This window comes from Aotus nancymaae, unplaced genomic scaffold (assembly GCF_030222135.1).
Source record: "Aotus nancymaae isolate 86718 unplaced genomic scaffold, 86718_ANA_hifiasm-v0.15.2.pri h1tg000030l, whole genome shotgun sequence".
Lineage (NCBI taxonomy): Eukaryota > Metazoa > Chordata > Mammalia > Primates > Aotidae > Aotus > Aotus nancymaae.
The window spans coordinates 8270209-8757795 of record NW_026988443.1 but is presented as its reverse complement, the minus strand read 5'-3'; the positions used below and the strand labels follow the sequence as shown (position 1 = coordinate 8757795).

Below are 487587 nucleotides of genomic sequence, written 5' to 3'. Positions count from 1 at the left end.
TTTGGGTAAGTTGAAATTGTTAAGTTTCTCCAATTTTGGTGAACAAATTGATGTGATTGGGTGGCTTGGTCAAGCAGTGACGTCATAACCTGCAGGTCTGCTTGATCATTGCCATGAACCATGGACCAGGCAGCTGTTGGCCCAAATGTGTGTAATGAAAATAGCCTGTGTTCGTTGATCCAGCAATTGCTGAAGCTGAAGAAAAAGGGCACACAGGGTGGGCTCAAGAGTGGACTTAATGAGGGCTGTTTCAAGTTTTGCAATAAATAAATGGAGGAAACAGAGTCATGAACAATATTGATAGGCTGAGCAGAAAAGGTTTCCAGGGCCAATATTAGGGCTCCAACCTCAGCTCTCTGAGTACTAGGAAATCCAGATCGAGTAAGGGAGTTATGTGGTTCCCACCTGATAGCCGCTTTTCCATTTTTACCAGAGCCATCGGTAAAAAGCGTTAAAGCAGTAGGTATGGGAGTGTGAACCACCTTTGTAGGCATAACTACAGGAGTATGAGATAAGAACTGGAGTAGTTTGTCAGCGGGAAGGACATGTTCTATATGGCCGACATAATCAGAGAGTGCTATCTGAAGGTTTAGAGATAAGGGCAGGACTGCTTCAATTTGTTTTTTACTCAAGGCAATTCTTATGATATAATATCTTATGATATCATAACTTCACAATTGTGGATAGACCACATCTTATTCATTCATCTGTTGATGGACTTTTGGGTTGTTTCTACTTTGGGGTTATTCTGAATAATACTGCTATAAATATTTGTCTACAAGTTTTCATGTGAACATGGTTTCATTCTTTCAGTACATACTAGGAATAGAATTGCTGAGCCGTAGGTAACACCACCATGCTTAATAGTTTGAGAAATTGCAAAACTGTTTTCCAAGGGTAAACAGTTCCCTTTGTTTGTGTCTTTCTTTCGTTAAACCTACAGCACCTGGTATTCCCATGAAGTCTCCCATCCAAATACTAACCATGCCTGACCCTGCTTAGCTTCTGAGATCAGATGAGATTAGGCATGTTCAGGGTGGTACGGCCATAGACTGGGGCTCTGCCTTTGTACATTCCCTCCTGCAATGTGTGAGAGTTGTAATTTGTCCACATCCTCACTAATACTTACTTGTTAGCATCTCTTTAATTCTGGCCATCCTAAGGAGTCTGAAGTGATATCTCATTTTGGTTTTGATTTGCATTTATGCAATGGCCAGTAACATTGAGCATCTTTTCATGTGTGTATTGGCTATTTGCATGTCTTTGGAGAAATGTCTGTTCAAATCCATGCTCCTTTTACAACTGAGTTTTCATCTTTATTTTTGAATTGTAAGAGTTCTTTGTATGTTCTGGATACAAGTTACTTACAGATACGTGATTTACAAATATTTTCTCCAGTTTTGTGGGTTGTTTGTTCTCTTTTTACTTGTTATTATTATTATAGATTTGGAGTCTCCCTCTGTTGCCCAGGCTGGTCTTGAACTTCTTGGGCTCAAGCAAATTTTCCTGCCTTGGCCTCCCAAAGTACTGGGACTATAGGCATGTGCCACCACACTCAGTCTTCTCTTTTCTTGAACATGCCCTTTGAAGCACTAAATATATTGATTTTGATGTTTAATTTATTTTTTTATTTTATTGCCTGTGCTTTTAATGTCAAGTCTAAGAAGCTTTTGCATAACTTAAGGTAACAGATTATTCTTATGCTTTCTTCTAAGAGTTTTATAGTTTCATCTCTTATGTTTAGGACTCTAATCGATTCTGAGTTAATTTTTGTGTAGAGAAAGGGTGCAACTTCATTTTTTTGTTGATGGATATTCAGTTCTGAATATCCTTTCCCCCATTGAATTGTCTTGGCACTCCTTTCAAAGATTAACTGCCCATTCAAAGGGTACAAAGTTTCCATTCCATAGGATGAATATGTTTTGGAGATCAAATGTACAACATAACTACAGTATTACCAACTATAATCTCCACATATGTATATCTTATAAATATATGTATGTGGATATCAAATGTACATTATCACTACAGTACTACTAACTGTAGTTATAGGTTGTACATTTATATACAGTTAGTTATACACAGTATTACCAACTGTAGTTTAGGCATCGTGGTGCATGTCTGTAGTCCTAGCTACTTCGGAGGCTAAAGGAGAATTGCTTGAGCCCAGGAATTGAAGCTGTGGTGCATATATGTTTATAATTTTGATATTTTCCTGGTAGATTGGCCTTTTTATCATTATAAAATATTTATTTCTATTAATTTTCTTTTGTTTTAAAGTCTGTTTATCTGGTTTTAGTAAAGTTACTCCAGCATAATATGCAAAACAAGAAAAACCGCCTGTGATATATCATGCATATGTATGATATATATGGCTGAATAATTCATGATGTATATTTAAATTATTTATATTATAATTGCAGGTATCCTGCATATCCTGTTCACTTTGCTGTTGGGAATAAAATAAAACAATCTTACTGGTTCTAAGATTCAAACACAACTATTTCATGCCTATTTATTTTAATGAAAGAATCATAAATATATGCAATGATTCAACTACAAACACCTTATTGTTTAATAGCCCCAAACTGAAATATTATATATCTATTCTTTTTTTTTTTTTTTTTGAGACGGAGTTTCGCTCTTGTTACCCAGGCTGGAGTGCAATGGCGCGATCTCGGCTCACCGCAACCTCCGCCTCCTGGGTTCAGGCAATTCTCCTGCCTCAGCCTCCCGAGTAGCCGGGATTACAGGCATGCGCCACCATGCCCAGCTAATTTTTTGTATTTTTAGTAGAGACGGGGTTTCACCATGTTGACCAGGATGGTCTCGATCTCTTGACCTCGTGATCCACCCGCCTCGGCCTCCCAAAGTGCTGGGATTACAGGCGTGAGCCACTGCGCCTGGCCGCTGTATATCTAAATGTTCAGTAATTGGGTATTAAGTAAATTATAATACATCTATATATTGGAATATTAGAAAGTCTTTAATAATGTTGTAGAAGATTCTGACATGGAAAGATAATCATGATATAGTTAATGAAAAAAGTAGGTTACAAATGGTATGTACAGTATGACTCCATTGTTATTAATATATATATAATGTATATGCAAAAAAAAAAAAAAATTACCCAAAGGTTAATGATTATCTCTGAATTTCAGCATTATGGGGTTTTTGTTTACTTTGTCCTTCCCCTGTCTGCTTGGATAATATACGTGTCTTTTTGTTACTAAGAAAAAAGAACAATAAGTTAATTTTAAAGATCATCAAGATATAATTTATGCCTATTAATTTGGCAAAGATTATTTAAAAAGTCAATACTCAGCATTGGTAAGGATTTGGGAATAAATGGGCATGCACAAAATGTATGCTGCTAATGTTAGTATAAATAGCTGCTAAAAGCTTTATTATAAATGTGGCAACATAAACTGAAATCCTGAAAAACAGAGGAAGTATTTTCAGTTCTAGGAATTAAACAAATTATTTAGGGATGGTTGCAAAAATGTCCATATAAACCCAAATGTCCATTTTAAAGTAATGATTAAATAAATTACATCTGTATGAATCAACACTATGTATTAAAAATCACATTGCAGGATTCTTATTTGACGTAGGTCAGTATCTTAAGGGTAGTGCACTAAGTTTCTTTTCTACTTTTTCAAAGTCTACAGCAGGTAGAAACTATGTACCATAATAACATTGAGTTAATATGAAAAGCTATGCTTCCTAGAGCTGCCATGACAAATTACCACAAACTAGGTGACTTAAAACAATGGAAATTTATTCTCTTACAGTTCAGGTCAGAAACCCCAAATCAAGGTGTTGGCAGGGTTGGCTCTTTCTGGAAGCTATGAAGGAGAATGCTTCTTACCTCTCTCCTAGCTTTTGGCGGTTGCTGGCAATCCTTGCTGTTCCTTAGTTGTAGGAACATATCTACAATCTCCTTTGTCACAAAGCCTTCTTCCCAGTGTTTCTGTGTACCTTCTGCTCTTCTTCTAAGGACACTAGTCATTAGATTTAGGGCCCACCCTAACCCAGCATGACAATAACTAATTACATCTGCAAGACCCAATTTCCAAAATAAGGTCACATTCTGAGATTCTAGGTTGACGTGAGTTTCTGAATGACACTACTTAACCCCGCTACATATAAATAACATAGATATACAAAAGATGAATTTAATACTGACAGTGTTTATCTCTGGGCAGGTTTAGTGTATGGATGATTTAAGTATTTTTGTGCTTTTCTGAATTTTGAAATAAATAGCTTAAATAGAGATTAAGTTCTAAGTTTATTGTATAAAGCAAATATTATGTGTAGTCAAAAATCATTCCTGGCCGGGTATGGTGGCTCACACCTGTAATCCCAGCACTTTGGGAGGCCGAGATGGGTAGATTACTTGAGTCCAGGAGTTTCGAGATCAGCCTGGGCAACATGGCAAAACCCCAACTCTACACAAAATAGAAAAATTAGCTGGCTGTAGTGACGCATGCTGTAGTCCCAGCCACTCAGGAGGCTGAGGTGGGAGGATTGCATGAGCCCAACAGGCCAAGAATGCAGTGGGCCATGATCGCACCACTGCACCCAGTCTAGGTGAGACAGAGGAAGACACTCTCTTAATTGAAAAAGGATAAAGGATTCACTCTTTTCTCTCATATAGCTCACAAAATACAGAATACATAATTTTATACATTGTTATCTCTTCTCAAAGACGACCAACATAGGCAATTCTCCTTCCAACACTGAACAGATAACTGTTCCTCTGGGTGAGTACTAGATGAAGCAGTTGGTTTGTGTTTTTCTGTTATGTTATACAAAAAAGAAAAAAGTTTTTTAAACATGAAAGTGTAGTTGAATGTGTTCAAGAAAAATGACTATGAGACTCCACTGTTTTAGTTTTGTAATTAGAGGAAAAACTATTTTCTTTAATGTTTACAAAGAACATTACCAAAAATGGCAATGAGTTAGGAAACACTCTTAAGACCAAGGAAAAAAAATAATTACTGATTTCCAAATGTACTTCTTCAAGAAGTGAGGTATATCTTTGAGTATTTCTGAAGTTTTCAAAAGTCCAAAAACATAAAAAAATAATACTTAATGTTCACTATGAGGTTGATATTGGGCTGCAAAATTGGGGTTTAATAATTTGAATGCCCAAGAAGTGTTTTTTTTCTTTTTTTGCAACCACCAATATCAACAATGAACAATATTAACAATAAAATTAAATCAAAATGAAAAATGGTCAGCATTTAAGATGATACTGTGGATAAAATTATAGCCAATTTTTGTTTTTAAATTCTTCCAAGGTATATTTTCCTTTTAAAGATTTACAAACATGGTGTCTTTCATAACTAGAATAAGATAAATTCTATATAAAATTCAATTTTAAAAAGTATTCTCATGTACAGAGGCTGACATCATGGGTAGTCAAAGAATATGTTTAATAAAAAATAATTAAACTTCCATTTGCTCTATAGAACATCATAGAAAGTAATTTAATAAATTACAAATGACTTTTTAAGACGTTTGCTCAACTACAGAAAGCAAATTCAGACTACACAAAACACAACTGGTAAATATTGCAAATGTCCAAAAGAAAGATTGGACTAAGACTTGAATCATGAAACCTGAAACAAGGGCTATAAATACAAGGCAATAACAGCTATAATTCTTTTAGTAACTACCAACACATAACTTGAATATCCTTTCAACTGCAACTTTAGTATTATGTAATTCTACTGATTTCTTTTTCCTTATAACCCTTAACTTTACACAACCTTATTTGCATGTGTTTTCTTAGCTGATAGCTGGACAACTTTTCCCCAGTCAATATTAAATAGAAGTATCTTGAAACCTAAGAGAATGTTTAAAGTTATGTTAGACTTAATGCTTTGAAAACTGTAATTGCCTTATTACATAGAAAGAGAATCACTAGGATGTTAACCAAATTTATTTGACCATAATTAGGAAAATACTTTCTCTCATAAATTTGATATAAATTAGATTTTAGTGACAAGATCTAGAGATTTTTTTTTTTTTTTTTTTTTTTAGTTGGGGAAAGAAAGGAAGGAATAAAGATCATGTGGGTAGAACTAGAGGGAGGAAGGGAAATGTGGATGGTGTTGAAATACTCCACCGGCAAACTAAGTTAACTGTGTTTGAAAAACTTTGGCTATCTCATAGGTGTATTCTAGTTAAACAAAAGTGCAATACTGCAAAGGGAAGATACTAAATATGTAATATATAATTTTCATGATGAAGAATTACTACCCACTTCTCCTGGATGGGCATTATAGAGACTATTGCTAAGACATTGCATAAAGGACTATCAATTCAAAGTACTATTTTGGGAAAATACAAAATCAATACAATCCCAATGGAACTTATATAATTTTGTAAATACATATAACACTGTCTCTCTAATAAGGGGTTAGTTATTTTACATACAGAAACATAATTTACTGGTAAAGGTCTTGGACAACCTAATACAATTGCTTACTCATGACAAAGCAACAGTTCTATCAAAACATACTGAAAGTTATTTTTTCTGTAGGAGAGAACTGGAATACTTTTTCCTTCTAAATTTATCCCCTTGCAGACTTTACCACTAACTTATTTCAGTACCAGAAAAATGCTAACATATATCTCTCCTTAGAATGTCAGTATTTTAAAGTCCAATTCAATACTAATTGTTTTGAATATATATGAAGGTGAACCTGGACCTCTACCTTGTCAGAATAATAGCAGCTTTAGCAGCAGAAATTGTATCACAAATCAAATATCAGACAAATTTTACATGGTAAAGGATTCTATGAAATTGAACAGAAGCCTTGGGCTTCATTTTTGTGGTTTACAGGTATAACTTGTACATCTTTTTGAGATTATTCAAAGTGCATTTTTAAAATGGGCAACTCAGTATATTTAATATAAACTGATAACCCAACACTGATTCTGGGCAACATTTAGTCTGCTTACACCTAGAAACGCAAAATGAATTTAGGCTATCTGCTTATTACTTTACCACTATTATCTGTTAATTCTGGAATATTTCCATGACATAAAACACAAATAGAAATTTACGCAAAGAAAGCAAACAAACAATTTCTTTTACACGAAGTATGCTGTGTTGAAAGTTTTTTTCAGTGGCATTTCATGAGTTTGCCTTTTCTGAACCCTGGAAACAGACATTACTCATCTGAGACATAATTATTTCTAATAGGAGGCCAAACTTTGAAAAGTTAAAACTACGTATAGGGTGCCAAAATCACGACACATGATTATTTTATGATTTTACTGATATCTGAGTTAAGCTCAGCAAAAAGCAAGTCATATTTCTTGCCAGATTAACATGATATATAGGATGTGTTTAAAAAACCCCTGAAAACAAGTATAGAATTAGAAACGAATGTAAACTTCCTAAACTAACTCAGCTGAGGTAACAGGTAGCCAGTTAAGTTGGCTGATTGGGAAACTTATTTCTTCTTTAAAACATACTTGTACCTGAATTGGAAACATCAGCAGTGCATCACAACACTAGAGCATTTTCATGTAATTAAAGCAATGGATGGTAATGTAGATTCTACAGCTTTCATGACATTCATTAGCTGCCCAAATTATTGCTGAGTTTTGATCTGTAAATTATAGGTGTCAAGGAGGCTGTAAAACTATATTCAAATTAAATCAGTAATATGCATAAAGTATTCTGTGTTCACTGCAAATATATTAAATATACAACTCTTATTGAGCATAATTTTCATAAAATTAACCCCCAACAAAATTATAATGCCTTTTGTTGTAATTTTACACCTTTATGTATCTGATAGTACATACGAGTTCAGAAACTTAAGAATCTTAAGAAATACTACATGCAAAACGTCTCTGAAAGCAGTTTGCACTTCTAAACAAAAAACTGAAATGTTCGGTCAGTAAGTTATTGATGCACTCAACACTGGGGTATTTACAATTAATTATTAAAGAAAAAATCCAAAATCAGTTCATATTTTAAGTGCAGAGTCTGGGAATCAGTCTTCATTACTAGAATCTGAATCCTCAGATGACGATGATGTACTATCAGATCCAGATGAAGCATCAGCTTTCTCTGAACCCTCATCTGTGCTGTTTTCATTGAGAGGACTTGGTTCAGTTCCCCCTTTGTCTTCCTGATCTTTAATTCTGGAATCTTCTTCCTTAACTTCTACAGACTTAGATGAGCCTAAGTCACTGTTTTTGTTTTGTACATCAAAAGTATTGGACTGGGACAAAGTTGGAATATGAAGATTAAGGCCTGGAGTGAGAAGCATCCCTGGATAAAGTATATTAGATAGTAATAGTGGGTTAAGAGCTAATGGGTTGGCAGCTGCAGCTGTATTTAATGCAGCAGTAGAAGACGTGGAAGGAGAACTTGACACAGAGTTTTCTCCACCATTCTCTGAACTTTGGCTCTCTGTCCTTTCTTTTTTTCCTTCTGGCTCCTTAGAGTCACTTCCCTTTTTGTCTTCTGTCCCAGATTCCGTAGGCTTTGTCAGGAGTCCTCCCATGCCCAACAGATTTGGTAATCCAGCCATTCCTGACAGCAGCATGGGGAACATAGCAGCCATGTTTTTAGCTTCTCCTCCAGAAGAAAGGCCAGTAGGCATTCCCATCAACCCTGCAGTTACTTGCAGTGACTGCAAGTTTTGTAGGTTTTGTTGTAAGGCCTGAAGAGTTGTGAGATCCACACCTGGAAGTAATCCATTGGCTAACAAAGGATTGCCTGAAACACTGGTGGCAGATGCAGCAGCAGCTGCTGCTGCTGTGGCCTTTGCAATTCCACTTTTAGGCCGTCTCCCCCGCCTGCTGACTTCCTCTCTCACTACGGGACCAGTGAGAATACGTTCATACATGCTTTCTGGAAGAAATCCCTGGAAGAAATATATATTCATTAATAATCCCTACATGAAAATAAATAGCTATTAGCTTATACAAATAACCTATGAAAAATAGATAATTATTTGTAAATTTATTCTGTATTGATATTAATCAATTACAATAGAGATAACATAATTTTATTATAAGTGGTAGCTTCAAATAGCTCTTCCACTTTTCATTTTATCACAGAATAAGTGACTGAAGAGGCCTTTAGCCCTCTTTCATACTGTAAAACATAAGATTGTAGTATAATTCTAGAAAACATAAGGTCCAAAGACATTTTTTCATGAGTACTTCCATAACCCTTACATGTTTCACATAATCACTTGTTCTAGAAGACCAAAGAAGTGGGACCCTTCTTTTTTTTTTTTTTGACACCAAGTCTTGCTTGGTCACCAGGCTGGAGTGCAGTGGCACAATCTCAGCTCACTGCAACCTCCGCCTCCTGGGTTCAAGCGATTCTCCTGCCTCAGCCTCCCAAGGAGCTGGGACTACAGGCACACACCACTACACCCAGCTAATTTTTGTATTTTTAGCAGACACTGGGGATTTCACCATGTTGGCCAGGATGGTCTCGATTTCTTGACCTCATGATCTGCCCGCCTCGGCCTCCCAAAGTGCTGGGATTACAGGCATGAGCCACCACACCTGGCCCACGGCTCCCTTCTAATTGGGAAGAACAATAAAGAAAGAATAGAGGAAGTGAAAGGTTAAGGTTAAAATGATACGCTTCATATAAATAATTTTACTGTCACTTTGGGAATAAAGGAGATAGAGCTATGCTCAAAAAGATACTTAAAGTGGCAAAGTGGGGTAAGATCACCTGCAGTAGCACTTGCAGATTGGGAACTATAAAGCCCAGGACAATAGAGAACAATCTGTGCTACTTTCACGTGATTCTCCCATGATTTTCTGGGTCTCAGAACTCTTAGAAGTTTTAGAAGTTTAGAATCCCTGGACCAGTACTGTCTAATAGAAATACAATGTAAGCCACATATGTCATTTAAAATTTTATTAGCAGCAACATTTAAAATAGGTAAAATAAAAATAGGTGACATTAATTTTAGTAGCATAGTCTATTTAATAGAACATAATCAAAATAGTCACTTCAATATGTAATCTATAAAAATTGAGATATTTTACATTCCTTTTTTCCAACAAAGTCTTCGAAATCCAAAACCACTGTGTATTTTACACTTAATAACACATTAATTCAGACTAGCCACATTTCCAGTGCTCAACGGCCACATGTGCTTATTTGTGGCTACTGAGGGGCTACTTTTTGTGACAGTGCAGTTCTAGATAGTGGTTTAAGACAAGAGTCATTTGACTACTGTTTAATTTTGTTTTGAATTGAATCAACTTATTTTTTTCTCTTTAATAAAGGCATCAGGGTTCATTGTAGAAAACAGAACAAAAAAAACAAAACAAAATCATCCTTCATCTCATGATTCAGAGATAACCACTGCTAACATTTCAGTATGTGTTCTATTTTTTTCCTTGTGCAATTGTACACATTCTACAATTTCCCCTACCTCCCTTTCTGAAATAAACAAACAAAAAAAATAGAATCACACCAAACTTAGTTGTGTTTTTTTTGTTTTTGTTTTTTTGAGACGGAGTCTGGCTCTGTCGCCAGGCTGGAGTGCAGTGGCGTGATCTTGGCTCACTGCAACTTTCGCCTCCTGGTTTTAAGTGATTCTCCTGTCTCAGCCTCCCACGTAGCTGGGACTACAGTGGTGCACCACCACACCCAGCTAATTTTTGTATTTTTAGTAGAGATGGGGTTTCACCATGTTGGCCAGGATTGTCTCAATCTCTTGACATTGTGGTCTACCCACCTCGGCCTCCCAAAATGCTGGGATTACAGGTGAGAGCCACTGTGCCTGGCCCACAAGAACTTAGTATTATAGCCTGCCTTTTCCATTTGGACACTTGTAAGAATAATATCTATTAATTATTCACCATTACCACATGAGTAGGCTTTACTATACCAAGAGCTTAAATACGACTGCTTTTAATATACTGTGCACTTTTTCTCCCTTTAGATGTTCTTCTAAGAGAGATATATATTTATATCTTATATATATATATATATATATATATGTATATGTCAGAAGAATAAAAATAATAATGTATACATTATTATGATTTTTTGAGATGGAGTCTTGCTCTGTTCCCTAGGCTAGAATGCAGTGGTACGATCTTGGCTCACTGCAACCTTTGCCTCCTGGGTCCAAGTGATTCTCCTGCCTCAGCCTCCTGAATAGCTGGGACTACAAATGCATACCATTACGCCTGGCTATTTTTGTATTTTTAGTACAGATGGGGTTTCTCTGTGTTGGTCAGCAGGTCTTGAACTCCTGACTTCAGGTGACCCACTTGCCTCTGCCTCCCAGAGTGCTGGGATTACAGGTGTGAGCTGCTGTACTTGGCCTAAGATATAATTTTTAAAATAGTTGCATAGGCTGGGAGTGGTGGCTCAGGCCTGTAATCCTAGCACTTTGGAAGGCTGAGGTGGGCAGATCACTTGAGGCCAGGAGTTCAAGACCAGCCTGGCCAACATGGCGAAATACCATCTCTACTAAAAATACAAAAATTAGCTGGTGTGTTGGTGGTGCCTGTTGTCCCAGTTACTCGGAGGCTGAGGCACGAGAATCACTTGAACCCAGGAGGTGAAGGTTGCAGTGAGCCAAGGTTGCACCACTGCACTCTAGCCTGGGCAACAGAGAGAGAGAGAGACCCTGTTTCAAAAAAAAACTGCATAGTTTTCCAATATCTTAATGAACTATTAGTTTCTCTTTTATTTTTTTTTACTAGTATACCATGATGAATATCCTTATGTATTTACGTATTTGCTCATATATTTGATTTTTCTTTGTGGCATCATTCAAATGGTATCTTAGAGGTTAATATAAAAACAAATCAGTATTTATTGATTCTCCCTTCTAACCTGACAAGCATCTGAGAAATTTGTAACATGTACTGGAAAATAAAAATTGTGAACTAAAAAATGCTGTCACAAATTCATGGAATATTTTATTAATTATAATTAATCTAAGATATAACTGAATGGCATCCAATTTGAAAATAATGTATGAGTTAGTATTAGTAAAATACTTACAGATTGCTTAACAACATCTCCCCATTCAGGAGCTACTCCATATTCTGAATTTTCTTTTAGGAACCTACATAAATCTTTCAAAGGGGGAGCAAATGCACCTCCAACCTGTAAATGAGAAACAGATTGTTAAATGCTAAACCATTATTACATAGAAAACTCTTGTTTGCTTTTATTTTGTGTTCTACATAGTTTATTTCCTTAAAATACGTATTTTTTGAACCACCTTAAATAATGTTTATGATTACATTAAAAAGGACCAAGATGACCCATATGGACTATATTGATGTAACATTCAAAATGTGATAATGTAAATTTTAAATGTTTTAAGTAGAATAACTAGAATAGTAAAATGAGTAACCACCATTTACTGTGCACTTACTATGCTGGACAGGCAGTATAACCTAGTTAAAAGTACACCCTCTGGAGTCAGACTTACCAGCTATGTGCTCGAGCAAATCAGTAAATCTCTTTCAGCCTCAATTTTCTGATCTGTAAAATGGGGATAACAATAATACTTCCCTCATAGGATTTTATAAAGATAAAATGAGACAATTCAAGTGCCTTAGCATAATGCCTGTCGCATAATAAATATAAGTTATTATATGCTAAGCATTGTGCTAAGGACTTTAAATGTATAATTTATTTTAGTTCTCACTACATCCTTTTGAGTTAGTATTATTTGTTTTTCAAATGAAGGAACTGAGCCTCAGAGAATTTATATAATTTGCCTAAAGTTAGCTAGTACATGTTAGAGTCAGGATACAAACCTAGGTCTCAAAAACCAATACTGTTATCTATTATGTATATTGACACCCTAAAAGTATAAAATTATACATATCTTTCATATGTGAAGTGTGATTTAATTAACCAATCATAAGTAAATAATTTGGAAAAAATGTAATAATATGACATTGAGACAAAATAACATTTTGAAATTTAAATGAAAAATATTACATTTGGACAAATGATTTATACCTACCAGTTTAATGCCCCTTTGGAGACTAAAGATATTTCTTGAGTAATTTCTTCTTATATACCTCATTAAATGATTAAATACTATATCTTGATAGGATACAGACAGGGTTTAATATGATCAGTTATATTACCTGTAAGTATTCTTTTTTTTTTTTTGAGACAGAGTCTCACTCTGTCACCCAGGCTGGAGTACAGTGGTATGATATCGGCTCGTTGCAACCTCCACCTCCCAAGTGCAAGTGATTCTCTTGAGTAGCTGGGTTTATAGGTGCCCACCACCATGCCTGGCTAATTTTTGTATTTTTAGTAGAGATAGGGTTTCAGGATGTTAGACAAGGCTGGTCTTGAACTGCTGACCTCAGCTGATCTGCCCGCCTTGGCCTCCTAAAGTGCTGGAATTACAGGCCTGAGCCACTGCGCCCAGTCTAAGTATTCTTATATGGTATTTGTTGTATTTTTTTTTTTTTAAGAGATTCACTCACTCATTTACTTTTTTTAATGGTCTGACTGTCGCCCAGGCTAGAACGCAGTGCTGTGATCATAGTTCACTGCAGCCTTGAACTCCTGGGCTCAAGCGATCATCCTTCCTGAGCTTCCTGAGTAGTTGGGACTACAGGCGTGCACCACCACATCCCCAGCTCCTTATATTTATTTAGATAATATATTTAAAGAAGTATATTTAAATAAATATATTTAAGGAAATAAGTATATTTACTTAGTCTCTGTAATTCTGTTGTCTTCTCTTTTTATTTCCTTCATTAAGCTTCTATTGAAAATGGAGGCCCTCTTGGGGGTTTATGGGGATTTAGCAGGTAGATTCTTTTCCTTAATAACTCATCAATCCTTAAGCCTGTACCCAAGAGACTCAAGACAATTAGGAATTCTACAAATTAAAGAACATGAACAAACCTCTCATGAAGTTACAACAATTAAAAATAAAATTTAGAATGTTTAATATCAAACCTAACAAATTGTTTCATTTCCTTAAAATTGACTAAGACAAATTCATTCATAATTTTAGTAATGTGAATTGCTGGTATAAGATGAAGTAGAAGGATTTGTAACAAAATCAACACAAGCACAAAATTAAGTAAAATGCTACTGAAATGTCACATTGTTCTTTCCTTAAGACATCTATGCTATAAATTACTAACAAAAGCTGAATAAGCTATCTGTACAAAATTGTGGGAAAAATTAACATTAAAAAGTTGGTGTAACCAACAATATTAAAACAACTGTTATTTAAAAATAGTTTTCTTCTAATTCCAATATTTCTTATGAGAAATTCAAGTGCTTTTAGGTATTTTTATCCTAGCAGTGAGTGCATTTAACAGAGAGCAAATCAGAACCAGACCTACGTAAGATAATTTAGTGTGGGAGAAAAATAATGCTATGAGAAATGTGATGTTCTTATCCATCACATTTTTTCTTTCCTATTTAGTTTGTGGGCTTGCTCATTAGAATAAAAAACGTGTGTCAAAGCTATACATATACAAAACAGTGTCACAAGTTTCTATTGTTTGTTCTGTGAGGTAAAAGAGAAACATATTAATCCAAACATAAAAGAAATCTATGTAAGTCTATTTCTGAAAAACCTCCACTCTATCATTCATCATTCAGTAAAAGATAAGCCACAAAGGTGGCATTAGTCTACAAGGTACCTTTGTTTAAGACATTCTATTTTCATCAATCGGAAATTATGTACATGCTGATTTTAATAGAAAAAGATACTTTAAGGTCATCTGACAGAAAGCTGCAGTGATAAATATATAAATTTTTGATGGCTATAATGTGAACGCTGTCCCCTTAGATCAGAGTTTCTCAGCTTTTGTGGTGTAGACATCGTGACTTGATATTGTGGAGGTTGTCCTACGTTCCATAGGAGGTTTAGCAGCATCTCTGGCCTCTACCCACTAGATGCCAGTAATTTTCTCTTCCTGTGGCTACCGACGATGTGTCCAGACACTGCCAAATATTCCTTGAGAGGTGAAATTACTCCTGATGAGAATGACTGTCTTTGATGTATTGCCTTTGTGTAAGTGTACAGTCATATGCAATGGCACTGCTTAGGCACAGATGTGTTAAATGACTTGTTTATTTAATGTAATAGCTTAGCTTATGAAGTGAGATTTGAAATGAGACTGCATAAAATTATACTCCATGTTTTCCCCCAGAAATCTGATAAATTCAACTCATTTCCAGGTCTGTTAGAAAATACTACTGCATAATGAAATAGTGTTCTGGAGACCTCTTAAATATTGAATCAATATAAAAGATTAAGAAAAAAACATTAAAATACCTTTCTAGCATTTCTTCTGTTAATCAGTTGAACACGTTCTTCCCCAGTGAGACTATTCACATCTAGTTTATTGGGGTTTCTGCAACGATGTCTTTTTTGTTTGGGCCTTCCCTCATGAAGCTGCATTCTCTAAAAGATACAGAAATATCTTTAAAATCTTTAACTGTGCAAAACAATTCAAGATATTAAAATGAGCTGATCCATGTAATTTAACAACATTTATCTTTTGGTTATTTACATTTTCAACATATCTAACTTTAATTTTACTTTTTTTTTTTGAAACGGGTTTTACTCTGTTGCACAGGCTGGAGAATAGTGGTGTGATCACAGCTCGCTGCAGCTTTGACATCTCAGGCTCAAGTGATCCTCCTACCTCAGCCTCTTGAGTAGCTGGGACCACCATGCTTGGCTAATTTTTTTTTTTTTTAATTTTTTGTAGAGATGAAAGTTCTGCCACATTACCTAGGCTGATCTTGAACTCCTGGGCTCAAGCTATCCTCCCTCCTTGGCCTCCCAAAGTGCTGGGATTACAGATGTAAGACACCGTGCCTGGCCAAACTTTAAGTATTTTAATAAAAAGTATCACATTAATCTGTTCTTCAAATTATACATTAAAAAAGTTAAGCCCAGGCAACATGGTGAGACCCTATCACTACAAAAAATTAAAAAATTAGCTGGCCATGGTGGTATATGCCTGTAGTCCCAGGTATTTGTGGAGGCTGAGGTAGGAGGACTGCTTGGGCCTGGGAGGTAGAGGCTGCAGTGAGCCATGATCATGCCACTGCACTCCAGCCTGGGCAACAAAGTGAGGCTCTGTCTCAAAACAAACAAACAAAAACCCAACTCTCATCTAGCAATAAAAATAAAAACTCATCCCATCAGATCATGCTACTTCTTTATACAACTATTAACAAAACAGGTCTTAATGTTTGCAGGTATTTCCAGCCAATTAAAAATATTTTCAGGAAACCAACACTCAAACTCTTCAGCTTAGCATACCAGTCCCATCAAGGCCTGAACCTATTAAATTTATCTCTTCTGTTCAGTGTTTACTTACTATTACCCCATTCACTCCTCCACATACTCTGGAATATTAGACTAGTCATTGTTTTATAAATATGCCTTACAGTCATATCTTTTCCTTTTTTTTTTAGATGGAGTCTTGCTCTGTCGTCCAGTCTGGAAGGCAGTGGCGTGATCTTGGCTCATGGTACTTTGCCTCCTGGGTTCAAGCAATTCTCCTGCCTCAGCCTTCTGAGTAGCTGGGACTACAAGCACCCGACACCACACTCAGCTAATTTTATATTTTTAGGTTTCACCATGTTGGCCAGGTTGGTCTCGAACTCCTGACTTCAAGTGTCTGCCTGCCTCAGCCTCCCAAAATGCTAGGATTACAAGCGTGAGCCACTGCACCTGGCCATTTTCTTAATAACTCTATGTTGCCTAGGACATCCTCTTCTTTTGTTAACCAGGTCAACACCAACTCTTTTTTTATCCCTCAGATGAATGTTAGCTCTATCTTCTTTATCTTTCCTGAGAAACTTTACACTGCCTAGGCAGAGTTAACTTTTTTGATTTTTGTTTTGTAAAAATAAAAATTATTTTTAATTTTAAAGTTATTCTCAGTTAATTTTTCTTACATCATTTCCATAAGACTTTATACATACCTTTATTACAGTATACTCTCCACCATGTTATAATTATTTAGCTACAGAAATACTACAAGAGTGTGAGATCCAAGAAGTCATTAATGGAAAATGATTTTTACATAGGAAAATGCTTTTCCTTGGGAAAGCAGACAAATTACATCTTATATTCTTTAGAGGAACAAATGTTGCCCTTAAAAACATGTTTTTAAGATCTTTACAATAAAGTAATATAAAACATGATAAAATATTTATTTGCAGGTAAAATAATGAATGGATACACAAATTAAAAAAGTTAATATAGACCCTTTTGCAGAGATAAGAGAAAGGTATGAGAATCCTTCAGAGTCTAGAGTAAAGGTATAAGGGCAAAAACTTTATATTGTTTACTGTTGTATCCTCAATCTCTTAAAATAATAAGTAGCACATAGTAATCACTCACTAAAAATTTGTTAACTGAATAAACGAATGTTATCTTCAACATGTTAAGAAGTTACAGTATTTAGACTCAGGATTCTCATTATTTTTAGAATTGGAATATTCAGCCAGGTGTGGTGGCTCACACCTGTAATCTCAACACTTTTGGAGGCCGAGGCAGGAGGATTGCTTGAGCCAGGAGTTTGAGACCTGCCTGAGCAAGACACTGAGACCCTGTGTCTTTAAAATAAAAATTGAAAAAATTAGCTGGATGTGGTGGCCTCGGGCCACCTGAACTTGAACTCCTGAACCCAAATGATCTGCCCACTTTGGCCTCCCAAAGTGCTGGGATTATGGGCATGAGCCACTGTGCCCAGCCTCATCTTTGATTAATATAAACTCATTGTGCATCTGGAGAGACACAGAAGCTATACTCATAGTTTGAAGAAGAGCTTAAGAGGAGTAGTTTGGACTCTGGATTTAAAGTTTATTTGCTATGTGGTCTTGGACTATTTACTTAAATGAAATTAGTGTTTTAATTTCATTTATAAAACAATTATAGGCCAGGTGTGGTGGCTCATGCCTGTAATCCTAGCACTCTGCAGGCAGATTGCTTGAGGCCAGGAGTTCAAGACCAGCCTGGCCAACATGGTGAAACCCTGTCTCTACTTAAAATACAAAAATTAGCTGGGCATGGTGGTGTGCACCTGTAGTCCCAGCTACTTAGGAGACTGAGGTGGGAGAATCACTTGAACCCGGGAGGCAGAGGTTGAAGTGAGCCGAGACTGTAAGTGAAACTTTGTCTCAAAAAAACAAAAAACAATTGTAACAATGCGTCCTAATAAAGGTATTGTGTTAAATGAAGTAATGCATGTTGGGTACATAAGTATGTCAGCATAACTGCAGGCACATATTTAAGTTTCAATACATGTTTATTATAATCATTATTATTTTAAAACAAACTGCTTTGCCGAGTGCGGTGGCTCATGCCTGTAATCCTAGCACTTTGGGAGGCTGAGGCGGGCGGATGACAAAGTCAAGAGATAGAGACTATCCTGGCCAACATGGTGAAACCCTCTACTAAAAATACTAAAATTAGCCAGGCGTGGTGGCATGCACCTGTAGTCCCAGCTACTGGGGAGGCTGAGGCAGGAGAATTGCTTGAAACCGGGAGGCAGAGGTTGCACTGATCCGAGATTACACCACTGTACTCCAGCCTGGCAAAAGAGTGAGACTCTGTCTCAAAAACCAAAAAAAATCAAAAAAAAAATTGCATGAGAAGTGACTGGAAGTTTTTTTTTTTAATTTCTTTTTTTTTTTTTTTTTGAGATGGAGTTTCGCTCTTGTTACCCAGGCTGGAGTGCAATGGCGCGATAGCAGCTTACCGCAACCTCCGCCTCCTGGGTTCAGGCAATTCTCCTGCCTCAGCCTCCTGAGTAGCTGGGATTACAGGCATGCGCCACCATGCCCAGCTAATTTTTTGTATTTTTTAGTAAAGACGGGGTTTCACCATGTTGACCAGGATGGTCTCGATCTCTTGACCTCGTGATCCACCCGCCTCGGCCTCCCAAAGTGCTGGGATTACAGGCTTGAGCCACCGCGCCCGGCCTTATTTCTTTTTTTTTAAGTAAAGACGAGGTTTCACCATATTGGCCAGGCTGGTCTTGAACTCCTGACCTCGGGAGATCCTCCCGCCTTGGCCTCCCAAAGTGCTGGAATTACAGGCGTGAGCCACCACGCCTGGCCACGATTGGAAGTTTTATACCTTACCAAACTTCACTGGGTGTAACATAGCACTCTATATCAGAAATGATTTTTATTATGAAATACTTGCTGAATGCAGAATGGAAAAATGGAAAATAACATTGTATTGTATCACGGAAAGATGGTAATAATTTTCTCCTGCTAATTTTCCTAGATCTTAGGTAGAGCACGTATTTGGCATAAGTGGATGAGAATTTAAGCTTCATTATGATAGGTCTGATAATTCATAGAAATAAAATATAACAAGATTTTTAAGGTATCACCTACAGGAATAAAAGCTCCCAAATCTTCCACATAACCTGGGTGCTCCTTAAGCCATTTTTCCAAATCCTTTCTCTTCGGTGCATCATCTCCTGCAAGTCTGGTTCCATCTTTAAGATTAATAACTGGAACTGGACTTTCTTTATCAGGAATTCCTTGAGGCTGAGTATAGGATAGTGCTGGATTTATCCCTGTGGAAATCTGTGAGGAGGTTAAGCCTAAAGTAACCTGTAAAAGAATACCAAGTGGAATCTTTATTTCCATGCTTCATCATTCTAATATTGGTTCAACAAAGCAATTCTTTTTGAAGAGGAAAAAATAAGTTGTTGCTAAAAATTCTGCTAAATCTTTTAAACTTAAAATTTTTATCACTCTTGGACAGTGTTAAGATTCTACTAAGATATCATCTAAAACTATATGGCATACTTTTAATTTCCTTATTAATAGTCTATAAAACATTCACAAAACAACAATATGTATATTTACTAGGATTGAATTTTGGACTCAAGGATCAGTAGTTTTTAAGTACTGCTTTACTTACATGATTAGGTGGTTTATTTCTGTTAAAGAAGAGGATGTCAACACCTTCTACATTCTTCCTCCTTCCTCGCCTTTTTTTGACTATAGGCTGGTTGTCTAATAACACACCATTGGCACCAAGAGTTGGTTGAATGGAAGTACCTAATAGAATTAAAAATGCAAAATGGTGATACAAATTTAGTTCTTAAACAAATTGAAAGTAATCCCTTTCCTAAATATATGGAAGTATTAGTTCTTATTTTATACATCTTTAATGCAGAAACTTTTGGCCAAACATATCATCCCCATCTCTCATTTAAAAACCTGAATTACAACCTAGGCCTCTTTCAATTTTTGACCTGTCTTCTATATTTTTCCCCCGATATTCACACATCTTCTCTTCCTTCCTTAGAAAAAGAAGCGTGAGTTTTTCCTAAGATATACCTTTCCCCTTTCTTTGAACCCATTAGTTCCTATACTTTCAAAGAGCTTTTTTTTTTAAAAAAAAAATCATTTATCTCTGCTTTTTTTGTGCCAAATATCTTTTTCCATATTAGATTTTTCTAAACTTAAAAATAGGCCTAACTCAAACAAACAAATGTTAATCTTTTGGCTGGGCACTGTGGCTCACGCCTGTAATCCCAGCACTTTGGAAGGCCGAGGTGGACGGATCACCTGAGGTCAAGAGTTTGAGAACAGCCTGGCCAACATGGCAAAACCCTGTCTCTACTAAAAATACAAAAATTAGCTGGGCGTGATGGTGGGTGCCTGTAATACCCACACCCAGCTAATTTCTAAATTTCTTTTACTTGGGAGGCTGAGGCACAAGAATTGCTTGAACCCGGGAGACAGAGGTTGTTTTAAGTCGAGATCAGGCCACTGCACTTCAGTCTGGGCGACAGAATGAGACTCCATCTCATCTCAAAAAAACAAACAAACAAAAAAACACTTTTGTCCTTTTTATAACTTCGAAACTTTTAAAAGATTGATCTTTTGTGCTTTTTTTCATGAGTAACTAGTTTCTCAATTTCCCATAGTCCATTTCTGCTCAAACCTACTTAAGATATTTTCTTTAAGATACCAGCAACTTTAGTTACCAAATTAAATTGACCTCTCTCATTTCAGTAGGCACTCAATAAAAATGTTTGTAAGGGGTATGAATAAAACAATTCCGTGCATTCATCATTTTTTCTAATAGATATTTTATTAAGTAGCTATGTACTAGGCAGTATGATGGTTCAAAGATGAATAAAACACTTTTCCTTAAAGAGTACATAATCTTGAATTGAATTGAATCCTCTTACTAAAGGGACATATTATTAAAGGTGAGATGCTTATTTAAAAAAGTTTACATGTTTATAATGAAAAATGCATTTTCAGTAATTCAAGGATAATTTATTGAGCAAGCCCTGTGTATTCCTGAATAAGGTGTTGCCCTCTGGCGAGCTGTGTAACCTCGCAGAAGTCACAACCTTCCTCCCATCTCAGTTTCAACAAGGTACTTACTTCATACGGTAACTATCATTCTGTTTCATAAGAACTTCTCATGGCTTCCTATTCTAATATAAATGAACTGCCTTGTATCAACATGATTCCCAACCTCTGATCCCCGCCCGAGATCTGTTTTTGATGCTTTCTATAACTTAGAGTCACCTTTCCTAAGCAAGATTTGATCTATACATCTGTCCCAGTAAGAATTTACACACTAGCAAGGTCAGTCCTATCACAAAATCATAGCATTTTTCTGAATCTAGCGTCTGTTTCATGCTATTCCCTGCCCTTCTTCCACCTGTTCTATGAACCCTATTTTCTAGAAGACAATTATTTAGTTGTCCTCTCTTATCAAATCCTGTTGAATCCCATGTCTTCCACAGGACTCTGGCTAAGTTTCCAGACAGCAACGACTTTCCTCTTTTCCAACATTTATTAACTATAATGTTCTGTGTAGCAAAATATTGAATCTATTATCTAATATTTTAATGTGCAGGTCTGTCTACCAAGCAACTAAAAGGAAGAGATAGTGTCCTACATTTCTTTTACTTTACCTTTAGTGCTATCCTTGTGCTATATATAAAAAAAGATGTAATGAATATAAGTACCTATGAAATAACATCTGGTTTTGACCAAAGTGAACATTTACATATTCTATTTGACTAACTCTTCATTTTAATTATATACTACCCTGACTTATTTCTGCTGATTTTAATAAACAATAGCAATTCATTTATGCTAGAATCCAAATGTAAGATTTAACTTTGAGGTCAGGAGTTTAGGACCAGCCTAGGCAACATAGTGAGACCCTGTCTCTGTGTTGTCTTTATTTTAGATATAATTAACAATATTTAAAAAATAGCTTATTTGTATTGAATGCCTACTAAGTGCCAGATACTGGACTAAACTTTACAAATGCTACCTCAAATCATCAAAAGCAAAACAGAAACATAGAGGCATTATTAAGCTCATTTTATAAATGAGATGGAAAAATTAAGCCACTTGCTCAATGTCACAACAGCCAGTAAATAACAGAATTCAACCTCAGGTTGCTTGGCTCTGCCATCCTCTATTCACTATTCCAGGTAGTTTCTGGAATGAGCTCTTCAGTTTTGTCCTCTTTTTATTATCTATGCTATTTTACTGTCCTTCATTAATTAAATTACATTACATCTGGTATCTTTACTCAAAGCTTTCTAGGGGGTAATTACAGAAGAATACAAAAGGCACAGCCTTTGGATAATGAAGAATTTATAATAATAGCATCTGTTAAACATCTAATTCTAAAATCTATGAGTACCTAATTTTAACATCTGTTTGGCATCCCATTGTATGCCAAGCTCTTTATTGGCCACTTTATATACACTTTTTTTTAATCCATCTAACAATGTCACCTCTGGCATCCCCATACTCTTCATTTCACAAACAAGAAAAGTAAGGCTCAAAAATGTTAACAGATTTCCCAAAAGTCACGTAGGAAGAAAGATCCAGATTTCATATTTGCAATTATTAAGATGGATGAGATAAAATGCTTAGATAATAACTCTAGTGTGAATACTTGAGATTTTAAATATTTTGTATAGCTGCAAAAGTTGTGTTACAATTACTTTTGTTTTTTTTTTTTTCTTTTTGAGACAGGGTCTTGCTCTGTCACCTAGGAATGCAGTGGTACAACCATGGCTCAAGTAATCTTCCTGGGATCAAGCGATCCTTTCACTGCAGCTTCCCAAGTTGCTGGGACTACAGGTGCACACCATCATACCCAGCAAATTTCTTGAACTCCTGACCTCAGGTGATCCACCCACCTCAGCCTCCCAAAGTGCTAGGATTACAGGCATGAGCCACCACGCCTGGCCTTTCTAAAAAATTTTTTTTAAGAGATGGGTCTTGCTATGATGCCAGGATTGGTCTTGAACTCCTCGACTCAAGCAATCCTCCTGCCTCAGCCTCCTCAAGTGCTGGGATTATAGGTGTGAGCCACCGTGTTTGGCACAATTACTATTGATATTATTATTATTATTTTTTGAGACAGAGTTTTGCTCTTGTTGCCCAGGCTGGAGTGCAATGGCCCGATCTTGGCTAACTGCAACCTCCGCCTCCTAGATTCAAGTGATTCTTCTCCCTCAGCTTCCTGAGTAGCTGAGATTACTGCTATGTGCCACCATGCTTGGCTAATTTTTTTTAATAATTAGTAGAGATGATGGGGTTTCACCATGTTAGTCAGGCTGGTCTTGAACTCCCGACCTCAAGGTGATCTACCCACCTTGGCCACCCAAAATGCTGGGATTACAGGTGTGTGCCTGTAAATAATAGTTTATTAAAAACTGTATTATTTACCAAAGAATTATTTATAGGCAGAGGCTGTACAATCTTTAGCTGCAATAGCAATAAAATGTTCAGATAGTAGAAATATCCATCTGACTTTATAGTGGAGTTTTAAATAGTAAGAGTAGTGGTATTATTAAGCTCCACTTAGGTTGGGCAAAAGAGCCCACAGTTTATCTTTCCCATTTGTTTCTATTTTCTGCTGAAAAAAAAAGGGCTCCTTAATAACAAAATTGTTAATTGTAAGGCATAATTTGGGCAATTGTAATTGTAAAGCATAATTTGGAGGATTTATTCTTCAGTAACAGAAGCATGGCTGATTCATATTTGAATTGCAATTCATACATGTCTAAAGGTCTAGTAATTGGAAACTTACACTGAATGGTTAATGAATCCACAAGAGACCAAAGTGATGCTGATGAAGCTAAATTAACTAATAATTTAAGAAGTGGTAATAGCAGCATTTGAAAACTGTGATCAATTCAAGACAACACTTATAATACAGTGTTATTTCTTCAAATTGTAGTAATTTCACACTGTGCACATGCATAGTAGGAGTTTTCAAAAGTTTTCAGGTATTGCTAGGCAACTAGACTTAGTAGAATACTGAAGTACAGTCTTTAGCTTTATGCACAAGGAAGGTATAAAGGAAATTCAAAGTCATCTGCTTGAATTGACAACTAGCACTTTAGGTATGTTGTGGTCCACACATTAAGATTCAGATGATCTTGAGTATCATTCTCCATTTTTAAAAAAAATTTTCATTCTGAATTCTTGACATCATATTTTTAGAGGAACGTAGATAAATTAAAGTACCAAGATAAAACAAAAACAGACTGGGCATGGTGGCTCATGCCTGTAATCTCAGAGCTTTGGGAGGCCAAGGTGGGAGTATCGTTTGTGGTCAGGAGCTTAGGATCAGCCTAGGCAACATAATGAGACCCTGTCTCTACAGAAACAAAATATAAACAAAAACAAAAACCAGTGTCTAATGTATTCTTCAGTGCCTACAGAGTACACAGCACATGGCACCAATTTGGTATTTAATAAATATCTATTGATTCATATTGCCAAAAGATTAGAAGAAATACAGATAGTTTGGAGGGGAGATCTCATAATTGCTTTCAAAATGCTAAGATTTACCATGTAGACACAGGAGTAAGTTAATTTTGCATTGCCTTTTAGACAGAACTTCGATAATGGAGGAGATCCTATAGCAGGCAAAATTTACTTCCAAATAGAAGAATTTTCTGACAATTTGAGCTGCCCAATAACAAAAAGTGCTATTTAAGGGACCTTGTTTCTGTAAGTATTCCATGAGGATGAATGATTATCTTTTAGGGATTAGTCATAAATAACTCCTGTATCCTACAGATGCCTGGACTGTACAATCTCTAGTCTTTTTAAGATTTCTCTTTACAACTTTTTCTACCAATCACCATTAATTTGTGATACTGAAATGCACTTTGAACTTTTACCTGTATGAAGCAACTTGACAAAATGATGTTTCCACCCAACTACTCAAGGCCCCAAAATGAAAACTGCCCTTTATGCTTCAAAATGTCATGTTAAAAGTTCCAAAAAATATTTACTAAAATTTAAAATTATATCAATTACTTTACAGGCTTAAGAGGTTCCAACAAAAGAAAAAGAAATTTTTATTTCACATATCTATAAAAGAAGATTTGAAAATTAAAGAAAATATTAATAATAAGACAATTATTACTTGCATATTCACCTGATACTGGTATGGATTTTGGGAAATTGACAAGGCTGGTCTCTGATGCACTTTGAAGCTCTCGAAGCCGAGTGAGGTATTGCTGCTGCCCCAGAGCACCATCTTCACCATCAAATGATCTCTTCTGAGCAAGCCCTTGCTTCTGAAATGTCAACTTCAGACCACCTTCCTGTTAAACAAATACCATTATTAAGACAGAAACTATTAAAAAAAATCTTATTGCAGGATATTAAGAGAAACTTTTTACTGAGAAAAAAATGAAGTAAAAATCATGAAACATCAAAGAAATAAATTTCTCATTCATACATCAATCAAATAAAAACATTTTAAATCAATTTCTATAATGCCATCAAATTTTCTATCTTGAATGAAAAAAGTACAAGTACTCTACACATTTTTCTGAGCAAAACAAGGTTTTATACATGACTAGTACATTGTAACATTTTCACCTTTATATATCTCTATGTACATTGTTCATATGACATTTTGGAGGACATTACCTATGTTTTAGACACTAATCAATTAAGCTTCAAAAATCATTAAAAAATGAAACATTACTGATAACAGGGCATGCTAAATGTTTAAGACAGAAAGTGCACTGACATACCATTCAAATATTATATAAAAGAATCAAAACAGTTAGAAATTGTCACACTGTTTAAGAAAGCATCTTGATTAGAACTATTTTCAGAAGCATAAGGAGAGAAACATATTTAATGATGATCACTCTAGTAGAATATTCAAGCTTAATAACCTGGATATCAGAAAGAAAACAATCCAAATACCAAGAAACAGGTAGGTATGTGAAGGAAGGAAGAGTAAGAGCAGGCAGCCATTTGCAGGAAAAGCATGCTGCACACCGCAATCACAACCAGGCCCTAGGGCAATAAAAATACACATACGTCTTTGATTTTCACTGTAAACTCCTTTTCTCGTACATGCTTCTTCACCTTTGACATCTGTGTTGACTGATCATGTTCTTCTTTAACACCAACACCTGGGGGAGTGGGTACACTTGGCTCGCTGTATTCTGTAGGTGCTCCAGGGCTGTCCAGCAGTTTTGTGGTATAGAAAGAAGCCACTGTATTAGCATCGTAACTTCTTCTAGCTGAAGGCCACTTTCCTTTCAGAACTGTTTGACAAATACTGTCCAACCGATTGATCATCACACGATCCTAGAAAAGCATGCAACGTCAAAGTATAATTTTAATAATTAGTTCAGACCTTTGGAGATCAAATAGCTAAATAGTCTTTATGGATTTAACCATGGTTCAATATATGTGTATGTGCTATGCATACATATTCTCACATATATTACAATTCTGTAACAAGTTATTTGAGTAAAGATTCCCTTTGGTGAAGTTCAAAAATGGTGTGGTGGTTCACACCTATAATCCCCGCACTTTGCGGGGCCAAGGTGGGAGGATTGCTTGAAGCCAGGAGTTTGAGACCAGCCTGGGCAACATAGCAAAACCCTGTCTCTGCAAAAAATTAAAAAATTAGCTGGTCACAGTGGTACATGCCATGCCTGTAAGTCCCACCTATTCGGCTGACTGAGGTGGGAGGATGGCTTGAACCTAGGAGGTTGAGGCTGCAGTGAGCTATGATTGTGCCACTGTACTCTAGCCTGGGTGATACAGTGAGACCACGTCTCAAAAAAAAACAGACAAAAAATTGTACCATAAAGATAGTTTTATATTATTTTGTTTTTATAATTAAAGAGTAATACAGATTCCTAATAAAAAGTTCAAACAGCTTAGGTGTATTAGATGAGAAAACCCTCCATTCTTCCACTTCCCAATCTTATTCTCAAAGGTAAGTATTGCTGCACTAGTCTAGTCACATAATAGAAGAAAAACTGGTCGGGCGAGGTGGCTTACACCCGTAATCCCAGCAGTTTGGGAGGCTGGGGTGGGTGGATCACTTGAGGTCAGGAGTTCGAGACCAGCCTGGCTGACATGGTGAAACCCTGTCTCTACTAAAAATACAAAAATTAGCTGGGCATGGTGGTGGGTGCCTGTAATCCCAGTTACTTGAGAGGCCGAGGCAGGAGATTTGCATGAACCTGGGAGGTAGAGGTTGCAGTAAGCCAAGATTGTGATACTGTACTTTAGCTTGGGTGACAGAGCAAGACTAAAAAAAAAAAAAAATGGGAGAAAAATTGTAATAATCTAATCTTCTACTTATATTCTTCCTTCACTGAATGGACATGTATCTAAATAAACTTTTCTTTCTAGGTCACAACTGGCTGTAAATTTCTTCAAGGAGATTTAATTAAAAGCACCTATGTCATAAAGATGTACTTTAAGGTTAACTTGAAAGTAAGGATTCATTATCTTTTACTCTAAACATTCTAAAGTTATGTTGAGAAGCATACACATTAAAGCAGAACTATTTGCCTGATAGTAGTAATTTATACTTTTGAAGCTAACACCAAAATGTCATCCTACATTTTATGCTGACCTATTTTCCTCACAGTAAGATTATCTATCATTGAAACAATATAGGAAAATACTAAAACATGACCTATCCCATTAAGAAATTATTTCTTTACCTTTGGCCAATATGAGGCCGCCAGCATATATCCACCTTGTAAGATATAAGCAGACTCTGGTGTCCCATTGTTCATCTGAAAACTATCCTGAGTCTCATCCTGGGTAGTGCTCAGTGACGCGACACTTTCTTCATCATAGGCTTTCAAGTGAGTGGTACTTTCTGCTAAGAATAATTATAATCATTTTTTAAAAAGACTGCATAAAATAGTTTTATATATAAAGATCTTATATAATTATTCAGAAACAGCTGAGAAAGAAAATATTAGAAGTAAAAACAAATGATAAAAAAGGGAAAAAATCACCTAGAATATAACAAAGTACCTATCATTATTATTAAGAGACAGGGTCTTGCTGTGTTGCACAGCCTGGACAGAACTCCTGGGCTCAAGCAGTACTTCTGCCTCAGCCTCGCAAGTAGCTGGGATTACAGGTATGCACCACACCCCACTTCATTACCCATTATTTAAAAAATGAATCCTGATTGGTAGACTTCATCTGGACTGCAGAACTAGAAATACACCTGATGAGGGTACCATAATTCTCTTGATGAGGTGACTCTTGTAACTCTTAGAACTGAGCATGTTCCTTGTGGCAATTCTGAAAGTTAAGCCTGTGGAGTTGTTATAAGAGATCCTAGCTCCTGCTCATGTTAACTGGATTCATTTTCTTGCATCTGAACTGTTGAACTGCTGCAAGGGCTTCTGCAGAAAGGAATCACCAAACACTCTTCTACTGATAAGCATTTGTCATGGCTGACAAATGGCCTATGATACTCCTATTGGTCTGTTTAAGACTCCTGGTGACTGCTATATAATATTATCTTTTATTTTTTCACTAATCAACTTGTTCCTGGGAAAAATATAATATTCAATTTAAGACAATCACAATGAAATAAAACTGTTGTGTAAAATTTCCAATTCAACTGCCTGATGAATCTACTTTGTAATGCCTTGAATACTGAATAGGGGATTTGTATCAGTAACTCTAGTTTTCTTCTCAACAGTGCTCTCCTAAGAAAATCTGTATATATAAAACTGAAATAAACAGGCTGGGCACGGTGGCTCACACCTGTAATCCCAGCACTTGGGGAGGCCAAGGCGGGCAGATCACCTGAGGTAAGGAGTTCAAGACCAGCCTGGCCAACATGGTGAAACATCTCTACAAAAATACAAAAATTAGCTGGGCATGGTGGTGGGTGCCTGTAATCCCAGCTACTCGGGAGGCTGAGGCAGTAGAATTGCTTGAACCCAGGAGGCGGAGGTTGCAGTGAGCTGAGATCATGCCACTGTACTCCAGTCTGGGTGACACAGTGAGACCCCGTTCAAAAAAAACAAAACCTTAAGCAAACAATTTTAAACATTCTTAAATTACCTGAATCAAGTTCTTTTCATTTTCACTTGAAAAGTTATCTTAAAAATGTAAAACTATTTTATGCATAATACCTCGTTTTTGGGTTTCCTCTTCATCACTGTCGCTTTCTTCTGATGAAGATGAAGAGGAAGAGGATGAGGAAGAGGAGGAGGAGGATGAAGAAGATGCTGAAGAACAAGATGAAGAAGAAGAAGAACTAGAGCCTGATCGAGAGTGGGAACAAGAAGAGGAGGATGATGAGGAAGAAGATGATCTGGAAGAACAGGATGATCTCTCAGAATCTGAGTCAGAATCAGAACTAGATTCTGATCCTCTTTTGTGGCCTCTCTGTTTCTTAGAAGGTGGGTTTGGAGTTAGGGGTTCCGTTCTGGCTGCAACCATGCGTCTGTCTGTTTCAGTTTTTCCACCAGATTTCTGGTCTCCAGTAGCCTGTGGTAAAACACCATTCTTTGGACTTACAGGCTCAGATTTTATTAGTGTCCTGGTTTCCACAGAAGACATAGATTCTTCTTCAGAAGACTGAGGCTCCTCTTTAAGATTTTCACTTTTAACTTTCATCTCCTCTAGAATAATACCTTTAGCATCTAGGAGCCTAGGTAGAGAGGTAAGAGGAGAAGCAGAAAGTGCTACTTGATATTGCTGTAAAAGTGGGGTGGAAGTCTTTGAATGAGCCATCTTACTTTGACTGTAGTTCCTCTGAGCTGCCATAAATGAGAGTTCAGGATCACGAAGAATGTGATAGTCTGTTCGGCTCACCCCGTGTTTGGCAGCACCAATAAGCAAATCCCTGTCATGAGGGCCACATTCCCACCAGACTGGTAAGTCTGGATTTGGGTGGCAAAGCTTCAAGCGTTCAAACAACTGTGGATGTCGAAGGGCCTGTTCCCGTACTTTTCTTAGAAGTTCAATGCGATACAAAGTCCTAGAAGCACGTTCTTCTGTGATGGGCTGGATAAAAATATTTGGATCCACCAATTCTACATATTGAAACAAGGACAAGAATATTAATCTCAAAAATCCTTTATAAATAAATGATTATAAATAAATTTTATATACTAATAACAATACTATTTCTAAAATGTGCCTCCATGCACTATCACTGTATAGTTTCCAGAATTTCTTTTCAGTGAGGAGAAATTTAAGTTTTACAAATAAGTACTAAAACTTATGTAACATAAAACACTGGATGTTAATGTAAAAAAACATAAGATGATTTTGGAAGTATATTATTATAACTGGGAATTTTAAGAAATTCCCCATGAGCTATGCATTTAATAACATTTGTCTTAAAGACACAAACAATTGCTCAAACTCACTTATAAGTTAGAACTGTTCAGGGTTCTTTTGGCTTCCCTGGGCTGCAATGTAAGAATAACTGCACTGGGCCACACATAAAACACACTAACACTAACAATAGCTGATGAGCTAAAAAAAAACTGGAAAAAAACCTCATAATGTTTTTAAGAAAGTTTACAAATTTGTGTTGGGCTGCATTCACAGCCATCCTGGGCCACGGGTTGGACAAGCTTGTGTTGAGTGATACTCCATAAACAAATGTAAGCCGGCATATCACAAACTGCAAAAGGTAACAGGACATTGCAGTCAACTCACAAAGGCAACAAGGGCTTTCTCAAGTTTCTAGGGAAACACAGGCACATCTTTCAAACTGCACAAATTACTAGCTTGAGATAGGTTAGTTTCAACATAAGCTCATGCTACATCCCCTTTGATAAGGTTATGCCTTTGCAAAAGTGGGTTACTGACACTTGGGAAGTGTTCAACAAGTATGGGCTTGCTGAAATAATGCAGGGACCAACATAAGCAGCTCCTAACACCAAATATGGAATAATCTGAGCAACAAATAAAGACAATATTGGATTATAACCTATAGAATAAGTATCCATGAATCCATACTGATATGAATAAATAACTGATTAAACAGACGAGAGAAAGTGGAAAACCTTCTTCTTCTCTCTCGTGTGCAGAATTCCACAGAAAAAACTGCTGTAGACAAGATTTAGTATTGGCAGATACTAAAAATCAATGGGTGAAAGTCTGAGAAGAAACAAGATTTGTGAAGCTTAAGATATTTGTTAATTATAGTAATTTCACACTGGCCAAATGCAGCATAAACTACCTTAACCACACAATTAAAGTCAACATCATCAGTAATAAGACATACTGCCATCACCAAACCCTTGATATTACATCCTGAGAACACATCATTTCTGTGGCACTCTTGCCAAAAATTCATGACCTCAATCTAGTCATGTAAAAACATAAGACAAGCTCAAATTGAGGGATACATGGCTATATAACTGATCAACAGGTTTCAAAGTCATTAAAGGTAAGGAGAACCTGTTGCAGACTGCAGAAAGCTAAGGAGAAGGAAAAACCAAATACATTGTAGGATCTTAGAACAAAAAAGGACATTAGTTAAAAAACTGGTAAAATTAAAATAGGTTATTTAGTTAATAGTATTACAATAATGTTAATTTCTCGTTTTGATAATTATAATTACTCTGGTAAAATGTTAACATTAAGAGAGGAAGGGTGAGAAGATAGATGGAAACTCCTTGTACATTTTTTGCAATCTTCCATAATTTTAAAAGTAGTTCAAAATAAAAAAGTTGAAAAAAAATCAAGGACCATGCAAAAATCAATATGGAGCAGGAAACAAGGTGGGAAGTACAGTCTACTTCTAAGATTTGAAAAGTTATACAGTGCCCAACCAGTGCACACATCTGATTAGTAATTGTGGCTACTTAAGAAAGAAATAGAAATATTTTCTTTCAGTATGTTATTATGTTTTTAAACAACTACTAGATTGTGAGGACATAAATACTTATTGAGTTGTTAGACCTAATTATTCATTAGACAGAATGGTTAGGTAATTCTTTTGTCCTTGAGTGTTGTGAAAAAGATTCCTGAGACATTAAGGGCACTGTAACTGAGGAAATCTGGGAAACGGTCTGAGTTACGTAGAACCTCAACCTCACTCACATTTTTTTAAACAAAGTATTAATATACAATTTATTTTATACTTGATCTTAGCCAAAATACTAAGAGAAGCAATTGAAACTTATTTTAACGTGACATAAAAGCAAAACATAATATTCTTTAAAATACACCAATTATTGACCCATTTATTTTACACTTTATTAATGTGAATCGTCATTTGAGATGTGAATCATGTTTTGTCTCTTTTTCCTTTTTTGAGATGGAGTCTTGCTCTGTGCTCACGTTGGAGTGCAATAGCAGTGATCTCAGCTCACTGCAACCTCTGCCTCCTGGGCTCGAGAGATTCTTGGGCCTCAGCCTCTTCTCAAGTAGCTGGGATTACAGGCGCCTGCCACCATGCCTGGCTAATTTTTACATTTTTTGTATAGACAGGGTTTCACCATGTTGCCCCACCTGCCTCAGCCTCCCAAAATGTTGGGATTATAGGCGTGAGCCACTGTGCCTGGCCTGAGATGTGAATAATGTTATTGAACAAACAAAAAAATGGGAAGAAATATCCAAGCAATGCATGTGTGCTGCACTGGTTTATGAAGGACATCCAGCATATATCTTTTGAACATGGATCTGTACTCTTCCTACAAATGGGACTATGTTTGATTATTATGAAAGAACACTTACCTAGAATTTTCTCTCAATTCTATTAACATAGAAATAGGTTTTTCTTATCCGTTAAAAAGTCTCTAAGCCATTTTTGCATTAAACAAGTTGACATCATAAAGCCATTGCCACTTTCTAGCTAGAGTGATATGCACATTTTTGAATGCTACGATTACATGCATATTTACTGGGATACAGTTCTCCTGCTTCTATAATACCTATGTTAATCTTCCTTTTTTAAAAAAACCAAACTTGTGTAGCATATTGTGTCCATCAATTGGAAGCAGGATGGAAATAAACACAATTAGACAATTCTTAACAAAGAGACCAACAATTTGAATTATCTTTTAAAAACAGTGAAAAGGACAAGCTATTTATCTTCTAATATGCATTTTAAATTAATGTAAATATAATACTTGTAACAAAGGTTGGTGTTGTAGCTTTCTGGCTTGTAGACAGATCTAAGCAAATTTTTATAGAGGGGATTTCCAGAGTGGGGGGTGTTGTGAGGCAAAGTGATGTTACTTACTAGTTGTGTGCTCTCCACTAGAAAGCTATGGAATGTGAAGCCCAGGATCAAATGTAAGCTGAAAGTTTCTTTCTCTCTTCAAACTGCTTGTCCACGGCCAGAGAGAAGGCCTCGTGTAGCCTGGATGTACAGTGTATGAGCCAGAAAAAGGAGTTTTCTCAGGAACTGGCCATGGAGGCCCTCAATCTTCTTTGAAATGTCACTCAAAAGGAAGCTCAATTTTGACACATTGTTTTCAATGAAGCCAATCATCTTCAGCTTTTGAAGGGTTAATAGCTGCTGAGGAGGGTATGACTTGGCACTTGACCAGTTCTTCCAAAGAAAGGTAAATTTTGAAGATGGCTGCTACAGAGGGCAGACCGATATACTGCTTGATATCAGACCTGTCCATAAAGGCCATGTCAATCTTCGCAATGATGTTGCAAGTAGTCAGAATCACTACATTAAAAATGCCTTTTAATCTGATTAATTTGGGTCAAGACAGCATTGACCATGCCAATGGCACCTGAAGGCTTTCATTATGGGTGGCTGTGAGACTTTCCATCTCATCAATCAGTGAAAATGCCAGAGCATCTTTATAATCAATCAAATCCTGAATCTTCTGGAATGTCTTCATTACCAGCTTTTCACTTTCAGAAAACCACTTAGAAAAGAGCCTATGGCTATTTATTTCAATTAATTGGCCATACCAATACCTGCTTGAAAGTTTAATTGTCGATTTCTGGGCTAATGCTTTACATAGGAATATTTTTCCAGTTCTTGGAGGACCATGTAGCAGCACCACCTGGTTCCAGGTGCTGAGGCTGCTGTTGACATTCTTGTCTGAAAATGGTAATGTTGTAATCACATAATCAAGGTGTGATTTGACTTCCACATCAGACACTAGGCTGTTCCAAAGCCCATGGAATTTGGCTGCAGGCAGAACCCAGTGATTTGCCACAATTTTATCTTCTGTCTCTTCCACCAACTTTTCACTGCTAGGGCCATCTTCACTCTGCTGGAAGATGTGAAGTGCAACAGTGCACGCACTCATATCAATGAGCTATGAGTCTTTAACCTTTAATTCTGTGTCAACAATAGAGACCAGCATATTCCTGGTCAGAAATGGTTCATCAAACTCAATCCATGTATAATCACCAAACACAGTATTACGTTTGGTGAGTAGCTTTCTGTTTATTTATTTTAGGGACAGGGTCTTGCTCTGTTGCTCAAGATGAAGTACAGTGGCATGATCATGGGTCACTGCAGCCTCGACTTCCTGGGTCCAAGTGATCCTCCTGCCTTACCCTCTCAAATAGCTGGGACCACAGCCATGCATCACCACACACAGCTATTTTTTTTTTTTTTTTTTTGGAGATGGGATCTCCCTATGTTGCCCAGGCTAGTCTTACTTAACTCCTGGGTTCAAGTGAACTCCTCCTACCTTGGCCTCCCAAAGTGCTGGGATTACAGGCATGAGCCATTGTGCCCAGCCTGGTGAGTATCTTTCTAACACTCAGCTTTAAGTCTTTTTTTTTTTTTTTTTTTTTTTTGCAATGTTGCCTCTGTGCTAATGCACTCCATGTGGACTGTCCATGACTTGGTCATGCAGGGCAGTGCTTGCTTCAAGTTGCCCACGGCCTTCCCCATGGTTCCACTGGAAGCAGCAGGGTCCTGGCCTGAGCCTGGTCACCACCACCTCGTGCCCCTGCCTCAAATATCCTTACTCACATTTCTGAGGAAGTCCTACATTTTAAATGATCATTTAGTAATTAGTCTTTTCGCTTTGAAAACTAGAATCAAAAGTGATGAATATATTCATCACTATATTATTGATGGGAATGAAGAAAATTTTAAAAATGAGGGCCTCTTGGCAACTATAAATGACACAATATTTTGCTTTATCTGTCATTTTAGACTCATTTATGGTTTTCCAGTAGACCTGAAAGCAGATGGAAACCTACTCTGAATTACTTGGTAATCAAGTGATTGGCTACTCTATTTACAGTGAACTAACAAAAAATCTGTTAGGAAATAAAATTAAAACAAGTAAGGAAATCTTTTTACTATAAAACAAGAATAGCAGGCCATTGGGTTTAGCAGTCAGAAATCATATACAACAAAGAATGGAGACAACTGCTTATGACATAGCATTACTGAGAGGAACTGCTGATAGGATGGGGTATTTCTCTGGGCTTTGAAGATAATGAAATGCATCCCAGAACAATGCCTTAGTTAAGTTGCATCAACACCTCTGTTTAGTTGTCTTTTGTGAATATGGCCCTGGGAGATCTTTTCTAGAAAATTCTTCAAAATGTCTTATGAGTTGGGGCTTCATTCCTTGCAAAACTATTCAGGTAAAAATAATCCCTTTAGCACAATTCCTACAAGGTGGACTGAAAATACAGGTTAGTTCTGTTTAACAAAAGCAATCCTTTATCTTCCACCACCTCCTACTCATACATCTATCACTAAACTCTAGTTATTTTCTTAAAACTCAGTGTATACCTTTATTCTCTTTAGATCTCACTTTAATAGAAGGATTAAAGAATAGGGGATCTTCAGGCATAGTTTATTTACAATTCTAAAAAATTACTGACAAGTTGAATTAGATAGTATTGAAATTTCACACGAAAGAGACAAAACTGGAAATTTCTGAGTTTTAGTGATTTTTGCTTCTTTGACTGAAACAAGGAAAAACAGAAATTTTATACATACCTTCTTTGGAAGGAAGACGACAAACCCTCCGACACATGGACATGAATGCGTACAAATATTTCTCCAAACTATCATCAGTTTTCTTATGTAGCCTAGCCATAGCTCTAAATTTTGTCCAATCAAATTGGCCTCTGTCAGGGTCAAAAACGACTCCAAATGTAGATACAACCCTATAAAAGTCAGCTTCTTCTCTTCTTGTCCATCTATTTTGAGTCAGATTAAAGAAAAAACCACACTGTCACTAAAATTAATATTACTAAATATAATGACTATAATACAAACTTAAAACATTTCAAGTACCCAACATTATAGAGTTAAATACAAGTTTGCTGCCTTAGAAAACATTTTTAAATGCTAGTTAACTCATCTATCCGACCATACTTTTTAAAAAATGTTTACTTTTTTTTTTTTTTTTTTGAGACGGAGTTTCGCTCTTGTTACCCAGGCTGGAGTGCAATGGCACGATCTCGGCTCACCTCAACCTCCACCTCCTGGGTTCGGGCAATTCTCCTGCCTCAGCCTCCTGAGTAGCTGGGATTACAGGCATACACCATCATGACCAGCTAATTTTTTTTTTTTTTTGTATTTTTAGTAGAGATGAGGTTTCACCATGTTGACCAGGATGGTCTGAATCTCTTGACCTCGTGATCCACCTGCCTTGGCCTTTCAAAGTGCTGGGATTATAGGCGTGAGCCACCGAGCCCGGCAAAAAATTTACTTTTAATAGTTAATGGACATGTGCCTGTGACACAGCTTCAGGGGGTTCTGATGATGTGTGTCCCCAAACATACTTTTTAAAATTTACACTATTCCTTCAGACAATAATGGTGTTTTGTACTTTTACTATGTGAGAAAATAAGCACAGGATACAAAATCATGTAAGATGATCCTGCTCTTCAGGAAAAAGATGAAATATTTTCAAACACATTTATAGTATCAGGTAGTATCTTATATTTGTGTGAGTTAAATAAACCAAAAGTTTTAGGAGAGCACGGAAGACAGAAGGATCAGTTCAGACTTGACAATCAAGAAATGTATCACAGAGTAAGTAGCATTTCAGATTGGACAAAGCTAAGGTTAGGGAAAGCTAGGAAGAAAGCACAGAGTAAGCAAAAAGGAAGTGCTCCATATTGTAGGGGAAGGATGAGGATTCCAGATTGACAAGGATATGGCTTATTTTGGGGACAAAGCCAGATAGGGTTTGGGTCAGATTATGAAATGCTCTAAATGCCTGGGTAAAAGTAAACTCTTTCAGTTGAAAGCTCCTGATACTTTGAGATTGTAATATTACCATAATGCACCATAGATTTGCAAACCTCAGTGCATGTGTAGAATCTTTTCCTTGCTTAACTCACAGGATTGTTGTGTAAATTGGGAACCAGTCAAGACATTAAATCTGGGTGATAAGAATACAAATAGGAAAAACGATTAATTGAAAGACTACCCAGGACACAAAAAATATGACAGAGTGCCCACCCTCAAAGAATATACAATTTAGAAAGACATAGAAAGGAAAAGATGAATGTCATTACAATATCTTATTGTGACAAATGAGTAGTTTACTTAGATGAGTTGCTACGTGAGTACAGATAATAGAGAGAATACTGTGAGCCAGACTGGTTAAAAAAAATTAATAGAAGAGGCCAGGTGCAGTGACTCATGCCTGTAATCCCAGCACTTTGGAAGGCTAAGGCAGACAGACCACTTGAGGTCAGAAGTTCAAGACAAGCCTGGCCAACATGGTGAAACTCTGTTACTAAATACACAAAAATTAGCGAGGCATGGTGAATGCACACCTGTAGTCCCAGCTACTGAGGAGGCTGAGGCAGAAGAATTGCTTGAACCCCGGAGGTAGAGGTTGCAGTGAGCCAAGCTCGCACCACTGCACTCCAGCCTGGGTGATAGAGGGAGACTCCATCTCAAGAAAAAAAAAAAATTAATAGAGGAAATGGGCCATATGCTGAGCTCTGAAGGATGGGCTATGTGTGAAATAAACAGGTAGCAAGGGTGTTCCAGGTGATAGAGACAATATATGCTAGGGTATGAAGTCAAGAATAAGGGCACTCTGGTTGAGGGAAAAGAAGCGGATAAAATTAGAAATGCATGCTAAAACCTAAAATGAAGAGACCTTCAAACTTAGGCTTAAGAACCTAACACTTTTTATCTATACTAAATAAGGAGCCCTTCAACGTCATGATAAAAGTAATATTTTAGGAAGATTAATCCAGAATCAACAGACGGAGGGGAAAAGATGGTCACAAATGGTTTGTCATTCTTCTCATTAAGTGGTATTTCCCTTTCCCCTAAATCTCGACAGGCCCTGTGGCTTTTTCTGACCAACAGAGGGTGGCAAAAATGACATTTTGTTACTACTAAGACTGGGTCATAAGAAATCTGCAGCTTCTTCTGCCTTTCTACTTGGAATGGTCCCTCCTGGGATCTGAGCTCCCAGCTGGCAGCTAGCACCAACTGTCAGCCATATAAGTGAGGCTACTGTGGCTCTTCTAGGTATCTCAGAAACATAGCCAATAGCATACAAAGCATAAGAAGCACCTGGGTCAACTCACAGAATCGGGAGAAATAAAAAATTAATGCTGTTTTAAAGCATTGTATTTTGGGGTAGTTTGTTATGCAACAATAAATAACAAGAACAGTGTATTTACAGAGGTAGTAGTATTTGAAAATTATGACTAAGATAGCTAAAATCTTAATTGTCAGACTAAATTTTAAGTACGATCAATGTGCTGCAAATGAAACAACAAAAGAACCATATATCTTCCAGAGAACATCCGAGGACCCAGGTAACAAGGAGGTCAGGTTATGCCAAATACAGCTATTCCTTCCCATATACTCTATTCCTTTTAAGAAGTTAAAGCTTGTGGAATGAGAGAAGTTTGCCTGTCTTTTTAACAAGGTTGCTTGCGATTTGTTCCCTTTCACTTCAGTAGTTCCAAGGGTTTGTCTTCTGAATAAAGGAATGTATGCTTTCCATACATTTTTATGTTTCATAAAAGTCTGCAGGTAAAATGTAAAATACAATAGAATGGAATTTAATGAATATAAACTTTTGTTCTATTGATAATTCTTTTCTTTTTCTTTCTTTATTTTTTTTTTTGAGACGGTCTCACTGTCACTCAGGCTGGAGTTCAGTGGTATGGTATCGGCTCACTGCAAACTCTGGGTTCAAGTGATTCTCATGCCTCAGCCTCCCAAGTAGCTGGGATTAAAGTTGTGCACCACTACACTGACTAAATTATATATTTTTTGTAGAGACGGGTTTTGCCATGTTAGCCAGGCTGGTCTTGATCTCCTGGCCTCAAGTAATTCACCCGCTTCGGCCTTTCAAAGTGCCGGGATTACGGGTGTGAGCCATGGTGCCCAGCCAAGGATTCAATTCATGAGTTTGGTCTACAACTTCACTTTTGTGTTTCTGTTTTTTGAGACAGTCTTGCTCTGTCACTTAGGCTGCAATGCAGTGGCACAATCATGTTTCACTGCAGCATGCACCTTCTAGGTTCAAAAGATGCTCCCACTTTAGTATCTTAAGTGGCTAGGACCACAGGCATACACCATCACACCTGGCTAACTTTTACATTTTTGTAGAGATAGGAGTCTCGCTTTGTTGCCGGGGCTGGTCTTGAACTCCTGAGCTCAAGTAATCTTCCCACCTTGGCCTCCCAAAGTGCTGGGATTATAGGCATTAGCCACTGTGCCCAGTTATTACTATTATTTTTTAAATACCTCAGTGTTCCTAAACATGACAAAAAATGATTAAAGTATGGTTAGTAACTATAAGACACAATAACTTTTATAAGTTTTACCATACTTACACATATATAAATGTGTGAGTATATGTGTGTATGTGCACAAAGTGGTTTGCTTTAACATTCTATGTATGTTTTCCACAAAGCATGATAATCGTATGCACGGCAGACAGGCTTTAGAATGAACAGCTATATTCAGATATAACATATTAAAAATTTCGTGTTATTGTCTTACCTTTGCTGTCTTTCTATCTTGGCTGCCATTTTAGGATTAAGAGTGGCTTCCTCATAAATAGGCTGCATTACACTGGTAGGCACCAAGAAAGTTGGTTGTATCTGTTGAATTTGTCTGTTTTTATTAGTACGCTGGTATGCAGTGATGAGACGCCTCAAACGTGTGGTTAAAGCTGATTGAGTAGGCCAATATACTTTATCACCCTCCATCAGTTGACCATCTATAGTTAAATAAAAATGTCAATAGTAATAATAACTAAACAAATACTGTATGAAGCTCACAAAAGTAGCAACTTTACTTTAAAATTTTTAAATTCAATGTGATTATGTGGGGGAAGAAAGCAACCAAATTTCTCATCATAAAAGCTTTCTTTTAACAACAGCTATAGAAAACATTACAACACACTTTAAGAGCACTTCAAAGGAGGTAGAATACAGTGGAATAAAGACTTGCACAGCAAATACAACTCTTGCCTGTCTAGGTATATATCATACTGGCTGGCAAACACTTAAGGCTTAAACTTAAATAAATTAAAAGTCAAACTGAATCCATGAGACGTTGCATATTGTAACTTCTTTTTTTTTTTTTTTTTTTTTTTTTGAGACGGAGTTTCGCTCTCGTTACCCAGGCTGGAGTGCAATGGCGCGATCTCGGCTCACCGCAACCTCCACCTCCCGGGTTCAGGCAATTCTCCTGCCTCAGCTTCCTGAGTAGCTGGGATTACAGGCACGCGCCACCATGCCCAGCTAATTTTTTTGTATTAGTAGAGACGGGGTTTCACAATGTTGACCAGGATGGTCTCGATCTCTTGACCTCGTGATCCGCCCGCCTCGGCCTCCCAAAGTGCTGGGATTACAGGCTTGAGCCACCGCGCCCGGCCCTTGCATATTGTAACTTCTTCCAACTGAGGCCTCCTATAGTAAGTTTATCTCAGTTAAATTAGAATTAAAATGTTTTAAAAGTCATTGGGAAAAAACACTTTTAAAATTTAAGATGACAATGATGTGACTTGTAGGTTTTATACATCTACTAAGTGTAGTATCTAATGCTCTATTTCCAAGGTGTAATACTATAATTATCTATACCATAATCAATCTGTAATCATTCATACTAAGCAAAAACTACTTTTTCATTCCTAGTTGAACTATGGCAGGGTGAGGCATTGTTCCTCTGGGATGCCGGTGGGTGTGAGTGTACCCCTGTGACAGTGTGTTTCTATCTTGATATCAGAAGGAAGTAGAAGCAAGACCTGGCACAGAAGAGCTTTGTAGAAACTAGGTGATAAAGAATGGCTCCTAATGTACACACAGAATGACAAAGAAGTTGAAAATATTATGGGATCAACACTTTAATGATGATATCTCGCAAGTTTAATAATCAAGTCATAAACATCATTAAAACATATATTCTATAAAAGCTCAGTGAGTCACTGCCTAAAGATTTGTAACAACTAAAAGTATTGTTAAATTTCCAGTCAACTAGTATGTCCTATAATGATTACAACTGCAGTTAATTTTTATATATTTGAAACATTATAAAAGTATAATCCTTTATTGATCTCATAATAGGATTTACATGTGAATTTATAATAATACTAAGTACAGAAGTAAGTGCAATTTACCTCCATCTGCTATAACAAGATCTCCTGGTGAGGAAACATCATCCTTTTAAAAGAAAATAGAAACTTGTCACAGGGTAATTGGGTCAAGAGATATATAAAAAAGAAAAGAGAATCAAACTTCTTTATATAGAGAGCTTTTCTTCCAATGAAATTTTAAATAATTAATTTAGCAAGAATAAAACTTTTAACTGCTTATTCTCAATTCTTAACCTTTCACACTTCTCTACTGCTTTTGATAATTAGACCAGTCATTATTTACTAAAAGTATTTTCTTTTTTATGATTACTGTTAAGCTAGTTTTTTTTCCTCCAACCTTCCTCTAACTATGAGTATGCCCTAGGTTTTATTGCTATACCAACTGTGTTTTTTCCCCTTTCTTATACCAACTCTTAGATAACTTATTCATTTTCATATCTGGTTATCAGGCAACCTACAAATCTTTTCCTTTTCAGCCTGAAGCAGTTTGCTTATGCTGTAGATCCAGTTTTTGTCAACAGAACATCTTTAATTAGGTATTCCAATACCTTATATTCATAGCTTTAGCAATTTTACATCAAGAACGACTAGTTTCAATTGTTGTTTTAAAAAAGCCTGAAGTTAGAATCGTAATTCCTTTGTAGGTAACTCTTTTTCTCTGGTTGCTTCTAATATCTTCTTTGTTTGGTGTATTGTCAATTTCACCATGATGTTTCTTGGAGTTGACTTGGTTTTATTTATCCTGCCAAGATTTATTTTATTTCTTGAAACTGAGGATTCATGTTTTCATAATATCTGAAAAATTATCAGCTCCTATCTCTTCATAGTGCTTCTTTCTTATTCTCTCTAATCTCTCCTTCTGGAATATCTATTGGATACATGCCAGATGTTATCATGCTATCCTCCTGGTTTCTAAATTTTTAAAATACATATTCCACTGTGTTGGTTATTGATTTCAGTCTCTTTGCTCCAAATTTATTGCCTTTCATATTTTTCTTTTTTTTTTTAAATTTGAGACAGGGTCCCACTCTGTTGTCCAGGCGGGAGTGCAGTGGTGTGAACACAGCTCACTGCAGCCTCAACCTTTTGGGCTCAAGTGATCTTCCTGCCTCAGCCTCCTGAGTAGCTGGGACTACAGGCACATGTCATCAGGTTAATTTTTAAAAAATTTTTTGTAGAGATGCAGTCTCAGTATGTTGCCCAGGCTGGCCTTGAACTCCTGAGCTCAAGCAATCTTTGTTACTTGGCCTCCCAAAGTGCTAGATTACAGGTGTGAGCCACTGCATCCAGCTCCTCTCATAGTTTTTGCCTGCTCTAAGAAAATAGTTAAATAGCTCTTAAACAGCTTTTCCCATCAGTCAGCATGATATAAAGCTTTGTTAGTAGAGCAAACTGGAGAGACGTTGTAGGAGGAAAAGGGTTTTACTTCTTAGTTCTGGTGAGCACCTCCATTGCTTAGTTCCCAGAGCAAGGCCATTTCCCTAGTGCCCAGCTCCCACAGTTTGAGCAGTTTCTATTTTCTTTGAGATGGGTCTTGCTCTGTCGTTGAGGAGTGCAGTGGGGCAATCTTGGCTCACTGCAATCTCTGCCTCTTGAGTTCAAGTGATTCTCCTGCCTCAGCCTCCCGAGTAGCTAGGATTACTGGTGCCTGCCACCACATCTGGCTAATTTTTGTATTTTTAGTAGAGACAGGGTTTCACCATGTTGGCCAGGCTGGTCTCAAACTCCTGACCTCAAATGATCCACCCACTTTGGCTTCCCAAAGTGCTGGGATTACAGGAGTGAGCCACCGCACCCAGTCAATTTGAGCAGTTTCTTTAGCACCTTTGGTCAGCAGCTTTTCCCAGCAACCTCCCCTCTTGGGCAGTTTTATGAGTGGAATGTTTCCAGTGAGATACTTCCACAGGAAAATCTTCCTTGGCAACCTCACAGGGCAGATTTACAGCCAGTTTCAAAGGGTAGATTTTCGGCAACTTTTCTGCCATCCAGTGAGACATGGTTATATCCTCCTACCAAAGTCTGGATCTTGGCCTGGTAGGGATGGGACTCTTCCTTCGGCACTTTATCTGAGCCCTTGGAGTGGTAGATGCTGCTTTTATATGCTGTTCCTACATTCTTTAGTGTTCTCTTTACTTTTTACTAATTTATTACTAAATTAAAATTAGTAATTCTTTACATTTACTTTCCCTGTTCAAATTACTATTTGGATTATCTTTCCTGATTGGTCCAGACTAATCCATTATGCTATACTGAATAATTTCCTCACATCTGTTTTCCAAATCATTTCTTCCTTCATGAACTGTATCTAATCTGCTTTTCCAGGAGAATGTTTAACCTGTTTTTTGAGTTTTACATATCAATAAATGTATTTTCCATGTTTTTCTTTCTCTCTCTTTTTTTTAGAGATGGGGTCTCATTATATTGTTCAGGTTGATCTTGAACTCCTGGGCTCAAGCAATCCTCCCACCTCACCCTCCCAAAGTGCTGGAATTACAGGCGTGAGCCCCACTGCACTCAGCCTTTTCTCACTTTTAAAGTTAAATATCATGTTTTAGCACATCTTCCTAGTATTTTAAAATCATATCTTGTCTTTTGTTCCTGGTTCTTTCTTTAATGTCTTTAATCATTTAAAAATTTACTTTAAAAATTTCAATAGGAATTTTTAAATTTTGATACATATATCAGAAGTTCTCAGGGGTCTAATCTTGTTCTTTATTGCATGCTAATGTTCACTCATGGTAAATGGTTTCTCATATATTTCTAAATTTTGAATTTTTACTTCATTTTATGGAGGGTTTCATCTTCAGGACTCATGCATCGTCTGGGTTGAACTGTTTCTTTCAGGTGCTTTTTGTTTTTACCAGGCACCCTAGATATATTACCAGTCAAGGACTGATCCTTTTTAATATTACACTGAGGGCTCTTGGACCACACAGATAAAGTAAAAGACAAACCATGAACTCAAGAGAAGGCAGGTCTATGGTTACAAATTCTCAAAGGAAACAATAATTTTCTTACCCAAAGCCCATGATGAGATAAATTTCCTTGTTATTTCTCTGTGCTGTTTGTCAGTAAGTACTGGCCTTTAAGACTCCTGACCTTATACAGGATTTTGGTTCTCATTGCCCACACACTGGAGCGAGCCTTGTCTCATGCCCTTAACAAGGCATCAAGCCCCTTAAGCTACAAAGTCCACCAAATCCTACCTGACAGTTTAGTATCATTTAGCCTTTACCACAGTCTCATAACTATTAGACATTCCTCATCTCTTTTAACATCCTTTTTCACACTCTACAGATTATTTTCTGTACTTTCATCCAATTCTTCTTCCTTTTGACATTCTACAAACAGAGCACTGGGAGCTATGCTTTGGCAACTTAGAATTCCTTGATGGTCTACCCTCTCTCTCAAACCTCTTCGTGTAGGTATCTACTTCTTGCAGTATATCTTTAGTATCTAGTTCTCACTCTGCTTTGGGATTTTGCCCCAGACATAGTTTCTTAGCTCTAAGAAGTAGAGCAGGTGGGAAAGCCCCATTCCATCCACATATCCGAGCCAGCCCCCAATCTTGTTTAGAAGGGGAGATCAAGTGAATTCTGAGTGATTATTTGGGATGTTTGTTAACCCAAGTTGATCACTTACTTAGCTAATCTGAGGAACAGAAGAATTATGTATAATGAAAACAAAAAATGATGCAAAATAAAAAAGCAAACAAAAGAAACCAAAGAATATCTAAAATTGAGAATTTAAAAATATGATCCAATGCATACCTCTATATCATCTTTAAAGATGGCTGGTGCAGGTTTGTATTCTGGATCTTCCACATCCCTGTTAAATTACAAACAAATGCTATAGTTATTGTAATGGATTAAGATTTCACTTGCTAGGACAAAGCCTTGTTGGAGGGTTTTAGTTTGTTTTAAAGGTCAGAGCGAAGTCTATTCTCTAGCCAGAAGAGTCCAAGACATAGCAGGAAGGCTGTTATATAGCAAACAGGGAGAAAGCTAGTTCTAATGTACCCTTACTCGCAAGTTCACTTTTATTTTTATTTTATTTTTTGAGATGGAGTTTCACTCTTGTCACCCAGGCTGGAGTGCAGTGGCACAATCTCAGTTCACTGCAACCTTTGCCTCCGGGGTTCAAGTGATTCTCATGCCTCAGCCTCCCGAGTAGCTGGGACAACAGGTGTGTGCCACCACAACTGGCCAATTTTATGTCTTTAGTAGAGACGGGGTTTCACAATATTGGCCAGGCTGGTCTCAAACTCCTGACCTCAAGTGATCTACCTGCCTCGGCCTCCCAAACACTGGGATTACAGGCGTGAGTGAGGGCGTCTGGCTGCAACTTCGCTTTTAAATGTGTTATTATTAACCTCAACATGTGTCTTACTTTTCTCTTTGGGTAAGAAAAGATAGATTACATAAGGGCTTAAAACAGGTACAGTTGGCCTTTCATATGTGTGGGTTTCATATCTACGAATTCAACCAATTGCAGGTTGAAAATATGTGAATAAAGCTGGTCATGATGCTCACATCTATAATCTCAGCACTTTGGGAGGCCAAGGCTAAGGTGGGAGATCATTTGAGCCCAGGAGTTCAAGACCAGCATGGGCAACATAGGGAGACCTCATCTCTACAAAAAATAAAATAGAATAAAGTTAGCTGAGCATAAGGGCATGTGCCTGTGCTCTCAGATACTCAGGAGACTAAGTGGGAAGATCATTAGAGCTCAGGAGGTCAAGGCTTCAGGAGGACGTGATTGTGCCACTGCATTCTAGCCTGGATGACAAAGAGCAAGACCCTGACTAAAGAAAAAAAAAAGGATCTGCTTTGGGAGGCCGGGGCAGGCGGATCACAAGGTCAAGAGATCGAGACCATGGTGAAACCCTGTCTCTACTAAAAATTAGCTGGGCCTGGTGGCGCGCACCTGTAGTCCCAGCTACTCGGGAGGCTGAGGCAGGAGAATTGCTTGAACCTGCGAAGCAGAGGTTGCAGTGAGCCGAGATTATGCCACTGCACTCCAGCTTGGCGCCTGGCGACACAGTGAGACTCTGTCTCAAAAAAAAAATATGGCATCTGTACTGAACATGTACAGACTTTGTCATTATTCCCTCAACAATGCAATATAACAACTATTTACACAGCATATAACGTATGTATTGTATTAGGGATTATAAGTAATCTAAAGATAGTTTAAAACACACAAGAGAAGGTGCATAGGTTAAATGCAAATCCTATGCAGTTTTATATACAGGACTAGAGCATCCTTGGATTTTAGTATCTGCAGGGTGTCCTGGATACCAAAATCCCCCATGGATATTGAGGAATGACTGTAATAAACATCATCATGTCTCTCATCAACTATAATAGTCTTGCCTTTTTCTCCTCTCTATGCCCCTAGAAGTTTATGAACTCAGTGGCCATGATATACCTGTTAAAAATAAAAAAAAAAGAAGAACCCATCAAAAGAATGGGTGTGGGGTAGGTCCAACCTCTTCCTCGATCACATTCTGTTGCATAAGTGCTAAGTTATTAGTGTATCTTTAGCTCTTTCAGATTGTAAACTCCAATTCCCTTATGGCTGCATCATTTAAAGATAAGTATCACTGACATAAAGTATGCTAATGTTGAATAGAAGAGTGATATATAGAAAATTCATGACTCTGAAACACACATACCCATCCATATAATCATTTGCTCTCTGTTCGGCAGCAACTGCTTTGTCATCAGGTTTTCCCACTCTTTCCAAGAAGCATAATGCTGGGTCTGCTCGAATAGTGTTATATTTTTCATATCCTGAAAACATTACCAATTACAAAAGTAAAAAAGATAAAAAAGAAGAAAGGTATATAAATATAAGCATTCCTCATATTTACAGTGGATATTTCTGGACTAAAGGAACAATATATTAAAATGATACAGGTTATGTATATTTCCTAGAAATTATCACAAACATTAAATGTTCTGGTAATACATATCTACTAAATTAAAATTTCAATTACATTTATCAGTTAATATGAAAAATAGGATAAACTGATTATACACACACACAAACATATCTCACATAAGAACGCTTCCTAAGAGAGGAAGTTGTCTTACATTTACATCCAGGAAGGGTAAGTTAAACATGCCACCCTCCCATGAGGAAATGTGGTGACTGACAGACATAGTTTGGTAGTGTATGCTTTTAATTTTGTATATATAATATAGGTGTTACTGGAATAAAGCTGTAAGTGGAAATCAATGAACTGAGAACTGACAGAATTGTCTTATACATAGAAAGGGATTCCACCTACGTTACTTCTTACTTACCGTGTTTAAAAACTCCAATAAGGAGTGACTTATCAGCATCAAAATCCCACCACTCAGCAGGAACTTCTGAGTGGTCTGGTTCTGGTACCCAAACATCAATGTCACTTTAAAAAAATCATAATATGGCATTATGAATTATTATAAATGAGTCAAAAAGGAGGCAAAAATTTACCTAGCTTTTACAGCATTGTGGCTTTCAAGAGAGAGCTTAGGACTTCATTGTATTATTTTTTTAATCCTTCATAATTGCCACCAATTAAAATTACAAAATTGTGCAATAACAACAAAGATACCACAAAATAAATGAATATTGTTAAGCTCAAGAGAAGAAATATTTCAACAATGCTTACAATACAATTCTCTTAAAGAATCATATTCTTTCACTGATTTTTATTTAGAGACAAAGGGTTCTACTGGAAGTAGAGACTATGTCAGCCAACGACTTCGTAATAATCATCTGGTTTAATTATTTCATTTTGCACATGAGAAAACGAAGGCCCCAAAAAGGGTAAAATGAATTGTTTTAGGCTACAGAACAAGTCATGCCTCCTCTAGACCACTACTGCTAAGAAAACCACACTGAAAATGTCCTGATACAGCAAAGTTTTGATTCATAATTTGATTGAAACACTCAAGTATAGGCCAAGCACAGCAGCTCTTGTCTGTGATCCCAACACTTTAGGAGGCAGAGGCAGGTAGATGACTTAAACCCAGGAGTTCAAGACCAGCCTGGGCAATATGGCAAAATCCCATTTCCACTAAAAGTACAAAAAATTAGCTAGGCGTGGTGGCTCATGCTTGCAGTCCCAGCTACTTGGGAGGCTGAGGTGGGAAAATCTCCTGAGCCTGGGAATTTGGGTTGACAGTGAACCGAGACTGTGTTGCTGCACTCCAGCCTGGGCCATGAGAATGAGACCTTGTCTCAAAAAACAAAAAACACTCAAATGCTGTTTTGATGTTGTAAATAAATAATACAATGCCATAAAATCACAGTATAATAGACTACCAAAAAATTAGCCAGGCATGATGGTACATGCCTGTAATTCCAGCTACTCAGGAGGTGAAGACAGGATAATTGCTTGAACCCAGGAGGCGGAGGTTGCAGTGAGCCAAGATTGCACCACTGCACTCCAGTCTGGGCGACAGAGTGAGACTCTGTCTCAAAAAAAAAAAAAGTAAAATAATAAACCCATAATGATTTGGTAGATTAGTTTTTTTTTTTTTAAATGGAGTTTCACTCTGTCACCCAGGCTGGAGGGCAATGGTGTGGTCTCGGCTCACTGCAACCTCCCCCTCCTAAGGTTCAAGCGATTCTCCTGCCTCAGCCTCCCGAGTAGCTGAGATGACAGGTGCCCGCCACCATGCCTGGCTAATTTTTGTATATTTAGTAGAGACAGGGTTTCACCACACTGACCAAGCTGGTCTTGAATTCCTGACCTCAGGTGATCCACCCGTCTCGGCCTCCCAAAGTGCTGGGATTACAGGTGTGAGCCACTGCGCCTGGCCAGATTGGCTGTTTTTATGAGTAACAAATAACTATAGCACTGGCAATTTTGCAACTATAATTTTCTTATTATTGGCTCATCACTTGAAATTATTATTTTCCCAGAAAGCGTCTGCAAGTTACATATATAACACGTCGAAAAACATGTCATGCATAGGACTGAAACGTTCACTTCTTTACCACAGAGCTTTAAGTCACTGCTTTCTTTAGCATAGAATTCAGTTAATGTCTGACAATGATTAGCAAGTATCATTAATTTAAATATACACACACACAAATATATTTTTATATATACACACACACATTTTCTCATATTTGACAATGGATAGAGATTAAACAGGATAAATTACTACAAAAAGTTGAGTAGTTAAGAATGTCTCTATTTGGTATTCATAAATTATCAATTTTCAAATAACCAGATATATAATAAAACAATATAAATTATACAAAGTAGAATTTCATCTGTCTTGGCATCATAATTTCACAAATTAGCTAACAAATACCTATGAGAAATGAGGAATTTTTTTTTTTTTTTTTTTTTTTAAGACAGGGTTGTTCACCATGTTGGTCAGGCTGGTCTTGAACTCCCGACCTCAGGTGATTCGCCTGCCTTGGCCTCCAAAGTGCTTGGATTACAGGCGTGAGCCACCACACCCGGCCGAAATGAGGAATTTCCTATTGACAATTAGGTTCTATGTGAAAAGGTAGTTTGTAAGTTGGCTGTCTTTGGAAACTCAAAATAAATTTTCGTATAAAAATAAACGAATAAATGATCAAAATGTTCCTAGACTAGGACAAAAACCCAATATGTAATCAAAATATAGGTGAGACAGAAGACACTGGCAGTGAAAAGGAAATACTTATAAATTTTATAAGTAAATAAAAAAATTAAAATGGAGGCAAATTATTTTTTATTTTTCACAAATGTTTTACTAGAATTTTAAACTCAAGGAATATAAGGAAGTTGATGAAGAGAGATCTTTCTCTAGATTCTTAAAGGAATTTTGTCAGCATTCTAAATGAACACCTTATAATATCTAATTTTTCTTTAAAACAAAAGGGTCACAACTGACATTTTTTAGCTCAGTTCAGATAAATAGAGAGAAAGAATGATTTTCTTGTGATACGGAAAAAGTTAAAAAAGAAATGAGAAATACAGTTAAAAGATATTTATTTTTGAATGAGTTACTAAGTAGGATTAAACAAAGCATTAGCCCTGAATTACAAAGGAGAGAGAAAAGAACACTGGAGATAGAATCTCAGAGGAGAAAAAAAGTGGGTCAGACAGCCCTTTGCCAACCATCAGGTGGCACTCTAAGCTCAAAACACTGTGATTACCATTTGAGGTGGAAGGTTTTTCTGCTTGTAAAGAGGAAAAGACAGTCAGTATATAACTCATGGTTCAAATGTAAGTGCCGCATGCACACTAGGTGTTGTTGATTTCTGTTTTTAAAGACTAACTTGTGCCATCTCCTGCATAAAGCCTTCTTTAACTTCCCCAGGGTGGATCATTCATTCAAAATATATTTAAACAGCATTCACTATATGCCAATAATGGCAATAATAAATTCAAACAGTCATGCACATGCCCTTGTAGAGAGGGATATGCAATATTGTCTGATGAGTGCGTGGCAGGGTACTCTGGTTATGTGCCTAACCCAGATCTGAGAGGTCATGAAGGGCTGAGTCAATGTTGGCTGGGCAGGAGGAGGGAGAGGATGGAAAAAAGGAGGAAAGAGAATGTTCTAACAGAATGCAGAGGCCTAGAGATAAGAGTAATTAATCATGGCACATTAGAGAAATGTGGATCTGAAGTTCAGAAGAGAGATGTGGGCTATAGATAGGGATTTGGAAGACATAAGCAGAGACAAAAACCGAAGCCATAAAGATGAGAACACCCAAGAAGAATAAGTGACAAGAAGAGAAGGCCTATGTGAAGATTCTTCGACCTCTAAGAGACAGACAGAAAAGGAGCCTGAAAAGCAGCAAGCAGAAAAGTTAAAAGAAAAACCATAGGAAGATGGTATCACAGAAGCATTTTAAAGAGAAGAAAGTCGTCAACAAGGTAAAGTAAGGTAAGCACTACGGTATATCCATCAAATTTGGCAGCAAGAGTATCAGTGAACATCTGGAGTGAGGAGGTAGAAGCTGCATTGTGGTAGCTTGCATAATGAGAGGGAAGAAAAAGAAGACAACAAACACAGATGCTTCTTTTTTTCCCAAGACAGTGTCTCATTCTGTCACCCAGGTTGGTGAGATCACAGCTCACTGTAGCCTTGACTCCTCTGGGCTTCTGTGATCCTCCCACCTCCACCTCCACCTCCAGAGTAGTTAGGACTATAGGTATATACCACCACACCCAGCTAGTTTTTCTACTTTTTGTAGAGACAGGATTTCGCCATGTTGCTGAGCCTCGTCTTAAACTCCTGGACTCAAATGATCCACTCGCCATGGCCTTAAGTGTTGGGATTACAAGAGTGGCCACTGTGCCTGCCCTACAGATACTTCCTAAAGTAAGTTTGGCTGTGAAATCAAGGAGAGTAATAATAAGGTGGTTTGAGGATATTCTGGGTCCAAAAGCATTAAGTATTTGTGTCTGCATACACATGTGTACGTGTATGTTAAGGTGAGGGAGATGCAAACATGTTAAAATTCAAATGAGAAGGAAAAGAGGGGGAAATTAATGAAAGAGGAAAAAGAAGGTACAATCCACAGAGAGCAGTCCCTGGGAAAATTACAAGTGGATCAGATCCAGTCAGGCCAAGGGAAAGGAGCCAATTAGTCAACAAAAATTTACTGAGTGTTTAAGATGTCCCAGATTCCAGGAAATGGGAATATAGTGATCAGTAAGGCAGATGGCATACTTACCTTCAAGCAGTTTAAATTGTAATAAAAGGAGAAAGAAGACATACAAATAAATTAATATAATTTTAAAGTAGTAGTAGACATTTAAAATAGATAAAAGAAGGTTAAACAGTAGTGAATGACTGGTGAGCTACTTAAGCTGGCAGGGAAAGCCTATCTGAGAAGGAAATACTTGAGTTGAGATCCAAATAACTTGAAGGGGCAGTTCTGTGGAAGACCTGGGGAAAAAATATTTGGAACAGGAAGAACAGCATAGAATGAGCTTGACATGTTGGCAAACCACAACCACCACTGTGGCGGGAGCATGGTGGGTGAGGGACACAGTGAAGAAAGAGGATACAGAGTTATGGAGGGCCCTGTAGGCCATATAGAATTTGAATTTTATTCTAAGAGAAATTAGAAACATTCAGAGGGTTTAAAGGAGTGCCAAGACCTGATTTTTGCTTTAGAAATATCACTCTGGCTGCTGTGTGAAGGACAGGCCTAGAGAGGCAAAAGTGGAAGCAAACAGACTCAATTACAAGGCCACCGCAAAAGTCTAACTGTGAGACTATGGTGGCTTGGACTAAGTATCTGACAGAGGAGACAGAGAAAGGTGCTCAGATTTGGCATGTATTTTGTCAGGCTAACAGGCAGAGGGAATCAAGAATAACAACAGAACAATGAGTTGTAAATGTTCTAGGATGGAGAAGGCTTGTACATAGGAAGGGAAAAGGAAAGGACTGGAGACAGTAGATTTGGAAAAGCCAGGGGAAGTAAGATGTTAATTAGTTGTTTAAGTGAAAATGTTAGGAGGCAGTAGACTTATGGCTTAAAACTCAAGAAAGAGGTCTGCGAGAAATATGTAAATTTACCTGTTTATAGATATTTGGTATGATGAGGCTGCATGAGTTAACCTAAGGAAAAAGGTAAGAGAGCTGAGGACAGAACTCTTGGTAATCCAGTATTTGGAGATCTGTTAGAGAAATAAGAGCTAGCAAGAGGGAACGAAAAGTAAAGAGTAGTGAGAAAAAGGACAACTAGATGGGTATAGTTAGCATGGATGCCTACATAAGACAGCATCTTATGGAGGGCAAGGGAGAGTAAATTTAGATAACTGATCACACTGTAGGTCATTAGGGGCTGTGTTAAGAACAACTTCAGTGAGACAGTGAAGCAGAAAAATCCACTGGAATGGGATAAAGAGAAAATGCAAGATAAAGAAGTAGAGATAGTAAATACAGACAACTTTTTTTTTTTTGTTTTAATCTTTGGTCTGCCATTTTTATCTGCATAACCTTAGACAAATTTCCTTTTTAATAAAAATTTTGTATTTCCATAGGGTTTTGGGGAACAGGTGGTATTTGGTTAGATGAGTACATTCTTTAGTGGTCATTTGTGAGATTTTGGTGCACCCATCTCCCAAACAGTATACAGTGAACCCAACTTGTAGTCTTTTATCTCTCATTCTCTAGCTACCTTTTCCCTGCAAGTCCCCAAAGTGCATTTTGTTATTCTTATGTCTTTGCATCCTCATAGCTTAGCTCTCACTTATAAGTGACAATATATGATGCTTGGTTTTCCATTCCTGAGTTACTTCACTTAGAATAATAGTCCCCAATCCCATCCAGGTTGCTGCAAATGCTGTTAATCCATTCCTTTTTATGGCGAAGTAGTATTCCATCGTATATATATATACCAGTTTATCTATTCATTGACTGACAGGCATTTGGGTTGGTTCCACATTTTTTGCAATTGCAAATTGTGATGCTAAAAACATGTATGAGCAAGTATGTTTTTCATATAATGACTTCTTTTTTTCTGGGTAAATACCCAGTAGTGGGATTGCTGGATCAAATGGTAGTTCTATATTCATTTCTTTAAGGAATCTCCACACTGTTTTCCATAGTGGCTGTACTAGTTTATATTCCCATCAGCAGGGTAGAAGTGTTCATTGCTCACTACATCCAAGCCAGCATCTATTATTTTTTTGATTATGGCCATTCCTGCAGGAGTAAGGCATATCGCATTGTGGTTTTAATTTGCATTTCCCTGATCAATAGTGGTATTGAGCATTTTTTCTTGTTTTTTGGCCATTTGTACATCTTACTTTGAGAATTGTCTATTCATGTCCTTAGCCCACTTTTTGATGTTTTTTTTTTTTTTTCCCTGATAATTTGTTTGAATTCATTGTAGATTCTGGATATTAGTCCTTTGTCAGCTGTATAGATTGTGAAGATTTTTTCCCACTCTGTGGGTTGTCTGTTCACTCTGCTGACTGTTCCTTTTGCCATGCAAAAGCTCTTTAGTTTAATTAAGTCCCAGCTATTTATCCTTGTTTTTATTGCAATTGCTTTTGAGTTCTTGGTCATGAAATCCTTGCCTAAACCAATGTCTAGAAGAATTTTTCTGATGCTATCTTCCAGAATTTTTATAGTTTCAAGTCTTAGATTCAAATCCTTGATCCATCTTGAGTTGATTTTTGTGTAAGGTGAGAGACAAGGATCCAGTTTCATTCTCTTACATGTGGCTTGTCAATTATCCCAGTACCATTTGTTGAATAGGATGTCCTTTCCCCACTTTATGTTTTTGTTTGCTTTGCCAAAGATCAGTTGGCTGTAAGTATTGGGCTTTACGTCTTGGTTCTCTATTCTGTTCCATTGGTCTATGTGCCTACTTTTATATGATTACCATGCTGTTTTGGTGACTATGGCCTCATAGTATAGTTTGAAATCAGGTAACGTGATGCCTCCAGATTTGTTCTTTTTGCTTAGTCTTGCTTTTCATCCCATATTAATTTTAGGACTTTTTCTAGTTCTGTGAAGAAAGATGGTGGTCTTTTGATGGGAACTGCATTGAACTTACAGATTACTTTTGTCAGTATGGCCATTTTCACAATATTGATTCTACCCATCCATGAGCATGGAATGTGTTTCCATTTATTTGTGTCATCTATGATTTCTTTCAGCAGTATTTTGTAGTCTTCCCTGTTGAGAGCTTTCATGTCCTTGGCTAAGTATATTCCTAGGTATTTTTTTTTTTTTTTTTTTTTTGGCAGCTATTTGTAAAAGGAGTTGAATTCTTGATTTAATTCTCAGCTTGGTCACTGTTGGTGTAAAGGAGAGCTACTGATTTGCATATATTAGTTTTGTATCCTGAAAATTTGCTGAATTCTTTTATCAGTTTTAGGAGCTTTTTGGAGGAGTCTTTAGGGTTTTCTAGGTACATAATCATATCATCAGCAAACAGCAACAGTCTGACTTCCTTTTTACTAACTTGGATGCTTTCTTTCTTTTGTCTGATTGCTCTGGCTAGGACTTCCAGTACTATGTTGATCAGAAGTGGTGAGTAGGTATCCCTGTCTAGTTCCAGTTCTCAGAGGGAATGTTTTCAACTTTTCCCCATTCAGTATTATGCTGGCTGAGTGTCTGTTACAGATTGCTTTTATTACATTGAGGTATGTGGCTTGTATTCTGATTTTGCTGAGTTTTAATCATAAAGGGATGCTGGATTTTGTCAAATCCTTTGTGTCTACTGAAATTATCATGTGATTTTTGTTTTTCTGTTTATGTGATGTACCACATTTATTGATGCATATGTTAAACCATCCCCGGTATGTAACCCATTTGATCATGGTGGATTATCTTTTTGATATGTTGCTGGATTCAGTTAGTTAGTATTCTGTTAAGGATTTTTCTATCTATGTTCACCAAGGATATAGATCTGTAGTTTCCTTTTTTGGTTATGTCCTCTCCTGGTTTTGGTATTAGGGTAATACTGGCTTCATAGAATGATTTAAGGAGGATTCTTTCTTTCTCTATCTTGTGGAATAATGTCAAAAGGATTGGTACCAATTCTTCTTTGAATGTCTGGCAGAATTCAGCTGTTAATCCATCTGGTCCTGGACTTTTTATTTTGTTGGTAATTTTTTTTTTTACCATTTCAGTCTCACTGCTTGTTTTTGATCTGTTCAGGGTATCTAATTCTTCCTGATTTAAGCTAGGAGGGTTGTATCTTTCCAGAAATTTATCTAGCTCCTCTAGGTTTTCTAGTTTATGTGTGAAAGGTTTTCATAGTAGCCATGAATGATCTTTTGTATTTCCGTGGTGTCAGTGGTAATATCTCCTGTTTTGTTTCTAATTGAGCTGATTCAGATTATCTCTCTTCTTTTTTTGGTTAATCTTGCTAATGAATATAGGCAATGTTTTAAAGGAGTTTGTTGTAAAGAGGATCAGGGAAATAGAGACTTATAATGTATAATGAGAGAGGTTTTATTCTTTTCTTTGTTAAATGACTGATATTAAGGTATATATGTATGCCAGAAGAATGATGTAGTAAAGAGAGAGGAAAAAGAAAAGATCCAAGAAAGAAAGGTAAAGTCCCAGAAAGGTAAGAGTAAAGTCCTCAAAAGGTAAGAAGAGACGAGTTCCATGCTGCACAAGGTTTGCCTTAGGAGGAGGGACATTTCCACTGTATCTTGAAGAAAGGACATATATGCAAATAAAACTGAAGGTAGCTCTTATCTGATTGTGTCTACTTTTTCCATGAAATATGTAGCAAGGTCATTATTGGAGGGTGGTGGTTGTAGGGTGGAAAGATGGTTTGAGAAGAGAGGTACGAAATGGTCCTCTTAAAGAGTAGGAAAATGAATTGACTAGCCACAATAGTTAAACAGTAGATGTTTAATCTCTTTTGAGATCTATGCTCACAAATTTGAAGTTAGTCATTCAGCATGGCTTGCTTGATTTTCTCCACAAATATTCAGCTACTTAGGTGCAGCAAGAAGTAAATGGCTATCTGGGTTTAATCTGAGTTGTGGTTGTAACAGATATCTAGAACAGAAGGAAAGGCAAGCAAGGAGACAGATAAGGATTTTAGTTAGCAAGTAGAGTGCTAGACTATAGAATCTATGTTGAATAATGAGGAAAGAGGGGACATGAAAGTGCTGATGGCTAGTGTGTAAGAGGTAAGATGTAGGGACATCGTGATGAGATTAGAGAATTATAATGAGAAGTACCCAAGTTAAGTGAGCTAGAAGGAAGGATGTCATAGTCAAAATTCCGATTAAATAAGTGTCGTTACTGGTGATAACAGCAGTATCAAGTGTATGACTGGGTGATTATGTGGCTGTAGTGGGGAGAAAAAAAGAGGTAACTAGATAAAGGTCAAGGAAATGAGAGACCAGGGTGTTGAATGGATCATATGTGGATATAGAAGTCAGTCACCATAAAACTTCTTTAATTATAATAAGAGGCAATAAGAAAAGGCTGAGTACAGAAAAATTAAATCTTAGATTTGGTGGCAGTAAGCTGAGGGCATTTCTGTTTTTATGGCTTGCTTACATTTCTCCACAAAGCTGGAGTATCATTTGCTGAGAATGGGGCTGAGTAGTAGGTTTATGCAGAGTGAGCCATATAAAACAGATGCTTATAGAGAATGGAGAAGAAAATTGGGAAAGGTTACTTGTAGTATTAAGAGGCAAGATGAAACTAGAAATAGAAAATTCTAGTGGCACCTCCTTGATATCCTATACATACACAAAAGCACTTATTACATTGTAGTATAGTTTTATCTATTTCCTCCTCACTGAGACCATAAACTCCTTAAGGATGAAGACTGTCAAAAGGTGCTTCACTGCTTCACAGTTCTGTAGGAATGAATGAATTGGTTATTAAATCTGTGTCTGGGGCTGGGTGTGGTGGCTCATGCCTGTAATCCCAGCACTTTGGGAGGCTGAGGTGCGCATATGAGGTTTGTAGTTCGAGACCAGCTTGGCCAACAAGGTGAAACCTCGTCTTTACTAAAAATACAAAAATTAGCCAGGTATGGTGGCACATGCTTGTAATCCCAGCTACCAGCTACTCAGGGGGCTGAGGCCTGAGAATCACTTGTGCCTGGCAGGTGGAGGTTGCAGTGAGCTGAAATCGTGCCACTGCACTCCAGACTAGGTGACAGAGCGAAACTCTGTCTCAAAAAAAAAAAAAAAAAATCTGTGTCTGCTTTAATGGCATCTAGGTTAGATACCATTCTTAATATTACTACTACTATTGTTATGTTGTGACATCTAGTGATAGCCAAGATGAGAGCAATAAAAGAAAGGTAACAAATTGGCAAGGGTTAATTCCTTAAGTTTGATGGATTTTTTTCCATTTTGTAAATTTCACAGACTAAAGAGCCACTTAATATACAATATTCTGGTCATATAATGTTTGCTTCATCATGTTATTGAAAAATAAAAACAAATCTATCATTTAAGCCTGGTGTGGTGGTGTGCCTATAGTGCCAGCTACTCAGGAGGCTGAGGTGGGAGGATCACTTGAACTCAGGAGCTTGAAGCTGCCTGGGCAAGACAACAAACAAACAAAAAGATGTTTAACTTACCTTGCGTCAACTCCATTAAATACTTTCTGACACTCATTTCCAATAACTTCTTGCTTTAGATAATACAGCATTCTCACACGAAGCAAAACCCTAAAAACAAGGGAAAATAAATCAAAAGGCATAAAGATATTAATTGTTTAAAATATTCAGCCATGGGGTTAAAATTAGGAAGGAATTTGTGTACAGATTTTAAAATAATGAAATAATAATTACTTCTGATTAAATGAATCTTATTACTACCATATATATAAAGAGCTTCTCCAAAATTTTCACAATCATCATTATTTCATATCCAAGTAAGATATAATGAGCTCATTTGGAGGCCAGTTTTATTTATCTGTTGGTGAGAACAATGACACAAAAGGTATCATGATTTGCTGAAGGATACCTCGTAAAATTAAGATCAAGATTGGCCTTAGACCATACTGTCTCTGTACCCAAAATCAGCAGGTTTAAAGTTTATTAATAAATTCAGAACAGTAAACATTTAAAGAGTTGTATTTAAAATACCCTACTACCTACTTGTTACAGTGGTGTTTTATATGTTTTTTGTAGCCTTCATCTTGAAGTAGCTGCTCAGGATTATATTTTCGAAGCCATTCTGCTTTTTGTATATCAAATGAGCTTGTTTGAGTTTTTACTTTCTTCCCTTTTCGACCCCTGGGTACAGGAGCTGATAGGCCTGTTAAAATAAGGAGGACATGTACAATCAGGAATAATTTGTATAAAAATTTGCAATTTGAAAGACTGTTTTAATGCAAGAAATTTCTGGAGACAGAGGTCTGTTTAGAGATCTTTAAAATATTAATAATGATAATACTGACCCAATCACAAATCAAGATGATGGTTTTATACATATTAAAACATATTTCCCCGAAATAGCTAACAATTCTGTGCCTCATATTAATCATTCTGATTTCCTTTTCGTTCCAAAACAGATTTTTTTTAACAAATGTAAAAACTAAAATATCAAACCTATGCCCTCTGCTTTACTTTTGCTTTCCTAGAAAAAAGATATGTTTTGCCCTCTACTCTTGCTTTTCAAAATTGATTTAGATAGATTAGGTTAGCCATCTGTTCAAGATAGCTAAATTCATTTTAGTTCTTTGAGTTATTTGTTGTGAAATATTTAAAAACTAGAAAAAAGTATTGCCATTCTTCATGCTCACATATTCCATATTTACTTAGTTTTTTTTTTTGTTTTTTTTTAAGATGGAGTCTCGTTCTATTGCTCAGACTGGAGTGCAGTGATGCAATCTCGGCTTACTGCAAACTCTGCCTCCTGGGTTCAAGTGATTCTCCTGCCTCAGCCTCCTGAATAGCTGGGAATACAGGCATGTACCAACACGCCCAGCTAACGTTTGTATTTTTAGTAGAGACAGGGTTTCACCATGTTGGCTAGGCTGGTCACGAATGCTTAGTTTTTTATTAAAGAAAATAATTCATACATACTTGAAGTCCTTACGTAGTCTTCTCCTATCAAATTCACTCATTCCTTCCTAGAGATTACTACTACCCTGAATTTGTTTTTCCATTCCATGCATGTTTATACTATTATTACCTATGTTGGAAAAGTATTTAGTATTTAAGTTTTCAGATATATTATAAATGTAAACCTATAACTTATTTATTACTCTGAATTTTTAAAAGATTTATCCTGGTTGACTCATGAGGCTCTATTTTGTCTATTTTAGTTTCTGTATAATAATTTATTGCATGACTATACCACCTCATATTTATTAGTCTATGATATTGGAGCTGTTTTGCTTGTAATTTTTCATAATTATTGATAACGCAGTTTTGACTCCTCCTATTGTACCTCATTTACCTTCTGCCATTTTATACCAGGTGGGTGCTCTACTACAATGGTACATAGAAACACTATGTAGATTTGTCCATTTTTCCTTATAATTTTGGCAGGTTTTTTTTGCATTTACATTTTGAGGCTATTTTATCACATGCATATAAGCTCATTCTTGTTATAGTTTCTTTTATGGATTATTGTTTTTGATTATTAGGTAGTGTCCCTTTCTTTTTTTTAATCCCAATTGATATCTTCCATTTTAAATTTACTTTGTTCTATGTTAATGGTACTACAACATTTTGTTTGGTTTAGTATTTGTATGGTTTGGTTTTTACTAAATCCATTTTTAAGCTTCTTGTTTGGTGTTTAATAATATCTCTTTAAAGTATAAAAATGTTTATTTTCCTCCCATCTAACAATTTTTCTCTTTTGACAGGTAAAGATATACATAGGCTGCTTACATATATTTATATATTTATTTTTACAATTTTATTGAGTTTCATCATACCTTCCTTCTTTCTGTGTTTTGCTAGAATGATAAACAGTTCTGTATTCCAATCTTCTCCACCCTTGTTGGTTTGAAAACAGTACATATTTAAAAATATACATGCTTAAATTTTCCTAATAAAATCTATAGATATTCTGTATTTCCAATTTTCTTCCTAACAAGATTTTCTCAGATCCCACATTCGATCTTCTTTTTACTTTTTCATTTCATTACATGTTGTTATAATTTATAGATTTCTGCTTTCACTGTTTTTACAGCACCTTATTCTTTTGAAGTCATGGCATATCTGAAGTATCTTTGAAGATATTAATGATAGTTCAAAAAAAGTTGTGCTCCTTTTTGTAATCCTTGTTTCCTTCAAGTTCAATTTAATGGTTTTTTGAGACACAGTCTTGCTCTGTCACCCAGGCTGGAGTGCAGTAGTGTGATCTCGGTTCACTGCAACCTCTGCCTCCTGGGTTCAAGCGATTCTCATGTCTCAGCCTCCTGAGTAGCTGGGATTACAGGCGCGTGTCACCGTGGTTGGCTAACTTTTATAGTTTTAGTAGAGACGGGAATTCACCATGTTGGCCAGGCTGATCTTGAGCTCCTGAACTTAAGTGATCTGCTCACCTCAGCCTCCCAAAGTGCTAGGATTACAGGGGTGAGCCACCGGGCCTGTAAGATAGAGACAGAAACCAAAACAAATGGTTTTCTGTCTCTGTCTTTCAAGTTAGAGACTTTCCTGAGATGCCTAATAATCCTTGGCTGTGTTTACTCTTATTTAAGTGTGACAAATAAAAAAGGTGATAGGAAGACTGAAGGGATGGAGCATAGTGACTGTGGGCTTACTGAAGGATAACTGGCTGGTTCTTTTTTTCCTGTCATTATCTTTAGGTTTGGGGCAAGCCCTTTAGTTTTCTTCCTTGAGTAATAAATCAGCCAGTATGCACATAGTCATTTAATCCCTATTTAGTAGCTCCACATCTCAACTACCAGTGCCACCCAGACTTCTATTTTACTTTCTCCAGAGAAAAACTGAGTCAGTTTTCATCCTGGCTACATGAAACTGAAGAGGGTATTTAGGGCCCTTTTTAAGCTGCTTTGAATGAAAGCCTACATCCTTTTACATCCACTTCCAGAGGTTCCTGATGTCACAAATTCCTAAGACATTTGGGAAATCTGTAAAGCAAAGCAGTTTGCCTTTTCCCAGTGTTGACCTAAGATTCTGCTATCTCAGGTTGGTTAAATTGGTTACCACTAATATATTTTCTCCCAGCTTCCAAAATCTTGTTGCAGTTTCCTCTCCCATTCTCTATCCATTTTTGAGAATTTATGCTTATTTAAAAATTATAGAACACAAGCATATACAACAGTAGATAGAATAGCATGATGAAACCCCACGTCCCATAATCCACCTTCAATAATTATCAAGTCATGGCCAATTTTGTTCACCCCCAATCTTTCATATTATTTTGAAGTAAATGTAAGAAATCAATCATTTCATTCATAAATATCAAAAGTATCTTTTAGCAATATCTAAAAGATATTCAGTGATATCTAAATATAATTTAATAAATGTATCTATTTAGTGATAAATCCTCCATTAAAATAACTACAATACTATTATCAGCCCTAAGGAATGCAATAATAACTTAATATTTGGTATTCAAAATTCCAATTAGTTAATAAAGATAATCAAAAATTTCTTCTGGGTTGTTTGTTTCTTTCTTTTTTTTTTTTTTTTTTTTTTTTTTTTTTTTTTTTTTTTTTGAGACTGAGTTTCGCTCGTTACCCAGGCTGGAGTGCAATGGCGCGATCTCAGCTCACCGCAACCTCCGCCTCCTGGGTTCAGGAAATTCTCCTGCCTCAGCCTCCTGAGTAGCTGTGATTACAGGCACGCGCCACCATGCCCAGCTCATTTTTTGTATTAGTAGAGATGGGGTTTCACCATGTTGACCAGGATGGTCTCGATCTCTTGACCTCGTGATCCACCCGCCTCGGCCTCCCAAAGTGCTGGGATTACAGGCTTGAGCCACCGCGCCCGGCCGGGTTGTTTGTTTCAATCAGGATCTGCATAAAGCCCCCACAGCACTTTGGGAGGCTGAGGCAGGAGGATCACTTGAGCCCAGGAATTGGAGACAAGCCTGAGCAACAAAGTGAGACTCCATCTCTTAAAAAAAAAAAAATTAGCCAGGTATGGTGGTGTGCACCGGTACTCCTAGCTATAAGGGAGGAGGATCACTTGAGCCCAGGAGGTTGAGGCTGCACTGAATTGTGTTCACGCCACGACACTCCAGTTTAGGCAAGAGAATTATGAGACCCTGTCACAAAACATAAAAATAAAATTCCCAGACCCCACACTGCAATTGGTTGATAACTTTTCAATCTCTTTTAGGTTATAGCAGGGTTTCAATCTTGGCACTACGATATTTTGAGCAGGATAGTTCTTCATTGTGGACGGGCTACCTGTGAACTCCTAGCCTCTACCCACTAGATGCCAGTTTTGTTGCTCAAGGTTGTGATAGTCTGTGATAGGGATGGGACTGAGGCAGAAAATCATCTTTGGTTGAGAAGCACTTGTTGGTAGATACCTCTCTATTCACTCCTAAGCCCATAATTTATTTGTTGGGGAGTCCAGGTTATTCTATAGAGTTTATTAAGCATAGTCACTTACTTTTTTCTAGTGGAGTTTCAAGAAAGAGTGAAATTATATTTGTGTGATTCTTCCATCTACCCAGAAGTCAGATCTCCACATTAATTAAATTCATTGTCTCCTATTAAAACAGGCCTACATTGACCACCCTATCTAAAATGGGCGTTTTCTGTTGTTTTCCATCTCAATAGTTTATTTACTTCACAGTAATTACCACAATCTGTAACTAATGTATATTTTTACTATGTCTGTCAACCTGGTTAGAATGCAAGGTTCATAATTAAAACAAAGCATCTCAAAGGCCCGCAAAAAAAAAAAAAAAAAGAAATAGAATGCAAGGTTCATGAGCCAGGGATCTTGTCTATCTTGTTTCTTCTTATCTTTTCAATACCTTGCACAAGAAACACACACCAGGCATTCAATAGATATTTTTTGATTAAATAGAATAAAATTTTAACAAATTTAAGGACATAGTAATTTTTTTATTTTTACTGAAAATTCAATTATTTTATGCTATAAAAGAATATTTTATGCAGAAAAGAACGTTTTGTTAGCAAGGCTGAGGAGAAAAAAGTACTAGCATATACCTCCGATAGGACTGTAAATTGGCATAACCATTTTGGATAGCAAATTAAAGTATAATGAAAATTTAGGCCAGGCATGGTGGCTCATGTCTATAATCCCAGCACTTGGGTGGCTGAGGTGGAAGGATTGCTTGAGCCCAGGAATTCAAGACCAGCCTGAGAACATGGTAAGACCCTAACTCTACAATATAAAAAATTTTTAAAAAGCCGGGCATGGTGCTACATGCCTGTGGTCCCAGCCACTCAGAAGGTGAGGCAGAAGGATGGCTTAAGCCCAGGAGGTCGAGGCTGCAGTGAGCCATGTTTGCATCATTGTATACTCTAGCCTGGGTGACAGAGCAAAACCCTGTCTAAAATAAATAAAAAGTATTATGAAAATTTAAAATGTGTATCAATGTTTCTCAAACTTTAATATGCACACTAATTCCTATGAATCTTGTTAAAATGCAGATTATTATTCAGCAAATCTGAGGCCTAAGATTCTGCATTTCTAAGAAGCTTCCAGAAGATCCTGATGCTACTGACACGGAGACCACATTTTAGGAAATAAAGATGCATATAAGCTATACCTTAATAATTCCATTTTTGATATCTACGTTAGTGAAAGATTTATTTGCATGCACAAGGAGGAAGGTACATGGACCTTCTCTACAACTTGTTTTTTAATTGTCTAAAATTGAAACTACCTAAATACCATCATTAAAGGAGATGCTAAACAAATTATGGGATATCCATACTACGGAATACTAAACAGAACTTAAAAAATTAGATAGATCTATATGAGCATAGATGGAAAAACCTCTAAGACATTGTTGGGTCATCAATTCCAAACAGCTACATATTTGATAACAATATGTAAAATCCACCAAACTGATAACACTGGGATTTTCTGAAGCTGGAACTTGAATTGGGAACGAAGATTAAGTTTCCTTAATATTATTTGTAATGCTTTTATATTTTATAGGAGAATATTTTAAATATTACTTATATAACTAAAAGTAAATTTTAAAGCAAACAAAACAACATTCTTACCTAGATGATTCTGTAGCTCTCGTGTCTGCCCATCTTCAGTTGGAGTAATGAGATCCCATATGAAACCTTTAATCTTCTCATCTCCTCGGTAGTGAATAAGGCAATATGCTAAGAGGGCTCGGCAAATTATCTCTACATCGTGTTCATTTAACTGCCTTTTAAAACGGCCATGAGATAGAATCTCTCTCCATCGGCCCCACCTGGTTAAAAAGGGTATAGTTAATTGATGTTGAGTCAAGTTCTAAAGAAAAATATAACTCATAGATAAAAGACATGAAAAACTAAAAATAAAAAAAAGGTCATTTTTGCTAATTAAGTCTTCCATGTCCATGTATAAAATGTAGAGGAATGGTATAGTAATTTCTAATATATTTTATTCAATAATGGATAACATCTAATTTGTATTACTGAATATGCAAATTTAAGATGCAGGAAGTTTGACTTTAGTTATGCTTTTACAATTTAAATACTTAATGATAATCTCATCATTCTGCTCTTAAATATATGCTAAACACAGAGTACTTTAAAAGTAAATTTTAATGATACTAAGAAGATAAAAAATGTACTCAAAACCCAGTATATATTTTCTGTAACATTACATACCAGACTATTTATAGCAAACATTAAAAACAATGTTTTACCCATAAACTAGCAGGTTTTTCTCAACTCTAAAGCATTCAGTTCTTCCATAGCCATTGGAACGGTCACAGGGTCTCCGGAGTTTGGGCTTTTCATCTCCTTCACTTTCAGCTTCAGATAATTCAGCCAATTCATCTTTCGTGGCACTAAAAGGTCTTGTTTGCTTCCTAATTCTTGGAGTGTCAATAACCAAGCTGTTCTGTAAAACAGAACAGCTATTACTTGAAGGATCTTTTATAATTTTGCTTTTAACAGTGTTTTACATTTTTACCTTTAAAACTGTACAAACAATTACAGAAACACAGACAAAAAGAAATTACTAACAATTTCACCAACCTATCTAGTCAACTTAGAATTTATCTTCCTTTAGAATTCTTAGTATCACACATATAAAATTGTATGACATTACAGTCATAGGATAAAAATAATTTGATATTTTATATTATTAATATAAAATTATAATCATAAAATATTTTAAACTCAATTTATACCTTGTAAAATTTTCTTTATCTAGTTCACAATTTAGATTGTTCTTCATTTTTAAAATAAATAATACTAAAGTAAATCTTTGTGGCTTAAGTTTATTCTAAAGATAAATTCAAAAGAAAGAAAGTATCCAGAAATGGAAGTGCTGGTCAAAGGTGATAAATATTTTACAGTGCTTTCCAAAAGACTTAAATAATACACAAAAAGCAAAGCAGTAATTGCATCAACCTCACTACGTTCAATTCTGTTTAATTCATTCAAAACAAGTTAACATACTTTTTATTTTTATTGAGAAACTTCTCTAAGCTAGGCCCTATGTAATAGGCTGTGGATATAATGATGAATAAGGCAGTTTCTACTCATAAGGAATCCAAAGTTTTAGTTAAACAGACAAATGTTTAACTAAATGAATGCTATTCAGGATGAAATAGTTTATGATACAAGAGGTATCACAGTCAGAGAAAATGTCACAAAGTAGTGATACCAGAAGGACTTTGTAAAGAATTAAAAGTAGTTTGCCAGGCAGTCAGGGAGGAGATAGCATTACAAATAGAGAAAAGAGCAAGGGACCTGAAATGGCATCAGATGTTCAGGAAATAGTTATGTCCTAGAGCAGAAGAGGACAAATGGTAGGAGAGAAAGCAGGGACTAGACCATAAAGGTCCTGGCAGGCCACAGTATGTACGGAGTGCATTATATTTAAGGGGGCACATGATGTCCTATGACAGGTGATGTTAACTTTTTCCAAGCTTCTCCACTGTGAAGTTACTAGTTTTCCTTTGGAATTAATAAATATTTTGGAAGATATACTTTGAAGACACATAAATATCTTGTGTCTCCTTAAATTTTTACCCACTAGTTTTAGAATTTACTGATGGATCTTGTATGCTACAATTATTACTATAGTTGATTCATGGTGATTTTTTATTGCCTTCATTCCTTCTATATTTATTAAATGGAATTCTTTTGTAAGAAAGAGTTGTCCCTTTTCCTCTTTTCCCCTTCCCACTTTCCTTAAGAAAAAAAACCCTATTTTTTCTTAAGTAAATTTTCAAATGTCTTTTTCCCCAAATCTTTTGAGATTTGATAAATTTCAGATCAACTTAATTAGCTTTTATATACTAGAAACATTAACTTTCATATACATGTCTGCTACAAATAGTGTCACCAGTTTAACTGTGCTTTCATTTTTCCATTACATAATTCTGTCTTGTATAAATACGCCAATCACTTCCTTTGTAATATCTAATTTAGAATGTTTTCCCACACAAATATTTGTGAAAAGAAATCTAATTTCTTCTATTTTTCATGTTTTAATTAAAAAACACTTAAAAATTTTTTATCACAAATTGGTTTACTTGGTATAGAGCACAGGATTTTAACACTCCTCCCCAATGCTAACCCAGTATCCTAATCACCATTTATTAAATCATCTTTCTTTAGTACTATTTGTATATTTAATAAACTTATACTTTGATCTTTTTCTGTTCTTAGCCTATTCCTTGCTTTGTATCTTTCCATCAGTACCATACTTTTTAAACTATTGTTGTTTTGTATTAATATATATATATTTTTTAATTTATTTTTTCTTTTTTAGAGATAGGTTCTTGCTGTCACTCAGGCTGGAATGCAATGGCACAATCAAAGCTCACTGTAGCCTTGAACTCTTGGGCTCAAGCCATCCTCACGCCTCAGCCTCATTTGTGCCTAGGATTACAATTACACACAACCATGCCTAGCTAAGCTAATTTTAATTTTTTTTTTTTTTTTGTAGTGAATGGGGTCTCGCTATGTTGCCTAGGCTGGTCTTAAACTCCTAGCCTCAAGCAATCCTCCTGCCTCAGCCTCCTGATGTGCTGGGATTATACAGGAATGAGCCACTGTACCCAACTGTATTAACATATTTAGACACTTTAACGTACAGTAATGTCAGTCTTTATTGTACATTTTCAGAAAAGTCTTTAATTTTTTACAAAAGTATATATTTTAAAATGTTACTGCACTAGTATCAAATGACTATATGCTTATATAAGTTTATTTACAAAATCCTTAACTTGTTAAAATAATCTACAAGGCCCTGTTGATTTGGCCCATGTCTACAGTCTCTGACCTCACCTATTACTACCATGCTCACTAACTATCCCTGCTTCTAGAATACACTAAGCTTGTTTCCACCAGTGTCTCAATGCCATTCTTTCTCTCTCAAAGCTTTTCCTGACATCACAGTGTGTTGGCTCTTTCTCATCATTCAAGTCTCAGTGCAGATATCCTTTTGCAGTGACCTCCCTTGATCACTTTACCTAGTTTAATTCTCCTTCTCCAGCATTCTCTACCAACTTACTGCTTTATTTTCCTCACTCCCAAATTATCTTATATATTTGTTTACTACTTTCTTACCCACTAGAATGTAATTACAAATATATACTGTTAAAAAATCATAAATAGAGATCACATTGTAAGTATCATTTTGCATCTCTCTCTTTGTCTTGGAGCTCTGTTAGTCCACAATAGATGGTACATAAGAATGTCCATGATTATTTTTTAATTATTGCATTAGACAGTATGAATGTACCATTGCTTCTGTATAGAAAATTTAGTTTCTAAATTTTTGCTGTAACAAAAAATGCTGCAACGAGTATCATTGTACTATATTATCATTGTACATGTATGCTTATTATTGTAGGACAGATTCCTTCCTAAGATTGCATCAAATATTCTTCCAACAAAAATTTAAAATTATTTTGTCTAGTTATAAGAAAAATTGTTTCACATTTTCATTTGCATTGCATCACATCTATGTGTTAAAATTTCTATGTTTACAAACAAACTATTAAAAAGTTTAAAATATTCCCAATGGACACATCTCCCAACCAAATTTTACTTTACAGAAATCAAACACATCTTTCTTTAGGTATATTCCTAAGTGTTCCATAACTTTTTTTCCTACTGTGATGTAGATATCCTATTGCATTATGTTTTTCTACTTTTGTTAGTACTGATATTTAGGAAGTCTCAATGGCATATTTATCTTCTATCCAGTTAATTCATTAAACTCACTTATGAACGTTTATAGTGTTTTGCAGACCCCACTACTTGTTTAGATATATGAACATGCCATATGCCAATAATATTTTTATAATTATCTTTTCAAGTTTACTTATTTGTTTCACACAGAATTACATATATTTCCAAAATGCATTCAACAGTAATAATTATGAACAGTAGTGGTGTTACTCCTAATTGTAAAGCTTTACATTGTAAAAGCCTATCTATCAAAAAAGATCAAATGCATCAGTGCTTAATATAAAATTCCTTTAATCATCTAGCTGTTATTTTGATAATTGGTAAGACTCAAAAACATTGATTCCGATACAACTATTAGACAAGTGTGTCTTAGTAAATAAGCAGTTACGCTATTATTATCAGTTCCATAAAGTCTATTTTAGTACTTTGGCCATTTCTTAGCTAAAGGGAAGTCATAAGAGAAACTTTAAAAAATGTCACTTTCTTGACTGCCTTTTTTCGCATTTTATTTATATTTTACTAGATCATCATTAATGGGTTCTGACACTAAGAAAACAACATTAAGAAGAAAATAAATGTAACCCATGATTTGAAGACATTAAAAAAATTTAAAAAACATATAATAATTTTAAGAATGTAAATTATATCCAAAAGTTAAATGCCTGTAGGATAACTCATCATGGGAGATATCAGCCATATTAAATTGAAGGAGTACCTGACCCAGCTCATTCGGCTACCCTACTTCAATTTATGTATGCAGAAATTTGTTTTAGTAACTGTATAATTGAACACCTTAAAATATTACAATACTATTGCCAAAGTATCCCCAAAGCAAGTTTATTTTAGAGGGATAGAAATACTTACTCTGCCACTGATGGCCTCTATATCTATTTCTGCCTTTTTAGCCCATTTTTGCCAGAAGTTGGGATCATCTAAAGAAATATCTGTCCGGTTTCCAGATGCCACAAAACTCGCCTGAAATACATAATGGCAGTTTTAGAGGAAAAAATCTATCAAAGTACACTTAAAACATTATCTCCTCACGTTTACTATGGATAGAATTTGAATTCTGCATACGCGTACAACAAAGAGTGTTTCAAATTCAGTGGTCTGAAACAGCACTTCATCTGCTTAAGAGAAAGGCTTAATGCAAACACAGGCTGAAGTTTAGGAGAAGAATTAAATAAGGTATTGCTGTTGGTTAACTTTTATACTTTTGGTAAGCAAGGATCAAATCTTTTTGGGGTGAAGGCTACGCAGAACAGAGATATGTTTTCTAAAAATACTATGAGACCATTAAGAAATTAGGTTAGAGAACAAGAATTTCAAAAGCTGACTGTGCTAGAGTTCATTTTCTGGTATATTTCTGTTTTACTTCCACCACATTTTCAGACAGATAGATCTCCTAAAGGAAATGTAACACAGGATATGGGAAATAAAGGAAAATAAATCATTGTCATTTTTAAAAACTCTTTTCCCAAACGCACACAAAAAAGAAAAACTCTTCATTACCACAGAAACACTGCATAACCATTATACAAATTTAAGAAAATACTGAGGAGCAAAAGAAGAAAATACAAGTGACTTATTTTTGCAAATGCCATGGAAATTATAAAATCTTTTAGTTGGAAGAAATTTTAAACATGACACTTCAACTCTATAACTTGTGGTCTAATAACCACTACTTACAACTTAAATCACTGTAAATAGGCCTCATCAAAAAAAGTCATCAAAATGTTTTATAAAAATTAAAGGAGCATTGAAGATACACATGTGTTAAGAAAAGGGCCTGAAAAATGCATGTCAATTTTTATAAAAACAAATGGAAGAATATGGTCACTTAAAATGATTTTCAAAGGAGAATAGTGGTAAATGGTTTTAAGATAATGCCCAATTATCAGGGATATAATAAAAAGATAAAAATCTCAATTTAAAAAAATCGATAGAATTTTTTTAAATCCAGAAAAATCCCACTTTAAAAAAATAAAACTGTTAAAAGCAAACAAGCCATATTTTGACATTCAAGATAACTGTCAGTTTAAGCACTGGATAATTAATACCAATGAATTATGTTTTATTTTTAAATATGATAATAGTATTATAGTCAAGTTTTAAGTCTTTATTTTTAATGATACATATGGAAACATGTAAAGGTGATGATATGATATCTGGGATTTGCTTCAAACCAATATGAAAAAGTGGGAGGTGTGATGAGACAAGTTAAGTATGAGGTGATAACTGTTGAATACTGTCTGTATTTGTAGTTTAAAACTTTATAAAACATCCAAACCAGGCATGGTGGCTCACACCTGTAAATTCCAACACTTTGGGAGGCAAAGTCAGGAGGAGTGCTTGAGCCCACAATTCAAGACCAGCCTGGGCAACACAGTGAGACCCCATCTCTATAATAATTTTAAAAAATTAGCCTGGTGTGATAGTGCACGCCTGTAGTACCAGCTACTTGGGAGGCTGAGGTGGGTAGATCACTTAAGCCCAGGAGGTTGAGAGGTCAAGGCTGTAGTGAGCCATGATTGCACCACTGTACTCCAGTCTGGCAAGAAAACAAGAACCCGTCTGTCTCAAACAAAAAAAAAGTCTGAAAAACACAAAAATTGAAAGGCTAAATGCCTCTTGCTGAACTTCAGATTCTGTTCATGTTATTGCTTACCAAGTAATAAATGTACTCATTCATTCCATCTAGTATTCTTTTGAGGTTTGGCTTTTAAGATGCTTATATAAAATAAAGCAAATGTTAAATACTCTAAGTGTTTAAAAATGTGCATTTTGCTGGCATATTTATGAAACAAGTGACAGGAACAAATGTTTTCATGAAATAAATTTAAATTTCTTTTTTTTTTTTCTTGCTCTAAATTATAGCTTTAATATTATAAAACTACTGAAAAGCGAATTCTTTGAACTGATACATGTGATAAACTGAATAATGGCCACCAAAGATACCTCATTCTAATCCCTGGAACCTTGTGAGTTTTGTCTTATAGAGAAAAGGAACTTTGCAGATATAATTAAGTTAAGGACCTTGAAATAGAGAGAGAGCTTGTATTATCCAAGTGGGCCCTAAATATAATTATAAATGTTCTTACAAGAGTGAGGCAGTGGGAGATTTGACTCTAGAAAAGAAAAAGGATATAACATGACAGAAGCAGAGATAGGAGTACTGTGGCCACAAGCCAAGGAATGCAGGCAGTCTTAGGAAGTGGAAGAGGTAAGAAACAGATTCTCCCCTAAAGCTTCCAGAACGAACCAGCCCTACTGACACTTTGATTTTAGCCCTGTAAAAGACATGTTAGACTTCTGATACTGAGAACTATAAGAGAAAAAGTTTGTGTTGTCTTAAGCCACGAACTTTGTGATAATTTGTTACAGTGGCAACAGGAAATAGTATGAGACACTCTTAATGAGAAACCACATATTATAAAACCTCATATCCAACTTTTTTTTTTCTTTTAGAAAAAAGATCTCACTCTTGCCCAGACTGGAGTGCAGCTGTATGATCAAGGCTCATTGTATCCTCTAGTTCTTGGGTTCAAGCAGTCCTCCTGCCACAGCATCCCAAGTAGATGAGACAACAAGCACACATCAACTTGCCTGGCTGATTTTTAAATTTTTCATAGAGATGGAGTTTCACTTTGTTGCCTAGGCTGGTCTCCCACTTCCAGCCTTAAGTGATCTTCCTGCTTTATCCTCCCAAAGTGTTAGAATTACAGGCATGTACCACCAGTCCTGACCTTCATATCCAACTTGAAAGAACAAAGACTAACTAGTTTGATAAAACAAAACAACACAGCTATCATCAACTGTATAAAATAAGTATGGTATAACTTATTCATCAAACTGGTATAAATGGGTATAAGAAATGGACATCTAACTACATGCAAGTAATTCCTTAACTATTTCAGAATAAATTTCTCACAACTAAGGATAAATGATACTTTAATATTTTCATTAATATAAACATATCAACTTTCAGGAATAATGAAAAGTTTACTGAATGAAGTTCATAGGGTTTTATTCTGTTCTACAGTTTCACTGATACATGCCTCTTGAGATTTAACCAATCTGGTAAATGAGTATTTACTCTCCATGAACTGGAGAACACTGAACATGAAAAGCAGGCTGGGCATAGTGGCTCATGCCTGTACTCCTAACACTTTGGGGGGCTAAGGTGGGAGGATTGCTTGAGCTCAGGAGTTTGAGACCAGCCTGGGCAACAAAGTAAGACCCTGTCACTATAAGAAATCAAAAAATTAACTATGCATGGTGGCATGTGCCTGTAGTCCCAGCAACATGGGAGGCTGACGCAGGAGGATCACTTAAGCCCAGGAAATGTACTCCAGCTTGGGCGACAAAGTGAGATCTGTCTCAAAGAAAAAAAGAAAAGAAAAAAAAAAAAAGAAAGAAAAGAAAAGAAAAGAAAAGAAAACAAAACCCAATAACAAAAAAACCCAAAAAATAATGAGGCGTCATTAAATATGAAGTCACTGAAAGAAAATAGTCAGATTTTAAAGTGTGTTACTTTTTGGTTGTTTACCTAAAAAAAAATTCTATGCTACAGTGTATAATAATTTTTATTCTGCTATCATATAACTACTGATAATTTTAAAAATTTGCCTGGAAGAAACTAAATTTCAGAATTAAGTAACTTTTGTTACATTCATTATAAGACAAATAATTAATTTATAAATAAAGCAATTTTAAATTTCTAAATAATTCAAGAGGCTTTTGCTAACTGACATATAACCTATAACCTATTTACAAGATGACTTACATGATTCTCAAGGATTGTAACAAGTGTTTCTGCCTATAGAAGATGCGTGTTGTAGAAGACGTCATCAAATACAGGTTTATCTTCTTCCAAATGTTAAATCCTAATATCCTAGTTCCCTAAACTTTTCTTCTTAAAATGCATTCTTTCCACCATTAAATCTCTATATTATTTGCAAGAGAAAACTTTTAAATGGCAAAATCCATCTTTCTATGATAGTGGTAGAAAGGCAGAAGATGCCAATTAAAGGCCCTTACAAATAAGTAATCCATCTGAAACACAATTTAGATGGTTTTCTCTCCTTTGTAAATTAATCAATCCAAAGTATTTTATTCTTTATCAATTTTCTAAAAATCAGATTAGAAGAGCTGGGCATGGTGGCTCATGCCTATAATCTAGCACTTTGGGAGGTCAAGATGGGCGAATCACGAGGTCAGGAGTTTGAGACCAGCCTGGCCAACAGAGTGAAACTCTGTCCCTACTAATAATACAAAAAATTAGCTGGGCATGGTGGCGAGTGCCTTTAATTCCAGCTACTTGGGAGTCTGAGGCAGGAGAATCACCTGAACCCAGGACGCGGAGGCTGCAGTGAGCCGAGATCGCACCACTGCACTCCAGCCCAGGAGACAGTGCAAGACTCTGTTTCAAAAAAAAAACAAAAACAAACAAAAAACCCAGCTATAAACATTTATGCTTCAGTGGCTGTAATCCCAGCACTTTGGGAGGCCAAATTGAGGTTGCAAGTTCGAGACCAGCCTGACCAACATGGAGAAACCCCATTTCTACTAAAAATACAAAATTAGCTGGGCGTGGTGGTGCTTGCCTGTGATCCCAGCTACTCGGAAGGCTGAAGCAGGAGAATAGCTTGAACCTGGGAGGTGGAGGTTGTGGTGAGCAGAGATTGTGCCACTGCACTCCAGCCTGGGCAACAAGAGCGAAACTCAGTTTCAAAAAATAAAAAATTCTTTGGGAGGCCGAGGCGGGTGGATCACGAGGTCAAGAGATCGAGACCATCCTGGTCAACATGGTGAAACCCCGTCTCTACTAATACAAAAAATTAGCTGGGCACGGTGGCGCGTGTCTGTAATCCCAGCTACTCAGGAGGCTGAGGCAGGAGAATTGCCTGAACCCAGGAGGCGGAGGTTGCGGTGAGCCAAGATCGCGCCATTGCACTCCAGCCTGGGTATCAAGAGTGAAACTCCGTCTCAAAAAAAAAAATAAAATAAAATAAAAATAAAAATTAAAAATTAAAAATTAAAAATTAAAAATCTCCCAAAACAATGTTTAAGGGATATCATCACTTGAAAATCAAGTTACCAATAATGAGTTCTATTTTATGAATATGTACTAAGTCTAGATATTCTCATAAGGACCCTGCTCCATATATGTAGCTCCTTATTAAATACTATTTGATAATGCAAAGAAACACAGAATGGAATGATCTTATTTCTCCAAATCACTGAAAATAGTTGAGCAGAGCTGAAGTCTTTGGATCCCAGGAAAAAGTGTAAAATACTACTAACTTTACACCATATCCCATTTTGTCAAATGTCCAGTATCTACTAGCATTCCCATACAACTATGGGAATGAACAAATTATTTGGGAAATAAACAAATTATAAAACAACTAGAGCAAACTCTCGATTCTCCTCAGCTGTTGTGGTACCTTGTCAGTTCTCTTTTCAAATGTGACATTTACTCCCTGGTGTGAAGATTTAAAGTAGATATTTAAATACTTAAGCATATCTCAATTATCAGAGCATTAAGAGTATACTTGAGTTTTCTAAGCAAAATAATAGTTACATAGCACTGTATAGTAAAGTCGGAAAGGCCAAGTATGATTATTAAGATCTCCTCTTTAAAGCAAGACTCAAAGAGGTTAATTGTTAAAGGTCACTCAGCTTATGAGTTAGAATTCAAACTCTGTTTTTCTGACTTTCCATGATCCTTATCATTAACATGTTAAATGAGGAAGCCAAGAATCACATATGCTCATTAAATGCTTTGCATATGCCTACATTAACTAAAAACAAAACAAAACAACAAAAACTTTAAGGAGAGTATCTCTATGTTTGGCCTAATCAACAAGGACAATAGTCATGACCAATACTTTTTGATATTAATTAGATTTCAATATGAGGAAAAATATATCTGTACGTAGAGTACAGAACCAAGGAATCAAAACTAAGTAAGATTTCCCAGGAAAAAAACTAGAGCCAGGGTACATCCACTCAATCATGACTAGTTTTAGTTCTCAATCTTATACTTTACTTTTGCAATGTTTATTTTGGAAACAAAAGAAATGACTTGCTTCTGATTTATTCTCTACTAATTTCCAAATCTGTATCTGTGTCCCAGGCAACTCTCCTAGACATCTCCATTTGGATGCCCTGTAAATGTCATAAATACAACAGCTCCAATATTTTATTTTCCCCATATGAATGTCCTTCTCTATCTTAAAGACAACCATGACCCTCCTAGCTACTTAAGCAAAAAATCTTCAAGTCATTTCTGATTCTTCCTTCTAAACATTTCTAACTGGTCATCAACTCCTATTGATTCAAGTAGGTCTCCAAAATCCTGGTTCACTCATCATTATTTCCTACATAAGCCCATTAAATAATCTCCTTGTTTCTAGTCTTTCGCCTTTCCAACTTGTTCTCCATGCTGCTGCTAGAGTTAAACTTCTAAACCAGACTGCATTATGTCCAATTTCTGCTTGAAGGACTTTAAAAGCTTAACTGCCTTAGGATCAAGGTCAAATTCCTCAAAATGGCACACAAAGCCCTTCACAATTTGGGTTCAACTTCCCTAACTCCTTCACAATTTCATCTTCATGTAATTCATCTCCTGTATCCATACATGCCTGTTATAATCCTGAAACATTCCTTGTAGTTTAGCAACATGACTCATTTAGCTGGTATTTTCTTTCTTTTTGTAAAACAATGAAATTCACAATTCCCTCAAGACTCAGCTTGAATGCTATTCTCTTTGCAAAGGCGTTCTTTATTCAGAACATACAGAATTAATAATTTGCTACTTCATTTTTTCCAGCAACTATAATCCTTTCATTTTAGTATTCCTGGCATTTACCAAAATACCTGACACAAGAATTTATTAGTCTGCTAACTGAATGCAAGCGAGTTTCCATTTGAAGGTTGATATCATTACTTTTGGTACAGCACCTGTACTTCTTGCTATACCACAATGTTCCCCATAAAGATAAAGAAAGATTTCTGGATTGAAAGCAGAGAGGGGAATTGGGAAGAAGGGAAATGTAGAAAGGAAGTTTGGTGGAAAAGAGAAAACTTGTGTGTGGTTTTCTGCAATTAGTGTAGATGAGACAGAATACTGCAATAATAAACTATTCAGATGAATGGAAGAGGTAAGTTTAGCGTGTCTTGGTTGGGAAAAAAAAGGAGAGAGAGAAAGAAAAAAGAAATATGGCTGGGTGCAGTGGCTCACATTAATTTTTGTATTTTTAGTGGAGAGCGAGTTTCACCATTTTGATCTCAAACTTCTGACCTCAGGTGATCCACCTGCCTTGGCCTCCCAAAGTGCTAGGATTACAGATGTGAGCCACCCCACCCAGCCAACTGTAAGTATTTAAAACGAAATTGGAAATTCTTTCTCTCCTTTAGGTTCTTTAAATTATGAAAGTTGATGTAACATGATTTAACCTCTTACATTACTTACATTTTGTTTTGCCTTTGGCATATACAGCTGTTTAGTTTCTAAATTTCTTTGATTTCATGTTCTACACTAACATTTAGAACTATTTCTAGTTATTATATTTATTCTATTTCACAAAGATCAGAAGAGTGCATGTGAAATTAATACAGGAAATCAGAAAAAAATGAAGGAAAATACATTATTGCTTTTCAGCTAATTCAGTATGTTTAAACATTTAGTATAAGAGACAATTAAACTTTTTCAGTAGTTAGGATATGAACATCACTGCTATGTTAAAAATACTACTCACTGTTACCTTGGCAAATGTTGACCCACGTCCTTCTGATTCAATTGTAATGGTTTTTGTACGACGTAGTAAAATCTGATCGATATCCTCTTCACAGAATTTAGAGCCTTCATCTTCTTCCTCCATAATGGCACCATAAGCACCTCTTCGAAGCAGGTCTTCTATTTCCTTTTTGGAAAGCTGTTGAATCTATGGAGAAATTAACTTCCATAAAAATAGTTTTTTTTTAAAGTTCATAAAATGAGAAAGTATCCCTAAAGGATGTCAAAGAACAAAAGAGGCATGTTTAAACTGCATTTGGGTTTGGGATGCACCTAAGAGAGAATTCATGGAAATAACATATTGAAGTTGTTGACTCTTCTTTGCTCTCTTTAAAATAAAAATTACCCATCTGCCTAGAACGGCTTTGGTTAAAATAAGGCCTAAGGGTTGGGTAACCTTTTTCAAAGTTCTTTTTAATACTAGGATTTTTTCTTTATTTTTTTGAAACAGGGTCTTGCTCTGTTATCCATGCTGGAGTGCAGTGGTGCAAACATAACTCACTGCAGCCTTGACCTCTTGGGCTCAAGTGATTCTCCCACCTCAGCCTCCCAAGTAGCCTGGACCATAGGCATGCTCCATCATGCCCAGGTAATTTTTGTTTTCTATAGAGACAAGGTCTTGCCATGCTGCCCAGGCTTGTCTCAAACTCCTGGGCTCAAGCAGGAGGTTGATCCTCCTACCTCAGCCTCCCAAAGTGCTGAGATTACAGGTATGAGCCATGTGCCCAGCCCAGAACTAGGATCCTATTATTGATGGATATTAGGCAAGAACTTTGAGGGAGGGGGAAAAAAAGCTAAAATATCATCGTTTATAACAAGACAAAGCCAATGTTAGTAGTTTGACACTGAAATGAAAAATTTCAAAACTGTTTATATAAACACAAATTCTATTTTGCTATGCCAATCATACAAATGTCCTAAAAAGAGAGCAAAGAATTTTTATCTTGAAAATACATTTAGAATTCATAAACTCTGGAGCTATAGAGACAGAACAGGATTCAAAAGTATTAACTAAACATAGCTCTGTCCTGAAAATGCCCCCCTGCATAAAACAAATGTATTTAGTGTTCTGCATGGACCAAAACTAAACGATACACTATTGGAGGTAAAATTAAATACAAAAACACAAAAATCTCAAGTGAAAAAGAAAATATACATACACCACCAACATTACTTTCTCTTCCACTCATGCTCTGTAATACAGCCTTATCTAGGCCCAGTTTCAAACTGGCTCGGTCAAACATCTCTCTCTCATATGAGTTACGAGTTACCAGTCTGTAGACTTTAACTGCTTTGTTCTGACCAATTCTGTGGCAACGAGCTTGGGCCTATAAAAATGAAAAGTTACTATTTAATTATTTTCTCAAGAGGCATGTAATAGCAAACTATACATATGGGATATAAACACATGTAAGAATTCTTAGACTATTTTTATTGAATTCAATATAATCATTTTCTAGAAATTAAAGCAGAGCTTATCACAACAAGAAATAATCCCGCAATCAGGAATAAGTTAAAATTTAGGTTTATAAGCTTAAATATCAAAGAATATAAATTCACAAAGGATTATATTTTTTTTGAGATGGACTCTCACTCTGTCACCCTGGCTGGAGAACAGTGGCACCATCTTGGCTCACTGCAACCTCCATCTCCTGGATTCAAATGATTTTCCTGCCTCAGTCTCTCAAGTAGCTGGGATTACAGGTGCCCGCCAGCATGCCCAGGTAATTTTTGTATTTTTAGTACTGACAGGGTTTCACCATATTGGCCAGGCTGGTCTCGAATTCCTGAACTCAAGTGATCCACCTGTCTCAGCCTCCTTAAGTGCTGGAATTACAGGCGTGAGCCAACATACCCGGCCTTATTATGTTTTAATGGAAGTGTAGTCAATATACTTCTAGGCAGGGACACAAAACTTTTAAACAGATTTTATAGTTGATGGTAACTCAAATTTTGTGATTGTTTGTTTTAGACATGGGGACTTGCTATGTTGCCCAATCGAACTTCTGGGCTAAAGAGATCCTATCACTTTGGCCTCTCAAAGTACTGGGATTACAGGTGTGAGCTACCACACCTAGCTGGCAACTCAAGTTTTAAAGTTTAATCTAAATTTCTAAATTTTTTTCTATTACATTATCAACAATCTTTTCAATATATTTTATTTAAGCTGGATAATTTTTTTTCCACAAGTTATTGGGGTAAGGTGGTATTTGGTTACAGGAGTAAGTTCTTTAGTAGTGATTTGTGAGATTTTGTACAACCATCACCTGAGCAGTATACACTACACTGTATTTGCAGTCTTTTATCCCTCACCCCCCAACTACTCTTCTCCCCACGTCCTCAAAGTCCATCATATCAATCTTATGCCTTTGTGTCCTCATAGCTTAGCTTCACTTATGAGTGAGAACATACGATGTTTGGTTTTCCATTCCTGAGTTACTTCACTTAGAACAATAGTCTCTAAGATCATCCAGGTCACTGAAAACGCTGTTAAGTCATTGTTTTCTATGGCTGCACAGTATTCCATCATATATATATGTGTGTGCATATATGTGTATATATACACACCACAGTTTCTTTATCCACTTGTTGACTGATGGGCATTTGGGTTGGTTCCATGATTTTCTATTGTAAACTGTGCTGCTATCAACATGCGTGTGCAAGTATCTTTTTTGAATAATGACATCTTTTTCTCTGGGTAGATACCCAGTAGTGAGATTGCTGGATCAAATGGTAGTTCTACTTTTAGTTCTTTAAGGAATCTCCACAGTGTTTTCCATAGCAGCTGTACTAGTTTACGTTCCCACCAGCAGTGTAGAAGTGTTCCCTGTTCACCGAATCTATGCCAACATCTACTGTTTTTTGATTACGGCCGTTCTTGCAGGAGTAAGGTGGTATTGCATTGTGGTTTTGATTTGCATTTCCCTGATCATTAGTGATGTTGAGCATCTTTTCATATGTTTGTTGGCCATTTGTATATCTTCTTTTGAGAATTATCTATTCATGCCCTTAGCTCACTTTTTGATGGGATGATTTTTCTTTTTTCTGACTTGAGTTTGTTATAGATTCTGGAAATTAGTCCTTTTTCAGATATATAAGATTGTGAAGATTTTCTCCCACTCTGTGGGTTGTCTATTTACTCTACTGACTTCCTTTTGCCAGGCAAAGGATCTTTAGTTTAAATTAAGTCTCAGCTATTGTTGAATAGGGTGTCCTTTCCCCACTTTATATATTTGTTTGCTTTGTCAAAGATAAACTGGCTGTAAGTATTCGAGTTTATTTCTGGGTTCTCTATGCTGTTCCACTGGTCTATGTGCCTATTTTTATACCAGTACCATGCTGTTTTGGTGACTATGGCCTTGTAGTATAGTTTGAAATCAGATAGTGTGATGCCTTGAAATTTGTTCTTTTTGCTTAGTCCTGCTTTGGCGATACGGGCTCTTTTTTGATTCCATATGAATTTCAGAATTGTTTTTTCTAATTCTGTGAAGTAGGATGGTGGTATTTTGATGGGGATTGCATTGAATTTGTAGATTGCTTTTGGCAGTATGGTCATTTTCACAATATTAATTCTTCCCATCCATGAGCATGGGATGTGTTTCTATTTGTTTGTATCATCTATGATTTCTTTCTAAGCTGGATAATTTTTTTGGGGAAAAAACCATGCAAGGTAAATAACTGTAGAGATCAAATTTTATTTAAATGAAGGACAAACTAATTATCTAATATGTATACATGTTAGAAGTGGAGACATCAGAGATCACATAAGGGCTGCATATTTTATCATGAGTTCCTACTAAACAAACTTTGTATGATAAATCTTGACTCCAAGTATTCTATAAAACCTAGTTTTTCTCCCAAATTACTAATCACCTTCCCATTATCTTCAGACAAATTAAATCATAAAACGTGGCTTTAAAATTTATAGGGGGGGCGCTGATGTTATGCCCTTCATTGACATTTTTATTCTATCCACATCCAATTTGTGTCATTTGGAACCCAGGACTGTAAATAGGCAACTTTGCTCCAGGTGTAGGGTAAGTACAGTAAGCCAAAATTATCTTAGTCTGCAAAGACTGGATCTGTATTAGCAGTTAAATAGAAAACCAAGTGAGAGGGAGAAGTTGGGAGATTCAGGAGAGTTTCTCCACTTTCTCTTCAGGTTCTATAAAGTGACTTTATCATTTCAAATTAACTTTTAGAACATCCACTACAGGCGGTTATACGTACAAACATGTATTTCAAAGGCAAACAATTATTTGGGTTTAACATAGGAATTGGGAAACTACAGCCTGTGGATCAAATCTGGTCTGCCAACGGAGGCTTTTTTACCTTTTAAAGGATTGTGACAAACGGACAAGAATGTGTGATAAAGATCTTATGCTGCACACAAAGCTTGAAATATTTACTAATTGAGCCTTCTAAAGAAAGAGTTGGTCTCTGGCTTATTGTATTAATTTTGGATCTTTGGATATTTTAAAGTAGATTACATATAGTTACATAAATAAGCACTTTAAAATATGTTTTAGGCTAGGTATATTCTCAATAACCATTTATTATATTTGTTTTTATACTTATTTAAAAAAATAATATGGCTGGTCTGATTCACAGAGATTGAACTCTACTTTTCCCCTTCTCATGATTATACTTGACTAGTCTTATAAAGAAAAGTACCAATATTAATTGCAATGCAATTAAGACTGAAGAATAATAAAATAATTTCTCTCATGTTTTGTTCTCCTTTCATATCCTTCTGCAAATTTAGACCCTCTTCTATCACTGTAATTAATATTCCTATATTTCTATGTAGTCCAAGTATAGTCATTACTTACATGTGTGCCTTCATGTTCTAAAGTATTTTATAAAAAGGCATAATATATTATGATTACAAGATAAAATCAGAATAAGTGAGTACTTATTTTTAAGGATTAAAATTCTGAAATTTTAATTTTATTACAAATAAATTATTCTTAGAGCTGAAGGTCTCTCTCAAATTTACATAATATTCTTTAAACTATAAAAATACTGGGCCAAGCATGATGACGAATGACGATAAACCCAGTACTTTTGGAGGCTGAGATGGGAGGAATGCTTGAGTCCTGGGGTTCAAGACCAGCCTGGGCAACATGGTGAGACCCCATATCTAAACAAACAAACAAAATTACTGTACTCAAATAAGTATAACCTTTTATAAGCTAGTAAGACATATTTTATAAGTAAGACATATAAAAAAGTAAAAAATTTTTGTCATTATAGTTTTTATCATAAAAATTAAAATAATTTCAGCTATTGTATTTGGCACAGAGAGTTCATAGAGAGACATGTTAGTTTGTCCAGATTAAAGTAAAAGATGTGGATACCAAAAACAGTTACACAATTTTACTTTTTAAAAAAAATGCATTTCTTGTTAGCCAAGTAAATTACTTACCTGAAGATCGTTTTGAGGATTCCAATCAGAATCAAAAATTATACATGTATCAGCTGCAGTTAAGTTGATGCCCAACCCACCAGCTCGGGTACACAGGAGAAAAACAAATCTATCTGAATCAGGTTTACTAAATCTATCTATAGCAGCTTGTCGAAGATTTCCTCTGACTCTGCCATCAATTCGCTCATACAAATATCTATGGAATGAAATGGAATAAATTTACATAAATAAATATAATAAAATTGAAGACATATTCTATCAAATATAAAGTCAGTTTTCCTACAGCATTATGTTTTCTCTAAAATTAAGAAGCAATATCATCTCAACTAGTTTCTGTGGCTTTATACTTTTTGATGTTGGTGCTAAGGAGAAAACAAAAACTAATATAAAGATAGAAAACCTCTGAATTCCTGGATGTATAGGTAAAAGAACACTACTACAATGAATTTTATTTCACAGTTAGAATTAAAAAAGACAGTCTATAAAAATACTTTCCTGATGTCATCATAATAAATTTTTTTTTCAAGAATTAAAAACTTTCACAAAACTTTATACAAGAAGGCTACAAATATTTCTTTTGTCCTTAATCCATGTTGCTCTCAACTGACACACTTCTACATTGCAATCTATTAAGAACACACTGGAATGCTGTTGAATTATTTCCAGTCATTACTGCAAAGTAATTATTTTATCCTTCCCCATTTAACATATACAAAACTAAAAAACTGCAAGACATCAAATAAAAATAAAATACATAAAAACGTAGGCGCTAGGACTCTTAAGTGGTATACATATAACATCACACTTCTACATATGATTTACTAGAGTTGTAGCAGTTGCTCCATGGTTATCTCTTGTACCTGTGAAATGGAGGTAAGACTTCTAATAATGTTTCTTATGACAATAAAAAAACTCTGAATTTTCCATGAAATTACAATAGAAAATTATAAGTACAGTTTTATCTGTAAAAAGTTCTTCACATAAGGAGATCCAAAAAATATAAGAATGGCTATTTTTGAGAACACTGCAATTTAATGTTTGTATCACTTACACGACGTAAAATTGAGAATAATATACATTTTAAAATGCGGCAAAAGAGTAGGACACTGACAATAACAATGAAACTAGAAATAAAAATGAAAATAAAAATGAACTACATAATCTCTAATAATATAAATCAGTATAGACCTTTACTTATCTATATGGGTTAAAATCTGTTGAATTAAAATCTGCAAGCCAGGTATGGTGGCTCATGCCTATAATCCCAGCACTTTGGGAGGCTGAGGTAGAACTGCTTCAATCCAGGAGTTTGAGACCAGCTTGGGCAACATAGTGAGACCCTCCCTCTACCAAAAATAAACAAATTAGCTGGGTGTGGTAGTGTATGCCTGTAGTCCCAGCTTCCTGGGAGGCTGAGGTGGGAGGATTGCTTGAGCTTAGGCATTTGAGGCTGCAATGAGCTATGATCACACCACTGCACACTACTCTGGGCAATAGAGTGAGACACTGTCTCAAAAAAAAAAAAAAAACTACAGCTGAAATAGCCTAAATACTGATTAGACAATATTTAACACTATCTTACCGTGATTTACCAATAAACAAAACAAAACAAAACAAAAAACCCACACTGAAACAAACAGGAAAATATTAAAGCATGAATAAATTTTATATAGTATATAAGAATAAAAGTACCACAACTTAAGGTTCTAATTATAACAATGAAATAGATCCAAAGGTTCTTGAATCACTTTTTTCAATTTTGAAGATGACTATTGTAAATATAAGTCTATTTAAAGTTTCATTACTACAAGGTTTATAAATCAAGTAAAATGTACATTATTAAACCCATTCCTGTCACATAGTATTTATTTGCAAACTTTTCTAAATTGAACTTGTCAGGCACATCTAATATTCCAACATTTGCAGGTTGGGAAAATGTAACACATAATCAATCCTAAACAATCTTTACTTATAAATTTGAATGCTTTATTCTAATTTAGGTAAAGAGAAAGATATGAGTAAAGTTCATTTACAGTACAGTGCTGCACAAATCTTAATAGCATATACTTAGCATAATTCATAGTATAATTCAGTGGATCATAGTATGCTTTACCTTTTATGTATGAGATAGTCCTCCAGAATGTCAAGGCAGCGAACCATCTGAGAGAAGATGAGCACTTTATGACCTCCAGCTTTCATTTTGGGAAGCAATTTATCAATAAGGACCAATTTACCAGCAGACTGGATCATTGCTTGAAGATGAAAATCAGAAGCAGCTGGATTATATGTATCTCTAAATTCTCCAAGTATTTTCTCCTCAGCACCTGTCAAAGAAATAGGAGATGATAGAAGCAATGCGAAAATGCAGGAAATTCCCAACTGCTTTCTTTTTAATCAAAATTAGTGCTCCTGTGTGCTTCTGTAACATAATTTTCTAATGGCATGTACACTGCTTTTATTAGAATTATTCATGCTTGTTGCTAAACCTCCACCAATACCAGACTGTAATTTCATTGAGGACATGGACAATGTCTTAAACATCTTTTTATCTCCTCGGATACCTGGCATAATGCCTTGTATAAATTTATGTTTGCTAAATGTTTAATGAATGCTATTAGGGAAAAAATAAAACTGTTGAGTAAACACATGTATTTTTAAAAAAATCTAATATTTAAGCACTAATCATATATTTGGTGTTTAAATATTAGATGTTTAAAACTAACTCAGTTGAGTAAACACATATATATTTTTAAACAAACATCTAATATTTAAACACCAACCATTAACAGTTGTCATCACTGATGGTTGATCATAATTGATTTGGATGTGTCTATGGGGATCTTGTTAGCCACCAAAACAAGGAAACAAGAAAAAATTAAGGCTAGGTACAGTGGCTCACGCCTGTAATTTCAACACTCTGGGAGGCTAAGGCAGAAGGATTTATTGAGGCCAGGAGTTTGAGACCAGCCTGGGCAATACAGCAAGACCCCATATCTCTAACAAAAAACAAACAAACAAAAAACCAAAGAAAGAAAGAAATTAGCTGGGTAGGGTGGTGCATATGTCTACTTCTAGTTACTAAGGAGGCTGAGGTGGAAGGATCAGTTTCCAACTTGAGGCTACTGTGAGCTATGAACACACTACTGGACTCCAGCCTGGATGACAGAGCGACACTGTCTCAAAAAATCCCCCCCCACCTAAAAAAAAGAAAGAAGAGAATAAAATAAAATGAAAGTCATGTTATAGGTCCTTGATGCATACTTCCTTTAGATAATCCATATCAGAATTAAAGAGGCTCTCTGTATTCCTTTCCTCAACCTGTCTAGCCATAAGAGAGTACTATAAAACTGCAAGAGAGACTTCAGTTGTCTTGAATAAAGTAAGTAGTGAGGTACATATTCCCAGGCATAAGTGAAAAACCCAAACATACACTAGGAGAGAGCCTGATAAGATCTTCAAAAGTAACATTATTACAGCACAAAATTCAAACACTAACTGATGTATCTAGACTGGAAGGAAGCCAGGAAAAAGTTGTAAACGCAGAAGCCCCAAAAATCGGCTTTGCTGTCTTTGTCCACGATTAGGATTAAACAAGAGGACAAATTCTAGTCCAAATTATACTGAACAAACTCCTGCTGTTGTAACCTCCTGTGCTAACATCAGTCACTGTAACAAAGTAGTTCACATTGCCTCTGATTCTGTAACACTTGTAATTCCTCAGAATATCACCATAGAGAGTCATAACAGCTACTACTGTTTTCTGTTTATTAATATTTACTGCAAGAAAAAAGTATTTGTTATAATCTTTTTTAGCTACCTTTGATAAGATATGGATGATTACAGCATTTCCTGAGCTCCATCATGGTATTGACCAAGTTAGGTACATTAGTTTGTCCTGCTCCTTTGGATAAAAAAGAAAAGTTCTTTTCCAAGATAGCCCGGTAATATTTCTTTTGAATGTTAGTAAGTTCTACTTCAATGATGGTTTCTTCTTTAGGTGCCAACTTCTTTTCCACATCTTCTTTTAATCGTCTCAACATCATTGGTTTCAGGATAGCCTGAAGTTTCTGTACCTGAATTAAAAATGATAAAAAGATATATAACATAAGTGAGCATTTAATTACACATATAAAATAATTACAATAATTAGAAATGTGATGAATATATTTACAAAGAGCAATAGGATACCTGTTCCTCTGTTTTCAGATCTCCAAATTCTTGCATAAATGTTGACTCAGAGGGAAACCTTAAAGGTTCAAGAAAGTGAAGAAGACTAAACAGTTCTTCAACTGTATTTTGGAGAGGTGTGCCAGTCAAAAGCACCTTGTGTTCCTATATAAAGTGAGAACAATTCACATCAAACATCATAGTACTAAAATTATACGAAAGCTGACTTAGGTTATCAAATGTTCAATATGCAAATATTTTTCTGACCATATATATATATGTCTCTCTCTATGTATATATAGATATATTATATATCTATATATATTTATATATCTCTCTATATAAATACATTTATATATATATATATATTTTTAGAGACAAGGTATCGCTTTGACACCCAGGCTGGAGTGTAATGGTGCCATCATAGTTCAGCATTACACATACAACATAATTACAATGATTAGAATAAATTACAGTAGTGCCACTGTAACCTTGAATTCCTGGGCTCATGAAATCCTCCTTCCTCAGGCTCCTGAGTAGCTAGCATTGCAGGTTGGCAAAACACTTAGCTAATTTTTAAAATTTTTTTTGTGGAGATGAAGTCTTACTATATTACCCAGCTGGTCTTGAGTTCCAGGCCTCAAGCAATCCCAAAGTGCTGGGATTAAAGGTGTGAGCCACCATACCCAAACTCATAATTTTCAAGAGTTAAAATACATCTCTAACCACAAATCTTCAGGAATATACTTTCCCAATCACTTTTTAAAAACTCTGTATCATTCCTGAAATACCTCACTTTGTATGCTATTTATGCCTTTAAAAATTCTAAATAATTTTAGAAGTAAAGAAATAAACATTCTAAAAAAAAAAAAAAGGGCATTTTTTTCTTTGGTACTCAACCATTCTTAGTATGGTAATTTGTATATCAAAGAGTACTTATTATTTATAATTTGGATGATCATAATTTAACTCTTCCAACATGAACAAATTATCAAATCACTGAGGTTACAACCCAAGAATGTAAAGGACTAATATGCTTTGAAACTAGAATTCTTTAAAAATTAAACATAATAGTAAAAGAAGAAAATAAACATAGAGTATTTTTAATGGTAGTACAAATTATTAAAAAATTTATTTGACAAAACCTCTAAATTCCCAAATTAAATATCTGTATACGCATCTGTGAATCTGTATATTATGTATATGGTAGCAAATGGCCTGGAAAGATAAACAGGAAATCATACTGGAATAAGGTATTGAACTGGGTGTGGCATAGATGGAGAAGGAGTAAAAAGGAACACTTCAAGTTTTTACAGAATGTGGTTCTTTATATTTGAACTGTTTGTTCAAGTGCTCATGTAGTAATTATGTGATATTAATTAAAAATCAAAATGTTTAAAAAAATGCTTTCATTTGTAAGAAGCAAACCCAATAACAAAAAGATGACTATAAGAAATCCCATTATTAATTATAACCAATATATGTTAAACATGTAGAATTGTGTAGGACTTTTTATCATAAATAATCTGAATAATATAACTTTGGTAAAGGGGCTTTTTATTAAGGAATTCATGGCTTAAAACTTATGGTTTTATTTTCCTTTAAATAGTATATACTCTGTTGATGTTTCTTATTTTAAAAATTAATTACTAACACTTTTTGGAAGAAAGAGCTAAAAAATTTGAAGCTGTAGAAAGTAGAATTTTTTTTCTTATGAATTAAAGCAAAATAAAAATCTCAATTATCACAGATAGAATTCAGACGTACCGATACTCCAAAATTAAAAAATGAAATTTTTAGCATTAACTCTAAGACCTTTTACTATACAGCTAATAAACTGAATTGTCATAATGATATTGTTACTTACCAGATTCATGAGTTTGAGGCCTTCTAAGAGTTTACAATTTTTATTTTTTAACCTATGTGCTTCATCAATAATTACACATCGCCATTCAATTGCATTAAGCTCTCCACAGCCTCCAAGAATCATTTCAAAAGTGGTGATGATGGCTTGGAATCTATAAGCTCCTCGAATGATACGCCCCTAGAAATGATCAAATGTAATTTGCTCATTATTTTAATTGCATATTTTTTATTCCTGTCAAATGGCATCTGATAACATCTGCTAGAAAACATTTCCAATGAAATTTTTACATAAGCAGACACTCCCTTACAATAAAAAGTTTTAGCATTTAAACTGTATTATACCTGTTCAATAATGTTAAAAATTATGCCAACATAATTATATTATTTATAATTGTATCCAAATAAACATTGCTTGGTAAAATGTTTTATAATAATTTTTAATAATTATAATAATTTTGGGCAAGAAATAATCATTATAAAATCTGGCCAATGAGATTTCAGTATTAGTTCTTATTACTTACAGCACTGAGTTCACAAATATAATAGCAAATAAATACTGAATAATTAGCCATCCAAATAATTTATTCAGAAGATATTGAGTACTAATGTGCCAGAACCTGTTCTAGTTGCTGGAGATATAGCAGTAAACAAAACAGATAAAAATAATTATCCAATTAAAACTTATATTATAATGAATCTAATGCAGGACATAGTTATTAAGAAAATAATTTTTACAAAAGTAAATTAGAAAGAGATAAGGGTTGTGGAATAAAATAAAACAAGAATGTGGGATGATAAGTTTAAGGTTGAAGGTGAGTTGAGGAGTGATAACATGGGGAGAAATGCCAGATATAGGTGATGGGGAGAAAGGCAGCAAACCACATTGCCATGTATGTGTCTATGCAACAATCTTGCATGTTCTTCACATGTACCCCAAAACATAAAATGCAATAAAATATATATTTTAAAAAAAAAGGTTGAAGGTGAACACTGCAGGTTTATATAGAGTGGTTGGGAGACCATTAGTGTGATGTGACATTTGAGAAAAAATGTAAAGATGAGGGAGGAAGTCATGTTGATATCTACAGATCTGTAAAAGAAAGCATTCTTGGTAAAAGAAGGAGCAAGTAGGAAGGCCCTAAGGTAGAAGTGTCTTTGGCAGCATTCAGAAAATAGCAAGCAAGCCATAGTGTTTGAAATCCAGTGAGTTGAGGAGGGGATGAGGCAGACTGCAGGACAAACTGTGATATAAGCTTTGACTCTAAGACACTATTGAAGGGGTTTGTAAGAAGTGTCCTGATTTGACACATATATTTTTAAAAGCGCTTTTGGCAGTTGTGGTGAAACCTGTCTGAAAAGGCCAAAGACAGGAACATGGAGACCAGTTTAAAAGCTGCCATCCAGAAGAATTGCCTAAACCCGTGAGGTGGAGGTTGCAATGAGCCGAGATCGTGCTACTGCACTCCAGCCTGGGCAATGGCGTGAGACTTCTTCTCTAAATACACACATACATACATACATACATACATATATACAAAAAGCTGCCATACTAATGCAAGCAAGAAATCTTCATTGGAGGTCATGAGAAGTGTGCTCAGTTCTAGATACATTTTGAAAGTAGAGTCAGCTAGGCGGGGTGGCTCATGCCTATAATCCCACCACTTTGGGAGGCTGAGGCAAGCAGATCATGAGGTCAGGAGTTTGAGACCAGCAGGGTGAAACCCCATCTAACAAGGTCAGGAGTTCAAGACCAACATGGTGAAACCCCATGTCTACTAAAAATACAAAAATTAGCTGGGCGTGGTGGCGGGCACCTGCAATCCCAGCTACTCGGGAAGCTAAGGCAGGAGAATTGCCTGAACCTGGGAGGCAGAGGTTGCAGTGAGCCGAGATCACGCCACTGCACTCCAGCCTGGGCAACAGAGCAAGACTCCACTTCAAAAAAAAAAAAAAATGGAAAACAGAGCCAACAAGATTTCCCAATGGACAGCATGGAGTAAGACAGGGCAGGGCCTCAAATTTACTCTAAAAATTTTAGCTGAAACAACTGGAAGTTCATGTTGTTATTTACTAAAAAGAAGTAGTTTCGAATTTTGATTTTGTATGTTAATTCTGAGACATCTATTAGACATAGCCATGTGGAGTTAAGTAGGCATTTGGATATGACTCTGGAATTTACCAAAGAGTTTAGAGTTGGTGATACAGAGTTAGGAATTTCAGCAGTACAGATGGTATTGAAAGTTATGTGTATGTATAAAATCTGTGAGATAATGAGTATATTTGCAGACTAAGCCTTGAGTTATCCCAAAGTTTAGATATTGGGAAGATAAGAAGGAATCAATAAAGGGTGCTTGAGAAAGAATAAGTGGTGATGTAGGACAGGATGATGTCCTGGAATCTAAGTGAAGAGAGTGTTTAAACAGGGTTCAAAACATAAGCTGTTGGGTATTAAGTGAAAAGAAGGGATAAAAACAGTTGGGTATTCTGACTTAGATTTTAATTCATATTAACCTAATTCATTTTAGATTAGTTAATATTAATGATTAAGTTGAATAATAGCTCCAGTAGAATATTATTAAAATAGGTATAAATTATAAATCTATGGCATTTATACAGCTCTAAAAACCTGGGATATAATATATTCAGTTAAATTGATATCACAGTGTTTAATAACAGGGGCTCTTGAATCTGACTGACTTGAGTTTATTAATCCTGGTTTTGCATTGTGATTTTGGGCAATTCATGCAACTTCTTTAGCCTCAGTTTTCTCATGTGTAAAATGGAAACAATACTATTTTACAATGTTGATATTACAAAGATTAAGTGAAATAATACATGTAAACTGTTTAGCATAATGCCTGGCACATGGTAAATAATAAATGTTTGTAGTTATTAGTTTATCATTTCTGTTACTTTTCCAAGGGAAATTTAGAAAAATTTTAGCATGATTTTAGTAATATTGTTATTTCAAGCTATTTGATAACATAAAAAAACAGAAGTTAAATATTCACTTAATTTATATAAAAATGTATTTGAAAGAGTTAACTCTAAAAGTTATTCCTATATTTGAAGCACAGATCGGTTTATCCCATTACAGGAGACATCTTTATCTTTTGAAATGTAAAACCTCTTTAGATAATATATATCTAGAATTTGCAACATTTATCATAAAAATACAGTATTTAATATATACAATTCAGTTTATCACACGTCAAGAATCTTCCAGGTTTTTGGTTATCACATTTATGCCAAACTCATGTGACACAAATATTAAAATTGTAACTTTGTTAAGTCTTTTTAAGTCTCAAGATATTAGTTGTGCTTTCTGTAAAAAAGAGAATCTCAAATAATTTTTATGACAACATACAGCTCTAAAATTCTACAAATGTATGATTAAGAATCATGAAACACTAGGTCAGGTGTGGTAGCTCCTGCCTGTAATCCCGGCACTTTGGGAGGTTGAGGTGGGATGATTACTTGAGTTCGAGACCAGCCTGGGCAACAGTGAGACACCATTTTATAAAAAATAAAATAATTAGCCAGCTATGGAGATGCACTTCTGTCATCTCAGCTACTTGGGAGGATCATTTAAGCCCAAGAATTTGAAAATGGATAAATTAACTGATTATGTTCCTGTAACCTCATTTTGCTTCCTACTTCCAATGTTGAAACAATCACCATTTATATGAAATTAAGCATCTATATAATTCTTAAATTATTCTTCAGTTGAAAATGATCACCTTTGCACTTTTGGAATACATGATATCTTAATTAGATTACAGTTTGATTCTCTTCTGCTGTTTTATTATTATTATTATTATTATTATTTAGAGACAGGGTCTTGCTGTCACCCAGGCTTCAGTGCAGTGATATGATCACAGCTAACTGCAGCCTCAAACTCTTGGGCTCAAATAGGTAGATAATCAGTTATCACTGGGAGGCAAAAGTAGAAGGCTATGCACATTACCTTACTTGAACCTCTATCATATCACATAACCTGGCCATGTGTTATAATGATCCTTTTAGAACAATAGAACGAGTGAAAGAAAAATAAAATACTAAGGTGCTTTTAAGGTAGAGTGCCAGGCAATAAACCTTTTCTATTTAAAAAGTACACTTTTTTGTGAATTGTGTTTATTGACTTTATTATTTCCTAATAAAGACTTTAATGAAATAATTCATATGAACATTCAAGACCATGACTTGGCATTTCATGTTTTCTTTTTTAAAAAATATTTTAATGGGCCGGGCGCGGTGGCTCATGCCTGTAAACCCAGCACTTTGGGAGGCAGAGGTGGGTGGATCACGAGGTCAAGAGATCGAGACCATTCTGGTCAACATGGTGAAACCCCGTCTCTACTAAAAATACAAAAAATTAGCTGGGCATGGTAGCGCATGCCTGTAATCCCAGCAACTCGGGAGGCTGAGGCAGGAAAATTGCCTGAACCCAGGAGGCGGAGGTTGCAGTGAGCCAAGATCGCGCCATTGCACTCCAGCCTGGGTAACGAGCGAAACTCCGTCTCAAAAAAAAAAAAAAATTTAATTTTTTTTTCTTTTTTGAGATGGAGTCTTGCTCTGTCACCAGGTTGGAGTACAGTGGCACGATCTCGACTCACTGCACCCTCTGCCGTCCAGGTTCAAGCGATTCTCCTGCCTCAGCCTCCCGAGTAGCTGGAACTACAGGCACGTGCCATCATGCTAGCTAATTTTTTTGGGTATTTTTAGTAGAGACGGAGTTTCACCATGTTGGCCAGGCTGGTCTCAAACTCCGGACCTAGTGATCCGCCCGCCTCGGACTCCCAAAGTGCTGGGATTACAGGCATGAGCTGCTGCACCCAGCCAAAAAACATTTTAATTTTTTGGTAGAGACTGGGTCTTGCTATGTTATCCAGGCGGGTCTGGAACTCCTAGCCTCAAGCAATCCTCCCATCTCGGACTCCCAAAGTGTAAGATTACAAGTGTGAGCGACCATGCCTGGCCTGTTTCTAGTCTTAATGTTCTGCTAGAATATCTTTAAGTCGTCATCTCTTTATTTTATGATCTGTGTATTTAGGAGGAATAGGAAATCCCTTCTTTTTTTTTTTTTGAGACAGAGTCTTGCTCTACCGTTAGGCTGGAGTGCAGTGGCGCAATCCCGGCTCACTGCAACTTCCGTTTTCCGGTTTCAAGAAATTCTCCTGCCTCAGTCTCCCGAGTAGCTAGGACAACAGGCATGCACCACCACGCCCGGCTAATTTTTTGTACTTTCAGTAGAGACGGGATTTCACCATTTTGAGCAGGGTGGTCTCGATCTTCTGACTTCGTGATCCACCCACCCTGGCCTCCCAAAGTGCTGGGATTACAGGCGTGAGCCACCGCGCCCGGCCAGGAAATCCCTTCTTAAAGAGTAAGTGGCCAAAGTAAGATAGAAAATGCTCCTCTTATAAATACAGGGAGAGAAGAACATCATCAAACCACTAGAGTACTGACATAACCAATCCAAAGGAGAAAAAGATGGAGGTATAACTGTTTTAGTAAGCAAAACAAACCACATTTAAAAAAATGTCTAAAATAAAGATCCACTGAACATGAAAGAGAACCTATGATCTCACCAACAGGCATTTAAGCCTGTGGTGTTAGTGAAGATTTAAATTTTTAAAATGTTGGGAAAAAAGCTGGACAATGATTAGAGACAGTTATTACTCTAAAAAAAAATCTAGTATGTATTTAAAAACAATTAGTAAAATTATTATTCTTGTTGAAAAATTAAGGATTACAATGAGACTTGTACATTGTTTAAATCTGCATATTTCATTATAGTGAACTACAGCATTAAACTGACTTTTTTCATTGTTCTCTTCAGCTACTCAAATTTACTGTAAAATAATAAAAATGATGAATAAAAGAGCTTAAACTAAGATCTAGGTAGGCAATTAAAATGTATCCTAAATTCAAACATAATTGGTATGTAATTATCTTGTTTAGCCCTGACCTCTCAAACAACAAACAAAATCATCAATAACACACCTGTGAATCCCTGAAGTACATCTCGTATTGCTGTATCATCTGTCTGCTAATCAGGCTCCCATGATAAACCACAACGTTAATATCAGTCCATGTACGAAATTCTCTCTCCCAGTTTGCAATAGTAGAAAGTGGAGCAATAATCAGGAAAGGTCCTCTTATACCAGTCAGAAGGATTTCATAGAGGAATGTAATTGACTGAATAGTTTTGCCAAGACCCATTTCATCTGCTAAAATGCAGTTTCGTCTGAAATAAACAAATATATTATCCATGCATGCATTGGTTTTTTTTCCCCCTATATCACAATGTTTTTAAAGATAAACATACAAAAATAATCAAAGATAAAATAAAATAGTTGCATTTATAAAAATGTAAAAGTTGCTGAAGTACAGAGTAGGTTTAAGATTACAATGTTATTAAAAACCTGTAAAGGGACAACGAAAGATTTCTGTAGCTCCAAAATAAGGATACCGCCCATTAGATATTTAATTTTTTTTAAAGAGTGGAAAGGGAAGAGCAAGGCCAACTAAATACATTATTTGTTCAGGAACACCTTCTGTATTTTAGGACAGCATGAGAAGATGGGATACAAAAAAATAGAACATGCTCTCTGCCTTCCAGGGGTGTGTATCTATTACAGAAGCTGACATGCAAATAAATAAGTAAATAGTAATGCAATGTGCTATCACAGAAGCACAGATAAAGCACCTTCAACTGTGGCTGTGCAACAGAAAAGCTTACAAAGCTTGAAAAAAAAAAAAAGATACTCAGGCCCTTCCCCTATACATTCTGATTCAGTGTGAATGGAATAGGATAAAATCAGCTATAATTTCAAAAATAAGCCCCACAGATGATTATGATATGTGGCCAGTTAAGAATCATCAGTATGGTTTATTATGGAGGCTCAAAAGAGTAAGCCTCAACTCTGAGAAGAGATGTGAGAAGACCTCCTTTAGAAGGAGGTCAGTAATGAGTAGGATTTTGCCAGAGAGCACAGTGAATGAGCAGAAGTGTAAAGAACATGATGAACTGAGGGACCAAAAGTTGTTTACTATGGTTTGGAGTAAAAGGTAAAAGGAGGAGAGATTCTTGAGGTAAGTAGGGTCATAAATAGAAGACATCTGCCATTCTATTATGCAATGGGAGTTACTGAAACTCTTCAAATAAATCCAATGAGATTAGGTTTGTATTTTAAAGTTTACTCTGGGTCTATTGTGGATATTAGAGGTTGAGGTGACTAGAAGTTGAGAGAGTAACTGGGAAAGTACCATTAAGTGCAGGGAAGAAAGTGTGGGCACCTGGTCTAAGAGAGGAGAAACTGAGAGAACTTTCCAGAATGAATTATGGGTTAGAATGAACTGGACCTAGTTACCAAAGTATGGGGTATAGAGTGAAGCCAGATTTCAGTTTGGGTGACTAAATGAATTGTGCTATTATTAATCAAGATGGAAAATACAGAGGAAAAACAATTTTGATGGGGAAGAAACAGGAAATAGTAAGATTAATTTTTAATCTGTTGTGTTTAAAGACTCATTGAGATAGATACTCAGGTAACAAGAGGCAAATGGAAATACAGGCCCAGAGTTCAAGACCTTAGAGATAAAGTATGGGGCCATTAGATTATTGGTACATGAAGGCACGGGGACTATAGAATATGCCTTAGGGAGAACAAACATGTAATACGAAAAAAGAGAAGACAGAACCCAGGGAAGGCAAACATAACACCTACAGGGCAAGCAGAGGAAGAAGAACCAGGAATAGTCACAGGTACTGCAGAGCTAGGAGAGAGTCACACTGTGGAAGCTGTTGGGGTTCAGAGTCAGGGGGATGTTTGAAGGGAGTAGCAACTACTAACCAATGCAGCAGAGAGCAAATTGGGGCTGAAAAATATCCCATGGATTTGGAAAGTTAAAAGTTTCAGAGAATTCTGGGGAGTCAGGGTGGGAACACTGGTGGTGAGAGGGAGGGAGGAAGGAGGGAGAGAGAAAGTTATAGAGAGAGAAAGAGAAAAGCAGAGCCAAGAGAAGGTTTATTTTAAACCCAAATTTGTTTATAGACTGAAGGGATGGCAAGTCTTCAGGGGTGGCCTGGAGATATAAAAGAGAAGGATAAGTGACTGAAGTAAAAGTAAGGCTCTAAGGCGACTAGATGAGATGGCATGTCTGATACATGAAGACAGTGGTAAGAATATGGATGAAGATATTAATACATCTGTAGGCTTGGATATGAGGGCAAGCAAAAACTTGAATGAATTTACCTACCGTCCCGGGTTTCACTATGAAGCAGTCATATACAGAGAGTAAAGGGGGCAGAATTGTGATAAAGGGCTTCAAGAAAATGGTGAAAGTTTAAAATAGGCAATTTAGGAGATGGGAAAGAGTATTGATGAGGGAAGACAAATTAAAAAAATGTTTTGTTAACTATTTTTCCTACATGGTTCTCTTGGAAAAAATGATGATTAATATTTAGAAAACATAAATTAGGGAAAAGAGCACTGTGGGGATAACAGGCCTCTTTCCATCGACTGAGTCCATGACTCACTAGCACTAAGCATAACAACTAAGAAGAATCACGTGAAAAGTAAAAATGATTAAAAATTATTCTGAATAAAAGCATCATCAAATTTTGCTATTCTTACTAATAGTATTGCCTTTATTTGCTCTTTTGCATATGCAACTACTATGCTTTCTCAATTGCAGTACCATTTTTTACTTCTTTTGCAACTATCTTTTCATCTCAATAAAGAATGTAAGATGTTTTATAAGGCATTTTGAAAACTTTGGAAAGCAAGTAATTAATAAAAATGGGGTAGTTAATTACTAGGTTCCCATATTTTATACTCCATTACTTATCAATTGCTGACAACCTACTTCTTTGATGATTTACATTAAATGATAGAGCTTTAATTCCTGAGTATACCTTGCTTGTAACTCACTAACTCAAAATGACTGTTGGCAGACAGTAATATGGGTTGATAAGGTGAAAAGCATTATATAACACAGAAGGTGTCTTAGGACTCTTGGAAAGGTATTTCAAATTTAATTATTAATCAACATACCAACTGTGTTCTATTATGATTGGTAGACATTTAAAGAAAGCAATTGTAGTTGAATCCTAAATTATAATTTACATATTTTCCTGAGGTAACCTCACTTTAAATAATGAAGACTTCATAACAATAATTATATAGTAACATCAGTATCTATTTTACTTGACACATTTTGGCACACATTAAAAAAAACAATTTTTTTTTGTTATGATATACTACATACCTATTGTACCAATTGAACAAGAGCCAATTGAGTCCTTCCAGTTGATATTCCCTGAGTTGATTGCCATTTTTATAGTCCCTGGATTGATCTATTTTCTTCCAAATATTAGAAGGAGGACGGTCCTTTGTGGAAAAACAAAGAATGAATGGTGTTTAAATCTTCCATATATCATATTCATGGCAAAATGTATTGCTTTAAAAATAACCCTAAGAGGCATAACAGTATACAGTGTTATGATTAACTTCTACCTAACATTTAAAGATGAAATTAATTCTATACAACTCTTCCAGAAAATTGAAGAAGGTATGTTTCCCAACTCATTCTTTGAAGCCCTGATACAAAGACATTACAAGAAAACTATAGACAATGTCCCTAATGAACGAAGATGCAAATATTCTTAACAAAATTTTACCCAATGGAATTTAACAACATATGAAAAGGGCAATACATCATGATGAAGTAGGTTCTTTTTTTTAAACCAGGAATGGAAGGTGGGTTTAAAGTAGAACATTAATCAGTGTTGCAACGGATTAAAAAATGAAAATTGACCAGGTGTGGTGGCTCATCCCACACTTTTGGAGGCCAAGGTGGGAGGATCACTTGAGACTAGGAGTTCAAGACCAGCCTGGGCAACACAAAGAGACACAGTCTCTATTTAAAAAACATAAAAAATTAAAACCAAAAATAATATGATAATCTCAGTAGATGCAGAAAAAGTATTTGAGAAATTCAACATCCATTCCTAATTAAAACTTATCAAATTTTGAATAGAAAGGAACTTCCTTAACCCATTATGGTACAACTTAAAAAAAGCCAAAACTAACATTACGCTTAAAGGTGAAAGACTAACTGCTTTCCCCCTAAGATCAGGAATAAGGCAAGGATCTCCTCTGTGACAGCTTCTATTCAACATTGTACTGCAGGCACTAACAAGTATAATCAAACAAGAAAAGGATAAAAGTCATCAAGATTGAAAAGGAATAACAAACTGTATTTATATTACAGAAGACATGATTTGTCTATGTAGAAAATCCTGTGGAATCTACCAAAAAAGTCAAACTAAGTAGCAATTTTAGCAAGGTTGCGTAATACAAGATCAGTGTGCAAAAGTCAATTGTATTCTACATTGTGGCAACAATCATGAATATATTTTTAAAAAACAATAACCGTTTTATAACGGCATCCAAAATAAACTTTTGGTATTCACAGTACAAAATATTTCTTTCAAAAGAAATCTAGAAGCATAGAAGTGAAACATTATATGTAAAAAATTTTTATTCACTTATATATACAAATACATAAGACATAAATTTTCTGAAGATTCCTAAATGGGAATTCAAATAACATTATCCTGGCCTCCAATTAGTAGGGTCTCAGTAGGAAAAATAAGTTTCCGAGAGACAAGCAAAAGGTTTCCTATTGTCTTTTGCTTTAAAAATATGTTACTAATCAACAAAATTACAGTTCTAAGAATTACAGATAATCAGGTGTGATACTGTGAAATACATATTTGGTCTTCATTCCCATTTCGTGGCATACAACTCCTGATATTCTTGGGTTTTCCAAAGTGCTGCTTTATTGTGTGCCAATACTGCTGACTTACAGATTCAAGTAGACCTGGTCACCAGAAGGACAAAGGCATGATAAGAGAAGAGAATGGTAGGAAGGGGAAGGGCAGAAAGGAAGAAGGAGAGAAGGGGAGGAGAGAAGGAAGGGGAGAATGGGAGGAAGGAAGGGGAGAAGGTCAAGTTGATGGCCAATGGCCACTGGATGATTGAATCAATCATGCCTACATAATGAACCCTCCAAAAAAACCCAAGAGGACAGGGTTTAGTAAACTTCCAGGAAGGTGAACAAGAACTCATCCACATGCCAGGAGAGTGCAAACCCCAACTCTACAGGGACAGAAGCTTCTGTGCTCAGACTTTGCCCTATGTCTCTCTTCCTCTTGCTGTTTGTTTGTATCCTTTAAAATATCCTTAGGAATAAACCAGTAAACATAAATGTCCCCCTGAGTTCTGTGAGCTGCTCTAGCAAGTTAATCAAACCCAAAGTGGTGGGTAATAGGAACCCTAACTTGAAGCCAGTCAGTCAGAAGTTCTGCAGGTCCTTGGACTTGTGACTGGTAGGAATGAGGGGGCAGTCTTGTGTGACTGAACCCTCAATATGTGGGATTTGATGCTATCTGGGTAGATGATGAATTAGAGCTGGGTAGAATTGAGTTAGAGGGCAGCCAGCTGGTGTCCACTGCAGAAGTGACTGCATACTGGTCAGAAGAATTCCCCACATATTTTGGGGTCACAGAAGTATTTTGTGTTGAGTGTTCTGTTACCCTGAGAGCAGAGGAAAAACACAGTTCAAGGGAGTTTTTTTTTTAACCATCAGGTAAGTGTATGGTAATTGTAAATAAAAAATAAACAGGCTATCAGTATGCTGAGAACAAGACTGGTTATTGAAGCTCTGCTGCTACTTTATACAGATAAGTGTTTGCTAAAGAAAACATTTTTTAAGTGGTAGCCAATTAACATTAAAATAATTAACATATATTTTAATTGCTGCTTAAAATAATTTCTGCATTAGATCATATTCTGTATAGCTTCTTTTCAGCAATCCAATCACTATTAATGTTTCATTAGTTTGGGTCAGGGAAAAATTTCATTTACAGAATCTCAAAATACTTTACATCACTTATATGCTATTTTATTTAACAGCAAAATACTGGTCAAAACAAACAAACAAAAAAACCCAAAAACCACCTCCTACATTATTCAACCATAATAGACTAGCCTTGTTGTCATCAATTTTACATTAATTAAGGGGATTAATTCTATTGGCTGAGACTCCTTTACCAAAGACTATACCATATACCTAAGGCATCTCTAATTTTTGATAAGTTCCAAAAGAGATTTTATGAACCTCTGATTGAGAATCACTGATCTAAAGACATAGCTTATTCAATAAAGCTTAATGTTACCACTAAGGCATAGTCCCCATCCCAAAAGAAAATCTTTCTCTTTTACAACATTCTTTGATTCACTCCTCTCTTAATTAAATGATGAGAAGATAAAAGGAATGGGGGTAAACTGATATGCTTTTGTTAACACCCTATGGGCATTACTGGAAAATAAAGTAAGAAGACCAGAAAATAATATTAGGAAGACCAGAAAATAGTTATTATAAAACAATATGATCTCTTCTATGGAATATTATATTCATTTCCTTCTCTTACTTCACATCTCCATGTTTATCAGGGCAGCCTTCCTCACTCTGGTGCTAATCAAAAAGGAATCTGCTCCTGTCTTTTCACATATAAACTCCCTCTTTAGCTTTGGCTCCCAAAACTAGACTCACATAGTAACAAGCCTGTTTGAAAGAAATGAAAGTAAAATGTTACATAATTATCAGAAATATCATAACTTACAAAAACAAGTGATAAGATTTTATAAAGCCAGGTTCTTACCAAATGTCTTGTATCAGGCCTTGAAGCTTGCAGTTGTTCAAACTCTTCTATTTTTGCAAGATCTACATCTTCTTTTAGTTCCCAAGTACTATCTTCATATGGCAATGAGCACCATTTTACTAAGTAGTAAATAACAGGCTGTAAAAAAAATTGTTTTCATTTTACTATTTTGAAAAAGAGACTAATAAGAAATAGTTAAACAGAGAACAAAGTACTAGGTTTCAATACTTGGAAAGTTTTAGATTTTTCTTACTTAAAAAATATTTTTACCAAATATTTACCTCACCAGTATCCTTATCTTCACAAAAAGAGACTTCTAATACTCTGTCTACTTCAACGTAGTCTGGGTTAAATGGTTCTTCTTCCATCTAAAATTAAAAGGTAACTTAATTGATAGCTGACAAAGAAGAGGAATGATAAAAGTAAGGACAAATTTACTAGTATTTCACTATAGAACTCGTAAGTTTGATTTCAATGAAATTTCCAATAAATGGAATTCTTCCATTTTCATTTCCAAATGATATCTAGGATATCATGAATAATGTTATCAATAATAAAACCAATCAAATAGCACTAAAAAATAAGGTACTCCAGAAGATACGTGCTTTAAAAAATTCCTGAAAGCAGCCTCTATACCTTTCCTTTACTCCTTTCCTCAGGCTGCAAGAGTTGAAGACCACACATTCCACTGTATGCTCATTTCTCAGCTGTCTCACACACCCTTCATCTTTACCTGATGGTTCTTGTGCTCAAGACCTACTTATTGCACTGACTGCAAACTCTACTGAGGTATCTTAAACTCATTTGTATTTATTTACTCTTCAATCCATAACTTCTCCTGCATTTTCTAACTGGTTAATGGTAACACAGCTCCCTCTCCATAGCCCACACTCAGTGACACAAGTCAGAAATGGAGAAGTCATTTTAGATTCCTTCTTTTTCTTTACCCTCTACACCTAGTAAGTCATCAATCTGTACAAATTCTACTTTTAACTCTAACTGGTTACCAATTTGTACAGATTCTACTTTTAATTCTGAGATTGGTTCCTCCTTCCTCATCCTCACTTCTTAAACTTTTACAAATAATCCTAACTACTGTCTCACCTCCCTTTAATCTGTTTTTCACGTTGGCCCCAGAGTAATCTTTCTCAAATATAAATTTTATATATTGCTCCTTTACTTAAAATTCTTCACTGACTCTCCCCTGTTTGGGCATCAGGTAGGTCCATAGTAGTTTTTGTGGAATAGATGAGATCGTATCTTTTCCTCCAATCTCATCTCCTACAACTCTTAACATCTTGCCACAACTTTAACCCAGATTCCATGCTTCAAAAGTACAAAAACATGTTTTTTTTCCAAACTCCATCTTCTGTTGCACCTCTATGTGTTCACCCTCATTCTTCTCTCTTCTGACTTAGATTCTGCCCTTCTCTTGTCTGCTTGGTCAATTTCTATTCCTCTCTGAAAGTCTTACTTCCAACAGCCATCTCAGCTTTCTCTGCTGCCTCTACTCCTCTGTTTAACCTGTTAATGTTGTAGTACTCCATGGCTCTGCCTTTAGTTCTCTTTGCTATCTTAAATCTCTTCTGAGTGATATTTTCATTTCCATTGTTTTTGTATAGGACATACCTAGAAACAAAGAACACTGCCCAACACCAGAATAGTGATATAATACTTTAAGATTAAAACAAAGAAGAAGAGAAAGTGTTATCCGAGGTGACAGATATGTTCATTAGTTTGAGGTGATTATTTCACAATACACATTAAACCCATCAAATTGTGTTCCCTACAAATATGCAACTGTTGTCAAATATACCCCAATTAAAAAAAAACAGATGAATCCACCAAAATCTTCTAAGATCTTCAAAGAACTTACTCATGTAACTAACCAATACCTGCTCCCCAATAATCTACGGAAATAAAAAAAATTAAAAAACAAAACAAAAAGAAACTGATTTAAAACTTTTTTTTCATAGCTATTATTTAATGTTTTATACCTGAATTAGGTGAGAAAAATTAGTCTTAGTAAAATTTAATGATTATTTATTACGTAATTCTAAAATCTTCAGCTTGTTAGGAACTTCTAGATCATAGTAAACAGATGACAGATATTTAAGGTGATGGGAGGATCTCCCAGCATTCATAAACTGACAGGTCATTAGGATCATCCTTTTTTTTTTTTCCCAAATAGAGATGGGGGTCTCACATGTTGGCCAGGCTAGTCTCAAACTCCCGGGCTCAAGTGATCCTCCCACCTGGACCTCCGAAAGTGTTGGGATGACAGGCATTAGCCTCCATACCCAGCCCACATTTCTGAGGTGAATTTAATAATTATAATAGTAATTATGTAGTAAAGATATCTGGCAGATACCACCTTAATCTAGTGATTAATCACCAGTACTGGGGTAGACAGGTATCATGTACACCTTATGTCATTCACTAGAAGAATAAAGCATCACTTCTATGGTGCTCTTTTTAAATATGCCTAACCTAGATCATGAGGAAACACCATACAACCCCAAATTGAGGAACATTCTACAAAATTAATGAGCTGTATGCTTTAAAAATGTCCAAGAAATGAAAAACAGAGACTGACTAAAAGAGATATTACAACTAAATGTAACATGTGCTGCTGGATTAGACTCTGGACCAGATAAATACACACACACACACACACACACACACACACTCTCTCTCTCTCTCTCTCTCTCTTTCTTTTTGTTATAAAAACATTAGTGGAACAATTAGTGAAATATGTATAAGGTCTGTGGATGAGATAATAGTACTACATCAATTTTAGTTCTATTTTTATGAAAGAGAATATAGTTGTTTTTAGAAAATATATACTAAAGTGTCTGCAACGTTAAAATGGTTTAGAAAAAGATATGTGTGTGACAGGGACACAGAAAGAGAGACAGAGAGAATGAATACAAATGATAAAGCAAACATAGTAAAATGTTAACATTTGGAAAATCTAGTTAAAATAAATGTGGGAATTCACTGTAGTATTTTTGTGACTATTTTGTTTAAAAGAAAAAGTTCAAATTAAAAACATTTAGATGAACTTAAAACTGCTCTAAAAGGAATCTATTAGGAAAACTTGGAGCTGGAAAGAACATCAGACCATTTAGTGAGGCATAAAGAGGTAAATAAATTTTTTCAGTGAGGTTCTGTTCACATACATGAAGGTGGTATAGAAAATATGCAATATATTTCATGTACTGAAAAATCGTATTTTCTATTAACTTGCTAGATTATCACTTCCTCTACTTGAATAACTTTGCTGATATATTCTTGGTAATATTACCATACCCATATTCAACTCTAAGCATTGAAATACATGCTAGTTTAAAAATACAAGCAAGATCTACCATTATCAGTGTTCCTGTCTCAGCTAGTTTCCAAGCTAATTTTGAGAAGAGAAAAATACTATATGTAGGGAGTATTTGTTTTCAAATATCAACACTGGAAGTCTAAGAATTAAAATAATGTATAATTTTTGATAAATAATACATGTGTTCAGAGACCAACACATAATAGTCTTTTTTTTCTTACGTCTGCAAAAAAATGTGCTCTTTGTGCTTGTCTCAATTTGAATCGTTTGATTTTCTGCTGGATCCTTTTATCTTTCAAAAGCTGCTCTTCTGTGGCCCACTCACAGTGAAGATAGGAGCTAAAATTTTTACAAAAGCCATATATTAGAATGATACAGATAATCATTTTAAGATGTATTTTAAACCATAACATCCAATATAAAACATTATCTTCAACTTTACAAATAGGTAGTTTATCATTTAATTTTAAAGAATTCATATCATTTCTAAAATAAAGTAATTGTGATCACTACATGCTAAAGAGTTCATAGTCTAAAGGTACACAATTTGCCATATAGAAACAGAACAGTAAAATGATCAAAAATGTAATAGCAAGGTGTAATTTTTCTATTGTTTTTTTCCCTATAACAGTTTTGTCATGATCAGAAAGCTAACTTGTTTTGAAACGAATGTGATTTAAAATGCTTTCATGGAGGTATAAAGAAAAGTTGGAAAATACACAAAAAGAAGAGTAAATGATTTTTCCCCAGTTAGAGACTCTTATAGGTTAACTGACCTATATCCAAAATTAAAATTAAAAACTTTAAGGTCAGATCATCACATTGTATACATCTGACATAAAAACCCAAAGATGAAGAAAAACATTTTTCTTTCTTTTTTAAAGAGATGGAGTCTCATTATGTTACCCAGGCAGGCCTCAAACTCCTAGGCTCAAGAGATCCTCTTGTATCAACCTTCAGAATAGCTGAGAGTATAGGTAGATTAGAAATGTCTTTTATAAGAATAATGAAATCTGAAAAGTTCAACAATACAATGAATGCTGTCTGTAAATTATAAAAGCATATTTTATAAAGATTCCTGCATTTTGATGTTACTAATTAACATATGCTGAAAAAAAACATTCAATTTTAACATGAAAGGTTTTCAAATGGACCGTTTTTACTTTGTAATGATTCTTAAGTTATGCAAGTATAAATAATAAAAATTATCATAAAATATGGATAAAATGAAAATCATAATTTTACTTAGTTTATTAAATATATTAATTTATATGTAAATAACATCTTATTTTTCTAACTCTGATACTTACTAATTCTTGTATTTTACAAAAAATTCTTCTGTATCAATCATCACTCCAGGTGATATCTAAGAAAAGAAAATCAGTTAATGGTGACTCTTTTAAACAGGTCACAGAATATGAAGTGTAAAATGTAATGTACTACTACTTACTTCCTTTTTTACAATTCTAGAAGATAGAATTTTGTCTACAATTGCAGCATCTTCTTCACTCGGATTCTCCTATGGGAGGGAGGAAAGAAATACTGACGGAACATATTCTGAAAGATCTTTTAGTTGCCACTTTGTATGTTTATGAACATACTACAATTCAACAAACATTTATATAGCATATGTGCCAGACTCCATGTTACATGTTAGAAACACAAAAATGAAAAAAAATATCGTTACTGTCCTCGTCATCATCTGCATCATCTTTGTAGCAAACATATTGTGTTTTTTAATGTACTAGTCATTATTCTAAGCATTTTGCACATATTAATCTGCTGTCTTCATTATTTTCATTTCCATTTTACAGATTAGGAAATTTAGGCATAGTTAAATAAATATTTGCCCAAGGTACTCAGCTAGTGGCTGAGTGGTTGGCCCGTAATGCAGATAAGGGGGATTTATAATTAAAAAATGATAGAAGAGGGAAGTACATGTGGCATTCAGGCAAATGTGTTCATAAAAGAGAGGACTGAGTGCTTATGGAGAAGTAGCAGGAGATGAAGCCAGATAATCCACCGCACAAAGGGGTTTACACACTGTGCTAAAAAGGCAACATTAGTTTTGTAAGAGTTAGGAAACTATTAGAGGAGTTTTCAGTAGAAAAATAATGTGATTAGACTTGTAATTTAGAAATATTCTGCAGAATAGATAGTTTGAAGAATTTCAAGAACATATATTTAGGAGGCAGAAAGTGTAGTGACAACCTGGATGAAGAGGCAAAGGAAAATGAGAGGATGAATCCTTAGGTTTCTAATTTGAGTGACTATATTAACTAGTATGGAATCCAGAAGGATAAGTTGGAGCAATTTTTAGGAAGAAAAATAATCCAAGTATTTTATAGAATTTATGTTGGTTTAAAATGTTTTGCAGTCATAATCCCAAATACGCTTACCACAAACAATTGTAAAGGCTGTTCACCAGGTAAAGGAGCTGAATTCTTTTTAATTTTCATAGAGCCTTTCACCTCTTCTTCAGATTGCTTCCCTTCTGCATCTTCTGCATATTTTTTTCTTTTAATTTGTCGATTTGATCTTCTTTTCTGTAATGAACCACAAGGATCAGATTTATGTAATTTATTTTGAAGAAAAGATTTTAAAAATAATTACCCCTAGAGCTGGCAATTTTGTATATTAAATTTTCAACATGACACTCAATGCTCATTTTTTCCTCTTTTGTTTTATTTAGAGGAAGATTATAATTTGCTGTTTGCCACAGGCTTACACTCTTCCTACAATCTCAAACAACAAAGGTTAGTAATAATTTTATTATGTTAATTTGGAAATCATTAAAAATAAAGAGATCTCTTTTTTGTAAAAATATTATTTCACAGGTTGGGCAAAATATATTAGTAATATCTTTATTACTGCATTACTTTTCTTTAGGAACTACTGTTAAGAATAAAAAGGTATTTGTTTTATTTAACTATTTCATAGTTAGGGCAATAAATATTTAAACTATTAATAATTTCACAGTTTAGGTCCCAAACCTAAAAAGTGTATCAGATAAATATTGGGTAAATAGTTAGTTGGGGGTATAAATCCAGAAGAATAAATTAAATAGTATTTGCCAAAGCACGTAAAATTGTGTTTAAAGCAGAAAAAAAAAATATTTAAAAAGAAATGCACAAAATTGGAAGGCATTCAATCTACCAAATAATTAAATTTGAATGAAGAAACTGTTTTACTAACTTTAGTAGCTCTCCTTAAATATAAAGAACATCACTATTATCAAACAAAATTAAGCCTTTTACAAAGTATTACATGTAGTAAGATAATTTTTAAATAATCTAAGTAATTTTAAATCTGGAATCAAATATACATGGTTTTACTTACCTCCCTAAATATCTAATATTTGTTTCAAAAGTTTTATATTTCATGGAAAACTTGAAAAACAAAAACAAAGTTACATCTCTTTGGTATTTCTACGGTGAAGATAAAAACTCAGGTTCGTTTGAAAATCTAAAGGGCTTAGGTATATTTTAAATTTCCCTTATAATCTCATGGGGTAGAGACATTTCACAGGGGTAGTGGCATCTCAACCAACTGTTCTATTGCTCAATATTTGGCAAATTTCTCTCTTCTTTTTTCTAGTCAAATTTCTTGTACATATTTAGTAACTTCATGACACTTCCAAAAAATGGAACCAGCAAAATAAACCACAAGTTCTTTTGGTTTTTGCCTGTCTTCTATTTGGCAGGTCTTTAATTTACCTTCACAGCCATGACAAAAATGTCTGAGTCACTGCTTCAGTTTGGTGACAAACGAAATACATGCAGTCATGCCTCTGCCTCTCTCTCTTGTGAACAGTAAAAGGGACTGAGAGAAAGAAAGGCACTCATATGGTCAGCCAAATGTACTAGATAACACCATGCCTCATGTAGGACGGGTCAATGTCTCTTGGCCATGAAGACATTGACATTTCAAACCTCAAAGTAACACAGTCTTTTATATGGTGGCATATAAAAATTCTAATTAAAGGGCTACTAGAAACCCAATTTTCCTTCATCCTATTTTCAAAAGGATATGAATTACTTATTATTCCCTAGGAGGGGGGAATTCTATGGATTTCTAACACTAGGCTAAAAGAATATTTAGAATTCTGTTATGGGCACCATATAGATCTTAATGTTCAAGAATAGTTTTAATTAATAAACAACTATGACATTTATTATTTTAACAACACATATTATCAATGTCTCATTAGGCATGACTTTTAAATAATGAAATGTGAGAATAGTTCAGTACATTTTTTAAAAATTCTGTTAGAGGTTTTCAGCATTAGTTTCCTTTGTGGTCACTTAGACATTTATTATACTTAGAAATAACTCACTCAGTTTTTAGTAAATAGTAAATGAGTGACCTCAAAGAATCTTTTAAGTTCACAAACGTGCATTCAGATAGAATGAAGGCTACTTATTGTAAACCGTTCCCTCATCCTGCAAAGATTTTGTCTAACAGATTAATTTAAAAGTTTATGAATTATGAGATTATAGATTTTGCCATAAATTACATTCCACTAGAGTACATAGTTACACATTAGTTAGGTAAAGCCAAATAAGGTATCATCTCACCAATTATCTTTCTCTGCCATACGTCACTACTAGTTTAAAAACATAAAAAAAGAATCTGATGTCCACATTTTTGGCATGTGCTTTTTTTGGCTTTCTTTCTCCATGATGTTTTTTAAAGCACAACTTAAAATCTTGATAAATTGTCCCTTCTAATTTCTTACTTTTAGCTTCTTAAGTCTTAATGGCTTCAACAGATCAGCCCATAGCACTTTACATAGGAGGTCAGAAGCATGTTTTAAATGACTAATATACTACTTCACTATGTTAACATTGAACTTGTTTCCTATAATAATCCTAATAGTATAATCTGTTACAGGAGCATTTTTCTTTTTAATTTAGGTCTCTAAATATAGGTGGACTACTAGAATATTCTCTATTAAGATTAAAGGTAACAAAATTAAATACCAAATCACATTTTTAGATTTCTACCTGATTCCAAACCTTAATTAGTTTCCAATGTGGATGAAAGCTACATAGACTTTTCCAACATTTATGTAATGACACAATGAAATATATCAATCATATAGATTTATAACTATTAGAAAATATTTTTACCTTCACCATTTTTTTGTGTGTGTGTTAAAGCAACACACCTGTCAAAACAACCTAATACTACAGTGAAAAACATGGAAGAAATGTTCATGTTGACCTAGCCTATCATTTCATTGTTTGGTAATTACATAATGGAAAAATGGCCAGCATTATTCCAGCAAAAAATTTAACTAAATTTAATCATATGGTATAAATTAAATGTACGTTTGCCTAAGTTAAGGATAACATATGATGAAAAAGCCAGGCCATGTAATATTAAGGAGCTTCAGTCACTGCCCTTACCTCAACTCTTGCAGCAGCCCAGGAGCCTTGAGCCACTACTCTCCCATTGGATAAGAAGCTGCATAAGGAAGAAGAAAGGCCATTCAGGGGCTTTCTGGCCCCATAATTCACAACTGCCACCACCCCTACGGCCTACAGTCATACTTTAATTATTAGAGAGCAGAGGGTGGCCTGAATTATTATGACCTTCACTATATATAATTTTAACTTCACAGGGTTATTTTGAATATTCACCTATTCAAAAAAAAAAAGGCAAAATGCAACAGTATTTCTTCTGTCTATGTTAGGGAATTTTTAATATAATCAGTTATCTTTTCTTCACAGAAGCAGATCAAAGGAATTATTTCTAGGAATGATTCAATCTATTGCTCTGTTGTTTGTATGTGATTAAAAAAATTACTATGTCCATCAAGTTCATTCAAAAGCACTTTATAAGCACAGGATAATATTATTAAATACTCCTCTATGCTAAAAGCCATCAAGGACTTTGTATTGTTACTTAACTTATCTGGGCTTCAGTTTCATTATCTGAACAATGAGGGGTTGGAGAGGATATGTTAGTTTCCTCCCACGTCTAATATTCTATGGTAATACTACCAGGAGCATATTGTAATAATACTACCTTACAATTTCTACCATACTACAAAATGTATTTTTACTTCTAAACTAAAGTGTAAATATCCACAAGGCAATATTATGCTAACTAAATAATTCTAATAGTGTTTTATTTCTAGAAAAAAGTTGTAATACTCACTTGAGAGTCTTGATCTTTTAATGTATGCTGTGGCATCTGTTCTGCATCAGATATTTCATCTGAAGATTCGTTCTTTCTTTTTTGTTTCTTACCCAATGTAATAATGAGTTTGCTGTTTCAAGAGGAAAAGAATAAAAAGTAAGAATTCTTCGAATTTTCCTAAATTTAATTAAGACTGTCATGACAAACTTTCTTCCACTTTGTATCACTTGCATGTCCAACCAAGGATGATAACTATCCTGAAATCCATGTTGACATTTTCAAAACATAAACTCTATTTTAATGGAACAAACACCATCCAATTCTATGTTTGGAAGTACAATTAATGTACTTCTAAACACAAAAAGGTAGTCAAGTAGGGCAGGTGTAGTGGCTCACACCTGTAATCCCAGCACTTTGGGAGGCCAAGGTGGGCGGATCACCTGAGGTCAGGAGTTCGAGACCAGCCTGGCCAACATGGTGAAACATCGTCTCTACTAAAAATAAAAAAATTAGCCAGGCATGGTGGCAGGCATCTGTAATTCCAGCTACTTGGGAGGCTGAGGCAGGAGAATTGCTTGATCCCAGGAGGCAGAGGTTGCAGTGAGCCAAGACCGTGCCATTGCATTCCAGCCTGGGCAACAAGAGTGAAACTCCATCTCAACAAACAAACAAACAAATAAATAAATACATTTAGTGGGCTAAAAAAAAAAAGGCAGTCAAGTCTTATCACTTGTTTTTTAGGCTCAAGATTACTTTTCATAGGAAAAATGTGAGGTGACATAACTATTTATTTTATCTTGCAGATTTGGAATGACAGATTTTCTCTCTTATTCAATTCAAATTCCACTTATTATCCTTGAATCCCCCTATTCGTTAAAAGCCTGTAATTCTTTCTACTCTACAGTAGAAAGACAATTACTTAAGACACTTTAACAATTAGTTGTTCTTTAATTCTTTCATTTATGTTAAGGCTTATCCTAGCTGTACTCTATATTCCTAAGGATAAGAAATATTATGTTTTATATTCCTATAGCATGTATGTCTCAGTATATCTTTATATATGTATGTTTATATATATTGATATTTACATACATACACACCAGATGGAGCTATCTAAAACAGAAAGTGTTTTTTTTTTTTTTTGTCTTGATGAGAGGTATAAATATATAACTCTCACGTTTCTTATCTGCTTCAACAGAGGCAGGGGCATGATCTTAGACCACAGTAATTGTTAATCAGCAATAGACTATTTTAAATATCTATATTATAAAAACTGAAAATATCCCAAATACTTTCAGATAAGATTTATCAAAAAGATATCAGAATTCTTTCAACAACTATTTATTAATGTAGGAGAATTTGGAGGTTAAGAGCATGTACTTTGAAATCACAGGGTCAAAGATTTAAACCCTGACTCCACCGTGTACCTATCTGTGAGACACTGAAATCACAGGGTCAAAGATTTAAACCCTGACTCCACCGTGTACCTATCTGTGAGACACTGGGCAAATTACTTGATGTCTTTTAGCCTTAGTTTCCTTGCTTGGAAAATAGGGATATCATAGTAACTACTGTTGCTGAGAATTAAGTGAGACAATGTATGTCAGCTCCTAGCACAGTCTTGATACATAATAATTTCTCAACTAATGCTAACAACTTCTAATTATTATATGCCAAGCACTTTCCCAGGCTCTAGGATTTGAAAATATAGTGACACATTTCCTAACCTTAAAGTATCATAGTTAGACTATGATCACAGCTAAAATGCCAAAGTGGTGGTTAGCACAGGATGCAATGTGACCACAAAGGAAGAAGTGTCCACACTTATAAAAGAGTAAAGGGGGGCCGGGTACAGTGGCTCATGCCTGTAATCCCAGCACTTTGGGAGGCCAAGGCGGGCAGATCACAAGGTCAAGAGATTGAGACCATCCTGGTCAACACGGTGAAACTCCATCTCTACCAAAAACACAAAAATTAGCTGGGTGTGGTGGCATGCATCTGTAGTCCCACCTACTCAGGAGGCTGAGGCAGGAGAATCGCTTGAACCCAGGAGGCAGAGGTTGCAGTGAGCTGAGATTGCACCACTACACTCCAGCCTGGCAACAGAGTGAGACTCCATCTCAAAAAAAAAAAAAAAAAAAAGTAAAGGGGGCTTTACAGAATAGATAACATCTGATATGATGAAAGGAAGTTTAACAGGTAGTGAAAGAAGTGGTAGAGTACATTCCAGGCAGAGGAATGAAAACCATAGAAGAGTAAGGAGAATATTCAGTGGTAATATGACAGGAACACAAAGAGTACCCAGAAGGAGGCAGCAGACAGCTGGGCAACCAGAAAGGGTGAAGATCACAGACACACAAATAGTTCACATTTTAAGGCCAACTTTTAAGCTCTTAAGAACAGGAATTTGAAAGGAATCTGTCTTGTTCATCACTGGCAACAAATGTTTAATGACTATGTAGTGAGTTACTTTGAATAAATGGAAAAAATAAAGCATTTGCAAGATATAAGCACTGTAAGCAAGGGGGTAATGCAATGACAAACAAGTGAAATGCAAGGCAGGGAAACCAATGATAAGGTAAATGACAATTCAGAGGAGAGAGTGTAATCTAGAGCTATGGGAATGTGGATGAAGAGGTTAAGAAAGACAGAACTTTTTAATGTGAAAGCAGAACCAACAGGACTCAGTTGACTGGATGACTAGACTTGAGGTGAGAAAAAGTTATAGAATGATTTTTCCCTATATTATTCTTGTATTGGTATGATTACCACATTCAACAGAATAATAGAAATTCTTACTTGGTGTCTCACCTGCACGGTTCTGAATATGTGAAGAAAGCAAATAACAGTAAGAAATACAGCTTACGTTGGAAGCAGGAAATCAGAGGAAACACAAAGATATTCCGAAGCAACATTAAGGAACCAACCATAGTTACACTTCATTCCCTTTTGCCACTTTCACTGTTTACTTCCTCTCTGTTCTAGTCCCCTTTCCTTCTCTAGTTTCTTTCCTAAAATAAAAATCTGCCTTGAGGCTATATTTACTGTTAGATACCATATGATCTTGTTCTTCCTCCTTTGTATCCACAGTTCTCAAGAGTCATTTCCGTTTCATTCCTCGACCCACTAAAATCTCAACTCTTAAAAACTACTTTTAATATTTACAGCTTCCATTTATTCAGTGTTTACTATGAGTCAGCCTCTGTGCTGCATTCTCTCACTTGACATTCATACAACTTTGAAAGGCAAGTACTATTATTTTATAAGAGGAAATTGAGGGTTAGAGAAGTTAAATAACTTGTTCAAAGTCACACAGGTAGTAAGAATAGAGACAGAAACTAAATATGCTTCACTCCAAAGCCTGAACTCCTCATGCCTAAGGACTCAAAAGACCTTTGAAATGGCAAATCCAACAGAACTTTAAAAAGTCTTCATGTATAACAGGTAACTGTTTACTTGTGGCACCCTTCTTGGCTCCCTGTTACAAGACTCTTCTGGTTCTCACTAAACTTGCTTTTACTAAATTTTGGCTCTTATTCTTGCATCTACTCTTTGAATGTTAGTTTTCCATAGGATTCAGTCATTGACAAGTCTTCTCTGCCAGACTCTTAAACTTCAGTTTTTCTCAAAGTTGTTTTCAGCCATCTTCCTTCTCTATATACTGTCCCTGAGAGATTTCATTTAATCTATTCTTAACTACCACCTAGAAGTTAAAGATCCTCAAATCTCTTATCTCTAGTTCAGATCTTTCCCCTAAGCTTCACATTCAATAACTAATTGCTTATTAGACATATCCATATGGGTATCTCATAGGTATCACAACCTCAAAATGCCCCCCAATCCAATCTCTCATTTTCCATAACCCTATCAGTGCAAGTCTACTAATATTAAAGTGTAATGTAAAGTCAGAAAAGTGCACACATAACAGTACTGCTCAATCAATTTTTTTCAAACTGAAAATACTTGTATAGCCAGCTCCCAGATCAAGAAACAAGACATTATTAGTTTCCCAGAAACGCCCTCTCATGCCTCTCCCAGTAAGAACCTCCTCCTAATGAAATCCATTACTCTGCTTCTAAATATTTGCTACATCCTAAGGCACTGGTGCAGATGATTTTTAATGGCAAAGTCAGGGACAATACTAAATAAAACTGGGTAGTAAAAATACATATTTGATACTTTCTCCTACTTGCTATCAATCTCCAACCTAAATGTGTATTTTCAACTAGTTTATAGAAACAACAAACAGAGAATGTAGTTGTTTAAATAACAATCTCCTATGAAATGGAAATCATTGCCTATTAATATCCTTCATACATTGCTTAAAAAGTTATTTTCTCAATGTTCGGTAAGTTAAATGAATTATGTGAATGCACATTTGGATGCAATATCTTATGCAGCTGCTTAAAGACTCAAATCCCAATGAATTAAAAACTTGAATGAAATGAGAAGCAGATATTCAAATATTTTTTAAAATTTATAAATGACTATGAACTGGTTCTGCTATTCCTTTACAGTAGCATAAGGGGATTTAAAGATTATTCTCTATGGACAAAGGACTAAGGTGCTTAAACGTTATCTTTATAGATAAATTTTAACTAAATCTCTAGAAAATAAATACTAATAAATAAATACTAACTACTAAGTAAATCTTAAACACTTGCCCTTTTGAGTGGTAGGGATAGGTTAGATAAAAACATTTCCTGTCACACCTTAGATAAGCCTTTTGTTATACTAATTATTTGAAAATTTTACTTAAAAACCAAAAAGCAACTTTCACTTTATTTTCCACATATTCTGTATTATTCTTCCAACATTGTTCTACATCTCTGGAATGGCATCTTATTTCACAAACTCATTAGTCATTTTTAACAACCCATGCAAGTCTTTTTCAGATTCTAACTTTTAAGAGATATTTCAGATATAATAGTATTTTCCTACTAAACCTTCTAAGTCCAAAATGTTACAAAAATGCCTTTTTGATATAAAAAGGGTACATTTCCATGATAGGAAAAAAGTCAGTTCTGAAATCATTTTGACTGATATAATTCTAGTGGCATTTTAAAATTAGATTTTTAAAAAAACAGTTATTCTGAGGGAGGGAGGGAGGGAGGAAGGAAGGAAGGAAGGAGGGAGGGAGGGAAGGAGGGAGGCAGGGAGGGAAGGAAGGAGGAAGGAGTATAAGTCAGGCATAGTGGTGTGTACCTGTAGTACTAGCTACTTGGTAGACTGAGGTGGGACGATGACTTGAGCCTAGGAGTTTTAGGCCTGACTAGGCAACGAAGTGAATTCCTATTTCTAAAATATTATACATTTTTTTAAATAAAATGAGGCCAGGCGCCGTGGCTCATGCCTGTAATCCTGGCACTTTGGGAGGCCGGGGGGATCACGAAGTCAGGAGTTCAAGACCAGCCTGACCAACATGGTGAAACCCCATCTCTACCAAAAATAAAAGATTAGTCGGGTGGGGTGCAGTGTGCCTGTAATCCCAGCTACTCAGGAGGCTGAGGCAGGAGAATCGCTTGAACCAGGGAGGCTGATGTTGCAGTAAGCCGAGATCATGCCACTTGCACTCCAGCCTGGGCAACAGAGCAAGATGCCGTCTCAAAAAAAAAAAAAAATTAAATGATTTATCTATTTATCTAGAGAGAAAGAGAGATATTAAAAATAGGGTTATTTACATTGAACCTTGAAAACTGTAAAACTTATCAATTTAGTATAGGTTCTAAAATGGTATCTAGGTAATATTACAAAGAGGCATTAATTAGGTTGGTATCAGATCAGTAGTGCCTACATGTTTAAGGAAGGCTTCATGAAAGCTATTTAAAATACAGATTCTGGCCAGGCATGGTGGCTCACACCTGTAATTCCAACATTTTGGGAGGCCGAGAAGAAAGGATCACCTGCGGTCAGGAGTTCAAGACCAGCCTAGCCAACCTGGCAAAACCCCGTCTCTATTAAAAACACAAAAACTAGCCAGGCATGGTGGCACATGCCTGTGATCCCAGATATTTGGGAGATTGAGGCGGGAGAATTGCTTGAACCTGGGAGGCGGAGGTTGCTGTAAACCGAGACTGTGCCACTGCACTCCAGTCTGGGTGACACGGCAGGACTCCCTGTCTCAAAAATAAAATAAAATACAATAAAATACAGATTCTTTATGAAAAAACGTCAAACAAACTCAAACTGACATACAGTCTACAAAATAACTGGCCAGTATGTTACAAAAATGAAAACATTATAAAAGAAAAAAGTCTGAGGCACTATCCTAAACAGAAGGAGACTAAGGAGATATGACAACAAAATGAAATGTGGGATCCTGAACTGGCCAACAAAAGGGAACTGACAAAACTTGCATGAGGTCTGCAGATAAGTTAATAGAATTATTAAAATGTTTATTTCCTGGTTTTGATAATGGTGCCATGGTTCATAAGATGTTAACATTTGAGGAAGGTGAGTGAAGAGCCTAAGGGAACTCTGACCTATTTTTGTACTTCTGACATTACTTCAAAAGAAAAAGAAAAAAATAACCCAACCAGATTTGTGGGTCCCAAACCCAGGATTCTGATCTAGAAACTAGGACTCCAATATGAATTTTAAAATATTCCACAAGAGTTCTGGTGCTCTACCAGGTTTGGGAACCACTGGCTCAGAGAGTAAAATTAGTACAGAAAACTCCAGGAACAAATATTCAGGATAATACAACTATTTTATATTTATAGAATACCATTGAAAGTGTTCTATACTTTATAAAGTGTTCTATAAATTTTAAAGTGCTTTTGCCTACAATACCTCAGTTGATTCTGAGAAAAACTCTGAGATAGGCAAGGCAGGTAGGTATTGGTCTCACCACACAGACAGGCAGTGTTCAGCTCCAAAACGTGATCCCTTTATTCCTGATTATGATTTCCAACACATCTTATTGATTTAAAAATGACACATATACTTCAACCAGTCAACAGATATTTAATATCAGTAAACATAATGACTAAAGATAAATATGAACCATATTATCTTTTAGTAAATTTTAAAGATTAAAATTTACCTGACTCTCATAAAACCAGAAATCTCTATTATCTATACAATGACAACAGATAGCCATAAATATTATCTGAAGGAAATCAGATGTTTCAGAAGTAAAAAAAATAAAATCAGTTAAGCACTTTTTTGCTATAGAACGCTCCATTCTTCCATCAAGGATTACAAAGAGTTTACTACATTATATACTAGAATACAATTTCATTATAAATATATGCTTCAAATAAACTGATAGTTTGCTATTCTAAGGAGAAATATCCCCAAAGAAAAGCAACAAAGTGATACAGAATATATTAATAATAAAAAGCTTTATGCAAATTTTGTTCGTAAAAACATTAAAGGATCTGTTATCAATGTTAGCAAAATCTGGCAACAGATACTCAGGCAAGGAAAAAACCTAAATATCAAACATGGGTTGTTTCTGACAGCAAAGGGCAATTTCAAACTAAAGTATGAATTTGAAATGTTAATTCATTTGGTAAGTACAGGCAGTAGAAAACCACAATGTTTATACTTGATGTGTCTATATTTGATTTTCAGATATAATTTATGCACTTATTTCAATCCTGCCCACGTATTAGTAGTACTTGTTGTGCAACAAGCTGCATTCTACACTGCATCAATCTGTAATTGCCCCCTGTTGATTCTCTCATTGCAATAATTGAACAAACAATGAATCTTATCAAATTAGTCAATTTGTTGTAATTAATACACTCAATTCATCATAAGAGAAGAAAACAAGCAAAAATACAATGTCACATTATTTTTTCTTTGCAAGTCCAGTGAAAGGTATTGAGGCTATTTTTAAGTCCTCAAATACAAACTTAAAAAACATACACACACACCTTTAACTCAGTGAAATGATGCCCATTTAAAGTTCAACTCAAGACCCCAGCTTAAATTCATCTTGGAAAAACAAGCTAGTTTTAAAAAGGGAGTTAAAACTCTAATCCTTAAATATGTGAAAGTTACGTTGTACTATATAAGCTTTTGGGAACTTGGACTATTACTTCCTGTTTAAAGTTGGACATCTTTTTTTTTTTTTTTTTCAGAAAGGCTGAATTTACTGAGGTATTTCATGTAAAAAAGAACTAAGAATCCAAGTTATTAGCTAAGTATTAATCAGTCAATACATTTATTAGTACAGTTCAATTCTTAAAAGATACGTATTGTTTTTTACATATTAACATCTCTGCAATTGGGAATCATTTTAATAATCAATGACATGCCATAGTGTTAACTAGCAATATTTTTTTGTCTTCTACTGACACATAAAATTAATGGTGTGTCTGTCTTATAATTAATGACACCTTAGACTCAATAAAACATGGTACATCTATTTGCCAATGATAAATCTTACTAGCATGATTCATATAAAGGTACCATTCTTAAAAACAGAACTGTTAATCCTTTTTTTTTTTTTTTTTGAGACAGAGTTTCACTCCTATTGCCCAGGCTGGAGTGCAATGGCTCTATTTTGGCTCACCGCAACCTCCGCTTCCCGGGTTCAAGTGATTCTCCTGCCTCAGCCTCCCTGAGTAGCTAGGATTACAGGCATGCACCACCATGCCCAGCTAATTTTGTATTTTTAGTAGAGATGGGGTTTCTCCATATTGGTCAGGCTGGTCTCAAACTCCTGACCTCTCAGGTGATCCACCCGCCTTGGCCTCCCAAAGCACTGGGATTACAGGCACGAGCCACCGTGCCCGGCCTAAAACTATTAATCTTATTTGAAATTAGTTACAATAAGTTACATACATATCAACTGTTTGTGAGGATGAAGATGTTTCAGATTTTTACTAAGTTTTGTAATTTACATGCAAGCAGTAAAATCAGTAAAACATTTTATCTGCTTGGCTTTAAAAAACCTAGAACTTACATGAAGACTACTAATGAATAGTATGTCTAACAATCAAAAATTCATAATAAATGTATACCATGCATTTTGACAACCGCTCTTTCATTTATCATATACCAATAAACAATTAATTAACATATTTATATTTAATTCAAGCATATATTATTTCAAAATTCCTACTGTTTTGAAAACTTTGCAAGCAGGGCCTCATATGTCACTTTATTAACAAGAACTATGAAGTGACAATTTCTAATGATATATCTTATTTTTCTCTCAGATTTTGTTCATCTTATTTTTCCTTTAGATTTTATTATACAGATGAGAATGTCTCTCTAAAAATGTACATGTGGACATACATGCTAGTTTTGTTAAAAATACACACCTATACATATATGTATATGTATGATAGCATGTAATTAATAAATGTTATTTTCCTTCCTTCCTTCTTGGAGGTTCAAGACTACAGCAAACACAGGCACAATATCATTTTGAGATCTAAATTAATGTTTTATTGTTTTTCTTCATAACATGACTTATACTTAATTTCTACTAGAGTTTGATAAACATCTCCAAATTTAGACATGTTCTGTTTTAACTAAAAGCTGACAACTACTATTTCTGTAACACATACGAAGGATAATTATGGTTAATACAAAAAGGAAAAGAGTTTAATCATAAAGGATAACAACTGATTGAATTTATAGGGCTATGAGAAAATTTTTGAGTAACCAAAAGCTTTCTACTTATGTCAGCCAGATAATCTATAACACAAGTAAATTCCAACTGACAACACGGAAACATAATTTAAATGTCAAAGTAATAAATCATAGATTTAAAAATACTTCTATCAGCCGGGCGAAGTGGCTCACGCCTGTAATCCCAGCACTTTGGGAGGCTGAGGTGGACGGATCACCTGAGGTCAGGAGTTTGAGACCAGCCTGACCAATATGGTGAAACTCTATCTTAAAAAAAAAAAAAAAAAAAAAAACTTCTATCAAATCATGTGAAATCCCATTCCATAATCTAAAACCAAACAGGGCCATAAGAAAATTCTACTGGATATCTTAGCTTCTAAAATAAATTAGTAAAATTCATCCTAACTCTCTACTATTACTAAACTATTAGTTATATCCCTGTGTTTTTATGAATGGATTAGCTTCCATTTCTGTTTTCAATTTAACAAGTTCAACCCTTCGGTATAATTTAAAATTTAACCATCCATCCATCCATCGAGTCCATAAAATTCATCCCATTCCATTCATGGAGTATCTATTATGTACCTACTATTATTGAAGGAATACTATTTTGTATGTAAGGCAGCTTTTAGAACCTGACTGCCAAGATCATAAAAAACACCAAAGCAGATAAAAGTTTTCCAGGCCTATCTCACCCTTCATTTTGCACTTGCATTTCCATTTCAACTCATATCCTTCCACATAACCATGAGCAACTCCCTGAAACTCCAGGCACATTTCAAATTAAATTTATCTATCCTAAATGCTACTTTGGCTAACCTGATCAACAGAAGAGTGGTCATGTCAAAATAGCTATTAATAAATTAATCTATTATTCCCTTTTAACAAGTAGCAACTGTTTTTTTCTGTTTAATTTTTAAGCTGATCATATTTAGGAACAGAGCCTTAATGGAAAGAGAACTGAGGTAGCTGAATGAATGTGGCCTTGAAGGAAAGGGTGTGGCTCCTGGCCTTGGCCTTTTCCTTAAATAGCTATGTTATTTATGTTTTCAGAAAACAATGACTAACATTTACTGAGCACCTAACATATTCCAGGTACTATTTTATATGTTATTACCTGATTTAGTGCTCAAAATAATACTATGCGGCGAGTACTACCCTATCCCCATTTTGCAGAGGAGAAACCTAACGCGTGAGGTGGTTAGCTACTTGTACAGGGTTACCCAGCTTGAAAGTGATAAAACTGGGATCTGAACAAATGCAACTGGCTCCAGAGCCAAATAATTTAACCCCATTATCACACTGTATACCCAATCAAACTCACAGATTGTAAAAATTAAATGAGACTCTAAGAAAGTGCTCTGAAAAGGACATGCGTTGGAAAAAAAAAAGTTAATCTACAAAAGTGACAACGAAAAGGTTTCAAGCACATTAGCAAACAGGGCAGTATTGCTTTTCTTCAGATTAGTTTTCCTAGATTATATCAAATAACATATATGGGTTAAATAAGTGACATCAACTATAAATTACTATTTACAAATTTAGTTACTTTTTAAATTTATATTTTACACTGCTGTTGGTTAAGTCGTACTGCTTTCCAAACTAACTCATATCAATAATTTGTACATTAGCAACAGCCCAATTTTTCTAAAATTAATAGAAAAATAATTTTAAGTGAAATGTTTAGTATATCATAAAATGGTGCTAGTTGAAATGATGAAACCGAACATTATTTAAATGATTCTTCATCCAAAAATTAAATCACAAAATTCAAAAATTACAAAGTATAGTGGCTTATTGGAAGGCACAGTAATGAAGTACTTCAATTGGCTAATACCGGAATTCTGGATTGTATATGAATTTCATTTATTCCAACTATGCCTTTTCCTCCAACATTATAATAATTTTTGTCTTTGACTAATATAAATAAGATACTACTGTTTTACTCCAATAGCTGCATAAAAAACAAACTTCAGTTCTACTTATCTGCGTTCAACTTACGAATTCTTCTATCAAAAAGGCCTATATTTTCAACAATTTTTCTTTTCTAGCAACTACTCAATATTTTACTACGTATTTAGCCAAAATAGAAAAAATATCATTTCTAGTACAATTCTTATTTTGTTTTCTAGAGCTTGCTACCTCTAGAAAAAGTAATTGATTAATGTTATATAATATTAAAATAATTTACTGTGAATAATTTACCTACTCTTAACAAAAATACAGATATCACAAAACTAGTCAGTACTCCACTTCAGTGTTACTATTTCCCTTAACATATCAATTCACTTTTCTAAAAATCGGTTTCTCTCTAATTTAATTATTTCTAGTTTTCTCTTATATACAATGTTTTTTCTTAAACCAGATTTACTTCTGGTATCTTTTGCCTTTAGCTGTTCCCTCCCAAGTTTGAAGCAAATAGCAGTTAGTATAACTTTTGAAGTTTATCAACCAATTTCATTTTATGCATTGTTTTTCAAAAAGTTACTCTTCCAAATAATATTCTACTCTGTCTTGATCTCTGGACAAGTTAAAACTGGAAACCAACTTTTGGTACAGCAAAAAATAAAATATGGGATTTCCTGAATTAAAACTGGGCAGAGTTTTGGAAAAATAAGTTACTTTCATACCTAAAACCTCTAAAAAAATAAAGGAGTAGAAAACTTTCAAATTTCATTTTAGCTGTCTGCAAAAAAATGCAAAATCAATATTATTACTATCTATTTAACAAGAGAGCCCATATTATTTAATAGTTTGGGACTGAATGGCATCAGGACTGAACAAAATAATCTGGTGTTTGCATTTAAAATGCTAAGAATTCATTTGATTTATACAATTGTATTAGTTCTAAATATCTGGATAACATATCAACAATTTCTGAGCAAATGAAAATTTTCATAATAAAGACATTCTTTGTTGTGGACTTGTGAAAAAGAGAAAAGTCAGATTAACCACTTTATGTAAAATTCCACATAAAGTCCTCAAAAATAACCAGTCCTGCAAAAACAATTCTAAACTATGTTGTCTTAGTTATGTTCACCCTTGCTTGCTAAGCAAATATACCTATAAAGCAAATTATAACATTTACTGTATTTTATTTTTTGAAAATGTTTTAGGTAAGTAGCAAAAAATACATAGGATTAATGTATCCTCCTAGAGCAATTCTTTGTCCTTATAATTATCTTGGAGCATTAATCCTCACTTGACCTCTTTATAACATAAAGTAAATCAGACTGTATGGAAGTAAATCAGTAAGAGTTAGCAGCTACTTATTGTTGATTTATATGGTATTAGTTTTTTTTTTTTTTCCATTTCCTTCAGTCCAAAGTTGTGGTTTTATAAGAAAATATTACATTTCATGTTTCCAAACTGTGAGGTGCTCAGTGAGGCACAAGTACAACCAAGAGATAAAGAATCTTAAAAAGAATTTCAATGCGTGCTCTGTAAAGAAAGTGAATATGAAACTGGCACAGCAATATGGATTTCATTTTGCTTGTTTTTATCCTTTTCCTGATTAATATACTGAAATATTTTACTACTTTAAATCCCTTTTAATAATATTGACATACAAAAAGTTGCATTCATACAACCAAAAAATTTGGGAGATCCTGGAATATTATCTAATTCATTCAACAAGGAAATAAAGCAAGCATGGTAGTCAGCAATTTAAAACTTAAATATGGGAGTAAATGTACTCAAATCAAAAGTAGATGGTTAGACAGGGTGAACTTTAACAAAACATTGAAATGAATTAAATTTAATTCTTAACCAACTTACCCAATTTTTGTCTTCTCTTTTAACTTAGAACAAGTTTTTGTTTTTTTGCTGTCTTTGTCCTTTGGCTTGGATTTCATCCTTCTACCTTTCTTTTCCTCTTTTCCTTCAACTGAAGCACTAGGAAAGTTTTCAGGGCTCATTACCCGTGGAATATTGCGTTCCCCACGCTCCTTTGCTTTTGCTATGGCCTCTGATATTATACGATTAGCCTTTTCTTGCTTGCTTTCTGATTCCACCTTTTTTCTCTGTTTCTTCTCAGACATGACCCTCACCTGGGTATTCTGCAACTTAGTATATGTCCCAGAACCATCACTCTTCTTGGAAGATGGAGGCTAGAGAAATAAAAATATTTTTTATAGAATATACCAAAGTACATCTGAAACAATTGTCACAAATATCTTAAAATCTTAAATTAAGCTTAGAGGTAAAATTACATGAGCAAATATGTGAGTGCTACAAACAAATTTAAATTAAAACATTTTGCTTATCTAGAAATTAGTACAGATATAAACAGCTCAATTGCTACTTTTAAAAATGAAGGTTAAAGAAGGATACTATAGATTCATTGATATTTTCATGGCATTCTTGGTTAGTCGATTCAAGTTTTGTCCTGTAAAGATAGTTGATTCAAATTTTATCCCATAAATACTCTGTGCATTTGGAATAAAAGTCTTTTCTTTCCTCTTCCCTCCCAAATTCTGAACATTGTTAATACATTTTTAAATAGTTTTAATTTAGAATTACTCCTTACAGTTTATTATGATTTTTAGAAAAATAAAGCCTCTGCTTTAAGACCAGAACCTGAAATCATTTAATATTTAAATGCAGCAACATAGCTAGTTAGTAAACAGACATTCTCATACTTAAAATTAGAGAAAGTTTTAGTTTTCCCATGAAAGAGTTAAATGTGAATTTTTTTTTTCTTTTTCTATATCATAATTATTTTGCTCAAGCAATTCGGGAAAGAAACAAGTTTTATAGTTTTACATTAAAATTATTAATATTTTAGCAATATCACAGGAAGCAGATCAAGAGCATTTTAAAAAGAATTTCCTCTTCAAACACACATTCATCCACATATACTTAGATCACAGTTTTGTTATGTTCTTACCCGTAAACATGCCTCTGACTATAGCAAAGGAAAAAACCATCAGGAATTTCCAAACACATTTTCATGCTGATTCCAGTGTGCTTCACTGGGTATTTTTTCTATACCTGCCTCATCAAAGGTTTCATAGCAGTGCTCCAGCACTGGGAAAGGAAGGAGGGTTTAGAATTGCTCACTAAAATGCCACCTTAAGGCCTACAGGCTATAACAAATAACCAAGACTCGAGAAAACAGCAACAAGCTCAAGATGGCGATGCAGTACGACTCCCGTAGCAGCAGCCAGTAATAAGGAAGGTTATTCAATCCCATTAGCCTTTTAGCCCAAAGAACCCCTCCTCCTCCCACTCATTCAGGCTTTCACTTACCCTTCCTCTTGGCCTCTTCACTGAAGACATTTTTGGCGTCAGACAAAGGCTTGCCCTCTGCTTTTTCACCACCCCAGGCAGTGCTCAAGAAAAAAGCATTGAAAGAAGATTCCTAAATGGCCTATTTAGCAAGCTGCAACCAAGAGATGCACAACCCTCCACAAATACACATTTTGATTTATCAACACATTTCTGCCTTGGCAAGTTTATACCTACTGTTCATTCTATTTAGATATGAAAAAGGCTGTAAACACTCCTAAAAAGCTGAGTTTCCTCAATAGCTGTAAGCAGATAGCCAGATTCCAACAAAGCACAGAAAGAAATGAATGCACAAAGCATCAAAATGCATCAGCATGAATATTAGAGATGTCGTTAAAAATACTGACTCCTTCTGCGGAAGTAGGCCAGCAGATGGTGCTACCAGTTATTATTCCATTAGACTCTGCAATTTAACCCCCAATGGACTGTTCTTCCCTCCATGTAACACATTAACTCTCACTCTGCCATTTCCTGCAGTAAAGTTTTTAAAAATATACATAAAAATCTGATTTTAAAAAATCACCTGAGAACTAAAACTGTGGTGAAATGGCATTATGTGGCTATCAATATTTAAAAAAACAAAATCCAATGCAATTTTTACTGGAGAAAAATACTTTTCTCCAAGATACTCTAAAATATTTAAAATATGAAAATAGCTGAAGATTAGCAAAGGGTTAAAGAGCAGGTCATGCAAATGAACCCGTAATAAGTGACTTCTCTTTAAGATACTAGATAAGGTTTCTAATAATTTTTCTAACAAAAAGCTAACAATGTTATTTTGAAAACAGAGAAATGAAGCTATCTTCATTTGAATTATAAAAAGAGGCTTAAAATTTTGAAATAAACAAATGAGAAGTATTTATGAAGAATTACTAACAATGTTAAAATTTTTTCATCATCTTAACATAAATACATTTTCCTAACATAAAAAACTCAAAACCTTCCTGACCTTTTCTCCTCACCTTCTATTTTAACTGAACTGATGAATTTTTCAGGTAAAACTGTAGGTTTATTTCCTTGCTGAAAATAAATAAGTAGCAAGTTGAATTGAATTTGAACATCAGTACAACTTTTCTTTCTATAAAAATTGATTCTATTTTAGTAAGCAATGTCCTTAAATCACTAAAACAAAATTTCACCGCTTTAAAATTCAAATTTACCTTTCATCAATGTCATTTATTCAGTTGGTCCTGGTTAGTCATTTGATAGCACTATAAGACAACACTGGGTTCCCCCCTCTGCCCCTTTTAGGAACCAAAGGCCTCAAAATAGAGAAACAACACTAACTAAACAGGGCTCTAGAAAGACCCATCTGGACAGCACGAGAGATTAAAGGCAGAGGACAAGTAAGGACAAGGAAAGGATCTGACTGACTTGAGAGGTCATCAATGTGAAAATAATAACAATCATGAGATAACACTGACTACTTACTAAGTGCCAGGCATTATTCTAAGTATTTTACATGTAATAACTAATCTAATCCTGATTAATAATAGGGTAATAACAGTGACAATGGAGATAAGGGACTGGCCGATGAGAGAGATACTCTGACAGTAGCATTACAACGTGACAGAATGAAACAGAGAACAAACAATTATAAAAATCACTATGATAAGAAGAGCTAAAATGTAGTGTTTACTATGTGCCAGGCACTATTCCTAACATTTCCTATATATTGACTCAATTAATCTTCAAAACAACCCTGTGAGATAAGTACTACTGATCTTGTATGATATGAGGATACTGGGGCATAGAAGTGACTTGCCCAAGATCACATCATAATAAAACAGATGAATAGTGGAGCAGGGATTAAAAGACATGGAGTCTCTGCAGGAATTGGGTATTTAAAAAAAAAGAGAGAGAGAGAGAGAAAAAAAAGACAAGGGGTCTCATTAGGGAGACCATGCTCTTAACCACTATATTTTAATCATGTTTGGTTCAACTACCATGATTTACAGAGATTAATTTGAGGACAGAGCAAAGTAGTAACATTCTTAAAACTTCAGAGATACCAATAATAAGCTAGGATAAATATTTTTTTCAAGTAGCCTTTGAAAAATGTAGAAATCAACTAGACACAGGTGGAGCATGGCTGAGGCTCGGAAGAGCCAGTACTTGGTTTCTCGACCAAGAAAAAGTAAAAGAAGGCTGGGTACGGTGGCTCATGTCTGTAATCACAGCACTTTGGGAGGCTGAGGAGGGAGGATCACCTGAGGTCGGGAGTTCAAGACCAGCCAGACCAACATGGAGAAACCCCGTCTCTACTAAAAATACAAAATTAGCTGGGCATGGTGGCGCATGCCTGTAATCCCAACTACTCAGGAGGCTGAGGCAGGAAATTTTCTTGAACACGGGAGGCAGAGGTTGCGGTGAGCTGAGATTGCGCCATTGCACTCCAGCCTGGGTGACAAGAGCGAAATTCCGTCACAAAAAAAAAGACACACACACAAAAAAGGTAAAAGAAATAGGAAACCTAGTGGAGAAAGAACGTGTATGTGTGCGCAATAAGTTTAATTCTTTTAATACCGTGTTTGAAATGGAGAGCTCTAGCAATTGGAAATTTGGGACTGGATCCTCAGAGAGAGAAGTCAGCTGGAATGTAAGATGTGGATTCTCCTGCTGTTCTTTTACATTACCCTCAATTCACTGACACTCACTATTCACAGAACCTAGGAGGATTTCCAAAATAACTCACTTCTCTTATACAATTTTTCAATAGATTCTATTACCTGACTCAGAATCTCAACTGTTTACCAATAAATCTTAATAGCAGACAGCAGAGAATCTATGATCAAATATTTCTTCTGCTACTAGAATACAATATTTTAAAGCCATATTCCCACAGAATATCAACTGAAGTGTTAAGAAATTGAACATTTTTAACATTGGTCCTTTCCCAATTCACACACACAAACGTACGATGTTATGATTTTTCTGCCCTTGTCCCTCCATCTAAGCAGTCATCAAATTCTGTCAAATCTACTTAATTGCATTTTGGATTTTTTTCCTCTTCTCAGTCCCCAGAGCTCCTGCTTTATTAATTTTCTACTTGTTATATTGTGGTTATGTAGGAAATGTTCTTATCCATAGAAAATATATATCAAAGTCTTCGGAGATGACAGATTACTAGGTCTGCCCCCTATTCAAATGGAGCAAAATAATTTCTTTGTACTATGCTTGCAATTTTTCTGCAAGTTAGTTTCAAAATACAAAGTATTTAAAAATTTAAAATAAACACACAGGCCTTGCTCCTCATGAGCTTGTATGATTAAAATAATAGGCCTGGTGCAGTGGCTCACGTCTATAATCCCAACACTTTGGGAGGCTGAGGTGGATGGATCACTTGAGGTCAGGAGTTCTAGATCAGCCTGGCCAACATGGTGAAACTCTGTCTCTATTAAAGATAAAAAAATTAGCTGGGCATGGTGGCACCTGCCTGTAATCCCAGTTACTCAGGAGGCTGAGGCAGGAGAATGGCTTGAACCCAAGAGGCAGAGGTTGCAGTCAGCTGAGATTGTGTCACTGTACTATAGCCTGGGCAACAGAGCAAGACTCTGTCTCAAAACAAACAAACAAACAAACATATAAACAAAAAATACATAAAAGGTACATATATTAATATCATATCCAAATATTCATTAAAAAAGAAAACTTGTAATAAAACAGATGATATGTGAATATTATTTTGACAGCACCTGGGAGGAATATATGGAAGACCCGAGATATCGTATTTCAGTATTGGGGAAACTCATAAAGATTTATAGATAGGCCGGGCGCGGTGGCTCACGCCTGTAATTCCAGCACTTTGGGAGGCTGAGGCGGGTAGATCACGAGGTCAAGAGATCGAGGCAATCCTAGCTAACATGGTGAAACCCTGTCTCTACTAAGAAATACAAAAAAAAAGTTAGCTGGGTGTGGTGGCACGCGCCTGTAGTCCCAGCTACTCGGGAGGCTGAGGCAGGAGAATTGCTTGAACCCAGGAGGCGGAGATTGCAGTGAGCCAAGATTGCGCCACTGCACTCCAGCCTGGTGCCTGGTGACAAAGCAAGACTCCATCTCAAGAAAACAAAAACAAAAACAAAAACAAAAACAAAAGATTTATAGTATAAGTGTTTGTCAAAGACAGATCATGACCTAATAGCAAGTCATGACATACATTTAAAGGGTCCAGACAAAAACAAGAACAACAACAACAACACAAATAGAGTGTGTCAATCCCCACTACAAAAAGAGGATGGTGTTTGTCCCCACTACAAAAAAACAAAAAATAACAACAACAACAAAAAAATAGAGTAGAAGAGGATAGTGACAGTCCCTTATAGGTGAACTTCATGCTGCTAGTGAAATTATAAATTTTCACACTACCTGTTATTCACCTTTTCCTTCATGAGGAAAAGAAGCAAAGAGACTTGGGCAAGAACTTAGAGGTTTTAAAATCTGAGTGGGGACTTAGGTCCTTTCTCCTCTGATAAAGTAATTTCACATATACCCAACCCCAATATTGGGGAGTTCCTCCATTTCCAATATTTTAGTTGTATTAATAAAATTACTGAATCAATTTTGTATGTGGACATAAGTAGAAATTATAAATTTTCAAAAAGAGAAGGGGAAAATAATCACATGGCTACTGTACACTGGGGTGCTGGAGGTTACACACACACACACACACACACACACACACACATCTAGATAAAGAAATGTTCTACTTGACATTTTTTTTTTAAATACAAAAAAAAATAAGGTCCCAGATATAATTCCTTAGTAAAAATAAAACATAGAACAATGAATTTCAATAACAGAGATACAACCGCATTGTAGCTAAAATTCTCCCAACCTTTCTCAAGAGACAGGAAGACCTTTAGGCTTTAGGCTTGGAGGACTAGGTGGATAGAAGTTTCTATGGAAGAGGACATAAAACAGAAGAAAGATAGCAAGCCTTGAGCAAGAATGAGTTTATCTGCCTAGAGAGACAATGTAGAATAACAGAAGAGAACTAGTGGTGATACCCCAAAACACCAAGTTTCAAGAGCTAGCAGATGAAGAGGAGCTATTGAAGGAAAACAGGAAGAAAATGCAAGAACGGTAAGATGAGTATCAGAAGAGATACTCATGGAAGCCAAGAAAGGGAAGAATTCAAAGCTCTGCAGTCAAAAAGAGAGTAAGCATTTTAAAGTAATTTGGTATTATAAAGATGATTTAATAAGGCATTTTACTTCTCTTAAATTGTTTATTGTAAGGTGGTGTGTTGGTTTTTAGTTTTCTTATTTTAAAAATAGAAGCATGGCTAGGCGTGGTGGCTCACGCCTGTAATCCTAGCACTTTGGGAGGCCAAGGCGGGTGGATCATGAGGTCAGGAGATCAAGACCATCTAACACGGTGAAACCCCATCTCTTTTAAAAGTACAAAAAAAAAATTAGCTGGGTGTGGTGGCACACGCCTGTAGTCCCAGCTACTTAGGAGGCTGTGGCAGGAGAATCAACTGAACCCAGGAGGCGGAGATTGCAGAGAGCTGAGATTACGCCACTGCACTCCAGCCTGGGTGACAGAGTAAGACTCTGTCTAAAAAAATAATAATAAAAGCATAATTGTTTACCTAAATATTCATGTTAAATCAACCTAAAAACAATAGATTTGCAGTTAATTTTAGTAATATGTGTCAAACATTAATATGGTGGCTGCTTTTGATGTTTAAGGCATATAACATTTTTCTTCAAACTATCAATAAAGGCGTGTTTAAAGAGAAAAGGGAAAAAAACTGATCCAAGAGCAGATTATGTCAGTCTTTTTCTGAAATTTACCCTTAGATTTGTTTTCAGAGTTTTTCACAGAAATGGAACAATTATTTCACTTCACTTTCTTCACATCTGTGAACTGTCATGTTCACAAATTAAAAGGTTTACTTTCGTCTTGTGACTTGCAGTAGTACCCAGGTTTCCACTTTTAGATAACCGAGACTGTTTTTAAGTGTCATAATCTTACTTTGCATTGATACAGTAACACTTTTTAAGGATTGGCTTTATTTTAAGCATCCACATAAAAGTTCAGGCAAATAGTTGATGTTCATACAAGTTTTGTTTCTTTTTTAAGTAAAAATGTATATCTAACTTACGGGAAGCACAGGGAAAAAAGGAACTTGTTAAATGCAATCAACAAAATCCAGATGTAATCAGCAAAATGGGGATGTAATCACTAAAATCCAGAGTGTAGGAAACTCCATAGGACAAAGGACTCTGTTTCTTCAACAAAGAAATTGTTAAGATACAAAACAAAAAAGGGGAACCACAGAGTAAAAGAGACTTAAGACTAATTAGAATGATAAAACGGAAAAAAAAAAAGAGAGGAACACTTAAAAGACCTCAACAAAATGCAACATGTGGAGCACTGCATTTGGTCTACGTGTTTTCTAAGTTTAGATATTGGCCTAAACAAGTCAACTACAAAAATAAGTTTACTTAACAACTAAAGAAATAGAAAATCTGACCAGATATTTGATTATATAAGAATTATGGTTACAGCTTTTCAGAAACAAATAAAAAAAAAAAGAATTACGGTTATCTTTTTATGTGTGAAACTGGTTTTTCAGTTGTGTTTTAAAGACAAAAATCTAAGGCAGGACTGGTGGCTCATGCCTCTAATCTCAGAATTTTGGGAGACTAAGGCAGGAGGATTGTTTGAAGCCTGGAGTTCAAGGCCAGCCTGGGCAATGTAATGAGACACAATCTCTTTAAAAAAAAATTTTAACTTAGCTAAGTGTGATGGTGCTACATCTGTGGTCCTAGTTGCTTCGGAGGCTGAGGTGGGAGGATTACTTGAGCCCAGGAGCTTGAGGCTGCAGTGAGCTATGTACTCTATAAGCCCCTGTACTCAAGTTGGGTGACACAGTAAAACAATGTCTCAAAGAAAAAAACAAATCCCAAACCATCCCCCCACCACCAAATTTTTGTCTTTTAGATGTATAAATCCATGTATTTTTTAGATGAATGATAAGACTGAGATGTACTTCAAAAACATCCATGGAGAGGATGGCCATGTTCATTAGAGGGTAATACAGATGCAACAGTGGCCATATAAATTGATGACTGTTGGCAGCTGGGAGATGGATACTTTACTTCTGTGTACACTTGAAATCTTAAATAATAAAGAAATTTAAAAAGTTATATTCTGGAATAACAAGTAGTTTGGCATGACAAGAAAAGTAGATGCATATGGGATAATGATAACAAGGACTGAAATATTAACAGACTAGATTATCAACAGTGTTATAGGTTGTGTTAAAATATCTAGACTTCATGCTGAAGGAATTAGGGAATTAATAAATGATTATATAGAGAGAAGTAACAGGATCACACTTTAAGACACAGGGAGGCTAAATGGTTTTGATAAAAATGCCAGAATAGTTGATAAAATATTATGGGTTTAGAAAAAGGTCATACATGATCTAAAAACAAGTAGTATTTAATCTCCTATTTTACATTAGTTTGTGGTACTTTTCCAAGCAAACTTATTGCTTCCAAATAAGTCAAAAGTATATTTTTAAAACATCAAATCACAAAACCTCACCAAGTTCACTACTTGTTGACAACATTAAATATGCTGAATTTTTCAGTCCATAAATTATCCCTAACACTAAAAGCTATTCTCAGCATAACACTGTGATTAAGAGCATGGGTTTTTGAGATAGCCTTGGATTCTGGTTCCAGTTCCATCATTTACCTGGGCCTCAACTTTCTCAAGTGTAAAATGTAGATAATAATAGTATTCACCTAATAGGGCTCTTGTGAGACCTAATAGATAATGCTTATAGAGAGCTTTAGCATGGTGTCAGGCATACAAATACTGAGAGATGTTAGGTATTGTTATTGTTATTGGTGTGATGTTATACTGTGTTCTTCTCAGTACATCATATCAGGGAGTATATGATGTCAGTGTCTTATTACTGGTGATGCTGCCCTTGGTTACTTGGTTAAAGTAGTGTCTGCAATTTATTCTCCATGTAAATGTCTTTTTTGTAATTAATACATATTTTATTATGTAATTATTTATCTCCAGGAGATATTTTGAGACAATGCAAATATCCTCTTTCCCACATACATTTGCCCAATAATTCTAGCATTCATTGATTCTTGCCCATAACAATCATCATTGTAATATTTGCCTAATGGAAAATTTCTATTTCCATAATTCCTTCCACATTTCCAATTAGAATTCTACTATAAACAAGAGCTGTCTCTTCTCCCTTTTTATTTAATTTATTCACTCATTTGTTCCAGTATAGACTCACAGATCTCAGCTCCACCTCCCAGGTTCAAACAATTTTCAGCCTCCCGAGTAGCTGGGATTATAGGCACCCACCACCATGCCTGGCTAATTGTTGTTGCTGTTGTTGTTTTGAGATGGAGTCTTGCTCTGTTACCCAGGCTGGACTGCAGTGGCATGATCGTGGCTCACTACAACCTCCGCCTCCCAGGTTCAAGTGATCCTCTTCCCTCAGCCTCCCGAGTAGCTGGGACTATAGGCACGTGCCACCATGCCCACCTAATTTTTGTATTTTTAGTAGAGATGGGGTTTCACCATGTTGGTCAGTCTGGTCTCGAACTCTTGCCCTCATGATCCGCCCACCCTGGACTTCCAAAGTGCTGTGATTACAGGCATGAGCCACTGTGCCTGGCCAATATTTCTTTCTATGGGTTATAATCTGACACTATGATTATTTACTTGTTCAAACTGTCCTAACGTTGGTCATTTACAGCTCCTTTAAGTTGGTTCCTGTGTTTTTAACCCCACCATATTTCAAGCACTTCCTTATTTTCTGGTACTGTAAAGATATTCCAGTAAGAATAGTTTAATGGTCAAGATGGAAGTGGCTGAGATGGAAGCCACACAACAGTAGGTTAAGAAGCGAACAGAAACTACATGGAAATTACCTGTGGGAGCTAAACAATTAGTATACACAGACATACAGAGTAGAACAACAGACACTGGATCCAAAAGGTGGGAGAGTGAGAGCAGAGTCAGGGATGAAATACTACCAGTTGGGTACAATGTATACTGTTTAGATGATGAGTACACTAAATGCCCAAACTTCACCACTATTCAAAAATCCATGTATCTCAACTGTACTTATACCTCTAAATTTATAAAAATAAAACTTTTCAAATCTAAAAATAATTAAAAACATGACTGAATTATTAAGTAAAATAAAAGGTGAAATTTTCAATTTTTAAAATATATATACATGTTTATCTATATGAATATCTATGAATATATGCTGAATGAATTAAGGAATCAATAAATGACTACATATAGCATAGTAACAGGATCAGATTTTAAGATATAGAGTTGTTAAGTGCTTTCAATAAAAATCCATCTATGGGGCCAGGCATGGTAGCTCTCATCTGTAATCTCAGGACTTTGGGAGGCTGAGGACTGCTTGAACCTAGGAGTTTGAGACCAGCCTGGGGAACATAGCAAGATCCCATCTCTATAAAAAATTTAAAAAATCAGCTGAGCATGGTGGCTCACACTTGTAATTCCAGCTACTCGGGAAGCTGAGGTGGGAGGATTGCGTGAGCCCTAGAGGTCAAGGCTACTATGAGTCTTGTTCATATCACTGCAATCTAGCCTGGGCGACAGAGAGACCATGGCTCCCCTGCCCCCCGCCACCAAAAAAAGGAAGAGAAATCCTGACCATGTCAACTGAGCCCTTCCAAAATTCATCTAACGGTTCTTCTTCAGCTTGCACTAAACCTCTCTAATTGAATATTTCCAGTTTAAATTTGTGAACTGGTACCATCTCCCACATTCCTACTGACTTTTTATTTCTGCTTAATATCTCTTTGGGTACCCTACCATTAGTTTTTAATTACACATTCCCCTCTTAGTTGAATGATCATACTTAGAAATGTTAATTAAAAAAAAAAATCTCATGGCCAAGCACGGTGCCTCATACCTGTAATCCCAGCACTTTGGGAGGCTGAGGCAGAAGGACTGCTTGAGGCCAGGAGTTTGAGACCAGCTTGGGCAACACACCAAGACCCTATCTCTACAAAAAAGAAAAAAATTGGGTGTTGTGGTGTGCGCTATAGTCCTTGCTACTTGGAAGGCTAAGGCGGGAGGATCCCTTGAGCCCAAGAGTTTGAGGCTACAGTGAGCTATGACTGTGCCACTGCACTCTATCCTTGGCAACAAAGCAAGATCCTATCTCTAAAAAAAAATTAAAATAAAATTTTAAATTTCTTATGAAGCTGAATCTATACATGGGTATGCATGTGTGTATACACAAAACAATTACTTAAGTACAGCCATGCATTGATTAATGATGGGGATACACTCTGAGAAATGTGTCATTAGGCAATTTCATCATTATATGAACATCATAGGCTATACGTGCACAGGCTGGGCAAGGTGGCTCATGCCTGTAATCCTATCACTTTGGGAGGCCGAGGAAGGTGAATCACCTGAGATCAGGAGTTTGAGACCAGTCTGACCAAGATGGAGAAATCCCGTCTCTACTAAAAAAAATACAAAATTGGCTGGGAGTGGTGGTGCATGCCTGTAATCCCAGTTACTGAGGAGGCTGAGGCAGGAGAATCACTTGAACTCGGGAGGCGGAGGCTGCAGTGAGCCAAGACTGGGCAACAAGAGTGAAACTCCATCTCAAAAAGGTACAATAAAAATATATGAAACCACCATTGTATATGCTGTCCATTGTTAACCACATTGTTATGCAGCACATGACTGTATAAAATAAATAGTATGTAAAATAAATGGTACATGCCTTATAAACAAAATGAGTGTATAGTGTAATAGCTGGCCCAAAAAAGCAAATGCAATCTTAAGACTGCAAACAGAAATATGGTCTATAGAACAAAGGAGGTAGCAATTATGCTGTACTCTAGTCTCCCCATGAGAAATGTATTCTCTTTTGGCTTAAGAGGAACATGAACTAGATCACTCATTCAGACATATTATACAAATACATACTGTTCACCAGATATTGCTGTAAGTGCTGGGAATAAAACAATAGGAAAAAAAAGTTTCTTTTCTTTTCTTTTTTTTTTTTGAGACAGAGTTTTGCTCTGCCACCCAGGCTTGAGTGCAGCGGCAGGATCTCAGCTCACTGCAACCTCCACCTCCCAGGTTCAAGTGAGTCTCATGCCTCAGCCTCCCGAGTAGCTGGGATTACAGACACATACCCCTAAACCCGGCTAATTTTTGTATTTTTTGTAGAGACAGGGTTTCGCCATCTTGGCCAGGCTGGTCTTAAACTCCTGGCTTCAACTGATCTGCCCATCTTGGCCTCCCAAATGCTGAGATTACAAGTGTGAGCTACTGCGCCCAGCCATGAAGAAAAAGTTTCTTTTCTAATGCAGCTAACATTTTAGAAAAGGAGGTAAACAAATAGGAAAAACATCAGGCAAGTGTAAAGGTTATACAGAGAATGAAAACAGAATGCTGTGATGAAAGGTGATAGGGTGATCATTTTAGAATAGGTTCAGGGAAAGTCTCATGGAGGAGGCGCCATCAAATACTGAAATCTGAATGAAAAGAAAGAACTAGCCATGTAAAGAACAGAGGAAAGATCAATTAAAAATTATCTTAAGCAGGTGTGAGAAATTATCTACAAAGCAAAATGACCAATATACTGGTTTTATATCTTAACAATAAGTTTCCCTATAACATTTGTACAAACTATACATTCTAGTCTGTTCATCTAGAAACTGTCCCATCTGTAGAAGTTATGGGACACTACCTCAGGTTCTCTCCAGATCTTATCTGTTCAGGTCCTACAACTTTAAGCTTATTTCTTCTACTAATGCACCATCATCGTTATTCTCAATGGTCTGATTGTCTAAGACAGGGTTTATGAACTAAGAGCTGTAATCTCATCATGGGCCATCAATTCAGTGGATAGTAACCAACATTCTTTATAAATGAAGTAGATCAGTATTTTGTGAAACATTGGTTCTATCTTCCTAAACACACACACACCCCCCTACATATATGTATTTAGAAACATTTATAAATAAACACATATACTGGAATCTAGTCAGGAAGTTTTCAAAACACTATTCTAAGAGGTCAGTGAATGCTTCCATTTCATTTAATGCCATTCAACACAAATAATGATATTGGTCTGTCCTATTTTGGAGATTCCCTGTAATAAAAGTATTATGATGAATACAACAGTTTCAGTGGGTTTGGTGAGTCCTGTTAGCAAATTATTGAAACTGAGGGTACTTTGGGGAACCCCCAGAACTTGCAGTTGATGTCAGAAGTGAGGACAGTCTGGCTAACTCTGAGTAATGCTTCTCAATGAGGGGGAAAAAAAAATGTCTGGTGGGAAAATAAAGAGATCTTGATCTGCTATCTTCACATGCAAATTCCAATTAAAAAGATTTTTACATTTTTATAAGACTTATAAAATAATGAAAACTAGGATTGGCAATAATTCCATGCTATCAAAGACTTATCTATAGGAAATCTGAACTAAGAAAACTGCTTCCTTAAATATCTTAAGCATTCCCATTCCATCTGTACAGAAGAATACATCTATGTGACGAGATTCAATATTCCTATGTAAATTTTTTAAAATTTAGCATGTTTGACTTAAGAGAAAAAGGACACAAGAAGAGGAACTGCATGACAGTCACTTAAAATATCACATGAAAAAGAAATTATTTTTTGAGGCTTGAAAGAAGTTCCATTCTTCAAACAAACACTGAATGCCTATTATGAGTCAGGTACTACTTGATGTTAGAACAATGGACATGTGGTCTCTCAGAAAGAAATGTATAACCTGGTAGTACAAAACTATCACCAATGAGTAAAATGCAGAGGGAATCATAGTTAATAATACTCTTCATCAGCATGTTCCCTTCCTTTAGCACCCACTCCCCAGCACTCTGTTCATATTGCTTTTGGAAGGCTCTAAAAATGGAAAAACAGGATGGAGTACTGTAGAATAAACCCATGGTTGGAGATAGATACTCTTGACAAAATATAATTGGCTACATAGGAAGGGAGAGGGTTTCTGTAATTCTAATCACAGAAAGAGTTCAAACAAAAAAATGCTAGAGGCTGGGTATGGTGGCTCACATCTGTAATCCCAGCACTTTGGGAGGCCGAGGTAGACAGATCACCTGAGGTCAGGAGTTCGAGACCAGCCTGGCCCACATGGTGAAACTGCATCTCTACTAAAAATACAAAAATTAGCTGGGCGTGATAGTACATGCCTGCAGTCCAAGCTACCCAGGAGGCTGACAGAGGTTGCAGTGCTGAGGTCGTACCACTGCACTATAGCCTGAGCGACACAGCAAGAATTCAACTCAAAAAAAAAAAAAAAAAAAAAAAAAAAAAAAAAAAAGCTAGGGAGAATATTGATACAGCAGAATGAGTTGAACTGGACAGCCTGCTTAGTCTCATTCAATTCTGGGATTTTAAGATTCTACAAAAAAGTGTTGATATTTAAAACAATCAAGAACATGCAAATAGGTTATCTTCTATAACAGTGTAACAGAGTCCTGATATGAAATACTTTCCTACTTATATAAAGTAGCCTGAGGTATACTGCAAATCTGATTTTCTACTGTAACCTCAATGAATAAAGACCAGGTAGACCACACAAACATCAATTTTTTTCATGGATTGTCGAGTAAAAAATGTTACTCAAATCCTATTGTAATTAAAAACAGAACACAGGATTAGAGATGAAAACTAACATGTGTGCAATGTTTGATAGTTTACAGAGAACTTTTTTATCTTATGTAATTCTTCCAAACTCCTAGGAAATGGCTATAGTAGTGGTAGTGGTACTCATTATTCCTATTTTAAAATGAAGGATTCTTAGCCAAATTCTATAACCTTTCCTTTATAGTAGTCTACCAGTGTATCTCACTCAGCCTCTTCTCTCTTCTACTCCCTTATTTTTCACACAACTAACACATTTACCACAGTAACACATCTCAACACTTAGTTGGGAGTGAAGGGAGTGGAATGGCACAGATTAGTAAATTCTCTTTGAAATTCTGAGAGAAGAGAAGCATCTTTCCCGCCTACCTACCTACCTTTGACAATCACTATTCTATACTTTTCTTCTAAAGAAGTATGTCATTCACTAACATATAAATTTTAAACCTATGAAAATTGAAGGTAAAAATGAAGGTATATGAGAAAAAACAAAACTTAATTTCACTGGAGATGATTCACATAAAACTTTAGCTTAGAAAGTTCTAAAACTGGGCTGGGCACAGTGGCTCATGCCTCTAATCCCAGCACTTTGGGAGGCCAAGGTGCTGGGTGGATCACGAGGTTGGGAGATCGAGACCATCCTGGCTAACCTGGTGAAACCCCATCTCTACTAAAAATACAAAAAATTAGCCGGCTTTGGTGACACATGCCTGTAGTCCCAACTATGCAGGAGGCTGAGGCAGGAGAATTGCTTGAACCTGGGAGGCATAGGTTGCAGTGAGCCGAGATTGCGTCACTGCACTTCAGCCAGGGCAACAAAGCAAGACTCTGTCTCGAAAGAAAAGAAAGAATTGCCCTACAATTTACAGAACACTGCAATTCTAGATTGGATGTGATCATTGTCTTTAAAACTCAGAAGGCTGGCCGGGTGCGGTGGCTCACGCCTGTAAGCCCAGTACTCTGGGAGGCCGAGGCGGGCGGATCACGAGGTCAAGAGATCGAGACCATCCTGGCCAACATGGTGAAACCCTGTCTCTACTAAAAAAATACAAAAATTAGCTGGGCATGGTGGCGTGTGCCTGTAGTCCCAGCTACTGGGGAGGCTGAGGCAGAATTGCTTGAACCCGGGAGGCGGAGGTTGCGGTGAGCCGAGATCGTGCCACTGCACTCCAGCATGGAGCCTGGCACCTGAGCAAAACTGTCTCAAAAAAAAAAAAAAAAAAAAAACTCAGAAGACTGGTTCACTCATTTAGTATTCATTTAACAAATACTTGTTGAACACTTAATATGTACTGTTCCTAACACTTCTCATTACTTTCTTTGTCACCTACTTATATCAAGGGCTCTTATGATTAGGTCAAATATTCTGCTTTCAAAAATGAGTTGTTCTAGTATCTACCAAGCTTGATCATTTATTGTGGTAAGCAGAATTCTAAGGTGAATCCCCAGTGAATCATGCTTTTGTAAAACTCTCCCCTTTGATTGTAGGCTGAACCTGCAAAAATGTTGGAATACCACAGGCTATGTGGCAAAAGTGAAAGAATTTTACAGATATAATTAAGGCCTGTATCAGTCTACTTAGTGGTTACCAAGGGCTAGGGATTGGAGAGTAGGGCAAGAGAGAGGTAGGTTTGGTTATAAAAGAGCAACATTCTTGTGGTGATGGAACTATTCTGTATCTTGGCTTTGGTGGTGGTTTCATGAACCTACAAATGTGATAAAATTTCATTTAAATAAACACACAAACACATGCAAATGAGAGCATGGTAAACTGAGGAAATCTAAATAAAGATTGGTAGATTGTAACAACTCAGTTTCTTGGCTCTGATACTATACTATAGTTTTGCAAGATTCTACTTTGTGGGAAACTGAATAAAGGATATACTGAGGCTGGGCGCAGTGGGCCATGCCTGTAATCCCAGCACTTTGGGAGGCTGAGGCGAGTGAATCACTTGAAGCCAAGTGTTCAAAACCAGCCTGGCCAACATGGCGAAAACCCATCTCTACTAAAAATACAAAAATTAGCCAGGTGTGGTGACACACGCCTATGATCCCAGCTACTTGGGAGACTGAGGCATGAGAACTGCTTGAACCTGGAAGGTAGAGACTGCAGTGAGCTGAGATCATGCCACTGCACTCCGGCCTAGATGACAGAGCGAGACCCTGTCTCCAAAAAAAAAAAAAAAAAAAAAAGCATACATTGAATCTCTCTGTATTATTTCTTACAACTACAGGCTAATCTGCAATTACCTCAAAATCAAACTTATTTAAAAAAAGAGAGAGCTTAGACCTTCTCTGAGCTCAGAGATACACTCCTGCCGGCCTTGAAGAAACAAACTGTTATGAGTTCTACAGCTACAAGGAAATGTGTTTTGTCAGCAATCTCATAAGCCTAGACCCTGAGCCTCAGATGAGATACTACAGCCCAAGTTGACATCTTGGTTGCAGTTTTGTGAAAACCTGAGAAAAGAACCCATATAAGCTGTGCCTAGACACCTGACCCAAGGAAGCCATGAGCTAACAAATGAGTGCTGTTTTAAGCCAGACTAAATATGTGGTAATTTGTTACTATTAGAAAATATATTCATATACCCAATGATTGAACAATTCCAATCTTGGGTACATGTCCAACATAATTAAAGTTCAATAACATGCAAAACTAACCTATAAGGTTGTAAGTCAGAATGGTGGTCACCCTTGGTGACCAAGGATAGTGACCAGTAGGAGGCGACAGCAGGCTTCTAGCAGTGTGCTAGTATCTTATGTCTTGGTCTGGATACTGGTTATATAGATGATGTTTAATATCTGAAAATTGATCAAATTGTTCACTTATAATTTGTGTATTTTCTGTACATACATTATACTTTAAGAAAATTTACATTAAAAGATTATAACTCAAACTGAAGAACATTTTATAATCTTATTATCATTAATCTGAGTAAGCAATAATTCTTAGAGGTATTTAAGGAAAAGACCAACTGTTCTGTTAATGCAATAATGTCTTAACACTAAAAACAAATTATTTTCTTGATTATATATATTAGCGTGACATTTCAGATGTATTTCATTAGGAAAACAGCAATAGAGAAATATAATATTGCTTATTTCCTCTAATGCCAGGAGAAATCTATGAAATGCTGAAAGAGGCCTGAGAGTTACCTTAACCAATGTTATTAGTGATGGGGAGAGGCGGCAGCAGGAAAAAAGAAAAAATTTTAAAACCCATGACCAAAATGTGAAGAAAACTGAAATACAATGTTTAAATCTATACTCATGTTTCTGAATAACACCATCATCTCTATCTCTAGTTATATCTTCAATTTTCAAACACTTGTTTTACTTTATTTTCAAAATTTTATCTTTTGAAACAGGGTCTCACTCTGTCACCCGGGCTGGAGTGCAGTGGCACGATCTTGGCTCACTGCAGACTCCGCCCCCCCCAGGCTCAAGTGATCTTTCTGTCTCAGCCTTTTGAGTAGCTGGGACTACAGGCGTGTCACTATGCCTGGATAATTTTGTATTTTGATAGAGACAGGGTTTTGCGATGGTGCCCAGGCTGGTCTCAAACTCCTGGGCTCAAGTGATCCTCCTGTCTTGGTCTCCCAAAGTACTGGGATTACAGGCATAAGCCACTGTACCCAGCCTCTTATTTTGCTTTATATTCTAGTGATGCTGAACTAAGTTCAGTTTCTTAGACTTTTTTAAGAGACAAGGGTCTTGCTCTACTGCCCAGGCTGAAGTACAGTGGCGTGATCACAGCTCATCTCACTGGAACCTTGAACTCCTGGGCTCAAGTGACCCTCCCACAGCACTGGAGTTAAGGCAGAAGCCACTGTGCCCAGCCTTCTTAGACATTTTTACCTAAAACTTTGAATTTACTATTCTAGTTGTCAAGAGTGCCCTTTCTCCAAAAAGTAGCCTAGTAAATATCTATTCAAAAATTCACTTTTAGATACCACTTTCTTTTTATTATAGGTAATTTTACAACAGTAATATTTGTTTTAAAACAGTAATATTACTATAGTATATTGTGGTTATTTATAAGCTGAGGTCACCTTTAATTTGTATCTCTAAAACCTAGCCAATGGTTAGCACACGTTCAACATCTGTATAATGAGGATACTCACAGTAGCTAACCTAACAGAGTTGCTGTGAATTTAAATGAGATCATTCAAGTAAAGGATTTTAGAACAGTATCTGACATGTAGACTTGGTAAATGTTAGTGTTCATTATTGTGATTAAGATTAATGTTCCCTATACAGATTAAGTCTCAAAACCCAATAAAGATGAAACAAAGATTCCAATTTTAAAAATGGGTCAACGATTTGAATGGACACTTTACCAAAGAAGACGGATTGAGAATAAACAATAGAAAAGGTGCTCAGATTATTAGACATTAGGGAAATACAAATTCAAACTACAATAAGATATCAATCTACATTTATTTGGATGATTAAAACATTTTTAAAATAAATATTTAGTGCTAGAGAGGATATGGAGCAACAGGAACTCCTATATACTGCTGATGGGAATGCAAAATGGTGCAACCATTTTGGAAAACAGTTTGGTATTGTTTTATAAAGTTCAACATATACTTAACATATGACCCTCAGCAATTTTACTCATATATTTATCCAAGAGAGTGAAAACATATGGTAACAACAACAAAAAGCTGTGTGTATATGTTACAGAGGCTTTATTCATAATTACAAAAATCTGGAAACAACCCAAATACCCTTTAACTTGTGAATACATAAACAATTTGTGGTATATTCATATAATGGAATATAACTCAGTAACATGAAGGAAAAAACTATTGATATAGGCAACAAAAAATGTTTTATGCCAAACAGAAGTCAGACTAGTAACATAACATGCTGCATGATCCCATCCATTCAACATTCTCAAAAATGCAAAACTGTAAAGAAATAAAGCAATCATTGGTTGCCAGGATCTAGAGTTAGGGGAAAGATTGACGGCAAAGAGGGATGAGGGAATTTTGTGGGGAAGATGTCAATAATCCATATCTTGATTATGGTAAGGTTATAGAACTGTGCACATTTTTCAAAACTCACAGAATTATATATGACATAAAAAAGAATGTTGCTGGATGTAAATTATTTTTCAATAAATCTGTCTAAAAAAATTAATGTTCTTTAGGCTTCTATTCTCATACAAAGAAGCTAATACTACTAGACTTCTAAATCTAGGTTAATATCTTGATATTTATTTCTTTCCCTGAATCCCAGTAGCTGCCCTTGAAGTCCTGTCCTGTGACTCTTATTTAAGTCTCTTAATAGTGTCTATTCCTAGACTTCTGGATGCTATTTCTTCACTTGTCTGCTTTCAGGAGTCTTGTGTTTCGAACAGGGAAGGAGAGTTGGAGTAGGAGTTGGAAGATCCACCAGTAGATTATAGAAAGAGGTCTAATGTTGACTGAAGGGTTAGTATAGAAACTGGTATTTTAAAATGACTATGTCATTTTGATTTTAACAGCTTTTAGGAAGTATTATGAAGGTGAATTGTTGTTGATTGTAATTGTTGAAAGGACATGTATCCCAATACAAAAAGTTAGCTAATATATAGTCTCACATATATCATATGAATTCAAAACACTTGATCTTATTGGGGATTTCAAATTCCACAAAATAATTTCAATGAAAAGTTAAGCTCTAAAATATTCACTCCTTTCTTAAAAGAATTAAGAATATGTATGAAATCTCATTTGAAATAATTATAGGCCGGGCGCGGTGGCTCACGCCTATAATCCCAGCACTTTGGGAGGCCCAGGCGGGTGGATCACCAGGTCAAGAGATCGAGACCATCCTGGTCAACATGGTGAAACCCTGTCTCTACTAAAAATACAAAAATTAGCTGGCATGGTGGCGCGCGCCTGTAGTCCGAGCTATTCGGGAGGCTGAGGCAGGAGAATTGCTTGAACCCAGGAGGTGGAGGTTGCAGTGAGCTGAGATCGCGCCATTGCACTCCAGCCTGGGTAACAAGAGCGAAACTCCATCTCAAAAAAAGAAAAAAAAAAAAAGAAATAATTATAAAAATTAAAAGTACCTTTTATTTTAATTAGGCTGGATTTCCTCCTTCTAGCTCAAATTCCTATGTAGATTTAGGTATTGAAGTCTGATTGGTGAAGCATTTTTCTAAAACTCAGAAATATGGAAAAAAATTGCCTCATCTATAACACAAGCCTATAACTCAAACATACTATTAAAATGATAACAAAAATTGTATTCAAGATCAATTTGTATCAATTGACCCAGATCAAGAGTCCTTATCAAGACTCTTTTTCCAGATAATATCAATTTCCATGAAGTATCTCCAAAAGACTATCCTCTGAAGGTAAAATAAATTGGACTAACTAAGAATAAAATCATTAAGTAAAAAATACATCCTGGGCTGGGTGAATTAGTGAGACCCCATCTCCACAAAAATTTTAAAAAAATTAGCTGGGTGTGGTGGCAAATGCCAGTGGTCCCAGTTACTTGGGAGGTTGGGGTGAGATCACTCGAACCTGGAAGGTCAAGGCTGCAGTGATCCTTGACTAAGCCACTGCATTCCAGCCTGGGTGACAGAGTAAGACCCTGTCTCAAAAATAAAAATAAAAATAAAAATAAATATAGTCTTAAAAATCCACCAATTTTTCTGCAGTAAAAGCAAATATTATAACATAACTACCAGAAAACTGCCATGAGTGTGTGCATGCTTAATTAATCATGCAGAGTAGAAATATTTGTTTTACTATATATTTTTTTGAAATGAAGTTTTGCTCTGTTGCCCAGGCTGGAGTGCAGTGGCGAAATCTCAGCTCACTGTAACCTCTGTCTCCCGCATTCAAGTGAGTCTCCTGCCTCAGCCTCCCAAGTAGCTGGGATTACAGGCATGCATCACCACGCCCGGCTAAGTTTTTTATTTTTAGTGGAGCTGGGGTTTCACCATGTTGGCCAGGCTGGTCTGAAACTCCTGACCTCAGGTGACCTGCCCAGCTCAGCATCCCAAAGTGCTGGGATTACAGGTGTGAGTCACCGAGCCTGGCCCTGTTTTATTATTTTTAATCAGAGATACTCATCCCTCAATAACTTTTTGAGGATCATTATTGTCAGCTAAAGAAATTAAATAGTGCTTAAATGTTAACTCATTCAATATCATGTTGAGACATCAAACTTGTGTTACATATAGGAAACATGTTAAAAAGGCATTTTGATTTGTCTATATGAAGCTCTCAAAAGTGTATCTGAGTTACTCCAAAAAAATTTCAGTTTACACAGAAACTAACTAAAAACAATTATTTTAGTTTTAACCTTTTCTAACTGGTCTGCTCATTCCTATATGTAAGTTTCATATAATAATAATCACTCTAATTTTTGCCTAAGTATATCACATAAATTAATTTACCACAATAATTACTGTTCCTCAAAAAACTTTACAAGTTTCACTTATTCCTACCTTCAATCAAAAGTTAAAATTCTAAAAAAAGAAACTTAAAAAATTGTGGCTCTTGGCCAGGCGTGGTGGCTCACGCCCTGGCACTTTGGGAGGCTGAGGCAGGCAGGTCACCTGAGGCCAGGAGTTTGAGACCAGTCTGACTAACATGGAGAAACTCCGTCTCTAATAAAAATATAAAAATTAGCCGGGTGTGGTGGCGCATGTCTGTAATCCCAGCTACTTGGGAGGCTGAGGTAGCAGAATCACTTGAACCTGGGAGGCTGAGATTCTGGTGAGCCAAGATTGTGCCATTGCACTCCAGCCTGGGCAAAAAGAGCAAAACTCCATCTCAAAAAAAAAAAAAAAATGTGGCTCTCATACTTATTAGAGATTGCTGTTTAAATAACCATATCATTAATAAATATCAAAATGGTGCTGATATGCATTTAAGAAATCCAGTGCTGAAAATTAAATATATCCCTTCTCTACATTTCAAGAAGTCTCCCCTTCAAAAGCACTGTCTCTATAACTCCCCTAAATACATCACTAAAAGTTTCAAAATATTTATAATCCCTGTCATCCTTCTCTCCCCTCAAGATAAAATAAATTTAAGGAGATCCTTAGCATCTAACTTGCTGTCCTCAAATTAAGCAAATCCTTTCAATTTACCCCAGTTTTAACCAACGTTTTCCCAGAAGGAAAAAGTAAATTGAGAAAGCACATTAAAACAAAGGTAAGGCTGGGCATGATGGCTCATGCCTATAATCCCATCTCTTTGGGAGGCTGAGTAAGGAGGATCACCTGAGGTCGGCAGTTTGAGGCCAGCCTCCCTTAGCAGAGACGAGGTTTTACCACATTGGTGAAATAAAAAAAATTACAAAAATTAAAATTAGCCAGGTCTGGTGGTGGTGCCTGTAATCCCAGCTACCTGGGAGGCTGAGGCTGAAGAATCACTTGAATCTGGGAGGCAGAGGTTGAAGTGAGCCAAGATGGCACCACTGCACTTCAGCCGGGGCAACAGAGTGAGACTCTGTCTCAAAAAAAAAAAAAAACCAGTAAGGTAACAATTCAAAAACTTCCTAGAGAAACTCATAATGACCACTGCTCTTCAAAGGGCACCCTGCTGGTGAAAAAATATATAAAAATCTGTACACCACGTTTAAATTACTTTTTTTTTGAGATGGAGTATCACTCTGTCACCCAGGCTGGAGGGCAGTGGTGCCATCTCGGCTACTGCAACCTTTGCCTCCAGGGTTCAAGAGATTCTCCTGCCTCAGCCTCCTGAGCAGCTGAGATTACAGGTGCCTGCCACATGCCCAGTTAAGTTTTGTATTTTTAGTAGAGATGGGGTTTTGCCATGTTGGCCAGGCTGGTCTTGAACTCCTGACCTCAGGTGATCTGCCCACCTTGGCCTCCCAAAGTGCTGAGCTATCAGGCTTGAACCACTGTGCCTGGCCGCTTAATTACTAATCTTTTTAATGACAAAACAGTATGACTGGGTACAAGAAACATTATTTGTAATAAATAAACTGCAAATAATTCATTTTAATACTGAGCCCCCTTTAACTCTAAGACGATGCAGAGGGATGTAAATATGTATAAGATAGGAGGTTAACAATTAATAAATGTGGCTCCAACTTTAAATGGTGTTTTAAATTCTCCTATCATGATCAAAACTAGAGGGTTAAAATACTTCAGAGAGCTGATATTTTAAGTGAAAATGATAAAAAAAAAATTAACTGCTGGTCCTAACAACTGAGAAAACTTGAGTATGGATTAGATTTTAGATGACACAGAATTAGCAGTTACCTTAGGTGTGATATTAGTTGTATGGTAGAATGTCATTCTTGGGAGATGCCTAATAAAATACTTACAGGTAAAGTCTCATAGTAACTGCAATTTACTTTCAAGCCAAAGACAACAAAACCCTATAGATACAAATAAAGCAAATATGGCAAAATCTTAACTACTGACTCTAAGTAATTCATATGTATGTAGTCATAGGACAATTTCATGTTTTAATTTTATTTTTTTCAGTAACAAGATCTCGCTATGTTGCCCAGGCTAGAATGCAGTGGTTATTCATAGGCAGGATCACAGAACACTACAGGCTTCAAACTGGCCTCAAACAATCCTCTGAACTCAGCTTCTTAAGTAACCGGGACTAGAGGTGTAAGCCAGTATGCCTGGCCCAATTTCAATTTAAAGTCCAGAATCTCAAGAACATAATATAGCTTTGCTTTGAAGAAAAATTTTAAAACTATAGTCATCCATAAATTTTTTAAAGTATTTAATAAGGCCAGGTGAAGTGGCTCATGTCTATAATCCCAGCACTTTGGGAGGCTGAGGCAGGATGATTGCTTGAGTCCAGAAGTTCAAGAGCAACTTGGGCAAGATGGTGAGAGTCTCATCTCTACAACAAATAAAAAAATTATTAGCCAGGCATGCCACTATGCCCAGCTAATTGGGAGATACCAGCTATATGGGTGCTGAGGCAGGAAGCTCACTTGAGCACAGAAGATCACTTTAGTCCAGGAGTCGAGGGTACAGTGAGGCATGTTCACACAACTGCAGTCTAGCCTGGGTGACAGAGTAAGACCTTGTCCCAAAAAAAAAAAAAAAAGGTTAGGTGCAGTGGCTCATGCCTGTAATCCCAGCACTTTGGGAGGCCGAGGCAGGCAGATCACGAGGTCAGGAGATTGAGACCATCCCGGTCAACATGGTGAAACCCTGTCTCTACTAAAAATACAAAAATTAGCTGGGCACGGTAGCACGCACCTGTAGTTCTAGCTACTCAGGTGGCTGAGGCAGGAGAATTGCTTGAACACCTTGAGGCAGAGGTCACGGTGAGCAGAGATTGCACCATTGCACTCCAGCCTGGGCAACAAGAACGAAACTCCGTCTCAAAAAAAAAAAATTTAATAAACCAAAAATACTTGAATTAACAGATACAGAGCCCAAAGTATAGGCTGATTTCCATAGAGAGAAAATCATGCTTCAGTCATAGACAAACTATCCACATCTCTCACCAACTAACTTCACAAATCTGTCACTGTTAATGAAGAAAACATCTGCTTTTACGTTTGACAAGATGTGTTCCTTCCCTGGGTTTCACATTTTAGAGGGGGTCTGGCTCTTTTGCCATATCCCTCCTGGGGTCAAAAGGATATATCAACCTTCTCATCTTCTAGAACATGCTCCAGGTCCCTGGCACTCTGAAATTCTCTGCCCCAACAGTCTCATACCTACTTGCAGGGCCTGCCTGAGCCTATTCCCTATGTGTGTTCTCTCAAGGATGAACTTTACTGACAGTATGTGCATGCGTAGGCCAAAGAGATGGGGAGAAGGAGATGGAACTTAGATACATAGCCTGAGAAGTTCATGTGTATTCATGAGGCCTTTAGGGTATAGGATGGAACCAGGATTGGAAAGACAAGTAGAATAGCCCACTTCTGCCATATTCTGGATGTAGAACTCCAGAGAGTCCAAGAATGCTAAATTTAAACCAGTGCTTCCATTTATCAAGGAAGAAGGAAAGAATATAGTTACAGTTTACTGGCTTGATTTTGAACTTCCAAATATTTAGGCACACAGTATGAGAGCTTTCATTTGTACTCTTTCCTTGAGACCAACAAAAATTGGGAATAAGACTGCATAAAAAATGGATTAAGAAATAGTTATGTGATAACAAGAGGAAAAGAAAATAGGATTAGGAAACCTCATTAGAGTACGCCACTACAAAGCTATACAGACTCTATATTTGTGCCTCAGTTTCTCCAACTGAAAAATTAAAAATTATTAAATGATTAAGCCTCCTTCTAGTTTTAAATTTAAAAACCTTAATGCAAGGAATCATCATTATTAAACAACAAACTGACTTTGCAATTTACAAAGCATTTTCAAAATCATTGTCACATTTATTAATCAGAAATCCCAGAAATAAGCCAGGTATCATGGTGCACACCTAAAGTCCCAGCGACTCAGGAGACTGAAGTGGAAGATCACTCGAGCCTGAGTGCAAGGCTGTAATGCCTATGATTGTGCCTGTGAATAACCACTGTACTCCAGCCTGGGCAACATAGCAAGACCTTGTCTCAAAAAAAAAAAAAAAAAAAAAAGGGCAGAGAGAGAGATATCCAAGATGGCTGACCACTAGCAGCTCGAGATTGTAGCTCCCAGTGAAAGTGCAGAGAACAAGAGGATGCCACACTTTCAGACGAATTTTTGTTGCTCACGGACCAGGAGATTCCCAGCGGAGGAGCCCCACAGGTCGCCAGCGCGACTCTTGTGGCCAGCATGGTGGTTTTGCTGGCGCCTCAGCGCGGCAGTTCTTGGTGCAGAGTGAGCAGGACTGGGTCCCCTTTTGGCCGATTCCCGGACAGAAAAGCACCATCAATCTTAACATCGCTGTTTTGGCTGGCGCAGTGGATTGCTCAGATTTCGGCTCTGGGAATCAACAAGTTGGACGTCCACTCAGAAACCTAATTTGAAAGTCGGAAATCACAAAGACAACAGGTGGATAAATTTACAATGATGGGAAGAAACCAGCGCAAAAAGGTTGAGAATACCCAAAATCAGAATGCCTCTCCCTCTACAGGGGATCACAGTTCCTCATCAGCAACGGAACAAGCCCTGATGGAGAACGAGTGCGTTCCATTAACAGAAGTAGGCTTCAGAAGGTGGATGATAAGAAACTTCTGTGAATTAAAAAAACTTGTTCTAACCCAATGCAAAGAAACTAAGAACTTTGAAAAAAGGTTTGACGAAATGCTAACGAGAATAGACAATTTGGAGAGGAATATAGGTGAATTAATGGAGCTGAAAAACACAACACGAGAACTTCGCGAAGTATGCACAAGTTTTAACAGTCGAATTGATCAAGCAGAAGAAAGGATATCAGAGTGCGAAGACCAACTTAATGAAATAAAACGAGAAGTCAAGATTAGAGAAAAAAGGATAAAAAAGAATGAGCAAAGTCTCCAAGAAATATGGGACTATGTGAAAAGACCTAATTTACGTTTGATAGGTGTACCTGAATGTGACAAAGAGAATGAATCCAAGTTGGAAAATACTCTTCAGGAGATTATTCAGGAAAACTTTCCCAACCTAGTAAGACAGGACAATATTCAACTCCAGGTAATACAGAGAACACCACAAAGATATTCCTCAAGAAGACCAACCCCAAGGCACATAATCGTCAGATTCATTAGGGTTGAAATGAAGGAGAAAATACTAAGGGCAGCCAGAGAGAAAGGTCAGGTTACCCACAAAGGGAAGCCTATCAGACTTACAGCAGATCTCTCAGCAGAAACCCTACAAGCCAGAAAAAGGTGGGGGACAATATTCAACATCCTTAAAGAAAAGAACTTTCAACCCAGAATTTCATATCCAGCCAAACATAGCTTCAAAAGCAAAGGAAAAATAAAATCTTTTGCAAACAAGCAAGTACTTAGAGATTTCACCATCACCAGGCCTGCTTTGCAGAAGCTTCTGAAAGAAGCACTATACATATAAAGGAGCAACCAGTATCAGCCTTTCCAAAAATATATCCAGCTAGCATCAAATGGAGTATTAAACTCATATATATTATTAACTGGATAAAAAGCCAAAACCTATCGGTACACTGTATCCAGACCCATCTCACATGCAACGATACACAAAGACTCAAAACAAAGGGACAGAGGAAGATTTGCCAACCAAACAGAGGGCAAACATAAATAAATAAATAAAAAGCAGGAGTTGCAATTCTCACCTCTGATAAAATGGACTTTAAAGCAACAAAGATCAAAAGAGGCAAAGAAGGACATTATCAATGCAACAAGAAGAGCTAACGATCCTATATATACATGTACCCAATACAGGAGCACCCAGATACATAAGACAAGTTCTTAATGACTGATAAAGAGACTTAGCCTCCCACACAATAATAGTGGGAGACTGTAACATCACATTGTGGATATTAGACAGATCAACGAGATAGAAAATTAACAAGGATATCCAGGACTTGAACTCAGACCCGGAACAAGTAAACTTAATAAACATTTATAGAACTCTCCACTTCAAATACACAAAACATACATTCTTATCAGTACCATATCACACCTATTACTACATAATTGGAAGTAAATCACTCCTCAATAATTGCATAGCATTTCATAGGTTTAAATGAAATATTGGTTGGCTGCTTGTTTGTTATTTTCTTCCCTTATTCCTTCCTGTCTCCATTGTTAAGTACAATTATTGGCATAAAAGAGGTTTTCAATTCCCATTTTTAGACTGCATTCTAGCCTGGGCAATAAAGCAATATTCCCGTTCTCTCTCCCTTTTTCTTTTCCTTTTTCTTCCTCTTTTTCATTCTTTTTTTTTTCTTTCTTCCTTTTTTTTAAAAAACAAAAAAATTATCTCAATTTGCAATGTAGATGGATTTTCATGAATGATTTTACTTAGGTGTTTCTTTAACTTGCTTATTATTTTCCATGAGAATGTTCCATGTTTTTAAGCCAATCTCACCGACTTTCCTCCTGCCTCCTCCTCCCTCAACAGTGACACATTACACATGTAAAAAAAAGAAAAAAGAAAAGAAAAAGGAAAAAAGAAAAATAATTCCCAAAAACAGATATCCACGTATTACAGATGAGAAAGCTGTAGAAGTAACTCGTATAAGACTAGTATGATAGTAGATGACAAGGCCAGGACTTGAACTCAGTTATTCTGACTCCAAATCCAGTGTTCTTCCCACTTTATCAAAGAAATTCACATCTGAAAATCCACCTCCAAAAGATTTACTAACATTGGAATTGAGAAAAGTAATGTCAAGAATAAGAGGAAAAATATCTATTTCTTTCCTTCATAAATAGCTTGTCTAATGACAAAAATTCATGAATTCAACTTTCTAATAATTTTGGCTCACTTCCTACAGTAAGAGAGACAACCACATGAGTAATGTCAAGAAAGTACTGAAAGCACATGTTACAATGAAACAGAGTTAACAGTGACATTTCCACAAAATAAAATACAACACCACTTTGTACAACAGATTATATGACTTTTTAAAAAAATAATTTTTAATTTTTGTGGGTACATAGTAGGTGTATATATTTACAGGGTACATGAGATATTTTAACACAGGCATGCAATGCATAATAATCATATCATGGAGAATGGGGTGTCCATCCCCTCAAGCATTTATCCTTTGGGTTAAAAACAATCCAATTATACTCTTAGTTGTTTGCCGGGCGCGGTGGCTCACGCCTGTAATCCCAGCACTTTGGGAGGCCGAGGCGGGTGGATCACGAGGTCAAGAGATCGAGACCATCCTGGTCAACATGGTGAAACCCCGTCTCTACTAAAAATACAAAAAATTAGCTGGGCATGGTGGCGCGTGCCTGTAATCCCAGCTACTCAGGAGGCTGAGATAGGAGAATTGCCTGAACCCAGGAGGCGGAGGTTGTGGTGAGCCGAGATTGCGCCATTGTACTCCAGCCTGGGTAACAAGAGCGAAACTCCGTCTCAGGAAAAAAAAAAAAATCCAATTATACTCTTAGTTGTTTTAAAATATACAATTAAATTGTTATTGACTATAATCTGCTATTTGACAGCACAACAAATTATCTGATTTTTTATTCTAGTACTAAAATATCTACCTATGGATTTAACTTAAAATCATATAAAATTATTTTGTAATGAACATTATGTAAATAATCATTAAAACCACTTAAAAACACTGGAGTATATATTACAAAATCATGTGTTTTTTCTTTTTTTTCCCTTTCAGATCCAGACCTACAAACAAATCATGACTTTTAAAATATTTTCTTAATACCTACTTTTCTTAAGTCTGGGTTCAAGCTTTAGGTTTGTGACTTTGAAGCTATTACTACTTAGAATCTTGTTTCTTCATTTATAAATGAAAGTGTCGGCTGGGTGTAGTGGCTCATGCCTGTATTCCCAGCACTTTGGGAGGTTGAGGCAGGCACATCACTTGAGGTCAGGAGTTAGAGAACAGCCTGGACAACATGGTGAAATCTCATCTCTACTAAAAATACAAAAATTAGCTGGGTGCGGTGGCACGTGCCTGTAATTCCAGCTACCTGGAAGGCTGAGGGAGGGGAATCTATAGAATCCGGGAGGCAGAGGCTGCAGTGAACCAAGATGGCGCCACTGCACACCAGCCTGGGCAACAGAGTGAGATTGTCTCAAAAAAATAATAAAAATAAAATAAAATAAATAATAATAAATAAAGATGTTACCACTAACATCACTGAATTGTTGTGAGGATAAAATGTGATCACATAAAAAGTACTCAGCACAATGCTTGTCACAAAGCCCCAGGATGGGGTTTACTAAATAACTGCTGAATGAATAACAATTTCGCTTTTTCAAAAATTGCTCAGTTTATTTAAATCATTCAAATATGCATTATTGAGAAATCTGGAGCTACAAATTTCAAGTAGCCCAATTCTAAATCATTTTACTCTATACCACTAGATAATTCCCAGCATGAGAAGACGTGAGAACAAACTGAGCAGAAAAGTAAGGTACTCAAATAGGCTTTTCATAATGTGAGGTCATAAAGTCATTAATCAATCCCTTGTTAATTCATTCTTTCGTTAAAGGAGCATCTTCTAATTGAGCTTTATGGCTTGTTGTAGGCAGAATAATAGCCTGATTATTCAATGTATCAAACTCCTAATCCTCAGAACCTGTGAATATTTTAGGTAATATGCAAACGGGAATTCAAGTTGCAGACTGAATTAAGGTTGTTAATCAAGCTGAGCTGGGAAATTATCCTAAATTATCCATGTAGGCCTGATGTAATCACTAGGGTCCTTATAAGTGGAAGAAAGAGGCCAAAAAAAAAAAAAATTTAGGATGATACATCGTGAAAAAGACTTGACCAGCCACTGCTGGACTTAAAGACAGAATGGTGCTACAAGCCACAGAGTGTAGGCAGCCTTTGTAAACTGGCAAAGAAAATGGATTCTCCCATAGAGCTTCTAGAAAAAACTGCAGCCCTTCTGACATCTTGATTTTAGCTCAGTGAGATCCAGTTGAGACTTCTGATCACCAGAACTGAAAGATAGTAAGTAAGTGTTGTTCTAAGACACCTAAGTTTGTGATAATTTATTATAACAGCAGTAGAAAACTGATACATGGTTGTAGGTTCCTTTCAGCTTCAACATTTCCATATTCTAAGCCGACAGATGGGCCGACAGTATGGGCCCCAGAGACCTGCTTCCTATCCTTGAATCCTTGCTTTGGCACTATCTCTGACTCTGAGCAAGCCATTTAACCATCCTATGCTTCATGTCCCTATCTATCTGTAAAAACAGTAGATAAGGCTGATGAGGTGGCTCACGCCTATAATCCCAGCACTTTGGGAGGCTGAGGTGGGTGGATCACCTGAGGTCAGGAGTTTGAGATCAGCCTGACCAACATAATGAAACCCTGTCTCTACTAAAAGTACAAAACTTAGCCGGGCATGGTGGCAGATGACTGTAATCCCAGCTATTCAGGAGGCTAAGGCAAGAGAATCACTTAACCCAGGAGGCGGAGGTTGCAGTGAGCTGAGATTGCGCTGCTGCACTCCACTCTAGCCTAGGTGACAGAGCGAGACTCCATCTCAAAAAAACAAAAAACAAAAAACAAAACACAGTAGATAAGATCTAACTCACAGAGTTACTGTAAAGATTAAATGAGAAAATATATGTAAAGCCATGAACTTGAGTATAATTGCTCAAAAGCAGTTATGGCTTTGTACAAATCTTCAAAGGAAAACTTGTCAATTCATACCAAAGCTTTGAAAATGTACATTTGCCTTGTTTTCTAGGAATCTAATCATAGTTATCTACAATAATGTATCTATAAAGATGTTTATCATACTGTCAAAGAAAAATTAAGTAATAATTAAATTATGGCACTTCCTCATTGTGAAGTATTACACAGTCATTAAAATGATGTTATGTCTTATGATTAGGGCCAAGATGGAGTAATAGGGACCGGATTTATTCTTATGGTTGAAACAACTGAAAAACAAGGCAAAATATATGAAACAATAGTTTTTAGATATTGCACATCAGATGGCCCAGGACAGCAATCCCTAAGAGAAAGGAGACAAGAGAACTAAGACCTACTATTGCCCCAGCTTACTGCAAACTGCAGAACAGAACAGGGTACAGGAAGCCAGGTGAAATTTGGCAGGCTACCTGAGTTGGAGACAGAACTTGAAGCCAAGAACCCAAGGTAACTGGTTTATAAGGCAAAGTTCTAGAAAGGAGAGTTCCACAAAGACCTTCAGAGATCTTCAGAGGGCCCCCTTTAAAGGTTCTAGATGAGTAGTGATCAGCACTTGTCTGTGAAGAGATTACTCAAAACCCAGAAAAAAATCAGCATGCTCACATTAGCCACAATAAAAAACTTTCACTGTCATTAGGTAGAGAACTCACAAGGCTATTGTGTCAGTAGGGGAGTAAAATTAGCCCTATACAAAAGATTGTGCTGCTCCAGGCTAAAAAAGCTTAAAAGCGTTATTTTAAAAGGACAAAATGATTTCCAAGTACTTAACTGCATCCCAGAACAAAACTCAAGAATATTTAGAGGAATGCAAAATTTCCCATTACTCAAGAAGGTGAAATTCACATCTGGCATTTATTCAAACATTGTCAGGTAAGTAAACGAATTCAAAACAATCCTAGGCAACAAAGTAAGACTGCATCTCTACAAAAAAATGAAACGAAATTTCTGGGCATGGTGGCACAAGCCTCTGGTCCCAACTACTTCGGAGGCTGAGGTGGGAGAATTGCTTGAGCCCCAGACACTGAAGCTGCAGTGAGTCATGATCGAGCCACCGCACTCCAGCCTGGGTGACAAAGTGAGAATTTGTCTTAAAAATAAATTAATTAATATATAAATAGGTTAAATGTACAAGTATAGAAAAAGACATACCATGTTAATATAAACACAAAACAGAAATGACTACATTAATTTCAAAGTAGGTAACAGAGCAAACAATATATGTAAAGTCATTAATAGAAGCCATAGAAACAAGTCTAAATAAATGTAAACAAATGTAAAACATACAAAAGAAACAAGTTTAAATAACTGTAAACAAATTTAAAACACACAGATTATGTACTCTGATTACAATGGAATTAAGAAAGGTATCTAGAAAACAAATATAAATTAAATAACACATTTCTTTTTTTTGTTTTTTTTTTGCGATAGGGTTTCACTTCATTAACCAGACTGGACTGCACTCTGTAGTGGCATGATCTTGGTTCACTGCAGCCTCAACATCCTGGGCTTAAGCAATCCTCCCACCTCAGCCTCCTGAGGAGCTGGAACTACAGGTGCACGCCACCAAACCCAGCTAATTTTTGTATTTTTTGTAGAGACTGGGTTTTACCATGTTGCCCAGGCTAATTAACACATTTATAAATAATCCATGGGTCAAAGAAGAAATTAAAGGGGGAATTCAAAACTTAAAGTAGGAATTCAAAACTATCTTGAATAACTGAATAAAAATAAAACATAATACAAATCTGTGGGATGCAGTTAAAACAACCCTTATTGGGAAATGGATAGCATCAAATGCCTATAACAGAAGAATAAGAAAGACCTTAATGATGTCAGCTTTCACATTAAAAAAGAACAAATTAAGTAAATTAAACCCAAAGTAACCAAAAGAAGGAAATAATGAAGATAACAGAAATCAGTGAACTATAAAGCAGAAAAATGAGAAAAATCAATGAAATTCCATAAAATTGGTAAACCTATAGCCATACTTATTAAAAAAAAGGAAGACACTAATTACCATTATCAAAATGTACATAACTAATTGTTCAGATACTGAAAGGTTGGAAATGTTATGAAAAACGTTACACTGATAAATTTAACAACTTAAATGAGAAAAATACCTTGAAAAGCACAAAGTACCAAAAGCTCACCAAAAAGATAACCTAAGGAGACCTACACCTATTAAATAAATTAAATTTATAATTAAAAATATTCCCACCAAGAAAATTTCTGAATAGCTTCAATGGTGAACTGTATAAACATGTTTTCTACATGAAAACATAAGAGAAAATCTTCATTGACCTTGGAACAGGCATATATTTCTTAAATATTAAACAAAATGCAATTTATTATATTTTTAAAAAGAAGTAATGAACTAGATTTCATCAAAATTAACAAGTTTTGCTCTTCAAAACACACTGTTAAGAAAAAAAAAACCCACAGACTGGGAGAAAATACATCTGCAAAATATATATCTGACAACTAGAATATTACAACACAATAACAAGTCAAACAACCCAATTTTTTAAGTGGGCAAAAAATTTAAACAGAAACTTCACCAAAGGATATATATGAATAGCAATAAGCACATGAAAAAAGTGTTCAATATCATGAATCATTAAGGAAATACAAATTAAAACCATTATCAGATGCTACCATCCACCTAACAGAATGGCTAAAATTAAAAACACTGACCATATCAGATCAAGCGCTGACAAAGATGTGGAGTGAATGCAACTCGTACACATTGTTAGAGGAAATGTAAAATGGTACAATCACTTTAGAAAAGTATTTTCCTGGTTTTGTAAAAAGTTAAACATAAACCATTAAAAACCTAGCCATTGCCAAGTATTTACCCAATGGAAATAAAATATATGTCTTCACAAGACCACAAAAAAGTGTTCATAGTATCTTCATTCAAAATAACCCCAAACTGGAAATCATATCCACCATCAGGTGAATGAACAAATTATGGTAGATCCATATAATATAATATTATTTTAACAATAAAAGGGAATGAATTATTTTACTTGCAATGACTGAGTGAACCTCAAAATAACTGTGTCAAGTAAAAGAAGCCATAGAAACTATACATTCTATATGAATTCATTTATATATATATTCCAGAAAATGGACATATAGTGACAGAAATCAGATCAGTGGTTGTCTGGGTGTGGGGAGGAGGAAATGGAAGGAAGAATTACAATGAGGCAATAGGGAACTTTTGAGGGTAATGAGTATGTTCTGTATTTTCACTGATATTAATTTCACCGGTATATACATATGTCAAAATTTACCAAATTCTATACTTTAAATATGCTCTGTTTATTATATGTCAATTATACCTCCATAAAGCTGAAAATTTGATATAGAAAACAAATAGGCAAATGGCTCTGGGATATAAAACTAAAAGCATTATATCCTCAAAATATAAAAAGTGATTATTTCTAGTTGATAGGATGAAGGATGTGTGTGTGTGTTTTTGTTTGTTTTGTTTTGAGACAGGATCTCCCTCTGTCACCTGCAACCTCCATCTCCTGGGCTCAAGCAATCCTCCCAACTCAGTCTCCTGAGCATCTGGGACTACAGGTATGTACCACCACACCTGGGTAAATTTTTTGGTAGTTTTTGTAGAGATAGGATTTCGCCATTTTGCCCAGGCTGGTCTTGAACTCCTCAGCTCAAGTGATCCACCTACCTCGGCCTCCCAGAGTGCTAGTATTATAGGCATGAGCCACTGTACCTGGTCCTTTGTGCTTTCTAAACTGTTTTCTGAATACTTTCAGTGGACATGTATTACTTTTATAGCTGTCATATGTCTATCTCTTTTCATACACTAGGCAGTCAATAGAAACTTCAACTAAATTGTTTTATTAACAGATTTAAAATATTACCAATCCTCAAAGGAGAAACAAAAACGTATCTTACAAAGCAAGGTACAACTGATATTTTAGTATCTACCAACATTTTAAATTATTATTATATATATCGTCTATGTTTATACTGCTGCTTTAATACACATTTATTTTGGAGGTTCATGCATTGGGACTAACCTTTTATTACGCATATTTGTTATGTGGGTCTTACTTCCTTCATAAGTTGCAAAAAAGCAAATGCTTTTTTTGCATTATTGTAAGTGTTCCAAAAGTTTTCTGAATTTATCAATAATGTCTTATTGACAAAGCTGTCTTAAAATATCAGTGCTTAGCACATAGTATGCTCTCAAAAATTTGTATACAACTTAAAAAAAAAAGAAACTTAAACTGCCTTGTTCAATATGAGTTTAACTTAAATAAAATACCAAGTAAGGGCCTAAACAAATTCAGAGATGTTAACAAAGCACTTGTGAAATTCAATTAGAATTTCTGGAATTTGTTCATTTAACCACAAGTTTCCAACACACACACACACACACACACATGAAATTACAAAATAATAGTACTCCAAGATGCTGTGGCATTTTACAAGGTCAATCAAAAAGCAAATGAGCTCCTTGAAGAAAAGGCTCATTCCAGGTCTAAGGCAGGGTAATTACAAAGTTCTTGCACCAGAAGTACTTACATATTAATGAGGACATGTTAAAAGAGCACAGAGTTGGCTTGACTGGACTTCCTCTGGCCAAATATTCAAAAAGAATAATGATAGCAATGGGTTATATCACTGATTTTTAACATATTAACTTTTATAACACATTTTTACAAACACATTATGACACATTCATTATAGCATATTGATTTTAATGCACTGATTTTTAAAACCGATTTTTTATAAATCCATGACTCTCACTCTTTTATAGAAAAATCCCTGTGATTAATTACAAAGGTGAAAAGGTACCTTTACCAAGTGATAAAATTAAGCATCACCAATAATGGGACAAACTAACATTGTGTGTCTTTTTTTTTTTTTTTTTTTGAGACGGAGTTTCGCTCTTGTTATCCAGGCTGGAGTGCAATGGCATGACCTCGACTCACCGCAATCTCTGCCTCCTGGGTTCAGGCAATTCTCCTGCCTCAGCCTCCTGAGTAGCTGGGATTACAGGCACGCACCACTACGCCCAGCTAATTTTTTGTATTTTTAGTAGAGATGGGGTTTCACCATGTTGACCAGGACGGTCTCGATCTCTTGACCTCGTGATCCACTCGCCTCGGCCTCCCAAAGTGCTGGGATTACAGGCTTGAGCCACCGCGCCCGGCCCCATTGTGTGTCTTAATGTGATCCAATAGGGAGAGAGCATCTATACAGCATTCTCACACACAAAAAATTGCTTAAACTGAATTATAAATAAGCAAACAAATACAGGCAATTGGCTTGTAGTTGTACTTAAAAAAAAAATGTCACGTTAGGAAGGAATAACAGAAAGGGCAGGGGTAACTTGTATTAGGTTAAAGGAGATTAAAGAAACATAGCAACTAAATGCAATGCCTGACCTTTGATTGGGTCTTGGAATTTAAACCAAATATTTCTCTAAAGACTATTACTGGGACAGGTTAAACATTTTGAATTTGGACTATATAGTATATGATGTTATTTTATGTTAGATTTATTGGTTGTGGTAAAAGCATTATATTCATGGAGGCGAATGTACCAGTTCTAAGGAGAGCCATGTTAAAATATTTAGGGGCAACGTGTCTATGATGTCTGCAACATACCGTCAAATTGTTCAGCCAAAGAAAAATTAGAAATAAAAACAGTGAGAGAAATCAAATGTGGCAAAATAATGAACAATTAGTGAATCTATGTAAAGGGTACTATTCTTTCACCTTTCCCGTAAATTGAATTTTTTCCAAAGTAAAGGGTTAGGAAAAAAAATGAGACTTCCAATACAGATATTTTAAAGAAATTCATAATACTGACATTTCAAATACTGTTTAAGCTGACTTGGAGCTATTATTTTTCTTGTAAAAGAACAAAAATACCAGTTGAAATATAGCCTTAAAGGCTTCTTTACCCAGGAGCCATGGTTCATATTTGCAATTCCAGCACTTTGGGAGGTCAAGGTGGGGGGGGCTGCTTGAGGCCAGGGGTTCAAGACTGTCCTGGACAACATAGTGAGATCCATCTCTACAGAAAATTTTATTTATTTATATTTTTTGAGACAAGATCTCATCTGTTGCTCAGGCTGGAGTGCAGGGCATGATATCAGGTCACTGTGGCCTTGACCTCCTATGCTCAAGCGATCCTCCCACCTCAGCCTCCCAAGTAATTGGGACTATAGGCATGCACCACCACGCACAGCTAATTTTTGTATTTTTAGTAGAAACAGGGTTTCACCATGAGGCCCAGGCTGGTCTCAAATTCTTGAGCTCAAGTGTTCTGTCCACTTAGCCTCCCAAAGTGCTGAGATTAATTTAAAAATTTTAAAATTAGCTGGGTGTGGTAGGCCAAGCCTGCAGTTCTAGATACTCAGGAGACTGAGGTAGGAAGATCTCTCTTTTTTTTTTTTTTTTTTTTTTGAGCCGGAGTTTCGCTCTTGTTACCCAGGCTGGAGTGCAATGGCGCGATCTCGGCTCACCGCAACCTCCGCCTCCTGGGTTCAGGCAATTCTCCTGCCTCAGCCTCCTGAGTAGCTGGGATTACAGGCACGCGCCACCATGCCCAGCTAATTTTTTGTATTTTTAGTAGAGACGGGGTTTCACCATGTTGACCAGGATGGTTTCGATCTCTTGACCTCGTGATCCATCCGCCTCGGCCTCCCAAAGTGCTGGGATTACAGGCTTGAGCCACCGCGATCTCTTGAACCCAGGAGTTCAAGGCTACAGTGACCTATGATTGCACCACTGTACTCCAGCCTGGGTGACAGAGCCAGAACCTTTCTGCCCCTCAATCTCCCCAAAATAGTCTCTTTATATTTGTACTTTTAGTACTTAGCCCAATACCTGATAAGTTAGTGCAAAAGTTATTGAAGTTTTTGCCATTGAAAGTAATGGCAAAAATCAGAATTACTTTTGCACCAACCTAATACATAACAGGTGCTCTTTAAATGTTTGTTGTTTTTGCTGCTGTGAGTAAAAGGCAGCTAGGTACTGTAGAATACATAATAAACTTAGAGTCAAGTTTCTACTAAACAATAAGTAGCTATCTTACCTAATAGGTCACTTTACCTCTCAACATCTCAAATACTTCATCTGCAAATTCCATGAAATAACCAACTTTTATATTAATATACATATATCCCAATGTACTACTAAAAAACTCAAATAATGTGAGTAAAACCACTTTTAAAAGTATCATGCAGGCTGGCTCACGCCTGTAATCCCAACACTTTGGGAGGCTGAGGCAGGTGGATCACCTGAGGTCAGGAGTTCAAGACCAGGCTGACCAACAAGGTGAAACCCAATCTCTAATAAAAATACAAAAGTTAGCTGGGTGTGGTGGCAGGCACCTCTAGTCCCAGCTACTTGGGAGACTGAGACAGGAGAATCGCTTGAACTCGGGAGGCAGAGGTTCCAGTGAGCCAAGATTGCACCACTGCACTCCAGCCTGGGCGACGGAGCAAGACTCTTGTCTCAAAATAAATAAATAAATAAATTCATGCAAATGTTATTACTATTTCTATTTCTAATTATACTCAATGTTTCCCATATTATTTTAAAAAATTATATCTAAAATCTTACTTTCATTTAATGTATTTAGGAAAAAAAAATCCTGGGAAATGTATCTACCAATATAATCTTCTAAGAATATCTGTCTAAGTGGCCAATGATCCTTTTTTTGACAAAAAACTCATAAAAGTTGAATCCCATAGCACATTTTTGTAAGAGTTTTGCAATAATTTGTAATACATTTAGGTAGATTAGAAACTAAAAAGAGAAGGGTCCACTTTCTTGGCACTGTCATTTACAAAAGCAATTGGATCTTAGACAGCTGTATATAATACATATATATGATACACATTATATTATGTATATAATATGTATTTGAAGAATCAAATAATTACAGATTGTCAAATGCTATGAAACAAAGAGCTAAGCTAGAAGCTTAGAGGGACATCTTTAAGTAGAATGAAAATTAATTTTTTGTTTGTAAATCACTCATTCAAATTACTAAGCTAGAGGGCTAAGAGAAAGTGCTAGAAACCACTGTCAACTGAAAATGAATCAGAAATAAAAAAAGAACATCTCTGAAATTATAATATAGAACAATGGGAAAGTAGGACAATTTTCTCTTAATCATCTCTGCAACCTCAGTGCCCCGCATAGTTTCTTACATATGGCAGACATCTAGTAAATACTGAACAAATAGAAGTGCTAAAAAGGCAACATTTCTAAAACACAGATGTTATTTATAATCATTTACATGTATATACAATTTATACCTACATTTGACAAGATACAGTTGTTACATTTTTAAACACTAAAAACAGAGATTAAAAATTTACACATTAAAATTGACACCTATAAAACTAAAAAGTATTTCTCAATAATCGAAGACAACCAGGTATAATTGTATTGTATAATATGGCCCATTAAATATGTGTCTGTCCATAGTGTGGGTACTGTTGTCATTTGTGATCACCCTTAAACACTACACTGCTTAATCTATGAAAGGAACATGCTAACTAGTTATGGGACAGCAAGCAAGTCATGATCTAACCAACCCTGTTTACTCTTTGTATATGAGAAAGAGTAAAACCATGTCCAGGTCAAAAATTCTATGAATCCATGATATGGTCAATGTAAACCTGTACTATTTTCAGGCATACAAACATATATTTATGTAGGAAAAATATCTCTCAAAGATTATCCTCTTTCCATAATTTGTAAGGTATTCCTTGCATAGTAAATGTGCAAGGTATTATTTGCATAGATGACCAAAACAAATGACCAGATCCTATTTAACAAGAAACCAGTCCATGCTTCCTTACTATATCCACACCATATTGTATTAAAAAACATTTCCTAAATATAAAATCATTTCAGTCCAACTATCCAAATAGAGAAACCTTGTCATCCATACTTAAGTATTTCAAAATAGCTTTGTATAATTTGATGACTCTTTAGGTCCTAACAAATTATTTTAAATTTAATATATCAATAATGGTAAGTGACTGGGTAGTCCTAAGGTATTTGGGAATGTACTTCCTAAATACAACAAAATTTTGTGAGACCTACTTTGAAATTTGGCTCCAGTTTCACATTCTTCATATACTGCACTAATTCACAAATTTTTCACCAACAGCTGGGTTTTCCAAACTCCTGGAATTTACTTCCTATTCACCTTTTACCCTTAAGTATGCACGCGAGAGGTCAATAGCCTTAAAGCTAATATTAACAACCGGAATTTCTGTTACTCTGATTCCTGGCAGGCAGTACAAAGCTTAACTCTTCTACAATATACTACATAGTTTAACAATTAAGATGTTTCAGAAGTACCTAATATTCTATAATTTCCTAGTTAAAATAGAACATTTTCATATAGAAGATATGACAGAAATAACAAAACCAGTAACTAGTTCACTTTAAGTGAAAAAGCAACTGAAATTCCTAGACAGAATTTCTTTTTTATTCTTTGGCTTAGCCAGACAATTAGAAATTTTGTAACTTCTATAAGTAATACCATTCCAATTGCATAAAGATTTAAACAAACTCTGATAAATAGAGAGATGTTACCTTATAAAAATTGTAATTATTCAAGGAGACAATCTAAATATTTTATAAGTCATTTTTCTTATTTTTCCCTAGAGCAAAAGTAGAGTGACAAATTTTTAAATTGTGCATATATCTGATGCTTTTTTGACTTAGGAAAAGGTATTATTTTAAAAAACAGCATGCTATAACTAAAGTACCTTAGGAAAAAAAAATAAAGAGCTTAGGGGCGAGCAAATTACAGCAAATCCTTTGCTTTAGTTTTATATAGGTTTTCCTTTTTCCTCTCTTTTATAATAACTAATATATATAAAATTAACTCTGCTTAAGATGATTTTCAAATATCTAATGTGTTTCAATAGAATCTTTCTTAAGTTAGGGTAATTCTTGAAGGTATTAAGAATAACTAAAAAATGTAAACATATGAGATCTCCCTTTAAAATTATTTTCATCTTGTTCTAACAGAGCATTCTACCACCATCACCGTTACCTGCTGGGGGGAAAGATGAAAAGATCCATGTAATTGAAGTTTTTGAGCCTTGCTAAAATGTATTCTAACTATCTGGAAAATTTACTTATCTGTAACAAATAATACCCTGACATAATTGGATAGTGGAGGACCTGTCACATGTGTTTATCTTTCTTCATCTTTTGTAATTGCCACTTGGAAGCTAAATAGGCAGTATAAATGTTATGTCCTATAATGAAACCTAAAATTACAACCATAGAATCTTAAGAGTTGAAATAGCCTTCCAATTTAGTCCATTTTCCACCCGATATAGAAATTCTTTCTGTGACATATCTAAGCTAGTCCATCTCTCTGCTTTCAGTGAAGAGCTTTATTTCAAACCTCTTCCTTAAATTAAATGACAATCTGCTCTTCTGTGACTTCTACTTATAAGGCCTAATAATGACCTCTAAAGTCCTTCAAAATATTTGAAGATAATTATCGGATTTACCTTTAGGGCATTTGTTGCTATCATCTTACAAAATACCTCAGAACACGGCTGGGTATGGTGGTTCACCCCTGTAATCCCAGCACTTTGAGAGGCTGAGGCAGGCAGATAACTTGAGGCCAGAAGTTCAAGATCAGCCTGGGCAACATGGTGAAACCCTGTCTCTACTAAAATTACAAAAAATTAGCCGGGTGTGGTGGTGCATGCCTGTAATCCTAGCTACCTGGGAGGCTAAGTCACAAGAATTGCTTGAACCTGGGAGGTGGAGGTTGCAGTGAGCTGAGATTGCACCATTGCACTCCAGCCTGTCTTTAAACAAACAAACAAAGAACACTTTAAGAAGCAATATCTATTTTAGTTTTTTGTTTGTTTGTCTGTTTATTTTGAGACAGGGTCTTGCTCTATCACCCAGGCTAGAGTGCAGTGGCACAATCATGCCTCACTGCAGCCTCAACCTCCTGGGCGCAAGTGATCCTCCTGCCTCAGTCTCCTGAGTAGCTAGGACTACAGGTGCACACCAGCACTCTCAGTTAAAAAAAAAAAAAATTGTAGAGTCGATCTCGCTATGGTTTCTCAAGCTGGTCTTGAATTCCTGACTTCAAGTGATCCTCTTGCCTCCATCTCTCAAAGTGCTGGGATTACAGGCGTGAGCCACCACGCCTAGCCTAGTTGAGTTTTTTTGTTTGTTTTCTTTTGGCATTGGCTTTTCCTCTGCTAATAGATAAACTATTGTGAATATAGCCAGAAAACATGAGAGACATGATCTTTGCCACTTATAGATTCTAAAGCCAGCTTTTTCCTCAATAAATTAATTTTTGAATGGCAGAAGAAGGAAGAAATTATTTCGTAATTATTGTTAAATATTACAACATATTAATAGACTTTTAAGTAAAGTGAAAGTTGTTAAGACCAGAAATAATGGAGTCAAATTGGGTTTGAATCTAGTATGGTCATTGACTGGCTGTGTGACTCAGGGTTTATTATTTAACTTATCTGTATCTAAGTTTCCAACCATGTAAATTGAAGGAAAAAAAATCATATCCAAATAAAAGGATGGTTGTGATAGATCAATGTGATAACAAATGTTAAGTATGCAGAACAGTGCTTGGCACAGTGTATATGCTATGTCTTACCCATTAAATTTTTTATTACTATGCATCTACTTGAAATTCAATTATTATGGCAATATATGCAATAAAAATATGAAGATATTTTAATCACCTTCATTCAGATTTTTCCAGATCTCAGTTAACCTTACTTTTATACGGCACTTTAGCAACCTGACAATGGTTGCTAAACCATTACAAACTATTCAGCCATTCAAAATCATTTTTAGAAAAATAATGCCATGAAAAATGTATGCAACATGTTAATTGGAAGGTTAAAAAGCAAGTTGCCAGAAAGTATAAACCATATAACCTCAATTTTGTTTCTTAAAAATTCAAAAGTATCAGCTGGGCACAGTGGCTCAGGCCTGTAATCTTAGCACTTTGGGGGGATGAGGCGGGCGGATCACCTGAGGTCAGGAGTTCGAGACCAGTCTGAACAAAATGGAGAAACCCCTTCCCTACTAAAAATACAAAATTAGCTGGGCATGGTGGCGCATGCCTGTAATCCCAGCTACTTGGGAGGCCGAGGCAGGAAAATCACTTGAACCAGTGAGGCAGAGGTTGTGGTGAGCCAAGATCATGCCATTGCACTCCAGCCTGGGCAACAGGAGCAACACTCCCATCCCGCCCCCCCCCACCAAAAAAATTCAAAAATATGTATATGGGAAACAGAAAAAGGACAGACAAGAGATCTCACTGGAAACTTATATAACAAAACATCGACAGTGATAATCTTTTGGTAATAATATTACAAATGACTTATTCTTCACATTGTTTGTGATGTGGACCAATTTTTTTTATAACAACCATTTATTAAATTTATCAGGCACTTTGGTGGGCTGAGTGGGGAGGATTGCTGGAGTTGAGTCCAGCCTGGGTAACACAGTGAGACCCTGTCTCCACAAAAAATAAAAAAATTTAGCCAGGCTTGGAGGTGCACTATAGTGGAGGCTAAGGCAGGACGACTGCTTGACCCCAGGAGATGGAGGCTGCAATGAGCCGTGATCACGCCCTATTGTATTCCAGTCTGGGTGATAGAGTGAGACCCTGTCCCCTACCCGCCCCCCCAAAAAAAAGCCAATAAAACATTATGTATGAGCACATCTTAAAATTCTATTTCCTGTTTTGAATGTCAGTTCTGCCATTCCTCATAACATGTTTCGCTTCTACAGAATTTTTACAGTAAACTTAATTTACAAACATTGAGAGATCACATAGTGCTCCATATGTTATTTCTACTTTACAAATAAGTCAAAAACTAAAGATTCTGTTATAAAGACAGCAGAAAATATTTGTTACAAGAGCAATAAAAGGTTCAGAGTATTATTCTCTCAAAATTCCTTTGTTCTAAAAATTAGAGATGATAAGCTAGTATTTTCCCTATGTTATGCCTTGTATATACTTTCATTTGGAAACACTTACTGTAGCTTCTCAATTTTTTTCTTTATTCTTCCTCCTCCCAACAATCCCCCTATTCTCCATTTCCCTCTGGCCCCTCTTCCTGCTGTGTCTTGGCTCCTCTCTCTTTTCTAAACAGTAAAATTTCTAGAGTCAAATCAGTAATATTCACTGTTGTTAACAATTGACACAGACTTCAGGGTACTCTGAGATATTTGAAATGATATCTATAATCACCCCTCTATAGTTGGGGAATTAAAAAAAAGAGGCTAGGCCAGGTACAGTGGCTCACTCCTGTAATCCCAGCATTTTAGGAGGCTGAAGCGGGAGGATCACTTTAGCACAGGAGTTCAAGATCAGCCTGGGCAACATGGCAAAACCCCATCTCTACAAAATATACAAAAATTAGTGGGGCATGGTGGTGCATGCCTGTGGTGCCAGCTACTTGGGAAGCTGAGGCAGGAAGATCGCTTAAGCCCAGGAGGCAGAGATTGCAGTAAACCAAGCTCTACCACTGCACTCCAGCCAGGGTGACAGACTGAGACCATCTCAAAAAGAAAAAAGAAAAAAAGCAAGGGTTAGAAATATTCTTTAAATATTCAACATTCTCACTAAAGCTTTCTAGAATTCTAAATAGAGTGTCATCCATGGTTTTTTAAACAGTAGATTAAAGAATATCTTGTTTTGGCTCTATGAAAAAGAATTATTTTTCATAAACTAAAAAAAAAATGCCACTTCATTATTTTTAAATCTGCTAACTTCTATACATATGTAGTGATGTTAACTTAGTCTCAAATGAAATTACTACAATTAACAGAGTTAAAGAAGCCCAATAAAGAACCCAGAAAAAAATTTCCTTCCATAGAACCATAGGCATCATAATAAGAACTCCTTAATAGAACATTTCAGCTATGCAGTACCATAACTATACAGAACATGATAAAAATTATATAGGCAAAAAAAGTCTATGCTCTGTCAAAATTTGTCATAAATTCCACATTAAGTCATCTGCATTTCACATATTTAGGATGTGTGACCTGTAATTCAATACATATAACACTAATATGCAACATACAATAATAATCACAATAATTCTCTCTACCACTCTATCTCTCTTTTTTACTCTTTCAAACAACAAATCCCAAATATCATTTTTAAAACTAAGAATAGGAAACTTGAGAACAGAGGTTTTTTGTTTTTTGAGACACGGTCTCACTACTATGCAGGCCGGTGAGTGCAGCAACACAATCATAGCTCACTGCAGCCTCAAAATCCTGGGCTCAGGTCATCCTCCTGTCTCACCCTCCCAAAATTTTGGGATTACAGGCATAAACCATGGTGCCTGGTTGAGAACAGACTTTCTTCTTATTATTATTTTTTCTTTTTTGTGATGGAGTCTTGCTCTGTTGCCCAGGCTGGAGTGCAATTGTGGGATCTCAGCTCACTGCAATCTCTGCCTCCCAGGTTCAAGTGATTCACCCACTTCAGCCTCCGAAGTAGTTGGGATTACAGGCATGTGCCACCATGCCCAACTAATTTTTGTATTTTAAGTAGAGACAGGGTTTCACCATGTTGGCCAGGCTGGTCTCAAACTCCTGGCCTCAGGTAATCTACCCGCCTCAGCCTCCCAAAGTGCTGGGATTACAGGCGTGAGCCACCATGCCTGACCGAGAATAGACTTTCAATAAGTCAAAAAAGTATTCCAAACAAACTACCCTTTATCAGTTTTTGGACATGTGAAAAAAAGAACAAGTTAGATTGCTTAAGGTGGGTCTGAAAATAACTTCTCTCAGATGGAGTGCTCTCTATCTATATGCTAGCATTAGAGACTACTTTAGTTATTTATAATTACCCTCCATTCATTATGAATCTATAAAAAGGAGTCCTTATGGGCCAGGCGTGGTGGCTCACACCTGCAATCCAAGCACTTTGGAGGCCAAGGTGGGCAGATCACCTGAGGTCGGGAGTTCAAGACCAGCCTGACCAACATGGTGAAACCCCATCTTAATTAAAAAAAAAAAAAAAAAAAGGAGTCCTTACTACTTTTTAAATTGAGGGAAACATGTTTAGAAATGCATTAATTACAGGCCGGGCGCAGTGGCTCACGTCTGTAATCCCAGCACTTTGGGAGGCCGAGGCGGGTGGATCACGAGGTCAAAAGATCGAGACCATCCTGGCCAACATGGTGAAACCCCGTCTCTACTAAAAATACAAAAATTAGCTGGGCGTGGTGGTGCACGTCTGTAGTCCCAGCTACTCGGGAGGCTGAGGCAGGAGAATTGCAGAGGTTGCAGTGAGCTGAGATTGCACCACTGCACTCCAGTCTGGCTCCTGGCAATGGAGCAAGACTCTGTCTCAAAAAAAAAAAAAAAAAAAAAAAAAAAAAATGCATTAATTACAAAACAACAAAACATGAATCAAAATGATGACATGCCTTAGAAAAATAAATTTTTAAAAAGAAATCAATAAGCTCTCATAATTTCAAGTATACACTGGACAAAATGATTGGACAAACTAGTCAGAAACCTATATACAAAGTAGATAGATGCACCTAAGTTCAGTGGAGAGTTTTCCCAGGGTCCTTCTGAGATGCTTGATCTTCCTCCAGTAGAGGGAGCAAAATCACAATATTCAGCTCATGTCACAAAAAAAAGGGGAGATAAAGGTTTTATAAGTGTCTTTTAAACATTTCTACATCTCTCAGACATTTCAAAAACTGTGCTGAAATATTGTTCTGAAATAGAACTAAAGTGGCCGCGCACAGTGGCTCACGCCTGTAATGCCAGCACTTTGGGAGGCTGAGGCGGGTGGATCACCTAAGTTCAGGAGTTTGAGACCAGAGACCAGCCTGGCCAACATGCTGAAATCCCATCTCTATTAAAAATACAAAAATTAGCTGGGTGTGGTGGCACATGCCTATAATCCCAGCTATTCAGGAGGCTGAGGCAGGAGAATCGCTTGAACCTGGGAGGCAGAGGTTGTAGTGAACCAAAATTGTGTCAGTGCAACTCCAGTCTGGGAGACAGAGTGAGACTCCTCAAAAAAGAAAAAAAGAAATAGAACTAAAGTCAATCCAATGGGAAAGACAAAGATTTCATCTTTTTCAAATACTTCAAGGCTTTAAAATGAAAAACTGATCCCTACATATTTAATTTCAAGAACTATGGTATATTTCATTGTCCACTGAATCTCACAGGTAACCAACATATTGAAATATTTTATGAATTCTTAATTTAACCAGAGAATTTTTAAAAATATAAAATATTACACTACTTTTTTATTATAAAAGTAATATGTTCACAACAACATTGTAGAAAAGAAAGAAAAGTTCAATTGCACTACCTTGAACCTATTTTCTTCTGGTATTTTTTTTAATATGCAAGTTTTCTTTTTTTCCTTAGAGACAGGGTCTGATTCTAATGCCTAGACTGGCAGTGGTGTGATCATGGCTTACCACAGCCTGCAACTCCTGGGATCAAGCTATCTGCTCACCTCAGCCTCTTCAGTAGTTGGGACTACAGGAGTGTGCAATTATACCTGGCTAATTTTTAAAAAAATGTATTTATATCATTATACTGCCCAGGCTGGTCTGGAATTCCTGGCCTCAAACAGTCCTCCCACCTCAACCTCCCAAAGTGCTGGGATTACAGGCATAAGCTAACAAAGCCCATGTATATATTTTCATACTACTATGAAAAAAAGTATAAGTAATAAAAACAGACTGGGCAGTGTCTCATGCCTATAATCCCAGTACTTTGGGAGGCCAAGGCAAGTGGATTGGTTGAGTCCAGGAGCTCGAGATTAGCCTGGGCAACATGGCAAGACCACATCTCTACAAAAAATACAAAAATTAACTGGGCATGGTGGCATGTGCCTATAGTCCCAACTACCCAGGAGGCTGAGGCAAAAGGATCACCTGAGCCCAGAGAAGTTGAGGCTGCAGTGAGCCCTGATGGTGCCACTGCACTCCAATCTGGGTGACAGAGTGAGACCCTGTCTCAATAAAACAAAAACAATTTATTAATTTCTTACTATATGCTAGGTATAGTCTAAGCATGTTTACATATTATAAATCTATTAGTCCTTTCCAAAGTCCTATTAACTGGATCCTATTATTTCACATTTTAAACATCAGGAAAAAGAGATGTACAGAAATTATCTAAGTGAAACTCATCCAACTAGTAAGTAATAGGACCCACGATTCTAAACCAGGTAGTCTGGTATCAGAGGCCACACTCTTAACCTTTCTTTATTGTGATCTTAATTTTGAATTCTGCTCTTTCCCCATCATTAACATATTCTCAATTTCAGTGTTCAAAATCTTTTTAGTGCCTATAGTCTATCTAATATGATTATAATAATGAGCTATGCTTTTTTCAGTTGTCCCTTGTAAGTATATTAAGATAAATATCTTTGAGTACATCACTTCTGCTACGTTTGGGTTATCATAATGGAGAATTTTTATACTTTTTAATGTAGTATCAAATTGTTTTCAAAATATTTGTATCAATTAACAAAGCCATGTAAGTACCAATTTCACCATAAATTTGCCAACAGTAAGCATTAAGATTTAAAATCTTTTTCTAATAGGTTAAAAATAAAATCACACTCTAAATTGAATTTTTATTATTAAAGCTGTGTATTATTCAGGTTTTATTTACTAATTTACTTTTTGTGAATTTCAGCTTATATGCTTTAGTTATCAACTGAGGTCTTAAAAGTTTGCTAATCAATTTATAAAGCTTTTTATAGGAATATGAACTCAATGCCCACTGTATTTGCAATAAAAATCTCCCAGTCTGTTTTCTCCCTTGTAATTATGATTAAGTTGTTTTTGATAAAATAATTTTCTCTTAAAGGTATTCATAAACATCACAAAAGAAGGCTTTAACCTTCTAATTTTCTAAATATAGAAGTTAATCTATTACTTTGAGCACATCAGTGAATCACTTTCAATAAGACTTCTAAAAACAATGTAAACATATCAAAATATGTATGTTCACTTAATATGATTACTAAGCTTCAGAAATCCTGACTATGTCTCATATAAAATTAACCCAATGACTAACAGTCCACCCTACCCCCAAACCTCTAAAATAAAGGCAAAGAGCTACATACCTGTCGCTGTAAACATAGGCGATTTCTGTCATGTAAATGCTGATGATTAGAAAACGATGAATGCCAACTCCGAGCCTGACTTTGCAACTGAGTCTGAGCCATATCAGAAGGCCGTGTTACAAGATGTGAAGTAAACTGCCGATCAAGATCATGATCTAAAATGTGACTTGAATTATCTTGTCCAAATGTTGACTCATCAAAGTGAGGAAGAAGACCCTCCTGAAGGAGGTCCTCGGGGTCAAGTCCTGTGAATGGCTCAGTTTGAGATTCCACTTGATGAAGTAAATTCTCTTCTAAAGATGAAAAGCCATTAGTTTCTACATGATCACTGAAATGGCCCATTTGAGTTCCTGAGTCAACAGGATCTGGGAAGTTCATGTGCACAGGAGATAATTTTGAATTGCTATAATTACCCTGAGGATGTGACGAATGCAACATTTGGAAATTATTTGAATTCAATGATGTATTGGGGTTTAGAATATGCTGAGTAGATTCTTGCTTGATTCCTCTATGAGGTGAAAAGGAATTACTTCCAGTAAAATCAGATAAAGTCTGATTTGTATGATTAGGTGCAAGAACTGCAGAGGACTGAAGTAGACTGTTTGGTGATATATGATTACTGGAAAAGGAATAATGTGAAGAAAACTGCTGTGAATTACTGACAGAACAAGAAGTCATATTTGGGGAAGGTCCATTAAAATTTCCTTCTTGATGGTTGCTACACTTGAGGAAGTGTACTGAAGGATTCGACGATTGAGAAAATTGCTGCACTGAAAGAGACTGTTGTGAATTAGATGCATTAGTCATTTGTGGTGGGTGGTTAACGTTGACTCTATGTGGACCAGAAACATTCATAAAATTTTTAGACTGGCTAAGAGAATTCTGCCCTGGGTTGAGATTATTTCTGTTTTGCTGTGAGCGTAGTGAAGTGCACTGGGTTTGTTGTTCATTGGCCTGAAATAAGGCAAAGTCATGGTGTGCCACAAAGCTTTTACTTTGATGCATAGCATGTGAATGTCCTTGTTGGTGAAAAGGAGATCCATTTTGATTTGAAATGCTAGTAGCTGTCTGATGGCCCCACATTGGACTGCCATCTGATACATCTGGAAATAAACCATTGGGTTGGTTTTGAGGGTGGATTGGAGAACAATTAAACTGAGAGTGTGGAGATAACACATGTTCAGCTGGGCTACCAAACGATTGATTAACGTGGTGAAATTTCATTGAATCAAATTGATTTAACTGTTCAAAATCAGTCATCTTCTGATGTGTTGGAGTACCTTGAACATGGTTCAGTGAATCTATGTGCAGCGGTTCAAATTCTGCACCCAAATTCAATTCATCAACTAGTGAAACAGGTCCTGGTTGTACAAATGCATCATCTGACAAACCTTCTAAGGTCTCACCAAAAAGATTGGCATCATCAAAAAAGTCCATCATTGGATCTGTCATCTTGAAAATTCTGTAACAATCTGGCTGTTCACTCCAGATGGAGTATATTCAGCTTCTCTATAGTAGATATAATTGGATCATTTCTGAAGATCATCAACTAATCCAAAACAGGTCAATATTCATTATTGCTCTAAATAATGACATGTCATGAAGCATCAGAATGCTAGAAAAAAAAAGAAAAACAATAAAAAGAAATTAAGTACTGATATATTTATGCTACAACATAGATGAACTTTGAAAACATTATGCTAAGAGAAAGAGGTCAGTCACAAAAAAACCACGTATATGATTCAATTTATATAAAATATCAAAAGTAGGCAAGACTATATATAGAGAGAAAAAAGTGGTCACCTAGAGCTGGTGGCATAGTGAGTGGGCAGAAGGACTGGTGATTGGTAAGTGTTAGCTACAGGTTATGGGATTTCCTTTGGGGGTAACGAAAATGTTCTAAAATTGGTTATGGTGATGAACAACTCTGAATATGCCAAAAGCCACTAAATATAACTTAGATGGATGAATTGTATGGCATCGGAATTATATCTCAATAAAGCTACTTTAAGAATAAAATTGTATGAGTAAAATTATTTTGAAACTTCTAATATTCTGTTATATCTTTTAGATAAGGAGGATCGCTTGGGCCCAGGAGTTTGAGACCAGCCCGGGAAACAAGTGTGACACCCATGTCAAAAAAAAATTTAAAAACTACCCGGCCATGGTGGTGTGCACCTGTAGTCTCAGCTACCTGGGAGGCTGAGGTGAGAGGACTGCTTGAGCCTGAGAAGTTGAGGCTGCAGTGAGCCATAATTGTGCCACTGGACTCCAGTCTAGGCAACAGAGTGAGACACTGTCTAAAAAAAAAAAAAAAAAAAAGATTTTATTAAACCTAATTACCAACTAATTTTACTTGACAAGTACTTGCAAGGTAGATTTTTCTCTGAAAAAATTAAGTAGATAAAGTTACTCTGGATGATTTAAGTTACAGTGGAAGTCTGTGTCTTCTCAAAGAAAATACAACTTTGAAACTTAGGACAATGTTAAAATAAGCTAGTAGTGTAAGTAAAAATTACGCTCTGAAAAAATTTTAAAATAAGTAACTCTAGAATAGACATATTTTTAAATGACTCAAGAAATTTTTTTTTTTTCCTGAGCCGGAGTAAGCTATTGTGATCATTTTAATCAATGAAAATTTAAAACTTCAAAAATCAACTGAAATGATTTTTACTGACTCTGTCACAAATAATAACTCTACAACAGGGGTCCCAAAACCCCAGGCTGCAGAGTGCGTGGCCTGTTAAGAACCAGGCTGCACTGCAGGAAGTGAGCCGAAGGCTGGCCAGCATTACTGCCCGAGCTGCGCCTCCCTGTCACATCAGCGGCAGCATTAGATTCTTAAAGCAGCGCAAACCCCATTGTGAACTGCACATGTAAGTGATCTAGGTTGTGCTCCCTTATAAGAATCTAATTAATGCCTGAGGTGGAACAGTTTCATCCTGAAATCATCTCCCTGAACCTATCCCCAACCTCTCTACCCCTATCCACGAAACCGGTCCCTGGTGCCAAAAGGGTTGAGGACCGCTTCTCTAGAAGATGCACAGTATCATCCACAAAGCTCCTTATTATTAGGGACCTGAAGAAATATAAAAACTAAAGAATCAACAAAAAAACCCTCTGCCTATCCTACACACTTGATACAATGATTAAGTGATACAATGCATATTAAATGTTTTTCACATAAAAGTAAGATGTTTTTATAATCAGTAATAATAGTCAGTGATGTTTGGTTTGAGGAAGAGTCAGCTTTAGAATGTCACAGCTCAGGAAATATTAGTAAAATATTAGTGAAATTTGAAAATTTAAATTTAGGATATCTAGAATTCTTACTTTATATAAAAAAATTAGGAAACCCAGATACTTTCGAGTAATAAGTATCAATTGAAAGGGTGTTCATATTAAATTAATATGAATTCAATGTTCTACCTTAATTATTTAGGGCTAGCCCTTTAAAAGGTAACAATAACTGATTGACTCTGTATCCAGTATTAAAGCAGGCAAGGATTTGTACACTTTCCATTCAGTTGTATATTCATTATTTGATCTGATCTCCCCTTTCCTGGGAATCTTACCTGCTAGCATACAGATACTCACATGCCAGGATGACTGTGTCTCCTACCTACAAACTGAAGTATTTCTGATCAGCTTTCCTCAATCACATCACAAATATATCTGAAAACTGGCAAGGTGTAGTGACTCACACCTGTCATCCTAGCATTTTGGGAGACTGAAGTAGGAGGATTTCTTAAGCCCCACATGGGTAACAAAATGAGACCCTTGTCTATGCAAAAAATAAAAAATTTAAAAAATGAGCCAGGCATGGTGCATTCCTGTAGTCCCTGCTACTTGGGAGGCTGAGGTGGGAGGATTGCTTGAGCCTGAGAGATTGAGGCTGCAGTGACCTGTGATTGAGCCACTACACTCTAGGCTGGGTAACAGAGAGAGGCCCTGTCTCAAAACAAAAAACAAAACAGAACAAAACAAAAAACCTTGAAAATTATTAAAGGACATTACTTCTAAAAAGTTTCTTCCACTGTTTTAAAGTTGAAAAATGTTTCATTCTTGTAATAAGCAATAAAAAAATAAAGCTTTCCTTTCTCTGCCTTCCTTCCCCACCTACTCACCTACTCAAAGGCATTGCCCAGTAATTCTTTCTTCTCTCTCCTGAGTCATCAATTTGTCCCATTCTCATCAGTACACAAACGAGCTGTTATTTCTCTCTTCTTCAAATATCTCCTCTCTCGATTCCATTTATTATCCTTTTAATTTCCTCCCCCTTCTTTCTTCCTCTTTACAACAAAACTTGAGAAATCTGTTTAGGTTTACTGTCTTCAATTTATTTCTTGTCATTCTCTCTTGAAATTCAGTTTTATTCCCATCATCTCACCAAACTGACCTGAGGGCATATGGAACCTTCACATAACAAAATCCAAGGGTTATTTTTCACTCCTCGTCTAACATTACCTATAAGCAGCATTTGCTGTAATTATCATGAAGTCCTCCTTGAAACACTTACCTTTATTTAATTGTTATATATGATATTCACTTGGTTTCTCTCCTACTTTTCTGAGTGTTCATTCTCATTCTCTTTTTACAGATTTCAATATACAAATGTTGGAGGACCCCAACCTCTTCTCTTTTCTAAATATACTCACTTCCAAGGTGATTTCATCCAATCTCAAGGCTTTAAATAAAATGTCTATATTGGCAATTCCCAAACTTATATCTATTAATTATATATCTCTACCTTAAATCTAGACCCATCTACCTAACAAACTACTTGACTTCTCATCTTGGACACTTGATTGGAAACTAACAGCCTGCTATTTACCTTGCCCTGTTTCAAAACAGCTGTGACAGAGATCTCATTAAAATGCAAGTTATTTCAGGCCACTCCTCTGCTCACAACCCTCCAATGACTCTTTATCTCACTCACATTAAAAACTGAAATCCTTACTATGACTTGTAAGCACAGCCCTGTACTATCACCTGAACCAGCTCTCTGCCCTCATCTCTGGCATTTTCTCTCTTGCTCACTCCCTTGCTTCGGCCACAATGGCCTTCTCAGGTCACTAAAAAGCCAAGCATGAGAGAGTGATGTCAGCAAAATTACAGAGTAGACAGCTCCAAACACCTGTGTCTCCACAAAAGCATCAAAAACAAGCAGGAAGTGTCAGAACCAACTTTATCAGAACTCTGAAAAACAGCCAAATATTTATAACAACCAAGAGAATGCTGAAAAGATAAAGGCAATGTAAAAAGAAAATACTTTTGGCATTCAAGGAAATCTGTATTAAAACACTGGCTAAACACAAACCTAAGTAATAGAGGCTTCAGTGACCTCAGACAACAACAAATATAGTCACTACAGAAAACAGTTTGAAAAAGTGCCTAAATGAATGACTCCAGCCTTCAACAATCAAGAACAGCAAATGCTAAGGGAGGGGGAAAATCTTATTTTGGAAGTTAGCACATCACAGTATCAAATGGTCTGGTTTTCTCACACACACACGCACACACAAGTGCGTATGTGGTGCATGTGCACGCACGCGCGTGCACGCGCGCGCGCACACACACGTCCTCAAAGCATACAAAGAATAAGAAAGCCCATTCAAAGGAAGAAAAAAGTTGACAGAAATTGTCCCTAAGAAAGTCCATTAGATTTGATGGTCAAAAAGTTGAAATCAAGTGTCTTAGATGTGATCAAAGAGCTTAAGGAAACCAAAGAGAACTGGGATGAGTATATTAGTATCAAACAAAATACTGTACATCAAAAAAGGTTACAAGAGGACCTTGCACAGTGGCTCATACCTGCTGCAATTCCAGCACTTTGGGAGGCTGAGGTAACAGTGTTGCTTGAGGCCAGGAGTTCAAGGTCTGCCTGGGAAATACAGCAAGACACCATTTCTATAAAAATTTTTTTTTTTTTAGTTAGCCAGTATGATGGTGCACACCAGTAGTCCTAGCTACTGGGAGGCTGAGGCTGGAGGAGCTCCTGAGCCCAGAAGTTCAAGGTTACGGTGAACTATGATTGTGCCACTGCACTTTAGCCTGAAAAAAAAAATGGCTGGGTGCAAGACAGAGAAAAAAGGTTACAAGAGACAAAGAAGGACATTACACACTGATGAAAGAGACTCAATCTATCAATGTGATACAGCAATTATAAACATATATGCACCTAACGACAGACCCACAAAATTTATAAACCAAAAACACACAGAATTGAAAGGAAAAACAAACGGGCGCGGTGGCTCACGCCTGTAATCCCAGCACTTTGGGAGGCCAAGGCGGGTGGATCACGAGGTCAACAGATCGAGACCATCTTGGTCAACATGGTGAAACCCCGTCTCTACTAAAAATACAAAAAATTAGCTGGGCATGGTGGCGCGTGCCTGTAATCCCAGCTACTCAGGAGGCTGAGGCAGGAGAATTGCCTGAATCCAGGAGGCGGAGGTTGCAGTGAGCCGAGATCGCGCCATTGCACTCCAGCCTGGGTAACAAGAGCGAAACTCCGTCTCAAAACAACAACAACAACAACAACAACAACAACAAAAATAGTTGTAGAAAGTTCTACAATAGTTTGAGACTTAAATATGTCATTTTCAATAATGGATAGCTCAACCAGACAGAAAACCAATAAGAAAATAGGACTTGAACAACACTACAAACCAATTAGACCTAACATACATATAAAGAACACTCCACTCAACAATAGGAAAATATATATTCTTCCAGAGTGCAGATGAAACATTCTCCAAGACTGGCCATATGGTAGGCCACAAAACAATTCTTAAAACATTTAAAAATATTGCTAGTATAAAAAGTGTCCTCTCTGACTCCAGTGGAATAAACCTAAATATCAATAACAGAAGTCAAATTAGAAAACTCACAAATATTTAAAAATTAAACAGCACACAATCAATGGGTCTAAGAAGAAATAACGAGAAAAATTAGAAAATACCTTTAGGCAAGTAAAAATGGAAACACAATACAGCAAAACTTATCAGATCCAGTGAAAGCAGTACTCTGAAGGAAATTTATACCTGTAAACAACCAGATTTTTTAAAGATGTATCTTAAATTAATAACCTAACTGTTCCCCTAAGGAAAAAGAAAAAGAAAAACAAACTAAACCCAAAGGTAGGAGAAGATAATAAAAAGGAAACCGACAGAATGCAAGAAAGTATTTGAAAATTATATATCTAATAAGGGCTTAATATCTGGAATTTTTAAAGAACTCCTACAACTCAAAAAACCCAAAAAGTGAAAATGAAAAACAACCCAATTAAAAACGGAAAAAGAATTTAATTAGATGTTTCTCCAAAAAAGATATAGGAATGTCTAAGAAGGACATGAAGACACTCAACATCAGTCATTAGGGAAATACAAGTAGAAATCACAATGAGATATCACTTCACACCTATTAGGAATGGTATAAAAAATAAAAAACAAGTGTTAGAGAAGATGTGAAGAAATTGAAACCCTCATATATTTGTGGTAGGAATGTAAATGTATAGCCACTGTGGATAATAGTGTCGTTGTTCCTCAAAAAGTTAAATACACCAGACATGTACATGTGTGCCTGCAGTCCCAGCTACTCAGGAGGCAGAGGCAGGAGGGCTGCTTGAGCCCAGGAGGCCAAGACTGCAGTGAGCTATGACTGCGCCACTGCACTTCTGCCTGGGTGACAGAGTGAGACCCTGTCTCCACAAACAAACAGACAAAAAACTAATTAAATAAGCAAATATTTATTTATTTTTGGAGGCTGAGTCTCGCTCTGTCACTAAGGCTGAAGTACAATGGTGCAATCTTGGCTCACTGCAACCTCCGCCTCCTGGATTCAAGCGATTCTCCTGCCTCAGTGTCCCGAGTAGCTGGGATTACAGGAGCCCACCACCATGCCCAGCTAATTTTTTTGTATATTTAGTAGACACAGGGTTTCACCATGTCAGCCAGGCTGATCTCAAACTCCTGACCTCAGGTGATCCACCTGCCTCAGCCTCCCAAAGTGCTGGGATTATAGGTATGAGCCACCGCATGCTGCCTAAATAAGCAAAATTTAAAAAAGTTAAACAGAGAATTACCTTATGACCCAGCAATTCCACTCCTAGGTACATATTATTCACCAAAAGCGATTGAAAACAGGGACTCAAACAGAGAACTTGTAAATGAACACTCACAGCAGCATCATTCACAATAGACAAAAGCTGGAAACAATCCAAATGTCCATCAACAGATATTTATAATAGAATCGTACTCGGCCATAAAAAGTAATAAATTTTGATACATGCTACAACATGGATGAACCCGAGGACACTATGTTCAGAGATCCTAGCAGGCAGACACAAAGCAAATATTATGCGATTCCACTTACATGAAGTATCTAGAATAGGCAAATTCATAGAGAGAGACGGTACATAGAGACTAGATTAGAGGTTATTGGGGCTAGCAGAAGGGGAGAACAGAAGTTATTTGGTAATGGGTACAGAGCTTTGAGGTGATTAAAAAAATGGAAATGGGTAGCGATGACGGTTGTACAACATTATGAATGAAGTTGATGCCACTGCACTGTACACTTGACAGTTACATTAGCACATTTTGTTATATGGATCTTATAATTAAAAACAAAACTCTTAATAACAAAAAAAAAGTCAGAAATGTACCTTCCTCAAGGACTTCATATTTACTGTTTCCGTAGCTCGATGCACCATTCCTTCATTATAGTAAGTTCTTTTTTCAAAAGTGACTTTCCTAACGCGGCCTTTCCTGATCACCCTTTCTAAACTGTCATTATTTCCCCTCCAATGCTTCACACTCCCCCTTCCTTGCTTTATTTTTCTGACTTAGTACTAGGTAACATTCTACAGTTTACATACTATCTTAAAGCCTATACTCCCCATAAAATTTAAGTCAATAATTTTTATGGGCTGTATCCTTATATCTACTAAATAGTAGCACATAATATCAGAAATTAAATATTTATTCATGAAAATGACGAAATTTTTTCTTGGGGGAGAGGGAATGCTATATAAGGCAGAAACTGGGTTTTAAAAATTTTTTTGTGAAACTTTAAAAAAAAGTAGCAACAGTGGTTATTTGGACATTGAGTTTACGGCCCATTAAAAAACCTTTTATAATGTGGTAAAATACACATAGCAAAAGTGACCATCCTAACTTTTTTTTTATTTTTTTTGAGAGAGTCTCACTTTCCCCCAGGCTGGAGTGCAGTGGTGCAATCTCACCTCACTGCACCTCACTGCAAGGCTTAAGAGATTCTCGTGCCTCAGCCTCCCAAGTAGCTGGGATTACAGGCATGTGTCAGCACATCTGACTGATTTTTGTATTTTTAGTAGAGATGAGATGGGGTTTCGCCATGTTGGCCAGGCTGGTCTCTCCTGGCCTCAAGTGATCCCGCTGCCTCAGCCTTCTGATGTGCTGGGATTACAGGTATGAGCCACTGCGCTCAGCCCATCCTACCCATTCTTAAGAATATAGTTCAGTAGTGTTAAGTATATTCTCATTGTTGTTCACCAATCTCTAGAACTTTTTAATCTTATAAAATTTTAACTCTATACCTATTACTCACCATTTCTCTTAACCCTTCCTCCTGGCAATCACCATCTACTGTCATTTCAATTAATATGACAACTCTAGACAATTCTTATGAGTACAATCATACAGGATTTGTCTTTTCGTGACTGGCCCATTTCACTTAGCATAATGTCCTCAAGGTTCTTCCACGGTGTAGCATGTGTCAGAATATCTTTCCTTTTTAAGGCTAATACTTCTTTATATGTATATTATGGCCCATGTTTGTTTTCTCACGAAGATGAAACATGCTCTGCTATAGATTCTAGGCATTGATAGTATACTTTACTATTTTAAAGGAGGTAGAGCACAAGATGTCTGAATAGCAAATCCCAAACTGTGACCCAGTTTTTTTTTAGATGGAGTTTCACTCTTGTGACCCAGGCTGGAGTGCAATGGTGCAATCTTGCCTCAATGCAACCTCTGCCTCTCAGGTTCAAGTGATTTTCCCGTCTCACTCGGCCTCCTAAGTACTGGGATTACAGGTGCCCGCCACCATGCTCAGCTAATTTTATATTTTTAGTAGAGACAGGGTTTTGCCATGCTGGCCAGGCTGGTCTCGAACTACTGACCTCAAGTGATTCATGGCCTCAGCCTCATAAAGTGCTGGGATTATAGGTGTGAGCCACTGTGCCTGGCCTGCTTAGAAAACTTCTAACCAAAGTATTCTGAAAGTAATTCTTTTATATGGGCATCTAATGCATCTTTGCTTATTTGACTTAATCATGACTTAAAAGCCTAAACAGACTTTTTGAGGCAATATCTCGCTTTGTTGCCCAGGTTGGAGTACAGTGGCATGATCATAGCTCACTGCAGCCTCGACTTCCTGAACTCAAGTGAACCTCCCAGTAGCTAAGACCACAGGCGTGTGCCATCATGCCTGGCTAATTTTTAAAAATATTTTGTAGGCTGAGCGTGGTGGCTCATGCCTGTAATCCCAGTACTTTAGGAGGTTGAAGCAGGCAGATCATGAGGTCAGGACTTCAAGACCAGCTTGGCCAACATAGTGAAACCCCATCTTACTACTAAAAATATAAAAATTAGCTGGGCATGATGGTACACACCTGTAGTCCCAGCTACTTGGGAAGCTAAGGCAGGAGAATAGCTTGAACCTGGGAGGTGGAGGTTGTGGTGAGCTAAGATCACACCACTGCACTCCAGCCTGGGCAACCGAGTGAGACCTTGTCTACAATATATATATATATTGTATATATATATTGTGTGTGTGTATATATATATTGTATACCTTGTAGACAAGGTGACTAATATATATATATATATATATATATATATATATATATAGTAGACAACAGAGTGAGACCTTGTCTATATTATAGACAAGGTCTCACTCTGTTGCCCAGGACACAACAGACATTTTTAAAGTAGGACAAAATGTTTCAAGAGATAAATTTTATTACCCCAAAATATAAATTAAAACTTATTAGAATTGTTTTCTTATCAGGGACCAAATTCTAATCTCTGGTACTAACTGAATATGTAACAACATATTCAACTCTGGCCCTCAGTTTCCTCATCAATGACAAGTTTTAACTGGATGCTTGTAAAGGTATCTTATACTTTTTACTTTGGGTTATTTTGTTTTCTTAAAAAAAAAAACTTCATAGACTTCCAAGAAAATAGTTAAAACACCACCACTACACTAATCAAAACAGATATAAGCTTCACTGGGAAGAAGCTTCATCCTGACTACAAAATAAATGAAAGAAGCTATGAAGTAGTAAGCTCTAAAATAAAAATAAAAGCTCTAAATCTAAAAATAAAAACTTACCTGAGATTTAATTTAAATTTTAATTTAAAAAAGATATTTTTTCTCCCACTTCAGGAGATCATCCATAATGTTCTACGCCTAAAATCTCTTTCAAAAAGAAACAAAAAAAGTTTGGATCATGAGCAAGAATTTTAAAAAATGTTTTCAAATGCTGAAAAAGGTCATTACATTAATTGTGGGAGTATCACTGCCCTCATTCTTTTGTTTTTCAGAATAATAAGATCTTTACGTACAACAACATGAGTCTTAGCAAAAATTAGAAGCTAAAAGAAAAATAATCCAACTTGTAATATTTATCCAGAAGCGTATCCTTCTAAATTATTTTCAGTAGCTAATTACAAATCCCTAGGTCTTCTAGTAATGTAAAATACATAAAATCATTATAAAAGTCCACATAAGGGGTTCTTATGCCATGTATTCCATGTGTATGGTACTCTATTAAACCCCATCTGTAACTCTGCTCTATGTATCCTTAACATGTTTCTGATAACCTAACTGCATTATCTATACATCTGCTATAGTTTGAATATGTCCCCCAAAGTTCTGGTGTTGGAAACTAGTCCTTAAAGCAACAGTGTTTTGAGGTGGGGCCTAAGAGGTGATTAGGTCATGAGGCCTCTGCCCTCATGAATGGATTAATGTTGTTATCTCAGGAACAGGTTAGTTATCAAGAAAGTGGGCTTGTTACAAAAAAAAAAAAAAAATCAAGTTCAATCACATTTTGCTCTCTTGCCCCTCTGCCTTCTACTATGGATCATGCAGTAAGAAGGCCTTCCATCAGAGGGCCTTCTTGTGAATGTCTGTAAGGTTCTTATACCAGATGTAGACCTCTTGGCCTTGGACTTCCCAGCCTCCAAAACTGTAATAAATTTCTTTTCTCTATAAATTAACCAGTCTGTGGTATTCTGTTATAGCAACACAAAATGGACTAAGACAATATTTGACTGTTTAATTAGAAAATAAATTAGATTCACCAATCAATTAGACAAACATCTGGCAAACATGAGCCAGTCATGGCATAGCTAAAGGAGCTTAGGTGTGAGTTCAAATTCTAACTGCTAGTTCTAAGTTGTGTAACCTTGAGTTGTTCTTAAAACCTCTCAGTCTAAGCTGGACACAGTGGTTCATGCCTGTAATCCCAGCTCTTTGAGAGGCTGAGGTGGGAGAATTGTTTGAGGCCAGAAGTTTGAGATCAGCCTGGGCAACACAGTCCCATCTCTACAAAAAACAGACCAACCAATCTCAGTCTATTTCCTCATTGGACCATCTACATCACAGGGTGTAGAAAGGTTGCAAAGTTCAGAAAGAAAATATTCAGGCTAGGCGCAGTGGTTCACACCTGTAATCCTAGCACTCTGGGAAGGCAAGGCAGGCAGATCTCTCGACCCCACAAGTTTGAGATCAGCCTGGGTGACATAATGAAACTCCATCTCAAGAAGGAAAAACCATATATATTCAAAGTCCTAAAACATAGTAAGTATTCAAAAATTATTTATTTCCCTCTCATCGACCTTTAGAACTAAAAACATAGATAGATCAGTTGTTGACTTGCTGAAATATTATCAAGATCCAAGCCTGTTATATCTAATTGTATTGAATGTATTTTCATTTAAAATTAAAAAAAAATTTTATACTAATCAACAATATCATATTTTATGATACCTAATTTTATCTTTAAATTTAAATATATACTTGCTATTTTAATTCCTTTCCTAAAGTTATCAATGCCCTTCCACTCTTATTTGCTACTCTCATAGGTAATCTATGTTTCCGCTACATTGAAATGTTGCCGGAATTTAAGAAACTTTCTTACACCTCCATTAATATGTTCTCTATGCCTACATCACCCCTTCCAGTAGCCTTCCTCTTAACAAAGTAATGTCTTCATTATTAAACTTAGGTACCATCTTTGGGAAGCCTTTGCACACTCAAACACTTCAAGTTACTATACAGTCATTTTTTTGTATTCCATATTTTACATGCTATTTTATCATTCTTGGTCTAGATGTCTGGTTTCCCTAATAAACAAGATGAATGCAAAGGTTGGTTCTTACTCATCTTTGTATCCTTAATATCTACTAATTTAATTCCTGTCACACAGTTAATAATCATATGCTTTCAGGAATTCAATAATGCCACGACATAAAAAAATAACTAAACTCCTTAATCCTTACATTATTCTAAAAGCTAAGATTCAAAAGCAGTCTTTTAAGCAACAACATATCATTTTTATGACTTTAAGAATGCCCCCACTGAACTGTACATTTAAAAAGTTAAAATGATTAACTTTGTTATGGATAGTTTTACAATTTTTTTAAAGCCTCATTAATCCAATTTAAACTTTAATTCCCATGTATCCCTTAGTGAAAGAACTCTACTTTCATCAAAAAGGAATTCTACAAGGGATCCTATATAGTAGTTTTACAGGCTCTGGAAATAGAATGACAAGGCTGGAATCCTGGCTTCATCACTTACCAGCTATGTAATCCTAGGCAAGACACTTAATCATTTTGAAGCTCAGTTTCTTCATCTGTAAATGGAGACTACAACAGCACTGATCTCAAAAAATTATTGAAAAATAATACACATAAAGCACTGTGTAAACACTCTGTGTTTTCAAATTGGGCTTCTTGGAGGACTGAGTAATCTTTAACCACCCAAAGGAAGAGAGGGCTTAGGCCTTCCTTCCCATTTCCTCCCAATAATATCTCATCCTGAATATCTTGCTTTTATTTTACAAATTGAGCTTTCATATAGGATTTTTAAAAAACAAACAAATCTTTGGTTTAAAATAACTGAAAAGGACAAAGCTAAATGGCACTCATCTAATGCTTACTCATCTCCCTTTGCAGATAGCCATTTACTAAATTCAATTATTTACTTTGTTGGCATTCCCACTTAATTTAGTCTTGCTTTGCATGTCACAGAAAGGAAAACTCTTAAAAACATAATCTCCACTTTGGGATTCCAAGGCTGGAGAATTACTTCAGCCTAGGAGTTCAAGACCAGCCTGGGCAACATAGCAAGACTCAGTCTTTCCAAAACATTAAAAAAAAATTAGCAAGGTGTGTTGGCATGTGCCTGTGGTCCCAGCTCTTGGGAGGCTGAGGTAAAAGGATCGTTTGAGCTCAGGAGGTTGAGGATGAAGTGAGTTATGATTGGTGTTACTGCACTCCAGGACGGGCAATAAGCGAGACTCTGTCTCAGACAAATAGAATCTCATCTCTAATCATGATAAAAACTGATTAAGGGTAACTAATTGAGGGTAACTGATTGAGGGTAACTAAAAACTGATTGAGGGTAACTGATTGAGGCTGATATTGAAAACAGATGACAAATTTCCCAGTTGCCACTGGGTCAGGTCAAATTGTTTAACTGAAGTGGTCCTGAACATTACACCCAGACAAAATCAAGTCTAAATATTTCCTTTTTCTTTTTTTGAGACAGAGTTTTGCTCTGTCACCCAGGCTGGAGTGCAGTGGCATGATCTCAACTCACTGCAACCTGCACCTCGTGGGTTCCAGCGATTCTCCTACCTCAGCCACCCAAGTAGCTGGGATTACAGGTGTGTGCCATGACACCTGGCTAATCTTTTGTATTTTTAGTAGAGATGAGGTTTCACCATGTTGGCCAGGCTGGTCTGGAACTCCTGGCCTCAAGTGATCGGCCTGCCTCAGCCTCCCAAAGTGCCTGGATTATAGGCGTGAGCCACCACGCCCGGCCTAATTATTTATTCTAATGCTAAATTTCAATTAATATTAAAAGTAGAAAATTGACTTAAATGCAGAATTTTTTTGTTTTTTGAGACAGGTTCTTGCGGTTGCCCAGGCTGGAGTGCAGTGGTCAATCTCAGTTCACTGCAACCTCCATCTCATGGGCTCAAGCGATCCTCCCACCTCAGCCTTTCAAGTAGCTGGAACTACAGGTATGCACCACCACATCTGGCTAATTTTATTTTTTTGTACAACAGCGGTTTTGCCATGTTGCCCAGGCTGGTGTGGAACCCCTGGGGTCAAGTGATCCACCCACCTCAGCCTTCCAAAGTGCTGGGATTACAGGTGTGAGCCACTGCATCAGCTAAATACATTATTTTCAAAGGCTTTAAATAGAAAAGTTGAACACTGAGACTCAGGTTGATTATCATTACCATCTACTTTGCAGAGTTGTCACAGGATTTTGAAAGACTATGCTCAAAATACAGTAGTAAGTGCTTAACTAAATGTAGCTTTCCCTTTCATGCCAGTTACCTCCAGCACCTATTTTCTGCCTTCCCAAGAGCATACAGTCATTTAAACTTTCCCATGACCAATAGGCTTCTCCTGACCTCCTCAGATTCTTTTGCCTTAAATAATCTCCAATGCTGTTCTCTTATTACCTTCAACACTCTTAGGACTTTTTTCATTCATTCAACCTACCATACTGTATTATCACCACCACTGCAATTTTATCTCCAGTCCTCAGTTCAATTAAATTAACATGTTTTTTTGAATATTTATATTTGATATTTGTAGTATTTATATTACTAGTACCTTATTAATATAAGGTTAATATTAATTTATACACTTTACCTTCAGTGTGGCCCTTCCTTTGCCTTAGAAATTTTAAAATATATTCCTTTATGGTACTAAGCTATCTCACTGCAGTTACTTTATGTTCTCTCTACTCAAGCCTTCAGTCCTAACTTCCCCATTCTTACATAAGGACAATTTGTTCTCTGAGGTTTTCCAGCTGAAATTCACTAAATAACCATCTTTTCAGAAGTAAGCACTATATCTATCTCTTTTTTTTTCTAGCTATTCTTAGAGAAGAAAAGATGGCTCTTTTCCAAAGATAAATCCTTTACCTCAAAAAACTGTTTCATCTAGCCTTTTGAAAAGACTTATACCCACCCACATCCCACCTCTCTAGGATCTTTAACGGCCCCTTTGCAATTGCCTGCTTCTCTTCTAACTTTGAGCATCAGCAGACCAATCTTCCCTACCTTAACAAAAATGTAAAAACAAAACCATCCTATTTCTATCCTTCCATTCAATGCCAAATATTGAAAATAAGTGATCTATTGCCTCCATTTTCTAAATACCTATTTACCTGTTAACCTCTTGTACTCTGTAGTTTGTTCCCACAAATCTGTATTTTCAAAGGTCACTATCAACCTCCTAGACAAATCAAAATGCTCTCTCAATCTATCTTTAACCATCAAAAAGTTATCATCATTGACCAAAGTGACAACAGAAGCTAAATACAAATGCTATCTTCTATATGAAGCTTCTAATTGTCTATGTGTCCCCATTTATTACATACCACTTAGGCTTTGAGTGCTTTAAGAATCTTCTGAACTCAGTTCAATTAACCTCTTCATCTCCTAGAAATTAGCTTCTATGAAATCATACCTTGAATTTTCTTTCCTATGGCTTTCCTTCCTGATTCATTTAAAGTAGTTTAATACTAGATGTAAGTTTCTATGTAGTGATTTCATGTCTACCAAATCCACTTACTAGCATTTCAAATTCAATCATACTTAACACATCTTCTTCACTACTATATCCTCCAAATGTGCTTTCACTCAAATCTTTGAGAAATTCAAATCTGCTTTTCTTAGAATACTATAAATTGTTTCTTTGAAATTTTTTTCTTACTAATGATATAAAGGTATAAAACCCAATTTCCCACTACCTTAAGATCATTTAGCTTCTTAGTGCCCTTCTTGATATCTTCAACCTAAGGTATACTAAAAAACTAATAGCTGCCAGGTGCGGTGGCGTGTGCCTATAGTCCCAGCTACTTGGGAGGCTGAGGTGGGAGGATCACTTGGGCCCAGGAGTTCTGGGCTGTAGTGTGCTATGCCGATTGGGTGTCCGCACTAAGTTCGGCATCAATATGGTGACCTCCTGAAAGTGGAGAAACACCAGGTTGCCTAAGGAGGGGTGAAGCAGTCCAGGTCGGAAACGGAGCATGTCAAAACTCCCGTGCTGATCGGTAGTGGGATCGTGCCTGTGAACAGCCACTGCACCCCAGCCTGGGCAACATAGCAAGACCCCATCTCTAGGAAAAAAAAAAAGTAATAGCTTAAGTGTCTACTTATGATGTATATCCCCTGTCGGCAGCCCAGGGAACTTTTCTATAAATCTCAAAAATAATAACAGATCTTTGTCATACTTTTTCCTCACTCCTTCCCCAAGAACTTATTTCAAAGTATTTTGTGAATTCCACCTAATAGCTATCAAGTTCACTTCGATAAAAGTTTTCTTTTATTCTATATCATAGAATAAGATTTAAGGTTTAGATATGTATTTTATCATTCTTCACATACCATACTCCCTAAAGTGGTATACTGTGCATTCTATTTTAAAAACTAAACTTTTCTAAGAATCAAGAAAAGACAGTGTGTCTTATCTTCAAGAAGATAATACTGTGTTCTGTTAGAATCTGCTATAATCCAACAGGCACAACATGAGTACTCATTTTTGAACTAAAAATGTTTATATTTGTCATCTCATATTCCTTTGTACTGTATCTCATTTAGGCAGAAATAGATATTCATCATCAAATACTCATCTTTAGAGATTAAAAAAGAGCACAAAATTTTTCAAATATAGCTGTATTTTAATCAAACCACATAACTGAATGTGAAGTAACTGGCACTCTCATACACTGCTAAAAGGAGCAGAAATTGGAACAACAAATTTGAAAAACCATAAGGCATTACTGCTAAAGTTGAACATACATATTTCTATGACCAGTTTTTCCTCTTCCAGAAACACATACTTGACAGAAATGTGTGAATATGTGCACCTAAAGACAGGTGTAGGAATGTTCATATCAGTATTATTCATAAGAGGAAACTAAAAACATCCATCATACATTAGAATCAACAGCAATGAGAATGAATGAACTCTTCCTATGTAGGAAAAACACAGAATTAGGCCAGGCATGATGGCTCATGCCTGTAATCCCAGCACTTTGGTAGGCTGAGGCAGGCGGATCATGAAGTAAAGAGAACAAGACCATCTTGGCCAACATGGTGAAACCCCATCTATACCAAAAATACAAAAATTAGCTGGGTGTGGCAGCATGGGCCTGTAATCCCAGCTACTCAGGAGGCTGAGGCAGGAGAATCGCTTGAACCTGGGAGGCAGGGGTTGTAGTGAGCAGCCAAGGTTGTGCCACTGCAATCCAGCCTAGCGACAGAGCAAGACTCCATCTCAAAAACAAATAAACAAAAATCAAAAAGCCCCCCCCCCCCCCCCCCCCACACACACACACACACACACAGATTAGCCTTACAAAAATAACGTTACTGGAAGAACACATATTATATGATTCAATTTAATAAAGTTCAAAAATAGGCAGAGCTAATCTATGGTTTTAGACATCAAGATACTGGTCATCCCAGAAAGGTAGAAAGAAAATGATAACTAGGAAAGAATATAAAGAAAGTTTTCAATAATATTCTATTTTTTGACCTAGGTGGTAGTTTCATAGATGTATTTACTTTGCAATAAATCATAAACGTATATACATAATTTATATACTTTTCTGCCTATCTGTTATAACAAAACAGTTTTTAAACACCTAACTGGAACAAGACAAAGAATAAATATGTAAATATTTATAAATTAACATTTACACTATATGTCACTAAAAAAAATTGGCAAACAAATATAGAGTGGTATCTGAAATGAGTTCAGTAAACTCTGTATACTACTGATTTCAAGAAACATTCATCAAAGCAGAATAAGTGTGTTCATATATTGGAATATGTAGTGAATTCACGAAATTATGAAATCCACGAAATAAAGCATTCCCTAATATTAGAAATCTCAGGCAATTCAGTTTCTCTGTACTTACATTGCTTCAACTGTAAAATAGACTAAGTAAACCAAGTCTGTAATCTTAAATTCCTAGATTTTATTTTTTTTAGGTAAAGGTACTCAGTTCCTTAAACAGAAGAAAATTTTAGTAACTATTTGATTGCCATTTTAAAGATTAACATTGCAAAGACAGAATCAAAAAATACTTTTCCTTCCTCTTACAAAAGAACAAGCTATATTGGCAGTTATCTTTCATAATCATAGTCACTGATTTCCAATAGATTAAAATTTAATATTCTTTATACAGCTACTGATTAGTAGGTAAACTAATATGAAATGACCACTAGACAAGAAAGATTATCTTTTTTCAGGTTTCAAACTATATCCCTCTATAGCAATAACAACGTTTAAAATTACTAGTTTTAAAATGTTTTGAAATATAGTAAAAGTCACACAAAAACCAAACAATATTTGCTTGGTTAACTTCATAATGCCAAATTATAACATAAACATCAGTATCTGACAGCTATTTAATAAATAATAGCTAGTCATGACTGAACTAGAACTTCTACTTATAAGCACCATTAAATGAGAGGGCTCATTAAAAAATATAAATTTAATATCAAGCTCCCTTACAAGCAATTAACGGAAAAGAATGCTACTCTCCTGAGAATATCAAGATTATGAAACCTTTGTATTCTGCACCATCACCCAATACTATATATATATACTCATTTATTTTCTCTCAAACTTTCATATTTAATATAATCTGTATTCTGAAAATATTCAAATAAACTTTCAAAAACTGAAGTGCATTGTTAAAAAATATCATTTCACCAGTTTTTCTAATATAAATATGAAGCTTGTTTCTTCCTCTCAAATAACACACTATGAATATGTCATTGTAAGGTATCACACTTCCAGCTATACTTATTCTAAGGTGCTTATCATTCATATAAAGGCAGAGTTCTTCTTCTGAAGCACTTGTCCAGGGATAGTGTTGTAAACTTGATTTCTTGACAAATCTTTCATTTCCCTCATCTTGTTCATCTCAGTAAATCACACACCACCATCTATCTAGTTCCTCAAGCCAAGAGCCAGGAAATAATTTTTGACACTTTTCTTCTAACATCCAATCCATCATGAATCTGTCAGCTGTTCCTCCTTCACAACTTACCATCTCCTCTCCAAAATACATGTATAATCTAGCTACCATCATGTTTTTCCTGGACTACTGTAATATTACAGTATCTTTACTTTCACCCTTGCCTTTCTCCAATCCATTCTGAAAGTAGCACTTTTAAAGTGTATCACTTTTCTACTTCAAAATCTTCAATGACTGCAATGTCTTCAGTAAAACCCATAAGTCTTTAATATGTCCTACAAGGCCCTGTATAATCTGATCTCTATCTCTCATTTCAGCTCATATGGTTTTCTGCATTATGCTTCTGCCACCCTGAACTTTTCATTTCTTTCACATATTAAGTTCTTTACTGTGTCATAGCCTTCAAACATGTTTTTCTCTTTCAGGAAACTCCTTCCTCTCCTGACCTGTCTTCTTATTCTTTGTTTCCACTTAGTAACACCAACTGAGGGAGGCCTTCTCTGAGCATACACTAAATTCTCCTCACTTTATCCACCATAGCACTCTGTTCTTTTCTTTCACTGAATTGACTATAAGTTGCAATTTTACATGCTTATTTACTTGTTCTTTATCTGTTTCCACTGTTAGATGGTAGGTTCCATGAAGGTAGGGATCACTTATTATGCACTTAATACATAGATCATAAATCAAGGGAGCACTTCATAATATATATTTAATGAATAAATGGATATGAATGACTTTCAGTCCAAAGAATAAATTACAGTTCAAAGTGGTTTCCCCTTCTCTTTGTCTCCCATTGTCACTTGATGAGCTTTCCAACTGTTTCTAAAAGAAGAAAGGAGCAAAAGTGTTTCTGAAAGCTCGTAGACAATACAATAGAGGAAATTTAAGGAAGTTGTACACGGTATGTCAAATAAGTGCAACAAATAGTACTACTAAGATCTCATGGGAAGGAGAACTCCCTAAGGGCTACAAGGACAAGATACAGTTTTATTCACAAGGTGGAACTTGACTTGAGTATTCATAGACTGGTAAAATTCCAAGAGGTGGAAAAGTAAGGAAGTGAAGCCCAAATAAGGATGTAAACAGAGGCACAAAGTGCTAGAGAAAAGTTTTAAAACTGGAATGAGGCAACTTAAATTTATAACATAAATAAGTATAAAAAAAGCTAAATCTTATATAAGAAATCTATATCCCACGTTGACAATTTCAAAGAATTTAAAAGGTTAAAATAACTCTATTTCATCAGTATCAATATATCTCTTCTGACCCCAATCTTTGGCTTCTAAAGTTTTCCAAGCACTTATAACATGCTTCCATTAGTTTTCACTCTGACCAACTGCCTCAAGTTTCATATTCTTATCTATGTTTTTTATTCACTCATTACCTGATGAAATTTCCCCAGTAGCTCTATTAATTCATAGTTTTTCTTCATAGACCCGCTAGGATTTCATCTTTCTTCTCTGCTATATACAGGTGGTAAGCTTTTTCCTCTATGACATTTCCATCAGTAAACAAAACACATCTTTAGAAAACCTACTTTTCACACGTACCAAAATTTTATTTTTATTTTACTATTGATAGCAGATTCAACAGATTTTAATTTAAAATCTGTATTCCTACTTCAGTTCTTGCCTCTTAAATTCATATATTGAGCCCCTCCTTCAGCTCTATCCTGTTTCCAGAGGTAAATCAGGAAGCTGTAGCACAGTGCTTTGTAGAAGGCATTCAGTTGCATTAGAGAAGGAGTTTGGAGTTAAAAGTTCCTAAAGATACTTCCAAGTTGAAAATTCTACGGTTTCCTTAATCTTACCTTGCCATAGGCTTTTTCAATGGATGTTATTTTCTATCTATATTCATATCTGCCCATCCAATAATAGTCTTTTCATTTCAGAGGACAGACCTCATGGGGTACTTAGAATCCTAAAATCGTAAAGCTGGAGAAAACGAAGTTTTATACAGGAGAAGACTAAGGCTCACAGAGGTCAAGAAACTTGAATATTATCTACACAGTTAAGTGACAAAGTCCCGATTCTCTCTAGCCAGCACTCTATCCAAGAGAATTTCACTGGTTATAAACGAATCATAATTTTTTTTCTTAATAGAGACGGGATGCAGTCTTACTACATTGCCCAGGCTGGTAATGAACTCCTGGATCAAGTGATCCTCCTGTCTCAGCCTCCCTATTACAGCAGTCCCCCATTAAAGCAGCCTGCTCACATACCTAACTAGTACTATTTTTGACTAGCATTGCTTTTATCTTGTTATTTCTTATGCCATTAGGGTATCATCTTCTCCTGGTCAATCAATCACAAGGGTTTTTCGTTGTTGCTGTTTTTAACTACAACACTGTACATACTTACCTGAAACTGTTCAGGAATGACAAAGTTACCCTTAACCAAAACTGAGAGGCAATCACTTTTCCTAATGCACTTCACGTCTGTAATACATACTTCATGTCTACATTATATGGTCTGTAATTTATAGGAAACTCTCCAAGGGCAGAGACCTGCCAATACTTTGTGGTAAACTATTACTATGTAACGTGAATTTTTAAAGCAACAGAAGAAATGGCCAGGCATAGTGGCGTGTGCCTATAATCTCAGCTACTGGGGAGGCTGAGGCTGGAGAGTTGCTTGAACGTGGGATGCGGAGTTTGCAGTGAGCCGAGATCACGCCACTGCACTCCAGTTGGGGCGACAGAGCGAGATTCCGTCTCAACCAAAAAAAAAAAGGAAGAAACGGAAAGTCTTGAAGATACACAATACAGATTGATCTTGCTACAAGCAATAGGTGTCTTTTACTTAACAAATACTTATGAAATACCGAACTAAGGCTCTGTGAGGCCTGATGTTACCAAAACGCAGCTCTAAACTCACGTTCTGTGAACTCAAAAGAAGAAAACTATGATCATCTTTTTGCATTGCAAAAAACAACAAACTCCCCCCTTTGCAATGTAGAATCCTCCCTTAAGTTCAGCTTTTGTACATTCAAGTGTTTGCAGACCTAGTGGTTCTTTTAAAACTACTTGTACAGTCATCTAGAGTCTAGGGAGCAAGTGATACTACACAAGCCTCCTTTTCGTTTAAGATCATGGCTAGTTAAGTAGAACTGGAGACTTTAAGAACTAGAGAAAAGGAAAAGGTGAAAAGTAGCATGCAAAATTGAGAAACTAAATTGTTATAGTAATTTTATTAATGAAGATAAACTTTATTTAATACAGGGGAATTATGAGGTAGGTATGAATATTTCACAGAAATGTCACAATAGCGTCAAATCCCAGGCTTCTAGGAAAGTAACTGTAGCACTGTTAATATGACAATAAAAAATAAAAAAATTCTCTACTTTGTTCTGAAAAGTTTTATTTTTCTTTAAAAAAAAAAAAAAGCAAACCAACCCCCCCCCCCCCCACAACCACCATTAAAAAAACAAAAATAAGAACAAACAGAAACCAGTCTGAGCTGGCGGCTGTGACAGCCAGTGAGACACCAGAGCTTTCCGGGTCGTGCTTGGTTTTGGGCTGGATGTCCACGCAGAGAGCCCTGCAGCCACCCCGCACGTCCCGCACCTAGACACCCAGAAAGCGACCATGGCCGCACACACGGGGGCTGGTGGGGTCTGGGCCACGCTGCAGACGAGGAGAGGCCCTCGGGGTGAAGGATCGCACGGAAGGCACTGCGGTCGGAACCAAGAGGCAAGGCCTGGGAAAGCGCCGGAGGCGTTCCGAGCTCCGGGACACCGGGTGCCCGCGCGGGACGCCCTGTCATGAGTCACGGAGGCGAGACGGCACGGGCGGGGGAAGAGGCTGCAGGAAGGAGGGCAGCCCGACCCTCGGGAGGGAACCCAGCCCAAGGGGAGGCCCCGACCTCGGGCGGGGCAGGGAAGGGGTGCCCGCTTCCCCCACGCCCTGCCTGCCCGGCCCTCACCTCCACCCGACGCAACAGGCGCGGCGGCCGGGTCTCAACCCCAGGGGCTGCGGACCGGGGGGCGGGGGCAGCAGCCCGCAGCCATGACAGGCGCGGGGCGGGCCGCGGGCGGGCTGGGCCGCACGTGCGGGCAGCACCCCCTCCCCGGCCTCCCCGCGCGCCCGCCCGCCCAGCCCCGGACCCGGGCCCCTCACCTCAGGCGGCGGCGGCGGCGCGGCCGGGCCTGCCCCGACCCCCAAACCCGGGCCGAGCGGCGGCGGCGGCGGCGACTGCACGTACTCACCGCCGCTCGCTGACTCTCGTGCTTCGCCATGACTGAGGCGCCCCCGCCGCCCCCCGCCTAGACCGAGACTGACACGCGCGGCTGGCCGGGCGGGGGCGGCCTCAGGCGACCACCCGGCTGACACGACCCGCCCCCGCATCTCCCCACCAGTTGAGCAGCAGCTGCTGCCCCGCGGTGCCCCCGGGCTTCCTCCCCACGCCCGAAGCGGCGGGTGGCAGCGGCGGGCGGCGGCGGCACTTACCGGCTGCGCGGCCAGGCCCCCCTGTCAGCGCGGGGCCAGGAGGGAGCGGAGGGAGGAGTGAAGGGACACCGCCTCCCCCGCGCCGCCACGCACCCGCCTGATTGGCCCAGTTCACTCCCCCAGCGCGACCCCACCAGCCCCTGCGAGCGGCACTCCGGCAGCACTGTCGCGCCATTTGCATATTTGTGCCCGCGCCGCTGATTGGCCCGGACGCGGAGGGGCGGCCGTGACCGCCGCCTCTCCCGCCGCCACTCCAGCTGCGTTGGGCTGCCCGAAAGGGAGAATTCCTTTTGCCGCTCCCCTTCCCTCCCGGCGGGGCCAGACCCAGGGCGGAGGGCAGTGAGAGGCGGGGTCGCTGCCCCGCTCCAACATGGCCCCGCAGCACCGCCGACCCAATCGCCGGCGCGGTTACTCCCGGAGCCCTGGGCGGCCTCGGGGCGGGGAAGGCTTGGGGCCGGGCGCCCTCTGGCCGGAGCGCGGGGGAGTGCAGTGGCCCGGGCTCCCCTGGCAGCCCCGCCGCGGCCGCCACGTCAGGCCGCGCCCTCGCGGCGGCCTCTCCCCTCGCGCCGCCCGCCTGGCGGTTCCGCGGCCACGTCAGGCCCCGGCAGGGCACGCCCCAGTCGGGAGCTGACCAGTGGCGGGGTCGACGCCGAGGTCACTCATACGCAGGGCATCTCTAGGGCAGCCCGGGTGCGCCGAGGAAGGGCGAGGGTTTCCAAAGACGTCCTTAAGGAGCCGTGGATTTAGCCCCACGTTCTCCTTTCCCGCGGAGACCTGGGCGTCACGCGCCCGTGCTGTGGAATCGGGAGCACGGAGCGTATCGCGATGATGCAGCGATTGAGCCCAGGTGCAAGCACCAGCGGTGCCCGGCTCCCGCCGCGGAGACTCAGCCCCACGCCCCCAGCCAGAGGAGAGCGTGCACCTCGGCTGGGGCGGCAACCCAGCCTTCCCGAGGCTCAGACTCCGGTTCTCAATTGCAGTTAGGAAGGGAGAGAAAAATAAACTCAAGAATTAAAAAAAGGAGAGGGAGCCCTGGGGGAGGGTGATACTGGTTTTGGAGCAGGGAGCGTACTGGAAAACAGCCGGCCTAAGAAGGTGTTGGGACACCTGAGTTCCCTCTCGATCCTTCACGAATTAACTGAGTGACCTACATCAAATCCTGCCGTGTCCCAAGGCCTTGGTTTTGCCTTCTGTGAAAGGAAGAGGCTGCACAAGTTTTCTAAAAGTCTTCCAGCTCTAAAATTCTAAGGGTCTCCTTTCAGGCCGTTAGATGGCTTTCTACCGAATTAAAAATTTAAAATCCATATGAAAACGTGAGCTAGACAAATGAATTAAATGGGCCGGGCGCGGTGTCTCACGCCTATAATCCCAGCACTTTGAGAGGCTGAGGCGGGTGGATCACGAGGTCAAGAGATGGAGACCATCCTGGTCAACATGGTGAAACCCCCTCTCTACTAAAAATACAAAAATTATCTGGGCATGGTGGCACAGCCTGTAGTCCTAGCTACTCGGGAGGCTGAGGCAGGAGAATTGCTTAAACCCAGGAGGCAGAGGTTGTGGCGAGCTGAGATTGCACCATTGCACCCCAGCCTGGGTAACGAGAGGAACTCCGTCTCAAAAAAAAAAAAAAGGATTAAATGTTTGAACTTCGGTCGTCCTACTTTATGTTTGTTCAAAACTGTTGACCACGGTGATATTTCACGTTCACAGTTGACAGAAATCTCTTGAATTTCAGTCTCCACTAAGGAGCGTCACTGTGCTTGTTTATGCCTAGCCAGAATGGAATGGTTGCAGTATACACAGTGGTAGTTGCCAAGTAATTTCATTCTTTATATTCCCCATGAAGGCCCTCCAGAGTAGATCAACATAACGCTATTTAGCTGAGATACTGACAGGGCTGGGAGAAAACCCTGCTGAAAGGGCAGTTACAGTTACAACTTTGATTCCCTGAAGGAACACATATTGTAACAACCATATATTAGACCAAGAATGCACAGAAACAGTTCATCTCTGGGGCCCCCCGACACTACTTATTTGAATAGTGCTTTAGTTTGCAAATTCAACTTGTTGAGTCAAATTTAAGGCCAGTAACATCTCGTCTAACTGACATCACAGCAAATAAGACATCCCGCTTACATGAAACACTTGAGCTGCCTCCCCATCATCTGATGGAAAACGTTCATGTTTTCTTGAATACAGCCCTCTGGAAATTATGCAGTGCTATAATTATCAACATCATTGTATGCCATTATAATGAGTGAATGTTCTCTAAAGTATGCAAAATTTGTCCCTATAATAAATGTCCTCTAGGATGCTGGTTTTGTGTTTTTGTTTTGTTTTTAACTTGTTTTTGCTATCTCCTTCCTCACTACTGGGTTGACACTTCTCAATTCTACCTAACAATCTTCTTTCTTACTTTTTTTGGATGTTTTATTAGCTTAGACTCTCAGGTTTTGAGGAAAGTTATTCTGTGGGGTTCTCCTGTGTTAAGTACATGAGTTCTTTTTTTTTTTTTTGAGATGGAGTCTAGCTCTGTCACCCAGGCTGGAGTGCAGTGGCACGATCTCAAATCACTGCAATGTCTGCCTCCCCGGTTCAAGCAATTCTCCTGCCTCAGGCTCCTGAGTAGATGAGATTACAGGTGCATACCACCACACCTGGCTAATTTTTGTATTTTTAGTAGAGACCGGGTTTCACTGCATTGGCCAGGCTGGTCTCGAACTCCTGACCTCGTGATCCACTCGCCTTGGCCTCCGAAAGTGCGGGTATTACAAGCATGAGCCACTGCGCCCTGTCAAGTACATGAATTCTTGTGACATTTATTTTCACTGCTCAGTGAATGGTTTTCATTTTTGTCTTAAATTTTGGAGGTATTCTCAGTAACTGTGGTTTCTGAATGTGGGGACTCTGGAAAAAAATCTCACAATTTAGGGGCCAGATTAGTAAACATTACATTTTGCAATTGAAGTTAGCAAGAATAAAAATGCCAAGTGGTGACCATGCTCTCTAGGTCCCTCAATCCCACTCCAGAATAAGAATGTCTCCATTCTGGGCCAGGTGCAGTGGCTCATGCCTGTAATCCCAGCACTTTAGGAGGCTGAGGCAGGCAGATCACCTGAGGTCAGGAGTTTGAGACTAGCCTGATCAACATGGAGAAATTCCCATCTCTACTAAAAATCACACACACACACACACAATGTCTCCATTCCTACCTAATGTCTTTCTAATTAAAAGGGCCCTCTTACTGACACAGGGATGTGGGTATCCAGAAAGCCTGTGGTGTGACAGAAGTGGCCTCTCCACACCTTGAAAGAAACATCCTACAATAGATGCCATTTACTGAAATTTAAAATGATACAATTTCATTTTATCTTCACAACCACTCTATGAGAAAGGGATTTTTTTTTTTTTTTTTTTGACAGAGTCTCACTCTGTCAGCCAGGCTAGAGTGCAGTGGCACAATCTCGGCTCACTGCAACCTCCACCTTCTGGTATTGCAACTTCCACCTCCCAGGTTCAAGCAATTCTCCTGCCTCAGCCTCCTGAGTAGCTCAGATTACAGACATGTACCACTACACCCAGCTAATTTTTGTATTTTTAGTAGAGGTAGGGTTTTACCATGTTGGCCAGGCTGGTCTGGAACTCCTGACTTCAAATGATCCACCCACCTCAGCCTCTCAAAGTACTGGGATTACAAGTGTGAGCCACCATGCCATTGAGAAAGGGATCCCCCCTCCCCCATTTTACAGAAAAACATAGTCTAAAATCTTGCCCTGGTTACACAGTCATTGAGTGACAGAAAAATATTCAAACTTAGAACTGTCTGGCCCCAAAGGCTGTAACATGTAACCATTATAATATATTCTTTCCTTCAGCCTGAGTTTCCAATTCCATGTTTATCAAGCATGTTTATTTTAGTAACTAATTCAGCATCTTGGAATGGAAAATTCCCTGTATAAGCATTTTGGTTTAGGTCACCAAAAGACTATCCCACAATGTAAATTTGTGGAGTTCTCTGGCAAGTTTGAGGAATATGAACCAATGCTTTAGTATCTGTTCACTTCTGGAGAAAACTTATACAATCAAGATCCTGAAACTAGCTGGGTGTGGTGGCTCAAACCTGTAATCTAAGCACTTTGGGAGGCTGAGGCAGGTGGATTGCTTGAGCCCAGGAGCTTGAGACCAGCCTGGGCAATATGGCAAAACCTTATCTCTGCAAAAAATAGAGAAAAAAAATAGCTGGGCATGGTGGCATGTGCCTGTAGTCGCAGCTACTAGGGAGGCTGTGCTGGGAGGATCACTTGAGCCCAGAAAGTTGAGGCTGCAGGGGGGCTGTGATCACGCCACTGCACTCCATTCTGGGTGAAAGAACGAGACCTAGCCTGGTGTGGTGGCTCACTCCTGTAATCACACCACTTTTGGAAGCCAAGGTGGGTAGATCACCTGAGGTCAGGAGTTCGAGACCTGCCTGACCAATATGGGGAAAACCTGTCTCTACTAAAAATACAAAAAATTAGCCAGGCATGGTGGCACATGCCTGTAATCCCAGCTACTTGGGAGACTAAGGCAGGAGAATTGCTTGAACCCCGGAGGTGGAGGTTGCAGTGAGCCAAGATTGCACCACTGCACTCCAGCCTGGGCAACAGAGCGAGACTCCATCTCAAACAAAACAAAACAAAACAAAAAAAACCCTGAAACTGCAAAAACTAAGGTTTGGCTCCTACCTCAGTAAGACCTGCAAAAGTGATACCCACAGAATAGTCAAAAGAAGAAAGCCGGAGAACTCATACCTCCTGATTTGAAAACTTACTACAAAGGTATAATAAGACAGTGTGGAACTGGCATAAGGATAGGCATATGGATTAATGGAATACAATATAGAATTCAGAAATAAACTCTAATATTTATGGTCAATTGATTTCCAACAAGAGTGCTGAGACATTTAGATTGGGAAAGAGTAGCCCTTTAAACCAATGGTGGGACTGCTAGATATACACATACTAGAGAATGAAGTTGGACCCCTACTTCGCATCACACAATGCAATGAACCAAAAGGGACCACGCACCTAAATGTAAGATGTAAAGCTATAAAACTCTAAGAAAAAAACATAAAGTACATCTTCAGGATCTTGGGTTAAACAATGATTTCTTACATGAAACCAAAACTATAAGTGATAAAAGAAAACATAAACTGAATTTCATTAAAAACTTTCATACAAGAAACTACAAAAAAGTAGACACATTAAACTTCATCAAAATTGAAAACCTTTTCAGTGTCAAAGGACACCATTAAGAAAGTGCAAAAGACAAAACAGAATGAAAGAAAATATTTGCAAATCAAATACAGATGCTCCTCAACTTACAACTAAGTTTTGTCCAGATAAACCCATTATAAGCTGAAAATACTGTTATGTTGAAAATGCAGTTAATACACTTAGCATACTGAACATCATAGCTTAGTCTAGCTATGTGCTCATACACTGACTTGAGCCTACAGTTGGGCAAAATCATCTGGCAACACAGCCCACCATACAGTATGGGCTGTGTATCTTTGTTATCATGTGGCTAACTTAAAGCTGGGCCATCATGGGAGATTATTTACTATATATCACTAGCCTGAGAAAAGATAAAAATTCAAAATTCTGCAATTTCTACTATATGTGTATCACCTTAACACTATTGCAGTCAAAAAATCGTAAGTCAGCTGGGTGCAGTGGCTCATGCCTGTAATCCTAGCACTTTGGGAGGCCAAAACAGGTGGATCAACTGAGGTCAGGAGTTCAAGACCAGCCTGGCCAACATGGTGAAACCTCATCTCTATTAAAAATACAAAAAATTAGCCAGGTGTAGTGGCATGCGGGAGGCTGAGGTGGGAGAACTGCTTGAACCCAGGAGGTGAAGGTTGCAGTGAGCCAAGATTGTGCCACTGCACTCTAGCCTAAGTGACAAAGTGAGACTCTATCTTAAAAAAAAAAAAAAATCATAAGTTGAACCATAAGGTAGAGACAGTCTGTATCTGATAAGGGTTTAGTATGCAGAATATATAAAGAACACTTACAACTAAACAATAAAGGCATAAATAATCCAATTAAAAAGTGGTCACAGTATCTGAGTAGACATTTCTCCAAAGAAGATATACAAATAGCCAATATGCACATGAAAAGATGCTCAACACATTAGTTGTTAGAGAAATGCAAATCCAAACCACAGTGAGATACCACTTCACTCTTATCAGGATGGCTACAATAAAAAAAGACAAACAATAGTAAGTGTGATATGGTTTGGCTATGTCCCCACCCAAATCTCGAACTGTAGCTCCCATAATTCCCACGTGTAGTGGGAGGGCCCCAGTGGGAGGTAATTAAATCATAAGAGTGGGTCTTTCTGGTGCTGTTCTTGTGACAGAGAATAAGTCTCATGAGTCGCCTATAAGCTCAGCACTTTGGGAGGCTGAAGAGGGCAGACCACTGGAGGTCAGGAGTTTGAGACCAGCCTGGCCAACATGGTGAAACCCCCATCTTTACTAAAAATACAAAAAATTCACCAGGCACGATGGTAGCACCTGTAATCCCAGCTACTTGGGAGGTGAGGCAGAAGAATTGCTTGAACCCAGGAGGCAGAGGTTGCAGTGAGCCAAGATCATGCAACTGTACTTCAGCCTGGGTGACAGAGCGAGGAGCCATCTCAAAAAAAAAAGTCTCACCAGATCCAATGGTTTTATAAAGGGAAGGTTCCCTGCACATGTTCTCTCTCTTGCCTGCCACCATGTAAGATGTGACTTTACTCCTCCTTTGCCTTCTACCATGATTGTGAGGCCTCCCCAACCCCGTGGAACTGTGAGTCCATTAAACTTCTTTTTCTTTATAAATTATCCTACTTGGGTATGTCCTTATTAGCAGCATGAGAACAGACTAATACAAAGTGTTATTGAAGATGCAGAGAAATTTGAACCCTCCAACCCTGGTACATTGCGGATGGGAATGTAAAATGATGGTTGTTTTGCAAAACAGTTCTTCAAAAAGTTAAACATAGTTACCATATAACCCAGCAACTCAAGATAAATCAAACCATATGTCCACACAAAAACTTGCACACAAATGTTCACAGCAGCATTATTCACAATAGCCCAAAAGTGGAAACAACCCAAATGTCTATCAGCTGATGACTGGATAAACAAAAATGGCATATATACAAACTGGAATGTTATTCAGCCATAAAAAAAGATTAAGTACCTACAGTACAACACAGATGAACTTTGAAAACATAATGCTAAGTGCTAAAAGCCAGATACATTCCCTAGCAAGCCAACTAAGAAGACAGAATTATTACATAAAGATGTTTAATTTTTAAAAATTAGGCCAGAGGTGGTGGCTCATGCCTGTAATTCCAACACTTTGGGAGGCCAAGGTGGGTGGATCACTTGAGGTCAGTCAGTAGTTCGAGACCAGCCTGGCCAACATGGTGAAACCCTGTCTCTACTAAAAATACAAAAATTAGCCAGACATGGTAGTGTGCATCTGCAATCTCAGCTACTCAGGAGGCTGAGACAAGAGACCTGCTTGAACCTAGGAGGCAGAGGTTGTAGTGAGCCGAGATAGCAAAACTCTGTCTCAAAAAACAAAACAAAACAAATTAAAAGTATGAAAGCCAGATATAAAAGGCTTGACTGTTTGATTATATTTATGTGAAATGTCCAGAATAAGTAAATCTATACAGACAGAAAGTAGATCAGTGGCTGCCTAGGGCTGGATTGGGAGAAAGGGGATGAAGAATGAAGAGTGACTGCTAATAGGTATAGGGTTTGTTTTTGGAGGCAATGACATAGTTTTAAACTTAGATTATGGAGATAGTTGCACAAATCTGAATACACTAGAAACCACTGAAGCATAAATTTTGTCAAGTAAATACTATCTTAATAAAGCTGGTTTAAAAAAAAGTGATTCCAGGCCAGTCACAGTGGCTCATGCCTGTAATCCCAGCACTTTGGGAGGCCAAGGCAGATGGATCACCTGAGGGTGAGAATTTGAGACCAGCCTGGCTAACATGGTGAATCCCCATCTCTACTAAAAATACAAAAATTAGCTGGGTGTGATGGTGCATGCCTGTAATCCAAGCTACTTGAGAGGCTGAGGCAGGAGAATTGCTTGAACCTGGGAGGCAGAGGTTGCAGTAAGCCAAGAGCATGCTACTGTACTCCAGCCTGGGTGACAGAGTGAGACTCTGTCTCAAAACAAACAACAACAACAACAAAAAAGTGATTCCCAGCCAGCAATTTCCAACTTTGTTACAGTATTATACACATTAAATCCACGTATATGAATCTAACATATGAACACATGTTGAGACAAAAAGACATATTTTAATTACATTCATAAAATTAGTTACACAGTAAATAATTTTTTAAAGTTTGAAGATTGTTGTAGTGGCACTGTTATTTTTTATACTGGGCTCACCAGTTTTGTGACTTTGTTATCATTTACTTAATTTATACATATTTAAATACACCACGTATGTATACTAGGGTAGGTGCTGTGTTGGCTACAGAAGAGATTATTATTCCCATATAAATAATAATAAGTTATAAATAATAAACATGTAATAAATATTGAACAAGTGTGTGTATATAAAATATCTTCTCACTCATCTTTATTGACATCCATCCACTGGCTGAGGCATGAATGAAAATGTTCTTTCACTGATCAATGACAAATACTGATAAACATTAAAGTATGCTTTTTTCATCTTTACACATTTTATGCAGATTCATAACTTAAATGTTTTATGCCCCATTACATGATTTTCATCTCTCAGCACTAATGAATAGTAGCTTGAAGAGCTCAGATACTTCTCCACTCTAGGAATCTGAAAGGAACTTCAGTTGATTCAGCAGTGAGTGAAAATGAACTCCACATTAGCCCCTGGGAGTTGAGAAATTTCCTTAACCCAGTGAAGAACACAGGTTCTTTTTAGAACAGGAGTGAAGGATATCACTAGAAAGTTCTTTAGACTTCTTTTTCAGGCTCTTGCTCAAGCAAACAGAAATGAGGGCTAGATATGCTTTCAGCTGTAGGTAGTTTAAAGTACCTCAAAGATCATTTAAAAGCATGCTCAGCACTGTTCTCAAATCTAGAGGCAGCTGGTAATAACAACATCCAAAGGATATGATCAGCCAGAGAGCTATTCTTCAGATTCTCACCCGTAGGCCCATTTAATCTGGGACAGGTCTTAGAGTCTCCAAGTTTTATCTAGTTTATCCCCTACTTTTAGCCAGGAATATACTTCAAAGCATGATCCTACTTGACAGTTCAAATCTTAACACTGTTCTGCTTTTATAAACAGCTGCTTGTCCTAATCTTAAAAGGTCTTCAGGAAAAAGAAGGTTTGCTGGCTTCCTTGATAAAACATCCCCGAGCATCTCATTCCTTCTCTTTGTGCATCTGTTTCTCTTTGGGTAACATAAGCACTCCTGGAGAAGTTGCATCTAAATCAAGTTTGGAGAGATCAAAAGGATGAAATGTGGCTGTTATTTAAAAAGTGAATTCACTCAACAAGTATTTAAAGGGGATCTGTGATGTCTCAGGCACAACACTAGTGGCTGGGAATACGACAATGAACAAGATAGATATGGTCCTCTGGCCTCAAGGCAAATTATTTTCTAACACAAATAAATATTAATTATTTTTATTCATTTTGGTAACACTTAACCTTCATTTACAGGTACTATAATTGGTATGTTTATAGGGTTTTTTGTTTATTTGTTTGTTTATTTTGAGACAGAGTCTGGCTCTGTCACCCAGGCTGGAGTGCAGTGGCACAATCTTGGCTCACTGTAGCCTGCAACTCCCATGTTCAAGTGATTCTCCTGCCTCAGCTTCCCGAGTAGCTGGCATTATAGGCGTGCACCACCACGTCCAGCTAATTTTTTTGTTTTTAGTAGAGACAGGATTTTACCATGCTGGCCAGGCTGCTCTCAAACTCCTGGCCTCAAGTGATTCACCCACCTTGTACTCCCAATGTGCTGGGATTACAGGCGGGAGCCACCTCACCTGGCCTGGTGTGCTTTAGAAAGCATGTATGACCTATATCACTTAGCCTAAGAATTGATGGAAACTGTAAACATGTATTTTTTTTCCAACCAACTAGTTCTATAGGCATTACGGGCATTCTATTTCCAGAAGAAACCCATCCTAGTGCAATTAAAAAAATTTCTTTTCTTTTAGAGACAGGGTCTTGCTCTGTTGCCCAGGCCAGAGTGCAATGGTGTAATCATAGTTTGTTGCATCCTCCAGGTCTTGAGCTCAAGCAATTCTCCTGCCTCAGCCTACTGAATAGCTGGGACTACAGACATTGCCACTACGCCCAACTAATTTTTAAATTTTTTTTTTTTTTTTTTTTTTTTTGTGGAGACAGGGTTTTGCTAGGTTACCCAAGCTGGTCTCAAACTCCTAGGCTTAACCAATCCTCCCACCTCAGCCTCCCAAAGCACTAGGATTACAGGTGTGAGCCACTGCACCCAGCCTCCTGGTAAAATTTTAAACCATTTTGTCTTGTATAAGGTTCAACAAAAGAGAAGATGGCATTGGAGTTCCCTGGACATTTCTCGACTTTTCTTTTTGTGTGTGTGTGTGTTTTTGTTTTGTTTTGTTTTGTTTTAATGTGGAGTTTCCCTCTGTTGCCCAGGCTGGAGTGCAGTGGTGCAATGTTAGCTCATGGCAACCTCCACCTCCCAGGTTCAAGTGACTCTCCTGCCTCAGCCTCCCAAATAGCTGGGATTACAGGCATGCGCCACCACACCCAGCTAATTTTTTGTATTTAGTAGAGACAGGGTTTCACCATGTTGGATAGGCTGGTGTTGAACTCCCGACCTCAGGTGATCCACCTGCCTCGACCTCCCAAAGTGCTGGTATTACAGGCATCAGCCACCGTGCCCAGATGACTCATTGTTCCTTACTCAGTAGTCATGCTTATGATTCTGTCACCATTGTTTTGCAATTCCATCAGCTAGGTTTCACACTCCTACTTGGATCTTGGGAAGAGCTTATAAAACTCATATATTACTATTAGGAATACAATAAATCCTTTAACAATTACCACAATCTTGTATTTTTTTTTAATAACAGAGTTTTCTTTAGAAGTGGATTTGCAAATTTAATGTAAAAAATTATAATCTTTAATAATTTTAAAATTATATTTCTTCTTCCCTCCCCAGCTTTATTGTGGTACAATTGCTATGCAGAAAGCTGCACATAATTAGTGCCTACAACTTGGTGAGTTTGGACATATGTATACATTTGTGATACCATTACCATAATCCAGGTAATAAACATATTCATCATCTCCAAAAGTTTTCTTGTGTCCCTTTTTTTCAGGTTAGGGGACCTCTTAAGAAAGGTTATGTTAGGCTAGGTGCGGTGGCTCACGCCTGTAATTGCAGCACTCTGGGAGGCTGAGGTGTGTGGATCACTTGAAGTCAAAAGTTTGAGACCAGCCTGGCCAACATGGTAGAACCTCATCTCTACTAAAACCACAAAAATTAACAGGCATGGTGATGGGCACCTGTAATCCCAGCTATTTGGAAGGGTGAGGCAGGAGAATTGCTTGAACCAGGGAGGTAGAAGTTGTAGTGAGCCAAGATCACGCCACTGCACTCCAGCCTTGGCAACAGAGCAACACTGTCTCAAAAAAAAAAAAAAAGGTTATCTTTTTTTATTGAGATGTTTTGAAGCACTCCTGTTGTATCAAAACATCATTATGATTTCTTATGTAAAAGTATTTGGAGATTTTTGGAATTCTTGGACATTTTGGTTGAGGATGCATATTAATTATAGTTGCTTTATTTGCACTAACTTCCATGTTTTTTTTTTTTGTTTTTTTTTTGAGACGGAGTTTCGCTCTTGTTACCCAGGCTGGAGTGCAATGGCGCGATCTCGGCTCACCGCAACCTCCGCCTCCTGGGTTCAGGCAATTCTTCCTGCCTCAGCCTCCTGAGTAGCTGGGATTACAGGCACGCGCCACCATGCCCAGCTAATTTTTTGTATTTTTAATAGAGACGGGGTTTCACCATGTTGACCAGGATGGTCTCGATCTTTTGACCTCGTGATCCACCAGCCTCGGCCTCCCAAAGTGCTGGGATTACAGGCGTGAGCCACCGCGCCCGGCTAACCCCATGGTTTTAAAGGATGAGTAACAACATGCCAACCAAGAAAATTAATTCTAGGTTATATGATTGAAAAGAAAATTAAGAGCAGTGGGATTTTAGAGAACATTTTGCTGAAAATAAATCAGTATAGCCTTTTTCTCTGGTTACCATTAGATGTTAAGCAGTTAGTGGCCTTGCACAATTTAAGCAGAAGTCTAAAGTGGAAAAAAAGAAAGGAGATTTTTTGAGACAGAGTCTTGCTCTGTTGCCCAGGCTGGAGTGCAGTGGCATAATCTTGGCTAACTACAACCTCCACCTCCCAGGGTCAAGCGATTCTCATGCCTCAGCCACCCGAGTAGCTGGGATTACAGGTGTGCACCGCTACACCCAGCTAATTTTTCTATTTTTAGTTGAAACAGGTTTTGCCACGTTGACCAGGCTGGTCTCAAACTCCTGGCCTCAAGTAAACCACCCGTCTCCGCCTCCCAAGGGGAAATTTCTTAAAATATGAAATCCATAGAAATATTTAGGTCTTATATAGGCATATATTTGATTTCTCCAGCATTACAGATAATTGAGAAACATTCCACCTTTCAGAAAGTTTGGGTAAAAACCTCAAAAAAACAGTATGTCAGGCTGGGCGCAATGGCTTATATCTGTAATCCCAGCACTTTAGGAGGCTGAGGCAGGTGGATTATTTGAGGTTGGGAGTTTGAGACCAGCTGGCCAACATGGTGAAACCCTGTCTCTACAAAAAATACAAAAAAAGTATCTGGGCATGGTGGTAGGTGCCTATAATTCCAGCTACTTGGAAGGCTGAGGCAGGAGAATCGCTTGAACCTGGGAAGCAGAGGTTGCAGGGAGCCGAGATCGTGCCATTGCACTCCAGCTGGGGCAAGAGAACAAGATTCTGTCTCCAAAAAAAAATCGTATGTCAGAGAACTGAATGTCTGTGGCTATTGCCACATGAATAGTGTATGTTCTAAGACTAAGAGATTAGCACAAATCCTCTGAATATCAAATATATAATTGACTTTTTTCCTTTTCATTGTTTATCATTGTCATACAGGACTGCCTAAATTTTTTTTTTTTTCTTTTTTAAAATTTTAAGTTCTGAGGTACATGTGCAGGATGTGCAGGTTTGCTACCTAGGTAAAAGTGCGCCATGGTGGTTTGCTGCACCTATTGACCCATCACCTAAGTATGAATCCCAGCATGCATTAGCTATTTTTCCTGATGCTCTCCTTCCCCCCTTGCCCCTCCCCCATAGGCCCCAGTGTGTGATGTTCCCCTCCCTGTGTCCATGTTCTCACTCTTCAGCTCCCACTTATGAGTGAGAACATGCAGTATTTGGTTTCCTGTTCCTGAGTTAGTTTGCTGAGGAATGGCGTCCAGCTCAATTCATGTCCCTGCAAAAGACATGATCTTGTTCCTTTTTATGGCTGTATAGTGTTCCATAGGGTATATGTACCACACTTTCTTTATCCAATCTATCATTGATGGGCATTTGAGTTGATTTCAAATCTTTGCTATTGTGAATAGTGCTGCAATGAACATATGTGTGCATGTATCTTTATAATAGAATGATTTATATTCCTTTGGGTATATACTCAGTAATGGGATTACTGGGTCAAATGGTATTTCTGGTTCTACATCTTTGAGGAATCATCACATCCTCTTCCAATATAGTAGAACTAGAACTATTTACATTCCCACCAACAGTGTAAAAACGTTCCTATCTCTCCGCAGCCTCACCAGCATCTGTTGTTTCTTGTCTTTTTAACAACAGCTATTCTGACTGGGACTGCCTAACTTTTTCCTCATAGTCAACAATTACTGACTAGTAAAGCAGAACACTCTGTTCAGCACACTTTATCCTGGCTCCTGGAGGATGCTTCTCTTTGTGTTTCCCTTACAGAGTGTGTACTATTTGGCAAGAATATACCGAGTTATTTGTGAAAACTAAAAGAAATATCAGGCCAGGCATGGTAGCTCATGCCTATAATGCCAGCACTTTGGGAGGCTAAGGTGGGCAGATCACTTTAGGTCAGGAGTTTGTGACCAGCCTGGCCAACATGGTGAAACCCTGTCTCTATTAAAAATACAAAAATCAGCCACATCGCACCACTGCACTCCAACCCAGGCAACAGAGTGAGACACCGTCTCAAAAGGAAAAAAAAAGAAAAAGGAAATGTCAGTCTGGCATTTGCTTATGATCTGCCATTCCTTTTTCTAGATAACTGAAAGCACCTGGAGTCTGTTCCTCAAACACACCCTCCTTGTCTCGGAACCTTTTCACCTTCTCTTCCCTCTGCCTTACCACTTGCTCTAGTTACAGCCGCTCCTTCTTCCTCTTTGGGACTTTCAAGAATAATTCCTCATATTAGAGGCCTTCTTTGACTCCTAATTACCTAGTTTATTTCCTTCCTAACACTTACCACAGTCCTGTTTATGTATTTACTTTTTGTCTCCATCCACTAAAAAAGAAAGCATCTTAAGGCATAAGCAGATTCTGTTTTGTTCCTCGAAAAAGCACCTAGAACACAGATGCTGAACAAATGTGAATCTTACACGGAACGAACCGATCACTGAACATACCCATATTGTTCTGGCAGAAAAACTGGCTGCCATTTGGAGTTACCTGACCTGGTTTTGAGCAAGACACTGGAAGCCTCTATCAGAGGTTCTGAAACCTAACTCCATATTATTAGGTTGGTGCAAAAGTAATTGCGATTTTGGCCATTACTGGCAAAATAATAGAACCTAATAGAATCTCCTAATAGAAAATTAGGAGATTCACCAAATTAATAGACTCTCCCAGGAAACTTAAAAATTATCTTTGCTCAGATCTAGGAGTGACAAGTCAGTATGGAAGCCTTATTTTTTAAAAGCTCTTATTGTAATTACTTGTGCAACCAACACGGAAAAGTACTGCTCTGAGTGACACACAACTGAATAAATTGTGTGCCTGGCTACCACATTCTTATTCTCTGGGTGAATCCTTTTTTGTGTTATCTAGGTTGACAGCATCCCTAAGTGTTCTTTGGACCACTTTCTAGGCTGCTATAAACACTTGCCTCATTATCACAAAGGGGCAGCCTTAGGCACAAACCAGATGAAAAATCAACCTCTCAGGAAAGAGAAGAGGCATTCAAGTAACCTAGGTTCATCTGTTAACACAACCTGTCCCGAAAACCTCAAACTAAAGGGGGAAAGAAAACTGCAGCATACTTCTATTTTCTTCCTTAGAAGAAAGTCATCAACAAATCCCTTCATTTAGCTGTAGAAGTGAGAGGTAATCAATCAACCAATCAAATACTCGTGCTACAAAGCAAATTAAAAAAAATAATGCTGGTCGGGCTTGGTGGCTCATGCCTGTAATCCCAGCACTTTGGGAGGCCGAGGCAGATGGATCACCTGAGGTCAGGAGTTCAAGACTAGCCTTGCCAATATGGCGAAAACTCTTCTCTACTAAAAATACAAAAATTAGCCAGGTGTGGTGGCATGGGCCTGTAATCCCAGCTACTCGGGAGGCAGAGGCAGGAGAATCACTTGAACCTGGGAGGCAGAGGTTGCAGTGAGCCAAGATGGTGGCACTGCACTACAGCCTGGGTGACAGACTGAGAATCAAAATAATGATAATAATGCTCACAGAACAGCAAGGTGGCCAGATTCCATCCCATTCATGGAAGAAATGAGACCAAATAGTGGTGGGTTCAGAAATGCTTGTTCATTTTTTTTTTGTTATTATGGTAAACTCTAAATTTTACGGCCTTGCTTATTTTTAAGAAAAAACAATGGTTATTGATATTTTTCTCAAGCGAAGTAATTAATAACCTTTTTCCTCAAAATCATCACCATATGTTAATAAAGGTTGGGTGTGGTGACTCACACCTATAACCCCAGAATTTGAGGAGGTGAGGCCAGGAGTTCAAGACCAGTCTGTGCAACATAGCAAGACTCCTATCTCTAAATACATACATACATACATACATGCATGCATACAGAGCCAGGCGTGGTGGTGCATGCCTGTAGTCCTAGCTACTCAGGAGGCTGCAGTGGGAGAATTGCTTAAACCCAGGAATTCAGTTCGAGGCTGCAGTAAGCTACAATTGTGCCACTACACTCCAGCCGTTTTTTTTTTTTTTAGAAAGACAGAGTAAGACGACCCTGTCTCTGTAAAAACAAACAAACAAACACAAACTAGCCTCATCTTGGAAGTCAATTGGAACCCACTTTCCTCCTTTAGTTAAAAATGCCAAGACTATAGTAAAACAGAGAGAACACAGGATTAAAAATGGAAATATCTGAGTTGTAGTCCAGGCTTACCACTAACCAACTGAATGAATGATCAGCAATTTTTTCTTGCCTGTGAAATAGAATCATAACATCTATGCTGCCTGCCTCACATTTTGTTGTTTCTTTCTCTTTTTTTTTTTTTTCTGAGACAAGGTCTTGCTCTGTCACCTAGGCTGGACTGCAGTGGTGCAATCATGGCTCACTGCAACCTCGACTTCCCAGGCTCAAGTGATCCTCATGCCTCAGCCTCCCATGTAGTTGAAACTAGTCACATACAATTGAGTCCACATAATTTATTTATTTTTAATTGTAATTTGTTTTGTTTTTAGAGGGTCTCACTTTGTCACCTAGGCTGGAGTGCAGTGGTGTTATCATAGCTCACTGCAGCCTTAAAAACCCCCTAGACTCAGGCAATCTTCCTGTCTTAGCCTGGAACTACAGGCATGAGCCACCACCCCCAGCTTATTTTCATTTTTGTAGAGATGAGGGTCTCTCACCATGTTGCTGAGGCTGGTCTTGAACTCCTGTACTCAAGTGACCTTCCTCCTTGGTCTCCCAAAATGCTGGGATTACAGGTGTAAGCCACTATGCCTGGCCCTGTTGTTGTTTCTTATAGGTAATATTTACAAGCATTCTCTGAAAATACTACATTGTGCAAATAAAAAGTACTGGTCTTGGCTGGGTGCGGTGGCTCATGCCTGTAATCCCAGCACTTTGGGAGGCCAAGGCGGGTGGATCACAAGGTCAGGAGTTCGAGACCAGCCTGGCCAACATAGTGAAACCCTGTCTCTACTAAAAATACAAAAATTAGCTGGGTGTGATGGCAGGCACCTGTAGTCCCAGCTACTCAGGAGGGTGAGGCAGGAGAATCGCTTGAATCCAGGAGGCAGAGGTTGTAGTGAGCCAAGATCGTGCCACTGCACTCCAGCCTGGGTGACAGAGCAAGACTCTGCCTCAAAAAAAAAAAAAAAAAAAAAGAGTAGTGGTCTTTTGTCTTGTTAGTGAACTTTAAGGAAAAAAAAATCCAGTTATAGGAATTAAAAATATTGACTAAGGACATACCATGTGCCCAGCAAAGTGCTAAATAAAAAGAATAGTCCATAATTCTTACTTTGTGACACATGCTTGGCATATACCTACCACTAGAAAAACTGAACCTGTTACACTTAGAACAACAGGTAGATCAACAAACAGGGAAAGTCATTTCCTTTGCAGCCGGAGAGAAGCTCAGCTCAGCCAAGTTCAGGAATAACACTGAAAAATCCACTTACTCGTTCCTCAAAGTCTGTTTTCACCCCCAGATCTATAAGTTCTTTCGTTTCCACTGAAACAACCCAGGGCACAGGCGGGAATATTTAAATTTAGGGGCCCTCTAATCAGTTAAGATTAGGGCAACAAACTTGAACCGTTGTGAGCTAACAAGCTTCCATTCAAGGCATCTTCAGTAGGTAAGAGGATCTGGAAAGTTGAAAGTTGAAAGCACTTTTGCAGGTGATCTTAGGACAGCTTAAAACAGGAGACCTGCTGTTGCCTGATTTCTCAAATCCAGAAGCAAATTTAGAGGTTGTCTAGTTGACAATATGCTGGGACTGGCACAAGCTGGAATCCCATGTGTTCAAGACAAGTCTTTAACTTCACCTAGACTTAGTTTCCTTATTTATTAGCAAGACACAGACAAAAATATCTTCTCTGCAGGGTTAATAATCTGAATCTGAGAGATGATACATATAAAGTCATAATATTAAGTTGTCAACAAATTATAGGTAATCTTTTTAAGGCCAGTTGAGTGATTTTCAGACTTTTTCAAGTGGCAGAGCACCTGGAAGCTGCAGATCACTGTGAAATGCTGAAATCTGATATCAAACCATATGAAAGTTTTTTACTAGCAACTATGACTACATTGCCTGTGAGCAATATAATAACAGAAATAAGAACATATATGTTCACACACAAAAAAGAAGATTCCCGAGAACAAGCTATTGAACTGGAAAATGAGTCAGAATCTTCCCACGGTATTTGTTGGCTACTTGTTCATTTCATCAGCCTGGGGTTGGAGCTAGTGGTAATTGTAAGCAGACAAGCCAAGCACATGAGGCAAATGGAGAAAAGACTAAACATTCAGATTAACTGCAGGCCTCATAGAGTTTACAAACCTCTGCTAATAATCTTACACTACAGCTGATCAACTAATCCAAAGATTTTCAAACATTTTTAAAGTGAGGAAATTCTGTCTTCAAAAAGACATTTTTTTTTTTTTTTTTTTTTTTGGCAGAAGAAGCTGGAGATGTAAAATAGAAAGGCAGAAACCCCAAAGAGAAAATAGAACAATAGAACAGAGGCTCAGCTGCCCCTTCGGCAAGCCCTGGGATTCCCCACCCTTCCCCACCTCTCCCAGGCATCTCTGAAGACATCTTGCTCTTGGTGGGGCACATGCTGAAAACCTGTAAGTCCAGCCCCTTCGTTCTGCAGATGAGAAAATTAAAGCTGGAGGCGATGAGGGTTTATCTGAGGTTGCACAGTGAGTTTGTGGGAGAACCAAGAGTAGAACCCAGGACTATGAGTCTCACTTCAGCATTTTCTTCCATTCTGCCAGGACTACTCAGATGTTACTCCAAAGTAATCTATTGGTTAAATAGGTGAGGCAGAACTTTGGCAAAGGGGTCAACTTTGTAAAGGTCAACTCTCTAAAAAATATACCCTCTCAAACTGTGAGGTTGACCAGATGTCCTTCCTTTGCCTACTTTTTTATCATGTCCCATGCTGCACCCAGATTACCTGTTTATGTAAGAGATCATACACTGACCCCACACACCATGTCTTTAACTATCTTGAATCAGTTGCCAGCATCTAAGAATCAGAATATTTGAGGTTTTAAACATTTTATTATTATTATTATTTTTTTTTTTTGAGATGGAGTCTTACTGTCACCCAGTCTGGAGTGCAGTGGCTCAATCTTGACTCATTGCAACCTCCATCTCCCAGGTTCAAGGGATTCTCCTGCCTCAACGTCCGAGTAGCTGGAACTACCATAACATTTGATTGTTATAAGTGTTAAATGAGATCATATATCAAGTGCCTAGGGTATCATTGAGCACACACTAAGCGTAATAAATATTAGTTTATTCCTTTCTTTTTATATTATTATAAATAACAATATAAAATTATTATATAATTTTATAGTCACCAACTCCTGATATCAGGTGATCTACCTGCCTTGGCCTCCCAAAGTGCTGGGATTACAGGTTTGAGCTACTGTTCTGGCCCATGAAAGCAGCATTATTTTTTTAAATATATTTTTTAAAGTTTTTAATAGAGAGAGTCTAACTATGTTGCCCAGGCTGGTCTTGAACTCCTGGGCTCAAGCGATCCTATGGCCTCAGCCTCCCAAAGAACTGGGATTACATTACAGGCATGAGCCATTGCACCCAGCCAAGAAAGCAGAGTATTTCTGAGGACATTCATCTCATCTTTTGAAACTGGATTGTCCTCTCTATTTTAGGGTTATCTTTGTTCCTATAAGTTCAGTTCTCAGAAATACTTCTATAGACGTAAGTTTTAACCACCAGTCACAAACTCAAATGCCTACAGGGACCAGAAAGTAATGGGCACAAGCTAGGTATGAGGCAATAGGGACTGCTGGGGACTGTGGCAAACTGCAGAGTGCATAGCTCCACTCAGCTCCGGGATTATCATCTATTGAGTGTAAGAGTTCAATGTTGCTAGAAGTTCAATGTTCCAATAGAAACTGGAAATCCAAATGTTTGGGCAAAATATTCTGATTTTAGGCTGGGCACTGTAGCTCATGCCTGTAATCCCAGCACTTTGGAAGGCCAAGGCGGGTGGATCACCTGAGGTCAGGAGTTCGAGACCAGCCTGGCCAACATGGCGAAACCCTGTCTCTACTAGAAATACAAAAAATTAGCTGGGCATGGTGGCACGCACCTGTAGTCCCAGCTACATGGGAGGCTGAGGCAGGAGAAAAAAAAAAAGGGCCAGGCACGGTGGCTCACACTGTAATCCCAGCACTTTGGGAGGCCAAGCAGGGGGGATCACCTGGGGTTGGGAGTTTGAGACCAGCCTGAGCAACATAGTGAAACCCCGTCTCTACTAAAAACACAAAATTAGCCGGGCATGGTGGTGCATGCCTGTAATGCCAGCTACTCGGGAAACTGAGGAAGGAGAATTGCTTGAACCGAAGAGGCGGAGGTTGCAGTGAGCTGAGACCCGCACTCCAGCCTGGGCAACAAGAGCAAAACTCCACCTCAAAAAAAAAAAAAAGCTATTTTCTTGCATTGATTAAGAAGTTAAGAAGGAAACTTTCAGTGTTTCCTGAATTGCTTCTTTTTCTGAGGGCTGTTAAATTAACTATAAACTAGCTGGACTACGAGTCCCAGAATTGCTTTCTGGGTGTCCCTGTTTATACTACTATCTGTAGCACAACTGCCCCTCAGGAGATGCGTCACTAAACCACACGGCAGCCTGTTTCCTGCACCCCCAGGCACCTCACTCAGCACGGGGATTAGGAGAAACTGGCGAGAGCCCCCGGCTTATCCCCAGGACAGGGTAACTGGGCATGGCATGCGAGAGAGAAACCATTCTCTTTTTTTTGAGACGGAGTCTTGCTCTGTCGCCAGGCTGGAGTGCAGTGGCGCAATCTCAGCTCATTGCAACCTCCGCCTCCTGGGTTCAAGTGATTCTTCCACCTTAGCCTCCCGAGTAGCTGGGACCACAGGCGAGTGCCACCATGCCCAGCTAATTATTGTATTTTTATTAGAGATGGGGTTTCACCATGTTGGCCAGGATGGTCTTGAACTCTTGACCTTGTGATCCGCCTGCCTTGGCCTCCCAAAGTGCTGGGATTACAGGCGTGAGCTGAGAAACAGTTCTTAAGGAGCTGCTTGGTCCCTGCTTTCCAGCAGTGGCAATCCAGATTCTCATCTCATTCTTCCTCCCTGCACATCTCAAGATCAGTTACCCCCATAGACACTCCCGCTCCTTCAATCATCTTACTCTCTTTCCTCATGAAAACTTACCAAAGTATCAGATGTTCACACAGAGGTTTTATTATTTATTTTATTTATTTATTTTTGAGACAGAGTTTCACTCTTATTGCCCAGGCTTAAGTGAAGTGGCACTCTCTTAGCTAACTGCAACCTCTGCCTCCTGAGTAGCTGGGATTACAGGCATCCACCACCAAGCCCAGCTAATTTTTTTATTTTTAATACAAAATTACATCTATCTATCTATCTATCTAGCTAGCTAGCTATCTTTTTCAAGACGGGGTCTCACTCTATTACTCAAGCTGCAGCCTCCATCTCCTGGGCTCAAGTAATCCTCTTGCCTCAGCCTCCCAAGTAGCTGGGACTGCAGGTGCATAACACCACACCTGGCTAAATTTTTTTGTATTTTTTGTAGAGATGCGGTTTCAACATGTTGCCAAGGCTGATCTCATACTCATGGGCTCAAGTGATCCACCTATCTCAACCTCCCAATGTGCTGGGTCTACAGCCATGAGCCACTGTGCTTGGCCTGATATCTGCATATTATGATTTTAGCGTTTTAACCTAAAAATGTGTATTGCTAACAATAAAATTTTAGAGATCATGGTAAGTGGGTAAAAAGAACATTTTCAAGATAAAAAGGTTTTACCCTCAAATTATATCACAAGGAAAGTTTATTACTTTATTTGAAGGGCCCCAACTTTTTAACCTGTACTCCTTCAAGACTTGGTTCAAGTGCTACTTTCTCAATGATGCCCTTCCCCGATTGAGTCCTCTTCCTTCACCCCCCACCCCCCTACTGGATCCCCTGCTTTGTTTCTCTCCCTATCACTTAGCACCACATGATATACTGTATTTTACTTATTTTTTTGTTTACTATATCTCTCTCCATTAGAACATAATCTTCACTGGATAAGAATTTCTGTTTGTTCATTGCGATGTCCTCACTGCTATGACCATACCTGGCCTACAGTAGGCACTCAATAAAGGTTTGATAAATAAATGAACTTGTCATGCCTATGCTCAGATAACAAGGTGACAATTATTTATTTTTATTAGTTTTTTTGAGATAGGGTCTCACCGTGTCGCTCCAGCTGCAGTGCAGTGGTGCCATCATGGCTAACTGCAGCCTCACCTCCTGGGCTCAAATGATCCTTCTGTCTCAGCTTCCCAAGTAACTGGAACTATAGGCATGTGGCACCATGCCTGGCTAATTTTTTACATTTATTTATTTATTTTTTTTGAGATTGAGTGTTGCTCTGTCACCCAGGCTGGAGTGCAGTGGCGTGATCTCGGCTCACTGCAACCTCCGTCTCTTGGGTTCAAGCAATTCTCCTGCCTCAGCCTCCTGAGTAGCTGGAACTACAGGTGCACGCCACCATGCCCAGCTAATTTTTGTATTTTTAGTAGAGATGAGATTTCACCATATTGGTCAGGCTGGTCTCGAACTCCTGACCTCAGGCAACCCACCTGCCCCAAAGTGCTGGGATTACAGGTGTGAGCCACCACAACCGACCTACATTTATTTTTATAGAGATAGGGTCTCGCTATATTGCCCGGGCTATTGAAAATTATTTCAATAAACAGATGCAAAACAGAATTTCTAGATGATGAGGGTGACTACATATTGCGAAGATGCCTTTTTGTGTGTGTGGTAGTGTACTCTTATTCTACAACTTGATTTTCTCATTTGAAGTCATTCTAATTCATTTTACAGTCTTCTCATTTTTTAAAATGATTTTACTGTATTCCATAATTTGGTCAACCAGTTCCCTGGAGCTCAGAAGTTTTCATGCCATCTTTCCTTTGTGTATGTATCTTTTGCAATGAGCATACATATTTCCTTTCCTAAATGTTTTCAAGGATAAGATCTAGTCCTCTTCCTCCTCCTCCTTCTTTTTTAAAATCTAGAATAGATGTAGGGTAGGCCATTTTGGGAAGCAGGATGCTAGATTCTGCACTATAACCACACCATATGCCCATTGTGCTGTGTGTGTCTGCGGCAGTTACATCTTTAACTAGATTATAAACACTTTCTTTTCCTCTCACTAACAATGAGGGGGTTCAGTTTTTTATCTGAAATGTGTCCTAGTAAATACATGTAATAAAACCTAATTTGAAAAAGAAACAGAAGATGTTCCTAGCTACTTAACTTTAAGCACTGCCTTCCAGCTGTCCTTCGGGAAATATCCATTTATCTTTTTTGTTGGTGGTATTTATACCTTTAACTATGCTTCTTTGAGTTCACCAAACAGCATACTTAGGAAACTTTGGTTCACTTTTCAAATGCAAACATTCTGAAGCCTGAACTTCCGGTTCAAGTGTTCTAACTTGGCTTCAAGGTCAGAACACACATTGAGGGATGGATCCCAGACCATTTTAGATTCATGATGGCAACACATATGTCATTTGTTTTGAACTAACTGACCAACGAGCTGAGCAGAGACAATGCAAAGGAGAATAATGAGAAACAGGCCATTTCAGTACGCGAAAATAATCTATTTTAAAAGGTTCTGAGCCGGGCGCAATGGCTCATGCCTGTAATCTCAGCACTTTGGGAGGCTGAGGCGGGTGAATCACTTGAAGTCAGGAGTTCAAACCAGCCTGGCCAACATGGTGAAACCCCATCTTTACTAAAAATACAAAAAATTAGCCAGGTGTGGTGGTGGGCACCTGCAACTCCAGCTACTTGCGAGGCTGAGGCAGGAAAATCGCTTGAACCCGGGAGGTGGAGGTTGTAGTTAGCTGAGACTGAGCCATTGCACTCCAGCCTAGGCCACAGGAATGAAACGCCATCTCAAAAAAAAAAAAAAATAAATAAAAATAAAAAGTTCTTATCACTCTTGTGACCAGAGACAGATATCACAGTGAAAATTCGAGACCCACAGCGGAAGATTAGGTTACCAACTCCCAGATCAAAGGAATGTAGAGACAAGGAATGCCTCTTCTCCAAAGTACCTGAATTTATGAAATTCTGGACATAGTCTCATAGTATAACTTTGATTCCAGGCTCCATTAAAAGGTGCTAAATAGTCTTTTACTCCTACAAAATAACATGCATAAAAGACTATTCATTGGAGTATTGTTAATATTAGCAAATGTTTAGAAACAACCTAAGTGACCATCTTAGGGAACTGGTTGACCAATAGCCATACAATGGAATACAGTAAAATCATTTTAAAAAATGAGAAGACTATGAAATAAATTATTAATAGAATAATTTCAAATGAGAAAATCAAGTTGTAGAAAAAGAGTATGCTACCACAAAAAAAGGCAAAACAAAAATACACACATAAAACCATATTTGCTTATATACATTTACATACATATACATATGAAATATCTCTGAAAAGGCCTATAAGAAACTGAAATTATTAGCTTCTTCTAGAAAGTGCATTGGATACTGGGGGACAGGGTTTCGGGGAGACACTTCACTATATATCCTTTCGAATTTTGAATCAAACAAATATAATACATACTGAAATAAATAAACTTAATATTTTAAAGAGGCTGCACATGGCGGCTTATGCCTGTAATCCCAGCAGTTTGGGAGGCCAAAGTGGGAGGATCACTTGAGGACAGGAGTTCAAGACCAGGCTGGGCAATTAACAAGACCTCCATCTCTACAGTTTTGTTTTATTTTTTCAATTAGCCAGTCATGGTCTTAGCCACTTGAGAGGCTGAGGCAGCAAGATGGCTTAGACCCAGGAGTGCGACGCTGAAGGTAGAAAAATTACATTAAATGATTTTTTAAAAATTAAGCCCTTCATCTGGGGGGTATAGAGAAAGAAGTTCATTGGAACTTTCTTTTTTTGTTTGTTTGTTTTTTTCTGAGATGGAGTTTCACTCCTGTCATCCCGGCTGGAGTGCAGTGGCATGATCTCAGCTCACTGCAACCTCCGCCTCCCAGGTTCGAGCAATTCTCCTGCCTCAGCCTCCTGAGTAACGGGGGTTACAGGTGCCTGCCACCATGCCCAGCTAATTTTTTGAATTTTTAGTAGAGATGGGTTTCACCATATTGGCTAGGCTGATCTTGAACTCCTGACCTCAAGTGATCTGCCTGCCTCGGCTCCCAAAGTTCTGGAATTACAGGCATGAGCCACCGCACCCAGTCCATTGTAACTTTCTTATACAATTTCTGTAGGTTTCAATTTTTTTCAAAATAAAATAATAATAAAAAAAAATAAAAATCTCTCCTCCAGGGGTGATGAGTTAAGTGCTTTCAGCTAGGGGCTGTCAAGGAAGGAGAAGTATCCAGGAGAATTTGCTTGCTTCTGAGGTATGCTTATAGTGGCCTGAGAGCCATGGGCAGAGTGGAAATCTCTGCTTTGCTGCCATCATGAAATGGGTTTCCAACATTGGCAATGCAATTTCTAACTATGCCATCAGAATCAGAAACAACATTCTTTACCTGAAAATGGCCAACTCCTTATGCTGGTTAAATACATGGGGGAAAAAATAAAATGTCAGAGTTCACCCTTTTCCCCCAAATATTTAGGAAAGGAGTTAAATGCAGCCAAAGCTTCCATTTTAGAAAAATTCTCCTGACCAACCCCAGGGAAGAAGAGCAGCTCCACGACCAGAGCAAAGCAGGGTGTATTTCCCGTGCAGGCCCAGCAAGAATCCTGTGCAATGAAGTAGTTTATAACAGAGGAGTGCTTTGGTGAGAAGGGAAGGCCATGGAGTAGGAAATCATCCTATTTGTGTTCCAGTCCTGGTGCTACCTCAGCACTTTTCATATACGAACTTAATGTTTTTAAGCCCAAGTAGCCGCCTCTATGAAATGAAATCATAAAAGCTGCCTTACCCACCTTCCTGTGCTGTTGTGATGACCAAAAGGTAAAGACAAAAGCATTTTAAAAACTATAAGGCACTAGAGACCAATGTTAGGTATGTACAACACAAAATATCTGTTGAGGATAACTTTGAAGTTTTCAATCAGAGGAATGAGCAAATGTGATCTTTAGGATGAGATAGATTAAGAACTTTCTAGCCCTACCTCCTCATCTGCTGGATGACTGAGGGCAAGTCTCCTAGCCATTCTGAGCCTCAGTTTCCTCACTGCAAATTGAGGTTAATGCTCCCTATTTAACAAGCTGGCTGTAAAAATAAAGTGAATAGCATATATAAAGTGCTGGGCACGTAGAGAACTCACACAAAGTTCCCTTTCAACCTGCCTTGGGTAATGAATCAGGGTCTCCATCAGTGAATACTCCATTCACTGATTTGCTCATTCATCGAACTCTCTGTGCTATCTGCTCAGTTTTTTCTGCAAATCTAAAACTGTTCTAAAAATAAAAGCTAAGCTGGGTGTGGTGGCTCACACCTGTAATCCCAGCACTTTGGGAGGCCGAGGTAGGAGGATCACTTGAGCTCAGGAGTTTGAGACCAGTCTGGGCAACATGATGAAACCCATCTCTTTTTTTAAGAAAAAGAAAAGAAAAAAAAACTAAATAAAATAAAAATCACAATTTTTTTTTTAAAAAGAGATAGAGTCTCACTCTGTTACCCAGGATGGAGTTTACTGGCACCATCACAGCTTACTGTAGCCTCGAACTCCTGGGCTCAAGCAATCCTTCTGCCTCAGCCTCTTGAGTAGCTAGGACTACAGGCACGTACCACCATGCCTGGCTAATTTTTTATTTTTTTGTAGAAATAGAGTCTTGCCTATGTTATCCAGGCTGGTCTTGAATCCTTGTCTCAAATGACCCTCCCACCTCTGGCCTCCCAAAGTGCTGGGACTACAGGTGTGAGCCACCATGCATGGCCTAAATCCACTAATTAAAAAATATATATTTATTGTGGATATAGAGTGTCACAGTTAAGAAGAGAGACTCTGGAGTGAGACTGTTTGGGTTTGAATTAGGTTCTGCCACTTACTAGCTGGGTGACCTAGGGCATTTATTTAACAGCTCTTCATTTTAGTTTCCTCATCTGTAAGCACTATGAAAAAAATCTTACTATTAATATAATAATAATTATTATTAGACACTGTACTCAACAAAGGGAATACAGTTGTGAACAAGGCAGTTTTGAACTCTGCTCTTATGAAGCTAAAACAAGGGGCTCTGAAATCACCTATCAAATATTCTAAATGTAGAGAAACGTAGGCCCAAAGAGGTGAAGTGACTTCCACCAAGGCCACACAACTAGTTAGTAAGTGAGTCCTAATGAAGAACAGCCAGGACTAGCGAGAGAGTTCCAGATTGCAAGCCACTGTTTCTCCACTGATCAGTGCAATGCAACCAGCACCACCCAGATTCACACCTTCTGGAAACTTAAGAGCCCTGAAGTATCAGAGTAGATTACAGAAATCAACTGGAAGCAGTCCGATAATTCTGCAAATTCCTGACTTCCACCTTTTTCCTACGACCCCTTCTTTACGCTGTTATGCTTACCTGACCTATATATGATCTCGTTACAAATTTCAGATTTGGAGTTCATGATGGAGACCACATGGAAATGCCACACTCCCTGATACCACTTGATTTTCACTTGTGCTTAAAAATCTTAAACAAGAACAAGGGTTCAGTCTCTCACAGACTACTTGTAAAGGGTTAGATCCAGGTATGGTGTGGCCTAAAGTATATACAATACTGGGGGACTCTCTTTAGAAAAGGAATACATTATTATGAATTAAAAACTAGGTAAAAGGCCTTGGAAGGGACACCTGCAAATGAAGGGCCCTGAGGTTTCCTGGTAAATATAGCTCTGCTTCTACAGTTGCCTAATTTCTTTCCTTCTTCATTTCTTCTTTCCTTCCATTAATCTAACTTGTACCTACCCTACTGTCTAGTACCCACTGTGCACCAGACAGTAACTTCATAAGTTTACATCCTGCTTAAAAAATTGTCAGAATGGGAAACTTAGCGAGATCTCATCTGTGCCAAAAATTTAAAAATTAGCTGGGTGTGGTGGCACATGCCTGTGGTCCCAGCTGCTCAGGAGGCTGAGGCAGGAGGACCACTTGAGTCTGGGAGTTTGAGGCTGCAGTGAGCCTTGATTGCACCAATGCACTCCAGCTTAGGTAACAGAGTGAGACCCTGCCTCAAAAAAAAAAAAAAAAAAAAAAAAAAAAAGAAAAGAAGGGAAAGGGAAAGAAAAGAAAGGAAAAGAAATGTGAGATTGGAGTAAAAAAGATTTATTTCAGTCGGCAGGTTTTTATCCATCTTATGATAAACGTGCTTTTCTTGATGTAAGGGAATAAAATGATGTATACCTAATCTGTTGGTAATGTGTAAACAAGCTATGTGGGGCTGCTTGTTAGATACAGAAAATCGTAATTTAGCCAGAGGCTACAATTTTCTATTTACACTTGTGAACACACCCAGAGGCAGGCTCTTCTATCATGAGTACATTGAACAAATAAAACAACCCTTTCAGATGGTAGGGGGCAGTGACTTAGTCATCTAGGGAAAATGTTATATAGTTACACATAATTACATATAATAATATGCTTTATGCACATCATCTGATTTCATGTTCACACCATCTTATGCAGTAGTAGGATGGTTTTATTAAAAATCCCCATATTGCCAGGTGCGGTGGCTCACACCTATAATCCCAGCACTTTGGGAGGCTGAGGCAGGTGGATCACGAGGTCAGGAGTTCAAGACCAGCCTGGCCAAAATAGTGAAACCCTGTCTCTACTAAAAATACAAAAAAGTAGCTGGGTGTGGTGGTGGGCACCTGTAATCCCAGCTACTTGGGAGGCTGAGGCAGGAGAATCGCTTGAACCCGGGAGGCAGAGGTTGAAGTGAGCCAAGATCACACCATTGCACCTAGCCAGGGCAACAGTATGAGACTCTGTCTCAAAAAAAAAAAAAAAAAAAAATCCCCATCTTACAGATTGGAGATTGAGGCCTATAGTGACTTGCCAAGGTCATAGAACTACTAAGTGTTTGCGAAGCTAGATTCTAAATAATTACTCAAGCTGGGGGAGCAGCAGCTCATGCCTGTAATCCCAGCACTTTGGGAGGCCAAGGGCAAGATCGGTGGATTGCTCGAGCCCAGGAGTTCAAGACCAGCCTGGGCAACATGGTGAGACCCCATCCCTACAGAAAATAAAAAAATCAGTCGGGCATGGTGATGCATGCCTGTAGTCCCAGCTATTTGGGAGGCTGAGGCAGGAGGATCACTTGAGCTCAGGAGTCCCAGGCTTCACTGAGCTATGATAAGCCACTTTACTCCAGCAGTCTGGGCAATAGAGCAAGACCCTGTCTTTTGAAAAAATAAAATAAAAAAGAAGAAGAAGAATGAATCTAAATTCAGAGTGCTCTCTAATTCAAAAGGAACCGTGATTTTCAGTTAATATTGCTTTTTACAGGCGTGATACCCAAGGATGAGGCTTAAAGTTTGACTCTGAACCCTTCTCTTTTAATTTCCTTTCCCATAGCAGCCCCATTATCCTCACATTCAGAGGACACAAAGACTGTGCAGGCAGCAACTGCACAAAGAACCCATAGACAAAATAAGTAGGGGCCATTTTGTGGATAATTTGGGAATGGGAATTTGGTCCTTGTGGCAGGGAGTTTTCTTCAGCTCACATTCTCCAGATGAGTCATGTAGGTTTATCCCATTATTTGCACAATTCCTCACCTCTCCCTGTGGGCAGCAGTATCACCCAGCCACAATGGCATCTGCCCTTCACCGCCTCATCCCCTGCAGCCTGCTCGGTCAGGGCCTGGCAGGGAGCTGAGGAGCCCAGAGAGGGAGGGGAGGAAGCACGCGGCTGCCAGTGGCTGTCAGCTTTCCTGGCTGACTCAACTCCCCACCTCCTCCTCCCCCGCCCTGCATGCAGCCACCAGCCTCCTAACTTTCCATTTCCAGGCCTCTGGGGTGGGAGCTCCCCCTCCCGCTGGCTGGGGCGCCTGGTCTGCAGTCCCGGGCTGTCAAGGCACCACGCCCGCTGGCCTGGCGGGCCCTCTATTAGGACACTTAGAGTCTGCTGTCATGGAGAGAATGGAATATAGGTCAAGGTGCTCTCGGTAGGGCCCTGGGGAGGATCACCTGACTGGGAGGTGTGTGACTCAGCGGGAAGGGAAGGGGCGGAGCCCAATCTCCTGCCTGCGGAGCCGGGAGGAGGAGGAGGAGGTCAGATTGCCTGGGTCTGGCTGATTATCAGGGGAGGAAGGAGAAAGCAGCTGGAGGCAGAAGGAAGGATAAGATGACCTCTGGTGACCTATCTAAGGTGGAACGCAAATCCACTCCAGGGCCGGCTGTCCCCCTCGGTGTAGGTGAAACCACTCCTAGCTCAGAACTGTCTCTGTTGTGGTGAAGACCTAATTAGCTGCCAAAGTGAGAAACCAAATTAACAGAAGGCTCATCACTCCAGACTCCATCGACCCAGGCCCCTAAAAGAAACCAAAGACCCTGGTATATCACACAAAGGTGACCATCCCTATTAGAGGCAATTTGATCGTTTCCCCCAATCAATTCTGAATATGAAAATTACTAACCCATTTTATTTTACGGGTCCACATGGCAGGGGCCTTTCAAGGGTGTGGCAGTTGCTGCTGTTGCTGGAACAGCAGCTGCTCTGTCTGAGCCTCACTTCCTCTGGCTCCAGCTGCAGGTTCCTCCTGGCCAAGCAGGGACTTTCCTCATTCTAAGGGCTCTGGGCCCAGGCCTTGCTAGCCAGCCACCCTCGCCTCCCACCCTCAGCTGCTCACCACCCACCCTCTGTGGGTAGTGCTTCTGGGACTCCCTAGTTCCATGAGTCAGAGCCAGGCTGGAGACAGACAGCAGGCTTCCTTTATTAAATCAGCCTCCTGCCCTGTACACTATAGAGGAAAGCTATAATTACTCCTTTGGCCTGGCTCTGAGAACTGAGCCACAGACGCTTGACTAGGAGCGACGGTTCCTGATTTCTGCATTTATCTAATGATGCACCCCAGTTTGGAAATAAGAATAACAGCCAGGGGTTAAGGGCTTGTTACACAGCCATCAGATATTTTGCATATGTAATGGAGTGCATTGGACGTGGATACTCCTGTAGATTGCTAGAAAAATCACTATATTAAAGCTGTCAGGAATTTTTTGTTTTGTTTGTAATGCCTCCTGCCTCATTGCCTGAGTCACACTTGAGGTGGCCTGCTCATTGTTGATGTTGGTTTACAAGAGACAAAGGAAAAGGCAGCCGCCAAACATTGTTTTGGGTCTCCAGGTCAGGACTGTTTCATCCCTCAGGTATTATAGACACAAAACCCCCAGCCTCCCAGCTTTTCTTTTCTTTCTTTCTTTCTTTCTTTTTTTTTTTTGAGAAGGAGTCTTGCTCTGTTACCCAGGCTGGAGTGAAGTGGTGCAATCTCGGCTCACTGCAACCTCTGCCTCCCGGGTTTGAGCAATTCTCATGCCTCAGCCTCCCGAGTGGCTGGGATTACAGGCACCCACCACCACACCCGGCTAATTTTTGTATTTGTAGTAGAGACGGGATTTCACCATGTGGGCCAGGCTGGTCTCAAACTGACCTCAGGTGATCTACCTGCCTCGGCCTCCCAAAGTGCTGGTATTACAGGTGTGAGCCACCTCGCCTAGCCACCTCCCAGCTTTTCTACTGGCCTACAGAAATGTCTGAAACCTGAAAAAATAGTTGGTTCCAAAATTTTTAAAAACCACAAAATCAAAATAATATAGTCGATTTTCATTAACTATTCAATTTAGTATTCCTTGATTCATTCATGCATTCCTGCAAGCATGCATTTATTTCATTCATTCAATGAATATTTGTTGAGTTACTTCTCTGTGCCACACACGGTTACAGGTCCTAGGGACACATGAAGTGCTAAGCTCATTAAAGATATAGACAAAAGTAAGCATACAAGTATCTCTGCCCTTGTGGGTCAATAATAGACACAACAGGCCAGAAATGGTGGCTCACACCTGTAATACTATGCTTTGGGAGGCTGATGTGGGCCAATTGCTTAAGCCCAGGAGTTTGAGGTTGCAGTGACCTGTGATTGCACTACTGTACTCCAGCCTGGGTGACAGAGCAAGACCCTGTCAGAAAGAAAAGAAAGAAAAGGAAGGAAGGAATGAAGGAAATAAGGAAGGAAGAAAGGAAGGAAGGAAAAAATGGACAACAGAGCAGGACTAGAAGAATTGTTGATAAAGGAGAAACTGGCATTTGAGAACAGTCTGTGGGTTAGATATCTCTCACAGTGAGAGAGTTCTCAAGTCTGCCTGATTGCTGAGAAATTATAACCAATCATACATTGAGTTAAATCCTTTAAGCCATGTTTATAATCAAAATGTAAGTACATTTCAAATATACTTGATAAAGAGATAAAAAGTAAAAGTACCATGGCATGTGACCCTATCTCTGGTTATGGGTAGGTGCTATGGGTTGAATATTTGTCTCCTTTAAAACTCATGTTGAACTTTAATCCCCAAAGTGGCAATATTGAGAGATGGGGCCTTTTAAGGGTGATTGGATCATGAGGGTTCTGCTCTAATGAATGGGTTAATCCACTCATGGATTAATGGATTCATGGGCTATCATGGGTGGGGACTTATGGCTTTATAAGAAGAAGAAAGACTTCAGCTAGAAATGTTGAAGACAAAAAAGACGAAGAATTAGAAGAAGAAAGACCTGAACTGATATGTTAGCACACTCAGCCCCCTCACCACGTGACACCCTGGACCCCACCTCAGTACTCTTCAGAGAGTCCTCTCAAGCAAGAAGACTGTCACCAGATAGGACCCCTCGACCTGGGACTTCTCAGCCTCTGTAACTATGAAGAAATTTCTTTTCTTTATCAATTATCCAGTTTCAAGCATTCTGTTATAAGCAACAGAAAAGAGAATAACACAGTAAAGTTATTTCATTCAAGAATTTATTAGGCACCTGTAATATAGTGGCTAAGGACTTAGGTGTCAGATGCCAGCATTCAGATTCTGGCTCTATCATTTACTGCTTGTGTGATTCTGAGAAAGATACTTAGTTTCAGTTTCCTGGGGGTAATACAGAACCTAGCTTATAGAGTTTCTGGAATAATTAAATGAAACAATAAAAGTAAAGGTGTCAGGGCCGGGCTCGGTGGCTCACACCTGTAATCCCAGCACTTTAGGAGGCCGAGGCGGGTGGATCACGAGGTCAAGAGATTGAGACCATCCTGGCCAACATGGTGAAACCGCGTCTCTACTGAAAAATACAAAAATTAGCTGGGAGTGGTGGCGCACGCCTGTAGTCCCAGTTACTCGGGAGGCTGAGGTAGGAGAATTGCTTGAACCTGGAAGGCAGAGGTTGCAGTGAGCCGAGATCATGCCACTGTACTCCAGCCTGGCTCCCGTCTCACAAAAAAAAAAAAAAAGTAAAGGTGTCAGTTAACATAGCACCTGGTACTTAATAAGTAGTCAATAAATGTTATGGAAAAAATGCAATTATGTTTGTACCAACCTAATATTATCATATTATTGTTTCAGTGTTGATGACGATGATAATGAGGTATCTGGCATTGTACTGGGTACTGGAGACCCAGAGCTGAATAAGACAGTGACATGGTCCTAATTGGGAAAGGCTTTGCAAGCATTCTGTACTTCATTAAATCCTCATGTCTTGGCTGGGCACAGTGGCTCATGCTGGTAATCTCAACACTTTGGGAGGCTGAGGCGGGTGGATTGCTTGAGCCCAGGAAGTTGAGACTGCAGTGACTCATGATTGTGCCACTGAAGTCCATCCAGCCTGAGTTTTAAAGACCCTATCTCTAAAAAAAAAAAAAAAAAATTTATATATATATATATCTCTTCACAGCCCTCTTGCAAGGTGACCCCTACTGCTCCACCAACCAACCACTGTAAACCATATTTGGAAAGACAATAATCATGAAGCGATCACAATGAGATATCACTTAATACCCTTTCAGTTGGAAGAAATCAAGCAGCTTGATAATACTAAGTTGTTGGAGAGAATACAGATCAATTGGATCTTTATGTTTGTTGCTGTTAGGATTTTAAATTGGTAAATTCACATTGTTTTCCTGGAGACACAGACAAAAATGATTAGCTTAGAATGTTCAAAGGCATGGAAAGCTGGTAACCCAAATGTCCACTAACAGGAGATTCAGTAAATTCCCAGGAAACATACTAGGGAGAACTGCAGTAGAGCAGGGACAAGTGGACCATAGCTGAATGCTACACTGTGGTGAGTTTGAGCCACATAATATTATGAGAAAAATGTATACCCAAGAAGGCTGCATATAGCAGGATATTCTTTTTTGTTTTAATTTTATTTATTTATTTTTTAGAGACAGGGTCTTGCTCTGCTAAGTTGGAGTGCAGTGGCACTATCACGGCTCACTATAGCCTCAATCTCCTGGGCTCAAGCAATCCTCCTGCCTGTGCCTCCCACGTAGCTGGGACTACAGGCACACACCACCACACCCAGCTAAATTAAAAAAGAAAAAGGAAGCCAGGCATGGTGTCTCATGCCTGTAATCCCAGCACTTTGGGAGGCCGACGTGGGCGGATCACGAGGTCAAGAGATGGGGACCATCCTGGCTAACATGGGGAAACCCCATCCCTACTAAAAAGACACAAAAAAATTAGTCTGGGCGTGGTAGCACGTGCCTGTAGTTCCAGCTACTGGGGAGGCTGAGACAGGAGAATCACATGAACCCGGGAGGTGGAGGTTGCAGTGAGCTGAGACCACGCCACTGCACTCCAGTCTGGGTGACAGAGTGAGACCTCCATCTCAAAAAAAAAAAAAAAAAAAAAAAAATTTGTAGAGACAGGGTCTTGCTATGTTGCCCAGGGTGGTCTTGAACTCCTGGCCTCAAGGGATTCTCCTGCCTCCCCCTCCCAAAGTGCTGAGACTATAGACGTGAGCCATTGCGCCTAGCCAGGATATTCTTTTAATCAAGAAAAAACAACAAATCTAAACAATATGGCTTTTAGAAAAATATTTTAAAAAAACATTATTTTTTAGAGAAGCAAAGGAATCATGAACTCAAGATTCAGAATAGGGCAGGGAAGGCAAAGTAATGGGAAGGGAGGAACACAAGGGAAGAACGTGCAGTGGAGTCACTGTATTACAAGGAAATACACAAAGAGATAAATAACAAATTACCAGATGCAGGTTGCACAAGGTCTAACTGAAGATGAAAGAGTGTCATGAGTCAAAGATTGTGAATAATACTATGCACCTAGATTCAGTAAATAAGAAAACAAGGCCGGATGTTTGGGAGGCCAAGGCAGGTGGATCACCTGAGGTCAGGAGTTTGAGACCAGCCTGACCAATGTGGAGAAATCCTGTCTCTACTAAAAATACAAAATTAGCCAGGTGTGGTGGCGCATGCCTGTAATCCCAGCTACTCGGGAGGCTGGGGCAGGAGAATCACTTGAACCTGGGAGGCAGAGGTTGCAGTAAACCAAGATCTCGCCATTGCACTCCAGCCTGGGTGACAGAGCCAGACTCCATCTCAAAAAAGAAAAAAACAAAGAGAAGAGAAGAGAAGGAAAGAAGGAAGGAAGGAAAAGAGATAGAGAGACAGAAAGAAAGAAAAAGAAAGAAAGAGAGAGAGAGAGAAAGAAAGAAAGAGAGGAAAACAAAAGCCTGCTATTGGGACTGGTATGAAGTACCCATAGGAAGGGCATTGAGACGGAATAAAGGACACTGAAGGAGAGCTGGGTGTGTGTGTGTTTCCAGGAGGATTAGGCAGAGGTGACACTATCGGTCACGCACTGCTGTTTCAGATTCAGAATTGTCACCTGGGGTTATGGGGTAGGGGTGAGTTTTCACGGTGACAGAGCTGGGAAGCACCCCTGTCCCAGTCAAGTTCAGTCATTGTTCTCTCTGTGTGGTGGCTGGCCCTTGGTGTCCTCTCCCCCTGGTCTTTGCCAGGCCTGTCCCTGCCACCTGCTGTGGTACAGACTTCCCAGTTCCTGTGTTCTCAGACAGGATCAGCCCTGCCCCTCCCAGCCCAGACTAGGTGGATGCTGGGTATATATAAGAGACCTTGCACAGCAGGAGTTCCAGGCACACTACCCCAGACACCACGCAGTTTGGTCACCAAGCCCACAGGCCTAGACACCCTCTCTCCTGCTCTGCGGGGAACCCGAGGGGAAGTGCTCTCAGACAGCTGAGCTGCCTGCTGTCATTGCCAGGCCCCACCGGCCCCGTGCTGAAGCAAGGACTTTTTACTTAAGACAAAGTCTCCTCCATGCCCTCAAGGCTGACACTAGGCAGAGGCACACGTTGTTAGGCCCAGTCACTGACAGACTTCATGGACAGAACGAACTGGGACACTCACAGTCAAACCAAAGCCAGTCCCTGGCTCTCTTTTGTGCTCCTGCTGGTGGGTCAGAGCTCTCAAAGCTCTGGAAGCTGCTTCCACACCCCTCACTACCATACCCCAAAGCAATCATCAGTGTCTATCAGGAGAAAGCACAGAAACTGAAGCCAGGAGGACCCCAGATCAAGTTGTACCTGGCCACTTTCTAGCTATCTCCATTAGCTTAATTCTGTAAGCCTCAGCTTTCTACATTTCTGTACAATGTGGACAACCATATCGCCTTTGCCTGATTAAAATGCATTATCGAGAATGACATGACACAATGGGGAAGAAAGTGCTTATCAAACAGAAACGTGCTGTACATTTGTACTAGAATGTAAGCCCCTAGAAGGCAGGAACCTTGTATGACTCCTTCACTGCCCTACTCTCAGGGTCAAGGATAATTAATGCCTGATACATAGCAGGTGCTCGAGATAAATAGTTCTTGAATGAGAGAATTGGGTTATGACAGATTAAAAATAATGATGATGATGATAATTCCTAACATTAATTGCATCTTGGCTATGGGCCAGGCATAGTGCTTAGGGTGGTAACAGATAATCCCATCTAAACCTCATAACAACCCGATAAAGGAGGTACTATTGTTATTCACATTCTGCAGATGAGTAAATTGATTCAGAGGAGTCAGTGATTTTCCTAAGGCCACACAGCTAGCTGAATAGGTTGTTACCTAAGTGATATGAATCTGCAGATTCGGAGAAGTCTCACCACCTAAAAGTGGAACACAAGCATGGCCCTAGTGCCTAAGAGGCAATGATGAGAGTCACTGAATTTTGATATCTTTCTCACTCTTCAAGAATCTAATATTAAAGTACAGATGCTGCAGGGCACAATGGCTCATGCCGGTAATCCCAACACTTCGGGAGGCAAAGGCAGGAGGATGGCTTCAGCTCATGAGTTTGAGACCAGTCCTGGCAATATAGTGAGATCCTGTTTTTACAAAGAATGCAAAACTTAGCTGGGTGTGGTAGTGCACGCCTGTAGTCCCAGTTATTCAGGAGACTGAAATGGGAGGACCACTTAAGTTTGAGAGGTTGAGGCTGCAGGGAGCTTTGGTCATACCACTGCACTCCAGCCTGGGTGACAAAGTGAGATCCTGTCTCAAAAAAAAATAAAAAAAAGTGCCTCTGGAAAACAGTCAAATCTAAATTTCCAATCAGGAAATAATCTAGTTTATCTGTCTGCTTCCTAAGTGTGGAGACTGGGATTCTTTTGCAGGGATGGGATTTAGGGTGAGTAGGGGTTACACATAACAGACTAACACAAAACAGAGTTTGCTAGGGAGGGAGCTGAGAAGGCACCCAAGATGAATGTTGACTGTTTGCCTTGAGAACTGGCCTAGGACTTCAGGAGGGCAAAGGGTATTTGAGCTCCCAAATCACCTTCACGGGGCATCTGTCACCCAGCAGTCCAAGGGCCCTGGAAGGTAAAGAGCTGTATGACCACAGTTGTTTGTCTCTGAGAGAGGCAGCAGTACAGACATTGTCAAAGGGGGTTTCCTTTATGTTTGCATATTTTGTGATAAGCATGTATTCACATATCACCTATGCAGCTAAATGTATATTTAAATAAATGAAAAACTGGAAATGGGAGTGGAAGAAGGTTGAGAAAAGGTCATGGGTTGGATTCTCCAAAGCAACACAGCTTCCAAGACCGTACAGCCTGCGCCAGGCTGCAGCTCTCCAGGGCTTGGCTGATTTACTGGAGACGAACGGCAGCCCCTAGCCTTCCCAGGGCATGACAGCCAATGAGCCTGATCCACAGCTGGGGGGAAGTATTTGCCTTTGCAGTTGGCAGCATCTCCCTGCCTCCAAGCCTTCCTCATGAGAGACTCATTATGCAGTTTGGTCACATGCCCTATGCATTTTAATGAATGAGTCTGGGGACAGACTCAATTTGAAAGAGGAATCGCTGCTCTCGGCTGGGTGAAGGGCTCTCAAGGGATGCTCTTGCAACTTGGATATTACAAGAAAAGGAAAGGAGGAAGCTCTTTCCATTTAGCAAGAAGAAAGGGATGTCTGAAGAAGGAAGGTCAAAAGGAAGGAAGGAGAGAAGGAAGGGAGGGAGGGAGGAAGGAGAGAGGGAAATGGAAGGGGCAGAAATAACTGCCTGGAGTTCAGAAAACAGTCCTTGAACAGATGCTGCCCACCAGGCACTCGTTTGCTCCTTTATCCTCCACTTATTTATTCCAAACATTTAGTGCTGTATAAGTGCCAGGACCACACCAGGCATGGGAGTTATAAGACAAATGAGACAGAGTCCTTGTCCAAAAGGAGTTTGCAGAAAACCAAACCAGTTTGGTCATGTCAGAGTAACTACGGCAGGGGTCGAATCTGGGAGGTGGGATAAGCAAAAGGAGACAGCGTTCGCCCCTCCTTTTGAGTACACCCATGGGAAGGCAGGGGTCCCTAACTCCAGGGCCACCATTTCTCAAGCACTTCCCACCTGCCAGATGTAGGAGTGAGGGCATCACAGTTAGTATCTCCCTGAATCCTCACAATCATCCCAGGAGGCAGATCCTGTTACTGTCACATTTTTTACAGATGAGGAAACTGAAGTAGAGACAGCAGCTTGCCCAAGGTCACCCGGGGATTTGAACTCAGGTCTGTCTGACTCCAGCGTTCTTGGCAGCTCAGTTCTATGCTGTCAGCCAACCACTAGATGGGGAATGCTGGAGAAGGCCTTTCCCTTCCCAGGCTTCCTTCCAAGAACACTCTGAACCCCCAGGAGGAAGGGGTTGGTGTGGGTCCAGATGGAGTCAGAGCCAACCAGCCTGGGAGCAGATCTGAAACCTCAGAGTGGGGCTGTGTGTGGGACTGAGAGCCTGAGGGCAGGAGGAGAGGAAGGAAGCTGAGCCTCACCGCGGTCAGTCGAGTGGTGAGCCTGTTCCCATCCTCCACACCACAAAACACCGGGCAGCAGATGCCTAGCAAATGGGCGTGTGGGAGTGAGACTTGCCCTTGCATGGTGGGCGGGCAAGCAGGCAATGTCACCAAATTACTCAACAAAGCCACCCCAGCTTTGAACTTTGAGCCAGGCACTGCTGGGACAGGGCATGGGGGTTGGGGTGGGGTGGCACTCACCACTGCGAAAAGGATGCCTGCCACCCCGCCACCCCCAAGTGGGAGAACACAGCCTGGGGAGAAGCCAAGAAACTGGAAAGGCACCGCACACTTACATTCTCATGAGTTTTTACAGCTGGAGGGAAAGAGCGATACACAAGCCCAGCAGGACTCTGGGGCCCTGGGCTTCGTGCCGGGGAGGAAGGCAAGGCCACCTGCCACGAACCTGGACTGCACACAGAAACAGCCCTTACTGAGTGATTACTGTATGCCAGGGCCATCACACACGTGACCCCACAGAACCCTCACTGTCATTATCCCCATTATACTGAAGAAGAGAGAATGATGTGCAGAGAGATTAATACCTTGCCACGGTCACGTGTTTTCCTGGTTTTGGTTTTCACAAGAAGGGGTTTTCCCTAAACACCCCTTTTTATCTTCACTCTTACTGTCCACGGCAATGGAATGACTGATCTGAGTGGGTGACTTGGGAAGGCTCTCTGGAATGATCGGCTCAGTCCCATCCCTCTTCCAGGCTAGGTCAGGAGGCTCATTTTGTTCTCACACTCAGCTGCATCCTCCATGCTAGCTTTAGTGGTAATTAAGGTGGTATGTTGGCTCCCTGCCATTCCTTTGTCTTCTTTCTCAATGTGTTCAGAACCTGGAGGCAGAGGAGGGACGCTGGTTTTTGGAAGACTCTCTAGAGATGTCAGCAACACTTAAGAGGATGCTGAGACTCTGGCCAAACCATCCCCATTTGACTGGGGGATTCTTCTCTCCCTCCACATCCTGGCAAAGGATGCTCTTGGCTTCAGGATCAGGTTCCCTTGAGAGAAGTCCAGGAACCAGCCCTGTAACCAGCAGGGCCTCCCCTTCTTTTTGTTTTATTTTTGATTGGCATTTTTTTTCTGAGACGAGGAAGACCAAATCTTGTACCCAGCTGCCTGGTGTAAAGGGGATCAGTCATGTGAGGGTGTTCCTGGGGTGCCAGTGTCTTTCCTATGTACCAGTTCTTTCCCTTGCCACCTGCCAGGGCATCAACAATGGGTCCTTGACAGACTCAACTGCCATCAGTCCAGACTGTTTACTCAGGAATCAACCTGGGTGGCTGATCCAAACCCCAGGGCAGGCCTTGATTAACCCATACCCTGAATGTCCTAGTTTCCAGTCCCAGTGGATCTGCCAGGGAATTCAGAGCCAGCTGTGTCTCTGTGTGACTCTAGGCACAGTCCACACTACCTTGCCATGTTGACTGTGAGCAAAGTCCTCACCCGCTCTGTGCTCTGATTTCCCATCTGTGAAAATGAGAAGATAATACCTGTACTCCTGTTTGTCTCATAGGACTGTTATGAAGCTCAAAGAGATTAAATGTGTGAAACTTATTTGAAAAGGAATAAAAAATGCCCATGAGATAGAAGGGCATTACTGTTTTATGATTTTCAATAATGTACCTGAGGACTTACAAAGCATTTATAGCATGCATCTTCAGTTTTGCCATTAGTATCTATTCATCTTCATTTTATTTTGTTTCATTTTGTTTTTTGAGACAGTATTCACTCTGTCACCCAGGCTGGAGTGCAGTGGCACCATCATAGCTCACTGTAGTCTTCACCTCCCGGGCTCAAGTGATCCTCCTGCCTCAGACTCTCAAGTAGCTGGGACTACAGGTGTGTGCCACCATGCCTGGCTAATTTTTTATTGTAAAGACAGGGTCTCACTGTATGCTACCCAGGCTGGTCTCAAAATCCTGGCCTCATGCAATCCTCCTGCCTTTGCCTCCCAAAGTGTTAGGATTATAGGAGTGAACCACTATGGCTGGCCTCACCTTCATCTGGGTAATCATGCCCAATACCCTCTGCAATGCCCTGTAATGAACCACTCCTCCTGCCCTCTCAGTCCATATAGATGCAGTGACATCATCCTAATAAGTGTATCTCATTTCCCTTGGTTACAGTGATTGTTTCAGGATGGTCATGGGACCCAATCAGGGTCAATGAGACTTTTGCTTGGACTTTTAGGAAAGAGAATCTCTCTGACCCCAAACCTGAAAGGATATAGGGGATAGAACTGATGCTGTGAGCTTGTCACACATTAATCCAAGACTGGAGTTAAGAGACAGAAGATGGAGCCAAGACATAAGGAGAATCCAAGTTTCAATTTGAACATTTGAACCCCAAATCTATCATGTCCATCCATGGAATTTTCATCTTAAGATGAACCCCTGAACTCCTGTTTTCCTCAGAAGTAGAAGTATCTTGGATTGGATTTCCTTTTTTTTTTTGAGACATAGTCTTGCTCTGTCACCCAGGCTGCAGTGCAATGGCACGACCTCAGCTCACCGCAAACTCAGCCTCCTGGGTTCAAGTGACTCTTCTGCCTCAGCCTCCCAAGTAGCTGGGATTATGGGAACCTGCCATCATGCCTGGTTAATTTTTGTATTTTTAGTAGAGCCAAGGTTTCACCATGTTGGCTAGGCTGGTCTTGAACTCCTGACCTCAAGTGATCCTCCTGCTTTGGCCTCTCAAAGTGCTGGGATTACAGGCATGAGCCCCATGCCCAGTCTTGAATTGGATTTTCTGTTACCTGCTATCAAAAGAATCCTAAGGGATATGACATTATCTCATACAATCCTTTCAACAACTGTGAAGTAAGTCTTGTAACCCCCGCTTTACAGATGAGGAAGAGAAACTGAGGCACAGAGAAGATATGTGGTATAAGTAATGGAGGCAGGATTTGAATCAGGTCTCCTGGCTTCTGGAGCTTACATGCTATCCACTGCACGGGGACTTGGGAATAGACTTGGGTCTCATATTCACAGCTTAGTCACATACTTCAAGTCAGCAGTAGAGTATCTGTCAGGAGAGGAGAGCCCTGATTTCCCTGCAGCCAGAGGCTGAGAGAACATAATTCACCGGTGTTCTCTGCTCCATGTGCCCTCTCCCTGGAAGAAAAGCACCAACAGGAGGAGGAATTCAGTCAATTCCTATGAGGCTTATGCTTGGTGTCAAGGGTTTGGAGAGCCCTTAATGGCTCACCACCTCCTGCTACTTCCAGGGACTGATGCTTCAGTGTTTACTTGTTAGAGGTCTCTCTTCTCTCTAAAGACACTGGGGCCTGATAAAATGCAAATACGTCTCAGGCCTCCCACGGCTTACAACCTGAGCTACTATCAGTCATGACAGTTTCGTAGGAATAACAGATTTGAGAAGGTTTAGGGCACCAGGTGCATGGTGGGGATAGGAGGTATGGCCTCCTGGAAGGGGAAAAGGGTACGGAAAGGGACACCTGAGGATTGGGTAAGTTTCAGTTGGTTGAGGAAGTAAGTCGGCTGTATAAATTTGATAGTGAGATACAACAGAATATTTTGGATTTGCTTCAAAATAACACAGGTATGAAGAAAGTGGGTGGAGATACAGACACAATAAAATTGGTCATGAGTTGATAATTTTTGAAGCTGGGTTCATTTATGAGGGTTTATTCTGCCTACCTGAAGATATATTTGAAATTTTCGTTGGTAATTTTTAAAAAGGATAATGAATAATAAAAACAATACTTTGTGCTTTCTTCTTTGGAGAGCCTTTCATACGTATCTTATATGCACCTCACAAATGATTTTTTCCTCATTTTGAAGACAGCAACACTGAGGCTCAGAGAGGCGAAGTCATTTATGCCAGGCGGAATTGAGAGTTGAACCTGGCCCTTCCAATGCCTCCTGCATTCCAAGGTTAGTCTGGGGCAGGAGGCAACAGAGGCAGGTTTGGCAGCCTGTTTGGCAGGGGCTGACAGGCAGGGACAGTTACCCAGTGAGCCAGTCTGTCCTATGCACTTCCAAGTCCTGCCCTAAGGCAGCCGAGTCTGTGTATAATTGCAATGGAACAGACCCCAGGAGGGCCTCAGGGAGCCACTGAGCACACGGTGGAAAGCTCCCAGCCACTGATTTCACGTGCCTCTTGGTAGTTAAGAAAACAGTGAGTCTAGCTCAGCAGGCTCTAGACCTTTTCATGGGCATCTTGAGAACTGTTGCCTGAACATCTGGGTCTGATAAAGGGAGACCCACGTGGGCCTCCCTGCCCCCTTTCCTGTAACTATTTCCGCACGTCCCCTTGAAGCTCTGTGCGTGTGGCTGTTCTTTTCTTTTCTTTCCTCTCAAACATATGGATTCTCAGCTCCTATTTCAAACTCAAATGCTTCTCTGCTATAAACTCCCCAAAGCTCTCAATTTCCTTTTTCCATTGCTCATTCTTTCCTAAAGTGCATGAAAAAGCTTCTCTTAGCTCTGTTCCAATTTCCTTGTTTATGAAAGAAGGGCAAGGAGAACAGTGATTTTAATTATCAAGGTTAAGCAAGGCCTGATTCCTTCCTTAGGAGAACACACCTCGATAACCTGGGAGATCAAAGCTTACTAGGCACGAGGAGCTACTCACAGAAAAGCCCTGGCTCCTCCAAAATATTTATCCAGCAGGAGGCCTGATATGGTGCCATCTGCTCCTTTTATCTGGCTGAAACTTCCTCTTTGAAAATCACTAATGGAATAGAAAAAAGAAAAGTCACGGGCATGATTCCCAGAAGGTTATTGCTGAAGCGGGAGTGTGTTATCTGGGAAGCAAAGAACAGGTCCCTGCCTGTTCCTTAGCCTGTGGCCTTGTGTGTCTTTATGGAATGGGAACTTATCCCCTTGAAAGCAGAAAGAGCCCAGCCCCCAGCTCCGGAATACTAGATAAATCAGCATCAATGGGGAAAGGGAGGAAAGGTGTGTGATGTTCCAGGAGCCCAGGGGATAGAAGGTCCTCCTTCAGGCAGATGTCAGGAAACTCAGGTGCCTTTAGGGGACCAGCGGGCAACATAAATATCCTGGGGGGTAAGATGATCAAAGGCAGGCTGGGTCTGGTGGTAATCCCAGTGCTTTGGGTGGCCAAGGTGGGAGGACTGCTTGAGGCCGGGGTAAAAGACCAGCCTGGGCAACATAGCGAGACCTCATCTCTACCAAAAAAAAAAAGACCATCAAAGGCAGCTGACCAAAGTGGTAGGAACTGGAGACAGCAAGTCCTCTCTGAAAGGGGCAGCATCTACTCACTTCTGGCTCTAGCTGATTGCTGTTACAGAAGAATGTGAGTCCTCTGTTGCCAGATCTTTCATTTTTTCCAAAAGAAGTGAAGATCTGGATTTTACGTGAAGTCTCCCAATTTGGGAATCGATTCAAGTAAAAAGTATTGCAAAATACGGTGTTATGAGCCAAACAAAAACTGTCTAGCAGTCCAAGTTAACCCGAGCACCCCCAGTTTGCAACCCTGACCTAGGAAGTGGGTCCCTATGCCTGCAGTATGGCAGAGGATGTGGACAAATGAAACCAGGAAGGAGGAGGTCAGATGAAGCCACACCATGAAAGGCCTTGACCAGCATCCTAACGGGGTGGGATCGCCTGCTGTTCCTGGGGCTCACAAAACACTTTCAGGCTTCTGTGATTTTATCATGCTGTATCTGCTGCCAGTTGGGTCCTTACCAACAACCCTCTCAACCTCTTCAGAAATCCTCCTCCTCTTCAAGGCCAGTTCAGGACTCCTTCTTTGGGTATGGCAAGTTTTCACTTGAGCCTCTGACCACATTTGGGTCAACCTTAAGAACTTATTATTATTATTTTTTAATGTATTTGTATTTTTTTGAAATGGAGTTTCACTCTGTCACCCAGGCTGGAATGCAGTGGTGTGATCTCGGCTCAGTACAACCTCTGCCTTCCAGGTTCAAGTGATTCTCCTGCCTCAGCTTCCTGAGTAGCTGAAACTACAGGTGCGTGCCGCCACGCTCAGCTAATTTTTGTATTTTTAGTAGAGAAGGGGTTTCATCGTGTTGGCCAGGCTGGACTCAAACTCCTGACCTCAGGTGATCCACTTGCTTTGGCCTCCCAAAGTGCTGTGATTAAGAACTTAAAATTCACCTGCCCATGGAAGAATTAAGTGACACCTTCCTCTCCTTCACATTCCACAGTCATGACCAGCAAGTAACTGCGTATTTAAGGAGCTCTTCTGCTGGTGCAGTGGCTCACACCTGTAATCTCAGCACTTTGGAAGCCCAATGCAAGAGGATTGCTTGAAACCAGGAGTCAAGATCAGCCTGGGTAACATAGTGAGACCTCATGTCTACAAAAAAAATTCAAAAATTAGCCAAGGCTGGGTGCGGGTGACTCACACTTGTAATTCCAGCACTTTAAGAAGCTGAGGCAGGAGCATCATTTGAGCCCAGGAGTTTAAGACCCCAGGCTAGGCAACAAAGTGAGACCCTATCTCAATTAAAACAAAAATTAGTTGGGCATAGTGATGCACACTTGTAGTCCTAGCTACCTGGGAAGCTGAGGTGGGAGGCCGTGAGTTAGAGGCTATAGTGAGCTAATGATTATGCCGCTGCACTCCAGCCTGGGTGACAAAGAGCCTGCCTCTAAAAATAAAAAAAAAAGGCCAGGGGTGGAGGAGGTCTCATTTTCAAAAAAATGTTTTAAAACATATTACGTTTTGCAGGGCATGGTGGCTCACATAATTCCAGCACTTTGGGAGACTGAGGCAGGGGGATCACGAGGTCAGGAGTTCGAGACCAGCCTGACCAACGTGGTGAAACCCCATCTCTACTAAAGATATAAAACTTAGCCAGGTGTGGTGACGTGCCAGCTACTCAGGACGCTGAGGCAGAAGAATCACTTGAACCCAGGAGGCGGAGGTTGCATTGAGCCGAGATTGCACCATTGCATTCCAGCCTGGGCGACAGAGCGAGACTGTCTCAAAAAAAAAAAAAAAATTACGTTTCAAAGACAACGTCTGTTTCTCATCGCTGTGAGAGAGAAGAGGGAAACCGAGGCACAGAGTTGGGGCTATTTGCCAAAAGATACCTTTGGCAGGACTCCAAAGAACCACATACTAAGCTATTTTTCAAAGTTCAGGAGTCTTCAGGAATTGCCCATAATAAAGATAAGTGGAATTTCCTGACAATGGAATGGTGCAGAAATCTAACGGGCAGGGGGCGGGGCGGGGGGAACCTTAAGCAAAGGTGTGACAATATAACCTCTTTCTCTGGCATTACCTTTTTGCTGCCAGTTAGATTATTTTAGTCTTGCAATTCCCTATATATAGGAAATGAGAACGATGAGTGGAAAGAGATAGCAAAAAGAGATATTTCCGATCAAGGGAAAGTGTGTTGCACAAATGACTGCCTACAGTAGGGTGTGTCCAGGAATGTCTGGGAGTGTGTCTGCATCCTTAGTTTGGTGCAAGTCCATACTTCAGGAAGTACAGTACCCTCCTTCGGGGACTTTGGTGACTTGTCTCCCTCTCTCCCATTTCCCCAACACACTGTTGCCAGTCACTTAATCAATGCCTATTTGTGGAGTATCCTCTTGGTATCTGGCACTGTGATATGTACCGGGGTTACATCAATGAACAAGAAAGACACAGTCATAGTCCTCAGGGGGCCGCAGTTTAAAAGGGAGGCAGATGAGTGATGGGAAACTACAGTTCAGCAGGGTGAGCTCTCAGATAGGGGACGCAAAGAGGGAGGGCACGGAGGAGGAGGCTTAACCTAAGAGGGCAGAGACGAGGAGCTGGGAATGTATCCTGGAAGAAGTGAGTCCAACCTGGGATCTGAAGGATGTGCTAGAATTGGATGGGTAAAAAGCAAAGAGAATGCTTCAGGTAGAGCCAAGTGCAGGGGCAAAGATCTGGAGGTCGAATTCCCCCAGCACCTGATGAAGATCTGTTGTTGGAGCTAAGGCAAGTTCTGTCCTGGGAAGGTTTCCAGGATTCTGGAGCCAAGTAAGGGACCAACAGGGCAGTGGCTATAAGCTGAGGCTAAGAATCTTAAACATCTTTGTTCTCAAATTTAAACTGATTGGTTAATAGCATTTAAAATAGGCTGGGTGTGGTGGCTTGCGCCTGTAATCCCAACACTTCAGGAGGCAGAGGTGGGAAGATCGCTTGAGCCTAGGAGTTTGAGGCCAGACTGGGAAACATGATGAAACCCTGTCTTTACCCAGATAAATGTAAAAATTAGTTGGGCATGGTGGCAAAGGCCTGCAGTTCCAGCTACTCAGGAGGCTGAGGTGGGAGCATTGCTTGAGCAGGGGAGGTCAAGGCTGCAGTGAGCCAAGATCACGCCACTGTACTCCAGCCTAGATGAACAGGGTGAGATCTTGACATACATGAATGAATGAAAGAATGAATGAATACATAAAATGTTCTCCTGTCTTTAAGATACTTAGAATATAGAATGGAGAACTAAGTGTTTACCGGACACTGGAAAATAGTCCTTCTTCCTGATAAGTAACATCAACACCAAGGTTAAAGCACAAAGCCTGAGACAAAGTGACTTTTAAATTCCAGCGTTCAGGAGACAAAGAACATTTATACATTTTATCCTTTCTTTCTTTCTCTCTCTCTCTCGCTCTCACACACACACAGACACACACACACACAGACACACACACACACTCTAACCTGGTGAGGTAGGCAGAGTAGATGTTAGGTTTTTTTTTTTTAATATTGTTTTTATAGAGGAAGAAACTGATGCCCAAAGAGGAAAAGTATCCAAGGTTATCAGTTTATTCATTCATTCACAAACTTGACAAATATGAACAGAGCACTTACCAGCTTGGGCAACATAGTGAAACACCATCTCTATAAAATTTTTTTTTAAAAAATGAGCCAAGCATGATGGCATGCACCTGTAGTCTCAGCTACTCAGGAGGCTGAGGTAAGAGGATTGCTTGAGCCCAGGAATTTGAGACTGCAGTGAACCATTATCATGCCACTGTACTCTAGCCTGGGCAACAGGGCAAACCCCTAACTTGAGGGACAAAAGAGCACCTGCTGACCTGCTGTTGGCAGGATTATGCTTGGCACTGTGGATAGAGTGGTGAATGAGACACACCTACTCATAGGAGCCAGGGTTCAAACCCATGGAAATTCTGATTCCAATTCTAGTGCCCTTCCTAATAACAGTGAACTGCAGGTGTGATGTTTGTCTCCAGTGCTCCAGGGGCTTGGGTGGGTGCTTTATTGCCCCATAGTCTTTGTCAGCTACCACCTCCCAAAACATACCATCAAAGACAAAACAGCATAGTTGTTTTGCAAATGTGTCTTTAGGACAAGGTGCAGAACCAGATTCTCCCTGTAAGTCCCTCCCACCTAGAAACTCTGTACCCACCAACGATTGACCTGAACTGGTTGCCTTTGAGAGTTCCTGGGAGGTTTTCCATCCTACCTCCATGCTCTTTACTAGCAGAGAGCAAATGCTTTTAAAATCTTATCTTTGGCAAATCTTCTCTCTGAACACTGCCTGATGGAAGTAGGGATGGGACGAAGGTTCTTTCAAAGCAAAAGGGGGAAGACTGGAGTGGGAAGGAGAAGGTAGGGAATGAACAAGGAATAAGACACCAGACCCACCTTGCCTAATGCACAACTTTGCTGTGAGCCAGCACTGGCCAAGGTCAGAGATGACTGGCAAAACTCAGCCAGCCAGACATCCCTAAAAGATGCTTGGAAGAGGCTGGTGTATCTCCCCAGAGCTGGGCAATGTTATTTCCTGGGGCAATGCAAGTCACAGAGGATGAAAGCTGATGACTGAATGTCTGGGGCAGGGTAAGAGGCCTTGCCAGGAGGTGGGGGTGGAGAAGTAGAAAGGGAGAGGGGTGGAGACTTGGCTGGTTTTTGCACAGACAAATCTCTTCATTTTTCCAGACTGGAAAAAGCTGTTTGGGCTGTGCACATTTGCAGAGAGTCACGGTATTTACTATGCTTCCTGGCTCAACAGATTTCTTTTTGTCATTCAGTCAAACGCAGCTTGTATTTCTTATAGCGAGAACTGAACAGACTGTGGGAGCTCTTCCCCCTCGTTGTGTTCAAAAACACATCACGAATGACTCAAAAAGCCCAGCTCACTTGGGCAGCAGGGGTGGGTGGGGTAGCATGTTGTAGAGACAAAGACCTGTGTTTAGACAAACACTGTCTCCCCCTTGGAGGTGTAGAGTGACACTCCTTATTTTCCCAGAACACATATTTCCTGAGCAACTGTAATAACAAACTGCTGTGCTAGAAACTGATTCCTGCACTTTGCATATGCCTCTCAGTTATCCATGTTGATGGGAGTGTGAGTAAGGTACAGGGAAGGGATGATCAGAAAAGTGGTTAATTAAAAAAAAAGAAACCCTTCTTGACAAAATATGTCTCCTAAGATCTGTTTCTGCCCACAGAATACTTCTGATAACAAATGTGTGGGTTTTTTCCCCCATGCCAACCAAGTCTCCAACACCAGCTGGTGTCCTATAATTTAATTCAATTCTGACACTAACTACCTGGAGATTCCACAGGTTAAGGGCTTAGTTGCACAGATTACTCCCACTTCAGATGCCAGTTGAAAGTCCCGGACCTCTGGGACTTCTGACCAACCAGCTATAAACTCAGGGGGTCCCCATGACCCCCTCCTCACTTTCAATAATTTTCTAGAAAGGCTCACAGAATGCAGGGAAACACTTTCCTCATGTTTACTAGTTTCCTATAAAGGACACAAGTCAGGAACAGCTAGATGGAAGAGATGCAGAGGGTGGGGTATGCTAGGGGTAGACAGAGCTTCCATGCTCTCTCTGGGAGCACCACCTTCCTAGTTCCTCCAAGTGTTCACCACCCCAGATGCTCCTCAAATCTCCTTATTCAAGAGTTTTCATAGAGCTTAGTTTCCGGCATCGCACCCCAAGTCCCTTTCTAGGCGCTGGTCAGTAGGTGGGGCTAAAAGTTCCTGTGTGGTCTTTTTGGTGACCAGCCACACCCTGAGGCTATCTAGGATTCCCATCAAAAGATACCTCACTAACATAAACTGAGGTGTAATGGAAAGGGGGCTTATTATGAATAACAAAAGATACTCCTACCATTCAGAAAATTCCCAGAGATTTAAGAGCTGTGTGCCAGGAACCAGAGACAGAGACCAAACATATTTTTGTATTATACCACAGTGCCTAAACAGAACTCAGTTCTAGAAGTGTTTCTGGCCAGATGTCAGATTAGAAAGTCATCTGCTGAACGATTTTATGCTAAGTCATTAATTCAATCCAGCAAACACCATGTGAGCACTTAAGGTGTGCAAGATACAACTCTAGGGGTGGAGGTATCCAAGCTGGCCCAGGCTTAGCATGCACTTTGCAGTTTTAACAGAAAGCAATCTGGGAGCCCAATGGCATGATCAGCCAATGGTAGAAGTTTGCCACTGAATATGGACCAGGTCAGTAAGGAAAGTCTTTTGAGGGGTAGGAGAGGGAAAAACTTTCCCAGGTCCCTTCATACTCCAATGCTCCTATATGTATAATGCTAGCCAAACAACCATATTGAAAGTATAGTCATCAAATCTTGCTCAGCTGACCTAGGATTCATGCTGCCCAAGAGCTGCAGAGTGGGAGCTTCACTTTGAAAGATGACATAATGGCATATTCAGGCAACCTTTGACCTGTCCAGGTAGGAGGAGGGTAAATCAGCAGATAACTCTGGTGATGCTGGTTAGCATCACATGATACAACGTAACAGTGCCTTAGACCTCTTGCTCTTCTCTGAATTGGCAAAGCACAATGTTATCTTGGATTAATTTAAGGGGAGGAAGGATCCACACAGACTTCTCTTCAAATCCGCTTCCCGGCCAGAAGCCATGGAGAGTTAAGGGAATGGAGGTGGAGAGGGAAACAGTAAGGGTCTTTAAGGGATCAAGATTGTTGGGGAGCTAGGAATTCTGTGTAGTCCAAGTTGACTATGCCAGATGGGGCTCATTTTATTTTCTTTAAAAGATTATTATGGGCACAGGCAAGAAAAGAAAAAAATAGACATGATCAAATAATACTGTCTTAGTCTGTTTTATGTTGCTATAACAGAACACTACAGACTAGTAATTTACAATGAACAGAAATTTATTTGACTCATAGTTCTGGAGGCTGGGAAGTCCAATGGCATATCACCAGCATCTTGAGAGGACCTTTGTGCTGTGTCATCCCATGGGGGAAGGTGAAATGGCAAGTGAGTACAAGAGACAGAGAAAGGGAAACGGCCAAACTTCATCCTCCTTACTCTCAAGGTAACTAACTCCCTCCTGTGAAAACATCATTCATGAATTCAAAAAGACTCTGCTCTTATGACCTAATCACCTCTTAAAGGTCCCACCTTGTAATACTGTCACAATGGCAATTAAATTTCAGCATCACTCTTGGAGGGAACATTCAAACCATAGCAAGTACAAAGTTTCAGTTACATAGGAGACATAAACTCAAGTGATCTATTGCACAGAATGGTGACTATAATAAATAAAAATGCACTGTATATTTCTTTTTTCTTTTTCTTTTTTTGAGACAGGGTCTTGCTTTGTAGCCCAGGCTATAGTGCAGTGGTGTGATCTCAGTTCACTGCAACCGCCACCTCCCGGGTTCAAGAGATTCTCCTGCCTCAGTCTCCCAAGTAGCTGGGAATACAGATGTGCACCACCACAACTGGCTAATTTTTGTATTTTTAGTAGAGACAGAATTTTGCCATGTTGGCCAGGGTGATCTTGAACTCCTGACCTCATCATTCACCCTATTTAGCCTCTCAAAGTGTTAGGATTACAGGGGTGGGCCACTGCACCTGGCCACACTGTATATTTCAAAACTGCCAAAGAAGTAGATTTCAAATGTTTTACCTCAAAAAGAGATAAATGTGTGAGGTATGGAATTCATCAATTAGCCTGATTTAATCCTTACATAATCATCTCTCTCGAGTTCAAAGTTCCACAGATCTCTAGGGCAGGGGCAAAATGCTGCCACTCTCTTTGCTAAAACACAAGTCACCTTTGCTCCAGTTCCCAACAAGTTCCTCATCTCCATCTGAGACCACCTCAGCCTGGACCTTATTGTTCATATCACTATTAGCATTTTTGTCAAAGCCATTCAACAAGTCTCTAGGAGGTTCCAAACGTTCCAACATTTTCCTGTCTTCTTCTGAGCCCTCCAAACTCTTCCAATCTCTGCCTGTTACCCAGTTCCAAAGTCGCTTCCATATTTTCAGGTGTCTTTTCAGCCACGCCCCACTCTACTGGTACCAATTTACTGTATTAGTCCATTTTCACAATGCTGACAAAGACATACCTGAGACTGGGAAGAAAAAGAGGTTTAATCGGACTTACAGTTCCACATGGCTGGGGAGGCCTCAGAATCATGGTGGGAGATGAAAGGCACTTCTTACATGGTGGGAGAGAAAATGAGAAAGATGCAAAAGCGGAAACCCCTGATAAACCATCAGATCTCATGAGACTTATTCATTACCACGAGAACAGTATGGGGGAAACCATCCCATGATTCAAATTCTCTCCAACTGGGTCTCTCCCACCACATGTGAGAATTATGGGAATATAATTCAAGATGACATTTGGATAGGGACGCAGAGCCAAAGCACATCACCATATGACCTGGCAGTTCCACTTCTGGAGAAAACAGGGTCTCAAAGAGATATTTGTACGTTCGCATTCATAGCAGCATCATTCACAATAGTCAAGAGGTAGAAGCAATCCAAGTGAACATCCACAGACAACTGGATAAGACTGTGGTACGTAAGCATATACGGTGGAATGGTATTCAGCATTAAAAGGAAGGAAATGCTGACATATGCTACACATGGATGAACCGTGAGGACATTATGCTAAGTAAAATTAGCCAGTCACCAAAAAGCAAATACTGTATGATTCCACTTGTATGAGGCACTTGGAGTAGTCAAATTCATAGAGACGCACAGCAGATTGGCTGTTGCCAGGGATACGGGGAGGCAAAAATAGAGAGTTAGTGTTTAACGGGTACAGGGATCTGGTTTTACAAGATGAAAAGAAGTCTGGAGATAGATAGTGGTGATGGTTACACACCACCATGAATATGTTTAATATCACCGAACCAAACACTTGAAAGTGGTTATAGGGATGGCCAGGAGTGGTGGCTGAAGCCTATAATTCCAGCACTTTGGAGACCAAGGTAGGCGGATCACCTGAGGTCAGGTGTTCAAGACCAGACTGGCCAATATGTTGAAATCATGTCTCTACTAAAAAGACAAAAATTAGCTGGGCATGGTGGCAGGTGCCTGTAGTCCAAGTTACTCAGGAGGCTGAGGCAGGAGAATCACTTGAACCTGGGAGGCAGAGTCTGCAGTAAGGCTGAGACTGTGCCACTGTACCTGGGTGATAGAACTAGATTCCGTTTCAAAAAAAAAAAATGGTTATAGGCTGGACATTGTGGCTGATACCTATAATCCCAGCATTTTGGGAGGCCCAGGCAGGAGGACTGCTTGAGCCCAGGAGTTTGAGACTGGCAATATATTGAGACCACGTTTCTACAAAAAATTAAAAAGTTAGCCAGTCATGGTGAGGTGGGGTGAGGTGGGGTGGGGGGGGTCACCTGAGCCCAGGAGGTAGAGGCTGCAGTGAGCTATATGATTACACCACTTGTACTCTAGCCTGAGCAACAGAGCAAGACCCTGTCGCAAAAAAAAAAAAAAAAAAAAAGTTATGGTGATAAATTTTACATATATTTTTTAAATTGGAAAAAAATATTGCAGGGATCCCAATTTAAAAAAAAAAGACTATGGGTTTCCTTCCAAAGTAGAAATGCAGAAATGGAAAAATGAGTTTCAGTTGCTATGGAAATAGGAGTTGGCTGGGCCTGCAGGAGCAGCAGCTGGAGGGGGACAAGTGGCCGGGAAGTTGGCCCTGTGACAGAGGGGGGCTTCCGGCTGGGGATAAGACAACAACAGGCTTCAGCAGGGAGAGTAGGAGGTAGAAAGAAGAGAGAAAAGGAGACAGCCTGTCTCTAGACACTGGCGCCTATGAATTCTGCAGACATTTGGATACAGAGGTGGGTGTACATGCATGTGTGTCTGTGTTGCACATGTATCCCCAGCGGCCAGAAAACAAGATGCAAAATCAACTCTATGCCTGAAAAAGAACACAGTTTCACCAGCTATCCTGAGGGCAAGAAAACCCCCAAACTGTTGAGGGACAGAAGAGGAAAGGCCTGCCATTTAAATGCTTTCTGGGAGAGTGGGGAAATGCCTGAGCAGGGGCTGGCTGTCACACTGTGTCCCTCACTTTTGTCCTCAGCACAGTTCTTCAAACTGAAACCGAGGTGGGCCAGAAACAGACAACAAAATCCCCACAGGGTGAGTAGGATGGTGGGGATGGGTGAGCTGATGGCTCTCTTTCTTCTGTAGCTCTGAGTGACTGTTTCTACTTCAGTCTCCATAATGCTGGGGCTCTGGGGTCTTCTAGCCTAGGGCTTTAAACCTGAATGTTCTCAGAATCACTTTCTGGGAAGATGTCTTGATTAGGCCTATGGTAATGACAAGTCTTTGCTGGCCCCCAGAGGGCTCACCTGAGGGAAGATTAGGCTATTCCCATTCCTACCCCCAGAAGAGGAACCCCCAACCCTTTCCTACAATCACAGTGGGATGAATGGATAGGGGCTCACATTTTTGAAATGACTTAAACCTAGGCTTTTGACTCTTTATAATACTATCATTGTCTATATACATTGTCTCTGAGACACATTGAAGGGACTAAACAGTTCAAATTAACTACCATATTAGTATGCTATTTTGCGTTTCTTCGTTTCTAAATGTATCATCAATGGTCTCAAAAATGAAAGTGAGTATTGAAAAGAGCATAATATTTAGGAATAAACTTAATCGAGGAGGTGAATATCTTCTACACCAAAAACTACAAAACATTGGTGAAAGAAGCTAAAGAAGACATAAGCAAATGGAAAGACATCCCATGATGGCTCGAAAGACCTAATATTGAGATGTCAGTACTACCCAAAGTGATCTACAGAGTCAATGTAATCTCTATCAAAATCTCAATTAACTTTTTTTTTGCAGAAATAGAAAAATCCACCCTAATATTCACAAGCAATCCCAAGGGACCCCAAATAGACAAAATAATCATGAAAAAGAACAAATTTGGAGGACTCACACATCCTGATTTCAAAACTTACTACAAAGCAACAGTAATCAAAGCAATGTAGTATTCGCATAAAGACAGACATGCGGCCAAGTGTGGTGGCTCATGCCTGTAATCCCAGCACTTCGGGAGGCCAAGGCAGGCGGATCACTTGAGGTCAGGAATTTGAGACCAGCCTGGCCAACATGGTAAAACCTCGTCTCTACTAAAAATGCAAAAATTAGCTGAGCGTGGTGGCGCAAACCTGTAGTTTCAGCTACTTGGGAGACTGAGGCAAGAGAATCACATGAACCTGGGAGGTGGAGGTTGCAGTGAGCTGAGATCACAGCAGTACACTCCAGCCTGGGTGACAGAGCAAGAAAGACAGAAAGACAGAAAGAAGGAAGGAAGGAAGAGAGGAAGGGAGAGGGAGAGAGGGAGGGAGGGAGGGAGGGTAGGAAAGAGAGAAAAAGAGAAGGAAATAAGGAAGGAAAGAAGGAAAGGAAGGAAAGAAAGAAGGAAGGAAGGAAAGAAAAGAAAGAAAAAGAAAGGCAGGCAGGCATACTATTCACATGCAAAAGAGTAAAGTTGCATTACATGATAGACAAAAAGTAACTCAAAATGGATGAAAGACTTAAAATATAAGAGCTAAAACCATAAAACTTTTAGAAGAAAACATAGGGAGAAAACTTTATGACATTGATTTGGCAATGATTTCTTGAATATGACACCAAAAGCACACATACAAAAAATATAAATTGAACATTACAATTAAAAACTTCTGTGCCTTCAAAGGACATAATCAACAAAGTAAAAAGGCAATCCCCAGAGAAAATATTTGCAATTGTTATCTGGTAAAGGACTGATATCCAGAATACATAAAGAGCTCCACAACAAAGAAACAAACAACCCAGCCTGATTTTAAAAATCAGCAAATGCCTTGAATAGATATTTTTCCAAGGAAGATATACAAATGGCCAGCAAGCACATGAAGAGATGCTCAACATCACTAATCATTAGAAAACTGCAAATCAAAACCACAATGAGATACCACTTCACACCAGGATAGGACAGCTATGATCAAAAAAACCACGCACAAGCAAACAGAAAATAACAAGCGTTGACAAGGATGTGGAGAAATGGAAACCTTGGTGCATTGCTGGTGGGAATATAAAACAGTAGCTGTTGAAAATGGTATGGTGATTCCTTGAAAAATGACACACAGAATTACCATAAGATCCAGTCATTCCATTACAGGTATATATTCAACAGAACTGGAAGTAGAGACGTAAACAGATGTCTATACACCCACGTTCATAGCAGTGTTATTCACAATAGCCAAAAAGTGGAAGCAACCCAAGTGCCCACCAACAGATGAATGGATAAACACAATGTGGCAGATACATAGCATAGTCTATTATAAAGGAATATGAACCTTGCAGACATTAGGCTACGTGAAATAAGCCAGTCACTAAAGGATAAATACTGCGTAATTCTACCTAGATGAGGTACCCAGAGTAGTCAAACTCATAAAGACAGAAAGTAGAATGGTGGTTGCCAGGGATGGGGTTAAAGGGCACGGGAAGTTGTTTAATGGGGACAGAGTTTCAGTTTGGGAAGATGAAAAAGAGTTCTGGAGATGGATGGTGGTGATGGTTGTGCAACAATGTGAATGCACTTAATGCAATGAACTAAAGAAAATGCAGGCCAGGCGCGGTGGCTCACGCTTGTAATCCCAGAACTTTGGAAGGCCGAGGCAGGTGGATCACTTGAGGTTAGAAGTTCGAGACCAGTCTGGCCAACATGGTGAAGCCCCATCTCTAGTAAAAATACAAAAAATTAGCCGGGCGTGGTGACACGTGCCTGTAATCCCAGCTACTCTGGAGGCTAAGGCAGGGAGAATTGCTTGAAACCTGGAGGCAGAGGTTGCGGTGAGCCAAGATGGCACCACTGCACTACAGCCTGGTGACAGAGGGAAACCCTGTCTCAAAACAAAAAAATGCATTAAGATGGTTCAAATGGTAAATTTCAATGTCACGTATATTTTGCCACAATAAAACATGTCGATATATATAAAGTAGTGGAAGTGACCTAGGGTCAGTCTCTCAACCTCTGCGAAGTTCAGCCCTCACAGGCTGCCCAGTTAGGCCCAGTTAGCACTAAGGATATGGCATTTCCCCTACTTCCTTTGTCTTGTCAAAACTTACCACAGGCGCAAACAAGACCACAAACTTGCACTGAGCCCAGCGTGTGCAGGTGGAGAGAAAGATGAACAAAGCTGAGAATTGTTCAGGGAAAGAACAGTGCACCTTGCATTGACACCGGGTTGAAAGTGATGAGGGCTGCAGAATACGAGGGAACACAGTGGAGTGGGTGCCGTGGCAGTTCCCAGAAGGAGAGGGGACTTCTTGCTTGGCTCTCTTGGGCGGTGTCACAGAGGAAGTGGTGCTTAAGGTGGGTTTGAAAGAATGAGGATGTGCAGATGTGTGCATCGGTGGAGGGCACTTTAGCAGGCCCTGTGTTTCGCTGAAGTACTGTGTGACTGAGAGGCAGAGGTGGAAGAGAATGCTAGATCGGCAGCGGAGAGAAGGTGACCAGTGAGAAGGCGACTTAGTGCAGGAACATCTGCCACACAAGCCTGTTGTCTTGTTACCTTGAAAAGTGGTAGTTGGATCTGGAGTCAGATCCAGAAGGAACCTGAATGGCAGACTAACAATAACAACTTCTATTTATAGAGGACTTACCATGTGCCTGTTATTTACTAACCTTAAGCAGCAGATAGTGACATTAGCTCTTTATTTCAGCTGAGAAAACTGAGGCTCAGGTTAAGCAACTTATCCAAGGTCAGACACAGGCAGTGAATAATGGAGGTAGGGCAGGAACCCAGGCCTACATGCGTTTCAAACTGTATTTTTATTTATTTTTGAGACAGGGTCTGGCTGTGTTGCCCAGGCTAGAAGACAGTGCATGATCTCAGCTCACTGCAGCCTTGACCTCCTGGGCTCAAGTAATTCTCCTGTCTCAGCACCCCAAGTAGCTGGCACCACAGGCACATGCCACCATGCCCAGCTAATTTTGTTTTTTAGAGATCGGGTCTCACTATATTGCCCAGGCTGATCCCAAACTCCTAGGCTCCACTGTGGGCTGCTCAGTGACTTCCTTCCTAGAGGACACCATGAAAAGGAGGAAAATGCGCAACTTTAGAGTGTTGAAATCTGACAAACAATACAGGTGATCAAGGTCAGTTTCAACAGTGATAAGTCACATTGATATTACAGATGCTTGATATGATGTGATAAAAATGGCACTTCAAAAGTAAACTTCTGTGGTCTTCCTCTTCAAAACCCACAAGGCTAATCATGAGAAAAATATGAGACAAATTCCAGTAGAGGGGTATTTCACAATATATCTGACCAGTATTCCTCAAAACTCTCAAGGTCATCAAAAATAAGGAAATTTGTAGAAAATGTCACAGACAATGGGAGACTCAGGGCACACAACAAACAAATGTAATGTGATTTCAAGCCCATTTTTGGTGGTATACAAAAAAAAAAGATACAAATGTAATTTGGTATTCTGGTTAGGATCCTGGGACAGAAAAAGGACATTAAATAAACACTAAGAGAATCTTAATAAACTATGTTCTTTAGTTAAAAATAATGTATCAATATCAGGTTGTAACAAATATACCATATCAAATATCAATATCAGTTAATTGTAACAAATGTACCATAGAAATATAAGCTGTTAATAATGGGAGAAACTGGCTCTGTGGCTCATGTCTGTAATCCCAATACTCTGAAAAGTCGAGACAGGCAGATTGCACGAGCCCGGGAGTTCAAGGCAAGCCTGGGTAACACAGCAAGACTCCATATCTACCAAAAATAAAAATATTAGTTGGGCATGGTGGTATGCGCCTGTAGTCCCAGCTACTTGAGAGGCTGATGTGGGAGGATGGCTTGAGCCCAGGAGACAGAGGTTGCAGTGAGCCAAGATCCCACCACTGCACTTCAGCCTGGGTGACAGAGAGAGACCCTGTCTCAAAATTTAAAATAATAAAAATAATAGGGGAAACTGGATGTGGGATATGTGTGAACTCTGTAGTATTGTCTCAATGTTTTCTGTAAATCTAAACTGTACCGAAAATATTTAAAGTCTTTAAAAAACAAATTCGAGTCACATCCTCAGAAACTGGCCTACTGATATGCATTGACACAGGTATAACAGAGTTGTGAATGATGACAACCTCTCTGTCCCTGCCTGCTGATTGACCAAAGAGAAGAAGCAGACACAGCAATGCCTGCAGAGAAGAAGCTATCGCTCACACCAAGACTGCATGGCTCTCCTCCATCAGGCTCCTGAGGTTAAATATGGGGCCTCTCATTAGACTAGCAGTCTTCCTAGGTCAAGAACTTGGTCTTCCCTGTGAGACTGCGCAGGGGCCACCTCTCCGTGAGGAGCTCAAGATCTCTCTCAGCTCCAGGTGCCACCGATTCTCCGGATGCATTTATTTTTCTTTTAGGTAAGTCTATTTCTCTATATGGGTAGAAAGAGAGACCTTGTACATAATATACATTTTTTTGAAGGCTGGCAAAAGGTCTGCTTGCTCCAAAATAATTAGACTCCTAACTCTTTTTTTTTTTTTGAAATGAAGTCTCGCTCATGCAATGGGATGATCTTGGCTCACTCTAAACTCTACCTCCTGGGTTCAAGCGATTCTCCTGCCTCAGCCTCCCGAGTAGATGGGATTACAGGCATGTGTCACCACGCCCGGCTAATTTTTGTATTTTTAGTAGAGATGGGGTTTCACCATGTTGGCCAGACTGGTCTCCAACTGACCTCAGGTGATCTGCCCACCTTGGCCCCCCAAAGTGCTGGGATTACAGGCGTGAGCCACCACTAACTAACTGGCCTAACTCTTTAGTTAAGCATAACCATGTTAAAAAGCAGCAAACTTGACGACTTGGGTTTAGTGCCTAAATTTCCTCTGCTGACTTGCTGCTTTCCTTTGTATCCTAGGCCCCAGTTGTAACTGAAGGATAACAGTAGTAGCAATTTAAAATTGTGATGCTGTCAATTCTGTCTTTCAGCTGAGAAAACTAGGCTCAGGAGGTCAAGCAACTCATCCAAGGTCACGCACAGCCAGTAAGTGATGGAACTGGGGTAGGAATCCTAGTTTGTTTTATAACGGAAGAAGCCCCAGCACCCCAGCAAATTGCCTCTTGACTGCAGGTTCTTACTCGGGGGTATGCAGTAAGCCACCCCAAAATGTGAGGAGAGTAGATAGCAGAGGACTGCACACAACATCTGTGATTACTAATTTGCGGAAGTCCTTAAGGACAGGACAGGATGTGTCTCTGGACAAAGCTGGAAGAGCAAAGCCTGGAAATTAAATCAAGACTTGACAAAACAAAAAGCGAGCCAACTGCATTAACATACGCTGAAGGAATCACAGGTACAGACAAATGGTGATGCGTGAGGAGCTCTGAAAAAGGAGTACCAAAGGGCAAGTCTTTGAGATTCATTGTCTTCCACATTGTGCAGAGTAGTGGAAACTCTGAAAACCTCCTTGAGCATTACAGGCAGCTCAGAGGTCTGGCCAGAGCTTCCTGGAATACTCTCTTCCTTTTTTTCTTTTTTTTTTTAAATTTAAGACAGGGTCTTGCTTTGTTTCCCAGGCTGAAGTGCAGTGTTGTGATCAGAGATGACTGCAGCTTCAAACTCCCAGGCTCAAACAATCCTCCCACCCCAGCCTCCCAAGGAACTGGGACTACAGACACTTGCCCCCACATTCAGCTCATTTAAAATTTTTTTTTGTAGAGATAGGGTCTCACTATATTGCCGTGGCTGGTTTTGAACTCCTGGGCTCAAGCAATCCTTCTGCCTTGGTCTCCCAAAGTGCTGGGATTACAGGCGTGAGCCACTGCACATGGCCAGAATACTCTCCTGCTAAGAATTTTAGGGCTGGTCCAGGGAGCAGTAAGAAGGAAAAGATGCTGTGATTGATCAGGTATTTCTACCACAAGCACAGGAAGGGGGAATTATAGTAGCAGTACTCCCACTCTAGACACTTGTATTCCTCAGAGGGTACAAATATCTTAGGCTCCCCTGGTAATTGAAATCATTCATTTTACTCACCTTGCTTTGATTCCATGAGAACCAACCTTCTAACTAGATTCTGACTTTCCCACAGGAGAAAGAGTGTGCTGTAAGTTGGCATGGAGGTTTCAGACTGCTTTGCAGTTGCTTCTCCCCTTGTGATTCTTTTTTTTTTTTTTTCAAGACAGAATCTTGCTCTGTCACCCAGGCTGGAGTGCAATGGTGCAATCTTTGCTCACTGCAACCTCTGCCTCCTGGATTCAAGTAATTCTCCTGCCTCAGCCTCCCAAATAGCTGGGATTACAGGCATGCGCCATCATGCCTGGCTAATTTTTGTATTTTTAGTAGAGACGGGGTTTCGCCATGTTGGCCAGGTTGGTCTCAAACTCCTGACCTCAGGTGATCCACCCACCTTGGCCTCCCAAAGTGCTGGGATTACAGGCGTGAGCCACGAGGCACCCAGCCTCCCTTGTGATTTAATACATTTGCAGCCTGGCTTCCTCACCAGGCTCCTGTGAATTGGTCTGCTTAGCTCCGAGTACACTGAAGAACTTTCATCTCTGGCCTGCAGAGAACCCGCCTCCAAACCCCTCTACTGCTGGCCCTAGGAGGGTTTTCCCTGATTGACAGCTGGCAGCCTCTTTGATGTCACTCTCAAGCCGCCCTTTGTCCTGTCAGTCACCCCAATCACTCTCTCCCTACCCTGAGCCCAAAATGAGCTGTGGGAGACCTGCAAAAAAAGTGCTTCGACAACACAATAACTTTATAGGTTCTGTTGAAGAAACAGGAATAAGGAAGAGGCCTTGTGCTCAGGGGAAGATGCCAAGAACATGCAACAGAAAGAGTAGAAGGAACTGGTGATGTTTAATCTAGAGCAGGGAAGATCCGGGACGGCCAACCCGTTCTCTGTCATCAAATATCTGAAGGACTCTAATGAGGAAAAGGGAACAGATTTATCTTTTGAGTCTCCAAAAAAATATGCTAACCTGGCCACATGTGGTGGCTCATGCCTGTAATTCCAGAACTTTGGGAGGCTGAGGCAGGAGGATCATTTGAGGCCAGGAGTTTGAGACCAGCCTGGGCAACATGGCCAGACCTGTCTCTACTAAAAAAAAAAAAAAAAAAAATTAGCTGGGCGTGGTTGCTCATGTCTGTACCCTCAGCTACTCTGGAGGCCAAGGTTTGAGGCAGGAGCCTAGCAGTTTAAGCTGTAGTGAGCTATGATCATACCACTGGACTCCAGCCTAGGCAACAGAGTGAGAATCTGTCTTTCTTAAAAAAAAAAAAAAAAGAAAGAAAGAAAGAAAAAGAAAAAATATGGCAACCAAAGGGCAGTAGATACAGGGAAACAGATAAAGAGGGGGAACCTTTTAAGGCAGTTCTCCCCTAACTTCAGTTATTCACATATTACCTTCACATTGTGTGTGTGTGTGTGTGTGTGTGTGTGTGTGTGTGAAATTTCTGAGAAGCAGCATAATCCTGCAATTCAAAGCAAAAATCTGGAGCAGGACTAACTGGGTTTATTTTCCAGCTTATTCACTTCCTAGCTATATAACTTTGGGCAAGTTATTTAACTTCCCTATGCCTGTCTGCTCAGCAGTAAAATGGGGCAAACAGTCCCTGCTTCAAACAGTACTTAACCCACATTGGTGAGGATTAATTGAATGATTTGAATTATTATTGAATTGAATGATTTGAATTAATTGAATGATTTGAATATATATATTTTAATAAATTTTTTTTTTTAAAGAGTTGGGGTCTTGCTTTGTTTCCCAGGCTGGTGTGCAGTGGCACAATCATAGCTCACTGTAACCTCAAACTCCTATAAACCATCCTCCCACCTCAGCCTCCTGAGTAGCTGGATTACAGGCATGTACACTACACACAGATAATTTTTTAAATGTTTTGTTAACATGTATTCTCATTATGTCGCCCAGGCTGGGGTCCAACTCCCGGCTTCAAGTGATCTTCCTGCCTCTACTTCCCAAAGTATTAGGATTACAGGCATAAGCCACCGACCATGGCCTATTATATTCTATCCTCATACCATCAATCCTCTTATTTAATATTTTTCTTTAAATAAACACATGATTTATATACATTTACTTTAAAGAAAACATTATATTACTACTACACATGAAAAGCCATGTATAGGTGGAAACAGTGAAGATAAACATAAAAGCAAACAATGTTATTAGATTGTTACAGTTTTAACAACGTTATTAAATGGCCACACTTACTGTTGCCTCTTAAATGCCCTGAACTGGGGGACTGCTGTCTTTCCAAAGTGTTACAGTAGCATTCTACTACTTCACCCAGCCTTTTGTTGACTGCCATCAGAAGAGTCTCAGTCCCGCAAGTTGGAGGAAGTGAAAGGCCAGTGTGGGTGGAGCACCTGCTCTGGGGAGAGAGGGCAGCCCCACGGGTGAGAGGCAGGCAGAGCAGGATCAGACGGCTCAAAAGGGAAAAATCCCTTTCCTATTCTGAGACTTTGTGCTCTTGGGTACCGTGTCTCTCTGTGCCACACCAAGTCATCTCACAAGGTCCCCTGTGGTATGAGTTGCACATCTTAGAAAGCAAAGTCAGAAAGACCATATTGGAGACACTGCGGGTGCCCCACCCATACTCCTCAGCTCATCCAAGGTTACCTGCAGACATTTCCAGACACCCTGGGCTGCCTCTAAGTCATTTTCTGGCCTCAGGGTATGCACAGCAGACAGTTATCAAAACAACCCTCAATAAGGAGGAACGAGAGTTGGAGGAAATATCCCAGTCTCCCTGCCTCTTCATGGGACACTTCTGAAATATCTTCTACAGTCTCTCCAAGTGTCCCTGAGGGATGGAGACCCAATTGCCCAGTGGTAACTCACTCATCAACACTTTTTTTCTTGGCATTCCTCCCTTTCTCGGTTCATTTCACTCTCACTGGGCTTCCTGGGATCATTTCCTAAATAAATTTCTGGCACCTGAATCCTTTTCTCATAATCTGCTTTGGGGGAAACTGCAACTATGACATAGCTTTAAACTTCTGTCAGTGGAATGAGTTGCCCAGTGAGATGGGAAGTTCCATTTTACTGAGGACTCAAGAAATGGCTGAGAATGTTCCATGGAGATTCATAGGTCATCAGATAAGGACGCAAACTAGATGAACACTTATTTTTTGTGTGTCTGTCTTTTTTGTCTATTTGTTTTAAAGAAATAGCATCTTGGTCGGGCGTGGTGGCTCACACTTGTAATCCCAGCACGTTGGGAGGCCGGGGTGAGTGGATCACCTGAGGTCAGGAGTTTGAGACCAGCCTGGCCAACATAACGAAACGCTGTCTCTACTAAAAATACAAAAATTAGCCAGACATGGCGGCAGGTGGCCATAATTCCAGCTACCTGGGAAGCTAAGGCAGGAAAATCGCTGGAACCTGGGGAGCAGAGGTTGCAGTGAGCTCAGATTATGCCACTTCACTCCAGCCTGGGCAAAAGAGCGAAACTCCATCTCCGCCCCACAAAAAAAAAAAAAAAAAAGCCAGGTGTGGTGGCTTATGCCTTTAATCCCAGCACTTTGGGAGGCAGAGGCAGAGGCAGGTGCATTACTTGTGGTTAGGAGTTCAAGACCAGCCTGACCAACAAGGTGAAACCCCATCTCTACTAAAAATACAAAAATTAGCCGGGCATGGTGGCGCATGCCTATAATCCCAGCTACTCAGGAGGCTGAGGCAGAAGAATCACTTGAACCTGGGAGATGGAGGTTGCAGTGAGCCCAGATTCCAGCCTGGGCAACAGAGCTGGATTCCATCTCAAAAAAAATAAAAAAGACAGCCTCTTGCCCTGTCACCTGGGCTAGAGTGCAGTGGTGCAATCATGGGTCACTACAGTCTCAGACTCCTGGTCTGAAGTGAGCCTCCCCTCTCAGCCTCCCCAGTAGCTGGGACTGCAGGTGCATGCCACCAGGCCCAGCTAATTTTTGTTTTTCAAAGCTGGAGTGCACTGGCATGATCATGGCTCATTGCAACCTCAAACTCTTGGGCTCAATTTATTCTCTTGCCTCAGCCTCCCGAGCAGCTGAGACTACAAGTGCATACCACATCTGGCTAATTGTTCTTTTTTTGTAGAGATGGGATCTTGCTACATTGCCCAGGCTGGTCTGGAACTTCTAGACTCAAGTAATCCACCTCAGCCTCCCAAAGTTCTAGAAATACAGGTGTGAGCCACCAATTCAGGCCCTAGCTAATTAAAAAAATTTTTTAAATAGAGGCAAGGTCTCACTATATTTCCCAGGCTGGCCTTGAACTCCTGGCCTCAAGCAATCCTTCTGCCTCAGCCTCCCAAAGTGCTAGGACTACAGGCATGAGCCAGTGCCCCTTGCCTGGCCTACTTAGTATCCTTCTGATTCTCGGTCCCATTATTCTGGATCAAGAGTCAGCAAACTACAGCCCATGGGCCACATCTAGCCTACTGCCTGTTTTTGTATAGCCTGTGAATGGTTCGTCTGTCCCTTCCTTCCTTCCTTCCTGCCTTCCATCTCTCTCTCTCTCTCTCTCTCTCTCTCTCTCTCTCTCTCTCTCCCCCCCGCCCCACCTTTTTCTTTCTTTAAATTTTTTTTTTTTTTTTGAGACTGAGTCTGGCTCTGTCGCCCAGGCTGGAGTGCAATGGTGAGATCTCGGCTCACCACAACCTCTGCCTCCTGGGTTCAAGCGATTCTCCTGCCTCAGCCTCCTGAGTAGCAGGGACTACAGGAGCGTGCCAACACACCCAGATAAATTTTTTTGTATTTTTAGTAGAGATGGGGTTTCACTGTGTTAGCCAGGATGGTCTCAATCTCCTGACCTCGTGATCCACCCTCCTCAGCCTCCCAAAGTGCTGGGATTACAGGCGTGAGCCACCGCGCCCAGCCACATTACTTATTTATTGTTTGTTTGTAGAGATGGGTTGGTTTTGAGCCAGGCTGGTTTTGAACTTCTGGCCCCAAGCAAGCCTCCCTCCTCGGTCTTCCCAAAGTCCTGGGATTACAGACATGAGCCACCATGCTTGGCCAGTTTGCACATTTTTAAATGGTTGGAAAAATGTTTAAAGAATAATATTTTGTGACACAGAAAAATTATGTGAAATTCAAACCTTCAGTGTCCATAAAGCTTTATTGGAACCCAGATGTACTCATTTGTTTACATACCATCTACGGCTGCTTTTACTCCACAGTGGCAGTTTCTCATCAACATTACAAGAAACAACATTATTTGAGGACTTACTGTACGTCATTTCGCTTAAAGTTGCAGTTTCTAAGAACTTATCGATGACATTGAGAATTTACTGCAGTTGCAACTAAAACCATATGGCCCATAAAGCTCCAAATATTTACTCTCTGGACCTTTACAGAAAAAGTTTGCTGATGCCTGTACAAGGTCATTATCCTGCAGAGACAAGAGGCAGATTGAGGCCTGGCTGCCCCATGAATGGGGAGGGTGATCCCCAGACCTAGTATCTGCGGGCAGTTTGAATCAGAACTACACATTTCCTTTTGCCACAGCTTTACGGCCATGGTCATCACTCCCACCCTCTGCAAGTATCTAAGACTCTTTCACAGAAGCATTCATGTCTTTTTTTTTTTTTTTTTTTTTTTTGAGACGGAGTTTCGCTCTTGTTACCCAGGCTGGAGTGCAATGGCGTGATCTCGGCTCACCGCAACCCTTCGCCTCCTGGGTTCAGGCAATTCTCCTGCCTCAGCCTCCTGAGTAGCTGGGATTACAGGCACGTGCCACCATGTCCAGCTAATTTTTTGTATTTTTAGTAGAGACAGGGTTTCACCATGTTGACCGGGATGGTCTCGATCTCTTGACCTCGTGATCCACCCGCCTCGGCCTCCCAAAGTGCTGGGATTACAGGCTTGAGCCACCGCGCCCGGCCTAGCATTCATGTCTTATACAAGGAATATTTTTTGATTAAAAATCTTTTCCCATTTTTCTTGTTGTTAAAGAGAGGTAGGATCTCACTACATTGCCCAGATTGGTCTTGAATTCTTGGCCTCAAGCATTCCTCCCACTTCGGTTTCCCAAAGTGCTGGGACTATAGGCATATGCCACTGTGCCTAGCCACCAGGAACAGTTTTCTTTTCTAAAGGACATGAGAAATTTTCTTCTCCACACCTTGCCACTATCCCACATGGTTTCATCCACGCTTGATCACTTTCACCATCACTTAGTTACTGATTCCTCCCCCAAACAAGCCAAACCTCCAGACCACATCCTGAAATTTCAGATCAATACCCAAATGTCGGCCGGGTAAGGTAGATCATGCTTGTAATCCCAGTGCTTTGGGAGGCCAAGGCAGGAGAAACACTTGAGTTTGAGTTTGAGATAGCAAGACCCTGTTTAAAAAATTAGCTGGTCATGATAGCATGCACCTGTAGTCCCAGCTACCTGGCGGGGTAGGAGAAGCCCTTGAGCTCATGAGGCTGAGGCTGCAGTAACTATGATCATAGCACTGCACTCCAGCGTGGGTAACAGAGCAAGACCCTGTCTCTAAAAACAAAAACAAAAGAAACCAAAAACCAACAAACAAAACAAAAAACCCAAACGTCTGATCAACATTAGATTAAGTTGGGGGGTGAGGGAGCGTTGCTGCCTACCAGCAGTGCAACTTTAGGCAAGTCATTTAACATCATGGAACATCAATTTCATCATCTCTCAAAGGTGGAAATGATCCTGTCCAGCCTGCCAGGATTACTGTGCTAATCGGATGAAATGAGAGCTGCCCACAAAACACTGTGCTGCCTGGCCCCAGCCTCTCTCCCTAGCACACTACTGATTATCGCACCTCTGCTCCCTTTGACCAACACACTCCCTGCCCACTGGCTCTGATTGAGTCCCCTGGCCTTGACAAGCTCTTGGCCATCTCTGTACATGCTTACCTTTCTGCCAGAAACATATTTTCCTCACCCCACCTTCTGCCTGGCAGATCAACACATAACCTTGGTTTATGTGGGTTTTTGTTTAAAGACACCTTATAGGCCAGGCACTGTGGCTCACACCTGTAATCCTGGCACTTTGGGAGGCCAAAGTGGGTGGATCACCTGAGGTCAGGAGTTCGAGACCAGCCTGGCCAACATGGTGAAACCCCTGTCTCTAGTAAAAATACAAAAATTAGCTGGGCGTGGTGGCATGTGCCTGTAGTATCGGCTACATGGGAGGCTGAGGCAGGAGAATCGCTTCAACTCTGGAGGTGGAGGTTGCAGTGAGCAGAGATGGTGCCACTGCATTCCAGTCTGAACAACAGAGTGAGACTCCATTTCAAAAAAAAAAAAAGACAGCTTATTCAGTATATATTATTGTTTCATTAACATTGAACTCAGCCAACTGCACTATAACTCATGCTGGAACGAAGCTTACCTAACAGACATGTTTTCTCTGTAAGGCACTTTGCAGCCTTCTCGTGCTTAGGAACACGAGACAGCACATCAGCAGTACGCTTGGGGCCATTTCAAACCTCGACATCGCAAACAAGAACGCACAAACATGCAAAAAATGTGGCACTAAGTACACCACAAAAGGGACACTTGTTTGTAGCACAAGAGCTGAAACCGGAAGGCAGAGTGTCCCCTGTTTGCCCTTGGCTGGGAAAGTGCATGTTGGGTGACTCAACCTTTTCACTGTTCTGCACGCATCCACATATGACTGTGAAAGTGCCATGGATATTGATTTGGAAGTTACAAACACATGTTTTTCTTCCTTTTTCTTTTCTGAGATGGAGTTTTGCTCTTCTTGCCCAGGCTGGGATGCAATGGCGTGATCTCGGCTCACTGCAACTTCCACCTCCCAGGTTTAAGCAATTCTCCTGCTTCAGCCTCCCAAGCAGCTGGGATTACAGGCTTCTGCTACCACACCCAGCTAATTTTTTGTATAGTAGAGATGAGGTTTCGCCATCTTGGCCAGGCTGGTCTCGAACTCCTGACCTCAGGTGATCCACCTGCCTCGGCCTCCCAAAGTGCTGGGATTACAGGCATGAGCCACTGCAACTGGCCTTTTTTCCTCCCCCCTTTTTTTTTTAATGAGTCAAGGTCTCACTATGCTGTCCAGGCTGGTTTCAAACTTCGAAGCTTAAGTGATCAGGCTGGTCTCAAACTCGTAAGCTCAAGCCTCAGTCTCCCAGAGTAGTGGGATTACAGGTGTGAGCCACTGTACCCGGCCACAAACACATTTTTTTTTTTTTTTGAGACGGAGTTTCGCTCTTGTTACCCAGGCTGGAGTGCAATGGCACACAAACACATTTTAAAATAAATTCTTTAAATATATAATTTTTAAAATAAAGAGACAGAGTCTTACTGTGTTGCCCAGGCTGATCTGGAACTCCTAGCCTCAAGTAATCCTCCTGCCTCAGCCTCCCAAAGTACTGGGATTACAGGCGTGAGCCACTGTGCCTGGCCACAAACAAATTTTTAAAAAAATTATTTAATGTATATAATTTTTAAATAAACAGACAGGGCCTTGCTATGTTGCCCAGGATGATATCCAACTCCTAGCCTCGAGTGATCCTCCAGCCCCAGCCTCTCAAAATGCTAGGATTACAGGGTATGAATTTGCAAATTCAGAACTTGTGAATAATGAGAATCAACTGCACTTTCTTCCTGTTTCTCTCATTCAGGGCTGGCTGAATTCTGTCTTACTCACATTTTATCTCTAGCATCTGGAGAACTGCCTGACCCACAGTGGGCTCTCAATAATAAATGTATTTTGAATGAACGAATGAATCAATTCAGTGGAAGTGCTCAGTTTACAGCAGTGATAGCTAGTGTTGATGAAGACACACCACACGCCTTCCCCGTGCACGCTTTCCCAGTCAACAAGGGAAACAGCAGGGTATAGTTCTTTTGCACCTAGGCTCAAGGGCAGACAGCCTGGGTTCAAATATGGGACATGCTTCTTATTAATTAATTATGTAACCTCGAGCAAGGTCATTGGCCTCTCTGAGCCTCAGTTTTCTCAGCTATCAAATGCAGTACTCATAGTACTACCTTGGAAGTTACGGTCAGGAGTCAACGTGGCCCTGCAAAGAAAGCTTCTAGCACAGGGTGAACCCTTAGTAAACAGTAGCTTTTATTGTTATTTACCACGGCAACTCTAAGAGCTATCATACCCATTTAGCCCATACAAAAACTGAAGCTGAGGATGGGTCAGTGAGTGTCCAAGGTCACACAGAAGGAAGGGCTGCCTCTGGGGAGTCTATGCCCATGCTAGTAACTCTGCTGCTATATAAATATAAGGGGTTGGCCAGGTGCCGTGGCTCATGCCTGTAATCCCAGCACTTTAGGAGGCCAAGGTGGGAGGATGGCTTGAGCCTAGGAGTTTGACACCATCCTGGGCAATATAGTGAGGCCTCATGTCTATAAAACAAACAAACAAACATAAGGGCTCATTTTTACTAGTTATAAGGACCCTTACTCATTACAAGGGCTCTTACTGCCTGATCAGCTAGGTTTGCTAAAATGATGAGGACAGCTCCAGCCAGGCTCCTGATCTTCTCTGGGATCAGGGTGGGGAGGAACCCCCTTTCTACTGGTAAACCCCAAGAGTCTTCTCTCGAATTCCACACTGGTGTCTTTCTGTTCCCTGCCCACTTTTGAATTCAACCCTTTCAGAACCAGCCGTACTGGGAAGAGGGGGGTTAGTTTGTTATCTTGGGTTTGACAGTACAAAGGCAGAGGCATTTCCTGCTTAAAAGGCACATGAGAAAGGAGGAGGAGGAGGACGACGAACTGGAGGAAAAGGAGGAGGAGGGAATCATCAGCATTCTGGGTTAGAACAAACAAATGTCCTCCGTTTTTCTCTAACTCCTTAGATCAAGGGTCCTCAAATTTGGCTGCCAGCTGGAATCTCCTGCAAACATTTTAATACCCAGATGTCCAGCCCCCCACCCAGACCAATCACATCTGAGTCTCTGGGGGGTGGGGGTGAGTGGAACTGGGGCATCGGTATCTTTTTAATGCTCCCAAGCCACGCCAACATGCAGACAAGTTTAAGAAGTGGTGCTCTGGACCTTATCAGCACTCGGCTGCCACCCTGGAGTGGCTCTGGGCGACAGTGGCCGCTTTCTGCTTCGAAGACGCGCGGCTTGGGGATTCGGGCATGCTCTCGGAGGCGAGGGCTGGGGAGGATGAGAGCGTGCCAGCGACCTGGTGCTCTGCCCTGCTCTAGGCCCAGCTCGGAGACTGCTGGTCTCCGGGTCCCCCCACCGCGCTACAACACGTGCGGCCGACCCGACTCCTCCGGTTATCTCTGCAGACCGCAAACAGTGCCCAGCGGCCGCCCCGCTGCCCACCCCAACCTCAGAGGCTCCAGGGAGACGCCCGGGGCTCAGGAATCCTACCTTGGCTGCTGGCGCTGCCCTCCAGTCCCCGGAATCCTGGGACTCAGGTTCGAGCTGTCGCTGTAGCTGCGCCTGTGAAGCGCCCACTAGAGCGCAGGCGCCACCTAGTGGGCGCTGGGCGGCCGCGCAGGGACCGCGCTGGGAGGCGGGAGCGCAGTCCAGGGCGGAAATGCAGCCAGGGCTTCCCACGTGGGCGGTTTTCCAACGCGCCGCCAGCCCTGTGGCCAGATCCGGCCCGGGGGGGACCACCTTCACTCGCTGCGGGGCACTGGGATCTGAACTTGGTGAACTTTCTCTTGGGGCACGCAGGGACGGCCAGGCCCAGGCCCTCGGCCTGGTAACCATCCTCCGGTTTTCCTGGCTGGGCTCAGGGATCTTTCCCTTCATCCAGCAGCTTTCAGTGCTCCCCCTTTGGCACTGCTTCTCTTTTAAATGTGCTGGGAACATCCGAGGATGCAAAGGGCTGGGATTCTCTCAAACTCAGGAAGGCCCTTAGCCTATTAGCAGCCCTTTCTTCCCGCCACCCTAAACCGGGCCTGAATGAGGGAAACAGCCTGCTCTGCTGGCTTGCCCTTTGGAGGCCGGGGCTGGTGGAGGATGGGTGTGTGCCAGTGACCTCGTGCTCAGCTCTGCTCTGCTGGAAGGGCTTCCCTGAGCAACAGTGTGGGGGAAATTGCCCCTCATGATCCAATCACCTCGCACCAGGTCCTCCCTCGACATGTGGGGATTACAATTCTAGATGAGATTTGGGTGGTGACACAGTGCCAAACCATGTCACCTCATCTGTCATCTGTTTTTGTAAATAAAGTTTTGTTTTTGTTTTTGAGACAGAGTCTCGCTCATTTGCCCAGGGTGGAGTGCAGTGGCGCGATCTTGGCTCACTACAACCTCTGCCTCCTGGGTTCAAGTGATTGTCCTGCCTCAGCCTCCTGAGTAGCTGGGATTACAGGTGCACGCCACCACACCCAGCTAATTTTTGTATTTTTAGTAGAGACGGGGTGTCAGGCTGGTCTTGAACTCCTGACCTTGTGATCCTGCCTGCCTCAGCCTCCCAAAGTGCTGGGATTACAGGTGTGAGCCACCACGCCTGGCCTGTAAATAAAGTTTTATTAGGCCACAGGAAGGGGAAGAGGCGGCTCAAGGGATTTTTTTTTTTTTTTTTTTTTTGGAGACAAGGTCTCTCTATGTTGCCCTGTCTGCTCTTGAACTCTTGGTCTCAAGTGATACTCCCACTTCCAGCCTCCCAAAGCACTGGGATTACCGGTGTAAACCATGGCGCCCAGCCATCTGGTATTTTTTCAATGAAGACATGCCAAAACGCTTATAAATATGGTGGGCCATTTAATGTGTTTATATTTCATTTATTTCTTCATTTAACAACGATTAACTGAGCACCTACTATATGCCACTTTTCTACAATCAAGAGATACAATGAAGAATAAAACACAAAAATCTCTGCTCTTGTTGAATTCACATTTAATATAACATGCAAATACTTTTAACACACACAACCGGCAATTGAGCTTGTCATGGGATAAGTACAGGATTTATTAAAAATATATTTAGAGCTGGGCATCATGGCTCACCCTTGTAATCCCAGCACTTTTCGAAGGCCGAGGCAAGAGGATCGCTTGAGGTCAGGAGTTTGAGACCAGCCTGGCCAAAATGGCAAAACCCTTTCTCTACAAAAAGTACAAAATTAGCTGCGTGTGGTGGCAGGTGCCTGCAATCCAAACTACTCCAAGGCTGAGGTGAGAGAATCCCTTGAACCTGGGAGGTGGAGGTTGCAGTGAGCTAAGATCGCACCATGCACTCCAGCCTGAGTGACAAAAAGAAAAAAAAAGAATCTATGTTTAGGGGTACAAGTGTTACAGAGTTCTATGGGGACATCTTCACGTTTTCTTTTAATCCTGGCAGTTTATCTCTGTGGCAGCATTTGGGCATAATGCGTCAGTGGAAATTTGAGGCAATTTGTGAAAGTGAGGCCTGCAATCCTCCTCTCCCCATCCCCACTAGCCCCCACTCTGCTCCCCCAGGACCATCTGTAATTGTTCTAGCCCTGCATGTGTGTGTGTGTGTGTGTGTGTGTGTGTGTGTGTGTACCTACTTAACCTTTGGACCCTCTGTCCTGGTGTAATCTGGTCAAAGTGAATATCAAGGGCAGAGGAGGAAGAAGAGGAGCAGGAGGAGGAGGAGCAGGAAGAGGAAGAACAGGAGGAAGAGCAGAAGGGGGAAGAGGAGCAGGAGAAGCAGGAAGAGGAAGAGGAGGAGGAGGAGCAGGAGGAGGAAGGGAAGGAGGAGCAGGAGAAGCAGAAAGAAGAAGAGGAGGAGGAGCAGGAGGAGGCGTAAGAGGAGGAGGAGAAGGTGAAGGAGGAGGAGGAGGAGGAGGAGGAGGAGCAGGAGGAGGAGGAGAAGGAGGAGGAGGAACAGTAGGAGGAGCAGGAGGAGGAGGGGAAGGGGGAGCAGGAGGATGAGGAGAAGGAGAAGGAGCAGGAGGAGGAGGAGAAGGTGGAGGGGAGGAGGAGGAAGACGAGGAGCAGGAGGAGGAGGAGAAGGTGGAGGGGGAGGAGGAAGAAGAGGAGGAGCAGCAGGAGGAGGAGAAGGTGGAGGGGGAGGAGGAGGAGGAACAGGAGGAGGAAAAGGAGCAGGAGGAGGAGGAGCAGGAGGAGGAGGAGCAGGAGGAGGAGGAGGAGGAGGAAAGCCTGAAGACACACAGAGGGTGTCAGTAACAGGAACCAGCCCCAGCTACTTCACCGCAGGCGGGTGCCCTGGTGAAGGTGAATCAGTCAGAGGAGTGCTGACAGCCCACAGCAAGTACCAGCTGGCAGACAGTTTCCCATTCTTTCACTTTAAAGGGTCTGAGTCATTTCCAGACCACTCTTGCCCCATCCTTGCAACAGCTCCCTCCCCACACTGTGCCCCAAAGCACGCCTGGGCAAAGTCCTGGGTTACAGCCTCCGGATTCTGGCATCACCTGATGAGGTTAAAGTCTTTCCAGTGACTTTCTCTTCTAAGTTCTCCTGGCATTTTTCTCATTCTACTGATACAATGTTTTTGGAACCTGCAGAGTTAACAGGTCTGTATTCTCTAGTGAAAACAGGAGTTTTGATAGGCTGAAGTATGTAAATAATAATAATAACAAAAATTTTAGAATATGTTAGACACTAAGAGTTTTCTTTTCTTTAAGACATGGAGTCTTGATCTGTCACCCAGGTGATCATTGTTCACTGCAGCCACAAACTCTTGAGCTCAAGGGATCCTCCTACCTCAGCCTCCCAAGTAGCTGGGACTACAGGCATGCGCCACCATGCCTGGCTAATTTTTAAATTTTTATTTCTGTTTTTTAGAGATGGGGTTTGTTGTTTTTTTTATGTTGCTCAGGCTGGGCTAGAACTCCTGGCCTCAAGCATTCCTCCCACCCCAACCTCCTAAGTAGACGCAAGCCGCCATACCGGGCTCATGCACTAAGGATTTCAGATTGACAATCTAATTTAATCCTCACAGTAATCCTACAAAGTACGCACTGTTAACTCTCCCCACTTTCTCAGTGAAGAAACTGAGACTTGTAATGTTTAAGTAACTTGCCCCAGGTCAAGGAGTTAGCAAGCAATGTACCCAGAACGTGAATCTGATTATCTGATTCCATCTGATTCCAAAGGACATGCCCTGAATGCCTCACTATTGTTTGCTAAGCACCTACTAAGTGTTGGTCGCTGTGCTTTATATATGGAACAGGATAGGTAAGGTACTCGTTTTTATCCCTTTTGCTTTCTTGTTCTGTTCATCCGTTTCTTCAAAGGGATAATTTTGTTTACTTTTGTTTTTTAAAATAAATCCATAAAATTATGAGATGTGACCTATGTTTTAGTAAGAAAGGGCATATTTATCTTCCAGAGTGATTCTCCATTAAAGAGAGTCAGAATCCTCTGTGGTCTAAAGTGGATGGAACTAAAACTGTTGGCACTAGAATCATGGGTAAGATGGTGTCAGGAGCCCAGCAGGAAGAGGCATAGAGGAGGAAAGAGGCAGAAGTGCCAAGGAGACCAAGGGGAAGGGGCCTGGGTGCCCGTCCTAGGAAGGACACTGGACCTTGTGAGGCCGGCTTGTGGACTGACTGGCAACTTAACTCGAGGTTACAGTGTGTCTATGATTGGCAAGAATAAGCCTGGTCACTTTCTGGTTCTGGATTATACCTGCAAACCCTCTCAGGTGTTATGAAGTGTAATAGCCAATGAACTGATTCTGTCTCATTGACTCATTCCAAAAGTCCCAGGAAGCAATTATTTTATTTTATTTTATTTTATTTTATTTTGAGATGGGGTCTCACTCTGTCACTCAGGTTGGAATGCGGTGGTGTGATCGTGGCTCACTGCAATCTCCACCTCCCAGGCTCAAGTGATTCTCCCACCTCAGCCTCCCAAGTAGCTGGGACCACAGGTGTGTGCCATCATGCCTGGCTAATTTTTTGTATTTTTGGTAGAGACAGGATCTCACCATGTTGCTCAGGCTGGTCTCAAACTCTGAGCTCAAGCCATCCATCTGCCTTGGCCTCTCAAAGTGCTGGGATTACAGGTGTGCACCACCGTGCACAGCCCAGGAAGTACTTATTATTATTTTGAGACGAAGTCTCATTCTGTCATCCAGGCTGGGGTACGGTGGAGCCATCTCAGCTCACTGCAACCTCTGCCTCCCAGTTCGAGCTATTCTTCTGCCTCAGCCTCCCAAGTAGCTGGGACTGCAGGCACCTACCACCATGCCTGGCTAATTTTTGTATTTTTAGAAGAGACAGGCTGGTCTCAAATGCCTAACCTCAAGTGATCTGCCCCCCTTTGCCTCCCAAAGTCCTGGGATTACAGATGTGAGCCACCTCGCCCGGCCCCAGGAAGCAGTTATTATTAATTACATCTTACAGATAAGAAAACTGAGTCAAAAATGCTAAGCAACTTGCTGAAGGGCACACAGCATGTACACTGTAGAGTTAGTATTCAATCCCGGGTTCCTCTCATGCTGAAACTGCTTTTAACCACGGCCACTACCCGCCTTCCCATCAATGACCGGTGAATTAAATTGTACTCTTAGGAAGGGATTTTATATTTGCTCATTTTGGCCACTGTGTTCTTTTCCCTTTTACTACCAGATATTTTGTGCGTCCTTCTAGGTCCAGCTCAAATGTGGCCTGCCCTAGGAAGCCCTCCCCTGTCCCCTGCTTCTACTGTGACATCCTCCATATTAAAGCACTTATTGTATGCTGCTAAATAGTATAATTTGCTGCAAGAATGCTGCCTCCTCCAGCAGATTCTATGCCCCTTAATCAAAAGTAAGATCCTCCAGGTGTGGTGGTTCCTGCCTGTATTCCCAACACTTTGGGAGGCTGAGGCAGGAGGATCACTTGAGGCTAGGAGTTCAAGGCCAGTCTGGGCAACATAATAAGATCTCTGTCTACAGACACACACACACACACACACACACACACACACACACACACACACACACACACACAAAATAGCTGGGTATGGTGGCGCATACCTGTAGTCCTAGCCACTGAGAAGGCTGAGGCAGGAGGATGGCTTGAGCCCAGAAGGTAGAGGCTGCAGTGAGCCATGCATGATCACTCCATCCTGGCAACAGAGTGAGACTTGATTTCAAAAAACAAACTGGTTGGGTACAGGGGTTCATGCCTTTAATCCAAACTCTTTGGGAGGCTGAGGTGGGAAGATCTCTTGAGCCTAGGAGTTCAAGAGCAGCCCGGGTACATAGTGCAACCCCAAGTCTACTAAAAAATAATATAAATAAATAAAATAATAAAACAAAAAACCAAGAGTCAGATCCATGTGGGTGGCGCTACATGTCTTCCATTTGCCTCTCTGTATCCACTCTCCATCCTCTGTGTCCTGGGAGCCTGACTTAAATGGAGAATACCAAAGGCTTATATGCCCACTAGTTTCAAGTGGAGTTTGGCCAATGGTATATCTGGGAGAGACCAGAGGCAGGGAGGAGAGGGAGGTTGGGTGCTTATGTCCCCAGCTCCCCTTCTGCAGGGTGCCTTGGGTTGACCACTCTTTTGACCTGTAGTCATAGCTGTTAGGTGACCCTGTGCACACAAGCCCTGCTGGCTTGTATGGCCTCCTTCATTGCAATTAAGGTTCTGTAAATTGCACAGCACCCAAAATGGAACTTTGTGCCTTGTGGTTTAATAAAGAGCTGTTGAGCTAAATGAGTGGCAAGTGTTTTTTTGTTTGAATGAGTGAGTGAGTGAGAAGCAGGAGAAAGAGAATTTGAAATGATCTCAAGCACTAGGACGGTATGGCAAATAAGCCCCTAGGCTCCTGGCAAATGGTTTTTTATTTATTTTTGTTGTTTGATCTTTACAAACGTTAAATTGTCTTTTCTTTCCTTTTATTTTGGAGACAGGGTCTCACTCTGTAGCCCAGGCTGGAGTGCAGTGGTGCCATCTCAGCACGCTGCAGCCTCTGCTTCTTCCACCTCCCAGGTTCCAGTGAGTCTCCCACTTCAGCCTCCCAGGTAGCTGGGACTGCAGGAACATGCTACCACACCCAGCTAATTTTTGTATTTTTTTTTTTTTGTAGAGATGGGCTTCCACCATGTTGTTCAGGCTGGTCTCGAACCCCTGGGTTCAAAGTGACCTGCCTGCCTTGGCCTCCCACAGTGCTGGGATTACAGGCATGAGCCACCGAACCCAGCCCAAATTTTCTTAATGAACAGTAAATTTGATTTTCTTCTTCTTCTTCTTTTTTGAGGCAATGTCTCTCTGTCACCCAGGCTGGAGTGCTGTGGCACAATCACAACTCATTACAGTGAGGACTCCCCCCAACAGGCTCAAGTGATCCTCCCACTTCCGCCTCCCGAGTAGCCAAGACTACAGGTGCATACCACCACACCTGGCTAATTTTTGTATTTTTAGTAGAGATGGGGTTTTACTATGTTGACCAGACTGGTCTTGAACTCCTTACCTCAAGTGATCTGCCCACTTTGGCCTCCCAAACTGCTGGGATTACAAGTGTGAGCCACCCACGCTGGCCCCACCTCCAAATTTATATGTTGAAACTCCAAACTCCAATGTGACTGTATTTGGAGATAGGGACTCTCTGGAGGTAATTAAGATTAAATGAAGTCACAGGAATGTGGCCCAAATCTGAGAGTACTGGTGTCCTTATAAGAAGAGGAAGGGATATCAGAGCTCTCTCTTTCTAAGAGCACTGAAGAAAGGCCATGTGAGGACGCAGTGAGAAGGGGCCATCTGTGAGACAGGAAGGGAGCCCTCAGCAGAACCTGAGCTTTGCAGGCAACTTGCTCACGAACTTTTAGCCTCCAAGAACTGTGAGAAAATACATGTCTGGTGTAAGCCACCAAGTCTGTGGTATTTTCTTATGGCATCCAGGGCCCACTAATACAGGTAAATATCTCATGGTAAATATATGTTTAATTCTTAAGAAACTGCCAAACTCTTTTGTCCAGTGGCTGAACCATATCAGGGTTCCCACCTGCAATATACGAGAGTTCTAGTTGCTCCACAACCTTTCCAACATATGACATGGTCAGTGTATTTTCCAAGAAGCTTTTGTGTTTTTAATGTGGATTTGTGTGTCTGTGTGTGTGAGTATGTGCTATGTTTTGTAGGTAGTAATGTCTAAGGAAGCAGTTTAAAGGTGAAAATATTTAAAATGTGATCTGCCGAGGGCCCACCCATCTTTGGTTGCCAATACCTCATTTCTCTGTTCTGGTCTTTCTTCTGGCTGCATTCTATTCCTAGGGCCATGTACCCTGAGCTCAGCCAGCTAGCAGATCTGGCAAATTACAGTCCTCATCTGAGGTAAATCCACTTCTGGGAGTTGAGGAAGAGGTTAGGTGTAGGCAGGGCTGGATTCATGGGCCTTGTGCGTCATCTAAAGTTCTGCTGTCACTGTCTTGAAATTCTCAATCATTTTGAACAAGGAGCCCACATTATTATTTTGCACTTCATCCCACAAATTATGTAACTCATCCTGGATGTGTCAAGGAGAGGTGGTCATAGGCAAGCCAAGCCTTCTTTTTAAAGAAGATTTTTAAATTAAGAGAGGGTCTATTTACTAAGACAGCCTGTTTACTAGGCTGGAGGGCATTGGCACAATCTTGGCTCACTGCAACCTCTATCTCCTGGGATCAAGCCATCCTCCCTCCTCAGCCTCCCGAGTAGCTGGGACTATAGGCATGCCCCGCCATGCTCATCTAATTTTTGCATTTTTTTTGGTAGAGATAGAGTTTTATCAAGTTGCCAGGCTGGCCTCAAGTTCCTGGCTTCAAGTGATCCACCCGCCAAGGCCTCTCAAAGTGTTAGGATTACAAGCATGAGCCACTATGCCCAGCTGCAAGCCAAGGTTTCTTACATGCTCATTTTGTAAAGACTCCCTTATCTAATCCCATGGACCATCCCTTTAAACTGGTCCATGCACAATCCTAGGGTTTCTCGCCTGGCCCCTGGGTGCTCCTGCTGCCTGTCTCTTGGGCTGACTTGGGTTAAGCATGATTCATTTGGAGGCTTCACAAGAGGATTGTTGGCCCTGGATCCCAATATCCAAATGAGGATTAGCCTCAAATAGGGCATCGTAATTGGAAGGTAAATGAAACCTCCCTCTTCCACCCTGACAGCCCCAAAGTGTACTTTGGCATTTATATGGGAGAGGTAAATAGGCACAATCATGTCTTCTGAATTGTCACTCTGCCAGGCCCTGCTGGCAAGAAGCTTGTTCAAAGAAAGTTGAACCAGAGTTTCGTGGCTTTCTTGCAGGTCACTGAATGCCCAGGCCCAGGGAGGAGGAATGGTACTCACCAGAGGCAGTGGCAGAAAGGGGCTTGGAGTGGGAAGATCACAGACTCTGGAGGCAGTGGGGCCTATGCTTGCATCCTGAGCTGGCTGCTTACTAGGTTTGTCACTCCGGGTAACCGACCCTTAACCACTCTGGACTCAGTGATTTGAACTCTAAAGTGGGATTAATAATACTTCCTTGTAGGACTGTGTGATATGCGGAGTAACCAAGAAGGTCTGTGTAAAGTGTCCGAGGCCGGTATGCACCTGCCCTCCACAAGTGAAATCCGAGTCAATGTCACCTTTGACTGCTGTGTGCATACACAAAGAATCATTGTAAATGTACTTCTCTGAAAAGCCACTTCACAGTCCTTCATGACCCTCCTTCTAGCTTCCTAGGAGCTGGGTCAGGATTATCAGTCCCCTACTAGAGTTAGGAAAAGGAATGCTAAGTGATTGGAAAATAACACAGGGTCAACTATAGAGCACAGGAGTTCTGAACTCCAGTTCCATAGAACACGAAGCTTCACTCAGGAAGTATTCACATCAGAGATCGCTCACCACTGTGAAAACCTTTACCCATGTGTCCCAGATTAAAAGTGCAACAACAGCCTACAAACTGGATAACGTCTGTCATGGTATGTGAAGATAGCCTGACGGGGTCTTTAAAATACATAAGATTAACATAGTGATAAAGAGAGTGGGTGCCTCACACCTGTAATCTCAACACTTTGGGAGGCTGAGCGGGCAGATCGCTTGAACCTAGGAGTTTGAGACCAGCCTGGGCAACAAGATGAGAACCCCGCCACCCCCTACACCCCTGGGATCTCTATTAAGAAAAACATACAAAACTTAGCTGGGCATGGTGGCACACACCTGTAGTCCCTGCTACTTGGGAGGCTCAGCTGAGAGGATCACTTGAGCCTAGGTTGAAGCTGTGCTGAGCCGTAATTGTACCACCGCACTCCAGCCTGAGCAACAGAGTGAGACCTTGTGTAAAACAAATAAAAAGAAAATAAAAAGGAAAATATAAGAGGTTGGGCCAGGCGCAGTGGCTCATGCCTGAAATCCCAGCACTGTGGGAGCCCAAGGCAGGCAGATCACAAGGTGAGGAGATCCAGACCATCCTGGTCAACATGGTGAAACCCTGTCTCTACTAAAAATACAAAAATTAGCTGGGCGTGGTGGTGCATGCCTGTAGTCCTGGCTACTCGGGAGGCTGAGGCAGGAGAAACACTTGAACCCAGGAGGCGGAGATTGCAGTGAGCCAAGATCGTGCCACTGCACTCCAGTCTGGTGACAGAGTGACATTCTATCTCAAAAAAAAAAAAAAAAAAGAGGTTGTAAGGCAGAGGACTTGGGTTCAAATCCCAGCTCTGCTATTTCCTGGCTGATAAAACTACCTCAGATAAATTACTCAATCTCTCTGTGTCTCGGTGTTTCCATGTGTTAAATGAAGATCAAATAATACACCTACTTCTTAGGGTTGTAAACAAGATAATGGGTGTGAACTGTGCTTGGCACAGAGTAGCACCTAGCATCTATTAGCTAGTTATTTTAATGACTTACCTGTTTGGATAACCCCGAGAGTCCACAGTCCTAAGACTCTCTATTTCTCAATACTGGGTGGAGTTGGCATTCTAGGTTAAAGGGTAGCCTCTAAGTGGGGACTTCTGTGAGTCCCAGGAACTGAATGTGGCCCTAAGATATGGAGGGAGGCCACAGCCTGTTGCATAGTGACAGGGCTTGCTTTGCATAGATAGAGGCTGGTGTTTACAGGTAACTAGGAGGTGGTGGTGGGGTGATTTGTAAGTTATAGATTAAACAAAAGGGAATTCTTCTGATGGAATGAATGAGGCACAGTGCCTGGAACTGGCCAGGTTAGCCGGAAGGGCAGCCCTCCAGGCCCTGCCCACCACACAGGGGGCTCCTTATGCACAGGGGGCGTCTCCCTGTGGCCATAGAAACAGAACCGGCTCTTTTCAACAGAGCTCCGAGGACAGTTATTTAACGCTGGCCCCTGCGGATCTGCCGCACAGACCTTCCTCCTTCCGGAACGTCCAAGGGCACTGGATCCTCTGTGTCCCTCTGAGATGGGGTGCCACGCCAGCAAGACCACCATGGTGGCAGCTGAGTCCCAGAAGTCTGGAGAAGAGCGTGAGGGAGGAGAGCCAGGTCTGGAAACCAGCACCCAGGCAGCAGACTGCAAGGATGCCCCACTGAAGGATGAAACCCCTGAGCCAAAGAGCTGAGATGCCTCTCTCCAGAGTCGGACCCTCACCTCCTACCTGGAACTGCCTTTGGCCCGTGAACCTGAGACAGTCCCCACCCTGAGAAGCTCTGATCACTGGGAGGAGAGAGAAAGCCTCCAGCTTTGGGATTCAGGCTTCAGACGTTTTTAGCAGTCTTTGCTCATCATTAAAGGGGTGGGGAGGATGAGTCTATAAGGAATCCTATTTCCCCAGCTCTCCCACAGAGAGGACAAAAGAAGTCTTCATACATTGTGGAACTTTCCTGCAACTTCTGGATGCAGACAAGAACAGACTGTTCTGGCTCCAGTGAATATCTGCTGTCAGGCTGTGAGAGTGATCCCTGCCTGCCTGGCTTTCCCGAAGTCAGAAGCCACCTTGGTTGTAATATGTGGGGTGTGTGGATGTCAGTTTGCTGCTTCTTTCTCCTTTTTGCAACAGCTGGCGGAGTAGCCAACACCCCTGACGGCAACGTGTTGCATTTGGCTCACTCCACACCATTTCTATGAATAATTTAATATCTAACTTGAAATGTTGTTAAGGAACTATGGAAAATATCAGGATCTGACTGGGATCCCGTAAATGGAAGGTAACAAGGCCTCCAGTAAGTGGGACACAGAGCCCTGGTGGGAAGGAAAGCAGAGAGATTTGTGTTCCTGGCTCCTCAATCCCCCGGAAAAACGTCCCTCTGCTCGCATGCATTTATCTCTTCATAGCCAAAGTGTCCATTTCAGCCCTCTAGCATCTGAGCTATCTGCATCCAGCTTTCAAAAATATTTCGCTGTTTACTAACATGTCTGTCAGCCTTTCCTTTCTCCCCCGCATGTGTTTTGTTTTCAATTCCACTCAAAAGCGTTTTCATCTGAAATCAAATAGACATGTTTGCAAATAAATGATGACACAACACATTTGAAAGACAGAATTGGGGATCTGAGATTAGAGGATCAGCAGAGAAGGGTGGGTGTAATTCTGTGGAACAGGAGTGAGAAGAGAGGAGAGGGAGCTGTTGCTTTGCGCCAGGCGCCACGCTGAGAACTTTCCATAGACGGTTTAATGCCACCCAGCCACCCCCATTTTACAGATGAGGAAATGGAGGAAATAAAGTCACTTGCCTGAGTATGGGGAGCCAGGAAGGGGCAGAACCCACAGTTGAGCCCCAGCAGTGTGGCTTGGGAAATGCATATAGGGTGCTGTTTAAAGTGGAGAGTGTTTCTCACCATTAAACTGAAATACGAGTCCCTTTATAGCCTGTGCCTAGTGAAGACCATTTCTCTTTATCCACTGGGACATACCTGCCTATTGAGAAGTGGGTAACTGACCAGCTTGGAGTCGCCCCACTGCAGGTAGTGATGCAATGAGGGCCTTTTTATTTTTATCCTGACGGTGGGAGAGGAGGAGGGAGGAAGAGATGGAGAGGGAGGTGGGAGTAGGGAGGGAGAGAAGGAGAGGGAGGTGGAAGGAGGGAGGGAGAGAGAGATGAGAGAAAGAGAGGGAGGGAGAGAAAGAGAGGGAAGAGGTAGGGAGAGGGAGGAGGAGGGAGGGAGAGGGGAGGAGGGAGGAAAGAAAGTAAGAAAGAGAAGGAGGAGGGAAAAGAGAGGAAGAGAGGAGGAGGAGAAGAAAGAGAAGGAGATGGACAGAAAGAGAGGGAAAAGGTAGGGAGATGAAAGAGTGGGGAGAGGGAGAAAAGGAGAGGGAGGACGGGAGAGGAGTGGGTGGGGGAAAAGGGGTAGGGAAGAAGGAGGAAGAGAAAGAAGGGGAGAGGGTGGGTGAGAAGGAAAGGAAGTAACTGAGGGAGTTGGAGGAATGAGGGATGAGGGAGGGAGCTAGGGAGGAAGAAGCAGTAAGCTACTGCAAAGGACCCTTCTTTTTGGCCATAAAACCTGAGAAACTGAATGAGATTCTTTTGAGCAACAAGGCAACTGTGGTGAGGAAGAAATAGAGAAGGATGGAGGCACAAGAAGCAAAGCAGTTCAGCCTGAAATTGACTACAGAGCTTCCCTTTGCTTCAGCAGAGCCTGGAGGAGCAGGAGGGATGAGGGCCCTGTCAGCTGGCCCAAAGCCCTGCCCTGTCCCAGGGGTGCTAAGTTTGCTGCAGGCCAGAAAACAGGCCTGGGCTTGCAGCTGGAGATCAGGAAGTTTGGGGCCTCTTTGCACAGCTTACTGGGGATAGGCCAAGCTCTGGGAACTGCTTTCAATTTTTTTTTTTTTTTTTTTTTTTGAGACAACTCTGTTTTTCTCCCTCCTCCCTCCCAATGGAAATTCACCTTGCAAAACAGGACTGTGCAAGGTGAGAGCTGCTTCCAATGGCCACACTCAGGACTCTGTGGAATGAGTTCGCAGCTGGTGGTGAGGCTTTGAGGTGGGGCTGCCCTTATTTCACTAGCTCCTGAGGGGCAGAACTCACTCAGCTTTTTACCAAATCAAAGGAAGGAAGCTTTAGGTTCTTAGAAGTTCAGAAACAGGGTGGTTTGTTTTGCTTCCTTTTGGAATGGAGTAAAATGCTCATTTAATTAAATTCAAGTTGTCTGAGGGCTTTTAAAAACAGAATTCTTCATTCACCTCCAGCTGTGGCAGCCATGCTGCAATTTACTAGCAAGTTAATCTGTAACAGAAAAAAGCACCCAGTTTCCTTTTAAGGACATTCCAGTTATCCACTGGAGACTTAGGATCACTCATCTGTCTCCCTTTGAGGTTCAAGAATTTCTTAAGTGCCTGGTAAAAGTGGTCAGGATTATGTCTACTCAAATAAAACTTTAACCTCTGGAAAAACAGGCCTACAAAGGCCAACTCTCCAAACTGCTGGAAGATGAGGGGTTTATTTATTAACTTATCTATCCATCCATCTTTCCATCCATCCCTTCTTCGTTCCTTTCATCCATCAATCCATCCATCCATCCTTCCATCCATTATCCATCCATCCATCCATCCATCTGTTCATCAGTCCTTCCATCTTTCCTTCCATCTATCCATCTATCTTTCCATACATTATTCATCACCCTTCCATCCATCCACCCATCTATTCACCCATCTGTTTATCAGTCCTTCCATCTTTCCATCCATCCATCCATCCATCCATTTATTCGTACATTCAGCTCTTACCCTGGAGTTTTAGTTACATGAGGCAATACATATTTTCCTTTTCGTCGATTGATTCATTCAAAAAATATTTGCTGAGTTTCTACTCGATCACTCATCATTCATTCATTCATCCCTGTATTCATTTATTAATTCAGGGCAACTACTCTATGCCAAACTCCTTAGTGTTCATAAAATGTTCAAAAAGTGCCATCTTTGTGACAGCCTGGAACAGGGTGGTCCAGGGAGATCCTTCCAGTCTAGGTGAGACCCAAGAGCATTCAAGAGTAAGTTGGAATTAGCCAGACAAAGAGGATGGGTATTTCAGAAGGGAATGCATGACCCAGAGTTGGATGCAAGAACTGCATGGGACACAATGTACAGTGTTGTAGGAGCCTAAGTGCACATGGCACAGTGACAGGGAGATAAAGCTTCATAAATAAAAAGGATCAAATCATGAGGAGCCTTGTATTTTATTCTGAGAGTTTGAGAGTTTATCCTGATGGGTGTAGTGGGGTGTCTTTCTGCAGAATGATGCTAGGACATCAGTAGCTTTTGACTGCTTAGTATCCTGTCTTTTAGTAGCAAATCTTATCTTTTCCTCTTGGGGAACCCTTTCCTTACTCTCAGTTTACATGATTGGGTGGGGCTGATCCCATTCTCAGACTTCAGACTGAGCACTGCATAGCCCCTATCAAAGTAATGGGTTCAAGGGTGGTGAATGAACCCAAACTAGTCCAATGAGACTCTTCTTTGAACTTTTTTTTTCTTTTTGAGATGGAGTCCCACTCTGTCACCCAGGCTGGAGTGCAGTGGTGCCATCTTGGCTCACTACAACCTCTGCCTCCTGTGTTCAAGTTATTCTCCTGCCTTAGCATCCCAAGTAGCTGAATTACAGGTGCCCACCACCATGCCCAGCTAATTTTTGTATTTTTAGTACATATGGGGTTTCTCCATGTTGGCAAGCCTGGTCTCAAACCCCTGACCTCAGGTAATCCGCTGCCTTGGCCTCCCAAAGTGCTGGGATTACAGGTGTGAGCCACTGCGCCCAGCCTTCTTCAACTTTCAATTGAAGTAATTAGGAAAGGAACATTCACCTTTTTTGGCATTAATAAAATTGTAAGATTTAGTCCTGGAAACTCTTAACCACTGGGGAGTGCCTGCTTGAGAATGAAGCCACAGAGCAGAGCGGAGCGGAGTGGAGAGAAGGAGAGACGTCGTCCTGATGAACTTGTCTGGGCAACTGGATCCAGCCATGCCAGAAGCTGATTCTTCCCCTAGATGATTCACATGAGCCAATAAACTCACTCTGTTTTTGTTTGTTTACAGTGGTTTGAATTTGGTTTCTGTCATTTTCAGAGGGTTCTGAGTAAATCAGATCAACTTAGATTTTCATATTAGATAGAGCACCCTGGTAACTGTTTAGAGGATGGAGTTGGCAGGGATAAAGCTAGAAGCATGAATACCAGTTAGAAGGCAACCTAGGAAAAAAAGATGCAAGAAGGGGCAGGATTAGAGGGAAGATGAGAGGTTGAGTTTTAGAGGAGTTGAGTTTGAGGGGCCCATGGGACAAAATATAAATGGTGACTGCAAACGCTTATATCACTCTTACCTTGTCTAAGCATTGTTCCAAATGCAATACATATAGAGCTCATTTAATCCTCACCATCACACTAGCCTCATTTTACAGATGAAAACACAGGCGGTTTTAATCCATTCACTGATCCCCAACTTGCTCCTTGGCTATAAGTTCCCACACTTCTTTGTTGTGTTCTGAGTTAAGCCCAATCTGTCTCCCCTGCAACAAAACCCCATTGTAGTACAAGGGAGACAGGGAGTGTGATGGTTAATTTTATGTGTCAAGGCTGGGTGCAGTGGCTCACTCCTGTAATCCCAGCACTTTGGGAGGCTGAGGTGGGCAGATCACTTGAGGTCGGGAGTTCGAGACCAGCCTGGCCAAGATGGCAAAACCTCATCTCTACTAAAAATACAAAAATTAGCCAGGTGTGGTGGCATGTGCCTGTAATTCTAGCTACTACTCGGGAGGCTGAGGCAGGAGAATTGCTTGAACTGGGAGGCGGAGGTTGCAGTGAGCCTAGATCGCACCACTACCCTCCAGCCTGAGTGACAGAGTGAGACTCTGTCTCAAAAAAAAAAAGTGTCAATTTAACTTGGCTAAAGGATGCCCAGATAGCTGGTAAAACATTTCTGGGTGTGTCTGGGAGGGTGTTTCTGGAAGAAATTAGCATTTTAATCAGTAGACTGTGTCAAGAAGACACACCCTTATCAATCTAATCCTTTGAAGGTCTGAATAGAACAAGGTAGAGAATTCTCTCTTTCTTGAGCTGGGACATCCATTTTCTCTTGCACTCAGACATTGGAGCTCCTAGTTCTTGGGCTTTCAGACTCCAGGACTTAGACCAGTGGCCTCCCTGGTTCTCATGCCTTCAGCCTCAGACTGAATTACAGCATGGGCTTTCCTGGATCTCCAGTGTACCAATGGTATAGCCTGGGACTTCTTGGCCTCCATAATCATGTGAACCAATTCCCATAATAAATCTTCCCTTATATATCTCTATATTTTCTGTTGGTTCTGTTTCTCTGGAGGACCCTGACTAATGCAGGGTGTTAACCAGGTCTTTCAGCTCTCAAGGACACAGCTGGGGCATGAGCTAGGCAGTTTGCCTTTAGAGGCTGAGAATTGAGGAATTCATTCGGGAGTGTGGGAACCCTTTTGGACCTCCAGAGTGGCTGTAAAGGTTATTTTAAGGTGAAAATATTTGACCTGCAAAAGATGCAGAAATAACTCTTTATCTGAACTTCCCTTATCTGACTAAAGCAGAGCCTCCCAAAATTACAGCCCCATTAAACCCCTCTGGCAGAGTTTCCTGCAGATTTAGCTGCCAAGAAGACAGATTGCCCATTTATTAGCAGCAAAAAGCCCACTAGGACCTTCCACACTCCCTCATCGAAGCCCTAAAAAACTCTCTCTATTGTTAGGTTGATAATATAAGCCTTTCCTTTGGGCTATTCTGTGAAACTCCCATATGTAAGTGGGAAAAAATTTTTTGTTAATCTGTCTTTTCTCAGTTGAATTTGTAGGCCCCAAACTGCTGGACCAAAGTTGGAAGAGGAAGAATTTTCCTCCCAACAGGGTCATCAGAACACAGTGGCAGTTAAAGCCCTTGTTGACCTAAGGGAAGAAGCTGAGGCACAAAATATAATTTTAAAGAGTCTGATGGAGCCAACATGAGGACAGCTACCTGGGAAACACTTTCAAGTTGCCTTGGGCAGTGTTCTTTTCAGCCTCTGTTACAGTCAGGTTTTGAAAGGCAAAAGGGAAGAAGGGGTGGGAGGATACAAAGTTGTTTGACAGGAATTCTCATTGGCTTACAGAAATAACATTGGTTAGCTTTAAATGTTGAACTATAGGGTATGAGTTATAGTGTCCAGCCTATGACATTATGAGGTTAATTTTATGGCTGCTTGGCATCAATCTAGAGCCCATATAGCCAGTGGTTTCAAGAGGTGATTACTTGATTCAAGGCAGGAGTGAGGTGTGACTGCTGCCACGCTTCAGTGCCTCTCTGGGTCTGATAATTAGAAGTGCTGGCATTTCTCAGATGAAAAGTTTCTTTTCTTTCTTACCCTGTAGTAGATAAGGTGCCCGCATCCTCTCCCCACATACATATACGCTAAGGGGAGGCACTGCCTATAGCAGAAGAGCATCTATCAAGGAAAAAGCTCTGGAAAAACCAACATGTAAAGGGCAGGTAGAGTAGATAAGCTGGAGATGAGCCAGAGATGGACTGGGGGTTGGACTGATGGGCGACGGTGACCAATGGCTTCCGCTCGCAGAACATTCACCAAGTGCCAGGTATGGTGCTCAGAGATGCTTTACAGATGTTATCTAATTTGCTCGTCACAAAAGCTCTACAAGGAAGGTAAAATTCATACCTTAAGGGTGAGACTGCACATTTATGAAGGTTGTATGAATTGCCCTAGTTTACACAGCTAGTTAGTGGCAGAACAAGAATTTGAACTCTAAAGGCCAGGGTCTTAACCACAACAGTGTATTGAATAGTCTCCTCCCAAAGTTCATGTCCACCTGGGACCTTTGAATGTGACCTAATTTGGAAATTGGGTTTGAACATGTAGCCAAGTTAATATGTGGTCATGCTGGATTAGAGTGAGTCCTAAATCTAATGACTGGTGTCTTTTTTTGTTTTGTTTTGTTTTTGTAGACAGGGTCTCACTTTGTCACCCAGGCTGAAGTGCAGTGGGGACAGTTGGGATTAGGGGTGATCCACATATGGCTATGATCATGGCTCATTGCAGCCCCAACCTCCTAGGCACAAGTGATCCTCCCACCTCAGCCTTCCAAATAGTTAAAACTACAGGCATGTGCCACCATGCCCAGCTAATTTTTATTTTTATTTTTGCAGAGATAGGGTCTCACTATGTTGCTCATACTGGTCTCAAATTTCTGGGGTCAAGTAATGCTCCTGCCTCAGCCTCCTAAAATGCTGGGATCATGAGTGTGAACCACCACATCTGGCTGACTGGTGTCTTCATAAGAGAAATGAGCAGATTTAAACACAGAGGCATAGAGGAAGAAGAACATGAGAGGATGGAGGCAGAGATGGGAGTTATGCTGCCGTAAGCCAAAGTACAGCTGTTGACAAAGACTCCTTTGACCTAATTTTGATCACACTCCTCTAAGCCTTCAAGGCCCTGACCTTAGTCTCTGCATCTGGCATGTGTAGTCTAGTTTAACTGGATCAGTTTAGTGAAAATCCCCCATTCTTGATATCTCATCCAATTCATCATCCCCCACTCTCAATATCTTACCCTGGCCTGCCTTCAGTCTTGCTAGACTGACACTGAGTCAGTCTACCAAGAATACCCCTTTATAGGCCGGGTGCCAATGGCTTATGCCTGTAATCCCAGCACTTTGGGAGGCCGAGGTGGAAGGATCACAAGGTCTGGAGATCAAGACCATCCTGGCCAACGTGGTGAACCCCTGTCTCTACTAAAAATACAAAAAAAAAAAAAAAAAAAAAAAAAAAAAAGCTGGGTGTGGTGGCACATGCCTGTAGTCCCAGCTACTCATTTTCTGTGGAGATGAGATCTTACCTGTTGCCCAGGCTGGTCTTAAACTCCTGAGCTCAAGTGATCCTTCACTTTGGTTCCCCAAATTGCTGGGATCACAGGTGTGTGCCATGCTGCCTGGCCACTCTTCAGATCCTTTAATGTCTTAACGTACCCCATGAAGTTCTAAGAGGACAATAAAGCATGAAAGATTTTCCAACTGTTCGAATCACGGTATCATTTTGTTTCTGGGCATCTTTAGAAGCCAGTGTTCCACGGAATTAACCTTGGGAAAGACAGGTTAGACGGATTCTAAACTTCTGTCCTCCTCAAGACTCTGTTTTGCTGGTTTCTCTGTTTAAGAACTCATGGGGTTTTCTTCATCAGCTTCTGCTACTTCTTTTTATTTTATTTTGAGATGGAGTCTTGCTCTGTCACCCAAACTGGAGTGCAGTGGTGCGATCTCAGCTTACTGCAACCTCCACCTCCCTGGTTCAAGTGATTCTCGTTCCTCAGCCTTTTGAGTAGCTGGGACTACAGTCGTGTGCCACCACGCCTGGCTAATTTTTGTATTTTTAGTAGAGACAGGGCGTCACCACGTTGGCCAGGCTGGACTCACGTCGGCCACCCTGGCTTCAAGTGATCTGCTTGCCTTGGCCTTCCAAAGTGCTGGGATTACAGGTGTGAGCCACCACACTTGCCTTCTCCATCAGCTTCTCAAAAATGCTTGAATCTTAAGGCCTGGAGATTTGCAGGGAGAAATGCTTCTCATGGTCAGACTGTCAGTTAAGTAGACGAGAAAATAGGAGCATGAATTTCTTCTGCTTCTGATGTGAACAGTTTACTAGTATGTCCAGATAAACAGAGATAACCTTCATGACAAGGTCCCTGTCCAGCACAATCCAGTTTGGTTTTTGAGTAATGTCAGGAAGGGCCACTGGGAAAGGGTTACGTTGGCAAGGTAATAAGTAAAAGTAAGAAATGGAATTTTTCTGCCTGGCACAGCAGCTCACGCCTGTAATTCTAGCACTTTGGAAGGTCGAGACAGACAGATCACTTGAGCCCAGGAGATCGTGATCAGCCTGGATAACATAGCAAAACCCAAAACAAACAAACAAACAAAAAATACAAAAATTAGCTGGGCGTGGTGGTTCGTGGCTGTAGTCCCAGCTACTTGGAAGGCTGAGGTGGGAGGTTTGCTTGAGCATGGGAGGTCCAGGTTGCAGTGAGCCATGATTGTGCCATTGTACCTCAGCCTAGGTGACAGGGCAAGACCCTGTCTCAGAAAAAATAAAGAAAAGAAAAGAAATGGAATTCCCCATTCTCAAAGAACTAAAAATAGAATTACCATTTGACCCAGCAATCTCATTACTGGATATATGACCAAAGGAAAATAAATCTGTCTACCAAAAAGATACCAGCACTCATACATTTATTGCAGCTTTGCGAGTCACAAAAGCAGAGACATGGAATTAACCCTGGTGCCCATCAATGGTAGATTGGATAAAGAAAATGTGGTACCTATATACCATGGAATACCACATAACCATAAAAAAGAACAAGATCATGTCCTTTGCAGCAACACGAATGCCACTGCAGGCCATTATCCTGTGCAAACTAACGCAGGGACAGAAAACCAAATGCCACATATTCTCTCATAAGTGGGAGCTAGGTCGGGTGCGGTGGCTCACGCCTGTAGTCCCAGCACTTTGAGAGGCCGAGGAAGGCGGATCAAGAGGTTAGGAGCTCGAGACCAGCCTGGCCAACATGGCGAAACCCCGTCTCTACTAAAAATACAAAAATTGGCTGAGTACGGAGGCGGGCGCCTGTAATCCCAGCTACTCAGGAGGCTGAGGCAGAAGAATCACTTGAACCCGGTAGGTGGAGGTTACAGTGAGCCGAGACCATGCCATTGTTCTCCAGCCTGGGCGACAGCAAGACTCCATCGCAAAAAAAGAAAAAAAAAAGAGGGAACTAAACATTGGGTATACACAGACACAAAGACGGGAACAATGGATACTGAGGACTGCAGAAAGGGAGAGGAAGGGGCAAAAGTTGAAAAGCTGTTTGTTACTTGGGTGATGGACTCATTAGAAGCACAAACCTCAGCACCACACTGTAATATTATCACTGTAATAAACCTGCACATGTATCCCCTGAATCTCTCTTTTTTTTTTTTTTTTTTTTGGGGGACAGAGTCTTGCTCTGTCACCCAGGCTGCAGTGCAGTGGCACGATCTCAGTTTACTGCAACCTCTGCCTCCGGGGTTCAAGCAATTCTTGTGCCTTGGCCTTCTAAGAAGCTGGGATTATAGGCATGTGCCACCTTACCTGGCTAATTTTTGTGTTTTTAGTAGGTATGGGTTTTTACCATGTTGGCTAGACTGGTCTCAAACTCCTGACCTGAAGTAATCCTCCCACCTTGGCCTGGACTTCCCAAAGTGCTGGGATTACAGTGGTGAACCACCGGCCCAGTCTCCCCTGAATCTTAAAACCAAAAGAAAAGAAAAACAAAGAAAAGTATGGAATCATCTAATCAATCAAGTAGAACACTGAGCTCGATGTCTCACATGTAGCCAGCTGCAAGAAAACGCTTATTGAATACTCAATGGATTTTTATCTGGTTAGGACAGGCAGGCAGGGCTCTACGCAGAGGTGAGGGGATGAGCCTCAGTGTAAACTCTGTGGGAGATAAAGCCCAGAGTAGTGCCTGGTGCATATGAAGGCCTGAGTATTTATTGAGTATACTAATTGACTGCTATGGCCATTTGAACGTCTTAAAGGCACATCGACCTTACTTTTTCCAACACCAAGTTCATACCTTTCACATCTCCCACCTGCTGAATCTGTTTCTCTGCCTGTGTTCCTGGTCATGCTTGCAATCCCAGGACTTTGGGAGGCCAAGGTGAGAGGATTGTTGGAGCCCAGAAGTTTGAGACCAACCTGGGCAACACAGTGAGACCCCATTTCTACAAAAAATTAAAAGCAAATTAGCTGAGCCTGGTGGCACATGCCTGTAGTCCCAGCTACTCAGGAGGCTGAGGCGGGAGAATCACCTCAAAATAAAACCAACCAACCAACCAACCAACCAACCAACAAACAAACAAACAGAAAAGGGAAATGATATCACTATCCTGTTACTCAAGCCAGAATTCTGAATCATCCCTGACACACCCTTGTCCTTCCCCGTCCTCTCACATCCAACCCACCACCAAGCCCCATTATCCTCTCTCTTGACTCCACCTCCTTTTTTCCACTTCTGCTCTTATCACTGAGCCCAAGTCACTATCATCTCTCACCAGGACTATACGAATAATGGCCTTTGACCTCATCTCCTGTAAAGCGGTGGTCCTGCTTCAATCCATCTTCCACCCAAAACTGGCGGGATCTTTCCAAAACCCAAATCTGATCGCCTACCTTCTTCTCCAACAAAATAAGACAAACAAGCACTCTTTGTTTTAATAAAGATCGAAATTCTTATGTGGTCAACCAGGCCACGTAAAGGCTGTCCCTCAGTTGTCCCTCCAGCCTGTCCTCCCACGCTGCCCAGAACTCCTACTTTTCATGTTCCAGCTAAAGGGGCTTGCTTTCACGTCTTCAAATGCAAATGCATCCTACTCCCTTTTGACACAGGGGTCTTGTTGCACTTGCTTCTCTCACTGGCCTTTTTTTCCTTCCCTAACATCATAACTCTGGTCCTTCTTCATATTTTAGTCCATTCACTTCTCCAGAGAAGCCTTCCTGGATCTCCCTAACAGGTGGATCCCCCATGCACCTCTCCTTTGCAGCATGGTCACGATTGTCATTTCACATCTGTTTGTGAGATCTACTGTCAGTCTCTCCGGCCAGGTCTCCATAAGGGCAGAAACTATATTTTCTATTAACTAAAACGGAGCTTTTCTGTCTGATAATAGGCACTCATTCAGTAAATATTTAACAGATGAATGCATGGGGAGATTTTAAAATGCTTTTAATTGATGTTTAAGATATGTACAGAAAAGTGAACATATCGTATAGGTACTGCTAGATGAATTTCCATGAAGTGATGGATAAACTTTTTTTTTGAGACGGAGTTTCTCTCTTTCACCCAGGCTGGAGCGCAGTGGTGCGATCTCGGCTCACTGCAACCTCTGTCCCCCGGGTTCAAATGATTCTCCTGCCTCAGCCTCTGAGTAGCTGGGATTATAGGCTCATGTCACCACACGCAGCTAAATTTTGTATTTTAGTAGAGATGGGGTTTTGCCATGTTGGCTGGGCTGGTCTTGAACTCCTGACCTCAGGTGACCCGCCTGCCTCGGCTTCCCAAAGCGCTGGGATTGCAGGCGTGAGCCACTGCGCCCAGCCTGGATAAACTTGTAAGAAGTTTTGTTTCCAGATTTTGGATTCCTGAACTTAGCACCAAAAAGAAAATAGTATCTAAAGATAACTATAGGGAGCGACCACTAGAGGGCAACAGAGGCAAAGGAATGCATCAGGCAGTGGTCCCGGACAACGGTGGCTGCCCTGCCGTTTCTCAGAGGTGCAGAGGATTCTGGGAAGCTCCAAAGCCACCGAGACACCTCTCTTTGAACAGAGGCCATAGAATTCTCCTTTGAGGTGTTCAGCAAGTGGGGGGATGCCTTGTTATGGTCACTCCTTAACTGGGCTTTTCAGGTGCAAGGAGGATTAATTTTAGGAATACCGATGGATTTGAAGGAGACAGAAAGTTGCCCCCAAAATTGGACAAGCAATGTCTCTAAAATGAGTTCTGGATTGAAAGAAACAATAGTGACCTGGCAATCTTGTCACCCCTTAAGATGAGCATCTGCTACCCCTAATCTGGTAATGTGGTTGGACTCACAACTCTTGCTGTGTGCTTCTTTCCAATGGCTCGCCCTCTGTTCCTGACTTCCAGCTATTGCCCCTTCACTTCCGCTGCCCTTCCCCAGCTGCCACCCTTAGAGGCCTTACTAAAGGTTTATTGTGAGCTGCTGATGGGTAGTGACCAGGGAGTGATGAAGAAGAAATCATCCACCATCTATCTGGTTGTAAGTGGCCTTTTTAGAAGTCATTGGTCTGCCCTATGTCCTGCCTGCTATAATCAATAGTGTGGGCAAGGTAGCAAGGCCACACACAACACTAACTGCAGCTTTGTGAAAGGAACCACCTCAGAAGGATGATAGGTACTGGATTATTCTCCAAAATACCTGAAAATAAATTAAAAGCACCACCAGCTCAGTAGCAACCCAGTTAAGCAGCCTCAGGCTACATTGCCTTTAATCATCATTCTTTTTGACCACGGAGTATACACCAGCCTCCGTTCATTCTGGATTAACATGAATGGAGGCTGACGTCTCTGTTTGAGTCTAGATAAGTTCACTTGCAAACTGTGTGTCCTTGGGCAAGTCACTAACCTCTGAGCCTCTGTTTTCGTATTTGTACAATGGGGCAGTTAGTACTTACCCTTTGGGAATAGGGTGAAAGCTTTTTGCAAGTTGTAGAGAGCTGTTGCGTCAGTGGCTCTCAATCTTACTTACGTATCAGCACCGCTGTGGTGCTTTAAAAACATAGATGCCAGCTGGGTGCGGTGGCTCATGCCTGTAATCCTTGCACTTTGGGAGGCTGAGGCAGCTGGATCACTTGAGGTCGGGAGTTCAAGACTAGCATGGCCAACATGGTGAAACCCCATCTGTACTAAAAATACAAAAATTAGCTGGACATGGTGGTGTGAACCTGTAGTCCCAGCTACTTGGGAGGCCGAGGCAGGAGAATCACTTGAACCTGGGAGGTGGAGGCTTCAGTGAGCTGAGATTGCCCCACCATACTGCAGCCTGGGTGACAGAGCCAGACTCTATCTCAAAAAAGAAAAACCAAACAAAGCAATAAAACATATAGATGCCTCGTCCCTATTCCTGGAAAATTTGATTTGAGGCTTGATAGCATTCAAAATGTTCTATAAGTGAACACTGTACATGCTGAGTTAAGGAGCTCTGTACAAGATGGTGTGTTTTTATTTTTATCTTATTTATTTATTTTAGATGGAGCTTTGCTCCTGAGTAGCTAGGATTACAAGTGCCCACTGCTCTGCATGGCTAATTTTTGTTTGCTTGCTTTTTTAGTAGATATGGGGTTTTACCATGTTGGTGAGGCTGGTCTCCAACTTCTGATCTCAGGTGATCCACCTGCCTCGGCCTCCCAAAGTGCTGAGATTACAGGTGTGAGCCACTGCACCCGGCCAAGATGGTATTTTTATTATCTAGGATGGACAAAGAGAAACAATTTGCAGAGCTGAGGCCATGACTCCTGCCCACCCATCTATTCTCTGGTCATTATTCTTGGCAGAAACTAGCCTGTATTAAAGTACTCAATTGTGACAGGGGCCCTTACTGAGGAACCTACAGAAAAAGATACACTTCCTGTGGCCAATGACCCTGGGCAGGACCTAAGTCATGAGCAGGACATAGTCATATAAACAATAGAAGTGGTATATAGACCTGAGACCAGACATTTATTATATCAGAGGTAGGCTGAGGTCCAAGTTCAGGGCATAACTGTGGAGGAAACAATAGCTCTAAGGAAAGTCAAGCTAGGATGAAGGTGCATTCTGGCCCTTCCTCTGTTGGAAAGGAGGACTTCCAACATCTCCAAAGCCACATTGACTTGTCCTTTCTAATGAAGTGGCTGAGAAAAACCCCGTTTCTGCCCATTGAAATACAGGTTAAACAAAAATCAATTCCAGTTTAAATGCATTCCACCCTTTTCATATTATAGTTATGGAGCTAATTATTCCTTATTATCTTATGCTGTAGGGCAGAAAGGCATCATTACAGTACTAAAAATTATTTCCATGAAATGAATTTGTGCCAGGGAGACCACTGATAAATTCCTCTTAAGTTAGTTGTTTTGGAGGTGGATTAAAAAATAAAATGGCATCTTTGAGGCCAGGCGTGGTGGCTCAGGCCTGTAATCCTGGCACTTTGGGAGGCTGAAACAGGTGGATCACTTGACGCCAGGAGTTTGAGACCAGGCTGGCCAACATGGCAAAATCCCATCTCTACTAAAAATACAAAAATTAGCTGGGTGTGGTGGTATATGCCTGTAATCTCAGCTACTCAGGAGGCTGAGACATGAGAATCTCTTGAATCCAGGAGGCGGAGGTTGCAGTGAGCTGAGATCACGACACTGCACTCCAACCTGGGAGACAGAGCAAGACTCTGCCTAAAAAAAAAGATATCTTTGAAAAAAAAGACTCAAATTTGCAAGAGGAGATACTTTGACAGAGCCTATGTAAGTTCTGAAACAGTACTTACAGGGGTCAGTGGATTTGGAGGTTTCATCGATTCGTTGATTCATTCTTGTTTCATAAACTCGTTATTTGTTATTTGACAAATGTTATGTGCCTACCATATGCAAAGCTTTGTGGGGTCAGGGAGACTCTGAGGGATCCGCTGGTCAGCAAAGGGAGACATGACCTCATTCTTCATGGGGCATATAGCCTCGTTGGGATATTAATGAAGTAATGGAATAAGTAAATGTAAAACTCCAACTGTGACAAATGCTTCAGAATAAATAACAGGGAGTTTGACTTTGACACATCAGGGAAGCTTGTTCTGAGGAAAGCTTTGTGTGATCTGAGATCTCCAGACGTCAAGGATAAGTAGATATTAACCAGACTGAGGAGTCAGCATGTACAAGGCCCCATGGTAGAAGGACCCTTAGCTACTGGGAGGAGAAAGTCAGTGTTCCTGGAGCTCAGAGACAGCCATGGGTGTGAGATGAGGCTGCAGAGCTAGCCAGAGCTCAGACCATGCTGGGCTTTTTAGGCCACAGTTCTGCTGTTGGTGTTTATCTTGAGATCAATAAAGACCCTCTAAGGGCTTTAATTAGCATGGGGTATAATGGCCGGAGGTGTGAGAACTCTGGCCACAATTGTCTCTGGGCAGAAGATGGGAGCTTGAAGGGAACTGAAGTGAACAGTGGCTCATTCCCTCCTCAGAGCAGGTTGAGGGCTTCTCTCAAGCCTAGGCATCTATGTGGCTCTTCCAGGGGCTGAGGCTACAGACATAGAACAATGTCTTCTTCCTCCTCTGTTTCTTTACAAATTCTTAGAGGCTGCACAGCAAGTCTCCATGTTTTGAAGAAGAATGAAAAGAGAATGTGCTTTTAATAATTTCATTTGTTTTCATAGTTCAAACATTTTTTTTGAAGTTCCTGAAGACATGCTGGTGGATGTGTGCCAAAGAGTTTGAATAATGATCCAGAACTCATGAGAAAGGCCAAAAGAGGACAGAGTTGGTTTCTTTATTTTTTCTCCCCTACTATGTGTGTGTTCACTTATTAAAAGTCATCAACTAAGAGGTATTATATGAACAAAGGAAATGATGTATTGGCTGTATTTAATATACATTAGTATTTTTTGTTTAGATTATTTAAAAAACTTCAGTATACTGTTCATTCTTTTAAAGTGTCCAGTAGTTTTTAGTGCATTCAGAGTTGTGTATGCATCTGTTGCTTTTTAAAATGGTGCCATATAGCTGGGCACAGTGGCTCATACCTGTAACCCTAGCATTTTGGGTAGCTGAGGCAGGAGAACTGCTTGAGGTCAAGAGTTTGAGGTCAGCCTGGGCAACATAATGAGACCCTGTCTCTACAAAAACTTAAAAAAATTAGCCGAGCATGGTGGTGCGTGCCTGTAGTAGCAGCTACTCGGGAGGCTGTGGCAGGAGGATCTTTTGACTCAGAGTTTGAGGCTGCAGTGAGCCAAGATTGCACCACTGCACTCCAGCCTGGGTGACAAAGTGACACCCTGTCTCTAAAAAAAATAGTGTCAGTTTTCCTTTCACTTTTTTTTGTTCGGCTTTTTAAATGTGCTTTCTATTTTAGAAACTTTCAAATTTATATAAAAGTTGAGACTAGTAAATGAACCACCTAGTATTCAAGAAGCAGCTTTAGCAATTATGAAAACAAGCCAATCTTGTTATATTCATGCCTCCCCTCCCCATTGGATTCTGTAGTTTTTATTTTTGTGTATTTATTTTCAGTAGTCATGCATTACTTAACCTACTTAAGTTACTAGATTCCTTATTTTTTTTTTTTTGAGACCGAGTTTCACTCTTGTTGCCCAGGCTGAAGTGCAATGGCATGATCTCAGCTCACTGCAACCTCTGCCTCCTGGGTTCAAGTGATTCTTCTGTCTCAGCCTCCTGCGTAGGTGGGATTACAGGCGCCCACCACTACGCCCAGCTAATTTTTTGGTATTTTTAGTAGAGACAGGGTTTCACCATGTTGGCCAGGCTGTTCTCAAACTCCTGACCTCAGGTGATCCACCTGCCTCGGCCTCCCAAAGTGCTGGGATTGCAGGTGTGAGCACCACACCCAGCCCCTACTGAATTCTTTACACACACACACACACCACACACACTTTTTTTTTTTTTTTTTTGTAGAGACAGGGTCTCACCATGTTGCCCAAAATGGTTTCAAACTCCTGGCCTTAAGTGATCCTCTCACCTCGGCCTCCCAAAGTTTTAGGATTACAGGTGTGAGCCACCATGCCCAGCCTTCACTGGATCCTTTTGAAGCCAATCTTAGATATCATGTTACTTCAATAACCAAAACTTCAGTATGACTTGTCTGTTTAAGAAAACAAGCAGAGTATTATTATCAACCAAAAATATTAACAATAATTACTTAACATAATCAAATATCTGGTTAAATTTTTTTGACTGAGTTATCTCTCTTTTTCTTTTAAAAAAGTAAATTCATCTCTTTGAATCAGAATTCAAGCAAAGTACATATATTGATAGGTCTCTTAAATCTCTTTAACTTACGAGTTCCTCCTTTTCCCCCTGCAATTTATTTTTTGAAAAAATTAAGTTGTTTGTCTTGTAGAATTTCCCAAAGCGTTTATTTTTAATAGTAGCACAGGGTAGGAGGTAGAGTGGAGTCTGTAGCATGGACTTTGAAGAGTCATGTATATTTGGGTTTGAATCCTGGCTCTGTCCCTTACTTTCTGTGTATCCCTGGGAAAAACAATCATCTTCCTCAAGTCAAAGTGTCCTCCACTATAAAATGGGCATAGACGTGGGATTATGTTGAAGATTAAGTTAGATAATGTGTGGAAAGTGCATGGCACACAGTGTGCTCAGCACATTCTCCTCTGTTTTACTTTTACATTTATTTTTAATTTTTATTATGATTTTTTTTTTCTTTTCCCCTTTATTTTGAGACAGGGTCTTGCTCTGTTGCCCACATTGAAGTGCAGTCATGTGATTTCAGCTCACTGCAGCTTTGACCTCTAAGGCTTAAATGATCCTCCTGCCTCAGCCTCCTGAGTAGCTAGGACTACAGACATACACCACAACGCCCAGCTAATTTTTGTATTTTTTGAAGAGACAGGGTTTCACCATGTTGTCAAGTCTGGTCTTGAACTACTGTCCTCAAGTGATCTCCTGTGCTGGCCTCCCACAATGCTGGGATTACAGGCGTGCTTCACCATGCCCAGCTTCTCATTTTAATTTTCAAGCTGAGAGGAAAATCATCAATCCTCAGCACTCGTTGGTCTTGAAAATTATTTTTTGCAAGTTTAAAGGAGCAAAAATGAGCTTGTCTGGAGACCTGAAAAGCACTGGTCTGGAGACCTGAAAAGCACTGTATCTGGGGTTGTGACTAAAAACGGGTCCTCTGACCTTGCACACTGTTGGTAGGAATGTAAATTATTACAACCACTCTGGAGAAGAGTTTGGAGTTTCCTAAAAACAAACAAACAAACAAACAAAAAAACAACAACTAAAAACAGAGCTACCATACAATCCAGCAGTCCTACTGCTGGGTATATACCCAAAGGAAAGAAAATCAATATCTTGAAGAGATGTCTGTACTCCCATGTTTGTTGCAGTACTGCTCACAAGAGCTAAGATTTGGAAGCAACCTAAGTGCCCATCAACAGATGAATGGATAAAGAAAGTGGAACATACACATAGTGGAGTACTATGCAACCATAAAAGGAATGAGATCCTGTCATTTGCAACAACATGGATGAAATTGGAGGTCATTTTGTTAAGTGAAATAAGACAAACACAGAAAGACAAACTTTGCGTGTTCTCACTTATTTGTGAAAGCCAAAAATTAAATTAAAACAATTGAACTCATGGAGCTAGAGAGTAGAAGGATGGCTACCAGAGGCTGAGAAGAATAGTGGGGGGTGGTAGTGGAGAAGTGGGATGGTTAATGGATACAAAAAAGTAGAAAGAATAAGACCTAGTATTTGATAGCACAGCAGGGTGACTATTATAGTCAACAAAAAATTATACATTATTATAGTCAATCATAATTTAATTTTACATTTAAAAATAACTAAAAAAGTATAATTGGCTTGTTTGTAACACAGGGGATAAATGCTTGATGATGTGATTATTATGCATTGTATGCCTGTATCAAAATATCCCATGTATCTTATACATGTATACACCTACTATGTACCCACAAAAATTAGAAATAATAAAATAATAATAATAATAAAAAACCCCGGCTAAGGGGCTTTTTAAAAAATCACTAGCCACCCCCACAGTACTTTTTCTAACCTTTTTTCATGTTTCTAACTCTGCTGTGAAGCCCCTTGTCATTTTGTAGCCCACAATATCTTGATACATAGGGAGGAAGGTGATGAACAAGTCCACACTGAAACGTTGTTCATTCAAGTCTTGCCTCTTCAAAGTACATTAAAAAATAATTAATAAGAGGGGAATATTTAATCCAGGCAAAACCACCTGGGGCTACTAGGAAATATTTATACATTGTGAGACTTAGAGGGAGGGAAATATTTTTGAGTGTAGTGGGCATTCAAATCATATCACAAAGGTGAGATTTGCATGAGAGCTGCAAATTGTCTTTCTATAAATTTATCCATCCATCCATCCATCTATGATTTTATTTATCAGCCAACATTCATCTCCTGTGTGGTTAAACAGACAAAGCCCCTGGTATCTGTTTTAAATTAGGTCTAATGCCCACATGGTATCTTAACTCCACTCAACACCTGTTTGCAGCCTGAGCGTGAATCCAGATGGCTCTAGGTGGCTGAGAAATGAGATGACCCAGATCCCTCAACACCAGCCCTGGACTCTGCAATTTCCCATCACATGTTCCGAATATAGCTTCCTTTCATGGCTGCTTAATTATTATGGCTTAGAAGACCATAATATTAAATTAAAGTGAAATGTAATTGCTCTGCCAGTTTTCACACTGCCAGAATTCAGCTGATAACAACAGGATTCCGTGAGCATCTGCAAGTAAGAATTTGTTGTTGGTGACAGGGGGAAGAAAGAAACAAAACTCTCTTTTCCACATTTGCCCTGCAGTCAGGCTGACACAACAAAAATGGAAAACAATTGGCACAGGCATAAAATTCTATGACAAAAGGAAACTTATGAAATAGAAAAATAGATTTCTTGGGGGAAAAACATAACTTCCTTTGACAGAACACTGTATTTAGGAAAAAATTCTGTAGTTTGAGGATATTAAATTCATTAAAAGTAGCAGGCTTTTTTGGTCTGGGGGAGATAGAGGCTCTTAATACCCTGTGCACCCCCCCAACATTTCCCTTCAAATCCATATTAAAGTTAATCATCAATTGGAAGCCAGAAATGATATTGGAAAATCATTCTTTTACAAACGGAAACTATTATAATTTAAAAGGGTGCAAATGAAACCATACATTTTCAGAAGGAGATCAATGAAAACCACTTTATTAGAAAATATAAATCACTTTTTAATTTCAGATGCAACAAGAAAAGAACTCATTTTTTCTGTTTCATTGAAATTGATTGGTACACCTGCAGAGCAAAGCAGCTTTATCATCTCGTTATCAGCCAATTAATATGCAGGTCTAAATGTGAATACTATTCCAGTTAACTAGAAATGGATGATTTTATTGAAGTCTTAATAGACTAGGAAAAGCTGCCTTCCACCCTGCTAAATGAGGTCAGTTGAGGAAAAAAAAAATCAGAAGTGCATAACTTGGAATGGGTGGAATCTAAAACAATTTCTCTAACTCTTCGACCACAGAGAAAGGAAAGTGAAGTTATGTGTGTGCAAGCAGAAGACCTGTTAGGTGGAAGAAAAATTAGAATATTGAGTTTTCTTTTAATTGAAAAGAGAGCTGTTTGGGTTTGATTCTGAAGTCTGACACTTTCACTATTCAAAACTTGGCAGTTCCTAGTCCTTGGTTGCGTCTCCATTTTAATCACAGGTCTAGCAGAACTGCAAAGTAGATGAAGTCTATTTACCATGCTCCCATTTTTCCCCTTTCTGTGCTCATTTACTACCCTGTGATGTTCTCCCTGGCCCACCAAAACCTGTGGCACCCTCAAGTTTTTTCTTTACATTAAAAAAAAAATTTAAGGGATACAAGTGCAGTTTTCTAACATGCTTACGTTGTGTAGTGGTGAAGTCTGGGTATGAAGTGTACCCATCTATCACCTGAAGAGTGAACATTGTACCCATAGGTAATTTTTAAACCCGCACCCCACTCTCACCCTCCAACCTTTTGTAGTATCCAATGTCTATCATTCTAGTCTTTGTGTCCATTTGTAGCCACTGTTTCTCTCCTGTTTATATATATTCTACTTTATTTATTTAGCAGACAGGGCCTCACTCTGTCACCTAGGCTGGAGTGCAGTGGCACAATCATAGCTCACTGCAGCCTCCAACTCTTGGGCTTAAGTGATCCTCCTGCCTCAGCCTACTGAGAAGCTGGGTCTATAGGCATGTACCACCATGCCCTAAGAGACAAAATAAAACAAAACAAAAAACACTTAGCCATCCATAAATGAAAATATCCCTGGGATGGTTGAAGAGTCTAATTGTGAATCTACAGCAACACAGTGGAGCAAAAACCAGAGAAAAACTGCATGAAAATGGTCACTGAGGAAACGGGCGTAGCTGAGATATCTGAAACTGGCTGGAAGCAAAGATGCACGGTGGGGGCTATCAGTATCAGCCACACAGCATTGTGCCACCTCCACTGTGAGCACAGTTATAAGCTGGTGCCAAGAGAGATCCCTTTGGCCGTGACTTCCTCCATGGGAGAAAGAAAGATCATAAGGACCCCGAAGCACTCAGCACTGAAAATCCCGAAAGCTCTTGTTGCCCTTGTGGACACCCACAGCTCTGGCTGCTGAGTAGTCCTGCAGTCTTCACCAACACTGACCTCAGCTGACAGAGCTGCACAGATGATGTTGCCGTGACTTCACCAGACGCAGTACAGCTGGACCCCACTCAGCTAGAGCCCTTATACCCACCCATAAGTCTACTAAGTCTCTTCTTCTACTGAAACCAATCAGTAAAGTCTGGAGGAGGTGATAGCCCCATTAAATGTGTAGACATCAATGCAAAGCAATAAGAAACACACAAAAAATCAAGGCAACATGGCACCACGAAATGAACACAATACTTTCTCAGTAACTAACTCCCCCAAAATAGAGATACAAAAATTGCTTGACAAAGAACTCAAAATTATTATTTTAAGGAAGCTCAGTATGCTACAAGAGAACACATACAGGTCAACAAAGTCAGAAAAACAGTAAATAAACAAAATGAGAGTTTAAGAAAGAGGTAGAAATCATAAAAAAGAAACAGAGCATCAGCAGCAAACTTGATCAATCAGAAGAAAGAATCTGTGCACTCAAAGAGAGATCATTTGAAAATATCCAGGTGGGGCAGAAAAATAATGAAAATGAATGAAAACGTCTATAAGATTTATGGGACACCATCAAGGGAGCTAACATTCACACTGTAAAATCAAAAGGAGAAGAGATTGAGAAAGAGGCAGAAAGTTTATTTAAATAAGTAATGGGGCCAAGCATGGTGGATCCCTGCACTTACTCCCAAGTCAGGAGGATCACTTGAGCTCAGAAGTTTGAGACCAGCCTGGGCAATATAGTGATATCTCATCTCTAAAATAAAAATAATAAATTAGCCAGGCATGTTGGTGCATGTCTATAGTTCCAGCTACTCAGGAGGCTGAGGCTGGGAGGATCAATTAAGCCCAGGAGGTTGAGGCTGCAGTGAACCATAATCACACCACTGTACTCCAGCCTGGGCAACAGAGCAAGACCCTGACCCTGTCTCAAAAACAACAACAATGGCAGCAACAAGTGATAATAATAATAATAATACATAATGGCTGAGAACTCCCCAAATCTGGGAAGAGATATAGACATTCAGATACAGAAAGCTGAAGATTTCCAACCAGGTTCAGTCCAAAGAAGACTTCACCAAGACTCATTATAGTCAAACTGTTAAAAAGCAAAGACAGGTCCATTTTCAGGCGCCATTATAGAAGATGTAGCCAGTCAGGTGCTTCTGGGCTCTGGTCTCACCATACAGTCTCAGCAGCTTATGTATGTGAAAGTGCTCATCCAAGTGGGAGATAAGCATATTTTTCCAACAATAGGACAACATATTTTTGGGTGGCATGTCAGCTTCCTGGTCTCTTTAGTTGTGCTTAGCACATTATAAGCATCAATGAGTGGCTTAGCACATTGTGAACATCAACTACAAGGCTGTGTTCAAGAGTCCCTGAAAATATGATTCATGGTAAAGTTTTACAGCATTACCAGGAATGTGACAAGATTGAGGAGTTAGGACCTGGTAATGTACAGAAAGAAGTCTCATCTTCCTTTGATCAAATTATCAAGAAGACATTTGAGAGATGATCACTCATTTTGCTGCTGTCCTCATCACAAATCTCTTCCATATGATCACTAAGGTACAATTCATTGTCAGAGAATCCAAATACTGCAGACTTTGTGATTCCATAGTAACCATCTATCAGGAAGACGGCGCCCTGTGATTTTTCATGGATCTTGTTCCTCACCTCCAAGGTGACATCATTTCTTTGTGGCTCTGTAACTCGCTGGCCTACCTCATCAATATCTATGCACTGAACAGTGAGGTTTCCACTGTGAATGAAATAAAGAATTATTCCCAAGTTGTTACAGAAACTTTTGCCAGTATGTTGGTCTAATCTGTTGTGTTTGTCTCTAATCTTATGTCTGTTGACATCTGCAGCTTGCGGTGGATCCTCTCCTTATTGGCTAATGTATACTTCTTGCATAGATTGTTGGTGCATGCTATAATACAGGAAAATATGAGCTGAGGAAATAGCTTGCTTTTCTGGAATGTCCTCTTTGGGAAGACTTACTATTATGACCTGAGAATATAATTTGAATATATGGGACAGGGATAGTCATATTTCTATAGTCCCAGATACACAGAATTATGGGAGAGAGTGTTGATTTCCGTACAATGTGGCATGCATTTAAAATAATCACTTAATATTGGGGAAGAATCAAAGACAGAGAAGTTTGAAAGCAGCAAGAGGAAAGAGGGGCATATAAGGAGACACCTTATACGACAGCCACAGAAAGCTGTCAGTGCATTTCTCAGCAGAAACTTTGTAGGCCAGGAGATAATAGAATGATATATTTAAAGTGCTGAAAGGAAAAACTGCCAACCAAAATACTTTAACTGGCAAAGCTGTCTTTCAGAAATTAAGGAGAGGTAAAGAGTTTCCCAGACAAATAAAAGCTGAGAGAATTTATCACTACTAGACCTCCTACAAGAAATGCTAAAGGGAGTTCTTCAAACAGAAATTAAGGAATGATAATTAGGAACATGAAAACATAAAAGTATGAAACTCACCGTTAAAAATAAGTGTACAGTCAAATTTAGAATACTTAATGCCATTAGAGTGATATGTAAATCACTTATAACTCTTGATAAAGGTTAAAAAGACAAAACTATTAAAAACAACTATAGCTACAAGAATTTGTTAATTGATACATGATACAATACGATGTAAATTGTAACATTATAAACATCAAATGTGTGTGTGGGGTAAAGGTGTAGAGTTTTTGTATGCAATTGAAGTTAAGTTGTTATCAGCTTACAATAGACTGTTATCACCATAGTTGTTTAATGTAAGCTTCATGGTAACCACAAAGCAAAAACCTATAGTAGATACACAAAAGATAAAGAGAAAGGAATCAAAATATTCCACTATGGAAAATCATCAAATCACAAAGGAAGGTAGCAAGATAGGAAGAAAGGAACAAAGAATCAACAAGATAGCCAGAAAACAGTGAACAATGGTAATAGTAAGTTCTTACCTCTCAATAATTACCTTGAATGTAAATGAATTAAATTCTCCAGTAAAAAGACATAGAGTGGTTGAAAGGGATTAAAGGAAGACCCAATATGCTGGCTACAAGAGACTCACTTCAGCTTCAAGGACACACATAGACTGAAAGTGAAGGAATAGAAAAAGATACTCCATGCAATTGGAAACCAAAAGAGAGTAGAGATAGCTATACTCATGTCAGAGAAAATGACTAAGCCAAAAACTGTAAAAGGAGACAACAAAAGTCATTATATAATGACTTATATAAAACTATCAAGGGGTCAATGCATTAAGAGGATGTAACAATTGTAAATATACATGCACCCAACACTGGAGCTCCTACATATAGAAAGCAAATATTAATGAATCTGAAGGGAGAAGTAGCAACACAATAATAGTAGGGGAGTTCAATACCTCACATATATATATATATATATGTATATATATATGTACAATTTTTCCATAAGTTATTGAGGTACAGGTGGTATTTGGTTACATGAGTAAGTTCTTTAGTGGTGATTTGTGAGATTTTGATGCATTTATCATCTGAGCAGCATGCACTGCACCATATTTGTAGTCTTTTATGCCTTGTCCCCCTCACTCTTCCTCCCAAGTCCCCAAAGTCCATTTCCATTGTATCATTCTTATACTGTTGTGCCCTCATAGCTTAGCTCCCACATATGAGCGAGAACATACGATGTTTGGTTTTCCATTCCTGAGTTACTTTACTTAGAGTAACAGGCTCCAATCTCATCTAGTTTGCTGCAAATGCCATTAATTCATTCTTCTTTATGGCTGAGTAGTAGTCCATTGTATAAATATACCACAGTTTCTTTATTCACTCATTGATTGATGGGCATTTGGGTTGGTTCCATGATTTTGCAATTGTGAATTGTGCTATTATAAACACGTGTGTGCAGGTATATTTTTCATATAATGACTTCTTTTCCTCTGGGTAAATACCCAGTAGTGGGACTGCTGGATCAAATGGTAGTTCTACTTCCATTTCTTTAAGGAATCTCCACATTGTTCCATAGTGGCTGCACCAGTTTACATTCCCAACAGCAGTGTAGAAGTGTTCCCTTATCACCACATCCATGCCAACATCTACTGTTTTTTTGATTTTTTGATTATGGCCATTCTTGCAGGAGTAAGGTGGTATCACATTGTATTTTTGATTTGCATTTCTCTAATCATTAGTGATGTGGAGCATTTTTTCATATGTTTGTTGGCCATTTGTGTACCTTCCTTTGAGAATTGTCTATTCATGTCTTTAGCCCACTTTTTGATGGGATTGTTTGTTTTTTTCTTACTGATTTGTTTGAGTTCATTATGGATTCTGGATATTAGTCCTTTGTCACATGTATAGATTGGGAAGATTTTCTCCCATTCTGTGGGTTGTCTGTTTCCTCTACTCACTGTTCCTTTTGCTGGGCAAAATCTCACAATGCAATAATGTATTGTCTACTCAAAATTTGCAAAGACGGTAGATCTTAAGTATTCTACACACACACACACACACAAACACACAAACACGATAACCATGTGAGATAATAAATATGGTAATTAGTTTGATTGTGCTAATCAATATTAAATGTATACATATATCAAAACTCTACACTAAACACTTTTAATATAGACAATTTTTTATTTGTCAATTATACCTCAGTGTAGCTGAAAAAAAAAAGGAAAAACATAAAGCAGGGGGTTGGCAAAGTCTTTTGATAAAGGTCCAGATAGAAAATATGTTCAACTTTCTAGGCCACAGGATCTCTGGCATGAGTACTCAACTCTGCTTTTTAACATGAAAATGGTCATAGACATAAACAATAAATGGTGTGTCTATATTTTGATAAAACTTTATTTGCAAAGCAGAAAGTGGGATAAACTTGGCCTGTGGGCTGTAGTTTGCTAATCCCTGATCTAAAGTAATGAGGCTATAATGGTGGAATGTCAGGTGCCAAGGAATGGTTGCAAGGACAGATTATTTTTTAGGAGATTATGGGAGTTCATTGGGTTAGAAGACCTGTCCGGCATCCTTCAACCACTTTTGATGTTTTTGAAATTCACTTGTTCATTTATACATTTATTCATCTATTCCTCAAGCCATTGATTGAAGAACGCTGTTTACTGCTATGAGTCTCTGTGAACAAGAATGTCTCTGTCCATAGCTTAGTGCCAGTGGCAACAGTTGGTGTTCCTGGTGATACTCAATAACACTTCTGCTGCTGGCTTTAAGCAGGCGTCTTGTGACAGTGGCACTTTGTGAGGAAAGGCTGGTTTCAAGTGCAAGAAATGGGTTTTGCTGCTTCACTGTGCGCTCAGAACATTGCAAATATGTCTAAAATAATGAGACCCATGTTCTACACTCAAACCAGTACTTACAAAAGAGTTAAAATTTTTAACTATTTTGGAAGATAAAAAACCAAATTTTATCTTCCAAAACAGTTACTTGGAAGTCTTAATATTCCCAAGATATTGTTATTTTTCCAAAAAGTTTAAAATTCCAAAGCATGTAGAATGCTCCTTTGAAGATTTTTCATTTATAAGTTCAACATATTATATTACAGAATGTTTCAAAAACAGAGAAATGGAAATAACATCGTATATAATCCTAATAACCCAACAAAATGTAGCAAGTGCTTAGCATGGAACCTGGCAGACAATAGGTGCTCAGAAAGTATTTGTTGAATGAATGCATGGAGTCTTTTTGCACCATCACACTTCTGCAATTATCTAGAAATGATGCCAACCAGCCATACCCCACTTTCCCATTTCAAAAGAATCTTAGAAAATAGACTGGAAGTATAGAATGTTTCAATCTCAAGACTGGATGGGTATTAAGTATATTTTTTATTGTTATTGTATTTGGTGTAGAGACAAGGTCTCCCTCTATTGCTCAAGCTGGAGTGCAGTGGTGCAATCATTGCTCATTGAAACCTCAAAAGAGGGCTCAAGCAATTCTTCCACCTCAGCCTCCTGAGTAGCTAGAACTATGAGTGCATGCCACTATACCTGGTCAATTAAAATGTGTGTGTGTGTGTGTGTGTGTGTGTGTGTGTAGATGTGGTCTCACTCTGTTGCTCAGGCTGTTTTTGAACTCCTGGTCTCAAGCGATCCTCCTGCCTAGACCTTTCAAAGCACTGGGATTACAGGCCTTAGCTACTATACCCAGCCTCAATTTTAAAATTAGTTTTAAAAAAGTTATTTATAAAAGTAATACTAATCAATGCAGAAAATATGGAAAACAAAGAACAGTAATACTAAACACATACCCGCTTATACAGTCATGTGTTGCTTAATGATGGGGATACATTCTGAGAAATGTGATTAGGTGAGTTCATCATGGTATAAACACCACAGAGGGCACTTACACAAACCTAGAAGGTAGCGTCCACTACACCTAGGCTATATGGTATAGCCTATTGCTCCTAGGCTACAAACTGTACAGCATGTTACTTTACAGAATACTGTCAGCACCTGTAACACAATAGCAAGCATTTGTGTATCTAAACATGGAAAAAGTACAGTAGGCTGGGCGAGGTGGCTCACGCCTGTAATCCCAGTTGTTTGGGAGGCCGAGGCAGGAGGATCACCTGAGGTCAGGAGTTTAAGAACAGCCTGGCCAGCATGGTGAAACCCCGTCTCTGCTAAAAATACAAAAAAATTAGCTGAATGTGGTTGTACGCACCTGTAGTCCCAGGTACTCAGGAGGCTGAAGCATGAGAATTGCTTGAACCCAGGTCACAGAGGTTGGCAGTGAGCTAAGATTGTGCCACTGCACTTCAGCCTGGGTGACAGAGTAAGACTCCATCTCAATAATTAAAAAAGAAAAAGAAAATGTACAGTAAAAAAAATCTTAGGGGGTCACTATTATATATGCAGTCCATTGTTGACTGAAATGTCCTTGTGTTGTGCATGACTGTGTGTGTGTGTGTGTGTGTGTATGTGTATAACTCAGATCATTGTGTTATACACCCAGGGGTAGCCACTACACACATAGATGAATCTAACTTTATTGATAAATAAATCTATTTTGCCTATAGATAAGAATTAATAACATCATGAGAAATGAAATCATGCCCTACATGTTTTATAACCTCCTTTCACTTGGCACTATATTGCAAATATTTTCAACACTTGCCCTTCTACAATGATTTTTTTTCTTTTGTTTTTTTTTGTCACGAAGTCTCGCTCTGTCACCAGGCTGGAGTGCGGAGGCACGATCTCAGCTCACTGCAACCTCCACCTCCTGAGTTCAAGCGATTCTCCTGCCTCAACCTTGTGAGTAGCTGGAACTACAGGCGTATGCCACCACTCCCGGCTAATTTTTGTATTTTTAGTAGAGACGGGGTTTCACCATGTTGGTCAGGTTGGTCTCAATCTCTTGACCTTGTGATCTGCCTGCCTCGGCCTCTCAAAGTGCTGGGATCACAGGCTTGAGCCACTGCGCCCGGCCTCTACAATGGTTTTTTAAAAAAGACTGAAAGATATTCCACTGAATATCTATGGATAGTGACAACACTTTCAGATGTAACTTTCCCCTTCTATCAGGCAAAACAGCTAAAGCCCACACAGTTCCATGGACCTGCATCACCATCTCATCTCTTTTACTTCTCCTTCTCCTGTTTCTGTTTTTCTTCTTCCTCCTCACTCTTGTTTTTCTTCCTTTTCCACTTTCTTCTCCTCCCTCCTATTTCTATTCTTTCTCCCTTTTTCCATCTTTCTCTTCTTTTGATATTATAACAGAGCTGGTCATTTGCAGAGATGTCAGGCCAGTAAGTAGATTATGTGAGTGTATATGCATGTGTCTCTGTGTATTTTTTTTAAATTTAAATTTTTAGAGAAGGGATCTTGCTCTGTTAGCCAGGTTGAAGTGTACAGGCACAATCATAGCTCACTGCAGCCTTGAACTCCTGGGCTCCAGTGATCCTCCCTTCTCAATCTCCCGAGCAGCTGGGACTGTAGTCACAAACCACTGTGCCTTGCCGCCTGTGTGTTTTGATGGCTGCACTGCTGGTCTGCTGAGTCACTAAAGGCACATCTTGGAGACAACCTCTGAAAGTCAATCAGTCTTCAGGGAGCTCATTAGAAATATTCAAGGTGGTAGACATGGGTTCAATATAAGACAGGCCTTTCTTTTCTTTGTTGGGTTAGAGAAACACAGAACTGAATTAAATCATCTTGAGTAGTGAGTTGCCTGGTACTGGTTGCATTCAAGTAGAGGCCATTTGACCACTTCTTATAGGCATTGTGTTCCTAGACAAAAAAACAAACCCAAATTTTGTCCTGAACCAGATTTTCCCCAAAGCTTCCCCAAAACATTTTAGTCTAGCTATACCTTTAGGTTAGATTCAGTGATCTCTAAATCTGATACTTCTTCCAAGTATCAGATTCTCTGATTCCATGATTTGCGACATAGACTATTTTCTAAGGTCCTAGTATTTAACTTTCTGAAATGGATGCTGGCAAACAGGCTTACTTGGAAAAGGAGATTTAACTAATTGCAAATAATGAGATTTCAGTTTATTTGGAAATTTTAGTAATTCATGCTTTCCACACCCCTCATTTCTATAGGTACACGAAGGGATGTTTTAATGATGAAAGTACTAAATACATGTGGAAGCACACAGGGTGGATAACATACATACATTCTAGACGGATAGATGTTAATTTCTACCTGCGTGCTTGAATAAGCTACTAGGTCCTGCATGGAATGTCACACTAAAGACCCTTTAAATGCCTTGGCTGAGCAATTTGGCTGTACCCCATTTTCCCATTTCAAAACATTTCAGATTCCCTTTGCTCCGTGAAATGCATGAAAGCTGCTTCTGACCACAGAGACTAATGTGCTATCCCTTTTATCTCCAAAACGGGCTCCCAATTGGTTCCAGGGAAAGTGATTTCCTCAAACTTGGTTGCCAGCTGTAATTGGCTTATATGTGACCCATCCATTACTACATGCTCATTAGAGCTGGGTGCCGGGGTCTCTTCGGTCTCTGGCAAGCAGCTGGACCAAGCAACATATGCTGGCTGGTGTGGTCATAGAGCCCTTGGAATTAAGAGGTCTACTCTGTCTATGTTCTCCATGCCCTGTTGGATGAAGCAGGTCCAGTACGAAGACTTCCCTTGAAGCCAGGCAGACACTGGGAAACATCGGAGGAAAAAAGACTTGCCCCCTTCCCCTCATTTCCTTCTTCTGTTCTTGGTTCATAGGTAGCAGCAATACATTATACAAACTGCTTGGGTTTGAACATGACTTTGCCACCTAATAACTGCAAAACCTCAGACAAGCTTCTAAGAATCTCACTGCCTCAATCTCCTCACTGGTAAAATGAGAATAATAATAGTGCCTACCTCATAGTATTGTTGTGAGGACGAAACTGGTTAATGTAAATAAAACCCTTAGGACAGTGCGTGGTAAAGTCAGGAGGGCTGTGCACATGTTTGTTAATAACATTCGATTCAAAGGACCCAATGCTTACTATGAACTGAGCGCAGGCTCCAGGCTAGGGGCTGGGAACATGTGACCATCACCCTGGAGAGGCTCTCATTTGCAGAGCCCCAGGGAGAGGTGATCAACTTTTCCTCTTCCTCATTTCTTCCCTTCCCATATTTCTTCTCCTCCCCGTCTCTTCCCTTCTGTATCAGGTTTCTCTTGCCGCTGTAACAAATGCTCGCCAACTTCCTGGCTTATAACTAAACAAATTTATTGTCTTACAGCACTCTAGGTGGGAACTCTCACTGGACTAAAACAGTCAAGGTGTCTGCAGGAAGGTGTTCCATTCTGGAGGTTCTAGGGGAGAATTTGTCTCTTTGCATTCTCAGCTTTTAGAGGCTACCCCCATTCCTTGGCTCAGGATCCCTTTCCCATCACTCTGAATTCTCTGATGCTTCTGGCTCCCTTTTTCTCACATAAGGACCACACTGTGTTTACATAGGGCTAACCCAGAAAATCCAGGATAATCTCTCCATCACAAAACCCTTGATTTAATTGCTGCAAAGTCTCTTTTGCCACAGAAGGTAGCAGAGTGACAGATTCTAGGATCAGAACATAGCTACTGGTGTGGAGGGGTGCTTTATTCTGCCTACCATGTATTTTTCCTCCTTCCTTTAAAAAATGCTTGTCCTATTCATGAGCTTCCTTGAACCACTGTGGAGCATCAGGGGAGCTTGGTTCTAGGCCTGACACTCTCTCCGATTTGCCCTACATGGAACCTTGGGTAAGAAATAACCCCCATGTCTGCAACACAAGAGGTTGGACTTGTCATGCCGTATTTCACTTCATGTGTGCAAAAACACCATTTCCTTGATGTTCTTTTGATAGATCGGAGAAATTGATCTGACTCTGATGCTGCTGAGCCCCTGAGCCCCTGCCTTGCTTGCTGCGGGGGAATTGGCTTTGCTTGTTGGAGCATTCCTCGTTCCCCGTTGTTCCAAGCTTGTGGCCTCCCAGAATGCACGCACATCAAGTGGGCTACTCAGGTTTTCACACTATTGGTCTCTAATGCCACCGCTGAGATGTCCATCGTCCCAGCCCATGTAGTCCCCTTTAGGTGTCATGTGTGCAGCTAGGGGACTTTGTTGGCTCTGATGACCCCACTGCCTAGTGCCCTGGCACCCTGGGTGCACCTTGTAGCCCTTCCTCCTTGAGGCTTAACCACCTCAGGAAACAGGGGCTGAGGCCCTGGACCTGCTGACCTCCCCCTGTTCCCAGGCTGGGGGACATTTTCTTGGTATTTCCCTCTTGCTACACTTGGTGCAACCTCATCAAAGGGCTTTTTACGAAGTCCAGGGGGAGAAATGTCTTTCAGGCAACGTCAGCTTTGTACTTTCCGATATCAACTCCTCCTGAAGCAAAAGGTTCTGCCTATCTGCTTGAAATAAACAAACAAAAAATTAAACAATATAAATTCATTTGAGGGGATCAATAAATTATCATGCCTCAAATCGTTTTCTTTTTTCTTTTTGAGACAGGATTTCACTCTTGTCACTCAGGCTGGAGTGCAGTGGTGCAGTCATAGCAACTGCAGCCTTGAACTTCTGGGCTCAGGTGATTCTTCCGGCTCAGCCTGTCTAGTAGCTGGGACTACAGGCATGCGCCATTGCTTCCAGCTAATTTTTAAATTTTTTTGCAGAGAAGAGGTCTCACTATGTTGCCCAGTCTTTGAAAGTTGAAAGTTTTCAAACAGTATTCTAAAAATCCCCTTGGTTCTTTGGAGGAGAGATCTAATGGGTGGAGTCCTAGATCTGCCTCCCTCACTTCAATCAGAGTAGCCACTGTGATGTTGGTTTTATGTATTGAAGATTCTCCTAAGATTTTATTTAGAGGAAGGATTCTGTGGTTAAAAAATATTTGAAACCACTGGAGTAGATGATCTCTGGGGCTTCAGTCAGTTCTAAGGTGTGTAATTTTTATAAGTTTCAGCAAATTCAGCAGCCTTATGAAGAAATCACTTATTCTTTATCATCTGGTTTTCTATTTAGCCAGAGTCTTTTGTTAATAAAAATATCTGTACAATTTATCCACAGCACAATATTCTTTATTCATAGCAACACAGTATAAGACTTTGGGAAGCAGAAAGTCTGATCTGTATCCCTTATTTTTATTTATTTAGGATGTGTTTTTTTTTGACCTACAATTATTTCATCAAAGGAGATGAACATTTAAAGATGATAGAATACATATGCATGCGTACACACATACAAACATATAATATATATAAAATGATAAAATGCATGGTCATGGGAGACAATCTGGAAAATACAGAGCAGCATAAGAAGAAAATAGAGATCACCAATAATTCCAGATCGGTCACTGTTAATGGTTTGGTATGTTTTCTATCAATATTCAAAAAAATTATGTAAACAATGTATACACAAATTATTAGTACAAAATAGGGAACACACCACGTTTGTAGTTTTATGAGTTGACTTTTTCATATAAAAATCTCATGACCATTTTTCTTGTGCCATAAACTTTTTTAAAAACATAATTTTTTTTTTTTGAGACAGAATCTTGCTCTGTCACCCAGACTGGAGTGCAGTGGTATGATCTCGACTCACTGCAACCTTCTTCTCCTGGGTTCAAGTGATTCTCCTGCCTCAGCCTCCCGAGTAGCTGGGACTACAGACGTGTGTCACCATGCCAAGCTTATTTTTTTTTTTAAGTAGAAACGGGGTTTCGCCATGTTGGCCAGCCTAGTCTCGAACTCCTGACCTTAGGTGATTCACCTGCCTTGGCTTCCCAAAGTGCTGGGATTACAGGTGTGAGCCACTGTGCCCCACTGTGCCCAGCCAAAAAAACCCACATGATTTTAATGAGTGTGTATGGCTCTATTACGTGCCATATATATAAAAAAATATATATTTTACCAAGTTCCCTATTACTGGATATTTGAAATATTTCTACTTTGTTATGATTATCAATGAGTATGATGAACATGTCCATAGACTAATCTTTACTTACATTTCTAAACATTTTTCTGAGATGATTCAAAGGTGTGAATTTACTGAATCAAAGGATATAAACTTTTTTTTGCCAAAGCTGTTGATACATATTTCTAAAGTATCTTCCATAAAGTATATGGCTTTATACTTCCATCAGCTCTGCTGGAGTCTTGGTCTCACCAAATCTATACTAATGGTATCATTAACAATTTGCTAATTGTTAAATGAAATGTTAGTGAGAGTTTTAGTGTCATGTGTAAATTGTCAGATTCTCATACTTTATTTTATTTTTATTATTATTTTTGGGACTGGGTCTTTTTGTCACCCATGTTGGAGTGCAGTGGCACAATCATGACTCACTGCAGTCTTGACCTTCTGAGCTCAAACGATCCTCCTGCTTCAGCCTCCTGAGTAGCTGGGACTACAGGTACATGTTACCACACTTGGCTAATTAATTGTTTTTTCTTTTTGTAGAGATGGAGTTTTACTCTTGTTGCCTAGGTTGGTTTTGAACTGCTGGGCTCAAGTGATTCTCCTGCCACAGCCTCCCTAAGTGTTGGAATTACAGGTGTGAGCCATCATGCCTGACCATTGTTTAAAAAGTGGCAATCTATGTAGCTTTTAAATTAATGGCACATGCCAGCATCTCCAATGGAGATTTTTTTTTTACTGAAAAACAAAAAATGCACAAATAAGAACAGGTCTAAAATAAGCCAGAGTGTTTACATACAAAAATGGAAAAGGAGAAAAAACCCACAGTCTTCCAATTCTGACTAATCCACTGCTAATGTCTGAATGTGTACCCCCAAATTCACACCTTGAAACTTAATTGCCACTCTGATAGTGTTAAGTGGTGAGGCCTTTTGGAGGTGATTATGCCATTGAGGGTGATTCCCTCATGCATGGAATTAGAGCCCTTACAAAGGGCTTGAGGGCGGGCGTTCATTTGTTCTCTCTCTCTTTTTAGACAGTCTCGCTCTGTCGCCCAGGCTAGAGTGCAGTGGTGAGATCTTGGTTTACTGTAACCTCTACCTTCTGGGTTCAAGTGATTCTCCTCCCTCAATCTCCTGAGTAGCTGGGACTACAGGCGCATGCCACCACACCTGGCTAATTTTTGTATTTTTAATAAAGTTGGGGTTTCACCTTGTTGGCCAGGCTGGTCTTGAACTCCTGGCCTCAAGCGATCCTCCTGCCTCAGCCTCCCAAAGTGCTGACATTACAGGCATGAAACACCGTGCATGGCCTCAAAATACCATAGCATAATTAGTGGGAGAGAAGGCATGTGGCAGTTAGTGTACTTAGTGGTCAGGTGACACACTAGCAGCATGTACTGTCTGCAGTGAATGGCTACCACTCTATCACATGGAACCAGACTGCAGACAGAGGTGGCTACTGCGATAATATTTCTTCTGTCTTTTCTAAATCACCTGTAAAAGATTTGCTAATTAGCCCACAGTATCAAAAATGGATTTTTATTGGTGACTCTAGTGGCTGTTAATTAGCTTGATGAATGTTCAACCTGAGCTTCAGATACGCAGTCTGGGCTAAAATCTGTAGCTCAGAGACATTCCGCTCCTTTGCATGAACTTAGCGAGGCTTGTAGCCTGCACCTTTAGGGATGGCACCTGAACTGGAACGGGTTTCCTCATCAGTCTTGTGTCCAGCCACTTCTCTAAGAGGTTTCTGATCATAATGATTCTGACCAACAATTTGTAAAATCTTGCTCTAATCTGCTTTGAATAAACTTTCATACAGGGAAAGATTAGAGCACCTGAAAGGTCAGAAAGCCGGGACTTCATCAAGCCCCAGAACGGACTGGATGAAGTGCTTAGTGCCTGCTTTGCTAAGGAATGTTTATTTATTTATTTATTTATTTTTTTTATTGCATTTTAGGTTTTGGGGTACATGTGAAAAACATGCAAGGTTGTTGCTTAGGTGCATACGTGGCAGTGTGATTTGCTGCCTTCCTCCCCTTCACCCATATCTGGCATTTCTCCCCATGCTATCCCTCCCCAATTCCCCACCCCCCCGCTGTCCCCCCCACTCCCCCACAACAGACCCCCATGTATAGTGCTCCCCTCCCTGTGTCCATGTGTTCTTCTTGTTCAACACCCGCCTATGAGTGAGAACATGTGGTGTTTGATTTTGTGTTCTTGTGTCAGTTTGCTGAGAATGATGGTTTCCAGGTTCATCCATGTCCCTACAAAGGACGCGAACTCCTCGTTTTTAATGGCTGCATAATATTCCATGGTGTATATGTGCCACATTTTTCCTGTCCAGTCTATCATCGATGGGCATTTGGGTTGGTTCCAGGTCTTTGCTATTGTAAACTGTGCTGCAATGAACATTCGTGTGCATGTGTCCTTATAGTAGAACGATTTATAATCCTTTGGATATATGCCCAGTAATGGGATTGCTGGGTCAAATGGAATTTCTATTTCTAGGTCCTTGAGGAATCGCCACACTGTTTTCCACAATGGTTGAACTAATTTACACTCCCACCAACAGTGTAAAAGTGTTCCTATTTCTCCACATCCTCTCCAGCATCTGTTGTCTCCAGATTTTTTAATGATTGCCATTCTAACTGGTGTGAGATGGTATCTCAATGTAGTTTTGATTTGCATTTCTCTAATGGCCAGTGATGATGAGCATTTTTTCATATGCTTGTTGGCCTCATGTATGTCTTCTTTTGTAAAGTATCTGTTCATGTCCTTCGCCCACTTTTGAATGGGCTTGTTTGTTTTTTTCTTGTAAATCTTTTTTAGCTCGTTGTAAATTCTGGATATCAGCCCTTTGTCAGATGGGTAGGCTGCAAAAATTTTTTCCCATTCTGTTGGTTGCCGATTCACTCTATTGACTGTTTCTTTTGCTGTGCAGAAGCTGTGGAGTTTGATTAGGTCCCATTTGTCTATTTTGGCTTTTGTTGCCAATGCTTTTGGTGTTTTGGTCATGAAGTCCTTGCCTACGCCTATGTCCTGAATGGTTTTGCCTAGGTTTCCTTCTAGTGTTTTTATGGTGTTAGGTCTTATGTTTAAGTCTTTAATCCATCTGGAGTCAATTTTAGTGTAAGGTGTCAGGAAGGGGTCCAGTTTCTGCTTTCTGCATATGGCTAGCCAGTTTTCCCAACACCACTTATTGAACAGGGAATCCTTTCCCCATTGCTTGTTTTTATCAGGTTTGTCAAAGATCAGGTGGTTGTAGATATGTTGTGTTTCCTCCGACGCCTCTGTTCTGTTCCATTGGTCTATATCTCTGTTTTGGTACCAGTACCATGCTGTTTTGATTACTGTAGCCTTGTAGTAGAGTTTGATGTCTGGTAGTGTGATGCCTCCTGCTTTGTTCTTTTTGCTTAGAATTGACTTGGCTATGCGGGCTCTCTTTTGGTTCCATATGAAGTTTAAGGTGGTTTTTTCCAGTTCTGTGAAGAAGGTCATTGGAAGCTTGATGGGGATAGCATTGAATCTGTATATTACTTTGGGCAGTATGGCCATTTTCACGATATTAATTCTTCCTAACCATGAACATGGAATGTTTCTCCATCTGTTTGTGTCCTCTCTTATTTCGTTGAGCAGTGATTTGTAGTTCTCCTTGAAGAGGTCCTTTACATTCCTTGTTAGTTGTATTCCTAGGTATTTTATTCTCTTTGTAGCAATTGTGAATGGCAGTTCGTTCTTGATTTGGCTCTCTTTAAGTCTGTTATTGGTGTATAGGAACGCTTGTGATTTTTGCACATTGATTTTGTATCCTGAGACTTTGCTGAAGTTGCTTATCAGTTTCAGGAGCTTTTGGGCTGAGATGAGGGGGTCTTCTAGATATACAATCATGTCGTCTGCAAATAGAGACAATTTGACTTCCTCCTTTCCTAATTGAATACCCTTTATTTCTTTTTCTTGCCTGATTGCTCTGGCTAGAACTTCCAGTACTATATTGAATAGGAGTGGTGAGAGAGGGCATCCTTGTCTAGTGCCAGATTTCAAAGGGAATGCTTCCAGTTTTTGCCCGTTCAGTATGATATTGGCTGTCGGTTTGTCATAAATAGCTTTTATTATTTTGAGATACGTTCCATCGATACCTAGTTTATTGAGGGTTTTTAGCATAAAGGGCTGTTGAATTTTGTCGAAGGCCTTCTCTGCATCAATTGAGATAATCATGTGGTTTTTGTCTTTGGTTCTGTTTATGTGGTGAATTACATTTATAGACTTGCGTATATTGAACCAGCCTTGCATCCCCGGGATGAATCCTACTTGATCATGGTGGATAAGCTTTTTGATGTGCTGTTGTAATCGGCTTGCCATTATTTTATTGAAGATTTTTGCATCTATGTTCATCATGGATATTGGCCTGTAGTTTTCTTTTCTTGTTGAGTCTCTGCCAGGTTTTGGTATTAGGATGATGTTGGTCTCATAAAATGATTTGGGAAGGATTCCCTCTTTTTGGATTATTTGGAATAGTTTCAGTAGGAATGGTATCAGTTCCTCTTTGTATGTCTGGTAGAATTCGGCTGTGAACCCATCTGGACCTGGGCTTTTTTTGGGTGGTAGGCTCTTAATTGCTGCCTCGACTTCAGACCTTGTTATTGGTCTATTCAGGGTTTCGACTTCTTCCTGGTTTAGGCTTGGCAGGAGGCAGCTGTCCAGGAATTTATCCATTTCCTCCAGGTTTTCTAATTTATGTGCATAGAGTTGTTTGTAATAATCTCTGATGATGGTTTGAATTTCTGTGGAATCTGTGGTGATATCCCCTTTGTCATTTTTTATTGCATCTATTTGATTATTCTCTCTTTTCTTTTTTATTAGTCTGGCTAGTGGTCTTTCTATTTTGTTGATCTTTTCAAAAAACCAGCTCCTGGATTTATTGATTTTTTGAAGGGTTTTTCGTGTCTCTATCTCCTTCAATTCTGCTTTGATCTTAGTTATTTCTTGTCTTCTGCAGGAATGTTTATTTAATTAATGTTGGTAGCTGTGACTGTTGGCAATCCAGGTCAAGAGCTTTCTTTCCCTAAATCAGAGATCACAGAGGTGTCAGTGGAGGGGTTAGCCTGTGTGAGGTAAGGTCTGTCTGGCCTTCCCTCTTCTCCCAAGTATGAGGATGAATGAGGATGGATGAGCCTATCTAAGATCTACATCTGATTTGATTCAGGGAACCTCATTTGAGTTCCAACAGCAGCTCTGGCTCTTAAAACACTAAAAAAAAGGGATGGTGCAGTAGCTGACATCTGTAATCCCAGCGCTTTGAGACGCCAAGGAGGGTGGATCATCTGAGGTCAGGAGTTTGAGACCAGCTTGGCCAATATGGCAAAACCCTGTCTCTACTAAAAACACAAAAATTAGCTGGGTGTGGTGGTGTGCACCTGTAATCCCAGCTACTTGGGAGGCTGAGGCAAGAGAATCACTTGAACCTGGGAGGCAGAGGTTGCAGTGAGCTGAGACTGCGCCATTACAGTCCAGCCTGGGTGACAGAGTGAGACAGTCTAAAAAAAAAGAAAAATGAACAATAGTAAAAAAAGAGGCCGAGCACAGTGGCTCATGCCTGTAATCCTAGCACTTTGGGAGGCTGAGGCAGGTGGATCACAAGGTAGTTCAAGACCAGCCTGGCCAACATGGTGGAACCCTGCCTCTACTAAAAATACAAAAATTCGCTGATCATGGTGGCATGTGCCTGTAATCTCAGCTACTCTGGAGGCTGAGGCAGGAGAATCACTTGAACCAGGACCCAGGACGTGGAGGTTGCAGTGATCGGAGATCGTACCACTGCACTCCAGCCTGGGCTGGAGTGAGACTCTGTTTCAAAAAAATAAAAAATAAAAAAAAAAAAAAAAAGAAGAAAAAAAAATAAAGAGAGAGAGAAAGAAAGAAGAGCTTAACTACTGCTTTTTAAGCTTCTGTGTGTGATTTTCCTTTTGAAGAATCCCTTTAATGTTGGACATCCATAATGGATGTAATATGAAAGACAAACAAAGGGAACACAGAGGCGCAAAGTCCCTGGTGTGGCTATGTCAAGTGACTGAAAGGCTACGCTGGCTGTGACACTGAGCCCCACATTTGCATTTCTAACTGTGACCTGGGGGCTGATCTGATGTATGAACAGGGAAGGTAGCCTCTCACCCGGATGGTGTCCCCATAACCTTTTTCTGTCACTGCCTCCTGAGAGCATGTTAGGAAACGTTTTCTAACTTGGTTGGCATAAAAGGCCACTTAGTGTAATAAGCTTGAAATATTCTACAATACTTCTCCTGTTACACATGTAAATTCAGTTTCTGACACATAATGGGTGCCAATAAATGTTTGTTCAATTACAGGCGCCTATCACCACGGCCAGCCAATTTTTTTGTATTTTTAATAGAGATGGGGTTTTACCATGTTGCCTGATGGGTAATCTTTCAATGCTCGCCCCTCCCACCCTCCTCCCTTTTGGAGTCCCTAGTGTCTACTGTTGCCATCTTTTTGTCCATATATTCTCAGTGTTTAGCTCCCACTTAAAGTGAGAACATGTGGTATTTGATTTTTTTAAAAAAATTAAAAAAAAATTTCAACAGCGTTGAGAGTACAAGTAGTTTCTGGTTACATGGATGAATTACGTGGTAGTGAAGTCTAAGATCTTAATGCACCTGTCACCCGAGTAGTGTACGTTGTACTCAATATGTAGCTTTCTAAATCCCTCAGCCCCCTCTCACCCTCCCCGTTCTGAGTCTCCAATGTGCATTATACCACTCTGTATGCCTTTGTGTACCCATAGCTTAGTTCCCACATAAAGGTGAGAACATGTAGTATTTGTTTTTCTGTTCCTACATTTACTAAGGAGAATGGCCTCCAGCTCCATCCATGTTCCTCCAAAGGACATAATCTCATTCTTTTTTATGGCTGCATAGTATTCCGTGGTATATATGCACCACATTTTCTTTATCTGATCTGTCATTGATGGGCATTTAGGTCGATTCCATGCCTTTGCTATTGTGAATAGTGTGCTAATGAACATTTGTATGCATGTGTCTTCATGGCAGAATGACTTATATTCCTTTGGGTATATACCCAGTAAGGGGATTGCTGGGTCAAATGGTGATTCTGTTTTTAGCTTTTTGAAGAATCACCACACTACTTTCCACAATGGTTGAATTAATTTACACTCTCATCAACAGTGTATAAGCATTCCCTTTTTTCCGCAACCTCCCCAGCATCTGTTTTTTGGCTTTTTAGTAATAGCCATTCTGACTGGTGTGAGATGGTATCTCACTGTGGTTTTCATTTGCATTTCTCTGATAATCAGTGACATTGAGCTTTTCTTACCATACTTGTTGGTTGCATGTATGTCTTTTTTTGAGAAGTGGCTGTTTTTGCCCTTTGTCCATTTTTAATGGGGTTGTTTGTTTTCCTATTGCACATTGGTTTAAGTTTCTTATAGATGCTGGATATCAGACCTTTGTCAGATGCATAGTTTGCAAAATTGTCTGTTTACTCTGTTGATAGTTTCTTTTGCTGTGCGGAAGCTCTTAAGTTTAATTAGATCCCATTGGTCAAATTTTGCTTTTTTTGCAATTGCTTTTGGTGTCTTTATCATTAAATCTTTGCCAGTTCCTATGTCCAGAATGGTGTTGTCTTCCAGGGTTTTATAGTTTTACATTTTACATTTAAGTCTTTAATCCATCCTGAGTTAATTTTTGTATCTGGTGTCAGAAAGGGGTGCAGTTTCAGTCTTCTGCATATGGCTAGCAAGTTATCCCAGCACCATGTATTGAACAGGGAGTCCTTTCCCCACTGCTTTTCTTGGTCAGCTTTGTCAAAGATCAGATGGTTGTAGGTGTGTAGCCTTATTTCTGGGTTCTCTATTCTGTTCCATTGGTCTCACATTATTGCTAATCCTTGCAAACAATTCTGAAAAATAATTACTTACTTCATTATTCGCATTTGCAGATAAGGAAACAGAGGCTCAGAGAGGTTGCATAAATTGCTCTGGGTTCCATGGTTTACCACTAGCAAAACTGAGATTTGAACACAGGTTTGTGAGATACCCAGATTTCTCCTGTTCTAAATAATGGTTAGGCCCATTCTTGGTGACGGCATTGATGTGGCTTCCATGTAGATTTCCTCTGGGAGAGTCTTTTTTTATAGGGTTTCCATGGGACACCCAGTTGAATGCAACAGTGTCCTATTCAACTGGAAGCAGGTCAGACGTTTGCCATGGACCTGTCTGTGCTTTTTCTTTGAAACTTGGTTGGCTTTATTTGTACTGACACTGTGAACCCCATTGTTAGGGTAAGGGTGACCTATCTTGGTCTCCAGGTTGAGCTGAGCAGACCCCAGCTATGTTCATCCTGACTCGAATTAGTGCTTTTACCAGTAATAAAGAATTAATTTTAGCACTTGAGCTAATTGGGATAAAAAATGTGACACCCAAGCCAGAAATAAGCTTAATGAAGCCCATTAAATAATTTAATGATTACATAATTGTGCTCATTTAGAATGCAGGAATTGATTACTCTCAAATTAATTTTACCATCTCTGTACCTTTTTGAGCACATTTATTTTGAACAAAATGAAGGATTAGTTTCATTTCTGATGGGCACTCTGCCATTAATAATCATGTCTCATTATAATGAGAAAATGTTGTGTTTTGAATAAGTTCATGTGACCATATATTTCCAGATAACAGACATGCTTGTTCAGTAGAGAGATTTAAGCTATTGAAAGGGCCTTACTAATTTGAATCATAAATGAGTAAGTGGAGGATTGATGTGCTCAGTGAACAGAAATCTAGATGGTAAAATATGGTGCAATCGAGCTAATTAGGGGCTTAATAAGGGTGTTCTGGAAGATCCAAACCAGTTGCAAATCAGGTTTGTGGGACAGAAAGGGCTAAAACCTAAAGGCCTAATGGTGGACACACGGGGACACAAAGAAACACAGTAGACACATGTCGAATGCCTTTTGAGCATCTTTTCCTTCCCTCTTTCCAACAGCCCCTAAGTTTTACTTGGCAATTTTCAGGTCAAAGGCTGCTTGCTAGGTTCCCCTGATATATATAGTATACCACCCACTAAGCCAACCACTACATTTCATCCTGATTTTCATTTCATAGTGATTGGTACAGAGGTGAGCATGTAACCTGACACCATCCAATCAGAACGAATCTCAGGATGCTTTCAGGGGATTCTAGGAAAAGACTTTTAAAAAAAATTTGGCTGTATATGAAGAGGCAGGTTTGTAGCCACAAGACCGGCTGGTCTTAGGATGAAACTGAACTGCAGAAAGCAGAACTGAGAGACAGAAGGAAACCGGATCTTGGCGGCAATTTACTTTATGAACTATTTCATTTGTTTTTGAGACAGAATCTCACTCTGTCACCCAGGCTGGAGTGCAGTGGCATGATCACGACTTGCTGTAGCCACAACCTCCTGGACTCAAGTGATCCTCCTGCCTCAGCCTTTCAAGTAGCTGGGACCACAGGCACATGCCACTGCGCTCAGCTCATTTTTTGTAGAGGTAGGGTCTTGCCATGTTGCCCAGGCTGGTCTTCAGCTGCTGAGCTCAAGCAATCCTTCTGTCTCGGCCTCCCAAAGTGCTAAGATTACAGATATGAGCCACCATGCCTGGGTACAATCTACTTTTAGATCTTTTCATTATAGGAGCTAATAAATCCCTTCTATTGTTAAAATCATTGTTGCTTACATGTGAAAGTATCCTGGGAGAAGCAGGATTTAATAGGTTACAGGATTTTTCTTTAGAGTTATATACTTTATGCCTATAGAATGATAGAATTTCAGGCCTGTGAGAGAATTTAAGGGTCACCAATTCCAATAGGGGTGCTTCGTAATGATCTGAGAAGTCAGTTTGTGGTTTTATATGGTGTCTTGCATTTGTAGAGCATTTTGTATCTTTCATGGTGTTTTCAGAATGCTTTGGATACTCACATCAAAGCCTCAATTTCAGGAAGCTGGGCAGGGGCCACCATGCCCTGAGATCATCAGGGTTTAATAATGGGGTGAGATGCTCTTTGTAGTCAGAACATATGATGACATCAAATCCTTGCTTTTCTACTAAGTAATCTGTCCTGCTCCCATACCTGTGAAATGGATATAATAGCTACTTTGTAAGTTCTCTTTCTCTCTCTCTCTTTTTTTGAGAGGAGATCTTTCTCTGTTGCCCAGGTTGGAATACAGTTGGTTTCATTTTCAAACAGGATGTCTCCAAGCGGTGGTGAAGATGACACCAGCAGTCTCAGGGTTCAGCTTAACTAACTGCTTTATGTATATAATCTCTCATTCTCAATGCAAGTTTACCAGGCACCTATTATTATCCCCATTCCACAGATGAAGAAACTGAAGCTCAGAGAAGGTTGGTGAAGATCACCCAGCTGGTAAGGATGGAGAATACTATGGGCTGAATGGTGTTTCCCAATTCGTGTGTTGAAGTCCTAACCCTCAGGACCTCAGAATGTGACCTTATGTGGAGACAGGGTCTTTACAAAGGTAATCAAGTTAGAATGAAGTCATTAAGTGTGAGTCCTAACCTAATGTTACTAGTGTCTTCATAAAGAGGGGAAATTTGGAAACAGACATGCATAGGGGAAGATGATGTGAAGAGACATCGGAAGAAGATGGTCATTGGTGAGCTAAGGAGAGAGTTCTAGAACAGAATCTTCCCTCATAGCCCTCAGAAGGAAACAATGCACCAACATCTTGATTTTGAACTTCTTTTAATAAGTTTAAATTTTATTTTATTTTATTTTTTTAGAGATAGGACCTCTCTCTGTCACCCAGGCTGGATACAGTGGTGTGATTGTGGCTCACGATAATCTCAAACTCTTGAGTTCAAGTGATCCTTCCACCTCAGCCTCTCAAGTAGCTGGGCTACAGGTGCACACCAGCATGCCTGGCTATTTTTTTTTTTTTTTAATTTTGAAGAGACGAGGTCTTGCTATGTTGCCTAGGCTGGTCTTGAACTCTTGGCCTCAGGTGATCCTCCTGCCTGGTCCTCCCAGTGTTGACATTATAAAGTGTGAGTCACTGAACCCAGGGATTTTGAGCTTCTAACCTCCAGTACTGGGAGATAATACATTTTTGTTGTCTAAGCCCCTGAATTTGTGGTACTTTCTCCCAGCAGCCCTAGCAAACTAATATAGAGCCTGAATTTGAATTCAGATCTGTCTGACTCCAAAGCTGGTGTTCTTTCTCCTACACCATATGACTCTGGAATATGGTAATGTGTGTGGTGACTGTGAATTTTGTAAGATGGATTCATTTTCTGAATTGAACAATAAAATATTTTTATGGATGGGATTATGCAAATGCTTTCTGCTTTCACAAACCTCTAGAGTAAGGTGAGCATTTTCTACCAGCAGCTGTGCTTCAATAGCTCCAAAGAATCCGGCGTGAAAGAAGTTAACATGTAAGCTTCATACTCGGTAATTGCTGATTATAATTGAGAGAACATTTACATTTGTTAAATTCAAGTTCCATGTGTATACCCATGGAATAGCAACTAGGTGGACCTTACAAAGAGGAGAATTTGCTTCTGGTTTCATGGGTAATGTAAAGAAGAGATCTGTACCAGGCATGGTGGCTCATACCTGTAATTCCAGCACTTTGGGAGGCTGAGGCAGGCAGATCACATGAGGCCAGGAGTTCAAGACCAGTCTGGCCAACATAGTGAAACCCTGTCTCTACTAAAAATACAAAAATTAACTATGTGTGGTTGTGGGTGCTTATAGTCCACTTGCGGGCAGGGCTGAGGCAGGAGAATTGCTTGAACCTGGAGCGGGGAGGTTGCAGTGAGCTGAGATCGTGCCACTGCACTCCAGCCTGGGTGACAGAATAAGATTCCATCTCAAAAAATAAAATAAAATAAAATAAAATAAAATAAAATAAAATAGAAGCAATCTGAACAGCACTAAATCTTCTCCTCTGTGTTCTTACCACAAAAGATTGTCACAGGGTATTTATTCACTCACTGCCTTAACAAACATAGATGAAATATCTCTCATGTATGAGTTCCAGTATGTGATGTGATGGAATAAGGCAGTACTCTCTCATAGAAATATAGTACAAGCCACATAGGTGAGCCACACAGGCAATTTAGCATTTTCTAGTAGGCGCATTAAAAAAGGTAAAAAGAAACGGGTGAAATTAATTGTAATAATATTTTATTTAACACAATCTACCAAAAATATTTTCAGTTTAACTTGTAGTCAATGTAAAAATGGCTTTTGTGATATTCTATAGTTTTTTTGTCCCAAGTAGTCAATATCTGGGATGTGTTTTTCCCTGACAGCACATCTTTATTTGAATTGACCACATTTCAGATGCTGAATAGTGACATCTGGCTGGGTGGCCCCTATATTGGAAAGTACAGGTCTAAAGGATGATGCTATCAACATGATGGCAGTAAGAGTAAGTATCATAATGACTTCCATTTATTTTTGTACCATGTACCATGAATGCTCTTTTTACACATGTTGTCTTTTTTTTTTTTTTGGAGACAGGATCTTGCTGTGTGTTGCCCAGGCTGAAGTTCAGTAGCTTGATTGTAGCTCACTGCAGCCTCACTCCTGGGCTCTAGTGATCCTCCCATCTCAGCCTCTTAAAGTGTTGGGATTACAGGTATGAGCCACTATGCCAGGCTGTTTATTTTTTTTAAGCATAAGTTTTGAATGCTTTTATAAAATTCTAAATAAAAGCATAAATAACTATATAGTAAAATGTCTCAACCTTAGTCATCATCTTCCAAGTTCCCATTTCTTAAAATCAAAAAACAAAAACAAGAACCCCTTTTATTAGTTTAATACACGTTCTTACATTTTATTTAAGCAAATATATATTCTTATTTTTCCTTCCTTTTTGTAACCGTAAGTTAGCAAATTATATACATGTTCTACATCCTATGTGTTTCACTAAACTATTTATATTAGGGATCTTTTCATATTGGAACACAATTGCCTTGTTCTCTTCCACAGCTGCATTGTATGAAGATAGCATAATTTAATTAGTCTATAGACAAACATTAAGGGTGTTTCCAGTGCTTGTAATTAAAAGCACGATACTACAATGAATATCTTGTGCACCTGTCATTTCACATGTATGCAAGATTGTTAAAGAATAAATTTCTGGAACTGGGATTGTTGGGCCATAGGCAAAGGTGTGCATAATTTGAGAAGGTATTACAAAATTGTCCTTTGTAGGAGTTGTACCAATTCATGCTTCTACCATCAATGTGCAAGAAATGTGTTTAAAACTTCAACTTAAAAAAAATACAATGGCCTGACATGGTGACACATACTTGTAATCCCAGCACTTTGGGAGGCTGGGGTGGGAGGATCACTTGAGCCCGGGAATGAGGCTGCAGTGAGCTTTGATCACAATAGTAGACTTTGGCCTGGGCAACAGACCAATGTGTAGCATGTACGCATTGTGAAAAAGGAGTTCTTGTTTTACTTAATTCTTAAACTCTGTGAGGTTTATTATTATTATTATTATTATTATTATTTTTAGAGACAGAGTCTCTCTCTGCCACCCAGGCTGGAGTACAGTGATGTGATCACAGCTCACTGTAGCCTCAAACTTCTGTAGTCAAGTGATCTTCCTGCCTCAGCCTCCCAAGTAAGTAAGACTGCAAGTGTGTGCCACCACACCCAACTAATTAAAATTCTTTTATGAGATGAGGTCTTGCTATGTTACCCAGGGTGGTCTTGAACTCCTGGCCTCAAGTGATTCTCCTGCCTTGGCCTCCCAAAGTACTGAGATTACAGGCATGGGCCACCACCCTTGGCTGAAGTATATATTATTATATCTATTTTTCAGGTAAAGAAACTGAGGGTCAAGATAGGTTATGTGACATACATAGTAATGTGAATGTGTGTAGGAAAAGCACAAGATTAAACTCCAGATTTGCTATACACACACACACACACACACACACACACACACACACACACCATAAACTTACAAAGAATTGGAAGTACAATTCAAATAATCTTTTTTTCTGAATCATTTGAGAGTAAGCTGACAGTTTGACCTCACGCCCACATAGATCATTTCTGAACAGATCAGAATGAATTTCTGTAGATTGACCATGAAATAGCAAAACAAAAATAAGCACAGTACATGCTTCATGAGATTAAACTTATTCACTATAATGGACGGTACTTTATGGCCTCCCAAAGTTTAGAGTGCTCGTATGTCTTTTATGAAATTATGGGTATGTGAGATCAGGCTAATTTTTATCTCTCATTATGAAAACTGCTAACATTTACAAAAGTAGAGTCGTGTAATGAACTCCCATGTACCTAGCACACAATTTCCACAATTAACAACAAATGACCTGTCTTGTTTCATCTAACCTCCTTTTCATCCCCCCATGCCCTGTTAGAGTAGTTTAAAACCAAGTGTACACATTACTTTTTATTTTTATTTTTTTTGTGGGGGACAAGGTCTTGCTCTATTACCTAGGCTGGAGTGCAGTGGTGTGATCATAGCTCACTGCAGCCTTAGCTCTTGGCCTCAAGTGATCTTCCCTTCTCAGCTTCCTGAGTAGCTGGGTGTGTGTCACCATGCTTATTTATTATTTTTGCATTTTGTAGAGATAGGGTCTTGCTATGTTGCCCAGGCTAGTCTAGAAATCTTGGACTCAAGTGATCCTTCCACCTTGGCCTTTCGAGGTGCTGATATTATAGGCATGAGCCACTGTACTTAGCTCCAACATTGTTTAATTTTATCTGTAAACATTTCAGGATATTTCTATGTAAGAACTATTTAAAAAAACCATAACCACTATACACATGGTTGGTTTAAGTGTCCAATTATCTGGCTTTTTATTACATTTAGCAATCAAATATTGGTCCCCTCAAAAAAATTTGTTTTGAAGGCCGGACGCAGTGGCTCACACCTGTAATCCCAACATTTTTGGAGGCCGAGGCAGGTGGATCACCTGAGGTCAGGAGTTCGAGACCAGCCTGGCCAACATGGTGAAAACCCGTCTCTACTAAAGATACAAAAATTAGCTGGGCATGTGGTGCTTGCCTGTAATCCCAGCTACTCTGGAGGCTGAAGCAGGAGAATCACTTGAACCTGGGAGGTGGAGGTTGCAGTAAGCTGAAATCATGCCACTTCACTCCAGCCTGGGCAACAGAGTGAAACTCTGTCTCAAACCAAAACAAAAACAAAAAAATTTTTTTGGGGAAATGTTACTGGTCTATGAAATCCCTAGATCTAGGAATCACCATGAAACCGTCCCAGGGCTTCTGCCACCATGCTTCATAAGCCTTTGAAATAGTTCTGACTCAGGGAAGACCCAGGCCTTTTGATACCTGAAGCTGAAACAATCTGGGGGTTCTCTTTAAGATAAATACAACAAAATTAAAAGTACAAAGTAATGCTTGAAAGTGAATGTATTTTTAGTGTGAGAAAAGAACTCACCACACATTAAAAAAGCTGAAAAGCTGAGAAATACCTGAAACCTCATAAAATCCGGAAAAATAATATAACAGTTTTATTAATGAACTACCTGAGAACCCCCTCTGTCACATTTCCCCTTACATTCTTTGTCTGCGTACTCTCTCATTGCCTCTCCATAGGACAAGGATATTATAATATCATGTTCAATAGAGAGAATAGCAAGATAATTCAGTTTTTCCTCTAGGATGATTGTTTGAAATTCGTTTTTTATTATTGATGGCAGGTGGCTTTGCACACAGATAGACTTGCTGTACGTAGCACTGCCTCTGGTTTGCGCTCTTGCCTGATAACTGTATTTCTTGAGATTCTATCAACAGAGGTACATTTATCATTGTAGTCTCTGCAGTCTTGGGCATATTCCCAATGGGAGAGGACTTCCATTTTGATTAAGTGTCAATAAGGGCGCGGTGGCTCACGCCTGTAATCCCAGCACTTTGGGAGGCCGAGGCGGGTGGATCACGAGGTCAAGAGATCGAGACCATCCTGGTCAAGGTGGTGAAACCCCGTCTGTACTAAAAATATAAAAAATTAGCTGGGCATGGTGGCGCGTGCCTGTAATCCCAGCTACTCAGGAGGCTGAAGCAGGAGAATTGCCTGAACCCAGGAGGCGGAGGTTGCGGTGAGCCGAGATCGCGCCATTGCACTCCAGCCTGGGTAACAAGAGCGAAACTCCGTTTCCAAAAAAAAAATTAAAAAAAAAAAAAAAAAAGTGGAACTTCTGCTTATGAGTTTACATATCAGATGCTGGGATAATTTTCTAAAGATGACTTCTGGTTCTGTGGATTTAATACCATGTTGCTTCTTTACTCCCCATTCCTTACAGAATTCAAGGCCAGGGCTCTGTAGAATGAATTTCTATTCCCACTGGACATTTGGCCCTGCAGCTTTGGGTCACTATTCTGGGTTCTCCTGGGAGCTACTCCTACAGAATGACAGCTAGTCATGGAAGTGACCGTGATCCCTCTAAACCCAGACCAGATGTATCACCAATAGAATTTCCTCTTAGCCTGGTTTCCCAGATACATGCAGCTTCTCTAAAGACACAGCATGGAGGGAAATATAATGGGGAAGTCAGATGGAAAGAACATTTTTAACTGATTGTGGATTATATACATATATATATATATATATATTTTTTTTTTGAGATAGGGTCTTGCTCAGGCTGAAGTGCAGTGGCATGAACATGGCTCACTGCAGTCTTGACCTCCTAAGCTCAAGGGATCCTCCCATTTCAGCCTCTTGAGTACCTGGGACTACAGGTGTGCACTACTACACCCAGCTAATTTTTACATTTTTGGTAGAGATGGGGGTCTCACTATGTTGCCCAGGCTAGTCTTATACTCCAGGCCTCAAGTGATGCTCCTGCCTCAGCCTCCCAAAGTGTTGGGATTACCAGTGTGAGCCACTTTATGAGGCTGAAAATAAATATCTCACTTTTGCAGATTATAGCGGATTACGACTTTCTGAGCACATTGTCATGGCTTCATTAACCTCATGGTAAATTCGGCTCTGCCCCTGACTGCTTTTCTGATCTCATCCCCGACAGATTTCTCATCCTTCATGCTGTTCCAGGTACATTGACCTGCTTCTGTTCCTCTAATATGCCAGGAATTGTCTGCCTCTGGGCCTTAGCATTTGCTGTTTCTCCTGCCTGGAACACTTTCCCAGATATCCACATGTGGCTCACTCGCAGCTTCCTTCAGCTGTCTACTCAAATGCCAACCTCTCACCATCCTGTTTAAAATTGCCAAAAGCAATTGCAACAAAAGCAAAAATTGACAAATGGGATCTAATTCAACTAAGGAGTTTCTGCACAGTAAAATAAACTATCATCAGAGTGAACAGGCAACCTACAGAGTGGGAGAAAATTTTTGCAATCTATCCATCTGGCAAAGATCAAATATCCAGAATCTACAAGGAACTCAAACATATTTACAAGAAAAAAACAAACCACCCTGTTAAAAAGTGAGCAAAGGCATGAACAGACACTTCTCGAGAGAAGACATCCATGCAGCTTTCAAGCATATGAATAAAAGCTTAATATCACTGATCACTAGAGAAACGCAAATCAAAACCACAATGAGATACTGTCTCGCACCAGTCAGAATGGCGATTATTAAAAAGTCAAGAATCAACAGATACTAGTGAGGATGTGGAGAAATAGAAATGTTTTTACATTGTTGGTGGGAATACAAATTAATTCAACCATTGTGGAAGATAGTGTGGCAATTCCTCAAAGATCTAGAATAAGAAATACCATTTGGTCTAGCAATCTCATTACTGAGTATATGCCCAAGGGAATATAAATCATTCTATTACAAAGATACATGCACACCTATGTTCATGGCAGCACTATTCGTAATAGCAAAGACATGCCCACTAATGATAGACTAAATGATGTACATATACACCATGGAATACTATGTAGCCATCAAAATAAATGAGATCACATTCTTTGCAGGGACATGGATGAAGCTGGAAGCCATTATCCTCAGCAAACTAATGCAGGAACAGAATACCAAACACCGCATATTCTCACTTATAAGTGGGAGCTGAACAATGAGAACACATGGACTCAGGGAGGGGAACAGTACACACTGGGGCCTGTTGGGGGTGGGATGCGGGGAGGGAGAGTATTAGGAAGAATAGCTAATGCATGCTGGACTTAATACCTAGGTGATGGGTAGATTGGTGCAGAAAACCACCATGGCACATGTTTACCTATGTAGCAAACCGGTGCATCCTGCACATGTACCCAGAACTAAAAATAAAAATAAAAAGTTAGCGCCAAAACCTAGCACCCCACTCTTTGTGCCCCACTTTTCTCAGTAACACTTACCACCTTGACATAATAGAGATTGACTCATTTGTTGTATATCTCCCTCCTGTTAAAATGTAAGCTCATGAGAACAGGGACTTTGTTTGCACATTGGTGTGTCCTCAGCCCCTAGACCAGTGTTTCCCTAGAGTAACTGCTCAAGAAATATTAGCTGAATGAATGAAGAGCAATTGGAAACCACTGAAGAATTTTAAGTGGAGAGACATGAGGCTTTCCTGGGTCTGTCAAAAGAAATTACTCTCTCACTTATCTTTCTCCCAGAACATCTTTCCACAATTTTTCTTGAATTATAATTACCTGTCAGTCTAATTTTCTCCAAAAGATTGTAGAGGATAGAGAGTATGTTTAATTCATCAACATACCTCCTATCACATGTATTGCATGAATTAACACTGGTGGAATTAAGTGAAAGTTACTGTTTCTCTGCACATAAATTCTGGAAATGGCTGTGTTTGGTTTTCCCAGCAACTAGATTATAAACTATTTCTGAGTAGGGAAAATTTCCTTGGCCATTTATGTCCTCTTAGCAGCGCTTAGCAATTAGTACACTGCACTTCTTAAACAGGGTTCAATCTCTTTGTGTTTCTGTCTATACAATTTCTTTGACTTAATGACATCCAGTTCTCCATTCTAATGAGTTTCCAAGCAAAATTTATGCATCCATTAGGATACCTAAAATTTCTATGAATCAAAACCCAATTGAAAGTGGCTTAAACAGGTAAGGGTTCATTATATCGGATGGCCAAAAGGCTGGAGGCAGAGTGTCTTTAGGATTGTTTAATTTTGTACTTTGTTGTTATCTTCTAGGATACATCTTTCAGCTCTGCCATTCTAGCTTGTCTCCTCATGGTCACAAGATGGCTGCAGCGGTTCCCAGTATCATGTTCTCATGCAGTGACATCCAGAGGCAGGAGAAAAAACTGTTTCTTCTCAGACATCTCTTCTAGAAAGGAAAACCTTTCCCTGAAGTCCTGCAGTATATTTTCCTTTGCTTATCATTGGCTAGAATTGCAACACATGCTCTTGCCCAAACTAGTTTGTTTAGGGAAATGGAATTGCTCAAATATGCCTATATTAATTGAGATTTATCCCCTGGGATGGAGGAGGGGGCATTATCCTCAGCAAAGAGTCACACAGAGGCTTGATCCTCTTATAGTCAGGAGGGAGCATATAGGGATGGACTTGGGATAGCACTGACAGTGTCTACTATATCTTCTGCCAACCTGGCCTGATTCAAAGGCCTGAAAAATTTGAGGTTCTTGGATCCTTCCTCCCATCCAAAATCTAGGGCCATGCAATTTTTTTCTGAATTGATCTCTTAAATTAAACAAACAAACAAACAAAACAAAAACCCCTACACTAAATACAAAGCCTTGACTTACTTAGTTTTAAAAAGAAACAAAACCAGGTCAATGAATTTGAATTAAAACTGCACATTGAGCACATTGCTTAGTCTCTCTGTGCCTCAGTTTCCTTATTCATGAAATGAGGATAATGATAATACCTAAGTTATAGGGTGGGTGTAAAGATTAAATACATTATTACACAGTAATTTTTTCTTATTTACAGATTCCACATTCATGAATTAGCCTACTTGCTAAAATTTATTGGTAGCCCTCAAATGAATACCTCTGGCAATTTTGTGGTCACTCATGAACATTTGCAGAAAAGTGAAAGTTGAGTTGCTCAATGTGCATGCATGTTCCCAGGTAAGGTCGAACAAGGCAACATTCTATCTTCTTGTTTCAGCTCTCAGAGTGTAAACACAGGTTCTTTTCATGTCTATTTAGTGTTTTTATTTATTTATTTTTTTTGCACGTTAGTGCTTTTGTTAAAGATTTTGCTGTTGATGCTTGGGCAAGATGGCCGAACAGCTCCAGTCTGCAGGTCCCAGCAAGACCAATGCAGAAGGTGAGTGATTTCTGCATTTCCAATTGAGGTACGCAGCTCATCTCATTGGGGCTGGTTAGATAGTTGGTGCAGCCCATGAAGGGTGAAGCAGGGTGGGGTGTCGCCTCATGTGGGAAGTGCAAGGGGTTGGGGAACTCCCTCCCTATTCAACGGAAGCCATGAGGGACTGTGCCATAAGAGACAGTGCTATCCAGCCCAGATACTATGCTTTTCCTGTGGTCTTCATAACCCGCAGACCAGGAGATTCTCTTGGTATGTAGGGCCTTGGGTTTCAAACACAAAGCTGGGTGGCCATTTGGGCAGACACCGAGCTAGCTGCAAGGGTTTTTTTTCCTCATACTCCAGCCATCACATTACTGGGTATATACCCGAAGGATTATAAATTGTTCTACTATAAAGATACATGCACATGTATGTTTATTGCAGCACTATTCATAATAGCAAAGACTTGGAACCAACACAAATGCCCAATAATAATAGACTGGATAAAGAAAATGTGGCACATATACACAACGGAATACTACATAGCCATAAAAAAGGATGAGTTTGTGTCCTTTGCAGGGACATGGATGAAGCTGAAAATCATCATTCTCAGCAAACTAACACAGGAATAGAAAACCAAACACCACATGTTCTCACTCACAAGTGAGATTTGAACAATGAGAACATATGGGCACAGGGAGGGGAACATCACACAGAGACCTGTCAAGGGGTGGGGGGCAAGGGGAGAGATAGCATTAGGAAAAATATCTAATGTAGATGACGGGTTGATGGGTGTAGCAAACCACCATGGCACATGTATACCTATGTAACTAACCTGCATGTTCATGCACATATATCCCACAACTTAAGTATAATAATAATAATAATAATAATAAAGATAATACTTTTAAATCAGTTTTGCTTCCCCTTTTATATTTTAAAATAAATCTAGATAGCCATTTTTAAGTGCCAGGTAGAGTGGAAGTTGATTAAATACAAACAGAACTACAAAGTGAAATTAAAGAGCTATGCTTTATGAATACCTGTCTTAAAGGGTAGTATGTCTTGAGTGCCCTTATTGTTATCATTCAGCTCCTATCATCAATTGTATTAGCTTCCCTCCTTAGCACTGGCTAGCTAGAACTTTGAGAAACTGAGATTGTCTGAACTCAGTGGGGTCTTGACCTCAATCTGTTGTCTAAACAGGTGCAAATTTGCTGCAAAGCATCATTGTCTGCTCTATGTTTTACTGTTCTGAGTTATTTCTTTTTATTTATTTATTTATTTTTTGCTGGTGTACCAGTGCACTGAGTTATTTCATTAAATGCACTTATAAACATGAAAAATAAAAGATTTTGCTGTTGAAAATAGCCCTTGAGCCTAATGCTCAAGTGTGGTCTATTGTTTCTATACACCAGGAGGCTGTTGTGTTTCTTATGGAGATGATACATTTATTAGATAAGCTTCGTTCTGGTATGAGTTGTAGTGCTGTTGACCATAAGTTCAATATGGATAAATCAATAATATCTATTAAATAAGGTGTCTTTTAATGGAAACACACATTAAACAAGGTTCTGTATTGACCAGCCATCAAAAATGTTTTAATTAGAGACTCACAGGAACTTAACTCTGTATTTCATCTAGGAGCAATTATTCAGTATTCATTAGTTCAGTGTTTGTGGTGACTTTATAGAACATAACTACTTTGAATAATGAGAATCAACTCTATTTAAAATGTTTAGGATAGCTTCGATCACGTAGTAAGAACTACTTGATTATTGGTTATAGTGTTACCCAAACTAATAATAATATTCTCTAAACTAGAATAACATTAAAATCATAGAATATTCTGCAAAGTAACTATGAACTGAGTCTATATTTCATTCTATTTCATTTAAGTCCCTGTCAAAATAAACAAACACAAAAACAACCATACACACAGCTGGTTTCATAGCCAGTCAAGAGCCAAAGGATTCAACTCAACTCAGTGCCTTCAAGGGTCATAGCTACATCAAAATAAGAGCCATCAATGACAAACCCATGGCCAACATCATGCTAAACAGGCAGAGGCTGGAAGCATTCCTCTTGAGAGCTGGAACAAGACAAGATGCCTACTTACCACTCCTATTCAACATAGTTCTAGAAGTCCTAGTCAGAGCAGTCAGGCAAGATAAAGAAATAAAAAGCATCCAAATAGGAAGAGGGGAAGTCAAACTATCTCTGTGTGCAAATAATATGATCTTACACCTAGAAAACACCATAGTCTTTGCCCAATATCTCCTAGATCTGATAACCAACTTGAGCAATGTTTCAGGATACAAAATCAACCAAAAAAATCAGTAGCATTCATATACACCAAAAATATCCAAGCTGAGAGCCAAATCAGGAATGCAATACAATTTGCAATAACCACCTGACATTCCCGCCCTCCCCCACAAAAAAAACCAGTGTAGGAATACTGGTAACCAGGTAGGTGATAGAGCTCTACACTGAGAATCACAAAACACTGCTCAAAGTTAGCAGAGATGGCCAGGCACAGTGGCTTATGCCTCTAATCCCATCGCTTTGGGAGGCTGAGGTGGGTGGATCACCTGAGGTTAGGAATTTGAGACCAGCCTGGCCAAAATGGTGAAACCCCATCTCTACTAAAAATACAAAAAAAAATTAGCTGGGTGTAGTGGTGCATGCCTGTAGTTCCAGCTACTTGCGTGGCTGACGCAGGAGAGAATCACTTGAACCTAGGATGAGGAGGTTGCAGTGAACCAAGATTGTGTCATTTGCATTCCATCCTGGGCGACAAGAGTGAAACTCCATCTCAGAAACAGAAAAACCACCACCACCACCACCACCACAAAAAAGATACCAGAGATGACACAAGTAAATGGAAAAACATTTAATGCTCATAGATAGGAAGAATCAATATTGCTAAAATGGCCATACAGCCCAAAATGACTTATAGATTTAATGCTATTCCTATCAAACTACCAATGACTTTTTTACAGAATTAGAAAAAACTATTCTAAAATTCACATGGTTTTTAATCTAAGCAAAAAGAATAAAGCTGAAGGCATTACACTATCCAACTTCAAACTATACTACAAGGCTACAGTAACCCAAACAGCATGGTACTGTTACAAAAACAGACACATAGACCAATGGAACAGGTTATAGAACACAGAAATAAAGTCACACACCTATAGCTATCTAATCTTTGATGAAATTGACAAAAACCAGCAATGAGAGAAGGACTCCTTATTCAATAAATGGTGCTGGGGTAACTGGCTAGCCATACAAAGAAAATTGAAACTGGAGACCCCTTCCTTTCACCATATAAAAAAATCAACTGAAGATGAATTAAAGACTTAAATGTAAAACCTAAAATATATAAATCCTAGAAGAAAAACTAGGCAATACCATTCTGAATGTAAGCCATGGTGAAGATTTGATGATGGAGACTTCAAAAGCGATTGCAACAAAAATGAAAACTGACAAATGGAACCTAATGAAACTAAAGAGCTTCTACACAGCAAAAGAAACTATCAACAGAATAAAGAGTCAACCTACAGTATGTGAGAAAACATTCACAAACTATGCATCCAACAAAGGCTTAATATCCAGAATCTAAAAGGAACTTAAACAAATTAACAAGCAAAAGGCAAACGTTACCATTAAAAAATGGGCAAAGGACATGAACAGACACTTCTCAAAAGAAGACATACACATGGCCACCAAGCATATGAAAAAATGCTCAACATCACTAATCATTAGATAAATGCAGATCAAAACCACAATGAGATACCATCTCACACAGGTCAGAGTGGCTATTATTAAAAAGTCAAAAAATGACAGATACTGGCGAGGTTGTGGAGAAAAGGGAATGCTTATACAGTGCTGGTGGGAATGTAAATTAGGTCAGCTATTTGGAAAGCAGTTTGGTGATTTCTCAAAGAACTTACAACCAGAAGTACCATTTGATCTAGCGATCCCATTAATGGGTATGTACACAAAGGAATATAAATTGTTCTACCACAAAGACACATGCACATATATGTTCACTGTAGCACTATCCACAATGGCAAAGACATGGAATTTACTTAAATGTCCATCAATGGTGGACTAGATGAGAAAATGTGCATGTGGTTGGGCGCAGTGCCTCAAGTCTGTAATCCCAACACTTTGGGAGGCTGAGGCAGGCAGATCACCTGAGGTCAGGAGTTTGAGACCAGCCTGGCCAACATGAGTAAACCCCATCTCTACTAAAAATACAAATTAACTGGGTGTGGTGATGCATGCCTGTAATCCCAGTTACTCAGGAGGCTGAGGCAGGAGAATTGCTTGAACATGGGAGGCGGAGGTTGAGGTGAGCTGGGATTGCACTCCAGCCTGGACAATGAGTGAAATTCTGTCTCCAAAAAAAAATGTGCATGTACATTGCACCATGACATACTATACAACCATAAAAATAAAATGTTCTTTGCATCAACATGCATGGAGCCAGAGACCATTATCCTAAGCAAATTAACACAGCAATAGAAAACCAAATATTGCGTGTCCTCACTTGTAAGTGGCAGCTAAACATTGTGTACACATGGACACAAAGAAGACACCATAGACTCTAAGGCCTACTTGAGGATAGAGGGTGGGAAGAGGGTGAGGATAGAAAACCTACCTATTGGGTACTCTGCTTAACCTGGGTGACAAAATAGTCTGTGTACCAAATCCCCATGACACACAATTCATTCATGTAACAAACCTGTACATGTACCCCTGAACCTAAAATAAAAGTTGGAAAGAAAAAAAAGTAAATGACTTTAAAAAAGGGTTATTACTGCAAAGCCACAAGGGAAGAGAGAAACGAGGAGCACCGAGATGCTGCAGGATCTTGATTCTAGGCATGCCCACTTGTGAAGGAGCACAAGTGTCGTCTCTGCTAATAGGATCCCTTAACTCAGATCTGGTTTTTGTCCCCTAAGTTAGTATGACCCGGCCTCAGCCCAGAGCAGAGGAGCACTCAGGCCCCAGAATCTACTGAAGGAGGGTGAGCTGTGCTGGCTCCAGTCTCAGCTGAGAGCAGCATTTCTAGACACTCATTAGCATCCTCTCAATCTCTTTCTTTTTCCCTGTGATGCTGGACAGGGGGAATTAGACTGAAGCTTTGTTTGAACTGCACCTTCACAGGAGATGAAAAGGGTAGAAGGAATTCCAAACTGGGCTTTGGAGAAAAAGAGTGAATGATTCCATTACCTAGTCTCTTAGCTTTTAATATCACTATGACACAACAATTTCATATCTATGTATAGAACAGCCTATTCAAAGCCATTTAGAATATAGGATAACAATGCCAAAATAATTTCAATGTAAGTCTTTGATCTCCTCATTATAATGCCATTACCATACCATTATTAGCTAGGATTACAATGACAAATCAATTTTAATTGAAGTCTTTGGAGATGCCATTTATAATGCTATTATCATGTGAATTTGCAATGGAAAAGTTACTTGAGCAAGCTTGTTGAAACAGCTATAATGCCACTGTAATGGAAAATTTTGATGGTGAAATTATTCCAAGTCCCCAGGGACTGGTGATTATCATAATAAACTACCAACCATGAAAATGATGCCCCCTCAATAATAAATCATGTGATAGATAGTATCTACTGATCAAATAATATCTCATAGAATGAGTTCACAAAAATCATAGAATCCTAAAGCCGACAAATGGTCATTTTATAAACAAGACACCAGACATAAAGGGAGGGGACAAGGCTTACGGTCACTCAGTGAGTGGCAGAGCTTGGACTCAACCTCAGTTCTTTGACTCTTAGTCTTCAGGTCTTTCACTGCTAGATCAGCCTTCAGCACTTGTTTCCTCTAATTCCTTTAAAGAGCAGGGTTCTGGACAGCCGTGGTGGCTTCTACCCATAACCCCAGTGCTTTGGGAGGTCCAGGTGGAAGAGTCACTTGAGGCTAGGAGTTTGAGACCAGCTTGGGCAACATAAAGAGACCTGGTCTCTACAAAAAATTAAAAAAAAATTAGCAGGGCATGGTGGTGCACACCTATAGTCCTAGCTACTCAGGAGGCTGAGGTGGGAAGATTGCTTGCGCCTAGGAAGTTGAGGCTATAGTGAGCTATGATAACACCACTGCATGCCAGCCTGGGAGATAGAGTGAGAGCCTGTCCCTTAAAGAAGAGGGAGAGAAAGTGAGAAGGAGAGAGATAAAGACAGATAGATGGATAGATAGATAGATAGATAGATAGATAGAACAGGACTTCAGTAAGGTTAGCATTAGACTAGAACCACAGGAAAATTTCTAGATCATGGGGCTATTGTAAGATACTCATTTTGCACTAGAAGAATTTTCATTATCTGTGATTTTATGACTCCTAGTGTTGGGAAGTTGGCCACATAGTAGTTGGAACTTTATTCTGGCTTCGTGGTTTCCTATGAGAGAATGTTTCTTTCCTGAAAGAGAAATTTAAACTCTTCTGTCTTTGAATAGATAGAGAGGAAAAATGATCACATTGCACCAAGGAGTTGCTTAATTCAGGCAACTAACGACTTGGTAAGAATAAAAAAATCAGAACTGGTTGTTTGGCTGAAGAGAGTGTTTAATTCAGTCACCATGGGAAGCCACTGCCTCAAATTAGCTAACTAGAGTGTCTTTCATCCCCAGAGCAAGTCTTGTGTTGACTCACCTTCTTTAATTTATTCAGAACACAGCCAGCTTCCTCTTACTTGAAAAAGCTTCTCTGTTCCCCTGTCACACCATCCCACTTCTCTCACCTTTCCCCTTCTACCCTGGCCCACCCTTTAGTGGGAGGGACAGGACTGTGCTGGGAAATGAATTCTTTCCCCATGTCGGTTTCCTCCTTGGACAATTCTACCACGGGCCAGACTTACTGGTCATTTGCTCTGAACTTGTTCATTTCTTAACAATGGCAAGCAGCTAATGTTTTTAGAAAGTTGCTATGTGCCAGGCACAGTGCTGATGACTTTATTTAGCAAATCTAACCATAATTATTATAACCCATCAACCTGGAGCTGAGTGAAGTAATTTATCCAGTCTTGTGTACAACTGGGATAGGGACCTTGATTTGTTGGGTCCCAGAGCCTAAACTCTTAACCACTGTGTGTTCCAGAGGCAGCTTAGAACAGTGGCTGAGCACACAGATTCTGGAGCCAAGCAAATGTGTTCACATCTTGGCTTTGCCACTTACTAGCTGTATTACCTTGGGTGAATTACTTAACTTCCGTGTACTTCAGTTTCCTCATCTATAGAACTATTCAGTTATAGATGAGGGATAACTTAGTTTACTGTGTTATTTAAAATTATCAGCTGAGGCCAGCTGCGGTGGCTCATGTCTGTAATCCCAGTACTTTGAGAGGCCAAGGCAGGTGGATCACCTGAGGTCAGACATTCAAGACCAGCCTGGCCAACATGGTGAAATCCTGTCTCTACAAAAAACAAAAAAAATTAGCTAGGTGTGATGGCAGGCGCCTGTAATCCCAGCTACTCAGGAGGCTAAGGCAGGAGAATCGCTTGAATCCAAGAAGCAGAGGTTGCAGTGAGCCAAGATCATGCCATTGCACTCCAGCTTGGGCAACAAGAGTGAAACATTATCAAATAAATAAATAAATAAAAAAAAAATAATAGGCTGAGCATGGAGGATCACTCCTGTAATCCCAGGCTGAAGTGGGAGGATTGCTCAAGGCCAGGAGTTCAAGACCAACCTGGCAGTATAGTGAGACATCATATGTAAAAAAAATAATAATAATAAAGAAAAAAAGAAAAATATTAGCTAGGTGTGGTGATGCACACCTGTAGTCCTAGTTACTTGGGAGGCTAAGGTGGGAGGATTGTTTGAGCCCAGGAGTTTGAAGCTGCAGTAAGCCATGATTGTGCCACACTGCACTCCAGCCTGGGTGACAGAGTGAGACCTTGTCTCAAAAAAAAATTATGTGCAGAACACTTGGAAGAGTGTTGTAGTCTGTAAATGACACTGCTTGCTGCTTCCTTTTTCAACTATGTGACCAGGTTCACTAGGGCCTGTGAATTCTGGGATAAGAATGAGAGGTAAGATACAGTAAATTGGTGATTTACATGAATGCAGTATCCCATACTAAGTGTGGATGTATACATTTGACTTGAGTACACAGTTTAAGAGGGAAAGCTGGACTGTATGGGAGGCTACTGGCAGCTTCTGACATGCAAATGCCAATTTTAAAGGGGCAGGATTAGAGAGGATGAAATATGTGACCATCCTGAAGTGAAATGAAAGTCAGTTTCATAAGGTCAAGGCTAAAATGTTAGTGTGCATTACACAGCTATGGGAAAAGTAGTGTAACTAATTATCCTTGGAGGGGTGGCAGTCGGTTAAGCTTTAGACAATCTCAATAAAATTCCTTAGACCCATGTTTGGGAGGCCACTGGCTGAACAATGGCTCAGGAATGTCAGAATTCTGAGTTCTCATCCTGGCTCAGCTACTGATCTGTTTTGTGACCATAGTCCCTTAATCCGCCCATGCCTCTATTTCCCTGCCTGCCAAATGCCAGGCGTCTCCCTGGGTGATTTTGAAGGATAACCAATAAAAAGGATTAGGGACAAGAACTACCATCCAAATTGTTAATAAAAGTGGTATTTTGTACTCAGTTATTTGCATCTGAACCCTTCATAGTTTCTCTTTGGCATCCTCCAGCCTCCATTTTTCTTATTCTTGGACTTTGCTTCCCCTCCCTCACGGAGAAGTAAAAGCGTGATATATACGATACAGTTCTTGCAGTGATGTTACAATCCTCATGAAGGACAATTGGTCATGCTGCAACATTTCAAGCAGTTGCTGTCCAAGGCAGAAATTCACCTAAGGGATACCCCCAGTCCAGCAAACAAAGAAGCCATAGAGAAAATAAAATGTTATAGCAGCTCTGAATCTCACAATGTCACTGACTTGGGTGTTGCTGTCTGTGTTATGCTGGCCAGTGCCTGAGCAAAGGTAATAGGAAGATTCTGAATGCCAAGAAAAATAATAAAATTGCCAGTGCGCTGGAAATTAAAGTTAATTCCGCGAGCATAGATAATGAACACAACATTGATTGAAATAAATGAGGTACTTTGCTTCAGAAATGTTATTTGAATAACTGATATTGTACTTTGTCGGGCCATGGTTTCAAATGCTTTCGATTATACATTTTAATGTTTCTCCCCAAATAGTCTTTCAAATCAGTATAAATTGCTGTCTGTAGCAGGCATGTCTTGATCTTTAGCTGCCATGACAACAGGATACAGGGAAATGCATTTTCATAACAATTGCTAGCAATGTTTAGTATCACTGTTACTTTGTGTCAGAGAACAGCTGGCTTTGGGAAGAAAACAGCATTGTTTGCTTTACTTGAAAGCTTTTTTTATAACTACTAAAAAAATCGGTACAAAAATTGTTCTTTAAGGGAAAAGGACGTGGTTGGAGGATAAAACCCAGAGCCAGGGGAGTGGGGTAGGTATGGGGAAAAAGGAGAGAGAGAGAGAGAGAGAGAGAGAGAGAGAGAGAGAGACCTCTGTCAGGAAAGAAGAGATACACCTGTGTATGCTAGTATTAAGCTATCTAGAAAGTAAGGGGGTAATCAGATTAGCAAATCAAGTCAAATAATGTGATTTTAAATTATATCATCAGTTTTTAAAAACTATGTATATAATATATATATGCAATTTTTTTCTCCTGCCCATTTATTTAAACTCAAATATTCTAAAATAGCCAACAGAGAGCAAATCTGAGGAATTTTGGAAAACAACACCTTGTTGGGAACAGTATACTTAAAAAAATTTCAGGCAATCATGTGCATCAGGAAAAAAGGCAGCGAAGGTACTTCTTCCTCCTAGTTCTCTGATATTTAAGATGTCTCACATCTAACAGCACCATAGCAGAAGGGAGGCCACATCCCCTGTCTCCCTAACCCCGCCTGTCTCTATCTCCATTTCTTTATTTTAAAATTAAGGTTTACTCAGGCACAGCGGCTCACGCCTGTAATCCCAGCACTTAGAGAGGCTGAGGTGAGAGAATCATTTGAGTCCAGGAGTTCAAGACCAGCCTGGGCAACGTAGTGAGACCCTTGCCTCTACCAAAAATTTAAAAATTAGCTGGGTGTGGTGGTGCACACTAGTAGTCCCAGCTACTCAGGAGGCTGAGGTAGGAGGGTCACTGGAGCTGGGTGGGGTCGAGGCTGCAGGGAGCCACGATTGCGCCACTGTACTCCAGCCTGGGTGACAGAATGAAAAAAAAAGGGTTAATAAACTTCTTGGTTTTGGGGAAGGTTAAATGAGATGAGGCATGCAAAGGATGCAAGGACTTGACAAAGTGCCCACCACAGTGAATATTCAAAACATGGCAGTCATCACTATTATTACTACAGGATAATTTGACCAATTGAGCAATTCTGGATTATTCTATCATCTTCCACATCAAGCTCTTAATGTTCCTTAGCACCCGTGTTCTGAGTCATTAGAGTAATTAGATAATTCTCAGGTTACTGATGTCCTGTAGTTCTTGGATCAGTCATCATTCTGGCAGGAAGCAGAATTTCCTTCAGAAGATTTGACTGGAGATTCAACAAAGGGACTATTTACAGAGGTGTAGGCAGAGCTGAGGGACCAGTAAAGGATGCTGAAGTCCCCAAGTTCCAGCAACAGCGGGAAGCCTGAAGAGGTGAGAGGAGGTAAGAAAGGGACTGGAATATTATGCAGCCATCAAAAACGATGAGTTCGTGTCCTTTGTAGGGACATGGATGAACCTGGAAACCATCATTCTCAGCGAACTGACACAAGAACACAAAATCAAACACCGCATGTTCTCACTTATAGATGGGTGTTGAACAATGGGAACACATGGACACGGGGAGGGGAGCACTATACACTGGGGTCTGTTGGGGGGGAGTGGGGGTGGAAAACGGGGGGTGGGGAGTTGGGGAGAGATAACATGGGGAGAAATGCCACATATAGGTGAAGGGGAGGAAGGCAGCAAATCACACTGTCACATATGCACCTATGCAACAATCTTGCATGTTTTTCACATGTACCCCAAAACCTAAAATGCAATAAAAAAAAAAAAAAGAAAGGGACTGGAGATGGGCTGCGTTGGAGCCATAGAGAAGAAGTAGCCACTATCGGAGGCAGCGCTCTATGGCGGGGAGAAAGAGGGAGGAAAGATCTCAACCTTTCTCTCTTCTCACCATCGCATTTCCTGCTGGTGCCTCTCATTGGCTGGCTCTAACGGGAAGAGCACGAGGGGTTGGGGTGTTGCGGACGACAGTGGTCGGCTCCTTGGAGGCACAGAGCAGGGAGACAGGGGCAGAGGCAGAGGGAAGGGAGAACAGACCGCGGAGCAGCGTGGATCTGCCGGTAGTGTGATTGCGGCTTCTAATCTAGGCTTTTAAAAAATTGCTTTAGAACTGTTTCATTTTTATTTTTTGGCACGTTATTCACTCACCTCTGATAAAATTGTAAGTTAATTAAAGGCAAGAACAAAGGTTTATTCCTCTTCTGGTCCCTACAGAGCTTAGTATAAGGCAAAACACAATTTTATTTTTGAAAAAAGAAAACGAATAATTATATGCCCAACTGATGGGAATAATAATAATAGTTGTTATTAATATAGCAGACACATGGCATTTACTATGTATCAGGTATTAATCGAAATGTTACATATATAAAATATATAATATGTAATATACATAATAAATATAAAGATAGTGTATGTTATATATTATATACAATAATATACAATGTTATTGTAATTATATATTTTTGTATATGATGTATAATATGTAATTACATACATTATAATTATATATATTGTATATTATTGTACATAATACATATATATTTAACTGAATTCTCACAATGACTTTCTGTAAGGTATTATTACCCCTATTTTTCAGACAGGAAAATGGGGTTCAGAGGGTGGTGATGTAGGAACTGAATAACTAATATGCTTCTTAATGTCTGTGTCTCAGAAATAGACACAGGAAATGAAGGGTAGGATAGAAACGCAAGGTGAGGTGAGCTAGGTGGATTGCAGAACCCCCTTTTTTACTAGGAGCGAGGATTCCTAAAGTCTACAGTGAGAACATTTTAAGTGGTGAATGAGTGGTGCACATTTTAGGTGGTAGACAGAGAGTTTTATAACATTGAAATGGAGAGAGTCATTCCTTTTTCAGTTGCCTTTCACTCTTGGTTATACTAAGGAGAAAGTCTTAGGAGGTGCTAGTTTAACACCTACCACCTGCAAAATCTCCCTTTGTTTTTTTGAGATTGAGTGTTGCTCTGTCACCCAGGCTGGAGTGCAGTGGCGCGATCTCAGCTCTCTGCAACCTCTGCCTCTTGGGTTCAAGTGATTCTCCTGCCTCAGCCTCTCAAGTAGTTGGGATTATAGGCATGCACTACCACACCTAGCTAATGTTTGTATTTTTAGTAGAGATGGGGCTTTGCCATGTTGGCCAGGATAGTCTCCAACTCCTGACCTCAGGTGATCTGCCTGACTTGGCGGATTACAGGTGTGAGCCACTGTGCCCAGCCAAAAATCTTCCTTTTTTTTTTTTTTTTTAAAAAAAAAATATTTTTTGTAGCAATGGGGTCTGGTGTATTACCCAGGTTGGTCTCAAACTCCTGGTCTCAAAAGACCCTCCTGTTTTGGCATCTCAAAGTGCTGGGATTACAGGCACAAGACACTGCATCCAGCCAAAATCTTCTGTTTGACAGAAGAATAAGGGATGTGTCTGTCTTAGGGACTTCAGCCAAAGTGCACAGTCCATTGGTCCCTGTCTTCCTCTTGAAGCCTCTGAACACTCTTTCCCAGAAGTGGTAAAAATAAAATAGGATGTTTGAAGTGAATATTTTTCTCTTCACATTTTGCATATCTCCCCATGACATTTGGAAATGGACAGAGAAACAAACAGATATAAAGATTCAGGAAGAAACAGCTTTGCTATCAGAGGTTTGCAAAGATCAAAACCATAAAAGGATGTTCAATGGATTGATCTGCCAGTCCTGATGTTTTGCTTTGTATTTCTTCCACGAAAGTGATGATCTGAGATCACAGGACATCCAGTTTTAAGTGACAAACAGAATTAGGAACCAAACAGACACATATCCTCTAACCTGAAGTGCGCTTAACAGAGCATGGCTGCATTTTGGAATCATCCACACCATTAAGAGAATTCTAGAAAGGTAATATGTGACATTTTGCTTAAAGTCAGTTCAACAACTTCAGTCTTTCAAGGACCACTGTCCAAGTTTTTGCAGTATCTCAGTATTTAATAAATAATTTTTTTTTCTGGCCAGGCATGGTGGCTCATGCCTGTAATCCCAGCACTTTGGGAAACTGAGGCAGGTGGATCACCTGAGGTCAGGAGTTCATGACCAACATGGAGAAACCTCGTCTCTACTAAAAAACACAAAATTAGCCAGGTGTGGTGGCGCATACCTGTAATCCTGGCTACTCGGGAGGCTGAGGCAGGAGAATCGCTAGAAGCTGGGAAGCGGAGGTTGCAATGAGCCAAGATTGCGCCATTGCACTCCAGCCTCGGCAACAAGAGTGAAACTCTGACTCAAATATACATATATATATGTATATATTTTGCAATAGCCACATATCACCGATACTATCATTTTCTTAAAATATTAAAAAAAAACCCCAACACTTATACTTTGGCATTAAAAAAATTGGTTTTGAAATTATTATGTATTTTTCTATGCCTTGAAATATGATGTTTCTTTCATTTTATTTCTTGATAAGTACATGCTATTGAAATATAATATGAATATTTAAAAAGGGTACAACTTATATCTGTAGAGCTTGATGCATTTTTACAAAGTGAATGCACCCATGCAACTAGCATGAAATTAAGTAGTTAAGCAGGACCAACAACCCAGAAACCTCCTTTGGACCCTTCCAGTCCATATGCCCCTTTGAAAGAGAAAGCTGTTCTGAATTCCAACATTTTAATCAGTTTTGCCTGAGTTCTGAACTTTTTTTTCCCATAATTAATCGCTTGTATTTGCATAGCACTTTCCATTTTTTAATTTTTTAAATTTTTAAAAATTTTACTTTAGGTTCTGGGGTACATGTGCAAGTCATGCAGGGTTGTTGCATAGGTTTATACATAACCAGGTGATTTGCTGCCTCTATTCCCTCTTCATCTATATCTGGCATTTCTCCCCATGTTATCCCTCCCCACCCGAGCTGTCCCTCCCCCCAAGCTGTCCCTCCCCTACCCACCCCCCACTACCCCCAGTGTGTGATGCTACTCTCCCTGAGTCCACGTGTTCTCATTGTTCAGCATCCACCTATGAGTGAGAATATGTGGTGTTTGGTTTATTGTTCTTGTGTCAGTTTGCTGAGAATGATGGTTTCCAGATTCATCCAAGTCCCTACAAAGGACATGAATTCCTTGTTTTTTATGGCTGCATGGTATTCTGTGGTGTATATGTACCACATTGTCTTTGTCCAGTCTATCATTGATGGGCATTTGGGTTGGTTCCGGGTCTTTGCTGTTGTACACGGGGCTGCAATGAACATATGTGTGCATGTGTCTTTATAATAGAAGGATTTATAGTCCTTTGGGCATATACTTAGTAATGGGATAACTGGGTCAAATGGAATTTCTATTTCTAGATCCTTGAGAAATCACCACACCATCTTCCACAATGGTTGAACTAATTTATACTCCCACCAACAGTGTAAGAGTGTTCCTATTTCTCCACATCCTCTCCAGCATCTGCCAGATTTTTTAATGATCGCCATTCTAACTGGCATGAGATTATATCTCAAAGTGGTTTTGATTTGCATTTCTCTAATGACCAGTGATGATGAATATTTTTCATATGTTTGTTGGCCTCATATATGTCTTCTTTTGAAAAGTGTCTGTTCATATCCTTCACTCACTTTTGAATGAGTTTGTTTTTTTCTTGTATATCTATTTTAGTTATTTGTAGATTCTGGATATTATCCCTTTGTCAGATGGGTAGATTGCAAAAATATTTTCCCATTCTGTTGGTTGTCAGTTCACTCTAATGATTGTTTCTTTTGCTGTACAGAAACTGTGAAGTTTAATTAGATCCCATTTGTCTATCTTGGCTTTTGTTGTCATTGCTTTTGGTGTTTTAGTCATGAAGTCCTTGCCTATGCCTATGTCCTGGATGGTTTTGCCTACGTTTTCTTCTAAAGTTTTTATGGTGTTAGGTTTTATGTTTAAATCTTTAATCCATCTGGAGTTAATTTTAGTGTAAGGTGACAGGTAGGGGTCCAGTTTCTGCTTTCTGCACATTGCTAGCCAGTTTTTCCAACACCATTTATTAAACATAGAGTCCTTTCCCCATTGCTTGTTTTTGTGAGGTTTGTCAAAGATCAGATGGTTGTAGATGTGTGGTGTTGCTTCTGAGGCCTCTGAGTTCTGAACTTTATGGAACCTTATGGTATATATTCATTTCAGTCTGCTTCTTTTATTCAGTATTATATTTGACTGTGTTGTATATTTGTATATTTCACTATGTAGCATTTGTCTTTTGCTTTGCAGCATGTTTGTGATGCACACAAAAATACAATAGTCAGATATTCTTGAAGGAAGAACTTTTTTTCAGGAGGTGCTGGGAATACTGTCCATAGACAGCCTTCTGCTCCCAGCTTCTTCAGGGTTTACCTAAGCTGCAGAAAGCCTCCTTGCCCAGTGACACACCCTTTGAGGTGGCCAACGTCCAGTGACTGATCATGGCAGGGGAAAAAGGTCTGGCCACTTTGGTTCCCCCATGATGTAATTCTACTAGCCATAAGTGCAATATATTGGCCAAGTTTTAATGAGCCTGCATTGTAATTCAGCTTCTCCCTGTGCCCCATCCTATGTCCTCCCCCTCCTCTCCACAGGTGTTCATCCTGCATGAATCATTTCTGCATATCAAACTCTGTTCCAGCATTTGCTTCCAGAGAACCCACCCTGTGACAGTTGGTGCTAGGAGTGGTTTGATAAGGCAAGCAATAAGATAGGGCCCAGGATCGCTTGCCATCTGGCTGGCAGTGAGGATTTTATCACTAGTGGTTGGTGAAGCACAGCCAGCCTGTGGCATAAAGTGGTAGCTTTGGTTATTAAAACTCTTACCAATGATGAAGTGGGATGGAATGGAAAGGAATGCATTGTTCAGTGCCATGCATCAGGTGTTTGAGAAATATGGAGAAAATCAGAACAATGAGAACAATGGAGTTAGGTGACTATTGCGAAGTGCTGGGTGAATATAATGATCATTGTGACTGCCAGGTTGAATTAGTGGCAGGAGTTGGAGTATAGGACCTCTGAGAGTTAGGGAGAATGTTAATAATTTAACATGGCATCCCTGGAGGCAAAGCAGATATGGAGTCAACATAAGCACTACTAAGCTTGTACCACCAGAAGAAATTATGAATAGATGACCAGAAGGGCAAAGACTCCAGTAAAAAATAAGGATTTATTGCTTTGTTTTCATATCTGAGGCAGTTTTTAGATTCAGAATGCACTGACTGAAGGACAGATCAGGTTTCCAAGAAGAGACTTTGCAACACCATGGCAAGTATACATGCAAATCATTCTCCTAGTCCTTCTCCAAATGGGCCTACAGCCACTAACTAGGGTGACTGTACACTGGGGAAAGAGGGCACCCAAACATTATGAGGGATGTTGGCCTTAGTGTCCAAGTGAATATTGTCACCTAGCGATCTGTAGTGTCACCTTGATCCTCCTTTTAGAGTGGGGATATATGAGGACCAAGTAATAAGTGGAGTCCACTGCATCTGCAGACCTCTGCCCCTCACACAGTGGTTATTTTCCTGGTCCACAGATGTATAGTTAGGACTGACATGCTCGGTAGTTGAGTCCTTAAACTGTGGGGTAGGAGCTATTGTAATGGGGAAGGCCAAGTGAAAACTGATCCTTTTGTCAGGCCTCCCAGCTGAGATGGTAAACAAAAACAGTAAAACGATAAACAACAGGATAGGATGGTGTCACCCTTAAAGATACAAAGGATACAGGATTGGTGATCTTACAAATTTCTCCTGACTGGGTGCAGTGGCTCAAGCCTGTAATCCTAGCACTTTGGGAGGCCGAGGTGGGCAGATCACGAGGTCAGGAGTTCAAGACCAGCCTGGCCAATATAGTGAAACCCCGTCTCTACTAAAAATACAAAAATTAGCCAAGGCATGGTGGTGGGCACCTGTAGTTCCCGCTACTTGGGAGGCTGAGGCGGGAGAATGCCTTGAACCTGGGAGGTGGATGTTGCAGTGAGCGAAGATTATGCCACTGCACTCCAGCCTGGGTGACACAGTGAGACTCTGTCTCAAAAAAGAAATTTCTCCTCACTGAACCCCATTTCAGACAATTTTTGGGGTATAGTTGATAGGGATTGGTGTCTCAGTTGGGATTTTTCTTTCTCAGTAAGACAGTGACACAAGAGGAATTTATCTTCAGTGCTGAAGATGTAGGGGAAAGAATGCAGGGTTTGGAGTTAGATAAGGGTTCAAATCCTGGCTTCTCCCCTTAGTGGCTGTATGACTGGGCAAGTTATTTTAATTCTCCGCTTTAGTTTCCTCACTCGTGAAATGGGCAAATAAAACCTTCCTTAAAGAGTTGTAGGAATTAGAGAGAGCACATAATGCCCCTACAGTGTCTAGTAAGGAACTGATTTTCAATAAATGGTAATTAGAAAGTATTTATTTATTTATATTTAGCTCCTTCCTTCCATCTTTTACATATATAGCCTATTTTTTTCAGGGAAGAAAGCAATTTGATTAAGGCTTTTCCATTAAGATTTTGGGAATTTAATGTGTTAGTTCTTCTCAGGGAAATTGCATTTTAAAAAAGGAAAAGCTGTGATGTCTGAATAAAGGAATGTCATGCTGGTGGTAGGCACTTGCGGGGAACAGGGGTGCTTAGATTAAATCTTGTAAAAGAAAATGTTCTTCAAGTCTGGGTAAGGTTGGCTTTCCCTGCTTTCAATGAAGAGGAAAGATAAAAGTTCCCACTTAAAGAGGACTGCCCCACCTCCTTCCCCACCACCCATGTTGAGAAGAGTTTGCCTACATTTTGCTTTTTTCAATTGGGACAACTGAAATATCTTCTAGCTATTTGTTCCAGTAGTTCAATATATATTCTTGGTTATATCAAATATTTGATATTTTAGGAAATCAGCCTTGTTAAATTAAAGTGGATAAGATGGCATTTTAAGGTCACCTTGGTATGATCAAACATGATGCTGACATTTACAATCCATTTCCATTGCTTCTCACATGTTTCCTTGTCAGTTAAATCCAGACTCTTCAAATTTAAAGGAGTTTCAAATCTAATAATGCAATTATAAATACTGTATCTGAATCACTCACTGTTCGCTGGCTTCTATGCAAGTTGCAAAATCTTCATATCTCCTTTTCCATAGTTAAAATAATTTAAAGTGGTTTTATTATAGCATTACCTACATAAGTATAAACAAATATAAATATTAAATAGTTTTATATACTACTTAAGTTTATGGCTTTCATTCATATAAAACCAAAATAGATTTTCACATTAAAAAAAACCTATGAATTAAGGCATGTAATTAACAATGTTAATTTAAGATGATAGAAAATGGTTTTGCAGAACCACACTGTCACATACAGAGTGAATCTGGGCCATACTGCTATGCCTTAGTTTTTTTTCAGATCAGGGTTCTTTCATTCGTGGGGGCTGAGTGATGACTCAGTTCCCACACATGTCTCCATCCTAACTACTGTGAAACTTTCACCTCACAGCTTGCCATGTCCCCATTGGCCTTCATGTTGAAAGCATCTTTTAGTGAAGCAGTTTGCCTTTATTCTTTCTTTGATAGATCCCTACTAACATAGTGCCCAAACATCAGTTCAGGCACAGAAATTGTGTGGAGAGAATTAGGTCAAAGGTGGATATCCAGGTAAGTCAGATGTAAAATGCTTACTATTTACAAACGCTTATAAAACACAACTTACACTATCATAAGGATATGTGAGGGATGAGTGTATATTCACAGCCCTGTTCAGGAATCCATAGACCTCAATTTAAGAAATATTCATCTATTGCAAAGCTTCTGCACAACAAAGGACACAATCAGCAAAGTGAAGAGATGACATACAGAAGGGGAGAAAATATTTGCAAACTATCCATTCGACTAGAGATTAATAACCACAATATATAAGGAACTCAAACAATTCTGTAGGAGAAAATCTAATAATCTCATTAAAAAATGGGCAAAAGATCTGAATAGACATTTCTCAAAAGAAGACACGCAAATGGCAATCAGGTGTACCAAAACGTGCTCAACATCACTGATCATCAGAAAAATGCAAATCAAAACTACAATGAGATATCATCTTACCCCAGTCAAAATGGCTCTTATCCAAAAGACAGGCAATAACAAGTGCTGGCAAAGATGTAGAGGAAAGGGAACCCTCATACACTGTTGTTGGGAATGTGAATTAGTACAATCACTGTGGAGAACAGTTTGGAGATTCCCAAAAAACTAAAAATATAACTACTGTATGATCCAGCAATTCCACTGCTAGTTATATACCCTAAAGAAAGGAAATCCATACATCGAAGGAATATCTGCACTCCCATGTTTGCAGCACTATTCACAACTGCCAAGATTGGGAAACAACCTAAGTGTCCATCAGTAGATGAATGGATAAAGAAATGTGGTACATATACACAATGGAGTACCATTCAGCTGTCAAGAAAGAATGAGATTGTGTCATTTGCAACAATGTGGATGGAACTAGAGGTCATTATGTGAAGTGAAATAAGCCAGGCAGAGAAAGACAAACTTCACATATTCCCACTTATTTATGAGAGCTAAAAATTAAAACAGTTGAATTCACAGATATATAGAGTAGAACAATGCTTATCAGAGGCTGGGAAGGGTATTGGTTTGGGGGTTGGGGGGATGGTTAGTGGGTACAAAAATCTAGTTAGATAGAATGAATGAGATCTAGCATTTGACAGCACAACAGGGTGACTATAGTCAATAATTTACTGTACATTTTAAAATAACTAAAACAGTATAATTGGATTGTTTGTAACACAAAGGATGAATGCTCAAAGGGGTAGATACCCCATTTACCTTGATGTGATTATTATTCATTGTATGTCTGTATCAAAATATCTCATATACCCCCTAAATATATACATCTACTATGTAAACGCAAAACTTAAAAAATAAAAAAGAAACACTCATCAATAGAGTGCAAATTAAACAGAATATAACTCAAGAGGACATGCAGTGAGAAAAATATGGGAATGGTCACTGTGATTGGGAAAATAACAAATTTTCTGGGTAAACATTTGAAAATGTTTTAAAAAGAATGTAATCAATAAATACGTTTTATTGTGGCAAATACACATATTCTAAAATTTATCATTTTCATCATTTTAAATGTAGAATTTTGTGGCATTTTGTGGCATGCACGATCACATGTTATGCAATCATCATCATCATCATCATCATCTATCTCCAGAATTCATCCTTCCCTTTGAAACTCTGTACCCATTAAACAATAACTCTACATTCCATTTCCCCAGTCCCTGGCAACCTCCATTATACTTTCTGTCTCTAAGAATTTGACTACTCTAGGAACCACATAGAAGTAAAAATTTACAATCTTTATCCTTTTGTTACCGGCTTATTTCACTTAGCAAGGTTCATGCTGTGGCATGTGTCAGAATTTCCTTCCTTTGTAAGGCTGAGTAACATTTCTTAGTATGTGTATACCACATTTTGTTTATTCATTCGTCTGTCTATGAATTCTCGGGTGGCTTTCACCTTTTGGCTGTAGTAAATAATGCTGCTGTGAACATGGACATACAAATATCTGTTCATATACCTGTTTCAGTTCTTTTGGTTATATATTTAGAAGTAAGATTGCTGGATTGTATGGCAATTCTATGTTTATTTTTTCAAGGATCCACCATGCTGTTTTCCACAGCAGCTGCACCATTTTACTTTGCACCAGCAATGCACAAAGGCTTCCATTTTCCACATCCCTGTCAACACTAATTATTCTCCATTAATTTTTTAAATAATAGCTATCCTAATGAGTGTAAAAGGGTATCCTATTATGGTTTTGATTTGCATTTCTCTAATGACTTGTTATGTTGAGCAGCTTTTCATGTGCTTGCTGGTCATTTGTATATCTTCTTTGGAGAAATATATATTCAAGTACTTTGCCCATTTTTTAATTGGGTTGATTTTTTTTTGTTGTTGAGTTGTAGGAGTTCTTAGATATTCTGGATATCAATCACTTATAGATATATGATTTACAAATATTTTCTCCTCTTCTGTGAAATGCCACTGCACTCTGTCGATAGTGCCCTTTGAAACACAAAGTTTTTAATTTAAATGAAGTCCGACTTTTCTATTTTTTGTTTTGTCACCTGTAGTTTTGGTGTTATATCTGAGAAATCCTTGCCAAAGCTAATGTAATGAAGCTTTTTTCTATGTTTTCTTCTAACATTTTTAATTTTTACCTTTAGATCTTTCATCCATTTTGAGTTAACTTTTGTCTATGGTATAAAGTCAGGGTTAACTTCATTTTTTTTTCACTTGGATATTTCCAAAATCATCTGTTGAAAAGACTGTTCTAGAAAACCAAATACTGCCTGTTCTCATTTATAGGTAGGAGCTAAGCATTGGGTATATGTGACTATGAAGATGGGAACAATAGACACTGGGGACTACAAGAGAAGGACTGTAAGATGAGATGGCAAAAAGGGCTGAAAAACAACCTGTTGGATACTATGCTCACTATCTGGGTGATGGGCTTATTTGTACCCAAAACTTCAGCATCACACAATATACCCCCCATGTAAAAACCTGCACGTGTACTCCCTGAGCGTAAAATAAAAGTTGAAACTATATATAAAAAAGAAAAGACTGTTCTTTCTTCATTGAATTGTCCTAGCACCCTTGTGAAAGATTACTTAACCATAAATGTGAAAGTTTATTTCTGGGCTTTTTATTAGCTTCTATAGATCTATGTCTCTGTTTTTATACTAGTATCAAATCATACTGTTTTGATTACTGTGGTTTTATAGTAAGTTTTGAAATTAGGAAGTATGAAACCTCACCCTTTGTTATTTTTTTTTTCAAGATTGTTTGGGCTATTTGGGATTCCCTTAGATTATATGTGAATTTTAGGATAGATTTTCCTGGTTATGAAAAAACAAGGTCAGTGGGATTTTGTTAGGGGTTGCACTGACTCTGTAGATTGTGTTGAGTAGTTTACTGACACCTTAACAAAATTAAGTTTTTCAGTCCATGAAATGAATGTCTTTCAATTTTTTGTGTCTTCTTTGGCTTCTTTCAGCAATGTTTTATGAAAGAAGCTAAAGACAGAAATGTTTATACCTTCTTTAGCTTTCTTCAGAAATGTTTTGCAGCAGTGTTTGAGTCTTTTGCCTCCTCAGCCAAGTTTATTTCTTATTTTATTCTTTATGCTCCTATTGTAAATAGAACTGTTTTAATAGTTTCCTTTTCAGATTCAGATTGTTCATTATTAGTGTGTAGAAACATAACTGCTTTTTGCATATTGATTATGTATTCTGCAACTTTGCTGAGTTTTTTTTTTTTTTTTTTTTGAGATGGAGTCTCACTTTGTTCTGTTGCCCAGGATGGAGTGCAGTCACTTGATCTCAGCTCACTGCCACCTCTGCCTCCTGGGTTCAAGCAATTCTTCTGCCTCAGACTCCTGAGTAGCTGGGATTACAGGTGCCTGCCACCACACCCAGCTAATTTTTGTATTTTTAGTAGAGTATTCTTTTAAAAAAAAATTAAAAAAATTTTTAGAAACAGGGTCTTGCTCTGTTGCCTAGGCTGGAGTGTAGTGGTGCGATTGTAGTTCACTTCAGCCTCAACCTCCTTGGCTCAAGTGATCTTGCTGCCTCAGCTTCTCAGGAAGCTGAGACTATGGGCACACACCACCACACCAGACTAATTAAAAAAAAATTTTTTTGAGACAGAGTCTTTCTATGCTGCCCAGGCTGGTCTTTTTTTTTTTTTTTTTTTTTTTTTTCAGACAGAGTCTCCCTCTCTCACCCAGGCTGGCATGCAGTGGCACCATCTAGGCTCACTGCAACCTCTGCCTCTTGGGTTCAAATGATTTTCTGCTTCAGTCTCTCGAGTAGCTGGGATTACAGGCATGCACCACTATGCCCTACTAATTTTTGTATTTTTTTTGTAGAGATAGGGTTTCACCATATTAGCCAGGCTGGTCTCAAACTCCTGGCCTCAAGTGATCCACCTTCCTCAGCCTCCCAAAATGCTGAGATTACAGGCATGAGCCATGGTGCCTGGCCTTGCTGTGTTGCCCAGGTTGGTCTTAAACTCCTGGTCTTAAGTTATTCTCCTGCCTTAGCCTCCTGAGTTGCTGGGATTACAGGCATAATAAACCACACCCAACTTTTTTATTTTATTTTTTTTTTAGGGTAAATTTTTTTTTATTGTATTTTAGGTTTTGGGACTTTAAATATGTTTAAGTTCCTTGTAGATTCTGGATATTAGACCTTCGTCAGATGGGTAGATTGCAGAAATTTTCTCCCATTCTGTAGGTTGCCTATTCACTAAGTGGGAAAAAGATAGAACAGGTATGTTTCAAAAGAAGACATTTATGTGGTCAACAAAACATATGAAAAAAGCTTATCATCACCGGTCATTAGAGAAATGCAAATTAAAACCACAACTACCATCTCACGCCAATTAGAATGGTAATCATTAAAAAGTCAGGGAACAACAGATGCTGTGGAAAAATGGGAATGCTTTTACACTATTGGTGGGACTATAAATTAGTTCAACCATTGTTGGACAGTTTGGTGATTCCTCAAGAATCTAGAACCAGAAATACCATTTGACCCAGCAATCCCGTTACTGGGTATATATCCAACGGATTATAAATCATTCTACTATAAAGACATATGCACGCGTATGTTTATTGCAGCACTATTTACAATAGCAAAGACTTGGAACCAATCCAAATGCCCATCAATGATAGACTGGATAAAGAAAATGTGGCACATATACACCATAGAATACTATGCAGCTGTGAAAAGAATGAGTTCATGTCCTTTGCAGGGACATGAATGAAGATGGAAACCGTTATTCTCAGCAGACTAACACAGGAACAGAAAACCAAATACCGCATGTTCTCATTCATAAGTGGGAGTTAAACAATGAGAACACATGGGCACAGGGAAAACATCACACACCGGGGACTGTTGGGGCTGGGAGGTAAGGAAAGGAAGAGCATTAGGACACATACCTAATGCATGCAGGGCTGAAAACCTAGATGACGGGATGATAGGTGCAGCAAACCACCATGGCACATATATACCTATGTAACAAATTTGCACATTCTGCACATATGTCCTAGAACTTAAGGTTAAAAAAAAAAGGAAACTTTAGGGGTTTCCAATTATAAGATCATGTTGTTTGTAAACAAAATTTTGCTTCTTCCTTTTCAATTTGGATACTTTTTATTTCTTTTTTGCCTAATTTCTCTGGCTAGGATTTCCAGTACTATGCTTAATAGAAGTTGTGAAGGTGGTGGGCCTCTTCGTGTTGTCCCCGATCTTAGAGGAAAAGCTGTTAGTCTTTCACCAGTGAGTATATTGTTGGCTGTGAGTTTTTTGTATTTGACCTTTATAGTGTTTAGGATGTTTCCTTCTAATCCTAGTTTGTTGAACTTTTTATCATAAAAGTGTGTTGAATTTGTCAGATGTTATTCCTACATTAATTGAGATAATTATATGTGTTTTTCTCTTCTTTCTGTCAATGTGGTATATTATATTGATTGATTTTCATGTGTTGAAATATCCATGCATAACCACTTGGTCATGGTTTTAATCTTTTTAATATGCTCTTGAATTTGGCTTTCTAGTATTTTATTGAAGACTTCTGCATCAATATTTATAAGGGATAGTGTTTTAAAGTTTTCTTGTAGAGTCTGGTTTGATATCAGGATAATGCTGTCATCATAGAATGAGTTAGAGTGTTCCTCCCTCTCATTTTTTAGAAGAGTTTGAGCAGAATTAGTGTTAATTCTTTTTAAAATGTTTGGTAGAATTCACCAGTGAAGCCACTTTCTGGGTGCTAGGCTTTCCTTTATAGGGAGGTTTTTGACTAATGATTCAATTTCCTTACTAATTATGGATGTATCCAGATTTTCTATTTCTTCGTGGCTTCATAGTCTCGTTAGGTTGTGTGTTCCAGCAATTTGTCCATTTCATTTATGTTATCCAGTTTGTTGTTGTACAATTGCTCTTAATACTATTATACTCCTTTTATTTTTCTAAAATAGGTAGTAGTGCTCCCTCTTGCATATCTCGTTTTATTTATTTGAGTCTTCCCCCTTCTTTCTTGGTCAATTTATCTACAGGATTGTCAATTTTGTTGATATATTCAAAGTACTAATTTTTGATTTTATTTCTCTATTTATCTGTGTTCTAATATTTATTCTTTCTTTCTTTTTCTTTCTTTTTTTTAGGCAGAGTCTTACTTTGTCGCCCAGGCTGGAGTGCAGTGGCACAATCTTCACTCACTTTAATCTCTACCTCCTGAGTTCAAGCTATTCTCCTGCCTTAGTCCCCTAGTTAGCTGGGACTACAGGTATGTGCCACCATGCTTGGATAATTCTTTTTTTTTTTTTTTTTGTAGAGACAGGGTTTCGCCATGTTGCCCAGGCTGGTCTCCATCTCCTGAGATCAGGTAATCACCCACCTTGGCCTCCCAAAGTGCTGGGATTACAGGCTTGAGCCACCACATCTGGCCTAATCTTTATTATTTATTTTCTTCCAGTTTTGTAGTTTTTTCTACTTTTTCTAGTTTTTTAAAGTGTAAATTAGGTTGTTTGCTTATTTATTTATTTAGAAAGAGGGTCTTGCTAGGCTTGAGTGCAGTGTCATGATCTTAGCTCACTGCACTCTTGAACTTCTTGGTTTAAGCAATCCTCTTGCTCAGTCTCCTGAGTAGATAGGACTTCAGGGGCATGACACCATGCCTAGTTAATTTTGTATTTTTATTTTTTGTAGAGATATGGTCTCACCATGTTTCCCGGGCTGGTATCAAATTACTGGCCTCATGATTCTTCCACCTTGGCCTCCCAAAGTGTTAGGATTACAGATGTAAGCCACCACACCCATCCTAGGTTGTTAATTTGAGATTATCATTCTTTTTTTTAAATGTGTTTACAGCTGTAACTTACCCTCTTAGTACTGCCCTCGCTGCATCCCATAAATTTTGTTATACTGTGCTTTCATTTTCATTTATCTTAAGGAATTTTCTAATTTCTCTTTTTATTTTTTTGGCTCATTGGTTGTTTAAGAGTATATTGTTTAGTTTCTACATATTTGTGACTTTTCTGGTTTTCCTTCTTCTATTGGTTTCCAGTTTCATTTTGTTGTGATCAGAAGATTCTTTGTATAATTTCAATCTTCTGAAGTTTACTAAGACTTGCTTTGCAGCCTAATATATGAAGTATTCTGAAGAATGATCCATCTTTATTTTAAAAAGCGTGCATTCAGCTATTGTTAGGTGGAGTGATCTCTACATGTTTATTAAATCCTCTTGATCAAAAGTGTTGTTTCAGTCTTTCATTTTCCTTACTGATCTTTTGTCTGTTGTTTTATTCATTTTTGCAAGTGGGGTATTAAAATCTGTTATTACTATTGTAGAGCTATTTCTCCCTTCAAGTCTGTCAATGTTTCCTTCATAGATTTGAAACACTGGTGTTTGGTGAATATGTGTTTTTGATTGTTGTATCTTCCTAGTGAATTGACCATTTTACTATTATATAAAGTTCTTGTCACTTGTAACAGCTTTTACTCAAAGTATATTTTGCCTGATATTAGTATAGCTGCTCTCGTTTGACCTCCATTTTTATGGAATATCTTTTTCCAGCCTTTCACTGTCAACCTATCTTTGTCTTTAGTGCATGTTTTGTAGAAAGCAAACTGTTGGATCCTACTTCCCAACTCTCCCTGACTCCTTCTAATCTATGCCTTTTAATTCATTTATATTTGAAGTAATTACTGATAGGGAAGCACTTTTGCCATTTTGCTATTTGTTTTCTGTAAGTTTTATATAACATTCTAAAGCTATGATAATCTACCTAATATTGCTACTAATTTAACTTAAATCACATATACTCTATTCCTTTGTAACCCTACTCTCCTTTTACGCCATTCATGTCACAAATTACACCTTTAAATATTGTGTGCCCATTAACAGATTTATAGTTATTTTTGTGCATTTGTTTTTTAAATGATTCTTCTACACAATAAGGATAAGCTTTGTACTATTTATAAAAAATCAGTGATGTCTCCAGCTCTAACCTCAGTTTAAGAGATTTTACAAAAAAACCATGACTTTTCTATATCAGATCCAGGGTAAAAGGGGAGTGGAATACAACACACCCTCTATCTGGAGCTACTTGAATAGAAGGAGCTCTAGAAAGCAGTGGACATGAGTATACTCAAGTCATAGGGTTTGAGGTTATGGTCCTTGGTGGTTATTTTTTCTCTTCCATTACTGAGATGTCCATCTTGGGTGGCTTGAAGGTTTCTTAATCTTCAGCTATTCAGGTGGTCTGGACATGGGTCAGTTCTATTGGAGGGGGCTTCTAGGCCTTGTTGCCCTGGATGGCAAAACCTCCCAGATCATACTTTTGGAAGTCTTGGTCCAAGGAGGCTCCATTTATATGATTAATTTCTATCCTCACCTCCACTTCTCCACTTTCAGAATACATGGTGCTGGATTTGGGCCAGGTAAGGATGTCTAAGAACCGTAAGTGGACTGGCCTCTGGACTTCTGCTTAGGCAATGAGTGGGGAGTGCTGCTTGCACGGACTGTGCTGATACACTGAGCTTCCCTTCTTTTGTTATCCTCCCACTCTGCAGCTTTAGCTGATGGAGTGCTCTGCCACTAACAGGTGCTTGGTCTTGATGGTAAGCCTCTTAGAGGGTATGTAGCCAGGATCTCTTAGCCCTGCCTATTGCTTAAAATGTTAAGTGCTCTTCTGTGTCTGTTTTGTGATCAAATAATTTCTGATGAATGTATAGCTTTAGTTTTTGCCAGCAGGACCTTGTCCGTACTGTCAATGGCCAGTGACAGTGCCATGGGTGGGTCCTCTACCCTGGCAAGGTGCTGATACTTGTGCTCTGGAATCACTGGCTTCCAGAGGATGCTACCCACATCCGATGGAGGAGGAGTCATGGGTATAGAATCTTTGAGGGCCTCATCATAGCTGAAAGCCCAGTGGTATGTCCCGAAGGGTAGGGGCATCTTACCCAAAGGTCTACTCAGGAGCAGGCACTTCTGGTTGCCTTAAAGCCATTGAGGACTGAGATCCAGGTGTTTTTTTCTGTATTGACTTTGAAATTGAGTTTCTGCCACCATAGTAAAATTATGTGACTTGTATGCAGACAGATGTTAATGAGGAACATTGTCCAGCTGCTACAAATTAGCAGAGTTTCCCAGAAATACTTCATATGGAGGTTCTATTCTTCCACTGCTGGGTAGCTGCCTGAAGCCAGAGCTCTGGCACTAAGATGATCTGGGGAACCATGTCTTCTGAGAGGCTGTGGTGCAGTCTGGGGCCCAAGCCATGGTGAGACTTGTGCCATGCTGGTGACAACACTGAAGCCTTCCAGTACCATCATGGAAGCAATAGCTGAATCCATATTTTCATTCTTTCATTCATTCATTCCGTTTTGATGGAGCAACCATTATATGCCAGGCATTGTACTTTACTAAATTATACCATCAGTGTATTGAGTGCTCATAGTGTGTCAGACCAGTAAGCTCTTTACTTTGAATCCTCAGTGTAAGCTGTGTGCTAGGGATTATTATGCTATTTTACAGATCAGGAAACTGAGGCAACAGCAAATACAAATTTAGGAACTTGCCCGCTAGAAAGTGATAGCCTTGGAACATGGATGTAAGGCTGTCCTGAAGCCCTTATTTTTATGACTGTTTTCTTAAAAATAATTTATTACACATACAAAATATTTTATTATATGATTTTAACCTTCTATCTTAGCTCTATTCTAATTCTGTAAATTGTAGGTAAGGACACACATGCAAATTCTGTTCTCTAGTAGGTTTAATTGGTTTTCTTCTGCCTTTGTGGAAAAATCAGTTTTTCTTCCATCTGCTCATTTTTTCGACATTTATTTTCTCCATAAATTTGTGCATTTTTGACTTTTTCTTTGGACATAACGTCTCTCTACATCCCTTAGTATGAGTAAAATAAACTCTTTTCACAGTATCATTTTTATAGCTATATGACAGTTATGATTTACCTGTTTTTGGAAATTATCTTTTAAAATATAAGTAATACATGTTTGCGTATTGTAGGAAAAAATAAAAAATAACTACTTTTAATTTTTGATGAATATACAAACATCAAAACATTCTTAAAAATGAGATCACAGTGCACATGTAATTGTAATGTACCTTTTTTTAAAATGTGAAGTATCATTAAGATTTTCTATCTTAATAAATAAATGTTGGCATCATTTCAATGTAAACACCTTCATGTTCCTTTGCAGTATAGGAAAATGGGCTTTTTCCAAGTGGACACAATCTCCCAGAAGCACAACTATGCTTTTCCTAAGTAGGATTTCAGTTCTTTATGAACCAAGTTTGTCAGTGGCTATCCTAATCACCCTCAGGTTTACAGATTTCTTAAATCCAATAGATGTAATAGCACCAAAACTGATCTTTGTTAATAACCTCTGATTGTTTTAATATCCCAAAGCTGATGATTTGTAAAATGTGTCAAAGGAACTTTTAGATAAAAAGTTAAATATTGTTCAGTAGTATTTTCCTGTTAAATATACACCAGTTCTTTGGAAATTATTAAATTCATGTTTGGTAACATGTGATTATGCTGACTCTCTGCTAAGCCAGATGGCAAGGCTGCCTATTGCTAAGGAAAAGACACACTATTTGATAGGCCTTTTCATCTGCGTAGGCCCTCCCAGGTCCTGTTTCTAACCATTGTACTGTTTTGTATCTGTATCTGAGGCCATGCAGTGCAGGGAAGTGGTTTTTAAACTCTGGTGAGCACTAAGAGCACCTGGGTAGTTAAAAAAAATATAAATACAAATATAAATACCCCAGTTCCAGAGTATCCCAGTTAGACCAACTAGATCAAAATCTTGGTAGTGGGGCCTGAATATCAGTGTTACTTTAAAAAAAAAAAATAAAACAACTACAATTCTCTCCTTATATTCTAATGTGCAGTATCGGTTGAAACCCCCTGTACTGAATACAGCCTCTATCAGTATGCACATGAATACACCTTATTCAATTAGCACTTAGCATCACAATATTGGTTGCTTGTATTAGATAATTTCAAATAATAGCCCTGCAGAAAAGGGAGAAGGCCTATGGAAGAGAGAAGGCAGAAAGAAGCCGGGCATTAATTTTAGACAGATTTAATCCTACTATAAGAAATATTAACAATTGAAGCAACGGAAACACAGAACATTTTCTTAGAAGGCAAAGAAGGCCTGGGTTATCAATTTCATATTATGATGTAGAGAAGATTGATATGTCAGGCAATAATTATAGTACATACCATAAAGATATCCTTGCATCTGTGAAAGAGTTTCTTTAAGGTAAACACCTCAATTGAAAATTTCTGGTTTTAGTCAGAGCGAGAACATTCCAGAGTGCTGTTGCGCAGACATTGGTACCTGTATTGGGGAAACATAGCATACAAGCAAGAAGCTCACAGCCTCAGTGGCGAAAATTTTTTTCATGTCAGAGACCGAGAACTCTTGCAGTTGTTTATGTCATCCCTTCTTCTCCAGACAGAAGATACCAAAAAGTTGCAATCAAAAATCTCTTCATCTTATTGATAAAGCCACTAATAATAAGCCAAAATGTCTGTCAACGTCAACCGCAGTGTGTCAGACCAGTTCTATCGCTACAAGATGCCCCGTCTGATTGCCAAGGTTGAGGGCAAAGGAAATGGAATCGAGACAGTTATAGTCAACATGGTTGACGTTGCCAAGGCACTTAATCGGCCTCCAACGTATCCCACCAAATATTTTGGTTGTGAGCTGGGAGCACAGACCCAGTTTGATGTTAAGAATGACCGTTAAATTGTCAATGGATCTCATGAGGCGAATAAGCTGCAAGACATGTTGGATGGATTCATTAAAAAATTTGTTCTCTGTCCTGAATGTGAGAATCCTGAAACAGAGCTGCATGTCAATCCAAAGAAGCAAACAATAGGTAATTCTTGTAAAGCCTGTGGCTATCGAGGCATGCTTGACACACATCATAAACTCTGCACATTCATTCTCAAAAACTCACCTGAGAATAGTGACAGTGGTACAGGAAAGAAAGAAAAGGAGAAGAAAAATAGAAAGGGCAAAGACAAGGAAAATGGCTCCGTATCCAGCAGTGAGACACCACCACCACCACCGCCAAATGAAATTGGTCCTCTTCCACATACAGTGGAAGAAGTGGAGGATGATGATTGGGGAGAAGATACAACTGAGGAAGCTCAAAGACGTCGAATGGATGAGATCAGTGACCATGCGAAAGTTCTGACTCTCAGTGATGATTTGGAAAGAACAGTTGAGGAGCAGGTCAACATCCTGTTTGATTTTGTTAAGAAGAAGAAAGAAGAGGGTATTATTGATTCATCTGCCAAAGAAATTGTTGCTGAAGCAGAAAGACTAGATGTAAAAGCCATGGGCCCTCTTGTTCTGACTGAAGTTCTTTTTAATGAGAAGATCAGAGAACAGATTAAGAAATACAGGCGCCATTTCCTACGATTTTGTCACAACCACAAAAAAGCTCAACAGTACCTTCTTCATGGTTTGGAGTGTGTGGTAGCAATGCATCAAGCTCATCTTATCTCCAAGATTCCACATATCTTGAAGGAGATGTATGATGCAGACCTTTTAGAAGAAGAGGTCATCATCAGCTGGTTGGAAAAGGCCTCTAAGAAATATGTCTCCAAAGAACTTGCCAAAAAGATTCGTGTCAAAGCAGAACCATTTATAAAATGGTTGAAGGAGGCAGAGGAAGAATCTTCCGGTGGTGAAGAAGAAGATGAAGATGAGAACATTGAGGTGGTGTATTCGAAGACTGCCAGTGTACCGAAAGTTGAAACCGTAAAGTCTGACAACAAGGACGACGACATTGATATTGATGCCATTTAAGGGGATGGATGCAACCTGGCTTAACAGTGTAATGCTGCAAATTTTTTTCCATTATCAGCCAGAAGTGCAACATGTATGTACAAAAGCTAAAATGGCTTAACATCATGCTACACTTTACACTAAAAATCTATTACTGTGAGTGGTCTGTAATTAAGCCCAGTGAGACACCTAGGGAGTCCGTACACATCAGTGAGCAGATGTAGTTTGCTTATTTATAGCATGTTTCTTTTTGAAAAAACTAGTGGTGGACACATTTGGATCACATTTATACAGTTATAAAAATAAAGATTTGATTTTGGTCATTCAAAAAAAAAAAGAAAATTTCTGGTTTTTATTAATTATTACTTTCAATAGTCTATCAATCTACTCCCTGCATGAGATTTTCTAGTTCCCCATATCCTTACTAATGTTTGATATTAGACATTTTTCATTCTGATGCGTGTTAAAATATTTCATTTTCCTCTTAATTTTCATTTACCTGATTAATAATGAGACTTGGTCATTTAACTTTCTTTCTGAATTGCCTATTCATATACTTTGACAATTTCTATTGGGTTGTATTCTTATCAATTTATTGGCATCAATATATAGTCTTCTTTTTGTTTGTTTTTGAGATGGAGTCTCACTCTGTTGTCCAGGCTAGAGTGCCAGTGACATGATCTTGGCTCACTGCAACCCCTGCCTCCCAGGTTCAAGTGATTCTCATGACGCAGCCTGAGTTGCTGGGATTACAGGTGCCCACCACCACATCCATCTAATTTTTTTATTTTTAGTAGAGATGGGATTTCACCATGTTGTCCAGGCTGGTCTCAAATTCCTGACCTCAAGTGATCCACTTGCCTCGACCTTCCAAAGTGCTGGGATTACAGGCGTGAGTCACCATGCCTGGTCAATAGTCTTGATATTAATCACTTATTGGTCATATGGATTTCTTATAATAGGAATGTTATTTATGTTTGGATATTGACCTTGTATCAAGTATTTTTATTGGACTTTCTTAATAGTTCTAATAATTTGCATATTCTCTTGGGACTTTTTTTACCTTGATAATCGTGTTGTCTATGAACAATGAGTTTGTTTGTTAATCTCATATACATACATTTTTAAAATGAACCTTATTTTTTACAGGATTTTCAGGTTCACAGCAAAGCTGAGTGGAAAGTACAGAATTCCTGTGCTTCCCCTGCTCCCACACATGCACACCCTCCCTCACTGTATTAGTCTGTTCTCATGCTGCTAATAAAGGTATACTCAAGATGGGGTAATCTATAAAAGAAAGAGGTTTAATTGCCTCAAAGTTCAGCACGGCTGGGGAGGCCTCAGGAAACTTATAATCACGGCAGAAGGGGAAGAAAACACATCCTTCTTCACATGGCAGCAGCAAGGAGAAATGCTGAGAAAAAGCAGGAAAGCCCTTATAAAACCATCAGACCTTGTGAGAACTCACTCGCTATCTTTGACTTAGAAATATAATTCAAGGTTCTTCTATGTCTTTTTGTGGTTTGTTAGTTCATTGCTTCTGAGCATAGAATAATATTCCTCTATCTGGATATGCTAGTTTATTTATCCATTCACCTACTGAAGGACGTCTTGGTTGCTTCTAAGTTTTGGCAATTATGAGTAAGGGTGCTATTAACATCTACTTGTAGATTTATTTAGTTTTATAAAAATATTGCCAAGCTGTCTTTTAAAGTGGCAGCATCATTGTGCATTCCCACCAGCAGTGAATGAGAATTCCTGTTGCTTCACATCCTGGCCAGTGTTTGGTGTTGTTAGTCTTAGATTTTGACCATTTTAATAGGTGTATAGTGGCATCACATTGTTCTTTTAATCTGCATTGCCCTAATGGCATCTGATGTGGAGCATCTCTTCATATGTTTACTTGCCATCTGTATATCTTCTTTGATGAGGTATCTGTTCAGCTTTTTTTTTTTGACATTTTTTAATGGGTAGTTCATTTTCTAAATGTTGAGTTTCAAGAGCTCTTTGCATGTTTTGCATAACAGTTTTAAAAAAGTCAGATATGAATTTGGCAAATATTTTTTCCCGGTATGTCGCTTGTCTTCCCATTCTCTTGTTCCTTATATTTAAAAAACTTTTTTTTCCCTTTTATATTATGCTGGCTAGGACCTTCAGTACAATTCTAAGTGTAAGGGGGTAACAGCCACCTTTGCTGCGTCTTTTAGGGAGACCACATGTGTATTATGCTTTAGCCTTAGATGTGATGTTCACTGTAGGGTTTTGATGATGTCTTACAATTTAAGGAAGTTTTCTTTCTATTTAATATTTCAAATTTGCTAAAAGTTTTTTCCTTTTTGCATTTATTGAGATTATCATATATTTTGGTTTGTTTGTGTGATGGATTATGCTAGTAGATTTTAACAATGTTAAACAAAACTTGCATTCTTTGGATAAGTCCTATTTGATAATATTAATATTAATACATATTTTATGAATTTCTGGATTTAGTTTAACATCTTATTTAGAATTTTTGTGGCCAGATGTGGTGGCTCATACTTGCAATCTCAGCACTTTGGGAGGCTGAGGCAGGCAGATCACTTGAGGCTAGGAGTTTGAGACCAGCCTGGCCAACATGGTGAAACCCCATCTCTACTAAAAATACAAAAATTATCCAGGTGTGGTAGCTCATGCCTATAGTCCAACTTACTCAGATGGCTGAGACACAAGATTGCTTCAACCTGGGAAACAGAGGTTGCAGTGAGCCAAGATTGTGCCACTGTACTCATGCCTGTGTGACACAGTGAGACTGTCAAAAAAAAAAAAAAGAATTTGAGCTACAGTTTTCTTTTCTTGTACTGTCTTTATCTGGTTTTCATGTCAGAGTTCTATCTGCTGGTCTTGTGAAATGATGATTTTTCCCTTTTTCTTTTCTATTCTATCTACTTATAGCAACTAAACCTAATCTCTTGCCTCAGCTTCTTAATTTGAAAATGTGGAAAATGAAAATACCAACATCAATATGATGTTTTGAGGATTAAAACAGTTAAAGTAAGTAAAGCAATTAGAACAATGTTCCTAAAATAGCAACCAACCTTTTAGTTTTAGCTACTATTACTATTATTTCACTCCCTAAAATTTATATAAGGTATGATATGTTTCTGAAGGTTGGGTAGCATTTATCTGCAAAACCATCTAACATTTTTCTTTCTGTGGGTATATTTTAATGACTTATTCAATTTCTTTAATGTTATTCATTTACTTAATTTTATTTTTTTCTTTGACTTGCTTTTGGCAAATTATATTTTTCTAGCAGTTTGTTCATTTAATTTAAATGTTTTCTTTTTCTCTTTTTTTTTAGAGACAGGATCTCACTGTCTTGCCCAGGCTATAGTGCTACAGTGCAATTATAGCTCACTGCAGCTGCTAACTCTTGGGCTCAAGTGATTCTCCTGCCTCAGCCTCCTGAATAACTGAGACTACAGGTGTGCACCACTAAACCTGGCTAATATTTAAAGTTTTTGTAGAGATAAGGTCTCGCTTTGTTGCTCAGGGTGGTCTCAAACTCCTGGCTTTAAGCTATTCTCCTGTCTCGACTTCCAAAGTGTTCAGATTCCAGGTATGAGCCATCATGCCCTATGTATTTCATCTAATTTTCAAATATATTGGCCTAATTTTTATAGTATACTTTAATTAATGTCTAATGTTGCTATATCTGTATTTATGGCTTCCTTTTTATTCCTAGTATCATTTTTGGGGTATGTTGGATGCTTAGCTCATTAAATTTTATACATAAGATATACATATATTTGCTTTAATCCCACTCTGAGGGTCCTGGTAGATAGTGTTTTTCATTGTCCTTGAGTTTTAAATATTTTCTACTTTCCTTTGCAGTTTCTTCCTGGATCCATGGATTCATAATATTTGTACATTCAAAATTTCCAAACAGATAAAGTTTCTCTGGTTTTCTTTTCATTATTGAATTTTATTGTATTGTCATCAGAGACTGTGGTCTGTATAATATTACTCTGTTTCAGTATCTATAATATATATAATTTATTTATTTGCTTTCTATATATTCTGACTGGAATGTGATCCATATGAAGAACAGAATTTATTCTGTTTAATTCACCATGATGTTCCCAGTGTGTAGAATGATGGTTGGCATTAGTAGTAACTCAACATTTGTTGAATGAAAGAATGATTAATATTGATGGTAATCCTTGATGATCAGAATCTATTTTTTCTAGGCGGTCTTCCTGGACCATCAAGAAGAGGATGCAAATTCCCACAGTCTCTAGTCCACATCAGCAGATGTGGCTTCCTATCCACATATCCACATATATATTAATATGTGCCTGAAAAAATATCAAAATTTTCTGAGCATCCAAGTAGAATTTGGAGCACTCTGTCTACTCCCAAATTAATTTAATTCTGATGTGTCCACTCTCAGGGCCTCAGCCTCACTATGGACTCTGCTCCCCAGAGATGGAAAGGCCTACTGTCTTAGTCCATTTGGGCTGCTATAACAAATCACCATAGACTGGGTGATTTATAAACAATAGAAATGTATTTCTCACAGTTCTGGAGCCTGGAAGTCAAAGGTTGGGATGGCAGCAACGTCATTTCTGATAAGAGCCTTCTTTTGGGTTGCAGATAGCCAACATCTCTCTGTGTCTTTACCTGGCAGAAGTGGGGAATGAACTCTCAGGGTATCTTCTTATAAGAGCACTGATACCATTGATGAGGGCTCTGACCTCATGACCTAATTATCTCCCAGAGACCCCATCTCCTCATGCCATCACCTTGGCTGTCAGGATTTCAACATATAAATTTTGGGAGAGCACAAACATTCAGGTCATAGCATTGACCATAGCAGAACTGGCAATCCTTATACAAAGTTTGTTTCCCATATTTAATGTCTTCTACAAAATAATATTCATGCATTCTGTCAAGCAGTTACAGAGTAAGGACAGCTGGTTATTACTCAGCTTGGTGTACAAATAGATATTTTTGAAAATATACAATCTTTGAAGATTTTTATTCTTCAGACAACTTTGGCTTTGAAAACTCTGTATATCTTAAAAGCAGTTTCACAATGTCAGTAGTTTCCTGTGATTGATAGTCACAGCATGCTGAGTTCACAGAGACATTAAAAATGTGGCATAGGAAAAGAAAAAAAGGGCTTTGCAATATTGGATTCTGTAGCAGTAAGTAATCTGCTCTTGGCTTTCCTTCTCTTTACTAAGGATTTTTTTTCCTCCTCTTCTGAAAGGTCTGTGTTTTATTGCATTCTAGATTTGGACATACTAATAAAAATATATTTTTTCTATGCTTGCCAGAATCCTATTTCTCAACACAGACAGAATTATTGGATAAGTGCTGTGATTCTGTTTCTCTTTGGAATTTTGAAACCTCAAATTAAAAAAAAATACCAAACAAACCAAAAAATTACCAAGAAGTTGGGATACCAGATAGAACATTGATGTTGGTAGGTCTCTCCTGGGTGCAATGGGGATGATTGTGTGTTATACTCTCAGAAAGGGGGAAAGTGGCTGAATTACTGAGTGTGATGGTGAGAAATAAGAATTGCATGATGTGGAAAAGCAATTTGGATCATTTTGGGAAACCAAAGAGGTTGTTCCTATTGAATGTGGAAGGAAGTAATTATTTTCTCTAACTTGAATGTCCTGCAAATAAGTTGTGGTAGGACAGGGCTGCTCTCACAAAGAGACCCAGGAATGTAATGGCTTATCATAGAAATATATTTATTGCTTAGTAACTGGTTCACATTGGCAGGGTGGCTCTCCTTGATCCATTTATTCAGGGACCCAGGCGCCTTCTATCTTGTGGCTCTGCCATTCTCTGGAGCAGAAGTTATATATTTTTTTTATAGTGGCAAGTACCAGACCATAATTACTGTAGGTTTTGCAAGTTACAATGTCTCTGTCACCTTTATTCAATGCTGCCTTACCATGAACGCAATCATTGACAACACAAAAATTAATGGCCTCTGTTCCAGTAAAACATCATTTACAAAAAGACATGGCAGGTTGGATTTGGGTCTGGGACATGATTTGCTGATCCTTGCCCCAAAACCTGGTCATAATCTTCTGTATTCAGCAGAGAAGGGGAAGGAGCAAGGAGAAACAAGTGTGGAAGGAATGTAGGAGCCAAGCCTGGAAGCAAAATGCATCACTTCCTCTCATGTTTTATTGGCTAGAAATCAGTCACATGGCAACACTCAATTGCTAGGGATGTTGGGAAATGTAGTCCAGCTATGTGCCCATGAAGAAAAGGAAACATATCGGTGCACAGGTGGTAGCACAATAGAAAATCTGAAAATAAAAATGGAATTCAAGGTTCATCCTCAAACTATCCTACTACATTCTAAAACATAGGGCTCAAAAAATATGTCTTTGTAATTAGGCAGGCCTGGGTTTGAATCCTAGAAGGTTCACATTCTAACTCTGAGGTCTTGGGTATTTGTTTAACCAACTTGTGCCTCAGTTTCTTTATGTGGAAAATGAAAGTAATTATGATTATCTCCAAGGGTCTTTGTGAATGTTAAATAAAAGGAAATCTTGTGATAACTCTCACTTCCAATGTACAAGAAGAAGTACATTACCATTATTATTTGAACAATGACTTACTCTGTTTCCTGGCAGAGTATAGTTTAATGCTTTGCTCTTAGACTTACATCCCTGCTCCACTCCACACTAGCTCTGTAATGTTGGAAAAGTTGTGTAACCTCTCCATGTCTCAATTTCTTCATTTATAAATTATAACAATAACAGCATCTATCTCCTAGGGTAGTTGTGATGATTTAATGATTTAACAAATATGAAATCATAGGTGTCTAGACTTAGTAATTCTCAATCAATGGTTAATATAATTATTATTTCAATACACTTATTCTTGGCATCCAAGGACATGAATGATAAAAATCAACATTATACTAGTATACATGTATTTGTTCATTCAGAAAATACTGAGCACCTATGGGCCAAATTCTGTACTAGGCTCTGAAGATAGAAGTGGTGAATAGACCTGACATTTTTCCTACCTTCATAAAGCTTACAATGTGTTTGCTAATAGATGCATTTTTTTTTGAGCAGTCTTTGCAGTGAGCACTTTAAACATGCTATCTCATTTTATCATTTGCAATAACTCTGTGAATAATATATTATTGTCTCTTTTTTACAGAAAAAGTAACAGGTTTAGAGGATGTAAGTAATTTTAGTGAGGTCACAGAGCTGGTAAATGGTAGAAATGGTATTTGAAACTATGTACCTTAAACTTAAATGCCAGTGTTCTTAACAATCATGCTGGGCTGTCAGATCTGGCCACATAAAAAGGTTTGCTTGGCAAAGTGTACACTGTTTAAAGGGAATGTAGGTTGAAGGCAGGGGGAAGGAGGGGACTGTGATGGTGAGGGTGGCCTCTTGGCCTCTCTGGGATTTCAGTTCTATCTCTGGACCATTTATGACAGCAAATGCCCTCTCTACTTGGATGACTTCAAACATCCCCCAGGATTAGAAACATGTAATCTTATCAACCAGGTTTGGTTCCCGTCTGCAGGAGAGCTGGGCTTTTCAATTTAACCACTGGCTTAAAAAATGGAAAAAAAAAAAAAACACAAAGAAATCTACTGTCTCTACCCGTCTTTAAAATGATGAATGCTTTTTAAAGGCAAATCCATCATTGGTCACTTGAGGGAGGAAATGTCAAGAAAAGTTATGGTTTGTTAGCTTTTACTTCTTGACATTATACAAGAAAGTAATTGAAGTACAACAAATGCCATGTTGTTTTACCTCATCTATTTATATAGCAATCTGACAAGATGAATATATATGTTACTGTGGATTTGGAAAAAAAGTGACACAGGCTCTATGATTTGTTCTATTGTCTTATCAGTGCTGATCAAATGTGCTTTCCCTCAACAAAACACATGGCAGATGAATTGGTATCTTTTCATGTAGATTCCTGGATATTGAACAATTGAACTCATTTTACCTTTCAGCCCATTAGCCTCTTATCTCAAGTTCTTTGAGCTTTAACATGAATGTATAATAAAGCATGCACAAATTCAATTCAATACAACAAATATTTATTTAGCACTCACTGTGCATAAGGTACTATGCTAAACAGAGATGCCATTAATTCATAATCTGTGATAATTCAAACACAGCCTGGGCTAAATGTTACCATTATGCCATTTATGAAAAAAAGGGTCTGCTAAGCAAATTGGCAAGGTGGATCTTACTATACATTATGTTATGCTCCTAAAAATCCCATATGTAAATCATATTTTAAATTCACAAAGAGCTCTTCCTGTTCAAAGAATTCCATAATAGTGTTTCCAGAGAATATATAATCACTGATGAATACAAATTTTTAAGTTTGATGTTCAAAAGGCAAATGACCACTTTATTGAAGGATATTATGTGACTAGTACCATGAAAAATCCAAAGGCTTGTTTCTATGACACCCACGATCTCTAAGGTTGGGTAGTCTGGTTGTCAAGCAACTTAAATAGAAGGGACATGTTAAATTATTATTTTTTTCTTCTGAAAGGTGTCAGACACAAAACAAAGGTATAAAGCTGCTTATTCTGTGTAAAGATCTCTTCAGTTCCCCACATAGATTGCTGGGGAAGGAAAGTAATACTAAAACTTCAGTTAATAGGAAGAGGCAGAGTGAGCTTTCAGTGTCCCTTACCCATTTTATTTTGCTGACATTATCTTAGAGAATCAGCTGGGATCTCAAGTGAGTTATTCAGGAGTGTAATATTAAGAATCATGAGGCAAGGTCTCCTATCGAATACTGTAAGATAATACTTTGCATTTTGGTTTCTCTGCTTTTTTATAGCCCCTTTGTTGAAACTGGCCCCTTTGCAAGCAGTCCTGTCTATATATAAAAACCAAACCATATCAAATATAACTATAAATGGGTTGATAGATCCAACTCCAAAGGGTTTGAATTAAGGACTATCCTTTATTTGTCGGTACTATGTAGTAAAGAATTGGCCGGTCGTGATGGCTTATGCCTGTAATCACCACACTTTGGGAGACTGAGGCAGACGGATCATGAAGTCAGGAGATTAAGACAATTCTGGCTAATACAGTGAAACCCCGTCTCTAGTAAAAATAAAAAAAATTAGCCGGGTGTGGTGGCACGTGCCTGTAGTCCCAGCTACTCGGGAGGCTGAGGCGGGACAATCATTTGAACCAGGGAGGCGGAGGTTACAGTGAGCCGAGATCGTGCCACTGCACTCCAGCCTGGGAGACAGAGACTCCATTTCAAAAAAAAAAAAAAAGAATTTGGGCCTTGGCTAAGGAGAGGTCTGGCTTTGCCTTCAGCTTCTGGGAGGTAATTCACGTTATACTTGACAGGAGTGTAATTGTTTAGGTAGGTGTTATTGTAGGTGGCCACACTAGATCTTAGGGTAGGGCCAGCCATACTTGTAGTCTTAGAGTAGGGGTGGGCTATGCCAGAAAGACCAATTATGTGATTGATATTAGGGGTTTGGATCCTGTGTTGTTGGTTGATGTGAAGACTGAATTCAGCAATTTATGCAATCAATTGATCAATTATGCCTGTGTAATGAAGCTTCAATAAAGTCTGAGCTCTGAGGCTTGGGTGTGGTTCCCTGGTTGGCCATACTTTTTACATATTGACACATATCAATCACATCCTGACTCCATGGAGTTGACAATGGAGACTTCATGTTTGTAACCCCCTCAGATTCTTCCTTAGGTATCTCTTCATTTCTCTGCTTTAAATATGTATCCTTTCCATGTAAACCATAACCATGAACATAGCAGCTTTCAATGAGTTCTTTAAGTCTTTCTAGGGAATTATAAAAACTGAGGGTAATTTTGTAATTTCCCAAACTTATAGTTGGTTTTAGAAATAATGAGAATCTTAGAAGACTGTTCCCTCTTTACACTGCAGTTTGGCTAACTATGGTTAAGTACCATAACTGGAAGGAGTCTGTTGACATGAAAATATGTCCAGTTACATATAATAATTATATCATACCTCAAAACTTCCCCCAAATGAAAAATTCCCTTGGAGATACTTGTACATGTCTAAATTTGGTAAGTTTAGAAAAGCAGCATTAGGTAGATCTCTCTTTTTTAAAAATGTTTGTTTTACTTTAAGTTCTGGGATACTTGTGAAGAACATGGAGGCTTGTTACATAGGTATAAGTGTGCCATGGCAGTTTGCTGCACCTATCAACCGGTCACCTAGGTTTTAAGCGCCCCCGTCTCCCCCAGTGTGTGATGTTCTCCTCCCTGTGTTCATGTGTTCTCATCGTTCAACTCCTAGTTAGGTAGATCTCTTTTTATGCAACCATTTGAAATTAGAACCATTTTTAACGATTTTTAGTTATTTCTGGGGTTACAAACTTAAATATGTAAGGACATCAAAAGGTAACTTTAATGAATGAATCAGAAAGTGGAATCTGTGGTGAACTGAGGGACATATGCTAGAGTAAAAGCATTCAGAGTTAACAAAAAATTAGGATCATAAAAATGTTGGCCAGGCATGGTGGCTTATGCCTGTAATCTCAGCACTTTGGGAGGAGAAGGTGGGCAGATCATGAGGTAAATAGATCTAGACCATCCTGGCCAATATGGTGAAACCCTGTCTCTACTAAAAATACAAAAATTAGCTGGGCATGGTGGTGCACACCTCTAGTCCCAGCTACTCAGGAGGCTGAGGAAGGAGAATCACTTGAACCTGGGAGGCGGAGGTTGCAGTGAGCCGAGACTGGGCCACTGCACTCCAGCCTGGCAATGGAGCAAGACTCCATCTCGAAAAAAAAAAAAGTGCCCATAACAGGAGTTGACCCGGAGACCACCTGTTTGTCTTTTCTCTATAATTTAGGGTAAGGGCTCCATTTGAAAATGAATGTTTTCTGTAATTAAATGTTATAAGACTCTCCATGTTTTTGATTTCCATCTCTTTTTATGTTAGTTTTTGTTAAAATTTGTCAATTTCAATAAAATTTATTTTTTTAATTTTATTTTTTTAAATGTAATTTAATTTTTTATTTCAATAGTCTTTTGGGGCAGAGGTGGTTTTTCATTACATGGATAAGCTCTTTAGGGGTGATTTCCAGGATTTTGGTTCACTTGTCACCTGAGCAGTATACATTTTACCCAATATGTAGTGTATGACCTCTCATCCCTTCCCACCATTCTGCCCCAAGTCCCGAAAGTCCATTATATAATTCTTACATCTTTGTAACCTCATAGCTTAGCACCCACTTATAGGTGAAAACATATCCTATCTGATTTTACATTCCTGAGTTATTTCACTTAAAATGCTGGTCTCCAACTCCATCCAAATTACTGCAAAACACATTATTTTATTCCTTTTTATGGCTGAGTAGTATTCCGCGATGTATATACCACATTTTCTTTATGTACTCATTGGTTGATGGGCATTTAGGTTTGTTCCATATTTTTGTACCAATTAAATTTATTGGCATAAAATCATAATATTCTTTAATGATCTTTTTAATGTTAATGGGGTCTGTAGTGACATCTTATTTTTAATTTCTGACTTTATTTATGCCTTCTATCTACTTTTCTTGGAGTCTCATATGAGTTCATTACTTTTAGTAGTTTTTCCTAGAATTAATTTTTGGCTTTGTTGGTTTTCTTTGTTGATGGTTATTTTTTATTTAGTTAACTTCCATTTCTGTATGTTTGTAGACTTCCTCTGTTATTGTTTAATCTTATTGACATACATACTTGGCTCTTTTTCCATCTTTCTGTTTTTCTAATAAAGCTCTAAATTTTCCTTAAGGCATGAGTTTATCTGAAGCTCATAACTATGTTATTTTATCATTCAGCTCAAATGTGTATAACTTTTTATTGTAAATTTTTGTCCTATGGAACTTTATAGAAGTGTATTTTTAGATTCACAAATAGATGAATTTTCCTTTATTTTTGACTTATATTTCATATATAGCCTAATTGCATCAGGGACAGAAAATATATGATAATGATTTAAAGTCTTAGACATATTTCAAAACTTGCTTTATGGACCATCAGTATTTGTAAATACTCCAAAAAATATACATATGTTCTTGAAAGGAATATAGTATTAGTTCATTCTCATACTGCTATAAGGCCATACCCAAGACTAGGTAATTTATAAAGGAAAGAAGTTTAATTGACTCACAGTTCCGCATGGCTGGGGAGTCCTCAGGAAATTTACAGTCACAATGGAAGAGGAAACAAACAATATCCTTCTTCATATGGCAGCAGGAGAGAGAAGAATGAGAGCTGAGCAAAGGAGGAAGCCCCATATAAAACCGTAAGATCTTTTGAGAACTTACTATCACAAGAATAGCATGGGGGAAACTGCCACCATGATCAATTACCTCCCACTGGGTCCCTCCCACCACACATGGGGACTATGGAAACTACAATTCAAGATGAGATTTGGGTGAGGACAAAGCCAAACCATATCAAATATGCATTTCTTTTTGCAGTTATTGGGTGCAAAGTTCTAAAGAAGTCCATGAAGTCAGTTTTGCAATTGTATAGATCAAATCTTCTAGATTTTTACTGGTCTTTGTTTGTTTGCTCTGTGAGCTGTCACTGAAGCCTTACTCTTTCAGCTGTTTGCTCTGTAAGCTCCCACTGTGATTGTGTACTTGTCTCCTTTGTATCTTGTCATATTTTGCTTCACATGTTTTGAGGCTATGTTATTGGTGCACACAAATTTCTAGTTACTGCATCTTTGGGAAGAATTGAAAATAGTATCATTATAATAAGGCTATAGCCTTGAAGTCTACTTTGTCTGATACTAATGTAGTTTAAAATCTAATGCTTATATGGTGTATTTTTTCAGATCTTTAAAAAATAAAGGGTTAAAGGATTAAAAGCCTAAATGTGAAAGGTGAAATATTAAGATAATTGAAGAAAGCCTATGAGAACATCTTTATAAACTTAGGGTAGGAAAGCAGAAACCAAAATTGAGGATTTCCGTCTAACAAATGATACCACATACATAGTCAACCAAGGGACACTGGTTGGCAGATAATTTTTATGATGTCAATATCTAGCATGTATAAGAAGCTATTTTTAATGAACAAGAAACATGAAAGAGGAAAAGTAAAAAATTATGAGCTGGTAATTTTCAGGTGAGGAAATTTCAACTGATAACAAGTACATGAAGTAATACTCAACTTCACTTGCAATCAGAGAGATACAGATTAAGACAACAAGGAGACACTACCCTATGCCCACAAGATCTGCAAACATTAAAAATTTAAAGAATAACAAATGTTGGCAAGAATGTTGAGAATCAGCAAATTGTATGTACTTCTTTAATAGTTTAAATGTATCCAGATGTTCTTAGCACAAACCAGTAACATTTAGTAAAATTAAGCATTGTACAATCTAGCAACCTCATTCTTGGGATTTCAGAGACACTTCAGAGACACAGGCATGCATGCAGATGCTCACTATAGCATTGTTAAAGGGCAGGAAAGAATTAGAAGCAACTTAGATGTTCATTCATAGGGGACTAGTTTAAAAAATGGTAGACACACACTGTAGAATATTATGCTGCAGTTAGAAGCAATGAAAGTAAATAATTCATAAGAACAGCATTGAATGAAAAAGTAAGCACTGAAATTGGATCTATAGCAGAAGTTCATTATGTAAATAGAAACTGTACATAAATCAATGCTATTTATTTTTCCAAAGGCGTATACAAATATGAGCACATTTGCCACACACATTAAAGTGGGTTCGATTATGAGGTGGAAAGGAATGGGAGACGGAATCATGATGAAAAGCAAAACACACTAAAATGGCATAAAACAAGATCAGGGTTTATATGGCCCTCTGATGATAAAGTGTTATGAAGGGGCATGATTAGCTCAACAGATGAATGGATAAAAAAAAATATGGTACATATACACAATGGAGTACTATTCAGCCATGAAAAAGAATGAGATCCAGTTATTTGCAATGACATGGATGAAACTGGAGATCATGATATTAAGTGAAATAAGCCAGAAACAGAGAGACAAGTATTGCATGTTCTCACTTGTCTGTGGGATCTAAACACAATTGAACTCATGGTCATATGATGGTTACCAGAGGCTGGGAAGGGTAGAGGGAGTTGAAGGGAAGGTGAGGATAATTAACGGGTACAAAAAATAGAAAGAATGAATAAGACCTACTATTTGATAGCATAAGAGGGTGACTCAGTAATAACTTAATTGTGTATTCCAAAGTAAGGAATGTAATTGGATTACCTGTAACTCAAAGGATAAATGCTTGAGGGGAATGGATGCCCCTTTCTCCATGATATGCTCCTTTCATATTGCATGCCTGCATCAAAACATCTCATGTACCCCATAAATACATACAACCACTGTGTACCCACAAACAATTAAAAAAAAAATAAGAAAACCAAAAAATAAAAGAGTTGCTTTAAATCAATGATTCCAAAAACTAAATTGCTCATGTTAATTTTTTTGTTAAATTTGTAAAACACCTGGGCAATGTACTTAATATATTCTTTAAATAGCCTCATTTAAAACAAATATTTTATTTAAAAAGAGTTTTATATCATGATTATAAATGGAAAGCCAGTATATTTTTCTGTAAATAGAATGTAAGTGTGAAAGTACATGGGAACAAAATGAGGACGTTCTAGCCAGATACTGTGGCTGCCGAAGGTGAGGTTTGTGGTCAGCTCTCTATATGGGAAAAAGGGAGATTAGTAAGTCTAGTGTCACTAAAGATAGATTAACACCAGGCTAAGATGTTCCTTTTTAAAATAATCAACAGAGGAAAAGAAAATTGAGGCAGGATATAACTTTGATATACTACATTTCGGAAGTATTTAATGCCATGTCTATGTCTGCATAATGCCTGAAATTAACTTGATACCCACTAGTGTTAGGTGTCCTATGCTTCGGGAAACACGGGAGCTGATGGTTGCTAGTCTTTTCCAGCTTTAATTTTCTAAATTAAGAAAGGCAAAATCTTGTTGCAAATGAGGAAGTGTCTGGCAGTGAAAACACTAGATAACAGCACAAATTATCAGGAGAGAAAACAGTGCTTCATTGGTGCAATGTGAAGATGCTGCTACTATTACAAGGTAAGCCTTGGAGGATCGAATAAAATCTTCAGATTTGTTCCTATTTCAAAGAGCTTTGCAAATGTTACTCAAGCACTGGGGAGGATCCAAGTAGAGCTCACTGGAACCAGGGATTGGTTGATGAGTGTTTTTAATGACGCAGCTTCTGAGGTATCAGCAGGCTTTGGAGGTGTGCCATGATGTGGTGTATAAAGGTTACACAAAGGAAAGAAATCTTGGACCTTGTAGTTCCACTGGTCTGTGACTTAGCAGTTTCTGAAACTGCAAACCAGTTCAATCTTGTTCAGCTTTGTCAGTAGTGAAATGCAGCAAAGCGATGAACAGTTTTCAAGTGCAGTGGACCTCCAGGTTGTAAGTCACATAAGCTGTGCATGCCAGATAAAGCATGCCCATTTCATGACTCCAGAACTAGCAGCAGCAAAAAAGTCAACCACACGTGGAGCCTAAGTGCTCAGATCGAGGAACAGGGACCAAATTAAGAAGCAAGGGTGGCCCTGTTTTATTGCAATATGGACTTAAGAGCCAAGGTCTCACCACTGCCCCTTTGCATGGCCCATCAGATCACACCTTGTTGCATTTTCTTGTCTCCTGCATAGTTATATTCTGCCTATTAAATCTGCTCCCAGATCCCAGCTCGGAGAGACAGATTTGAGCGCTGCCTCCTGTCTCCTTGCCAGTTGACTTGCAATAAAGCTATTTCTTTTTCCAAAAGCTGGTGCCATAATATTGGCTTCTATGCAGTTGGTCCGTTGGTTGGTAACATTTCCAGAATAATACAAGATTTAGAAAAATACTCTGAATATTCCTTCTTGATTAAGGGAGGGAATAGATATTATTTATCATGGTTTCTTCTTGATCTTTTGAAGACTGTTTAGGTTGCAAGTGACAGGAACCTACAAGCAAAAAAGTGAAACAATGTTACCAGGACTGGTCTGCTTTCCTCTTTTCAGACCTGCTGTCCCGAAGCATTAGGGACCCAAGTGACTCGGGCTTATGCCCTTGCTGTTTCAATTCCAGAGGGAAAGAGAGCTTCTTTTCCTCTATGGATTTCAGAAGTACACTGACCAGAGTGGAGCCATGTACCAATTCCTGAACATTACAACAGGGAAGGATAATTTGTTTAAGTATGACTCATACCTCACACTAGAGTAGGGATGAGGCTGGCCCCATCCAGAAGGTATGTCTAAGAATAAGAGAGGGAAATGCACGCTGAAAAGGCAAATCCAAAAATACTCAATACAGGTTGAGCATTCCTTATGCGAAACTCTAGAGACCAGAAATGTTTCAGATTTTGGATTTCCTTTGGATTTTGGAATACTGCATATACATAATAAGGTATCTTGGGGGTGGAACCCAAGTGTAAACATGAAATTCACTTATGTTTTATATACACCTTATACACATAGCTTGAAGATAATTTTATACGATATTTTCAGTAATTTTGTGCATGAAACAAAGTTTGACTGTGATGCGTCACATGAGGTCAGATGTGGAGTTTTCCACTTGTGATGTCATGTGAATGCTCAAAAAAATTCAGATTTAGGAGTATTTTGGATTTCAGATTTTTGGATTAGAAATGCTCAACCTCTACTTCTTTGAAGTTAGACTAGGAGTCAGTAAAAGGGCAAAATAATGAGTATTTTAGGCTTTGTGGGCCACCTAGGTTCTGTGTCACCTCTCTCTCTCTCTCTCTGCTCTACATTCCTTAAAAATGTAGAAACCTTCTTAGCTTGTAGGCTGTACAAAACTTCCTGACGCAAACTGGGTTTGGTCCATGGGCCATAGACTGCTGAGCCCTGAATCAGACTGACCCTTAGTTTCTGTGTTCTAGTGTGTCTTTTCTTTTGGTAAGTTTTACTTTCCAAATGCTTCTATAGACATAAGCTCTAATCTCAAAGCTTCACAAGAGCAGAAACCACGTGTTTGCTTTTCCTCCTCTTCCTCTGCCACTCCTCCTGGTCCTCCATTTTCTTCTCCTTTTCCTATTTTTCTCTTCTTTTTACTACTACTATTATTTACAATGCCCCCATTTCACCACTCTATATCCAAAGTGAATTGCCAAAATATTTCGTGATTGAAATATTTGATAAATGTATACTGAACAGATAAAAGCTACTTCTCAAGGTGTCTCTGATATAGCTTGGACCTCCAGAGGCTTTTATGAAAACATTGTCCTCTTTGATGTTTCACTAAGCTGCAATACTGTAACCACTTTGTGGTGATTCCATGAAGCTGGGCTGGCTGGGTGGTGGGAAGAAAACCATGCGAGGAGTCAAGAAACCTGTTTTAGTCCTGGCTTTGCCTAATGTTGTGACTTTGGACAAATCATTTCTCTTCCTTGCATCTTTTTGCATCTTCACTTATAAAATAAAAGGGTTGGAAATCAATGTAGTTCAAGACTTAGCGGTGGAAAGAAAAACATTGGGAAATAGCCATAGGATAGGAGAGAAGAGGAAGTCATGCCTATATTGTGGGGTGACTTCGGAAATTGATTTTCAGGAGTTTTGGCAAGAAGCTTTCTGCTAATGACTAAAACAGGCACAGAAACACAACTGTAATGGAAAGAGAGCTTGCCAGTTCATTATCTTTAAAAGTAATCCAAGATGTTCCTTTCTGCTGAAGACAGGAATGTTTCTAAGTCTGTTTTTCAAGGGATAGTGCTTTACCATCTTTATATTAAAGAAGTTACCTTTCACTACACACCTGGCAGACATTTGTAACTAGAGAAATTATCTTCCATGTAAATATGGGTCAGTAAATTAATCAAACTTCTACTGAGCACTTATTAAATGTCGGTGCTTAGTTAGATGCCTCAAAGATGGAGACCAGATGGTTCCTTCCCTTAGGGAGTTTCGATCTGGAGATATTGAATGGAGAATTATTTAAGTCTAACCAGGAAAGCAGAAACATCTCAAGTATTTAAAATGAGGGAATTTAATGCAAAAAATGATTATGAAGATGACTGAATTGTTGAGAAGGCAACAGAAGGTGGTGAGGTAACCCAGGAGGTGGTGTGGACCTGCTACTAGGATGATTTGTAGAGACATGGATAAAGTGATGACCCATGATAAGTGAGGTGGAAATGCCAGGATTTATATGGAAGATGGTAGAAATAGGATTGAAAGGTTCAGACTAAGGCCAGAAAGTCTTCCACGTTATTATGTGCCATGGAAAGGCTTGGAAGATACACTATTTAGTAAGGAAATAAGAAATGTGCTGGTGAAGTCAGAATGGCTATTATAAAAAAGTTAAAAAACGTCAGATGTGGGCATGGATGTGGAGGAAAGGGAATGCTTATACACTGTTGGTAGGAATGTAGATTGGTTCAATATCTATGGGAAACACTGTGGAGACATCTCAAGGAGCTGCAAATAGAGCTACCATTTGTCCCAGCAATCCCATTACTGAATATCTACCCGAAGGAAAATAAATTATATAAAAAAGACACTTGTACTTGTAGGTCTATCACAGCACTATTCACAGTAGCAAAATCATGGAAGCAACCCAAGTGTCTGCCAATAGTTGATTGGATAAAGACAGTGTGGTGCATATACACCATGAAATACTATGCAGTTATAAAAAGAATGAAATCATGTCCTTTGCAGAAACATGGTTGGAGCTGGAGGCCATTATCCTAAGTGAACTAACTCAGAAGCAGAAAATCAAATATTGCATATTCTCACTTATAAGCGGGAGCTAAACAATGGGTACACATGAACACAAAGAGGGAAACAATTGACACTGGGGAATGCAAAATGGGGAAGGAGAGAGGCAAGTGGGGGTTGGAAGATTACCTATTGGAAACAATGTTAAATATTTGGGTGATGGGTACACTAGAAGTCCAATCCCCACTATTACACCATCTACCCATGTAACAAATATGCTCATGCACCCTCTGAATCTAAAATAAAAGACTAAATATGCTGGCAAGAGGGACACCAGTGTCACTTAGAAGCCCAGTGTTGGCTCCTTGGCAGGCCAAGGCTAAATGTAGAAAAGGCCATAACAGAACTGGGCTTGCCGATAGCAATGGGGAAGATAGTACTCTAGGATAATAGAGGCCAGATGTGACATGTAACTGTCAGGTAGACAATTACCATAATGAGTGGGAAGTATGGAGGAGCAACCAGGAAGACTCTTCCTGCAAAGAGTTTTGAATGGTTATGGAAAATGGCATCTCCAGGGGCAGAATAGATGAGCGGTCAACAAGAGTGCTGCTCAATCTGTATAATCAAAAGGAATCAAGGATGAATGATCAGGATGCTGAGAGCAATCACTCTCAATAATCAGGATTAATCCCTTGCCCATGTTTGCTAGACACAGGCCAGTTTTCAAACCTGAAACCCAGTGATAGGCCAGTTCTTCAGGAGGAAAGACCTTGCAACATCACAGCAAGTACAAACAGTAATGATTCCTCCACGCTTTTCCCATATGGACTGACAGCCACCTACTTGAGTAGCTGTATGCTGGGGAACGGGGTATGGCCAAATATTTCTAGGATTATTGGAAACAGGAACCTAATTGACATTGACACCTGGAGGCCCAAAGGGCCATCATGACCCCCTCGTTGGAGTGGGGAAACCAGGTGATAAATGAAGTCCTAGCCACAGTTCAGCTCACAATGGTTCCATGAGGTCCATGGGCTCACCCAGTCATGTCCCAGGTTCTCAAATATGTAATTGGGACAGACATTCTTCATATTTGTTTAACTCATACTTTTGGCCCTTGGCCTAAAGGGTAGGAGTTATAATAGTGGAGAAAGGCTACTGGAATGCTCTGAAACTGCCTCTCACTTCCCAACCCATGTAAAGCCATTCCATTAAAGACAATATCTCATCCCAAGGGGGATGGGGATGGAAGAAAGTAGTGCCACTGAAGGATGGCAGAGGTGGTCGTCTCTGCCATATCTTCAATTTAGATGAATGCAAAAGTCCAGCCTCTGTAAAATCTGGCCCTTGCAAAAATCACTGGATTCTGGATGATGGCAGGGGACTACTTCAATCATTCAGTAGCCCTCATTGTAGCCACTATACCAGATATGGTACCTCTGCTAGAGCAGATTAACAATTAAGTAGATTAATTAACAATTAATCTGCTGCCTGGGAAACCTGACCTGTGACAAAAGACTTTTTCTTCATTACTAATCAAGCATCAAACACTCACAGAAGAGCAGGCCTATGAGGACAGATAGGAAATAAACCTTGAAAAACAAATGGAAATCAATGAGTGCTGTTCTTGAAATGTCATTCCAGAAGTGCCATTGCTTCCTTTGCCCATACCTTCACCCATAACCCCAGCTGAATGCTGACAGTGGCATGTTTTATACCATGTGACCCAATTCCTCTTACCAGGTCAATTGCACCAGAGTTGAGTACCTGATCCAAGGATAATTCATCCACTGGGTAGCCAGTAATAAGTGGTTTCGATCATCTGGTGCAGGAATGTGATAAACCAGGTCAATTACATTCTCCACTCAGAAATTTAGAATGGGAAGACAGAAACTCAGCTGGTTAGCTCTTGTGCACAGGGGATGAAAAGGGTAATAGAGACATCTTGGGAGTGGCAACTACAAGCTCTGTGCAGTTTAGTAAGAGTAGGATGCAGCAGATGCATTGAAAGAAGTTGAAGTGAGGAAAGGCAGAATTAAGGCTGAGAAAAAAGGGAACCTTCATTCTTCCTGGCTTCCCAATTCTGGTTCCTATGGGCCCTACCTATGCTTTGGGTCTTACCATTGTGTTCCTTGAGATACCTTTGAGGGCATTTCTTAGTTGAGCTGGTTGAGTGAATATTTTTCTTGTAACCAAAAGAGCCCACCTAGCATTGAGGTTTCAGGGGCATTACTTTCTGTTTGATTAATCAATGTCACCATTTTTCTTGTATTATTAGATACTTTGTATGTATTATTTTTCTGTATCCACTTAAAACCATGAGCTATATATTTTAGGGAAGGCTACTGATAATACATTGTAGTAATGATAATAATAGCTCAGTTTTTACTACCTGCCAGACACTGATCTAGGAGCTTCGTATGCACTACATTTACTAGTAAATGCTCCATTGTGAGTTATTGAAACAGGAGAGTTTCCTGATTCCCCTTGCAGGGTGTGTGACAGGGGTGTGGCTCACCTGCTTCATCACCCCACAGCAGCTGAAACCCCTAGGTGGCGCATGCAGACGGGCAAGTGTAGAGGCCAGAATGAGCAATTTTGGGCTCTGGTCCATGGCAGCATCTAAGGGTGGGTGTCTGTGACTCCCAAAACCCAAGTAGGCATGTGTTACAAAGTTATTTCAGATTTGCCGTCTGCGGATGGCTTGTGTGTTAATCAACTCAGTGAACCCTTTGCCTTATCACAAGGGCAGAAGGCCAGTGTGACAGCCTTCTGTATCCTGAAAGAATCCTGAGCTCTTGCCCAGTATCCCAAAAGAATTGGATCACATGTAGGCTTGAAGGATGACTCCAAGATTTTATTGAATGGTGGAGGTGGTTCTTAGTGAGATGGATGGGGAGCTGGATGGGGGAATCGGGCTACCTAGTGGCTGAACTCTTTTCCAACCTCCCCTAGCTGAACTCCCCTCGGCCTCCAGACTTTCCTCCTCTTCTCTCTTTCTCTGCTGCATCGTTCCACTCTTGCTGGTCTGCTGATCCGCTGTTGGTCTTGATGATCAGCCACTTATGTGTGTCCCCGCTAGAGTCTCTGGTTTATATGGGTACAGGATGGGGGGTGTGGTAGACAAGAGCAGTCTTGGGAAATGCAATATTTGGGTACAAAAACAGGAGTGCCTATTCTCACTTAGATCTGTGGGCATAGGCCTGAGAGTGGAGCCTACCCTTCTCATGTATCATTATTATTATTGTCATTGTTATTAATATTACCCTAGTTGCCCCAAGTATACAACCAAAGGAAATAAATTTGCTATACAGAAAGAAAAATAATTTATTCTTTGGGTAGTATTTTTCCTTAAAATATCTTTTTCTTCTCAGCAAACTGATACATGCTCATTAGGGCTTTTTTTTCAATTGCGATTTATTTTTATTTTATAAAACATTTCTGTCCCCTAGGCTGGAGTGCAGCAGTAAGGTCATGGCTCACTATATCTTCAAAATCCTGGGCTCAAGTGATCCTCCCACCTCAGCATCCTGAGTAGCTGGAACTACAGGCATTTCCCACCATGCCTACCTAATTTTTAAATTTTTAGTAGAGATGGATCTTGTTAGATTTCCCAGGCTGGTCTTGAACTTCTGGACTAAAGCAATCCTCCCATCTTGGCCTCCTAAAGGGCTGGGATTACAGGCATAAGTCACCATGCCTGGCATTATTAGAGACAATTTGGAAAATACAGACAAAAACAAAAAAGAAAAAAAAAATCATCCGTATTTTCACTATTATGGAGGACCACTGCGAATACTTTCGTGCATATCCTTTTGGTTACATACACGTGCACACACACACATTCTGTTTTGTATTTTTTTTCCCACTACATGATCTGACCATATGAACCCTTCCCATGCCATTGAATATGCTTTTAGGAAGTAATTTTTAAAGAGCTGTGCAATATTTCTCTATATGATACATGTCAGGAAAGAATTATAAACAATGCAACAGAAGACCCTGGGAGATTGCAAAGTCCTGCCTCTCTTAAGGGTCTTGGGTATATTTCTACTTGGAGCAGGGGCAAGGGCTATATGACCTCTGGAGGGCACTAGGTTTCCAAAATTCTTCTGAAAACAAGAAATTCTTGCATCTCCTTTATAGTCTTCTTCCTTCTGCTTCCGTTATCTTGCGTTGCTTCTGAAATTTTTTGCTCTCAGACCTCTTGAAGCTTCCGAAAATTGGTGCCTTGGGGTTGGTCTGTACAGGCTCTGGGTTCCGGGGCCAGCTGCAGATGGCCTGTCCCTCCTGGACCTGCCTTTTTGTCCCCAGTTGAGTCCTTGATACCCATTAACTTCCCTGCACAACACAAGTAGCTACCAGCAGATGGTGCTGTGAGCAAGTGCGTCTGCCTAGGTGTGATTTACACAAGCCCTTGAAGGCTTTAAATATTTATCCACAAAATTCAATAAAGCTGTTCATCAAATCTAATGCTTAGAATTTGGGCAGCCCATGAAAATATTATAATATTTTGCCCGAGGTTCCAGAAGCCTCTTCTATATGGTGTGTTTGTGTATTCAGACTTCTGATATTTGTTTATCATCAGCAGGAAGGAATTCATGTGACATACTGGAGGTTTTTTGCATGAGAGCAGACCTGGGAAATCTCAGCAATTTTTTTCTCCAGATATTGCAGGGATTGCAAGCTCATTACCTGACTAAGAGGTCCTTGAGGTTAGGCACTGGGTTTGATCCTTCTCTGTATCCTCAACATCAAGCAAGTGCCTGACTGAGAGGAAGTGCTCCATGAACAAATTAATTCAGGGAGGGAACAGATGGATAAGGTTATTTTTTCTTTTGTGTGTGTGTGTGTGTGTGTGTGTGTGTGTGTGTGTGTGTGTGATTGTCCTTCCTTCCACCACCGCCACCCGCCCCCCGAGAGGAGTTTGGAAATGCATCTGGTTGTCAAAATGATTGGGTGGGTGGATGGGTGAGAGGGGGTCTCCATTGCTATTTAGTGGGCAGGGTCAAAGGACGCTGAACCTACAGGAGACAACATGCAGCTCCCTCTTTAAGAATCGCTGTATTGCTTCTTTGTAGCTGGTGATGTTACACAAGCCACATAGCTTCTCCAAACCTCAGTTTTCCTTATCTGTGAAATGGAGACATAAACATTCACCTGATTAACCCATAGGACTGTTGTGGGTTTCAAATAAGTAACGTATTTTGCAAATTATATGACATATTGACCTTCTTGGGTCCATGGGGATGTATAAACCCGGCCTCACTGACCATGGTGCTGGAACCAGCTGAGGCCCTAATCATACAGGTAGGAGTCAAACCTGTGCCTACCTGAATCTTCAACATCTTGGTCACTAGTTCCACTCTCCTTCTTGTTGCTCAAGCCTCAAATCAAAACTTACTTTGATTCCTCCTTGTCTTTCATCCCCAGAGTCCAATCCCTCAGCAGTCATATCCATTTTACATTAAAAACTTCGCTCAGGCTGGGAGCTCCGGCTCACACCTGTAATCCCAGCACTTTGGGAGGCTGAGGTGGGCGGATCACCTGAGGTTGGGAGTTGGAAAGCAGCCTGACCAACTTTGAGAAACCCCATCTCTACTAAAAATACACACACACACAAAACAAATTAGCCAGACATGGTGGTGCATGTCTTTAATCCCAGCTACTCAGGAGGCTGAGGCATGAGAATTGCTTGAACCCAGGAGGTGGAGGTTGCGGTGAGCCGAAATCACGCCATTTCACTCCAGCCTGGGCAACAAGAGTGAGACTCCGTCTCAAACAAACAAACACACCCAAAAAAACTTCTCTCCGGCCGGGTGTGGTGGCTCATGCCTGTAATCCCAGCACCTTGGGAGGTCAAGGCTGGCAGATTACCTGAGTTTGGGATGGAGTAGAGATGGAGAAACCCCATCGCTATTAAAAAAAAATACAAAATTAGCTGGACATAGTGGCACATGCCTGTAATCCCAGCTACTCGGGAGGCTGAGGCAGGAGAATCTCTTGAGCCCGGGAGGCAGAGGTTGTGGTGAGCTGAGATTGCACCATTGCACTCCAGCCTGGGCAACAAGAGTGAAACTCTGTCTCCAAACAAACAAACAAACAAACAAACAAACAAACAAACAAACAAACAAACTTAGCTCAAATCTATTTCTTCTCCCCATCTTCCTTACTTTCACCCTAGGCCAGCTGTTGCCTTTGGCCTCCTGAGTGAACTGCACTGAGTCTAACCAATCTCAAAGCTTCACTCTTGCCCACAGATATGGATTGGATCTGTCTCTCCACGAAATCTCATGTCAAGATATCATCTCCAATGTTGGAGGTGGGCCTGGTAGCTACTTGTGTTGTGCAGGGAAGTGAATGGGTATCAATGACACAACTGAGGACAAAAAGGCAGGTCCAGAAGGGACAGACCATCCACAGCTGGCCCTGGAACTCAGACCCCATGCACACCAACCTCAAGGCACCAATTATCAGGAGCTTCAAGGTGTCCGAGAGCAAACATTTTCAAAAGTAACATAATGTAAAGGAAGCAGAGGGAAGGAGGATATTAAAGCAGATGCAAGGATTTCTTGTTTTCAGAACTTTGGAAACCTAGTGCTCTCCAGAGGTCATACAGCCCTTGCCCCTGCTCCAGGTGGAAATGTACTCAGGACCCTCAAGAGAGGCAGGAGTTCCTGTCCAGCCTGCAGAACCATGGGCCAATTAAACCTCTTTTCTTTATAAATTACCCAGTCTCAGGTATTTCTTTACAGCAATGCAAGAATAGACTAATACACCTACCCTGCAGCACACTTCTACACAGCAGAGTGACCTTTTAAAGATGTACATTGACTTCTGTCACCTTTCTGCTTAAGACCCTCTGTGGACATCCCATTTCCCTTGGAACTAGAGTCACTTATTCTGTTGGTTTATGAAGGCTTGCAGATTCTGGCCTCCCCTAACACCCTCTTTGACCTATGACATAGCACTAGCTCCTTGCTCATCGCAGTGAAAACTCCCAAGCTCTTTTCTGCCTCATGGATTTTGCCCTTGCTGTTCCCCCTATTCAGAATGCTCTTTTCCAGGTCTTACATGTTTTCACATCTCAATTCAGGTGTCACTCCTTGGAAAGACTTCTGCTGGTCTCCCCGTGTAGATTCTATCCTATTATTTTATTTAATTTCTTTTACAATGCTCCAAAATTACTCCATTTGCTTTTATCTGTTTATTAGTTTACTCTATTTAAAGATGTTATTGCCATGAAAGTAGGCACCTTCTATGAATTGTTCCTGCTGTGTTCCTAGAACCTGGAACACTGTCTAGCCCAGAGCTTAGTAAATGTTTGCAGATGAACAGAAGGGTGGTTCTGGCTCAAGGCTTCTCATGGGGTTGCAGTCAGGCTGTTGGTCGGGGTTTAGCTTGACTAGGGCTGGAGGATGCACTTCCAACCTGGCATGCCCTACATGGCTATTGGCAGCAGGCATTGAGTCTGTACTGCATGGACCTCTCCACAGAATTTCTCATGACACTGAAGCTAACTTTATTCAGAACAGGTAACCTGAGAGAGAGCACGTGAGGGGAAAGCTGCGATGTTGTTTATGACCTTGTCACACATTGTCACGTTCGCAATATTTTTTCTTGTCTTTTCTTTTTTTTTTTTTCTATTTTTGAGGCAAGGTCTCACTCTGTCACCCAGGCAGAGTGCAGTGGCACAATCAGGGCTTACTGCAACCTTGACCTCCTAGGCTCAAGCAATCCTCCTGCTTCAGTCTCCCAAGTAGTGGGACTATAGGAACATACTACCACATCCAGCTAATTTTGGATTTTTTGTAGAGATGGGGTCTTGCTATGTTGCCCAGGCTACTCTCAATCTCCTGATCACAAGCAGTCCTCTTGCCTTAGCCTCCCAAAGTGCTGAGATTACAGATGTGAGTCACCACACTTGGCCTATTTTTTGTTTGTTTGTTTTAAAAACAAGTTGGGATTTGAAGGTAGAGGAATTAGGGTCTCATTTGCCACATTTTATTTGTTAGAAGAGAGTCACTAAGCCCAGCTCATACTCAAAGGGAGGGCAATTAGACATCATCTCTTAGTGAGTTGAAGAACTGGCGGACCTGAATGTGAACCACCACATTCAGGTTGTCAGACGCTTAGCCTAGTGCTGTTTTGGTCAGCCATAATACTTCTCCACTGGGCTTCTAACCTTTTAAAGCACAGCATTGATGACAATGTGGTAAGGGGTGAAAATCTGGATGACAAAACACAATGAGCCCTACCTTTTGGGCCAAAAGAGACTCAGCCTAGTGGTGTGGGATCGGTAGCATCCTCTGTCTCTGAAGAGGGGGCTGGGAAACAAACATGCAGGCCTGATTTCTTTTTTCCTCCTCTTCGTACTGACTTAACTTTGTCAACATTGATATTTGGTGGTGGGTGGCACAGATACAGTTTGGCCCTCAAGCTACAATCAATGAGGCCCCCGTGATAACAACACAAGGATCCAAAGCCAAGGGAAATGCATCTCGAGAATCCTCGCTAATTGAAGTAATTAAATCAGCAGGAAGCCATCTGAACAGTTATCACACTACAAGGAAAAACTCATTTGAAGGCCTTAGAATAAACATTCTAATAAATAGCTATTAGTTTATATTTGTAAATACCAACGGCCTATCAGGAAATTTGCTAATAGATTTTTAATTAAGGGGAACTGCACATTTATAGTAGAGCCGCATTGCCTTCTGTTCAATATCCTTCCCTGGCTTGCATGTGGAGCCTTGGGCTCACTCTGAGAAATTGCCTTGATCTCTCTTGGCCAAAGCAGCTGATAATTGTTTTTTCTATTTGGATCTTAGACTAGGTTATTCCATTAGGAATTAGTTTCAGTGCTGTGTCTATGTCCCCACAGGCAGAGAAATCCAAAGACTTGTTACCTTGAGAAAAACAAGAGGGCTCTTGTAGAAATCTGCTTGATAGGCTGGGTGCGGTGGCTCACACTTGTAATCCCAGGACTTTGGGAAGCTGAAGCAGGAGGATTATTTGACGCCAGGAATTTGAGACAAGCCTGGGCAACATAACGAGATCCTATCCCTACTAAAAATTAAAAACTTAGTCAGGTGTGGTAGCACGTGCCTGTAGTCCCAGCTACTTGAGAGGCTGAGGTGGGAGGATCAAGTGAGCCCAGGAGTTTGACACAGCAGTGAGCTATGATCATGCCACTGTATTCTAGCCTGGTCAATAGAGAAAGACCACTGAAAAACAAAACACAAAACAAAACAAACAAAGAAGAAATCTATTTGATCTGTATATAAGAACTTTTCCCTCTTGAAAGCTGATGATAATTTTTCAAGGAAGTCTTAATAGTTTACTTTTTTTTTTGAGACAGGATCTTGCTCTGTTGCTCAGGCTGGAGTGCAGTGGCATGATCTCAGCTCACTGCAACCTCTACCTTCCAAGTTCAAGTGATTCTCCTGCCTCAGCCTACCGAGTGGGGACTACAGGCGTGCATCACCACACCTGGCTAAGTTTTTGTATTTTTAGTAGAGAGGGGATTTTGCCATGTTGGCTTGGCTGGTCTCAAACTTCTGGACTCAAGCGATCTGCCTGCCTTGGCCTCCCAAAGTGTTGAGATTACAGATGTGAGCCAATGCGTCTGGCCTAATAGTTTGTTTTTTAAAAGGGATTATTTGTTCTTTCTGAAGTTCCTCTTAATACATCATTCTGTTAATTCTCATCAAAACCTTGTGAGGTATATAACACACTTATACTTATTCTTATTTTTTGGATAAAGTCCTCAAGGCAGATGTGATTTAATGTCACCCAGGATGTCAGTGGCAGAGTTAGGACTAGAATGCAGGCCTTCTAGAATTACTCCTTGCCTCACTTCAGCTTAATGTTTCCTGATCCACCTTTAATACAGAGGGGCCTCACTATTTAGGGCTCACCTTCAGGAATCTTCAGTCCTTTGCCAAGAAAGGAAAAAAGCCATTTGCACATACACAATTTTACATACAAATTCAGGGGATTTGATCACCACTTGAAAGTTAATGGTAGAACCTGGAAGGTCTATTAAGATAAGAACCCTTGCCATGTACCCAGCAGTAAGGTATCATCAACCTAGCAGAGGTTTAGACTTCGTATTAGAACTGAAGCTCTAACATTATTTGGTCAAAGTTGGGGTTCAGTACCCATCAGTTCCCTCCAAGGGAACTGCCCTTTTTCAGTGATTCAGGGAAGAGGGCACCAAGTTGAAAATAATGAATGAACAAGGAATTTATCCTCCTTGTGGGATTATCAGAAGATACTTATGTTAGCCTTCCCTTAATATGTATTCTATTAGAGGTCTTAGAATCAGAAAACCTAATATATTCTCTCACCCTTTCTCCAATTCAACTTCCAAAGTGGGAGTTTTCCTTGATTTGGCATTTACTGACTGTATTTTACGGGCACACCGATGTTTTTCTGCCTTCTTTGAAATATCAGTGGCAGAGTAATATAATAAAGTTCTTACTTGACACACTGAGTAGTCTGTAATATGCTAACATTTCTGTATCATGTTAGTACTGCATTAAGCTAACATGACACTAATTCAAGATGACAGGAAAAATGGCTAATACAATAAGACCTTCATCTAGTTCCCCAGGGCTGCCACACGTGTCTGATTTAATTCACCTGAAACCTCCCATGGATGGGCAGGGTTAAGGTGCAGTGGGGCCATTGAAAGTAGAAGTGCCTGAAAAACAAAAACAACTGGATGTTTCCTGCCTGCAGGAGTGGTCAAATAGGAGCAGTTATTTGGATGTATTAAGTTTTGGAATGATAAACCTGAGCCCACATCTAAGCTGTCAATTGCTGATTTGGGGCAAGTTGCTTAACACTTCTGATTTCTGTTTCCATAAAAAAACAGCTATATAACTTCGTGGGGCAGTCAAAAGGGTTAAATAAGGTAATCATACATAGTAAGTATTCAAGAAATGATGGTGATAATGATGATGGCTACAACGATATTTTGCTGGACCTAGAAACAAAGGAAATTACAAAACCCTTGGATCTGGAGACTTACTTAAAAAATATATATTTTTGTCATAAAAAATGCACAACATAAAATTTAACATATTAACCATTTCTAAATGTGCAGTTCAATAGTATTAGCTATATTCATATTGCTGTGCAACAGATCTCCAGAACATTTTTGTCTTGCAAAACTGAAATTCTATTTATTAAACTATCATTAAACAACAACTTCCTACCCCAGCTCCTGACAACCACCATTCTACTTTCTGTTTCAGTGAATTTGACTACTCTAGGTACGTCATATAAGTGGAGTCCTACAGCATTTGTCTTTTGGCGATGGGCTTATTTTATTTATCATAATGTCCTCAAGTTTCCTTCATGTTGTAGCATGTGTCAGCATTTCCTTCCTTTTTAAGGCTGAATAATATTCCTTTTTATGGCTATACCACACTTTGTCTATTCATTCATTTGTTCATGGACATTTGGATTGCGTCTACCTTTTGGCTGCTGTGAATAATACTGCTATGAATATCTATGTGCAGATATTTCTGAGACTCTGCTTCCATTTGTTTTGGGTATATCCTCAAAAGCGGAATTGCTGGACCACAATTTTTTTTAGGAACTGCCATACTGTTTTCCACAGCAGCTGCACCTATGCTTCTACTAACAAGGTTCTATATTTTTCCCATATTTTTGCCAACCCTTGTTGTTTTCTGTGGGGTTTTAAAAAATAGTACCTATCCTAATGGGTGTGAGGAGATATTTCACAGTGGTTTTGATTTGCATTTCCCTAATGATTAGTGATGCTGAACATCTCTTCATAAGCTTATTGGTCATTTGGATATCATCTTTGGAATAATGTCTATTAAGCCCTTTGCCTATTTTTATTTTATTTAAAACATTTTTGTGGATATATTGTAAGTATATGTATTTATGGGGTACATGAGATGTTTTGATACAGGTATGCAATGTGTAATAATCTCATCATGTAAAACGGAGGAGTATCCATCCCCTCAAGTATTTATCCTTTGTGTTACAAACAATCCAAGTACACTTTTCTAGATATTTAAAAATGTACGATTAAATAATTATTGACTATAGTCACCCCATCGTGCTATCAAATACTAGGTCTTATTCATTCTTTCTAACTATTTTTGTGGTACCCATTAACTGTCCCCACTTCCTCCTCTCCTTCCCACACTACCTCTCCCAGCCTCTGGTAGCCATCCTTCTGTTCTGTATCTCATTAGTTCAATTATTTTGATTTTTAGGTCCCATAAATTACAATGTCTATTTTTAAATTAGCTTATTTCTTTTTATGTCATTGAGTGTAGCAGTTCTTTATGTATTCTGGATACTAATCCCTTATCACATACATGATTGGCAGATATATTTCCTCATTCCATAGTTTACCGTTTTATTCTTTTGACTATATCTTTGAGGCACAGAAGTTTTTTTTTTTTTTGAGACGGAGTTTCACTCTTGTTAACCAGGCTGGAGTGCAATGGCGTGATCTCGGCTCACCGCAACCTCCGCTTCCTGGGTTCAGGCAATTCTCCTGCCTCAGCTTCCTGAGTAGCTGGGATTACACGCACGTGCCACCATGCCCAGCTAATTTTTTGTATTTTTAGTAGAGACAGGGTTTCATCATGTTGACCAGGATGGTCTTGATCTCTTGATCTCGTGATCCACCCGCCTTGGCCTCCCAAAGTCCTGGGATTACAGGCGTGAGCCACCACGCCTGGCCAGAAGTTTTATATTTTGTTGTAGTCCGACTTATCTATTTTTACTTTTTTTTTTTTTGCCTGTGTGCTTTTGGTATAATATTCAGGAAATACTTGCTAAATCCAACGTCATGAAGCTTTTCCTCCATATTTTCTTCTAAGAGCTTTAGAGTTTTAGTTCTTATGTTTAAGTCTTTGATCCATTTTGACTTCATTTTGGTATATGAGGTAAAATGTGGATTTAATTTCATTGTTTTATATGTAGATATCCAGTGTTCTGAACATCATTTGCTGAAGAGACTGTCCTTTCCTGTTGCATGACCTTTGTTGACAAACATTTGACCATTAATACAAGAGTATGTATTTTTTGAGAGGGAATTTTGCTCTTGTTGCCCAGGCTGGAGTGCAATGGTGCAATCTCAGCTCACCACAACCTCTGCCTGCTGGATTCCTACGATTCTAATGCCTCAGCCTCTGGAGTAGCTGGGATTACAGGCATGCACCACCATGTCTGGCTAATTTTTTTGTATTTTTAGTAGAGATGGGGCTTCTCCATGTTGGTCAGGCTGGTCTCAAACTCCCAACCTCAGGTGATCCACCCACTTCAGCCTCCCAAAGTGCTGGGATTACAGGCATGAGCCACCATGCCTGGCCTTATCAGCCCTATATTTTATTCCATTTGTCTATATGCCTGTCTTTATGCCAGTACCATGTTGTTTTGATTACTGTAGTTTTATAAGTTTTGAAATTAGGAAGTGTGAGATCTTCAATTTTGATATTCTTTTTCAAGATTGTATTGATGCTTCAGAGTCTCTTGAGATTCTATATAATCTTAGAATGGATTTTTCTGTATCTTCAAAGAATATAATTAAGGTTTTTGACAGGAATTGCCTGAACTCTGTGGATTGTTTTGGGTAGTACTGGACATAACAATAGTCTTCCAACCCATGAAGATGGATGTCTTTCAATTTATATAGTCTTTAATTTTTTTCAGCAATGTTTTGTAGTTTTCAGTGTATAAGTTTTTTGCCTCCTTGGTTTAGTTTATTCATGGGTATTTTATTCTCTTGATGGTATAGTAAATGGAAGTGTTTTATTAATTTGCTTTTTAGATTGTTCAAAGAGACTTACTTTTTGTTACTTATTTGCTTAAACACTGTTTAGTTTTTCAAAATTATATAAGAATGGAGAAAAAAATTCACATGGTATGATAGCATATAGAGTGAAAAATAAGATTCACTTCATAGCTGATCTTCAGCCTGAAAGTACCTTTCCCAGAATCCATCATCTGTACTAGTTTCTTGTGATACTTTTCAAAGATATATGAACAGATGGGGATATGGAATATACACTATTCTGCATCTTGCTTTATTTTTCTTTCAAATTCAATACGTAGTGGAGATAGTTCTATATCAGCATACTGGGAAATATATAATTCTTTTTAAAGGCTACTTACATTGTAGTTCTATATTTACCTTAAAAAATTCCATAGTAAGACATTTGGATTGTTTTCAGTTTTTACTATTAGGAAGCATTTTTAAGGAGACATCTCTGTGTATGTATCTTTGAGCATATGTGTGAATATACCTCTAGGATGAATTGTTGGATATGTTTCTAGAATGGCAATTGCTGAGTCAAGGTTATGTGCAGGTAAAATTTTGGAAAATTGTATGGCATTTGTATCAATTTAAACACTTCTTGATAGTATTTGAGGATGAAGGTTCCCTCCACATTCCTGGAAGCATTTCTTTTTTTGTCAATCTGATAGGTAAAAATAATGGTATATTTTTAATAGTTTAATTTACATTTCCATAATTATATGTCATGTTATGCATATTCTTAAAAATTATATAAATATATTTACCCTGTGAACCACTTTGCATATTTCATATTTCATGTACATATATTTCTTGGATTATTGAACTTTTCTCATTAAGTTATAAGACTTTCTTAGACAACATTAGCCATTTGGCATATGTGTCACAAATCCTTTTTCCAGTTTTTAAACTTTGTTTATGGTGATCATTTTATGGTGCAGATATTTTATATTTTTATGAAATCAAATTAGAAAAAAGCTTTTGTAGTTTTTGGATTTGCTATCATGCATAGAGTGGTCTTTTCTATTCCACAATTGAATAGATAAATTATCTGGTGTTTTTTGCTAGTGTTTTAACTTTATTTTTGATGTTTAAATGTTTGATTGGTTTAATATTTTATCTATTCAACATTTATTTTGGGGTAAGAAGTGAATTAAGCATCTGGATTTTTTTTCCCCTACATGCAAGGTAGTTGTCATATTATCTTTTACTGAAAAGAATCCATCTTTTTTCCAATGTTTGAACTGCTGCCTTTGTCACATAATACATTTTCATAGGTCTTTAGATTCATTTCTAGGCTCGTTATTCTTTTCTGTCTGTTTTATGCACCTAGACCAAATTATTTTAATTACTATAGCTTTATAGTTCTCTAGAATGAGCTTTACTCATTCAAGAAATATTCTATTGATATATTATTGAGATTATATACAATTTATAGGTTGATATAGAGTGAAGTGACATCTTTACAATGCTCAGTTCTCCTTCCAAGAGCTGCGTTGTCTTTCCATTCATTTGGGTTTACTTTCATGTTCCTCTCTAGTGCCTTAAAGTTTTCTTTTTATAGGTTCTGCACTTTTAAAGTTTAGTCCTATTGATAGCTTATCTTTTTAAACTCCTACTTATAAATGAGATTTTTCTTTTATTGTGTGATCTAATTGGGTTATTTGTATATAGAAAGATATTATCTGTATATAAAATTTAAATATTCACTTTTCTACATTCTCTTTATTTTTGTAATAGCTTTTTTCATTGATTCTCTTGTGTTTCATAGTTCTATAATCACATAATGTACAAGTAATGATTTTTTCTTCCCCTTAATAGTGCTAGCTATCACATTTTTGCATCTTGTTAAAGCATTTAGAACAATGTTAAATAGTAGTAGTGGCAGTGATCATCTTATTTTATTCCAGACTTTAATGGGAATGCTTTGGTGATTCACTATTATATATGATAATGACTTTTCTTTAATAGTTTTTTTTTCTTTTTTGTCTTTTTTTTTTTTTTTTTTTTTTTTTTTGAGACAGGATCTTGTTCTGCTGTCCAGCGTGGAGTGCAGTGGTGCAATTCGGCTCACTGCAACTTCTGCTCTCTGGGTTCAAGCTATTCTCCCACCTCAGCCTCCCGAGTAGCTGGGATTATAGGTGTCCACCACCATAACTGGCTAATTTTTGTAGTTTTAGTGGAGATGAGATTTCACCACGTTGGCCAGGCTGGTTTCAAACTCCTGACCTCAAGTGATCCACCAACCTTGGCTCCCAAAGTGCTGGAATTACAGGTGTAAACCACTGCATTCAGTCTATATAGGTTTTAAAAATTACATTAAAGTTGGGTCTATTTCCTTATATTTTAATAGTTTATTTTTTTCATCCAGGATTGAATATTGTGTTTTATTCAGCAATGTTTAGAGATAAAAATGTATAGATGATCATGTTGTTTTTCTAAGTTGATATGTAACTGTAGTGAGTCCTAATGTTGAACTATCTTTGCGTTTTAAATCTTAGTATATTATTCTTTTAGTGTGCTGCCAGATTCTAAGTGCTGATATTTTATTCAGGATTTTTATGTTACTATTCATAAGTGAGATTTGCTCTGTTTTTTTTTTTTTTTTTTTCTGTGCTATTTTTGTCAGATTTTGGTGTCAAAGTTTTTCTGGTTTTGTAAAAAGAAGCTGAAAATATTCTTCTAGACTCTGAACAGTTTAAATAGTAGTAGTTATCTGTCCTGGGAAGGTTTGGTAATTTTTTCCTTTGTGAAATCATCTGAGTCTTCTACAGTTTGGGTGCCCAGATCTTTGATTACTTTCTGAATTATTTCTAAAATTAGTGTGTAGACTATTGCCTCTTCCTGGGTCAGCCTGATGATGCTTTTCTAGGAAATTACCTATTTCATCCCAGTCTTTATATCAAATTAGTTAAAATTTTTTTTATGATTCTTTGAATTATCTCTTTATTTCTTCACCATCACTTGGCGTTTTTTATATACTTTTAAATATATTTTCTTCTTCTTTCCTTTATTAGATTAGCTAAATGGTATATCTTTTGATTATTTTTTCTAAAGACCCAGCTCTTGAATTTGCATGTCATTATTTTTATGTTTTAAAATGACTAATTTTTTCTTGTGTATCTACTTACTCCTTAGCTTTGATTTCCTTATTTTGTTTATTATTGTGTATTTTTTAAAAAAATGTTTGGAAGTTCATATAACTTACTGTTATTCTTTCTAGTTTAATAATATATGCATTTTAGCTCTGATTTCCCCCTGAACATTGTTTTTACTTTATTCTGTAAGTTTTCATGCATACTTTTTAATTGTTGTAGATAATCCTACATTTTGATGTGGATTTCTTCTTTTATCTGAAAACTACTTAAGGTGCATTATTTCAGGCACAGTGAATTTCTTTTTTAGTGCATTTTCATTAATTTTTGGCTTTGTTGCTTTGCAACTAGAGAATGCTTTTGGAGGTGTTTCTAAGGTTGAACATTTGTTGTTTCACTTGTGACCTCACTTACACTCTGCCATTTTTTGTTTGTTTCACCTGGAATGTCTTGCCCATCCTTTTACTTCAATCTTTTTTAGGAAATTTGCTTTAGATAATATCTTATGTTATGTGTAACATATAGCTGGACTTCACATTGTGATAGAATCTTTGAATCTTTTCCTTCTTTAAAAAAGTATCTTAATGTGGGGATTCCCCCAGTTTCTGACACAGGGATTATAGACAAACAATTTATTTGGGAGATGACTCAAGAAGTACCAGAAGGGAAGTGGGAAGTAAGACAAGAGTGGGAAGACAGACAATACAGGGGCAGGAATGATCAGCTTGCTACTTAATTCCATTGGGGACCACTGGAAGACTTTACCATATCTACCCGTGCATTATCTACTCAAGATATGATCTGGGATGTTACCCATCCACTCCCATTCTTCACTGACTGAGAGTTGGTCCCTGAGTTATAAACTGCCTGGCAGTTCTGTCCTGCCCCTTGTGTGGATTGAGTATGCTCCTGTAGCCAGAGAAAGCTCTTGGGCACAGTCCAGGTGCTTGTAGTAAGAAACCATTGGCCCATATGAAAAGGGCGAGTACTCAGGGGTTGTGGGAAGGGTGCTGACAGTATCCACTATGATACATGAACTTATTTTTGCAGGATGAGGAGGTCTTTGGAATGTGGGAAGCTGGAGCCAAGAATATTATTATTCAGAGACAGCTAGTCACACATTTGCGTTTTATTTTTAATTTTTTTTTCTTTTTACTGGATTAGAAGGTGGCCTTGTTGACCTTGAATTTGTCTCAAGTGCTGGAGAGCCTGAGATGTCTATAAATATTTTCTATTATGGCCATTCATTTTTTATGCACATTTTTCCTGTTTCCATATGGAACACTGAAAATTTGAGGTTTTCAGTTCAGGTAGGGCCTTACTTAGTCTTATAGACAGCATCACTAGATGTTGCATGCCCCACTAGGGTTTCTGGGGGCCAAGGGAACACTCTCATAGTCTATATGGCCATTCCACTTCTGTTAATTTAATTATACAGATTTTTGGTAAAGAAATCAGGACTAAATTTCACAATAGATGTGTGTAGTTTCAATTTAAAACTTACTTGAAACATTGCTATCCCATTTACACTACTGAGAAAATAGCTGTGTCTTAGATCAGCCTATTTTATGCTGTGCTTTCTGTTTTTAAGGCTGTCACTGCTACTGCCTATTTTTCTCTCCCTCTTCTTTCCTTCCCTCCTCCTCCTTCTCCCCTTTCTTGTTCTATAGTTTTCTATACGGTATTTTCTTTGGTTTATTTTATGTGTTACAAGAAAACATTTAGACAAATTAAATGTAGCAGAATTCATTTTAGTAAAAAGTAATTCATGAATTGGACTTCACTCAGAGCCAGAAGTTCAGAGAAGTCTACCCAGCAATGTGAACAGCAGCATTTATACAGAAAAGGGGATAACAGAAACAGCTCAATTGGTTACAGTTGGGCATTTGCCTTATTTGGGCATGGTGTAATCTCTTGGCTGCTGTGATTGGCTGAGACTCAGCTATTTGTTACAAGAATATAAGCTTAAGTTAGGTTGTTCATTATATAAGAAGATGGCTTTAGGCCAAATTTAATAAAATTTCCCCTTATGTCCAACCTCCCAATTTTGAAGGATTAAGCACAATTTTGGGCACTGATACCACTCTTTGTAATCATTATAATAAACTTGTTTGGTTTCAGCATGGAATTCACAATTCATGATGTCACCAGTGGGATGATTCTTTATGTTCTCTTCATGTTTTCATTATTCTAACCATAGTGAGACCGTCTGATGTATAGCAATTGGCTGCATACAAACATTTAAGAGTCTTGAGAGGGTATGGCATGCCAGGGAGACTATTGTGACGGCTATCATGAAGATAATATTAAGTGACTAAAGTATATTCCATAACAGGAGCCCCAATGAATCAAACCAATCAAAATCAAATATATAAAAAATGACACAGAAGAGAAATGTACTTGTTTTACCAAGAAGCTTATTTATAGATTTCTTACAACTGAGTTTCTACCATATTAGACATGTTTATCCAAATGCAGTGGAGGTGTTAGCTATCATCTGTACTTCGCCTTGTTCAGCCAGCAGATAGTTAAAAGCAATATGTTATCTAAAATAACTTTAGCAACAGAATTTAAAGAAATGTGCTGGGCTATCACAGCGTTTTGCAGTACAGTCAGCTATAGTAGCTACTGTTTGAGATAGGTTTCTAATCATAACTTCATTTATATTTACCAAGTCAGGGAAGAAGCATTTTGCCAAAAGATACCCATTTAGAGGAACTTACACCTGCTGGTAAATTCTCTTTATTCCATAGTGCAAATTAAAAAGTGCAGACCAATGTTTAGTTTTCAATTGATTATGGAATGACAGTGGTGCTGTTAGAATTCCTAAGCCACACTGGCCCCTTATTTTCCACTTATTGATACATGAAGTTTGTATGGTTGGTTGTTAAACCTTGCATAGATAAAAGCACATCCTAGAGGGGCACAACAGACAGTCCCCTGTGGGATACTTGTGCGTTAGGTGGTCAACAAGTGGGAAGCACTAGTAATATTTGTTTAAGTTTCCATTATTGAATCATTACATGACTGCAGGCAATTGACAATTAAGGATTTAGAATTCTAAGTTTGTCTATAAACTGTCAAATTATCCTTCTTTTTGTTTTCTCATTCAATTTTTGGCATAATTTTGCTGCAAAATCCTCACTGTCAGTTTTATCCACTCACAGATTTAAACAAGGAATCTGAATACATGAATCTAAAAACCTAACCCCACAGAAAGGACCAGATGTGCAATTTGAACAAATAGACTTGGAATACTAGTGAAATTTGTTACAAGGTGAATCAGAGAATTTCTAAGATCATGTGGGGATTTAAGTTTAACATTACATATCCAACATTCAGTTAAGTTCCCTGAAGAAGTTATTGATTATAAAATCTTAATTATTGGATTATCTTGCCATGAATAAACCTAAAAGAAACACAGGGAAAATAGGAAAGAGGACAAAGGTTTCATGATGACAGAGGAGAGACGTCTTGATCCATGATCTAGGGAAAGCTTTCCATGTCTAGGATGCTATCTGCTTCTGGGGAAAAGTATTTCCTGGTCAGCTTTATGTTGAAAATATCAAAGGATGTACAGTCCCAAGAGTCTAGAGTGGCCCTTGCTGTTGTTTGAATGTGTCCTTCAAATTTCATGTTTGGAAACTGAATTCTCAAATTCATATGTTGATGGTATTTGGAGGTGAGGCCTTTGGGAGGTAATTTGAATTAGATAAGGTTATCAGGGTGGCACCCCAGTGATGGGACTTGTGGTTTCATAAGAAGAGGAAGAGAGGCTTGAGTCGACATAATCTTTTCCTCTCAGAGTGTGATGCCCACTTGTTTTGATGCAGCAAGAAGGCCCTCGCAAGATGCCAGCACCATGTCCTTGGACTTCACACCTTCTCCAGAACTGTAATAAATAAATTTCTTTTCTCTATAAATTACCAAGTCTGAGGTATTCAGTTCTGTAACAGAGAACAAACTAAGACAACCCTCTTGAGTTGAAAGATGTTGATCCAAGATTTGAGGCCCTGAAGTTTTTGATTTTTTTTCAAGAGACAGGATCTTGCTATGTTGCCCAGGCTAGCTTTAGACTCCTTAGCTCAGCCTCCCCAAGTAGCTGGCATTACAGGATATGCCACCATTTCTGACCAGCTCTGAAATTTTGGTGTAGAGGAGGACTTGGTATGGTACCTTCCAATGGAGTTTATGGGCAGTCTTCCATTAGTGTCTTTTCTAAAAGACCCAATCTCTGGGTTCTAGATTGTAAAAGGTCTGGATGTTATCACTTGGGTCATAAAGGGCTTCTTTTACCTGGTGAAAACATACTTTGGCATAATGTATTAAAGCCTTGCAATATTAAGTCATGTCAGAGTTTATAAGAGCGTGGCAGATTTATAGGATATATGAGGTTCTATTATTGGGGCATTTGGCTTCTAGTAACTATTTTATAAGGGATCAATTTGTGTTTTCCAGTGGGAGTAGATCTAGTTATCATCAAGGTCAACAGTAATACTTTTTGGCCAAGGCAATCCAGTCAATTTAATTAGCTTTGTTTCAGGCCATTTGGTTTGTAATACCATATTTAAATGTTTTATAACTTATTGAGTGAAACAAGTACCTCTATCACTGGAGATTTTTCCAGGAATGCCTCAAGAAAAACACGTTTTCTGATAACCTTTTAGCTACTATTATAGCACTGGCCTTTCTGCATGAGAAAGCTTCTATATAACCAAAACACATGCATTGAAGATGGCGATTGAATGAAACACATCTGAAAGTGTTCAAATAATCCCGTAGATGTCAAAAGTATATCACCTGAGGTATTTATTGTCTTAACAGAATTATGAGTTTGACAAACTGAATGTTGGTTGTAAACCACTTTAGCAATTTTAGAACAATTACTCCACCATTTCTTCCCATAATTTGTATTATTTTATCTACTCCATGATGAACCAGAAAGGATAAGGCAGTCATCCAGGTTCTCCATGAGTCCATACTTAATATTGGATTTACATCCCCTTAAATAGCTGTTTTGTTTCTCTAATTCAAGTGCATAACACTGTTTACTAAATAGGTTATCATAGGTAATGTGACTTGGATCAATCTTATGGATCTCATTCACATTGAATATTTTAATAATTTCAGTACTAAGTTAGCATGAAAATCTGCCAAATCATTTCCTTGGTATTCAATTAATTCTTGTTCTACTTCATGTTGGGTTAACAATTTATGAATCCAATCAGTTTATTCATTAGCATTCTCAATTCTTACCCAGTTTAATGGTATTATTTTAAAGTTACCAGAGGCCTGTACTTGTCAGAATCCTTTCCATGAATCTCCTTGAAGATGAGAACATTTTAGGTTTACAGTCGCTTGCAACAGCTTTTAGGAAAGTACCAGAGTAAAACAACGAACTCTTTGTGAATGATAAGATTTAAAAAAGCCGTGGCTGAAGATCTGATTAGAATTCATTATAATAATGATGCAATTTATTAAGAGATTTGGTTATTTCTGTAGCGTACAACATTTTAAGATAATAACTAGAATTATGACTGATAGCATTATAACAGGACTATTAGATTTATATAAATTTCATGCAATTTCTGGAACACACATTAATACATTTATACAAATATAACTCAAAAAGGTTTAGCATTACTTATTACTTGACAATATAAGTTAATACATCAAATAAGCCCATTTGGTTTCACAAGTCTCTTTCTGTAAGGAGAGATAATCCTTTTAATGCCCATCTGGAAACTCTCAAAACTAATTTGAGGTCAAGGAAAAGACAATTTAGAATTTGATTTTGAGAAGTTTGTCAAAAATACCAGGAGTGTAAAATACTTGATCAAAATAGGATTGCAGGTCACTGTGAAATAGCAATCATTTATTTAATCAGTGTTAATTAAAGGACTTTAAAGGTAAATACAGAAACTTATAGTTGTGGAAAAACCTTAACTCTTTTTTTTTGAGATGAAGTCTTGCTTTATCACCCAGGCTGGAGTGCAGTGGTGTGATCTCGGCTCACTGCAACCTCCTGGTTTCAAGCAATTCTCCTGCCTCAGCCTCCTGAGTAGCTGGGACTACAAGCACAAGCCACCATGCCTGGCAATTTTTTGTATTTTTTGTAGAGACAGGGTTTCACTGTGTTAGCCAGGATGGTCTCGATCTCCTGACCTGGTGTTCTGCCCACCTTGGCCTACCAAAGTGGGGATTACAGGCATGAGCCACAGTGCCCGGCACCTTAACTCTTTTAATAGACAGGACTCAGTTTTCTTAAATAATAAAAACCTAATAAAGACAACATAAAACAGGGGAAATTAATCTTGGTAAGATACAGAATCTTTGTTTCCTAGGCCAGTTACCTAAAAGGTAAAGGAAAACCTCTCAGAATTTCCTGTTAAGGGCAGCAATAAGAAACTCTTCTTGTCTTAACACAGGGAACCAAATTCTAGTTTTGCATCAGTGTACCTTTGATATTAATCCTCAATGTTTAGAAAAACTTATACATAATTATTTACTTATCTTAAGCTACTTTATCACATATAATATTCCTTTCACAAAATTCACCTTCCACAATCCTCTGTGGCCTTATTCATTCACCTATTTGTGTCCTGTATTTTTCCTCTTTTCATTTTGGACCTTCCAGTTATTCTACTGCAGGACAAAAATTTTTCTCTTTTCTTTAAAAAAAGGCAAAGCAAAACATTCTCATGCCTTGTAGCTTTTCTTCAACAGAAGCACATTTGCACACAGAATCATTCCCCTTATTCTTTCTAGTTATTTTAGTTACATATATCAATTAGAATATATAACCCTTAGCGACCTTAATTTCCAGTGAACACTAGGAAGCAAGCGATTGTGAATTTTCTGTCACACCAGAAATCTGTAGATTGGCAAATCTATGAATAATAATTTCTAGAGAAATGTGCTTTTCCATGGTATAATTTGTCAGTGTGGCACAGAGCGTGTTTACTAACAATCCCAAGTATATTTGGTCTCTTTTTCATAAGAAATTGTAAAGGAGGAAAAATTTTGTCTCTATCATTAGGGTGTGTGTGTGTGGTTTTTTGGGTAGGCCATGTAATTAAATTGTTATTTCTAAAGATTTCCCTCAGTCTCAAATTTTCATTTCTGATAATAAAAATATTAAAAATCTTCTGATAGGTTTATATGCTTTGCTGGCTACTTTTGTCCTTATTTAATGATAATTCTGTAATAAATTGGTTTTTCCTTTAAAAAATCTGATGTGGGAAAGATATCTTTATTTTTAATTTTTTGGGGTACATAGCAGGTATATATATTTATGGGGTACAAGAGATATTTTGATACAGCCCTACAGTGTGTAATAATCACATCAAGGTAAATGGGGTATCCATTCCATCAAGCATTTATCCTTTGTGTTACAAACAATCCAATTGTACTCTTTTAGTTATTTTAAAATGTACAGTAAATTATTGTTGACTGTATGTAGTCACCCTGTTGTGCTGTCAAATACTAGACCTCATTCATTCTATCTCACTATATTTTTGTCACTAACTATCCCCCCAGTCCTCAAGCCAATACCCTTCCCAGCCTCTGGTAACCATTGTTCTACTTTCTATTTTCATGAGTTCAATTGTTTTAATTTTTAGCTTCTACAAATAAGCAAGAACATGTGAAGTTTGTCTTTCTGCGCCTGGCTTATTTCACTTACTGACCTCTACTTCCATCTGTGTTGATGCAAATGACAGGATCTCATTCTTTCTTTATGCCTGAATAGTACTTTATTGTGTGTATGTACCACATTTTCTTTACCTATTTGTCTGTTGATGGACACTTAGGTTGCTTCCCAATTTTGGCTATTGTGAATAGTGCTGCAATAAACATGGGAATGCAGATTTCCTTTTTTGGCGGCACATACCTAGTAAAGAGATTGCTGGATCATATGGTAATTATTATTATTATTATTTATTTATTTATTTTTTTTTTGTGTGTGTGTGTGGGATAGAGTCTCACTTTTGCCCAGGCTGGAGTGTAGTGGTGTGAATCTCAGTTCACTGCAGCCTTGACCTCCTTGGCTCAAACAATCCTCCCCCACCCTACTCTCCTGAGTAGCTGGGACTACAGGCATGCACTACCATCCTGGCTAGATTTTGTAGAGACAGGGTTTTGCTATGTTGCCTAGGCTGGTCTCAAACTCCTGAGCTCAAGCCATCTGCCGGCCTTGGTCTCCCAAAGTGCTGAGATCACAGGCATGAGCCACTGTGTGTGGCCTAATCTGAGGAGCCCCCAGACTGTTCTTCTTAGTGGTTGCACTAATTTACATTCCCATCAACAGTGTATGAGGGTTTCCTTCTCTCTGCATCCTCATCAGCATTTGTTATTGCCTGTCTTTTGAATAAAAGCCATTTTAACTGGGGTAAAATGATATCTCATTATAGTTTTCATCTGCATTTCTCTGATGGTCCATGATGTGGAACACCTTTTCATATACCTTTCTGCAATTTGCATGTCTTCTTTTGAGAAATGTCTATCGAGATCTTTCGCCCATTTTTGATTGGATTATTAGTTTTTTTTCCTATAAAGTTGTTTGAGTTCTTTATATATTCTGGTTATTAATCTCTTGTCAGATAGGCAGTTAGCAAATATTTTCTCCCCTTCTGTGCATTGTCGCTTCACCTTCTTGGTTGTTTCCTTTGCTGTGCAGAAGCTTTTTAAATTGATGTGATCTCATTTGTCCACGTTTGATTTGGTTGCCTGAACTTGTACGGTATTAATTTAAGAAATCTTTGCCCAGTCCAATGTTCTGGAGAGTTTCTCTAGTATTTTCTTGTAGTAGTTTCATAGTTTGAGGTCTTAGATTTAAGTCTTTAATTCATTTTGATTTGGTGTTTGTATATGAGATAGGGGTCTAGTTTTATTCTCTTACATGTCGATATCCAATTTTCCTACCACCCTTTATTGAAGAGACTAGGGGGAGACATGTTTCACAGGGAAATTTTATCTTACTTGTATCTGTTTAACTCGCTTGCTTTTTAACAATTATGCTTAGATTACTCATAAAGATGAGACATAAGCAACTAGTGATTATGTTACTTTTTTTTTTTGCTGACAAATTTTAAAATATGGAGATCACATGAGCTTATTTTACCAATAAACCTAGGTAGAAAATGTTCTGCATCTGTTTTAATCAGACCAACAATATTTTTACTTACTGAAGATTGCACAAGTCACATGCTTGAAAAGCATTTGGTTAGTTCTTATTTTTCTGAGAAAACAGTTCCTTTAAGCACTTATTTTTCCTTAAACTAATTAAATAAAGCTGATTACCATTTAATTTTGGCAACATCATAAGGAGATAGAAAAATATCACACATATATATCATACATGCAGACATACATAAACATATAGATAGAAATACATCTTATTTTCATTCTAAAATTTTAACCATATGCCAGGTACAAAAATACAAGCATTTTGTATGACTGCACTCAGCATGGATACTTCTAATCTTGCCTTATAGTCAGAAACTGATTCATCCTCGTGTATTTTTCAAGATTGAATGACAAGTGAATCAATCGTTGTTTTTTTTTCTCCCCAAGAAAGAGTTCTGGGACACACCAAAGATCACGACAAGAAAGAGATGGAAAGAGTTGGAAGGCCATATAATCAGCAGTAATTTGAGATGTGGAGTTTCAGTCAATGGAGAGGTCCACATGGAAGAAACAGGATCTAATATAGAAAGGACTAAATCCCACAAATGTTTTTCTGAAAATGGTCCAAGTGTCATCTGGACAGATTTGGACTTGGGAACTTTTCAGACTTGATTTCAAACCTCCACCAGAGAAATACTCTTTTATTCATTCATTCAGTAGAGATGGTTCTTGCTATGTTGCCCAGGCTGGTCTCGAACCTCTGGTCTCAAGTGATCCTCTTCCATTGGCCTCCCAAAGTGCTGGGATTCTAGACTTGAGCCACCATGCCCAACCAAAATTTATATGTGTTATATGCCAGAAGGTTAATTTGATATAAGCTACTCTGTTATTACTGGAACTGGAAATGCAATTAAATGTGATCTTGGTTTTGGGTTTTATAGTTCAAAATTTACTTGTGTTATAAGACAGATATTCAGTACACAGTAAATATATGTTAGGTCCTTTTAATTCTGTCTCTTTAAATAGATATCGCATTTGTCTATTTCTTTCTATCATCACAATGATATCATCATTCATGACAGCATCTGTGCTTGCCTGGTCTTCTGCAGTAGCCTCTTAATAGGTTGCTTCATAGTCACTCTTGCTCTCTCAGGGTAGATATCCATTCCCATTTTCTTGGTTGCAGCACCATGAGTTTTCTTGGGAGAACCATCCAATTCCATTAGATGACCTCAGTGTGAGTAACAAACACAGTGCTCTCCATTCCCTCAGCCTCATTCAACTAGACCAGGAGTGGGCATGTGACCTGCACTAGGCATTTGGATTCTCTGTCCTGGGAATTTGAATTTTGAGAAGAATACAATAAAGACTGAGGATGACTGGAGTTATTGATCCTGTTGATAGTGTCAGAAGATATTATTTATTACATTTTTTTTGTCTCTAAGCCAGGTTCTTTAGGTTTTCTTTGATTCTGAGCTCTAGCTCAAAATCTCCCTTTTCCTTTTTTTTTCTGCTTAAGTTAACCTGAGTGGGTTTCTCTTGCTTACAACCAAATAATTTTACAGAATGTTCCCTATATAAGTTGGAATACACACTCAGCTGCTGTAACAGAGACCCCAAAATACAGTTGTTCAAACGAACTCTAAATGTATTTCTCTCTCATGCAACAGTGCAGGGTGAGTGAGCAGGTCTGTGCCATGATAGCTTGGGCTCAGGTGGCTTCTACCTTGTTGCTGTCCTTTCCTGTGGTATAGTCCTTGTCATCTTGGTTGATTCCAGGTCACTGCTACATCCACCTTCCAGCCACAGAAAAGGCCAGAGGAACCCCAGGGCAAGCACTCCCCTTTTAAACATGGAGTGGATGTCATTCACCCTGCTTACACTCACATGCTATGGCAAGACTTTATTTCATTCCACACCTGGCTACAAGGGAGGATGAGAAATAGAGGTTCTAGCTGGGTGAACATGTGCTCAAGAAAAAGAGAAGAAAGATTTGGGGATAACTGGCAGTTTGCTATATGCCAGCTTTCAGATCCTTTCCCGATACAAAGGCCAGAGCTATGTTACAAACACACATACCTCCCCACACACCCAAAACCTGAAATGTCATCTTCCTACTTACAACCCTTCCCTGACTTCCCACTGTGGTTGGATTAAGACCAAGACCCTTGCATGGCTTATAAGGTCTGCAGGTTTTGGCTCTGCCAACCTGTCTAGCCTCCCAGACCTCTCAATTAGCTTGCCACTTCCTTCGTTTGTTACACAAGTTTCATTTTTAAAAATGCATCATGGGCTGTTTCCTCTTCGTGGAACATTCTTCCCTCCCTTTCCCCTGACCTGTCAATTCCTACCATCCTTCATTTCTCGGTTTAAATGTCACTGTTTTTGAGGAAGCCTTCAAATCCCCAGATTAGGTTGGAGTCCCCTGATACGCACTCTTGTAGCACCCCTTACTCAATTTTTGTATTATTTTTTCCCCAAGTGAACTTAAATAATCATGTAACTGATTAAAATTGTTCTCCCCTGCCAGAACAAGCCCCATGAAGACAGGAGACCCTTTTGTTATGGCTTCTCTAGCACCCAGCATAGTGCTTGGGATAGAGGAGACCCTTGAAACATTCCAGATGAATCCATGAATGAAAGAAGCAAGTGGGAGTGTCATGCAATAGCATATTTGGGGTGGAACTTTCTTTGTTTTAAGAAACTGGGGCGGCTGGGTGCAGTGGCTTACTCCTGTAATCCCAGCACTTTTGGAGGCTGAGGCGGGCGGATCACCTGAGCTCAGGAGTTTGAGACGAACCTGGCCAACATGGTGAAACCTCATCTCTACTAAAAATACAAAAATTAGCTGGGTGTGGTGGCAGGTGCCTGAGGCATGAGAATTGCTTGAACCCAGGAGGTGGAGGTTGCAGTGAGCCGGGATCGCGCCACTGCACTCCAGCCTAGGTGGCAAAAGCAAAACTCTGTCTCAAAAAAAAAAAAAAAAAAAAAAAAACTCACAAAAAACACAACAACAACAACAACAACAAAAACAAGGGCAGATTTTAGGTTCACAAATGTCCTGATGCTGGATTCTCAGAGATGAGGGGTGGAGGCAGGCTGAAGGAGACAGAGACAGTAGCCACTGTGTAAGATTTTAACTGGGAGCCTCCTATGCCTGGAAATCTTTCAGTTTTGAATCTCAGCAGGTCTGAGCAGGACCCTGGGATACTCTGTTTTCCTGGGCCAAGTACTTGGCAAAGAGAAAGGAAGGAAGAACATGGAGGAAGAAAGGAAGAAGAGAAGAAAGAGAGATGGAAAGGGAAAAGAATGTGTGTGATGAAGTTTATGCATAGCAGCTAAGAGACTTATGCTGCTTGACAAGGGCAATGATAATTCTTTACATTTTTCTGGGCTTTACTGTTTATAAAACATGATCATAGATGTCATTTTTTTTTTTACTACATCCCTTTGAGGCTGGTAAGACAGTCCTTATTCTCCTTATTTAAAAATGGCTTTTATTGGCATGGCATGGTGGCTTACACCTGTAATCTCAGCACTTTGGGAGGCTAAGGTGGGAGGATCCCTTGAGGCCAGGAGTTCGAGACCAGCTTGGGTAACATGGTGAAACCCTGTCTCTACAAAAAGTACAATTAAGTAGCTGGGCATGGTGTCACGTGCATGTAGTCCAAGCTACTTAGAAGGCTGAGACACAAGAATTGCTTGAACCCAGGAGATGGAGGTTGTAGTGAGCTGAGATTGCTTCACTGTGCTGTGTGATGGAGAGAGATTGCTTCACTGCCTGTGTGATAGAGAGAGACTCCATCTCAAAAAAAGAAATGGCTTTTATTGTTTTATTTCTTATTGCAAAAATGATACACTTTTCCTATAGAACCAAATTGTATGAACAAAAAAAAGGAAAAAAAAAACCTCATGCAGACGTAGAAGTTGTGAACACCTTGCTGTATATCTTTCTTGATCTTCCCCCAGTTATATTTCATATTCTTATTTTCCAGGTGAAGACAAGGCTCAGGGAGGATGAGTGTTTGTGTGTCTATTGCCTTCTTTATTCATGTAATTAGTTTTTTTCTAACAACCTCTGTACAAAAGAGATTTGAGGTGTTGGGTTGAAATAGCCGGTGAGTGACAGACCCATATTGGGACTCATTTCTTCAGACTCTGAATTTTGAATTCACGCGGCTGTTTCCACTTTTCCAGCCAATGAAACCTCATGAATAGGAATTCGTCTTCCCCTCCCTGAGAGGCCTGGCTGGAGAGCCAAGAGACACTGGGCCGGCTCTGCAGGGAGTTTAAGGAGGCAGGTTGTGGATGGGAGACATAAGGAAGCCTGACAGAGTCCAGGACAGATGGACAAACTTTCTGATGCCACATTCTGATGCCCAACCTAACAGATGACAATTAGCAGCCACCAGCTGTAAAGTGACTGTGAATAAAATGTCTTCTTTTTTCTTTCTTTCTTTTTTTTTTTTTTTAGCACATTTAGGAAAACATTTTAAAATTCAACCATGAATGTTTGTTGGCAGCCCAGAGGCTATATGGCACCCAGGAAGGCTGGGTATTTGCCATGGGTGCAGGCTCTGGCTTGCCATGGGTGCTCCTATTTGCCATGGGTGCGGACTGTCTCTCCAGCTAGAGCAAGAAGGGATGGGAAAGGTGGCCAGTAGGTTCATTCAGTGGTGCCACTCTCTTGATGCCTGACCTTGAACAAGTTCCTTTTATAACCTTGCTCCTCAATTTCCCCATCTGTAACTGGTCTTCGTGCCCCACTCCAATCCCTACTGTGTGCCCATTTTCTACATGGTTTCTAGGGGTGATCTTTTAAAAGATGTGTATAGTTTGAATTACACTTAAACGTTTTCCTGTTGTCACCCACGGTCCCCAGGTTTTTGTGTAAACACTGTGGAGAAGCACCCACTTGTAACTGTTGCACCTTGAATATTTTTCTTGTTTCAAAAAGTTCCAGGAAGAAGCCCTGACAAGGCAAAACAAAAACTGATTGGATTCAGAGATGACTGAGTTGGAGATAAACTTTGACAACCTCCCTGCATTGTCATACTAAAATCCCTGCAAAGGGAGCAGCTTGTTCTCCATTTTCTATACATGCGACGTGTGTAGAAGCATGAGTGCTGACTATGCCCTCACTGACTTTACTCCACCTCTATGTTGGATGACTCAGCTCACCAGCACAATAGAAGCCCAGTTTTCACCTGGGTTCAGATGGGCCCTGCTTTGGGAACCATCCCCAGTATTCTCTTTACTTGTTCCAAGTAATAAAATCTCCTTGTTAAAGCCTTCTTGGTGGCAGTCATTGGACTGTCACCTGCCAAGTGACCGAACCCATCTGTATTGTGGGTAACAATTGTGTCAGCCTGTAACAATGGGAGTAAAAACTTCCAGTTCCTCCTCATGGTTCTAGAATGTTCTTATGGTTGCATTTTATCCTTATTCACCTTCACTTCATGCCCATTTTCCTTTTGCAATGGCCAGGTCTGCTGACTTCAGGAGCAGACAAGGGGACAAAAGACCGTCACAGACCAGTAACTGGCAACCATGTTTTCTGATGACCTAAACCCTATAGCAACCTGTCCTATCACTCATGGTAGTTCTTCTTGATGCAACTTAACTGAGAGATACACACCCCATTGGGGCTTGGTGGTATATCAGGACTGAGAAGGTACCCATTGGAATATTCCCCAAAGGACTCTGACAAAACCATTTTAATGTAGCATTTGGTGTTTTTCTCTTTTCTCCGGAGACCATCAGAAGAAGGAGGACAATGTATTCTTTGCAGTCCCCCATTCCCTCTCTCCTTCTCTTTAAAAATCCTCTGTAGCTGTTGTCCCCAGACCTTAATATTGACTCAGTAGAATTGCATGGTGGGAGAGTCATGAGAGAATTCATCACTGGCAACATTTTTCTACACAAACTCAGGCCAAGTCTCTAAAAACTCAATATTTGAAAGAGTCCATTTCATTTGAGGATGTGTGACCTCTTCTGCTTTCCAAAATCTTCTTGCTGCGAGGTCCTCCTTTTTAGGCAGGGGTCCTGTTACCTGGTACACAAGGGGTTAATTTGCCCAACTGCCCACAGACTCCATGGGTTATTTCATATTTATTTCAATTATATAAGTATACTGGGCCAGTGTATTTATTTTAAATCACATTATCTACAGCTTCCCAAGCATGTGTCAACAAAAAGAACGGTTTCAATTTAGTAGACTTTGAAATGGTGTGCAGTTTATCCTCACTTCAATTATATCCTCTACAGTAAGTCATGGGCAGCTTCAGGATTATTCAGGGCAAGGTAATGCTATCTGAATGCATTGATTTTTCCCTCCCCTTCAAGAACAGTTCACTGAAGGATGCACTGGAGTCTCCTTTAAGGAAACACAAAAATACATTTCTCAGCTGTAACTTCTGAGAAATCTCAATCTTAGGGATTGAGAACGAAGTTGCTGGAGAAATCTTTGACTTTTAAAGGAAAATGTACAAAGCTGGTTGCAATGGAGTAACCATAGCAGGAATCGTGTTTCTTGGCTTGAAATGATAGGAGATGGATGGAACAAAGAAGGAAGAGAATTCACATACTCTACTTATGAATAAGTACTTACTGGGCGTCTACTGTGTGCCAAACCCTGGGCTGGGAGCTGTGAGTACAGTGGTGAACAATAAAGACCAGAGCTAGCTTCACGGGTGGATGACCTGTTTAATTGCCTAAGACCACAAGCTTAGGAGGGTGTCATGCTTGGTTTACTGTTTACAGTCACTGGCTTGAATTTCTTAATAATTTCAAATAAAAGGCCCCAATTTTATTTTGCACTCTGCCCTGCGAAATATGTCATGGGTCTTGATAAATGCATAGTCATTTCTGCTCTCATGGAGTTGATAATATAGTTGGGGAGATAGACAAGGGCTAATTACCTAAGCTACTAATTTCAATTGTGATGAGGGCTTTTAGGGGTCCGCTACAGGGTATTGGGAGGGTATGAAACACAGGGACCTAGCCTATTCTCGAGTAATTGAAGCCACCCAGAAGAAGAGCCATTTAAACAGATATCAGAAATATGTCGAGTTCTCTAGGAGATCATTCCAGGCAGAAGAAACAGCATGTGCAAAGGCCCCCAGGGAGGAACTTGGCCTGTTAGAATCAGAGAGGAGGCCAGTGTGGGTAGAGCACAGTGACCAAAGATTCACATAAATCACAGTGACCAAGGAGGACAGACTTCTCTGGCAAGAACATCAAGGCCTGGATTTACCGTGGTCACGTTTGTATATTAATAGATCTCAGCTGGCAGCTTGAAGTGACCCATAGACTCCTTTCGTTGGTGTCCAATTGTTGCTGTGTGATCCATGAGTTAATCTAGGCTCCCTTAATACTGCAGGGGAAGGGGGGAGGAGCCTCTCAAAATATTATTCATTCTAAATTACTTAAATTTAAATGATATATAAATAATAATTATTGAACATTTATTCAAGAATCCAGAACTAAAGTGTCATTCACAAACTTCCCACAGCCATGATGCTATTTACGTACATAGGTTGACTATATTTGTAAATTCATTATGCCACTGGATGTTAAGTAAACTTTTCAGTTTTGTTTGTTTTTTACCTACCTCTTTGGCACTTAAAAGCAGAAGTTCCTTAAACCTTGGCTTTTTAGAATTTGGCAAATGTCCCTCTGCAGACTCATACGGGTTGTGATTTTATAGTTTGTTACACTTTCATCTACCCTCCTTTAGAGCTGTAGAGAGCTACTGTATTAAAGTCTCTTTACAGGTGAGTGGGAAACACCACATTATTTGTGATGGGAAAAAAATGGAAATCCATTGTACATTACAAAGTTTACTTGGTTGAAACATTTGTAATTTGAAGTCTTGGGGAATAGTGAAACTGGAAGTGCTAGGGGAAAAAGAACTTCCAGCGATGAGAACTTAAATAGCCCCATAAATCACATTTTAAAAGACAGTCCATATGTTTACTGAATTGATTTCTCTGGACAAACAGAAGACAAATGTAAAATAAAAGAATAGAAAACTCTACAAATGACCCTCACCTAGTGCTGTTTTTATAATGGTCTCCTGTTGACACCTGACTTTATGGCCCACTTAAAAATTTCAGGCAGAGATGACTGGCAATCGTCAGCATAGGAAATAACTTTGGGCTCAGTGATGGTAACAGCATATTTAAAAAAGTGTTTTCTCTTTTTTAATCTATTAAAGTCAGTTACATGTATGGATTTTATGATATTAAATCATTTTTATATTTCTGTGATTAATCTAGTGTGCTTGTGGTTGTGATTTTTTTGGTACTATTTTAACCATATTTAATTGTAAAATTCAGTGGCATTCACTACATTCACAATATTGCACAACCATTTTCAGAATTTTTTCATCATCCTAAACAGAAGCTCTGTGCTCATTAAACAATAACTCTGCATGTACCCACCCCCAGATGCAGAATGAGGAGTCATTATTATTTGCCAGTCTCCTTCTGTCCCTGGGAATTTGCCTGTTCTAAGTACCTGATGATTGTATGAGTGGACCCCTACAATATTTGTGTCTGGCATATTTCACTTAGCATAGGTTTTCAAAGTTCATCCATGTTGTAAAATGTATTAGAACATGTTACAGTCTTTCTTTAAAGCTGAATAATATTCCTCGGCCTATACATGCCACCCTGTCTTTATCCCATTTATCTGTGAATGAACATGCAGGTTGTTTCTGCTGTTTGGCTGTTGTGACGAATGCTTGTAGCAGGACTTCTGTTTGGAAAAGAAGTCGGTATGCTTACCCTTCTGTGTCTCTCTGCTTACTTTGTGGTTCCTTTCTTGTCGGGAGGAGTGGTTGGGATTTGAATCTTGTTCCTGTGTCTAGCACCTCTGTATAAATGGGAATCACCTGTCCTTTGTTATGGTAGATGAGCCAGCACAGTGGCTAAACCTATGGCTTTAGAATAAGATGGCTGTGAGTTCAAATCCTGCTTATAACACTCACAAGATAGGGGACTTGTGCAAGCTTCTCAACCTCTCTAAGCCTGGGTTGGTCCCTTTGTGGAAGGGAGGTTATTACACTTACCTGGGAGGCTTACTGCAAGAATTAAGGCAGTGTTGAGAAAACCCTTTAAGTAAGTAGTGTTTGGAAAGCCCTTAGCTCAGTCATGTGTGTGTGCTGAGAGCAGGACTGTATGTGTGGAAAACACTCTGTGAACAGTGGCTGTTGTTATTACTGATGAGAGCTTCTACGCAGAGCCCTGTAGGGGGAGAACCTTTGCCTTTCCAAGGTCCCTTTACAAAGTAGGAGCATCTGGAGCAAGTGTTCGTTGCTATGAAAAGACTGGGGCTCTTAGAACATTAAAGTCAGAAGAGAGCTTAGTGGGGCCCCAAACGTCTGCTCATTGGCATCACCAGGGAGCTTTTTGATGCACACTTGTGGTCTCCACTCCCAGCCTATCAAATCGGAATCTCTAGGCAGAGACTTGGAAATATGCGGTCAAACAATCTGAGATGGTTTTGAGGAGCTGTCACACTTGGGAACCTCTTCCTTGAATTCCTTGTTCTTCCTACTCATATTTTAATACTTTAGGTGGTTTGTAGATGCCTAGGTACCCATTCGTTGATTTAAGCCTTCTGTATAAACAAAACATTTACTTTCTCTTTCTTTAAGAACTGTGGAACTGAGGAAGAAATCATCGGTATTTCAGAAACTCACAGTTTTTGGAAAAGGAAACTTTTCTCTCCAAAAGTAATTATGGAAATTTCATAAAAAGGTGAAAGATTTTTGAGGAGAGTCAGACATAACAATTACATTTACAAATTGTACTTGGAAGGAATTATTTTAACTGAAGCAGCGATTCCCAAGCCTAAATCCCATAGCTCCAGTGGCCTCAGAATGTTCATTTCATCCTTGTCAACTACTTTCTTTTCTGATATGGCCTAAATATGCCACTTAACTAACAATTTCTACTTAATAGATGCTTCTTGGGGACTATGCATGTGGATCGTAAGAGGTGAATCTGTGCAAAGAATTTCATCACCATGGCAGGTCAGCAGGTAGATAATTTTGGGACTCATGATATCTCTGGCACTTCCTTCTTTGTCTATGTGAAGGTCCATCTTTCCAAAGAAGAAAATGCCTCCAGCATGTTTGAAGTCAGTCCTATAGTTTGGCTTCGTTCATTCATTCATTCATCCATTCATTCCGCAAATATTTATGAAATGCCTGCTAAATGGCAGGCACTATGGAACTAGAAATATATTGGTGAATTACACTGACATAGTCCCTAACACATTAAAGCTTAACAGTACAGGGAAAGATAGGTAGGGGTAAGTACAAGTATGAATCACATTGCAAAGGGAGAAGCAGTGGGCATTATAGAACTGTGACCCAACACCTTGAGTAAGAAATGAGGGTGGGGGCTGGGCACAGTGACTCACACCTGTAATCCCAGCACTTTGGGAGGCTGAGGCAGATGGATGGTTTGAGGTAAGGAGTTTGAGGTCAGCCTGGCCAACATGGTGAAACCTTGTCTTTACTAAAAATGCAAAAATTATCCGGGTGTGCTGGGATGTACCTGTAATTCCAGCTACTTGGGAGGCTGAGGCAGGAGAATTGCTTGAACCCTGGAAGCAGAGGTTGTGTGTGGTGAGCCAAGATCACACCACTGCACTATAGCCTGGGCAACAGAGTGAGACTAAAAAAAAAGAAAAAAAGAGAAAAAGAAATGAGGATGGGAAAGGACTTCTACCTTTTGAGGAATGAGTCATAGGTATTTGTCTCCTGGTGTTATCAAGTTGGAACATATGAAGAATTAATATGGACTATGTCAGTGATGTCATCTCTCTGATAAGAAATAACTGACTTGCCTACTTTGACATGCCTACTTTACCCATTACGTGGGTAAAGTTGATGGGGCTTTTCCACATATAAAAAGTTAATTTTAATGCAGGGAGTCAGTGATGGGAAGTATGGGTAGGAGGCTACTGTAGCAGGCAACAGGGCCCTGAGACCAGCAAATCCACAGTGAGTGTGGACAAGAGCATGCCGTGGTGTCACATTTCGAAAGTATTAATCATGTGGTTTTAGTCTCTGTGTTTCTCTATCTTGGTGCTTCTCCATTCCTTCAGCCTGAGCCTCCATCTTAACTGCCTTCACAGAGATTCAGAGACAAGAGTTTCAAAGGAGTTCAGGAAATGCCACCCCAAAATATGATGCTATGATGTGTTAATTACTTTGAAGTAACTAAGTAATTACAAGTGGGGAAAAGTGGTGATAGGCAGAACTTTCTTGGAACCTCCCGTATTTACCTAATGATAGTCTTCCAAAAGAAACTCGATAGTCATGAATCCTCTCCTTAGGAATCTCGCAAAGCAGGGAAGATTGGATTATATCACAGGAGAGAAGACTGGGGTTGACACCACGGCCAGACAGCCTTTGCCACAGGCTGTCACCTATTCTTCTTTTGTTTTTGAGATGGAGTCTCACTCTGTCGCCCAGACTGGAAGACAGTAGTGCGATCTCAGAACCTCTATCTCCCGAGTTCAAGCAATTTTCCTGCCTCAGCCTCCCAGGCAGCTGGGATTACAGGCATGAGCCACCACACCGACTAATTTTTTGTATTTTTAATAGACACGGGGTTTCACCATGTTGGCCAGGCTGGTCTCAAACTCCTGACTTCAAGTGATCTGCCCACCACTGCTTCCCAAAGTGCCGAGATTACAGGCATGTGCCACTGCGCCTGGCCTGTCCTCTATTCTTCTGAAGTCCTAATTGCCTTTTCCCCAAATCACTTACTCTCTCCTAAGCTGCCTGAATCCCCTGTTCCATCTCCCCTGTGAAGAGCATGTACAAGCATCCAGATCTCACCGGGGTTTGGGTATTCTCTTAAATTTGTACACTTTTTCTCCTGTAATTCTGGTTACTAATAATTTCTTTCATAGACTCAATGATCTAAACCTCAGAAAGCAGAGAAGGCAGAGGGAAAATTTTACCTCCTCCACCATCTTTTCTTCATTTTGGGTTCCAATAGCGTAGGTCTGGGAGGAACAGAAGGATTGGAGTTGCCTACGAGGGAAACACTGTGGCTCCTCGTGCTGGAAGAGATTTCCCGGTATGGGGTCATTGCCTGTTGGCTGTGAGGCTCGTTTCTCACCCTTCTGCTGCTCTGGTTTCTGTCTTGGGGTTGATGCCTGCAGACTCCATCCCATTCCCCAGGCTGTCGCTTTTGGGCAGGTTTGCCCAAGGCGAGGCATAAACGTTCTGTCTGGGAGTGAGAGGAGAGAGTTAGGGCATTTCTTCCTGTTTCTCTGCTTCTGGTGGTATCTCCGACAGCAGCTGCATTACCATGGCTCCAGCTCCCAGCGGGCAGCTACCCCACTCTGGCTCCTATCTGTAGGGAGTGTCTGGGCTCTGGGAACACCTCCATCTCGCTGTTCCTGCAACTCTCCAGGTTGCCTCAATATCCCCTGATGTGTTTTCAGCTTTTCTGACACCTCTGTTACTCATTCTCCACATTCAATGCCCTCAAGTTGGCCTAAGTTCTGTTTCCCTGGTTGGATGGTGACTAATATCTTGGAGTTGTTAGGAGGTCCCATGAGGAAGGAGAAAGATGGATGGGACCTGTGCTGAAGGAAGCAGATTGGAGGTTCTGTTTGGATGCATCAGCCAGGAGTTTCTCTAAGATGCTGTCTGGCCTCCATTTGAGCACCCAATCCAGTGAGCATGGTTGCAGCTCGGAGGGGCTGAGAAACCATCATCTTTAGACTATTAACCGCCCTTAACTCTGGCAACTGGCAAAGACTCCTCTTGGCCAGCAGCTACAGTGACGTGGCTGGGCCCCCAAACTTTACCCTATGTAGAAAACCCCCATCAAGTCTCCAAGACACTCATGAGCCCTCAGGACCAAGGACGAGGTCCTAGCCTCTAAAACTCCTCATAGCCCAGGCCCCATCTATAGTAAAGGAAGAACATTTGCATCACTGTTTGCTTTCTTCTCAAGAATTGGGAAGGTTACAGCTAGAAATTACCTTAGAAACCCTCTAGTCCGAATTTTTCATTTTGCAGACAATGATGTTGAGGTTCAGGGAAGGAATTTTGGCTGCTCAAGAACTCCTAGCTCATCTTGCATCTACTACATTTTGGTGAATATTTAATATCATTTAGGAAAAAATCCCCACTCCTACCTTTCAAACTCTGAAACATTCTAAATTCTAAATTATTTTGTGTTTGAGAGTAAAGAGCAGCTACTAAACAGAAGTCCGCATGTGCCTATATCTTTATCAATCTGTGCATGTTCGATTGTATAAAAATGGCAAAGATCTATTTTGGGGTTCTACAAAAGGGAATTCTTTCTGGAATGACTAAATATCATCTCAAATCTCATCTGGGGGGCTTGCCACCTTCTAAAAGCCTGGCACAGGGCAAAAGTGGATTAAGGTTGAAATTTTCCAGAGACTTTGTCTCAGATCAGCAAAATATTTCTGATCACTTTCTGTCACCATCAGAACCAGAATGGCTTCTGAATCCTGTGGTCTACTGTCATTATTAAGAATTGAGTACCATGGTTGAGAGGATTATTGTTCTCCAGAATTTTTGTTATTTACAAGGAAAAAAAAATCTGTGTTTTTAATTTAATTTAATTTTTTTTTTTTTGAGACGGAGTTTCGCTCTTGTTACCCAGGCTGGAGTGCAATGGCGCAATCTCCACTCACTGCAACCTCCGCCTCCTGGGTTCAGGCAATTCTTCTGCCTCAGCCTCCTGAGTAGCTAGGATTACAGGCACGTGCCACCACGCCCAGCTAATTTTTTGTATTTTTAATAGAGACGGGGTTTCACCATGTTGACCAGGATGGTCTCGATCTCTTGACCTCTTAATCCACCCGCCTCGGCCTCCCAAAGTTCTGGGATTACAGGCATGAGCCACCGCGCCCGGCCCAATTTAATTTAATTTTAATTTTATTTGAGACAGAATCTCGCTCTGTCTCCCAGGCTGAAGTGCAGTGGCACCATCTCAGCTCACTGCAACCTCTGCCTCAACAGTTTCACCTCTAGGTATTTACCTGAGGGAAAAGAAAATATATGTGGAAAATATATGTCCACAAAAAAGATTTGTATAAGAATGTTCATGGAAGCTTTCTTTAATATTTATTTTTAGACTAAGTTTCGCTCCTGTCATCCAGGCTGGAGTGCAATTGCATGATCTGGGCTCACTGCAACTTTCAGCTTCTGGGTTTAAGCAATTCTCGTGCCTCAGCTTCCTGAGTAGCTGAAACTACAGGAGTGTGCCACCACACCCAGCTAATTTTTGTGTTTTTAGTAGCAACAGGGTTCCACCATATTGGCCAGGCTGGTCTCAAACTCCTGACCTCAAGTGATCCACCTGTCTTGGCCTCCCAAAGTGCTGAGATTACAGACATGAGCCCCGCACCTGGCCAGGGTTATCTTTGTAGGAAAGATACTGACTCCTATGTATTTTGCTCTTTCTCCCCCAACTTCTCTAAAAGAACACATTCCAAGGACTCAGGGTTAGAGGTTTTGAATGTTTTGTGTTTAGGATCCTAAGCAGTATGTCTGAGTAGTTGGAAGACACATGTATTTTGCAACATCCTCTCCTCCCCCTGGAATGAATTCTTTATCTTTAATAAGGTGATATGTACAAGCCTAGGTAGATTATCTGTGAGATAATTTGGCAAGTAAATGCAAAACCAAGATCATCTCTATTCCGTTCCTTGTGAAATTCCAAGAGGCATTACTAGGGACTCAGGCATAAAAGTTTAGAATCTGTGTCTTTGCATGAATTTAATCATCTCCATCAGAATCCTTAAGGAATTACAATAACAGTGATTCATTCATAATTCACAATTTCCATTATCTTCTTTCTCCATCTAGTGTGGGGGGTAAAATTTATGGCTTCATTTACATTGTGTTCTATGAATAATAGAAGAAATACAGTAAAGACCCATGGAAATGTTCTTGCTGCAGATGCACTTTGGAGCACATCTGCATCACAATAGCCTCCTCGCCTTCGTACAGTGCAGGATCTGCCAAGCTTGCAGCTGCGAAAGGGAGCATTTCAAAGGGGCCGTTCTCATTATACAGAGTCCTCTCTTTCTTTGAACTTCAAAGCAGAATGAGGAGATCTTAAATGATATGGGGTAGGTAAGTGATGAAATTGTAACTTCAGGTATAAAATATCTTCAATTATGTGTATGGAAAAACACAGCCATTTAGTGGAGCAAATATGTTTGCTTAGAGTGATATCTGGCTGGCAGGCAGGAACAAATTCAATATTAAGATTTCTTCGAGCTGTTGGGGTCTAAAGATAATCTAGCCCAAAGCCTTTCTTTTGCAAATGGGGAAACCAAGGCATAAAGAAATAAAATGACGAATTCAAGGTTGCATAGTAGAGAGAAGGCAAGGAGCACTATCTGACCACTGACTCCTGGTCTGGTAGACTATATTATCTTTGTTTTAAACACAAAGCACCTGGCTTTGTGACATAGCAATAAAGCTAGCAGTAATCCTCTTGGTGAGGGATTTTCAAACACGGACGTTTTCAGGGATTCCTCTCCACCACCCACCCCGCCAATAATAATCTCTCTCAATTGAAAATCTTCACTGAAAAACATTTTGAGATTTGAAGAAAGAAATTTGTCATACTTCTGCGATTAAGTAAATCTCATTTTTCTTCTCCCAAGGAATGACAATAAAGCTGATGAAAACCTTTCGACGTTCTGATTTCTCCCCCTGGTGTCTAGTGGTGGCCCAGTGCAATACTTTATTAGTACTCCATCCACAAAAGAATAAAAAGAAACCCATACATTTAATGAATGATCTGTCCTTTGAATCTGTAGCTTTCCAGAAATCACAGGGAACATACCCTAACCAAGCCAAACCCCTTTCACCTAGTAGAGGCTCAATGTATTTTTGTTGAAAACATTAAATTTTTAAAAATGTGCTTTTACTTGTACTTTGGTGTGTGCATAAAGAATAGTTCCGAAACCCATTATGTTCATTACTTTCTTTCCTGTGCCATACTTCCTACTTCCCCATCCCTACTCCTTTGCTATTTTGTTTTGAAGAAAAAAAGCAAATCACCAAGCATCATTTTGGGAAGGATCTCTTATTTCTTACAGAAGACTCACATAGCATGCTGTGTCTCTAATTTTATTAAAGTAACTCTGATATCATGTGAGTAGGGAGGCTTTGCCGGAAAGAGCAACTTATATTAGTAGGCAAAACACATACAAATTCAACAGTGCCGTGATTCACGGATGCATATTCTCTGTGATCCAACATGTCTAATACATTTAGTCATGCACAATAAAAACCAAACAAAAGAATCAACCATCAGCCTTTCACTGCCCGCTTCCCACTCCAAGCTTTAAGGAATTCCTCTAGTTATGCACACCCAAACCAAAATACTGTGTTTTCTTCCCCCTCAAATGAATGAGACAATTCAAAGAGCATTTACTCTAGACAGAAGAAAAATGAGCAGATAACTTTGTTTACCTTTTTGTGCTAAGTGCTTACCCCACCCTATTCCAGAAGAGTAATTTGGTGACGAGCTGATCTCATTTTATAATGAGAATTCTAGAATGCACCAACGAACCCCTGTTAAGCAGCAAACTTGAATTTCTATAGTTTACAAAGTATCCAAGATCCAATCTATTGCTCATTTCAAAAGTCTACCCTCTAAACTAAAATCAGACTGATTAAGATACTCCTTGGATTCCGCAGTAAAACTACACTGCCTGCTAATTTCTCAGTGTCTGCTTTTTACCCACTGGGTTGTTATTAATTTAGTTGCAAGATCTGCTTATTAAGCATTGGATGAAGATTTTTGATTCTTACCTGTAAGACTCTTGAGGATTTTAAGAACCTCATGGTCTATTGGATGTCTCTCCTTTCCATAAACTGTTATTTTTGCTACCTCATCACAATAGGATAGGGGGTGGGTTTGGTGTGGAATTAAACTTACACATACTTTGTTTCTGAATCCTGGTTCTCTTTTATCTGGTTATAGAGACTCAATTTCTGTCTGTTGAATTCTACTGTGATCATTCCCTTCTGGAAGAGACATGGATATAAAATAAAACTATCAGCTTTATTTTAACAGAGAGCAGCAAGAGAGTTTCCACTTTGTGGGAACACAGTGCAAACTGTTTTTCTCTTGGGGAGTGCCTTTTTATTCCACTTTATTATATTAATGTTTTTGTATATCTTTCTTTTGAGTGATGTACCTGCAAGCAAGAGGAAACTTGAAGTTAGTGCCTGAGAAGCCATGTAACATTGGCAACTTAGTGGCTTAAGGATAGACAAAGAACATCTAAACTGAAAGCCTGGTGATCATGCTGTTCTCAACTGGGGACAATTTTGCCTCCCAGGCGACCTTTGGCTATGCCTGGACACATTTTTGATTGTCACAACTGGGGCAGGTTTGCTGTTTGCATCTGGTGGGTGGAAGCCAGGGATACAGCTACTCATCCTACAATGCACAGGACAGGCCCACAACAAGGAATGATCCTGCCCAAAATGCCAATAGCGCTGATCCTTGAGAAATCCTGCTCCAGATCAGGTCTCAGCTGCAATATTGTGTCTGGCTCCGAGTCCAACACTTTAAAACAGATCTTGCCAATCTGGAGCTTGTCCCAAGAGAGTGGCCAGAAAGTGGAGGGATTTGAAACCGTATCAAATAAGATATGGTGAAAAGGACACAGGCTGTTTAATTAGAGTAAAGGGGCCTCAGGAGACATGGAAGTTTGTTCTGTTACTTCGGAGACTGAACTGGAAGCCAAAGGGAGAGAGATTTCATTTTAATGCAAGAAAGCCATTTATAACAGTCAAAGTTACCAGAGTAGAATAGCCCTCCTTGGGAAATAATGAGTTCCCTCTTACTGGTTAAGTTGAAGTATATCTCACCAGAACTTAACATTCCCTGAAACTCGCCGAAGTGCCCATATTCCTTCCCACAAGATACTGGCAGAGAACCCAAGATATATTAGATATTTAATAAACAGTAGTTTGATTATTCATCAGATTATTTACCAGTACTTTGATTATTTAACCAAGACATTGTAGATGATATTCAAGGGTAGCAAGACTCCAAATTTCATTTTAGACTGGCCTCATGTTTCTAGTTAACCCTTAAGAAATACATTATTTTAATTTTAAAGCAACTGTAACTAGAACTCATGGCGAGCAGAACTCAATAAGATAATTTTAAGCTACATTTGGGGAATTCATTTTTGGAGGATCTGAATCCATATATAGTCACATATTGACATGAAAGGTGTGTCCTACTTTCAATGACACCAATATAGTAGACAATCTCGAAGATATATATTTTAAACTTTTTATTGAAATATCATGTACAGAGGAGTGCACATGGGATAAGTCTACAGTTTGTTGGACTTTTACAACCTGAAAATACTCATGCCTCTATGACCCAGATTGAGAAAGTGAGTATTTCTAGTGCCTCAAGCCCCATTTGCATTCCTTTTCAGTCACTGTTCCCACAAGGGAAGCCACTCTCTGACTTCTAATGGCACTGAATACTTTTACCTATATTTTTACTCATGTTTGTACTTCATACAGAAAGAATAATAGTGTGCACACACTTTGGTTTCTGTGTTCTTTCACTCAACTCTGTAAATTTCATCCAGGTTCTTAAGTGTAATTGTAGATTTCTTGATCTTATTACTGAATGGTATTTTACTGTGTGACTCTACCATGAGTAGAGTCACTCTGTCACCCAGGCTGGAGTGCAATGGTGCGATCTCGGCTCACTCCAACCTCCGCCTCCCAGGTTTAAGCGAGTCTTCTGTCTCAGCCTCCCAAGGAGCTGGGACTACAGGCATGCACCAACACGCCTGGCTACTTTTTGTATTTTTAATAGAAATGGGGTTTCACCATGTTGCTCAGGCTGGTCTTGAACTCCTGACCTTAAATGGTCCACCCACCTCAACCTCCCGAAGTGCTGGGATTACATGTGTGAGCCACCATGCCTGACTGAAAATTTCATATTGCACATGCGATGAAAAACACTTCCCCAAACTGGCCATTCCCTTCTTGATAAAGCAAGCCTCCTACGTGCTTCTTTGCTGGATTAGAGGACACATTTGCCTTTTCCTGCTCCAAAAATAGACATTATTCTTTCTTCAGTTGCTGGGAGGATAGATCCTAGACAACTTGCGGCACTCTTTTAGCCCAGGTCTAATCTATGAAATGATCAAAAAGCTTAATTTAATTTAAAAAAAAGGGCGGTGGTGGGGTGGAAACTTTCAGACTAAATCATTTGCAGTCACACCACCAGTCTGTGTGTGTAGCCAAGTATGCATATTGGCCCACAAACCGATGTGAAGAAAATGTAAAGTTATTTTTTCACTACCAAACTTGATTTTTCTGTTGACTTTCCATTCTGAGAAGGACAGCAGAGGGGGGTACAGAATTTTGATCTATTTAGGGTCTATTCTGCTCATCTCTGCACATTTCTTGTAGGGCTGTGTCTAATTTCTGGTGTCCCTACTGAGGTTACAGCTTTGTAGAGGAGGGGTATCAAGTCCTAGATCCTCATATCTCATGGTTGTCATTTGTGGAGAATGTCACCTGGCTTCGATCATTGATTGAGGCTGCTGTGTTGTCCTTCACTTCTACAAGCCTTTCCAGCTTTGATCTCCCTCAACTATTGCTGCTCCCCATTTGCGTCATGAAAAACATTTGATTGCTCTCCTATTCCACTCTGAGGCCAAGGGCAACTTGCTGGCTTTGTCCAGAGTCCTTCACCAGGCAGACACGTCTTTTGTTTCCACATTGCTGTTGGCTACAGGCAAACCCACTCTAGGGCCCCTCTTTGTTCTATGGGACAATTCTCCTCTAGTTGACTTCTATCATTCTTTGAACCTACTGGACTCAGACTGGAGAGTATGGTGAGAGCAGAGAGCTTGAACTGTATCCTTTCATGCATACTGAGTTACAAACAAATTGAGAAGAGTAAGCAGATGGAGTGGATTGTTCAGGCACTTACTCAAATCAGAACTTCTGGAAGACCTACTATGTGCTGTTAAGGAAACCTGGTATCTGAGAATGTGACTTAAGTGTGAATCAACAATGAGCTTGCACACTGTGACGGTCAGCTTGGCTAGACTATAGCACCCAGTTATTCAATCAAACCCTAATGTAAGTGTGGCTGTGCAGTTAATTTTGTAGATGTGATTAACATTGTCTTTATGTATAGGAGATAATCCTCAATAATCTGGGTGGGCCTCAACCAATCAGTTGAAAGGCATGAAGAGCAAAACTGAGGTTTCCCTGGGAAAAATGCTTCCATACAAAAAAAAAAAAAAAGAAAAATAGGAAGAGTGAGAGCTATGTCTTTTTAATGTTATACTAAAATAGATCCCTTCTCATAAAAGAAAACATTGTAAGCCTTTTCTCATTCCCTGAAGCTCTTGAGGAAAACAAAGATAATCAAGAACTAGGAGAGAAAATTTTATTTTACATACTCAAATTATAAGAAGTATGAATGTTAGAGCTGCTTTATTTTACCAGCTGAAATTCCTCTAATAATATTATTGCCCTTCAAGGATATGGAGAATGTTTATACAGTGTTGGTGAGAATTAATTAGGGCAACTTCTATGGAAAATGGTAATAAGATTTCTCAAAGAACTAAAAATAGAACTACTATTAAATCCAACACTTCCAATACTGGGTATCTACCCAAAGGGATAGAAATCATTATATCAAAAAGCTATCTGGACTTGGAGGTTTATCGCAGCACTGTTCACAATGGCAAAACTATGGAATCAACTTGGGTCCATCAACAGATGACTGGATAAAGAAAATGTGGCATATTCCAGTATATATTAATGGAATATTATTCACCCATAAAAAAGAATGAAATAATGTATTTTGCAGCAACATGGATGGAATTGGAGGCCCTTATCTTAAGTGAAAAAACTTAGAAACAAAAAGTCAAATATCGTATGTTCTCACTTGTCAGTGGGAGCTAAATAATGGGTACACATGGGCATAGAGTGTGGAATAACTGACATTAGAGACCTGGAAGGGTGGAAGGGTGGGACAGGGGTGCAGCTGAGAAGAAATTACTTAATGGTCACAATGTGTACTATTTGGGTTATGGTTACACTAAAATCACATACTTCACCACTATGTCATATATCCATGTAACAAAACTGCATTTGTGCTCCTTAAATTTATACCTCTGTCTGTCTATCTATTTATCTATCATTGCCCTTGATCCAAGTGCTTACTGAAGGAGCTTATTTCAGTTTCCTTCCTTTACTTTATTGTATTTTATTTAGAAAGTTACCCATCATATTACAATCCAATAAAATGCCATTATAATCCAAACTTTCAAACAATTGCTTAAGACAAAAACATCATGCTATAAATACTTGTGCAATGCATTTTAGTTGGACTCAAGCCCAGTTTTCATATAATATCTGCTGATTATAGGAAAATTCAACTTATAGGATCTAGGGTTGCTTTCACATGTTTTTTTCCTTAGGTCTATGCTATTTCTGTACATTGCACAGAAATTTTAAATCCCAGGTATGCCATCTATTTGTTGTGTGTCATTGGATTAATTAATAACTCTGAGCTTTGGTTTCTGTTTGATTATCCCCATTTGTTAAATGGGGACAATGATGGTACCTGTTTGGGCGGGAGGGGTAGTGGTGTGTGAGGAGTAAATGAAATCATATATTTAAATTGCTTAGTGGATATCTGAGTAAAGATGACATTTGGAATTCATGCATTTTACTTATTTACTTCCATCCTCTCTTGAACCCCACTAAAACTATACTAAAAAAAGGTGGGCTTTTGTTCTTGTTGTTTTGACTGAATAAATGGGAGAGAAGACAGTAGCAACAAACTTTTGGAAGCTGGAATGCTAAGTGACTTAACACACTTGAGAAGACAGAGACCTAGGCCTGCAGTGTGGAAAGCCAAAAATCAACCGATTTAAAGAGGTAGAATATGGGATAAGAGCCCAGGAGGACTGGTTCAAAGCCTGTTTAGGAAGAGTTTGAGGCTCACATCCCCTCCCCAGTGGGATGCATCTGGACAACGGCCCCTCCTTTATCCCAATGAAAGACCTGGAGCTCATTCTTTGGAGAGGTTAAAGCAAAGGTTTGTGGAGGAGGGTAGCCCAGTTATTCTAGAAGGTGGGTTTATTCTACTGAAAACACAGGGTGTAAATGAATGAATGCATTCTGGCTGCTAAGATTCCCCCCATCTATCCTTTCACCTAGCTTCTGGAAGTGACTTTCAGGCCTTTTTCCTTCCTAGGAGATCTAGAGGATGAGTCTTCTCTGGGGAATCTGGTCTGGTTTGTGGACATTTTACAAGGGAACAGTCCAGGCCGATCACCTGGTAAAGTTCACAGACGGTATAGCACACTTAGAGTTTCTAGTCTGTTTTTCTCTCCATATTCTTCGATACAGCAGACAACTGGATTACCAGAGTTAAGAGAAAGCTTAGACATTGGCAGAAGTCAAGATGAACAACAACAAAAACCAATCTGGTAAAAAATGGAAACCATGTAGTGAAAAGAAAAAAATTTCCTATCATTATTACATCTATAAATCAAGAGGAGGATGCTTTAAAAAAGGAACCTTTAGAAAACAAAACAGAGTTCTTAATTAAAAATGAGGGCAGAGATGAAAAACTCAAGAGTTTGAGAATTAAGCTGAGGAAAAATGAAACCAATAAAATCTAGAAAGTAGAGTTAAAAAGACAATATCATAGAAAGTAAGAAAGTTTAGAGGACTGGCTCATGAAGTTCAAGATCTGAACATCAGGAGTTCCAGAAAGAAAAAATGTGGGGAGAAACAACAGAAGAACATTTCTCAAAACTGAAGGGCAAATTCCCAGACAGGGAGAGCCATGGAGTTGGAAGCTGGACTGCTATTACTATTAGTGATTTTAGTGGTTAGCACTATTAGCACAGTGATTGAAAATACACAATCCTCACATATCTCAGAACACTGAGGGTGAGAAAGAGCGAGAGTGAGAGTGAGAGAGAGTGAGAGTGAGTGAGAGAGAGAGAGAGAGAGAGAGAGAGAGAGAGAGACAGAGGGAGACAGAGAGAGATATAGGGAGAGAGAAACTACTTGCACATAAAGGCCCAGGAATCACAATGATTTTGAAATTCTCAAAAGCCGTACTGGATGTTGGAAGACAAATGGTAGAATGTTTTCAGAATTTAAAGAAAAATGACTGCCACTTGGAATTCTATACACAGCCAGACTGTCAATCATGGATGAGAGTGGACAAGCCTTACGAGAGTTTTCTAGCACAGATGTGGAAAAAATGGAAATAGGAGACATTTTAGATGTCTGTGAAAGTCAGAAATGCTTTTTCTTTGGGCTGGCCACAGTTTTGTTTCAAGGAAGAGGCAAAGAGAATCCACAGGAAGATGTTGAAGGGAGATGCCAGGATAGTAGCCAGGTACCAGGCCTAGAAGGCAACCAATTCAGGTTGGAGCATATCAGAAGCCTCCAGGAAAGATTTCTCTAAGAATAGGAAATTGATAGAACATCATATCATATAAACGTCTTAAAAAGAATTTTAGACAAAAGGTAGGGAGTTTGGAGTTGTACTAGTGATATGTTCATAGAAAACCAAATGAATGAGAAAGCAAGACAATTATCTGTGGGAAATTTGCATGGGAAATAAAAGTAATCATTAGTGGACACATGACTCAGCTGTGAGCAGCATTTACATAGTCATATGCCAACACAATACCGATCTGACAAAATTACCAAATTGCTATATTAGGGAGCTGGGGTGTGGGTGAAAAGTGCACAGTGGTGAGGCAGAGGAATGAATACAAGTTCCATTATAGTTATTCATAGAAGGAGGCCAATAGATTATGTCTAAACTGAAAAATGAAGAAGTGGTAAGAAGTATGTTTTTCAGGATTGTGAAGGTAAATGCCAAAATCTTCCCTTTTTAGATTTGAAAGTGGAGTCTGCTGGGAAGACAGATGTGGGGCAAAGCGTAGGAACTGCTGAGTTTTGTGAAAACTTGTAAAACTCTTTAAATATGGATACATATATTTGAAAAATATAAAATGGAAAAATGTCTTAGCAGGGTGACTGTGTAATAAGTCCTCAGTAGTTAGCTCTTATTATTAACTTTATTATAATAAACAAGAAAAACTTTCCTTGATATGAATGACTCAGTCTTTATATTAGTTCTAAGTAGTTTACTTCATGATGATAAGACTATTGAAGTTTGATGAAGGTATGGAACCCTATAATATTTCAAGAAGACAAAGAGAAGAAGCAAAACCATATTACTGAGTGTCAACTCTGTGTTCGGAATGGTGTCCCTTGTGCGGATGGCTTCATTTACCCTTTTGTTCTTCTTAAGATAGGGTCTCATTCTGATGCCCAGGCTGGAGCACAGTGGTATTCTCATGGCTCACTGCAACCTCAACCTTCTCAGGCTCAAGTGATCCTCCCACTGCAGCTTCCTGAGTAGCAGGGATTACAGGCATGCACCACCATGCCTGGCTAATTTTTTGGTAACTTTTCGCAGGTATGGGAGATATGAGTTTTCACTATGTTGGCCAAAGTGGTCTCAAACTCCTGGGCTCAAGCAATCCACCCACCTTGGCCTCCCAAAGTGCTGGGATCATAGGCGTGAGCCATCCCACCTGGTCATATATGCCCTTAAAACCATCCTATGCTGTAGGTATTATCATCTTCATTTGACAATTGCAGTCAGTCTTGGAAAGGTTAAAATTGGTCCTTATCACACTCTCTGGTATGCTCCTCACTCATCATCTCTGTTCACTGCATCAAAAAGCATATAAGAACAATCTTGGATGACAGTTTCATAATATTAAAGGTTGATGCAAAAGTTATTGCGGTTTTGTCATTAAAAGTACGACAAAAACAGGAATTACTTTTGCACCAAACCAATAGATTAATGAGGGAAGTCCGGATGTTTGGAAGACAGGTATAAATTGGCAAGGTCTAAATACTTTTGTATTCTCTCTTTTTTTTTTTTTGAGACGGAGTTTCACTCTTGTTACCCAGGCTGGAGTGCAATGGCGCGATCTCAGCTCACCGCAACCTCCACCTCCTGGGTTCAGGCAATTCTCCTGCCTCAGCCTCCTGAGTAGGTGGGATTACAGGCACGTGCCACCATGTCCAGCTAATTTTTTGTATTTTTAGTAGAGACGGGGTTTCACCACGTTGACCAGGTTGGTCTCGATCTCTTGACCTCGTGATCCACCCGCCTTGGCCTCCCAAAGTGCTGGGATTACAGGCGTGAGCCACCGTGCCCGGCTGTATTCTCTTGTTAAAAACAGATCCCTGGGCTGGATGCCCTGGGCGCTGACCAGCAGACTGCCCTTCTGTTCTTGTGCTTTACAGAGTTCCTGGTCTTGCCAACACTAGATTCGCAGAAGCAATGTGCTGTTTGTTTAATCTTCTCGATTCCTCCTGACAGAACAAGTTCTTCTCCCTCCCTCCTCATGAGACAGGTGAAAGCTGAATGTAAACAGAATCCTTCTTGTTTCTGTTCAAAATGTAGAGGTGCTGGAGTCAAAAGGGTGGCAGTGGACTAATTAATCAATGGAGCATGTGGTGGTGAAGTGAGACCCTGAAGATAGGGGTCCCATATTGTGATTCTTCTAACTGAACCCCAGTCCAAGTGGTCAGAACTGGTGGGATTAGAATTGGGACTGCCAGAAGCCTTAGATTTCCCTGGAGTTAGATAGGGATGGATGCTTATTGTAGAAATTTTGGAATATATAGAAAGATACTGTATCAGTTAGAGTACTCATGGGAAAGAGATGGCACACTCACAAAGACTAAGAGGGTACATTTACTGCAAAGATTTTTTTACAGAGGTGTGGATAAGATTTAGGAACCCAACAAGGCCTGGTGTAGTGGCTCACACCTGTAATCCTAGTGCTTTGGGAGGCCGAGGTGGAGGACTGCATGAGGCCAGGAGTTCAAGGCCAGCCTGTAGCCAGGCATGGTGGTGCACACTGTAGCCCTGTTTACTCAGGAGGCTGAGGCAGGAGGATGGCTTGAGCTCAGGAGTTCGAGGCTGCAGTGACCTATGATTATGCCATTGCACTTCAGCCTAGGCAATGAAGTGAGGCCCTGTCTTTAAGAAAAAAAATAAAAGAATGCAACAAGAATGGTGAAGCACCCCATGTTAGTGAAAATGAGTAGCTGTTACCACCCTTAAGCATGAAGGAACTTTAGAAGGGAGAGTTCACCTACAGAGAGACAGATTTACAGATATAGGTCAGCTGTATCTCAATGGAACTGAGACCATAAGATGAGTGATACAGTGTCTTCCAACCTGCACTGGCAAAGAGGGAGCTCTGGGAATAAACACCCAAGTGTTACTCTTTTTCTATTCTCTGGTCACCTGCTGGCGTTGTCCCTTGGTTGAACCCAACTAGAAGCCAGAGAGGAAGGGAATGTGTTAATTTATCTGTAAAGGTCAGCCTCCCAGGACACAGATTAGAGTGGGTTTGGAGAGGGCAGACAACTCAACACAGGTATAAAAAATACAACAAGAAAACAAAAGTCACCCATGATCCCAGCTCGTGTGACTCCAGTGCCCGCCCTCCTGACTGTGTCTTGGTAGTAACTTGGCTTTCCTCCTTCCTTTGTGCTTCTTTGCTACTCTGTAGATCCAGTGCCCCAAATGTTGCCAACTCTTCTCAAGGAGGCGCGCTCTCATAGCGAGTATATTTTTATTGTGAAGACATCTGCACCTTCTTGCCAGCCAAAAATAACATATGGAAACGTTTCCCACATTTTCACCAGGGGGCACTCACTCCTTTTCCATGAATGGCTAAAAATGCTTTTTTCGAAGTATTTGCTGGCCAAAATAGAATCCTTTTTGTAGCCGCGGTGAATGTTGGAATCAGCTCTGCCTTGAAGTGATTTCTGGCCAAATAATGTTTCTGTTTGAAATAAGATGACTGGACTCCAAGTCTGCCTTCTTGGTGAATGTTTAGGACCAAACTTGCATGTTCCATTTGGAAAACGCTTTGAGTCTAAACGCTATCTTACTAGTCTCCCATTGAAATGAACAGAACCAAGAAGACTGAGAAAATAATCTGCTTGCTTAATTTGTAGGTGCACTTTTCAGAGCTGAAAGCCCAAGAAATCAAAGCAGGTGAGCAAATCCTCTCTTTGGAGGCTGCCTTGTACCCATCCCCATGATTCATCTTGATGATAAATGGAGGCTTCCTGGGGGAAATATGGTTTCTCAAGCATAAATTCTCCCAAATGGAAAGGCATTTGTTTGGTATCATATCAATCCTATTTAGCTATTAGGTATGAAAGTGACATACTCTTTGTCAAAGGAACCACACAGACAGACAGCTGAGTAATCAAGCAATGTATGGGGAGTAAGTGGGAGGCCTCGGGCATATATATTTTAAGAATTCCTCTTAAAAGTGTCAATTGTGTTTGGAACTTGACAAAAATAATTATAGATCTCAGATGCCTTTTTAATAAACACCATGTTTCAACTATAGGGAAATATAAAAATATATTAAAATGTGCAGAATTGAGAATAATGGGAAAAATTGGCACCTATTACTCTAGTGGAGTCTTGTTATCTAGGCTATTTAGTCTATCATCAAAACAATCAATCAAAGGGGTAGATTAAAGTTGTGGGGTTTTTTTTCATAAAAATGTTTATTCTTAGGTCTGGACACTGCATGGTATAATGAATAAGAGCAAAAGTTTGGCACAAAATCAACCTAGATTTGAATCTTGGTACCATTTCTTATCTCTATAACCTTGGGAACGTTACTTAACTCTTTGAACTTTAGTTTTCTGACATATACAATGGGGAAAATTATGACATCCACTTAATAGTGTTGATGTCAAGATTAAGAGGATAACACAAGTCAAGTGTCTGGTACATAAAAATACTCAATACTTAATAAATATTGTCATTACCTTATAATAAGATAATCCCATCAAAAAAATGTAGAGATAATACATACATAATGAAGAAATACACAATAAAGAAATCATCACATAGGTTGAGGCAACTTATTACAGGGCTTCTTTTTTTTTTTTTTCCTCCAATCAAAGTTAGTAGTCAGCTATGGGAGTGCTAATTAGTTATTTAAAAAACAACAGCTGTTTGAGTGAATTTACTGTCACAAAACATAGGATCTTGGAGCTGGGAGGACTGACAGATTCATCTTATCCAAATTTCTTTTAAGAGGAAGAGAATTCTTTAAAAAATATGTTAAGTAAAGCTTGTTTGTCTTCATAGCCACAAATTGAAGGTATGGATAAATAACTGCAGTCCTCACCAATTCAGAAATGGTAATTTACACATTATCCTTCTCCTTACAAATCAGTGCTTCAGTATGAGTTAGAGAGAGAATGATTTCCTTTTATTTTTCTGCATTTTGACTGATTATTAAATTTTACTTTCACTGTTTTCTGTAGATTTTGATACATGCTAGAGAATCTCTTATTTCAGCTTATAATGAAAAATTAAAAATAAAATTTGCTTAAATAATTTTTCATAATGTGTGGGACAAAGCTACTTTGTAGAGAATAAATTAAGAAGATCAAAGTTAACAGGTCCACAAATTGGGTCAAGATGATTTGCTTAAGTAGTGGTTATTCATTTGCACACATTCTTGTCCTGCAGTGTATACAGAGAATGAAATTTTTCTGGGGTTTGCCCAATTGGTGGTCATGCTTTTGCATACTTCTGCATGGGGTGGTCAAGAACACAACTAGCTCAGATGGTTCCATCTTAAGTAGATATAAATTCTGGTCTAGCTTATTTTTTTGTATTAGTAAAGGCAAAAATATATATAATAGATTGGTCTAAGGCTGATTTTTTTTTCTTTCAATATGACCTACTATGTCCTAGGTTTTATATATACTAGTTCTGTTTGAGTTTCCAATTTGGCTATTTTGCCATTGTATGTATCTAGGGAATCCACTCACAGAAAGTATGTTGGCTATTACCATGTAACATCTGTTATGCTAAATGCCAATAATGTACATAGCTGAGATTCTGGCATCATCGCATGGCTCTGTTCACCTAAAGATTGCCTCTCTTCCAAGGATCCACAGTACCCTTTTTATTCTGCTTTTATAGTATTTTTAGTTCTATAAATACATGGTCATAATATATTAACACATATTGTTTTGAAATATGATGGTAATAAGGCATGAATATATTCTTGTTCTAAAACCTTCATAAATATGGATACAAAGGGAAAAACAGACTATTTCTCAGTCCCATGACTCTTATAACTGGTAACCACTCTTAAGGCATGAGGCATATCTTTTGCTCCTTTTTCTCTGTGCATTTACACTAAAGGTTGCTAACCAGCTGTTTACAAGGGCCTGGCAGACAACATAAACAAGCAAGGAAGACTGGGTATAAAACAGTGGTGCAGAGTGGACACTGGACACCCAAAACTGCACAAATGGCAGCCACCAGGCTACTCTAGCCAGTTAGTTCCATGTAGGAAGACAGGTCCAGCACGGCAAAAACTTCCTGTTTTTCAAGATAAGGCTGACATGTAGATTCTGAAATAAAAGTTCCTAATTTTAAAATTCCATCAACTAATTCAAATTTTTTTGTTTTGTTTTGTTTTTGTTTTTGTTTTTGAGACAAGATCTGCTCTATTGCCCAGGTTAGAGTGCAGTGGTGCAATCTTGGCTCACTGCAACCTTTGCCTCAGGGGCTCAAGCCATCCTCTCCATGTCAGTCCCCTGAGTAGTTGGGACAATAGGCACATGCCACGATGCCCAGCTAATTTTTGTATTCTTTGTAGAGATGAGGTTTCACCATGTTGTCCAGGCTTGTCCTCAAACTCGTGAGCTCAAGTGGTCTGCCTGCCTCGGCTTCCCAAAGTGCTGGGTTTACAGGCATGAGCTGCTACACCCAACCTAATTGAAATATTTTATAGTCAATGTTTAAATTAAGCCAAACATATCTACAGGCTCAGTGTGGCTTGACAACGGATTTGTGTCCTCTGATTTATTACACCCCACTATTTTCATATACAATTGCATTGTCTGTACTATTGCATATACTATTTGCATTATCTTTCTAGGCTAAACATTTTCTTAAGGCAATACCATTTCCTCATTCATTTTTACATTCATTCTAAAGGACTCCAGTATACAAATCATACACCTAACTTTAAATCTCAGTTTTCATCTACACGATGTTTCTAAGGTGATGCAAAAACTTGTAACTAATGAAAAAACCAAGAACAAAATTTAAAGCCAAATAACAGAAATAAGAAACAAAACAATAAGAATAATAAACAACAGCAACAAAGTCAACCTAGAAAAAAGTGTAATTGAGGAGCTGGTGATTAAAAATCACCTCCAAAAGAGACCACTAACAATGGTCAATGTAGGCACATTGATAGAACTATATTGCTCTGATTCTGTTCCCACTCCCATTCCCCAATCTGATCAATCTAATTGGCTGGTAGTAGGAGCCTCGCTTGTCACTCAAGTGGGCAATGTCACTTGCTTGTCACTCAACTGATGAACAGGGCTGAGCAGGCACACTCAGTGCTTACTGTCCAGTCTGTAAGTCCCCTAAATAGAGAACTGAGATGCCCATGGAACACTGAAAAGTTGGAATGCTAATATCCATAATCTACAAAGAACTAAAACAGATTTACAAGAAGAAAAAAGCAAGCCCATTCAAAAGTGAGCAAAGGATATGAACAGACACTTTACAAAAGAAGACATATATGAGGCCAACAAACATATGAAAAAATGCTCATCATCACTGGTCATTAGAGAAATGCAAATCAAAACCACATTGAGATACCATCTCACGCCTGTTAGAATGGCGATCATTAAAAAATCTGGAGACAACAGATGCTGGAGAGGATGTGGAGAAATAGGAACACTTTTACACTGTTGGTGGGAGTGTAAATTAGTTCAACCATTGTGGAAGACAGTATGGCGCTTCCTCAAGGACCTAGAAATAGAAATTCCATTTGACCCAGCAATCCCATTACTGGGTATATATCCAAAGGATTATAAATCATTCTACTATAAGAACATATGCACACAAATGTTCATTGTGGCACTGTTTACAATAGCAAAGACTTGGAACCAACCCAAATGCCCATCGATGATAGACTGGACAAGGAAAATGTGGCATATATACACCATGGTATACTATGCAGCCATAAAAAACGATGAGTTCGTGTCCTTTGTAGGGACATGGATGAACCTGGAAACCATCATTCTCAGCAAAATGACACAAGAACAGAAAATCAAACACCGCATGTTCTCACTCATAGGTGGGTGTTGAACAATGAGACCACATGGGCACAGGGAGGGGAGCATCACACACTGGGGTCTGTAGGGGGGAACTAGGGGAAGGACAGTGGGGGATGGGGAGTTGGGGAGGGATAACATGGGGAGAAATGCCAGATACAGGTGATGGGGATGGAGACAGCAAACCACACTGCCATGTGTGTACCTACACATGTTCTTCACATGTACCCTAAAACCTAAAATGCAAAAAAAAAATATATAAAAGAAAAGTTGGAATGCAACAAAAGATGACTTAATGGTTGTTTTGAGATCATTTTGTGTTGATGCACACAGGGCAAAGGAAAGCAGAGAATGGAAAGGCGTCGAATCTGTAATTAGCTTTGAATTTTACCAGGACATGTACTTCTAGAAGCGGTCTTATCTCTAATTACTTAAGCTTGGAAATTGAGCTACAGAGAAGAGCTTTCTTTAAAGAAATTGTAAGGTTTCAATTATGCTCTGACCTCACTTTGATGCCCTTTGTAGGACATATGCTTGGAGAGGGTTTGCTTTAGGGTGAACATGGGGAATTAAGGGACAGGGCAGGAAGAAAGATATTTAGCCCTGGAATCCTTCAACGACACCTGTGTTGTTTCTCCTACTCACTGTTACTCCATCCCACTGGTTAGAGTGATCCTCTTAACCTAAAAACTATCATGTTACTCCTCTGTGTAAAATTCTTCAATGGTTCTGTTGCCCTCTGATTAAAGTTAACACGCTCAGCTTATCCTAGAGGACACTTCATGTTCAGGCTCTCGTTGCCCATCTCCACTCCTTCCCATATGTTCTTCCTTTCCGTTGCTTGCTGGCTAACTTATTCTCACTGCAGATCTTAGTTTAATAACAGTTTTTCTGGGAAATCATCCCTGGCCCTCTAGAACAGCACTGTCCACTAGAAATATAACATAAGTCACATATGTAATTTTAGCCACAATAACAATGTGAAATAACATGTCACATATGTAATTTTAGCCACAATAGCAATGTGAAAAGAAATAGAAGCAGTTAATTTTAATAATATATTTTATTTAACTCAAAATATTTTCATTTCAATATGCGATTGATTAAAAATTACTGGCCAGGCACTGTGGCTTATGCCTATAATCCTAACACTTTAGGAGGCTGAGATGAGAGAATTTCTGGAGGCCAGAAATTTGAGAGTTTCCTGGGCAACAAAGTGAGGCCCTGTCTCTATAGAAAAATTAAAAAAAATTAACCAAGCACACCTGTGGTCCCAGTAACTTGGGATGCTGAGGTGGGAGGATCGTCTGAGCACAGGAGCTTGAGGTTACAGTGAGCTGTGATCATACTACTGCCTTCTAGCTTGGGTAACAGAGCAAGACCCTATCTCAAAAAAAAATTTACTGAGATACATTATTACTATTACTTGATAGCAAGTCTTTACAACCTGGTGCATAGTTTGCACTTATAACACATCTTAATGAAGCCTAGCCTTATTTTGAGTCTCAATAGCTACTTATGGCCAGGGGCTCCTATATCGGACAGTGCAGCTGTAGGTGAGGTTGGCTGCCTGCCCTCCTGTGAAACATGTCCCTTCTCTCCCGTGCTGTGTTCCAGCCACAGAACATCTCTCTGTCCTTTAGAACTTCTCTCTGTCCTTTGCTTTTTCTCACCTCTGTGTCTTAGCATAGGTTTTTCCTCTGCCTGGAACACTCTTCACTCCTCTTGTATCCGGCTATCTCCTATGTGATATTTTTGGATCTCAGCTTCCCCTAGAAAACTTTCCATGACTTCTCAAATCCTGATTATGTCTTTCCCATGATCTCCCCCTGTGTTTCCTAAAAAATGTCACAACATGTTTCCCACTGAATTACCAATGCCGGTTTGTAGTTCCCTCTGGACTGTGAGCTGTATGAAGGTCCTGCTCCTATGCCTGACTCACTAGTTCAATGCCTAGCACATGCTAGACACTCAATAGTACCTCATGTTTTTATTTTCAGATACCCAAAACAAACTTTTCTACTCATTTTTTTCCAACTGAGTTAGCATATGGAGTCAAATGTCTCAAAGTTATCAAAGTTAAAAACTTAAAATCTGGTTAATTTGTTTTATAAAACCTGTCAACTCATATTCCATAGACTACCTGTAAACTTGGAAAATGCTATTTAAAAATAAATAGTGTCACCTGAGTCAGTATTGTACCAACAACAATTTTCTGGTTTCTACAGCATACTATGATTATATAAAATAGTATCCCTGGGGGAAGTTGGGAGAAGGGTACATGGGAACACTGTATTATTTTTGTGACTTTTTGTGAACTTTAGATTATTTCAGAATAATAAGTTATTTTTAAAAGAATCTGCTCAACTTAACCAATTCAAGGTAATTGCTAAATTCCATAGCCCGCAAGTGCTTTTGCTTGGTATTATTAAAATGTTATTTCCTATGGACAAACTGTAATATGATACAAAATGTGGCATGGGAGAGAACAAATCAGTGGCTCCCAAACTGTGTGGATTCATGGCACATTTGGAACATTAGAATTTTGGCGGCCCTCTTCGAATGATTAGGACACTAAAAACAACATTTAAACAAATTAGGAACAATTACAATGCAGTAATTGCCACAGTGTAACCATGTCTCCCAGTGCTTTGAAAGAAGTTAGTGGTCACCCTTTCACGCTGTCCTGCTATTTGAGTAGAATTGTTTATTGCTGTGATGACAGTCTGCTACATTCCCACAAGCCAAAGCTCATACTTTACTCTGGTTCACAGCAGGTTGATCATCCTTTATGTTTTCCTGCCTGCTCAATTAAAGGATCCCTCAGACAGATGATGCTGCAGCTATGCATATTTTCAATTGTGCCTTCATTAAAAAAAAAGGTCCCATTGGGCAAAATTTCATTGTAACACTGTTTACGTTTCATTGTTCGTTAGTGACCACAGCTCGATGGTTGAGAACCACTGATCTAGATAGTAAAGATGGCAAAGCTATTTTTGTTCTTAGCCAATGCAAATTAATTTTATAGAGTACAATTAAAAGCCCTGTTTTTTGAACATTTCAGATTCTGCGACCTCCTTCCTTTCTTCTAACTCAGCCTACATCATGTAGTCTAACATATACTTTGTAAATTCTTGTTTCATTTTGTAATTGCCCTTTGTATGTATGCTTCTCATTCCAATAACTTATAAATTCCCTGAAGATAGAAGAACTATATTTGGCTTCTTTCATGTCACCCTTCCATTGGCTTCTGAGTCAATTAAATTCAATTATACCCATAGGTTCTAAAAAAACCAATAAGTTGATTTAGGTAGATTAAATGATTTAAGCAAAGGCAAGAAAATGGTTTAATCAACCCTATGTTGAACTTGTCATGGAAAGTTCTTGAAGCTTGCCTGCATGGAGCTCACACAGGCTCAATGATACCCTTCTTCAATGATACCCTAACACCTGACACATGTAAGTCTTGAAAATGTGGGCTGGCACTGTGGAAAGCCGTTTGGAGATTTCTCAAAGAATTTAGAACTACAGTAATGAGATTACCAGGTATACACACAAAAGAAAAAAAAATCATTCTACCAAAAAGACACATGCACTTGTATGTTCATTGCAGCACTATTCATAATAGCAAAGACATGGAATCAACCTAGGTGTTTCTAATGTCCATCAATGGATTGGATAAAGGAGATGTGGTACATATACACCATGGAGTGCCACACGGTCACAAAAGAATAGTAAAATCATATTCTTTGCAGCAACATGGATGCAGCTGGAGACCATTATCCTAAGATAATTAACGCAGGAATAGGAAGACAAATATTTCATGTTCTCACTTATAACTTGGGAGCGCAACAAGGAACTCATGGACACAAAGAAGTCCACAATAGCTACTGGGGACTACTACAGGGAGGGAGTGTGACTGGGTTGAAAAACTAACTGTTGGGTACTACGCTCCCTATCTGGGTAATGGGATCAATTGTACACCAAACCTCAGCATTATACAATATGCCCAGGTAACAAACATACACATGTACTCCTTGAATCTAAAATAAAAGTTGAAATTACAAAAAACAAAATAAAAAAAAAAACCCAAAAAGCAAAAACAAAAAAAATGTAGGCTGGTCACACACAGATGGCTCCAGTTCATACAGGTTCTCAAAGGGTAATCAACCATTGAAGAAGGGGCATGATTGTGCCTGGGACAAGAGAACATACCAAATTCAGAATCTTTAGAACACATTCTCCAGGTGCTTTACTCATACTTCTCTCTTCCTTCATTTTGGATATAGCTCCTCCTCCTCCTCCTTTTTCTTCTTTTTCTGTTCATGAGAGTACTCCATCCATCCCTTTCTGTGAACATATCATAAAATGATATCCAATTGTACTTATTAATCTGCTCAAAAAATTGATATATTGTGAACCTCTTCCCAAGTTAGAAATATGACTTTAATACACATTGGACTCAGAAAGCAGAGCGCTAAGGCTCTAAAATCTCACTGCCCAGGTTCACAACCCAGATCTAGAATTACTATTCATGTTGATCTTCTGGAATTTACTTACCCTCTTTGTACCTCAGTTTATTAAACTGCCAAATGATGAGTAATACGGCCTACTTCACAGTGTTGCCACAAGGATTAAATGAGAATGACTGTAAGGCACAGTACAAGAGCTCAATAATGTTAGCTATCTGTCTACATCAATGGCTTTCAAACTAGTTTAAAGCAGTAAAATCTATTTTGTAGAGAGGATGGCTGACTAGAGGCATCTTGTACTCAACTTCTCCACAAAGAAGGACCAAAATAATGAGTAGATGACCACACTTCGAATAGATCACCTAAGAGAGAACACTGGATCAACAGAGAGGTGACAGGAACCACCTAAAACAGGGAAAGAGAGGGAAGCAAGGGAGCCTGCTTGGCTGGGTTTGGCTGTGAGCTTGGAGAGACTTCCCAGTAAGGGCAACGGGTAAGCGAGAGACCCTCAGTGGTCCACATTTCCAACATGGAATCCTCCTGCAATCCTGGTCACAAGAAAGCCCCGTAACCATCACAGGCCCTGAAGCTGACTTAAACAGCTGCCTTGAGACTGTGCAATGGCATTGCTCCAGAGAGGAAGCTCATGCTGGATCTTCCCCACCCCCACCATGTCATAAGCTGCTACAGGCACAATTTTGAAAGCCCATCCCCAAACAGACTGCACCATGACTGAGGCCCAATAATGCCCACATCTCTACATTCCTGGATCTCCACTGACATCTCTTGCTTGCAGCCACCACCGTTGCTGGCTGTTGTCACTGGAACCAAGGCACAGGCCACTGGTGGTGATCCTGCTCTCACAAGCAACATAACCACCATGAATTTTCATGCACCTAGACAGAGTCCCTTGCTCCCAGCTGCCATCATTGTGGGTGATCCAGCTACTACCAGAGCTTAAGTGTAAGTGGGGCACAGACTGCTGCCACCAGGGCTGGGACATGAGTGAAGTGCAGGTTGCTGCTGCCGGGGCTGAGGTGCAAGTAAAGCATATGCTACCACCACCATGAATGAAGTGCAAGGAAAGTGCATGTTCTCCATCAACTTGCCTATGGCTGCCACTGAAAACCACCCTGCCATCCCCAGTACAGGGCTGCAATATAGCTGTTGCCACTCCCTGCCTGGCCATTCCACTGGGGGCCTGGAAATCACCCTATCTGTGCCTAACAAAGCCAGTTCCTGCATATACCACCAGGGTGTCTAAGGACAAGCCTGCCCATCCTGGCTGTACCCCTACCCTTATGATAGCGCATGTAGTTCAGGGGCCTGGGGCCCGCCAATCCCACTCACCACTGTCAGCACCTGAGCACTTATCCTGGGGGCTTGAGGTTGGGCCACCTACTTGCCACTACCACCACAGCTGGCACCCACCTGCTCATGCTACCTATGGGCTTGGACTGGCCTGACAAGGCCGCTGCTGCCATCAGTGCACACCATTCAAGACCAAGATAGTTATCTTGCCTCTGCTACTGTCATTGCCTACATCATGCCTGCTGCCCAAGGGCTTGAGAACCCACTCACCCATCCAGCCCACTGCTACCACTACTGGCATTTCAGCAATCCACCTGAAGGCCCAAGAATCAGCCCACCTCACCATTTAAAACTGGCATGCAAAGGCTGCCCTAGGGCCCAAGGAGAGCTGCCTCCACTGGAGCCTAAAGAAAGGACCACTTGGCATCCTAGTCTCAAGCAAAACTTCACCACAGCTTTCATTGATAACCACACTCTAGGTCACTGAAGAAATAATAGACAATGCTGACTCTGTTTATAGCTGAAAAAATCATACAGAGACTACACTGCCATACACACTGAGAATCAAAGCCAAAGTGCCCTACTCAACCAACTCCATAGATACAGCTTCAGGAAAAAGTCCTCCCCAACAAAAGCAAATTTAAAAAATTGGAAGAAGTGACTGTGTCACCAGATACTCAGATATCAATATAAGGACATAAGAAATATGAAAAATAAGAAAGTATGACACCTCCAAAGGGACACAAAAATTATCCAGCAACAAATCCCAATCAAAAAGAAATTTGTAAAACTCTGGAAAAAAAGTCAAAATATTGATTTTAAAGAAGCTCAGTGGGATACAAGAGAATGATGAAAAAATACAAAGAAATAAGGGAAAACAATTCAGGATATAAGAAACTTATCAAAGAGATCACAAATAAGATAAAAATATAAATAAAAAGGTAAACATCATAAAAAAGAACCAAACAGAAATTCTGGAACTAAAAAATTCATTTAATGAGACACAGAGTACATTTGAAAGCCTCAAAAATAGACTAGAGCAACCAGATGAAAGAATCTCAGAACTTGAAAACAGGTTTTTAAAAATAATTCTTTCAGGAAAAAAAAACATAAAAAAGAATGAAAAAAAGCCTGCATGACATATGCGGAACCATGAAATGACCAAATGTTTTATTTATTGGAGTCCCAGAAGGCAAAGAGAAAATCAAAGTGTTAGACAACCTATTTAACAAAATAATAGATGAAAACTTCCAAAGACTAGCAAGACATTTAGACATCCAGATACAGAAGGCTCAGAGATCCCCAAACCAATACAATGCAAAAAGATCTTCTCCATAGCATGGCATATTATAGTCAAACTGTCAAAAGTCAAAAAACAAGGAAAGAATTCTAAAAACAGCAAGAGAAAAGTGTCTAGTCATTTATAAAGGAGGCTTAATTGGACAAACAGCAGTGAGGTTCTGTAAGGTTCTGTAAGGTTCTCAGCCAGAACCTTACAGGCCAGGAGAAAATGGGATGACATATTCAAAGTACTGGAAGAAAAAAAATTATCAGCCAAGGATACTACAGGCAGCAAAGTTATTTTTCATAAATGAAGCAAAAAGAAAGTCTTTCCCAGAGAAACAAAAGCTTAAGGAATTAATTACCACCAAATCAGACCTATATGAAATCCTTACAACTGAAAGTGGAAGAATGATATTTAGCATCATGAAAACACATGAAAATATAAAAACCACTGGTATAGAGAAGAAATGAGGAAAAGACTACTTATTAGTTTGTTTTCACACTGCCATAAATAAATAAATACCTGAGACTGGATAATTTATAAAGAAGGGATGTTTAACTGACTCACAGTTTTGAATGGCTAGGGGGCCTCAGGAAACTTATGATCATGGCAGAAGGGGAAACAGGCATGTCTTACATGGTGGCAGGAGAGAGAAGTATGTGTGAAGGAGGAACTGTCAAACACTTATAAAACCATCTGGTCTCGTAAGAACTCACTAATATGAGAACAGCATGCAGGGAACTGTTCTCATGATCCAATCACCTCCCTCCCTCAACATGTGGGGATTACAGGTCCTTTGCTGGACACTTGGGGATTATAATTGAGGATGAGATTTGGGTGGGGATACAGAGCCAGTCAGATTTAAATGTTACCACTACAGAAAACTATCAAACCATGAGAATAAACAATGAGAGAAGGGAAAAAAAGATAACCTTTCTATTTTAGTTTGTTATGATGATTATTATTGTATTAATATCATCCCTTCCAAATTGTGAATGAGTCTGTTTGTGCATCAATAAATGCAGTCTTTGATTTTCCTTTTTAAAAAAGTAGAAAGATTTCAAATAAACAAGCTAGTGATGCACCTCGAGGAACTAGAAAAGCAAGAACAAACAAAACCCCAAATTAGTAGAGGGAAAGAAAAGATTGAAGTAAAACTAAAAGAGAGACTAAAAAAATACAAGAATTGGCTAGATGTGATGGCTCACACCTGCAATTCCAGAACTTTGGAAAGCACAGGTGGGAAGATCATGAGGTTAGGAGTTGAGAGCAGCCTGGCCAATACAGTGAAAACCCGTCTCTACTAAAAATAAAAAAATTAGCTAGGTGTGGTGGCAGGTGCCTGTAATCCCAGCTACTTGGGAGGCCGAGACTGAAGAATTGCTTGAACCTGGGAGGTAGAAGTTGCAGTGAGCCGAGATGATGCCACTGCACTCCAGCCCGGGCGACAGAGCTAGACTCCATCTCAAAAAACCAAAAAGCAAAAAAACAAGGAATCAATGAAATGAAATTTTTAAGAAAAATAAAATTGATAAATCGCTTGTTAGACTTACTAGGAAAAAAAAAAAGAGAAGAGGCCCAAATAAACAAAATCGGAAATGAAAAGGGAGACATTACAACTGATACTATAGAAATACAAAAGATTACCACTCTGTGAACAACTATGCACCAATAAATTAAAAAAAACTAGAATAAATGGATACATTTCTGAACACATACAACTTACCAAGATTGAATGATGAAAAATAGAAAACCTGAACAGACAAATAATGAGTAATGAGATTTAATCAGTAATAAAAACTCTCCAATCAAAAATATAAAGCCCTGGACAGGATGGCTTAATTGCAAAATTTTGCCAAACTTTAAGAAATAACACCAGTTTTCTTCACACAATTCCAAAAAATTGAAGAGAAGGGAATTCTTCCTAACTCATTCCATGAGGCCATCACTGCTCTGCCATCAAAAACAGAGAGGGATGCAACATAAAAAGAAAACTATAGGCCAGTATCCCCAATGATCATAGAAAAAAAAAATTCTCAACAAAACACTAGCAAACAAAATTCAACAGTACGTAAAAGAAGGTGCACCATGATCAAGTGGAATCTATCCTAGGGATGAAAGGATGTTTCAACATATGCATATAAAAAACATGATACATCATATCAATAGAATGAAGGACAAAAAGCATATGATTATCTCAAAAGATGCAGAAAGAGAATTTGATACAATTTATCATCCCTTCATGATAAAAACTTTCAAAATACCAGGTTTATCAGAAGCACATCTAAACATAATGAAAACCACATATGATAAACCCACAGCCAAGATTATACTGAATGGGGAAAAACTGAAAAGCCTTTCCTCTAAGAACTGCAGCAAGACAAGGATGCCCACTTCCACCACTCGACCCCTTCCTGACACCTTACACTAAAATTGACTCCAGATGGATTAAAGACTTAAACATAAGGCCTAACACCATAAAAACACTAGAAGGAAATCTAGGCAAAACCATTCAGAACATAGGCATAGGCAAGGACTTTATGACCAAAACACCAAAAGCATTGGCAACAAAAGCCAAAATAGACAAATGGGACCTAATCAAACTCCACAGCTTCTGCATGGCAAAAGAAACAGTCAATAGAGTGAATCGGCAACCAACAGAATGGGAAAAAATTTTTGCAGCCTACCCATCTGACAAAGGGCTGATATCCAGAATTTACAACGAGCTAAAAAAGATTTACAAGAAAAAAACAAACAAGCCCATTCAAAAATGGGCGAAGGATATGAACAGATACTTTACAAAAGAAGACATACAAGAGGCCAACAAACATATGAAAAAATGCTCATCATCACTGGTCATTAGAGAAATGCAAATCAAAACTACATTGAGATACCATCTCACGCCAGTTAGAATGGCGATCATTAAAAAATCTGGAGACAACAGATGCTGGAGAGGATGTGGAGAAATAGGAACACTTTTACACTGTTGGTGGGAGTGTAAATTAGTTCAACCACTGTGGAAAACAGTGTGGCGATTCCTCAAGGACCTAGAAATAGAAATTCCATTTGACCCAGCAATCCCATTACTGGGCATATATCCAAAGGATTATAAATCGTTCTACTATAAGGACACATGCACACGAATGTTCATTGCAGCACAGTTTACAATAGTAAAGACCTGGAACCAACCCAAATGCCCATCGATGATAGACTGGACAGGAAAAATGTGGCACATATACACCATGGAATATTATGCAGCCATTAAAAATGAGGAGTTTGCGTCCTTTGTAGGGACATGGATGAACCTGGAAACCATCATTCTCAGCAAACTGACACAAGAACACAAAACCAAACACCACATGTTCTCACTCATAGGAGGGTGTTGAACAAGGAGAACACATGGACACAGGGAGGGGAGCACTATACATGGGGGTCTGTTGCGGGGGAGTCAGGGGGACAGCGGGGGGGGAGGTGGGGAGGGATAGCATGGGGAGAAATGCCAGATATGGGTGAGGGGGAGGGAGGCAGCAAATCACACTGCCATGAATGCACCTATGCAACAACTTTGCATGTTTTTCACATGTACCCCAAAACCTAAAATGCAATTAAAAAAAAAAAAGATGACCCTACTTCCCAAAGCAGACTCTACAGAGTCAATGCAATCCCTATTAAAATACCAGTGTCATTTTTTATAGAAATAGAAAAATAATCCTAAAATTTGTATAAAACCAAAAAGTAGCTTGAACAGCTAAAGCAATCCTGAGTAAAAAGAACAAAACTGGAGGCATCACGCTATTCAACTTTAAAATATATTACAAGGCTATAGTAACTAAAGCGGCATAGTGTTTGTATAAAAACAGACACATAGACCAATGGAACAGAATAGAGAAGCCAGGAATCAACCCATATATTTACAGCTGTCTGATATTCAACAAAGGTACTAAAAACATACATTGGGAAAAAGGATACCTTTTTCAATAAATAGTGCTGAGAAATTGTATAGCCATCTGCCAAAAAAATGAAACTGGACCCCTATCTCTCACCATACAGAAAAATCAACTTAAGATGGAATAAAGACTTAAATGTAAGGCCCCAAACTATGAAACTGCTGGAAGGAAACATAGAGAAAACACTTCAGGACATTGGTCTAGCTGAAGATTTTATGGCTAAGACCTGAAAAGCACAGAGAGCAAAAAATCAAAATAGGCAAATGTGACTATATGAAACAAAAAATCTTCTGCATAGCAAAGGAAATAATCAACAGAGTGAACAGACAATCTCTCAAATTGATGGAAACATTTTCAAGCTCTTCATCTGACAAGGACCAATATTCCAAATATACAAGAAACTCAAACATCTTAACAGTAAACAAAACCAATAATCCCATTAAAAAGTGGGCAAATGGTTGGGCCTGGTGGCTCACGCCTGTAATCTCAGCACTTTGGGAGGTCCAGTTTGGAGGATAAGCTGATATCAGCAGTTTAAGACTAGCATGGGCAACATAGTTAGATCTCATTTCTACCAAAAAAAATAAAAAATAATTTAAAAAAAAGCTCAATATGATATTGAATTCCTGTAGTCCTACCTACTCAGGCATCTGAGGTGAGAGGAATGCTTGAGCCCAAGGTTACGGTGAGCTATGATTCTACTGTGGGTGACAGAGTGAGACTGTGTCTCTAAAGAAAACAGTCATATATCTATTGCAGCACTATTCACAATACAAAGATATAAAATCAACCTGTGTCCACAATGGACAAATGGATAAAAAAAGTGATATTTATGCACAATAGAATACTACAAAAAATCATGTCATTTGCGGCAACATGATGGAACTGGAGGTCATTATGTTAAGTGAAGTATGTCAGCCATAGAAAGATATTGTATGTTTTCGCTTACATCTGGGAGTTAAAAATGTGAATTTCGTGGAGATAGAGAATAGAAAGATAGATACCAGAAGGTGGAAATGGTGTGTGGGTGGGAGGAGGGAAGAAGAGAGATTGGTTATTGGGTACAAACATACAGTTAAATATACAAGATAGAAGTTCTGATGTTAGTAGAGTACGGTGACTACAGTTAAAAACAATGTATTATATATTTAAAAGTAGCTAGAAGAAAGGACTTAAAATGTCCCTAATACATGGAAATGATAAATACTCAAGGTGGTGGACACCCCAAATACCTTATTTGTTCATTACACATTCTATGAATAAACAAACACATGTACCCATAATTATGTAAAATATTATGTATCAATAAAAGATAAAATAAAAAATTATTAGAGCCATAATTACACACACACACACACACACACACAGAACTTCTCTGGATGAGATAGTGTGAGAATCTAGGATTTCTAATGCATCTCCAGGGTATCCTAGAAAAGTGGTTCTCAGATTTTCGTGTATCTCACAACCGCCTGGGGAACTTGATGAAAATATAGAGGCCCAGGCCTTACTCTACTTCGATAAGCCTGGGCCTCTGTATGCTTTATTAGCTCCCCAGGTGATTCTGATACACACAGAAATTTGGTAACTCTACAATTCTCTGCAACACTTTCAGAGCCATTGATCCACATCAGAATTTTTAATGGCCACATAAACTTCATAGAATGGATTCTCATTGATGTATTTAAACACTCCACTATTGATGGATATTCAGGTGGTTTCTGTTTTGATTTTTTTTCAATTGCAGCAATTGCTACAGTAAATGTTCTTACACATATATGTCCTTCTGTACTTGTGTGACTATGTCTGCTGGATAGATTTTTTAGAAATGGAACTGCTGGGCCCAGAGTATACATGCTTTAAATTTTGATAAATATTGCTAACTTGCCCTCTGAAAGGCTGTATCAATTTACTCTCCTGCCAACAGTGTGAAGTGGGTACCTGTCTCCCCACTCTGTTATTTTTCTTTGACTCACATTTTAGCACCATTTATTTTAAGGCATTGATGCAATCCACATCAGTGATAAATGGATCCATAAGCGCCCAACTGATTACTTTTCAGAAACAGATTCAGCACCCCATTGATATTTCAGATTCAGCACCCCATTGATATTCTTATCAGTAAGTTCCTTCACCACACAGCCAAGACTTCCACTAATATATGTGCTTATTTTTGTATCTCTGGCATATTCCAGAATACAAGAAATTTTGCTGCTTCTCTGATTTTAGGTTTTCTATTTTATTTGGAAGAGGATGTTATTTATAGTCAAGAAATTCTGAAGTCAAAAAATATAATTCTCTCATTGTTGAGTTCCTGGTGCCTTCCCCTGATCGGAGCCATATCTCTGAGTAACACATCATGGGAGTGACAGCTCTCTGGTGATTTAGGAGCCTGCCAGATCATTAGAGCATTACCAGTGTAAGGATGTATTAGTGTAACACATCATCAGCATGTTATCACCCTGTGATGAATTGCACCAAATCAGAACAATGGCCTAAAGAAACTATGCGTTCTTTTATAGTTAGAAATGAAATTTTTTTGGAATAAGGAATAAATAAATATGAATGTTTTTCTTTCACAGTTGAGAGAGGTTTAAATCATATATTTTTTGCTGTTTTGGTAATCCCTTGGTCATTGTCTTGTTTGAGCTGGAGACTAGGTATTCAGGCTGGATGGGTTGGATGTTTTCTAGCTATTAAATAATTAATTATACCGAAGGAAGATTGGAATTCAGGAAAAAGGTCTTCTTTACTTTGATCTTTGTGCTATGTTTCCCTGTAAGTCCAGAGGCATTTGTGAATGGGGGACTCTTTCATCTGTGCATTTACTTTTAAAGGGGAATTCCTTGAGAGCAGAGATGATCTTTTTAATAATTTGATCTATTTCTAGAGTGCCTGAACAGTGTGTTGAATTCTTGGTGATGGAGAACCTGTTCTTCCAAAGCCAGAGGTGCCCATGATTGGAGTCATTCCTTTAAATAATGACGGTGCCTTGGGAAATGAGTTCCTTGAATGGAATTGCACCAACAACAAAACAAGAGGGGCTGTATTAGCTCCTCATTAATAGCAGGAGGAAGAATGACCTGAAAGGGGATGCACCGGAATGTGGGTGACCAGCAAATCAGATTCTCCCTAAGGGCTGCTTGAAAGTGTGGACTGTGGAATTACCCTAACTTGGGTTTGAATTCTCACTCAGTCACTTCCTAGGCAAGTTGCTTGACCTCTATGATCCAGTTTGTTCTTCGGTACAATGAAGATGCAGCTAGTAATTGCCTTATAGAGTTGTCATGATGATCAAGTGAGCATAGAAAGGGTTTAGAACAGTGCCTGGAACATAGTAAGTGTCCTATAAATGTTAGCAGTTGTGGTTGTGGTGGTGGTTATTGTTTTCACATTTTGCTGCCCACAAGAGAAAAAGCCTTGACGTTTGACAGCCCTGGGGATCTGGTGGGCATATTAGTATTTTTAGGCCCATAGCATTTACATTCCATGTGTTCTAGCCTGGCTATATATTCTCTGTATTAAGATGCTGTAGTATTTACATTGATAGACAGACTTTCAAATAAGACATTCTGAGAAACTGTAAGTACTTGTAGAGAACTCCCATACAACCAAGTGCAGACCTGATGAGAGAATTTGGAACCGGCTCCTGGCATGAAGGGTAGTGTGTATAATTTAGAAATGGTTGAATTTGCTGGAATCAACCAATAGGAGCTGCTACTGTTGTTACTGTGAGCCAGGCACTGTGCTAAATGTATTGCGTTAGGTCCTCTCAACAACATTCATATGGTAGGCATCAATACTCCCACTCAGCAGATGAGAAAAGTCAGGGAACTTGCCAAAAACACGTGGCAAGGAAGGTATGGAACCAGGATTTTATTCAGATTTTTTAATTATAGAGCCTGAGGTCTTACCTGCCACACATTTCTTGAAAACTCACATCTGACATTCACAGGATAGTTCTGCATATTTTCACTGATGCCCACCTAGAGGCATTACTTGAAATAGAGACAAATAGAAAACACACCAGAAAAATCAACACTGGCACCTCAGTGGAGAGCCAAGAGCCAGGAAGCTCTAGTTACCCTGAGGCCTGGCAATCAGCACAGACTGAGTTCCACTAATCTAACGGAGCCTTCAGGAGAGGTGTTCAGTGCTGCACTTGACTTTCACCTTCCCTCTGTGGTCCGCTTCTCACTGTGATTAGCCTACTCAGGGTTGGTATGCATGCTGTAGATAAGCAAAGATGGATGCAAAATCCCTCCTCCCGTTTCTGCCCCCTCTTTCCCCATTCCCCCGTCAAAGCAAATTGCAAAGAACAGTTCTGCTCTGATCAGGCATTAAAATGTCATCATGGTACATAGTTCTGACCAACTTAATCCTGCAGCTTGCTGCCGAAGGCTGCATCAGCATGTCAAACTTTGGGTTATTGAAGAACAATGATCTTCTGTGGGCTACTGATTTTTTTTCAAAGCACATTCAAATGGAATAAACAAATCAATGTCGGAGACAATATTACAAATTATTTTGGTGAATGTTTAATTTCAATGGATAGATGGAAAGTAAGTTTGTTGAAATGAATTTTCCCTGGTTTGTGGGAGTCCTGTTTTCTTTGGAATACTTTGGGAGGCTAAAGAGCCCACGATTTCCCTTGATTTTTTTTTTCAGTTGTTTTGGAGAACAATTTTCTCTGACATGTAGCTGGTTGTTTTATGGCTCTAAGAAATATATTGGTTTATTCATCTGTTGCAACTATAATAATATTGCCATTGGAGTCCAAGTCAGTAATAAATCAGGCCATTCCTTTCCACTCTATACAAATAATTAAAATAAAAATCGACTGTGCCAGTGAATTTGTTCTACAAGCTGAATAGAATTGTGTGCTATAAGTCTAGATATTTTGGTTGACACAGGACAGTATATCTTAAAAATAAGAAACCAAAAGTTGGGAAAATAAGACCTTATTTCATTATGTGCAATTTATAACATTTATCTTGAAGATAAAGTTGCTTTCCTCTGCTGCCTATTAACTAGGAGCCAGAACACAAATACAGTGGCTTCACAATCTTCCCCCATCCCCTCCCCACTTTCTTCCCTCTCTTTTCTTTCCTCCCTTCCTGGCATCATTAAAAAGCAAGTTGAGGTTCATTATTGTACCTCTGGAAATAAGGGCCTGTTATTTATGTCTGCATGCTTGCATATATATTTCTATTCATGTTCTACCTTTTCCCTGAAAAGAATTAAGGCAACTTGCAAAAATACACAATTCGAAATAAAATAAGAACGGGTGAGTCAGAAAAATTGGTGGAAAAGGGGAAATAGTTTCGGAGAAATAAAATAAAGGCATGAGTGACCCACAAAATGAATGTGCTATGAAATCTGGCACTTGCTAGAGTGGAGCCATGCATTTGGCTTGGAGGCTCCTTCTAGGATTAATGCCGTAATTCCTGGCAACCATTAGAGTAGAAACACATTAATGACTCAGGAGAAGCCAAACTGTCCTTGGTATTGACACTAGAGTGAGTTTTTCCCTCTGGGCCCTCACTAAGAGGAGACTATAATTCAGGGACAAGAGTCTTCAATAGATCCTTAAGAAACACAATCAATTAATTGGGCTTTTCCTTCTACTTGTACTTCCCTGAAGGCCAGTGGCCCAGTACTAAGCAGCAGAAGCATTTCTATAGTGGTCAAATATACAGTCCAGATAGGCAGCTCTTTCTTGCCCTTGCTTAAGCCAAGAAAAGAGCTTAGCACACGAAAGCAGTGGTTCTCCAACTTCACTGTGCATTAGATTCACCCAACAAATAAAAGTTGTCAGGTCTTCTCTTCTCCCCATATGTAGGAATAAAGCAGATTATGGTACACAAACAAGCAACTTCCAAATCTCAGCAGACTAAAACAACAAAGGTGTTTTTCTTGCTTATGTTCCATAACCCTTGCAGGTCAGCAGGGGAAGTCGGTGGTGGGTGATGGGTGGTGGTGTCTCTGCTCTGTGGCTTCTGCTTTCAGGGACCCACGCTCCATCTCTATGCTTCCATGATTGCCAAAGCAGAACAAAGCCTGGGGCAAACTGCATATTGTCTCCTAAGGCTTCCACCTGGAAGATATGTATGCTACTTCCCAAGTTCATTTCATTGCTCAAAGCAAGTCACACGGTCAGGCCTAACTGCAAAGGGGGTGGTAACATGAAACCATACTTCGGGCCTGGAAGAAGAGAATCTGTATCTTATATGGGAACCCAAGTTGCTTCTAATGCATAGTCTTTGCACCATATTGTGAGAAGCACTGATCTAGAGAAATGGCTGGATTGTGTATCTCTCTTGAAATCTTCCATTAATATTGTCCTGAGTTGACAGCCTGGGCAACATGGGGAGACGTCGTCTCTACAAAAATACAAAATTTAGCTGGGTATGGTGTCACATGCCTGTAGTCTCAGCTACTTGGGAGGCTGAGGCAGGAGGATTGCTTGAGCCTGGGAGGTCGAGGTTGCATTGAGCCATGATTACACCACTCCAGCCTGGGTGATGAAGCAAGATATTATTTCAAAATAAACAAAAAATTTCCCTGAGTTGGGCTTTAGACATGTGCTGAGTGGTGGTGCATTTCAGTAACACCTTGACAGATACCTGCCTTGTAGCTATTCTGTGGGAGCAGCAAGTACTAAGCCATAATGTGTTGAATATATTCTTAAGGGTGAAACTGAGGAGACTGAAAAGGACACTCCTGATTTTAAGATGAACCAAAGGAAGGTGCACCCATTGCCTATAGAATATTTATAGACTCTGCCAAGATTTTCTGCAGTAAATAGTTTTGGCTCTGTTACCACACTTACCGTAAGGTCCCAGAGTTCTTTGGTCATAGACCAGAGGCTCTGGACTAGGTATAAGTAACAGAATTACCTTGAATCTTTGGGGAAAAAATAGCATGCTTGGAAACTAGACTGGTTCCCAGACTTACGTATTTGGATTAAAGCTTCCCAGGTGATTCTGAACCATCCTCCTGGTTAAGGAGCACAGGCATTGAGCTTGGAACAAAACTGAAGCAGTTATAAACAAGTGCCCACCTTCACTATAAAGTGTCTCAATAAAGTCCCCTGAAACATTTAATTATTATTTTGCAGCTGCCTCAATTTAAAAAATCAAAGTGATAAATGAATATAATCAAAGATAATTTAGATTGTACATAAATGACTTAACCTGAAAATTTTCAGCCCTGCTTCCTAGAGGCAATCACATTTAGCTCTTTTATCTATCTCTTCTGGTATTTATCTCCATAGCTGAAAAATGCTCCTACTACTATTTCTTTATTTGCCACTCTTAGGAATTACCTAGAGCGGTGCCATGAAATAGAACTATAATAAAAAGGAAGACAATGGAAGACTACTCAATACTAAAAAGAAACGAGCTATCAAGCCACAAAAAGACATGGAGGAAACTTAAATGCATATTACTAAGTGAAGGAAGCCAATGTAGAAAGGCTATGTACTATATGATTCCAATTCTAACGTTCTGGAAACGACAAAACTGTGGAGACAATAAAAAGATCAGTGGCTGCCAAGCATTAGAGGAGAAGAAAGGATGAATGGGTGGAGCACAGAAATTTGTAGGGCAGTGAAATGAATCTCTGTGATATGATACTACTATTATCCATACATGTTAGCATACATTTTTCATAATCCATAGATTGTGCAGCAGCAAGAGTGAACCCTAATGTAAGCTATGGATTTTGGGTAATAATGACGTGTCAATGTAGATATGATTGTAACAAATGTGCGAACCCAGGAGTGGGGGTTGTTCATAATGAGTGAGGCTGTGAATTTGTATGGGCAGGGAATATACAGTAAGTGTTTGTACCATCGGGACAATTTTACTGTGAACCTAAAACTGCTCTAAAAAATAAAAAGATAGGCTGGGCACAGTGGCTCATGCCTGTAATCCCAGCACTTTGGGAGGCCTAGGCAGATGGATTGCTTGAGTCCAGAAAACTTGAGATCAGCCTGGGCAACATGATGAAACTCTATCTCTAGAAAAAAATACAAAAAACATTAGCCTGGTGTGATGTTGCATGCCTGTGGTCCCAGCTACTCAGGAGGCTGAGGTGGGAGGATCACGTCAGCCCAGGAGGTTGAGGCTGCAGCGAGCTGAGCCCTGATCATGCTACTGATTCTATTCTGGGTGACTGAGTCCCTGTCCCAAAATAAAATAAAGTAGCATAAAATAAAATTTAAAAAGACAATGTAGATGAAAAAAAGGAAATATAATGAAAACTACCTATGTGATTTAAACATTTCTATTAGCCACATTGTTCAAAAGTAGAAATAGGAGAGGTTAATTTTAATAATATACAATCATATGATGTTTCAGTCTACAATGGACCATATATATGATGGTGGTCTCATAAGATGATAGTGAAGCTGAAAAATTCCTGTCACCCGGTGACTCATAGCAGTTTTAACACTGTAGCTATGGCAATGTTGTACTGTTATAGTGTAGCTATGGCAATGCTGTAGTGTGTTTGTGGTGAGGCTTGTGTAAGTAAACCTACTCCTCCAAAAGAGCGTCAGGCAGGTCCTTCAGGAGGTGTTCCAGCAAAAGGCATTGCTATCAGAGATGACAGCTCCATGCATGTTGTTGTCCCGGAAGACCTTCTAGTGGGAGAAGACGTGGAGGTGAAAGATGGTGAAATTGATGACCCTGACCTTGTGTAGGCTGAGGCTACTGCACGTTTGTGCCTTAGTTTTTAACAAAAAGCTTCAGGAGTAAAAATAAAAATAAAAGGCCGGGGGCGGTGGCTCACGCTTTTAATCCCAGCACTTTGGGAGGCCAAGGCAGGCAGACCACCTGAGGTCAGGAGTTCAAGATCAGCCTGGCCAACATGGTGAAACCCTGTCTCTATTAAAAGTACAAAAATTAGCCAAGTGTGGTGGTGGGCGCCTGTAATCCCAGCTACTCAGGAGACTGAGGAAGGAGAATTGCTTGAACCTGGGCGGTGGAGGTTGCAGTGGGCCGAGATCACACCCCTGCACTCTAGCCTGAGCGACAAGAGTGAGACTCTGTCTAAAAAAAAAAATAAATATAAAAGCTTATAGTATAAGGATATAAAGTTTTTTTAAAGGTGTAAAATATGTTTGTTTTAAGCTAAGTGTTATTATAAGAGTCAAAAATTAAAACGTTTGTAATGTAAAAAGTTACAGTAAGCTAAGGTTAATTTATTACTGAAGAAGGAAAAATACTTTGAAAATAATTTTAATATGTACAGAGTTTATAAAGTTTACTGTAGTGGACAGTAATGTCCTAGGTTTTCACATTTACTCACTCCTCACTGACTTGCCTAACAACTTCTCATCCTGCAAGCTTCATTCATGATAAGCGTCCTATACACGTGTACTATTTAAAATACCTTTTATGCTGTATTTTTACTGTTCCTTTTCTATGTTTAGATATGTGTAGACACACAAATACTTACCATTGTGTTACAGTTGCTACAGTATTCAGTACAGTAACATGCTGTACAGGTTTGTAGCCAAGGTTATAATAGGCTATACCATCTAGGTTTGTGTAAGTGCACTCTGATGTTTGTACAATGATGAAATGAATTTCTCGGAACATATTCCTATTGTTAAACAACACATGACTATATATTGTTTGATTCAAAGTATCTAAAATATTATCAGTTCAATATGCAACCAATATAAAAATCATTAATGAGATATTTTACATTCTTTGTTCTCTTTGAAATGTATTGCCCATTCGAGAAAGTCTCAGTCCTAACTAGCTACAGTTCAAGTGCTTCCTAGTTACAGATGGCTGGTAGCCACTATGTTGCATGGCACAGACTTAGACGTTTCCCATTATGGCAGATGAATATTTAGCTCTTTCGCAGGTTAAGAACGTGAGAACCTGTTATTTTTAACAGTTTCCTTAATACTATGATACAATGTACAATAATGAACGATAGAGAAGTAGCTGTGGTGAAAGCACACTGTTCCTTATATAGATCATAGGACTAGGAGACTTACACTTGGGATTTGTCAAGAAGGAAATGTGCATATGTTTGGCTCTTCTTATTCCTTATTCCTTAGTCTTGGGAAATAGGAACTAACATATAGAAGAAAAACATGGAATAGATGGCATATTCCATGTTCTTCTTCTATATGTTAGTTCCTATTTCCCAAGGCTACGGTATAAAGAATAAGGAATAAGAAGAGCCAAATATATGCTCATATAATTTGATGACTACAGCCACAGCAATCACAGAAAGGGGTAGGGCATGGTGGCTCATTCCTGTAATCCAAGCTCTTTGGGAGGCTGAGGCAGGAGGATCACTTGAGCTCAGGAGTTCGATACCAGCCTGGGAAACATGGCAAGACCCCAGATCTACAAAAAATATTAAAAATTATCTGGGCCTGGTGGCATGCACCTGTAGTCCCAGCTACTCAGGAAGGTGAGGTGAGAGGATTGTGTGAGCCTAGGAAGTCGAAGCTACATCGTGCCACTACACTCCAGTGTGGGTGACAAGAGTGAGACCCAGAAAGGGAAATAAATAGCAAGGAACAAGGTTTACTAGTTGGGTCAGATCCTGAACAGTTCTGGAGATCTCATATTCTTCTCAACTGTTATTTTAACTTAAGAATTTTAATCAACTCTTAATGTGAGGGGGCATTCCCCAAACCAGTCAGAAAACGACTTGCATTTTAGAAATCCAGGAAATTAATTCTTGTAATGCAGATTTGTCATTTCAGCCTCTCTACATCAATTTTCCTATCTTCTAGTAAGTGTCCCCCAAATTTTCCCTGGAGACTCATCTGTTCCTCTCCTGTCAGCCCTTGCGCTTTGGGAAGTATTAATTCTATGCTGATTTACACTGGTGGAATGCCTGACTTGGTTTGGCCACTCAGAGAATTTTCGTCCTCTGGCCACAGTGATTGGGTCAGGGGTTTACACATTTAAGTCCAGCCAATTAGGTTCAATCAGAGCAATCTTAGGATTCTTGCTTGAGCAAGTGAGAGGAGGCACTCCAGGGCTACCCTGTGAAGCCTGAGAAGAAAGCCCATACAATGGGTAGGGATACTAAGGCCTGGAGAGGAACCAAATCCTGATGACCATATTTGAGCTCCAGAATTCAGCTGTGCTTGAAACCAGAGATCTACTGCTGACAAGTAAATCTCCCAGGTTTCTGTCTTTTGGCACCACTAGTTTGTGTTAATAATAAGCTTTTAGTTATTCTGAAAATTTTTGATGGCATTCATCTTTCTCTATAACAACATTTCCCAGTGTGGATTTCTCAGGATAATAGTTTTATAAGATACTCCAAGAAAAAGAGTTTCCCTGGTCAGATGAATTTGGTAAATTCTGTAGACGATTCTACTTGGTGATTCCCAGTACGCTTTAAAACATTAAAAGCTCTAGAATTTCAGAATTTAAGAAAATTAGTTGTATTTTTCCAAGACTTCCTTGGCCAAGGAACCATTCTTTAAAACTTTGGCTCACACTTACTACTAGCCTATGGAACACACTTTGCTGGCTTCTGCTCTGGGAAGAGAGGAATCCTTCCATGTTTCCAGTGATCAGGCTGGGGCCACTTCCAATCCCAGCCTCCCTGGAGGTGTTATAGACCACCAAGACATTATGTATCTGACAGGGAAATTGTAAATATTTTAGACATACAATTAGATTGCCATGCAAGCAAATTAGATAAACCTGATATTTAAACCAGGCCAATTGTCTGAGAGATTTATTACATCATTTATCAATGAATTTAACATATATTTATTGAGTCACAACTTTGTTACAGCCCTTATCACCTTAGGGAGGTAATAATTTCTAGATTTTCACACGAGTCCAAGTTGCAGTACTCCAATTATTGCTCTTCTAGTCCTTCCCTCACCAGACTGACAATTTATGCTGATGTGGCTTGGTCTGACATTAACCTGTATCCCCAGACAGAATTTGAGCTACTCATCATGAAAAGTAGATAGCATGATGGTAAGATCTAACATTGATATAGCATTTAAATTTTTGACTTTTTCCAGTGATACTATCTTATATAACCCTAACAAAAAGCTTCAGGAGGTAGGTAGACTAGCTCTTATTAACCCTGTTTTCATAGAGGATAAGAAAGGGCCAGAGAAACTGAATGGCTTGCCCAAGGTAACACAATTCTGAACACTCAGAATCAGAGAAATTCAGCCTTTAGATTCCCAATTTGTCCTTTTTAAAACTTTAAAAAAAATTTACCCATGTATTTATCACTTGCTCAATTTTCTCCAGTACTTAGGGTGTGAAAAGTAGGATATAAAATTTTATTGTCAATACCTAGTAACCACTAGCTATATCTGGCAATTTAGCACTTGGAATGTGACTAGCGTAGCTAGGGAACGGAAGCTTGAATTTTAATGTAATTAATTGAAGCTTAAATTTAGGGACACACCCCATTCAAGTATTGGGAAACGTTTAAGCATGTTTGAAATATAAATTTACTTTTTTCAACTATAAATTTTATGATATTTAAATATAGATCGTGTATTTTTTGATAAAATTTTAGTGTCCAAATTGTGATGTACTGTAAGTATAAAACTCATCAGATTTAGAAAATATAACATAAAAATAATGTAAAGCATCTTATTAATAGTTTTTATTTAATTATATATTGAAATGATAATGTTTTGGATGTATTGTGTTAAATAGAAATATATTATTAAAATTAATTCCACTTATTTCATTTTCCTTTTTTGAATGTGGTTACTTAGAAAGTATAAAGTTATATATATGGCTTTTATTATATTTCTATTGGGCAATGCTGATGTAATATACTATATTGGAGTGTCTTGAATGTCTAGCTGAAAATTTCTAAAACCAAGTAAAATGGGAGATCGGATATCATAGAACTAAGATTTGGAGTGTGGCCTGGGAGTTACTCAGGCTTGGTTGTGTATTCAGACTCTTGCGCTGGGCAAGTTGCCTGCCACCTTGAAGCTTGTTTCCTTACCTGTCAGTTAGGATTAATGTTAATATCTACTTCACAGAAGTTTTTGAGAAGTCATTGAGCTAATACATACATAGCATGTAGACTAGTATTAGGCAGCATTTAAATGCTCATTACTTTGTTAGTAATGATAATAATTATAACAATACTGTAGGTATAAAATGCAAATAGAATCCCTAGGTTTCGTAAATGATGGTCTTTTTTTTCTGAACTTCATTTTTTTTAAGGCATCATCTTCTGTTGGAATTCATTGCACCGGACTGCATTAATCATACCCTGTTTTGTTCTTACTGACAGTAATGAATAGTAACTGATACAAACCAGCCTGCTAGGTCACTGATGAGGTGCCTACAAATGCTCTTTTCCAAGGCAGTTCTTAATTACCTTTTGTGTGTGAAATACCATATGCTGTAATTCCTCCAGCTGGAAATCTGCTTTAGGTTAAAATGCAATGTTCATTTTTAAACAATGTCTTTGGTTGATTTCTCCTCTGTAAATCTCAGGGACAGATTTGATTCAGTTGTTGTTTCTTAAAATTTTTTTTAAAATTGAGTGATTTCTTATTTCTTTTTCATTTCATTTTTCTATTATTATTTAAGTCAGTGACTCTAGCTGGTCTTTGAGGGTTGGGACTAGCTATGTGCTCAATTACTTGAAGGCATCAGACCTTCTCCAAATAACACCTGGTTTAAGGTGATAGAGATAGCTCCATTACCAGGACACATAAATAATGTTTTTGAGGCATTGGAATCTAGCATCAAATACAATGGAGTTTTATAACTTTTAAAAGTCTGGGAAATGCTCCCTTCTTTGAAGGTTAGTCTTGTAGCCTCCTCAACCTCCCAGAATGCCTTTGGAAACAGGTGGATGGAAGTGAAAAATGGCCTTTCAGTTGCTAAGAACACAGTTGTTGCCAAGTGCCTTCTTTTTTTCCAGAAGGAGAGAAAGAGATTTTTCTAAAAGACTCTGACTTATCCATGAATCAAAAATAGGGGCTGGCAAACTTTTCCTGTAAAGAGCAAATAGTAAATATTCTAGGCTTTGCAGGGCTTTGTGGCTTTGGTTGCAACTACTCGACTTGGCCTGTTGTGAAAGCAGCCATTGGCAATATGGAAATGCACATGCTTGTGTTCCAATAAAACTTTATTTCTAGAACAAGCAATAGGCTGGATTTGGCCCACAGCCTGTAATTGCCCACCCCTGCTCTCAAGTGTGGTGAAAAACTGGCCTTAGTAGGGCACACGAAGGGCAGTCCTAAGAGGTAGCTGTTGGACAGAAGAAAGGGTAAGAAAACATCTTCAAGGCAGACAGAACCATGTAGAAAGTGCACCCATTCAAGACCCTTCCATTTCCCAAGGGAGAAATGGTTCAGGGAGAATCATAAAAGATTGATGATATATTTTCAGATATGATAACTGAGATTCATAATGAAGGTCCCAAGTCCTATGGGCACTATCTAAATATATCTTATATATTTTGATTTCAAAGACAGGAAATTAGAAAACGTATTTGAAAGAGTTGACCAAACAGATTAAAATAAAAAGGCATTTTGGTACTTAACAGAGTAAGCATCAGTTATCTGAAAAACTGACGGAATCCTTCATTTTCTGAAATCTGTAGCTTTTTAAGTATCACTGTATTTTTAATTTTTTTTTTTCTCTTTAAGCTAATGAAACCAACTTTCCACATGAATCTTTGGAAAGATTCTATGGGACTTAGAAGAATATTTAAAATTTATATTACACCCTTCCTCCTACCATTTTACAAAAGAAATCTATGTAGAATGATAAAATGTACATTATGTACTCACAGTTCACACTGATGGCTGAAAAAGTCTTCTAGGAAAAAGGATCTCGTGGACAACTCAAGTTGAACTTGGAGTGGAGGGAATTGGTTGTTTCCAGCTCGAAACCCTGGAAATTCATCACTTGACCGTAGTTGGGCTGCTGCTGAATTGAAGCCTTTGAGGATTTTTTCAGTACATTCTCCAGAACTTTTTTCAGGGAAGGAAATTCTGTGACTCCCCATTCAACAGATTCTAGCTCTGTCTCCTCTTTGCTTTGAATCATTCTATATTTATCATTATTGATAAAGAGCATCAATAATGGTTGGGATTTATTCTTTTTCTCCCTATGTATAGTTCATGTTCAGGTTATAAAATATGCATTTGTAAAGATGCCTTAGAACTATCCCAGGTTATTTATAAAACCTCTCAGGTTTTGACCATCACAGATTGGCCATCAGGGAAAAGGCATGATAAAAAATAATTTTAAAAGATATCTTGACTTTACTCTTCATAAAAGTATTTCTTTTCTAGGAGTTTATTAAAACTTTGTAGTAATACTGTAAAGTATTGTCTGAAGTTAATACTAGAAGCCACAGAGCTAGATTCCACAGGTGCAAATCCTGATTTCATAGCCTATGGTTGTGTGATGTTGAATAACTGACTTGATCTCCTTAGACTTGCTTCCTTATTTGTAATATGAACCTGTAATTCTATATTTTTCAGAGTTGTTGAGGGTGATTAAATGAGACACTACATGTGAAGTGCTTAGTACAACGTAGGACCACCAGGTAAGACCATGTTGATTGTGAACTGCAACTCTACAGGGCACCAGTCTCATAGATGACCGTGCAGTGTGGCAGCTCTGGCACAAAGTCAGTGCTTGATATATGAAGCTAGTATTATGATTACTACTATTAATGAGAAACCCAAAGTACACAAAGTTTATAAAACTTGTTCATGATTATCTGCTCTTTTGGTGAAAAACCATCATTATATGGCAACAACTATCAGGTATACATTGTTTATCATCAATTGTGACATAATTAATATTTATTATACATAACTACAGTTGTTGGATCAAGATAACCAATAATTGCTTAGTAAAAGCTTGGGTTCCATGTTTGTTTCTTTGTGGATTTGAATCTTCTGTGACCTCATTCCAGAGTTTTCTTCAAGATGACTATAGCTAGTTTTTTTTTTATGCCTATTGTCATAGTATTTTAAGGAATGTAAAGTTCTCATTCATTCATTCATTCATTCAGGAAATGCTTTAAGTACCACCTTAATAGTGTGTGATGCTGTCCTAGGCAAAGGGGAGATGGAGATGACTAATGTGATTTCTTTTTTTTTTTCCTTTTTATTTCAATAGTTTTGGGATACGTGTGGCTTTTGGTTGCATGGATAAGTTCTTTAGTGGTGATTTCTGAGATTTCTGAAGGGGCTTACAGACTGATGGGATGGCAGACAGGTAAGCAGGTCATAAGAGAAGGGTGAGAATGCCTCAAAGAGTGAGTCATTCAGACTTGGATTAGAACTACACATTGATTCTCCTAGGTCTCCAGCTTGCTGACTGCAGATCTTGGGGCTTCTCAGCTTCCATAATTGCATAGGCCAAGTCATTATAATACAAAGGGTCTTCAAAAAGTTTATGGAAAACGCATATTATGAAAGAAACAATCTATGGATTTAAAATTGCACAAAAATAAACATGTACTAACTTGTTATAGCATTTCTGAACAGGATCTAGTTTGAGGCAATAAGAAGGAATAAGACATCAGTTTGAAAAGAGACTCTATCAGAGCAATATGAATGCTGCTAAAATTGAAGCAAGAGCGAGCATGAAGTTTATGGTGAAGTTGGAATGGAAAAATGTTAAAATCATTGATGCTTTTTAAAAAGTATATAAGGACAATGCTCCAAAGAAATCAGCAGTTTGCAAATGAATAACTTGTTTTAAGAAGGAATGAGCCAATGTTAACGATGAAGCCTGTAGCAGCAGACTATCTACATCAATTTTTGAGGAAAAAAAATTTTGTTTGTGTCCTAATTGAAGAGGATTAATGATTAACAGCAGAAAAAATAGCGAAAAGCAGACATTTCAATTGCTTCAACTTACATAATTCTGACTGAAAATTGAAGTTGAGCAACTCTGCTCAATGAGTGCCAAAACCATTGCACCCAGATCAGCTGCAGATAAAAGCAGAGCTTTCAATGGAAATTTAAAAAAAGTAGTATCAAGGTCCTGAGGCATTGTTTTGAAGAATTGTAGCAGGAAAGAAAGCATGACTTTACCAGTCCAATCCTGAAAACAAAACAATCAAGGCAATGGCTACCAAGAGGTGGAAGTGTTCCAGTTGAAGCAGAAATGGACTGGTCAAAAGCAAGGGTCATGACACCAGTTTCTTGGGATGTTCAAGGCATTTTGCTTGTTGACTTTCTGGAGGGCTAAAGAATGATAACATCTGCTTATTATGACAGTGTTTTGAAAAAGTTAGCCAAATTGTTAGCAGAAAAATGCCTAGGAGAGCTTCACTAGAGAATCCTTCTCTGCCATGACAATGCTGCTCATTCCTTTCATGAAACAAGGGCACTTTGGGGACAATTTCAATAGAAAATCATTAAGCATCCACCTTACAGTCTTAATTTGGCTCCTTCTGACTTCATTTTTACCCTCAAATCTTAAAAAATTCTTTAAGGGCACCCATCATTTTTTCATCAGTTAATAATGTAAAAAAGACTTGATATGATTCAATTGCTAGGACCCTCGATTCCTTAGGGATGGACTAAATGGCAGGCATCATTGCTTTCAAAAGTGTCTTGACCTTGATGGAGCTTATGCTCAGAAATAAAGTTTATATTTTAAATTTTTATTATTTAACTCAATTTTTCACAAACCTTTTGAAATCCCCTCACATCTCATTTTATCTATCTATCTATCTATCTATCTATCTATCTATCTATCTATCTATCTATCTATCTGTCTTATATTTCTCTGGAGAATCCTAATACAACCAGCAAGACCTGGTCTTTCCCCCAAAAGAGCTCAAGGCAAGTGATGCAGAGGTTGCAGTGAGCCAAAATCGTGCCATTGCACTCCAGCCTGGGTGACAGGAGTGAAACTCCATCTCAAAAAAAAAAAAAAAGAAAAGAAAAAAAATGCTCAACAGGAAAGGAGGAAAAGTAGACACAGGCTGTGTAATTGAGGTTGTTGCTTGGGCAGTGAAGGTTCAAATTTACCAGGACTCCTGAGAAGCAAACAGAACGCCTCCCAGGAATGTCCACCCAAAGAATGGGAGGTGGGAATATTATCGAGTGATTTCTTTCCCTCATTCAAGGGCTGGCATCTGGATTACAATGAACTAAAGGTGTAGTTATCTTGGGAATGCCCGTAGTGTTCAGATATCTGATTTGGTTTCCAGCTTTTAACTCAAATGTTCCTCATAGTTACAGAGACGGTTTTTTCTTATTTTTCTTCTCTAACTTCTATTGAAAGAATGCCTGCTGAGCAAGAGACGTACAAGTCAGTGCAATGATTTTATTAAAAAATAAAGGGTTTTTCTCCCCCTCAGTTTTTTAAAAAAATTATTTATTATATTTTAAGTTCTGGGGTGCATGTGCAGATCATGCTGGTTTGTTACATAAGTATACACGTGGCATGGTGGTGGTTTGCTTCATCCATCACTCCATCATCTAAATTGGTTATTTCTCCTAAGGCTATCCCTCCCCAATCCCCACACCCCCTGCTATTCCACCCCTCAGTTTTAAGGTTGCTTCTTTTGAGATAAATCTTTCTCATCTCCAAACACTCTCATAGAACATTGGGCTGGCCAAGAAGTATGTTTGTCATCAGAATTGAATTTTCTGTAACCAAATTGTGATTAGATAGCCAAACAATTTTTGAATTCAAGTAATTCCCTTATTAAGTAGGAAACCATACAATGGCTTTTTGTGAACTGTGTCTGGTATTCTAAATTCTGAAAGTCCTTTGAGGGTTTGAAGAACATGCACTTTATCATAATAAAGCTAAAAGTAATAAAGAATTATATATATAATATATATATTACACACACACACACACACACACACACACACACACACACACTTCCTACTGGGCCTTGATCATCCTGCAAGCCCAACCTATCAAAAGGATGCTAAAAATAGACTCACTCACTAAGAGAGGTTCTGAAGTGTGAATTCTGATAAAAACACTATCATAAAACCCTGCTGTCATTTGGTAACTTTTACGCCAATGAAATCTAATTTTCAAATTCTCTAATTAAGTTTGTCTCTTTAGCAAAGAGACAATATATTTGCATTTTTAGGATTTAAATTAGAATGTTTCCATTCACAATTCTGTTCTCGATGCCTTTTAATATACCAAGGTACTGGTGTCCTCAAGTTTGGTATCTTTGAAAGTGGATGTAGAAAGGTAGAGAATTTAGGTCAAATGTGTGACCTAATTATTTGAGTTTTCAGGATGTGGCAGCTGTTCATGACTTTGGCTGTTTTAACTGAAACAATTAGTCACAAGCCCTCATTCCTAACTCTCAGCATCCCCAAGTAGGCAGTTATCCCCACTAATTAGCTGAGTGATCTTTGGCAAGCCACTTTATAGATGGAAAAATTGAAGGTCAGAGTGGAAAATGTCGATAGCAATGCTTTCCTTGTAGCTGTAAAGCACCTACCATGGTGCTTCACATGTAGCATGCAGTCACTCGAGAAGTATTTTTGAGCAGCTGCTGTGTGTCTGGCACAGTTCCAGAGGCTGAGGTTACAGTGGTGCCTATGGCAGACAAAAGCTGATGTTCTGGCATAGGAAGACGGACAAGAGCAAGGAAAGAAATAAGGATTTAAGGTGGTGGTGAGGACTGAGAAGCAGAGTGTGTAATAGAGAGGGATGGGTATGACTTCTGAGACTGTATATCTTGGTACATCTCTGTGAAAAGAGAACATCTGAGCAAAGACATGAATGGCGAAGGATCTGCCCTGAAAATACTTGTGGGCAGAGCATCTTGGGCAGAGGGAAACCAACCCCAGATCCTAAGTCAGGCATGAGCTTGGCATCTCTGAAGGAGAGCTCCAAGGAGGCCTGGAGTGGAGTGAGCAAGATGAGAGTGGCACGAAATGAGTTGCAGAGGGAGACACAGCTAGTTTGTGAAGCTATGCATTTAGATCAATGATAGACTGGAAAAAGAAAATGTGGTACATATACACCATGGAAGATTACGCAGCCATAAAACAAAATGAGATCATGTCATTTGCAGGGACATGGATGGAGTTGGAAGCCATTATCCTCAGTAAACTAACTCAGGGACAGAAAACCAAACACCACATGTTCTCACTATAAGTGGGAGCTGGATGATGAGAACGCATGGACATATTTTGGGGCGGGGAACAAAACACACTGGGGCCTGGGTCGGGACATTTGAGCATGGGTTTAGCTCACACCCAATGTATCATGAGAAACCATTGTAATATTTAAAGCAACGAAGTGACTTGATCTGATCTTAAGTTTTTATGAGATCACTCTAGATGTGTTGTGGAGAATATAATCTGAGTAGGGAGGCAAGAACAGAGGCAGGGAGGCCAGATGGGAGGCAGTTGCTGTAGTTCAAACAAAAGTCATTGAACAATAGGACTAGAGAAGAAAAGGAGAAGAACATGGGGTGCATTTTACAGTCAAACTAAGAGACAAGGCTCGGATATGGAAATGGATGGAAAGGGAAACAGCAAGTGTTATTGACTTCATGTTTGTGTTCCCCCCAAATGCGTATGGAACCCTAACCCCCAATGGGATAGTGGTAGAAGGTCGGGCCTTTGAGAGGTGATTAGGCTTAGATAGGCTCATGAGGGTGGAGCTCCCAGGATGGGATTAGTGTCCTTATGAGAAGAGAAAGATACTAGAGATTTCTGTCTCCACTGTGTGAAGATACAATGAGAAGCAGCTGTCTGCAAACCAGAAGGGGGGCCCTGACCAGGAACCAGATTGGTCAATATTTTAATCTTGGACTTCCAGGCCCCAGAACTGGGAGAAATAAAATTCTGTTGTTTAAACTACTTCATCTATAGTATTTTTGTTCGAGCAGCTTGAGCTAACACATCAAGGAGAGTTCCTAGTTTTTTGTTTGAGGAACTAGGAGAGGAGCAGGTGGGGAGGGGTTTATATGTGTGTAATGATGCTGTTTTAGTTTTAGTTTTCCCCAGAAGATCCTGACATGAAGATTTGAGTGCAGTTAGTTTGTTTAGGAGGTGATTCCAGGAAACAGTGGCATGGGAGGGGGAAGGTAAGATGGGGGCGAGGAAGGAGGGAAGGCAACAAATCCAGGGTACATGATCAAGCAAGTTACCACTGAGGGTAGTAACTGGAGCTTAATCCCTTGGGGGAGCTCTGAGAGTCAGTGTAGAACATGCACCTCAGTGCTATTCTACCGGAGTGTTGAGAAAGCTGGGCTTCTTTTTTTTAACTTCAAATTTTATTTTAAGTTCAAGGATGCATGTGCGGTGTGTGCAGGTTTGTTACATAGGTAAACGTGTGCCATGATGGTAAGCTGTATAGGTCATCCCATCACATAGGTATTAAGCCCAGCATCCCTTAGCTATTCCTTCTGATGTTCTTCCCTCACACAGGCCCCAGTGTGTGTTGCTCCTCTCCCCATGAGCATATGTTCTCATTGTTCAGCTCCCACTTATAAGTGAGAACATGTGGTGTTTGGTTTTCTGTTCCTGGGTTAGTTTGCTGAGGATAATGGCCTCCAACTCCATCCATGTCCCCAAAAAGGACATGATCTCATTTCTTTTTATGGCTACACAGTCTTCAATGGTGTATATGTACCACATAGATCTTTATCCAATCTATCATTAATGGGCATTTAGACTGATTTCATGTCTTTGCTATTGTGGATAGTGCTGCAATGTATATACGTGTGCCTGTATCTTTATAATATAATGATTTATATTCCTTTGGGTATATACTGAGTAATGAGATTGTTGGGTCAAATGGTATTTCTACCTCTAGGTTTGAGGAAATCACCACACTGTCTTCCACTAATTTACACTCGCACCAACAGTGTAAAAGTGTTCCTTTCTCTCCACAACCTCGCCAGCATCTGTTGTTTTTTGACTTTTTCATAATAGCCCTACTGACTGGCATGAGATGATATCTCACTGGTTTTGATTTACATTTCTCTAATGATCAGTGAGTCGAGAAGCTGGGTTTCTTAATCCACCGACTCCAAGCAGGCATAGATTGAAGGCTGTTCCTTAGGGAAAATGAATTTCCTGGCACTACCTCCTGTCTGATATGTGTGCAGGTAGAGCAGCCTCTAGCACTCAGAGAAAGCCCTTAGGTAAGGAGATGTAGGTGCTGGCAACTGGTGGTGTGGCAAGACGGAGGGGGCAGCACCTGTTTCAATGCCAAGTAGGCACTTGGACCCAGAGTTGGTAGCTCAGGTGAGAGCCCAGAACTCCTCTGTATATGGAATGTTTAAAGCCATGAGACTAAAACATAAATCAGCTATGGAGAGCTTGTAGATGGAGAAGAGAAAGCCCTTGACCTCAGAGTTTGTGTGTTGTGCTGACATTTAGAGCTGGCCTGGAGGAAAATGTTGAGACATAGTAGCCATTGAAGTGGAGGGATATCGGCAGACTGTGATGTCACTGGAGCCAAGAGAAGGCTTTTTACACAGCAGGAGTGGTCAACTGTGTCCAATGCTGTGGAGATTCTCAGGAGAGAGAAGAACGTTGGATGGCACGGCTCCCTGGTGCCACTCATAAGAGATTCTTGACAGCTAAGGTTATTATTAAGATGATTAATTAGATCCTCAAAGATCATGTTTCGTTTTTTTTCTCCTGAACTCTTTTTTGGAAGGCTTATGAAACAAGATTTCTGTATTGTGTCTCTGCAAACTACAATTCTTTCCCTTGAATTGCTGCTAGGGACTCCATAAATTTTGGTGGAATGCAATTAGATGAATTTTTGTTTAACATTGGGACTTTTCTTGTAGAGGAAAATTTCTGGACAGTGGGAAGAGATGTCTCAGAAAAATGCCTAGTTTTAACCTTGATATTCCGAGAAACAGTTTAGTTCTAGAAAATGTGCAGTACTCCTAACAGTGGCTACTCTAGAACTTGTATGACCAAAGTAGTTCTTATGTAAAAGTCTCCCAAAGAGTAAGTTTACTTGGGTTTCTTAAAAGTATCTTCCATGGAGGCAATGATCCTCCAATCTTCCATGGAGGCAATGATCCTCCAATCTTCCATGGAGGCAATGATCCTCCGAAGAACTTTTATACTTTTTCATTTTAAAAGCACAAAATAAGAAATAACAGGCATTTGAGACCCTCCAGTATCTAGGGATGTACACTAGCTTGCCTTTCTTTAGATACCTAATTACAAAATCAGATTTCAGTAAGAACTTCTTTCCTCAAGCCTGAGAGTTTTTTTGGGTCATGTAGGGAAATGTTAACACAGTAGAAGCGAAAGGGTTTATTTAACAGGATCCTTCCCCAGCCCTTCTCATATTTGCCACTTCTGCCTTATAATAAATGCATGTGACTTCTTTTTGGCCTTAGAGAATGTTTCAGGCAGACCATCTGAGTTATTTTAATGTCTTCTCTTGATTGTAGTCTTTCAAGAAATGTCATTATCACATTCCTGTCTTAAGACAAGGAAGTGAAGCCAAATGATAATGGCTAAAACCATTTGTCACTTTTGGGAAACTCTTGTTGAGGTAGCCAAAGTGAGTTACTAAACAATTGTTTAAAGTTAAGTACTAAAATCCTCTGACACTATCCAGGATTTGACTTTTATCATTTCAGATTAGAGGAATGTTTCAAACCATTTCTAAACACTCACCTCTGAGTGATGCATTTGTTGTTTCTCCGGGCTTCTGTATTTTTAAAGACTCCTACCTCATCTCTTCTACTTTCATAGCCAAGACTTTTCCCAGGCCTTCCTGATGAGAAAGATATGGTTGGAACAGGAGTATATGTGTATGTGTGTGCATGCATGTGTGTGTTTGCATGTAAGTTATGTGTCTTGTTTCAATGAAAACAAATCAGTTGCATATTGCCCACTGGGCTGCTATATATTATTTTTGTCTCTTTTACAGATTGTGTTGCAACCTGATTTAAAATTGAGCCACAGATCACTCCCAATATTTCGAGTAGTGTATGAAATGAAAGCTACTCTCTCTCCAATACCTTCCACGACTTCTAGCATCTTTAGTTCTCTATCCTTGTTTCTTATGCTACTCCTGTGAAAGCAGTGTAGCTCCAGCTACAAAAACACCTCTGGCCACCCCTTTCTGTGTTCTGCCATGATGCTGGATTTTGATATCCGAATGGATGGAGAGAAAAGCTGACGGAGAGAAGTTTTGGGCTCTACTTAGGAATGTTGGAGATGGAGAAATGGCTATTTTTCTATCAGATTAACTCTTGGGTCATATAGTTGGGTCATAGGTAGTGAAAGAGAGTTAAAAATTCTCTTACCTTATTGAAGCTAACTCTTTTCTTTTGGTTAGAGAGTATATGTGTTTCTACATCGGTGCCACTTAATAATAGGGTGAGAATCGATTCTCCCTGTCTTTGGGTCTTTTTTTTTTTTTTTTTTTTCATTCTTTGGTTTACAGTGTTGTAGATACCCCAGGACTTTTGTGGACATTTTATTGGGAGGCTTGGAGTAGGAGTGTCAGTCAGCACCCTTGCAACTTGGAAGTCTATGGAGAGAAAGTAACATCTTCCAAGAGGATATGTGATGCCCAATTCTACCTTAGACTGCTGCAGAGAAAACTGTTGGAAAATCAGAATTGAAATGAAATAAAGGCCGGCCATGGTGGCTCATAGCTGTAACCCCAGCACTTTCGGAGGCAAGGTGGGTGGATCACCTGAAGTTAGGCGTTCGAGACCAGCCTGGCCAACATGGCAAAACATCATCTCTACTAAAAATACAAAAATTAGCCATGACTGGTGACAGGTGCCTGTAATCCCAGCTACTCAGGAGGCTGAGACAGGAGAATCACTTGAACCTGGGAGGCGGAGGTTGCAGTGAGCCGAGAGTGAGCCATTGCACTCTAGCCTGGGCAACAAGAGCAAAACTCCATCTCAAAAATAAAAAGAGAGATGAGATAAATATAGCATTAAGGTTAACTTAGCAAAGGCAAAGAACAATTTTCTCATAGTTCAACATTGTTTTAACTCTAAGTTTGAATTACAGATAGATGTCACTTCTTTCAAATGTCCCTGATTTTTAAGGACTCTCCTGATTGTTCATTCAGATTTTTTTTTGTTATCTCTCCCTCTCTGTCTGCAGTGCTCCTCATTAAAAATCAGGGTTTGAAAAATGATGGGAGAGTTTAAAAGTTTAAAGTACATTCAAAAGTGCTCAAATATTTCACAGTCTGAGTCTTTATTTCTCCCATCTCTAAAAGTGCCTCTAATTGTGGCCCTTTGTTCCTGTTTTCTTTTTTTTGTTCAAAGACTGGCCCCCCTACACAAAGCCCTTGAGGCCTGCCCCCAACTTGTGCAGGGAGAGGCGCTCCCAGGCTGGTGGTTTGCAAGCGCTCCAGGTGGAATGCGTGATATGAAATGATCAATCATGAGACCATTTTTGCTGTCATTAAAACCTCTTTGTGAGTGATCACTGTTCTTTCTTCACATGAGATAAAAATTAAAGACAGATTGAATAAAAAATAATTGCTCTCCATTTCCAAAGGGGAGAAATGTTTCCGACGAGAGGAGGGGAGAAAACTTTCTCAAAAAAGTTAACCTTTTGTTGAAAATCACTTTAATTTTCCTCAGATATACCAAAACATTATTTCCCGCCTTCCCTCCAGGAGAGGATTAAACAAGCCACTTTTTTTTTTGAGTGTTCCAATCAAGGTCCTGTTTCCTAGATAATGCAAGCTTCTCTGTGGCTCTCCAGATGGATGGAACATCTGGACCATGCATCGTTCATGTCATTGTGAAGCAGGGCAAAGGCAGATTCCACAGTTTTCTCAGCCAAATAAGGAGATAAGAACTCACAACTGTAGTCACTTGCACATGCCATCACACAGCACCCCATAACCAGGAGAAGGCCTCAAATCAAAAGGGCGAGGCCACATTGTTCCTCTTATAAATTAAGAATTAGGGTCAGGCACAGTAGTTCATGCCTGTAATCCTAGCACTTTTAGAGGCCGAGATGGGAGGATTGCTTGAAGCAGGTGTTTGCGACAAGCCTGGACAACATAGAAAGACCTCATCTCTACAAAATAAATAAATAAAATACACAAAAATTTTTTGGGGGGAGGAATTGTCCCCTTAAAGCTAACACAGCAGCAGAGTTTGAGACTGATTTGGAACATAATGGTGAGATAGAGTAAACAATTTGATTATGCCTGATTTAAGGGGGGTCTAAATTTTCTTTTCTTTTCTTTGAGTCTTAGATTTGTGTGGGTGAGGATTTGCCTTGAAAGAAATGATCTGGTTGAGAGATGAGGGAGCTGAGCAGAGGCTTCTTCCTAGGACTCAGGTAAGGGACTTCTGAACCTCGGTTCTTCCATCTGTGAAATGGAAGAGTTGGAGCATGTGGCCTTTCCTCTAACTAGCTTTGATGTGAAATGTGATTTTTCAATGTAAGGTTATCAAAACAGTTCAAAAGCCATAGCATAGGAGGCCTTCAAACAGAGTCCAAATCCCCCAAGTTTTTTTTGCCACCAAAACCGCTGTGTAAATGGTGACTATCTTTTCTTCATGTGAGGTAAAATATTAAAATTTCTTCATTATGAGTTTAAATAGATAAACACATTGAAATAAGATTGGAAAACAGAAAAATGGAAGTGCATAGGCACATGTGTGTAATCTTGCCCCATAGACAAGTATCGATGGCATCTTCACATATTTCTACTAGGACTTTTCCTATATGTCAAGTGTCATATATAACTGCATTATATGATTTATAGATATTTTATGTCTTGGATTTTCTCTTAACATTAGAATAATTCTCCATAGGTGTGCATATTCTTCCCAATCTTTTTTTTCTTTTTTTTTTTTGAGACAGAATCTCACTCTGTTGCCCAGGCTGGAGTGCAGTGGTATGATCTCGGCTCACTGCAACCTCTGCCTTCTGAGTTCAAGCGATTCTCCTGCCTCAGCCTCCCGAGTTGCTGGGACTACAGGCATGCACCACTATGCCCAGCTAATTTTTATATTTTTAGTAGAGACAGGGTTTCACCATGTGGCCAGGCTGGTCTTGAACTTCTGACCTCAAATGATCCGCCAGCCTCAGCCTCCCAAAGTGCTGGGATTACAGGCATGAGCCACCATGCTCTGTCCCAATCTTCTTTTTAATAGTTGAGCAGATATGGTTGTTTTCCCATTGCTGGGAAATTTATTTAGATTTTGCTTTTATAAGTAATATTACAATAAGTAATTTCTTTATTCCTATGAAATCTGATCTTCCTCCAAGTCAATTTCACTTTAAAAAAATCTAATTGGTTGGCTCAGGACTCTGGCTTACCCCATGTTACACAAACTGTTTTATCTTTGTGTTTACAGTTACTTGCGATGATGTTTGTAAAATATGGATTTGTTTGTGCAATTAATTAGATCTTCTGGTCACTTGAAAGAGCTAACTGGGCAAACTTGGATAGGAGAGGCTTGAAGTAGGATTGTGTTTGAAGAGAGCAATATGGAATATGCTGTGTGTCATAACTCTTATGTTGTAGAAAGGAAGAATGTTTGCCCCAAGGAGGTATGTCACCAGCTTTCTGTCATCACCACTGTCCTTAGTGTCACTCTCTGGGATCCGGGTCCATAACTTGTGGTAGACGAGAAAACAAGTGACCAATACCAGTGTCTTCCTTGCTACTCTTCTGCCTGTAACAGTTCCTTGCCATTAATATAACCACTGAAGGGTGTTAAATTTCTTAGTGCTGTGAAAATTGGTATTAAAAGAAGTACTTTAAAAAAGAAATGGGAGCTTAAGAGCTATAATAAAAGAATAACCCTTAAAGCAAGTCAATTGGAAAGCATAATGAAGTTGATAGTGGTCTTTTTAGTTTAGTCATGAATTTGTTAGAGAAAAAATGACTTTTCTGAAAACCACCATCTGTGCCATAAGTGGATCCATTAACACTGCTAAAGACACCAAGAAGGTTGTGCTTGCTGCCACTGCAGTTCACCCCCATGACATTTTAATTTTATTGCATTTTCTTTTCAGGTTTTCCTCGGTCTGGCCCACTTGACCATACCAGAAGGCTGTTGTTCCTCTCTAATGCACTGTGATCTTCGGGGTGAGTTTGCCTCCTGATCAAAAGTCCCGTGTGTTACTCAGACCTCCACGTGTTGACAGGCCTGGTGAGTGGCCTGCGGCTTTAACAACTTCATTTGCTTAACACTGCTGTATGTCAAGTGCTATGACACTGGCATCTAAGGGACAGGTGGAAGGTTTTGGATGAAGTTATGTCTTGTAATGTTAAGTTCAGGTTTACCCTCATTTACTCATAGCAATGTTCTTAAACTTCCACATGAAGAAAACTCAATTGTAAATGTGTTAGACTCTTTAAATACATTGTCTTCAGGTAGGATATCCTTTTTTGAAATGCAAATCCTCACCCTCCAATTGATCTATCTTGAACAACATTTGTAAAATTGAAGCTCATGTCAAACTATCATGTAGTAGAAGTGCACAGTGGTCGCAAATAAATATTTATAATCTTCCCATCATTTTGAATTATTATTATAAATTACACAGTAGTACATACACATGTATTATACCTCATTCAATCAACAATTAGTAACCACCTACTATATATACTCGGCACCTGCTAGGTGCTGGGTGTGTGATTTCAGATCTCCTGGAAATATTGTCTAGGGATTTCATGTACCTCCTCAACGAAATTTCAAGCTTCTCGAGGGCAGAGATTGTGTCCTGACTTCCTTTTTCACCTTATAAAGAATGTAAAACGTGTGCAAGAAGTAGTTAGCAGATGCCAGATGAAAGAATGAAAAAAGAATGAAATCATATTAAACTTCTATTGCTTAACAAAATGGGTTCATACATGAGATTTGGAATTCTCTTTATGAATGAATTCCAAGTCCCTTGTATGTTAGAAGGGGATATGATGTATTTCTTTTCTTTGCTATGCTTAAAGTCCTTTGATGGTGGAAGGAAGGGAATGGAGACCAGAGACTCTTTAAAATAAGAGATAGAACAACTATTTCTGTGAAGATGGAAAAATCTTTTGCAGCTTCTCATTCAACCTTTTCTTCTACAGCTGTGTGAAATGAAGCTTTATGAGCTTAAGGGATTTGCTCAAACTTGCCCAGTGTTTTAGTGGCAGTGACAATGCTGGATCCCCATTCTGGAATGTTTTTTATTTTTTAGACAGAGTCTTTCATCCAGACTGGAATGCAGTGGCACGATCTTGGCTCACTGCAACCTCTGCCTCCTGGGTTCAACCAATTCTCCTTCCTCAGCCTACTGAGTAGCTGAGACTACAGGCACACACCCACCATACCCGGCCAATTATTTTTCCTTTTTTTAAAAATTGTACTTTAAGTTC

The 487587-nt window shown here is 39.2% G+C and overlaps 3 protein-coding genes and 2 pseudogenes across 16 annotated transcripts; 2 read left to right on the top strand and 3 right to left on the bottom strand.

Moving 5' to 3' along the window:
- Positions 1 to 934: 934 nt before the first annotated feature.
- On the bottom strand, positions 935 to 1053 carry LOC135277299 (5S ribosomal RNA; annotated as a pseudogene).
- A 4364-nt stretch (positions 1054 to 5417) lies between these two features.
- CHD9 (chromodomain helicase DNA binding protein 9) lies at positions 5418 to 273054 on the bottom strand. 13 transcript variants are annotated; one of them, XM_064383065.1, is made up of 39 exons: positions 272974 to 273054; positions 176033 to 177647; positions 125434 to 125765; positions 112084 to 112195; positions 108318 to 108464; positions 107369 to 107437; positions 107229 to 107284; positions 106140 to 106257; positions 102866 to 102952; positions 102585 to 102722; positions 99125 to 99246; positions 95855 to 96098; positions 89850 to 90026; positions 88004 to 88147; positions 87633 to 87888; positions 85929 to 86139; positions 83816 to 84011; positions 79548 to 79715; positions 78356 to 78535; positions 70449 to 70559; positions 66077 to 66273; positions 65436 to 65635; positions 59395 to 59554; positions 58873 to 58962; positions 48144 to 48247; positions 47510 to 47627; positions 45603 to 45660; positions 41857 to 41899; positions 40236 to 40455; positions 36237 to 36439; positions 29464 to 30369; positions 28021 to 28181; positions 26369 to 26641; positions 25467 to 25635; positions 19935 to 20074; positions 19400 to 19621; positions 15306 to 15434; positions 12032 to 12136; positions 5418 to 8900 (listed from the first exon to the last, which is right to left on the bottom strand). In XM_064383065.1, exons 2-39 carry the CDS (start codon positions 177482 to 177484, stop codon positions 8022 to 8024), a joined length of 8697 nt encoding a protein of 2898 aa, XP_064239135.1. In that variant the 5' UTR covers positions 177485 to 177647; positions 272974 to 273054; the 3' UTR covers positions 5418 to 8021. The 13 variants fall into 13 exon arrangements, 11 of the variants coding, with proteins under 11 accessions (XP_064239135.1, XP_012303384.2, XP_012303382.2 ...); XM_012447961.3 differs by having other exon boundaries at positions 26417 to 26641; XM_012447959.2 differs by lacking the exon at positions 272974 to 273054 and adding an exon at positions 200778 to 200823.
- LOC105714079 (pachytene checkpoint protein 2 homolog) lies at positions 30280 to 36224 on the bottom strand (annotated as a pseudogene).
- Positions 273055 to 283520: 10466 nt separating the features above from the next.
- Positions 283521 to 285680, top strand: CHD9NB (CHD9 neighbor). 2 transcript variants are annotated; one of them, XM_064382940.1, is made up of 2 exons: positions 283521 to 283555; positions 283766 to 285680. In XM_064382940.1, exon 2 carries the CDS (start codon positions 283870 to 283872, stop codon positions 284026 to 284028), a length of 159 nt encoding a protein of 52 aa, XP_064239010.1. In that variant the 5' UTR covers positions 283521 to 283555; positions 283766 to 283869; the 3' UTR covers positions 284029 to 285680. The 2 variants fall into 2 exon arrangements, with proteins under 2 accessions (XP_064239010.1, XP_064239011.1); XM_064382941.1 differs by lacking the exon at positions 283521 to 283555 and having other exon boundaries at positions 283758 to 285680.
- Positions 285681 to 369811: 84131 nt separating this feature from the next.
- On the top strand, positions 369812 to 371530 carry LOC105714080 (eukaryotic translation initiation factor 5). The gene is given in 1 exon segment (XM_012447963.3): positions 369812 to 371530. A coding segment is annotated over 1 exon segment (1293 nt). The 5' UTR covers positions 369812 to 369929; the 3' UTR covers positions 371223 to 371530.
- Positions 371531 to 487587: the final 116057 nt, after the last annotated feature.

Coding starts and splice junctions, on each gene's coding strand:
- CHD9 (XM_012447958.2), bottom strand. CDS start 177,484: ATGACAGATCCAATGATGGACTTTTTTGATGATGCCAATCTTTTTGGT. Junction 102,953..106,139: donor GAGCACATTTTTTTGCAGAC/GTAAGAAAAAAA, acceptor TTTTAATTTTAG/ATGGAAGAAGAACCATTTAA. Junction 99,247..102,584: donor GGCCTGATACAAGACATTTG/GTAAGAACCTGG, acceptor TTTTCCACAAAG/GACCGTCCTCCTTCTAATAT.
- CHD9NB (XM_064382940.1), top strand. CDS start 283,870: ATGGGGTGCCACGCCAGCAAGACCACCATGGTGGCAGCTGAGTCCCAG.